Raw genomic sequence first — 576716 nt, 5'->3', positions numbered from 1 at the left:
TCTTTGAAACTAATATTTTCTTTTCCACGAGCAGAAGACTACTGACAGCCATCAGTTCAAAGTACTTTTCATGGCTGTCAGAGGTGAAATGCCCATGCTCCTCAAAGTAAATGTGAAGTACTGCCAAGGTATCCACATTTTCTGTCATTGGGGTCTGATGACCACAGGTGTCCCTCAAGGGTCATCTCTGTCACCAGTACTTTTCAATCTTTACTGCTTGTTGTAGGATCTTGGTGTTTATTGAATTATTTCTTTATTTATGTGGCCATTTTATATACCGTCATTCCAAATGAAGATCACAACAGTTTACATCATGACATAAATATTATAGGTAGCCAATTACATTCGCTTGATGTATTCATACGTCATACATTTTAGCGAGAGATACGTACATTAACTAAGGCAGTTGGGGGAGGGGAGATGGGCAGGGACGGGATAGCAGGGATGAGGAAGCAATTTTTAACAAAAGGTGCGGAGGGAGGTGAGAGAAGACGTTTCAGATACATTTATTTGTGCTGGGTGGGAAAGCAAGTGGTAATGGGATTAATAGGTAGGTTCATCATGAGATTGTCAGTGTAGGAGCACGTGATGGTTTCAGAGAGGTTAAGTAAAATGGTCAGCATATGGAAATAACCACGTTTTGAGGTCACGTCTGAATTTCTTTGTCTCACTAGTCAGGCGTAGAGTCTCAGATAGAGAGTTCCAAAGTGTAGGGCCTGCAATGGAGAACATACGGTCTCTTATTTTTGTTAGATGTGTATTCTGTAATGATGGTACAGCTAGTAATCCTTTATTATGAGTGATCTCTGTGCTTTGTATGGCTGTAGCACCACCCCTACCAGGCCAGTGTTTTCAGAATGGAGGGAGGAATGTATTACTGTTAAGACTTTATAATAGATTCGGGACTGTATATGTTCTTTTAATGAATTATGCTGATGACTTTCAACTGATGTTTCCAGTCGAGGGAGGGGGTGGATGCTACTTTTGTGAAGGCCCAGACTGTTTTAAAGAGTGAATGAGTGGAAATGATCAAACCATTACTGTTGAATGTTGCGAAGACAGAGATTCTTTAAATTTCCAGGAGTTCTAGAACATAAGAACATATGAACATAAGAACATAAGAAATTGCCATGCTGGGTCAGACCAAGGGTCCATCAAGCCCAGCATCCTGTTTCCAACAGAGGCCAAACCAGGCCACAAGAACCTGGCAATTATCCAAATACTAAGAAGATCCCATGCTACTGATGCAATTAATAGCAGTGGCTATTCCCTAAGTAAACTTGATTAATAACCGTTAATGGACTTCTCCTCCAAGAACTTATCCAAACCTTTTTTGAACCCAGCTACACTAACTGCACTAACCACATCCTCTGGCAACAAATTCCAGAGCTTGATTGTACGTTGAGTGAAAAAGAATTTTCTCTGATTAGTCTTAAATGTGCTACTTGTTAACTTCATGGAATACCCCCTTGTCCTTCTATTATTCGAAAGTGTAAATAACCGAGTCACATCTACTCATTCAAGACCTCTCATGATCTTAAAGACCTCTATCATATCCCCTCTCAGCCATCTCTTCTCCAAGCTGAACAGCCCTAACCTCTTCAGCCTTTCCTCATAGGGGAGCTGTTCCATCCCCTTTATCATTTTGGTTGCCCTTCTTTGTACCTTCTCCATCACAACTATATCTTTTTTGAGATGTGGCGACCAGAATTGTACACAGTGTTCAAGGTGTGGTCTCACCATGGAGCGATATAGAGGCATTATGACATTTTCTGTTTTATTAACCATTCCCTTCCTAATAATTCCTAACATTCTGTTTGCTTTTTTGACTGCTGCAGCACACTGAGCCGATGATTTTAAAGTATTATCCACTATGATGCCTAGAGCTTTTTTCTGGGAGGTAGCTCCTAATATGGAGCCTAACATCGTGTAACTACAGCAAGGGTTATTTTTCCCTATATGCAACACCTTGTACTTGTCCACATTAAATTTCATCTGCCATTTGGATGCCCAATCTTCCAGTCTTGCAAGGTCCTCCTGTAATGTGTCACAATCCGCTTGTGATTTAACTACTCTGAATAATTTTGTATCGTCTGCAAATTTGATAACCTCACTCATCGTATTCCTTTCCAGATCATTTATATATATATTGAAAAGCACCGGTCCAAGTACAGATCCCTGAGGCACTCCACTGTTTACCCTTTTCCGCTGAGAAAATTGACCATTTAATCCTACTCTCTGTTTCCTGTCTTTTAACCAGTTTGTGATCCACGAAAGGACATCGCCTGCTATCCCATGACTTTTTAGTTTTCGTAGAAACCTCTCATGAGGGACTTTGTCAAATGCCTTCTGAAAATCCAAATACACTACATCTACCGGTTCACCTTTATCCACATGTTTATTAATCCCTTCAAAAAACTGAAGCAGATTTGTTAGGCAAGACTTCCCTTGGGTAAATCCATGTTGACTGTGTTCCATTATATCATGTCTTTCTATATGCTCTACGATTTTCATCTTCATAATAGTTTCCACTATTTTTCCTGGCACTGAAGTCAGGCTCACTGGTCTATAGTTACCCGGATTGCCCCTGGAGCCTTTTTTAAATATTGGGGTTACATTGGCCACCCTCCAATCTTCAGGTACAATGGATGATTTTAATGATAGGTTACAAATTTTAACTAATAGATCAGAAATTTCATTTTTTAGTTCCTTCAGTACCCTAGGATGCATACCATCTGGTCCAGGTGATTTGCTACTCTTTAGTTTGGCCTACTACATCTTCCAGGTTGACAGTGATTTCGTTCAGTTCATCTGACTCATCACCCCTGAAAACCATCTCCAGAACTGGTATCTCCCCAACATCCTCATTAGTAAGCACAGAAGCAAAGAATTCATTTAGTCTTTCTGCAATGTCCTTATCTTCCCTAAGAGCCCCTTTAACCCCTCGGTCATCTAATGGTCAACCGACTCCCTCACAGGTTTCTTGCTTTTGATATATTTTAAAACATTTTTATTATGAGTTTTTGCCTCTATGGCCAACTTCATTTCAAATTCTTTCTTCGCCTGTCTTATCAATGTTTTACACTTAACTTAACAATGCTTATGTTTTATCCTATTTTCTTCAGATGGATCCTTCTTCCAATTTTTGAAGGACGTTTTTTTGGCTAAAATAGCCTCTTTCACTTCACCTTTTAACCATGACGGTAATCGTTTTGCCTTCCTTCCACCTTTCTTAATGTGTGAAATACATATGGAGTGCACCTCTAGGATTGTATTTTTAAACAATGTCCAAGCCTGTTGAACACTTTTAACCTTTGCAGCTGCACCTTTAAGTTTTTTTCTAAGTATTTTCCTCATTTTATCAAAGTTTATCAAAGTTTCCTTTTGAAAGTTTAGTGTTAGAGCTGCAGATTTACTTATTGTCCCCCTTCCAGTTATTAGTTTAAATTCAATCATGTTATGATCACTGTTACCAAGTGGCCCCACTACTGTTACCTCTCTCACCAAATCCTGCGTTCCACTAAGAATTAAATCTAAAATATATCCCTCTCTTGATGGTTCCTGAACCAATTGCTCCATGAAGCAGTCATTTATTACATCCAGGAACTTTATGTCTCTAGCCAGTCCTGATGTTACATTTACCCAGTCAATATTGGGGTAATTGAAATCTCCCATTATTATTGCACTGCCAAATTGGTTTGCTTCCCTGATTTCTCTTAGCATTTCATCATCTGTCTGACCATTTTGTCCAGGTGGACGGTAGTATACTCCTATCACTATACTCTTACCCAACACACATGGGATTTCTACCCATATAGATTCTACTGAGCATTTAGTCTCTTGTATGATCTTTATCCTGTTGGACTCTATACCCTCCCGGACATAAAGTGCCACACCCCTACCAAGTTGATCCTCCCTATCATTGAGATACCCTGATATAGCACTGTCCCATTGGTTGTCCTCCTTCCACCAAGTCTCTTTGATGCCAATTATGTCAATCTTATCGTTTGCTGCTGTACACTCTAACTCTTTCCAGCTCATTTGTATTTAGATGATCTGACTACCCCAGTTCTGTCTTCAGTTAAGAATCTTGGGGTATTAGTGGATTCAGATTATTCTTCCCAGGATCAATTATGGGCAGTTGTATGTGCTAGATTTTTTAAACTTCTTAAATTGTGACGCTTGAAATATATTTTGGACCAGGAAGATTTTAGGATGATGATTCAGATGTTTGTTTTTTTCTACCTTGGTCTATTGCAATGCCTACATATATATATATATATATAATTACCTAAATGCCATTTGAAGGCATTGCAATTAGTTTTGAATGTGTCTGCCCATTTGCTTACAGGAACCCCTTTGAGGGATCACATTACCCCGGTGCTGAAGTCCCTGCATCAAAAAATTAAATTCAAAGTATTATCCTCGGTGTATCATGTCATTCAAGGGGAGGGGCTGGAATATTTGAAGGCGCAAGTGTCATGGTATTCCCCTACCTGGATGTTGCATTCTGAGGGAGCTTGTTTGCTATCTGTTCCTGGAGTTACCAAAGCCAAATTGTGGGAGACTAGGAATAAAGCCTTTTTCTGGGTTGCCCCTTTCTTGTGAAATGGTCTCCTTGTGGAAAGTCAGCAATTACAGGATTATAGGACTTTCCAAAAGCAAGTAAAGGCCCATTTGTTTCATGAGGCTTTTGGGTGAGTTGTGGGTTATTATTGCTTGTTTTATCCTGCGTGTTTCTGTTTTATAATGTATATGTTATATATAGTAAACCACTCAGAACAGATGTCTGGTAAAATAAATAAATAATGACTGAACTGCTTGCTGGTTATGCTGATTGACTGATAGAGAGAGCCAATCCACATGTAGCTTAGTCTTGTAAACTGAGACATCACAGCTATTGAAACCAGCCCTGCAGGCAGATTTGGCCTTTCACCAGATAATTGATTTAATCAGCAGGGGAGCTTCAGGTTTGTTTATTGTGTGGATGGATTGTAGATTATGGGGGTAATATTCAGTCACTGACTAGATTACATAATTTTGTAAGCTGGCAAACTTTGGAGGGATATTCAGTGGTGCAGCCGCACTCTTGGCTACCTTAAAGCTAGTCAGATAACCTGGCATGACCAGAGAAAGCCTGATGTTAAATATCTGAGTTAGATGGATAACTTATCTGGCTAATTTAAATCCACCCAGGAACACACCCCAGAATGCTTCTATGTAATCCTTCTAAATTTTAGTAAGAATAAGTTATTCGGCTAAAGTTAAATGGATAAGTAGGGGAAATATTGAAAAGTCGGCATTTAGCTGGATAACTTGTGAGTGATTGGCTAAATGCTGCTGAATATTGAACTCTATGCAGGGGTGGATTCCGGGTAAAGATTGGCCCGGGGATCTTCCGCCCAGACCAGCCCAGCAGATACCCCGTGGTCTGCCGAGCCCAGGAGATACCCTGTGACGGCCGCGCTCGGCAGACCACGTGACCAGAGCAACCAGCCCACCAGGGGATGCCCGATCCCCCGATAGGCCAATCCGCCCCTGTCTCTATGTGTCAACAGTGAGAACAAGTTTTTAAGATCAGTGGAATAACAATGCTTTTAAATAAATAAACAGGCTAACTATGCAGTTTCTCCCAGGGCCATAGAATCATGGGAGTCTGGGTCACTTGGTATCACTTGTAGAAAGTCAAAGGTAATATTTCTTCTCTGCAGACCTCTAATGACACCCCACCTTCAGTAATGTGTACAGTTCTGAAGACCACATCTACAAAAGATCATTGATAAGGTAGAGGCAATTCAAAGGAGGAACTCCAAACTGATGCATTTCATGTACTGTAAATCATACAAAGCTGGACTGAAGGAGCTAAATAAGGAGTTTCTAGAAGAAAGAATAAAAAAGGAGATATGATACAAACATTCAAATATCAATCAGATTTCAGTAAGATACCAGAAGGAAGTATCTTCCATAGAATGAAATGTTCAAAGACAAGGGTTCGTAATGAGAAACTGAAGGAAGGAAAACTCAAAGGAAAGGTGAGAAAATACAAGTGACAAAATTCAAGCCTACATGGGATAGACAAGAAGGGCCTGATTTACTACGGCTGTTCACCTACTCTGGAAAAGACCTTGATAAATCAACCCAAGGGGGACATTAGTGGTGGGAGAAGAGCGGGAGAATACTGCAAATCGAGTAAGACCCATGGCACGCACAAGTGGGCAGATTGGGTGTACTATATCTGCAACATCTTTTTATGTTTTTATAGTTCTAGTCATAATCTCTTCAGTACTGTACGCCAGGCTGCTCTCAAGCAGAAACAATATTCAACTGTATCAGAACTAGGTAGTTTTGATGAATGATCTACGCTAGAAACTATTCAAAAAGCATAAAAGCCATTTCACATAAAACTCTCAGCTGAATCTGAAGTATAGTCACAACAAATCCCAATTCCACTTAGCTCTCTGAAGAAGCTGAATTATATTTTTCTAGGAAATTAAGTTCATGTCTGATGCCAGTTCATCATTCCTGGAAGGAGATCTGGAATTCAAATGGTAAAATGCATGGGCATGGGAACTCTAAGCAATCTGAAATGTGCTTCTTCTCTCTTCTGAAACTGTACAGCAATTTTTGCTTCAGGTGAAATTATAAATGAAGAATACTTATCTGACAAAAGGGGCTCAATACTGGCCAGAATTGCTCCTGAAATCAAACACAGAGCAGCCACTTCTCAAAAATTCCCCTGAAGCTGGCACTGCCGTGAAGGCACCACTGAAGCATCAGCAGATGTCAAGTCTTTTTTTTCGTTACCTACAAGAATCGGTGCTGTCGCATAGTTTTTGACAGTTTGCTTTTACATGCATTTGAAGAAAATTTCCAAAAAGTGATAAACTTTACAGGTAAATGATTGATTCTTGTGAACTAGAGTAAGCTTTTGAAGCTACTTTCCACTTTTGTCTGATGCTTCTTTGATTTATTTCTCAACACTCTGAGATCTGAGATTTGTGTTAGTTTTCCTATCTAAAGCATTTTGTCACCCTTGTTTTTATTTGGGAAAGTTTACACAGCTGACAGCTGGGACACATCCTGAGCCTGAACAGTGCAGAAGGGAACAACTGGGCGTAATGGGTAGGACAACTAGTTCTTACCTGCTGTCATCTACTATATTAGAAACAGAGAAACATGATGGCAGAAAAAGACTGTATGGCCCATCCAGTCTGCCCATCCATCCAAGTAATTTAGCATTATAATTCTCATCACTTCCTTAGAGATCCCCTGTAATTATCCCATGCTTTCTTGAATTCAGATACTGTTTTTGTTTCCATCACTTCCACTGGGAGGCTGTTGCAAATATCCACCACCCTCTCTATAAAGAAATATTTCCTTATTACTCAGTCGCCTCAGCAAGACTTTTATTAAGAACAAGGAAATTTGATCACAGCACACCCTCACTGATATCACTGCACTGGTTGCTAGTACAATCCAGAATCTATCATAAAGTTTAGGAATGTGCACTGGTTTTTGTTTCGTGTTGTTTTTGTTTCAGGTCATTAGCTGTTAGATTTTATTTTTAAAATGGTTCGGGGAGGAATTTATTTCATGGTTTCCTACTTTCGAGTTAGTGCGCACTAACAATAGTTAGTGCGCACTAACTGAAAATGTTACCAATCAGTTAAAAAGTGTCAATTTGGGAGGAATTCGTTAGCTAGAGGTATGGTTCTACATTCCATTGGCTGCTTCCTTAGTTACCGGTACTTGTTTGTGTTGCTATGATTGCAAGGTGGTATTTCTAGGGGTAACAAGTGTAAACAGAGGGTGTGGTTAGTGCAGTTAGTGTAGCTGGGTTCAAAAAAGGTTTGGATAAGTTCTTGGAGGAGAAGTCCATCGCGACCAGGAGGGGGATTTAAACTCAGATGCAAGCTCCAGGCGCCCTTTTCGAAGCATCCCGCCGACCGAGACGCCCATCCACCGCTGCCCAGACCGGAGAAGTAGGAGCTGGGAGCCAGGGCCACGCAGCCGGCGTCGGGACCTATCGAGGTAAGGCCCTCATAGCTTGCCCTACCAACGATAGCCCTTCACCGGCCACGAGGCCTGATCTTAATCTCCCCCGCAGCAACTTACCGACCGCGAGTCCGGCACAACACCGCTGACGTCACTCGCATCGCGACCAGGAGGGGGATTTAAACCCAGACGCAAGCTCCAGGCACCCTTTTCGAAGCATCCTGCCGACCGAGACGCCCATCCACCGCTGCCCAGACCGGAGAAGTAGGAGCTGGGAGCCAGGGCCGTGCAGCCGGCGCCTGGACCTATCGAGGTAAGGCCCTCATAGCTCGCCCTACCAACGATAGCCCTTCACCGGCCACAAGGCCTGATCTTAATCTCCCCCGCAGCCACTTACCGACCGCGAGTCCGGCGCAACACCGCTGATGTCACTCGCATAGCGACCAGGAGGGGGATTTAAACACAGACGCAAGCTCCTGGCGTCGCGTGCCGAAGGAGCCCGACAAAGGAGCCTGCCCCTTTGTGCGCCCCTTCATGCAGCCCCCTTAGGCAGCACAACTACTTTTAACCATCTTACTCCTCTTACCCAACCCCATTCTGCTCCTATACTCCACCCAACCCATGGTCACAGCACCCTCACAGCAAGCTACACATACACAACTAGGATCCCAAAACATTGCAGAAAAGCAACTTTAATCACTCGGTACAGCCTAGCCATGACCTCTCACCTAAGAAAATTCAACCATCTCATCAACATCCCGCTGAAGAAGAACTTAAAAAGCCTTATCTACTTCACCTTCTTCCAAATCAACGCCCAATCAATAACCAAAAAATTCTTCCTAATCAACGACATAATCCAAGAAAAAAATCCCGACTTCATAGCGGTAACTGAAACCTGGTTCAAAAACACTGATCAAGTTCTTACAAATCAAATAGCCGACAACAACTACGACCTTTTTTCTATCCCTCGAAAATCCCGAAAAGGAGGTGGTCTTCTTCTGATAATAAAAAAGAATCTCTGCATGAAACTGACCCCTACCAACCTACCAAAGAAATACGAAATTGCTCTTCTTGACTCCGAACATCTTCAAATATGCCTTGTCTACTGCCCTCCAAACCTCCTCGAAAATGATATATCACCTCTCCTGGAATTCCTGATAACCAACATCAGTACTAAAAAACCAACTATTATACTTGGCGATTTCAACCTCCACGCAGACATCAATCCCAAAACACAGAGCTACCAAACACTCTTAGACATGCTGTCCAGCTTTAACCTGGATCAACATGTAAACACCCCCACTCATAAAGCCGGTCACACCTTAGACCTGATTTTCACAAACCACCACTTCACTGATATATCCATCTCAGCCAACCCAGTCCCCTGGTCTGACCACTTCCTTTTACAATGCAAATCACATTTACAGCCAAGAAACAAGACGGACACTAGCGAATCAAAATCTTACAAATGCCGACCCCCCCTTTCAACAGGACCTTCTACAAAAAGAGCTAGGAAAACAACTGGCAAAGCTAGACCTTTCCAACACCAACAGTGCGATTCAATCATGGCACCATCTCACAGAACAGACTGCTAACAACTTAAACCCTGAAAAAACAAGACAAAGAAAATCAACCAACGGCAAAAACAACCCTTGGTTTAACTCGGATCTAAGATCAATGAAAACCAAACTCAGAAAACTGGAAAAAGAATGGAAAAAATCCAACTGCCCAAAAAACCTGCAAAGATACCGCTCTCAACTAGCCTCCTATAAAAACATGATTATGATCACAAAACGAAACTACTACAACATGAAGATAAAAAAACTCTTCCAATAAACCAAACACCCTGTTCAACATCGTCAAAAACCTAATAGATGAAAAAAGTAACAACGCCCCAGCTACCAATGCAATCAACCTATCCCAAGACCTCGCCTCATTCTTTAAAGACAAAATCAACAGAATAACTAACACATTCAACAACTCCACACCCACAGAGAATCATGACATACCACTGAATATATCACCATGGTCACAATTCAACCCGATCTCGACCACATTAGCTGAAAAAATGCTAAAAAGTATCAATCCTGCTCGTCATGACTTGGACACCATCCCTACTCGCAACCTGAAAGATATGGCTCATATAATTACCCCTACTATAGCCGCCATTGTCAACAAATCACTCGAAGAAGGTGAGCTACCAACCATGTTAAAAACAGCTACCATAACTCCAATTCTAAAAAAGAAGAATCTAGATCCCAAAGACCTGAATAACTACCGTCCGATCTCTAACCTGCCTCTACTTGCCAAGCTGACCGAGAAGGCTGCTCTGTCTCAACTAAACAAACAACTTGAAAACAACAAAATTCTACACGATGCACAACATGGATTCAGAAAAAAACGCAGTACAGAAACACTACTCGTCAACCTTTCTAATGAAATATTAAGAGGTCTCGACAACAAAATAAACCATCTTCTAATTCTACTCGACCTGTCTGCGGCTTTTGATACCATTGACCACAAAAGCCTTATATCAAGACTTGCCAACATCGGCCTCACAGGATGTACCCTCAACTGGTTCTCATCTTACCTTCAGAACAGATTCTTCAAGGTATCACTGAACAACAACTCGTCTAAACCCATTCCTCTAGAAACCGGCGTACCTCAAGGGTCCGCTCTATCTGCAACCCTTTTCAACATATACCTTCTACCGTTATGCCACCTCATCTCCAGCCTCGGAATCTCATTCTACATGTATGCCGATGACATCCAGTTAATCATCCCAATCTCCAATACACTAGAAGTAGCTCTCTCCACAGCAGCAAACCACCTAACCGCAATAAGAAGCATGCTCAACAAACTAAAGCTGTGCTTGAACATGAATAAAACCGAATGCATCCTCATAGGAAGAAATGTCCCAGATCAAACTATCACTACACACTCCCTTACTATCGACAACATCAGCATCCAGATAAAAAACAACTCTAAGAACCTCGGAATATGGATTGACAAAGACCTCAACTTAAAAAAGAGCATCGCTACCAAAACCAAAGAAGGATTCCCCAAACTGCAAGTCCTAAAACATCTAAAACCACTCCTCCACTATCAGGAATTCCGAACAGTACTTCAATCGCTTATCTTCTGCAGCCTTGACTACTGCAATTCGCTCCTGTTAGGTCTTCCCAAATCGTACCTAAAACCTCTCCAATCACTACAAAACGCCGCAGCCAGAGTCCTAACTGGCAAAAAAAAATCTGATCACATCACCCCTGTGCTAAGAAGTCTTCACTGGCTCCCAATCGACCAGAGAATCCAATTCAAAACCCTCACCCTAGTGCACAACGGTCTACACAAAACAGAAAACAACGCACTCTACAACATGATACATCAACACAAACCTTAGAGACACACCAGAACTTCCAGCAAACTACTCCTGGATATTCCAACACTTCCTTCTGCCAAACTCAGGTGCACGAGAAACAGAGCATTCTCAATTGCAGGGCCACACTTATGGAACTCCCTACCACAATACCTAAGCGCAATATCAGACAACAAATCCTTTAAAAAAGAACTTAAAACCTGGCTCTTCAGCAAAACATTCAGAGATGGTGTAGGCTAACTTCATAAAACATACAAAGGCTCCCCAGTAAATTGAGCACTCTAATCCCTATTACCTCACCCCCCGCCTGACCCCTCTTACCCCCTCCCTAACTTTTCTTCGCTGGAATTTCCCTCACCATATATTCTTGTGCATAGTTATTTATGTTTTACAAATGCCTCCGAGCTAGTAATGCTCTAACGTTTTATGACCTGACCTTGTTCATTCGTTTAATTCCAGTTATATGTTTTTTACCCAATCAGTTTGATGTATACTATACCGTTATATGTAACAATTTGTTCGATTGTAAACCGGGGTGAAGGCTAACTGCTAAACCTCGGTATAGAAAAGCCTTGAAATAAATAAATAAATAAATAAATAAATAAAAATAATCAAGTTTACTAAGGGGTAGATTTTCAAATAGCGCGATTTGGCGTACTTTTGTTGGCGCATCGGGCGCAAACAAAAGTACGCTGGATTTTAGTAGATACGCGCGTAGCCGCTAAAATCCGGGATCGGCGCGCGCAAGGCTATCGATTCCGTATAGCCGGCGCGCACCGAGCCGCACAGCCTACCTCCGTTCCCTCCGAGGCCGCTCCGAAATCAGAGCGGCCTCGGAGGAAACTTTCTTTTGCCCTCCCCTCACCTTCCCCTCCCTTCCCCTACCTAACTCACCCGCCCGGCCCTGTCTAAACCCCCCCCTTACCTTTGTCGGGGGATTTACGCCTCCCGGAGGGAGACGTAAATCCCCGCGTGCCAGCGGGCCGCTAGCGCACCGGGACGCGACCTGGAGGCGGGTCCGGAGGGCGCGGCCACGCCCCCGGACCGCCCCGGGCCGTAACCACGCCCCCGGGCCCGCCCCCGAAACGCTACGGCCCGCCCTGAAAACGCCACGCGGATCGGGCCCGCCCCCCTCGACACGCCCCCGACACGCCCCCGACACGCCCCCGACACGCCCCCCTCGGAAAACCCCGGGACTTACGCGAGTCCTGGGGTCTGCGCGCGCCGGTAGGCCTATTGAACATAGGTGCACCAGCGCGCAGGGCCCTGCTCGCCTAAATCCGCCCGGATTTAGGCGGATTTAGGCGAGCAGGGCTCTGAAAATCCGCCCCTAAGGGAATAGCCACTGCTATTAATTGCATCAATGGGATGGGATCTTCTTAGTGTTTGGGTAATTGCCAGGTTCTTGTGGCCTGGTTTGGCCTCTGTTGGAATCAGGATGCTGGGCTTGATGGACCCTTGGTCTGAACCAGCATGGCAATTTCTTATAAGAACATAAGAACATAAGAATATGCCATACTAGGTCAGACCAAGGGTCCATCAAGCCCAGCATCCTGTTTCCAACAGTGGCCAATCCAGGCCATAAGAACCTGGCAAGTGCCCAAAAACTAAGTCTATTCCATGTTACTGTTGCTAGTAATAGCAGTGGCTATTTTCTAAGTCAACTCAATTAAAAGCAGGTAATGGACTTCTCCTCCAAGAACTTATCCAATTCTTTTTTAAACACAGCTATACTAACTGCACTAACCACATCCTCTGGCAACAAATTCCAGAGTTTTATTGTGTGTTGAGTGAAAAAGAACTATCTCCAATTAGTTTTAAATGTGCCACACGTTAACTTCATGGAGTGCCCTCTAGTCTTTCTATTATCTGAAAGACTAAATAACCGATTCACATCTACCCGTTCTAGACCTCTCATGATTTTAAACACCTCTATCATATGTTCATATGTTCTTATGTTCTTAACAAACAAGTGATGTAATTTTATAGCATCAAATTCTAGTCAGCAAAAGTATGTTACGCAAATGCATATTTAGAATTCACCAATCCTTTTGTATTTTAGAAAAGAGGCCCTGGCATTTTGGATATGCATATTTTGAATTCCCCTGGTGTGAGTCTGGGTGTTTGAGTGGGGGGAAAGGTGACTGATGAGAGAAGTGACTTGGGTAAATGTATGGGGTAAAAGGTGGGAGAGAGTCTGATTGGGGTGGTGAATGGAGAGAGAGAGGCAGCCTGGTGTGTGTGTGTAGGGGATGACTGGGGTAACTAGATGGGGTGACAGGTTACCCCCCCCCCACACACACACACACACACACCAGGCTGCCTCTCTTTTCCACATGTCACCTCATACAGTCACCCCAGTCACTTCTCCTCTCACTAGTCCCACTCCATTCACAACAGGCTGTCTTTTTCTCACCAGTCACTACCCCAAGAAGTCTTTCTCTCACTTGTCACCCCCATACAGTCACCCCAGTTTCTCCCTCTCTTGCTAGTCTCTCCCCACATACCATACTGACTATCTCTCAACAGTCACTACAACCAGTCTCTCTCCCACACCTGACACAGCATACAGTCACCCCAGTCACTCTCCCTCTCACCAGTTATGCCCCACATACCAGGCTGCCTCTCTCTCACCAGTCACCACCCCAACCAAACTCTTTTCCACCCACCACCCCATACAATTATCCCAGTCACTTTCCCTCTCACCAGTCATCCCCACACACACCAGGCTGCCTCTCTTTCTCCAGTCACCACCCCAACCAATCTCCTATCTGTCACCCCATAGTCACCCCATTCACCTCCTCTCACCACTCATCACTCCAATCTCTCCTACCTGTCACCCCCTATTGCCACCCCAGTCACTCCCCCTCTCTTTAGTCACCCAACCCCCCCCCCCACACACACACACACACATACACACCAGGCTACCTCTCTCTCACCAGTCACCACCCCAACCAAACTCTCTTCCACCCACAACCCCATACAATTATCCCAGTCACTTTCCCTCTCACCAGTCATCCCCTCACACACCAGGCTGCCTCTCTTTCTCCAGTCACCACCCCAACCAATCTCCTATCTGTCACCCCATAGTCACTCCATTCACCTCCTCTCACCACTCATCACTCCAATCAGTCTCTCTCCTACCTGTCACCCCATATTGCCACCCCAGTCACTCCGCCTCTCTTCAGTCACCCACTCCCCCCCCCCCACACACACACCAGGCTACCTCTCTCTCACCAGTCACCACTTCAACCAGACTCTCTTCCACCCACCACCCCATACATTCACCCTAGTCACTTTCCCTTGTTGCGCCGGAGGTGGAACCTTGGGCTGAGGTGGGGTGGATGCATCCTGTAGGCAGGGACCTATGGGTCCCCCACTGTCGGCAGGCAGAGTGGGCTGATGCGCAAAGGCCAACTGGAGCTTCACCAATACCAACCCTCATTCCCCGTGGGTTGAGCCTTTGGGTGCCGGGGCTGGCTGGACTTAGGTGATCAGTCCAGAGACAGCAGAGGGAAGATGGTACAGTCTTACACTGGACAAGGTAGTGTCCTGGAAACTCGAGCGCCAAAGGAATGTAGGCAGACAGGGGGCACCCGAGCAAGAGCAGGCTGAAGCCTGAATAGGCCAAGTCCAGAAAGTAGACTGAAGAGGTGTCAAAGAACAGGCTTGAGTCAGGGCTGGCGGCAAACTGGACATAGTGGCAAGCAAGGCTGAGGTCTGAACATGGCGAGGGTCAAGCATAGTCAAATGATGCTGAGGTCTGGGTCTGGAGAGAGGCAATAGCATAGTCAAGCAATGCAGAGGTCTGAGTCTGGAGAGAAGCAACAGCGTAGTCAGGCAATGCAGAGGTCTGGGTCTGGAGAGAGTCAACAATGTAGTCAGGCAATGCAGAGGTCTGGGTCTGGAGAGAAGCAACAGCGTAGTCCGGCAATGCAGAGGTCTGGGTCTGGAGAGAGTCAACAATGTAGTCAGGCAATGCAGAGGTCTGGGTCTGGAGAGAGTCAACAGCGTAGTCAGGCAATATAGAGGTCCAGGTCTGGAGAGAGTCAACGGTGTAGTCAGGCGAAGCAATGGTCTGGGTCTGGAGAGCATCAACGGCATGGTCAGGCGAAGCAAAGGTACGGGTCAGGAGAGAGTCAACGGCGTGGTCAGGCAAAGCAAAGTCAAAGTCAATTTAGGCAATCCAAGGGAAGGTGTAGAGCAGGAACATAGAGGCAAGGAGTCAGGAACCAGGAACAGCAAGGAACAGGAACACGGGAGCGAGACGAATCTTTCAGGAGGCAATGAGTACTCGACCAGTGAGGAGACCTGTTGCAAAGGCAAAGCTAGGGAGCAGAGCCCGGGTTAAGTACTGGTGCTCCGCTGATGTCATCATTCGGGGCCGCGGCTAGGTTCCCGCCGCGGGCCCTACTTAAACATTGGAGATGCACGCACACAAGCCTAGGGAGGGGTGTGGTGCCATGTAGCAATGTCTCTCCGCGGGCCACACAGAGAGGCCTGACGTGAAGCAATGGAGGTGGTGGCTGGACCGGGAGCGCCAGGTACTGTAGCTGAGCCAGAGGCACTCAGGGAGGCCCGAGGATGGAGCTGGTGGCCCACCGCCACCAGAGACGAGGAACCGGGAGCTGGAGTTACTGCAGAGAGGTGAGAGGGCCATGCTATCTGTATACTCAAGACCCGTACTTGATCTGTGGGGGTAATGTGAATGCTACTCAGGTCGGAGGTTTAACTATTGAAGAACATCTGCTTAGCCAAATGATTTAAGTTTTTTTAGTGCTTAAGTTGAGGTAGTTCTTACTGTATTGCTTTCATGTACATTGAGAGTGTCGATGCTGTTTTTTCAAATGATTTGGCCATTGGGATGTAAAACTATGCCATCAGAGTATAAGAATAAGGTGATTCCTAAATCCACCAGTAAATTACACCCCTCTCACCAGTTACCACCACCCCCCCCCCCACCCAAACACACAGACAGACACCAGGGGAATTAAAAGTATGCATTACCAAAATGCCAGGACCCGTTTCCTAAAATACAAAGGGATTGGCATTTGCAATATATGCTTTTGCTGACTAGAAACTTGATAGTATTAAATATTTATTATATCAATTGTTTGCTTATGTTTGTTATGAGGGAGTGGCCATCCCCCCTCAAATACCACCTTGCAACCTTGGCAACACAACAAGTACATATGGGAATGCATAACCATAATTCTTGCTAACAAACTGCTCCTCCAATTAACACTTTTTAACTAATTGCTAACATTTTCAGTACGAAATACAAATTTTTACGAAATTTTGTCTTTTTTTTTTTTCATTTCGTGGAGCTTCCAAAAAGAGACGAAATAGACAATTTCGTTGCCATTATCTATTTTGTTTAAAACGAATGCACATTTCTATAAAGTATTAACACTAATATTTAATATCATCCACTCCAGTAACCCTGGCATGATTTGATAGGCTTGATACTACAACCATACACACCACGGTGAACATTAAGATCTCAAAATAAAGTACTATTGACTGTACCCACAATACAGAGTGCACATCTGACTCAAACAAGAGATTGTGTATTTCCCATAGTGGGCCCAAATCTGTGGAATTCTCCTCCCAAGTTGTTATGTTTGATACCAGAAAGAAAGAGATTTAAATGCAAGCTGAAAACTTGGCTATTCAAAAATGCATATAATCTAACTTAAAAATATCAGAATGCAGAGAACTACAATATCAAGGACAAAGATAATAATTGAAGAATGAGTAATAAGTAACGAGAGATTTTAAGTATCTTAAGACCTCACTGACTATTATGTGAAAACTGTTGAAACATCTGCTTTACTACAAACCTGCTATCCTAGACCTTTAGTTAATATATATTAGAAAATCACAGCAGATTTATATTAATCCCTGTTGTGTTAATCTATAGTTTGAATGTTACTCTTGTAAACTGTTGTGATCTTCTTTTAGAACAATGGTATATAAAATGTCTAAATAAATAAATTGCAAGGGAAGAGCTCAGTAACCCACAATCCAGTGGGAGCACTGAGAGGAGAGGATCACCTTGCTGGTAGCTAAAAAGAATAGATAAGTACTACTTGAGACATTTTTAAAACTTAAAAGTATTGGGGAGAAGTAAATTATTGGGGTAAATTATTTAGAGTGTTTGTGTGTTTGTATTGAAAAGCTAGTTAGAGGGCAAGCAGAAACCAGGAGTTTGTGTTTTGTATTAAATAGGTAATCAGAAAGGCAGGCAAAAATCAGAAGTTTGTATGTTTGTATTTCACAACACTCCCACCCCTCTTCCACCCACCCCTAGCTCATCCTTTAATTTATAGGCAAGTGACACTTTCACACAAAATAAATAAATAAATAAATAAATAGATCAGCCTTTTTACTTAAATTCAGATATTCCCCACCCCTTATCAAGAGTTTAATCATTCCCTTGTAGGTCACTACCAGATATATAGTGAATACACAAATACTTCTAAAGGACCCTAATTATACACATTCCTACTCCCATAGCAACCTAAAGTTTAACAAGGAGCTGAACAAATTTAAGATGAAGGCAGCAGTCCAGCAGCAAGAGGGGAGCCTCCCAGTCTTTTGCGTCAAGTGTCACATGTATGATTTTTTTACCCACCGCTGAGAAATTGCTCATATGCATCCGATGCAAAGAGCTCCTGTCTCTCAGAGAACAAGACCAATCTCATTGGCTAGATTGGGCTTCCAATTAACAGATGAAATATAACATGGACAAGTGCAAAGTGATGCTGTAGTTACACAATGTTAGGTTCTATCTTTGGAGTTACCACCCAGGAAATAGATCTAGGCATCATAGTGGATAATACATTAAAATTGTCAACTCAATGTGCTGTGGCAATCAAAAAAGCAAACAGAATGTTAGGAATTATTAAGAAGGGAATGGCAAATAAAACAATGGATGTCATAATGCCTCTGTATCACTCCATGGTAGGATCGCATCTTGAATTCCGTGTGAAATTCTGGTTGTGGTATCTCAAAAAGATACACTTGCACTAGAGTAAGTGCAGAGAAGGGCGACCAAAATGATAAAGGGCATGGATTGGCTGCCCTATGAGGTAAGGCTAAGGAAGTCAGGGCTGTTCAGTTTGGAGAAGAGATGACTGAAGGGGGATAGAATAGAGGTCTACAAAATCATGAAAGGACATGAAAAAGTTAATGTAAATCAGTTATTTACTCTCTCAGAAACTAAAAGGATTAGGGGCACTCCATGAAGTTAGCAAGTAGCTCATTTAAAACAAATCGAAGAAAATTCTTTTTCACTCAGCGCATAGTTAAGCTCTGGAATTCCTTGCCAGAGGATGTGGTTACAGCAGTTAGTGTAACTGTGTTTAAAAAAGGTTTAGATAAGTTCCTAGAGGAAAAATCCATAAACTGCTATTAATTCATAAGCAATAGTAGTAGATTGAGGTTTATTTAATGATTCAGTACTTGCCAGGTACTTGTGACTTGGTTTGATCACTGCTGGAAACAGGAGACGAGGCTTGATGGACCTTGGTCTTGTTGAAGCTTGCGTCGGCCTCAAGCTCTGAACGCTCAAGGCTTGGCAATCCTATTGCGCTGATGATGGGATGGAGCGCAACCTAGGGATCTCCAGGATGGGACAAGGAGGGTGTGTGCCCTTGTGGTGAAGATAGTCCAAGTCTCGAATCCTCCGCCGACCTGCATGCCCATGAGACCACCAACACAATGGTGGTCTCTGAATGGTCCTCCGACCATTCCAAGCCCTTTTGGACCTGCCACAGGGTGTAGCAGAAGCTGCAGGCCAGACAGAGGTCACGGTAGGAGAAAGTCGTAGACATTGGAGCTTGGAGTGAAGACTGGAACTTGGAATGAAGACTCTGATGTGGAGCTTGGGACAAAGACAGGAATCAAGAGGGATGAGCAAAATCCTCAGGCGCCCTATACAGTACATGGGGCTGGTCGCAGACCACTAGGGATGTGCAGACCAAAAGTTTAAGTTCATAAGTCCATAAGTCGAAAAGGGGGGTCATTTGCGGTCAATATGGACATATGAAGAATTCCATAAGTTGAGTCTATGTCCATATGTGCAAATAAAAATTTAAACCCCTCACCCGCCTTAATCCCCCCCCCCCCAAGACTTACCAAAACTCCCTGGTGGTCCAGCGGGGTCAGGACGCCATTTCTGAACTCCTTTGCAAGGAGCACGTGAGGTCGGCGTCACGTCGGAGTGACGCGGCGTCACGTGATTCCCCGCGGGTCCGGGAGCGAACCCGAGGGGAATCACGCCACGTCGGTGCCACGTCGGAGTGACGCGGCGTCACGTGATTCCCCTCGGGTTCGCTCCCGGACCCTCACGGAACTTTTGGCCAGCTTGGGGAGTTTTGGTAAGTCTTGGGGGGGGGGATTAAGGAGGGTGAGGGGTTTAAATTTTTATTTAGATCAACAATCGCGATTTCCAACGTATTCAACATAGCTATGTTGAATAAGTTGGAAATCCGATCGTTTACGCCTCATCACTTTTTTAAGTTAAAAAAAAAAAAAAAGTTGCGTTTTACATTTAAGTTCAAAACGAATGCACACCCCTACGGACCACACTGTCGCCTTCGCACCCTACACAGCCAGATGGCTGGTCACGGACCACGAGGAGATCGGGACTGGCTCAGGTAGTCTCATAGCGCAGATTAGTGGAAACCCCTCGGATCCTCCGGAGTCGGAACTAAGGAGTCAGATAAAACCTTGGAGTATGGAAACTCAGGATAAAAGCAGGGGAATCTCCAGAGGCACGGGTCCCACTGGACCTGGTGCATTAGGACTGGGAACTTGGGACATCAGGACATCAAGGAACATCAGGACATCAAGGAACAGCAGGAACTTGGAAACATCATGGAACATCAGGAACATTAAGGAGACCATGGAGATACAGATACACAGAAGTCCATGGATGAAATCAGGATGCCAGAAAGGAGCTGGAAACAAGAGGTCCTTGGGAGGACTAGCCCACGAGGACCAGCTCCTTGCCGAAGCCAGAACTGACTGAAGGAGAAGCCCTTTTATAGGGCAGGAAGCAGGCAACTCCCTGGGAGGAGTTCAGCTGGGCCGCACCTGACTGGCCCTTTAAATCCAGGCAGAAGCCGTGGGCCCATCCCTAAGGAGGAAGGGGCAGGACCCTGGACAGAGGCCATGCTGCCGCTGCAACACTGAGCCAGGGAGGAGATGGAGCAGGCCCGAGGAGGTAGCAGCGGCATCGCAGCCACATCAAGAGGCTGAAAAGCGGCTTCCTGCCGCAGGCAACATCGTGGCTGTGGCCTCCACACTGCGGAAGTAGATGGCAGCGTCGGCAGCTTTCAGGCTGCAAAGGAAGGCAGTCAAAAGGCCGCCAATGAAGAGTGGGTGACTCGCCAGAATGATGGCTATTGACACAATACCCTTATTAAATAAACATACACATGCTTACTGTGACTCCTACATCGCTCTAAGCTTCAACAGCAAGAGGTAATGGAAAAAAGGATTTGCACTCACAAAGAGGGGAGTAGCTGGCTTGTTACGGCGGTTACTACCCCAAACCAAATATGCCTGATACTTCACTTTCAATGCATATACAGCATAGCTCTCTGCTTCAATGACAGGGGAGAAGAATAACTGATACTTCACACATCCAGCAGAGCTCTCTGCTACAACGGCAAGGGAGAAGAAAAAGGGTTCGCACTCAAAACGCGGGGAGTAGCTGGCTTGTTACGGCGGTTACTACCCCAAACCAAATGTGCCTGATACTTCACTTTCCATGCATATCCAGCATGGTTCTCTGCTGCATCGGCATGGGAGAAAGACTGATACATCATGCATTTCCAGCATAGCTCTCTGCTTCAACGGCAGGGGAAAAAAAAATTAACAAACAAACAAACAACAAACAACGGCAGGGGGAAAAATAAAACAAAAACAAAAAACTGATGCTTCACGCATATCCTGCATAGCTTCAACAACAGGGGTGAAGAAAAAAAGGATTCGCAATCACAAAGCGAGGAGTAGCTGGCTTGTTACGGCGGTTACTACCCCAAACCAAATGTGCCTGATACTTCACTTTCAATGCATATCCAGCATGGCTCTCTGCTTCTACAGCAGGGGAGAAGTAAAAAAAAACCAACAAGAGCTGTACAACATAGTCTAGGTAAAACAAATAAGCATGGGTGTAGCTTGCTTATCGCGGCAGTTACTGCCCCTACTACCCCTAACTAATCAAGCTAGATATTTCACTTGCATGCAGCTCCATCACTGCTCTCTACATTAATGGTGGGGGTGGAAGGGGAATAGAACAAGGAGCTAAGAGTAACAGATAAGAATGAGAGAAAAAATGTGTGAGGCTTGCTGGGCAGACTGGATGGGCCATTCGGTCTTCTTCTGCCGTCATTTCTATGTTTCTATGTTTCTATAAGGCCCGGCACGGCTCCTGCCATGCCGGCAAGATAGCGGCCAGACCGCGGAGGTCCGCAGCGTCGGCGGCTCCAGGCTGGCTGCGGGAGTGGTGAGATAGCGGCCTCCAGGCCACGAGGAAGTTAGACTGCGGCCTAGTCGGGATGGTGGCAGAGGTAAGAGGAGGCTCATGGCTCCGGAATAGCCACATCGCAACAGGTCTAACCTAGTATGGCATATCTTATGTTCTAATATTCTTATGTTCCTTTTCCTATTCTATTGATAAAGACAACTGGAAAACCAGTTGAAATGTTATCACCATTCAAAGCCTCCAAAAATAGACTAGAAAGGATGTAACACCTTTTTTTTATATGTTTTTCCAATTTAAACATAAATTCCATGGATCTGCTTCAAGCACTTGAGCCTATCAGGAGAAGCCAGAGGATAATTTACAATATTGTTATATATATATATATATTTATTTATTTGTGTGTTTTTATATACCGAAGTTTGGTACACGCCTTCACTCCGGTTTACAAATATAACAACTTCTTACAATGAATGTCATAACAAATTTAACAACAAATATAAATTTAACAACTTCTTACACTTAGTTAAGATTTAACTTTACTAGAAGTAACATGGTGATATATTATTTTTAGACCACCATAAGAATACACAGCACATTACAAAAAAAATGAGATAAAGCAGAACAATGGTACAGAAAGTTATACAAGGAATGTAAAAGGTATGGAAGGTGTCTGACCTCTAACTTAAAGGGTATATCATCAATATGCAGCCAAGAAACTGACAGACAAGAATGGTCAATATCAACTCTATTAGATTTCCCTACCCAGGCACATTGATGTGCATTTAATACCCTCCAGTTAAAAAGATGATTTTTACCTTTTGGTTGTGGTCTTCAACCATGTTTCCACTTTGTGAGACTGTTTTCGTATGTGCACCACGGTTTCGTTTTATTGCACCCCTAGGAGCCAGGCCTCCAATTTCCTGCAACAGCTTGGGTGTTAGATTCTGCAGCAAGAGTTAAGAAAGCCTGCCGCACAGTTTGCAAGCTTTTGTGGAAATTCTGTCATATATTTGCATGCACTTGGATAACTGCATATTTTTGTGCATTCATTAAGGTGTACAAAGCTATTTTTTAGAAAATATTCTTTTTATTTGGCTATTTTGATCAATAAGAGCACATTGAGTCATTACATATCCTCACATGTACATGTGTAGTGTATTGATCTCTAATTCAGAGCATGCCTTTCCCTTTGTAAAAAAAAAAAAAAATACAATTAATTTTTAAGCAGATATACAATCCAGTTTTCTCCAGGGATATTACAACTAAGCAGTTTAGAGAAAGTAAAAAAATAAATAAATAAGGAATGTTGTATCTGTCTGAATCCACATTACAGCGGTAGAAACATACAGTAGGTACAGTCTATGATCTTACTCTCACTAAAAGCAACCAATAAGTAGAACATTTTAATATGAAGAGTAATTTTTACAGTGATGAATCAAAAAAAGTACTTATATTACATCTTATATTAGAGTTCATATTGCTACTTTTGGATTTCCTTGATTATTATATTATTGACTAAAACCAGCCAACAGCCAGCTTGATCATTCTGTACACAGAACTCTAACATTTAGAGGGATCATCGACTCTTATAGCCCGCAATAAAAAGTTTGGCATTGCTAAAATAGAAAGAAAATGAGAGAGACAAACAAAAAAAAAAAAAAGAGGACTTGATGGTATTACATCTTGATCAAGGAATGACTGATAATATTACGGCACGCCATCTTTCAGTCCCCTCATTTGATGACAAAGCATGGCCACCTTCCCACATCCATTATCCTGTTTCTCCCCCTGAGGCAAGAGCATCAATAATGCTCCCTCTTCCTGTTGATGCCGCACCCTCCTCATATGTAGCAGAAAGGACACTGCACATAGCTGGTGGGCATTTCCATACAGCCAGTGTACATCATTACAGCCTAGCAATCTTTCACATTCCTCACTGCGGATCCCGCTGTTACTTAGGAGCTTCTCGTTAACTATTTTGTGGTGTTAAAATTCCATTCTGGCAGACTTCGGAGAGCAATGTTTACCCCGACATTGCTGTCTTGATTTTTAAGCTCAGGAACCATCTTTTCACCTGAACAATTTGCTTTCAGTTGCAGCCCTCCGTCGGTAACATGATGTGTCATCACAGGTAGTTTTCTCAATTAATACGGAGGTCACTTTTTATTCAGCCTGCAACCCACCCTGGCAAAGGAAGGCTAACAGTTTGAATGTGAAATGTAAATGTGCTTCAAACATCTGTTTCCATATCTCGGTGGGTTAATAGGCTATTTTTCTCAAGCATCTGCTCCTCCAATATATCCGGCCAAGTCTAACCCTTTGTGTTCATGCCTACAGTTTGTTCCTGGTGATTGCAGTAAGATCTAAATCTGATTCATGTTAGATGTCACTTAAGGAAAGGGCCAAGGGCAAATGATTTTGTGGGATCATACTGTATATAAACTTTGCAAACTGAGAGATTTTGAAAACAGCCCTTGAAAACTTTTAGATAGCTTTATCTTAAAAAGGATTTCTAGCTGCAGCTCACTCTCTGGTTATCACTCCATTTTGTCTGTAAAGATTGTGTTGCAATCGGCGGACCACGGGTCCATCCTGCACACCATGTCGCTATTACCTCCAGCCCGGGCCGCCCATGATGATGTCCCAATATCGTGGTGGGCCCCCCCTGGCACAGGCACACTAGCTTGTCCCAGCACAGCTAGGCCGATGCCGCTGAAAACAACAGGAGTTACTTAGGTGTATGCGTGCCCAATCTGAGGAGATTTAAAGGGGCCTCGGCAGGAAATGCACCACGGGGCCCTTGGAAGACACCACCGTTCTTCCAGTATAAATAGTCTTTCTGAGCTCCCCTCCAGAGTCTCGGCAATAGGGTGTCTCTTTGAGAAGGGCTTTGCCTCTGTGGTCCTGGTTCCTATTGCTGTTTCCTGGTGCCTGTATCCCATTGTGTGTTCCTGCGTTCTTGTAAGAACATAAGAACATAAGAAATTGCCATGCTGGGTCAGACCAAGGGTCCATCAAGCCCAGCATCCTGTTTCCCACAGAGGCCAAACCAGGCCACAAGAACCTGGCAATTACCCAAACACTAAGAAGGTCCCATGCCACTGATGCAATTAATAGCAGTGGCTATTCCCTAAGTAAATTTGATTAATAGCTGTTAATGGACTTCTCCTCCAAGAACTTGTCCAAACCTTTCTTGAACCCAGCTACACTAACTGCACTAACCATATCCTCTGGCAACAAATTCCAGGGCTTTATTGTGCTTTGAGTGAAAAAGAATTTTCTCTGATTAGTCTTAAATGTGCTACTTGCTAACTTCATGGAATGCCCCCTAGTCCTTCTATTATTCGAAAGTGTAAATAATCGATTCACATCTACTCGTTCAAGACCTCTCATGATCTTAAAGACCTCTATCATATCCCCCCTCAGTTGTCTCTTCTCCAAGCTGAAAAGCCCTAACCTCTTCAGTCTTTCCTCATAGGGGAGCTGTTCCATCCCCTTTATCATTTTGGTTGCCCTTCTTTGTATCTTCTCCATCACAACTATATCTTTTTTGAGATGCGGCGACCAGAACTTAACACAGTATTCAAGATGCGATCTCACCAAGGAGCGATATAGAGGCATTATGACATTTTCCGTTCTATTAACCATTCCCTTCCTTATTCCTAACATTCTGTTTGAATTTTTGACTGCTGCAGCACACTGAGCCGACAATTTGAAAGTATTATCCACTATGATGCCTAGATCTTTTTCCTGGGTGGTAGCTCATAATATGGAACCTAACATCGTGTAACTACAATTTATATATATATTGAAAAGCACTGGTCCAAGTACAGATCCCTGAGGCACTCCACTGTTTACCCTTTTCCACTGAGAAAACTGATCATTTAATCCTACTCTCTGTTTCCTGTCTTTTAACCGGTTTGTAATTCACGAAAGGACATCGCCTCCTATCCCATGACTTTTCAGTTTTCATAGAAGCCTCTCATGAGGGACTTTGTCAAACACCTTCTGAAAATCCAAATACACTACATCTACTGGTTCACCTTTATCCACATGTTTATTAACCTCTTCAAAAAATGAAGCAGATTTGTTAGGCAAGACTTTCCTTGGGTAAATCCATGTTGACTGTGTTCCATTAAATCATGTCTTTCTATATGCTCTACGATTTTCATCTTGAGAATAGTTTCCACTATTTTTCCCGGCACTGAAGTCAGGCTCAGTGGTCTATAGTTACCCGGATCGCCCCTGGAACCTTTTTTAAATATTGGGGTTACATTGGCCACCCTCCAGTCTTCAGGTACAATGGCTGATTTTAATGATAGGTTACAAATTTTAACTAATAGATCAGAAATTTTGTGTCCCATTCCTGATTCATTTGGCAATCTGATTTGTCTTGAGTTATTGTCCTCGTAGTCAGTCTTCCCTAGTCTGCCTTCAACGTCTTCTCCTGCTCTGTGGTCCTTCATTCTCCTCGTCTTCCCTTGCCTTCTTGGATTGGACTTCTGGCCTTGACCTCAGATTGGACGTCTGGCTTTGATTTGGATTGGACTTTGGCACTGCTTGACCTCCACCCATCTCTGACCACTGCCTTCTCACCATTACTGATTGCCTGCCCAACTACTGCCTGAACCTCAACACTGTATAAACTCTGCCTGATTCTGACCACAGCCTGAACCTGACCCTACCTTGCCTGCTGCCTGCCCTTCCCACTGCTTGTCCTGCTATCCTCTCTATAATGGCCTGCAACACCTTCTATGTGATGGATTTTCAATTCCACAGAGGCCTACGCTTAAGTCCAGCCAGCCCCAGCACTTGAGGGCTCAACCTCAGGGGAGTGAGAGCTGGTATTGGTGAAGTTACTGTTGGGCTTCTGCTTCAGGCAGCTCTGCCTGTCAATGGTGGAGACCTGCAGGGCTCTTTCCTGCAAGTTGCACCAACTCCACCTCAGTCTATATGTCCACACTTGCAACAAATTGAATGAGCCTTAGCTTTACCCAGGCCCTGTTGCAGCATGAAGGCTGTAAGTGGGGAGGTATCCACTTATTATGAGGAGGGGTCCTTCATCTGACTGTCCCTTTTCCCTCAATGTGATCCTCTTTCCCTCTAGGAATGTCAAAAAGTGGCATTAGAGCTCATAGATAATTCCTAAACATTGATACTATGATTAAATTTAAAAAGTAGATAAAATTGGGAATTTTGTGGTGATGGATAAGGAGATGTACTGCAAGGAAGTTTATAGACATCTTTAGTCCAACAGAGAAATTAAAAAGAGATTTGGACCAATACTATAGTAGCATATAATTGTAAAAAGGAAGAATACCATAGAATGAGGGACTTCATTAAAAAAAACAACTAAAAGGCGCAGTTGTAAGAGTTAAAAGTTTGCTTGAATCATGGACCATTTTGGAAGACCACATAAAATATATTCCACGTATTAAAAAAGGTCAAAGGAAGACCAAACAACTGCCAGTATGGTTTAATCATGAGCTAAAGAAGGCAGTTAAAGCTAAAAAGGAATCGTTAAAAAATAGAAAGCAGACCCAAATCATGAAAACAGGCAAAAACTAGCTCAAGAGATACTTTGAGAAAAAGCTTGCCAGTAAGGCAAAAACTAATAATAAAACTTTTTCCAAAAACATTGAAAGCAAAAACATCTGTCAGAGAGTCAGTTGGGCTGCTAGATGACTGAAGGGCAAAAGGGATCCTCAGAAAAACTGAATGAATTTTATGCCTCAGTCTTTATTATGGAGGATGTTGGAAAGATACCTTTGCCTGAAATATTCCTTAATGGTAGAGATTCTGAGCAACTAAAACAAATATCTGTAACAATAGAGGATATAATAGATCTGATTAACAAACTAAAGAATAGCAAGTCACCAGGACTGGATGGCATCCACCCCAGTGTTCTAAAAGATATTAAATATGAAATTGTTAACCTAGTACTTGAAATCTATAACCTTTCATTTAAAACAGTCACAATTCCTGAAGACTGGAAGGTGGCCAATGTGATGCCAATTTTTATAAAGAGCTGTAGGGTTAATCTGGGAAACTGTAGACCAATGAGCCTGACATTGGTCCTGGGCAAAATGGTAGAAGCTATTCCTAAAAACAAAATCACTGGCCGTATAGATTAAGGATGTGCAGGGAAAAAAATGTGTTTTTGTTTTTTGATTCATTTTCTGGAAGCCTTTTTCCCATAAGTTTTGGTTTGTGAAAAGTTTAATTCATTTCATTTGTGTGAAAAAACAAATCAAATATTAAAAAAAAAACAAAACAAAACCACAAATGGCCAAAAAAACAAAAACAGGGACTCCCACTTACCTGGTCCAGTGGGAATCTGCCATCGAGGCATAGGTCCAAGCCGAAGCCTTGGCCTTGCATAGGTTGAGGCCATGGTAGAACACTGTGACCTTGGCCTCAGCCTATGCAAGGCCGATGCCTTGGCCTAGGCTATAGCACAGGCCAAAGTCCAACAGCGTGACCTTGCTTGAAGGCCAGGTCCTGATGCCTTGGCCTCAATCTAGGCCCAGTCCGAAGTTTTGGACCTATGTAGGCCAAGGCTATGGTAGGTCGCTGCGACCTTAGCCTCGGTCTACTCAAGGTCAATGCCTCGGACTTGGATGACTGGGGCCCAGACCCAATACCGCGGTCCAGCCCAGAGGCTGAGTCCAGACACCAGGGCATCAACCCGGACCCAGACCCAATGTCATGCCCAATCCAAAGGCCAGGTACCAAAGCCTGGGCCTCAGCCTGGGACAGGGTCCAGGTTCAGGCTTGACACTGCAGCCCAGCCTGGAGTCCGGGTCCAATTGCCAGGTCCTGGCTAAGAGGATGGGGCTCAATACTGGACTAACAAGGGGAGTCAGACCCTTGGGTACCTGTTCCCAGACAACAGAAGAAAAAAAGCCAGGCAGGATGGAAGGGTGTGCACACATTTTCTTTTCATGGTCCTGCCTGGATACTGGCCTTTTGGCTGAGAGAAGGTGACTCATCCATGCTGGGTAACAGCAAATAACTAGTCATGAGCCTAGTGGAGCTGTAAACTCAAGCCAGGGAAAACGCTCCTACCAAGGGAGGTGACCTTGGGTCCCCCTTGAGCAAGGGGGACCCCAAAAGCAGATCCAGAGGTGGAGTTGTCTCCTTTGATCAAGGAGACCCCAGTGGCAGATTGAATGGTCCCACAGGAGCAAGGGGACCCCAGCAGCAGATCTGGAGGTGGAGTGGTCCCACTTGAGCAAGGGGACCTCAGTGGGGAAATAGAGCTGTCCCTCAGGAGAAAGGGAACCCCAGCAGCAGATCTGGAGGTGAAGCGGTCCCCCCTTGAGTAAGGGAACCCCAGTGGTAGATCGAGCAGTCCCCTGGAGGGGACCCCAGTGGCAGGCCCAAATGTGCATTTGGGTCCCCCAGGAGATCAAGGAATCTAGCAGCATTCCAGGACGTAGAGTTGGGTCCCCCAAGAGGGCATGGACCCCCAACAACAGACCGGAAGTTGGAGTTGGGTCTCCCAGGAAGGCATGGACCCCAGAGGCAGGTCCAGAGGCACAGATGGGTTCCCCAGTGGACGTAGACCCCAGTATTGGCATGGCCCTTTCAGTGGAGCGAAAGCAGCACTGAAGAGATGGCATTGGTTTAGACACAACGGGCCCCCAGGCCAACCCTGCATCTTTTCCACATGGGTGAGACTTGGGATAAAAGGGGGAGGATAATAATACTTGATTAAGCAAGAACACAAGATGTCCCTTCTCTTCTATATGGTAGTATACTGTGGGAGTCAACAACCCCAAACTGCCAAATATTAAATGTTCTTGCTATCTTGTAGAAGTGTATATAATTGTGTGGCCTGAGACTACTAACCACGAGTAGATAAGGGTGCTATTTGACATCCTATTAGCAATGTACATAGTCATGTAGATATGTATATACTTATATAGTCTAATAAACCTGTATATATGTACAGTCTGCCAGCAATGTTCACAGTCCCATTTATTTTCCTGGGGTAAAGGGAGAGAAATCCCACCCATTAATATCTTCTTACCCAGGTAGAGGAACCAGGCACCAAGAATGTGAGGACCAACGGAGTCTTCCCTAGGGGGGGCTTCTGCTAGATCTGTCCTGGACCCAGGAATGCCCCGCGAGGGTACACAGAGCAAGACTGTCCTGAGAACCCACTCTTTCTTAGTATTTAAGAATGTACCAATGAATCCCATAGATTCTCTCCTTTCTTGTAAGCAAATAGAATTGGAATCTTAAACACAGGACGTGCTGTCAATACCGTCCAGCATTGTGCAATGATCCACAACTTATAGTTTGAGCTTGTATTGAAAAAGGTAACACACACACATACATACATACCTCTCCATAGCTTCTTTTGGAAATGTAGATAATATCCACTCTCTTTTACTATACAATGAGCATTTCTAAAGATATAAAATTCATAAGAGGTTGATTAAACCACTGGGGCTTCCAATAATCTCATCTATAAATTATTTGTTTGAATCTGGCTCCATTATGATAGAATAATACTATAAAGGTAACTAATTTCCCATATCAACACTTATTTCAACGCTTGAATAGTGACCATCATAATAGGCATCATTGTGTAGTGCTCTCCAGCATTTTGCACTCTGCCTTATGTATAATCATAGGTCAGTGTTACTGTCCAAAAGAATTTTAAAATTTTTTTATGTGCTTCTTCACCCGTGAAAATTAAAATGAATCAAGCTATATTATCGACCCAACTTGTTGTCATTAATAGTCCATATTCAAATATAACTCTACTTATCTTGTATCCAGAAAACCACTATTATGTGAAATGCTGTCTATCGACTGTAATCCTCATGTTCGAATGCCCAAATCGATTCTTCTGCGATGCAATACTGTTAGCAAATTGCGGTCTCCATGCCCGACACAGTACTGTGTTTCGGATGCGATAATGCCCTTTATCAAGGGCTCTGTTTATTCCAGCAACATGGCTTTTCTCAGCGTTTTATTTGTACAGCATTCCACATAATAGTGGTTTTCTGGATACAAGATAAGTAGAGTTGTAATTGAATACGGACTATTAATGACAACAAGTTGGGTCGTTAACATAGCTTGATTCATTTTAATTTTCACGGGTGAAGAAGCACAAAAAAAAGGTAAAACTTCTTTTGGACAGTAACACTGACCTATGATTATACAAAAGGCAGAGTGCAACATGCTGGAGAGCACTACACAATGATGCCTATTATGATGGTCACTATTCAATCGTCGAAATAAGTGTTGATATAGGAAATTAGTTACCTTTATAGTATTATATGATTGACCTACAATTTTCACCAGAAAGTTGTCATTCTGAGCATCATTAGTTGTAGATTCCATTATGATAGATTCATTTTTTTAGTCTATTTGTTCTATTGTCTCCATCCTTTATCTGTGATTCTGCATGTATCATGCAAGATCTACAGAGCTATTCAAATTTACCAGAACCTATGCTTTTGGTGACAACTAATATCACCATATTGTATCTTAATATTCTATGATTAGATGCAGTACAAAAGATTCATGAAATACTAGAGTTAATGTTGTGTTCCGCAGCCGTGGCGCCCCACGACCGCGGCCCCCTACCTTAGCTGTGGCGTTCCTTCACCGCGGGAGCCCTGGGGGAGGGCTCTGATTCGAGCCGTTGCTCCCGCGCGGCCTCCGGTTCTGCTCACTTGACGTTCCCGGTTCCTGACTTCGGATTGGCCTACGGTGATTCTCTGGTGTACGACTTCGGATTGGCAAGCGGTGATTCTCTGATACGTGACTTCGGACTGGCAAGTGGTGATCCTTCGGTGTGTGACCTCGGACTGGTGAGCGACGACCCTCTGGCACGCGACCTAGGACTCCTTCCGGACTACCGTCTCCAAGGGCCCGCCTAAGTCCCAGCGGCCTGGGTCCCTACGGGCTCCTCCCGGGGGGACCGCGGGCTTCCAGGGCGAAGCTCCAGTTGGCCCTTGCACTGTCACCCTGACCTCTCAAAGGTCCGCCTAAGTCCCAGCGGCCTGGGTCCCTACGGGCTCCTCCTGGGGGGACCACAAACTTCCGGGGGTGAAGACGCAACTCCTCTTCCCGTCTCTTCATCCGCCTCCGCAGTCGCATCAGTCTCTAGTGCCCAGGGCCACCGGTCCCATCTCCTGCTCTGCCTCGCCACCTGACGAGAGAACCTACGGATAGTCCGAAAGGTATACCATCCTCCCGTCAGCCAAGGGTTCACAAGCCTGAGTATAACAGATTGCCAAGTCCATGGACCCGGCAGAGGTCTCCGCCCGCCAGGCCATTCCGGGATTGGCCCAACGACTGGTGGACCAGCAGAAAACCCTGGACGCCCTGGTTTCCACAGTGCAGAGTTTAAACCAGCGCTTTGATGCATTGGACCCCATGAACCCTACCTTGCCTTCCCCGCCTATGGCTTCTGGGCGTCGGCCAGTCATCCGCCTGCCCACCCCGCCACGGTTCTCCGGGGAAACTCGGGCCTGCAGGGGTTTTATGAACCAGTTCAATATGCGCTTCCGCCTGCAGGCCGCTCTCTTTCCAGATGACGCCACCAAGACCACCTTTGTCCTGGCTCTTCTTGAAGAGAAGGCCCTAGAATGGGCTTCTCCCCTATGGGAGTGGGACGATCCTGTTCTAAGGAACCTAAGGGAGTTTTGGGAGTTGTTCCGAATAAACTTCGGGGATCCGGCTCAAGAAGTTTCAGCAGGTCCGAGACTACTGCAGCTACGTCAAGGCTCGAGGACATTGGCGGAATACACCATCGACTTTCGGGCCCTCTCCTCTGAGCTCGGCTGGGGCTCCTACTGATTCCACACCATTTTCTATCAGGGGCTGAGCCCCCGAATTAAGGATGAGCTCACTGGGCGAGAGATACCGAGGTCCTTAAACGCCTTGATCGACTTGGCAGGCCACATAGATCAGCGCCACCAGGAGCGCCGCCAAGAGACCCAGACGACATCTAAGGCCGCAACTCCGTCCAGATGCCCTCGACATTCGCCCTCACCCAAGGGTAGCTCGGGAACCCCCCGGTCGCTACCCGATAAACCCATGGATGTGGCACGTGGGAAGTTGTCCTCCCGCGAACGCCATCAGTGAATAGGGGTGTGCATTTGTTTTTGCCGTATTGGCGATCCGCAACGTATATTGCACTATTCGTAGTATTCATGGGGAAGCGAAACGTATCGCGATTCCCCACGAATACATGAATCTTCGCCGAATTATACGGCCACCTAAATAAAAATTTAAACAAACCCCCCACCCTCCTGAACCCCCGCAAGACTTACCAAAACTCCCTGGTGGTCCAGTGGGGGGGTCCGGGAGCCATCCCCTGCATTCACGCCCTCGGTGCCGGTTTCATCTTGGCGCCAATAGCCTTTGTCACAGGGGCTACCGGTGCCATTGATCAGCCCCTGTCACATGGCCATCGGCGCCATCTTGTGCTCCTACCATGTGACAGGGGCTGACCAATGGCACCGGTAGCCCCTGTGACATAGAATGGGCAAAGGCTATCGGCGCCATTTTGAGTACTAGCATCGAGTGCAGGAGGTCGCTCCGGGACCCCGGTTGGACCACCAGGGACTTTTGTCCAGCTTGGGGGGGCTCCTGACCCCCACAAGACTTGCCAAAAGTCCAGCGGGGGTCCGGGAGCGACCTCCTGCACGCCGGCCGTCCGATGCCAGTACTCAAAATGGCGCCGATCGCCTTTGCCCTCACTATGTCACAGGTACCGACAGTCGGCCCCTGTGACATAGTGAGGGCAAAGGCGATCTGCTGCCAGTATTCAAAATGGCGCCGATCGCCTTTGCCCTTACTATGTCACAGGGGCCGACTGTCGGTACCTGTGACATAGTGAGGGCAAAGGTGATCGGCGCCATTTTGAGTACTGGCATCGGACGGACGGCGTGCAGGAGGTCGCTCCTGGACCCCCGCTGGACTTTTGGAAAGTCTTGTGGGGGTCAGGAGGCCCCCCCCAAGCTGGCCAAAATTCCCTGGTGGTCCAACGGGGGTCCCGGAGCGACCTCCTGCACTCCGGCCGTCCGATGCCAGTACTCAAAATGGCGCCAATAGCCTTTGCCCATACTATGTCACAGGTGCTACCGGTGCCATTGGTCAGCCCCTGTCACATGGTAGGAGCACAAGATGGTGCCGATGACCATGTGACAGGGGCTGACCAATGGCACCGGTAGCCCCTGTGACAAAGGCTATCGGCGCCATGATGAAACCGGCACCGAGGGTGTGAGAGTGCAGGGGATGGCTCCTGGACCCCCCGCTGGACCACCAGGGAGTTTTGGTAAGTCTTGGGGGGGGGGGGGTCAGGAGGGTGGGGGTTGTAGTTAATTTTAATTTTAGCTGGGACACGAATATAAATCGCCGTATTAACGCATCGGGGCGCCATACGGCCGAATGCAACGTATCTGCTCCCCGACGAATCCGAATCACGAATGCAACATATGGCATCCCTCTGCACATCCCTATCAGCGAATAAAGAAGGACCTCTGTTTTTATTGCGGCGCAGTGGGTCACCGGATAGCCGCATGCCCTGCGTGATCTGAAAACTCCCGTGCCTAGGACCAGGGGGAAGTCTCTTCCTAGGCTCAACTTCATCTGCACCTCCACTAACTGTTCCAGTGGCGCTAACGTCATCCGTGGGTGAGTTCCATACCTTAGCCCTGGTCGACTCAGGCGCCGGCGGCAATTTCATAATGCAGAAATTGGTGGAGCACCTGGAGATTCCGCTGGTCTGCATCCCTGCTCCACTGGTCATCTCTTCCATCCAAGGGAAACCCCTCCCAGGTCGCGTGACCCATATGACAGAACACGGTCCCCAGTTTGAGTGGAAGACTTTACAGCTGACCCGTTGGGGCCCGAGCTGTCATGGTAAATGTCTCCAATCAGTAGTCCCAGTCTCCTACTCTGTGGCCTCCACCGGTCTTCCAGGTTTGCCAGCGCCCTATGCTTCATACACGGATGTGTTCTCGAAGCAAAAGGCCGAGATTCTTCCTCATCATCGATCCTTTGATTGCGCCATCAATCTACTTCCTGGCACTGAGCCTCCTCGTGGTCGAGCCTATGCCCTCTCGCCTGCAGAAACGCAGGCCATGAATGAATATGTCAAGGAAAATCTGGAGAGGGGCTTTATCCAGAAGTCAAACTCCTCCACAGGGGCTGGATTCTTCTTCATCGGGAAGAAGGATGGAACACTCTGCCCCTGCATAGACTACCGGGGCTTGAATGCGATAACGGTCATGGATCGCTATCCCTTGCCCTCATCTCTGAACTCTTTGACTGCTTGCAGGGGGTGAGGATCTTTTCCAAGTTGGACCTTCGAGAGGCTTACAACCTCATTCAAATTAAGGAGGGTGATGGGTGGAAGACGGCCTTCAATACCCGGGACGGCCACTATGAGTATTTGGTGATGCCGTTCGGGCTTTGCAATGCCCCCGCAGTATTCCAGAACACCATGAATGAAATATTCCGTGACCTCCTGTACCAATGTGTGGTAATATATTTGGACGACATCTTGATTTTCTCCGATTCTTTGACCGCCCACCGCCGGCACATCATCCAAGTCTTACAACATCTCAGGGAACATAAGCTGTATGCGAAGCTCGAAAAGTGCCTGTTTGAGCAGGAGTCTCTTCCCTTCCTGGGATACATAGTCTCCAGTCAGGGATTCCGCATGGATCCGCAATAGCTAAGTGCCATTCGGGAATGGCCACAGCCATCCGGGCTCAAGGCACTCCAAAGGTTTCTGGGTTTCTCAAACTATTACCGGTCTTTTATCTCTCACTATGCATCCATTGTGGCGCCAATGACAGCCCTAACATGAAAAGGAGCAGATGAGTTGCATCGTCTGTGGATATCTATGCAACGCGCCCTGATCAGGGCCGACCAGGCAGCTAAGAGGTATGCGGACCAGCACAGAGGCCGTACCCGCCTCTCAAGCTGGGCCAAAAGGTTTGGTTGAGCACGCAGTTCATCCGGTTGAAGCTGCCCTCATCGCGACTGGCCCCGCGATTCATCGGACCGTTTTCCATCATCCGGCAGGTGGGTGCTGTCTCATACCAACTTCATCTCCCCCTCATCTCTCAAGATTCACAACACATTCCACGTCTCCCTACTGAAGCCTCTGGTACTGTCATGGCCTTCCAGCACGCCTCTGACCCCGCAACCTGTGGCCTCTGAAGATGACCTTACCTATCAAGTCCGAGAGGTTCTAGATTTGAGGAAACACAGGAGGAAATGGGAGTACCTGATAGCGTGGGAATGCTTCAGCCCTGAAGAGAACTCCTGGGAACCACTGGCTAATATCCTGGACCAGAATTTGCTGGAGCAGTTCCACAAGGACCATCCGGCTAAACCCAGGCCTCCAGGGAGATGCCCTAAAGAGAGGGGTACTGTTGTGTTCCTTGGCCGTGGCGCCCTACAACCACGGCCCCTACCTTGGCCACGGCGTTCCTTCGCCGCGGGAGCCCAGGGGGAGGGCTCCGATTCGGGCCATCGCTCCCGCGCGGACTCTGGTGCTGCTCGCTGCAGGGGTAGCCATCCTGCTCCCCTCTCGTGGCATCCAGTGGCGTCTCTCCTCCACGGGGTGAAATCCAAGATGGCCACTGCCATCCTTAGGCGCGAGGCCGCGCCTCATCTACAAATTTAAAGGGACCTAATCCCTTTAAATGACTTCACCTGTTCTCTATCAGCTAGAGCAGGGGAAGTATAAAAGGCAGCTTCCTCTGCTCATCCAGTGACTTGGCAACGTTCCACGTAGTCTAGTCTGCTTGCTTCGGTGAGTTCCTTGAGCTTTGGATCTTGTTCCTGTTTCGTTTTGACATTCCCGGTTCCTGACTTCGGATTGGCCTACGGTGATTCTCTGGTGTCCGACTTTGGATTGGCAAGCGGTGATTCTCTGGTACGTGACTTCGGACTGTCAAGTGGTGATCCTTTGGTGTGTAATCTCGGACTGGTGAGCGATGACCCTCTGGCACTCGACCAAGGACTCCTTCCGGACTACCTTTTCCAAGGGCCCGCCTAAGTCCCAGCGGCCCAGGTCTCTATGGGCTCCTCCCTGGGGGACCGCAGGCTTCCAGGACGAAGCTCCAGTCGGCCCTTGCACTGTCACCCTGACCTCTTAAAGGACCGCCTAAGTCCCAGCAGCCTGGGTCCCTACGGGCTCCTCCTGGGGGGGACCACAGACTTCCAGGGGTGAAGACGCAGCTCCTCTTCCCATCTCTTCATCCGCCTCCGCAGTCGCATCAATCTCTAGTGCTCAGGGCCAGCAGGTCCCGTCTCCTACTCTGCCTCGCCATCCGACGAGAGAACCTACGAATCGTCCGAAAGGTATACCATCCTCCCATTGGCCAAGGGTTCACAAGCCTGAGCATAACAGTTAAGAACTGATCAACAAATACCAACTGATTTTTTGTAAGAATTTGCTAGGTTTGCTTTTACTATAAATTGCTTTTTGTTTCAAGATACATTTTGTTTGCAAGTTAAATGCACAGCAATGGGAGCTTCTGTAGCTCCTGGTATGGCTAATTTATATATGAATACATTTAAAGAACAATTTATGGTGGATTGTATGTTTAAGAATCATATTCTATTTTGGAGATGGTTAATAGATGATGTGTTGTTGCTATGAAAAGGTGATCATAATCTTTTAGAGAAGTTCTTTGGGTGGCTTAATCAGTGTGATTCTAATCTTCAGTTTATTTATGTCTATTATTATCAATCCATTGCTTTTTTGGATACTATGATTCAAAGAAAAAGAGATAGTTTTAAGTTTTCTATATATAGAATATATATACCTGCACTTCGCTAGCTGTCATTCACGTTATTTGAAGATGAATTTGCCAGTTAAACAGTTTTTCCTACTCATCTTCATTGGATGAGTTTAATTTACAAGCTATTCACATGATTTCTCAGTTTATTGAATGAGGATACCTGTTGGGCTACTTAAGAAAAGCTTATAAACATGCATTGTAAAGTTGGGATGTGCAAGGAAAAAAATGTGTTTATTTTTTCATTTATTTTCGGGAAGTTTTTTCACATGACTTTTGGTTCCTGGAATGTTTGATTCATTTCATTCATGTGAAAAAAAAAAAGAATTGAACATTTAAAAAAAAAAAAAAAAATGAAGAAAAAAATGAAAACAGGGCCTCCAGGCCTCACTACCCATCCCTGCCACCCAGAAAAATGCCAAGGACAAGATCTCCCTCGGCTCTCGCTTACCTGGTCTGATGGAGATCTGCTAGCGAGGCCTAGGCCTACATCGAGGCCTCGGTCTTGCATAGGCTGAGGCCAAGGTAGGTCGCTAAGACCTTGACATCAGCCTATACAAGGCTGAAGCTTAGGCCTAAGCCACAGCCCAGGCCCAGGCCTGACACCAGGTCCCTGCCTGAAGGCCAGATCCTGACACCGGGGCCTCTGCCCAACACTGAGGCCCAGCCCAGAGGCCGGGTACCAATGCTGAAGACCAGCTAGAGGCCAGATGCTAATGCTGATGTCCGGCCCAGAGACCAAGTGCTGCCACCTAGGACTCAGCCAAGGCCAGACCCAGGTCTGATGCCATGGCCCAGTCCGAAGACCGTGTCGGACATATGGGCCTTGGCCCGGACCCAGGCCGAATGTGTTTTGCACATTCATTTTAAACAAATTCATATCCCTATTGTATAGTAACAGATGTTTGATGTCGTCTCCTTCTCCAAAAGAAGTTATGGATAGGTTAGTGTGTGTATGTTACTTTTTTCAATGCAGGTTTAATCTATTCTGTGGATCATTGTAGTGTTGGCCAGTATTGACAGTAAAACCTTTATTTAAGTTTCCATATTTATTTTATTACAAATGAGGAGAGAATCTATGAGATTTATTGGTACATTCCTGTATACCAAGTGCAACTACAAACCAAGAAAGAGGATCAATAAAAATACTGAAAATATTGAAACATAAGGAAGTTGATATTCAAAAGCCATTTTTAGATGGATAATTGAAAACTGTTCAATCTAAATGGCTACTCTTGTATATTGAGTGCTTATCTGGCTAAATTCTAGCCTAGTAATTAGTTACCCGACTAGGATTTAGCCGGATAAGTTGGGGGGCATTCTGGGGGTGGGCAGAATGCATTCCAGGGAGGACCGGAATTAGTTGGTTAACTTATCTGGCTAACTCTGGTTGGGCCATAGGGCTGTCCTAAAGTTAGAAGTTAGATATAACCGGTTAACTTTAAGATTGCCAGGTACATTCAGTGACCCAACTGCATCGCTGAATATACCCTGCTAGATAGCCAGAAATTGTTAGCTAGATAGCCAAGCTGCTCAGCAGCTGAATATTGCCCTCAAGAATACTATGAAACATGCTTACGTTGTCTTAAACTGGAAGCTTATGCTTCACCTTGATTAAAATGAAGGAAAGTGGCATGTGAAAGTTGCACAAATAAAGAAAATGTTTCAAGGAACAGTATTTAAGGATAAAGATTTAAATGTGGCGATAAAATCAGTGGACGTGGTGAACAGACCATCTCTTTTGTCTATTACTACAAATAGACAAGGAGCAGATCAAGTGAAACATGGAAACAAAATATGACAGCAAGTAAAGACTATGAGGTCCTTCTAGTCTGACTAATTTACTTCCAGGCACAATGCCATAGACCCCAGTTGATCCTAGTCAGTTAGAATTTTTACATGGCTCAACAATTAACCAATAACCCTAAGGAGATTTTAGCATTCTAAACAAAACATTGGAAAGCACTGAAATGTAATGAAATATTGAGAACATCTGTTCCAATCAACACTGAAGATCATTTACAACAAGGGAAAGAAATATTTTAAGTGTGTTGTGTCCTAGTGAATTTGTTTGTAATAAAAAGAAAATAAAACTTGCCTTAAAAGGAAGAGTGATGTTTTATGTAGTAAACGTAATGAGGCCTATGTACTAAGCATTTTTTCCCATAGACACAATGGGGGATTTTCAGTAGCCTGCCTACAATGCAAGGTGGGTAGTTTTGTACTCACGGATCTTGCAATTTTCAAAGAACACTGCACAGTTTTTCTTTTGAAAATTTGGTTACATGGGTATCTAATGACAGAAGTGCCCATGGGCGTTGCACCTCCATTTTCTGTGGGCGGAGGAAAGGGGAAAAATATGTGGAAAGATTTGAAAATTACAATCTGCAATGCTAACTTTACTCCTACGACCTAAAAGTGCCCAAAGAAATTCCACTTTTAAATGCAGCTAAAAGGGAACCCCCTCGTGTACTTTTCAGCCATATTAAGGAGGGTCATTTTGGGACAGGCCAATTTATTCAGCTATTTATGTGGGTAAACGGCTTTGAGAATGACCCTTTGCAGTATCTGACAGCAATGTATGTCAATTCATGAAGCTGAATGGGAGACCTCCAGTTAAGTGGTGTTACAAATAATATTTATAATTCAAATTATTTTGATTAATTGTAAACGTATTCTGCAGGCAGACATTTTAATGTCCATCGGAGAAGGCTAGAAGATTTCAACCTCATGGGTTTGGAGAAAGTGAATGCCCCAGGGGGCAGTAACAGACACGGCAAGTTACTGCAAAGAGAAACGTATTACATTTGTAGATTTAAAACATTATTCCAATGGAATTAAATGAACAAATTGATTTTTGACCATTTTGATAAAAGTATTGATAAATAAAAGTAATGAAATGAGAAAGCCAAAATTAGAATTAGATGAAGATAAATCTTTATTGATGCAGGTGATCAATAAGTAATTGTGGGGAAGTAAAATGATGGTTAAAGGATGTAAGTTAGAAAATTAAAATATCTCAGAAAGGGGTTTCCCTTGATGTGATCTATTAATAAAGAAGAGTTGTACACTTGATTCATTAGATTTATAGCTAAAACTATCTTTTAAATTTTAACTATGACTATTTTAAACATCCTTGTCATATCTAATTCAACTATGAATGGTTGCTGGTCAGTTTAGTATTTAGGACTTAACTATGTAGTTTTTATTTATTATTCGATGTTTTATGAGAGATGTTTTCAAGAGTTTATAGGTGAGTGTAATCATATTGAAAGACTCATGTTTTCATTATGATTAATTGTGGCACGACATTAACCAGTTCCCAGTTTCCTACAGCACAATTTTTTAAAATTCTGTGGGAAAAGTTAGCAAATTCAGTGACAATTATGTTGCACATTTGCATAAATTTGAATTGATTTACAAATTAAATTATGTGAATAAGTATTTTACTTTATAAAAATAAAGTTGTTTTCTGATATTTCTTGTGTATGGTTCATTTATTTGGTTCTTTGGAAGAAACGAACTTAATGATCAGAGCTGGAGATAGAAGGGGGATAGAGAATGGGATAATAGGGTAAGACAGGTTAGAACAGGTGATCTGGGGGGGTGGGGAGGGAAAGCGGATCTCGAAAAGAGATGGAGTAGGGATTTCAGGAAAGAGGGGAACAGGGACAGGTGATGGAGGCATAGTGGGAGGGGAAGAGAGAAGGAATCAGGGAGCAGAGGGGAAAGGATCAAAAGGAAAGGGATGGGGAATGAGTGGAAGAGTCAGAAGGAGGGTCTATATCTTGGCCCAAGAAGAAGAAGAAGGTCCGAGCTCAAGAGAGGGAAGGAGGTAAGATCCATGTCTTTCTGACACCCAACCCTTGTTTCACTCACAAAGCCCCTCTGATCCCCTCACAGACCGTACCCCCCCCCCCTCTAATTCTCTGACTCTTACCCCACACCTCCTTCAATCTCTTCATGCCAATTGCACCCATTACAATTTCCTCACCTTCTCTCTACTCCCATTCCAGGCTCCTTATCTCTCCCCATTCTCTCAATGGGACTCCCATCTCCCCATCTCCCATAATCCCTCAGTCACTTTCTTCTCTTGCTCAGTCTTCCCCACCCCACCCCATTCAGTGATGGATTTAGGATTTTTCCACCCCTAAGGCTCTGCTGGCGCTGTTGCCTCCCCTCTCCTTCTCCCCAGACAAGAGACAACAAAGCAGAAGGCTCAGTCTTGTTTATTCTGCTCTATCTGCAGGAGGCTCACCTCCTCCCCTTATGTCCCTGAATAAAGGAGGAGAGGGGCTGGATTAGGAAGCAGGGTGACTTTTCTTTGCTCCCTGCTATGTGCTTTGGCCTCTCCTCCCTCCTCCAGTTTCCTGCACAGGGCAATAAGGGAAAGGGCCTGAAATAGGAAGTAAAACAGTTTTTCTTTGCTTTGACTCTTCCAGCCTCACCCTTCCCCTCCAATTCTCTGCACTTGGAGGGGATGAGGCTGGAGCAAGAAGCAAAAGGCCATTCTCTGCTGAGTGAGGTTCGGCAGAGCTGGGAGGCAGCAAATCTTCTGCTGACCCTACTGCCCACCCCCCAGATTTTTTTGCCAACCTAGGCAATGGCCTAGTGTTCCTATTGCCAAATCCAGGCCTACCTCCACTCCCATGATCCCCTCATATTCACTTCAGTCAATCCTCCACCCATTCCCAAGATGCTTTCCTTCATTTACTGTCTCTAAGCACTCTTTCCCATCCCCCACATCCCCCACATTCCCTCATTCTTTCTCTTTCCTCCGTGACCCCCCTCATTCACTCCCCCATGATCCCCTCACTCTCCCTCATTTAATTCCCTTCCCCCATGATTCCCTGCTTCTCAGTCATTCACTTCCCCCACTTCCCCATCTTCTTGCTCTCCCTCATTCAATCCTCTTCGCCCATACTCTCCTCACTTCCCTTCCTTCACTTCTCCCCTTATCGCCTCACATTCCTTCATTCACTTCCCTTTCTTCTCCCTGTCCCCTCACTCATCCTCCTCCTCGCGGATAGGAGAAGGACAATGGCAATGCACACCCCTCCTCTGCTCCTGGGGCCAGAGTGTTACAGTTTCAACGGCATGGTTCAAAGCACAACACTGGCCCCCAGCTGCAAAGAAGGAGAACACGGCCTGAAGCACTGCAGTGCTGCTGCCCTCCTATCCACGAAGAGGAAGGTGAATGAGGGAACTGGGGGGGAAAGAGGATGCCATTACTATCTCTGCCACTGCTGCTTTTCCTGCTTGCACCTGGCCCCTGGTATCCCACAATGATTTGACTGGAACCAGCCAATTCTGTGGCAAGGGCCAAAATTTTGCAGCGTTTTCTGGCAAACTTTGCTGGATAACTTTAGGACTGCCAGAGAGCAGTAAAATCCATGAGCCACACTTGGACTTATCCGGATAAGTAGCGACACTTATCCGGATAAGTTGATAAGTCTGAAAAGCACTATTTCTCCATCTAGGCAGTGCTTTTTTGGACTGATCCAGGTATGTAAAATAGCTGAATAAGAAAAACAAAATGCCTTAAAACGCTACTTATCTGGCTAATAGCTAGATTTATCAAATTGCTGTAAATATCACATGCAGTAGAAATAGGAGCGTATTTTATTTTAATTTCCTACTTATTGCATTAGCACTTTGCATAGGTATTACTGCAAAGTGCATTAACTTGTCGCACATTGCAATAATACATACATAATTGCATTTTCCTAGCTGAAAAGTGCTCATTTCACCACTGGGGGGGGGGGGGGGAGAGAGAGCCTATCTACAAGGCCCTTGTAGTAGTTATCTATTTATATCTCTATAGGTAGTAGTGTAGGGGTTAGGGGCCACTTTTACATGCAGAGTGAAACGTAAACACAGAACAGTGCACTCTTGTGAAGATTTAATGTCCTTTGGAGTGAGGAAACTCACATAAAGATGATATTTGTACAATGTTCTCTCACCCTGGCTTGATGTTACCCAGGTAGAGAGTCCAGGTGATCCCTGGGTGATCCACCAACTGGGAATCATAGGCCCAATGAAAAATCTTCTGATATGGATGCTGGGGAACCACAGTCTTTCCAAGAGGAACTGTGAATGCTGCAGCATCTACAATCTTAAAAGGGTCAATGATCTATTGTGGGAACTCCAGAGAGCCTTCAGTGTCAAAGGAGCATGAGAAGGCATCAGCCTGATGGTTCTCTGCAGAGTGGTACTACAACTCGAAATCAAATCGATTGAAAAACAACATCCAGCGGGCTTGTCAAGTGTTCAGTCTCTGTGATTGTGCCAGTTGTTCCAGGTTTTTATGATCTGTATAGATACTGAATGTCTGGCTCTTTTCAACAAGTGTCGTTATTCCTCTAAGGTTAGCTTGACTGCTAGTAATTCACAAGCTCTGATGGTATAGTTTTTCTCTCAGGAGAGAAGTAGGAGCAAGTTTCAAGGCTACCATTATGGTTGTGTTATAGGAGGACAGCGCCTACCCCGAGGTTATAGGAGGCTACCTCTAAGATGCATGGCTTGGAAGGGTCTGGGTGGTGTAGACTTGGATCATGGGTGAACTCCTCTTTGAGGTGCTGGAAGGCTTGAATAACCTTGGTTGTCCAGTTCTGGGAATCCAAATGTTTCTTAGTAAGGGCTTTAAGCAGGGTTGCCAAGGTATAATACTCATAAATAAATTGCCTGCATTAATTGGTTAATCCCAGAAAATGCTGCAGCGCCATGAGGCCCACAGGACAGCCTTCAAATTTTCTGGGTCCATTCGTAGACTCTAGCGAGAAATGATATACCCCAAGAAGGGGAATTCTTCCTGCTTGAAGGTACACTTCTTTAGCTTTGCAAAGAGATGGTGCTCACAAATTCTCTGAGGACCTTTTTCATGTGACATCAGTACTCCTTCAAGGACTTAAGAGAAGACTAGATTGCCATCTAGATAGACTACCATATGGCGGCCGGTAGGACTTAGGTCGGTCCTTAGGTCGGTCAGATAAGAGGGTATGCCGGGGTCAGGGCAGGCAGCAGACTTGAGGAGTTGAATTTAAAATTTGAAAGACCATGGAGGCATTGCATAACCCAAAGGGCTTCATAATGACTGTCTCAGGTATTAAAGGCGGTCTTCCATTCATCACCTTCTTTGATCCTGATCAGGTTATAGGGCCTTTGAAGATCTAAATTGGTAAATATTTGTGCACCCTGAAGGCAGTCAAAGAGATCGGAGATCAAGGGAAGAGGATACTGATTCTTCTTGGTAATATTGAGACCACAATAGTCAAAGCAGAGGCATCGTGACCTATCCTCCTTCCCTACAAAAAATAATCCAGCCATCTCCAGGGAAAACAGGGGTGATTGATAGGGATGTGAATCGTTTTTTGACGATTTAAAATATCGTCCGATATATTTTAAATCGTCAAAAATCGTTAGGGCCACGATACAATAACAATTCCCCCGATTTATCGTCAAAAAATCGTAAATCGGGGGAAGGGGGAGGGGAAGGGGGAGGGCGGGAAAACCGGCACACTAAAACACCCTAAAACCCACCCCCGACCCTTTAAATTAAATCCCCCACCCTCCCGAACCCCCCCAAAATGCCTTAAATTACCTGGGGGTCCAGCGTGGATCCGGAATGGCCTCCTGAAATTGAATCGTGTTGTCTTCAGCCGGCGCCATTTTGCGCCGCCATTTTGCAAAATGGCGGTGCAAAATGGCGCCGGCCATAGACGAACACGATTCGACTGCAGGAGGTCGTTCCGGACCCCCGCTGGACTTTTGGCAAGTCTTGTGGGGGTCAGGAGGCCCCCCAAGCTGGCCAAAAGTCCCTGGGGGTCCAGCGGGGGTCCAGGAGCGATCTCCTGCCGCGAATCATTTTTCCGTACAGAAAATGGCGCCGGCAAGAGATCGACTGCAGGAGGTCGTTCCGGACCCCCGCTGGACTTTTGGCAAGTCTTGTGGGGGTCAGGAGCCCCCTCCCCAAGCTGACCAAAAGTCCCTGGGGGTCCGGGAGCGATCTGCTGCCGCCAATCGATTTTTGCGATTCGCGGCAGCAGATCGCTCCCGGACCCCCAGGGACTTTTGGCCAGCTTGGGGGGGGGCTCCTGACCCCCACAAGACTTGCCAAAAGTCCAGCGGGGGTCCGGAACGACCTCCTGCAGTCGATCTCTTGCCGGCGCCATTTTCCATACGGAAAACGATTTGCGGCAGGAGATCGCTCCCGGACCCCCGCTGGATCCCCAGGGACTTTTGGCCAGCTTGGGGGGGCCTCCTGACCCCCACAAGACTTACCAAAAGTCCAGCGGGGGTCCGGAATGACCTCCTGCAGTCGAATCGTGTTGGTCTATGGCCGGCGCCATTTTGCGCCGCCATTTTGCAAAATGGCGGCGCAAAATGGTGCCAGCTGAAGACAACACGATTCGATTTCAGGAGGCCGTTCTGGACCCCCACTGGACCCCCAGGTAATTTAAGGCATTTTGGGGGTTTTCGGGAGGGTGGGGGATTTAATTTAAAGGGTCGGGGGTGGGTTTTAGGGTGTTTTAGTGTGCCGGCTCACGATTTTAACGATTTTCACAATACTTTAAACACCCAAACGGCAACAATACGATTCCCTCCCCCTCCCAGCCGAAATCGATCGTTAAGACGATCGAGGACACGATTCACATCTCTAGTGATTGATGCCTCTGTCCAAGTTTCCATAGCTTCTGTTTTTAGGGCAGAGAGCAGATATACCCTACCCCTGGGAGGTTGTTTCCCAAGGATCAAGTCAATGGCACAATCATAGGTGCAATGAGGTGGTAGGACCTCTGCTTGTTGCTTGCTAAACACATCTCCAAACTTGGTGTACTGGGTTGGTAGAATCAGAGGTTCAGAGATAACTGTCCAAGCCAGAGGTACCACAGACAAGACTTTGGAAGGCCGTATGACCAGGCTTGTCAAAGATCTGGCAAAATTCCTGTAGGAAGTGATTAAAATTCCCTAAAAGCAGATCATCTCTTTCCCAGAGGGGTGAGGTCCATGCCAGGGTGGAACCATCCAGCAAAGACAAGATATAGCTAATCTTGCAATCAGATGGGAAGAGAGGTATTTGTAGTTCGAATTGCATTCAACATAGGTTCAGGAAGCTTCTATATTTGGCAGTATTCCTGTCATATCTTGGAGGTATACATGAAGTATGGAGATAGTAGGCAATACTGGAGGTTTAGGGCCTGGTGCCGCAGGAGCTGGATGGGCAACTAGGCCCGGAAGATAACTGGTCATGTGATTCAGTTGGTCTTGCTACAATTTTAGCTGGTTAGATAGCCCGGAAACTGCGAAGCCTGGAACAAGTCTGCCGAGCTCATGGACTCTGTGATGGGTGGTATTGGCATGATCCTTGCTGCTGTGGCATAGTTGACACAGCCTCATAGGCGAACCTACAAGGCCTATGCCTACAGCTGGTGAATAAGTCCTGAAGCAGGATAGGCTGGAGCTTCACCTATACCAGCTGCCTCCCCTGCATGTTGAGTCCTTGGATTTTGGTGGCCAGTAGAGCTTAGGTTGGTCCTTAGGTCGGTCAGATAAGAAAGAATCTGAGGGTATGCCGGGGTCAGGGCAGGCAGCAGACTTGAGGAGTTGAAGGCAAGCCTAGGTTGGGGCAAGCTGCAGACAGATGTGGTCAATTACAAGCAAGAAGTCAGGTCCAGGTTGCAGGCAATCATGATCATGTCCAGGCAAGAGGTCAGGTTCAGGCAGAAGGCAGTCGTGGTCAGGTCCAAGCAAGAAGTCAGAATCCATAAGTCAGGCCAAAGGTGAATGAAGACACACAGAAGACACTGGATGAGATGGACAGGACAAGGCACAAGAACAAAGACAATCATGAAGGCAAGGCACAAGAACGAACACAATCAGGAAAACAGGAGCAACATGCACTACTAGCAGTAGGAGCCCCATTGCTGAGCAAAAGAACTGTGGTACCAGGAGAGCTTGTATAGGCCCGGGGCTGTGACATCATGCAAAGGTGCCACGTAGCTGATCCCGCCATGAGCCCCTTAAGCATTGCTGTGCTCCGTGTGTGTGCACCTAAAGAGAGGCCCGGGAGGAGCAGGAGCCTGACAAGTCCTGCTGACCGTACAGTGCGACTCTGGTGGTTGGAAGCAGCATCCCTGCCGCGGGTGACTGGGAATGGCGTCAGGGGTAAGTGAGGCGGCTCGCGGGACCTTTCAGTGAGCCATGCATCATGACAAGGGGAAGTTCATATTAAAGGGGATGGGTTTGGTATAGAATATAAAAGTGCCTTCCATAGAGCACTGGGGGAGAGCTCTGTGAATATTGATTAGATTCTTGTGAGACTAAGGCATCTGGTTTGGAGTTCAGGGAAGGCATCCCCAGTAGATTGCCTGTCCTTGGGACTTCGCTGCTCTGCTGGAGAGAACAGTGAAATCTAGTTGGCACATTGCACAGATCATAAGGAGGGATCTGTTCCTTAGCCCATGGGGCAACAATTCTTGTTCTGGAGAAGTCTGCTGCCGGTTGAGGGGGAAGAGGAAAAGGATACGTTCCCTGTCTGTCTGTGCGGCCTGAGTAAGGAAGGAGAAGGTTCTGAGATGGATCGTTGGAAAATTCTGCTTACTGATGGTTCAAGTTGCATGACAGAAGACTGAGTAAGCACCGTGAGCTTCTACGAATTGACTAAGAAGCTGCATCTATTGCTTTTGTGAATTGGACTACCTGATGTTTTTTCCTGTCTCCTATGAAATTTTATTTCTGGACTGTAAAACAAATTCTTTTCTCTGCTTTTGGAACCCGGTTCGGGTGTGTACAGCTGTGTCTGTGTGTGAGGCCCCAGAGCGTTCTGCTATTCCCAGGGGCTTTTACCACCTCTGCAATCATTGAGTTACCCCCACAAAAGGAAGGGGGGGGGGGGGGGTACATGCATAAAAACAGGGTTTGATGGATGCCTCCTGTGAATGCAGCTAAAAGACGAACACCGTCAAAAGTGGCCGGGGCCCAGACAGAGGAAGGGACAGGAATTTCATGTTTAAATCCTGTGCATACTTTCAGGTGGTTACTTACTCCAAGCACACTCCCAGCCCTGCAGAACTTGAACTGAGAAGGGAGGATCCGGCACACCGATCCCCCTGAAAGGGATTAGGAGAAAGACCCTGCCCAGGGGGGGGGGGGGGGGGGCTCCATAAAAATCATACTAATCACGTTTGATTTCACTTAAAATCAAGCAGGCACATTTTCTACCAAGATTTGTGCTGTCTGCCAGATTTTTCACACATCTATGCATGGTAGATGCATAATTTCCCAAACGGATCTGCATGTCATTAGGACAGGGATGACAAAAAAGCACAATCAAAGAAACTCAACAGAATTTAAAGTTTGTAGATCGCACTTGCCTTACTCTTTCCAGTATCGCAAGGATGGGGGACGAGGGGGGGGGGGGGGGGGGGTGAGAGGCAACCCAATGAACACCTGTAGCTTGTTCCCTGGCACTATACGAGAAGAAAAGAAGAGCGGTCTTACAAAAGCAGAAGGCCAAGTAAGGCAGTTAATTGAGAACTTGTCTGTAATTGCTTGATGTATAATGCATACACGTTCAGCCACCTGAGACCACCAGGATCCCATTCAGAGCTCCAGTCAGCTTCACGGCTTCGACCCCCACTGCAAGCCTTTCATGTTTCAGTCCGAGTTGGGGTTTTTTTTAATGGCATTGTACATCTTGTTTTCATTTATTACATGTGGAAGAAAATGAATGCCCTTTTCATTCCGTATAAGCAGGAGAATATTTTAAGGTTTTCTCCTAGATTCTTGCCTTCTTTATAAAAAGACTACTTTAAAAAAAAAAAAAAAAGGAAATAAAGAAAGAAAAAAGATAGACACGGCTCCTTTCTGTGTGCAGGGCCTGCTCTCTGTGACAAGAGACTTGTGCCTTTCTTCTGCTCCGTGGTAAGCTTTCCTTTTTATTTTCTTTTTTTTTTTCTTGCTGTCTCTACTCCAAAATGTTCATTGGGATATTGGACCAGATGCAGGAATGGCTGCAATAATATCTGGGTACACATGAGGACACTTGTACAACATGGTCAGAGATTTAGTTGCGTTTATTAGAGTTTGCACATCGCGTATGGGTCTAAGCAGGTGGTAAGAATTGTAATAGTTGAGTGGATGGGAAGACTAGATAGGCCATATGGTCTTATTCTGCCACAGAACCATAGCCATGGCCAACTGAAAAAGTGTGCCTTCACCCTATGCACAACACACAACACCATGAGCTAAAATACTTCGTTAAATGTTGGGTGGGGGTATTTAAAATATAACATTATTTCTATTATAATTTATAAGTGAAACAAATGTGGCCTGGATTCCAAAAGTATGGTACCAAGCCCTAAAACACCAATTCACTTCCTATTAGGAAAATAAAACAAACCAAGCTGCTATTGTTATAGCTAGTGGAGTTAGGGATACCCTCTTGGGAACTGGGCAGGACCACAAGGCAGGAGCTGGATCTGTCTTTAGCCTAGCCAGTCCCCCTCCCCCTCAGGTTGAGACCTTGGGTTCTGGGAGCCAGAAGGGTACGCCAGCTGAACATCATGGCTAAAGCTGAGTTGGTCTTCTGCCTATCCAGTCCCCTTCCCGCAGGTTGAGCCCTTGGGTTCTGGGGCCGATATGACTTAGCTGGACAGGCTTGGTAAGGTGGTCAGGGCCAAGCAGACACTGCCTGGCAGTAGTGCTTGGATGAGGCAAGGCTTACACAAGGCAGGACTGGAGACAGGGCTGGGACAAGGCAAGCCTGAAGGCAAGGCTTGGCAGGCTGGACAAGGTAGACAAGGCAGACAGGGTTTGACACTCAGAGATAAGGTAAGACTGGAAACTGGGACAGCCAGGGGACTGAGGACAGGATCCTAGGGACAGGACAGGGCAGAACCAGGCAAGGCCAGGCAAGAAGAGGACTAAAACAAGGCAGATTAGGGCAGGACAGACAAGGCAGACAAGGTAAGAACCAACATGGATCACAAGGACCATAGAACATAGGAGCCCAAGGGCTAAGAGGCCCGAAGGCAACTGAGCAAGGGGCTCTGGAGGGCAAGGCTGGCAGCAATAAGGACTTAAGGCCACAGGGCAAGGCTGAGAGCAAGCAGGCCCTAAGGCTACAAGGCAAGGCTGAGAGCAAGCAGGCCAACAGGGTAAGACAAGAGCAGAGCGAAGAACAGAGGCTAGGACAAGGAGCCAAGGGTAACTCAATGAACCAGCAAAGAGATTCTGGCAAGGCAAGTCTAACTAGGAGGAGCCTGGCAAGTTCTGAGAGCCAAGCCTGCTGAAGTCTCCTAGTGGAGAGAAGGCTGTACCACAGGCTGAGTCAGGTTGGCCACTGAAGAGCTGGCTTTGGTGGCTGACAGCAGAATTCATTAGAGTCTGGTCAGGAGGTGTCATAGCAGGAGGCATCAGGGTAGGATGAGGCAGCACAGCAGGCAAAATCCCAACAGCTATAGATCCATACAAAGACAATACATGCCAGCAGAATACATCACAACACAGACAGATCCTCACCAAATACAGAATAAAGAAATCATAAAGTAAAAATAAAAACTTGCAGACAAAAGCTGAACTGAAAACTGCAACAAACCAGACTCTATGCAGCGCAATAGTGGAAAAACAGAAACATTAAAAAAGAGAATTCACTGAAAAAATTGTTTCTAAATTGTAACCATTATATGAATGCCTAATGATACAAAATGTAACTGCAATACATTATATGGCATTTACAAATACAACAGGTAACAAAGGAGAGAGGAGAATGAGCTCACTCAGTACATCTTAACACACAGGCGTTTTGCATAAACTGTTTTACTCAAAGTGACTAACTAGACAAATGACAATATCATACGATGTTTATGCTCAAACAGTGTAATCTGCAGCCTCTCACCGCGCAATGGGTCACAGGCTGTAGTCAGCTCATAGAGCTTAATTTTTTGTAATCATTTACCGTCATTTGTCCACCCACTACCTTTATTTAAACCATTTCATTAACTATCTAAAGAATTTTTTATTAGTGATTTTTAATTAGAACAGAACGTTCTTCTAAATGTCAAATCCAAAAATAGAATACTTAGCCGTCAGTATTTTTCAGACCTGCCACTCCGGGCTTTGCTGTTTAAATTTTAACCAACCCAACATGAATCACGTTTCAACTGAAGTATCAGTCTTCTTCAGGGGAGATATAAATTGTCAATTCAGGCCAATATATTCTGTGTACCCCGGACCAAGTTTAAAAGTCTCTTTATTGGGATACAAAAAATGGCGCGTTAGCCAACATCTGAGACGCTAACGCGCCATTTTTTGTATCCCAATAAAGAGACTTTTAAACTTGGTCCGGGGTACACAGAATATATTGGCCTGAATTGACAATTTATATCTCCCCTGAAGAAGACTGATACTTCAGTTGAAACGTGATTCATGTTGGGTTGGTTAAAATTTAAACAGCAAAGCCCGGAGTGGCTGGTCTGAAAAATACTGACGGCTAAGTATTCTATTTTTGGATTTGACATTTAGAAGAACGTTCTGTTCTAATTAAAAATCACTAATAAAAAATTCTTTAGATAGTTAATGAAATGGTTTAAATAAAGGTAGTGGGTGGACAAATGACGGTAAATGATTACAAAAAATTAAGCTCTATGAGCTGACTACAGCCTGACCCATTGCGCGGTGAGAGGCTGCAGATTACACTGTTTGAGCATAAACATCGTATGATATTGTCATTTGTCTAGTTAGTCACTTTGAGTAAAACAGTTTATGCAAAACGCCTGTGTGTTAAGATGTACTGAGTGAGCTCATTCTCCTTTCTCCTTTGTTACGTGTCAGATTAAGGAGAGGTAGCTGCTTCATTAATTTGTGATTATTTACAAATACAAAACATCAATGTGCAATCATGTGTCCTTTTTTTTTAAACATTTTTTTTTAATTGCAAGTAAAATATTGTAAGGCCACGTATCTCGGCAAAGTCTCTTAAACTCAACAGCGGCAGACACTGGTAGTGATTCAAAATCTTCAAAGATCTGAATAGGGGTAACAGGACAGCTTCAGTTCAGCATTCTAGGGAAAGAATAGCTCCTGTCTCTCATACTTGCATAATCACAGAGACACACACACACGTGCTCTCTTTCATACACATGCTCTCACTCACACATGCTCAATTACACACACACACACATGCTCTCTTTCATACACTTGCTCTCACACACACACATGCTGTCTCATACACATGCTCTCACTCACCCATGCTCAATTACACACACACACATGTTCTCACTCACACATGCTCAATTACACACACACACATGCTCTCACTCACACATGCTCAATTACACACACACTCACACACACACACAAGCTCAATCATATACACACACATGCTCAATCACACACACATATACACACACACACATGCTCTCACTCACACATGCTCAATCTCACACATTCACAAACACGTGCTTTCTTTCATACACATGCTCTCACTCACACATGCTCAATTACACACACACACACACACAAACACATGCTTTCTTTCTTACATATGCTGTCACTCACACAAGCTCTTTCTCACACATGTTCAATCACACACACATATATACATTCTCTCTCACTCTCACATATTTCCCCACACAGCAGAAATAGAAGCAGCAGCCTTCCCCTTCGGCATCTGCGGCTGACGGATGACTTTTTCTTTGGGCCACATGGTCAATCCTGCTCTGCCTCCTGTTCCCTTCTTCCATCACCTCCTTCTTTTGGCCCCACATGGCGGATGCAGCTCCACCTCTTGAATGTTTATAAAACCAGTGCCTCTGGGGGGTGGGGTTCTGCGGTCCAACGGGGCTTTACAAAGAGAATCACCCCCCTCTCCTGCCCACCTGGTGCTGTAGGCTCTTCTTCTCTTTAGGACTGCAGAGCTGTTCAGCTCCAAGTGCTGAATCGGGAGGGAGGGACATGGCTCTTCTACAGCCGCATTGCGAGAGAACATGGTGCCCCCTACTATATGGGGCCTATGGCCAAGACCACATTGACCATAGGCTGGCTATAGCTATGGCTCTGTTCTGCTGTCCCATTTCTCAGTTTCAGCCAGAGAGAAACTTGTTTAATGTAGCAGAGCCTTTAGCATGCAGGCTGAATGGGACAGGGAAATATTTACATAAGGGCACAGTGGGACCAGAGCAAATTGAAGACTGGGGGAGAGGGGTAAGCATGAAGTCTGCCCCACTGACGGGCCCTGCCTCTTGAGGAAAGGACTTTAGGATCTGCACTGTACGGCAGTCCTTTGAAGAAGGGGAACTGATTTTAATTCATAAGGCTAATATGACATATAATGCGGTCAGAATCCCAGTGGTTACATTTGAAAGCGCTACTTACTAAATCCACTTTTAAGAACGCGTGTGGCAGCACTCGCACAGATTTCGAACAGTTGGCCTTATATCCCTCTCAAAGTAAATGGTATTTACTTCTTACAATTTGCATGTATATCCTGCTTTGTTCATAAAAAACAAATGCCTGGAGTGCGTTATATTCAAAACAAAAACTAACATAGCATTCATTTAATTGTAACCTCCCAGACAGGGTACATAAAATGTGAGAGGTATCTAATGCCCAGTTTGGAGCTGTAAACCAAGTTCTCTGTGGATTCACTTAAAGTTGGTCAGGCAGATATAGTGGACCAGGCCCAAAGGCAAAGGGCAACGACCACCAAGCTGGAAAATAAAGCCCAAAGCTTTCCAGTTTACTCTCTGTGACTCCCTCTGATTTCTCCTCACCTTCCTTCACTTCCAATACCCACGTCTGAACAACCCCCCCACCTTTTGATAAAGTAAGATATCACTCACCAAGGTACCTTCAGCAAAACAGAATTTGTATTTCTGGAACTTCCAGCAGTCAGAATATATGAAATAGTAAGACACTTGTGACAAACCTCCAGACTGGGCCCTATGTCACTGCGGTATGGTTTGGGAGAGAGTCTGGGTAGAGGAGGCTCTTGACTTGTTATTGGAGTATTGCAACATGATGGTGATGTTTCTGAATGGCTGATTGGGAAATGTTAAGCTCATATAAAGGATGGATGCTGACAAGTTCCTATAAATGCCATCAGATGGCAGGGAATATGATAAAGTTATGATGTATGTTTACCAATGGGATGTTTGGAATAGAAGTTCCATTGAGTTGTAATGGTGTGTCTCTTTTAGGAGGTCTGGGAAAAGGATTTTCTAGAAGGGGTGGGTAGATTTTCATGAAAGATTGGCAGGAAAAATTTGGAAGAATCCATCAAGAGTGTGGTGTGCCCGGGGCAACTCTCCTTAAGGAGGGGCCTCTGCAGGGGCTTTCTCTCTCAAGGGGAAAGGCCTAAGTCTGAAGAGGTGTCTCTTTCCACCAGGGAAAGAACCAGGGAGCTTGGTCTGGGTCCCAAAATTACAGGAGTGGCCGGGAGTCCCACCATCTGTGGAAGACTGGGGAGATGCGGAGGTCTCAGAGAAGCAATAGCTTGGGAATACTAAGGAAATCCATAGCTACTACCCAAAAGAGATGTCTGTAGTGGGTACAAGGAGAACACAGAATTACATGAAGTAATGAGAAGCTTGACTTTGAATCTAGTAATGAATGAATGAGTACTGATATAACTGAAGCTGATGAGGTTATTGGAAGGGGGTTTGGAGGTAACAGTCTACTGTAGGACAGAGTTAATGTAAATGAAGTGAATGACTAAGTTCTGTTGAGAACATCTTCCAGGATAATTGTAACCAACTATCAATAGGTGGTTTCTTCTGCAGCTTCCATTGTAAGGTTACATTTTACCTAACAGCCACAAGTAGGTGAACAGGAAGCCCTCAGGCTTAAGACACAATTCATTTCTGATAACTTTGTCTTAAGTTGAAACACTGTAACTCAAAACCAATTGTCCCATAAGAACAATGTTATAAATGGGGCATTGGGTTCATCCCCAAGGTCTGATACTCCTTTTTCACCAAAATAAACCGGTACTGTAAAAAGCATAGACCCATTTTAAAGCATTATATTTTTTTATGTCTGAAGAGGAAAGCGCCAACGTATACAGGATATTGTTCTGTTGGAGGACCAATAGCAGAAGGTCATCCTCTAAAGGTTAACATTTCTTGGCTGTGTCACCTGGGAGGGGAGGTAAAGTACTGTAAAGGTTAGGTATGTAGCTTGTGATATGTACTCCATTGTCAGCCTGCATTTCTTCCCTGCTAAGCATGATCCCTGGGACTCTTTTTGTATAGTAACATGTAACTGTATATATAACCTTTATTGTTTTCTATCCTAGTTTCCCTTATCTGCAACCTCTGAAGGCTTCTGTTACTGATACACAGTAAATTGTCCAGGTCTGGAATCATACAATAGGCTGGACCCAGCATGCAACGGTTCTGAGGAGAGGAAGTCCCTGGTGCTCTTCCTGCTGACATCACCTCACTGGCCCTCAGGGTCATCAGTGCACACATGCCAGGAATCACCTGCACGTTGTACAGTCAAAACAAACTTTGCAAAAGTTGAATAATGGGTAACTTTAGATCATTGTTAACTTGAAATGGCTTAAGTCAAGGACTTGCAGTACTCTTTAAAGGAATATTTTCCTTCCTTTAGGGAAAAATACCCAGAGCAGGCAAACTCAACAACATTTTTACTGGATCATAGACCAAAAGAATTCCCATTCAGTTACATATCCTTTCAATATGCAGTTTTCACTGGGCAAGTCCACCACACATGAGAGAAAGAGCCCATCCCTCTGAACCCCCTTCAGTATTCATCAGATGTTGTTAATAACCTTCTCTGTAGTATAACATTTTGCACATACTTTACTGTCTTTCATGGTTACACACAAAGAATTGTCATGGCAAACCCATTGTATTATTTGATTCTGATCATCCTCTGTTATATCCTGGCTATCATCATCTATGTGCATTTGTTTAAGCTTTGCAATAAAATCCACTAACTTTTCCATTATTATTTGATATATCTTTGATATATGACTCTTGTTTACTAGTGAGGCGTTAACTGCCTTATCAAATCTAATAAGCTTCCTACCATATTTAAACTAGCAGAGTACTTACTGAGTAGGCCCTTCAGTGGCATATATTATATTTGAATCAGAACATGCTGTCAGGCAAGTCCAATGACCTAGCTGCAGCACTGTACTGCTGCCATAGGGGACAGCAAGGTCTGATCCTCAGACCTGACCCCTGATTTCACGCTGGCTAGAGCTGAGGACACAGTATTCAACAGCAACGCATAACTAGTCAGGCTGAGGGAATACAAGTACCAGGAAGGTGTGATCTGTGATCTCTGGCCAAAGGACTATTACTACAATGATTGGGGGAACAACAATGTGAGAAGCCCCTGGATCAAAAGAATAGTAAAATAAAAACAAAATAAAACATGCTGTCACAGTAAATCTGGGAATTTAGATACAGCTTCTAATAGAAAAATAATACTTCTGTTTGGAGCCTATTGAAATAACCTTTTGAAAATAAGGTGCAAGGATCCAAATTTAAAAAAAAAATGATTTGGTTTGTTTATTTTCAGAGGGAGGAGTTTTAGAGGCAGGATGGAACACTTCCAAGAGCCCACAGTTTAAAATTGAAATGAGAGGGCTGGTGGTTCAACAGAAATATGCAAAAGACCTGGGTTTGATTTCTGGCTCTGCTCGCTGGATCCCCAGGCAAGATGGGGTTGAGGATGCTGCAGAGGCAACATTCACAGTCCCTGGCATGGAAGGAGCCTCAGTCATTACCTACTGGGAATGCTGACAGCAGAACTGTAATCTGCTGGCGGGTACTTTTGAGCTTGCTAGGAAGATGTGCTTAAATCTTGAGACCAAAAAAATTCTTGGAGGCTTAAACTATTGCTGGCTGCTTATATTGTTTGCTAGTTTTAAGGTTAGTATTTGTTTGCCAGAGTTAGAATTGTTTGAGTAGTGGGGAAAATAGACTTTGATTCTCTGAGCTATTTATTTATTTATTTATTTATTTTAACATTTTTCTATACCGAACTTCATGACAAGCTTCATATCAGACCGGTTTACATCAAACGTAGGGATTAACTGAACATAACCACATAACAGGAAGGCCGAAGCGCAGTTACAAATAACAGGGATAATGAACTAGATAATGAGCTAGTCAAAGATAGTAATTTTTGCCCATGCTAGAATTGTTTGTGTCACTGACTGAGGAAAGTCCTGTTCCTCATGATTGAGGTTTGCCAACATCTCCCCAAGACAACAGAAAAGGTGAGACCCACAGGTGGGCTTCTGCCAGTAGGCCTTCACCGAAAGACCCACACAAGGTTCATCCCTTTGAGGGTCCCTTAGTGGGCTATATTGCTATAATTTGCTATATTGACTAAATTTCAGGTTGTATGCCATCTTAAATATGGCTTTTTGATGTTTTTAGGAACAAGTGTATGTCTTATCATGGCATCTGGAAGGTCTGATGTATACTAAGGCTATTCCTGTTAGTTTGTAGAAATACTATATATAAAGTACAAGTTCATTGTATTGTTTAATTGTATAAATACTGTATAAAGGTGTAAATGTATATAATTTCACTGAGCTGAATACATTGCAGCTTTCCATCACATCTATAAATGCCCAATCCTTAAGGGAAAAAGGTTTAGAACATGCTATTTTGCAAGAAAAAGATTTAGATTTGATGTTTGTAACTGAGTCTTGGCAAACAGATGACAATTTAGATGCTTTAAACTTAATGACTCCCCCCCAGTTATATGTATGCTGGGCAATCTAGAGAAGACAAATGAGGAAGCATAGTTTTAGTCTTTTATAAATCTCATCTAGCAGGGCAAAGTTTCCCTTTGAGTATTAGTCAGAGCATTGATACAATTTTAATTAAGATTATGAATTTGCAATTTTGTCTATCATATGCCCCTCCTGCTCTTAGAGCAGATTTAAAGCATCAGTTTTCTGATGCTTTGATAAGCTTATTGCTGACTGACCCGTCTGTTATACTGATTGGTGATTTTAATTTTCAGGTGGATAACTTGAATTCTATGATAGCACAACAGATTTAATGAATGTTGCTGGGATGAGGCAAATGACTGATGTGCCAACACATCGCACAGGACATACATTGGTCTTAATCTTATATTCCGATGTGTTTATCCAGCAAATTATTTCAATTACCGAGATGTCCCCTTTATTGTGATCTGATCATTACTTAATATGTGGGAACATATAGATAGTTAATTTGAAAACAAATGGTGCAAAATTAATTAAATCAGTTAGAGCAAATATTGACCCCCAAAAGTTTTAAAGAGGTTTAGATTTGGACAGGTTTTAAAATTGATATTACAAATTTTAGTGTTGAAACTGGTTTTAATCAGTGGTTCGACAATTTAAAAATAGTTTACAATCAGACTGCTCCTGAGCATCAGGTATTAGTAAATGTACATACAAGAAAGTTTCTTTTAGTAGTCAATTGACTTAGGTTGTAAATGGAAAGAGGTACATAGATTAGAACATAAATGGAGCAAGAATAAATTAGATATGAATAAGATGGCTAACATTAATTGTTTGAAGTTATATAAGTAGGAGGTAAAAAGAAAAGTAGAGTGCATATTATATTACATGTATTACTGGCTTTATTAATCAGCCCAGAGAGCTATTTACGGTAATAAAGTCCCTAACTAGCAAATCTCCAATTGCAGAGGCAGAAATAATTGACTGTAAGGCACTGGCAGATGCTTTTGGAACACAAATTACAGTAGTTAAAATGAAGGGATCTTTGTTACAAACTAGTACACCTACATTTTGACAGTTCTCAGCAAATTGTGAACTGAATGATGATCAGAGTTTAAGCTCATGAAAGATGATGATGTATATAAAATAACTGCATAGTTACAGTCACCGAGTTTGCCAACTCATCCCATTCCTTTTTGGTTGCTTACCACAATGGCCACAGATATATGTATCCCATTATTGTGTATTTAGTAAATAAATCTCTAACTTCAGGTTGTGTGCCAGAGATGTTGAAAATGGCTATAATTTAGGCTATAAAGAAAAAAAATTACATTTTATGAGCTTCAGATTTGTCAAATTATCACCCAATTTCAAATTAGTTGACCATATCTAAGATTTTAGAAAAATGGGCACTACAGCAATTTAAGCAACATTTGGAGGATAATAAAATATTAGATTCAAATCAGATGGAGTTTAGATGAAACTGCAGCACAGAAGTATTAATAATCTCTTGTTGACTTCAGTTGGTTAGAGGTAACTCAATGTTCTTAGAGTAACTTGATATAGCAGGAGTTTTGACTCTGGGGATCATCAATTGCTATTGTCTCAGTTGCAAATGTTAGGTTTTATTTGATAATTAGAGTTAATATAAAGTATTAACTCTAATTTTCAATATCATCAACAACATAAACCCCGGCTTATTAGGAGTAACACTTCAACCATACACACCACAGAGAGCACTAAGATCACAAAACAAAGGACTAAACTGTACCTTCAACACAGAGTACACATCTAACACAAATAAGAAACCAAATGTTTTCCATAGCAGGCCCCAAGCTGTGGAACTCTCTACCAGAGACATTACGCATGATAACAAAGAGTTTCAAACGCGAACTGAAAACATGGCTCTTCAAAAATGCATATGATTTAACTTAAAATATCAATATGCCAGTAACTTCACTTTCCAAAATCAGAGATCATACTTGTAGAATGAACAATAAATAATGAGCGATGTAGACAGATGAATACGTGAATGAAATTACAACGGAACTAATAGATTACAAAATACTATCCTAACCCCCAAGTTAACATGAATTTGAAGATGTCTTGACCTAGAATAAGTATTAGTTGTTATGTTGACCTAGAATATGAACATTGAACTAGAATATGAATGTTCGTTTTGTAAACAGTGGTGATCTTCTTTTGGAACAATGGTATATAAACGCTTAAATAAATAAATAAATAAATAAATAAATAAATAAAATTTACCTGGTTTACATTATTGTTATTAGGACATAAACAATGAATTGTTATGGGCAATAAGTCTTCAACATGTTTATCAGGTGTCTCTCAGGGTTCTTCGTTGTCATCAGCACTATTCAATATATATTTGCAGCCTATAGGAAATCTTTTTCGGAAAGTGATGCACCATATCTGTCCTGTATCTGACCTGTATAGTACGGCAGATACTACCCTAAGCTTGCTAGGCAGCTGGATGGACTGTTGGTCCTTTTTTGTCATTTCTATGTTTCCATGTATATATGCTGACTTACAATTTTGTGTGCCATGTCCTTCAGCTGGTATACTTCCTTTTCAGAGGTTTGATGAATATATGACAGACTTGGTTGAATGGATGTAAATTAGTTTTGAATGTTAAAAAAAAACCCTGCAGTTTTGCAAATTACTCACACTCCTAGAAATATATTAGGAGATTAGATTTGAGGATGTAATTATCCTTATAACAACTGAAGTAAGAAATTTGGGAGTCCTATTTGATGCAAACTTAAAGCTGAAGTGACAGATGCACTTAGTTGCAAGGTTTGTAAATTTCAAATGGTACGGCCATTGAAATCTCTGTTAATCCTTTCTGATTTCTGCACATTTATTCAAGCACATTTTTTTTAATCAAAGATAGATTACTGCAATTCGTTGTTTTACAGGTATGCTTAAGACATTTCTTAGGATTTTGCAATTACATCAAAATGGTGCTGTGTGGGTCTTAACAGGTACAAAGTATCATGAACTTATCACACCAGTTTTAAAAACATTACATTGGCTTCCAGGGGTTGAACAAGTAAAATCTAAGATGCTGACTCTTGTATTTAAGACCTTGAGAGTTGAGGGACATCCTCTAGCTAGGTTAATTAAACCTTATAATTCAGTTTGTGCTCTCTGTTCAGGAAATCAATGCCTGTTAGTAGTGCCTGGAGTAAAGGAGTGTATAGACAACAAATTAGAAACAGAACATTTTCACAAATTGGTCCTCTACTTTGGAATGTGTTAGATGTTGACCTTAGATCGCAAGAAGATTTTAAAACATTTAAGAAGAAACCTAAATCATATCTATTTGCACAAGTTTTTCCTGTTTGATATTATGATATGAGAATGTTTTATTTTAGGTTTATTTGATTTTTTTAATGCTTTATATTTTTGGGATTATTGTTTATGTTGTACAATCTAACAGTGTGTATGTATCTTTAAACTGGAATAGACTTAGTTTTTGGGTACTTGCCAGGTTCTTATTGCCTGGATTGGCCACTGTTGGAAACAGGATGCTGGGCTTGATGGACCCTTGGTCTGACCCAGTATGGCATGTTCTTATGTTCTTACTGTTTTGTAATCCACACTGTTCTTTTTTGAAAGTTGCAGAAAATAAGTGCATTAATTAAATAAATAAATTGTCTGAGCTAGTAAATGTCATGATACTATTTGTTTGCCAATGTAGTTCTTGTCCTCTTGGCCACTTGGCACCTAAGCATCATTCAGAGGATATGAGGGGAAGAGCTGGAATAGGAAGCATATAATTAGAACAAAGCAGAGAAAAAAACATTTTGCTCCCTGCTCTTGACCTCACAGAACCGCTGGTTGCTGAAGAGATAAAAGCAAGGGGCTGGAGCAAGGATTGGAGTCTTTTCTCTGCTCAATTGTGTTCTACCTCTCCCCCCTGTCTCCAACAAGAGGGGAAGGAAAGGGTGAGACTGGAGCTGCTAGGACAGCAAAGAAGAGCCAGACAACTTTCTGTTCCAGCCCTCCCATTTCCTGTCCAATCCTCCTCCCCACCTGCTGCCTGAAGGCCTTTATCTGGTCTGTTGTCGGAAGAGGAGGGGCTGGAGGGTACCCTGACTGTACTCCCAAGACTTGGGATTCAGCTGACAGCGGAAAGGAGGAGGGAATCACCCCGAGCTCCAACCAGACCAGAATGATTTGTTGCAAGGGAAAGTGGGAGAATGCTGACGGGGGGGGGGGGGGGGTGAAGGGGATGAATGCATGGAGGGGGCATGAAGTGGATATTGGGGGAGGTGAGGGGAATGAATGCTTGAAGGAGAAGCAGTGCAAGAGATGGTGAATGCTTCTAGGGGCAGTAATGGGAAAAGAGGCGAATGTTGCAAGAGTTGGGGGGAAAGGGATGAAGAGGGGCTTATGCTGTGGGGGAAATGAGGAGAAGGGAATATTGTTTCCCTCCCCATCTCCCTGAAGTCAGCAATCAGACTGACCGGCTGGCACCTTATTCCTCACCTCCATCCACGCTGTCTGTGTTTTCCAACAGGTTTGAAGGGACCAGGGCTAGGCTGGGGGAAATAGAGGCAGGGAGAGAGGGCTGGGATAGGGAGTTGTATGAGAACCATGTTGGGGGGAGTGAAAGGAGCATGAGAGAGCCAGGGATTGGGGTAGAAAGGGTTCAAACGAATGAGAAAAGGCAGTAGAAGGGTATGAGAAAGCCAGGTGGAGTTTAAGTGTGGAAGAAAACCAGAGGTGGTGATTGGGGGGGGGGGGGGGGTGTGAAGACATAGGTGGTGATGAGGGAGTTGTGTTCGAGAGAGGCAGAGGGGCTGAGAGAAGAGGAAGGGTGAGGATGGATGAAAGATATTTATACGTAGTGAAGGTAAAAGGCAATGTGAGAGAAAGCCAGGACTGAAGATACGGAGGGTAACAAAGCCAGAAAGAGTCATGAGGTGGAAGCTAGCAGTATGATGGGGGTGGAGGGGTAAGAAAATCTGCAGTAGTGATTGAGAGGAGGAAGGGTTTGAGAGACCCAGGGGCACAGTGCAAGAGGAGATGAATGCTTCCTGGGCGAATGACTTGAAAAAGGTGAATGTTTAAGGAGAGGAAGTAGGTGTGTGAGAGCCAGAAAGGAGTTGCTGCTGACGGTGTATGTGAGAGAACCAGAGAAGTCTCTGAAGAATAAAGAGAAAATAAAAGGGGGTGGGCCTGCTAAAACAGATCAGTGGACACAGGATGGGAGGACTGAAAGCAACTTGGGGGACAGGGTGGAGGGATTGAGAGATTTGTGAGGAGACTGACAAAAAGACTAATGGAATTGAGAGAAACTGGTGGAGACAGGATAGATAGAGTGAGAAAGAGAGAGAGAGAGAGAGACAAAGACTGTTGGAAAGGGGACTCCCCCCAACTCCTGTCGTCTTTTGAAAATGTGAGGCCCTTTGGTACTCAACATTCTGATTCCTTGGCTCTTGGTGCGTGAAAGGTTGGCCACCTCTGAAGTTCATTGTAGGTAGGAATGCTGTTTTCACTATGAGCTCACTGCTACTAACCTCTGCCCCTTTCTCTCCCTGCTATCTAGGTGGAAATCTGCCTGGGAAGCTCTACCTGGGAACAGCCCTGCTGCCTACTACCATGGGATATCTCACTCGGCTCTTCCCTATCTTCCCTTGCAGCTGATAGAGGATATATACACTGAAAACCTAGCTCATGATCTCGCTGGCATTTCCACAGACTGCACACCAAGGCAGCCATTTAGAATCTTTGGCCTTCTCAAAACATGTATCTGCTGCCTGAACAGATCAGCTGGAAGTCTTAGCTACAATCCCACAAAAGTCTGTGAGATCTTTCTAGCCTGCTGGATGCTTTCTAACTCACTAAAACAAGAGGCCTGCCTCCTCCAAAGGGACTAGATGATCATCTTAAGAAGAAGGAGGAAGCATACAATCGAAGCACAGAGGAATTTCAGGAGATGCATCACCAAACTCATGAGCAGGCCCATCAAGGAAACAAACATTCTAATTCAAAGACATTTTCAATGGTGAAGGTGCATTTATTTACAATAAAAGATGATATTATGCCTAGAGAACTAAACTTAACTTTTCCAAGGGCATCCTCTCTTTTTGGGGGGGGTGGCTCCAGTGTCTTGGAATGAGCCAGTCTGATGCTCCTCCGCAGCAGAGTCCAGTCACAGTCTGATTTCTCAAATCCATATCTAAATAACAAACTCCAATAGAATGATTCCCATGAAAATGATAGTTATGAAACCAATTGTATGAAGAGACTTTACCATCTCCTGCACTTATTACCTGTGAACAATGCCTCAATTAGCATTCAAGATGTGGGTTTTTTTTCCCCTTTGTCTGGTCACTTATAATTGTGAATGTTTACACTGTAAACCATTGTGATCTAATGATTCTCACTTTGAACGATGGTATATAAAACCTCTAAATAAATACATTAATTAATTCATTCATTCATTTAATTAATAGCTGTAGAAGGCTGTGAAGAATAGAGTTGATCCTGAGAGCTAACATGACAAGGGCCTGAGGATGAAGGCCTGCCAGCAGTAGTATGCCTCTGCTCTTCAGCAGCAGCTCAAGAAGAATCCATCTCCATGTTAGTTGAGGGGGAGGTCCCCACCTGTGCACTCATAGAGGGGGAAAGCTTTCCTCTGTGTTGGTGATGTCACTGGAGGAGAAATTGGTGCAGGTAGTGTAGGTATTGGAGGATGAGGTTCCATCATAGGTGGTCGTGGATGCACTGGCTGTATAGGCATGGGCTGGCAAAACTCAACACCCTCCCTCCCTTCTGTCATCCACTATCCTCACTCCTTCCTTCCCATCCCTCATTCACCCCTTCCCTCTCAGTCACAACCCTGCCATATAACTCAGCTGTCACCCACCTAGTCCTCTTCCTGTTGTCCAGGTGCAGGAAGCCCGCCAGCAGGTAACTTGGACCATTGCATGGCATCTAGTGCCTAGCTCCCTCTCTCCCATATGCACATGCTCTCAAACATGCAAACTCCTCCTCTCTCATAGACACACCCATACACACATGCTCCCTCTCTCTCATATACACATTCTCACATAAACATTCACTCTCTCATATGCAGACTGTTACACACACTCACACTCCCTCTCTCATATACACATGCTCCCTCTCTCTTATGTACACATGCCCACACAAATGCCCCTCTTCCTCATATGCACAAGCTCTTATACACATGCAAGCTCCCTCTCCTCATACACACATGTTCTCATACATACACACAAGCTCCTTCTTTCTCATACACACAGGCTGCGCAATAATGCTCCCTCTCTCTCATACGCATAGGCTTACACACACACACAAATTTCCTCTCTCATACACATGCTCACACAAATGCCCCTCTCCCTCCTATGCACAGACTCTCACACACATGCAAACTCCATCTCTCTCACACATACAACCGCATGCACATGCTCCCTCTGTCTCATAAACACATGTTCTCTCACGCACTCAAGGTCCTTCTTTTTCATACAAACAGGTTCTCACATAAACATTCCCTCTCTTACACATAGGCTCTCACACATATGCACACTCCCTCTCTCTCATACACACAAACACATACACACACACATACACCCCCAGACAGGCTCCTATTCACACATTCACCCTAGGCAGGCTCCCATTCACATATACACACACACTCCAGTCAGGTTCCTATACACATATTAACACACTCACCCCAGTCAAGTTCCTATACATACACACACACACACACACCCCAGTCAGGTTCCTTTACATACTCAAAACACACACATACACACCAGTTAGATTCCCATATTCACACACAGCCTAGTCAAGTTCCCATGGATACACAGACACACACATCCACCCCAGTAGGTCTCCCATTCTACCTACACCCCAGCCAGGCTCCCATTCACATACACCACACACCACAGTCAGGCTCCCATTCACACACACCCCCCCCAGTCAGGCTCTCATTCACAGACACACTACTTACCTCAGTCAGACTCCCATTCACACACATACCACACACTCCATTCAAGTTCCTATACACACATACACATCCCAGACAGGTTCCTATACATACACACACACAAACACAACAGTTAGGTTCCCATACATACACCCCACACACAACACATACTAGTCAAGTTCCCATGGACACATCTACACACATCCACCCCAATCAGGCTCCCATTCACACCTCCATCCCAGCCAGGCTCCATTCACACACACCACACACCCCAGTCAGGCTCTCATTCATACCTCTAACCCAGTTGGCTCCCATTCACACAAATACCACACAGCACAGTCAGGCTCTCATACATTCACACATACCCCAGTCAGGCTTTCATTCATTCACACACACACACACATACCCCAGTCAGGCTTTCATTCATTCACACACACACACATACCCCAGTCAGGCTTTCATTCATTCACACACACACATACCCCAGTCAGGCTTTCATTCATTCACACACACACATACCCCAGTCAGGCTTTCATTCATTCACACACACACATACACACATACTGCTGGAAGCAGATGGGAGAGCCAATTCTGCTGCTTTTCTTTGTATGCCATCCTCTACGCTACTCAAATCTCACAAGACGAGCATTTCTTCTATGCTGATCTTGTGCATCACGAGATCAGCACAGAGCACGTGCTAGCTACACATAATTTGGGATAGCACATGCCGGCACAGTGTAAGAGCAGGAGAACGGGCTCCCTCTTCTCCACCCGCAGCCTCTTCTTCTCACCGTGGACCTCTACTTTTTCTTGGACGCTGGAGGGATGGGGGTCCACGGGCGGCTTTGCGGGCCTCCTCATCTTCCACCAGAACAAATGTAAAAAGCAGCATCACCAGTGATTATCCAAAACAGTGATCAGTTTATTATCATTGTGCCTCCCCCCCCCCCAAAAAAAAGTCATTTTTTTTTGGTGCAGCATTCTTGCCAGGCCTGAATATGGTCTTTGGCTGCTGCTGTAAGTCGCTCCTGTTTTCAGGATGAGCCAGAAGGTGGTTACAAAGAGTTCAGGAGTCCTGGGGGAGAAATCCCAAAGCTGAAGGCATTCTGGGCTTTCGAGTACTTAATGGAATTGCGTAAGTTATAGTTAGAAAATATTATATGTGCATATCTTATTGACAGAGCTTGCTAACTAACCTGCACCTATAGAGATAACAGAAGCTTAGAACCAGCAGGCGATAGCAGAGATTTCTGTGCTGGTGAGCCTTGGCAGGTAGGACTGGGAAATGTGTTTCCTCTTTGCCTCTTTCTGTAGCGACAATTGCAATTGCAGAGCTCCTGATTCACCTCTGCTGGTCTAGGACGAATAAGCAAGGCATCAAAGAACAGCATTTGAGGCCCTGCGCATCCTGTCTGATAGTTAGAAAAAAAGCAGTGCTAAGGGGTTGTTGTAATGACCTTAGGGTGTGAAAATGCTCAAATTGTCGTAGCCCCAAACCCTTCATTTTCTGTAAATGCAGTCTGCACACATTTCCAGAATCTCATCCAGGGCCACTGGAAACACTAGAAGGATGCGTAGATGGCCACAGTTTTGGGGGGGCGACATGGCAGTGGCAAGACCGCGGCAACTGCGCTTCCTTGTTCTTCCTGACCATGCAGGCCCAGAAGAGGAAGTCAAGCCACCCATGGGCCCCTGGAGTCAAAAAAGAAGGAGTTACAATCAACACGAACCAAAGGAGCAGGAGCAGGCTGCAGCATTGGCCTTGATGGCCCGGAAAAAAAAAAAAAAAAGCAGGAGGTGGAGCAACATCAGCCTGCACCGGAAAAAAGGAGCGAGAGCAGTAAGTGCAGCCTGAAGAGGAGGAGTCCCATGGACCGCACCCACTGAAGGAGGGGGCTGCTGCTGTTTGTCCATTCCGGAGAGGGTAGAAGAAGTGAGTGAACATGTGTATGAGAGTGAGAGTATGTATGTGGGAGGAATGAGAGAGAGTGTGTGTGTGTGTGTGTGTGTGTATATGTGTGTGCAAGAGTGTGTGTGTATGTGAGGGTGGGTGGGTAGAGCAAGATTGTGTAAGAGAACATGTATGTGAGAGAACATGTGTGAGTGAGCATGTAAGGGAGTGTATGTAATAGTGAGTAAGCATGTATTTGAAAGTAAGAATGTGTGTGTGTATGTATGTGTGTGTGGTGTGAGTGTGTGAGCATTCATGCGATATGTGTGGAAGACAGAGCATATGTATGTGAGTGTGATCATGTGTGCAAGTGAGAAAAAGTGAGGATGTGTGGCGAGAATGAATACGAGTGTGTGGGAGAGAGGAGAAGGTTTATGTGCCCCCCCCCCCCTCCCCTCTCACTCTCTACAACTAACCCATGGCAATTTCAGGGTGACTGGAAATCAAAAGTTCCAGCTGTGGAGAGCAGGAGATTGTTTCATCCTTATTAGTTTTAATTATTGGGTGTTATCTTTAATTAATGGCTGTTTCTTCCTTTTTTGGAATATTTCATTGGTGTTTGGAAAAGTTTTTAAAAATTTTATATGAGTTTTTACTTATTGGATATTATTCTATTTGTCGGCTATTTTTATTAGTATGGTTATGCTATTATGATTGATGTTTTATATTTCTTGATTTTATTATTTGATGTTGTATGAGGAATGGTTGCACTGAATGCAGGGTTTGGCTTATTATGGTTTCCAGTTCACTTTTGTCTGTGCATTTCTATTTATATGTTATGGTCTCTTTATTATGTTTTTGGTGAGGTTCTATCTGTGCTCTGCATGGGTGACCAAGGTAAGGTATTCTGCTAGTGTGTAGTTTATTTCTAGGGCCTTACAGCAGCCTGGCTGATTCTGTTTTCCTAATAGGAGGTATATTGTTGATTTTGAGCCTGGTGTAATATTTTCAGAAGTAGCGCTGTTAGTATTTGAGTGTTGGCAGTAAGTGCTGTTTTGATATGGGAGGTGTGCTATATTATAATTGTAATTCAGTCTACTCATGGCTTTCTGAGGGCCAAGCCCCCACCCAATACACTTTATAATAGGCCTAATACCATATGGATTCCAATTGGGGGTTTTTTTGTTGTTTTTTTTTTGCAGTGCTTTCTGGTTAACACCACAGCAGTACATGAACACATAATATACATGTTGTTGTAAGTGATCTTGTTACCTCAGAAGATTGTATTTTGAATGTCCTTTTTCATGTAAAATTTGTTACTATAAATGCATAATGGGGCGGATTTTAAAAGGCCCGCGCGCCGGCGCGCCTATTTTGCATAGGCCGCCGGTGCGCGTAAAGCCCCGGGACGCGTGTAAGTCCCGGGGCTTTCGAAAAGGGGAGGGAGGGGCGTGTCCGGGGCGTGGCACTGGCCCGGGGGCGTGGTCGAGGCCTCCGGACCAGCCCCCGGGACCGGAGAACAGAGCGGGGCTGCCGGCCGACGCACGCAAAGTTATGCGCTGGGCTCGGTGCGCACAGGTTGCACAAATGTGCACCCCCTTGCATGCGCCGACCCCGGATTTTATAAGATACGCGCGGCTACGCGCGTATCTTATAAAATCCAGCGTACTTTTGTTCGCGCCTGGTGCGCGAACAAAAGTACGCGATCGCGCAAGTATTTAAAATCTGCCCCAATATTTAGATGTGTGTGGAGATGGAGGGGTGGGGAGTGGCACAAGACAGTAAGATTTACCTAGAATATCTAATATCCTTGCACCAGCCCTGGACCCATCAAGCACAGTCTGTATTTCCTGAGAGAACCCATGACTGATATTTCAAGAGACGCACTTCACCTTGTGCTTAATATTCAAAGCCATTTAGACAAATAACTCACAAGCTATCCGGCTAAATACCAGCTTTTGAATATTTCCCATGCTTATCCAGCTAAATTATTATCCAAGATTTAGCCGAATAAGAAAGGGGCTTTTTGGTGGCGTGCAGGTACGGGATTGACTTATCCAGCTAACACCAATATTTGGAATTAACCGAATAAGTTATACGGCTCATGTGCCTGAGAACAGGTCTAAAGTTATCCGAGGGTGTGTTCCTGGATAATTTAGCCTTAACTGGCTATATTCAAAAGAATACAGCTGGTTAAGTACCGATCTGCGGGATTAAAAATAATATATATATATATATCATGGGCCTACTGGCCACATCAGAGCCCCCTTCCTCCCTCCCACCCAAGCTCCAAATTCTTGGCCCTGCCAGGATGAGCATGCAGTCTCTCTCCGCCCCCCCCCCCCCCCCCAACACACACACACACCAAACCCCCTCCATCTCAGAAATGCAAGAGTAAAAGAGAACATAAGAACATAAGAACATGCCATACTGGGTCAGACCAAGGGTCCATCATCTTGTTTCCAGCAGTGGCCAATCCAGGCCATAAGAACCTGGCAAGTACCCAAAAACTAAGTCTATTCCATGTTACCCCAGCCCCATCCCCCAAGTCCGCTCCTAGTTCCCAGGACCGCCTCACCCCCTCCCATCCCCTCGGTACCTTCAGTCGGTACATTTTTCAGCCTGGATTGCGGTAGCAGCCCTACCGTGACCCAGATGTGGAAGCGCAGGCTCTCAGCGCAGCTCCCTAGAAGTGGCGCATTGGAAGCCTAGCGCTGCCAGCACAGCTCCCTGGTGACGGCCGAAACGCTGGGCCTGGGCTGCGCTTGGGCTGCTACCGCGATCTGGGCCCAACAAAGTGCCGATGAAAGACAGCGGGAGGGTTAGGGTTGAGGTGGGAGCGTGGAGGGGGGCTCAGAAGGCCACTATTGGTTACAAATTTGATGGCACCTAGGAGAGGGAGAGGCGAACAGCACTAGGCCCTTTTGTTTTTAGATTTCTGATATGGAGAAAATGTGAGGGTGGGGTGGAAGGTTGAAGGCTCGGCCTGGCAGGGCCGGGCATTTGAAGCTCAGATAGGAGGAAGAAGGAGGGGGCTGTGACAGGACCAATGCTCAAGCCGTCTTTTTTTTTAATTTTAAACCCTGCACCTTGGCACTTAAGCTGGCTCGGGCTCAAATTGTTCAGCTAACCGTAGCCGGATAACTTTACATCTAACCGACAATATTTACAAAATATCCGGTCAGGCTTAAAGATATCCGGCTATGGTTAGTCGGGTAACCTTAAATGGGAATATTCAGGGGGACGTTGATCTCACTGAACATCCCAAACATCTTATCCAGCTAACTTCAGCCAGATTCGTTATCCGTTTTCCGGGTTTCTGACTATTGGTCTCTGAGGAGCTAGACACGTGGGAACGACAATCACTTTGCATTGTTAGATAGGGTTGAGGAAAAAATTGCCAAGAGACTGGACTAAATGCCTGAGATTATCTCTATGTATTGCTTCGTCTGAAAACCCCACCAAACTAAGCCACTAGGTTCCAGGGAGCAGAAACCGTACAGGAGGGAACCTTGATGCCAGCAACAGGCTGCAACTGCACGTGGACATAAAGATATTGTTTCCTTTTCTACGGAGACTGTAGACTTTTCCCCCTCCTTTTATTTTGTTGGGTAGTTTGCTTTCTAGGTCTGTATTACTGGACACCAGTGACCCTTAGTGGCTCAAGGGTGTATTTAATTCTCTGGAAAATGTAACTGTGACTCAGAGAGGGCAATAATTAAACTTCTACATACACCTACCCTATGCCTACACTTCCACCTGCACATATAACAACATCTCCTTGACTGTCAAACACGGACAGCCCATACACCCACACAGTCCCAAGCACACATACAGCCCCGTACACTTCCACATACCCCCACAAACACAGACACCCACGCTACACACTCTCACCAGTGTGTACTCCACATATATACCCCTATGTACACCCATGTCCCATTTACCATACCCCTAGGCATTCCCCCACATCCTACCAAATGCCCCCCACACAACCTATATATACACCCCAAACCACCATATACCCCCCCATGCCCTTCCCATACACCGACTACCCCACACTCACAACCCACCCACATTCACACCCCTCCATAGACAAAATAATTCAATATTGCTAAAATCATATTTGTTAAAATAATTAGAAACTCATCCCTGCCAAATCTTTTGAAGAGTTTAATAAACTTGTGGATAATGATGACCTGGTCAATTTTCAGAAGGTGTTTGACAAAGTCCCCCATGAGAAACTCCTTAGAAAATAAAAAAACACACAAGATAGGAGGCGATGAACTATTGTGTATTTCAAACCAGTTAAATGATGGGAAACGGAGAGTAGGACTAAAGGGTCATTTTTCTCAACAGAATGTCTCTGGGATCTGAACTGGAACTACTGCTTTTTAATATATATTTATAAACAATCATTAAAATCGTCCATTGTACCTGAAGACTGGAAGGTGGCTAATGTAACCCCAATATTTAAAAAGGGCTCCAGGGGCGATCCAGGAAACTTCAGACCAGTTAGCCTGCAGTACCAGAAAAAATAGTGGAAAGTGTTCTAAAGATCAAAATCACAGAACATATAGAAAGACATGGTTTAATGGAACAAAGTCATCTTGGCTTTACCCAGGGCAAGTCTTGCCTCACAAATCTGCTTCACTTTTTTGAAGGAGTTAATAAACATGTGGATAAAGGTGAACCGGTAGATGTAGTATACTTGGATTTTCAGAAGGCGTTTGATAAAGTTCCTCATGAGAGGCTTCTAGGAAAAGTAAAAAGTCATGGGCTAGCTGGTGATGTCCTTTTGTGGATTGCAAACAGGCTTAAAGACAGGAAACAGAGAGTAGGATTAAATGGACAATTTTCTCAGTGGAAGGGAGTGGGTAGTGGAGTGCCTCAGGGATTTGTTCTGGGACCCATGCTTTTCAATATCTGGAAAGGAATACGACGAGTGAGGTAATCAAATTTGCAGATGATACAAAATTATTCAGAGTAGTTAAATCACAAGTGGATTGTGATAAATTGCAAGAAGACCTTGTGAGACTGGAAAATTGGGCATCCAAACAGCAGATGAAATTTAATGTGGATAAGTGCAAGGTGATGCATATAGGGAAAAATAACCCATGCTGTAGTTACACGATGTTAGATTCCATATTAGGTGCTACCACCCAGGAAAAAGATCTAGGCGTCATAGTGAATAACACATTGAAATCATCGGTTCAGTGTGCTGCAGCAGTCAAAAAAGCAAACAGAATGCTGGGAATTATTAGAAAGGAATGGTGAATAAAATGGAAAATGTCATAATGTCTCTGTATCGCTCCATGGTGAGACCCCACCTTGAATACTGTGTACAATTCTGGTCGCTGCATCTCAAAAAGAGGTTAGGACTGTTCAGCTTGGAGAAGAGACGGCTGAGGGGGGATATGATAGAGGTGTTTAAAATCATGAGAGGTCTGGAACGGGTAAATGTGAATCGGTTATTTTCTCTTTCGGATAATAGAAGGACTAGGGGGCACTCCATAAAGTTAGCATGTGGCATATTTAAAACTAATTGGAGAAAGTTCTTTTTCACTCAATGCACAATTAAACTCTGGAATTTATTGCCAGGGATGTGGTTAGTGCAGTTAGTGTAGCTGGGTTTAAAAAAGGATTGGATAAGTTCTTGGAGGAGAAGTCCATTACCTGCTATTAATTAAGTTGATTTAGAAAATAGCCACTGCTATTACTAGCATCAGTAGCATAGGATAGACTTAGTTTTTGGGTACTTGTCAGGTTCTTATGGCCTGAATTGGCCACTGTTGGAAACAGGATGCTGGGCTTGATAGACCCTTGGTCTGACCCAGTATGGCATGTTCTTATGTTCTTAAGTTCTTAAGGGAGGTGGAAAAATTTTCAGACGATACAAAAATTATTCCGAGCTGTTAAATCACAAGCGGATTGTGAAAAATTGCAGGATGATGTTGTGAAACTGGAAGACTGGGCATTCAAATGGCAGATGAAATTTAATGTGGACAACTGCAAAATGATGCACATAGGAAAAAGTAACTCACACTGTAGTTACAAAAAGTGTTAGGTTCCATATTAGAAGTTACCTCGCAGGAAAAGGATCTGTGTGTCATAGTGGGCCATATTTTGAAATCCTAGGCTCAATGTGCAGCAGCGGTCAAAAAAACAAACAAAATATTAGAAATTATTAGGAAAGGAATGGAGAATAAAACGCAGAATGACTTAATACTTCTATATTGCTCTATAATGAGACCGCACCTACAGTACTGTGTGCAATTCTGGTTGCCACATCTCAAAAAAGATAAAGTTGCACTGGAAAATGTATAGAGAAGGGTGACCAAAATGATAAACGGGATGGAACATCTTATCAAGAAAGGCTAAAGAGGTTAGGGTTGTTCATCTTGGAGAAGAGACAGCTGAGGGGGGGACATGATAGAGGTCTATAAAATCATGAGTGAAATAGATCAGATAAATGTAAATCAGTTATTTACTCTTTCAAAAAATGTAAAGACTAGGGAACACTCTCTGAAGTTATTAGGTAGCACATTTAAAACAAATCATAGAAAATTATTTTTTGCTCAAAGTACAATTAAGCTCTGGAATTCATTGCCGGAGGATATGATAAAGGCAGTTAGCATAGCTGGGTTTAAAAAAAGTTTGGACAAGTTCCTGGAGAAGAAGTCCATACATTCTTACTAACCAAGTAGACTGGGAATAGCCACTACTTATCATTGCACATCAGTAGCATGAGATCTATTTACTGTTTGGGATCTTGCCAGGCACTTGTAACCTGGACTGGCCATTGTTGGAAACAGGATACTGGGCTTGATGGACCATCGGTCTGACCCTGTATGGCAGTTCTTGTAATTTTCTTATGTTATCCCTAATGTACAGGCATTGATAGTAATGAACAGTTAGTTACAGAAATTACATGATATAATTGATATAAAATTTCCCCTTTCAAAGTGTAATCTCTTGGAAACATTCCAGTGTTTCTTTTGAGGAAAGGCCCCTAGAATTAACTGAAAATTTTAATGAAAAACATGGGGAAAGCATGCAGAGTCTCAATGCTGGAAATGTTTTCCAGGTTAAGTCACAGTTCAGCTTAGTAGCAAATTCTGTGAGAGATGGAGAGGAACTGTAGGATGACTATTTCCCGCATTCAGCAGAAGCTGGGATTAAGGAATTTGGGAGGAATTGTATATATCTACATCACACCTTTAAAAACCTTCACTCACACACCATCCCCAAACATGCCCACACACACACAAACACACCTGCCCCATAAACCCACATACCTGCCACACATCCCTACATACATCAACCACACACACATAAGCCGATATCACCTCTTCCCCCACATACCCACACTTAAATACACCCCCACCTATACACACCTGTGAGTATTCATTGCCGACTTCACCTTTGGCCTTCTGGCAGTTTTATGAGATGCTTGGGATTAGCTATTCAGACCTCAGCTCTGTATCCTTTACTTTCATCCAGTGGCCATCTTGCTTCCTGCTTAGACATGTATTTATCCTCAGGTTTCCCCAGTCAGCCACCAGAGATTGGACCTAATTCCTGATCCTCATACTCTGGCTCCATCCTTGTTGCCTTTTTCTCCAGTTTCTGCCTTCAGTATTCCTGCTTGACCTCTTTCATTTTCTGGTTTTCTAGTATTGCTTCCGATTCTGCTCTGTTCCAGGCTTCTTGATCTTTATTTGTATCAGTGCTTACCCCCCGTTTCTCATGTCTCGTCGGTCACCAGCACCTGAGGGACGATGGTTACCCTTCCTCATTTGCAGAGCATATATGAACACACCGAGTTTTTTTTACCTAAACTTTGCATCAAAAAGTTTAAGTGTTGGAGATCACCTTTATGTATTTTTTGTATTTTCAAAGGTTTGGCGGTCTTTTTACCTTCAGTTAGTTTGTTGCAAGCTATGTATTTCTTGCAAAGCAACACAAGGGGGCCATCTTGAGGTCACCCCTGAAGGTGGCAGGAATAGGGTACTGTGAAGATCTATTGCCCACTTCACCACTGGCCTGAAGGTGGTACTGCTTAGACTATCTATTCAGTCCTCCCAGCTCTGAGTCATTCACTTCCCCCAGCCGCCATCCTGCTTAGACATGTATTTATCCTCAGGCTTTCCCCATTCAGTTGCCAGAGCATAGGCCTATTTCCTGGTCCTTGTATGTTTGTTCCATCCTTGTTGCCTTCAGCATTCTTGCTTGTCTTCTTTCGTGGTCCTGGTTTCCTGGAGTGTTCCAACTTCTGCTCTGTTACAGGCTTTTCACTGAGGGCCTGTCCCCCTTTCCTTATTCCTTGAAAGCCACCAACACCTAAGGGCTCAACCCGAGCAAAAGGTGATTGGCATAAGTGACAGATTCTGCCTCTCTGTTTGCACCATCATCCGCCTGGATATGCTTCTCCAGACACTAGGGCACTCTTTCCTGGGGTAACTCACAGACAACATCCATACAGCCACTTCTACACACACACACACACATACACACACACACACATATACACATTCATCCCACGCTCAAACTACATTTGCCCCCCACCCACATCTACATCACACCTACTCCTATCACAACCACACAGTCACACACCTCAACACCTATACTCACCCCCACATTCAGCCTACAAACACAGACACACCTATACCTATATTTCCAAATACATCCAGGGCATGCCACCACCACACCAACACATAGCCATACTGTTACGCTCGCTGGCCACGGGCTCTCGCAGCCGGCTTCACTCACCCGACGATGCACCCGAGCGGTCGGGCCAGCCCTGGGCCTCGTGGCAGCAGCAGGGAGTCACTGCTGCTACTGCTGCGCACCTTCTGGCTCAAAGTCGGCCGCCCAACACCTCTGACTCCACGGCCCCAGGCCGCCAGGCTGACGCCAACTCGGCCGAGTCCCTCCTGCTTCCAGTGTCATCCTAGGTGCGCCCCTCTCCCTCATTTAAAGGGCCCGCAGCAGTAAAATGCCTGCGGCCCTCCCAGATGACATCACCACTGGAGGACTACTTAAAGCTGGAGCCTGCATCTAACCTTTGCCTTGGCAACAGGTTTCCTCGCTCCTTGCATCCTGCGTATTGCTGCCATGAGTTCCTGAGTTCCCTGCCCCCTCTCTCCCTTGTTTCTTGGATCGCCTTGGCTTTGACTTTGGACTGAATACTGACCATGCGATATGCCGCCTGCCTCAACCCTTGCCTGGAACCCGACCACGAGATAGGCCGCCTGCCTCAACTCTTGCTTCTCCCCAAAAGTAGCGTCAACTGCCCCTCGGCCTGAGGGTCCACCAGCGCAACACACACATCCTACACCCACACTTCTCACACAGAGCCTTCCCCACAACTCCCACTGACCCCCTTACACACATCTCATAAACTCTGTGTTTCTGATGTTGTAATGGGTGGTGTGATTCAGAATTAAGGGCACAGGAGATGAAGGTTCATTCAAAGGCGAGGATCCTAGACTTCAGAAAAACTAACTTGCTAAAATGAGGCAGTGCCTCAAGGCGTTGTTGGCTAGCTGGGAAAATCTAGGGGAAGTAGAAGAGCAGTGGGCAAAATTAAAAGGAAATATGATAAGTGTGACTAACCTTTTTGTTAGGAAAGTAAATACAGAAAGGAGGAAAAAGAGGCTGCTAGGTTTTTCTAAGAAAAGTAGCTAAAAAGATAAGGAAAAAAGATTAGGGTTCATAAACTACAAGAAATCGCAGAAAGACAGATGACAATATTTGGAAAAGCTAAGAGAATCCGAGAAAGTAATTAGGAATGTGAAGATGCAAATAGAAGAAAAACAGCAACTATGGCGAAATGGGGGGGCAAAATGTTTTAGATAAATTAGTGATAGGAGGAACCTCAAAAGTGGTCTTGGGCAACTCAGAGGTCAAGGGAAGGACTATATAGGGGCTGATGAGAAAAAGAGGCATCATGGCTTTACCAGAGGTAGGTCTCGTCAGATGAATCTGATCGGTTTCTTGGAGAGAGGAGAGCACTACATGTAGTGCACCTGGATTTCAGTAAGGCCCTTGATACAGTTCTGCACAGGCGACTTATAAATTCATTGCATGAGCCCTAAAGTGACTGAGTGGGTTAGAAATTGGTTGCGTGGGAGGTAAAAAAGGGTAGTGATAAACGGAGCTCACGCCAAGGAGAGGGAGGTCACACAGGTAAATGCCCACTTCTGAATACCGCTGGTATGTATCCCTCTACATTTTAGCTGGATAAGTCATTATTCAGCTAAAATTTTAATGGATAATGTAAGGGCATTTCGGGGGTGTTTCAGAGCAGAGCTGGAATAGTCAAATAACTTATTCGGCTATGTCCAGATGTCAGCAGCAGAAGGCTTAGTTATCCAGGAATACATTTAACTTAACCGGTGATATTCAAAGGATATTGCTGATTAAGCAGTGGTTAACCAAAAAAAAATCTCTCACAAGGACCTTGCAGCCTGATCTGGTACCGCCCACCCCCCACACACACACACTTCGAAGACTCCCAAAATGATAACTAAAGCTGCGGGCCTATAGGCCCAATAAACCTTCCGCCCAAAGGTAAAAAAATAAATATTTGTGCCACAGTAGTTTGATCCCTCCCCACTCCTCTCCCACCCTGGCTAAATGTTGCCTTACCATCCCCCCCCCCCCCCCACCACCCCATCTAGGAGCTTTGATCTTGCATCCAACTCCCGACATGACCCGCATTGTTCTGATGTCCACACTGGTTGTACAAGCTACCAGCATTACTGTGGCCATTGTGACTGATACATAAGATATTTATTTATTTATTTATTTTTGGTTTTTATATACCGGAAGTTCCTGTATACAATACATATCACTCCGGTTCACATTTAACAGAGATAACTATCGCCGGGGAGGCGGTTTACATGGAACATATCGAAATAATGAACGGATAATATATAATAAAGTACAATCTATTGGGAAAACAACTAAGATCAACTTAGAACAACTAAGATATGCCATACTGAGTCAAACCAAGGTCCATCAAGCCTAGTATCCTGTTACCAACAGTTGCCAATCCAAATCACAAATACCTGGCAAATACCCAGACATTAAATAGATCTCATGCTACTAATACCAGTAGTCGCTATTCCCTTTTGATTAATAGCAGTTTATAGACTTCTCCAGGAATTTATCCAAACTATTTTTACACCCAGCTATACTAATTGCCTTAACCACATTCTCTGGCAATGAATTCCAGAGCTTAATTGTGTGTGAAGAAAAATAATTTTCTCCTTTGTTTTAAATGTGCTTCTTTCTAACTTCATGGAGTGCCCCCTAGTCCTTGCATTATCCGAAAGATTAAATAACTGATTCACATTTACTCATTCAATTTCTTTCATGACTTTGAAGACCTCTATCATATCCCCCCTCAGCTGTCTCTTCTGCAAACTGAACAGCCCTAACTTCTTTAGCCTTTCTTCATAGGGGAGCTCTTCCATGCCCTTTATTATTTTGGTCGATCTTCTCAGTACTTACTCCAGTGACACTATATCTTTTTTGAGATGTGGCGATCAGAATTGCACACAGTATTCAAGGTGCGGTCTTACCATGGACTGATACAGAAGCATTATGGCATTCTACGTTTTATTTGCCATTCCCTTCCTAATAATTCTTAATTTCTGTTTGCTTTTTGACTGCTAGTGCACACTGACCTTACGATTTCAATGTAATATCAACTATGATGCCCAGATCTTTTTCCTGGGTGGTAACTCCTAATATGGAACCTAACCTTGTATAACTACAGCAAGCGTTATTTTTCTCTATATGCATCACCTTGCACTTGTCCACATTAAATTTCATTTGCCATTTGAACACTCAATGTTCCAGACTTGCAAGGTCCTCCTGCATTTATTATAGTCTGCTTTTGATATAACTTCTCTGAATAATTTTGGTCATCTGCAAATTTGATCAACTCACTCATCATACTGCTTTCCAGATTATTTATAAATATATTAAAAAGTACCAGTCCAAGTACAGATCCCTGAGGCACTCCACTGTTAACCTTTTTCTACTGTGAAAACAGACCATTTAATCCTACTCTCTGTTTCCAATCTTTTAACGAGTTTGCAATTCATAAAAGGACCTCGCCTCATATCACATGACTTTTTAGTTTTTTTAGAAAGATCTCATGAGGAACTTTGTCAAAACACCAACTGAAGATCCAACTACACCACATGTACCGGTTCACCTTCATCCACATGTTTATTCATTCCTTCAAAAAAATGAAGCAGATTTGTGAGATAAGACTTCCTTTGGGTCAATCCATGCTGGCTGTGTCCCATAAAATCATGTTTATCTATATGTCCTGTGATTTTATATTTTATAATACTTTTCATGATTTTTCCAGGCACTGAAGTCAGGCTCACTGATCTGTAGTTTCCCGTATCACCTCTGGAGCCCTTTTTAAATATTGGGGTTACATTAGCCACCCTCCAGCCTTCAGGTATAATGGATGATTTTAATGATAGGTTATAAATTACTTGTAATAGATCTAAAATTTCATTTTTTATTTGTTTCAGAACCCTGGGGTGTATACTATCAGGTCCAAGTGATTTGCTAATTCTCAGTTTGTCAATCTGGTCTACTACTGCTTCCGGGTTCACTGTGATTTGGTTCAGTTCTTCTGAATTGTCACCCTTGAAAACTATCTCCAGAATGAGTATCTCCCCAACATCCTCATCAATAAACATTGAAAGAAAGAATTAATTTAGTCTTTCTGCGATGGCCTTCGCTTCCCTAAGTGCCATTTTAATCCCTCAGTCATCTAATGGTGCAAACTCCCTCGCAGGCTTCCTGCTTCGGAAATATTTTAGAAAGTTTTTATTATGAGTTTTTGCCTCTATGGCCAACTTCTTTTCAAATTCTCTCTTAACCTGTCTTATCAATGTCTTACATTTACTTTGTCAATGCTTATGCTTTTTCCTATTTTCTTCTTCCAATTTTTGAAGGAAGATCTTTTGGCTAAAATAGCTTCTTTCACCTCCCCTTTTAACCATGCCAGTAATCATTTTGCCTTCCTTCCACCTTGCTTAATGCATGGAATACATCTGGAATATGCTTCCAAGATGGTATTTTTTAACAATGTCCACACCTTTGTAGCTGCAGCTTTCAGTTTTTTCCTAACTATTTTCCTCATTTTATCCAAGTTTCCGTTTCCCTTTTGAAAATTTAGTGCCAGAGCCATGGATTTACTTATTGTCCCCCTTCCAGTCATTAATTCAAATTTGATCATGTTATGATCACTATTGCCAAGCAGTTCCACCACTGTTACTTCTCTCACCAAATCCTGCACTCCACTAAGAATTAGATCTAAAATAGCTCCCTCTCTAGTCTGTTCCTGAAGTAATTGCTCCATAAAGCTATCATTTATTCCATCCAGGAGCTTTATCTCTCTAGCATGTCCTGATGTTCCATTTACCCAGTCAATACTGGAATAATTGAAATCTCCCATTATTCTGCACTACCAATTTGGTTAGCTTCCCTAATTTCTCTTAGCATTTCATTATCTGTCTTATCATTTTGGCCAGGAGGACAGTAGTATATTCCTGTCGCTGTACTCTTCCTCGACTCACATGGGATTTCTACCCATAAAGATTCCATTGTGCTTTTAGTCTCTTGCAAAATATTTATCCTGTTGGACTCTATGCCATCCCGGATATAAAGCACTCCACCCCCCTCCCCCGACCAAGTTGTTCCTCACTATCATTGTAGTATAATTTGTACCCTGATATAGCACTGTCCCACTGGTTATCCTCCTTCCACCAGGTCTCTGAGATGCCAATTATGTCCATCTCATCATTCACTGCTATGCACTCTTACTCTCCCATCTTATTTCTTAGACTTCTGGCATTGGTATTCAAAGTGAGTTTTTTGTTTGTACTAACAACCTACTTATCAGTTGTCAAGGATAATTTGGAATCTTTTAGCTCAGGTGATTTTTTAATTATAGGCACAAGGACTACTTTTGCTTTCATTGGGAACTTCTCTGTTGGGATGCCCTAACTCTCCTGCTTCAATAGTTTTCTTCAAATATTGAACTGTTAGAACAACGCAGGATGTGCCGGGAGCCAGACACAAGATCCAAGTCCCCAGCTGGCATTAAAGGTTTGGGGTGGGGGGGGGGGGGGGGCGATGGTAAGACAGCATTCGTCAGGGATGGGAGAAATAGGGGAAGATCTTTTTGTTTACCACTGCTTAACCAGTGATATTCTTAGAATTCTGCTGGTTAAGTTGAAGTTTTCTGGGTAAACCTTCAGGCAATATTCAAATCTAGCCAGTCAGGTTCCACATGTTTGCATAGGGCCAGTAGTGAAGTAATATCTGAGAGTCATTGGGTGTTTTGGTAGGTTTTAGTAAACATCCAGGGTTTTAGTTCTTATTTGAAGGTTTTGCTGTGTTCTAAGTTCAGCTGGGAGGGTATTCCAGAGTTTGGGACTTCCTAGGGATATGGCTCTCTTCCGAGTTGAGGTAAGTTGTTTGGAACGAGTAGGTGGAATCTTTAATAGACCTTTGTTAACTGATCGGAGGTTTCTGTTTGGGAAGTGTAGTTTTATAAATGTACTTAGCCAGTTTGTTTGTTTTTCGTATATTTTGTGTAATATGGATTGTATTTTGTAATCTATCCTGAATTTTATTGGGAGCCAGTGTAGTGATATAAGTGTAGGAGTAATGTGATCATGTTTTTAGTTCCAGTGAGTATTCTGGCGGCTGTATTTTGGAGTATTTGGAGTGGTCAGATGGTGGTGAGAGGTAAGTTGAATAGCAGGGAATTGCAGTAGTCCAGATTGGAGAAGATGAGTAGTTGAAGGACTATTCTGAAGTCGTTGGGGGATAGGAAAGGTTTTAGGCGGCGTAGGGTTAGGAGTTTGTGATATCCGTCTTTGATTTTAGAAGTGATGTGTTTCTTGAAGGATAGTTCATTGTCAATTATGGAAGGGTGTACACATATTCTCTCTTCCCATGGTCCTGCCTGGGTCTTGACATTTTGGCTAAGAGGAGGTAACCCACCCAGGCTGGGTAACAGTGAATGACTTGCCATGAGCTTAGTGGAGCTAAAATCACTAAAAGCTAAGACTGTGGAGGGCCTGAATCACTGGATGCGAAACCAGTCATGTGCATAGTGGAGCTGTGAACCGAAGCCAGGAAAAGCCCCCCTACCAAGGAAGAGGAACTGAAGGACAGTGGCAGATCCAGAGGTGAAGTGGTCCCCCTGGAGCAAGGGGACCCTAGCAGCAGATCGAGTGGTCCCCCAAGAAGGCATGGACCCCAGCAGCAGATCGATTGATCCCATAGGGGGGCATGTACCCAAGCGGAAGATCAAGCAGTCCCCAAGAAGGCGTGGACTCCAACAGTAGATCAATCTGTCTCCAAGGTGTAGACCCAGTAGCATTCCAGGAGATGGAGTTGGGTCCCCCAGGAGGGCAGATCCTAAGGTGGAGTGGTCCCCCTTGAGCAAGAGGACCCTAGCAGCAGATTGAGCAGTCCCCCAAGGAGGCATGGACCCCAGAAGCAGATTCAGCAGTCCCCCCAGTTGGGCATGAACCCCAGCAGCAGATTGAGTTGTCCTCCAAGAAGGCATGGACCTCAGTGGAAGATCGAGCGGTCCCCCAGGAGGGCATAGACTCCAGTGACAGATAGAGTGGTCCCCCAAGGCGTGGATCCAGTAGCATTCCAGGAGGTGGCGTCGGGTCTCCCAGTAGGGCGTGGACCCCAGCGTTGGCAGGGACCCTTTTCAGTGGAGTGGAAATAGCACCAAGGAGATGGCAGCAGTTTAAATACAATGACTCCCCCAGGCCAACACTACCCATCAGCCCAGTTGCATCTTTTCACATGGGTGAGACTTAGGAAAAAGAAGGAGGATAATAATAACACTTGATTAAGCGGGAACTCAAGAGTCCCTTCTATTCATATATGCTGATGACATTCAATTAATTCTACCAGTTGAAGAATCAATTGAAAAAACACTAAACTTTGCAATGTTATACCTAGACATAATTAAACAACTATTAAACCAAATGGAACTAGTAATCAACATTGAAAAAACAGAATTTATACATCTTGAACGAAAAAACATCGAAAGAATTCAAAATCCCATTCGACTTAAAAATGACAAATCAGTAGAGTTAACTGATAAAGCTAGAAACCTAGGAGTAATTATAGACACTGAACTGAGCCTTAAGCAACACATATCAATAAACGTAAGAGAAGGCTAAGCCAAACTAATGGTCCTTAGAAGACTAAAACCCTAATTAAATCAGGAACACTTTCGTACAGTACTACAAGCATTAATATTTGCCAGCACGGACTACTGTAACACACTTTTCCTAGAATTACCATACACCACTATCAGACCACTGCAAATTCTACAGAACTCGGCTGCCAGAATACTTACTGGTAAAGGCAGAAGAGATCATATCACCCAAACACTTGCAGATCTACACTGGCTCCCAATAGAACAGAGAGTTCAATTTAAAACACTATGCACAGTTCATAAGCTAATTAATGACGAAAATTCTTACTGGCTAAACACCGCATTACGATTACATGTCCCTCAAAGAAATCTCAGATCTGCCAATAAATCTCTGCTAACCATACCCTCAGTCAAAACAGCAAAGTTGACCCAAGTTAGAGAGAGAGCACTATCTTTGGCAGGACCATTATTATGGAACACATTACCACTGGAATTAAGACTAATGAAGGAATTAAAACTCTTCAAAAAAGGATTAAAAACATGGCTTTTCAAAAAAGCATTTCAAAGTGAGGTAGCGGAATAACAACACATACACAAAGCAGGAAATCACCAAGAAAAAGCAGAATTGCTTATTTTTTATTATTTTCTCACAATTAAGTACTACATTAGAAAGACAGTTAATCGTAATACCACACCCATTCCGCATTTAGGGGCGGATTTTAAAAGGGCCGCGCGCGTAAATCCTTCAGGATTTACGCGCGCAGGGACCTCGTGCGCCGGCGCGCCTATTTTGCATAGGCCGCCGGCGCGCGTAAGTCCCGGGGCTTTTGAAAAGGGGCGGGAGGGGGCGTGTCAGGGGCATCCCCGAAACGACGCGGCGTTTCGGGGGCGTGCCCCGACGTTTGGGGAGCGGGCCCGGGGGCGTGGTCGAGGCCTCCGGACCACGCCCCTGGGACCGGAGGACGGAGCGGGGCTGCCGGCGACGCGCGCAAAGGTAAGGGGGGGTTTAGATAGGGCCGGGGGGGTGGGTTAGGTAGGGGAAGGGAGGGCAAAAGAAAGTTCCCTCCGAGGCCGCTCCGAAATCGGAGCGGCCTCGGAGGGAACAGGCAGCGCGTGCTGGGCTCGGCGCGCGCAGGTTGCACAAATGTGCACCCCCTTGCGCGCGCCGACCCCGGATTTTATAAGATACGCGCGGCTACGCGCATATCTTATAAAATCCAGCGTACTTTTGTTCGCGCCTGCTGCGTGAACAAACGTACGTGCTCACACAAGGTTTTAAAATCTGCCCCTTAGAGTATATTATTGAACTATGTAACGGTATAATAATGGCACCCTATGGATAATTGAGAATCCACATATTTGTGCCTAACTGTAAACCGTTGTGATGGTGCACTACTAAACGACGGTATAGAAAAGTTTTAAATAAATAAAATAAATAAAAATATTCTATACTGTGAGGGCCAGCAACTCCCAAATTGCCAAATATTAAATTTTTTTGCTATCTTGCAGAACTGTATATAGTTGCGGGGCCTGAAGCTACTAACCATGAGTAGATAAGTGTGCTTTTTGACATCCTATTAGCAATGTACATAGTCATGCAGAAATATATATACTTATATAGTCTATATTTGTACATACTGCCAGCCATGTTCACAGTCCCATTTGTTTTCCTGGGGTAAAGGGAGGGAAATCCCACCCACTAACTCCTTCTTCCCCAGGTGGAGGCACCAGGTGCCAAGAATGTGAGGACCGACAGCGCCTGTCCTAGAGGGGGCTCCCACCAGGTCGGTCCCAAATCCAGGAACGCCCCGCGAGGTAAGCGGTCAAGGGGGCGTTACATTTGCAATGCTTCAGACATTAATAAGGGACTCATTTTTATATGGAAAATATTTTCCATGTTGTAATCAAACGATTCATGGAGAATGCTTACACTGATATATGCTTCAGCCAATACAATTTCATTTGCATTTCACTGGAATGATAGACACAGACAAAGGAAGTTATGGCATGTGGCTTTGCATTCACTTTGTCATATCACACTTCATAGGGCATTGCTCTGAGGCCGTGGAATATATTTGACAGAAGTGAATAAAACTCTTTCAGTAGTTCTTCTGATGTACAAATATAACATCCAGATGGTAACGAGTGTGGTTTTCATTTTTTTTCTAGTTCCTTAGACCTTAACTATACCTTCAAACAATATCACTGCCATTTTTCCTAGTTGAACCTTTCACTTGCTTAGTTAAATGGCTACGCATTTGAATATATATATTCCAAGTGTTTTTCTCTAATCGGAGCAATTTTCCCATTCGTACAATGATGCCTCCTGCATATTCATAGTTGATATCCTGAAAAACAGACTTGATGGGCTGTCCCCAAGGGCTGGGTTAAGGAACACGGTTCTGGCCCATGCTTATGAATCAAAGGCTCTGTGTCCATCTGTGCTCTACACATCCTTTATGAAGGACTGACAACAAGAAACCTCAGGAGCTGCAGTTCCACACACACGCTTCATGGGACGCTTCGCTTCAAGACAGCCTGGGTGAGGTAAAAATGGGCAGCACGGTTGGGCACAATCAAAAGGTCTGAGTCAGCCTCATCCAGAACACTCATACCAGCCTGACACCATTTCCTAGCTCCTTTTTTCTGTTATTTAAAATGTGTAACTAGGCCATGAGAAAGGAATATCATTTTGTTTTAATAATTAGCAATTATGATAGCTGAATTATTAATTGCATATTTCTTTCACAGCCATCCCTCTAGGGGGGAAAGTGAATGGTGGTTAGAGACTGCTGAAGCCTGAAACTGGAGTTCCTTAGAACAAGAACAAAAAAAAAAAGAAGAGAGAGAGAGAGAGAATGAATTTCTTCGTATTCAAGTAAATTACTACAGGGATTCCAGTGAACCCTTTAATTAGTCGTGCTCTCCTGTAGCATTGATTGGACTGCCGGCTTTTTTTATTTTCTCTGGCTTTCTACAAGTGAAAGATGATGTTCTAACCCACCAGGGTGTTTCACGTTCCATGCAATAATACTGAGAACCTGAAGAGAGACCTACTGCGCTTTGCCTGAATGGCATGGGCCGGCTCTGAGGGACCCAGTCCTCTGGGATAACTCAGCTGACATTCACATCATTTAAACTGAATGTATTTCTGTCGAACAAAAAAAAAAAATACCCCTTTGCCATCCAACTCGTTGCTTTCTGAATCCCGCAACCAGATACACGATATCATCACAAGAGGAAAGGAGATCAAAATTATATTTGAGGGTTCAGAAAAAATGGAAAATGATCTTTCACAAATGAACACATTCCTCTAGGGAGATATTGTACATCTGATGACATCTGTGTATGTGTGGGTCTGTCTCTGTCCGTCGTGCTCCCTTCTCCACCTACTTGCATTTCTCCTTTCCTTCTATCCTATCTCTTTCTCTTCTCTCCTACCTTTCTTTCTTCCCCTGCCTTTCTCTTTCTAGTTTAGTCTTATTGTTCTTCCTTTGCTGTTGAAATCTCCCATGGATGGCTTCATTTTCAATGAGAAAAGCTCCTGTTTCCCACCCCGAAGGGTTCTGTGAATTCCCGCTTTCCAAGTCCAACATCACATGCTGGACCCGAGCTAACTCAGTGGCTCAGGTGTTGTCAGCAGACTAAGAGATGTCCAAATCACTGGAAAATGGGTTTGCACCCAATTCAATGGACTTTTTGAAAGGAATTTAAGGCTATTTTCCTTGAATCAGTAGATTTCAATAGATCTTCAGATTAGAATTAATAATGATCTGTTTTTATTGAAATAAAATAGGAACATTTAACTAAATTTGCCATTTAGTTTCTTTTGCTTTTAAAACACCATGAAAAATAAGAAGCATAATTGTGTTTATTTTTCTTTTATTTCAAGAGCCACCTGCCCTACTCCCCCCCAAAAAAAAAGAAAATATCGCCAGCACCATAAACAATGTAAAAATTAAAATCCCCCGCACACTTCCACAAGCCTTTCCCTCTCCCTCCCCTGGCTCCTCCCCTTGATCTGTTCATGGGTCTGTAGAAATCAAAATGGACAGGCGCACACCCTGAGCACTCCTGCCCCACCTGGTCCACTCTTAAAAATGGTGCTGGCCAATGCTGAGGCCAGCCTGATTTTCAAGAAGAGATCTACTGGGAAAGAAGCGCCTAGGGATTGCGCTTGCCCCAGTTGGATTTCTACAGATTCACAGATGGGACAAGAGGGCTCTGGTTGGGTGGGGGAGGGAGGAAGAAGGAAAGGCCCAGAGTTTTTGAATATTTGCAGCATCAGCAATTTATTTATATTTTTTGGCAGAGAGGGGGTTAATGATCCCTATGTTTTTTGTTTTATTTTTAATTTTTGCTTATTGTTTTCCATTTCATTTGGTTATTTTATTGTAAATAAAAAACAAATGAAACCACAAACAAAACGAAAACCAATGTAAAAACAAACAAAACAAAAAATGTAGGTTAAATGCACTCCTCCAGCAGTCAATACACAATTCTGCAGCAGGGATGATTCTGGATAGATTGCGTAAGGAGAGAGCCATCACCATGTTGCAAGTGCTCCATTGGCTATCAGTCCTAGCAAGGATAACATTTAAGATATTAACCTTAACATTCAGGCACTAAACGGTAGATGCCCTCCATATTTAAGAGATGCATTGTCCTAGTGTAACCTGGGAGCCCTCTCCTCTAGCTCACTGGTAGCCAAAGCGGGTTCTTTTATCCTGTTACAAGAATATTTATTAACGGAATTTTGGGGTGCATCTCTCCCTCATTGGACCTTGCTATCTCCTACACCTTGTAGTGTTTATATAAAATTCAGATAAAGATATGTGGGCCGATATCCAATAAAAGTCTCCTAAATTTAAGAAGCCTAACTTATGTGCATTTCCTAAGCCATGATAAGCAATTAACATGCAAAAAATACTGTTTATTGTGCAATATTCACTAAGGGCCAGATTTTCTAACCTATGCGCGGGCGTAGATTTGTGCGCACAAATCTACGCCTGATTTTATAACATGAGCGCGCAGCCGCATGCATGTTATAAAATCCGGGGTCAGCACGTGCAATGGGTGCACGCCAAGCCCTAGGAGAGCCCTGATGGCTTTCCCCGTTCCCTCCGAGGCCGCTCCGAAATCGGAGCAGCCTCGGCGGGAACTTTCCTTTCGCCCCCCCCCTGCACTTTCCCCTCCCTTTCCCTATGTAACCCGCCCCCAGCCCTACCTAAATCCCCCCTACCTTTATTATTTAAGTTGCGCCTGCCTCTGGGCAGGCGTAGGTTGTGCGACGCGCAATTCCCCGGCCTAACAGGCCTTCGGAGGCCTCTGGCCACGCCCACACCACGCCTCAGACCAACTATGACCCGCCCCTTTTTTCAAGTTCTGGGACATACTCGCGTCCTGGGGCTTGTGAGCGCCGCTGAGCCTATGCAAAATAGGCTCGGCGTGCACAGTAGCGGGTTTTGGGGATTACGCGTGTAATATACACATGTAACCCTTTGAAAATCCGCTCCTAAGCTAATGTGCATCCTGATGTCCCCAGGATGCTTCTTAAAGAGTCTGCAGCCATCCTAAATCAGACCTCTCCCAAAAATCCCTTGCAGGGGTCTAACTTGGAGCCCCACCCACCCCTCACCTTTCCACCACCTGTCGAGGCAGCACAGCCTTAAAGTTAAAAAATAGACTTGAAAGTCAAGCTGCGATTCCCCGCCCCCTTCCCAAACCTCCTCTTGATTTAAAATTGGACGCCCCTCCTTCTCCAGTATCAGCCCCCAGATCGCCACCGATTGAAATCAAAATTCCTGGTAGTCAGAGGCCCCCCTCCCACCAACCCTTTCACAGAAAAGGAGTCCCTGATGGTCTAGGGACCCCCTCCCCTCCCCCCTTCCCTGGGACCCGCCTTACCTGCTGGTCCAGCAGCACCTCGGAGCACTCCATATGCTTCAGACCAGTCAACACCATTATCCAAAATGGTACTGGCCTTTGCCCCTATTGCTTTGAAAGATGGTGTTGACTAGCCCAGAGCCTAGGGGGGGGGGGCATTTCAGGCAACCGCTGGATCACCAGGATATCTTTCCTTATGCAAGAGGGAATGCAGGGGGTGGGGTCCCCTACAGAACCAGGGATTCCTTTTCTGTGACGAGGGCTGCGGGGCCACCAGACTCCAAGGCATTTTGCTTTATGTTGGGAGGGGAGTCCAGGGCTGGAGGGGCTGATACTATGGGGTGGGGGGGGTCAATTTTAAACAAAGGTGAGGGTTTGAGGGGGCAGGACATCACCATGTGACTTTTAATTCCATTTTTTTTTTTTTTTACTTTATTTTAAAGCTGTGCTGCCTCAACAGGCGGCAGGGGTGTGGGCAGGGGTCCAACCAGAACCCTTGAGGGATATTTTTGCACATAGGAAGGGGAGTTTATTTGGGGGCTGCGAGGCCCTTTAACATTGTGGCAGCCCCAGGCGACGTGGACCACCATCACACATTTTTTCCTGGTTTCCTGCAATATTTTTTATCGTGGGGTTTTTTTTTCCCTGATAAAAAAATATCATGGGGAAGAAGTGATATTTTACCGGGTAAGGACTAAATATCATAGGACTATCCTCCACCCGTGACATTTCGCCCTTCCGATGATAAAATATAAGCGCATGGTAAATGACCTCCTAGGTTTAGCACCTATTTTCATCCAAACTTAGGAAATAGGTTTTCAATTGAAAATGCACATACATTTTGGACCCTAAACGTTAGGCCCCTAAATTTAGGACTGCTATTCATTTTCCTAGATTTAGGGTCCTAAACCAGGTTCCTTGTTATTCAAAGTCAGTGCTCAACTCCCAGGTTTGTTTCCCCGCTCTAACGCCTCACTCGTGGTCGCCCATTTTATAGGGTCCTAAGTTTAGGAGCTGAGTGAAACTAGTGCACTTACATTTAGGGACTCAGGCCAAGTGCATTTTCAAAAGGGCCAATTTAGGAGAACTAACTCAACAAATCAGGAGCCTAAACTCTTTCAAAACTGGCCCTGTGATCCTCTGGCAAGAGGTCCAAAGCTCTTTCCTTTATTCTTTTAATAGAGCATTCGGAACGTCAGAGACAGCTGGAGGGTGAATGGATCTTTATTCAGTCTTTATGAGCCTTCAGAATATTTCTGGACTGGTTCTTAATCCCACGGTACTTAGTCTCTTCTCATGGACATGCTGGCTACTTTTCCAAACTAGTTTCCAACATGGTAAAATCACTGTACTCACACGTTAGTCAAAATAATGCAGTCCTCCAAAAATGATTTTCCCCTTCCTTCCATGATTCTCCTGAGGAGCTGGTAAGGGTAGATAATCAGCAACATTTTGATGTCATTAAACAGAAGTATTTATTTCAATAACTGTTGAGGTCTGGCAATACCTATACAGCCAGATCCCAATTTCTGTTCAGCTGCTTCCAACTCCCTCTGCTGACAGCTCACACGCACCACCTAGTGCCACAACACAGGAAAAGTCTCTGATCATTCAAGCTCTATGAAATTAGAAACCGAGAGCAGGATGACCAGAACATGCTACCGTCCCTGGGAACTCTCCGGATTTGGCCCATCATAGACTCTGGAATTCTAAAGGAATTGCTGGGTCTCCGAGCCAACAACAAAAATCTCCAAGTAGGCTATAGAAGCAGCCTGTGCGGCCCCAGATAACGTTACCTGGACCGCATAAGCAGAAAGGAAATGAAGAGTCAGCAACGTGGCCGGAAGGAGGAAGGGTGTCCCGGCCATGCGACGGAAGAAGAGGATGGTCACCTTCTCACCCAATGGCCCAGTTGGCCAGGAAGGAAGTGGAGAGTCAGCTGAGGGCTGGAAGGAGGAGGCGCATCCAGCCATGCTACCAAAAATGAAAGTGGTTGCCCAGCGGCTTGCATGGCCATAAAACGAAGGTCTTTAGTCAGTCGCTTAGTCCAAAGAAGGAGGAGGTTGCCGCTGCCTTGCTCCCCCGCCCCAAAACCCAAAGAAGATGGAGGGGGAGGAAGCTGACTCTAATGGGTTTGAGATGGGGGAATGAATGAGTGAGCATGTGTGCAAGAAAGAGGGAGAGCAGTGAGTGTGCATGGACATGTGTGAGAGTGAGTAGTTATATGTGAGTGAATGGGTATTTGTGCGTGGGAGAGGGAGACTGTGAGCGAGCATGTGTGACTATGTGAGGTATGTGGGAGAATGAGAGGAGTGAGCATGTAAGTGACTAGGTATCTGAGAGTGAGCACGTGTGTGTGTGTGTGTGTGTGTGTGTGTGTGTAGAAAGATGAGCATTGTAAGCCTCTGCCTCTCTCTACCTTGGTTCACTTCACAGCTGAACTTCCCAAAGGCAGATTTGCACTGCAGTACCTTGGACACCTAAATGCCCGCCACAGATCTAGGTCATAAACCCTACGAGGACCCCACAAAACATCCACAAGCCCAGCTGCTCCCACATACAGGTCAAAGAAAAAGGTTATATGTCTCCAAAGTCTCAGACACCGCACCAGGTTGGAACCACAGTCCCCAGGGCCTTGCTCCCTTTTCCTCCAGCACAGCTGCTGCCATGCACAGTTCAACAGGAGTATTCCAAGCACAGTTCACAGGGCCTTGCTCTCCTTTTCCCCAGCACCGCCGTGTACTGGGGTGGACTGTCACCACCCGCTCGCAGGATAATTAGGCTGTAAGCTTCCTTCGAGTTTGCTTGCTCACTGCAGCCTGACTTCCTGCACCTCCCCCACAGTTTTATGTTCTCCCTTATTTCGGAGAGCAACGGCTCCACAGAAGCCTTTTAATTTGGAAGTGAAGCAGCCGTGCTCAGCTCGTCTCTCCTCCTTCCCCCTGAGATCAGGTTCTCGGGACTTTCCGCTCTGCTGCTTCTCTGGGCTCCCTGGACATTGTCATAGGCCCCTCCCCCAGCCCCTGGATATATTTTTGGAATCTTCCTCTGGTCTGGCTTAGAGAATGGGGCGTATTTCTCATTACCCAGCTCCCCCCTTCTTTCCCAGGTGTTTAGCTCCTCCCTGCCCTCCGTAGGTGTAATCTTTCGGGACAGAAAATCTGCATTGTGAGGGTTCACTTCCGCTCTGTGCTGAATCGTGAATTTAAATGGTCGCAGAGCCATACACCACCTAGTAAGGTTATGCATCGGTACTGTGCATTTCACTGAGCCACTTTAGGGGAGCATGGTCTGTAACCAAGGTAAACGATCTCCCCAACAGGAAACACTGCAGGGTTCTCCATGGCCCATTTGACCTCTAAGTATTTCTTCTCTATTCTTTCAACTTACAACTAAGAGATAGGAGGGGGTGCTCTTCCTCTCCTATCCTCTGAGACAGAACTGCTCCCAACCCTGTGTCCGAGGCTTCAGTCTGTAAAATGAGTGGGAGCTTGACGTCTACGCTGTGTAGAACGGGATGTTCACATAGCTTCCCTTTTATGTCCTCAAAGACCTTTTTTCTGTGGCCAGATCCCACTAGACCTGATTAGGTTGGTCCTTTTTCAACATGTTGGTTAAGGGGGGCAGCAAGATCAGCAAAATTCCGAATAAACCTTCTGTACTATCCAGCTAATCCTAAGAATGCCCTTACCTGGGTTTTTTTTTGTTTTAGGTCTTGGGAGATTTTTCCACTGCCTCTATTTCTTTTTGACTAAGGGTCTTATGGTCCTGTTCCCTACAATGTGCCCTAAATATTGCACCTCCATCTGCCCTTCAGATGCTCTTTTGAGACTTCCGGTCCTGTTAGAAATGGCAGCTCCAGCACACGGGCAAGTACTGTTTTCAATATTATTGTTGTGACATATGTTGAACATTTCGCTTTTATATTCACAGTCACCACGGATTATAAAATGAAGTCCAGCCCTGAGGAAGCTTCTCAGCGAAACAGCGGCCGGGTTGCTGGCTTTGCCGAGGATAACACTTCTGACTGGTCTGCATTTTATCTGCTTTCTGAAAAATTTAAAATCCCACCCCGCGAAGGTGGATGACTGATTAGTGCAGGCGGTCTTAGCACTTTTGTAAGTGACACGCCGTCAGGCTTGCTGACACCTTATTTTCATTTTGTTGTAAATCTGCTAATTTTTTTTAACCGGATTCTGTTAACAATTAATATTTTGAGACCCATCTGATTTGTTCATATTTTTGGGACTTGTGGACTCCCTTCTTTTCGCGGTTTCTGGCAAATAGGGCAGGAGGCACAATAGTCCTTGACAGCCCGGGCTACTCTGGGCCGGTAAAAGTGCTCAGTTAATCAAGCCAGGGTGGCGTTGCTTCCCAAATTTCCTGCCATAGGAGGGTCAGGGGCGAGGGACAGTACTGTCCCCTGAAAGACCTTTGGCATGAGCAACTGCTTTCCCCACCCTTTGACTAAAGAACATAAGAACATAAGAAAATGCCATACCGGGTCAGACCAAGGTCCATCAAGCCCAGCATCCTGTTTCCAACAGTGGCCAATCCAGGCCAAAAGAACCTGGCAAGTACCCAAAACCTAAGTCTATTCCATGTTACCGTTGCTAGTAATAGCAGTGGCTAGTGACTAGTCTCTAGAATGATCCAACACACCGATCCCCCAACAATCTCACAATATGGATATGTTTTTTCTTCCCCTTTATTAGAGCCTCTCTCTCTTATTCCATATTTCTCCTCACTTCCTGAATTACAGTATTCATGTCTTGTTCGTCGTATACTCTGCCGGCCCGCCTGTCCCCGTCTTCTGCCTCTGGTTGGGGGATCACTCCCTGCTTGAGGCCTTTAGGCTCCCTGACACTTTCCAAATCTGGAAAGGAAACATTTTCCCCAGCTTATCGGCCCCACTGCCTCTTCAGGCTTACCATTGCCACGGGACTGGGTTCTCGTAGCAACCCAAGTTTCTTGGGTCCAGGATTGGCCTTGCAAATCCTCCCAGTCCTTTACTAAAATCGACAGGACGGGGATCCTTTCCCACTACCGCCAGGCTTAGCTTTATTTCCTTCCCCGCCCATCGTAGTGTGACCTCTGTCAGAGGGACAACTGCAGATGTCCCCATGAATATACTGGACTCGCATTTTCCAAGCCCTACCCAGTTTTCCCCCATAGGGCTTCGAGAAGGCCCATTTCCCTGGCCACTGGACCTGCATTCAAGGATTGGTTGCTTTCTATGTCTAGGATTACAGTCATCTGGGTCCCACTGACGCTCAGCCTTTTATTATTCTTTCCTGCTTTCCCCAGCCAGGAAATGACCATTCCATATAGGAGTAATCCTTTTTAAAATTCTCCTCCTCCCCACAGGTAAAACACCAGAGTTGCTTCCCTTTCTCCGGGAGGAAAGCCTCTGACTTTCAAACCTACAGGACTTCTATCCACCTTTCTTCCCATCTCCAGGGCTGAGCTGGGCTTCTCTACCCTCTTTCTGCAAGGGAACCCCTCAATCGGTGCCACCTTGCTGCCTGAGGTCCCTTCCTCTGCGGCTCCCCGGAATCGAACCTCTGTACCAGGATTCCTCCCAGGATTGGGGCCCTCCTCTGAGTCTGAGAACCGTTTGCCACATCGGATGGCCTCTCCCAAGCCAGTGCTTATATGGCTGGATGCTCTGCTGCAGAGAGTTACACAGCCTATCTGATTTTGTGCGCCTTGCAATCGCTCTGTTTGTGGTTATTTTTGTCTTCATCCTGTAGTTTTATGTTTTTATTGTACACTGCTTAGTTGTGACATATAGGCAGAGAAATGCAGTTTATACATTTTTAAACTAAATTAGATATACTTTAATTTTTATAAAATTTATTGGCAAAAAAAAAAAAAAGGATTGGTTTCATTAGCAAATCTGGCAAAAAACCAAACTTTACAGCGGACTTGAACCAGGCAGAAATCTACTTCAGACAAGTAGAACTTCAAGCAATTCACATTTTCCTAGTTATAAAAAGAGAAAATGTGAGGAAAATAAGAGAAGGATGAAGCAGACAGAGTAAAACTAGCCAGCAAAATAAAATGAATGACAGGATTTTATCTGAGAAATATCTGTGGCATTCTAAAGTAATTATGATATGTGGAGAAAATGATTTTGTTGCTTTGAGGCATGAGAGAAAGGGCATATATGTGGATAGAGAAAAAAAGTTGATTTCTACATTTGAACCTGCTCCTTTACCACGTAAAACTGAATTTTTATGCGCACTTGGGCTGCTACATTCAGAGGAGCCACGTCACCCAATTTTTGGAGGCAGATTTTCATCCTTCCTGAAAAACTATTCTTTTAGTTAAAAAAAAAGTTATTCATAAAAGCAGTTCATTGCCCCTATCATGTGACAAGCACTATCCAATGGACCAGGTAGCCCCTGTCAGATGACAGAAGCAAAGGGCAGTCGGCACCATTTTCAAAAATGGCGGTTGCTGGTTCTGGTAGCGGAGGGGTTGCTCCAGGGCCCTCTAGAGCAGCAGGCACAATTTGATAAGTCCGGGGGAGGGGGTCGAGAGGGTGGACTAAGGAGAGTCAGGGGGAGGCCAGATATGGCGGGGGGGGGGGGTATTTTTTAACAAAGGGGAGAGGAAAGGTAGGGCGGGGCCTCTGATAATTTTGTATGATATTGTTTGCTTATTTTCAATGAAAAATTCATACATAAAAAATTACTTTTCCTCAGGAAATGGCTATCTCCAGGGGAGACAGGAGGGTGGGAAAGGGAGTCTCCAGAGACCCCCGGATTGTGCCGTTTGTCTTAGATCAGGGATGGCGAACTCCAGTCCTCGAGGACCGCAAACAGGCCAGGTTTTCAGGATATCCACAATGAGCACGCATGAGAAAGATCTGCATCCAGTGGAGGCAGTGCATGCAGATCTTTCTCATGCATGTGGTCTGTGGTAATATGCATGCTAGAGATTATCAACCAGGATGAGAGGAGTGATAGTGCTACTTTGGGAGCTGGTATTTTGTTGCTTGCATAATATTACATTTCGTGCAGCTCACATACCCAGGCATAGATAACAACTTTGCTGACTCACTCTCCCATTTTAAGTGGCCGGCCTTCCGGTCCCCAACTCCGGATGCTGACACTGTTGGGACGGTGCTGCCCCCAGAGGTTTGGCAACTGATGGACTCCCTAGCAGCCCGCACCAGAAAGACTTACATAAGAGCATCGTCTGACTTTGGGACCTTTCTAGGGGGTGAGCAGGTGTGGACAAATATGACCTATTAAAACTGAGCCGTCAGCTCAACTTATCACACCTGAAGTGAAGAAGTCTCTAGATCCGCAATGCTGGCATGGTTGTCTGGTATAGGTTCCCATGTAAAAGTGCTCTGTTACAAAAATCTGGTATCCAATTTCATAATAAAAGCAATGGCGCAGGATGGGAAAACGTACACGCTAAAAGCCCCAATACGAGGTGCCAAATAACATACGAGTGCCTGGAAATGTTGCTGTAGGCACTGTCAGGGATCTGTTACAGCGACTTTGAGATACACCTGTTTAGGTGTGCATTTTTGCTAGCATTTTTTGCCACACTGCAGGTCAGTGAACTCGTGTCCCACCCTTCAACAGACCCGCAAATTTTCTGGCCTGCGGATAGATGATATCCACATTGAGCACAAGTCCAAATCTGATCAGGGAGCTAGAAGATCAAGGATAACCTTAAATCGGCTGAAAGGAGACCACACCGTTCTGTGAGGAGTTTAAGAGTTCCCTGGCCCTGAGATCCGAAGGCCCTAAGGCCTTTGTCTGTTCAAAAGAATCATTTTCCACTGTCCTGCTTCCAGTTCAATGGGGTCCTTAAGTTGGATCTCAAAGCTATGGACAAGAATAGCAACACCTTTGCCACTCATTCATTCAACACTGGGACAGCCACCACAGTGGCAGCAATAGGACTGCTGAGGGAAGCAATAATGTCAATTGGTAGATGGGGCTCGGGATGGTATAATCCATATGCAAGTCATAGAGTTATTTTTTATAAGGGTCAAATGACTGAATATGTTTTGCTTGTTGCAAGTACATGTGACTCATTCACTTCGTCTGGATATACAGACATTCCTTCATCCATGGGCACACAAACAAGCAAGGGTAAGGCAAGCATTTGGGCATGCCCACCAGTGGAATCTCATTGATCTGGATGGGTCAGCATAGGATGTGGTGGGACCAGTTGATGCCCTTGATGTTACTCAAGAACAGATCACAAGCTCCCCCTTGGGTGATAAGTCATTCACCCAGGAAGCAATGATCTTGCAGCAACGCACTATGCGGAATATGCACAAAAATGCAATGAGATTGTATAGTAATAGCCATCATCTGGTCCTGCGTATTCCACAGGCGTGTTTGGTCAGGTGATAGATCACACCAAGCCGTTGAAAAAAACTAGAAAACATTTAAATAAGTTGATGTGCAGGTTCATGCCTTTAGCATAGCTCATGATGTAATTGCCCACAGCTACCCTAGTTTATTCCGCCTAGACAGGCTTCATTTGTCAGACGTGTGCTTGGACTTAAGAGCTCAGCTTTTATTGAATATAAATGCCGGCACCTAAGTTAGGTTCCTATTTTCAGTCAAACTTAAGAGCCCAAGTTTTCAGATACAAGTTCACATTTTAGGTCCCTAAAATTTAGGGTGTTATTCATGTGTCTAGATTTGGGCTCCTAGTTTAGGTGCCTAGTGTTGAAAATCAGTGCTAAGTACTTAACTTTGCTTCCCCACCCTAACTCCACCCTGGTAGTCACTCACATTTTAGGCTTCCTAACTTAGGAGCCTACATTTAGGTACTCAGCACTAATATATTTTCAAAAAGGCTAATTTAGGGGCCTAACTTATGAGATTTGTGTGGTTTACACTTTTAGGTGGACAAATGTAACCGTTTACCACTGAAAATCACACTAAGAGGCTAAACTTGAAAACCACACCAGGAACACACCCTGACATGACTCCTTTTTTTTGTCTGGTTAAATCTGTGCATTCAGCAATTTTGTGCGGACAGATTTTAACCAAACAGGAAGGTCACAGGGAAATTCTGAACCTGTTAAATCTATGCAGTTAAAAGCCAATTTTAACCACATAAAGCTTTGGAACATTGACTCCATTGCCTATTTTCGCGCCTCTCATCTAAATATATCCCTGTTAAATTCTACTAAAGTTAAAACGCCCTCTGTTTCTCCAGAAAGATGATGTTCCTAGCTCTCACTCTCAGTACTGGCATGCAACTCGAACTGGTGCCATTGAGGCTGGGTATGAGTGGTGCGAACTGCTGATATCCAGGGCTTCCCTGCTCAGCCTTGGCATTCAAAATTGTTTTCCTATAGGCCTACCCTCCTTCGACAGGGGAGAATGGAATAAAATGAAAGATGAGACGAGTTCTTCTCCCTCGTTCTCCATCCATTAGTGCACTAGCAGCAGACCGATGTCCTCTGCTTTTGTGTGCATCTTTGTTTCTAGATTGTCCACTTTCCTGCTTATTCTTCCGAATTCACTTTAAAACTAGCATTTAAAAACTGGTAAGTATGGCCATAATTTCTTAGCTGCAATGTTATGGTCACTGATTTGTAATGCAGTTATTCTACAATCTCAAGTATTTTTAAGAAGTCGCATGCTTGCTGACTGTTTATAGGCACACATTCACTAGACTAGCTCAGCGAAAGGGCAGTTTGGATTCCAGTGCTAAACCTTTGCAACATGCACATAAACATATTGGATGCCTTTCTTTTGGGGATAGGAGTGGATTTGATGGGCGAGGGGGGTTTCAGTTTTCTAGATAAAACCAGAATCCTACAGAACAGATAAAACAAAATCTCATCCATTATGCATTAACTGCAGTGCACTAACTACTGGAAATGTGCACTTTAATTATAATTGTATGTAGCCGTATGCAATTGCACAGTAGGTTTAGTGCTATTATGGTGATGAAATACGACTACACCCAGACCAGCTCCCAGGCTGTGAGGGGCAGGCTTGTCCAGTCTTCATTTGCTTTATGACTAATGACAGTGAAAGCCCGGACCTAAGTGTCATAAGCAAACTGTGAATGAGCTTTCATAATTAGAGCACTGCGTGCGGGCACCTCTGGGTTGGTCGTAATAGCACATGGTCTCTGAGAAGAGCGGAGAATAAGATGAATGTAATGTCAACGCCCTAATGAAAGTGAGGAAAAGAAGAAATAGGGAGATGGAGTCAGTATCAGAGGAGGGATTCAAATTTATGCCTCAGATTTATCTCCTGACTTGTAACTGCGGTCCTCTAAATGACATAAGCCCTATGAGATGAGGCTTAAAGAGCAAAACATATATACCCTGGAGGACCGGAGAAAACGGGGGGGGGGGGGGGGGGGGGGAATATAATTGAGCCATTCAAACACCTCAGAGGTGTCAAACATTTTTCACTGAAAAGGAAGTTCTAAAAATAGGTCATAGTATAAGGCAGAAAGGGTTTAAGGCTCAGGAGCAAACTTAAGGGTATGCCTCTTCATGGACAGGACGGTGACTGCATGGATCAGCCTCCCAAAAGAGGTGGTAGAGGGAAAAAAAATGGTCTCAGTATAATACCACTTCACCCCCCTCCCTCCCATCCCCCATCAGGTGCTTTAGCTGGTAGGTAAGGGGATCACCATTACAAAAACCACATACAGGCACCAGTTTCAGCCCAGTCCAGCACTTCCGTCCTGCTCTTCCCTCCTGCAGGTCTACAAACAGAACAAAATCACACCACCCAGTTCAGCTGTGTTTTAAACGCTAGGAACCACATTACAATCTGCAATTTGCGGGGGAGGGGGGCAGAAAAGGTAAACATAGAAATGAAATGAAACGATGCAGAAATAAAAAGAAACTAGCGGTAAACAGAGCAGAACTAAAGGAACGACGACGAATGAATAAAACACTGCCAGGTATTATGTGACTTTCAGTTTTGCAGCACAAAAGGTAAGAAAGGTTCCTGGGGACATCCTGCTGAACTGCGCACAATTCCCCAGCCTGCGCAGAATTTAAGGCGGAGATCACAGCGGCGGCTCTAGCATGCAGGTCAGAGGAAGGGGCAGGCAACAGATCGAACGGGCCAAAGGGAGGAAGCAGAAGCAGCAGCAGCAGCCCACGCACTCCAGCATGGAGGAGGCGGTAGCATCTGCCCCATGCCGGCCAGGATGGAGCAGTGGGGGTGGAGCCTGTATATTTTGTGTTTTTCACGCTGGGCTTTGCATTTTACTTGCCATGTAATGTAACTTTGGGTGGGAGTGATTTTCTTTAAGGTGTGTGATACGGCCTGCCACTTCCCTCATGAGCATATCAGGGATGTTGTATTCAGTATGATGTACGCTATATTATGCTGCACGGCTGTATTTTACTATTTATTTATTTATTTAACACTTTTCTATACCGACCTTCATGGTAGAAAGACCATATCAGATCGGTTTACATCGAACTGGGGGACTGTAACAAGAAACAATAGTTTGAACAGGCAGAACAAAGTTACATTCAACAAGGATAATAAACTTGGAAGCATAGACTGCTGGAATAATAGGCTAAGAAAGTAGAAAATAAATAGTATAAACAATTGCTGAGTCAGGGAGGCTCTTAATCCAAGCTTGAGGGTGGTACGGAGATCTATTGTTCATGAACGGATGTTGTGTTGTCTAGTGTGTATCCGGGGGATCTGAGAAGGCTTGGCGGAAGAGCCAGGTCTTAAGTTTTTTCTTAAATGTAAAGAGGCAAGGTTCCATTCTAAGGTCGGGTGGGATGTTGTTCCAGATCGCTGGGCCTGCTGTCGAGAAGGATCGATCTTTGGTCGAGGTAAGGCGTGTGGCTTTTGCAGGTGGGGCCTGTAGGGTTCCTTTATATACTTCTCTAGTCCTTTATATACTTCTCCTTTATATACTTCTCCAGTTCCTTTATATACTTCTCTAGTCTACTTCTACTAAGATGCAAGCCACTTTGAGTTCTCTCTTGGAGGGAAAAGACAGAATATACAAAGGAAATAGCAAACTGGGAGTTGAGGTGGGTAGGGGAGAGAGCTGGGGGTAAGACAATGTGTAATGGTAAATGGAACCTTCTCTGAAGAGAGAGCGGTTTTAAGTGGTGTACCGCAAGGATCGGTGTTGGGACCGGTCCTGTTCAATATCTTTGTGAGCGACATTGCGGACGGGATAGAAGGTAAGGTTTGTCTTTTTGCGGATGACACAAAGATCTGTAACAGAGTGGACACGCCAGAAGGAGTGAAGAGAATGAGACGAGATCTAAGGAAACTGGAAGATTGGTCGAAGATATGGCAGCTGAGATTCAATGCCAAGAAGTGCAAAGTCATGCATATGGGGAGTGGAAATCCGAATGAACTGTATTCGATGGGCGGGGAAAGGCTGATGTGCACGGAGCAGGAGAGGGACCTTGGGGTGATGGTGTCTAATGATCTGAAATCGGCGAAACAATGCGGCAAGGCAATAGCTAAAGCCAGAAGAATGCTGGGCTGCATAGAGAGAGGAATATCGAGTAAGAAAAGGGAAGTGATTATTCCCTTGTACAGGTCCTTGGTGAGGCCTCACCTGGAGTACTGTGTTCAGTTCTGGAGACCGTATCTTCAAAAAGACAAAGACAAGATGGAGGCGGTACAGAGAAGGGCGACCAGGAAGGTGGAGGATCTTCATCGGATGACGTACGAGGAGAGATTGAAGAATCTAAATATGTACACCCTGGAGGAAAGGAGGAGCAGAGGTGACATGATACAGACTTTCAGATACTTGAAAGGTGTTAATGATCAAAAGACAACGACAAACCTTTCCGTAGGAAAAAAATCACCAGAACCAGGGGTCACGATTTGAAGCTCCAGGGAGGAAGATTCAGAACCAATGTCAGGAAGTATTTCTTCACGGAGAGGGTGGTGGATGCCTGGAATGCCCTTCCTGAGGATGTGGTGAAGACCAGAACTGTGAAGGACTTCAAAGGGGCGTGGGATAAACACTGTGGATCCATAAAGTCAAGAGGCCGCCAATGAAGAGTGGGTGACTAGCCAGAATGAGGGCTACTGCCTGGAGTCAATACCCTTATTAAATAAACATACACATGCTTACTGTGACTCCAACATCGCTCTAAGCTTCAACAGCAAGAGGAAATGTGGAAAAAAGGATTCACACTCACAAAGAGGGGAGTAGCTGGCTTGTTACGGCGGTTACTACCCCAAATCAAATAAGTCTGATACTTCACTTTCAATGCACATCCAGCATGGCTCTCTGCTTCAACAGCATGGGAGAAGACTGATACTTCACACATCCAGCAGAGCTCTCTGCTTCAACGGCAGGGGAGAAAATGAGGGTTCACACTCACAAAACGGGGAGTAGCTGGCTTGTTACGGCGGTTACTACCCCAAACCAAATGTGCCTGATACTTCACTTTCGATGCACATCCAGCATGGCTCTCTGCTTCAACAGCATGGGAGAAGACTGATACTTCACGCGTATCCAGCATAGCTCCCTGCTTCAACGGCAGGGGAGAAGAAAAACAACCAATAAGGGCTGTATAACATAGGCTGGGTAAAACAAATAAGCATGGGTGTAGCTTGCTTATTGCGGCGGCTACTACCCCGAACTAATCAAGCTAGATATTTCACTTGGATGCAGCTCCATCACTGCTCTCTACATTAAAACTGGGGGTGGAAGGGAAATAGAACCAAGAGCTAAGAGAAACAGATAAGTATGAGAGAAAAAATGTGTGAAGCTTGCTGGGCAGACTGGATGGGCCATTTGGTCTTCTTCTGCCGTCATTTCTATGTTTCTATGTTTCTATGTAAGACAGAGAGACAAAGCTGGGGAGTCGAGGTGGGAGGAAGAGAGAGACATGGGGAGTGTGCTCATGGTCAAGCTAAAGAGAGAGCGAGAGAGCTGGAGATCTTGTTAGGGAGGTCCAACCATGGAAAAGATCAGAGAGAGAAAAAAAAAGATGGTGGGGAGATCAAGCTGGAGGGGATTTAGCCTGGGTGGGAGGGAGGGAGGGAGAGAGCTGTGAGGGTCAAAGGTCAGAGGTGGGGCAGGGAATGAGAAAGCTGGGTGCTCACGCCTGGGGGAAAGCTGGAGAAAGGGAAGAAAACCGGAGGGGTTAAGTGAGGTGTGAAGGAGAGAAAGTGAGTAGGGGGATCAATTCTGAGGAGAGAGATCAAATTGGGGAAGAGAGGAAGGGAATGGGAAGAGACCTGGGTCAGGGGAGGGCCAGGCCTTATTATGAGGAAATCTGCACTCAAAAAAATTAAAAATTCTACATTTTTGAGAAAAAACTTTTTTTCAGTTTTACATTTTACGTTATTACTCATGCAGTCATGGCACAGTGCTAATTGGACAAATAAAATATGCAGAATTTTGGAAAATGTTTAAATAATGTGAGCAGAATTTTATTTATTTTTGGTGCAGAATTCACCCAGGAGTAAATTATCTTTCAATGTAAACTCAAGTCCAAGCAAAAGAATGTGACAACAGTTGAAAGTATAAGCACAAGTAGAGTTCAGCTTATTATTTTGGATAAGCTGGACCAAGCCAACTGTTCGAGTTAAGGCACCCTTAACTAACCATCTAGTTATAGACGACTTCTTGTTTAGAAACAATTGCTCCGACACACGACTTGGTAGTTTCCTGGAACTTCCTTCTGTGTTATGTGTCAGAAAGATACATGCAGGCTTCTGCTTCTGGTCGCTGCATCTCAAAAAAGATATAGATGCATTGGGAAAGGTACAGAGAAAGAAGACTAAAATGACAAAGGGACGGAACGGTTCCCCTATGAGGAAAGGCTAAAGAGGTTAAGATTGTTCAGCCTGGAGAAGAGACAGCCGAAGACTATAAAAGGTTTATAAGTTCATTACTGGAACAGAACAGGCAAATGTAAATTGGTTATTTACTCTTTCAAAAAATATATCGACCGATATTCCAAGCCTTTTAGATGGATACCTGAAAAGTTATCTGTCTAAATTGTAAAGCAGCGATATTAAGTGCCACATAATTCGGGGGCAGTCCTAGGGCGGGCGGGAGGCGTTTTCAGAAGGAGCAAAGTTGGCGGTATAAGTTATGCGACTAACTGGTCGCGCCATAGGACTGGCCTAAAGATTGCCGGATATACTTTTCTGGCTAACTTTAAAATAGCCAGGTAAATTCATCAGTGCAGCTGCGCTGCTGAATATCCCCGTTAAATTAGCAGGATAGCTATATTCGGCTAACTTAACTAGCCATTCCACAGCTGAATATTGGCCCCATAAATACTAGGGTGCACTTCATGAAGTTGGTAAATAACACTTTTAAAACAAATCGGAGAAAATTCTTAGTATACAATTAAGTCCCGGAATTCATTGCTGGAGGATGAAATTAAGGCATTTAGCGTAACTGGGTTTTAAAAAGTTCCTGGAGGAGAAGTCCATGAACTGTTATTAACCAATAATGGCTATTAGACTAGAAGATGAATTTTCAAAGAGTTGCGCCTGCACAGATTAGCAGATGTGTGCATAAATAGCATTTACATGAATGTGTGCTATTTTAAAATCCTCCAACATAACGCGTGCAATTAATGGCGTGTGAATAAATTTGCTCGTATAAAAAAGGGGCGGGTCAGGGGCGTTCTGAGGCGCAGCCAGAATTTACGCACGTAAGTTGCCATTTTATTACCTGCCAATGTTACGTGCGCACAGCTGTGACCTGCGACTATTTACACCTGATAATTATCTGGCATAAGTAAGAATTCAATTCTTTATAGCCAAACATTGACCAGGTGAGGGGTCAGGGTAAACTGGGGGGGAGTTCAGGCTGAAGACCAGGAGGTCTTGATGGCCTAGACATACACTGGGCAAACTGGTGGACCAACTGGTAGAACTGGTAATTTCTTTCATGCACACATGTTACACAATGTGATGATTTACACGTGTAAAAGCCGACAAATGCTTAGGGAAATATATGAATGAAAGCTGCACGTGTAAATGCTTAAAATTAGGAGCACAAATACTCGTACATAGGAGATTTGTGCCACTTATCTGGATAAATTTTGACTTTTCCAGGTCAGTGGCACCTTTGCTGTACATGGCCAGATAAATCTCAAGAAAGCTATTTATCCTGGTAAGGTAGCCAGATAAATGTTGAAATGCTACTTATCCAGCTGTGCTGAAAATACGTGCCACGTATCTTTTAGATTCGTGAACATGTTGTTGGGTAGATTTAAGCATATTTTATGTAGTGTGCGAGCACGTGTCCACACAGCTGTGTATATGAGTCCGTGTGCTTGTTTTAAAGTTAGAGAATAGCCACTACTTTATCACTGTGAGATAGCAGCATGGGCTCTATCTACTGTTTGGGATCTGCTCCGGTACTTGTGACCTGGATTGGCCACTGTTGGAAACAGGATAGGGTGGATCCTTAGCCTCACCCAGTATGGCAATTCTTATGTTCTTATTATAGCAACATAAAAACTATCCAAAACTGCTGTTGTACAATAGCTAACAAGAGCAAGGATAGGCAACTCCAATCCTCAAGGGCCCCTAACCAGTTAGGTTTTTGGGATATCCCTACTGAATATGCATGAGATAGATTTGCATGCGCACTGCCTCAACTGTATGCAAATCTATCTCATGCATATTCGTTTGGGTTACACTGAAAACGAAACCCAAGGATCCCTTTTTCAGAAGTCCCCTTTGCAATAGGTTAGAAGAAAATATATCAGGATTAGCTCCAAGAATAATTTACCAACAGGCCGATGCAATGCAGTGCGCTCAGCCAAGCAGGCATTAATTTTTGAGCAGCCCAAAAAAGTGTACAGAAAAGCAGAAAATACAGTTTTTCTGTGCTTCCTTGATTTAATATCGTGGCGATATTTTTTAACATTTTTTTTTTTAAAAAGTGCCGGCGGTCAGGTTAGGAAAAGGGACGCTCGTAAAATTAACCAGCTGAGAGCCACCTCTCCTCTGCCCCGATGCCAAGGAGACGCTTGGGGCACACAATTTCCCCTAACGCCTCCTTTTTACCGCAGCAGCTGATTTAAATAAATCAAGTGTCCCAGAGAGGTCGATTTCACGGGTTGGGAGAGCGGGCACTCAATCATGAGTGCCCGTTTTCCCCGTGCCAATATTGCATCAGCCTACAAATGTACTGGAGAGCAAGTACTCCAGCTGGGCAATTGGTCAATGTTATGTTATGATCAATGATGGCCATTGTCACAGTGAGTTTAATGGCAACTAACAGAAGTTTCAACTCCAGCTTACATTCTGGTAATCTTGTGATGAAGATTTGTGGAAGAGGATGCACCCATTCCCATACCCAAGACTAGAGTAGGGGTAGGCAACTCTGGTCCTCGAATGCCGCTAACAGGTCTGGTTTTCCGCATATCCACAATGAATACGCATGAAATAGATTTGATTACAATGGAGTCAGTGCATGCAAATATATCTCATGCATATTTATTGTAGATATCCTGAAAACAGACCTGTTTGCAGCACTTGAGTCTCAGAGTTGTTTATCCCAGCCTAGAACTTAAATGTTGGAAATAATTAGGAGTATCAGATGGCTCTCTCTGATCGGCGACAAGCTGAGCCAAACTTGATTTTAGCAATCTTACTCTGTGGTAATTCTGATTTTCTTAGAAAAAAAATAGAACTTTGAATGTGTTGGAAAGCACCATGATTGATTCAGCTATTGTTTAGAAATAATGACTCGCAGTGTCAGCTAGTAACACAGTCACAAATGTAGTGTCAGTTTGTTAGATGCAAGCAAATGAAAATTTAATTTGGCATTTTCGGAGAAAGATCTTTTCATTATGTGCTCTGTTCAGGGTTTCTGCAGTTCTTCATCCAGGCCCCAAGTGACTCAACTGTCCCTTGCAACAGGAGCCACATCAAACACAGATATTTTAAGCTATTGCACTCTCTTCCAACAGAGAACGAGGATTATTCTTTGCATGCCTTCTAAAGCTACATGGAAGTGTATTCTAACAACTTTACAAAAAATGTGCGTTTCAGGGTGCACTAGATTTAACACACCAGCTTTCAAGGAAAACTTACAGCTGATGAAAATTTAATGTTATATGTAACAAAGCAAAATGAATATTTAATCAATGCTTTTATGAGAAACCACATAGCAAAACAGTCGGGAAAAAAAACAACTCAAACTGTTAGACAAATTCTGGTGGTGAATCAGTTAAGTTATTGGCAACAAGCAGCTCCTAATAAACACTCAGCTAATTCTGCAGGAAAAGCACTAATTAGAAAAACAATAATAATCGGTGTAATTGCTCTAAATTACCCAGCTAACAGCGAAGTGTGCTTCTACGCTGAAACGCAGCTGCTCCTGGTCTCAGGGCCTGCAGACCTATAGAGCATTGCTTTTCATTGCTGCCATCTAGAGGCCACTGGGAAGTACTTCAGTTCTGACTAAGAAAAATCCAATCTAGTAACACCCTCAGGTGCCTAAACAATTCTGTTTGAAAAAGATAAGAAGGTAGGGAAGGCATTCAGGAACTGGAAACTCAAATTTGTCAGCCATAGGGAAAAAAATGATATTGTGAAATTAAATAATAAGAAAAAGAAGACTAGAGATGAGCTAATCCAGTCCCCCCCCCCCCCTCAAATCAATACATTTTCAATGAATGTGATCTAAATATGATCAAGAAGAGGAAGACAGGTGAGCCATAAAGTACTAATATAAATCATTTCACAGTCCCTGAGTTACGAAATTCCTTGCCCCTGCCTGCGTACACCCAGGGAAGGGAGTAAAAGTGCAGTTCTAGTGAGGGATTCATAGATTAGGGTCCATGTACCCTGTTAATCCTGAGAGATAGGATTCTCTGGACCACACTCTTCTCCTGGAAAATGGTAGTGAATTCCCTTGACTTTGTGGGTGAGGAAGGACTCTCTAGGCCCTGCACATACACCCTCTTAGTGGCTAAGGGACGTATTTCCTGGTGCAAGTGTATTATACGTTCTAGGTGAATCATACATTCTTGCACCCCCCCCCCCCCCCCAGCTCAGCCCTCCCCACCCCACACACAATTAAATTTTAGGAGATTAATATTTAAAAACTATAAAATGGATGACTTAATGCTTGAATATAGCCAATTAGTTTTCAAAATTATCCAGATATGTATACCCTGATATCTGTACCTAAACCATCTATATTCAAAGACTAAAGCAGGTTAATTAGCGAGAGAAACTTTAAAAACAAAACTAAGTGGGCCTGCTGGCCCAATCCTCCACCCCAGTGAAACATATGTAAAGCATTCCTTTCAAGCTCCTCTTCCCCAAAAACACAAAACTGAAAATCCAGATTTTCAAAATGACTGGAGGTGTAAACTCCTAACAAATTACCCCTCAGTAGTCACAGTAAAGAAGGTTGCTCAATATAGTCAATGCTAAAGAACCCACTGCACCTGCAGAGCTGGCACCTATGCACCAAAAATTTGCAAAAAACATAGGAAGCCTATAGGCCCACAAATCCTCCCCGCCGCTCTCTCCGAATTAGCAAATAGAATGTTAAGGTAGGTCCCCTCTAGAAACCCACCCGCTCCTTCCCCCTACTTCCAGCCCATAAACACATCCCAAAACCTGCTGCCTAACCCGCAATCCCCCAAAACTCCATTACCAGGGGCTTGGCACAATTGTTGAGATCCTGATACACATTGTGCTGCTTTGAAAGAAATACTGGTAGCATAACCACCAGGGTTCCCATTCCACGCGCAGGATACCAGAGGCTGGCTGAGGTCCAGAGTCACAATGTTAAATTGTCAATAGGTTTTACCTGGTAGGCCTGATTGACAAACTGAAGAGTAGTAAATCACCTGGACCGGATGGTATACACCCCAGAGTTCTGAAGGAACTCAAAAATGAAATTTCAGACCTATTGGTAAAAATTTGTAACCTATCATTAAAATCATCCATTGTACCTGAAGACTGGAGGATAGCTAATGTAACCCCAATATTTAAAAAGGGCTCCAGGGGCGATCCGGGAAACTACAGACCGGTTAGCTTGACTTTGGTGCCAGGAAAAATAGTGGAAAGTGTTCTAAACATCAAAATCACAGAACATATAGAAAGACATGGTTTAATGGAACAAAGTCAGCATGGCTTTATCCAAGGCAAGTCTTGCCTCACAAATCTGCTTCACTTTTTTGAAGGAGTTAATAAACATGTGGATAAAGGTGAACCGGTAGATGTAGTGTACTTAGATTTTCAGAAGGCATTTGACAAAGTTCCTCATGAGAGGCTTCTAGGAAAAGTAAAAAGCCATGGGATAGGTGGTGATGTCCTTTCGTGGATTACAAACTGGCTAAAAGACAGGAAACAGACAGTAGGATTAAATGGACAATTTTCTCAGTGGAAGGGAGTGGGCAGTGGAGTGCCACAGGGATCTGAATTGGGACCCTTACTTTTCAATATATTTATAAATGATCTGGAAAGAAATACGAAGAGTGAGGTAATCAAATGTGCAGATGACACAAAATTGTTCAGAGTAGTTAAATCACAAGCAGATTGTAATAAATTGCAGGAAGATCTTGTGAGACTGGAAAATTGGGCATCGAAATGGCAGTTGAAATTTAATGTGGATAAGTGCAAGGTGATGCATATAGGGAAAAATAACCCATGCTATAGTTACACAATGTTAGGTTCCATATTAGGTGCTGCCACCCAAGAAAGAGATCGAGGCGTCATAGTGGATAACACATTTAAATCAGCCAAAAAAGCAAACAGAATGTTGGGAATTATTAGAAAGGGAATGGTGAATAAAACAGAAAATGTCATAATGCCTCTGTATCGCTCCATGGTGAGACCGCACCTTGAATACTGTGTACAATTCTGGTCGCCGCATCTCAAAAAAGATATAATTGCGATGGAGAAGGTACAGAGAAGGGCGACCAAAATGATAAAGGGAATGGAACAGCTCCCCTATGAGGAAACACTAAAGAGGTTAGGACTTTTCAGCGTGGAGAAGAAATAGCTGAGGGGGGATATGATAGAGGTGTTTAAAATCATGAGAGGTCTAGAACGGGTAGATGTGAATCGGTTATTTACTCTTTCAAATAATAGAAAGACTAGGGGGCATTCCATGAAGTTAGCATGTGGCACATTTAAAACTAATCGGAGAAAATTATTTTTCACTCAACGCACAATTAAGCTCTGGAATTTGTTGCCAGAGGATGTGGTTAGTGCAGTTATTGTAGCTCCGTTCAAAAAAGGTTTGGAGAAGTTCTTGGAGAAGTCCATTAACGGCTATTAATCAAATTTACTTAGGGAATAGCCACTGCTATTAATTGCATCAGTAGCATGGGATCTACTTGGTGTTTGGGTAATTGCCAGGTTCTTCTGGCCTGGTTTGGCCTCTGTTGGAAACAGGATGCTGGGCTTGATGCACCCTTGGTCTGACCCAGAGTGGCAATTTCTTATGTTCTTATGTTACATGTACATTTCCATTTGCCTTTGAAAGTTACTCTGTCTATGCATTCCATGCATTAAAAAATATGAAAGGAAGACCAAACAATACCCAGGTGAGAGGCAATTAAAGCCAAAAGGGCATCATTCAAAAAAATAGAAAGCAGCCGTATAGGAGGAAAATAGCCTAGTGGTTAGAGCAGTGTGCTAAGAACCAGGGAAACCAGCGTTCAGATCTCACTGCTACTCCTTGTAACCTTGCAACAAGTCACTTTACTCTCTGTTGTCCTATGTGCAAAATTAGATTATAAGTCTACTGTGATTCCAATTTATCCCTGACTACTGAAAAGCAGAATGTTAATACAAACAAAAAACACACTTTGACTGATTGTATGCTATAACCAATGGGATAGTGCTGTACCAGGGTACAAATTATATCGCAGTGACAGAGAGGAGCATCTTGGTGGCAGAGTGGTGCTTTATGACTGGGATGGCATAGAGTCCAACAGGATAAAGATCCTGCATGAGACTAAATGTACAATTGATTCTTTATGGGTAGAAATCCCTTGTGTGTTAGGGAAGAGAACAGTGATAGGCGTATACTACTGTCCACCTGGCCAAAATGGTGAGATGGACAGTGAAATGCTAAGAGAAATTAGAGAACCTAACCAAACTGGTAGTGTAGTAGCAGTAATAATGGGAGATCTCAATTAGCCCAATACTGACTCCGTAAGTGAAACATCAGGGCATACTAGAGAGACAAAGTTCCTGGATGGAATAAAGACAGTTTTATGGAGCAATTGATTCAGGAACCGACGAAAGCGGGAGCAATTTTAGGTATAATTCTCAATGGAGCACAGGATTTGGTGAGAGAGGTAACAGTGGTGGGGCTGCTTGACAATAGTGATCATAATATGATCAAATTTGAATTGACTAAGGATGTGCATCGTTTTTTTGATGAATGAAAATATCATATGATATTTTCAATCCATCATGTATCGTGTGGTTTTCTTATTGTTTTGGTGGGGGAGAAAGGGCACACAGAAAAAAAAACCCACCCCGACCCTTTAGATCTAATTATTTACAATCCCCCACCCTCCTGACCCACCCAAAACTTTCCTAAATTACCTGGTAGTCCAGCCATAGTCCCGGGAGTGATGACCCCTCTTGGGCCATCGGCTGCCACTAAACAAAATGGCGCCGATGGCCCTTTGCCCTTACCATGTGACAGGGGCTATCGGTGCCATTGGCCGGCCCCTGTCACATGGTAGGAGCAATGGATGGCCTGCGCCATTTTTTGGCGCAGGCCATCCATTGCTCCTACCATGTGATAGGGGCCGGCCAATGGCATCACCCACTCCCCTTTTTTTGTAACTTTCCTCCTTTCTCAAGTTTATTGTAAACCGGCGTGATGTGCTCGCACGAACACCGGTATATTAAAAGCTGTTAAATAAATTAAATAAATAAATAAATAAATGGCTCTAGCGCTAAACCTTCCAAAGGGAAACTTTGAGAAAATGAGAAAAAAACTTAGAAATTAACTGAAAGCTGCAGTTACAAAAGTAAAAAGTGTGCAACAGGTGTGGACATTGTTAAAAAATACAATCCTAGAGTCGGTTGGACCGTTAGATGATCAAGGGGTTAAAGGGGCATTTAGAGAAGATAAGGCCATTGCAGAAAGATTAAATGATTTATTTGCTTCAGTGTTTACTGAAGAGGATTTTGGAGAGATACCCGTTCTGGAGAAGGTTTTCATGGGTGATGATTCTGATTAACTGAACCAAATCACGGTGAATCTAGAAGATATGGTAGGCCTGAATGACAAACTGAAGAGTAGTAAATTGTTGCGCTGAAGGTGGACCCTTGACCTGGTGCAGGATTGGTATGGCCCTCTGATCAGACCCAGAGAGAGCCTGCCACCAGGAGGCGGAGCACACGAGGAGCAGAGGCTAACTGGAGCTTCGCCAATAACAGTTCGGGGTTTCTGCAGGTTGAGCTCTTGGGTACCCGGACCGCCTGGACTTAGGTGGGCCTCAGAAGGTCTCCCAGAGAGGTAGTGGAGGGGAGTGCCTACCACAAGCAAGGGTGCATGGCTGAGGCAGAGAGGATGGACTAGACCCGCACTGGAAGCTCTGGAGACCTCAGGGAGGTTACAGTTCAGGAAGGTTCTCCGGGTGAGACAGGCAGCGCCTGCGGGTCCAGTCGGGTGAAGGCCGCAGATGGGATCCAAGCAGGTTGGTCTGGTAGTCATGGAAGGCCAGAAGAGAGTGTCTGAGTGAAGCGCAAGGGTCAAAGCCAAAGTATCCATCCAGAAGTAGTCAGCCAACGCAGGGGTCAATACCAAGGTCAGTCCGAGAGTAGTCAAGGCAAGTGAGGGTCAGTTCCAGGCAGCAGATGAAGAGAGTAGTCAGAAAGGCAGTGGTCAGTTCCAGGCAGCAGACAAAGAGAGTAGTCAGACAGGCCGAGGTCAGTCCCAGAGATCAGTCCGAGAAGGTACTACCTGAGTAAGGACATAGGAACACACGGAGATGCTGGAACAAGGAGACGCTGGAACAAGGAAACGCTGGAACACAGAGTAGGCAAACTAGTACACCACAGTGTCGACCTGATTGCCAAGGCGAGGTCCTGGGGACAGAGCCTCGCTATTTATGCTAGGGCTACATGATGTCATCGGTGTGCATCTGAGTCAGGTTTCCTGCGCTTGGACCTTTAAAATGGAGGACGTCGGCCACGTGTGTGCCTAGGGGTGGGGCCGAGGTGGCCAAAGACACGGTGCCCCAACGGGAGCCCCCTGCGGTGAGCACTGGGGACATCGGGAGCTGGTGGCAGCTGCAAGACCAGAGCTAGTGGAGGGTAGCACAAGGTGAGCAGGCCCGGTAGCGGCACCCATGCAGCTGGGATGCACAACAGTAAATCACCAGGACTGGATGGTATATACCCCAGGGGTCTGAAAGAACTAAAAAATGAAATTTCAGAACTATTAGTAAAAACTTGTAACCTATCATTAAAATCATCCGATGTACCTGAAGACTGAAAGCGTCAATGTAACCCCTATATTTAAAAAGGGATCCAGGGGTGATCGAGGAAACTATAGACTGGTGAGCCTGACTTCAGTGCCAGGAAAAATCATGGAAACTGTTATAAAGAATAAAATAACAAAACATTTAGATAGACATGGTTTGATGAGACACAGCGAACATGGCTTTACCCAAGTGAAGTCTTGCCTCACAAATCTCCTACATTTTTTTGAAGGGTGAATAAACATGTGGACAAAAGTGAACTGGTAGATGTGGTATATTTGGATTTCCAGAAGGCATTCAACAAAGTCCTGCATGAGAGGCTTCTAAGAAAACTAAAAAGTCATGGAATAGGAGTCAATGTCATTTTGTGGGTTACAAGTTGGTTAAAAGACAGGAAACAGAGAATAGGATTAAATGGTCACTTTTCACAGTGGATAAAGGTAAACAGTGGAGTGCCTCAGGGATCTGTACTTGGACTGGTGCTTTTAAATATATTTATAAATGATCTGGAAAGGGGTACGACGAGTGAGGTGATCAATTTGCAGACAACACAAAATTATGCAGAGTAGTTGAATCTCAAGCGGATTGTGATGAATTGCAGAAGGACCTTGTCAGACTGGAAGATTGGGCTTCCAAATGGCAGATGAAGTTTAACATGTACAAGTGCAAAGTGATGCATATAGGGAAAAACAACCCTTGCTGTAGTTACACAATGTTAGGTTCTATCTTAGAGTTACCACCCAGGAAAGAGATCGAGGCGTCGTAGTGGATAGGATAATACATTGAAATCATCAGCCCAGTGTGCTGTGGCAATCAAAAAAGCAAACAGAATGTTAGGAATCATTAGGAAGGGAATGGAAAATAAAACTGAGGATGTCATAATGCCTCTGTATCGCTCCATGGTGAGACCGCACCTTGAATACTGTGTACAATTCTGGTCACCGCATCTCAAAAAGGATATAGCTGCACTGGAGAAAGTTGAGAGAAAGGCGACCAAAATGATATGGGGCATGTAAAGGCTGCCCTATGAGGAAAGGCTAAAGGGCTGTTCAGTTTGGAGAAGAGACGACTGAGGGGGGATATGATAGAGGTCTACAAAATCATGAAAGGTCTTGAACATGTTAATGTAAATCGGTTATTTACTCTCTCAGATAATAGAAGGACCAGGAGGCACTCCAATAAGTTAGTAAGTAGTTACTTTAAAACAAAGCGAAGAAAATTCTTTTTCACTCAGCGTATAGTTAAACTCTGGAATTCATTGCCAGGGGATGTGATTTCAGCAGTTAGTGTTACTGGGTTTAAAAAAGGTTTGGATGAGTTCCTAGAGGTTAAATCCATAAACTGCTATTACAGTAATTATTAAGCAATAATAGCTTGTGATTTTCCTAATGTTTGGGTTCTTGCCAGGTACTTGTGACTTGGATTGGCCACTGTTGGAAACAGGATACTGGGCTTGATGGACCCTTGGTTTGACCCAGTATGTATTTCTTATGTTATGTTCAGGCTAGGGCTCTTCTGTTTAGAAAAGAGACAGCTGAGATGAAACATGATAGAAGTTTATAAAATCATGAGTGGGGTGGAATGGGAAAATAAAGAGAGTTATTAATTCCTTCAAAATATACAAAACGAAGGGGAGACTCCATGAACCTAACAACCAGCAGTTTTTAAAACAAATTGTAATCTAGCTGTGGAATCTGTTGCCAGAGGACTTGATCAAGGCGACTAGCATGGCGGGAATTAAAAAATGTTTGGACAAGTTCCAATAGGAAAATTCCATAACACATTTTTAGCCAGGTAAACTGATATCACTGGTAGTGAGTAATAGGAAGTAGATCTACTTTATAGGAACTGCCATGTACTGGTGACCTGGACTAACCACTGCCTGAGACAGGATGCTGGGCTTGATGGTCTGACCCAGCATGGCATTCTTATGTTCTTATGTTTCTGTCAAAGTGATGTTCTGACAGCAACGCTTGACGTGCCAGGAGCTCAATGGTTGTACCAAGCTCCCAGCAGCAGTAGGGGTTTAGGGGGTTCTGGATAGGGCGGGAGCATTTGGGATGGATTTATGTGGGTGGATGTGGAGTTTGAAGAGAGCATACCTTAACAAAGAGCTACACTGGTTACCTATTTCATACAGAATTCAATACAAAGCCTTAACCATCATCCACAAAACACTTTACAATAATAAAACAGACTGGTTGAATGCCGCATTACATTTCCATATCCCACAAAGAAACCTATGCTCTACAAATACTGGGTTTCTCCCAATCCCCTCTCCAAAACTAGCTCACCTGAATACAGTCATGGAGCGTGCATTATTATTGGTGGGACCAGCCCTATGGAACAACCTTCCAGTAGAATTAAGGATGGAATCCACGAATCAAACATTCAAAAAAAATCTAAAAACATTGCTCTTTCAGAAAGCCTTTGCAACAACGCTATGATCACTGACAGCTCTTGAAATTCTAATACTGTCTACCTACCTGAATCCCACAGGAAAACATTTCAATGAGATTTGATTACAACCATAAAGTTGCTATTATATATGTTAAATTTAATTTAGACAGAAACGTCTATTATAATAAGTGATTTCATTTTTACTGTTAATCGTACTGTTTTCTGTTATTAAGTCTCATTATGGTTAGTACTATGAAACCAATGTAAGCAGCCTCATTTCTTTTTTGTAAACCGATGTGATATCTTGTTTTGAATGTCGGTATATACAAATAAATAAATAAATAAATAAAAATTGCGAAGTCAGGCAAAGCAGTGGTCGGTTCCAGGAGATCAGTCCGTAAGGAAAGCTAGGTAAGCACAAACAGAGGAACGAAGAAGACAAACCAGGAACAGGAACTTGAAGGGATCAGGACCAGGAACACGAAGGAATCACCAGGAGGCAACAAAATGCATGACCAGCGTGAAGACCTGTTGCAAAGGCGACTAACAGGAGCTGAGCCCGGCCTTATATACCGGAGCCTTAGCAACGTCATCATCCAGGGCTAAGGCCAAGTTCCCGCCGCGGGTCCTTTAAAGGAAGCAGAGATTGCACGCGCCTAGGGAGGGGCGTGGTGCTGGATGGCGGCGTCTCTCCGCAGACCACATGGAGAGGCCTGCCATGGAGCACAGGAGTCTGTCGTAGAACCAAGAGTGCCAGGGGACGGCCCGGGGACGGAGCCAGAGGCCTATAGCCGCGAGGATTAGGCAGCAGAGGGTAAGAGGACCTGCCATGGCCGGCATACGCAATAGTTTGCCATCTTAACTCTTCTCTTTAAAAATTGTTTATTGGTGAGTTGAAAGAGGCTTTTAAAGCTGAAACACTATTTTTAAAATATTGAAAACAGATCCAATTGAAGAAAATAGGCAAATACATAAATACTGGCATGTTAACTATAAAAAATGTAATGACAGGATAAGAAAATATGAGATGAAACTTGCCATAAATAAAAAAAAACTAATAATGACAACTTTTTCAAGTACATTTGAAGCAAAAACCTTCTGAGGGAGTCAGTTGGGCTGCTAGATTACCAAGGAGCAAAAGTGGTGCTCAGGGAGGAAAAGGAAATAGCAGAATTAATTCTTTGCCCTCAGGAAGATGTAGGAAATATACCCACACAAGAAACCTTCTTGATGGTGATGATTCTGAGTAACTAAAACAAATCTCTGTGATAATGGAGGATATGATTGATCAAAATGACAAATTAAAGAGAAACAAATCACCAGGACCAGATAGTATTCACCCCAGAGTCCTGAAAGAACTCAAACATAAAATTGCAACTTGAAGTCATTAATCTGTAACCTATCATTTAAAAAATCATAATACTTGAAGACTAGTGGCCAATGTAACACCGATTTTTAAAGAGGGCTCCATGTGTCATCCTGGAAACTAAAGCTTGGTGAGACTGACATCAGTGCTGGGGAAACAGTAGAAACTAGGGATGTGCAGAAGGACGCCATACGTTGCATTCGGGATTCGTATTCGTCGGGGGGCAGATACGTTGCATTCGGCAAGGGGGGCCCCGATAGGTACATGCGTTAAATCTTATTCGTTTCCCGGCTAAAATTGAATTAAGTACAACCACCCACCCTCCTGACCCCCCCAAGACTTACCAAAACTCCCTGGTGGTCCAGCGGGGGGTCCGGGAGCCATCTCCTGCACTCACACCCTCAGCTGCCGGTATTCAAAATGGCGCCGATAGCCTTTGACCTTCTATGTCACAGGGGCTACCGGTACCATTGGTCAGCCCCTGTCACATGGTAGGAGCAATGGTTGGCCGGCACCATCTTGTGCTCCTACCATATGACGGGCTGACCAATGGCACTGGTAGCCCCTGTGACATAGGCCAAAGGCTATCAGCGTCATTTTGATTACTGGCAGCCGAAGGCCCAAGTGCAGGAGATCGCTCCCGGACCCCCGCTGGACCACCAGGGACTTTTGGCAAGTCTTGTGGGGACTACCCCTACTGGCAGCCGAGGGTGTGAGTGCAGGAGATGGCTCCCGGACCCCCTGCTGGACCACCAGGGAGTTTTGGTAAGTCTTGGGGGGGGGGGGGTCAGAAGGATGGGGGGTTGGTTTAAATTCACCTCTTTAGACGGCCGAATAATTCTGCGAAGATTCATTGTATTCGTAAGGAATCACGATACGTTTCGCTTCTCCACGAATACAACGAATATGGCCCTATACGTTGCGGATTACAAATATGTAGGAAACGAATGCCCCTATATTTGTGGACTAATGGATGTGTGTTTATTGCCTAATTTGTTTACATTATTGTATGTTTGCCACATCATATTTCTTTTACAAAGTGAATGCTTTGTTATATTGTTAAAAATTCAATAAATAAAATAATAGAGGTAAACAATTTTTGCAGTTGTTTGGTCTTCCTTTAACCTTTTTTAATGCATGGCATACATTTTATCTGGCTTCTAAGATGGTATTATTACTCAGTGTGAAAAACAAAGGAAAAATTGTTATTTAGGGAAAAGCCCCCCGACATGACTGTGTCCACATAGTTGTTCCATTTGAAATGTGATCACCCGCCGGGCCCCCTGACGCAGCCATGGTGCAAAACACGCCCTTGTCGGGGGGGGGGGGGGTCACTAAATAATTGTATATTGTAAAAAAGTGGTTTTCCTGCTGGCCTAAAACAAACGAAGCTGAAGATATATGTATTGAACAGTTATACTTTACTGCCACACATTCCTTTGTTTTTGATACTTGTCTGCACATGTGTGCTGTTTACTCCGTATTTTCAGTGTGCATTATTAAACAGTGTTTATGCCTCATGCAAACTTTTACTATTTGCAACTGCTTCTTTTTCTTCATACTATCATAGTCATAGCTGGGAACTTCTTATTTCCATCCACGGATTAGCTTGGGAGGAGGAGGAGGGGCAGTGGCAGCAGCAGGTACAAAAAGTTTAATACACACACAATACACTCACATGTTTACACACATAAATACTCATTCTCACATTCATGATCACACTCCTTTCATTCTCTCCCACACACACTCTCATTCACTATTCTTCATCTTCCACACACACACACACACACACACACACACACATATATTTATTTATTTATTTATTTATTTAAAGTCTCTTCTATACCGATGTCCGTTCGCACATCGCATCGGTTCACAATAAACAAGAACTTTTAGGCGGAGCCCTTACATAAAACAGAAAATATACAGGTAACTATAGGGAGGAGCCCTTACATATAACCAGTGAAGAACAAAAACCGGGGGAAGGGTCAAGGGTAGGGGAAGGGTCATGGGTAGAGAAAGCAAAAACAATGAATTAAAAAAAAACTATAAATTATATACAATAACTAAAAAATAACTTCAATAATGTACAATGTACAAAATGAGGGACATAACGTATTCCATATTCCGTGTTCAAACCGCTTTCAATAGATGTAGATTGCAAAATTACAATACAAAGGGTATTTATGTAATGGGGGGTGTCATGGTGTAGGCTTGCTGAAAGAGCCAGGTTTTCAGTTTTTTCTTGAAAATGGGTGTGTATGTCTCCAGGCGAATATCATGCGGTAAGGAGTTCCAAATGGTGGGGCCGGCTAGAGAGAAAGCTCTGCTTATGGTGGAGGAAAGTTTGAATGATTTGATGGATTGGGCACGTAGAGTTCCTTGTAGAGCTGGGCGTGTGGGTCTGTTGGAAGTACGAGGAAGGAGTGGAGGGTTGATCCAATTGAGGTTGGAGTTTAGTAAACTTTTGTGGATGATGGAAAGTGCTTTATAAAGAATTCGTGATTGTATTGGGAGCCAGTGTAGTTCGATATGTATGGGAGTGATATGGTCCCTTTTTTTGGAATTTGACAGTATGCGAGTGGCGGCATTTTGTAATAGTTGTAACGGCTTGGTGTGTGAGGCGGGGATGCCAAAGAGGAGTGCGTTACAGTAGTCTATTTTGGATAGAATAATAGACTGGAGTACTGTGCGGAAATCCGTGAAATGCAGCAGAGGTTTAAGTTTTTTATTGTTTGAAGCTTAAAATAACATTCCTTTATGATGGAGTTAATATATGATTTAAAAGTGAGATGATTATCAATAAGTACACCTAAATTGCGAACGTGGGCGGGGAAAGTGGAGGATGAGTGTGTAAGTGGAATGTCTGGAAGCGATTGTTTGTTGGAAATTATTAAAAGTTCAGTTTTGTTAGGATTTACAGCTAGGTGCATGTCATTAAGGAGTTGGTTGATGGAGGAAAGGCAGGATTCCCAGTTTCCTAGAGCAGTTTGGAGGGAGTCGGAGAAGGGGAAAATGAGTTGCACATCGTCAGCATAAATGAAATGCTTGATGTGCAGGTTAGAGAGCAAGGTGGTAAGAGGAAGCATGTATATATTGAAAAGGGTAGAGGAGAGGGAAGAACCTTGGGGGACACCCTGGGGTAGACTGATGGGGTCCGATTCGTTAATATCAACTCGGACAGTAAAAAAGCGATTTTGGAGGTATGATTGTATCCAGGCGAGGGCATTGCCAGAGATCCCAATACTCCTGAGGATGTTGAGGAGGACATCGTGGTTGACTGTGTCAAACGCAGCAGATATGTCAAGCAAGGCAATCAGGTAAGAGGAACTTGAATCAGTACCTCTTATGAGTGTATCGTGAAGGGAGAGCAGTAAGGTTTCAGTACTGAGATGCTTCCTGAAACCATGTTGAGTCGATGGGAGGATATTGTTTTGTTCAAGGTGATCAGAGAGGCGAGAGTTGACTAGTTTTTCAAGGATTTTAGCTAGGAAGGGGAGGTTGGAGACAGGTCTGTAATTGGACAAGGCGGAGGGGTCAAGATTGGGTTTTTTGAGTAGTGGTTTTACTACTGCTTGTTTTAGGAAATTTGGGACTGTGCCATGCTCTAGAGAGCAGTTGAGAATATTCGATAGAGGTTTTGCAATCACCTTGGGTATAGAAAGCAGGAGTTTAGAAGGAATGGTTTCAGAGGGATGCGATGAGGGTTTCATTTTTTTTAGGATGTTCTCTACTTCTAGGGAGGAGGAGGAGTCAAACGAGGAGAGGGAGACTGTGGAACTGAGATTAGGAAGGCTAATATCGAAGTTATTGTGGGAGAATTGTGTCATGATGGCAGCAACCTTATTTTTAAAGAATTGTGCTAATTCATTGCATCGATTTTTTGATGCATTTGCAGGTTGCTGTATGTGGGAGGGAGAGGTTAGGTCAGCTACCATAGAGAAAAGGGCCTTGGGGTTATATTGCAAACCATGTATTTTTTTGGAGTAGTATTCACGTTTGGTGTGAAGGATGGAAGTTCTATATTCATGCATGCGTTGGTAGTATATTGTTTTATTAGAGGCGGATTGTTGTTTGCGCCAGGACCTTTCCGCAGCTCTGAGTTGTGTTTTAAGATTTCTGAGGAAAGGAGTGTACCAGGGTTTTCTATTGCTACGGTTCGGGTTGATAGAAGAGTGTGTATGTGGACATGCATGTCCACATACACACACTTCTTTCCCTCTCATAAGCAGCATACCCACACACACTCACATTCTCTCTCCTCACCTAGCAGCCACCAGCAACAGACCCTGCCACCTCCAGACCCCTGAGATAGTGGATCTCTTCCTTTCTTCTAGAAACATAGAAATGACGGCAGAAGAAGACCAATTGGCCCATCCAGTCTGCCCAGCAAGCTTCACACTTCTTTCCTTTCATACTTATCTGTTTCTCTTGGCTCTTAGCAACCCTTGGTTCTATTTCCCTTTCACCCCCACCATTAATGCAGAGAGCAGTGATGGAGCTGCATCCAAGTGAAATATCAAACTTGATTAGTTAGGGGTAGTAACCGCCGCAACAAGCAAGCTACACCCATACTTATTTGTTTACCCAGACTATGTTATTCAGCCCTTATTGGTTGTTTTTCTTCTCCCCTGCCGTTGAAGCAGAGAGCTATGCTGGATATACGTAAGTATCAGTTTTTCTTCTCCCCTGCCGTTGAAGCAGAGAGCTATGCTGGATATGCATTGAAAGTGAAGTATGCATTGAAAGCCACATTAACTATCAACAATATTGAATAAGCCTAATAATTGGTAATACCTATAGCCTATGAACTCTCCGTTAATTTTACATACTCTTACCCACCCATTTTTTTTTTGTTTGTTTGGTTTTTTTTTAATTTAGAGATGGCAGCCCTCCATCCTTCCGCTCCGTGAAGGTGGAACACCAACCACTGGCCACTGGCATCCCGCTCTGTGAATGCCTCTGTGGCTACTGCCGCTCCGTGCAGTGTTTTGCTGCCTCCTCTTTATACACGTCCTCTAGACCTGATGGATCCACAATGGATCCTTGGTGTGGACTCTAATTCAGTTTGGTAGCCTTGGTGTGGACTCTAATTCAGTTTGGTAGCCTTTATCTGGACTGAATCTATTCTGTCTACATACCTTTGGAGGTGTAGCCTAGAAAATTAGCCACAATACTCCGGATAAGGTTTCATCAACAACCCATATAAATGTTTTATCACATTTCTATTGGTTAGAACTCTCCGTATGCATCCTAGTATTCCTCTGTCTTGACCAATGCACTGTTTTGTAACATTGAGGTTATCAAATTTTATTATCCTGAGATTTCATTCCTGCCTTGTTTATATCAGTTTATATCCTCCATCCTATACTGCTCTTTGGGTTTCTGAAAATACCTCACCAGATCCCATGTACAATATAATCAGTCTAATACTCTCACTTACTCAACATGCCCCTCCCACCTCACTATCACATTCTCTCTCACATATAAACACTGGCTATATGTACATTATACTGATACATACATACTCTTGCATTCATAACCATCATGCTCACCAATAACTACAATATCACATACCTTTTCCTGAAAGGACAAACTAAGGCAAAGATTCATCAAACTATCACAAGTTAGGTATTACCACAGAGTGCAATAACTTTGTGATAAGTGCCACAATTTCTCCCTACAACCACTGGAGCGAGAGAGAGACTGACAGAGACTGACTAGCTATAAGGCCCTTGTAGTAGTTAGGTATTTATACCTCTATATGAGGCCCACCTAGTTACTCAAGGTGAGGTTTAGGTAGTAGGGCATGCGTTAAGGCATTTTCGCATGTGAAAAACAGCGTCGCAAACTGCGAAGCCATATCCCACAGTTTTAATGCCAGAAATAACTACACCTTTTTCATTTGCATTAAGCTGTGCGAAATGACTATATCGCACTTTGCGATCTTCAGAGAGAGGAAACTCACACAAAGATGAGATTTGTACAATGTTCTCTCAACCTAGCTTGATGTTACCCAGGTTGAGAGTCTGTCAAGCTAGGTTGAGAGAAATTTGTACAAATCTCATCTTTGTGTGAGTTTCCTCACTCTGAAGGACATCAAATCTTCACAAGAGTGTACTATTCTGTTCATATATCTCACTCTGAATGTCAAAGTGGCCCCTAACCCCTACCCTACTACCTAAACCTCACCTCGAGTAACTAGGTGGGCCTCATATAGAGGTATAAATACCTAACTACTACAAGGGCCTTATAGCTAGTCAGTCTCTGTCAGTCTCTCTCTCGCTCCAGTGGTTGTAGGGAGAAATTGTGGCACTTATCACAAAGTTATTGCACTCTGTGGTAATACCTAACTTGTGATAGTTTGATGAATCTTTGCCTTAGTTTGTCCTTTCAGGAAAAGGTATGTGATATTGTATGTGATATTGTAGCTTAATGCAAATGAAAAAGGTGTAGTTATTTCTGGCATTAAAACTGTGGGATATGGCTTCGCAGTTTGCGACGCTGTTTTTCACATGCGAAAAGGCCATACTTGGCTTGGAAAATAACCCCCTAAATGATCCTTTTTTTTTTTTTTTGTATTTAGTTGATTGTCTAGAGGTCTGGATCCCTCCTATGATCTTCTAGGCCTTTCTTTGGGTCTCTTGGCCGAGGACCTCACTCTCCTCTGGGAACACCAGTCACTCTTCCTGTTCATGATTTTAGTCCAGGCTGCAGAATAGCAATATGTCATGGTAGGGCCAAAAGAGAAAAAAGGCAAATCAGAAATGATTCTCTGCTGATAAAACAGTACCTTGAAGTGCAAAGTAAGACAGAATTCAGCACTTATATCTCTACAGCCAAAAGATCCATCTTGCATGCATCCACTGGTGAAAATCCTGGACTAGAGACTCAAGTCCTCTACAAAGGCAACTGCATGATATTTCTACATTGAAAAAATACCAACCAAAGGGGAAAAACAATATAAGTTAGAAAAAAAACGACATATATCATCATCAACTGAAATTGGAAAGCCACAATACATGTAAGAGAAAAGCAATGTAACAAAGGATAGAAAAGATTGTAGCCACTTCAGAAATGATATTCACTTTGTAGACAAACAGTATCTTTGCATGCAGCAGAAAACTGTAGCCAAAGCACAGAATGGAATCAACAAAAGAGCGCAAATGCACACTGGCACAAAGGACTGAGAAGAAAGCAGTGAGCATGCAGTGTATAAAATCAGGAATAATGTCACACACAAAACACCAGGAAAGAGCAAGAAATTTCCACACCAACATGCCATTCAAACAGATAACACATTAAAGCACACTTGAAGCCGCACCCAGGAAACTATGCTGGATAATAAAACATAGAAAAATGATGACAGAAAAAGACCATTCAGCCTATCTAGTCTGCCCATTCACATAACTGCTCAGCTCTACAACACCTACCAGTCCTCTAGAGATCCCCTGTGCTTGTCCCATGCTTTCTTGAATTCAAATATTGTCGTCATCATCATCACCACCTCCACTGGGAGGCTGTTCCATGCAACCACTATCTTTCTGTAAAGAAATACTTCCTTAAATTAGGCCTCAGTCTACCCCATTTCACCCTCATCCCATGAGAGACATGTTAAGTAAAATATTCAAAGGGGAGTTTTCTACAATCAGTCACAGTTGATCTTCTATCCTCTTCATTAGTCACTAGGACCAACTTCATTAGGGATGGGACCGACTTACTCCCCTCCTAGTAAGTAGGATTAAGGATTCCCTACTCTAAGCCCCAGACCACAGGGTGGCTTTGATCCACTCTGAGTTAATCTGAAAAATGCTAACATTAAAGCACCATTGTATTCATGGCCAAGACAAGGTTACAGAAACCTACAAAGCCACTTTGCAGTTCACTCTCACAGTTGCCATCTGAGCTTTCAAATCTGTGCCTTAATAGCCAGGACATTTGTCAGTCAGTGAAGAAGAAAACGGATTGAATAGATGGAAAAAAGATGTGTTGCGATGTTTGCACACATGCTAGCTTTCCATGATAACAGTTCATCTTCCTTTGCACCTTGCTAAGACACCTTGGCACTCTACAAACGTTTTCAGTGTTTGGCTTGATGGCCATTGTTTCCTATGAAGGCAGCCCACATTAAGTACTTTAAAGCATATTTAATTAAAACTGAGCTAACTGAAGTGTGGACAACCCTTTTGGTATCTTGCCCTTAAGCTGTATCAACATAACACTTTGAGCATTCTCCACTTCCTCCACCCTATTCTAGAGTGGCTTTGCATATAATATATCCAATAATGCAGTATGTGCAATACACAGGTAGGGGTAGGCCTAAAATCTCACTTAAAGGAGGTTCATTCAAACTCATCAACATGCACAGGGACTCTGGTTAGTTTTTCTTAAAATACAATTATTTCTGTTCGCCCATGGCTGTAACTACATTATTGCTGGAGTTTTCCTAAGTCTCGCATAGGGGTACATTGACATCCTAGCATTGATTTAGGTGTAGGAAAAGGCTGAGACAATCTAATTGGCTCTTCAGACTCTTCCATGAAGATCATACAATCAGGCCAAAAAAGTTTGAATCAGCCCCTCTAGGAATAAAGCATTTTGCTCTTTGCAGGAAATTGAAGGACATCTTTCTTTATCAGATCCTCGACTAGTAGCACATATCCAAAAGCTAAACTATTAAAACAAAAATGTGTTTTTCAAAATGTCCAAGCCTGTTTTTGTAACTTTTCAACAAGTTCTTCTTAAGTGTTCCATTCTACTGAATTTGCTTTAAATATAAGATCCATGGCAAAGCCAAATTATAGTAAAGGTATCAGGCATGGTCTAGGTTATAAACATCTGCAGTTAAGAAGCTGCAGGATTTTAAACTTTTCCATGGACTCTGTGCAGCTAGGTTGTTTATTCAACCATAAGGTTTCAGAATACAGTCTCTTTCAACTACAAAAAGACAATTCAGGATATTTTTGCTGCAAGCTGATAGATGTATCATTTGCAGCCATGCACTTCCTCTGACTAAGACAAATATAATAGCCACATTATGTATTTGGTGAATAGCAGTTACAAAAGATGCAAAAAAAACCCCTCTTGTTTTCCCCATAATTAGTCCTACTGAATATCTGGAAAGGGCAGACCATTTCTTTTTTTTTCTTGTTCATTTCCAAAGACCTCTTGTCTCTTCAGATCTCCCTTATTGTGCTTGGTCTGGTAGAGTGGAAAATTAATTTTAAACTAATTAGTTTTAAGTTGGTGAATATCCTCATGTTACCAAGCTTCACCTTTACTAAGGGAGAGAAGAACATAACTCTCCTGTATCCAACATTTGACACTGCTGGAATCAACAGAAGAGAAACAAAGAAGCCAGGATTGGTTATTGTCTTGATTCTAAGGTCAAAAATAGTTTATGAAATAGTCCTGGTTAATAGTTGATGATGTATAAATGACCAGCAGCTCCTTTGTTGGTCTTTATTGTTATCTAATAGTCTTCTTTGTGTAGCCACTGACCCAAAGAAACTTTTTTATGAATCCTACATGCTTCTACTCTCAACAGAAACAGAATAGAGAAACAACAGTGAGTAACTCTGAAGCCAACTGCTGCAAAGCAATGCGAACAAAAGTGGTAGAAATGAAATGAAACATGTAAACTGCACAGCTAACCATGAATCAACAGGGTGGAACCAGAACATTGTTCAGTCACTAGTAAAAGTGTCTTCTGGGAAAAGACACAATCAAACTGAAAACCATGACAAAAAACCAAGAGAAGGAGTTAGCTGCTTCTTTATGATGTATAGTCATTGGAAATATACGTTGGTAACTTCCATCGAAGGATAGCCTCTCCCCACAAAGCAGGAAAGAGCCCATGGAGTGAACTAGGGGCCATGATTTGAAATTCCAGGGAGGAAGACTCAGAACCAATGTCAAGAAATATTTCTTCACTGAGAGGGTGGTAAATGTCTGGAATTCCCTTCCGGAGGAAGTGGTGAAGACTAAAACTGTGAAAGATTTCAAAGGGGCATGGGATAAATACTGTGGATCCCTAAAGGCTAGAGGATGGGAATGAAGAAAAGAGGCATGGGGAGTAGCTTGCTGGAATGGTGGTTACTACCTTTATCCAATAAGCCTTAATGTGGTTAATGCAACTCCAACATTGCTCTCTGTTTCAACAGCAAGGGGAAATGTGGAAAAGAGGATTTACATTCAGACAACAACCAAAAAGGACACTGAACTGTACAGTCTGGGAAAACAAGCATGGGGGGTAACTTGTTTGATGCGGGGGTTACTACCCTAAATGTGGAAAAGAGGAATTAGATTCAGACAACATCCAACATGGCACTGAACTGTACAGTCTGGATAAACAAGCATGGGGGTAACTTGCTTGATGTGGCAGTTACTACCCTTAACCCTGATACTTCACTTTTGATGCAACTCCAACATTACTCTCTGCTTCAACGGTAGGGGGTGGCAGGAAATTGGATTCAAACAGTAACCAACAAGAGTCCTGACCTTGGCGGTTTGTGAAACTAAGTATGGGAAACTGATAAGTATGGGAGCTGTTCTGGGCAGACTAGATGGGCCGTTTTGTCTTTCTCTACCATTATTTCTATGTTTCTATGATTTCAAGATAATGAAACAGTGCAAAAGGGAGTGCCCAAAAGCAGAAGGATGCTACTAGAAAAAACGGAAAAATTGTTTATACAACTGTGCAAGTCCTTAGTAAAACCTCACCTAGAATATTAAGTCCACGTCTGAAGGCTATTCGTCCAGAAGGATATACAGTAGACAGACTTAAGGCAGTCCAGGAAGAGTTACTAAAATGGTGCAGGGTCTACACCAAAAGCTCCATTAGATGAGACTTAAGGATCTATATAATTATACCTTACAGGATAGGACAGACAGGAGAGATATGACAGAGTCATTCAAATATAAGAAAATTTATTTATTTAAAAAAGCCTTTCCGGACCCCAACTGAACCTTAACGCACCCTCAATTTACTCTCAGACATTACCATAACATTGTAAACAATAACATTGTAAATGCCATAACATTGTAAATAATTGTTCTTTCTGCTAAATTCCCATCGCCTTTTTATTTCTGCTCCCAGTTGTGTACATCCCTTTTTTATTGTAACTGCAACGTTTCTCTTCGCACCTGTTAAAGTTTTATTGTATCTTCATTTTACACACCCCCCCCCCCCCTTGTTAAATGTAAACCAGCATGATGTGATACCTATCACGAATGCCGGTATAGAAAAACACTAAATAAAATAAAATAAATACAATTGTTGTTGGGAAAGCTTGGCCTTTCTGCAAAAGGGAAGACCCTTTGGAAAGTGTGTGTAAGCACTAAGGAGCCCACGAGCCAACTTCAATATCAAGGGCTTAAGATATTCGGTGTTTCCCAGACACTTGCTAAAGCCCCTCTCTTTGAGTTTCAAGATTTCCTGTCGGGATGGTGGTGGGGGGGGGGGGGGGGCAGAAGATTTCTTTCCAAGTCCCTGAGCATTGGTAAGACAGTATTTGCATACGGCAGTAATAATCATGCTGGAAGCTGATCGTGACTTCCAACTTAACTTTATTGATGGTAGAATAATGAAAATGACTATTTGCAACTCCTCATACAATTCAATACATTTATATGTTTGACTCTTCAATACATCTATGATTTTGTAATTATTAATGCATCTTTTAATCCATTCCCGATTGTTGCCAATTGTAAAGGTAATTCAGTAGTTCCCTCCCAAATTTAAGGATGCAGGGAGGTGTAACTCAATTACTATGATACACCATAAAGTCCCATATTGTATACCTTTCTGCAGTTGAATAAAATGCACTTCTTATTTCCCAGTTCAATCTCTTCTCTTCACAATTCAAGTGACAATACAGTGGCCTATTCCTAAATGGTGTCACTGTTCTTCTTCTAACATCCACTACTCCTCCACAATATGAATGAGAAGTCATTCCTACACTTACCTCTAAAGGCTATTGAATCTCTTCAGACGATAAAATCCAACTCTTGCTCAAGATGACATTCTCTTGAGTTCCTGAATCCAAAAGGAACTCAGATAAAAAATACAAATAAAACCTATTTCAAAAGATAACCCAAAAATGAGGAAAAGAAGTGTGGATAAACTTCTTCCCCAACAGCATAAAGGATTAAAAGCTAGAATCATTAAGATGGGAGAAAGACACCTTATCTTCTAGTCCATACCCAAAGTCTCTTCCCAAGAAACCCAAAGATCCTTTTTGCCAAAACAAACAAAAGCTAGGAGCAAGCATGACAGCCTGCTGCCTCTGAAAAGGGCAACTCAAAATCCACACCTACAAAACGATAGCTTGGGTTTAAATAGATCAAATAATGAAACCAAGGAATCAAAACAAATGTGCTCTAACTTCTAATGTTCTGTACCAGTCTTGTGGGTGATAACCGTTAATTTGGTTAAACTGTACACCCGTACCATTTTTATTTTATTTAATATTACTTTGTGATAACTTATATTAGTGTATTTTTTATTTTCTCTTTATAATAAAAAGTATCTCATGACTTCTCTCTCTCTCTCGCTCTCTCAGAGAGAGAGAGAGGCTCGGCGGCATGCTCAAGCCCCGGGACATGCATAAGTCCTGGGGCTTTCCTGGGGGGCGTGTCGCGGCCGGCACATCATTGGGGGGCATTACGGGGCAGGGCCGCAGGCATGGTTCTGGCCCAGGGGTGTTTCGGGGGCAAGGATGCGGCCTCCGGACCAGCCCCCGGACCGGAACATGGTGCACCGGCAGGCGTAACTTTTGAAATAAAGGTAGGGGGGAATTAGTTAGGGCCAGGGGGGGGGGGCGGGTTAGTTAGGGGAAGGAAAGGGAAGGTGGGGGGCGCCGGAAAAAGTTCCCTCCGAGGCCGCTCCAATTTCGGAGCGGCCTCAGAGGGAATGGAGGCAGGCTGCGCGTCCCGGCGCATGCAGGCTGCTGATTTTGCGCAGCCTTGTGCGTGCCAACCACGGACTTTAAAAGATATGCGCGGCTACTTTTGTTTGTGACGGTTGCGCGCACGTACTTTTTAAAAATCTGCCCCTGAATGTCTTTATGCTAGGGGAGGTCAAGGAGAGTGTCGTTGGCATTCTTCCATGAGCCTCATCGTGAACATCTGGCCTGATGGAACACAGCGGTCTGCCATGTGGCTGCATAGGGGATCCTTGGTGGTATCGGGGGCTGATGTTGATGGCTTGGGGCTAGAATAAGTGCGGCAGTTTGCAGGGAGAACACGCAGACTGAAAAACACAACATTCTCATTTCCATCATTGCCTTCCCACTTCTCTTCCTTCTCTCTATTTCCATGAATTATTCCACTCACCGCTCCCTTCTCTAACTGTACTGTAAGCCATCCTCTCTCAACCCATTGTATCACTGTTTTCCAGTGTTTGACTCTCAGACCTTTCTCAACCCCTTTTAGTCTCCCCAGCTGTCCCATTCTCCTTTCATTCCCCCAACCACTCTATCTTCCCCTTTCAGCTCCCGAAACCCTCCAATTTCTCTCTCCCCCAGTCCCAGTTCCAATTACATTCTCTAAGCAATGCCCCATCCCAGACTTCTTAATCCAGACAGCAGAAGGGCAGGTCATACATATACTGTTTCCTTGATGCCTTCCTCCTTCTCTTTCCATGCAGTTCCATTTCAGTCAGGAAGTCCTTGTAGGTGCTGCAAGAAGAGGAAGAGAAGGAAATCATCAGAAATATTAAATATAGGGAACTCGGGCTCTTTCAGTTTTTCATTGCATGGGCTGCCTGCTCCCAGATTCCATGGTAGAGTCCCTGCTGCTACTGCTGCTCCAGGAGACCTGGCAAGTTACCTGGGAGGAAGAAGAGAGGTCAGAGAGCCTGGGAGTCTCCTGGCAGATCTGGGAGACTTTGGGTTGTCTGCAAAAGGAACCAAAGATGCCTAACACAATCCCTGTGGGCCAGAAAAAGTAAATGCTTCAATATGCTTGACCCTCTAAAGAAAGCCTGTTAGATGGCAGAGAATTGAAGAAAGGCTTTGCTTAGTAAGGAAATGTCAATTAGGGAGAATGCCATGCTCAAAATTCATGGGAGCTGATTACCAAGCTTGGTGAATGTAGCCTCTGACTAAACAGTACATTAAGGCTCCAGTGAACTGTGAACTAGCTTGCTTTAAAAGGTGGCATCTGCTGCCCATGAAAGCAACTAGTTTGTGCATGCATTCAGTGAGATGTGTGATATCATAAGTCTTTGATTCACCACATATATCAACAAAGATCACTATCTCATGATATTGCTCGCTGCTACAGGCATGTTTGCTTAATAAAATTTTCCCATTAAACAAAGAATAGTCAGACTCTAAGGGTAATGATATATCACGAACGAATGAGCTCAGAAGGGAGCTTTATTCAAGGTATTTATTCAAGAGCCTCTGAACAACCTGAAGTGCCTTCCTCTCCACAATATTTGCAAGCAATGGTTACTATAGTAATCACATAACTGGTATCATAGCCCCGGATCTCTATAGTACAATTAAGGGAATCAGCGTTATCCTGGAAAGATGACTGTATCACTGGGACAAAGCCCTTGAAAAAGAATGAATATGCACCTTTAGTCGGGAATCCATAACCAAGCAATTTCTAAAAATAATCGGTCTCTAAGGAGGTTTTCTTAAACTCTTCTGTACCTTAGAGATGTTATATAGACCTGGGTATTTCAAATGTTCTCGTAAGTTTTATTTCACAAGGGAAAGGCTAATCCAGTCCGGTTTTACTCCCATTGCATCCGTGGACTTTGCTGAATCCGTGGACTTTGCGGTTCTCTTTTCTTAAGAAAAAGTAGGCCTGCAAGTGCTTAGATGCACGATTGAGCATATGAGAGACAGCACATGAATGTGTGTGTGTGTGTGTGGTTGATCATGTGAGAGAGAGAGAGAAAGCATGGAGAAAGTTATGTGCAACCCCCCCCCCCCCCTTCCCATCCCACCTGCTCATTCATGATAATCTCAGGGCATCTGGAAATGAAAAATTCCCAGATATGGAAAGCAAGGGATTGATCTTATCCTTATAGTTTTAAATATTGATGTTATTTTATGTATCAGCTGTTTTACACAGAAACATAGAAATGACAGCAGAAAAGGACCAAATGGTCCATCTAGTCTGCACAGCAACCTTATCGTAGCCCCAGCAGGTCTCCCCCATAAAGGTATCATCAGGGGGTGGCACCTGCCTTGCAAGTTACCCCCTATACTTATTTTCCCAAACCGTTAAAGTCAGAGCCCTTGTTGGTTTCTGTCTGACTCCAATTCCCTTTTATCTCTTGCCGTTGAAGCAGAGAGCAATGTTGGAGTTGCATCACAAGTATAAGGCTTATTGGTTAAGGGTAGTAACAGCCGCATCAGCAAGTTACCTCTATGCTTATTTTCTTTCTCAGACCGTAAAATTCATGTCCTTGTCTGAAATTAATTCTCCTTTTCCTCTTTTCCCCCTGCCCCGTTAAAGCAGAGAGCAATGTTAGAGTTGTACAACAGATTGAAGGCTTGTTGGTTAAGGGTAGTAACTGCCACACAATCAAGTTACCACCATACACTCTTTTCCTCATTTCTATCCTCTAACCCAGTGGTTCTCAACCTTTTTCCCATCGTGACACACCTGACAGACCACACTCACATGTGTGACACATTGCTCATTGCAATTCATGGCGGAAGTAAAAAATAAAGGCCAAGTATTATTTTTATTGTTAAGAACGACACGAGGGAAAGATACATATTCTGTCTGAACAGAAATTGCATAAATAGTAAACATCCCACACCAAAACAGCACCAATTTCCAGTACTCAAACAGTAAACACCTTACCTAAGAAAAGGCAACACTGAAAATATTACACCAGGCCTTAAGACACCAATACACCTCCTATTAGGAAAACGGACCAAGTCAGGCTGCTATAGAGCCCTACTCAGAAACTACACCCCAGCAGAAAACCTCATCTAAATCACATGTGCTGACTCTCACCTAACAAAGAATAAAGATACCAAAATGCATAACTAGAAGCTTGCAGACAAAAACTGAACTGGAAACCGCAACAAGCCAGAGTCTCTGTGTGCAGTGTAATAAAGGAAAAAAAGAAACATCACCAGTCCTTATAAAACAAATCAAAAAATATAAAATCAATAGCAGCAAAACCATGCTAATAAAAAGAATAGATTATTTCAAAACAGCTGATGAATGGAATATCCAATAATTAAAAACTCATATCAAAAATTTCTAGATACCAATAAAATATTTCAAAATAGCAGACACAAAGGCCCAATTATGAAAAATAAGGATACAAAAAATGTTTTGCTCTGTATACCTGAGAACATTTGATATCCAGGTGCCCTGAGTTTGTTTTGAATTAGCAGGAGGAGGGATAGTTTGCTTGCAACTTTCTCCTCTCTCTCTCTCATGGCTCTCACTCACTCACAGATACACATGCTTGTTCTCTCTCACTTATATAGGCTCTTAATTTGACATTTACACACATGCTGTCTGTCTTTTCACGCTTACACATACAGGCTTTGAATCGCACACATACATGCTGTCTTTTTCTCTCATACACAGACTCTCATTCACATTCTTACACACATGCACTCTCTCTTTCTCTCATTTACACACAGGTTCTCAATCACATACTCCCTCAATCACACACAGACACACGTGCTCTCTCTCTTACTGATACACACAGGTTCTTAATCACATACTCACCTGCTCCCTCACCTAAACCAGTTCTCAATCACACAGGCACATATGGTCTCCCTTTTACTTATACACACTGGGGTAGATTTTCAGAGGGTTACATGCGTACGTTATGCAAGTAACCCCCGAAAACCCACCCCAACCCCCCCCTGTGCACGCCGAGCCTATCTTGCATAGGCTTCCGGCACACGCAAAGCCCCGGGACGTGCGTAAGTTCCTGGGGTTTCCTGGGGGAGGCGTGTCGGGGGCGTGTCGCGACTGGCACGTCATCGGGGGCGTGATGCGGCCGGTGCATCATCCGGGGGCGGGGCCGCGGGTGTGGTTCTGGCATTCCGGGGCGTGGCCGTGGCCTCTGGACCAGCCCCTGGACCGGAACATGGCGCGCGACAGCCGGCCCAGCGTGTGTAAAGTTACGCCTGCCTCGAGCAGGCGTAACTTGTTCAACAAAGGTAGGGGGGTTAGATAGGGCTGGGGGCATGAGTTAGGTAGGAGAAGGGAAGGGAAGGTGTGGGGGGGTAGAAGGAAAGTTCCCTCCGAGGCCGCTCCAATTTCGGAGCGGCCTCAGAGGGAACGGAGGCAGGCTGTGCAGCTCGGCGCACGCAGGCTGCCGATTTTGGGCAGCCTTGCGCACGCTGACCCCGGATTTTAATGGCTACGCGCGTATCTATTGAAATCCCGCGTACTCTTGTTCGCGCCTGGTGCGCGAACAATAGTACGCGTGTGCGCAAATTTATAAAATCTACCCCACAGTCTCTTAAACATACATACACATGATCTCTCACACACACAAAGGATCTCAATCACACACACATACTCTTTCACACAAACAGGTTTTCAATCACAAACTTACACATACAGGTTCTCAGTCATACACTTCCAATGTGTGTGGGGAAGGCATGACTGAGAAGAGGCTGACACCTGGTGGTTGGATTGGGGGGCCCCCCCAGACCAGGACTGATGGCAGTAAATAAGTTGGGAGAGGATGTAAAATAAAGGAAAGAAAAGATCCTCAGTATTTGTGAACGAAGGCTCATGGCGCCAGGATCTCTGTATTGGCAATACTGAGCTGGAAGCCCAAAGGAGCAGGAGGAAACTGCTGGGTCCAAATAAAAATCAAAGCCCCCTACAATTAGCAGAGATTTCCCACTTGTGGTGTTGCATATGGTATTCAGGGTGAGGGCGCACCGTTTTCCTTGGCCGTAGGTGCCAAATAGCCTGGCTTCGGCTCTGTACAGAAGAAAAACTAGAAGAAAAATGAGTGGGGAAAAAATGAGTCATTCTTTTTCCATGATTTTCTCTCCCATTTGTGTTTGTTATGGAAAAATACTAACAAATCCCCAGGAAAAATAAAATACAAAATGAAAATGAAGGTCCCTATTTATACTTTATTGTACTTATTGAGTGGAGTGGTCTTATTCTAAATTTGCATTTGGTTGTGAATATTCTAAACCTTAGCCTGTTATTGGTAGAACTCATTAGACAAGGTGAAACCTCTAGAGTAGAAAGTGCATATACTGACAAATAGAAATCCACTCTAATAACTGCTGAATAATACTTTTTAGTAGGACACTGACCATTCAACATGTCACAAGAAAATCGACATTCAAAGTGAGCGTCTGAGTATAATCATTGGTCTGCCATGAGCATACATTTTTTGAAATGCAAATAAACATTTTATCTTTTTGAAGTGCTGTGGAGCTTCTTTGATGATGGTAAATGTCACTTTGGTGAACTTTGGTGAACCAGCACTGAGAGGAACCAAAAGGCCTGACACTGTTTCGAACAACTGCTTCTTAACCAACACAGTGTCTGTATGCAATAAACACCACCTTTAACGCCACCTCTTCAAAATCTGTTCCTGCCTTTCTGAACATCCTAACAAAACCCTTATCCACTCTCTCTCTTCCACTCTCTCTTCCACTTAAAAACGATTGCAACCTGCTCATTATTTCAGTCACCTGTATCTAGCCCTTTCTCTTCCATCATCAAATCCCAAGTTTGCAGTTCCCATCTTGCTTCTCCATATGGCTGGAACAGCCTCCTGAGCTGGTGTGTCATGCTCCCCCTCTGGCCAGATTCAAATCTCATTTAAAAACCCATCTTTTAGAGGCTGCCTTCGAATCTTAAACCCTGGCTCTCTCTGATTGTATCCTTGTTGATTTTGACAATGTTTTCTATAATTTCTTGATGTCTCTTGCTTGTCTTGAGTTTGTGTCTTGATTAAATCGTAAGCTCCATGGTGTGTAGCTGTACTATATAACTCTGTAGAAATATTCCGCTCTTCTCTGACTCCTACTTTCCTTCAGTTGTCTTTGTATCTCCCATCCTCCTTAAACCCATCTCCATCTCCCTTCTCTGTTGTGCGCCTGCTTGCGGGCCTAGCCGCCTGCAGGCGCTTACCTTCACGGCTCAGAGCCTCCAACATTCCTCCTCCATTCCGCGGCCCAGAGGCCGCAACGGCTCTCCCACCTTCGTGGCAGGAGGCCGCCAACGATCTTCAATGCAGCTGGAGTCGCCGCCAACGTCAGCTCCGTTCACCGGCCAGAGGCTGCAGTCTCTGACCTTGCCTCCATGGCAGGAGCCGCCCTCTGCTCACCTCTCGAGCGGCAGGATGCTGCTACTCCACGTCGGGGCCTGGCCCTGCTCCTCCTCCTTCTCAGCATCTCATAGGGCCGCTCTCCATCGTCCTGCACTTCTCTCAGCTTCCTGTTCTTAGGTGCGGGGCCGCATCTCTCTTCCGGATTTAAAGGGCCAGGAGGGAGAGTTCCTCCTGGTCCCACCTGTGGACTCCTCCCTGGGCGTCTCCTAGTCCAGCCCTATAAAAGGGCTCCTCACTCATTCACTCCTCATCTTGGCAAGGAGCCTGTCTTCCTGGGAGCTTCTCTTCCATTGGAGTTCGCTGCATCCTGCTCTTGCCCGGCATCTTCATTCCTGTGATAGTCATGATGTCCGAGTCCTGATGTCTGAGTCCTTATGTTCCAGGTCCTGAGCAACCCATGCATCCGGAGGTTCCTTGATTTTGAAGCCCGAGTTCTGGATCCCAAGTTCCATGTTTTAATTAAGAGACTGTTCCTGTTCCGACTCCAGAGGATCCATGGGGTACACCTCATGCCTGGCCTGTGTTGTCCAGAGCTTGCCCTGCTCCTCTCGTGGTCCGCGACCAGCCGTCTGGCTATGTAGGGCGCATAGAGGACAGTGTGGCTCGTGACCAGCCCACGGGCTGTGTAGGATGCCTGAGGGACCTTGCTTGCCTCATTGTCTCCTGTGATCCAAGCTCCATTCCCAGACAAGGCTTCGTCTCACCGCAAGGGCGCACACCACTCGTCCCGCTATGGGGAGCCCCCCCTAGCGCTCCCTTCCATCGCAGTGCAACATTCCCTTTGAGATTAAGTTTTTTCCTATCTTCTCCTCACCCTTCAAGGGTCTGTTCCTTCTCTTTCTTCCCTGCAAGAATTTTCTTCATCTCCCCCTGCCCTTGACTTCCTTTCTAGTGTTAGCGTTATAAAAATGCTAATTGTTAAGTAATTATTTCTCACTTCTTTTCCACCTCTCCCATATCTCCCTAGGTTCCTCTCCGTCTCTGTCCTTCCTCCTGAGATTCTCAGTTTCTGGGGGCACAGTACTTTGCATAGAATAGTGGGCAGGTCAGCAGGGTGGGGGCATAGGAAATATGTTCTCCTTGTCCCTCCATAGCACGGACTTCCTGTGTAATTAGGAAACATAGGAGGGGGAGGAAAAGCCAACAGGAAGACCCTGGAGGTGCCATGTCCCCACACCGCCAGCTCGCTGTCATTGCCACTGCTCTAACCACTAGGGACAAGGGAAGGGAGAGGAAGGTCGGCATTTTAAATGTGGCAGTTTCGGGTGCAGCTTTTACCAAGGGGATCCAGTACTCACACTGCAGCATTAACCCTTGGATTATAAGGCATTACTTTGTACAGGAGATTATTTTCTAATTACATGTTTTCCATTACCTTTTCTTTAGCCATTGCAATTATTTTGTGGTTTTGCATTTCCCCTTTGTTCCCGTGAATGCAGAGAAATTCTGCTCCCTATCTGTTCTATGCTAACAAGGTTCTTTTTGTTCAGTGTTCATGTCGCCCTTGATTCCTATTGAGTATTACAACACAACAGAATTTCCTAGATATATATATATATATTATATATGTATATATAATAAAATGATGCCGTATTGGCCCCATGATGAAAAACTGTATAATTTAGAGGTTGTGATGTCTTTTATTAGAGCAATATCTATCTATCTATCTATCTATATATATATATAGAGAGAGAGAGAGCATATACAAATATGTACATTATCTCTCAAGACTGCACAGATCTTTTCTTCATATGTCACTGCAGCGATTACAGAGAAGGCAGATTTTATGTTCAAAAACCACTTTTTGTGCATAATCTACATTTTTCAGATGTAGCTGAATATGTTAATGAGAGTGCATGCAGGAAGCATACAAAGGGGAAAATAGGGAAGAAAAGAATGGCAAGCAGATAGATGAGAGAAGAAGAAATCTGCATAAGAAAGCAAGATATCTTTGATCTATGGGTTCAGTATGCACTGAGTTTATAGCAAACTTAGGTGTTGACAGAAAGTCTGCATGTGCTAGAAATAGAGCAGAATGTAAAATAAACTGGTTATAAAAGAAGTGATATGATTAGGGGCAAAGATGATGAACAACAGGATACACAAGGGTCTTTATTCCAACAACTTTTTTCCCATGCTGTGGCCATACAGAAAATCTTTATTGAATAAAGTAGATAAAGTTGAAGGGTTTTAAAAGCTGTAAAAACGTACAACTCAATCCAGTTAGGCCTAATATGAATAAAGTAGTCAGTGCCAGGATGGCACTGTAATATGCTAACCTTTTTCATGGCAAAACTGGAAGAAATATTTTTAAATGGATGTCAGGGAGAAGAGACTTTCAAACAATTTCACAACACTTTTAATACATTCCATCCTTCAATCAGATTCAAAATGGACTACTTCACAGAAAGAGTCAACTTTTTGGATATCATAGTCTTGGTCAACAATGGCTGTCTACAAACACCTGTATACAGAAGATTGACTGACAGATGCAGCTACCTTCCACACTTCAGGCAGAAAGAGGTCCATTACATTCAGCCAAGTCACGAGGTATCACTATTTTATGCTCTGACCCAAAAGTCAGGAACAAACACCTCAAAGTCCTTACTGAAACCTTCAAAAAGAAAGCTTGCAACCCTAAAATCATCTCTAGGAAGACTGCATCTTCACTTAAAACCACCCAGGAAAAACCTATTGTAATACAAGGAAAGGAAAACTACAGAGCAAATACCTTTTGTAGTAACGTGGAAAAAGCGAGAAAAATCATAAAAGATCCTAGAGCCACTACTCTTGCAGAATGGATCACTGAAAGAAATATTTCCTGCTCCGCAAGTACTAACTAGCCTTCCAGAAATCAACTAATCCGAAGCAAAAACTAATAGGAAGCAAACTTCTAACCCTGCAAACTGTGCCAGCAAATAGCACAGGACACAACAGTTATTCACTTAGGAAAGAAAAACATTCAGAATAGGAGGTTGCCATTCATCATCCTCCCCTAATGAAGTATATATTATTTGATACAGAAAACGTGACAGGGATGCTACATTGGTGAAGCAGGTCAGAAGATGAAGTCAAGAATAAACTTAAGGAAACAAAATTATGCATCATTCAGAAGATCAAGCAATACTTTGGTGGGGAAAACATTTTAATTGGTGCAGACCACTGCATCAATTATCTGATGATCAGGATTCCAAATGGTCCATTGAGAACAATCCAAGGACCCAAGACATTTAAAATGATCAAACACTTCAGAAGTAATTAAAAGGACTTACAGAGACTTGAGTATTGTTTAACTAACTGCCAGAAATAATCCTACAGCCTCTCTGTCACCTTCTTATCACTTAGCACATCAGTCCAGGTTTAACGGCCTCTTTCTTCGTCACACAGTCCTTGTAACGTAATCTGTGATCCACTTGTATTTTCTGACAATGTCATTTTTCACTCTGACCTCTGACCTGAGAAAGGTAGTATTAACTAGGCAAGAAAAAGTATCACCTTACAATTCTTGTTTCTTTGTTGACATGCCTAATGTGAAGAAACCAGCGGTGCTGTTTTGCAGAACTGTGTGTATACATCCAGTCCACCAATGAACACGTACTGGCAATCCATGCCAATCCCTGCATTATCCGGGTGAAGGATGGGGAGAGGGGCCTCCGCAGTCTGCCGGCGCTGCACAGGACTTCCTTGGACAAAAACCACAGATCGCCACCACAAACCCTAGCAAATCCACAGGATGCTACAGATAGAGGGCACTTAGCAGCAGCCTGCACTGAATCATACAGCATTAAAGCAGCAGCATTTCAGTTATCTTATAATTTTATGGCAGAAATGAGCAAGAAGGAAAGTAGCCATCTTAGATCACAATCCAAACTTCTCCTCCCTCACCCCCCTCACACAGCCTTGTCAGAACTGGCTATCTTCTGATTTTATTGTATCGTTTCTATTCAGTCTCAGGCCATCAGAAGACACCTGGATTGTGGGCAGACTCTTTCCTGTATTATAGGGACTAACATTCAACGCTCTGCAGGTGTAACGTCTTGGGACGGCAGAGCATCAGAGGTGCGCAGGGTGACAGGGCCCCTTCCTCGTGCACTGTGAAAGTATCGAGTCCAGCTGAAAGCCATTCAGTTTCTTTTCCTGTCCCTCTCTTTCTGCAGGGACTTGTCTGGGAGGGAATGGGGGAGGGTTGACAGAATGTCCTCACACGACCACATGATAGAGGGAGAATGCCAGTTGTAACCACACCATTAATTCTAAGACGTAAAAGACCTAAAATTAAAACTGGTTAACAGTGTATGGGGAGAGGGAGGCGAGTGCCCATCTTCTGGCTTTTCTTCCATGTTAGTAGACTGGAATTTATTCCAAAGCCTGAGAAATCATCCCGTGGTTACAAAGTGGGAAAAGCTACTTGTCGTTAAATAAATAGAAGAAATGGCAAATGCCAGCTGGCATGGGAGCCTCTGGTGCTCTTGAAGCCAGGTTTTTACTCTCTGTCATTCTCCCAGCCGTTTCCTCAGGATTGTAGCATGTCTCTCCAGCTTGGCTTTCCTCATTCCTTCTCCTGCTCACTCCTCTTTGGTTTGGAAGCCAAAGGTGTGTTCTCGTTCAGCTCTAAGAGCAAAGATGACCCTTACCGAGCAAGAACAGGAAACGATAACCCTGCTCAACTTTTTTCTGGAGCTCAGGGGTAAAAGGAAATACTGCCCCAGGGTCTCTGGCTCTGCAGCAGTGACAACCAGAAGCTGACTTTTACTGTGCATACCATGCAAGCGATATGTGCCCAATAGAGTCAACTGATTTAAACCAGTGAAGAGAGAGAAGTAAATTGAGACTATGGTCTGCTTTATTTCAGTGTCATCTCTGTTACTATTCTGCTTGTGGGACAAGCCCACAAGCAGCCTCTCATCTTCTGCCAGCCAGCTCCCCAACGCCACTGTCCTGCCTTCATGTGGCCTGAAGGCCGCCACTGCTCACTGCCTTGTTCAGTGGCAGGCCTGCCGCCCCCCGCCTCTTTCCATGAGGCCAGGAGGCCGCAGTTGCTACTTCTCCATGGCCCAGAGGCCGTCCTTGTTCATCTTGAGCACGGCAGGCTTTGCTGCTGTGCTTCCATGTGGCCAGGGGGCTGCCGGCGCTGAGCCCTGTGCGGTGGGGTGCCGTTCCTGCTCCTTTCCGCTTCGTGGCTGGGAGCCGCCGACGTCAGCGTTCCTCTGAGGCAAGAGACACCTCGGGCCTGATTCTCCTGCACAGTATGGCTGCTGTCCCTGGTCCTGCCTCCTTAGGCGCGGGACTGCGCCTCTCTTCAGGATTTAAAGGGCTAGTCCTCCTGGCTCCTCCTTATGTCATCATCCTGGGTGTTCCTCTTCAGCCCTACAAAAGGGCTCAGCCTTCAGTTCCTCGTCACCTTCGCAAGGAGTCAGTCATGGAGTCGGACTGCTCTTGGATCCTCCGTTCCAGCTCTTCGGTCCAGGAGTTCCTGATGTCCAGCTCCACTTCTTCAAGGCACTCTGTTCTTCATGGGGATTCCTTTGTCTTCCTTTGTGGTTCCTGATCCTTCGTCTCATCTTTGTTCCATGTTTGGTCTCTCACCGGATCCTAAGTTCTTGTCTTCAGATGTCTTCGTCGTCCGACCCTCCTGATGTCTTCACCTTCAGATCTTCCTAAAGTCCTCATCTTCTGATGTCCTCTCCTTCCTGAAGTCCGTCATCCTGTTACTCTGCCTCTCGGAGCCTCCTCGCTACTCTTGGTTGAGTGGCCTGGGGGTCCAAGGTCCAGATATCTCAGATGTCTCGCTCTACAATTCACTTGAAACCTCCTTGATGCTCTTGACCGAGTGTCCTGGGGGTTGAAGTCCAGATGTCCTGACATGCCACACTTCTTCGTGTCAAGATGTCTTCATCTTCAGAATCCTTTTGACGTCCTCGACTTCAATCCTTTTTGCTGTCAAGCGTTCGGAACCTTTGGGCTCCTTCGTCAAGGAAGCCTTCTGACTCTTTGGCACCCTCGTCAGGCTAGCCTTCCTCTCAGATATCCTGGTTCCGGATTTTACCTCCTAGTGAGCCGCCTTAGTTCAACTTCGGATGACCTTTGTATGCGTCTTCCATGCCAGGTCGGAAGTTTCGTCTTCCTTCAATTGACCTGTCAGGTGCGTCGATCACGCCTGGTCCCCGAACCTCAGTTCAGGATGGATGCTGCTACGAGTCATGGCCGGATACCTTCATACTGAGTTTTAACTCTTCTATCATCTTTTTACTCAGCAAGTGTCTTCATCAATATCCTTGATGTTCTTCTCTTCAGCCTTGTCTCATCCTTATCCAGTATCATCTGACCTTGTCTTCAAGTCCTCGTCTGATCCTCATCTTCAAGTCGCGTCTGATCGTCTTCAGTCTTCAAGTCTTGTCTTGTTCCAGTTCCATCATCTGCCCTCGACCTCTGTCCGTCCTGGCACATTTGCCGTTCCCATACGGCAGGTCCGAAAGTGCTATCGAGTGGCCGGAGGGCTACCCCAGAGACCAGCGTTGCGTTGTTGGGTCTCTACTGATGCATCTGGTATGGCAAAGGTCCGAGTCCCTGGTCTGCTGCCTGTCCGCCTATACTGGGATACGCCTCACCTGCCTCAGCACTTCTACGGAGCTCCTCTCTGTAGTCACGTCGTGGTCCAAGGGCACACCACTCTCCCTGGAAGCGGGATCACTTCCTAGCGCTCCCACAACAATCTCTCTCCGGAATGCCTCTGATGACCAGTCAGAATTGCTTTTGAACTAGAGCCTAATTAGCACTGAAAGCCATGAAGAAAAGACAGGGACATAGCACTCTGGCAGGCCATCTTCTCGGTTCTCATATTTTCTGTTTTCTCATAGTGGATTCTGGATTTAATTCACCTTTCCAAGCCCTTGCTCAAGGCAAGTTACAACTAGGTACAGTAGGTAGGTCCCTGCCCCAAAGAGGATTTATAATCTACATCAGTACCTGAAGGAATAGAAAGTGACTTGCCCAAGATCACAGGCATAGATTAGAGAAGCAGGATTTCAACCCTGGTTTCCCAGTCTGCGGCTCTAACCACTCTGGTATAGACTATGATGGCAGGCAAAGCCTACCTAGTCTCTCACTGCAAGTTCCAAGTTAAATTTTTATGTATGATAGCCTAATAATATAGGAGTGTTCAGCAAATAATTCTGTGGTACTGTGCTTTCTTTTTCTTTTACAGGGTTCTAGAAATATCTACCCAACAGCATCCTCTGCTGGCAAGTCCTCCAAACAGCATGAATGTTTATTCTGCAAGGTCCTGACTGTTCTCTTGCTGCTGGACTGAGAGTAAATGTCCAACATCATAACAGGATCTACCAGTTACTTTGAAATAAATTATGTTTAAAAACGTGTGTGCTAATTGAATTAGATATTCCAGAACAGTTTCTGCATATTTACAGGCAGAGTAAGAGAGTGCAAATGCCTTAATCCTGTACGTTAACTGCTGAAAAATACTATGCTGTATATATTATCAATAACGATATTGTCTTACTATAAATGACTATATTGAGTCAAAATTAAGTCTGAACTATTGCATGTTGATTGATAATGCTTTCTTAAAAGTAGCCATTTACCTATGACAGAATTGTTTGGACTTGTGTCTGACTGGTGAAGTGAAAGTGACCGGCAGTATGCAACAGCCAAGGGTCAGCGCTAGGTCCAGTCCTCTTCAAGGTCTTTATAACTGACATTCAGAAGGGTTAGAAGGGAACGTGTACCTCTCTATAGATGAATCTGCAACAAAGTAGATATTAGAGCAGAATAGATAAGATGAAAAATGACCATTCCTCCAATTTTGAAAACTTAACAGGTAGATTATAAAAGCGTTGCTCGCACAAAAACACCCACCTACACGCATCTGTGGGCCAGGTGCAAGCAACGCTGATTTTAAAAAGCCGCAAAGTACGTGCATATGTACACGTGCGCGTGTGAGGAATAAGTGGCTGGAAAAGAGGTGCAGCATGGGTGGGGCATGCACACTTCAGTGGCAGGACCAAGACTTGTGCGCGCACTTCTATATTTTAAAAATGAAAACTGCAGCTCATGTATGCTAGATATCGTTATAACTTTACTGCTGCTCCTGATGAGGAGCAAGTCTGTAGATCTTGAGTTTTAGGGCTTATAGAATAGGGTGAGAGGTCTGGGTCAACTGAGTGGTGTGGGATCTGGGTGGCGCAAACAGCCATCGAGAAGAAAGGCTTGCTTTAAGTCTTCAAAGGCCTGGAGGGCCTCGGGTGGCCATTCCTTGGCGTTGGCACCCTTCTTGGTTAGTGCAGTGAGAGGGGCTACCATTTTGGAATAGTGAGGAATTAAGTGGCGGTAAGAGTTTGCAAATCCAAGGAAGCGCTAGAGAGCTTTAATTCCAACTGGTCGTGGCCAGTCTCTGATGGTGGAGACCTTCTCAGAGAGGGCTGAGGGGGGATATGATAGAGGTCTTTAAGATCATGAAAGGTCTTGAACAAGTAGATGTGACTCGGTTATTTACACTTTCAAATAATAGAAGGACTAGGGGGCATTCCATGAAGTTAGCAAGTAGCACATTTAAGACTAATCGGAGAAAATTCTTTTTCACTCACCGCGCAATAAAGCTCTGGAATTTGTTGCCAGAGGATGTGGTTTATGCAGTTAGTGTAGCTGGGTTCAAAAAAGGTTTGGATAAGTTCTTGGAGGAGGTCCATTAACGGCTATTAATCAAGTTTACTTAGGGAATAGCCACTGCCATTAATTGCATCAGTAGCATGGGATCTTCTTAGTGTTTGGGTAATTGCCAGGTGGCCTGGTTTGGCCTCTGTTGGAAACAGGATGCTGGGCTTGATGGACCCTTGGTCTGACCCAGCATGGCAATTTCTTATGTTCTTATGTAGATGAAGAACCAGAGGGGTCTGAAAGAACTCAATATTAACTGGACAAACTGGTGAAATAATTGGAAAACTGGGAATGTGCCTCGTGAGAGCAAGTTTTAAAATCCGCTGACATGCGCACATATAAGTCGACAAAGTCCTTTGGAAGACACATGCGCACTAGCTGTGCTCGAGTAACTTTTTAAACTTAGGAGCATACTTACGTGTATTTAACAACATACACGCACAAATGCGCGCATGATTAAAAGTTCCAGAGTATTTTCACTCGTGCACCAGTACGTGCATGTATGGGCACACGCTCACTCGTTTTAAAAACCGTCTTAACATATGGTGAATGTACATTAATCCCCCCTCCCTCCCTAAGAAAAACACAAAATCACATATTTAAGGTACAATCATCAAACAAGAAAAAGATCGTAAGGCCATCATCCCTAATGATGCCAAAGCAGTTGGAAATGAGAGGTACCACTAATAAAAAAAGGAAAGCAACTCTGTACAGGTCTGGTGACCCTCCACTGTGTGTGGAGGGTCACCAGACCTGTGTGAGGGTCTGGTGACCCTCCACTGTGTGTGGAGCTCGCATCTTCAAATAAACATTGATAAAGCAAAAGGAATTCAAAGAAGGGCAACAAAAATGATGCATGCCCTGCCCTATAAACCATACATAGAGATCCAATACATGCAAATCTATCTCATGCATATTCATATTGGGTATCCTGAAAGGCTGACCAGAAAAGTGGGCCTCTAGGACAGGGCTAAGGACCACAGCTCTAGAAGAAAGGGAACGGAGGAATCAGATACAAACGTTCAAATATTGCCAGGATTCAATAATTATGCCATTAATCCATCTGCTTTAGATCTCCAGTTAAGGCCTCGCCATCTTAACTCAAAGCTTCTTATTTGGTTTATGTTGTGTGCCTTGTCCCTCTTGACGATACTGTAGATGCTATGTACACAGATGTACTCTGTACAAATGCTGATAATCATAATAATAACACACCAGAAGATAGCATTTTCCATACAATCAGTGTTAGTCCATCTGAATATGTAGAAATACGGGTCAAGCAACAAGTATCTTTTCTGGTGGATTAAATAAATATGGGACTAGATTTTGAGAGCTACGAAAGACCAGGACCAAGAGGTCATCATATGCACTTGAAGGAAGAGAAGCTCAAAAGGAACCTAAGAAAATACTCTTTTTCTCAGAGACTTCCAGCACAGGCGATAGGACTAGGAACAGTGGCAGAATTCAAGTCTGCTTGGGATGGCTACAGATTTTGAGCTCAATCTTCATGGCCTTTGTGAGGGTAACTTTTTGAATTACACATGCAAGAACTCAGTTTTGAATATTTTCTCCCACTGAACACATACATTTTATGTGCACCAGCTTTTTGTGCACGTAAAATCTGTCTGCACAAAATCTATCTGCTTATCCAAGCTGTTCTGGGGATAGGACAACTTTTTCCAGTGATTACACATATTCAGCTCTGTCCAGGTAAAGTTACATGCACAAGTCTGGTTAGAAAAACTGCAGTCTTACCTTCCATGGGAGGCTTGTGTGCATAAATCCTGCTGAATATCCAGCACAAGTTATGCAAATAACTTTCTCCTTTCCATGCACCATATCACTGGATATTGGCATCAAAGGGACATTAATGGCAGGTTAAGGGCGAGAGAAGACTGTAGAAGTGGCTAACAGGCACAATTTTATTTTTATTTATTATTTTTATTTAATATATCAACATTTGATCTGAGATATCACATCGGTTTACATTCAGGTACTGTAGGTATTTCCCTATCCCCAGAGGGCTTACAATCTAAGTTTTGTACCTGAGGCAATGGAGGGTAAAGTGACTTGCCCAAGGTCACAAGGAGCAACAGCAGGACTTGAACCCTGGTCTCCTGGTTCAAGGCCCACTGCTCTAACCACTAGGCTACTCCTCCTCCCAATGGGCTGAAAACCATGGGAGCCAGGGTACAAATCCTGCTTTTCCATCTTCTCCCATTGCCTCGAGTACAACTTTAGGGGCTCATTCACTAAGCTGTAGTATTTTTCCTCTGGGGATCAGAATTTGTTTTTTTTTAAGCTGAGAGATTGGGGGTGGAGCTTGCTCCGACTTTGAAACTTTGTTTTATTATTTTAACAACAACCACCTCCAAGGGAGGTGGGGGTGGGGGGTGGGGGTGAGACAGAGAATCTATGCAGACCCTCCCCCAGGATTTCGGTCTACTTTCAGCAAAGTGCGGCTTACTTGGAGCCATCAGGAAAAATACCGCAGGAGTCACAAAGCGGCAGTAAATGACCTTGCTTCTTTGTGACTCCTGAGGTATTTTTCCTGCTATAGAATATCATGGGGAAAAATACCACAGCAGTAAATGGCCCAATATCAACAAGCAATGGCAGCCCCAGGACTGTGGGGTCATCACTGCTTAAAAGGGCCGATGGCCCCAAGTAACCCTCCCAAAAAGTTGTCCAAAACCCCAGGGGTCTGCACAGAACCCCAGTCTCATTCCACCCCGCCATCCTTGGAGGTGGCTGTTGTTCAAATAATAAAGAAAATGTAAAAGTTGGTCCAAGCTCCACCCCTAAACACTCCCCTTAAAAATAATCTGGCCCCCGAAGGCTGGGATCTTCAAACCTGGCCTCCCCGATTACACATAAACATAGCCCTGGTGATCTAGTAGACCACTACAGCCCATCCCTTTGCCCCCTCCCCTCCCTTCTAGTGATCTAGTGAACACACCTCCCGCTGACACTCTTTACTCACCAAAGTTGTCCTGATGGTCAAGTGGAGTCCCGGAATACCCCATAGGCTTTGGGCCCAGTGGTGGCCATTTTTCAATATGGCATTGTTCAGCCTTTGCCCCACCACAAGATACTCTGGGCCCCCACTCGACCACCAGGGTGACTTTGGAGAGTAAGTGGAGCTTGGGGAGTAGGGGTCCACTAGACCACCAGGGGTCCTGGCCTCTGGAGGATGGATATTTTTGAAAGGGATGGGTAGGGGGTTGGAGGGTGGGGTTTGTGCCAACTTTGAAACCTTTTTTATTATTATTTGAACAACAGCCACCTCAAAGGGAGGTTTAGGGTGGAGGGTGGGACGAGGTCTACACAGATTCCCCCCCCCCCCCCCCCAGGGTTTTTGACTAATTTCAACAGGGCCTCGGGAACCTTGAGACATTAGTTAACATCCCAAGGCTCCCAAGGGAAGTTAGCTACAAATCATGATTTGTAGCTAACTTCACATCAAATAATGGGGTTTGCCATTTTTTGGCAAGCCACATTATTTGATTTGCATCAATTAGGGCAAGGCTTCTCAATCCAGTCCTCAGGACACACCCAGCCAGTCAGGTTTTCAGGATATCCACAATAAATATGCATGAGATAGATTTGCATACACTTCAAGGAACTGCACTCAATGAGATTTATTTGGATTTTAGTAAAGCTTTTAATACGGTCCCACATAGAAGACTCAGGAATAAAATGAGAAGCTTGGGAGTGAGCACCAAGGTGGTGGCCTGGATTATAAACTGGTTGACCAAAAGGAGACAGCATGCAATGGTAAATGGAACCTACTCTGAAGAGAGAGCCATGTTAAGCTGAGTGCCACAAGGATCGATGCTGGGACCGGTTCTGTTCAATATCTTTGTGAGAGACGCTGTGGAAGAGATAGAAGATAAAGTTTTTCTATTTGCGGACAATACTAAGATCTGCAACAGAGTGGACACAGCGGAGGGAGTAGAGAGAATGAGACGTGATTTAAGAAAGCTTGAACAGTGGTCAAAGATATGGCAGCTGGAATTCAATGCCAAGAAGTGAAGAGTCATGCATCTGAGGTGCGGTAATCCAAAGCTGTATGTGATTAGAGGGTGAAGGGCTGCTGTGCACGGAGCAAGAGAGAGACCTTGGGGTGATAGTGTCTAGTAATCTGAAGACGGCGAGGCAATGTGACAAGGTGAAAGCTAAAGCCAGAAGAATGCTGGGCTGCATAGAAAGAGCAATAACCAGTAAGAAAAAGGAGGTGATAATCCTGGAGTACTGTGTTCTGTTCTGGAGACCGTATCTCAAAAGGGACAGAGACAGGATGGAGGTGGTCCAGAGAAGGGTGATTAAAATGGTGGGGGGGGGGGGGGGGGGGGGGGTGGGGGGGGGTTGTCTCAGTCTCCATCAAATGACTTATGAGGACAGGTTGAAGGACCTAAATATGTATACCCTGGAAAAGAGGACGTGCAGGGGAGATATGATACAGACCTTCAGATACCTGAAAGGTTTTAATGATGAACAATCAACAACAAACCTTTTCCATTGGAAAGAAATCAGTAGAACTGGGGGTCACAAACTGAAACTCCAGGGAGGATGACTCAGAATCAATGTCAGGAAATATTTTTTTCATGGAGAGGGTGCTGGATGCCTGGAATGCCCTTCCAAAGGAGGTGGAGAAGACAAAAACAGTAAAAGATTTCAAAGGGCCATGGTATAAACACTGTGAATCCCTAAAGACTGGAGGATGGGAATGAAGAAAAGAGTGCAAGGGGGTATCTTGCTGGTTAAGCAAGGTTAAGCTGGTTAATAAGCCTTCATAGTGTTGATGCAACTCCATCATTGCTCTCTGCTTCAATGGCAGGGGAAAAGAGGAAAAATGGAAATTAGATTCAGACAGCAACCAACAATGACATTGAAATGTACAGTCTGGGAAAACAAATAAGCATGGGGGTAACTTGTTGATGCGGCGGTTACTACACTTAACCAATAAGCTTGATAGTGTTGATACAACTCCAACATTGCTCTCTGCTTCAATGGCAAGAGGTAATGGGGAATTGGACTGTGACTTGTATGGAGCAATAAATACTACCATAAGCTTGCTGGACAGACTGGATGGACCATTTGGTCCTTTTCTGCTGTCATTTCTATGTTTCTCCATTGTATGCAAACCTATTTTATGCATATTCATTGTGGATATCTTGAAAACTTGACTGGCTGCGTGTGTACAAGGACTGGGTTGAGAATCCTTGGCTTAGGGTATTAATGAGTTGGTTAGCATGCATTGGTATACTAATTAGCTCATTTAAATACATGTAATGCCACGGCTCTAATACACGAGGTATTTGAAATACCTCGTATTATCCCATATTAGGCCATTTCCACAATTTTTGTGTGATAAAAATGACTAACATGGCTTAGTGAATGATCCCCCTTAGATTGTAAGCCTTCTGGGGCAGGGAAATACGAAGTTTACCTAATTTGTAAATTGTCTTGAGCTTAGATTTGAAAATGCGAGAAATAAAATCCAGCTCGAATAAGATCTGTGGCAGGACAAGTGATCCTTAGCTGTGGACATCAGGGCTTAATTTGTGGGGGAATGGGATGGAACGCAGTTCCGGCACTTCATTTCAGGCTTAAGAGCAGAGCAGCAGGGGTGTTCCACTCCAGCCCCTCCCCTTCAGGCAGCCTGCAGGGAACAGAAGGGGAAGGGCCTTGCAGAGCAAAGAACAGACTCTGAATGGCACTGTTGCTCACAACTTTCAAACTTGGGCTAATTCACCCCCTTTTTCTGTCCATTACCAAAGGCTTAATTTCTGGCAAAACAAACCAGAATGGCAATCTGCATAGTTTTTTCTGGTTCCCAAGAAAACAGAGCAGAGCCAGTAGTTGCATGGATTATGTATGGCACTCTAGCCCTTGGAGGAAGCAGAGAAGAAGAACAGAGAGGTTTTTTTGGAGCTGCTTATCCTAACACAAGGGTAGCCATATGGTTTTGATTTGAGTACTTGTGTGAGTGTGTATGCATGTGTGTAAGAGAGTTCACACTTTGCCCTAGTCCCACCCCTTTGGACAGATCACACCTGACCCTAGCTCTGCCCATCTCCCCCCTCGCCCCCTCCACAGTTCCACTTCCTTTTTGTCTACAAATTAAGCCCCGGTGGACTTCTTCTGGGGACGATGCAATAAAGTGAGCCCAGCCTAGCGCACAGATTTACACGCGGTTAAACACGTGTTTTGGACACGCTAGACTAGCACCCGATGCAATAAGTTTAGCGTGTCCAAAACACGTGCCCAAACGAATGCATAGCCAACCATGCCTATCACATGTAAATTCCATGTAGATGAGGCTATTAACTATTCCTCCCGATGCAAAAATCACTGGGCACCCAATGCATACTTTTTAACGTGGCAAATTTAACTCCAATCCCGGAAGTGGCTTAAAGTCAACCCATGAGTCAAAGGCTCATGAGAAATTTAAAAAATACAGTCCTCTGTGGTTCCTCCTAATTAGTATCATTGTGACACTTAAATTTACTGCTTGTGGTGTTGACAAATACATGTATATTGGCTTGATTTTTAAAATAATTCTTCCGGAAGCATAATTTAGATGCCCGCAGCAATGTGCGGCTTAGCTATGTGCGTCTTCAGCAACCTCAGCAAAATCGGTCAGAAGAAGCAGTTGTGGGCGCCTGTTACATTTGAGCATTAGCGTGCCCTGTTTTACGCAGCCCTTCATTTAAATACTGCATCGGATGCCCAAGGGATGTGGTTGTGTGCGCATTAGGAAAACAGGCGCCAGTATGAGCACCCGTTTTCAACACGCGACTTATTGCATCGGCCCCTCTAAGTTTCTATGACTGTGAAGCAGATATCTCGGAATACACATATATTTATTTTGCTTTAGTTTATGTTTTATAATTGAATTTGGATTAGATGTTCATCGTTGGGAGGAGCTGTGCAGCAGAGCTGGCAGGATGAGGAGGAGAATAGAGGCCTGTCTGCTACTGAAAACGTATGTAGCTGAGGAATTGTCGGTGCCGAAAAGGCACTAAAACAGAGCAGAGGATCCTAGGCAGGCAATGGAAGGGGTGAGAGAGTACTAGGGGAGGCATTGTTTTTCTGGAACATTTCCAATAAATGCCTTTTATTTTATTTTATTTTTTTGCATCGGGGTATTTTATTAATGTTTATCGGTTAAAACAGAAGCCCTACTTATGTGCCATTTAAGGCACAAAGAAGACTGAATGTAATGAATTAGTTCTGTAAAGTATTTAGGCACACTACATCTCTACCAGCTATGGATTAATTGGAAGAATGAGCAGAGTTGTCCAGTAATTTTTGCCTGTCTTAGCCGCCATGAGCAGAGCTGTCATGAGACGCATGGATTGTTACTCTCGCCGGCCATGGCAACGCACAGCTGGCCTCGCTTACCCAGCGGGACCCCAGAGCCAAGCCATCTTCTCTTGCGGCGGTGGGGAGACGCCGCCGAGATTCTCCTGGCCCGTCGGCAATGCCTCCAGTCCTCCCAGGCTGGCTGAGACCTAGGCGCGCACGCGCGCCCCACGTCGGCTCTTAAAGGAACTGCAGAGGGAAATGTTCCCGCAGTTCCTCCCTGACGTCATCCAGCAAGGACTATTTAAACCTAGTTCCTGTTCTCCAGCCTTGCCTCTGAAACAGGTCTCCTGAATCTGCTGGCTGCGTTATTGCTCCTCGTCCTGGTTCCTGTTCCTCTCCGATACTGCACTGCTCCCTTCCTTCTGGATTGTTTCCTGACCTTGACCCCTTGGACTGTTACTGGATTCTGCTGTCTGCCACCTGCCTCAGATCTTGGATTGTCACTGGATTCTGTTGTCTGCTGCCTGCCTCAGACCTTGGATTGTTACCGGATTCTGCTGTCTGCTGCCTGCCTCAAACCTTGGACTGAGTACTGGACTCTGCAGTTTGCTGCCTGGCTCGACTCTTGGACTGTGTACTGGATTCCGCTGCTGACCATTGCCCAAACTGGTACTGAGATCTGCCTCCCTGATGACGAGAGCCTGAGAAGTCTCCTCTCAGGTAGGCCTTGCTCATCTCGGCTCAGGGTCCACTATTGCAACAGCTTGCAGAGGCCATGGACCTGGCAGATCTCTACGGTTTCCAGGCCATTCCGGGGCTTGCACAAAAGATCCAACAGCAACAGCAATTCTTGGAGGCTCTTGCCAGCTCAGTGGAATGACTCAACGCTCGCCTGGTCGCCACTACTGCCTTGGTCAGCAATGCAACTATCGCCCCTCCATTGACCTCCCCAACGGCCACCACGATCCATCTTCTAACACCTCCCAGATATGCAGGGGATCCAAAATTGTGCCAGGGATTCTTGAATCAGTGCTTTATGCCCTTTCCTTGCAGCCCTCACAATTCTCCAGCGATTCTGTTAAGACAACCTTCATACTCTCCCTACTTGATGGGAGGGCCCTAGCCTGGGCATCCCCACTCTGGGAGAGAGGCGACACCTTGCTTCAAAACCTACAGCAGTTCGTGAAAGCCTTTAAGCTAGTCTTTGACGAACCCAGTCTACGCGACACCATGGGGTCGAACTTACTACATCTATGTCAAGGCTCCAAAAACTTGGGTGAATATGCTATAGAGTTCCGGACTATGGCTTCTGAGTTAAATTGGTGGGAGGATAGTCTCTGAAGTATTTTCTTGGAAGGACTATCCTCACGAATCAAGGATGAGCTGGCCGCTTGAGAACTCCCCGAATCCCTCGAGGCTCTCATTGATCTGGCCAGGAGGATCGATAGACGACTCCAACAGAGAAATCGAGAGTTACGGGTCCCACGGTAGATACAACTGGCTCCCTCTTTCTCACACTCTCTCACTCCGTCACTTGTCACCTCGTCCGGATCGAAACCCAGGAAGAATCGATGCAGCTTGGACAGAGCCAACTTTTGTCAGAGGAGCGACTTCGATGATGCTCTCTGGGCCTCTGTTTCTATTTTGCTGGACAAGGGCACCTGCGAGCTCAATGCACATGAAGGCCAGGAAACTCCAGAGCCTAGGAGTTGGTAGGGGGTTGGCCATGGGCTGCGCTCTTCCCGCTCCCCAGCTTACATTACCTGTGACCCTCATGACCAACGCAGGTGAGTTTTCCACCCTCGTCCTATACTCTGGAGCCGGGGGGAATTTTATCATGAAGGCCCTGGTGGATCACCTTAAACTTCTCACCATCGTAGAAATACCCCGCTCTACATTTCATCCATCTATGGAGAGCTCCTACCAGAGCAGATCACCACCATGTCAAAACCCGTGACTCTCCGGAACGGCCTTCTCCATGAAGAGAAAATAGCCTTTCATGTCCTGGAAAGGACAGTTCATCCCATCATGTTGGGGCTTCTCTGGCTACAGATCCACTCTCCCAGTTTTGACTGGGAGACCCTTCAGCTATCCTGATGGGGTCCTCATTGCTTGTCGTCCTGCATACTCCCTGTGAGGCCTCCTTCACCGCTTTCATTAGCCACAGCTTCCTTGGGAATACCTCCCCAATATGCCACTTTCGCAGATGTATTTTCCAAACAGGCAGCCGACATCTTACCAGAACACCGCCCCTTTGATTGTGCCATCAATCTGATTCCAGGAACCACACCACCTCACGGAAGGGTCTATTCTCTCTCCCTGCCAGAGACCAAAGCCATGGCTCAATACGTCAAAGAAAACCTTGATAAGGGATTCATCTGGCCTTGCTTACCCAGTGGGACCCTGGAGCCAAGCCGTCCTCTCTTGCGGTGGCAGGGAGACGCTGCTGTGATTCTCCTGGCCTGTTGGCAATGCCTCCAGTCCTCCCAGGCTGGCTGCGACCTAGGCACGCGTGCGCGCCCCACTTCGGCTCTTAAAGGAACCGTGGCGGGAAAGGTTCCCGCGGTTCCTCCCTGATGTCATCCAGCAGGGTCTATTTAAACCTAGTCCTGCTCTCTAGCCTTGCCTCTGAAACAGGTCTCCTGAAGCTGCTGGCTGCATTATTGCTCCTCGTCCTGGTTCCTGTTCCTCTCCATTCCTGCTCTGCTCCCTTCCTTCTGGATTGTCTCCTGGCCTCAACCCCTTGGACTGTTACCGGATTCCACTGTCTGCCGCCTTCCTTAGAACATAAGAATATAAGAAATTGCCATGCTGGGTCAGACCAAGGATCCATCAAACCCAGCATCGTGTTTCCAACAGAGGCCAAACCAGGCCACAAGAACCTGGCAAGTACCCAAACACTAAGAAGATCCCATGCTACTGATGCAATTAATGGCAGTGGCTATTCCCTAAGTAAACTTGATTAATAGCCGTTAATGGACTTCTCCTCCAAGAACTTATCCAAACCTTTTTTGAACCCAGCTACACTAACTGCACTAACCACATCCTCTGGCAACAAATTCCAGAGCTTTATTGTGCGTTGAGTGAAAAAGAATTTTCTCCGATTAGTCTTAAATGTGCTACTTGCTAACTTCATGGAATGCCCCCTAGTCCTTTGATTATTCGAAAGTATAAATAACCAATTCACATCTACTTGTTCAAAACTTCTCATGATCTTAAAGACCTCTATCATATCCCCCCATAGCCATCTCTTCTCCAAGCTGAACAGCCCTAACCTCTTCAGACTTTCCTCATAGGGGAGCTGTTCCATCCCCTTTATCATTTTGCTTGCCCTTCTTTGTACCTTCTCCATCGCAACTATATCTTTTTTGAGATGTGGTGACCAGAATTGTATACAGTATTCAAGGTGTGGTCTCACCATGGAGCGAAATAGAGGCATTATGACATTTTCCGTTTTATTAACCATTCCCTTTCTAATAATTCCTTACATTCTGTTTGCCTTTTTGTCTGCTGCAGTACATTGAGCTGACAATTTTAAAGTATTATCCACTATGATGCCTAGATCTTTTTCCTGAGTGGTAGCTCCTAATATGGAACCTAACATCGTGTAACTACAGCAAGGGTTATTTTCCCCTATATGCAACACCTTGCACTTGTCCACATTAAATTTCATCTGCCATTTGGTTCTTGGATTGTTACTGAACTCTTTTGTCTACCGCCTGCCTCACACCTTGGATTGTCACCGGATTCTGCTGCTGCTGCCTGCCTCGAACCTTGGACTGAGTACTGGATTCCGCTGCTGATTGTTGCCCGAACGAGTACTGAGATCTGCCTCCCCAACGATGAAAGCCTGGGAAGTCTCCTCTCAGGTAGGTCTTACTCATCTCGGCTCATGGGTCCACTATTGCATCATGGATGGGCAGCAAGTCGCCACTCACTTGGCACTTTCGCGGGAAGGATTGCGTGGCGGGGCTGGTTGCATAGTATATGAATTTATTTGTGAAAAAGGGGTGATTGGGACAGAAGAAAAGGAGGAGTCTTATCATCTGCTCTTTCTTTAGGGAAAACTTATCATCTACCTTCTATCTACCCCAAACCAAAAATGTCTGATACTTCACTTTCAATGCATATCCAGCATAGCTCTCTGCTTCAACGGCAGGGGGAATGAAGAAAAGATGATTTATATTCAGACAACTACCAAAAAGGTTTGAATTACATAGTCTGGGTAAAACAAATAAGCATGGGTGGAGCTTGCTTGTTACTGCGGTTACTACCCCGAATCAAACCTGATACTTCACTTAGAATACATATCCAGTGCAGCTCACTGCTTCAATGGCAGGGGGAATGAAGAAAAGAGGATTTGTAGTCAAACAACCAACAAGGACTGAGTTGCACAGGCTGGGTAAACAAGCTTGGGAGTAGCTTGCTTATTACGGCAGTTACTACCCCAAATCAATTAGCTAGATACTTCACTTAGATGCAGCTCCAGCACTGCTATCTACGATGGCGGGGGTGGTGTTACGACTGTCGCTGCCCGACATCTCCACTCTGCCCTCCTTACCTCTCTGGCGACTCCTCCCACAGTTGACGGACATTTGCCCGCCGTGGCATCTGTCTGCCGTGGCATCTGCCTGCCGTCCTCTCCGGCGTCCCCGGTCCGGCTTGGGCGCTGCCTCCCGCTATGCTGTCCATCTGCCTTAGGGCGCTCGCGCCGCATGGCCCTGCTTCAAATAGCTTCTTTGGCGCGAACCTCAGGGGCGTTCCCCTGTGATGACGTCACGCATCCCGGATACAAAAAGCCAACGCTACTGCTAGCTAATCGAGTTAGCAATGACAAGGATTCATTCAGAACTCCTTACGGATGGGACTCGCTCTCCGTACCTAGCTACTCTGCCTCTCCATTATTGGACTTACTCTATTTGGGGTACCCGCTCCTCGGGAGCCTCTCTCTTCTCTTTCAAGTTGCTGTCTGGAACCGGTACTCGTTCCTCGAAGGCCCATGTTACTGGACTCGCTGCCTGAACTTCACTTCTGCCTGGAAGATACCACTGCCTACACCATCTGTGAGTTACCATCTACTTCTCTCAGAGCTGTTCCCTGGAACCAGTTACTCGCTCCTCAAGGGCCTGCCTTTACTTCAGCTCCTGTGTTCCCTACCGAGAGAAACCACTGTGTGAACCAATGAGGCTCTATTCCAGAATCCTGCATATACTTCTTGTACTCACTATCTCAGTTTCTCTTCACTACAGCACAGCCATTGTGGGATCGCTGTTCCAGAGCCCTGAGGTACTACAAGCCCAGCCGGGCTTCATCTCTGCTCACTACTGCCACCTCTGGTGGCTCCTCAATACTGTTAATAAAAGATCTATCTGTCAGGCCGATACAGTACAGTGCGCTCCGATGGAGCGCACTGTTAGCCTGCTCTGGGATGCACGTTTTCCCTTACCCCTTATTCAGTAAGGGGAGGAAAACGCGCGTCCAACCCGCGGCACCTAATAGGGCCCTCAACATGCAAATGCATGTTGATGGCCCTATTAGGTATGCGCGCGGGATACAGAAAGTAAAATGTGCAGCCAAGCCACACATTTTATTTCAGAAATTAGCGCCGACCCAAAGGTCGGCACTAATTTCTTCCGGCACCGGGAAAATGCACAGAAAAGCAGTAAAAACTGCTTTTCTGTGCACCCTCCGACTTAATATCATAGCAATATTAAGTCGGAGGTCCCGAAAAATAAAAAAAAGTAAAAAAAATAAAATAAAATTTTGAATTCGGCCCACAGCTGTCGGGCCGAAAACCGGATGCTCGATTTTGCCGGCGTCCAGTTTCCGAGCCCGTGGCTGTCAGCAGGCTCGAGAACTGACACCGGCAAAATTGAGCGTCGGCTGTCAAACCCGCTGACAGCCGCCGCTCCTGTCAAAAAGGAAGCGCTAGGGACACGCTAGTGTCCCTAGCGCCTTCTTTTACCTGGATCTACCGCGTCACCTAATTTAAATAGAGAATCGCGTGCACCGGCAAAGGGCCGGTGCGTGCGCCGGGAGAGCGGGCCTTCGTCCGCTCTCCCGCGGAGTTTACTGTATCGGCCCATGTGTTGTGTGCCCTAAAGCTGAGCCTGACCTGTGGACCCTCACGGGACTTCGCCCCCCCCCCCCCCCCCCCCCCGTATGCGTGGTCAGCAGCCACAGTGTCCAAGGGTTCACCCAAAACCTTACAAACAATAACAGGTGGAAGGGAAATAGAACCAAAAAACGTTATTTAAAGGGACAAGAGTAACAGAAAAGTACAAAAAAAAAGTGTGAAAGCTTGCTGGGCGGACTGGATGGACTGTTTGGTCTTCATCTGCCGTCATTTCTATGTTTCTATATATATGTTTCAAGCATCCATACTATGGATTCAGATTACCCAGCCAGTCTGCAATACAAGAGGAAATAATTCAGCCACCATTCAATTGGAAGGTATGTAGTGCATTACCTGCAGGAGTCTGGCTGAACATATTTGTCTCTCAGCTGCAACTTTGGCAGCATTTAGCTTTAGTAAACATAATGGGAAAAGTTACATTTCTATTCCCTTCTGAAATAGTGAGGCAGGGTTGTGCCCTACTTCAAGGCTCTGCCACATTGCTACTGTCTGACTTCTTTGCCCCTGCATATTTAACCACAGTGTTTGTTTAAAAAAAAAAAAAAAAGCAAAAGAAACATTTTTCTTTCGGCATTGGCTCCATTGACCCCTCGATATCCACTAGCTGGAGTTTAGCGCCATCTAATGGTATTGTTTAGAATTAATGTCGCATGGTGGTCATGAGAGTGGATGCGGGGGAAAACTGAGCTTTGCAGAAATTATGTTTCATTGCCCTCGAGAAATATGTTTCTAAAAATAGTCCAATGTGTTTCCTTCATGTTGATTTAGTTTTCATGTAACAACAGAAATTTTAGCCTCTGCAGAAAAAGCAGCAGACAGCAACCGAATTTATTCTTTTTTTTTAGGGGGGGGGGCTCATTTTCTGTATCAAAATTTGAAATTCAAGCAACATTCAACATCTCAGGCTGCTATAATGTAGCTGAACTTTAATTTATTGTAGGAAAAGTCCATTAATTAAAGCCAATAAACATATATATATATTGTTTTTAATTATGTACTGTATTATAATCTCAATAAAAGATAATTTTGAGATACCCACAAGACTGCAAACTACTTGGAATTTCCCTTTCAAAACTGGGTCTGGTGGGAGGAAAGCGGGGGATGTTTGCTTTTGTGAAGCCTACATATGATAAGTACAGGCAGGGATGTAAAATGCAATCCCCCACGTGTAATTTCCCTCCCCCTGAAGTCACTTCACCCTTTCTTGTCCACCAACAAAACCATGCACAATGTTTAGAGCGAACATAATTCCACCACACGGTGGGAGTGGGTATGGAGGTAGGGTTGCCAACTGCCTGGTTTTGGACCGGACAGCCAGTTTTTCAGGCATGCTGTGTAGCGGCTGGTGAGATCTACCGGCTGGACACTAAAAGTCCAGTTTTGCAAGGTGGATGCTCCTCTCTACCACAGCCTCTTAGTTAAAGAGAGAGAAAGGCAGGGTCCAAGGACAACTGTATTGTATCCCTGCCCCTTGCCTCTTCTAGCATGTTGTGAGTGGCCAGCATAGGGAGAGGAGGTGGGGCACAGCACAGACCTCAGTTCCCAGTGGCTGTAGCTATGGCCCTCTTGGTCCCATCATCTTCCTCATAGCATGCAGGCCCAGGAACTGAGAGAGGAGCTGCAGTGAGCCCACCCCGACAGATACAGGCACAAAGGAGAAGGTGGAGCAGACGGAGGTGGAGGGTGGGTAGAGGAGACAGACCCAGAAGGGACAGTGACAAAAGGGGAGGAGGAAAGGTAGATCAACACATGAGGAGCATGGGAGGGTTGAAAAAGAGGGGGTACATGGAGGGAGGGAATGGGTCACAGGCTCTCTCAGGCAACAGCTGCAGCTGTCCGGGAAGTTAATCTATAGGCCAGTGGTGGCGAACCCATGGCACGCGTGCCAGAGGGGTCACTCAGAGCCCTCTCTGTGAGCACGCGTGCTGTTGCTAGGTTTGCCAACCGTCTGTCCGGGGGAGGCGTGAACCGGCGGTAGCAGGAGAGGCTGCAGGGCTGCCAGCAGCCGAAGATCGGAGAGACGTTGCGCGCCGCCACCGTAGGCCAGGCCGGCAGAGGCTGAGAAGTGGAGGCCATGAGAAGAGGCTCCATGTGAGCGTGTGTGTATATAAGTGGCAGCTTTGTGTGCCTGTGGTAGAATGGATGCATGAGTAGCAGCTTTGTGTGTGCCTGTGGTAGAATGGGTGCCTGGGTGCGTAAGTGGCAGCTTTGTGTGTGTGTGTGTGTGTGTGTGTGTGTGTGTGTGGTACAAAGGGTGCCTGGGTGTGTGAGTGAGAGCTTGTGTGTGTATGTGTGTGTGTGTGTGTGTGTTTCAATGGGTGTGCGAGTGGCAGCTTTGTGTGTGCCTGTGGTAGAATGGGTGCCTGGGTGCGTGAGTGGCAGCTGTGAGTGTGTGTGTGTGTGTGTGTGTGTGGTTCAATGGGTGCCTGGGTGCGTGAGTGGCAGCTTTGTGTGTGTGTGTGTGTGTGTGTGTGTGTGGTAGAATGGGAGCAAGAGCATTTGTGTGTGATTGAGAGCTTGTATGTAAGTGAGAGCATGGTATGATTGAGAAAGAGACTGGTCAGAGGTGATTTGTTTCTGTGAGAGACAGACTGGTTAGGAAGATGACTTGTGTGAGTGTGTGTGTGTGAAAGGCAGAGACTGGTCAGAGAGATGACTAGTGTGTGCGACAGAGACAGATACTGGTCAGCGAGGTGACTGGTGTGAGTGTGTGAGAGACAGAGACTGGTCAGTGAGGTGACTGGTGTGTGTGTGAGCACTCCAGGAGAGAGGGGGTGCCAGCATGGCCATTTGGCTAGGGCCTACAATGTTCAAGAGGCCTACTTTTGTTGGGCAAAATTTTAAAAAAAGCTAAATATAATTATTTCTAACATGTATAAATACAAATTTCAATTGTAATAAGAATTTGCTAACAAAAAGCTCGTAAAGCCTTCTTAAATAAATAAAAATTATTTGGGAAATTTAGAAAACGATTTCTCTTATTAAGTATCACATCAGAACTTTACATAGGGGCCTACTTTTCTTAGCTGGCACGGGCCTAATTCCTGCTCTCTCCAGCCCTGTGTGTGAGAGAGACAGAGACTGGACAGGGAGGTGACTGGTGTGTGTGTGGGAAAGAGAGACTGGACAGGGAGGTGACTGGTGTGTGTGTGTGTGAGGAAGAGAGACTAGTTAGGGAGGTTACTGGTCTGTGTGAGAGAGACTGTGTGTGAGTGACTGGTTGTGGGCGCTAAGGAAGAGGACTGTGAGGACAGAGCTTGCTTCTGGTGAGTGATAGTGGCCTGGAAGGGAAAGGAGTAGGAGAGTTGCTGGAGAGGGTAAGTAAAGGTGGCTTTTTAAGTTTATTTTTCTTGATTGACTGCCATTTTAATTATTGGGTATTATGTGATGTGTCTACTGTTTTGAAATATTTTATTGATATTTGGACAATTTTTAATAATTTTTATGAGTTTTTAATTGTTGGATGTTGTTCTGTTCATCAGCTGTTTTGTAACATTTATAAGTATAGTTTTACAATTATTTCTGAGTGAGGATCTACAGCAGCTTGGCTTATTCTGTTTTCCTAATAGGAGGTGTATTAGTGTTTAGGGCCTGGTTAAATATTTGTAGTGTTGCCTTTTCATAGATAAGGTTATTACTGTTCCGTAATACAGGTTTAACTTTGTGCGGATTAGTTTGTGTGCATTATGTTAGGAGCTATATTTCTTCCATTTCTCCAGGTTCGCACTGTATGCAGAGTGGCTTTTTTGGTTTTCCATTCCAGTTTGTCTCCATATTTATAATTTGTGGTCTTTCTGTACTTGCTGAAGGTCAGTTCTGTGTGATCAAAGTGAGGTATTTTACTAGCCTGTAGGCATTTGTATCAATCTTATTTGTTGTGTTTTCTCAATAAGACATGCATTAGTGGTAAATTATTGTCTTTTCATAAGGAAGGCTCTTGTGCCTGCCAGTAAAGAGAGTTTGGTTTTCTTTTACTAAGATGTCATCAGAACCATAAAATCTTTTTTTGTATGGTGAGTTGTACGGGTAATGCCCTAGTTCTGCTCTGCACCCATTGTTGGGGGTTGAGGAGGTTCCTGAGGATGCAGAATGCATATTTACATTTTGCTCCGAGACAGTCACATATTCAGTGTGTCATGCATGTGAGAACCATCTGGCAGGTGTGTCCCGGCTGAAAAAAGGTTGAGAACCACTGGGCTAACTCACTACCTGTAAATATTTATATAGCTGCCCACAGCCACTTCTCCTCACCTCATGCACGGCCCAATAAATGTTGGTGAGGAGAAGTGGCTATGGCAGCTATACAAATATTTACAGGTAGTGAGCCAGGCCAGCCGATCGCAGTTCTTAGGCCCCTGCCCCTCCCCCCCCAGCAGCAGCATCGTCATTATTGGGAGCCCAGGAAATCCTCACGTGCGCATGCGCAGCAGAGAAGCTCGTTCTATCTGCTGCATGCACACTCGAGGAGAACAGAGCAGGAGCAAGAATAGGGGGTGCATGGGAAGGAGGACGGGGGGATCCACCCCGACCGAGCAGACCCAGCGTGAGGGAAGTCAAGTACAGGACAGAAGCAGTGCCCTGAGCCGTCAAGAGTCAGGAGGTCTGCAAATCCGAGTCATGGAGGATAATTGCAAGCAAGCCCTGCTGCAGTTAAGTACCTGTGTGCACCTGTATGTACATTCTCTGCCTGGAAAACAAACATCAGGGGGTTGCAGGGCAGAGAACAAGAAAGGCTGGGTCAGAGAGCAGAGGTGGGGAGGGAAAGAGAGCAGCCCTAAGAGGAGAACAGGGCCTCTGATAGCAGGACCTGGGGAAATGGGAAAAAGATAGCTGGAGAGGAGAGAGTGAAGAGGGACTGAGTGATTACGTGGGAGAGTGTAAATTTGCAGATTGAAGGGAGGGGGGACTGAGGGAGAGAGCAGAAGGGAGGGAGAGAATGGCCCCAGGTGGGAGAGAAGCCTGGGTATGAGAGAGCAGGTATTTGGATTGGGGGGTGGGGACAAGAGCGACAATTGGGAGTGGGAGAGCAGTAACGCAGGGAATTGAGAGAGGGGAAGAGAGAGGACTGGGTGATGAGGTGGGGTGAAGATGCCTGTGGAAGAAGAGCAAAGACTCTGGGATTGAGTTGGCGGGGGGGGGGGGGGGGGGGGGGGGTGCGCACATGGCTGACGTTTTGCCTGGGGCACCTAATACTCTTGCACCAGCCCTGGTGATGCAGCTCATCTTACTATGGCCGGAAGATATCAGGAGGCCCGCGAAGCCATAGTGGAGTTCAGCTCATCCCACCACGGCCCAAAGAAAACAGGAGTCCATGTGTGTATGTGTGTGAGTGACTGAGAGCATGTGTGTGTGTGTGTGTGGCTGTGTGAGAGCCTGAGTGTGTGTGGCTGTGTGAGAGCCTGTGTGTATGTTTGTGTGCCTGTGACAGCCCGTGTGCCACATATAGGCTCTCACAGGTACATACACACGCATAAACTTGAGAGGGTTTTTAACTTTCCTTTTGTTTTCAGAGAAAAGCAGACCAAAAAAAATGGAAAACATCTGTTCCCCACCCTGGGCCTTCCCCTATCCACCAAGCTTTCCAGAGTTCTTTTGCCCCATCCTTGTTACCTCTCAAGGTGCAATCGGGCAGGATTAGGCTCTAGGTGCGGCTGCCTTGCTTCAACATAGCACCAGCCGGTCCTGAGGCCAGTGCCATGTGTGGTACCAGCCTTAGCACCCGTCAGAGCCAGTCTGAAGACAGGACAGAAGCAACTGAGAATACATCTTGGGAGACAGCACAGCTGGCATAAGAGGACTCCGGGGACGGGAGGGGAGGGGGATAGGGGACGGCCCAGAGGGAAGCTCAAGGTTTTTTAATTCCATGACATGGGGGGTAGGCAGGACAAGGGCCTCTTTTTCCTTCTTTGGCTTTGCTTTTTCTATTTGTTTTCTTTTCACTTCGATATTTATTCCAAACCAAAATAAATAAATGAAAAGAAAAATGAATAAACAAAAATCAAAATGAAAAAAAATAATACAAAAGTTTTTTTTCCAGGTGCACTGATATGCATATTTCCTTCCATGCATATTCATTACAGACAGCCTGAAAACTAGACGAGTTTATTTCCAGTACCTCCTGGAAATAAAGACAGCAGTAGCATGGGATCTTCTTAGTGTTTGGGTAATTGCCAGGTTCTTGTGGCCTGGTTTGGCCTCTGTTGGAAACAGAATGCTGGGCTTGATGGACCCTTGGTCTGACCCAGCATGGCAATTTCTTATGTTCTTATGTTCTTATGTACAGCAGTTGCATCAGAAACTACTTCTGCTCCTTCTCGAGCGCCAGACCCTGTTCCTGATTCTAGCATGGCACCCTAACCCTATGTTGGTTCTGGACTGTCTTTCTAGGTTGGTTTAGGATCATGGATGTTTTTAGGGGTGTCGAGAGTCCACCCATCAGGCTGAGTCAACCAGGTTTGAACCCATAGCCCTGCAAGTTGTAGGCTGTGAATTTGCAACTGAGCTGCAGAGGCTACTGGCTTTCCCGGGAGTCCCAACATTTTTACCCTGTATTCTAGGGAGGGCTAGATGCCTCTGAAGCCAGCAGTCCAATTGGACCAGCACTGGGTGTTCCCCAAATTGACACCAATATACAAGGCACTCCCAGATGTGGTCCAACAACCTTCTCCTCATCTGCCCTGCAGAAGCTGTATTCGTTTGGCCACTGATCCTGACCCTGTTCCAGTGCTCCCGCCTTGTAATCCAGTTTCCTGTGCTCCTGCTCCACCCCTCTCTCCTGGCTCCCGTCCAGCCCCTGGGCTCCACCATTATTTCTTGGGTTTAGGTATGCACCTTCCATTTGAGATGTCCCCTGAGAGCCAAGCCCTGAAATGTCTGACACAAGCCTAGTTTAGTACGTGCAGGCTATTTTTGTAGAGGCCACATACTATTTAGTGCTCACGTGAACATAGCATGTAGATCCAATAATTTTTTGTGTTAGTGTACATTCTAATTGCATGCGTGCAATGAACTTAGCATTTTAGAAGATACACTAAAACCTGCCAAGTTGCTTGTCAAGTTGATGTTTTAGCATCCACACTAAAACATTTTGTTTTGCTTGAGTTTAGTGCATAGACCCCAGAATACCTTTGTGACACGAAATGAATGTGTGGCCCACCTGAAATACGGTAAATCTCTACATGCAGAAACATTCTCTGTATAATGTTATACATGGGAACTGTTCAGCATTGCTAAATGCAAGTATGATAAGGTTAGTTTCTTTTTTAAAAGACTACTTTTATCAGTGGATAAAGTTTTGTCTAGGGTTTTCATGACCTTGGCAAGCAAGCAATGATGCCAAAAAAAAAAAATTACACAGAAAATATGTAAAACCAGACTGGTTTGAAGGGTAGGAGTAAATGAAGGGGAAAGGTCTGATAGTAAACCTCTCTCTCTAAAACGTGAAGATATCCAAGCAGGCATTGCACAGATAACTGGAATCATTACTAAGCAACAATTCAGTTCATTTGTGGAAACGGCCTGCTTCCAATGAGGTGGAGGAAGGGAACTGCATTATTATAAGGCTACAGTCTTACAACAATTCATTCCCTGTTCAAACTCTCTTCAGTGGTTCTTATCCCTCCTGGAGGAGGTGGTGACAAACAGTAACAAAAGTCAAGAAAACCTGGAGTAAGCACAAAGGATGCCTGGTTAAGAAGAAGCAAGGGGAAGCCAAGGGTCAAATGAGGCAAAGATGGCTCTAGATGGACCTGGAGGGCCTTGTAAACACTTTCTTGCTCTGACTGGCTACCTTTAACCTCCTAAATGTAGTTATATATAGTGCATAAAGTTAGCCAGTCAAAAAGTGGGTCATGGTTAGGTCGGTGGAAAAAGGTTAACTGGATTGCATGAGTGTGTGTGTGTGGAAGAGGAGGAGAAATGAGTGTGTGTGTGAGTCTGGGGAGTAAATGAGAGGCATGAGAGTGAGCGTGAGTGTATTTGTGAGAATAAGCGTGCATATGTGAGAGAGTATGAGAGTGAATATGCAAGTGAATTTGTGAACATTTGTGTGAATTCTGCTCCAATATTCCCTCTAAGGATTGGGTTACTGTGAGCATAAAATTGATAGGCTTTTTGCATCAAAGAAAGTAGTGCTCACAGGGTAATAAAACCAAAAGGTTTTGCTCACGAGCAAAAAATTTTGCACATAGCAACCCAATCCTTAGAGGGAACATTGCTGCCTGCCCCTGCTGCAGCTACCAACTGCCTCACACTCAGCTAATTTCTGTGTTCACAAACTGACACACATCTAATAATCTAAAAAAAAAGAAGAAGAAAAGTCCGGCATCTCACGTCATGTGGTGCAGGCTCAGCATTTCCTGCTGCCTCCCTCGTGCTTTGGTGCCTGGGTCCCCTTTGCTGCTGCCTGCTTGGCCACTCGTCTCAGCAGCCCGTGGGAGGGAAAGCCACCCGGTGGGAACTCATACTGTGGGGAAAAAAAAAAAGCTGAGTCTGTCAAGGGTCTGGGATGTCAGTGAGGAGTCCACGAGGTAGAATGGGACAGCTGCAAAGACGATTTTAAGGCAGCAGCAGCCCAGCAGGTCGCACACACTATGGAGTTTGACTGGGACAGGGCAGGGTGGCTTCTGGGGTGAGGAGCAGTGCAGAAGACCTAGAAGGCATTGAGTAGGTAAACTCCAGGCCCCATTCCAGTAGCAGCACTGCCAGATACTCTTGCTGGAACATATTGAATATGCAGCGGCTCCTCCCCCTCCTGGAGAGAGAGCGAGAGACAGAGATATTGGTCTTCGAGTGGGTGGGGTAAGACAATAAATGAAAGAAATTGGTTGTGGGAGGAGTTCATAGTGACTGCTGAGAGAAAGGAGGGACTGGAGAGAGACAAGAGACTTCTCCGGAGATGACAGTGACTCATGAGAGAGAGAGAGATACTGGTCTGGGGGGGGGGGGGGGGGAGTGTGTGACAGTGACAAGAGAGATACCATTCTGGGAGAGGGTTGATAGTGATGAGAGAGACTATTCTGGTGGAGGGGAGACTGATGAAAGAGACTGGTCTGGGGGGAGTGATGACAGTTGTGAGACAAAGACTAGTCGGGGGAGAGAGGTGACAATGACTAGTGAGAGAAAATGGAGAGTGAGCAGTGATAGCCTTTGGGAAGAATGTGCTGGGTGGTAACCCTGGGCACCACCAGCATCACCTATCCTGTCGTGACCCAAAGAGAGGCCTGATGGGACCACAGCAGAACCCATCCCAATGTGGCCTGAAGAGACAGGGATGCCCTGAGAGTGTGAGTGTGTGCAAGAGAGTATGAGCTTGTGTGTGTGTGTGTGTGTGTGTGTGTGTGTGTGTATGCGTGCGAGAAAGTTAGCCTATGTGCATGTGTGTGCTGGAGAATGAGACCCTGTGTAAGTGTGAATGTGTGCAACAGTGAGCCTGTGTATGTGCATGAGTGTGTGTGTGCACAAGGCAGCCTGTGTGTATGTGTGAGAGAGAGAGCCCATATGCATGTGTTCATGGTGGTGTGCCTGAGAGCCTGTGTATGTGAGAGGAGGGAGAGTAAGCCTCTGTAAGTGAGAGGGGGGTGAATGTTTGTGTGGTCCCCCTCCCCCAATCCACAACAAATTTAGGGTGACTGGAAATCAAAAGATATCAGGTATGGAGAGTGGGGAATTTTTTTTCTTATTAGATTTAACTGATGAAAGCATTTTGATGTGTCTGTTTTGAAATATTTTGTTTGTTGAGAACATTTAAACATTTTTTTGATGTCCTGTTCATCAGCCATTTTGAAATATTTATTCTATTAGTATAGTTTTACTATTATGATTAATGTTATATTTCTTGATTTTATTATTGTTTTATGAGGAATGATAGTTTCTGTTTTTCCATTTTTGCATTGCATACAGATCTAGCTTCATGCAGCTTCCAGTCCAGTATTTATCTGCACATTTCTGTTTATATTTTATTCTATATTTGGTGTCGATCTACCTGGGTTCTACCTGTGTGATCGTAGTGATGTATTCTGTTGGCATGTAGTTTCTGTGTAGGGATCTAGCAACCCGGCTTATTCTTAATAGGAGGTGTATTGTAGGGATGTGAATCGTTTTCCATATCGTCTTAACGATAGAAATCGTGTGGCAGGGCAAGAAAATCGTCTTAGGCACGATTTTTTAGTTAAAAAATCGTTAAAAATCGTTTTTTCCGATTAGTGCGCACTAACTGGGAGTTAGTGCGCACTAACTGAAAATGATACAATTTGACACTTTTCAGGTCAGTTAAGGTCAGTTTAGGAATGAATATATATTCCTATTGGCTGCCCTCTTATTTATTCATGTTACCAAGTTTCCTACTGACAGTATATGGGGGATGGGAAATGGAAACAGTTGGTAGCTTGACAAAACAAGTAATGTGATCAGTCAATGTGACTAGAACTTGTGCCCTAACCCTGATACCAGGGGTATTGTGATCTTCCTGCACACAGTGCCCTATCCCTATTAATACCAGGAGTGTTGTGATCTTCCTGCACACAGTGCCCTATCCCTAATACCAGGGGTGTTGTGATCTTCCTGCACACAGTGCCCTATTCCTGATACTGGGGGTGTTGTGATCTTCCTGCACACAGTGCCCTATTCCTGATACCGGGGGTGTTGTGATCTTCTTGCACACATCCCGATATCAGGGATAGGGCACTGCATGCAGGAAGATCACAACACTCCTGGTATTAATAGGGATAGGGCACTGCATGCAGGAAGATCACAACACTCCTGGTATTAATAGGGATAGGGCACTGCATGCAGGAAGATCACAACACCCCTGGTATCAGGGATAGGGCACTGTGTGCAGGAAGATCACAATACCCCGGAGGAGTGAGGGTCAGGCAGCTCCCCCCTGTCTGTGAAGCCAGCCTCTCACTAGTAATGCAGGGAGGGAGCTGTCTCAGACTTCACCATCCTCCCCCCCCCCCCCCTTACCCACACACCATTCACTAGCTGGGACATGGGGGAAGTCAGGAGTGAGGGTCAGGCAGCTCCCCCCTGTCTGTGAAGCCAGCCTCTCACTAGTAATGCAGGGAGGGAGCTGTCTCAGACTTCACCATCCTCCCCCCCCCCCTCCCCCACACACCATTCACTAGCTGGGACATGGGGGAAGTCAGGAGTGAGGGTCAGGCAGCTCCCCCCTGTCTGTGAAGCCAGCCTCTCACTAGTAATGCAGGGAGGGAGCTGTCTCAGACTTCACCATCCTCCCCCCCCCCCCCCTCACCCACACACCATTCACTAGCTGGGACATGGGGGAAGTCAGGAGTGAGGGTCAGGCAGCTCCCCCCTGTCTGCGAAGCCAGCCTCTCACTAGTAATGCAGGGAGGGAGCTGTCTCAGACTTCACCATCCTCCCCCCCCCCTCACCCACACACCATTCACTAGCTGGGACATGGGGGAAGTCAGGAGTGAGGGTCAGGCAGCTCCCCCCTGTCTGTGAAGCCAGCCTCTCACTAGTCATGCAGGGAGGGAGCTGTCTCAGACTTCACCATCCACCCCCCCCCCCCTCACCCACACACCATTCACTAGCTGGGACATGGGGGAAGTCAGGAGTGAGGGACAGGCAGCTCCCCCCTGTCTGTGAAGCCAGCCTCTCACTAGTAATGCAGGGAGGGAGCTGTCTCAGACTTCACCATCCTCCCCCCCCCCCCCCTCACCCACACACCATTCACTAGCTGGGACATGGGGGAAGTCAGGAGTGAGGGTCAGGCAGCTCCCCCCTGTCTGTGAAGCCAGCCTCTCACTAGTAATGCAGGGAGGGAGCTGTCTCAGACTTCACCATCCCCCCCCCCCCCCTCACCCACACACCATTCACTAGCTGGGACATGGGGGAAGTCAGGAGTGAGGGTCAGGCAGCTCCCCCCTGTCTGTGAAGCCAGCCTCTCACTAGTAATGCAGGGAGGGAGCTGTCTCAGACTTCACCATCCTCCCCCCCCCCCCCCCTCACCCACACACCATTCACTAGCTGGGACATGGGGGAAGTCAGGAGTGAGGGTCAGGCAGCTCCCCCCTGTCTGTGAAGCCAGCCTCTCACTAGTAATGCAGGGAGGGAGCTGTCTCAGACTTCACCATCCTCCCCCCCCCCCCTCACCCACACACCATTCACTAGCTGGGACATGGGGGAAGTCAGGAGTGAGGGTCAGGCAGCTCCCCCCTGTCTGTGAAGCCAGCCTCTCACTAGTAATGCAGGGAGGGATCTGTCTCAGACTTCACCATCCTCCCCCCCCCCCCTCACCCACACACCATTCACTAGCTGGGACATGGGGGAAGTCAGGAGTGAGGGTCAGGCAGCTCCCCCCTGTCTGTGAAGCCAGCCTCTCACTAGTAATGCAGGGAGGGAGCTGTCTCAGACTTCACCATCCTCCCCCCCCCCCCCCCTCACCCACACACCATTCACTAGCTGGGACATGGGGGAAGTCAGGAGTGAGGGTCAGGCAGCTCCCCCCTGTCTGTGAAGCCAGCCTCTCACTAGTAATGCAGGGAGGGAGCTGTCTCAGACTTCACCATCCTCCCCCCCCCCCTCACCCACACACCATTCACTAGCTGGGACATGGGGGAAGTCAGGAGTGAGGGTCAGGCAGCTCCCCCCTGTCTGTGAAGCCAGCCTCTCACTAGTAATGCAGGGAGGGAGCTGTCTCAGACTTCACCATCCTCCCCCCCCCCCCTCCCCCACACACCATTCACTAGCTGGGACATGGGGGAAGTCAGGAGTGAGGGTCAGGCAGCTCCCCCCTGTCTGCGAAGCCAGCCTCTCACTAGTAATGCAGGGAGGGAGCTGTCTCAGACTTCACCATCCTCCCCCCCCCCCACCCACACACCATTCACTAGCTGGGACATGGGGGAAGTCAGGAGTGAGGGTCAGGCAGCTCCCCCCTGTCTGTGAAGCCAGCCTCTCACTAGTAATGCAGGGAGGGAGCTGTCTCAGACTTCACCATCCCCCCCCCCCCCTCACCCACACACCATTCACTAGCTGGGACATGGGGGAAGTCAGGAGTGAGGGTCAGGCAGCTCCCCCCTGTCTGTGAAGCCAGCCTCTCACTAGTAATGCAGGGAGGGAGCTGTCTCAGACTGGTATCAGGGTTAGGGCACTGTGTGCAGGAAGATCACAACACTCCTGGTATTAATAGGGATAGGGCACTGTAAGAGATGACTGTAGTAGATTGAATAAAGATCTGATGTTTCTGCTCTCCTCACACCAAACAAAAACAACACACAAGCAGAGAAGCCCTTCTTACAAAGCTGAGCTAGTGAGTTAAGTAGGAGGAAAAGTAAACATACTGGTGCCAGTGTGGCTACTTAAAAAATACACTTACCAACAATCAATTACATATATTTGAACTGTGTACAGTTCCAGCCAGGACCACCTTTCTAAAATGCACAGTGATTGGCAAATTCAACATGCACTAGCATTTCAGGTGCCTGCTAACAAAAATAATAAACAAACAAGTTCTAGTCACGTGAGTGCTGATCATTACATTACTTTTTTGTCAAGCTTCCAACTGTTTCCATTTCACATCCCCCCAACCATATTGGTAACATCAATAGATAAGAGCACAGCCAGCCAATAGGAATACATACATACATATTCATTCCTAAGTGACCTTTACTGACCTGGGAAGTGTGAACACTTTGTTTCATTTTCTGTTGGTGTTCGTTAGTTTCCAGTTCCATTTCCCATCCCCCCAACCATCACCTCAGTGGTAACCTTGGTAATATCAATAGATAAGAAGGCAGCCAGCCAATAGGAACACATATTCATTCCTAACTGACCTTCAGTGACCTGGAAAGTGTTTATTTGTATCATTTTCAGTTAGTGCGCACTAAATCGAGTTAGTGCGCACTAACGGGGAGTTAGTGCGCACTAACTCGAGTTAGTGCGCACTAACACGATTTAACGATTTTTAACGATAAATCGTTAGAATTTCTATTGTATCGTGTTCTATAACGATTTAAGACGATATAAACATTATCGGACGATAATTTTAATCGTTGAAAAACGATTCACATCCCTAGTGTATTGGTGTTTTAAAAGCTGGCGTAATATTTGTGGTGTTGTCTTTTCAAAGGTAAGGGTGTTGCTGCTTGAGTGCTGGCATTTAGTGCTGTTTTAGTATGGGAGGTTTATTTATTTAAAATATTTCTAGGCCGCTTATAGCAAATATATTGTACTAAGCAGATTACAATGTAAACATAAAATGCATCATAATAGGTTTACTATATTATCATTGTTATTCAGTTTACTCATGGCCTTCTGAGGGCTAAGCCCACATCAAATGTATTTTACAATAGGCCTAATACCAACTGTCTTTTTTTTCAGGATTTTCTGATTGGCACCAATGCACTGAATGTAAAAATAATATACCATGTTGCTGTGATATTTTTGCCTCTGAAGACTATGAATAACCTTTTTTATGTACTATCTGTTATTATAAATTCACAGTTTTTAAAAGTGTGAGGTGAGGGTTAGTGTGTAAAGTTCACCTAGTGCACTTGATATCCTTGCACCGACCTGGTGAGAGTGTGCCACACACTGCCCCCCCCCCCCCCCCCCACTATTCACCCATTTCCCACTTCTCCAGGGGGCGAATGCTGCGGAAATGTGAGAGGCAGATTGTAGGGTTCCTGGGAGTGGAGCAGGGCTGCCAGCTTCCAAAAGAAGTATCATCAGTGATGCACTGTCTGCCACTTCTTCTGTAGCATTTGGAATCACCGGAAGGGCCAGACTCCAAGGGGACCGTGACCTTCTCGATGATTTGACCTCTGCTGTGTCTTTGGGATGAGGGGGGTGGGGGGGAGGTGCCATCTTATCCCTCGCCTCAGGCAGTAGATTGTCTTGAGCTGCCTGGCAGCAAGATAGCCGGCAAAATCAGAATGGACAAAAAAGGGTGGGAATTTTAACTGATTTTAAATTTAACTCGCTATGTATAAATAACCTAATTCTACGTGAACTGAAAGTTGCCTGCATAAAATATGTCAGACACCTAGCTGATTATGCTGGTAACCCTGTTATTATCACAGGATTACTGGGAATCAGCTAATCTGATTGTCCTCAGAGTGATAGCGGTCTCACTAGACCCTGCCTTCAAGTGATGCAAGTGTAGTGTTGGTGTGATAAGGATAACCATTCCCCACTGGGAAGGGTTCTAGGAGGGAGTGGCTGGAAAAAGGATTCCAGGATCTGGGGTTCTGGTGTTTGGAGGCAACTCTTCATAGAGTGGTGCCTGTGGGCCTATCTCTTTATAGCGAAGGTTCAGGAGAGGAGAAGTGATCCTGCTCAGATGAGGTGGCTGGGACCTAAGGAGAGGTTGGCCAGGCCTCATCTGAGAGGACGGATTACAGGAAGAGAGAATTCCCGGGAGTCCAGAAGGCGGAAAGACAAAATATTCCTGAAAAACATCAGATCCCGAGGAGCCTGGAGAAGAAAGGGATCCCTTTGGGAGCTGAGGGATGAGTGTACAGGGAGGTGCTAGAGAAGAGGCATCCTGCTCAGGAAAGTCCACAGAGTCAGAAATTGATCAAAACCAAATCAGCCAGAGACTCCAGAGAGAAAAAGAGAAAGGAACAAAGAAGAGAAAAAAGATCTGCAATACCCCACATGTACTGGGAAAGCCCATAAGAACCTACCTTTCAGGAGGGAGTGTGAGAAGCAAGGTTGCCACTGGCTCCAGATTTTCAGGACAGGTTGATCCAGTCTTGGTTTTACTCCCCTACACGCAGGTACTTAAGAGTCCTGATTTTCTGAGGGAATGCAATAGGTAAATCTGAATACAATGGGGTAAAACCAGGACTGGGATCAACCTGTCCTGAAAATCTGGAGCCAGGTGGCAACCCCAGTGAGAAAAGACTGAGATTTCTTTTTGTAGTGTGGATTTGTGTTACAGTATTGGTGCATTGTCTTGTGGTATGCCATGGCTTTGGACTGTGACTTTTCCTGCCTCCAGTTTATTTAATGAAGACTTTATTTTTGAACAACAGCACAGGTGTGACGAGTGGTTATTTTTGAGTGCTTGGAGCTGGTGTGCAGAACAGCGCCAGAAAGGTAAAAACCCTAAGGGCCTTGAAAACACTGTACATTTCCCCCCTGTGCAGGAACCCCCGGGCAGCCAGGGGTCTTGTGTGGTCCACGGCCCTCTCCGTGTGCCCCCGCCTCCCCCCCGCCCAGGACCAGAACGAGATAGGGGCTATATTACAAAAGGGCATCGTATTAGAGCACCCTCTAGTGGTGGACACAACACTGCAGAAAATGGCACCGTGGAGTTACAAGACGGCATCCCTTATTCAGGATGGTCCTAACCCAGGAGAACCTCTGAAAAGAGCAGGAGGGACAAAGAGAAGAAAAAGACAGCAGCTGGGATCCACATCCTCTGGAAAACATCCCACATTTCACCAGTAAACATCAAACTCATTGCTGTGCTCACTGGGGAAGGCTGGTTGGCAGGTGTATGCAGACAGCAGTCCAGGGCTTCTCCAAACTGGGGGTCTTGACCACAAATGGTGCAATGAGGAAGATCATTTTCAAATGATTTTATTTATTTATCTGTAGGTTTTTCTAGACCAACCATCAGAGATATCATGCCGGTTTACAATTAATTAGGGATAACGAAGTAGGAAGATAACAGTTACAAAAAACAGGGTCATAAAAACTGGGGGGTGCGAAAGGAAGATGCGGAAACCAGTTAAAGTTATAGGAGAATATTGTCTTATTAAATCTGTGAACAGTATGACATCATAACAGTCAGACACAACACTCAACCTGAGTAGACCCAGACCACCCAGTAGAGAAGGGAACATAACCGTAGCAATCACAAATTAAATTAGCTCATAGTTAATGGTGAAAGCGCTTGAATAGCAGATTGGATGGTATCATAATAAACCTACCAAATGTCTCAGAAAAGCCTTTGTTTGCCAGGAGAGAAACGAACATTTAAGGAACCATATTCCAGGTGAAACATTTCAGTCTTGAGGATAGACCACTGTCGTCGTGTTGGTGGAGTGAGCTCTATCCATCGGAGCAGGATGCACTTTTTCGCAATAAGACAGGCCTTAGACATGAGAAGGACATTGTCTACTGAGATACTGGTATCTCCCACTTCATTGTTCAGTATCTCCCAGACATTGTTCAGAGCACGACCAAGAGATGTCAGTTCCCAATAAATATTTATGAATGTCTTCCCAGAATGCTTGAATGGCAGCACAGGACCAGAGACAGTGGATTAAGGATGCCTGTGGTTGACCACATTTGAGACAAGTGTCCACCATTAAGAGACCATGGTCTTAGCTCTTGCTGGAGAAATAATTGTTCTGTGGAATATCCACTGTTGTAATTCCCGAAGAGTTATATTAATAGTTATTTTGGAGATAGATGCATAATCATTTTGGAGCATTCGGACAGTTAACTCCTCCCACAATCCCACGTCCATTTAGGTAGTAGAGAAGAGAATATGGAATAAACCTGTACACAGCAATAGTAAGAGTGCATACATGACAAAGATGCTGTTTTGGCAACAAAACTGCTAATCAAGTCTGAAAATTGGATAGAGTCAGTGGAGCCAGTGAACCCTTTCAACAAGGCAGAGTAGGCTGCTCGAATATTACCATACAATAGAAAATGTCTTGGCTCCAGCCCTAAAAGCTCTTGGCACTGATCAAAAGAACGTAAGTGACTTGTGTGGGGGACCAGTAAATCCTTCAAGGGCCACCCGGCAGAGATGTTGAAGTTATGGTTTGCTGGCAAGGGTTGGGAATCTTTAAATAAACTCGACAGAGGATATTGTGTGGACACATGGGTAGGAAGATGTAATATTTGTCGAATATGCACCCAGATTTTACGAATGGTTCTAACCAAACCAAACTGAAGTTGCGGACCAGTTATCTCAGTGGGCTGCGAATGCAACACATACCATGGATCCAATGGCGCACACAAAGCCTGGATTAAGGGAGCATCAGTATGTTGTGAGGTACCCAAAAGCCAATCCCCCAAAAAGCGAAGGTTAGCCGCCTTGGAATAAATCATAAAGTCAGGGAGGCCAAAACCTCCTTGAACTCTGGGGGCAGTAAGCGTAGCATAAGCCAAGTGGGATTTTTTGACCCTCCACACAAAAGTTCGGATCGCCTTCTGCAGTATGCGATTATCCTTAGCCCTTAGAAGGCATGGAATCATAAAGAGTAAGTAAATTAGGCGGGGAGCAATTAGCATCTTTATGAGTGCAATTCTGCCCTGGAAAGACAGAGGTAATGATTCCCAACTTACCAGAGTGCGAGTAATTTTACCTATAACTGGTGGGATGTTTAAAACATACCATTTATTGGGGCTCAGGTGAATCTGAACCCCTAAATATTTAATGGTAGGGCCTGCCCATTTCACCGGAAAAGCCGGCCAAGAGAGAGCCATCATGCCTGTCAAATCCAAGGCTTCAGTTTTATCTAAATTTAGTTTAAATCCTGATAAGGATTGGTATTGAGGAAAAATTTTTAAAACTTCAGGGAGTGCTTGTCGAGCGTTAGATAAAAGGAGTATATCATCCGCAAAGAGCAGTGTTTTATAGATTTGAGTCCCAACCGGAATCCCAGTTACCGATTGTGTATCCCGTATTTCCCTTACTAACAGCTCTACCGTCAGGATAAATAACAAGGGGGAAAGAGGGCAACCTTGACGTGTTCCTCGTCCCAAGTAAAATTCCTCAGAAAGCAGACCATTTACCAATACTCTCGCTGTGGGGTTGGAGTAAAGAAGGGTAATATACATGGAACATGGAACACAATCACCGAAACTATAGCCAACAAGCTATGCCCTCTTATTACAAAAAAACCTCACCAGAATTCCTCCAAAAGACAGCCATGGTTCTCAGCAGAATTAAGAAAGCTCAAACTCCAACTAAGACAAAATGAGGCTAAATGGCGCAAAAACCCAGGAACCAACACCCTTTCAATCTACAAATCATCTCTGCACCAATACAAATCAAGCACCCTAAGATCCAAGAGGGACTACTACACCTCGAAGATACACGACCTTGTTTTCGATGCCAAAGCCCTCTTCAGCTATGTAGCCAACCTCACACAAGTAAACCAACCAGAGATTACACATGACCAAGCTCAATCAAAAGCAGAAGAATTAGCTCTATTCTTCAACAACAAAATCAATACTCTCCTATCGCAGCTCCCCACGAACCCCACTGTTCCACTAACCACTCCTCAACCCTCAATCAACTACACTCGGTTAGAAGAACTTGACACAACTTCATCCGCTGAGATCCAAGGAATTCTAAGGAAAATGAAACCATCTTCTCATCCTTCGGATCACATCCCAGCCAAACTACTACTAGCAATTCCAGAATCCATCTCCAAAACCCTGGCAGACATCATAAATTGCTCCCTCACACAAGGATTCTACCCGGACAACCTCAAACTTGCCTCACTCAAACCCCTCCTCAAAAAACTAAATCTCGACCCAAACGATCCTAACAATTTTAGACCGATAGCTAACCTCCCATTCATAGCCAAGATAATGGAAAAATTGGTAAACTCACGACTCTCAAACCACATTGAAGACAACAACCTTCTATTTCCATCACAATACGGATTCCGTAAAACCCTAAGCACGGAAGCCCTCCTCATCTCTATGACTGACCACATCATCCTAGGCTTAGACAAAGGACAAGCCTTCCTTCTGATACTACTCGACCTCTCGTCTGCATTTGATACGGTCAATCACTCCCTTCTCATCAACCAATTATCAGCCATAGGTATCTCAGGCACTGCCCTATCATGGTTCAGAACCTTCCTCAGCAACAGAGGTTATAAGGTTAAGATTCATAATAAAGAATCCTCTCTACACCCCGCATCAGTAGGAGTCCCTCAGGGCTCATCCCTGTCTCCTACCTTGTTTAACATTTATCTGTTACCCTTATGTAAACTTCTCACTGACCTCAATCTCAAACATTTTCTCTACGCTGACGATATTCAGGTCCTGATCCCCATCGAAGAGTCGCTCGCAAAAACACTGTTGCACTGGGAATCCTGCCTCCAAAATATCAAACAACTTCTTACAAGTCTCAACCTGATACTAAATTCATCAAAAACGAAACTTCTACTCATCACACCAGAAAACAGCTCCATCACATACACCCATCCTACCGTACCAAACACTACACAAGTGAGAGATCTAGGAGTTCAAATTGACAATCACCTGAACCTGAAAGCTAACATCAACAAAACCACCAGAGACTGCTTTTATAAGCTCCAAGTGCTGAAAAGAATACGACCTCTCTTCCACACACATGACTTCAGAACGATTCTACAATCAATCATTTTCGCAAAGCTGGACTATTGTAACACCATCATGCTTGGTCTCCCTTCATCACACACCAAACCATTACAAATGGTCCAAAACGCCTCTGCCCGTATACTCACTAACACTAGGAGAAGAGAACACATAACACCTATCTTGATGGACCTCCATTGGCTGCCCATCCACTTCAGAATAATCTACAAGGCCATTCTCACCATTTTCAAAAACATCCATCAATTAGCCCCAATCGATCTCCATATCCCCCTCTGATTACACCATTCCACAAGACTGACAAGAGATGCTTACAAAGGATCGCTTCAAGTACCTCCAGCCAAGACTACCAGACACATCACGCTTAGAGATCGTGCATTCTCCACAGCCGGTCCAACATTATGGAACTCCATTCCCCCGGATCTTAGAATGGAACCCAACATCTCAACATTCAAGAAAAGACTCAAAACGTGGCTGTTCATGCAGGCCTTTCCTAACTCCAACTCCATCTAACTCCCTTCATTCAACACGCTCCACTAGTATTAGCATTAATAGCCACCTCTTACAATGTTATTTAAACATATATATAACTATCTGATCCTCATTTCCCTTCTATTTCCAAGTTATTGTTTTCCTTGTTATATGTAACTGCTTTTCTGCACTATTGTTTAAATGGTAAAGTTTATTATAATTGCACCCCTGTTTCTTGTGAACCAGCATGATGGGACCACCGTCTTGAATGTTGGTATATAAAAAAAGTTAAATAAATAAATAAATAAATAAATAAATAAATAATCAAATATTCTGCCAATAAAACCCATTTTAAGGAGAACCTGTTTGAGAAAAGGCCACGCCACCCTATCAAATACCTTCTCTGCATCACACGTCACAAGCAAGGGGTCTATGAGAGAAGAGACACAATTTTCTAGGGCGGCCTGCACCTTATGGAGATTCACCGCTGACCTTCTCCCAGCCACAAACCCAACTTGGTCCGGAGATATGAGCAAGAGCATAATGGATTTTAGCCTAGTGGCTATTATTTTTGCATATAATTTGATGTCCAAATTAAGAAGTGAAATTGGCCAATAAGAAGAGGGTAACAATGGGTCTCGACCTGGTTTGGGGAGTACCACAATAGTGGCAGACCTTAAAGTAGTGGGCATCGAACCCTGAGTAGCCATATTTTCAAATAATGATTGTAGTGCAGGGGCAATTTCTTGTGCTAAAGATTTATTAAAAGTCACTGTCATCCCATCAGGCCCAGGGGCTTTATTATCCTTCAGTGTGCCTATAGCATCTAAGATTTCCTGCAACTCAATAGGGCGATTCAGGGAAGTTCGCTGTGTTTCAGTCAAGGAAGGTAAAGAAATATTAGGTAAAAACTCTTCTATGACTGCCTCAACAACCTGATCCCCAGAATACAAGGTATGGTAATAGTCAGAGAACAACTGCGCAATATCAGCAGAAGCCGACTTTATGTTGCCATGAGGGGAGCGCAAGTTCACTATAAATTTTGAGGGTTCCTGTGCCTTTAAAAGACTTGCAAGAAGGCAACCAGCCTTATTTCCAAATTGGAAAAAAGTAAATTGTTTATGTCTGAGAGCCTTTTGGGTGTGTGCATGCAAAAGGTTATTAAGAGCCGCTTGAGAGGCCTTATATTGAGGAATCAGGTCTTCAGCCCCCAAACAATTAATTTGCCATTTGAGAGCTCTCAATTGTTTTTCTAGAGAAAGAATAGCCTCATCTGCCTTTCGACGCTTATGACTAGCATAGCTAATAATATCTCCCCTAATGACTGTTTTCGCGGTTTCCCAGAGTAACACTGGATGGGTAGAATGTTGTGCATTGAAAGACATAAAGTCTTGTCACTTCCCCCGTAAAAACTTTGAAAATTCTGGATCCTGAGATAAGTGTGATGGTAATCTCCATTGGCTTGCTAAGTTAGAGTCACAGGTACCCAATTCACCCATTAGGGGCAATGATCAGAAATCACCATGGACCCAATAGAAGCTCTGGAAAATCGAGGGAATAATGTCTCAGAGACTAGGAGATAATCTATACGTGTTCAGGTAGAATGAGCACGTGCTAGATGTGTAAATTCACGTTCCCCAGGGTGTAACACCCTCCACAGATCCAACATTTGTAAATAATTACATAAAAAATTGGGACCTTTCTTCTCACTGATCTGATGTCCACCCCTGGAAGGTTGTCGGTCTAATTGAGGATCTATCACAAAATTTAAATCCCCTCCCAAAATAATGGGACAAACTCCAAGAGCAGAGAATTGAGCCAATAGAAAACTAAAAAATCCATGATCATAAGTATTTGGGGCATAAACTGAGGCGAGCAATACAGTAGTCCCCATTAAGTCCCCCTTGACAATGACATACCTCCCCTGGGGATCCATAATAGTCTGTTGGGTTTTGAAGGCGACGGATTTATCTATGAGAATCGCTACCCCTCTGCTCTTAGTATTACCAGTGGCATAAAAAACTTGCGAGACCCATTTCTTTTTTAGCTTAACCACTTCATTAGAGGATAGATGGGTCTCTTGTAAAAATGCCACACTTGCATGAAGTTTATGAAGATGAGCAAGCACTTTTTCTCTTTTAACCGGTGTGCCCAGCCCGGCCACGTTCCAAGTAATGATTTCCAGCCCCATGGATAGAAGCTTCTAAGGCTCCGTAGCTGTACAAATACCAATAATAAAAAGGAAGCAATCCCAACGAAAACAGTCATTACTATGGTAGTGAAGACAGAACACTTATTAGTACTGGTATGATTCAAAAACCTGAGATTCTCTGTATTCCCTAACCCATCCCCCATCCCTTCCCCTATCCCCGCAATTCCAACTCTTATATAAAACATATAAACCACATTTGCATGAAAAAAACAATGAGCAGGAAGCCAGGGTCAAGACCCTTGATCCCCATACTTATATGTGACCCAATGGGGCAGAGACACGATAGCACCTGTGTGCTCGGCCAGCACCCCAGTTGGTCCCCTCGACTGGCTGAAAAAAAAATAAAATTTTAAGCATATAGTAAAGCTCTAAATCCTCGTAGCTGGTAGAAAACAAAGAACAGGAAATTAAACGAAAATTCTGTCTATAAACAAAACAATGTCTGTGCATTGCTATTACATCGTATCCAATGCACTACCAGTACATACATTGGCGTAACAGAGATGTCTGAAAGGAGTAATCAGACATCTAAGAACTGCTCGAGATGGTCAGGGTGGGTTACTCATCAAAAAGAAAATCATTTCACCATCCTTCATGTAACTAGATCCAGCATCAAGATATATCTTCAGCAGCCGTAGCCTGCAGATTTTTGACGTAAGCCTTGGCTTCAACAGCAGATAGGAAAGATTTTGTGGCCCCTTGATAGGAGATGCGGAGCTGTGCCTGATACAAGAGAGAGAATCTAATTTTCTTAGCGATGAGATCTGTACAAACTCCATTGAATTCTTTGCGCTTAGCTGTAACAATTGGTGAGAAATCTTGAAATAACAATATCTTGTGATTCTCCTAAAGAAATTCCCTTTGCTTTCTGTAGTGTTGTAAAACTAGCGATTTATGGGCAAAATGCAAGAAGCGGGTAATGATCACCCTGGGACGATGATTTTGCTCCCCGTCTGGCCTTCTGCCAATACGGTGGGCACGTTCTAGCAGGCCTCCTGAGGGCGAGGCCAGCGACAGAACCAGGCCCAGCAACCACGCTTCAAGAAGATGGGGGAGGTCTGCTTCTGCAAGCGCCTCCGGAAACCCCATAAATCATAAGTTATTACGGCGAGAGCGATTCTCTAAGTCGTCGATCTTTTCAGCACTGAGTTGTGCCGCTTTCTCTAGGGCTGCCACTTTCCTCTCAAGAGCTCCTGTGTCGTCTTCCACCAGGGCGATCCGTCCTTCCACCCGTTCAATCGGAGAATCAAAGTCAGTAAGCGAAGCACGGACCTCTGTAATTTGTTCAGATAACTGATGCAAGCATATGTCTAGTGCAGCCACTACCGCCTGCGATATTTTCTCCTCCAAGGAGTCGGCGGATTGCTCATCATCTTCAGGGTGCGCGGCGGCCATTTTGGCGTCTGGTGGTCTTGTTTTTTCTTTTTGCACCGTTCGGGACGCCATGAGGCAGAAATAAATACTTGTACCGCACCCCTGGGGCAATACGGATGCCGGATCTAGCAAAAACACGTAGAGAAGTCTTGAAGAGGAAGGATGGTGGCGGATTTAGCCAGGGTGAAGGCCGGAGCTCAGTCTCCTAGCTGCCGCTGAGCTTACCACATCACGTGTCTCCTTTTTTTTTTTTATCATCATCCCCAATAACTGAAAGTTCTTAAAGCCCATTCAGCGGGAACTCTAACAGCACTGCCTTTAACTGTGCTGGTATCTTCACCACACCTGTATTAAAGCACAAAACAAACAGGACAAATAAAAGACAACACAAAAGAGAAATGTCCATCTTGCTACTTTCTTCTAAAAATTCAAAGTTCTTGCAGCAAACAAAAGTTCTAAACAGTTCATTGCTCAAGTCACTCAAAGGGAATACCAGGCTGGATCAGGGATCTGCACACTGTTGCCTCAAGACAGAATCTTTGTCTTGGAATATTTTCTTGGTCTCCCCACTAGTCTTACTTGACCCAGGGATACCGCAGGATTTTCCAGGGAACTGGATAAAACCTCCCTGGTACTCACCCTGGTGCGCTAGATCTGACCACTGCTGCTGCTGTGAGGTCCCATCAGCCATCTCAAAGCCTCCTGCACTTGACTGCTGCCCTCCAAGAACTTTGCTGCCTCTCTCTGTGGCATTGTTGGGATCCTGCCTGTGGCTGGACCCGCAGGCAGTCCCCTACCTTTTCAGCAGCAAGCTGCTGTTGATGCCGTCCTCTGCAGTCCGGAGGCCATGGCTGTCTCCTGTCCTTCACGGCAGGCTGAGCCACCCGAGGCCTCCTTCCTTCTTTGCGGTTGGAGCTGCTGCCGGGTCCTTGCTTGAGCGGCAGGGAAGCCGCCTCAGCCACTGCCTGTCCATCTTCTTCGTGGTGGGGAGCCACCTTCTGTCAGGCCTCCCACGTGGCAGGGACGCCACTGATGTCCTCTGGCTTTCAGCTTCCTCATAGGTGCAGGCGCGCGCCCTCTCTTTGTCATTTAAAGGGCCAGTGGTGGGAAAAGCCCTGCGGCCCTCGGCAATGATGTCATCAGTCTTCGCCAGACCAGCCCTATAAAAGGGCCTAGCCTCAGTTCCTCAGTGCCTTCGAATCCAGTCTTCACAGTGTCTGTGGTCTTCTTCCTGATCCAGGTCCTCCGTGGTCTTCCTGAGCCTTGATGGATCTTTGTTCCATGTTCTTCATGTTCCTGAACTTCATCACCTTGATGTTCTTGGTCTCGTCCCTCATCGGAGCTCTCTCGTTGCCTGTTTCATGTTCCTGATGTTCCAGATGTCCAGTTCTCCTGATGTCCTGATGTGCTGTGTCCTGAGGTACCATGTTCCACATTCCTGATGTCCAATGTTCCTGTCCTGACTCCATCCATCTCATCTTCAGCTCATCATCCAGTTCCCAGGTCCCATACCTGTTCACCCTTCCTGGCGTGCCACTGTCATGGTACAAGGCCTTCTTCTCATCTGCAGCACAAGCCTCCAGAAGGCTCCTGTTTTTAATGTCTTGCTTCTGAGAATCCTGAGTCTTGAATCCCGAGTCTTGAATCCTGTCCCAGTCTTCGGAGTTCCTTGTGCCTGCTTCTGTCCATGCCTAAGACTCTGACAGAACCTGCTCCGCTTCAGCATGGTCCACGACCAGTCACAGGCGGCTGTGTAGGGCGCGCTGTGTTCAGCACTCACCCAGTACTTTCTCCTGAATCCTCCCCTGAGACCTCCTAGTAACCTGAATCCTTGTCTGAGTCTTCCGAGCAACCTGAATCCTTGCCTGAGTCCTCCGAGTATCCTGCATCCTTGTCTGAGTCCTCAGAGTATCCAAGTCTACGTCTGAGTATTCTTGTTCCTGCCCTCAGCCTCCATCTGGCCTCACGCATTTGTCGTTCCCAAGCGGCGGGTCCGGAAGGGCTGTCGAGTGGCCGGAGGGCTACTCTCGAGACCAGCATTGCGTTGCTGGGTCTCATTGGTGCATGTAGGTCCAGTGGAGGGCTGAGCCTGTCTTGTTCCTGTTCCAGATATTCCTCGCCTTGGCTTCAGTCCAGCTTTGCTTCTGCTCCACCCATGCTCATACCTACTCACCTCTCGCGGCATGACTTGGGGCTCTTCCCTGAGCCGCGCCATAATCCAAGGACTCACATTCTCCCTTGAGATAGGACCGCGCCTCCACGCGCCTAACAGGCATTGTTCCAACTCCTCCTGGCAGCACTGCTCTCATCTTGGTTACCTCTCCCAACACTGTTGGAGGGGCCAAGGCGAATGATCTCAATCGGAGAAAATTCTTTTTCACTCAACGACAATTAAGCTCTAGAATTTGTTGCCAGAGGATATGGTTAGTGCAGTTAAGTGTAGCTAGGTTCAAAAAAGGTTTGGATACGTTCTTGGAGGAGAAGTCCATTAACTGCTATTAATCAAGTTGACTTAGGGAATGGCCTCTGCTATTACTGGCATCAGTAGCATGGGATCTTCTTGGTGTTTGGGTACTTGCCAGGTTCTTGTGGCCTTGTTTGGCCTCTTGGAAACAGGATGCTGGGCTTGATGGACCCTTGGTCTGACCCAGCATGGCAATTTCTTATGATTTGTTTTCAACTAATACAAATAGAAACATAGAAATGACGGCAGAAGAAGACCAAACGGCCCATCCAGTCTGCCCAACAAGTTTCGCACTTTTTTTTTCTCTGTGAACTGTTATATTAGTAATTAAAACTTTCCATTTTTTATTGCATATAAATTTAGATTAAATTAAAGTAAAAGTATGCTTACAAGTTGGACAAATCAGACCTATAGCTTGTGTCTTGAACTGAAGTTGTATAACCCCGTTGCTTATCAGATACCCATTACTTGTTTAAAATAAGGAGACATGTTGACATGAATCGTTAAAAGTATTAATTTTGAAAATTAATGATTCACATATCGTCTTTTATATAATCTAGATAGATATAGATAGATAGATATCATTATAGTGTGAGGCTTCTACTGCCTTTTTATTATTTCTTGTTTGAATCACTAGCAAGCTCTCCTGAAGTGGGCACTTTGCATAGTAGAATTGCTTTCCAAAGTATTTAGACTTTCAAATTAAATTGAAAATTGAAACCATGCAATTATACTTGTGAAATTCAATTTGTCGTAAAACATGTTTAAGAGTGATGGCTGCAATGTTTTGTATTTGTGGCAATAATAACATGGTCGCACCACATTGCTTTTAATCATCTCAGAGTTGTTATTGTTTATTCTGAGCATATTTGTTTTCCAAAATCTGACGACTTAAAGTTCCTCAGAAAGGAAGATTGCCAATCTATGCTTTAAATAGCAAAGCAAAAGACAGTTTTGTAAAATCTACTTTGCTTTTCTCTCAGACAACAGGGCCTATCCACCTTGTAGCTAACAGTTTGAGTTAAAGTTCTGCTTGTGTTTGTACTGTAAAAAGAAAAATCCAGTTTTGTATAAAACTAAACTGAACTGGAAGCTTCTGGAATATTTGCTTATGCATATTTAACTGATTCCAGTATTATGATTTTCAGAACAAAAGAAAGATTGGCAAGCAGTGTAAAAATTGGACAAACATTTCCATCTTTTATTTTACATTACAAAAATAAAGTCGTTATCCAGCCTTGCTTGTGTCTGTGTAATTTACTTTCTTTTTATCGAGTGAAGAACAGGAATCGCATGTATCAAGACAGGGAGGAGATCTCGGGGATGGGGTGAGGAGAAAGTGAGGGGACTGGGGAATGGAAGAGGAGAGGGAGAGATGGGGAGGATTAAGAATCTAGGAAGAGGGAAGAAGAGGGAGGTTATTGGATTGGGAAATGGGAGAAGGTTGAGGGTAGATTTCAGGACCTAGGGAGAGGTAAGAAGGAAGGGAGGTTCTAGGATCTGGGGGATACAATCTGAGATTACAGGAGAGAGAGGATCTGAACTGTGGTTGCAAGGAGGAGGCAGGTTTCCCTACTATGTTCTGGTCTATATCCCTTCTTCAACCTCCACCTGAATAGCAGGACTAACTTATCTGGGTAATTTAGCTGAATAAGGCTGAATATTGCCACTTGCCTGGCTAAATTAGCCAGTTAAGTAGTGTTCCCCCCCCCCATTATGACTCTGTCCTGCCCACCACAGCCAGAGAGTTAGATGCCGCCATATAGCTGGATGAATCCAAACATATCTGGCTAAATGGCCCTGAATATCAGCCTCTTAAGATTTTTAAATATATATTCAGTTCAACCTGTGACTTTGGAGCTGGAGCTTGGAGGTGTTAGAGGTATAAAAGACAGCCAAGACCGGAGTCATCATATTCAAACAGAAAAGCTGCTACTTCACAAATACAGCAAGGTAGCCCCAAGACTTTTGGGGAGGGTGCCAATATTTATACCGACCGCTGAAAGTCTACCACCACCACGCACATAGCCTCAGTTACCGTGATTACACGTTTGGTTTACAAGCATCAACATCCTGGTCATGGCTGCACATCAATATTCCATCAGCCTTTGTGTTGCACCATTAAGGGTATTTGCTTGGTCAACTCACTTTTGCTTTTCTGATTGTACATTGGCTCTGGGGTTACCTATAACCCCTTTTGGGGGCGCTTTTACTGCTATTGGCCAACCAAGTTGTTAATAGCCTATATTACCATAGAACAAGCATGAAAATTTGCCAGCAATGCCCTGAGTTCCCCAAGTCCAAGTGTTTAAAAGGGTGATATTTGGAGGTCTGGGACCAAAATATGGAATTAACCCCCCAAAAATGTTGCAACATTCTCAAGGACTGGCAGAGTTGTGCTGCTCATCATTATCTCATGTACAGTAGCTTCTTCCTTATTTATTTGTTTGATGTTATTAATGGATGTGCTTTGAAACCCCAATTCCTAACGACATCAAAGGATAAAATCTGCTATTTTTTGGCATTGCAATGCTTGCTAGGAGCATGGAAACCAATTTCAGTATTCCCTTTTTGTGGAAAAAAAAAAGGCATACACACACATACAGAGTGGCATAAAAATTCTATCCCCTCTTCCAAAATATTCAACTTTTGTTGCTTTATAGTCTGGAAGTAAAATGCATTAAAACAGTGGTTTGGTTCCATGGGTCCCCATATCTTATACCACCATGGCTAAAAAAAAAAAAGTTTTCCAGAATTCCTCAGAAAATAAAGTAGAAATAAAAACATGAAATAGCTTGGTTGAGTAAGTGTTCAAATCCCCCTGCCTAGCATTTCTATAGCAATCCTAAATACGTAAAGCTTTGGTGTGACCAGTCACCTTTAAAAGCACACCAAGTGAATTGGCCCTACCGCTGTTAAATTGTACTGATTCACATTATGACAGGATAAATGAAGTAGTTCCTGTTGGTTATCTCTGCTAGGCAATATATTTCAAAGCTAAGACCAAACCACGAGCGTCAAGTTGCTGTCAAAAAGCCTCTGGATCAAAGTTGTAGAAAGCCATAGATCTGGAAATGTATATAAAAGAATTGCAAAATTCTTGAATGTGGCTTAGAGCAAGGTCAAGACACTTATTAAGAAACGGAAGGTGTATGGCATCACCAAAATCTAGATAATGCATCCCTACAAACTGGATAACCAAACAAGGAGACTGATCAGGGAGGCAACAAAGAAGCCAATGGCAACTTGGAAGGAGCTTCCATGGCCAAGACTGGTCAAAGTGTGCATGTGATAACAATATGCCAAGCACTTCACAAATCTGGCCTGCATGGTAGAGTGGCAACAAGTAAGCTATTATTCAAGAAAGCCCACCTTGAATCCCATTTGAAACATGCAAAAGAACACAAAAGGGATATTGTAGCCATATGGCAAAAATGTTTTGTGGTCAGACAAAAGTAAATTAGAACTTTTTAGCCTGAATGCAATGTATCATATTTGGCACAAACCCAACACAGCACATCACCCAGAGAACACCATCCCCTCCTGTGAACCATGGTGGTGGAGGCATAATGCTATTGGGATACTTCTGATTAGCAGGGACTGGATCACTTATCAGGACAGAAGGGACAATGAATGGAGAAAAGTACAGAAACTCTCTTGAGGAAAATCTACTGCCCTCTGCAAGAAAGCTGAAACTGAGACAGAAGTTTCTTTTCAGCACGACAAAGACCTGAAGCACACAGTGAAAGATACAATGGAGTGGCTAAGTGACAAAAAAAGGTACATTTCCTCGAGTGGCCCAGTCAGAGCCCCAGTCTATATCCAATTGAAAATCTGTGGCATGTCTTTAAGACTGCTGTCTAGTAACAATTTCCAAGGAACTTGACAGAGCTTGAATAGTTTTGTAAAGGAAAATGGTCTAATAATGACAAATCTAGGTGTTCAAACTTGACGGAGACCTATCCCAACAGACTCACAGCTGTAATTGCAGCAAAAGGCAGTGGCATAGCGACGGGGGGGGGGGGGTGTCAAAGTCCCCAGGTGCCAGGCTGTAGGAGGCCTCTTTTTGTATTTTTTTTTCAGCCTCAAACAGGTAGAAGGTGAGAAGAGGGTGTTATTTGAAATGTCTGCTGTCTCTGTGACCATAAGCATTTCTCCAAGGAAGATGGTGGTGGTGATTAGAAGTGGGGACACAAGGGAGGCAACACAAATGTATTAGCCCCAGGCACTGGAGCCCCTTGCTATGTCACTGGCCAAAGGTGCTTCCATTAAGTATTGACTTGGGGGTGAGTGGGAGTATGAGTGTGTGTGTCTGTTTGTTTCCGTGTATGTGTATCAAATCTCCCAAGTGGGGAACTGATAGTTTGAATACTTGGACAATTAGGGTGCAAAGTAACAGGAAAAGACTAAAATAACAATATTTTACTTTTCAGGGTGGAGACAAGTTTCCAAAATTGGAAAATTAGTATATCGGGGGGTTTTAAAGGATGGTGATTTAGAATCTGAACAGATTTTATATGTTTTTGGTACTTGAAAAACAGAGTCAGCAATGTTAGCTACAAAATGTTAAAATTTAAAGCTAAGTTAATGATGTTTTTTGAAACTCCCATGCCCAACTACATTAAAGGATAAAAATTTGTTATAAGAATGGAGATAATACAAGGACATTTCCAACATTGCTTGCTGGAAGCATAGAGATCAATATTCAAACACCTAGGAGCCACTTAGCTGGAAAAAGTCAGTACTTAGCCGGATAAATATCACTTAACTGGCTACTGGGCATTTTCAGCAACCGCAACTTATCTGAATATCTTAGCTGAGTGGCGCCATTTAGCCGGATAAGAAAGAAGGCTTTTTGAGGGATTTCATAGGCGTGGCTAAAATATAGCCGGACAAATCAGCTATTCAGTTTTTTGTGGTGCTTAACTCCAACGTATATCAGGCTAAGGCTAGGACAGCTATTTATGAGTCTACAGCGGCAGGCCTTTCAATACACATGAAGAACTTTTTCCGGCTAGCACCCTAAGCATCTGTAGCAGAGTAGCTTTGGCTTGTAGACTTCAAGGGTGCAACATGCTTTCTATTTTGTGGTGGTGGCGCTGTAGGCAGCAAGGAAGGCGGGCTTGGTAACAGAGGCAGCAACCAAGAAGGGGATGGAACAGCTCCCCTATGAGGAAAGGCTAAAAAGATTAGGGCTGTTCAGCTTAAAGAAGAGATGGCTGAGAGGGGATATGATAGAGGTCTTTAAGATCATGAGAGGTCTTGAACGAGTAGATGTGAATCTGTTATTTACTCTTTTGGATAATAGAAGGACTAGGGGGCACTCCATGAAGTTAGTGAGTAGCACATTTAAAACTAATTGGAGAAATTATTTTCACTCAACCCACAATTAAGCTCTAGAATTTGTTGCCAGAGAATGTGGTTAGTGCAGTTAGGGGCAGATTTTAAAATGTACATGCACGGCCTACATTTGTGCGTGCTACCCATCGCACACAAATGTACGCCCGACTTTATAACATGCACGTGCAGCCGCGCGCATGTTATAAAATCAGGAGTCGGCATGCGCAAGGGGGTGCACACTAGTGCACCCCCTTGCGCGCGCTGAGCCCTCAGGGAGACCAGCTGGCTTTCCCCTTTCCCTCCGAGGCCGCTCCCTGCTAGCGTGCGATCCCCCAGCCCAGCGGCCTTGCAGAGGCCTCTGGCCCCACCCCCGGACCGCCCATTTTTCCAAGCCCCAGGACTTACACGCATCCTAGGACTTTATGCGCACTGCCAGGCATTTTGAAAATAGGCCCGGCACGCGTAACCCCCCCTACATGCGTAAATCCTCCTGGATTTACATGTGTATTTATTTATTTAAAAGTTTTTATATGCCGCACAGTGGGGTAGGGATCTATCCATCTAGGCGGTTTACAAGATAATACATATACAAAATTGTTACTTTCATCAATTAAAATACATTCATTATATTTGTCATAATCCGCTATGTTGATGGGAGGAGCAATCAGATAGGAGTAGCAATCTGATGTATTCCGTAGGCGGAGATAGTAGTGGGTGGATCCTTGGGCCGGTGGCAGATGACCACGCCCCCGGGGAAAGATCCCGAGAGGGACCACTGGCTAGGCTTAGAGTATGGAGACAGACACACACTAGTTCTTTTATTAAACAGGTCTTGAAACTACCAGAGGTGGCAGTAGTGAGCTGAAGTGCCCAGCAGGGCTGAAGTCCCTCAGATACTGGAACAACGATCCCTGGATGGCTGAGCTGTTGAGAAACTGTAGACAGTGAGTAGGCAGGGTATGCAGAGTTCATGAACAGAACTTAGATGACAACACTCATATATTGGTCTCAGGGAGCTCAGGAGCTGGAAAGGATAGGCCCTCGAGGAGTGAGTACCTGGTTCCAGGGAAAGCTCTGAAAGAGCAATGGTAACTCACAATGATGTAGATAAAGATGACTTCCAGGCAGAAGAGAATCAGCAGATAGTAAGGAACGAGGGCCCTCGAGCGAGTAGCAGTTCCTGTCTGTAACCTGAAAAGCAAAAGAGAGCGAGGCCCCCGAGGAGCGGGTACCTCTGGTAAGTCTGAGGAGGCAGAGTAGCTTAGACAGGGTAACGAGAGTAAACCTTGTCCTATTCTAACCTTTGCTAACTCAGTTTGTTAGCGATATCAGAGACCTTTAAATATTGGAAGCGGATGACGTCATCTCAGGGGGACGCCCCTGAGGTTCACGTCCTTGCTGGTACTTCACTCGGAGCGCGCGCGCTCTAGGCTTCAGGCAACATGGCGGATCTGCAGCATTGAGTCGGTCCGGGGACGCCAGAAAGAGACGGCAGGGAGACGCCACGGCAGCCAGCCATCCTTCAGACCTGGAGGAAGTCACCACAGAGGTAAAGAGGGTGGAGTGGAGATGTCGGGCAGCGACGGTCGCAACAACATTACAGTACTAAGTTGTGCTAGCAGAAATGGAGTTCATAGAACATAGTTCGTTAACATAGATTATATGTATGTGTGAAGAGGTGAGTTTTTAGTAAATTTTTTAATTCTCTACGGTTTGCTGTTAATCAAATATGATCTGGGAGAGAGTTCCATAATGTTGGACCGGCTACTGAGAAAGTGAGTTTTCGGGTTAGTGCTAGGCTGACAGATCTTACTGAAGGAATTTCCAAAGTACATTTGTCTAATGAACGGAGCTGTCTGGTGGGCCTATATATTCTCAGTAATGAGCATAACCAAATGGAGTTAGAATTATATAGTAGGTTATGTATTATGGACAAGATTTTATATATCATACGATGCGATATCAGGAGCCAATGTAAATATTGTAATGTAGGTGTGATATGGTCTCTACGTGATACATTACATAACATTCGGGCTGTTGCATTTTGTACAAGTTGTAGTGGTTGTATTGTTGATTGAAGTAGACCAAGATATAATGAATTACAGTAATCTAAGGTGGAAAGAATCAAAGCTTGAGTAACTAGACGGAAGTCATTTGATAGTAGTAGCGGCTTGAGTTTTTTCAACATATGTTTTGAAAAAAGATTTTTTTACTATTTCAGATATATTATCAGTCATTGATAGTCTGGAGTCGATGGTTACTCCTAAATTCTTTGCATGAAATTTAATTGGGATAAGTTGACTCTCAAAAGTAAAGGTTTGAGGTGGCTGATGAATTGAGTCTGGTACTGTTGAAAGATAGATTAACTCTGTTTTGTTTGTGTTTAATTTTAACCTGTTGTGGGATAACCATATTTTTATTGTTGATAGATATAGTTGTAATAGAGAGAAGGTTTTAGACCAGGAGTCAGTGACAGGAACTGTAAACTGTATATCGTCTGCATATATTTTAAAGTTTAAGCTTAAACCAGTTAGAAGGCGGCATAGTGGTAACAGGTATAGATTGAATAGGAGGACAGAAAGTGCGGAGCCTTGAGGTACACCTGTTTTAGTAGTGTACCAGTCTGAATGAAATTTACCCATTGTGTAGGGCTTTTAAAATCTGCCCCTTAGTGTAGCTGGGTTTAAAAAAGCTTTGAATAAGTTCATGAAGGAGAAGTCCATTAACTGCGATTAATCAAGTTGTCTTAGAGAATAGCCACTGCTATTACTGGCATCAGTAGCATGGGATCTACTTAGTGTTTGGGTACTTGCCAGGTACTTGTAGCCTGGATTGGCCACTGTTGGAAACAGGATGCTGGGCTTGATGTACCCTTGGTCTGACCTAGTATGGCAATTTCTTATGTTCTTAAGGAGATATCGCCCCAAAAGGTATAGAATAAACTATTTTGACCTTTCAGAAGCGTAAGTATTCATTAGATATTTGTTTTAACAAGCAAACTATTTTAGATATTTGTAGCTTGTTGAAAGAGGATCTAGAGAGTGCCACACAGAGAAACCATACCTTGGCCAGTACACATAAACGTCACCACTACTTTGGCCTTTTTAGTCATTGGCAGTTTCCAGACCACTGTAGGCAATACTACTGGCATTACTCAATCAGTCACTTCGCATTGTATAAACCAATTTATTAATGCTCTGTGCCAAAGAATGAATGACTGCATTTCCTTTCCAAATGCAAGACAGCAGAGAGAAGAAACTATGAGGGGTTTCTATGACACAGCAGATTTTCCATCAGTGACTGGACACATGACATTAAGGCCTCCAGTGCAGCAGGAAAGAGACTATAGGAACAGGAAATGTTTTCACTCAATGAATATGCAGGCTGTTTGTAATGCCAAGGGCATAATCATAGATATCTTGGCCAAGTATCTAGCTGAGCAGGGTGTTCCTAGGTGCATGTGTGAAAGAGGCAGTGTTAAAGGGCATGTGGCAAGAAATCTTCCGCATCACCCCTGGGTGACGGCCCAGGCCTCTCCCTGTATAAGGCTTGCTCTGCCCTGCCTCAGATGCCTCGGCATCTGGTCGAATTCCTTGGAGTTGCTGTTTGCCACAACGTTCTTGGTTCCTGATCCTGCTTCTGTTCCAGTGCCTTGCCTTCTTGTTTCTGGTCCCTTCCTGCTTCTTCGGAGTTCCTGTGTTCTTGTCTGTCTTCGGTGTCTTACTGTTGTTCTGCCTTGCCTTCCTTCCCTCAGATTGATTCCTCGGCTTGACCTTGGCTTGGACCTCCAGCTTCATCTTCGTTTGGATTCCTGACTTGACTTCGTACCTCTTCTCGACCATGTTGGATTTCCCTGCTTGCTTCTCGTCCATTCTTAGGAGGGACGATTGAGATCATTTGAAGACAACAGGCAATTGATCATTAAACCCGCCGATAAAGGTGGAGGGGTGGTATTACAGGATAAATCTGCATATGATGAAGCTATGTTACATCATTTAAATGATGGCAAATTTTATCACAAATTATTGGCAGATCCCACTCAAGCATTGTTACAGGTATTACAAGTTATTGTGAATGCAGCATCTGGGTTGACAAAGAAAGAGAAGAAATTCTTGATTATTGAACATCCGCAGATGCCAGTCATATATTCTCCGCCTAAAATTCACAAGGATCTAAACAAACCTCCAATTTGACCAATTGTGTCTTTGAACGACTCGGTACTTGAGGCAACTGCCATATTAATCGATAAAATTTTACAGCCATATGTGGTACAGGCATAGTCGTATGTTAAGGACACGATCCATTTTTTACAAAAACTTCAGATGACTACATTAGATACATCTCACAATTATTTGCTGGTAACGTTAGATATCGCTGCATTATACACCAACATTCCTCAGACTCAAGCATTTCAGATGATTGAACAATGTTTGATCCAGAGATTGGGACATCAAAGGAGTCCTACTAGGGTTATTTTACAGCTACTTGATACAGTATTGTATCATAATTATTTTATGTTTAATTCTGAGATCTATTTACAAGTTCATGGGATCCCGATGGGATCGCCGTTGGCTCCCACTACAGCTAACATCTATTTAATGCATTTTGAGGAAGATGTAGTCTACAAAGCTGAATGGTAGCAAGATATTGCCTTGTGGGTCCGTTACATAGACGACATTTTCCTTGTATGGAAAAGTGCACAGGAACGTTTGAGGTTGTTCCATGATTGGATAAATATGCAGAATTCACATCTCCAGTTTACGATGCAGCAATCAGATTCACAGATTGCATTTTTAAATGTTCTGATTAGTTTGGAAAGAGGTACATTCAGAACGACAGTGTATCGCAAACTTACTGACAAAAACAATTTGTTGAGATTTCATAGCCACCACCCCCACTCTTTTAAGTGTGGGTTGCCCGTAAGTCAATTTTTTCATGCAAAATGCATTTGTTCGACTATGATGGATTTTGAAACATAAGCTTCCATACTTCAGGAAAGATTTTTGGAACACGGGTATCTGAAATCTGCAATTAAACCGGCTTACACAAACCCAGTCACCCATGCACTCTCTTTCTTTCTCACAGACACAAAAACCCAGCCACCCATGCAATCTCTTTCTTTCTCACAGACACAAAAACCCAGCCACCCATGCACTCTCTATCTTTATCATAGACACACAAACCCAGCCACCCATGCACTCACTCTTTCTTAAAGACACACAAACCCAATAACCCATGCACTCTCTTTCTTTCTCACAGACACACAAATGCAGCCACCCATGCACTCTCTTTCTTAAAGACACACAAATGCAGCCACCCATGCATCTCTCTCTCACAGACACACAAACCCAGCCACCCATGCAATCTCTTTCTTTCTCACAGACACACAAACCCAGCCACCCATGCAATCTCTTTCTTTCTCATAGACACACAAACGCAGCCACCCCTGCACTCTCTTTCTTTCTCACAGACACACAAACCCAGCCACCCATGCAATCTCTTTCTTTCTCACAGACACACAAACCCAGCCACCCATGCAATCTCTTTCTTTCTCACAGACACACAAACCCAGCCACCCATGCAATCTCTTTCTTTCTCATAGACACACAAATGCAGCCACCCCTGCACTCTCTTTCTTTCTCACAGACACAAAAATCCAGCCACCCTTGCACTCTCTTTCTTTCTCACAGACCCACAAATCAGCCACCCATGCACTCTCTTTCCTTCTCACAGACCCACAAATCAGCCACCCATGCACTCTCTTTCCTTCTCACAGACCCACAAATCAGCCACCCTTGCACTCTCTTTCTCTCTCGCTCGTTCACCCATGCACTCTCTCTCGCATATACAAACTCATTCCACGTTCTCCTTTTCTTTGGGTCGCTGGCAGGATGAGATCCCTCATGCTCTGCAGGGACTTTCTATTTCTTCTAGCCGATAGTCCTGCTGGCACCGGGCCCCTTTTCTTCTTAGGTCTCCAGCAGGATAGGGAGTGCCGATGGGACTGTCCTTTGTTTCGGGCTGACATGCTTATAGGGCCTCCAGGCCTTTCCTTTTCTTCAGGTCATCTGTGGAATGGGAGTCCACTGATGGCTCTGCAGGTACTTTTTGTTGTTCCTGCTGACAGTGACAGCAGGGGCCTCTTTTCTTCTTCGGGCTGCCAGTGGGACGGGGTCCACCAATGGCCCTGTGTGGCTTCTTCTTTTCTTTAGACCATCGGCCTTGCTAGACTTTTTTTGTACTCTGTTCTGATGGCGCGGATGGGCTCCACCAGCCAGAGCATGCAGCAGCAAAAAAGCAGCTGCACGAGAGCGGACTACCCTCCTACCCACCCCCTGTCCCGTCCCGATGTGAAGCTCTGGACAGTTGGCAACCCTAGGCATGTTGCTTAAGGTGCTGAGCCTCTTTCTTAACAGCTGTGGAGTGAAAAGCCTTCAGGGGTTTTTTTTTTCGCACCAACCCAGTTGTAGCAACAGCAGCAGCAGCCCCGTGGTCAGTACTAGATGACCTTTCTAAATTCTGCCACCTCTATCACTTCCTTCAATAGCCAGGGCTTCAGCACTGCCGCATGCTCTGTGAAGCTGTGCAGCGCAAAGCAGAAGAGGTGAGCCTGCGCACTGCAGTGACGTGGGATGCTCATGCCGCTCTGGTAACATGAGGCGATGAGGCAGACACTATAGGGGCATTTTATGGGGGGACCCATTTTTTGCCGCCTCAAAATTCTGCCGTCTGAAGCAGCTGCCTCACACCCTGCCTCATTATAGAACCGCCCCTGCCCTTTGGCACATTTAGCTGTTTCTCTCCCCCCCCCCCCTCCCCCCCGGAGCCAGCACAAGTCTGAGCAGCGCTTACCGGCTGCTGCGGCTTCCTCCTCTATCGGTTTGCCTTTCCAATAGTAACAGCATGAGGCCAGCATGTCTTGCAAGAGAGAGATGCAGTTTTAGCAGATAGGCGCTGCTCTCCATCACCCTCTGCTGGCAGGAGGACATCCTGCAGGCCAGGAAGGGAGGAAAACAGAAGGCTGCCAGTGCCTCCTCTTTTCATACCTGGCTCTTCTCTGGGCACACTTGTAGGTCAGTCACGGCACACCGGTTGGGAAACACTGGCCTTACTTAATGCATTTCTTGATAAGCTTTTCAGAGTTATACTACTGCCTTATTTGGGTCAAAACAAAATGGCAAAGGATGATGTTTGAATACTATATACACATGAATCATAGATTGCATTACCTCTAGCTAACAGTTGAAAATTCAACGGAAGATATGTCAGATTGGAAATGCTGAGCACTCTTTTCCACTGCTTCCCATCTAGACCTCAGTACTCTTGTTTCCCCCCAAACTGATCCCAGCACACTCTGACCCCAGAACTCTTTTGCCCCCCAGTAAATGCCAGCACAATCCAACCCCACCTCCCGTGCCCAACAGCAGACTCCATTACTCAATCCATTCACCTCTGAACCCATATATTGACCACCCCCTCCAGCCAAAACCAGGTACTCACAGCCCTCACCCTCCACCCTTCCGCTTAATCCAATCTTGCTCTTTTCCCCTCCTACCCTTCTGTCTGCTTTCCTCCTATCCCACGACTCTCTTTTCCAGGCCACACTCATATGAAAGACAAACTAGAGGAAAAACTTACAAATATTGACTACAAAAACTGCAGCTCCGCAACGGAAGCATGGTTCGACTCAACCAAAAAGATAGCAGATGAAATAAACTCCAAACTAATGTGTAAAAAAGAAGCAAAACAAGATTAATCCCTGGCACAATGAAAAAGTAAAAGACGCAAAAAGAACTCTCAGGAAAATAGAGAAAAAATGGAGAAAGCTCAAAACAACCGAAACCCTAACCAAATTCAGAAAACATCTTGCCTTTTACAAACATTTAATCCTGACCGTTAAAAAAGAATACTACAGCAACAAAATTGAAAAGTTCACTAACAACCCAAGAACCTTATTCTCCATAGTAGCAAATCTCACCAATGACAAACAAGAATCACCCCAAAGTCTACCAGAATCAAAATGCAACGAAATAGCTAAATTCTTCAGTGACAAAATTACAAACTTAAGATCCAAACTTCCAAACAACACCAAACAAGAAATTAAATTGCAAAAAAGAGATGTTACTCAATGGTCTTCATTCACTTCACTCAAAAATGCCATCATCAAACCAATCATCAAAAAACCTCAACTCGACAAATCCGACCCAGCAAATTACAGACCAGTCTCTAACCTCCCATTCCTAGCAAAAATCATCGAAAAAACAGTCAACAATCAACTCATAGAACACCTTGAAACCTATAATGTTCTACAGCCTGCACAGCATGGTTTCAGAAAATTCTTCAGCACTGAAACCCTCCTCCTCTCTCTCACTGATACCATCCTCAGAGGCCGCGACAAAGGCAAATCGTTCCTCCTGATACTTCTTGATATATCTGCCGCCTTTGACACCATCAATCACAGAATTCTCCTCACCAGACTTAAAGAAATTGGTCTCCAAGACACCACAATCAAATGGTTCAACTCCTACCTCTCAAACAGATCTTACATCGTCAAGACGAACTCATCTGAATCCTCTCAAGTGCCCCTCACTCACGGAGTCCCACAAGGTTCCTCCCTATCCTCAACCCTCTTTAACATTTACCTCATCCCATTATGCAAATACCTTTCAGAGGCAAACCTCACCTACTTCATCTATGCAGACGACATACAAATATTACTCCCCATAAACAAGTCCATTCAACTCACCATGGAAAAAAGGAACAAACTCAGCTCAAATTTATCCCACCTGCTGTCTCAATTATCACTATGCCTCAACCAAACCAAAACAGAAATCATTCACATCCACGATGACCGTCCCTCTCATCCACTCAAGTGCACCCCCTCTGACCACCCAGGAAGCTCAACCAACCCGGGAGTGCCACAAATCTCACCCATGCCGTCCACAAGAAACCTAGGCATAACAATCGACAGCCAACTCAACTTTAAACGACACATCTCCAATACAATCAAGGATGGATTCTTCAAACTTCAGACACTAAAAAAACTCAAACCCCTTCTCCAAGAACACGATTTCCGAACAGTCCTTCAATCAATTATCTTATCAAAACTTGACTACTGCAACTCCCTCCTCCTCGGACTACCAGAAATCCACATCAAACCCCTCCAAGTTCTACAGAACGCTGCCGCCAGAATCATCTCTAACAACAAAAAATCCTCCCACATCACACCCACTCTCAAAGAACTCCACTGGCTACCCATTACACAAAGAATCCAGTATAAAACCCTCACCCTCATGCACAAAAAAATAAACAACAACAATATGAACTGGCTAAACAACGGAATACATCCTTACCCCACACAAAGAACTCTCAGATCCACCAACACTGGCCTCCTAGCCGTCCCCAATCTCAAATCTGCACACCTCAACGTCACCCGCAAACGAGCCATAACAATAGCAGGCCCCACCTTATGGAACTCCCTACCCACCTGTCTCAGAAATGAACCTTCATTGCAAGTCTTCAAAAAACACCTCAAAACATGGCTGTTCTTAAAAGCTTTCCCACCTGACACGTAACCTGCCCAAACGCAACACACCACGCCCCCTACACAAGCATCTCGCGTCACTATCTCCCCTCCCTTTGCACTACCTTCCTCCCACCTATCCCCCCTCCCCCCCCCTTTCAACCCTCCCTGCTATCCTTAACCATAAACTATCCTCATCAACAAGTCATATATGTACATATGTTATATACCATAATCAAATGTTCCATGTAATCCTGTTATTTCTGTTATAATTTGTTATATATATATTTATTACAATGTTATAATTTATTATATTTATTACAATGTTATAATGTAAAATAGGGCTGTTACTACCCTATTCTTTCAGTTATCTGGAAACCGATGTGATATCTCGATCGAATGTCGGTATATAAAATAAATAAATAAAATAAATAAATAAATTGAAATATCAGAGCTAGAAGTAGAATCCATACTAAAAAATCTAAACCCGGCTCCACACATAATCGATACAATACCAACATTTCACATAAAAAAGCAGCCAACACAGTCTCCCCAACCTTAGCTAAGATTATAAACCTATCCCTAAAGGAAGGAACAATTCCAGATATACTAAAAGGAGCAATTATAAAACCAATCATAAAGAAAAAAAACAGTGACCCCCCTGATCCTGAATAACTACCGCCCAGTCTCAAATCTTCCCTTATTAGCCAAATTAATAGAAATAACTGTACAGAAATAACTAGCAGAACACCTTGATAACAATAAAGTACTATATCCATCACAACATGGATTTCGCAAACACTACAGTACCGATACACTACTCCTCTCACTTATAGATGACATCCTAAGAGGTTTTGACAGTGGAAAACAATACATTCTAATAATGTTAGACCTATCAGCAGCCTTTGACACAGTAAACCATAAAATTCTACTAAAAAGAGTAGAAGAAATTGGACTACACAACGAAACAATAAACTGGTTCAGCTCATATCTAAATAATAGGTTCTTTCAAGTTCATATCAACAGCACACTGTCAGACAAATTCAATCTTGAAACAGGAGTACCTCAGGGATCAGCCTTGTCTGCAACCCTTTTTAACATATACATGCTACCATTATGCCAACTACTAGCAGGATTAGGAATCATACATTACGTCTATGCAGATGATATTCAATTAATTCTACCAATTGATGACACAATAGAACAAACATTAAACCTAGCTAACATGTACATAGACATCATAAAACAACTATTAAACCGAATGGAACTTGTGATTAACATTGAAAAAATTGAATTTCTACACTTAGAAAGAAAAAATATTGAAATCATTCAAACCCCAATAATACTCAAAAACAACCAGAAAATAGAACTAGTGAAAAATGTATGGAACCTTGGAATAATAATGGACCCCGAAATTAATCTAAAACAACACATATCGCTAAAAGTAAAAGAAGGCTACGCTAAACTCATGATCCTCAGAAAAATTAAACCGCTACTAACTCCTGCAGATTTCAGAACAGTGCTTCAGGCACTAGTTTTCGCCAGTACCGATTACTGTAATGCACTCTTACTAGGACTCCCAAATACAACAATAAGACCACTTCAAATTCTACAAAACATAGCAGCTAGAATACTAACTGGAAAAAGAAGAAGAGACCATATAACAAACTCTGGCCGAACTTCACTGGCTACCCATAGAACAAAGGATAAAATACAAAGCACTATGTCCCATACATAAACTAATACATGATGAAAAAGCAGACTGGCTAAACACTGCACTATGGGTACACGGCCCACACAGGAATCTTCGTTCAGCAAACAAAGCTCTCTTAACTATTCCCTCAGTCAAGACAGCACAACTAACCCAAGTAAGAGAAAGGGCATTATCTTTAGCAGGACCCACACTCTGGAACACACAATGCCTTTAGAGACCAGATTACAGAGAGACCCCAAAACATTCAAGAGAAGTCTAAAGACATGGCTTTTTAAACAAGCCTTTTATAAAGAGACCGGAGAAATATACTGGAATAAACAGAAGAGCACTGGCACACAGCACTATTCTCAAAAATGTGCATTACAATATTTTATCAAATTTAGCACACAACGAACGTAATAATAAAACACAGGAAATGAGATTTTTTTACTTTTAAAGTACCTTCCAGGTACACCTGGCCAGAACCTACATCACTAAACATTTATGCGTATTTTCATGATTTAATGTAACCGAAACTTAATGGCACCTGTTAGAATGTAGTATAGTACGCTTACTCCAACATTACTTATGTGCCTACATGTAAACCGTTGCGATGGTATGTATCTTAGCGATGGTATAGAAAAGAATTTAAATAAATAAAAGAAATAAATATATGGGCATGCACACAGCTGTTTTAAATTTATTCTCTTTGGGCCGGATTTTCAAAAGGGTCCGGCGACGCACATAAAGCCCCGGGACACGTGTAAGTCCTGGGGCAGGCTCCTGGCACAGCGGCCATATTTGCCTCTTGGCCGGCACGTGCAACTTACTTCAGCCCCAGTGCCGAAGTAAGTTTGGAGATAAAAAAAGAAAAAAGAAAAGGTAGGGGGGAAAGGGCAAGGGGGTAGAGAAGTTCCCTCCGAGGCCACTCCGATTTCAGAGCGACCTGGGAGGGAATGGGGGAAGGCTGCGTGGCTCGGCGCGCGCAAGGTGCACAATTGTGCACCTCCTTACGTGTGCCGACCCTGGATTTTATAACTTGTGCGCGCAAGTTATAAAATCGGGTGTACATGTGCACGCGCCGGGTAGCGCACATACATGTACGCCTGCGCACTACCTTTTAAAATCTACCCCACTACATAAGAACATAAAAAATACCATACCCTTGGTCAGACCAAGGGTCCATCAAGCCCAGTAGCCTGTTCCAACAGTGGCCAATCCAAGTCACAAGTACCTGGCAAGTACCCAACATTAGATAGATCACACGCTACTATTGCTTATTAAGGGTGGTAATATTTATTATACACTAAGCTGTATAATAAAACAGCTACCAAAACTAGTGAGCATGTTCCCTGAACATCTGGCTGTCTTGATCCCGTGACTTTCTGGACAGTACCAGGCTACCAACCTGCCAACATCAACCTGCTTGCATGGGAGTTGTACTAAGTTGGTTCCAACCCAGCTACCCCACTGCCTGCAGCATCACTAGATTGTGTTTTCTGTTTCTGCTCCTTGTCACCTTGCTTGACCATCACCAACATGTCAGCATTAAATGGTTTCTGGGGAGTTTTTAGTCTGCTGGTTCCAACCTGGCTACTCTGTGACTTGCATTGTTACTAAGTCATGCTTCTCTTAGCTGACTCTTGTTTTATATCACCTGTTCCCTTATGTCTGCTCTCTGGGGAATGTAAGATTTTTTTTTTCAATACTGTAACCTCCCAACCCTATTCTTCCAGCTGCCCTCTGTATCTGTCCCGAACATGCTTATCTGTTTTCATAATGCTTCTTTTCTGCATTCAGAATACCAGCTATTGTTTCTACTGGATTATTTGTCCTTTTGATCTGGCTGATGGATAAAGGAGCATCACAGTGGCTAATTATCTAACCAGTCTAAACTGAACACTGAATTGTACCCTATTATGGGAACTATAATAAAATTTAAAAATTTATTTTAGAAATGGAGAAAGGCATGCTGCATTTAGATCTATTTTATAGGGTAACAGAGTCAGAGCTGGAAAAGAACCAGAAAACTGTGATTTTGTTTTTAAACACAGAGCTAAACCCTATAAACATGTTATTGGAAGACATTGTAATTATCATCTTCTATATCATTAAATGAGCGAAATCTATCATTGTGGTGGAATATTACCACCCTTAATAAACACCTCTTGGTTGAAAATGTCCCAAAGGTCTGGAGGCTTTATAGCATAGTAACATAATAGATATTGTATCTGTACAAGCTTGCCTGCCTGCAGGGTATCATTCCTTCTCTCTAAGTAGGATATGTTGCCAAGTCAGCCTATAGACACTGCTAGGACACTTGCCACTGCTCCTGCCCCCTGCCCCAGATTATAACTAAGAAAGTATCTAAGCTTTGCTGCCATTTCATGTTGATTTACCTTGCCTCTACTTCTTGGGAATTTGACACAGCCATAATTGGTCTGTGCAAGTAGGCTTTTGGACATGAGATTGAGCATATAGGTTTCTCTAACTAGACTAATGCAATAACATTTTTTAAAGTAAATTCAAAGCAAAAAGGCCTGTGGGGGAATTAATTGAGGGGTAAAACAGGTGATCAGGGAGGACAAGGAAATAGCAGAAAAACTAAATTAATTATTTGCCTCTATCTTTACTCTCACCAGAAACATTTTTTAATGGTGATGACTGTGAGGTACACGATGGAATCACTGTGAAACTGGAGGATATAATAGCTCAGATCGACAGGCTAAAGAATAACAAATCACCGGGACTGGATGCTATTCACCCCAGAGTTCTGAAGGATCTCAAAAATGAAATTGCAGCCCTGTTTCTAGTCATTTGTAACCTATCATTTAAAACAGCCATGATACCAGAAGACTGGAGAGTGGCTAATGTGACACAAGATTTTAAAAAGGGCTCCAAGGATAATCCCAGAAACTATGGATTGGTGCACCCAATGTCAGTGCCAGGCAAAATGGTTGAAACTATTCTTAAAAATGAAATTACTGATTTATTTATTTATTTATTTATTTAACATTTTTTTATATACCGGGATTCATACAAGATATTGCATATCGTCTCGGTTTACATTGAAACTGAACACAAGCATGAGAGCATGCTAATTACATAGAACATAAAATGCTGATAGATTTAATATAAAATGCTGATAGATTTAATGGGGGAGAGTCAACATGGGTTTTGCAAAGGGAAATCTTTCATTACCAATTACTAAATCTTTTTAAGGGTATAAATAAAAATGTGGACAAAGGTGAGCTAGTTGATATTAGTGTATTTGGATTTTCAGAAGGCATTTTACAAGGCCTTTATGAGAGACTCCTCAGGAAATTGGGAGGTCATGGGATTAAAGGCAGTGTCCTATTGTGGATTGGTAACTGGATAAAAGACAGGAAACAGAGGGCAGGACAAAATGGTCAGTTTTTCTAATGGAGAAAGGTCATTAAGTGAGTGAGAGTCTCCGAGGTTCGCCGAAGGATCATTGCTGATTATTTCTCATGTAAGTTGTTACCTATGATACCAAGAACCCCTCTCCACTTTTGAATATATGGATCCTGTGTGGAATCAACAAACTGCTTATGAGTTTTTTTCTTATTATAGCAGCAAATTCTTTGAATTTCTTTAATGGAGTCTGTCCTATCCTATGGATTTCTGTATCTGATTCCTTCCTATATCCTTTTCACCCTCGCAGCGTGGGCACTCACATAAACTCCCACCAACTCCCATCGCTGGAGAGTGAAAATCTAAATCCTGTTTTGTTTTTATTTCAGGAGCTCTAATCAGAGGCTGACAGATGGACCAGGAGCTTAACATTTCTTTGATATATTTTCTTCAATTTTTTTCTAATTGTACCAACAAATTAATTGAATTTCGATAACGAACTCTGTCCTCTGGATTAATGTGATCCATATGTCCGTAAAATCCTTGCAAGTGTGGGCATCCCTCGCTCAAGCTCCTACCAACACCCATCACTGGCAAGTGTCCCCTTGTGCTATCACAAACGCCTATTGCTTGTGTGCGTCCCCTCACTTCTCACAAGCCCCCAGCATTGGCATCCCTCTCCTCACGGCCTCTCACCTTTCAGAATAACCTGTTGTGTGGCAAAATGCTTGATGAAACATGTTACCCAAGTGTTGGTACCAAATAATAGAATAAATAATTCAAATTATCAACTTTATCACCAAATAATCAACCAGAGATATAAACAATGCAATCTTAATTAATAAAATAATAAACAAGGCGCCCAAGTCCAATGCCTTGTAAGGACGTCCAAGATTTGGACATGTGTGAACAAAGGCCCTTAATGGTTGCCCAAGTCCTGGATGTCTGCAAATCCTTGTAATTGGGCATCCATAAACACCTTGCAGCAACATCTAGGCCTTGGGTGTCCTTTTTCAGCTCTTGTGATGGACACTTAAGCTCTGGGCATCTATTTAGGCCCATGATGCAGATAATGGACGTCCAAGTGGGTGAGGTCTTCTGTGCATGATCTAAGACATCCATCCTCTGTGGTTACACCCAGATGTCCATTTTGTGTGGGACCTTAATACTAGAAAATCATGCTGAGAGGGCACCTGCCTAATATTTCTGAGTTAGATGTCTATCTCCTAGCCGACTTGTTTGTGGCAGATGAACAGCATCTGTATTTTCGCCCTGGGTGCCAGCAGAACCAGGTGTGGGCAGATGAAGCCTGGCTGGTGCTCAGTGTGAGTTTTAATGCCTAGGCCTCCTTTCCAAGGGAGGTAGGTTTGGAAGGGGTAGGATAGGGTCCATTCCTCTTCAGTTTTTTCCTGATGATTGATGCATGAACTCTCTGATCAGCTACTGTGAAAGAGGCCTGCAAATTTTTAGATGATAGTCTGGGGTTCTTTGTGACTTTATGGATGATTTTCTGGATTGCTCTTGGGATGATCTTGACAGGATGACTGCTCCTAGGCAGAGTCATTGTTATATTCACATTTTTTAATTTGTAGACTGTCTCACAGTGATGGATGGTGCCTGAAGTGTCTAGAAATTGTTTTGTAACCCTGTCCAAGCAGATGAATATCAACAACTCTTTTTTGTAGGTGCGCAATTAAATGAGTGTATCATAGTAAGATGTAATAATTATTATATTTGGGGTTTAGAAAGTTTTCTCTGCACTGTATATATAACAAGTAAAAATTTAATTAATGGACCATACCTAATACATGCTACATGACTATGGCTGAAAAGGAAGAATAGGAAATATTTAAAAAGTAATTGTACAATAGTGCTTGTTGGTATTCTCCAACATAAAAACTTGAAATCCCATACTGGGTCAATGCAGCATCCTATCTCCATCAGTGGAGAATTCATTTCCCAATGTTTTTTTTCTGATTGTACCCACCAGGTGGAAGCATTGAAGAAGAGGGCCCAGAAGCTCAGGCGGGATGAGCACAAATGGCTGCAAGCCCTCTGCATCCAGTGTGAGCCTCAGGATGGTGAGTGTATTTAGATTCACAGCTGAGTATGAAACCCCAGACAAATAATGAAAACAGTGTTCTAAAAAAAAAAAAAAAAAAAAAAAAAGATGAACTACTGAAATAGTTAATACCAATGGATATGTCTAGAACAGTACTTTGTTCCCTAACATTAGGGCAGATTGATTATTGTAGGAAACTGTGTAGGTTGTCTGGATGTGTAGGTTTCTCTGAAAAACAAACACATATGCAGCAAGTAATACATGGCTGCCAGTAAGGTATAGGGTAAAATTGCGATTGAATATATACATTGTTGCATGCAAGGACTCCTTTGTTGTAAGAAATTAAAATGGTATTGTCCAGTAACAGTTAAATTGTTCTTTATGTATGCTTTTTAATTAAAGTGCACTGAACACCAAAATAAATTGTAGGAAGATTGTGGTCTATACGTTTTATAAGGTAAATAATAATAGTCACTCGCGGCAATTATAGGTTTTCTAGAAATTCGGTTTGTCTATCTGTAGTGTAAAATTGATAAATCTTGACCACTGATTCCTCCTGGACCTATCTTTAGTACCCCTTCCCCTCTGTTTAATGCTATTGATGCTTTGATATTTATCATTTCAGACACCACCAGCACATCAGAGGAGGAAGAGGAGGAGGAGGATAGACAAGCAGCACCATCACCACCTCCGCTGAATCAAGAGGCGGCACTGCCACCTCCATTCCATGAGGAGGCGCCACCCCCACTACCACCTCCACCCACACAAAGAAGGGATCTCCGCAGAAGTGGCATCTGCAGTTCACCAATTCCGGGAGGTAGATGCAGTATCTGAGAAAAGGCCACAGGAGGCAGGCATGCCTTTTCCCATCATGGCACGCTTGGATGCTATGCTGGCTCTGCAGGTCTAGTTGACCCAGAGTCTGGACTCCATGTAAGGCTCATGGTATAGATGGCGGCCAACTTGGAGGACCTGCGGCATGTCTAATAGCAAGTAATTGAGTTGCTCAGTTATTGCTGGAGCTCAATCACTCGTGTCTAAGACCCAGGTTCAACCAAGCCGGCCACCATCTCCCTAGCGGTGATGATCCTTCTCATTCCCCAGGGACCCCGTCACACTTACATCCCAACCCCTCCTTTTCAGTGTTTCTTTTTTCTTTTTATGTTAAATTTTAAATATATTTTATATTTTTCTATTATTTAAAATATTTCATTTATGTTTATTAAGAAAACACAAAATATAATTTCTTTAAAATGTTTGTGGTTGTCAGGCAATGATTATAGTAGGGTGAGTGACCACCTACTATCATGGACATTTCGGTGTACAAGGGAGATGAGGGAGAGGGGAGAGATATTGGGAGAGGGAAAGTGATGATGCTGATGCCAATTGGGGGGGGGGGGGGGATAGGAAGGGAAGAAGATGATGATATCAGGGGAGAGACATGATTATGATGTTGGGGGAAGAGGGAAGGGAGATGGTTATGATGCCACATGGCGAGGGGGAGAGAACAAAGAGAAGAGAAAGTATTGATGGGGAAGTTAGGGGTGTACATTCGTTTTCACCGTATCAACGATCTGCAACATATATGTCACTTTTCATTATATTCGTGGGGAGGCGAAACGCATCGCGACTCCTCATGAATATGACTTATCTGTTTAATACGTTGTGCGGCTCACGTGCTTTTCTTCGCCACTATTTGGAATCATTTCACAAAATGTCAGCGCTCATACCCTTTCCTGTGAGTCACAGTGACTCACAGGAAAGGGTCGGTCAGGTTGGCACGGATACCGGAATACAGCATATCAGCGCTAACATTTTGTGAAATGCACTGAATGCAGTCAATTGCGCTGTCATTCAGTGCTCTGTGAGGATTTTACTGATGACCCAGCACTATATATACATCAGCACGAGGCGTGCCACGCACTTTCTTTGCAGGGGTGGTGTGGGGAGGTGGGCTTTGTGGAAGGAGGCTGCACTGAGAGCAATTTTGGCTAGTTAGGAAAGAGAAAAAAAGATTTTTATTCTTAATTTGGCTGCTGTGTCTGTGCCAGCTAGCCCTGTGTTTGTTTGAAGCAGTTTATTATTTAGGTCTCTCTGAGACGGTCTCTCTATGACAGGGAGAGAAGCTGCTAGCAGTGCCATTTTTTTTTTTTTCATTCACCCTCTGAGCTAGGCTGCAAGCAAGCACCATTTGCATTAGAAAATATATTTCATCCATTTTCCTGGTGTGCCAAAAATTCCAGCTTTTTTAAACTGAGTTTGTTTAATTCAAGACACTCAGTCTCTCTGTGCACTGCGCTTCAGTGGGCAGTTGAACAGACTGAACTTTATTATTGGTACGGTCTATGCAGTCAAGTCCCCAGTCTGCCTCTTTTGTGCTTATAAGCAAGCTGTGTGTGTGCACACCACACACGTTACATTAGTGCATAGCAAGGCACCATGACAGTGAGCAGTGGGTAGTTGAACAGACTGAACTTTATTATTGGGACGGTTTCAAGCGTTTTCTGAAGGTCGAAGTTCCAAATTACAAAGTAACTTCCAGAACCACATTTAGCAGAAAGGTCATCCCCAGCCTGTACAAGCAGTGTCACAGTCACATGCAAGCACTGCTAGCTAAGGCAGAGAGGAGAGTACATTTCACCTGCGATATCTGGACCACCATGAATGCTGCACACTCTTACCTCTCCCTGACAGCACACTGCTGGGACCTGGCTGAGGCAGGAGCAACAAGCAGCTCTATTACTGAACAAGTATCAGGGTGGAGGTGGGCTTTACTGCACACCCACATGACGGACCAGGCCCATACCGCAACCAATATTCTAGCATGCATCAGACAGATGCTGGAGGGCTGGCAACTACTTATGTCCATACGTGGACGACCTCTGTCCTCAAATGCTGTGCGTGTCCGTCCAGGCCTTATGTCCCTATGTGGGATTGACCTCGATTGCTTTGCCTGTCAGTCCAAGCCTTATGTCCCTATGTGGGCTTGACCATTGTCCTTGATTGCTTTACATGTTCGTCCAGGCCTTATGTTCCTACAAGTGTTTGACCTCGATTGCTTTGCCTGTTGGTCCAGGCCTTATGTCCCTATGTGGGATTGACTCTGTCCTCGATTGCTTTGCCTGTTGGTCCAGGCCTTATGTCCCTATGTGGGATTGACTCTGTCCTCGATTGCTTTGCCTGTCAGTCCAGGCCTTATGTCCCTATGTGGGCTTGACCACTGTCCTTGACTGCTTTGTCCAGGCCTTATGTTCCTACAAGTGTTTGACCTTGATTGCTTTGCCTGTTGTTCCAGGCCTTATGTCCCGATGTGGGATTGACTCTGTCCTCAATTGCTTTGCCTGTTGGTCCAGGCCTTATGTCCCTACGGGGGATTGACTCTGACCTCGATTGCTTTGCCTGTTCGTCCAGGCCTTATGTCCCTAGGTGGGATACACCTCTGTCCTCAATTGCTGATTGACAAACTGACAAACTGAAGAGTAGCAAATCACCTGGACCAGATGGTATACACCCCAGAGTTCTGAAGGAACTAAAAATGAAATTTCAGACTATTAGTTAAAATTTGTAACCTATCCTTAAAATCATCCATTGTACCTGAAGACTGGAGGATAGCTAATGTAACCCCAATATTTAAAAAGGGCTCCAGGGGCGACCGGAAAACTACAGACCGGTTAGCCTGACTTCAATGCCAGGAAAAATAGTGGAAAGTGTTCTAAACATCAAAATCATAGAACATATAGAAAGACATGGTTTAATGGAACAAAGTCAGCATGGCTTTACCCAAGGCAAGTCTTGCCTCACTAATCTGCTTCACTTTTTTGAAGGAGTTAATAAACATGTGTATAAAGGTGAAGCAGATGTAGTATACTTGGATTTTCAGAAGGCATTTGACAAAGTTCCTCATGAGAGGCTTCTAGGAAAAGTAAAAAGTCATGGGATAGGTGGTGATGTCCTTTCGTGGATTGCAAACTGGCTAAAAGACAGGAAACAGAGAGTAGGATTAAATGGACAATTTTCTCAGTGGAAGGGAGTTGGCAGTGGAGTTCCTCAGGGATTTGTATTGGGACACTTACTTTTCAATATATTTATAAATGATCTGAAAAGAAATACGACGAGTGAGGTAATCAAATTTGCAGATGATACAAAATTGTTCAGAGTAGTTAAATCACAAGCAGATTGTGATAAATTGCAGGAAGACCTTGGAAGACTGGAAAATTGGGCATCAAAATGACAGATGAAATTTAACATGGATAAGTGCAAGGTGATGTATATAGGGAAAAATAACCCATGCTATAGTTACACAATGTTAGGTTCCATATTAGGTGCTACAACCCAAGAAAGAAATCTAGGCATCATAGTGGATAACACATTGAAATCGTCAGTTCAGTGTGCTGCGGTAGTCAAAAAAGCAAACAGAATGTTGGGAATTATTAGAAAGGGAATGGTGAATAAAACAGAAAATGTCATAATGCCTCTGTTTCGCTCCATGGTGAGACCGCACCTTGAATACTATGTACAATTCTGGTCGCTGCATCTTAAAAAAGATATAATTGTGATGGAGAAGGTACAGAGAAGGGCTACCAAAATGATAAGGAGAATGGAACAGCTCCCCCTATGAGGAAAGATTAAAGAGGACAGGACTTTTCAGCCTGGAGAAGAGACGGCTGAGGGGGGATATGATAGAGGTGTTTAAAATCATGAGAGGTCTAGAATGGATAGATGTCAATCAGTTATTTACTCTTTCGGATAATAGAAAGACTAGAAGCCACTCCATGAAGTTAGCATGTGGCACATTTAAAACTAATAGGAGAAAATTCTTTTTTACTCAACGTACATTTAAACTCTGGAATTTGTTGCCAGAGGATGTGGTTAGTGCAGTTAGTTTAGCTGTGTTTAAAAAAGAATTGGATAAGTTCTTGGAGGAGACGTCCATTACCTGCTATTAATTAAGTTGACTTAGAAAATAGCCACTGTTATTACTAGCAACGGTAACATGGAATAGAATTAGTTTTGGGGTATTTGCCAGGTTCTTATGGCCTGAATTGGAAACAGGATGCTGGGCTTGATGGAACAGTATGGCATGTTCTTATGCTGTGCCTGTCACTCCAGGCCTTATGTCTCTACGTGGGCTTGACCTCTGTCTTTGATTGCTGTGCCAGTCTGTCCAGGCCTTATGTTCCTATAAGTGTTTGATCTTGATTGCTTTGCCTGTTCATCCAGGCCTTATGTTCCTACAAGTGTTTGACCTTGATTGCTGTGCCTGTCAGTCCAGGCCTTATGTCCCTACGTGACTTGACCTCTGTCCTCAACTGCTGTGCCTGTTCATCCAGGCCTTATGTCCCTAGGTGGGCTTGACCTCTGTCCTCACCTGCTGCGCCTGTTCGTCCAGGCCTTATGTTCCTACAAGTGTTTGACCTTGATTGCTGTGCCTGTCAGTCCAGGCCTTATGTCCCTACGTGGGCTTCACCTCTGTCCTCAACTGCTGTGCCTGTTCATCCAGGCCTTATGTTCCTAAGTGGGCTTGACCTCTGTCCTCAACTGCTGTGCCTGCTCGTCCAGGCCTTATGTTCCTACGTGGGCTTGACCTCTGTCCTCAACTGCTGTGCCTGCTCCTCCAGGCCTTATGATCCTACAAGTGTTTGACCTCGATTGCTTTGCCTGTTCATCCAAGCCCTATGTTACTACAAGTGTATGACCTCGACCTCTTTGCCTGTTCGTCCAAGCCTTATGTTACTACAAGTGTTTGACCTCGATTGCTTTGCCTGTTCATCCAGGCCTTATATTCCTACAAGTGTTTGACCTCGATTGCTGTACCTATCAGTCCAGGCCTTACGTTCCTACAAGTGTTTGACCTCGATTGCTGTACCTGTCAGTCCAGGCCTTATGTCCCTACTTGGGCTTGACCTCTGTCCTTGACTGCTTTGCCTGTCAGTCCAGGCCTTTTGTCCCTCGGTGGGGTACACCTCTGTCCTCAAATGCTGTGCCTGTTCGTCCAGGCCTTATGTTCCTACGTGGGCTTGACCTCTGTCCTCAACTGCTGTGCCTGCTCGTCCAGGCCTTATGTTCCTACAAGTGTTTGACCTCAATTGCTTTGCCTGTTCGTCCAAGCCTAATGTTACTACAAGTGTTTGACGTTGATTGCTTTGCCTGTTCCTCCAAGCCCTATGTTACTAAAAGTGTATGACCTCAATTGTTTTGCCTGTTCGTCCAAGCCTTATGTTACTACAAGTGTTTGACCTCGACCTCTTTGCCTGTTCGTCCAAGCCTTATGTTACTACAAGTGTTTGACCTCGATTGCTTTGCCTGTTCATCCAGGCCTTATATTCCTACAAGTGTTTGACCTCTATTGCTGTACCTATCAGTCCAGGCCTTACGTTCCTACAAGTGTTTGACCTCGATTGCTGTACCTGTCAGTCCAGGCCTTTTGTCCCTCGGTGGGGTACACCTCTGTCCTCAAATGCTGTGCCTGTAAGTCCAGGCCTTACGTTCCTACAAGTGTTTGACCTTTATTGCTTTGCCTGTTCGTCCAGGCCTTATGTCCCTACATGGGCTTGACCTCTGTTCTCGACTGCTGTGCCTGTTCATCCAGGCCTTATGTCCCTACGTTTGACCTCGATTGCTGTGCCTGTCCTTTCAGGCCTTATGTCCCTACAAGGGTTTGACCTCGATTGCTGTGCCTATCCTTCCAGGCTTTATGTCCCTACAAGGGTTTGACCTCGATTGCTGTGTCTGTTCGTCCAGGCCTTATGTCCCTACAAGGGTTTGACCACGATTGCTGTGCCTGTCAGTCCAGGGCTTATGTCCCTACGTGGGCTTGACCTGTCATAAGAACATAAGAAAATGCCATACTGGGTCAGACCAAGGGTCCATCAAGCCCAGCATCCTGTTTCCAACATTATGTTCCTACAAGTGTTTGACCTTGATTGGTTTGCCTGTTCGTCCAGGCCTTATATTCCTACAAGTGTTTGACCTCGATTGCTGTACCTATCAGTCCAAGCCTTACATTCCTACAAGTGTTTGACCTCGATTGCTGTACCTGTCAGTCCAGGCCGTAAGTCCCTACTTGGGCTTGACCTCTGTCCTTGACTGCTTTGCCTGTCAGTCCAAGCCTTTTGTCCCTCGGTGGGGTACACCTCTGTCCTCAAATGCTGTGCCTGTCTGTCCAGGCCTTACATTCCTACAAGTGTTTGACCTTTATTGCTTTGCCTGTTCGTCCAGGCTTTATGTCCCTACTTGGGCTTGACCTCTGTCCTCGACTGCTGTGCCTGTTCATCCAGGCCTTATGTCCCTATGTTTGACCTCGATTGCTGCTGTGCCTGTCCTTCCAGGCCTTATGTCCCTACAAGGGTTTGACCTCGATTGCTGTGCCTGTCAGTCCAGGGCTTATGTCCCTATGTGGGCTTGACCTCTGTCCTTGAGTGCTTTGCCTGTTCGTCCAGGCCTTATGTTCCTACAAGTGTTTGACCTCGATTTCTTTGCCTGTTTGTCCAGGCCTTATGTCCCTAGTTGGGATACACCTCAGTCCTCGAATGCTGTGCATGTCAGTCCAGGCCTTATGTCCAGTCCTAACGGCTGAACCCTCATTGCAAAGGGAAACCTCATTCTCTGGCAATTCAAACTAGTAATCCTTCACAGCATGGATCCTTAAATAAAACAAACAGTTTTCTTTAGTTTCAGGGCAGAGAAGAGAACGTCCTCCGTCTTGCTTATGAAGTCATGATCTGTTTGCAAATGCTTAATTCCTAACAATTTGTACCATTATACACTCTAGGGGCCAACCCATTGCAGGGAGCCCTGTCCTGCTCAAAAGAACAGGAACTCTCCCCGTGTTGCAGCCTCTCTTTTACCACCTGTTGACCCATGTTCAGAACAAGAAAAGATCTCCAAGGTACTTAGACTGTGGCAAACACAACACAGTGAGACCATGCTCCAGGTCACCACGCTTTGAAGGTTTGGGCTCCACTCTAGGGTCCAACCCATTCCAGGGAGCCCTTCCCGGCTCAAAGGAAAGGGAACTCTCCCTGGGTGTAGCCAGCCTGTATCTACCCTCTGACCCATGTTGAACCGCTGTTTACATGGTAACCTCCTCTGCCTCAGCCTTGAAAAGTCTCTTTTGTATATCTGCTAACTCTACCAGATTTTAAAAGTCCAGCAAGAGCTCACTAGACACCAACGGAAACACCCCACTCTAGGGGCGAACCTATTCTAGGGAGCCCTTTCCTGCACAAAGGAAAGGAAACTCTTCCCGGGTGTAGCCAGCCTGTATCTACCCTCTGCCTCTGTACTTTGCTGCCATACACCAGATGACTCATTCAACTCCTTGTGGTGTTCTGGCCACTATCATGGTTGCTCAGTGTGTTGGTGCTAGTCTTTTTGCTTGCTATGTTCCTCCTTCATTGTGCTTTAGGATGTCGATGCCACTTGTCTTGCCGCTTTGCCTGTTGTGCTGCCTTCGAGGGTTCATGCATCTGTTATCTGAGCTCTCTTTTGAAGCTGTGGTGTGTTTTTGACACTCTCGCTGCTGCTTTGTGCCTCTATTAAAGCACTCTTCTTGCCACTCCTGGTACCCCTTTGCCCCTTTAAAGTACCTTAGGCTATTCATGCCACTTTGGTGCCACTTTGCCACAGTCTAAGTACCTTGGAGCTGTTTTGTTGTTCTGATGATTGCTCCCCAGAAGTTTCATCAGAATTGATAATAAAACCCCAATTCTGCAGCCAAAAATAGGCTGCAAATACTTCCCCCCATTGACTTTAATGGGAACTGGAAAACGAATGCACGCATCAATGTATCGGGGCGCCATTGTACGAATGCAACGAATATGCCTCCCGACGAATACGTATCCTTAATGCAACGAATATTTTCTGGCTGCACATCCCTAGGGGAAGTAGGTGCTGAGCCACAGCTGCCCTGTTGCAGGTGTGCCACAAAACCAAAAAGTTATGCAAACTAGTGCTGTAGAGTATTTATTTTTCCTTTGGGTCCTCCCAGTCCCCACTTACCCGCTCCAGTGAGTATCCACAGGTGAGGCTTTGATCCAGGCCTAGAGCCTGGTACTTCACCACAACCATGCCCTTGGCCAGTGCAAGTCAGATGCCTTCCCTTTGTCTAAACCTGAGCCCATAAATAAGAAACATAACTCATTGCTTACACACAACTAAAATCTTTTATTAGGCAAAGAGCAGGAAATCATGGGTGGCTCCCAACCTCAAGGAACTGGCTACATCTTTGATGGCTCTGATTAGTTCACCCATCAGGCGGGCCCCATAGTAGCCACTGCCACAGCATTGTCCTTATGAATTTCTAGGCAAACCAAGTGTACTGACTGCCAACTTTGGGCGACAGACTCGCTGCTTCTGACATGACATCAGGTCAGCCACAAAGTCTGCGCCCAGCCCATTGATGGCTATGATTATATCTTCCAGGTCATCTGGTGCCGCTGTTGTCAGCTCCCTGAATTTCTAGTACTACCTGCGACAGGGTTCAGTGTGAAAGGGTCTTCGGGCTGGATCTCCTCAACAAGCAGACTGTTGGTGGGGGGACACTTCAGCTGACATTGGAAATGTGAATTCCGCTGTTGAAGGAGACTGTGTCTCTCCTTCCTCGCCATCTGCTGCACTGTTGATTCCTTGATCTGTAGCGAAACATAGAGAAACACAAGTTGGTCCTTGGGTACTAGCCAGTGGACCATATCAAACGCTTTTTCAGCATCAATAGAAAGTAATAAAAGTGGAATGTTCTTTCTTAACCCACATAGTATGTCCATGACTTTGCAGATATTGACTGCTGCCATTTGTTGGGGTATAAAGCCCACTTGGTCCTTGGGTACTAGCCTCGATAAGACTGTGTTCAGTCGTCACGCTAATACTCTAGCCCAGCGCTTCTCATCCTGTGTGTCGCAACACACTAGTGTGTGTCACCAAACACCAGCAGGTGTGTCGCATCTCCCAGTGTCCCACTACCCTGTTCTACTTTCCTTTTGCCTTTTTCCAGCCCCTGAGGGCCAATTGGAAGCCTCCTTTCTTCCTACCCCTATTGCCCAATGGGAAGCCTCCATTCTGCCCCCACGCAGGCCAATTGGAAGCCTCCTCCCTACCAGTGGGAGTAGGAAGAAGGGAGGAAGCCTTTGATTGGCCAGTGAGGTAGGCAGCAGAATGCCCGGGGGTGGGAGGAATAGAAGTTTTAGAACTCCGACAAAGCAAGGCTGCACGGTGAAGAGGAAACCCGACCCCGACCAAGCAAGGCCTCCACAGCCCGTGGAGGCGAAGAGAAAACCCGACTGAGGCCACCACGGGAGCCCATTCCCGTGGTGGCGAAAAAAGAAGGCCCGCCGGAGTAAAGCCATGGTGGAACTGGAGCCCATCCCTGCAGTGAAGGAAGATGTTTTTGGTGAGAGCTGGTGCGTCTGTGTGTGAACGAGTGCCTGGCTGAGAGCTGGTGCTTCTGTGTGTGAATGAGTGCCTGGCTGAGAGCTGGTGTGTCTGTGTGTGAATGAGTGCCTGGGTAAGAGACCATGAGTGTGATTGAGAGACTGGTCAGGGTGGTGATGTGTTTCTGTGTGAGAGAGAGACTGGTCAGGGTGGTGATGTGTTTCTGTGTGAAAGAAAGACTGGTCAGGAAGATGACTGGTGAGAGAGAGAGACCGAGACTGGTCGTGGGGTCTAATTGGGGGGAGGGGGGTGACTGGTTGTGGGTGCTAAGGAAGAGGACTGTGAGGACAGAGCTTCAGCAGCCCTTGCTGCTTCTGGTGAGTGCTATTGGCCTGGAAGGGAAAGGAGTAGGAGAGTTGCTGGAGAGGGTAAGTAAAGGTGGCTTTTTAAGGTTATTTTTCTTGATTGACTGCCATTTGAATTATTGGGTATTATGCGATGGTGCTGTTTTGAAATATTTATTGATATTTGGACATGTTTTAATAATTTTTATGAGTTTTTAATTGTTGGATATTATTCTGTTCAGCAGCTGTTTTGTAACATTTTTAGTATAGCTTTACAATTATTTCTGTGTGGGGCTCTATAGCAGCTTGGCTTATTCTGTTTTCCCAATAGGAAATGTATTAGTGTTTAGGGCCTGGTTTAATAGTTGTATTTCTTAGATAGGGTTGTTACTGTTGAGTGTGTTCCATAATATAGGTGTAACTTTGTGCGGGTTAGTTTGTGTGCATTATTGCAAATCCTGAGTCTGTTAGGTGTTATATTTCTCTTTCCATTTCTCCAGGTTCGCACTGCATGCAGAGTGGCTTTTTTTTGTTTTCCATTCCAGTTTCTGTCGCCATATTTATAATCTGTACTTGATGAAGGGTGTGTGACCAAGGTGAAGTATTTATCTAGCATGAGGGCATTTGTATCAATCTTATTTGTTGTGTTTTCTCAATAGGATATGCATTAGTAGTAAATTACTGTCTTTTCATAAGGAAGGCTATTTTGCCTGGTAGTAAAAGGAGTTTGTTTTGTTTTTACTGGGATGTCATCAGAACCAGAATATCTTTTTTGTATGGCGAGTTGTACAGGGTAATGCCATAGATCTGCTCTGTACTCATTGCTGGGGGTTGAGGGGATTCCTGTGGATGCAGAGTGCATGTTTACATTTAGCCCCGTGATGGTCACATATTCAGTGTGTCACACATGTGAGAACCATCTGTCAGGTGTGTCCCGGCCAAAAAAAGGTTGAGAACCACTGCTCTAGCCAGTATTTTAAGGTCTACGTTAATTAGTGAGATTGGTCGATATGATCTGCACAATGTGGGGTTTCTTCCCGGTTTAGCAATGATCATGATTTCCACAATCTTGGAATGTCTAGGTAGAGAAGCACCATCCCTAATACTATTTACAAAAAATCTGTTAAGGGGCCTACCAACATAGGAGAGAACTTTTTATAATAACTTCCTGTAAAGCCATCCACCCCTGGAGATTTTCCAGCTTTGAGGGATTCGATTGCCTTTATAACTTCCGGTGAACTAATGGGCATATCCAAAAATTGGCTTTGATCATCTGACAAAGAGGGTCATGATACCGATTCTAGGTACTTTGTTATGTTAACATTATTAATGGATTCGTCCCTACTATGCAGGAAGGAATAAAAATTGGTAAAACATTCCCTTATGTCAGGGGCGGAGGTAATCATTTTACCAGTAGCATCTTTTATTTTAGCGATATTATTCTGTGTCAGAACCTTTAATTTTCATGCTAAAACCCTCCCTGCCTTATTACTTCCCTCGAAGAAGAGCTGTTTGGTATGTTCGAGCGTGAATGCTATTTGAGTGGACTGTGATTTTGTGTTATATTTTACATGCTTAGCATTAGAATCATTCACTAATATCACCTACTATGATAATTATGGTAATATATGCCATAAGCATGAAATAGTAATCCTTCAGAATTTAGCTTTGGAGGTATAATTGGCCTTTCTTAATATTTCTAATTTTATCATCACAAGTTTGATATATCCTAGAATGCCCTCATGCCATTAGCCATAATGGCTAACTGTATACATAGTAATACCAATCCCATACTCTTTGTTCTGTGCGCTAAGCTCTCTATTGCTGTCCTGCGTTTACAAGCCTTAGTAGAAACCCTCAAGAATGCTACCCAGGATAATCTCCATGCTCTAGCACATCAATTAACTGAAACTCATCATTATGTCTTGGACAATCATATGGCATTAGATTTAATCCTCTCAGAAAAAGGGGGTGTTTGCCATGTACTAAATGATGAACTCTGTGCCCAGTGTTGCACAGAGATTATTGATCATACCCCCAGGTATTAAACAGCACTAAATGGTTAATTGAACATTATAATCCTCCCCCAGGATGGGACAAATAACCTGACTAGGCTTTTAGCATGTATATATGGTGGGAACAGATTAAAGCATGGGGAAAGAAAATACACATTTATGTTTGCATTAGCCTTGCTATTATACTTGGAATTATTTTGATATGTATTGAGAAAGCTATTATGACTCATGTGCTTATCTGCCCTCTGCATAAGATGGAAGTACATATGAACAACTATTATTAGTGATTACTCTGCTTCAAGATCTGGTGGGTGGAATGTGGGAAAGTATTTTAAAGGGTAGCTAGCTTGCAGAAGAATATTGTAACGAGATAGAAATGAACGAATCAGAGAATACACTGATATTATAAATTCTGAGAATACATATGCCATTTTTCTTAGCCTGCTTGTAACACAAAACAAGTCCTGAAATCAGATATATTGAAAGAACAGTTACTCAGAAGGCTAACTGTGCAGATATCTGAGGAAAACAGGACAATAGCCTCTTGGCCACACCTAGCTGCTTGCTGCTGATGTGATGACAGAAAGTTGGGGGTCTCAAAGAACACATGGGAGTAGCCCAGAGAATAAGCTAGGAGAAAGGGCAGTAGAATCAACATAAAAAGACTTACTTCAAACTGTTTGAAAGCAGAGAACAGCAGCTCGAAGGGAAAGCTTTTAGAACATTACCAGTGGTTAATAGAGCGATCGATGAGCTGCAGCTGATTTTCCAACACATTGTGTTCCCAGATCTTCAAATATATATCACATTGGGAACTCTGAGGGGCATATTTGGTGTATATTTTCTTTAATGCAATCTCTAATCTTGCATGCTTTATTGCTTATTCTCAGACTTATAAGTAAAACTTCTATGCTTATAAATAAGTATGTTGTGTAATCTATAACAAAATAATCACCAATTTTCTTACAAACTACATCTCGCAGCAGGTTGAAGAAACAACAGGAGTAAAACCCTTCAGCTAAATTTTCAAAGGCCCACACGCATACATTTCGGGGTTTACACACATGGCTGGGCCTTGTGCATGCTGTACGCATTTTACAACAGGCCTGGCCACGTGCATAAACCTTGCTACGCACAAGTGCTGGACCTATCAGAAGGGGTAGACTGAGGGGGTGGGGACAGGCCAGGACAGCATCATTAACTGCTGTCTTGGGGAAGCATACGCTGGCACACGGACGTTGCTTCTGCTCTGACATAGCAGTAAGTAAAAAAACAAAAAAATGGGGATAGCTAGGGTTAGGTGCGGGATCAGGGAAGAGAGGGGAATAGATAGGTAGGGTAGGGTTAGAGACAGGAAAGTTCCCTCCCAGTCCACTCTTTAATTGGAGCAGACTAGGAAGGAACTATGGGAGGCCTGATTGCATGCATAGTTTACTAAAATTCACCCCCTACATGCATGGGTTTTAAAATCTGGCACGTATGTGCATGTGGCCATGAGATTTTATAGCATGCACAAAATTGATGTGGCCAGGTGCGTATGCCAGGAACCGTGCACACAGGAACGCGCTTTTAAAATTGACCCCCTTATGTATGTTGTGACACAGGTATGGGATCTATTGCCCGCTGCTGTAACAATGTTTGAACTTCCATATCTAGTAGCAGAAGATGGGATGGATCTGGCTGAAGTACAGAACAATGCAGAAGTAGTCGTCGAGCAAAACACAAACTACACCCACTGCGTTTTGGTTTTTTTTTTTTAAGGATCCAAGGGTCCTTGGTGATAAGGTGCCCTTGTCCACAAGAAGGTGGATTCTGTTTGTGACTGAATCAGAAGGGTGTGGAGTAAGTGACAGGATGAAAAACTGCTTCCTGATTTAGGATGGGCCAGTTAAGCTAGTTTCTGATCTTTGCATTCTCTTTGCCTGGACCTGGCAGAGAAAGGCTGCTGAAGATGCATTGGAAGAGGTTGTGGACAGTAATGTTGGTACGCCTGGAAAGGGATCCTGTGAAAATAAGGCATTGTATAATGGTAGAAAGGCCATGATGGTGCAGATGGCTACTTGAGTCCCATTGAGCGAGTATGTACTGCCATATTTTGGTCCCTTTTCTGCACCACGGTCTCTCTAAGCTTTTCACCAAACAGGTTTTCTCCGTGATAGGGGAAGTCTGCTAGTTTCTACTGCATATCCTCACGCCTGATGCTGGTCCTAAGCCATACCATATGACAAGCTCCAATTGATGCAGAGGTTCTAGAAACTGAGTCACTTTGGATACTCACTGTAACATGTGGTGAATACCTTCTTCCACATTCAAAAAACTGCTGAGGATAGCTAACAAACCTTTCCTCTAGCTGAAGGAACAGCTTCAACTTTTGTTGAATAGTAATTCGTACAGATAACATAAATGCTTGAAATACTTTTGCCAAACTGGTCCAAGAACCTGTGGTGTTTTTCTGGTGGTGAATTGGAATATATCCATTTTTGCTTTCTTCTTTGTAGACTGGACTACAACTGAATTATATGGCAATTATACAACATTAAAACCCAAAGAATGTTGAACCCAGATCCAATTTTCCATCAGTAGGGCAAAAAAAAGGTATTTCCCACATTCTTATCTGCAAGGTTCTAAAAATAGTATGGACAGGTAACACCACTGGCTCTAATGGGGTATTGAGGATTTGTAGGCACAGTCTTGGTCCTCCCAAACATGGACACATAAGGTACATGCCATCTTTTTGATGAATTTTGAGTGAAAGGTCTTCCAGGTGTGTAGTATGGTATGGTTGGCTCCAGCAGAGGATTGGAAGGTTTACCTGTAGAGTCCTTATCAAAGCCCAAAGGCATCAAATCACTCAACCAGGAGTACAACAAAGACTAGAGTGACCCAGAAGGCTCCTCTGGTAGGAGCACAGGTGGTTCTGAGTGGTCCATCCAGTCTGCTCTGGATGACTTTGTTGCAATGAAGTGAGAGGAAGAAGCCTTGAAGAACTGGCTTTCAGGATGTTTTCAGCCCTAAGGATGAAACAGGAACTTCTTTAGGTGAAATTGCCCACACCAAGTTCTGGAAAACTGGCTGAAGAGACTCACTAGACTATCCAAACAACGTGGAAAAGCATCTTTTCACTACAATTGTAATCTAATTCATTGATTGATAAGGCTCTGTGCCAATGTACATGGTGATATATCGTCTTCCAACACAATGATGGGTCCCTACACAGGTATGTGGTCAGTCTGAAGTGAGTGGGACAACAGAACATGTAGGATCTGGTGGCTCCAGGTGAAAACCCTGCATGGGGAACATTCTCTGGTGATTGGAGGAGGAAGGGGTAGTCATACACCCTCTCCCGCAGATCTTGGATGTGCTGTATGCAATTGTATTGGTAGAGCAGTTGCTAGGATCAGAAACTTGGATGGACTGGAATGCTTCAAGGATTTATAAAAGCTATTCTAATGTTTAGAGGAGCAGTATTCTGAGTCAAGGAATCTAGAGTAATGCATTAATGCTGTGTCAATGTAAGTGCCACTTGCATCATTGCTGCGCTGTGTTCCGTGTTACGGACCCGACAGCATTGAACCAGGAATGTCAAGATTTCAGGATGTGTTGGGAGTTTGGTACTTCATTGTAGAAGTGGCACGCATCAAGTATGCCAGGCGGATTGGGTCGATGTTGGCTGCATGAAGCAGTTAGTTGGTGTCAAATATCTCAATGTTTCATGTTCCAAGCACTTCAATGCCCCACACATTGAGCCTGTCGATGCATCATGCGCTGAGCAAGGTGATGAGACAGGCCTTGGTTTTTTGACACATTGTGCATCCATGGATGTTGCACTGAGTTCTTCGATGCAAATTACACTGTTGATGGACACATTGATGGTGCTGGTGCCGAGGCGTCCCACTTCTAATGTTTATGCTTCTTCAATGCAGGCTTGAGTGTCTCAAGCGATTAGTGGTGCTTTTTTTCGATGCATGTCAACCACTCAAACTCAACCCTGTGGTCTTGACCTGTGCAGACTGGGAGACTTAGAAGAGTTGCCACTCTATTCTTTTTCCTGAGGCTAAGAGTACACTATGGTTTGAGGACCAACTATGACTCCTCAAAGATTTATGCAGCTCCTCAATGCGGTGCATCCTGGAGCATTGAGAACACAGACATTCATCTGCATGTGTAGCAGTTTTGCTGATCCTACTCTGATTGCAGGCAGATAAAGTTTGTGGCCATCTGTGATGGACATAATCTTACCACAAATACAGTATATGAACCTGCTCACGATTGGCTCCTTTCTCTGTGACATCTTGCTGAAAGATGGGTAAAAGAATGATGGTCTCTCTTTACTTTCTTTATGTAAATAGCACTGAAAAGTACATTTGTGGGGCTGCTGAAGTAACAAAAAACTGAAGAAAATTGAGGGAAAAGGAATTCAGAGAAAAAAATGTTAAGGAGAGAGAATACACATCACTGAAGTGATTGGACCAAAAAAATTTGAGGCGGCTCATGAGGAAATTCCTGCACATGTTTAGTAAAGCTCAAAGCTCTACTAATTTGGAGTGAAGAGTCTGTTTGGTGTTGCTGGATGAGGTCAATGTGTAATTGCTAACAGCTTGCTTATTGACAAAATGTTTTTTAGGTTTAAAACAAATCATCTCTACAAACAGAATGAATGAACTGAACCAAAAATGTTTTTCCACACACATCCCTACTACGGATCAGCGGAGCAGCATCATATTTACTTTTTACTTAATGACAAGCCAGGCATGAGTAGCTTTCATAAGCTTTATATAATATCTCAGAAATGAAAGAAATAAGAAAAAAAAAGTCCCATACCAACTAAGAAACCAAGGAGTAATTGTGTCTGATAATCTCAAGGTAATGAAATAGTAAACCATAAGGATGCATAAGGAGAGGCATGACTAAGAGGGAAACACTCCCCCATCCCCCCCCCCCCCCAAAAAAAAGTTATTATGCCTCCATCTAAGTCTTTGATAAAACTTTGTGTAGAATAGTGTATCCAAAAGGATATTGACAGACCAGAGGTGGTCTAGAGCAGCATTTCCCTAACAATGTATATTAAAGCTGATCCAGTGTGGCATAGAAAAGTCAGCTAATGCCTGATGCTCAGATCTAGCCCAGCCCCTGGGCTCTGCTCATAGCAGCAAGTGTCACCTGCTGTGGTTCTTAAACATGCAAAAACTCCTTTCTGAGAACACATGTAATGATGCATGTCTATTCTAAGCTAAAGTATGAAACCAAAGCATAGTAAATGGGCAGCATGAAGGGCATGTACAACCAGGCCCTGCTCTGTGCAGCACACAGCACCCTCATTTTACCCTCCAGAGTTTGCTGAGTCCTTCCAGCCTCTCTTACTCCTAGCCTGAATTAAGAACATAAGAAAATGCCATACTGGGTCAGACCAAGGGTCCATCAAGCCCAGCATCCTGTTTCCAACAGTGGTCAATCCAGGCCACAAGAACCTGGCAAGTACCCAAAAAACTAAGTCTATTTCATGTTACCGTTGCTAGTAATAGCAGTGGCTATTTTCTAAGTCAACTTAATTAATAGCAGGTAATGGACTTCTCCTCCAAGAACTTATCCAATCTTTTTTTTTAAACAGAGCTATACTAACTGCACTAACCACGTCCTCTGGCAACAAATTCCAGAGAGTTTATGCATTGAGTGAAGAAAAACATTCTCCGATTAGTTTTAAATGTGCCACATGCTAACTTCATGGGGAGACCATGCATTGAGCATTAAATGTGACTCGGAGTATTGGAAGCAGCAGCAGTAGCAAAGGAGCTCTGGCAGCCAAGGTAACTGATGCGTATCTCCAGCCTGTTTCCCCTTTTGTTTTAAAATCTGGCAGAGTGTGGTGGAGTTTTCAGTTATTTCCTAGCCCTTCTTCTGATCATACGAGTCCTCTCCATGACTGCATTGCCGATCCCGTGGAGGCTAGTGTGCCAAACATTGTTAATGTAGGTGTTTCTTGGGCTTGAAAAGGTTGGGAAATTGGTCTAGAGAAAGGCTACACAAACAGTGTAGGGTTTGTATTAAATACCATATGAGTGAGGCTCAACCTAACACTACAGGAGATGGGAATACAAGAGATTCACATACCACAAAATGATAAATCAATTACAAGATGCACACTTTTTCTAGAAGAAAACACTCTAGAACAAGACATCACAGTAGGAGGCTTCAAAGAGGGTAGACTCAAGAGAAACATCAGAAAATATTTCTTTACAGAAAGGATGGTGGTGATAAAAAGTAACAACTCACAAAAGGATGGTATTAAGCACCAGATTCCCTAGTGGCAAGTGAGGGAGAGCTAGAAATCATCTAGAGTCTGTAGCATTGTACTAGGAGTGAAGCTGGACAGATGCTGCTATCAAATTCTATGACAGTAGTAGAAACAGGATTTGTCAGATACAGTATACTACCAACCATCCACCCATTACTCTTCAAGAGAGCAGACCTGGAGCTAGTCGACAAGGAGAAGTGGATAAAAGCACAAGCTAGTGCTGCTGCAGGCCATAGCATAGTTGGGTTGGTTCTAGTAGGTTGTAGCTCCCCAGAAACTGACCAGTCAGTGCTGGTTGGGAACTATCCAGTAGTGCCATAGGAAGCTATATCTTCAGGTAAAAGTTACTAGTTTTGGTAACTGTCAATTATTAAAGTGTGGTAAGACATGGGGGCAGCTGGGTTTTAGATTAAGCATGGGAATTTGGTATGTTCATCCATTCACAATGGTAGAGAACCAATGAGGAAGCAAAAACCAACTTTGATAAAAGGAGCAATATCCTACAAGCCAGGAGTGGCCAACTTTGGTCCTCAAGGGCCACAAAAGCCAGGTTTTCAGAACATTCACAATGAACACGTATAAGATATTGGCATACAGTGGAGGCAATACATGCAAATTTCTCATATTCATATTGGATATCCTGAAAACCAGGACTGTTTCTGGCTGTTGAGGACAGATTTCTACAGCTGGCATATATCCTTATAGTGTGAATGGGAATTACTAGATAGTGGAAAAAGATCATTTGGCACTTCAGTCTACCTATTAAGTTACAGTAGGAATCATTTTCATTCTTGTGTAACCTCAAATTTTATCTCCAATATACATTCCTTTTATAAAATTAATTTTTATTCCCTATTAAATGCCTTTGTACTTTACTATGCATGCCTTTTCATTTCTACCAAGAAATAGATAAAATTTATTGTTCAGAAAAATGTTGGTTCAAGACATCAAAACAAAAATGTTCTTCCTATTTGCATTAATTTCAGGAGTTTTTCTTAAAAGAATGGATATGAGATCAGTTGTAAAATTGTGTCCATATTTGAAAAAAACAAAACAGACTATCAAAGTAAAAAAAACAAAAACCAAACGTGTTCAGTAACCTGCTGGTTTGAAGTGATAACTCTAGAAATTTGAGAATAAATGCCACTGCAGCGTCCAGCAGTTCCGAAATGGTAAACCAGCAGAAGACAAAAGAAATGCTAATTGTCAGTCATTTTTCATGGGAAGAGCACAACCTTCATGGCACCTCCCCCACGTAAACTACCATTACTGGTATTTACACATTGTTATTTATTTAACCATTTATGTATGAACGACCTAAAAAATGAGGTTAACTGTCACTTGGGCCAAGGTAAAAACCCACACTAAAACAGGAGTTAAATTTTAGTGTGGATTTTACTTAACCTGCACAGTAAAAACACATGCCCCCAAGGAATGCAGTAAACTCATGGGATGCAACTCAGGCAGGAAAAAAAAAATAGGCTAAATGGAAAGAAGATACACGCTAAAATGTTAGTTACCCTAAAAATCTGCACTAATGCAGAAATTAGATTGTGAGTCCTCTAGGGAAAGAGAAATACCTACAGTACCAGAATAAATTTAAAAAGAGGAGCAAAGACCAAAATGGCCTTGCATATATGACCTGGTGCTGTGCATCCCAATTTGCATGCAATTTTCTTACATGCATGGCCATTTGGACAAGGCCCATCTAGTTAAACAGCTAGCTGTCTTGGGTGGGCATCTACAATTACACAGTGCACACTTTGGCTCTGTGCATCCTGTCTTGGGCACAAAGAATGCAAAGTGTTAGGTAGCAGGTAGCTTCAGCTAGCTGAAGCATGCATAAGCTCTCTTGGGTGGGCAGCAATAGCTGAACAGTAGCCCAAAGTCCGGATGTACAGAACTAGCATATTGCTCAGCTATAGGTGCCCACCCTAGAGAGAGTTTACTCATTTCACGTGGCATGCCTTGCCAAAATGGTCTTGCATGTGAGCTTGTTACTGTCAGTTTGCAGAGCACCAGTCTCACATGCAAAGCTATTGTGCCATAGTGCCAATGCATAGTGTCCAACCCAGTTCAGTCTTGGATTTTACTTGCTATAATGGGGCATGCCCTTACACTTGAACAGTATTGCAAGGCACTGTGGCACAATGGTCTTGCATGTGAGATTGGCACTGTGCATCCTGACTTGGGTACAATCTCACACACATGGCAACTTTGATGAAGGATTGAGAGGGTTGAGGGAGTATGAGTGGAATGGGAGGAAAGAGAAAGGGAAGGGGAAGAGGGAAAAGGGAGGCTAGCAGAGAGGGAGTAAGACGGTATGGAGGGGACATTTTAAAATAAAATAGTTTATTGCTGTGCCCATGTGGTAGTGTCTAACTGGTCGTATCACACTGGACACAGCAATTGAAGGATACTGGTCACCATATATATTTACTCCACCTCAGGTTCAAGGAAGGACAATTTATAGACTGTTTGTTATGAACTGCGTTTATTACATTTTATGTATTTACAAGCCGTTAACCCCGTTAAAACGGGCTACATTACATTTTGTTTTCAGTCCATTTTCTAACACAGCACCCTTCTACACTTTTTCTCCCTCTCTCCCCCTTCCCCTCGTTCACTCCTCCCCTTTCCTCCACTCAGTCTTACTCACCCTCTGTCTCCCACTGCCTTCTTCCCCTTACTCTCACCTCCCTCCCCTTCCCTCAGTCACTCCCACCTCTCTCCCCTTCCCTCAGTCACTCCCCACCCTCTCTCAATCCCATCCCCTCCCCCTCAGCCCTCCTCCACTCCCTTTTTCTCTGCTCCACTTCTTACCCTTCCACTTACTCACATCCCTGTCTCTCACCTCTCCCTCATTCTCCCTCTCCCCCTTCCACTTACATCCCTGACTCTCACCTCTCCCTCATTCTCCCTCTCCCCCTTCCACTTACATCCCTGACTCTCACCTCTCCCTCATTCTCCCTCTCCCCTCACTCTTCCCCACTCCCTCCCACACACTCACCCACTCTTCCCTCCCTCCCCCTCACTCAGTCCCTCCCCCTCAGTCCCTCCCTCCCTCCCACTCTCTCCATCCCTCCCTCCCACTCAGTCCATCCCTCCCTCTCCTCCCTCCCTCGCTACTGGCCGCTGCCACCCGCTGCCATGTTTTTTTTTCCTGACGCTGCCTAAGACCGACGTGCTCGCCCGCACATGCGCAGTAGAGCTGCTCTCTACTGCGCATTTGCGGCACGGTCAAGCGTCGTTTATCTAGTTAGATTATGCAGGTTTATTTTGTACACCACGTCGGGCGTTTTGTATTGAGGATGCAGGTTTAAGCATTCTTAAATAAAATTTCCAGCATAAGCTCTCTGGGATGGGTACCTGCAGTTGGACAAAGTTTAAGCACTTTGGGGAAGGCAAGTTCAGCTCAACACTAAGCATTTTGGCATTATGCATCCTGACTTTGGAGCACTGTTTAGCTGTAGGTGCCCACTCCAAAGAGCTTACGCTGGAAATTTAACTCCTTTCTGGGTCTAAGGGAGAGTACCATACTGGAAAGGCAATACATTACATTGTCTATTAGAAATGTGATTTTCCTCCTCCAGTTCAATTTTCAGAATAAGATCTCTGGGGAAGTCACCAGTTTCAGGTTTTCACACTTTTCCTGAATAGCTAAAGAGCACGTGCATAGTACCAAAGTGAATACTGTTCATCCAGAACGCCTTAAGCTTTGCTCAGCTAGCAGTAGGTGCCTGAGCTTGCACTATTATACTTGCCATGCCTTGAAAAAAAATGGCCTGGGATGCAAGAAATGTGCCCAAAAGATGGGATGCACAGCACCAATCTCATACGCAATGCCATTTTGGCAAGGTATGGCAAGTAAAATGTAAGTGTAAGCTCGAGGAGCAGGTAGCTACAGCTAGCTGAATCATGCATAAGTTCTCTTGGGTGGGCACCAATATCTGAACAGTAGGCCAAGGTCAGGATGTACAGAACTAGCATATTGTTCAACTATAGGTGCCCACCCAGAGTGCTTCCTGTGGAAATAAAACAGCTGGGTCTGAGGTGGAGTAAAACAAATTTCTGGTGGCCAAGGTTATTCTATAAAAACCTAAATAACCTATTGCTGCACCCAGTGTGGCAGAAGCAGCTAGACATTATCACTCTGGGTACAGCAATAGTACAACACGGCTACCAGAAATGTTAAGTTTTGCTCCTGTTCTGACCCAGCAGTTAAATTAGCAGTGTTAAGAAAAATGATAAGACAGCTTAAAGCACATTAATTCACCTCCCTGTATTGCTGGGGAAAGCAGAGTTGCTTACCTGTAACAGGTGCTCTCCAAGGACAGCAGGATGTTAATCCTCACACATGGGCGAGGACATCAGATGGAGGCTGGCACAGAAAACTTCTGTCAAAGTTTACAGACCTTTGAACTGGCATACTGAGCATGCCCAGCATGTCCTATACCATGCATTCACGTGGGGCCTTCAGTCAACCTATTCTTACCAAAAGAAATAAAAAGTTGGGTGGACTGTCTATGGGCTTCTGTCTGCTCCAGACAGAAGGCTAAGGCTTGCTGTCAGTCTAAACTGTACAGTGCTCATTCACCTTGGTGCAAATGGGGCCTGGAAAGATGTTTGGCAGTATGATAGACTGGTTAAGATGAAAGTTCATCACCACCTTAGGCAGGAAGACTACCCTGTCATGCTAAAACCTTAGTATAAGGTGGATACGTCACTAAGGCCTGGAGCTCGCTGACCCTGCCTGCTTAAGTAACTGCCACCATAAATATGACCTTCAAGGTCAGGTACTTCAGGTCAAAGGTGCGCAGCAGCTCAAAAGGAGTTTATCAGCTGAGCTAGTACCACGCTGAGGTCCAAAGACACAGTGGGAGGCTTCAACTGGAGGTCCCACATAAAATGTACAACTAAGGCTGAACAGAGATGGGCGTACCATCTACAGCATGGTGGTATTCGCCAACTGCACTCAGATGGACCCTAACAGACTTGGTTTTCAAGCCAGCTGCCAATAGGTGTAGAAGATAATCAATCAGTTTTTGTGTGGGGCAGGACAACGGATCTAGGGCCTTCTGCTCACATCACACAGAAAACCTCCTCTTCAGTCCATAGGACTTTCTAGTGGAAGGCTCTCTCAAAGCCACTAGAACCTGAGACGCATTCTCAGAGATCGAGTGGTTGCAGGATTAACCTCTCAACATCCCGGCTGTGAGTGACAGGGCCTGGAGGTTGGGATGCCACAACCTCCCCCAATCCTGCGTGATGAAATCTGGGGAAGTCCCCAGACCAATTAGTTTCCAGATGGATAACTCCCATAGTAGTGGAAACCAGACCTGTCTCTGCTATTAAGGGGCTACAAGGATCATAGGCCCTCTGTCCTTGCAAAGCTTCAAGTGTATCTTCGCCAGCAAAGGAATAGTAAGTCTTGCTTACCTGTAACAGGTGTTCTCACAGGACAGCAGGATGTTAGTCCTCACATATGGGTGACATCACAGGATGGAGCCCAATCACGGAAAACTTCTATCAAAGTTTCCAGAACTTTGACTGGCCCCTACTGGGCATGCCCAGCATGGCACTAACCCTGTAGCCAGCAGGGGTCCCCCTTCAGTATTATTTGATAGCTACAGGTAGTGCCGAAAAAATAAAACAACAAAACGTTACGAACCCAACACCGCGGGCGGCGGGTTTCGTGAGGACTAACATCCTGCTGTCCTGTGAGTACACCTGTTACAGGTAAGCAACACTTGCTTTCTCACAGGACAAGCAGGATGGTAGTCCTCACATATGGGTGAGTACCGAGCTAAGGATGTCCGAACATGCACCAAATGTACCCAACGGCATGCAACAGGCACAACAACTGAGGTGGAATTTGGTAGAGGGCATCCTGAACCCCACCGGGCAGGCAGAAGGTTGTTGGTACGTCACGTTGGAAATAGGTTACGCAGGACAGATTGGCCGAAGATGGAATCTTGTCTTCCGGCCGTGTCCAAGTAATAGTGGGCTGCGAAGGTATGGAGAGAGCTCCAGGTGGCAGCCCTGCAAATGTCAGGAAGCAGCACCGATCTTAGGTGTGCTACTGAAGTTGCCATGGCCCTCACGGAGTGTGCTTTAACACGGTCTTGAAAAGGAATGCCTGCTTGCTGGTAGCAAAAAGATATGCAGTCCGCCAACCAGGAGGAGAGAGTCTGCTTACCCATAGGTTGCCCTAATTTGTTGGGATGGAAAGAGACAAATAACTGAGTGCTCTTCCTGTGGGCAAATGTACGGTCTAGATAGAAAGCTAGAGCCCATTTACAGTCAAGGGTATGCAGAGCCTGTTCCCCTTAATTGGAATGGGGCCTGGGAAAAAAGGTAGGTAGTATGATGGATTGATTAATGTGAAACTCCGAAACTACCTTGGGTAAAAACTTAGGGTGAGTGCGGAGTACCGCCTGGTCCTGCAGGAGTTTAGTGTAAGGCGGATAGGTAACTAGGGCCTGTAACTCACTAACCCTGCGGAGCTGAAGTGATAGCTAAAAGGAAAATCATTTTTCATGTGAGAGATTTTAGGTCACAGGAGTGAAGAAACTCGAATGGTGGTTTCATAAGCCGACCAAGAACCAGGTTAAGGTCCCAAGAAGGGGGCCGGAGGACGTAAAGGTGGCTTGATATGGAGCAAGCCCTTTCAAAATCATGTTACGAGGGTTAGTGCTGATATAGGGATATCCCCGACACCTTTATGGAAGGCGGCTACCGCACTGACATGCATTCTGATGGAAGAGGTTTTTAGACCTGACTGACAAATGCCAGAGATAGTCCAAAAACCTTGAGATTGGACAGGAAAAGGGATCAAAGGACTGCGAAGTGCACCATGATGTGTACCTTTTCCATTTATAGGAATAAGATTTTCTTCTGGAAGGCTTTCGTGAAGCAATCAGGACATGAGAAACCGAATCTGAAAGGTTAAGTGGTTGAAGGATTAACCTTTCAACATCCATGCAGTCAGGGACAAGGCCTGAAGATTGGGATGGCGTAGGCATCCGTCGTTTTGAGTGATCAGATGTGGGAATGTGCCTGCGGATGGAGAGATCCTGGAGTATGGGAAACCACACTTGGCGTGGCCAGTGAGGTGCTATCAGGATCATGGTTCCTTTGTCCTGACGTAGCTTCACAAGAGTCTTTGAAAGAAGAGGAAGAGGAGGGAATGCATAGAGCAGACCAGTGAGGGAGCAGTAATTGTCCACTTTGTGGTTCTGAGGGGATGCAAAGAGGTCTGTCTGGGGGTATCCCCATTGGCAAAAGATTGAGGTCGCTACCAAGGGGTTGAGAGACCACTCGTGTGGCTGGAAGACGCGACTCAGTTTGTCTGCCAAGACATTGTCCACTTCCGGCAAGTAGGTGGCCCCGAGGTACATCGAGTGGGAGAGTGCTTCCACCCAAATCTGCGCAGCTTCCTGACACAGGAGGAAGGAGCCTGTGCCTCCCTGCTTGTTGATGTACCACATGGCCACCTGGTTGTACGTCTGAATCAGGATGACGTGATTTGATAGGTGTTCCTGAAAAGCCCTGAGAGCATATCGCATTGCTCGAAGTTCTAGGAAGTTTATTTGATGTTTGGCTTTCTGTGGAGACCAAGATCCTTGTGTCTGTAAGATTGTCCACGTGGGCTCCCCACCCGAGGTTGGAAGCGTCGGTGGTGAGAATGAGTTGAGGATCTGGCACTTGAAAAGGCAGTCCCTGGAGGAGAATGGTCTGATCTTTCCACCAGGCGAGAGACAGACGGCATGAGTTGGTGATGTGGACAATGGTCGTCAGAGGCTGAACAGCTTGAATCCATTGTGACCTCAGAGTCCAATGCATGAGTCTCATGGCCAGGCGGGCCATTGGAGTAACATGGAAGGAGGATTCCATGTGTTCTAGGACGAGGAATTGGCGAGCTGTTGCTGTATGTTGAGACTGCAATTGGTGAGCGAGGGCCACGAGTGTTAGCGCTCGTTGTCGAGGTAGAAAGGCTTTTGCCTGTAAAGTGTCCAAGTCTGCCCCAATGAACGACAAGTTTTGAGATGGGGTTAAATAGGATTTCCCGTAATTGACAAGAAATCCTAGAGAAATTAAAGTGTGTAGAGTGAAATCGAGGGACGACCGAGCGGCTTGCTGGGTTGGAGCCCTGATTAACCAGTCGTCCAAATAGGGGTAGACGTGCACACCACCTTTCCTGAGGAAAGCTGCTACAACTACGAGGCATTTGGTGAAGACTCGTGGTGCAGATGCTAGGCCAAAAGGAAGCACTTGATATTGATAGTGCTTTGGGCCTACTAAAAACCTGAGGTACTTGCGATGAGTTGGAGTGATTGCAATGTGTGTGTATGCGTCCTTGTAGAAGAGGTAGAAGCGAGCCCAAGGTTACCATCTTGAACTTTTCCCGCTGGAGGTACTTGTTGAGAGCACGTAGGTCCAGAATTGGACTAAGCCCCCCGGACTTTTTGGGGATCAAAAAGTACCAGGAATAGAACCCTAGGCCTTGCTGCGAGAGTCAGATGGGTTCTATTGCTCTTAACTGGAGAAGAAGGGAAAACTCCTGCTCCAGAAGGGCAGAGTGGTCGGATACTCTCCACGCCTGCAGAGGTGGTGAGTCCGGTAGAAGAGTAAGAAAGTTTAGGTGGTAACCCTGAACAATGACTGCTAGCACCCATTGGTCGGTTGTGATTGATTGTGCCACTTTCACAACATGTGGCAATCGACCTCCCACTGGTATGCTTGGCAGAGGAATCAGACTGCTGCTCTCCAAGTGACAGTCAAAAACCGGAAGCAGGCCCCGGCTGGAGAGCTGCTTGTGGCTTTTGCTTTCGGGCCTGGCGAGTCTGAGGCTTTTGATAAGGTCTCGTAGTTCGGGACCTTGCTGGTGGAGGATAGTACTTCCTTGGACGGAAGCATGACTTCTAGAGTCCTTCCTGAAGGGTTGTCTTAAAGGGAAGTCAGAAGGTATCGATGAGAGCTGTTTAAGGGTCTCATGATGGTCCTTTAATTCAGCCACTATTTGCTGGATCTGCTCACTGAACAGATTGTCTCCTACACATGGTAGGTCAGAAAGTCTGTCTTGTACTTCTGGGCGAAGGTCAGAAGATTTGAGCCAGGCCCATCGTCTTGCTGAAATAGCAGCTGCAGACACACAAGTAGAGGTGTCGAAGATATCATAAGCTGTTCTTCTCTCATGCTTTCCTGCTTCAAACCCCTTGTTCACAAGGATTTGAAGCTGGTCTTGGAATTGTTCAGGCAGGGTTTCAGAGAAGTCCTGTATCTGTTTGAAGATGACCCTATTGTATTGGGTCATATGCAGCTGGTAAGCAGCAATTCTAGAGATGAGCATGGCCCCTTGGAACACTCGTCGACCAATATTGTCTAGGAACTTGTGTTCCTTAACAGGAAGGGTAGATGAGTGAGGCTTCGTCCTTTTTACTTTCTTTTGAGCCAATTCTACCACAACTGAGAGGTGGTCGAGCTGAGATTTGTGAAAGCCGGGGGCTGACTGCACTAAACAGGTAGTGTCAGCTTTTCTATGGACTGGGGCAATGGATCCAGGGTTTTCCCAGTTCTTTTTGAGGTCAAGAAGAACTTGATGAATGGGAATGGAAGTGATCACTTTAGGGGCATCCAGGAACTGGAGCAACTCCATCATCTGGTGCCTATCATCCTGCTCCGTCTGAAGCTGAAAAGGGACCAACTCAGACTTTTCCTTCACAAAATTAATGAAAGAAAGGTCCTCTGGAGGAGAACGCTTTCTACTTTCAGTAGGAGGGGGAGGTGAAGGTAAGTCATCGGTGTCTGAAGAAGTATCATCACCCCAGGTGTCATAAGGATCAGCAGACTGACCTGTAGGACGAGAAGGGGCCCCGGCTGAGGGTCCAAGAAATTTGAAGGAAGCGCTGGGAGCACCGTGGACGGCCTGGAGGGCATCGGTGCCGGTATCGAAGGCATTGATGGCGCCGACATACGTATCGCCCCCAATGAATGAATCTGTGGCGAGGGACGAATTGGCATCGATGGCTGAGGCAAAACTCCCGAAGGAGGGATGCGGAACGGTGTTTCTCCTCCCGATGCGGTTATCAATGGGGAGCGCACTGGAGCCATCGGATACCCAGGAATCACCAGTGGAAGGGCAGTTATGAGCGCCTCCATCCGAGATAGCAGCGGAGCCAGCGCTGCTGGAATCGGGTCGATGACCGGTTCCACAATCGGTGCCGGTGCCGAAGGGACCTGGAGTCGTTGCATCGCCTTGTCAATGGCCTCCTGGACCAGCCGGTCCAGTTCTTCTCGGAGACCTGGAGCAAGCAGCTCTGGAACAGAAGAGGGAGGCAGAGGCATAGCCGGAGGGACCACCTTTACAGGCGGAATCGTGGCTCCCAAACCCAGATCAGGTGAGGGTGGCCTCGATGATCAGGTCGCAGGAATGGGTGGCTTCTTCGGTGGCTCGGTCGATGATTCCGCTCCCTCGACTGTCAGAGTCTTACGATGCCGATGGCGATGTTTCTCCCTACTATCCCCTCGATCCTGAGGGGGAATAACGGGTGCCGATGGCCGTGAAGACGATGGCGGGCGGTCACCGGACAGTGGTCGATGCTGGTGCGACGGTGCCGGTTCCGAGGACGTCTATGCAATAGACGGCGTCGGGGTGTGAACATGGAAGAGGAGTCCCATCTTCTCCATCCTTGCCTTGCGATCTTTGGGTGTCATGAGGGCACATTTGGTGCAAGTCAGGACATCATGCTCCCGGCCTAAACACATTACAGAGACCATGAGGGTCTGTGAAAGACATGGTGCGAGGCACCGGCTGAACCCCGACGCCAATGCCATAGAAAAAAAATCGAGCCGCGGGATTGACGATGGCCAGCAGGCCGCAAGGGCCAAACTCGACGGTAATCGATGAAAAACTGTCAAAAAACTTACCGGAGTACCGCGGCTAGAGAGAAGTTAGAGGAGGGACCCCTGTGGGGCAATTTAACATTAGTTAATTCCGTGAGGAAAATTCCTGTCAGGAATCTCCACAGAGCTCCTAAACCGCGAGGCTACTGCAGCACGGAAAAAAGAAGACTGAAGGGGGACCCCTGCTGCCTGCAGGGCTAGTGCCATGCTGGGCATGCCCAGTAGGGGCCAGTCAAAGTTCTGGAAACTTTGATTGAAGTTTTCCATGATTGGGCTCCATCCTGTGATGTCACCCATATGTGAGGACTACCATCCTGCTTGTCCTGTGAGATCAGAGGATACGTGTACAGAAGACCCCTGCCCCAATGATGGGCAAGGGCAACAGAGGCTGGTTTGCCATCTGTCCTGTACAGGGAGCAGAACAGAGTTACCTTCCTGTTCCAGGGGTACATGAACAGATCTGAGATCTGTCTGGACTACCCCAGAGGCAGAAGATCAGATTCGCCACCTCATGGTTCAGGGACCATGTGGAGTCTTGAAGGCAAGTATCAGACTGTCCGCCACCACGTTATCCATACCTACCAGATACATTGCCCTGAGCACCATTCCGTGGGACAGAGCCCATGACCAAATACAGACTGCTTCTTGACACAGGAGATATGTCGTACCTCCCTGCTTGCTGACATACCACATCGCTACCTGGTTGTGTTTGGATCAGGACAACTTTGTTGGACAGCCAATCTCTGAAAGCCCATAGTGTGTACCCAATCGCCCAGAGCTCCAGGAAGTTGATCTGCAACAGCTTTCCTGAGCGGATCATAGGCCGTTGGTATGGAGTCCCTCTACATGAGCTCCCTAGCCCAGGGTGGATGCATCCATGGTTAGGACAATTTGTGTAGGACGACTCTGGAAAGAGATCCCCCATTCCAGAATGGAGAGTACCTGCCAGCAGGACAAAGAGTCCTGGAGAGACGGGGTGACTCAGACGCAAGCCTGGAGGCTCTGCATGGCCTGGCACCACTGCAACCTCAGGGTCCACTGGGCTCCGTACTTTTGTAAATGTGCCAAGGAAGTGACATGGACGGTTGTGGCCATGTGGTCCAAAAACCTAACATGTACCGCACCAACACTGGTTGGCTGGCTTCCCTGCATCTCTGCCACAATGATCGCAATTGTGGCGGCCCTTGAACAAGGCAGGAAGGCTTTTGCCTGAGCCATGATTAGAGGGCTCCTATAAAGTCCAATTGAGGTAACTGACTGAGATGGGACTTTGGGTAGTTGATGACGAACCCTAGTGACTCCAACACCTTGATGGTCAAGTTCCTGGACCAAATGGCCCCTGCCTGAGATGTGCTCCTGACCACCCAATCGTCCAGATGGGGAAAAGATGCACTTCCAGCCTGCAGAGGTGTGCCGTCACCACGGCCAGGCATTTTGTGAAGACACGTGGAGCTGACACTTGTCCAAATGATAACACTATACTGGAAGTGTTTTTTTCCTACCACGAATCGGAGATACTTCCTGTGACTTGGGAAGATCTCGAAATAGATGTATGCGTTTTTTTAGGTCAAGGGAGCATAGCCAGTCCCCGCTTTGCAGAAAGGGGGGGGGGGGTTCAAGGTGCCCAGGGAAACCATCCTGAACTTTTCAAGGCCCTTAGGTCTAGGAGTCCTTCTGTTCTCTTTGGAATCAGGAAATACCTGGAGTAGAATCCCTGCCCTCTCTACTTTTGTGGAATAGGCTCAACCGCCCTGGCCGTTTAAGAGGGGAGGTAGAGGTACTCCCTGATGTGCTACCTGCCCCCAAAACGGGCAGAGAGGGCAATTTGGCGGGACACCCAATAGGCTTAATCAGTACTCTTGATGGATGATTGCTAGAACCGACAGGTCTGAGGTTATACTGGGTCACCGGTCGCAAAGAACTGCAGCCTGTCCCTGACCGCGGGACCCATCATCTCTGATACAGGCAGCTGTCTTATGCTCCCTCCAATCCATTAGCTACCCTATCCCAGGAGTTGACCAAGATGCCGGATGGGGCTCGGGAGCTCTCTGCTGCCTGGGGCGGCCGCGGGAGCTCACATGCTGCTGACGGGAGCAAGGGGATAGAGGAAAGTACCTTCTCTGGTGATAGAAAGACTTCCTCTCCCCTGCCTCGCCGACCTCCTGGATGAGAACAGGTCTGGAGTGCCAGCGGAGAGTTGAAGGGTCTTATGGTGGTCCTGCAACTGAACCACTGCGTCCCACACTATCTCCAAAGAGATTCTTCCCAGTACATGGCATATCATAAGAACATAAGAAAATGCCATACTGGGTCAGACCAAGGGTCCATCAAGCCCAGCATCCTGTTTCCAACAGTGGCCAATCCAGGCCATAAGAACCTGGCAAGAACCCAAAAACTAAGTCTATTCCATGTTTCCATTGCTAATGGCAGTGGCTATTCTCTAAGTGAACTTAATAGCAGGTAATGGATTTCTCCTCCAAGAACTTATCCAATCCTTTTTTAAACACAGCTATACTAACTGCACTAACCACATCCTCTGGCAACAAATTCCAGAGTTTAATTGTGCGTTGAGTAAAAAAGAACTTTCTCCGATTAGTTTTAAATGTGCCCCATGCTAACTTCATGGAGTGCCCCCTAGTCTTTCTACTACCTGAAAGAGTAAATAACCGATTCACATCTACCTGTTCTAGACCTCTCATGATTTTAAACACCTCTATCATATCCCCCCTCAGCCGTCTCTTCTCTAAGCTGAACAGCCCTAACCTCTTTAGTCTTTCCTCATAGGGGAGCTGTTCCATTCCCTTTATCATTTTTGGTAGCCCTTTCTCTGTACCTTCTCCATCGCAATTATATCTTTTTTGAGATGCGGCGACCAGAATTGTACACAGTATTCAAGGTGCAGTCTCACCATGGAGCGATACAGAAGCATTATGACATTTTCCGTTTTATTCACCATTCCCTTTCTAATCATTCCCAACATTCTGTTTGCTTTTTTGACTGCCACGGCATACTGAACCGACAATTTCAATGTGTTATCCACTATGACGCCTAGATCTCTTTCTTGGGTTGTAGCACCTAATATGGAACCCAACATTGTGTAATTATAGCATGGGTTATTTTTCCCTATATGCATCACCTTGCACTTATCCACATTAAATTTCATCTGCCATTTGGATGCCCAATTTTCCAGTCTCACAAGGTCTTCCTGCAATTTATTACAATCTGCTTGTGATTAACTACTCTGAACAATTTTGTATCATCTGCAAATTTGATTATCTCACTCATTTCTTTCCAGATCATTTACAAATATATTGAAAAGTAAGGGTCCCAATACAGATCCCTGAGGCACTCCACTGTCCACTCCCTTCCACTGAGAAAATTGTCCATTTAATCCTACTCTCTGTTTCCTGTCTTTTAGCCAGTTTGCAATCCACGAAAGAACATCACCACCTATCCCATGACTTTTTACTTTTCCTAGAAGCTTCTCATGAGTAACTTTGTCAAACGCCTTCTGAAAATCCAAGTATACTACATCTACCGGTTCACCTTTATCCACATGTTTATTAACTCCTTCAAAAAAGTGAAGCAGATCTGTGAGGCAAGACTTGCCCTGGGTAAAGCCATGCTGACTTTTCTGAGATCCAAGGCCTGTAGCCATGCCATTTTGCGGGCGCCGATTCCCACTGCAGAGGCATTACCGCCTTTTCAAAAACATTGTAGGTTGCCCGGATCTAGTATTTTATGCACTCTGGGCTCTTTTCCACCAGCAACAGGAGGGAGTCCTGCTGCTGAGGCAGCTGCTTGGCTATCTCCTGAACCTGCTTCCAGTGGTCCTGTGAGTATTGGCTCATGTAGAGCTGGTAGGAGGTGATGTGGGCAATAAATATGGCCGACTGGAACACTTTCCTCCCTAGAGCATCCAACGCCCTGTGGTCCCTTCTCCGGTGGCGCAGAGGAATGGATTCATGAGCATTTGGCCCTCAAGGGCAGATTCGACAACCACCGATTGATGGGGGAGCTGACTTATCGAACCTGGTAACCTATTGCAAGAGGTATACCCCCATCTGCCTTTCTGATAATGGGAGGCACTGCAAAGGGTTGTTCCCATATTCTCAACAGCAGCTCCTTATGGATTTTGTGCACTGGGACTGCCATGACTTCCGTAAGAGGCTCCACCAACTGGATCTCAGCATCTTGTGCCTGGCATCTTCCTCCATTAACAAACAGAATGGCTTCTGCCATTACCCGTACAAAACGTGGGAAAGTTAAGTCCTCCGATGGGGACCTCCTTCGCTCTTCTGGTGGAGACAGTTCTGAGGAGAGACTGCCTGAGCCCTTGGAGGAAGCACCACCACCACTGGGGAAGTGAAACAAAATAAAGCTTACCCGAAAACGCTGAGAAACCTAAGGCTATGGAAGGGACCAAGAGGGACCCAGCATCAATGGAATGTGAGGAAAAACCCCAAGAAGATTGGGGGAAAAAAAGTTTTCCAGAAGTTTTAACGAAGAAATTAAGAGCTCACTTGTACCGTTGATGCGAAAGCTCAGTGGAAAAAAACCAGACTAAAGAGGGACCCTGCATTGATGCGTGGGGTAAAGGGCATTCTGGGCATGCTCAGTGTGCCAAGTCAAAGCTCTGGACACTGACTCAAGTTTTCTGTACCAGGCTCCATCTGATGTCACCCATGTGTGAGGACTACCATCCTGCTTGTCCTTTGAGAACAGCTAATACAATCTTTGACATGGGATTTGCATGCACCTATGCTAATTTTATTGCAGGCTTTTACTCCTGTTTTAGAGCACATTTTTTAGGAGGTAAAACCCCTGCTAAATACCAGGTTTAACTTACTGTGGAAAAACATGTGCTAAAAAAAGGAATAAAAACTTCTGTCAGTGTGCATTGCATTGCCCCACTACTAGGTTCACATGCTGCATGTAATGACATCTATCCTGCATCAGATTTTGGTGCCATACATTTGTAACAGACTCCTTAAAGAATTTTGCTGTTTAGTTATTAAATTATGAGTTCCTTCAACACCTTTAGATACATACCGTGTATTTTTTTTTTTTTAAATATCTGATCGCCTACTCCATAAGTCTAAATTTTAAAAATTGGCAGTCAATTTCATGGTGTTATTTCTTTTTAGGTCTTAGTCCAAAGTTTTTTGTTTTTCTAATTTTTAAAACAGGTATAGCAAATGTTGCTTACCTGATGTAACAGGTGTTCTCACAGGACAGCAGGATGTTAGTCCTCACAAATGGGTGACATCGAGGATGGAGCCCTGTACGGAAAACTTTTCTGTCAAAGTTTCAACAAGCTTTGACTGACACTGGCACACTGGGTGCACTGAGCATGCCCAGCCTGCAATTATCCCTGTGAGCCACAGGTGTCTCCCTCAGTCTCGTCTTATAGCTAAAAAGCGCAAGCGAAACTAAAATAAAAGTATACAGACCCAACTCCGCGGGGTGGCGGGCGGGTTCGTGAGGACTAACATCCTGCTGTCCTGTGAGAACACCTGTTACATCAGGTAAGCAACATTTGCTTTCTCACAGGACAAGCAGGATGGTAGTCCTCACAAATGGGTGAGTACCGAGCTGAGGATGCCCGGGAATGCACCAGATACACCGCAGATGCGCAAAGGCGTAACGACTGAGGTGGAAATGGGAACGGAGGGCATCCGCAACACCATAATGGGTTCGTGGAAGGATGCTGAGTAGTGAATTGAAAAAAGTAAGAGTAGGCGGACTGGCCAAACATGGATCATGCCGGCTAGTCAAATGTAAGCAATAATAGGCTGCGAAGGTATGGAGAGGACTCCAGGCTGCAACCTGATAAAAAAGTACAAGCAGCAGTAACCAAAGGGAAGCTGTTAAGGCTAAGACGGACACAACAGTATGTGGATACCCACAGTGTTGTAGTGAAATGTCTGCTTGTTGGTAGGAAAGGAAATATAGACCACTTAATCAGAAGGATTAGGTCTGTGTGGCCACTGGAAGTAGCAGCTTGACCCTTGCATGAAGGAAAGAGTCAAGTGGAATTCACATGGAATGCAGTGCAATGTAGATAGAATGTAAGCGCAGCATTACTGTCCAGGAATGTGGAAAACCCAGTCTCTCCCTAGGGCGAGAGAGAGAGGTTAGGAAAAATTAATAGAGTATTTCCTGAGGAAAGGAGATACAACATCTACCTGAAAAGGATAGAAAGTTGAATGCGTAGAACTACTCAGTGGCAGAGGAACGGAGTCAGGTGAGTATGGAAAGAGTGCATAACTCACGGACCCTGCTGGCAGGAATGACATTAAGAGGGAAAGAAGTTCCCTTGCCAAACTGTGGAAGAGAGGAATGGAAAGGCTCAAACGTAGAATGTATGAGACTTATAAGGAGAATATATATGTTCATTCCGTGATTAGAGAAATAGAGGCGGCTTGATCAGTGGATAATCCATGGTAAGCCGACTCAGAGAGGATTACCGAAAACGGGAACCCAACTCCCAAAACGATACACCTCCTAAGAGAAAGGTGTATCTATGTGGAGGATGTCTGGAGAACAGAATCCGAGGGAGTAAGAAAAAATGGTGGAAAAGTAAAAGGGGTAATACCTCTTTTTTTTTTTTTTTTTTTTTTAGCGTCAGGAGGTAAAGCCTGCCATATTAAACGGCAAGATTTATGTTTAGAAGGTTTTGTGACGCTACCAGAACCTAAGAACATCAGTAAGTCTATGATTTGGGACTGACTGGTGAGGGAATAAAAGGTTACTGATATGATGGGTTGAGAAGTATGGGAAGCATACTGATCTCAGTCAGGGAGTGGGGAAAAGAATACTGAACCCCATCCCAGTTCAACATTAGAAGAATGCTGGCTACGAGAGGCAGCAGAAGAGATATATTGAAGAGGCCTTTGATGGAAGAAAAGGCATCTAAGGGAACGCATAGGAAACATGTGCAGGGAGCAGAACCTGTGCATCGTATGGAATGATGCAGACGCAGAGGAAAGTTTAGTTAAACTCAGCGTTAAAAGATTTGCCCTGTACACATGTAATTGAGACCATTCGAGAGGATAGAACCTATGTGGAGAAGGTCAGATAGAGCGTTCATTAAATCTCTTAGATATGTGGCCCAAGGACGCATGAAGTTAACAAGGGCCAAGGGTAGAGCTGCACAGCTGTCTAGCAGAGCAGCTAAGAGGTAATGCGTGCTTATGAGTTGGAAAGCACATTGTCCCTATGCTGTCTGTCTGTATGCACAAAGAATTGTTGCAAAAGCAGTATTGGAAGGCATAAGGGCATAACTCATGGGTGCAACGTCCAGGAAGTTTATGAGAAACTATGCTGGAGTGCAATAGATGCATAATGGGTTGACAGCTTTCAGGAGAAACTTTATAACCCTAAGGAATTGCGAGCATGAGTCGAAGGAGACTAGGTCCTAGTTCGAACTGGGATAAGAATCAGGGACGAAAGCAATGAAACCACTTAGGTCCATTGAGTATAGAATGTCACTGAATATAACCCATAGCAGTTTTGAATTATGAGAAAAATGCATAGTGGGAAGAAACCCCATAGCCCAACCATGAAAAGTTGAAAGGCTGAGGTTATGGAAAATATGCGCAGGGACATATAACAATGTATCAGAATGTCTGTGCGCATGCTAGACAAGAGGGTCTTAAGACTGTGGTGTCCAGAAGTGTTACAGAAGGGATTTATGGCAGTGACAGTAATCCCAGTTAGTAAATGTATAGTGAGTCCTGAAAAAAGTGAGAGCTCCTTGCATGTACTGAAAGTGGTTAGCAGTAGTCTATGCAAGGAAAGTGAATGATGTTACACTCCGCAGAGAAAACAGCATTCACCAACAGTGATGCAAGAGACAGTTCACTTACCGAAGCTGGTGCCAGCGGCAGAGCTTGGGGTTGTAATGTTGACTCACCATAAAGCACATAGAAACATTAAAATAATGTACTTACTGCAGTATGGAGTGATGGTAACCAAAGATACCATTGTACCTGTGACGTCTAAAGAAAGTTGGATTTTCTTAGGTCCAGGATGTGCGGAGAGTAACTATTTTCTGTTAAAAGAAAGAATAGTGCAATTAAAACTCCCCAACCCCCCTCCCTTCTCCCCTCTGCACTTCGTAGCGCCTGGGGGAGTGTACCGGGACTTTGGTACAAGGTGGGGTGGCCGCTCTGATATCTGACCAGATGGGAGACCAGGAGGTGTCCCAATGGAGGATATCATGTAGGCTCCTGCAGGTGTGTGAGCGGTAAGTGGTACCCGCATTTCTGTATGCTGTACAAGGAGACACTGAGACCTGTGGCCAGGCCTCAAGGTGGACTCGTACATGGGGCAATGGTTGCTGAATCTCATGTTTAGCAGATCAGCCAATGCAGCTGGACCTTGGTTGGGAGGGAACCAAGAGTCAGAGCATTGGTCGGCACAGGGACTTGTTACTGACAAGAGAAGAAGCCCTGCTGCAATCCCAAGAAGATAGAGGGGTTCTCCTGATATTGTGGCTAACATAGCTAACATAGCGATATGTGACACTAATACAGTTCTAAAAGGCACATGACCTAGAACTTTTCGAACCACGGTCCGAATGGGAGAACACAACTCTATGGGAATGCCGCCGAAGCGGGTACTTACCATCCGACGTGGATCGCCGCAAGACGAGCCGGTGAAGATTGTTGACTCCGACGGTCTCCGGAGTCCTCGAGGGTAAGGCCGGGGACGTAAACGTCCATCTCGCTCTGAAACCCGGTATGGTGGCACAGGTACAGAGGAGACAGGCCAGGCGTGAGTGGCGTTTAGACTGCTAAGTGTAACAGATGGCCATAGTCCCACACCACTTGACGGTGGGGCACGCCAGGAACAGAGGAGCCCTAACGGAACTCATGTTCCCTTCCCTCGTCACAGCGGCTCGATGTGTCGTGACGCCAATGCAGAAGCTGTCGGACCTGGATCCGGAAGTTCTGGATCACCAAGGACTGCCAAAACTGTAGGAACAGTGCTGATGGCAGTGGTGATGTTGCTCTGCCCGAGCGTTGTCCAGCCTGGAGAAGGATGGCACCGATGTGCTGGATGGCGTCAGCGGCGGACGATCACGATGTCGGCGATGATGGGTGCCACGGTGCTCGGCCCGGTCTTTCCCCAGCGCCGAGATGGAAGCCCTCGTCGTCCTGGAAGGCGATCGATGACGAACTGTCAGCACGCCTGCTCTGCTCCTGACACAATGGAGTGTCTTAAGCTAATACGGGGCTTAAAAAAGAACCCAAAGCGTGGAGCAATGTGAGGAGGCGAGGGTATTATGTGGCGGTGCTATGTCGGTATTGACGATATTGAAGGCAACCTAAGGGGCTTCGAGGATATCATCAAAATGGGTATGAAAAATCGTCGATGACTGGCCAGGAGAATGATGACAGTGACGGGCACTGACAGCAGTGGCATAGGTATCTTTGAAACGATGTGGAATCGAATAATCGAAAAACATTGCCGTTATTGAAAAAGATACCGGCATCGACTGAGTCGAAGTTGAATCAATAGGGCGTCAAGGACACCGAAGGAAAACGGAGGTGTCGAGGGCATCGATGCATGGAGGCGGGCATTTATGCCGTTTGTGGCATGGCCACGGGCATCAACTATAGGGCCACAGACGTTGACGGTATCGATTTGGACAGACTCAGATTTCCAAGTGTACATGGCATCGGTGCCCCAGACACGTGTGTCGGTGGCATCGATATGGACACGTATGGAATCGATGGCATGGATCTCCCAGTCGATGAATTCCATCCCGGCATCAACGCCAGTCCTGGAATCGGCATGGGCATCAATGCCAGCCATAAGGCTGGCATTGGCATCAACGCCCATCCACGGAATCAAGCCGGCATGGATACCCACCAATGGGACCCACCTGGGCATCGAATTTCACCGATGGGAGCAGCCTGGCATCGACTGCCCTCGATGGATGCATTCTAACATAGATGCCCATGGATGAAACACCTGGGCATCGGTGTCCATCGATGCAAAAGGACCTGGCACCGATGCCATCGACGGACAAGCCATCCGGCACCGATGTCCATCGATGGGGACCATCCGGCACCGATGTCCACCGATGGGGACCATCCGGCATCGATGCCCACCAACGAATCGATGTGGCACCGATGCCCACCGATGGAAAAGGGCTGGACATCGGTGGGGAGGATGGGGCATCGATGGCATCCCCAAAAGGGGGGGTGGCATCGATGAAGTGACCCTGGGATCGTTAAAAAGTGTCTCGGGCAGCGGTGGCGGCGACCCGAGTATGCATGGCAGTGACTAACAGCGTGTGCGTCAATGGCATGCATCCGGGTAGGGACGGCACCGAGGAAGCCCAAGGAAAAAAACAGTGCGTAGGAGGAAAAAGCCTGGTAGCACTGAAAAGCAAAAAACATGGATAAAGGCATCAGGGCACCGTGGGGGGAGGGGCGCTGATGACATATAAAAGCCCAGGGCGGTTTAGGAGGGTCCCGGTGTAGCGATAGGGTATCGACTGCGTGAGGGTACCAGGGAACGAAGGACTTGAAGCTACAGAGGTCCTAAAGTTAAGGAAAAAATCCCTACCCCACTAGCATAAGCAAGCAGAGTGTCACAGAGATACTCGCAAGCTGTTTAAAGCTAACTGAAAAATGGGGGAAGGGAAGGCTTCAGTCAGTTAACAGCCTTAAGATAGTGACAGGAACCGACCGAAAAATAAGAATTAGTACTCACCGAGCGTCGTAAAAACGTACGCGGAGGGAGACCTGTGCAGGGAAAAGTGTTTTTTGAAGTGAAAAGTTAAGTGTTTCCATGAGGTAATTAGTTAAAAAATCCTCACAGAGCTCCAACCGCTATGCTGACTGCAGAGCGGAAAAAAGAAGACTGAGGGAGACACCTGTGGCTCACAGGGATAATTGCAGGCTGGGCATGCTCAGTGCACCCAGTGTGCCAGTGTCAGTCAAAGCTTGTTGAAACTTTGACAGAAAAGTTTTCCGTACAGGGCTCCATCCTCGATGTCACCCATTTGTGAGGACTACCATCCTGCTTGTCCTGTGAGAAGCCAAGAAACAAAAATCCTACTTCTACCCAAGGACACTCTTAGCTATTCTGACTTGCATTATTTATTACCCCTGTGTGGGGTTCTTAAGGATCAGCAAAGTAGCTCCTTGATTTATTATAGTTTCATAATAGTGGGCATTTCCAAATGTTTGAAACACCAACACCTCCTCAGGAATAAAAAAAAGAAACTAAGCTCTTCATTTGCTACTTAAATATACAAAATCTTTAATATCCCTTATTTTTTTTAGATTTTAGTAGTACTGTTGCTTTCATACTTCCCTTACTGAATGCGCTATTGTTATTCTCAATTAATGAACAGATACAAAAATATTTAAAAATGTGGCCTTCAATTATGTTATACTGTTGCCTACAACAGCAATTCTGGTCCTCAAGAGCTATATACAGGTCTGATCTTCAGGTCACCCATGCAAAATAATTATTCAGATATACAAATATACATTTGGTCTGGTAACTCAGCTATTTACATATTTTGGTTATTCTGAAAAAAAAAAAAAACCAGCAAAAAGCTTATGGCTCGAAAGGTAGCCCTAAATGGCTGAGAAATGGTGTACAAATTCCCTGCTAAAGACAACTTCATGTGCCCGATGCTGGCCACATTTCAACAAGGATGTCTGCTTCAGGGGCCTGAGAGAATGTATTGAAGTAGTCTTGGCACTTCTAATCCGCCACTGTTATGGCAGGGAATTTGTACACCATTTCTCAGCTGTTTAGGGCTACCTTTCAAGCCACAAGCTGTCAGATGTTTCCCTAGCCGTCAGCAATACAGATTCGAAAAAAGGATTTAAAAAACTTTTGGATTTAGTTTGGGCTTTCATCACATTACAGACTGGATTAAGGCTTAAAAACATCTTTGCCTTTTTTTAATTGCATTTAATAAACTCTATAAAGAGTAAAAACTGTATACAGTTTGAGTTCAGATATAGTCTAATAGGTGGCATGTGTCTTTTCAGTCAGATACTGGACAAACTTTATAACAAGATAGATATTTGCACCCCTTTTGTGTTTATAATTTTATTAGGGTGCTTTCACAGTAGAGGCATTTGGTATTTTTCGTATATTCTGAAAACTAAGCCTGTTTGCTGCTCGAGGACTAAAGTTACTTTCCTCTGGCCTTTCAAATAAAACTGCTGCAATTGTTTTTTGGCCTGGCCGTAGCCTCCTGGAGTTAGGATTGTTGTGGTCTTAGGTAAGAGTCACTTAGGGCCTCTTAGAGCAGGTGATTCCCAAGTCTGACCTGGGACCCCCCCCCCCCCCCCAGCCAGATATGAATATAAGATGGGCATGCACTGCCTCCACTGCACACATTTATCTCACACATTCATTCCTAAAAACCTGACTGTATGGGGTTCCCTCTGCACAGATTTGAGAACCATTCATTCTGATGACCTGATCTGAGAACTGAACCCAGATCTCCGCTATGGCAGTGTTTAGCCACTGGGCTGGCTTTTATTACTGTTTTCCTATTTCAAAACCCAGTTGAATACTCAAATAGACTAGCATAGTAGCATTTAGCAATAAAAACAAGAATTAAAAAAAAAAATAATATAAATTAGAATTCTTGCTCAGAAAGGACACGTTATGCAAAACACTGGATGATCTGCCAAGAGAAATTCATTTCAAGTAATCCAAAAAATTAGTTTCAGATAACTAATGTTTTTTGGCTACATTCATACAAAAGACACACCATAAACAAAATCAGATCAATCATGAGAAAAAAAACCTTTTTATTAGTGTATTCACATATTAGGCAAATGCAACACGCATTAAGCTTATATCTTAGGTTTACAAGTTCTACCAATACATTTAACGCTACTGGTAAAACTAGCTCACAAACTGTTAAATGCTTTGCCAATATTTTTTATACTCTAGCCGATTTTTATTCAAAAAGATTTTATTTTTGGTATTGCTTCTATGCCCAAATCTTTATGGCATAAAAATCATTACTGCCTTCAATTCAGCCAACTGGTGAAAAGCTTTAACACTGGCCATATTTTTGTTCTGAAAGTATACCGCTCTCACTAGCCTGTACTTACAAAGTACAGTACTAGTGTATAAATGAAAAAATGGGAATAAAAAGATTGAGAAGACCATGAAGGCAATTTAGCTACTGCCACAACAAAAGAATGACAGGTAGTTGGATAAAAAAGTTAGTAAAATGTACAATTTTGACTTTGAGAATCATATTTGTATATGGATCTTTCTCCAAACCTTTCCCAAACCCAGACATTTGTAGGATACAATTTCCAATTTTTATTTTGGTGCAAAATAATGAGGTGTCCAAGGGTTCACAATAACATGCATGTAAAAAATACAGAAATAAAGATAAGTCCTCCTCTAATAGTCGGACTTCATCAACCATTATCGCAGAGGTTTGGCAGAAGCAACTACTCTTACAAAACGGCCCTTATTTTATAATATATGCAATCTGGCATTTAACTAAGCCATATAAAGCCACTCAAATGGAAAGTGTTCAAGATTTATTACAGGAACATAGTGAAAAACTGAAATCAATGGAGACAGCTTTTTAAAGTCATATGTTCAAGACTGTAGTTACGAAATGGAATCATCCTAAAAATTTATGGAAGGAAAAAGTAATCATTCAACAATATATCAAAATATAATTTAAGGTGCAAACCAATAACTGTTTGCAAACCAATACATAATTTTAGAATTCTGAACCCATATGGTACATCTATCTTCCTTAAGTAGGATGTGCCATCAATATGTGTATGCTTAAAAAAAAGTGAAAAATACTAGAATTTCATTTTAAAAAAATGAGAATTCATATTTTAGGTGCTACAGAACAAAAAGGTACTAGCTTTTGAAAGTTAAACCTTTCATGATTAAATTTGTACCCACTGTTCATAAAATAAACTCAGGCAGCAACAAATGACCTACGTTACAGTGAATACATATGTTACCATGACAATTTTAAGGAAGAGGAATATTTAATGAAAAAAATGGAAGATTGTTCATATTTGCAATTTTATGAAAGGGCTCACCTAAATCAAGCAGCAGTGCACACATCTATCTGTGGGAACTAAGACTGTAAAACAGCACAATATAGAGATTCTGGAGAACACGATACATTTTGTACATGGAGTTAAGAACTATTCATGTTATTGATAAACCTTAAGGACACTCTTAATTATATGCCCAGTAAAACACCAGTGAAAGTCTTTAAAATTGTCCTTTCCTCTTTAGGAGGCACGCCTTTTGCACTAAAATTTAATCTAAAGTTGTCAGAGTATACGAAACAATTCAAAAAGGTGCTTTAGTTCAGAGGACCTCAAGTGCTGCTTTTGTCTTCTGGTTTTGGATAGTAAACAGTTCATGGGGACCACGCACAAACACTTATGACAGATGAGTTATTAAACCAAGTCTGACAGGACTATTTAGTCCATTGGTAACATCTGAAAGAGGAACTTTTAGGACATGCTTGAACAGCGGACTGTAGGGGAGCCCATTTGAGTTAATACTTTGTCCAACCACTGCAGGGGTCCATTCAGATGAAGTTCAATCCAGCATGGAGTGCTCGTCACAGTTTGTCGTCTAGATAAGAAAAGTAAAATTAAAAAAGTAAAGCTCAGTTTTATATATTTTACCTAACAAATAGCAGCACTAAAAAACTATATGCTATGACAGGAGAGAGTATAGATGAGTAGCCACTTAGTCCACAAAATGAAAAATATTATATCGCATATATTAACATTAGAGATGTGCAATCGTTTATCACGAATTAGGCAATTGCAACGAAATTGCCTAATTCACCATGGTTCGGGGGCCCCGAAACCCGAAAAGGATTTTCCCCGAACTTCGGGGAAACTTCGTTTTTCGGGTTTCTGTCGGGAGAGGGGCACATTTTTTTTTTTAAAATTAAAAACCACCCCAAACATTAAGATTAAGTATACAGCCACCCTCCCCCATCCCGATCCCTCCCCAAGACTTACTAACATCCCTGGGGGTCCAGCGGGGTCCCGGGTTCCATTTGTCCCTCCGTGCCCGGTGTGCTACTGCAAGCCGTGCTCAAAATGGTGCCGAATAGCCTCTGAACTACTGTGTCACAGGGGCTACCGGCACCATTGGTCAGCCCCTGTCACATGGCCATCGGCGCCATCTTGTGCTCATACCATGTGACAGGGGCCGACCAATGGCGCCGGTAGCCCCTGTGACATAATATGGGCAAAGGCTATCGGCGCCATTTTGATTCCTGGCATCCGACAGCACGAGTGAAGGAGATTGCTCCCGGACCCCCGCTGGACCCCCAGGGACTTTTGGCCAGCTTGGGGGGCCTCCTGACCCCCCCCCAAGGCTTGCCAATAATCCCTGGGGGTCCGGGAGCGATTTCGTTGTCGGCCGCCAGGAATCAAAATGGCGCCAATAGCCTTTGCCCATACTATGTCACAGGGGCTACCGGCGCCATTGGTCAGCCCCTGTCACATGGTATGAGCACAAGATGGCGCCGATGGCCATGTGACAGGGGCTGACCAATGGCGCCGGTAGCCCCTGTGACATGCACCATTTTGAGGAGCACGGCTTGCAGTAGCACCCCGGGCACGGAGGACAAATGGAACCCGGGGCCCCGCTGGACCCCCAGGGATGTTAGTAAGTCTTGGGGAGGGATCGGGATGGTGGGGGGGGGGGGGGGGGGGGGTTGTATGCAATGTATTAAAATTAATTTAAATGCTTGGGGTGGGTTTTTTTTTAGCTTCGTTTCCCGGCCCGGTTTTGGGTTTCCTCGTTTCGTTTTTCAAAAAAACTAAACAAGAAAACTCGAATTTTACCACGAAGTATCAGAGTCAAAAAACGACCCGGTAGAAAAAAATGAAGCACATCTCTAATTAACATTGCTCTCTGCAGTTAAAAGCCCTGATAAGCAAACTAGCATACCAACCCAAGAAAGGCAGTTTTGGAATGGGGTTAGACTGCTAACATACTACGCTGCATATTTATTACTTAGCAATAAAAGCATAACCATTTCTTTAGTATATAGCTAAAGATCACATTTCTAAAAAAGGACCACGCTTAAACTGATTATAAACATTATTCCTGATTTTCAATCCATCTACAGCTTCAGCCCAATGCTTTTTCTGAGTCAGGACTAACATCCAACCATTTGCAACATACGTGAACTCCTCAAATATTCACAGCACTTCGCCAAGTTTAGTTTCACATTTTAGGATTCCATACAGATAAAGCAAAAGGCAGGAGGAAAGCAGAGTTGATTACCCTGTAACAGGTGTTCTCCAAGGACAGCAGGACGTTAGTCTTCACACACATAGGTGACATCATTGGATGGAGCCCGGCACGGAAAACTTCTCAAAGCTGCTACAAACTTTGACAGGCACACTGAGCATGCCCAGCATGCTGCTAACCACGCGTCCACAGGGGGTCCCTCTTCAGTCTTATAACAGAGTTCGCAAAAAAATAAAATAATCCGAGAGAAACCCAACTCTGCGGGGTGGTGGGCAAGTTTCATGAGGACCAACATCCTGCTGTCCTTGGAGAACCCTGTTACAGGTAAGCAACTCTGCTTTCTTCAAGGACAAGCAGGATGGTAGTCCTCACACATGGGTGATTAAGTAACCACAGGCCTCTCCTAACATGGACAGCAAAGAACAGGTGATAACGTGCACAACTGTAGCGGCAGCAAAACAGGAGAAGGCCTGCACTCAAGGATCGGGCCCCCAGAGGAGAGAGTTGGGTTTTCATGGCTGGAAGAGGTTGCGGAGAACGGACTGTTCAAAACTACTGTCTGGATAAAGACTGCCAGCAGGACAGTCATGTATTTGTATTTATTAAAACGTATTATCGCTTAACACAAACTAGGCCTAAGTGATTTACAGTAAAACAAGGATAAAATAAAAAAATTGGTGACAACACACACACAATAAAAAGACATAAAAATAAGGACCAACCAACAGCAGCACAGAATAAACATAGGTGTAGTACAATGGAGGGTTCTTCAGAAGGAGTCTGTGATTTTTTAGAATTGTCATATAGAAAAACCTTCACCTCATGTAAGGCACAAGTGTGGAGGGAAATCCAAGTCGCCGCCCTGCAGCTCTCGTGGATGGGAACGGCACACAAGTGAGTCACAGAGACCAACATGGCCCGGACAGAGTGAGCTCTGATGTGACCATCAAGCTGTAAACCCACCTGCGCGTAGCAGAAGGCCATGCAATCTGAGACTGCTTGGAGACCACGATCCCTAATCTGTTCTTATCAAAAGAACCACAGTGGGGTGCTGTCTGTTCCCAGTAGAATGTAAGCGCCTTCTTGCAATCCAAGGTGTAGAGAGAGCCCATTCATCGCGGTGAGCGTGAGGCCATTGGAAAACGTCGGCATCACGATGGACTGGTTGAGATGGAACTCCGAAACCACCTTGGGTAGGAACTTGGGTATGTCCATAGGACACCCTGTCGTGAGAAAACTTTGTATAAGGCGGATAAGACACCAGTGCTTGCAGCTCACCACCCCAGCAAGCCAATGTGACCCGCAACCAAGATGATCATTTTCCATGAAAGGTATCTGAGATCGCAAAAGCACAACGGCTCAAAACAGAGGCTCCATGAGTTGCAAAAATACCACGCTGTGCTCCCAGGAGACCACCAGGGTTGTGAGTGAGAGGCTTCAATTGAAGCAAATCCCTCATGAATTGGCCAACGAGAGGATGGCAAGAAATTGGGGAACCATCCAAACCTTGATGGTATGCCTCTATGGTGTTGAGGTGAACCCTTAATTGAAGTGGTCTGCAGACCGGACTCAGGACAATAGGTAGTCCAGAAGTGGAGGGGAGCAAGAGAAAAGGGAGCCAAACTGCAACCCTCCCACCAGAAAAAGAATCTTTTCCACTTCAGATTATAAGACTTTCTGGTGGACGGTTTCCAGGACTCCAGGCCGAGGGCCTCCAGAGTCACCTGATCAACATCCAAGCTGTGAGGGCAAGGGTTCGCACGTTGGGATGACAAAGTCTGCCCTGGTCCTGGGTGATGAGTTCCAGCGCCATTCCCAGCCGAACTGGGGACTGCACAGTTAGGTCCTGAAGGGTCGGGAACCAGACCTGCTGGGGCCAACGGGGAGCAATAAGGATCATGGAGTCTCGATCCTGCTGCAATTTCTGGAGTGTCTTGGATATAAGCGGAAGGGGCGGGTAGGCATACAGCAAGCCCATCCCCCAGTGGATTGAGAAGGCATCCGCTAATGTTCCTCTGCCCCTCCTGCTGAGGGGACAAAAAACAGCGCACTTTCCTGTTTTCCATGGAGGCAAACAGGTTTATGTCCGGGATCCCATAGCAGTGGAAATGCTATTCGCTACCTCCTGATTGAGGGACCATTTATGGGGCCTGAATGCCCGATTCAAGGTATCAGCCAGGATGTTGTTCACTCTTGGAAAGTACACCACCCGGAGAATGATACAGTCATTGATGACCCATGTCCAGACCTGGACTGCCTCCAGGAAGAGGAGAAATGACCCTGTTCCTCTCTGCTTGTTCAGGTACTACTTGGCCACCTGATTGTTTGAACCAGCACTCCCTGGTTCACAAGAAGCTCTCGGAACACCCGCAGGGCATAGCGGACAGCTCAATTCCAAGAGGTTGATCTGGAGCTGAGCCTCCTGAACCAATCACAACCCCTGGGTGTGGTAACCCAGGACATGTGCTCCCCACCCCATCTTAGAAGCATCAATGTTGCGCATGGCTTGGGGCTGAGCATTCCAAAAGGGACAGCCCCGCTCCAGGTTTGCGGGGATTGTCCACCACAGGAGGGATTGCTGCAAGCTTTCGGTGACCATGATGCAGGCATGCATATCCTGCAATGCCCGACACCACTGAGAGCGCAGCCTCCATTGTGCACAGTGCATGTGAGCAAACGAGGTGACATGCACCGATGTCATATGGCCCAGCAGCTGGAGGAACTGGTGGGCAGAGATATGTGGGCAGCTGGAGACAGGTTGTGCAAGAGCTGCTAAAGTCTCTGCCCTGTACTGAGGTAGGTAGGCCTTCTCCTGGACAGTGTCCAGGGGCACCCCAATGAAGTCCAGCTGCATAGCCGACTGAAGATGGGATAATTGACCAAGAATCCCAGGGTCTTCAGAGTTTCAATTGTGAGGCGCATGGCACTCTGGGTCCCTTGACAGTTGTCTTTGATGAGCCAAACGTTGAGGTCGGGAAACACACAAATTCCCTGCCTTTGAAGATGGGCACAGACAACTGCCAGACATTTTGTGAAAACTCGGGGCACAGACGCCAGGCCAAGGGGCAAACCTCGATACTGATAGTGGTGCCCGACCAGAAATCTTAGATACTGTCGATCCGCTGGAAAAATTGGGATATGGACGTAAGTATCTTGTACATCGAGGGAGCATAGCCAGTCTCCCGCCCTGAGCAGGGGGGGATCAGGGTACCCAGCAAGACAATCTTGGAACATTTCCTTCACCAGGAAGCGGTTTAATGCTCTCAGGTCCAGTATGGGCCTGAGGCCACCCATTTTCTTGGGAATTAGGAAATACTTGGAGCAGATTCCTCTTCCCTTTTGGTCGGTTGGAAAAGGTTCACTTGGGAGATGGGGGGGAGGGGGGTGGAGGTCACTGGAAATGCAGCCAGTAACCCTGGCGAACGATGGATAGGACCCAGGAGTCCGATATGATCGAGATCCACCAATCTGCGAAAAGTTGGAGGCAACCCCCCCCCCCATCGGCGATAGAAAGACCATCTCAAGTACTGTTGTGAGGGCTTCCTGGTAGGCTGTGTCGGAAGTGCTACCCAACAATTGCTGAAGGGTTTCTTGGTAATCCTTCAGTTGAGCTATAGCCTCTTTAATCCTGTTATAAAATAGGCTCTCACCAGTACACGGCAAGTCAGCCCTGTACGTCAGGGCGTAGGTCAGAGGCTCATAGCCAAGATATCTGACGGGCCCCAATGCCCGCTGCAGATCTCATGGCTGTCTCAAAGACATCATAAGCTGAGTGGACATCGTGCTTATCACACTCCAGGACAATGGCCTGAAAATCCTCCTGGAATTGTTGAGGCAGATGCTCACTGAACTCTAGAGCTTGTTTCCACAGATTCCGTGAGTATTGTCCCATTTAAAGCTGGTAGCAAGCTATACGGGCAATGAATATGGCCCCCTGGAACACTCGGCAGCCCCACACATCTAGGGCTTTATGTTCTCGCCCTGACGGAGCAGAGGCATGGGTACGAACCCTCTTACCTTTCAGAGCTGACTGGGGGGAGTTTACGGCAGTCAAAGCCGGTCATTAGCTGGACCACGTATACTGCATCTTTTTTCCTATTAACTGGTGGAATCAAGACGGGATGTTCTCACTGGCAGGGCAACAATTCCTTGAAAATGTCATGGACTGGAACCTCCTTCAAGGCATCTATGAACTGCAGGAACTGAAGCATTCTGTGCCTGGCGTCCTGTCAATAACCGGAAGGGCACAGATTCAGCCATGGCTTTGACGAACCCCTCAAAGGTGAGGTCCTCGGGGGGAGATCGCCATTGTTCCTCCAGGGGAGAAAACTCAGAAAGCAGATCCTCTGCTTCTTCTGAGGAGGATACCAGTCTCACTCTCCCACGGGGTGGTAGGGGGGCCTCACCCCTGCTACAATCCTCCGGGGATGTGGGGGACTGAGGGCCCATCGGTGCACAGTCTGATCCTTGAAGGCACCAGAGTGCCTCATGTCCTCAAAGGATCCAATGGAGGTGGTGAAATCGGGGGCACAGAGGGAAACTGTGGAATCAACCCAGAGGGCCTTGGGAGAGCTAGACTGTGAGGTGGCACTGTGTCTCCGGCCCACCATTGCGCCAGGTCTTTCCTTCTCAGAGGAGTTGCTCACCGGTATGGGGGCCGGTGGCGATGGCAGCGGTGCACCCAGAGGCCGTGGAGGGTCTTGGGGCACTAGCGCTGGCTGCGTGGATAGTATACCGAGCGTGTTGAGCTGCTCCAGCTACGGTGCAAGCACAGATGGAACAGGCTCTTGTGGTGGAGGAAGTACCTGGGGAACTGGAGGCTCGAGGCCCTGCAGGCCTGGCCAACTGCCAGCCACACATACACACTTTTCCAGCTCCTCCTCAAAAGCCTGCAAGGAGAAAGCAGGCTGAGGAGGTGCAGATGGAATTGGTGCATCCTCTGGCTGAAGGGAAACCAAGCCCTCCACCGGTGCTGGTGGAGACCATCTAGAGGCCTCGGTGGGGTTGAGTGAATGGCCTCCTCCGCCCTCAATCTCTTCGTGGGAGGCACCAGAGGTCAATGCCCTCTCACGGTTTGGTAGAAGATGACCGATGCCAGTGCTTCCTGGACCTTTTCCAGCAGTCACCGCAGTCCTTGCCCGATGCAGAGGAACCCGACCAGGAACAGAACAGGGACAGCGGACGGTCCCCCACACCGAGCTCGGGACCTGGTAGGGACAGGGCAGGATAACCCGGAGCCAGGGCTGGGGGCTCCTTACTGAGAGGGGTGGAGGTTCCCGATGCTGAAAACGGCTCGGACACTAAGAGTTTCTCCATTTTGTTGAGACTGGCCTGATGACCCTTAGGGGTCATCTGGCCACAGAGGTCGCAGCCATGGACATCATGGGAAGCCCTCAGGCAGAGAACAGACCTCGTGGGGGTCCGTGATGGACATAGTCTGAAGGCACTGGTTGCATCGGTGGAAACCAGTAGATGCCATAGGTAAAAGAGCGCAGCACGCGGTCGATGGTTGGCAGGTACCGGGGGGAAATACCGTTGGCAATCAACCGCAAATCAAGAAAGAAGCGCGAGCTCCAAAACCACGAGACGACAGCTCCGCGGAAAAGAAGAGACCGAAGAGTGACCCTGCATGGATGCGTGGATAGCGGCATGTTGGGCATGCTCAGTGTGACTGTCAAAGTTTCTAGAAACTGACAAAAGTTTTCCCTGCAGGGCTCCATCCCATGTCACCCATGTGTATGAGGACTACCATCCTGCTTGTCCTTGGAGAAAAATAGATTTCAAGAGAGCATAAAATGTGAAAAGTTAATTGCCTATGTATGTCAAAATAGTTTAATATGTGAAAGCTACACGTATAAAAAAAAGTAGAGGTTGACTGAACCTACTTTCAGGATTCTAACTCATTCAGTTCTCCACTTTGTGATCTAGAATTGTGCTTCACACTGGGGAAGTAGACTTCTTGGCGATGTGAAATGGTTAGCCTAATGTCACCAGGCAAAGTTGTTATGATTATTACAGTCCCAGGTGGCTGGGCACTTAGATGTGTCATCATTGTACTCAAACAGATAAGCTAGGGCCTGAGTCCCTGCATTTTTCTCCAAAGTGCCACAGACGTGAATATTCTACCAACTTGGAGAAGCTTAAACAGGGTTTAAAGACAACTGCTGCACAAGGGGAAGTGAGAGTAAAACAGACTGACAGGGATTTCTTTTACTGATGTATGTATTTAATATAATGGATTTTTAGCCCGCACAATCCTATGTTTGACTAGTTACAATAATTATTCACTGTTAATGAAAACATAGAAATCATACACAATTAAAAGGTAATAAGAATGAAATAGAAAAGTACGTACATACTTTGCATATGAAACTATAAGAAGTGGTAAAAACAGCTAAATTAAAAATAAAAATACAGTATCATGATATCATAAGCCTACAATTTTGCTTACTCAAGAACAGATATCACCAAAAGCCTGCCTAACGTAAACAGCCTTCAAGTGCTTTCTAAAAGTGGAACAGTATTGAGAAATTAATTTCATCAGGCAAGCCATTCCATGATGTTGGGCCAGTAACATGAAAGTGAGCCTGAAACTAATAGCACCTCTACCAAGTTACAACCTGTAGACTATACGGAGCGCTACAATTTGTATATTTTTAACAGCGCAATAACACAGAGGTGCATGTCTACTTAGCGGAAGATGGATTAGTGTCACTATTTGAAATCAAATCTGCCACTGTAGAGAGCCAATGTAGTGAACCCAATATAGAGGTAATATGGTCAAATAACTTTGCACCCATAGCTAGCCTGGCAGCCACATTTTCATCTAGAGACATCCCAACATACACAGAAAGCCCCACACACAGCAAATTACAATAGTTTGATACATAGATGACTAGTGATTATAAAACGGTTTGAAAATCTATATCAGATAAGGTTTCAGTGGGCACAGTAGATGCAATTTATTGAAAGCACTCGTTGCAACTGATTTTATTTGCTCTTTCAAGGACAAAGACTTCAGATCATCCATTCACAAACAGATTTCAAGCAGATACCAACATACCAACCTGGAGAATAGATTCTATAAAGTTAAAATCAATAACGAAGAATCGCCTCCTATCAAATCAACACGAGGAGTACCACAAGGATCATCCCTCTCCCCTACGCTATTTAATATTTACCTGCTGCCACTCTGCCACCTTCTCTCCAACCTCAAGCTAAAACATATTTTCGCTGATGACATTCAGATACTCCTTCCCATCACAGAATCACTGCAAAAAACTTGGGCACATTGGATTAATTGCCTACAATCTATCAACACTCTGCTATCCAGCCTGAACCTTATACTCAATTCAAACAAAACAGAAATCCTCATCATCTCGCCAGACGAAACCCATACTCTCAACAACTCCCATAGCGCAACACAATTCACAAAATTATCTATTAACCACTCCCCTTCCGTCAGAGACCTAGGGGTGCGTCGCGACAATAAATTCAACCTTAAATCCTTCATTATCAACACAACTAAAGAATGTTATTTCAAACTTCAAGTGCTAAAAAATCTGAAACCACTCCTCCACTTTAGTGACTTCAGTCTAGTAATCCAGTCTATAATTCTGTCTAAGTTAGACTACTGCAACTCTTTACTGCTAGGTCTTCCGCTCTTATCTACAAAACCCTTACAGATGGTGCAGAACGCTGCGGCGAGGTTGCTCACCAACACAAATAAGAGAGCTCACATCACTCCAATTCTTCACAGCCTTCACTGGCTTCCTATAAAAGCCAGAATTACCTTCAAGACACTATCAATGATCCACAAGGATATTATGGGCATCACCCACCTAAATCTAAACTCGCAACTCCACCCTCACACATCACAAAGACCTATCAGATACAACTACAAAGGTTCCTTATATGCTCCCCCGATGAAAACTTCACTAACAAAACGAGCACTCTCCACAGCCGGGCCCACCCTCTGGAACTCATTACCGCCGGATCTACGCCAAGAGTCTTGTCATCTAACCTTTAAGAAAAACCTAAAAACATGGCTCTTCCGGCAAGCCTATCCAGAATCGCAGGAACATTCTGACACCGGTCAAAGAGCAAAATAGTCCACTATAAGCTCCTCGACCGTCCATACCCCCTCTAGGCCCAATCACGCCTGATCTGGACAGCCCACTTGTTTTGAAAATACTCTTTTGTTGATGCATTAGTTCTTTGAACTCATGCATTACTCATGTTTTTGCCCATCAACACAGTTTTCTGTTAACTGTATATCCCAAGTTACACTACCCCTTTTTTAGCCATTCCCTATATTTATTCACATTATTTTGACGAGTTATTGTTGTCTATGTAATATTTATTTATGTTCTTATGTTCAGAAACTCTGTTTATTGTAACGCCTTAACCGCGACAGTTTTGTTCTATGGAAACCGACCTGATTTGATACTTGTATTGAGAAGGTCGGTATATAAAAATCCTAAATAAATAAATAAATAACATATTCAATTGCATTAGCGATTGAGGATGTGACCAGCACAAAAAACTGAATGTTTGTGTATATTCCTAGATTAGTAAATAGGCTACAGAATGGATACAGATAAATGCTGAACAAAAGTGAAGAAAGTGCAAAGCCCTGATGCCCACCAGTGGTAATGGGATGTCACTGGGAAATCTACTTCCCGACTCTTACTGAAAAACAGCAATCAGTAAGAAAAGATTTGAACCATTGTAATATCTGGCCGGCAATGCAGATCTCTCTCAATCATGATAATAGTAGCTGATTTATTATATCAAACACAGCTGAGATGTTCATCACTACTAAGATAAGTCAGTGGACATCTCAAAGCTGCATCTGAACAAGTTGAGCAGCTAATAAAAGGGTCTCAGTGCATTGATGTGGTAAAAGCCCAAACTGTAAAGTATCCAAACTGTCATGATCATTTAGAAAGTATAACCTGTTCTGGCCATTCACAATAGAGTGGATAAAATAGCAAAAAAGGAAAGCAATGCCTTCCATGCATATTCAACATATGGGAGACCTGCATTATGGACTTAATATTTAGTCCTGGGGAATTTTGCACTACTGTGGATCGCAGAATTTGCACAGAATTGCCAAATTGTGCGCAGAAAATGGCAGAGGAGATCCTGGCATGCTGCAACAGAGCACGTGCCATTTGTGGCAAAGATGAAGGCCCCGGCGTGCTGCGTGGCGCAATCCGCTCACAGCAAAGATGAAGGCCCAGGTGAGAGTGAGTGAGTGAGAGAGAGAGGGAGAGAGAGCGAGAGCGCAGAGGGGGTGAGAGAGCAGAGTGGGTACTTGAGTGTGGGTGCCAAAGAAGGAACCTATGAGATTGTGAAGGAGTGTGTATATGCGAGAGAGATTGGGAGCTGGTGTGTATGAAAAAGGGATCGTGCATATGTGAGAGTGCTAGCCAGTGTGAAGGGATTGTGTATGTGTGACAGAGAACCTGTGTGAAGGGGTGCATGAGAAGAGACATAGGTAGCCTGTGTGAGGGTGTATGGGTGTGTATGCAAGAGAGGGACCCTGTATGAGCGTATGTATGTGCACGAGAGATTGAGGGAGCCTGTATGAGGGTGTGTGTATGTGCACTAGAGAGGGAGCACTTTGAGAAAGAGGGGGACAGAGGGAACCTGTAGGATGGGGTAGTAATGAGAATGAGGTCAAACTCTGGGAGTAGCAATAGAGTGGAATGGGAGAGATACTGGCAGGTGGAGGAGTTGGGGCCTGAGAGGGTGAAGTGGCCAGGGAAGTAAGGAGAGTGAGTAGAAGGGAGTGAATTTCTAGGGAAATTCTGCTCAAAATATTTTAAAATCTGCATCTTTAAGTAATAACTGTTTTCTATATTAAATTTAAAATGTAATTACTTAAAGACTGTCATGTAAATTGTGTTATTTTGACCAATATAAAGTTTGCAGAATTTTACGTTTTTGTGCTTAGAATTTTAAATTTTTTTGCAAAGAGTTCCCCCCAGGAGTAAATATTGTGCAAAATTGATATTCATTTTTTATGGAAACCTCTTTAAGTCCCCATTTCTGGGGAATAATGTAGTATACAAGTATAAAAACAGAAATAGAAAAAATAGCAAGTTTGCTTACCTGTAAACAGGGCTTTCCATAGATAGCAAAATGAATTAGCCATAACACTGTTGACATACACCTAGCTCTCAAAGATCAGTAAAAACTTTACCAAGCATGCACACTGCTTTTTAAACTTTAGTAAGGTAGTGGACTCTCCAGGGAGGCAGGCAGGTATTAAGAATGGCTAAATCATTCTGCTAAGGAGAACTCCATTTACAAGTAAGCAAATGTACTTTCTCCAGTTATAAACAGGCATAAATTTGTCATTACATGTAGGAGTCCCAAGCTAAGTTGAACAGCGGAAGCACTTATTTAAGACATCCTGGGGGGGGCCCCCCCCAAGTGGAAAGTGAACGCCTGGGAGAAGCGGTTGCACAGAACTGCTTGTTCAAACTTACAGTCTTCTCAGGACATGATGACTAGACAGCAGTTTGATGTGAAGGTGTTAAAAGATGACCAAACAGCAGTTTTGCAAAGGACATCAATAGAAGTGGCCCTGAGATTAATCACTGAAGTCACCATAAGTTTCACCTGATGAACCTTGACAGCCTATTCTGTAAACCAGCCAGTAATTAACTGTGCACCATGCAATTCGTTAGTCAATTGGACAGAATTTGTTTGGCAACTGCCTTTCCCAATCTCTTAGAATATGAATAATTGAGAAGATTCATAGTGAGATTGAGTACTCTAAGTAATAAGTCAAGGCCTTCATAAAGTCCAAGGGAAGAGCCAATTCTCCTTTGTGCATGTGGTTTTGGAAAATACTCTAGGTAGCACACTAGTTTAATTGATGTGGAACACAGACACCACTTTCAGAAGGAACTGAGTGAGCTCCTAAAACCTCACTTATGAAAAAAATGAAGGAATGGTGAATATGAAATCAAAGCCTGTAGTTCATTTGCTCTCTGTGACAGCCACAAAGAACACTTTCCAGGTGAGAAACTTCAAGTCTGACTTCAGTGGTTCAAAAGGTTTCATGAGTTGAGCTAGGATTACACTGAAGTCTCAAAGAATCAGAGGCTTACTGACTAGAGGTTTTGAACACCACAGAACTTACATGAATTTTGTTACCAAAGGATGGAGAAGTTATTGGAGCCCCTTCCACTTGCTGGTGATATGTCACAATGGCACTGAGAAACTCAGACTGGAGGTGCTACGACTGGAGGATGAGAGGTAGAACAGGTATTGAAGCAAGTCCCTAGAGCCACAGAAGAAGGGATCCAGATAACTGGTCCTACACCAAGTCAAGAACTTCTTCCATTTTAAACCATAGGATCTTCAGGTTGAAGGTTTCCTTAAGGAAATTAGAACATCTTCCATTTCTGGGGAAAAGTAAGACTACTGTGTATTCTTCTATGCTATGAAGGCCAATGATGATAGGTTCAGATGGCAGAGCCTGCCTTTCTGCTGCGCAAGAACTGGAGATCAAATCAACAGATGAGATCTAGATACCACACACTTGCTGTGACCAGGCTGGTGCTATGAGGATTATCCTCACTTTGTTCGAAGAACCTTCTGAATGGCCCTGGTGATTAGAGGAATTAGTGGGCAAGCATAGAGTAGATATCCATCTACTTGGATTTCAGCAAAGCTTTTGATACGGTCCCGCACAGGAGGCTGGTGAGTAAAATGAGAAGCTTAGGAGTGACTGCCGAGGTGGTGGCCTGGATTGCAAACTGGTTGACGGACAGAAGACAATGTGTGATGGTAAATGGAACTTACTCTGAAGAGAGAGTTGTGTTAAGCAGAGTGCCGCAAGGATTGGTGTTGGGACCGGTCCTGTTCAACATCTATGTGAGCAACATAGCAGAAGAGATAGAAGGTAAGGTTTGTTTTTTTGCGGATGATCTGCAACAGAGTGGTCACGCCAGAAGGAATGGAGAGAATGAGACGGGATTTAAAGAAGTTGGAAGAGTGGTTAACTATATGGCAGCTCAGATTCAATGCCAAGAAGCGCAGAGTCATGCATATGGGGTGCAGAAATCCAAAAGAACTGTATTCGATGGGGGATGAAGGGCTGATGTGCACGGAGCTGGAAAGAGACCTTGAGGTGATAGTGTCAAACGATCTGAAGTCGGGGAAATAATGTGACAAGGCGATAGCTAAAGCCAGAAGAATGCTGGGCTGCATAGAGAGAGGAAAGCAAATGTTGCTTACCTGTAACAGGTGTTCTCACAGGACAGCAGGATGTTAGTCTTCACATATGGGTGACATAGGATGGAGCCCAATCATGGAACACTTTTGTCAAAGTTCCTGAACTTTGACTGGCACCTACTGGGCATGCCCAGCATGGCACTAAACCTGCAGCCAGCAGGGGTCCCCCTTCAGTCTTGTTTAAAGCTACAGAAAGTGCCGAAAAATAAAATAAGAAAACGTAACGAACTCAACACTGCGGGGTGGTGGGCAGGTTTCCTGAGGACTAACATCCTGCTGTCCTGTGAGAACACCTGTTACAGGTAAGCAACATTTGCTTTCTCACAGGACAAGCAGGATGGTAGTCCTCACATATGGGTGAGTACCGAGCTGAGGATGTCCAAGAAATACACCAAATATACCCAAGATGTACAATAGGCACAAGGACTGGGGTGGAATTTGGTAGAGGGCATCCTAAACCCTAACGGGCAGGTGGAAGGGTGTTGGTACGTCAAGTTGTAAAAAGGCTGCGCAAGACAGATTGGCCGAAGATGGAATCTAGTCTTCCTGCCTTGACTAAACAATAATGGGCTGTAAAGGGATGGAGAGAACTCCAGGTAGCAGCCCTGCAGATGTCAGGAAGAGCCACAGAGCGTAGGTGTGCTACTGAAGTCACCATGGCCCCGACAGAGTGTGCTTTAACATGGTCTTGAAGCGGAATGCCTGCTTGCTGATAGCAAAAATATATGCAGTCCGTTAACCAGGAGGAGAGAGTCTGCTTACCCATAGGCTGCCCCAATTTGATGGAATGGAAAGAGACAATTGAGTGCTTTTCCTGTGGGTGGCTGTACGATCTAGATAGAAGGCTAGAGCCTGTTTGCAGTCAAGGGTATGCAGAGCCTGTTCTCCTGGATTGGGTAGGTAGTATAATGGATTGATTAATGTGAAACTCCGATACTACCTTAGGCAAGAACTTAGGGTGAGTGCGGAGTACTGCCCGGTCCTGCAGAAGTTTAGTGTAAGGCGGATAGGTAACTAGGGCCTGTAACTCACTAACTCTGCGAGCAGATGTTATCGCCAGAAGAAAAATCACTTTCCATGTGAGAAAGTGAAGATCACAGGATTGGAGAGGCTTGAATGGTGGTTTCATGAGCCGACCTAAAACCAGGTTGAGGTCCCAGGAAGGGGCCGGAGGATGCAGTGGAGGCTTGAGGTGAAGCAAGCCTTTCAGAAAACGTGTCACGAGGGGTTGTACTGAAATAGGAATGTCCCCGACACCTTTATGTAAGGCGGCCACCGCACTGACATGCATTCTGATGGAGAAAGTTTTTAGACCTGACTGACAAGTGCCAGAGATAGTCTAGAAACTTCATGGTGGAACAGGTAAAGCGATCAAGGGATTGAGAAAAACACCATGGCTTAAACCTGTTCCATTTGTATAGGTAAGACTTTCTCGTGGAAGGCTTCCATGAAGCAATCAGGACACGGGAAACTGGCTCCGAATGGTTAAGTGGCTGAAGAATTAACCATTCAACATCCAGGCCGTCAGGGACAAAGCTTGAAGATTGGGGTGGCGTAGGCACCTGCTGTCCTGAGTGATCAGACATGGATCCTTTCCCAAGGGAATGTGCCTCCGAATGGAGAGATCCTGAAGTATTGGATACCACACTTGGCGAGGCCAGAGAGGTGCTATCAGGATCATGCATCCTTTGTCCTGACGTAACTTCACAAGAGTCTTCGAAAGTAGTGGAAGTGGAGGGAATGCATATAGGAGACTGGTTGCCCATGAGAGGGAGAACACATCTCTTGGCTGTGAGTGTTGGCTGCGAGTGAGAGAGCAAAAGTTCTCTACCCTGTGGTTTTGAGGTGACGCAAAGAGGTCTATACGAGGATGACCCCAACGTTGGAATATTGAGTCCGCTACTGTGGGGTTGAGGGACCACTCGTGCGGATGGAAAGCGCGACTTAGGTTGTCCCCCAACACATTGTCCACTCCCGGAAAATAGGTGGCCCTGAGGTACATCGAGTGGGAGAGGGCCTCCGCCTGTATCTGCGCAGCTTCCTGACACAATAGGTAGGAGCCCGTCCCTCCCTGTTTGTTGATGTACCACATGGCCACCTGATTGTCCGTCTGAATCAGGATGACCTGATTGGAAAGGCGATCCTGAAAGACCCTGAGAGCATATCTGATTGCTCGCAGCTCCACAAAATTGATTTGGTGTTTGGCTTCCTCTGGAGACCAAGTTTCTTGTGTTTGCAAATCGGCCACATGGGCTCCTCAGCCGAGGTTGGAAGCATCGGTGGTGAGAATTATTTGAGGGTCTGGAGCCTGGAAGGGCAGGCCTTGGAGGAGATTGATCTGATTTTTCCACCAGGCTAGAGACTGACGGAGTGAGTCAGTGATGTGGACAGTGGTCGATAAAGGTTGAACGGACTGAGTCCATTGTGACCTTAAGAGTCCACTGCATGACTCATGGCCAAGCAGATCATTGGGGTAACCTGTACTGAGGACGCCATGTGTCCCAGTAGGATGAGGAAGTGGCGTGCAGTCGTGCGAGGGAGATGAGAGAGGATTTGCATTCACAAAAAATGCGGGGAGTAGCTTGCTTGTTTCTGCAGTTACTACCCCAAACCAAACAAGCCTGATGCTTCACTTTCAATGCATATCCAGTGTTGCTCTCTGCTTCAATGGCAGGGGAATGAAGAAAAGATGATTTTAATATTCCGACAAACAACAAGGACTGAATTCCACAGTCTGGGTAAACAAATAAGCATGGGTGTAGCTTGCTTGCTACGGCGGTTACTACCCAAATCAATTAAGCCTGATACTTCAATTTCAATAATATCCAGAGAAGCTCTGCTTCAATGTCAGAGGGAAATGAATAAAAGTGGCTTTGTATTCATATAGCAACCAACAAGGACTGAATTGCACAGGCTAGGTAAACAAATAAGTGTGGGAGTAGCTTGCTTATTGCGGCTGTTACTACCTCTAACCAATTAAGCTAGATACTTCACTTAGAAGCAGTCAAGCACTGCTCTCTACAGTAATGGCGGGGGTGGAAGGGAAATAGAACCAAAAGGTTACTAAAGGCCAAGAGTAACAGATAAGTATGAGAGAGAAAAAAAAAGCATGGAAGCTTGCTGGGCAGACTGGATGGGCCACTTGGTCTTCTTCTGCTGTCATTTCTATAGATGGTCCAGTCTAGCACAAAAGCATCGGCAGTTGATTTATAAAGTTCCTCGGATGCTTGAAGCAGAACTCTGACAGACTCCTGAGGCAACTGCCTCACAACAATCCAAAAATGGCTACACCATAATAAATTAGGACTCAGCACATTAAAAAAAAATCATCATTCTATCACGCCATCCAGTCCTCAATACTCCCAACCATATCACTATTGATACCCATCCCATCCCCACTGCCCAAAGTATACGGAACTTAGGAGTCACTATTGACTCCTCCCTCTCCACATGTAACCATATAAGAAATATCACCAACTCCTTTACAAACTGCCCACTAGTCTGTTTCCAAGAGTGCCGTATGCCCAAAGTAAGCAGAGTTGTAGGGGCCATATTTGGGCACAGATGCCACGAGCAGTGGGGTTGCCATTGAGTAGCTCTTAAAGGCATACCATTCATCCAGACTTGCTCCATCTGAACCCATTGCTTCTCTGTGGTACTATTATGCCATTCTATAGCAGAGCGTAACTGAGCCGCCATGTAGTAGCAGAGATTAGGTATCCCCAGTCCGCCCTCCACTTTAGTTTGAAAAAGGACAGACCTAGCCACCCTCAGGGGTCTCAGTTTCCAAATAAAATGCAGGAATTTCTTTTGCTAAGTTTTCAGGATGGATTTAGACAAGAGAACTGGCAAGGCTTGAAACGGAGAAACCTGGGTAGAAGATTCATTTTTACTGTTGCAATCCTGCCAAGCCACGAGAGATTGACTGTCCCATTTGCCCAGATCTTGTTCAATTGTTTTGAGTAACTGTGCATAGTTCAATTGAAAAAGATCCTTCGGAAATCTACCTATATGGATCCCTAAATACTTGAGTTTGTGTGGGGCCCATTTAAAAGGGTGATGCTTTTTTAAATAAGACTCCAGATGCATGTCACAGGATGTGTTTAAGAGCTCTGACATATCCCAGTGGATTGTGAATCCTGAAACTGCACTAAATGAGGTTAAAGCAGAATCAATGGCTAATAGGGATTCATGCGAATTGCTAATAGTAAAAAGGATATCTGCAAAGAGGGATAATTTGTAAGTCTCAAGAGCTATGCAAAATCCACCTATGAGGGGGTTGTTCTGTATTGTAATGGCCAAAGGTTCTAAAAATATAGCAAAGAGTGGGGGGGAAAGGGGGCATCCCTGCCTAGTTCCCCGCTGGACATCAAAAATATTTGAGTATCCACCATTCATTTTTAAACACACTTTGGGATTGTGTTATAATGTCTTCAAGCCAATTCAAAAAAGGGAGACCAAAGCCCATGGTCTCTAGTGTGGAAAATAGAAATGGCCAGTGAACCATAATCAAATGCCTTCTCAGCGTTTATGACTAGAAGGATGGTAGTTATTTGTTCTTTATTTGCCCCCAGATTATATTAAGAATCTTTTGAACATTGTCACTAGCCATTCTGCCTAGAATGAAACCTGCTTGATCCAGGTGTATCAGTTGAGATATAAATTTATTAAGACGGCTTGCTAGGACTTTAGCTAATAATTTCATGTCCAGATTGATTAAGGATATGGGTCTATAAGAGCCACAACTGGCCAGGTCTCGCCAATAAGGGTGATACCCACCAAGTTAGAACTAGGGAGTAACAGTATGGAATATGAAGATGATTAAATAATTTTTGCAAGTGTGCCACGATATATGGGGCAAACTGCTTATAGAATTTTGCAGTAAGCCTGTCAGGGTCAGGTGATTTGCCCACCTTTAGGTCTTTAATAACCATTAATAATTCAGACGTAGTAATTTCTGCATTTAAAAATTCACTAATTTCCGATATTAAATGAGGTAGGGGATAAATTGTAAGTAAGTATTAATGGCCTCCTGTGAGATAGAAGAGTTCAAGGAGTATAGACTTTGGTAGAAATTAAGAAACTGCTGCCTAATGGTATCAGAGGTAGAAAGTATTTGACCAGCCGGATTTCTAATTTTTAGTATATGGTTTTGGTAAATTTTTTTCTTTTTTTTTTAACTTGTTGGCAAGTAGTTTCCCCGCCTCCCCCTTCAAAACATTCTTGCTGCATTATCTCCAGAAAATGAGCTATCCTAGCTGATTCTAGCCTATGGAGATCCTCCCTCGCCTTAAGAAGTTGAGCGAGTGATGAGGGAGACCTAGAGAGAGTGCTTTTCTATAAGGAGTGATATAGTCTGCTTAAGTTGCATACCTAATGCCTCCTGCCTTTTTAGAAAGGAAGAGCGGGATATAAACAAACCACGCACATATACTTTAAAGCAGTCCCATACCGTGGCTGGGGAGGGGACGAGTTTTCATTAGTATTACAGAAATCTTGGATGGCCTGTGCAGTATCATTAATGAAAGATACATATTGGAAAATTGAATCATTAAGATGCCAAAAGCGTTTGCCCCTATCTGCACCCAAAACGCATATATCAAGGATTACAGGGGCATGGTCCGACCAGGAGATTATTCCCACCTCTGCATTAACAACATTGTGAAATACTGACTTCTCAACCAGTAGATAATCTATCCTAGAATGGGCTTTAGAATAAAAGGTATAAGATCGGGAGTGATGATAGCTTAGTTTCCAAACATCGACTTACTGTAAATCATCCATAAGTGCTCTGAAGGCATCTGTATGTATTTTAGCTAGATATGAATGGCCTTTAGATGTATCAAGGGTGCAGGATAAAGCTACATTGAAGGTCCCCCCCCCCCCCTTCCTATATTTAGGATTCCTGCCATGTGCTGAAGTATAACTTGATGAAGCTTTCGGAAGAATGTAGCTTGCTCATTATTTGGACCGTAAATATTAACCAGAGTGGCTGAACACAGCACTGTGTGTCCATGTCCCATATCGAAATCTTAGATCAGCTAACAAAGCCCTCCTAACCATTCCTTCTGTAAGGACAGAAAGACTAACCCAGGTCAGAGAGAGAGCATTGTCCTTGGCGGGACCTGTACTATGGAACACCATGCCCCTAGATATTAGACTACAGAAAAATTTCAAGCTTTTTAAAAAGAGCTTAAAAACCTGGCTGTTTAAACAAGCATTTTACAAAGAGAATGGAGAATAGAAGAGTATATAAAGCTGGCAGTAGAACATCAGCACACAGCACTTAGCTCAATAAGTGCATACTTTTTATCCCACCACTAACATTAGAGAAATCATACAATTCTAAAGAGATATACATGTATATCTCTTTAGAATATACCATCACAACATGGATTCATTCTTTCATTCTTTAGAATATACTCATTCTTTATATATTGTATATAAATAAAGAATATATATTCTTTATTTATATACAATTTTGTATATAAATATAAATATTAATATTGTATATATATAAAGAATATATATTCATTCTTTAGAATATACCATCACAACATGGGTTCAGAAAAAATTGCAGCACAGAAACCCTACTACTCAATATATCAAACAAAATAATAAGAGGCTTCGACAATAAACTAAGCTACCTACTAATACTACTCGACCTCTCTGCGGCCTTCGACACCGTAGACCACAAAAGCCTGATATCAAGACTTGCTAACATAGGTCTTACTGGCAAAACCCTTGCTTGGTTCACTTCTTTCCTAAAAGACAGGTTCTTCAAAGTCACTTTTAACAACTCCTCTGATCCCCTCCCCCTCGAAACAGGGGTACCACAAGGGTCAGCCCTCTCAGCCACCCTCTTTAATATATACTTACTCCCACTCTGCCAACTCATCGCAAGCCTAGGCGTATCATTTTATATGTACGCCGACGATATTCAGCTCCTCATCCCTATTACCTCTACGATCGAAGATGCTTTGAGACTAACAGCCAACCACCTTACCGCAATCAGAAACATGCTGAACCAACTAAAACTATGCCTCAACATGGACAAAACAGAATGCATACTCTTCGATAGAAACACAGGCCAAATGACCCCATTACCCTCCTTTCAAATTGGCAACTCTAACATTCAACTGAAGAATAACACAAAGGACTTCGGAATTTGGATTGACTCCGAACTTAAAAAAAAAAACATCGCAATGAAAACAAAAGATGGCTTCCATAAACTCCACATACTTAAACACCTCAAGCCTCTACTACACCAGCAAGATTTCAGAACTGTCCTGCAATCTCTCATCTTTACCAGCCTCGATTACTGTAACTCACTACTAATTGGACTTTCCAAATCTACCATAAAACCACTCCAATTGCTACAGAACGCTGCTGCCAGAGTCTTAACCGGCAAAAAAAAGTCAGAACACATAACCCCTGTTCTGAAGAGCCTTCACTGGCTACCGGTCGAACAAAGAATAAAGTTCAAAACCTTAACAATCCTACACAACGCGATTTACAGACCAGATAACACCATCCTCGATAACATGCTCCAAACACACAAACCGCAACGCACGACAAGAACCTCAAGCAAACTGCTCCTAGCCATACCCTCTCTTCCATCAGCTAAACACTCCAACACTAGGAACAGAGCCTTCTCCATTGCGGGACCAAAAGCATGGAATTCCCTACCTGACTACCTAAGTTCACTCAGAGACATAAAATCCTTCAAAAAGGAACTAAAAAAATGGATTTTCAGACAGACCTTCACAGATGATGTTGGCTAAGCATACATCAAACACACACAAAAGACTCACTGACGTTACCCTGTTTTTCATAGAATTTATGCATCAGCACTCGTTTATACCCCGATTAGGCAATATTTATACATAGGTTAGACATGTTTAGCCTAAATTTTCTTCGATGTTTCCGTTACGTCTAGTTATCTTGATACCCATTTATATTGTTCGTTGTCTGTATCAAGTTGTTATACTGTAAACCGGAGTGAAGGCAGATTGCTATACTTCGGTATATAAAAGACTTTAAATAAATAAATGTAAATAAATCAGGTTCATGTATAAAAGGACAAGACTTATTACATTAATCAAATAGCCTTTATTATGAAATTATGTAACCGAACCTAAATGGCACTTTTATAGAACGTATTACCATATACATTTTCATCATTACTTTTGTGCCTTTTTGTAAACCGTTGTGATGGTATATTACTTGTCAACAGTATAGAAAAGATCTTAAATAAATAAATAAATGTCGGTCCATTGACCTCAATGCGTAGCAAAAGGCATCTACCAAGTGGATCTGAAATACAATGAGTACATTCGCATATAAAATCTTTAGCAAACAGCATGCAAACTCCAGTACATTTTGCAGATTTACTTCTAGGAGTGAAATATTGCTGGGAAAATTTAGGGGACCGCAATAAATGTTCATATCTTTGAGATAAATGGGTCTCCTGGATAAATATCTCGGCTTTGTTCTGATCAAGCTCTCGGAATAAAAGGCTCCTTTTATAATGCAAATGGAATCCCTTGACATTCATAGAAGTGATATAAAGAGTAGGCATCATGTTAGGAACAAAAACAAACAAAAAAATATTAAGATATATTGTCAAAGCTCTTCATCCTCCTGAGACATACCTTAAAATATAATTTATAAGGAACCAAGATAGCATGGGGATCAGAAACAATTCAAAAATACAACTGGCTGCATACATATACTAACAATGAATGCAATGGTATCACCTATAAATTACAATGCATTGTGCATCGAGATTACATATTGATAAAGACAAGCAGCAAATACACACCCTGGGGCATCTTTGCCCCCCCCCCCCCAAAAAAAAAAAAAACCATCATCAGGCCTGCTCGAACCTCCATGCAAGCCACAGACTCGCCCACCACAGGAGGAATTACTGTCAAGGGCGAGGTCCCCTGAGTGTGCGAGGATTCTCCAGATTGTTGGCGCAATCTGCTATTGCACTTCCCAATTCTCTGTCAAGTTGGTAGTGCTGATTTTAAGATGGAGGACTTAGCTGACTTGGAAGGAGGAGCTGCACCGATAAAGCACTGTGGTGATAAAATTGGTAGAGCTTCAGCTGGGGAACATATTTATGCGTTGTTCCCTCCATAGTGAATGAGAGACCAAAGGGATGGATCCTGCGATATTTAATATTTTCCTAACGTAGGAATGTTGTGACTTCCCTCAGCTCTTGCCGACTTAGTAAGGTGGCTTGTGACAAGTCTGCAAACACTGAGGCTCCTTGATCCTCCCAATGCCAGCTATTTTGTGCTTTTGCCGCTTGTGATCCTCTCCTTCATTGTATAATGATGAAAGCAGACTATATCTCTGCTTCGGTTTATCGAGAGAGCACACAATGCATGGTGTGCTTTATCGAGCTGTATACTGGAGATAGGGTCGTTGGGCTCAGAGTTAGCAGATGATAGTATAAACTGGCAGAAGCTAATGATGATTTCTGTGCAATTTTCAGTTCCAGAGGACTCCTTGATGCCACGAAAACGCAGGTTGCTTCTGCGCACGCTGTTTTCCAGGTCTGCCAGTTTCAATTTTAACATCTGATTATCCTCCTGTAATTCTTCACAAGTGGACTTTATATTTTTGGTTAATTCAACCTGGCAGTCAAGTCTAATCTCCAACTCGTCCACTCGATGGCCCATTGTGGCCATCTCCTCTCTCATCTTGTTCATATGCTCCAACATTTCTTGGCGATATTGTTTAATATCCTTACGAAGACTAGCAAACCATTCTCAAAATTCTGAACATGTGGGCTGTTCAGAATCAGTGTAGTTCGCAGGGTCTAAAGCCATGGAATCCTCCTCCACATCGGGCTTCTCGGCGCCATCTTGAAGGTCGCTCATCCCTTCATCTCGGTCCTCAGCAGCACTCTCGCTGTCTTTACAATAAGAGAAGTGGCGAAAATCGATATTTTCTTCTAGGAGATCATGGTGTGTTTTAAACTTGATATTAAGTTCCAAATTTAGGGTTTGTGCTCAAGAACAGCTTCAATTATCTTAGATTGTTTGGACAGCGCCGGGAGCTCAGTCAAGCTGCCATCCCTGCTGATGATGTCACCTCCTCCTACCAACTCCCTTCTGATGAAGCTTGCTGCCATGAATGCTAGACATTTTGAGAACACCCTTGGGATTGCATCTTGTCTTCACTGCAAGCCTCAGGAACTTTCGATGGGAAAGATGAATAGGGATATGTGAAAAAGCATATGTCAACGATTTTATTGGAGTTTTCCATATTATTAATACAAAAGGAAGAAAGATGAGGTTCTGACCTTCCTTCAGTTTACAACCAAACTTTAGGATTCATATACATTGTAACCAACTGCCTTCTACCCCCTCCTCAAACCCCCCCCCCCACTTCAGCATTCATCCCTCCCTCCACCCACCCCCCACCCAAGAAGGGGAATGAAGTCAAAGCAGAAGGTAGTTTTTCGCAGCATATCACTCAGCTATCCGGAATAATCAAGTCAGTCATTTAGGACGAGACTACGAGCGCGATGAGGAAGGTGTTGCAAGTAAGTGTTCCATATTGAAAGAAACAATCGCTGTTGTCAAGGAGATTCGAGACGCCAAACTTTCCATGGTCATTAATGCATGAAAGTGGTTCCTCCAGGCCCAGAAGGATGGTGCTGCAGGTGACCTCCATACTGACAAAATCACTTGTTTTGCAACTAAACATGCTTTTTGCAAGAGTGAGCGTGAGCCAGGATCTCAAATCCTGACAGGGGAGATACAGCCAAATAAGAGCCACAGTGGAGACACTGGGAAACTTGTATCTAAAATGTCAGCCATATATTCCGCTACCCAGCGCTAAAAATGGCGCACTAAAGAGCAGGTCCAAAAAACATGTGATAAGGTACCTAATGTAGTGTTACGAGTGCAGAGTGCCGACTGGGTTATAGTCAATTGATGTGCTACCTGAGGGGACACACATGCTCGGCACATAAATTTGAACTGCAACTCTCTGTAATACATGTTGGTAGAGATCCTGGCTACGCATCGAAAACATTTACGCAAAATATGTTGTGTAACAGTGAAGTCTCCATCTCGATTCCAGCGGGTTTCCAACAGGGAACAAACATCAAATTGTAGTTTACAGCGCAGATATTTATAGTACAAAGATAAAGAAGGTACACAGGTACGTTCAAAGTGAAACACTTGGTCTAGTCCCTGAAATACCGAAGGTTGCTTGGAGACTTCAGGCAAAGTATTAATGTAGTGGCGTATCTTCAAATATGGGAACATATGAGGGATTCCCAGGTCATAAAGCGTACCAAACTTTGTAAAATCCAAAATCTTCCCCTCCTGAGAAAGCAAATGTTCCAGACATGTGATTCCTTTTGACTCCCACACTCGAAAGGAGCCCGACAGATCCAGGGGAAAACTCATCATTCCCCCGAAGAGGAAGGAAATGTGCAGAGTCGGGATATCTGTAAAATTTTGGATAGTCTGACCCATGTAAGCCTAATGGGTTTGAACAATGCGATCTGTGACAGAAATGTGGGAAGATGTGAGGATTTGGCCTGCAAAACATGTGAGACAGCTCGGGGATAGGACACTGCCTTTTCCGCCACCAGCGGGACATAATAGGATTTATCCACTAGCCAATCCCGGATAACTCTCAGGTTACAGGCCAAATTATAGAGGGCCAGATCCGGGATCCCAGATCCGGGATCCCCCCATCGCAACATCAACCAAGTAAAAGGCAATCGAGATTTCCCACCTCTCCATACAAAGCGGCGAAAAGCATATCAAGTTTTACCAAGTCTCGCCGTTTCAACCAGAGTGGTATGTTTTGCAAAAGGTAAAGCCATTTTGGTAGAATGGTCATTTTAAAGAGAATGATTCAGCCACCCATGGAAAGAGGTAAGTTACCCCAACTAGTCAACAGTTCCAGAGTTTTGCTAAGCAATCTTGGGACATTGGCTTTGTAAATATGCTCCGGGTCTAAAGGGAGGAGTACTCCAAGGTAGCAAATACTGTCTCCAGCCCATTGCAAGGGAAAATTTCCAGACCATTGCTCTTTCAGGGTCTCCAGGAATGCCAAAGCATCTTTTAGATCTAGAGCACACAACTTCCTTGGTTGAATAGACCGAGGGGGCCTCAAAGTGCATGCACCTATACAGTGCCTGTCATCTAAGCAGAAAAGTCATCTAAGCTTTTCTTGCAAAAACTAGACATGTTTCATATCCCAGGTGATCCCGATAAGTTAATCCCACATGTGGGCAATTTATCAAATCGCATTAAGGCCTTATTGCAGGCATTAGGGTCCTAACGCCCGCCATAACGCATGGCATTATAACAGCTAGCATGACTGAATGCTGGAAATAACTACACTTTTTTTCCTTTTATCGCAAATCCTGTTTCGGGCGGGAGAAGGGGAGAGGGGGAAAGAGGTACACAAAGATGAGATTTGTACAATGTACTCTCAACCTAGCTTGATAGCAGCTAGATAGAGAGTGCTAACTAGGTTGAGAGTACATTGAACAAATTTCATTTTTGTGTACCTGTCAACACTCCAAATCACATCAAATCTTCAGTGATATGTAGTGTGCTATTCGTACTTCTGACTGTGCATATAAAACCATCCCCCAAAACCTCACTCAGAGTTACTAGTTGCCCCTCTTACAGTGGTATAAATAGTTTACCTATATGAGACCTTATAAAGAGTCTCTCTCTAGCCAACAGCCCCAAAATGCAGTGTAATACTGTCTGGACACTTCGCAAAGTGAAAATATTGTGGGTGATATAACTAATGCTCATTGTGCTAAAATACAGACCGCAAAGAACGAGGTAAAAGCTTACCAACGCTAGCAGCGGTCGACTGTCGATGGGGGGACCCCGGGATGGGGAAAAAGTTTTGAAAAGTTCCGTGAGGAAAAAGTTGTGAGGATTTCTCACAGAGCTCCTGAGAACCGCGAGGCAACTGCTGCGTGGAAAAAAAGACTGAATGGGGACCCCTGCTGGATGCAGGGTTAGTGGCATGCTGGGCATGTTCAGTGTGCCAATCAAAGTTTTAGAAACTTTGACAAAAGTGTTCAGTGATAGGGCTCCATCCTGATATCACCCATGTATGAGGACTACCATCTTGCTTGTCCTGGGAGAAAGCATGTGTTGTGGTTTCTGGAAAATTACCCTAAACAGCCCCTTTGTTTTTTTTGCAGGTGCTATTTCAGCAAAGTTTATAGCAAAATGAGGAATCTAGATCTAAAACTGGTGTCCATGAAGTGTCAAGTATCTGTTGCCAAGCAGATTCTGTTCAATATTTTTGTAAACAATATTGCTGAAGGAATAGAAGAAAATTTGCTTTTTTGCAGGTAATTTGCAATAGAGTGGATACCCTTGGGAAAGCGAACAGAAAGAGAAGCGATCTAAGGAATCTTGTCACATGCTTGAATGGATGGCAGTTAAGATTCAATGCAAAAAAATGCAATCTCATGCATCTAGGGTGCTGAAACCAAAGGAAACAATGCATGTTTAATGAGAAGTCCCTAAAAGGATTCAATCAAAATATAAGCTGCTGTGCTGCTATTGAGAAATTTAGTAGGATATGAATATGAAGTTTCCCTGTATGCTTCACCATTTTTACAGATAATAGAACCAGCAAAGAGGATAAACTGTTCCTGCAGGATGGGGTTTAGAGCTGCAGGTACACCAAGACAGATGCTCTCTCAACCATTCCATCAAAAAGATGCTAATTAGCAGTTGTACAGACTACTGTACTACATAAACAATTAATGGCTGAAATTTTTTTTGCAATTGTTTTTCAAGCTAGTTAAATTGGCTTTGATGATATAAGCAAAACTCTACAGTGGATAATGAGCTTAATTTTTTCCACTCATAAAACTGCTATTAGTAGTTTTAATGGCACAGGATTGTAACTCATGTTTATCTAGTAATTTTTTCCACCATTGTTGCAACATACTATCTACTCCCCTATACATGTGTTCTCCAGCTGTTTCAGGAGACTGGACTGGATGTTTTTAGTAATTTTGCATTAAATCATATTACAAACATTTGAGGTATAAATATCAAGGTTTTGACCTCACTACAGAAATGTCAGATATCACTGAAGTAACAAGAAACTAAAGAAAATGAAATCTTGAATCCCAGGTGGTTAAAAAAAAACAACCAGACTTCTAAGGTTCAGAAATGAATTAGGTTTACAAGAGACAGATCATTCACATGCTAACAAGTAACAAGAATACCAACCCATGTCCAATACATCCTTAATTCATGTCTGCTAGAAACTGGAAGGGTAATGGCAGATTGAGAATTTATACATATTCCCTATTTCTTACATACTTTCTGTAAACGTGCTGTTTGCTACTGCAGAGAAAGAAAGACTACATGAACCTTTGCTTTAATCCAGTTAGGTAATTCTTATATTTGAATAAGAATTACCTAACTGTATTAAACTGAATTAACTCTTTATCCACAATACCTACTTTCTTTTATCACAATTAAATTAACCTTTTCAGGCCTCACCTTTGAGCAGGATTTAACTCCTCTCCAGTTTCCTTGTGCCCTACTGCTATATCAACCTTGCAACTACTTTTATGTCTCAGGTATGTCTTTCTTTCCCCTTAGTGTAGAGGTCACTAAACTATGGACTATGACACAATTTCATGTGGCCCGGTGGTGGCAGAAGCAGGTACCACTGCTGTCTACCTCAGACAGGACTATACCATCACCACAAGCAAGGTCAAAACTCATAAGCCAACACAGCAGGTTATGAACCAGGAAACTAGGGTTCAAATCCCACTGCAGCTCCTTGTGATGGGCAAATCACGTTACTCTCCAGTGCCTCAGGTACAAACTTAGATTATTTATTTATATTTATTTTTAATTTTTATAGACCGAAGTTCTTGTAGGAACTACAAATCAATCCGGTTTACATACAACTTTTAAATGCCCAAAAAGAGTAGGGGGCTTTACATAGAACAATTAAACAATAAAACAGGTAACAATAGAACCATAACAATAATGATGGAACAAACAGAATAGATAACCAATTAAACATAGTAATATAGTAATAATTATTATATAGAAAATAAATATAAAAGATTATAGGGAAACGCCTAAAGTACCTCAATATAACCCGCTTTGAAGTGGTGGAAATTGGAAAATAAATAAATCTTGTGACCCACACAATCAGGATGTACTGACCCACAAATTTCAAGTATGCTTGCAGTGCCAGTACAGTACATGCCAGAATAGGTAGCCTGGCAGGAAAAAGCTTTAATAAAAAGGGAGTGGAGGGCATGGCAGAGTAACCAACTTCTGAGAAATATAAAAATATGATTACTGACGCTAGCCATTAAAACTCTGGGAATCCTAACTCCCCCACCACCAGCAGTTCAAATTGCTGTGAGGGTCAGACAGTCGTGCACCTCCAAGAAACTCAAAGGTGCACGACTTCTAGCCTCCTCGATTTGAAATGTAGCCCTCTGAAATGTTTGAGAACCCCTGCTTTCGTGTGAAAGACATCCTTTTCTGTTGTATCTGTATAGGTGAAAAATCATAACTGTATTCAAAAGTGGGCCTTCTGAAGTACTTGATGTATTATCAGCACTATTTAAATAACAGTAATTAAATACTGTTTATAACCTGCCATTAAAGATGAAAGTATGGAAAAAAATGCATACTCCTAGGATGTGGGATGAGGAATCAAACTGTAACTAGTACTTAATTTCTAGTTTAAAGAAAATAGCATACTATACCTGTATTCAGCACCCCAGCCTTTAACAAAACTCATTCTTATGGTGCACATTCTAGTTAACTGGTACACTGCTTCAAAGCCCTGATTCACAGACTGAGCCAGAAGAGCAGCAAATTCCTGGTTATTAAAGATCTTCAGGTTGCAGCCTGTAATAACACATATGAACAAGACAAAGTCATACAAATAATTATTATGGGGTAGATCAACACTAATCAGAAGCTTCTAGAGCTATAGTAGTTCATTTTCAATGTGCCATATATTCCAAGAGGGGGTGCCTAGCAGCTCTTGATTAATTATTTCAGCTCCTTTTCAAGCAGCTGCCAAAAGATACACCCCCAGAGAATAAAATGCCAAAAAAAAAAATGCCAAAAAAAAAAGTATAGCCAGTATGATGCCACTTAATTACTAGAGACCTATTTCAAATTACTTTTTCTACAGAAATAGGTATTTAAATGGAGTCACACAAATTGAAATTTTAAAAAAATCTAAGGAATATCTGGAAATAAAAATATCAAATCAAGATGGTTTATTGTAGAAAAAAGTATGATGAACATTCTATATTAACTGAGACCCAATACATTTCTATGCAAAATCCCTGATTTTGTGCCCCTACCATACCCCTTCACACAATGCTCCAAGTTTGAAAGATAGATCTTTGCCCACACCAAGGGGCCAATGTAATAAGCTTTGCATTAAAACCGTGGGCTAAATTCAGCACAGTGTTAACACATGCGCTAAAACATAACTTCCCAATGCAGTAAGCTAATAGTATGCTAATGTACTGGGGACATGCTAATCCAAAAATGCATGTAGAAGACATGAACAAAGTACATAAAATGATTTAAGCCCATAAAATGTTATCTGCACAGAAAGTTTGACTGCATAGTGTTTTCTGCACGTTAAACATGATTTATGCACAATGTTTTACATGCATAAATCAGTTAATGTATACAAAACATAATTTAGGAGCATTAATCATAATTTGTGAACATAAAAGCTGTGCCCCTGAAAGTTCTGCACACAGGTCAGTTTATGTGCCTAACGCATCTCTCATACTTTCTGTGCACAACTCTGATGCATATAGTTACGATGCACAAATCATGCTCACCAACCTAATTTTGAGTGTAGAAAAAATGATTCCTGCACAACTGTTTTCTACATATAAATGCAGAGTACAGGATCCCGCACTACAAACTACAGGCTCAACCCCAAGGATTAATTCTAGCCCTGGAAATTTTACTCCACCTGTGAAGAGAAATTAAATTCTCAGCATTAAGAAAACATGGAATTAAGCCTACCCATCTCTCTGTACTGGGCAGTAAATAGCTAGTGCTTTGAACATCATGGGATTTGAAGGGAGGAGTGCTAATGTGTGTGTACAGTTTTGAGCACTAAAAACTCTCTTGCATCAGGAGTGAAGCTGTACAAACAACAAAATGTGTGCACAACCTGAGTAAAATACTGCTCACAGCCCAAAACACTGTATTACATACTGGGCCAGCTAACTGTAAAAACCTAACTGGCTGTATCTGAATATAACTGGTTAGGCTTTTTTTTAAGTTATCCCCCATGACTGCTTCTATTTCCTGTGCTGCAAACAATGCAGGTAGTTTATGCCTCTGCTCTGCTTCTAAGAGAAGCAGTGATGGAATACAGGGAGCAGGTGAGTTAGATCTCGCTTTCAGCAGGGGGACTGTTTTGGTTTTGAGGCATGGGATTTGGGGGGGGTATGGCTTGGCCAATTTGGATTGCAAGTGGGTAGGAGGTGAGAAGCTACATTCAAAATTATTTTAAAAGGGTGAAGGGATGAGAGGGGGGCCCAGCCTTAGGACTGTAGTAATTTTCATTAAATTTATGAAAAGTTTGGGGGGATGCATGGTCTCACAGAGCCATATATGAAATGTAGAGGGTGTGGAAAGAAATGGACTACAGAGCCCTATATTTTTTGACAGTTCATACTTAATCGGATATCTTTAAAGATATCTGGTTAAGTAGGAATATCCAGCCATAGTTTATAGTTAAAATTGGCTGTTAGCCAGATAACTTAATTGCTCCCCAAAAGGTCCCTCTAAAGCCTCTTTTTATCTAGATAAAATCTAGCCGAATAAGGAGTTGAATATACCAAACATTGCCATTTAGATGGAGAGAGATATTTGTTTAAATGGCTTTTCTATATTGATCACTTCATATTTGAGTTTTTAGAACTCTAGCATGGATACCATCTAGTCCTGGTGATTTGTTATTCTCTAGTTTGCCAATGTGATTTATTACATCCTCAATTAAAACAGACTGTTTTAGTTGCTCAATCGTCACCGTTAAAGAATGTTTCAGGTGTGGGTACATTCCCAACATCCTCCTTAGTATAAAAGGCAAAGAATTCCATTTTTCTACTATTTCCTGAGCACCCCTTTTGCCCCTTGGTGATCTAGCAACACAATTGACTCACAGGTTTCGCTTTGAATGTACTTGAAACAATTTTTTTTTTTTAATTAGTTTTTGCCTCACTGGTAAAGCTCCTGACATCTCCACAAGGCATATACATTTGTTTTAAATGAATGGCACATCTCAACTTGGACCTCCTCAGCATCTACTTTACCCTGGTGAAGAATGAGAGCAGGAGCCATGTCAGTTTGCTCCTGCCCCTTTCTTCATGAGTAATCCTTATTGAAGGGTTAAGTGGGGGTTAGGGTGTTCCTCAGCCCTGGCAAATTTTTCTGGGGGAAGAAACTGAGTCCCCCGCTCAATCCAGCCAGATAGGTCTTTTTCATGTAGCATTTTTGGTGGGTGGGATGAAGGTTGGAGGGTCTCAGGGAGGTTCCATTTTTTTTTTTTGAGGTTTTTACTTTTAATGTTTCCCAAACCAAAAGAAACAGCGATACTGGACCTGGTGCTTACAATGGGGACAGTGCTTTTGATGTCACAATGGAAAATCTGGGATCCAGTGGTCACTGAATAGTATGGTTCACTTTAAAGTGCAGGCAGAGATGGTTCATTCTAAGGAAAGGATCCTAGATTAGTGCTTCTCAACTCAGTCCTCAGGGCACATCCTAGCTAGTTATTACTTTTATCCTGAAAACCTGACTGGTGAGGTGTGCCTATAGGAGAGGATTGGGAAACACTGTTATAAAGTAACAGCTGAAAAAGTAAGAGAAAATGGTTATAATTCCATAAAGTACAACAGATCACAGAAAGAGTAAGACCAACAATATTGGAAAAGCTAAGAAGCTGGGAAAGTAGTCAGGAGAGCAAAGATGCAAATGAAGAAAAAAGCAGAAATGTAGTAACAGCTCAGATTTGTTTTTTTCCAAACATGTGTTAGTGAAAGGAGGAAGCACAAAAATGACATTGTGAGAGGTGAAAGGGAGGAATTGTAGAGGCTGACGAGGAAAAAGCAGAATTGTTTAACAAATTTCTGTCCAGTATTCTTGGAGGAAGACCATAGAAGATGAACACAAATAAGATTGGAAGTTATGTAAACCTCAAATGATTTTCAACAAGCTTATGAGCTAGCTTAAAATGTAGATAAAGCAATGAAGCTGGATGGGATAGAGGGTTTTAAGGGAAAGCAGAGTTGTTTACCTACAACACATGCTCTGAAGACAACAGGGCATCAGTCCTCACATATGTGTGACATCTGATGCAGCCCAGCAGAGAACTTTTGTATCTGTTTCTATAACTTATTTTGCCTTACTGGGCATGTGGGCCCCTACAGTCTTTAGTATTTTAAGCCGCCAATTCCAAGGAGAGGTGAATGGGGTTTGTCAGGACTGACGTCTTGCTGCCCTCTGCGAACATCTGTTACAGTAAAGTACCTTTGCTTTCGCCAAGGACAAAGCAGATGGCAGTCCTCACATATGGGGAATACCTAGCTATAGACTGCCCCAAACAAAAAAGGGGGAAGTGCCAACAGTAACAACAAATGTTTTGGTGGCAGCAAGCCTTATGAAGGGCAGCCTTGACCCAATATAAGGAGCCCTAGGAGGGAGTGGAATTGGTTCTACACCTCAGATTCTGCAGGATAAGACTGGCCAAACCTACCGTTGTGTTAGGAATTCCTGTTCAAACAGTAGTGCGATATGACCGTGTGGAGAGAAATCCTTCATACAGGCTGATCTTAGATGAGCCATCGATGCTGCCATAGCTCTAACAGTCAGCCTTGACATGACCCACCAGATTCAGTGCGCTTGCGCATAACAGATAGCAGATTTGCATTTCCTTCTAACTGGATAAACGCCTTTTGACAATGGTAATCCCCAGTTTGTTGGCTTCAAAAGAAACAAAAAGCTGGGTGGGCTTTCTATGGGCTTCAGTCTGCTCAAGGTAAAAGGCAAAAGCTCTTTTGCAGTCCAAACTGTGCAGTGCCTTTTCACCTTGGTGAACATGTGGCCTGGGAAAAAGTTGGAAGGCGAATTGACTGGTGCATCAATCGGACAAGAGGAATGGAAAGAACTTAGAAAACAGCTGAAAAGTCTACCTAAGACACTAGAAGGGGAAAAAGATGACCAAGGGGCCCATATACAAACAAAACCTGCCAACCTTTGCTGAAGAAACAGCTGAAGCAGGAGAGTGAAGAACAGTCTACCAAACTGATCACCTCTTTCGTCGTTCCCTTTTCCAGATAATTTATAAACAAATTATAAAAGGCACCAGTATCAGTACAGATTTGGGGTACTCCACTGTTTACCCTCCTCCATTCTTTTAACCAGTTCGCAATCCACAACAGAATATTGCCTCTTGTCTCATAACTAATTTTCTCAGGACTCTCATGAGGAACTTTTTTCAGAAGGTATTCGAAATCCAAATACACTATATCTACCAGCTCACCATTACCCATATGTTTAGTAACCCTTTCATAAAAATGTAGCAGATTGATGAGTCAAGACCTCCCATGGGTAAATCCATGTCTGTGTCCCAATAAGTCATGTCTTTCTGTATGTTATGTGATTTTGTTCTTTAGAATTGTTTCTACAATTTTTCCAGGCACTGAAGTCAGGCTCACTGATCTATAGTTTCCCAGATCTCCCCTGGAGCCCTTTTAAAAAATCATTGTTACATTGTCTCCCCTCCAATCTTCAGGAACAGAAGACAATTTTAATGATAGGTTACAAATTACTAGTAAAAGACCAGCAATTTCATTTTTGAGTTTTCAGAAATCTGGGAGTGTATACCATACGGTCCAGAACATTTACTACTCTTTAGTTTGTCAAGCTGCCCTATTACATCTTCCAGGTTCACTGATTTGTTTCAGATCCTCTGAATCTCCATTAAAACACCAATTCTGGCATGGTTATCTTCCCAAATACCCAAGCAAAGAATTAATTTAATCTTTCTCTTATGGTTTTGTTCTCTCTAAGCATCCCTTTAACAGTGCAAGCAGTTCCCTCATAGGTTTCCAGCTTCTAATGCATCTGAAATTTTTAAGAGTTTTTGCCTCTATAACAAGATTCTTTTCAAAGCCTCTTTGCTTGCCTTAGCAATGTTTTCCATCTAAGCTGCCAGTGCTTAATTTTTCCTATTGTCTTCAGCTTGATCTTCTTTCCAGTTTTGAAAAGTTCTTTTGGCAAAAATAGTCTCTCACTTCATCTTTTAATCATTACATCAGTCATTTAGCCTTCTTTCACCTTTTATAATCCATTGAATATATCTGGTCTGAGCTTCCAAGATGATATTTTTAAACAATGTTCATGCCTGATATAAACTCAACCTTTGCAGCTGCACCTTTTAGTTTTTTTCTATTTTCATCATTTTACCAAAGTCTCTTTTGAAAGTTAAATGCAAGAGCAGTAGTTTTCCTTTATGTCCTCCCTCCTGTTAAGTCAAATTTGTTCAAGTGATGAACACTGCTGCTCATTACTATTCTCTCTCGCACCAAACCCTGCATTCCACTAACAATTAGGTCGAAAATAGCTCCTCCTATTGTAGATTGCTGGATCAGCTGCTTCAGGAAACAGTAGTTTATTTCATTTTATCTACATGCCTCACCTCCCTAATACGCCCTGATGTGACATTTACCCAGTCAATATTGGGGAAATTGAGATTTCCCATAACCATTGTACTGCTAAGTTTGTTTGCTTTCCTAATTTGTTAGCATTTCATGGTCCATCTCTTCATTCTGGCAAGGTAAGACGATCTTATACTCCATCGCTATACCCTTTCCCATGACATATGGAATTTCTATCCATAAGGATTCTACAATGCATTTAGTTTCCTGCAGGATCTTTATCCTGTTTGATTCTATGCCATCCCTAACATACTGTGCCACTCCCACAAGTTCATCCAGCTTATCACTGTGTTACAATTTGTATCCTAGTAGAGAACTATCCCACTGTTTATCCTCCTTCCACCAGGTCTCTGAGATGCAAATTATGTCTACCTCTTCATTCAGTGCTATACATTCTAACTCTCCCATTAGACTTCTGGAATTTGCATACAAGGTATATTATTTGCATATACAACTTTCTTAGCAATTGTATATACACCTTTTTCTGTTCTTTAAAGCCACCTGGGCTAACAGGATACTCCAAACATTTTATTAGTACCTTTCAAAGATACCGCTATCTGAACAGTTTAAAAGCTGTTCTGTCTCCTTTTTAAACAGTGCCAGCAGCCTGGTTTCACTCTGGTTAAGGTAGAATCTATATTTTTCTGAATAGGCTCCCCCTTCCTCAGTTCCTGACAAAACTATAGCTCTCTTCCCTGCATCATTTCATCCAGACTTTACAGCTCTGCCTATTCTGGGGTCCTGTGCATGGAATGCGGAGCATTTCAGAGAATGCTACCCTGGAGGTCCTGGATTTCAATTTTCTACCTAAAAACCTAAATTTGGCTTCCAGAACCTCCCGCCGACACCTTCTATGTTGTTGGTACAAACATATACCATGACAGCCAGCTCCTTCCCTCGCTCCCTATAACAAGCAAGAGCTGCCACTTGAACCTTTAAGGTGTTAAGGGCCAAGCCTTTATGCAATCCTTTCTGTAAAAATTCCAAAATTAAAGAATTTCCGTTTTGAGAGGCTGAGAACCTTGCTCCTCACACCAAGCCTCAAAAACCTTCCAAACTCTAACATAAGCTATCCTACACCATCGCCCCAATCACATCAATCATTAACAAATATCTCGAAGAAGGCGATCTTCCAGACACCCTTAAAATGGCAACAATCAAACCCATTAAAAAAAAAATGGAACCCACTGAGCTCAATAACTACCGCCCCATCTCAAACTTATCATTCCTGGCCAAACTAACAGAAAAGTGGTCCTGAAACAATTGAATGAACACTTAGATATAAGCAAAATTCTATACCCCACACAACATGGATTCCGGAAATAACAGCACAGAAACACTTCTCAAACTATCCAACACAATACTAAAAGGTTTCAAAGGACAACAATACATCCTCATACTACTGGACCTTTCTGCAGCCTTCGATACGGTCGACCATCAAACACTTCTCCACAGACTAAGGTTTTTCCAGTTAGCCCAATTTCAGATAAACGGGTTCAACTCCTTCCTTCTAAACAGATCATTTCAGGTAAGCATTAACAACTCCATTTCAGAACAAATTCCTCTTGAAACCGGAGTGCCACAGGGCTGTGCCCTATCTGCCACTCTATTGAACATCTACATACTCCCCTTATGCCAACTTCTTTCAAGCCTCAGCATCACTTACTATCTATACGCAGATGACATTCAAATACTCATCCCTGTAACTAATACAGTTGAAAATGCTCTCAAACTAGTCGCTACCTATCTCACCACAATAAAAAAATACTCTAAATCAAATGAATTTATGCCTTAACATGGACAAGACCGAATGTATACTGCTTGAAAGAAAAAAATCAACTTAACCAACCCAAGAACTCAATACAAATAAACACCACGATCAATCTAAGTGAAAATGTAAAAGACCTGGGGATTTGGCTCGACCCTGAACTGAGCTTCAAAAAACACAGCCATGAAAACCAAAGAAGGATTCTACAAGCTCTCAATACTTGAGACTAAAACCACTCCTAAACTAACCTGAATTCAGAACCATTCTTCAAGCCATAATATTCACAACCTTTGACTACTGTAACTCACTACTAATAAGACTACCCAAATCAACCACATGCCCTCTTCAGCTACTACAGAACGCCACAGCGAGAATATTAGTCAGTCACAAAAGAACGGAACATCACCCCAGTACTAAAGGAATTACATTGGCTGCCCCTAGAGAAACGCATAGAATACAAATTACTTTCCATAATACACAAAAACATACAGTGAAAAAGAATGTCTAAATACTATATTCCAAAAACATATCCCACAACGCAACACCAGATCAGCTAATAAGGCCCTGCTCGCCATCCCATCAGTAACTACTAGCCTCACTAGTATTAGAGAAAGAGCAGCTTCAATAGCCGGATCTCACCTATGGAACTCTTTACCTGAAAACGTAAGTTTACAAAATGACACGAAATTATTCAAAAAACTTAAAACATGGCTATTTCAACAAACTTCCAAAGAAGGCATCGGTTAACAAAAGCCTCAACAGCCTTACACATCAAGATAAACCTCTGCACCAAAAATTCGGACAAATAAATATTACCATTGTTTAACAGTAACCAATAGTTACCCTGCCAGTTAGTAAAGTTAAATATGACCATCCCACCATTAGTAAAGCGAAATATCACCATGTTACTGTTAGCAAAGTTAAATGTTAACTGAATGCATATGTTTTAATTGTTATACCATTCATTGTAAGAAGTTGTTATATTTGTAAACCGGAGTGAAGGCTTGTTACATACTTCGGTACATAAAAACACACAAATAATAAGCAAGCCAGAGATGTAGAAAAATTTTTGGTCCAAAGCAAAGTGTAAATCACTGAAGCAGAATAACCATGCTTCAACAACCTAGTCCTCTCAAGGGCCAAACTGTAAGACAAAATTTATTTATTTATTTAAAGATTTTATATACCGACATTCTTCAATGATATCACATCGGTTCACAGCGTAACAAACTAGTGCCTAGGCGCTTTACATAGAACAAGTTTATAAAGAACAAGTTTAACATAATACAAATACAACATGTTAACAAGAGGGGAAATTGAAAGAAGGGGGAGATATAAAGTTAAACATGGAATAAAATAACATTAACAAGCGATAAAATGAAAAGGAGGGGGAGGTAAGAAATGAGAAATAAGTTAAATTATTGTTATTATAGTAATAAGAAGTGTAAGAATATACAATATGTACAATAAATGGAATAACATAAGATATAGCAATTGTGCCGAAAACGGGTGACGGGGAGGAGAGGGGAGGGGGGAAATGGAATAGGCAGAGGGGTAGGTAACACGTTAGAGAGGGGAGGTTAGGAGCATGCTTTAGAAAATTGACCCGGCCCGTCATGAAGAATGGATCCCTGCCACAATAACTCCTTCCGGAGCGGTAGTCTGAGGACTGCCCACCAGCAGCCTCTGCAGATCAGCGTACCATGGCCTCCAAGACCAATCTGGAGCCATCAAAAGTATGGTTTGAGTCTGACTTGCAATCTTTCGAATGATCCTGCCTATCTGTGGCCAGGGTGGGTAGGCATATAACATCCCACCCGGATGAGAGCATCGATACCCACTGCTTTCAGATCCCTTCTGCGACTGAAGAACAATGGAACCTTTGCATTGCTGGAAGTCACCCTCAGATCTAGAAATGAGTGACCCCAGCACTCCACTATGAGTTGAAAGGCTTCGTCTGCTAGCTCCCACTCTTCTGGGTCCAAGCTCTGGTTGCTGAGAAAGCTGGCCCTTACATTGACCATTTTGGCAATGTGGGAGGTGGATGTGTCTAGATGTTGCTCTGCTCATACTATAAGCGCATCTATCTCCTGACACCTGTTGGCTTCTGGTTCCGTCATGATGACTAATGTAGGCCACAGTGTTCGCATTGTCTGACATTATCCTGACCGCCCAAGCCTCTAGATGCTCGGCGAATCTCAAGCATGCCAGCCAAACTGCCCGTGTTTCCAACCAATTGATGCTCCAGTGCCGTTCCTTGGCATTCCAGCAACTTTGTACCAGCAACTCCCGACAGTGCACCCCCTAACTCAGAAGGCTTGCACCTGTTGTGAGCACTAACCAATCTGGTGTCTCCAAGGAAACTCAGTTCCTGAGACTGCAATTGGACGCTCAAATTCATTAAGTGAAGCCTCACCATGTAGTTCTGCAACTGTGGTCTCCATTGGAAAAGCAACATACACTGAAGAGGCAACATGTGTACCCCTCGCTCAGGGGACAATTTCCAATATGGCTGCCATCAAACCCAGGACCTGTAGATAAGACCACACTGTCGAGCGACTAAGCCTTCTCAGGGTATGAACTTCAGCAAACAACTTCTGAATGCAACACTGACAGAAACACTCTGCCCTGCTTCGTATCGAAACAAATGCTGAAATACTCCAGCGTCTGATACGGCTGTAAGCTGCTCTTGGCCAAGTTTACCACCCAGCTTAGATTCTGCAGTAAGGAGACCACTTTGCAAGAAGTCAGGTGACTTTCACACTCTTGGCCCAAATCAAGTCATCCAGTTATGGGTGAACCAAGATGCCGTCCTTGCACAAGGATGCCACTACCACCACCACCATGACTTTGGAGAAGGTCTTGGGAACAGCAGCCAGCCTGAAGGGCAGGGTCTGAAACTGATAATGGCAAACCACAAGAAACAATGTTCCCGGAGAATGGGAATATACACATATGCTTCCATCAGATCCAGAGACAATAGAGATTCCCCTGGATTGTACCTTCCATTATTATGAAGCACAAATGAGTTGCCCGCAAATGCCGACTGACTTCTTTGAGAGCCAGGATGGGTCAAGAGTCTCTCCTTTCTTGGATACAAAATAAATGGAATAGCGGCCTGTATTTTCTTGCTATTCAGGAACAGGAATTACAGCCTTCAAGTCCAACAGCCTCCTTAAAGTAGTCTCCACTGCCATCCTCTTCTGTAGGGAGTTTCATGAAGAGATCATAAAGGCATCTGGAGGAATATGAAGGAATTCTAGAGCATAGACTTCCCTTATCGCTTCCAGAACCCATTGGTCAGATGTGATCTGGACCCACCTCTGATAAAAGCGAGATAGATGCCTGCCTATCTCCAGCAGGGGAGTTCACATCGGTTCAGAAACTTGCTGTATTCATGCGGAATCACTGCCACTGTCCTGTTCCCAAGCTCCCTGTCCCCTACCCCCCTCCCTAAGTCATCTTGCGCTTAAGTGCTCCTTTCTATTACCATTGCCACTTAGCTGCATTTCATTCCCCCTCCCTACCTCGCCAAGCTCCTCTACCCTGAAAGCTCCTCTATCCTGAAAGCCCTAATCCCCCTTAAGATTTGAGTTAAGTTCTGAGTTAATTCTAAGTTATATTTATACTAAGTTATCATAAATTCATCTCCCTTGTTATATGTAACTTTCTCATGTTTTGATGTAAACCGGTGTGATAAGACTTTTGTCCTGAATATCTGCATAGTAAAAAAGAAGTAAATAAATAAATACCTTCATTGTGAAGGTTGAGAGGCTCCAGTCCCGGAGCCCGCATCCTTCTGAGGCTGTGTCGTGCAAAAGGATTGAGAACTACTGAAGAGACTAGGTCTATGAGTAGTTGCTCCCCTATACCGGTGTTTTCGTCCTTAGTCTCTAGAGCAGCCACTTGCCTGAAAAGGATGCGAAGCTGGCTTCTTATCCTCCAACAAATGAGACCTGGGATTCTCCCCATCTATTTGCTATCTTCTCCAACTAACTGCCAAATAAAAGAAAACCCGTAAAGGGTAACCCTTGTGAGACTGATTTGGAAATTGTGTTCACCAACCAATTTTGCAGCCATAGCTGACATCTAACTGCTAGCACAGAAGCAACCTCTCTGGGGTCAGTGTGAACAAGGTCACAGCCCGCATCAGCTAAGGCAGAGGCTCCCAGTTCCATTACTGCTCTGCTATTCAATCCCCGCTTCCTCAGATTCCTTAGAGAAACTCAGATTAGCACGAGCATCCAGGGAACACCACGAAGCAATTTGCAAATTCAACTCCATGGACTTAAAGACTTGCTTAAGGATAACATCAATTCTATTTATTTTTATATACTGACATTCGATTTGACATATCACATCGGTTTACATTCAGGTACTGTAGGTATCCTAAGCATCCTTTAAAGTTGCCCCCTCCTTCCACTGGAATGGAGGTCTACTTGGTAACAGAACACACCTGCGCATCCACCTTCAGGAAATGCAACTGCTTTCATCTTCGGATCCAAGGGGTACAAAACAGCCAAAGTGTACTCCCACCCCCCTTTAAAGCTTGCCTCTGGCGCACTCCCTTTAACTTCAATCAATTCTTGAATTGCATCCAGTTGGATCTCCATGTTTAGGCACACACCAGAAGAAAGCAGGAAAGGGCACACCTCCTGATCAAAACCACCAATTTTCCACAAAACAAAATGAAGGACTGATACTTTGGAAGTTAAGCAGCCAGCAAGTGTGCTCAGTAACAAGTGCTAAGAGCAAGAGGAGACTAAACACTCCTTCAGGAGTGCCAAGAATGATATCCTTTCCCCAGTAGACCAACAATAAACCGGTGCTGGGGAGGATGTGATGTCAGAAGTGGAGAAAGGCAGGAAGTATTTCAAAAACTAAGTTGCTGGTCTTCTCAGCAAATGATGCTATACCTATCTGCAAAGCTTGGGTTAGAAGTAGCAGAAACTTATCACTACAAATTAAAAATAGGGACTGTAAAACCATTTGGTTACCTCTGCATGTGCACGCACACATACTATTCCTCCATATATACAAGATGACTAGCCAACAATTATATACACTCAGATGTTCTTGTTTCTCCTTTCACTCACATGCTCATCCTAAATTTCCTTAGGGAGAAAAAAAAAAAATCTTGTACTCTAGTGCCAGTACCCTAACATTAAGCAATGCTTCTAGAAATATTTTCACATCTGCTGACAGAAAAATGGTACTAATACCATGAACTGCCTGTTCAGAGGAAAACACTACTCCGTCCGTACTACCATTGAACTGCTCCATCATGGATGAAGAATGTTGGCCAACTTGTAAACCGGATGATGCTCCCTAGAGCATAGGAAAATTGGTTCTTACCTGCTAATTTTCGTTCCTATAGTACCACAGATCAGTCCAGACTCCCGAGTTTGCCTCCCTGCCAGCAGATGGAGACAAAGTTTCAACGACACTGTACATAACCCAGTGTGCTATCTACAGTCCCTCAGTACTGACCTGTACCCAAGCCAAGATGACAGCAACAGCCATAAATTTCTAAGCAAGCTTCTAAGCAAACTTGCTCCACTCCAACGAGCCAGAATAAGGTGAAGCTGCCCAAAAAGATTATGGAAAACTAGTTTCCCAAATTTATCGTATGTGATCAGCATTGAAAGTCTCCAACAACTCCGCACTATATACAAAGTAACAGCACGAGTGGCAGACTCTCCCCTCCCCGGTAAATGGGCAGGTCTCTGGACTGATCTATGGTACTATAGGAATGAAAATTAGCAGGTAAAGATCAATTTTCTTTTCCATGTACGTACCCAGATCAGTCCAGACTCCAGGATACCCTAAGCACCCCTTAAATTGGGTGGGACGTGGAGAGTTCCACTCTAGAACACTCAACTAAAGCACATGGAAGCCGAAGCCCCGACATCCAATTGATAATGTCTAGCAAAAGTGGGCAACTTCTCAGTAGCAGTCCTGCAAATTTCATGAGGAGACACCTACTACGACTCAGCCCAGGAAGTTGACTGAGAATGCATCAAGTGCGCCCCTAAACCCCTGGCAGCTGGCACCCTTTAGAAATGTAAGCCAACTCGATTGCTGCCTTCAGCCACTGCACAATCTTAGCCTTAGATGACTTATTTCCCTTCTATGGACAACTTCACAGTTCAAAGGAGGTGATACAATCTACAAAGGAAGTGATACAATCTATGGAAGTCATGTGACCTTTAGATACCTCAATAATGAATGCCTCCAATTAAGAGCCAAAGCTCCCCTGCATGAGGCGCAGGGCAGTCCAAATACATATAAACTGGAAGCTCTACCGTTTAAGATGGAACGCCAAGATTACCTCAGGCAGAAAAAAAGAAGGCCCCATGCATAAAGATACCCCTGAATCAGACATCTGTAGGAAAGGATCTTGACATGACAGCACCTGGAGCTCTGAAATTCTCCTGGCTGAACAAATAGCCAAGAGTCAAGTCCTTAATTGCAGCTCTCTTTAGTGATTCAAACCAAACTCTTTATTGGTTCATCAAGCCAAGCCTCACACAATCCTCTAAGGACTAAATTCAGATTCCAAGATGGAAAAATGTTCCGTACCAGAGGACGCAAGTTCTTAGCTCCCTGAAGTAACCATAGAACATACGAATGTGCGGACAGAGGATGACCTTGCACCTTAAGCTGGAGACAATCCAATGTTGCTACCTGGACACTCAGAGTTAAAGGCCAGTCCCTGGACCAGAACCTTTCTATATAAAAGCCAAAATATGCAACGCTGTAGCCTAAACAGACTGAGGCTGCACTCTGAAGAGCAGATCAGGACTCTAAGATCCTACAAATTTGCACACACATCAAGGATGTAGAAAGTGGAAATAACCGCTTCAGAATATCCTCCATCTCAGTTTTTTCCTCTCAGAAGTGAAACCATAAGACAGAAGTGAGCCACTTGACCCCAAAATATTGGGCCCTGGTGGAAAACAGTCGACCGATGTCTGAACTTCAGGGGCCTGTCTATAGCCACATTGATCAAATCTGGGAAGCACGGTCGATGTGGCCACTTTGGAGCTACCAGGATCACTTTGCCTAGATGCTTCTCTATCCGCCATAATCCCTTGTCCACCAGAGGCCATGGGAGGGAAGACAAAAAAGAATCCCTTGGTATTCTTTCATCGGGATAGCCCCATCTTCCGTGAATGAGACATTGCTGCCTATGACAGCTCCTATTCCCTGGGGTCTAACTTTCTCCAACTGATAAAATCCACCTGAATGCTGTTCACTCTGGCGATGTGAGACGCTTCCAGCCACTCTAAGTGCTGTTCTGCCCAGAGAATCAACTTCCGGGCCTCTTAAGCCGGTGACTGATTCTTGGTTCTGCTTTGATGGCTGATGTAGTCCACCGTCGTCTCATTGTCTGATAGGATCCATACTGGATGACCACGTAACCTTGACAGTCAGGCAAGAAACGTGAAATGCACTGCTCATCTCTAACCAACTGATAGGCCATAATACCTCCTGTTTTGACCACTGGCCCTGAGCCAACTGTTCTTGCCATACTGCCCTCCATCCAGAGAGGCTTGCTTCGGTGGTGACTATTATCCAATTCGGAATCTCCAACCACATGAGACTGATAAAATCAACACTACAAAAGACTGTCCTTTGCTTCCCCCTCTAACAGAAGAGGAAGATAAAATTCTTCAAATAAAGATTGCAGTGGGAGAAGATCCCCCTGCAGAGGCTGCATAGGTGCAAACACCCAATGCATTAATTCCAATGTTGATGCCATAGAACCCAGACCTGTAAACAGTCCCAGACCCTGGGCACCAAAGCTCTAGCAGAAGCCTAATCTGACTCTGCAATTTCAGCAATCTCTCATGAGAAACAGTCTGTCAGTGTTGAACGGAGCTCCCAGATATTCCAAAGTTTGTAAGAGACCTAAATGGTTTGTTGCTAGGCTCACCACCCATCCTAGAGACTTCAAGCACATCGGTATCTTTTGTACTGATTGTCGGCAGAGATAATTTGGATTTTGCATGAATAAGCCAGTTATCCAGATACAGAAACACCAACACACCCTCCTTTTGCAATGTGGCTGCCCCACCACCATCACCTTGGTGAAGGTACATGGAACCGTTGCCAACCAGAGGGAAGGGCTCGAATAAAAAAATGTTCCCTTAGGACTATGAACCTCAGGTGCTCCGGCCTGATGGCCATGTGCAGATATGCCTCTATCAAGGCAAGAGATGCCAAGAACTCTCCCTTGCGTACCACCACGATGACGGACCTCAAGAGTTTCCATGTGGAACATTGACAGCTGCATTTATCTTCATTAAATCCAATATCTCTTGAATTGGATATTGGGGGTGGGGAAGAGACAGGATGCTTAACTTAAAATTGACCTCCAGCCTCACTAAGCATGTTCAGGGTCTGATCCAACAAACTCAGCAAGACATATCTGTGTAAAAAAGAAAAAAATATGAGCTGAGTCTTAAGTGGCTTTCAATCATACACAATTTCACCCTCTTCTGGAAGCAAGAAAGCCATCAGAATCCTCAGATATATCATGATCCTCACCCCCTTGAACATTACCAGGGACAGCTTCCCTGCAGCATTTGCCCGCCATGACTGACAAATGGGAGGCCCAGGTACAGGATCCCTACATAGTAGGTTGCTTTGCCTTTGTTGGGCACCCCTGCAGAAAGGTCTGCAGGCCCTGGAAACATACCACCCAGGAGGAGGATGGATCTATACTGGAGTCCATAGGCTTAACAGTGCACTCTCCAACCTCTTTCGGGGAAGCTTCTGCCTTCGAGAACAAGGGAGGAGAACTGACCATTGCTTCGTCTCCCACTCCACTCTTCCTCCAGAGACACCATAGGCTGAGGGGACGTCCCAAAATGGGCAAAAGCTGTAGTAGTCAAGTCACTTTGAACATCTAAACAGCGCTGACACAAATCGAGAGAGTGAGGACTGAACTGCTATCAGACAGTAAGCCTCACAGACAGCAAAGCGCTTGGACCTGTTTATCCCCGGCGCCTAGCTCTTCTGAACTTCGGCTCAAGGCCTGTGTGCATACCAATGCCATCTAGGTGTACATGCACAAGTAGCTGTGCAAAAGCGCACTCAAGTTTAGGTTGCAGAGGTACACGCTCAAATCTAGGCCGCGGCCTTACACGCCCAGGTCCCAGCACATGCACACGGTGAGAATGCGTGCACACACCTACATACACGAGAAAGAAACTGCTGCAGAGGCCTACCACATGGCTAAGTAAAGCCTGCCTGCATTTAAGGTCTGGATCAGTTTAACATCCGGCACCGAAAATCATTGGCCTGAAGAGCTTCTCAACAGCTCAGGCCTCTTGATAGGCTGAGAATCCATGGAGACTGGAGCCAAGAGCCAGTATCTTGCTAAACATGCCTTATGCCTAAGCAAATTAAAACCAGAAGACCTCTACCAGAACAAGAGTCTCCTCCTTAGTGCAAGTGCCTCTGCACGACAGGGAACCGCCGGCAATAGCAGAGGAGGGGATTCCCCTTCCTCTTCCGCCGAAGCTGCTAGGGAATTGAAAATGGCCGCTGTTTCTACGCTGACTGGTAAAGCCTCAATGCTAGACCCCGTCACCTGTGAAGCTTGTTCTACCAGTGCGATCATGCTTGACGCAGACCCCAGAACACTTTTGCTGCATGCACACACCATTCCTCCCCGCATCCACAGCACCACCAGCACCTTAATGGCAAGCAGAGGGAACAGTCCTTCAGCGCTATGCAGCTGACACCTGGTCTCCTTCGCAGGCAGAGAAGCTGCTGAAAAAAACCATCGCTAGTTCCCTGAGCTGCTGAGGTAGCTTCCCTCCCTGGAACCTCGCTGCTGCACAGATTCCTTCACCTGGTTCTTTGTTTTTTTATTTCATTTTATTTATTTATTTTTTAACTCTGAGAACAAATAAAAGATACACAGAAACCAATACTTTCTTTTGGTGCAGAGGTTCAGGTTCCAGGAGCACAGGCCGCATGGTAGATCAGAAAAGAGCCAGACCACTGGCTATTCAGTCTTTTTGCCAAACTTCAGCGACCCAGTTCAGAACAAACCATATAAAAGGGCTACTTCCCTGCTCCACTGGGATTTAGTGCAGAACTGCCAGCAGGTCCCACTGCTTTCTCGTAGGGGATGAAGGATCTGGACCACCAGATGTCCACCTCACGGACCTCTGGACAGAGTTATTAGAAGGGTCACCAATCCCCTGCTTTTCTGCCTCAAACCAGGGGGATGGCTCCACCAGGACCTCACAACCCCCTGAGAGGATCAGGAAATTGTGTCAATCTGGTTTTTTTTCGCTTTCTCCAGACATCTACCATCTGCTAGAGAAGAGGGACTACAAGTGGCACACTGGGTTATGTACAGTATCAGTGAAACTTTCTCTGTCTCCATCTGCTGGCAGGGAGGCAAAACCCAGGGCAGACTGGATAGACCATTTGGTCCTTTTCTGTCTATATTTCTATGACTGTTTCAGGTAACCAGGTCAGTCATTGGAGCTATTTTAATGACTCAATCAGTAAAAAATGGAGGCGTCAGACATCTACAAATTTCAAACTCTGGAAAATATCCTCACCTGGACAGGTGCTACCCAAGTTATTTAAATGACCATATCTTATGAAAAATGAATTAATACAAATATAATATTCACTATCCTGTTTGTAGTGAGATACAAACATTCATAATAAAACAGACATATATTAAAAACACAACTGATCATCCAATGCTCTTAAATCAAAAATGCGCCTGGACTTTACTGACCAACTATGTCAAAAGCCTGTTGAAATAAGTTTTCAGAATTTTCTTGAACTTATGGCATTCTATCACATGATGAGCTGGCAATGCGTTCTATGTTGGACATATGACTGAAAACGTTCCCATCCCTCATTAAGGCAGACTAATCCATAATATAATCAGGCTTGGTAGTGTGTCCGTCAATGCTCATGCATGTTCCCCAGCCCGCCGATAGATGGCGTAGGCGGCTCCCTGGCCGCCTTGGAGGCTCAAACACGCTGTACAGCGGCCATGTCACCACACCAGCTACAAGAGGTACTCCTGGGGGAATTCAGCGCTACTGCGGAATGCAGATTTTGCACAGAATTCCTCCCTCGCCGACGATTTCCTCCCTCGCCGACGATTTCCTCCCTCGCCGGAAGACTATTCAAAACCGGAAGGACAGCGGCCATCGCGGGACAGGCAGAAAATAGCAGAGGAGACCCCGGCATGCTGCGAACGGAGCGTGTCCCGTGGCACACGCTCCATTCACGGCGAAGATGAAGGCCCGGTGTGCTATTCGCGGCGAAAATGGAAGGCCCCACGTGTGCCGCGAACGGCGTGCCTTCATCTTCGCCGCGAACGGAGCGTGTGCCTCAGCATGCCGGGGAGGGGAGGGTGAGAGAGCAGGAGGGTGTGAGAAAGAGCATGGGGGGGGGGGAATGCCTGGTGAGAGAGAATGTGTGTGAGAGAAGGGGGTGACAGAGCATGGTTGGTAAGAGGGGGGCGGGGAGGGTGAGAGAGAGCATGGGAGGTAAGAGAGGGTAGGTTGGGGGATGCTGGTGAGAGAGAATGTGTGTGAGAGAGGAGAGGGGGTGTGGGGGAGTGCGAGAGAGAGAGCTTGGTAAATAAACTTTGCCAGCCCTGGCTTTAGCAAATGTGCCTCCACGTCCCTTGCCCTGGGTGAAAATTTCGTTTTTCCTTTTCAGCTTCCATACAAGAGTATATGTGCCAATAAAAAGGCTTGCCGCCCGGGTGTAGAACTGGTACAGTTGCTAGTTTAAAATAAGGGACCTCTAGTATCCCTAACTACAAGAATGAAGATTGCACACAAGCTGATATATCCTTAAGAAAGAACCAATACAAAGAGGGGCTTCATTATTTAATACTTTATGAACAATCATGGCTACCTTGTATTTTGCGTGTGATGCAACAGGTAACCAATGTAAGGATTTCAAAACAGAAGTTATGATTATGAGAACAAACACCAGTAAAAACTCACAATCAAATTGTGAACCATCTGTTAAGCCCTTATCAATTTGACATTTAAACCAATGTAAACAGAATTACAAAAATCCAATTTAGCGTACACAAGCAGTTGTAGAACAAGTCTAATTCTGCAATGGACAGAAATGGTTTAAACCTTTACAAAAAAATACATCTGTTTCATAAATCACTCCCATGTTTTAGGTGAAGCCCTTTCACAGAACACTTGTCAAAGTTTCTAGAACTTTGACTGGCACACTGAACATGCCACCAACCCCATGGCCACACACAGGGTGCCCCTTCAGTCTTGTTTTATAATAGAAAAGTATGAGCGAAAAATAAACACAACAAAATGTAGGCAAATCCAACTACGTGGGGTGGCGGGCGGGTTTCGCGAGGACTAACATCCTGCTGTTCTGGTAGAACATCTGTTACAGATAAGCAACTCTGCTTTCTCCCAGGACAAGCAGGATGGTAGCCCTCACAGAAGGGTGAATAGCAAGCTGCAGGCTGCTATCAGAATACCCTACCAACAGTCACCCAATAATGTGCAACAAGCACAACTGGGGTGCTGTTGGCAACAACAAGGTAGCCTGAATATCACACTGGGCCCTAGGAAGGAAGAGTTGGGTTCTTACACTAGAAGCAAATTACAAAAGGACAGACTGGCCAAAGATGCTGTCCTGTCGACCATCCTTGTCCAGGCAGTAATGGGCAGCGAAGGTGTGGAGGGAGCTCCACGTTGCGGTCCTGCAGATTTTGGCAATAGGAACTTCCCAGAAGTGCGCCACAGACGCTGCCATTGTCCTCACTGAGTGCGCTTTCACTCATCCCTCGAGCGCAAGGCCTGCTTGCTGGTAGCAGAAAGCAATATAGTTTGCTAACCAGTTAGACTGTCTGCTTGCCCACCGCAACTCAGAGTCTATTTTTGTCAAAGGAACAAAGTTGGGTGGACTGCCTGAGGGCTGCAGTGCAGTCTAAATAAAAGGCGAGAGCACGCTTGAAGCGCAAGGTATGCAGAGCCCGCTCACCTGGATGAGTGTGTGGCCTTGGAAAAAAGGTGGGCAACATGATGGACTGATTTAGGTTGAAGTCAGTCACTATCTTCGGCAGGAACTTAGGGTGAGTGCGCAACACCAACCTGTCGTGGAAGATCCTCGTGTAAGGCGTATAGGTCACCAAGGCCTGCAGCTCACTGACTCTACGAGCAGAAGTAACTGCCACTAGGAAGATAACCTTCCAGGTGAGGTGTTTGAACTCGCAGGAGCCAAGGCAGCATTATATGTTGAGGTCCCAGGCCAAAACAGGGGGACGTAGTGGAGGCTTCAGTTGTAGTAAGCCTCTCATGAAGTGCCGCACTAAGGGTTGCACCGATACTGGAGTGTCGTCCACTCCATGGTGGTAGGCGCTGATGGCACTCAGATGTACCCGGATTGAGGTAGTCTGTAGACCAGACTTCGAGAGGCACCAAAGGTAGTCCAAAAGCTTAAGAGTGGGGCAAGAGAAAGGGTCAAGACCCTCATGCGTACACCAGGACGAGAACCTCCTCTACTTTGCACTGTATGACTTTCGCGTGGAAGGCTTCCGCGAAGCTACGAGGATTTGCAAGATATAATCAGAAAGGTTGAAGGATCGTAGAATTAGCCTTTTAACATCCACGCTGTTAAGGACAGTGACCGGAGGTTTGGGTGGCGCAGTCTGCCTTGATCCTGCGTGATGATGTCAGGCGAGGTGCCCAGGCGAATGGGCTCCTGGACAGAGGTTGCAGAGAATGGGAAACCAGACCTGACGCGGCCAATGCAGGGCTATGAGGATCATGGAGCCATGGTCCTGCTGTAGCTTCACGAGAGTCTTGCCTATTAGCGGAATCGGAAGGTATGCATATAGGAGGCTCCCGCTTCAGGAGCAGGTGAAGGTATCCACGGCTGGTCTCGTTCGGTTCCTGTGCAGGGAGCAGAATCTGCCTACCTTGTGGTTCTGCGAGGACGCTAAAAGATCTACGTCCGGCTGACCCCACTGGCGGAAGATCCTGTCCGCTACACAGGGGTTCAGGGACCACTCGTGGGGCTGGAACGTCTGGCTGAGTCTGTCTGCTACTACATTCTCGGTGCCCGCCAGGTAGATGGCCCGCAGGAGCATGGAACGCGACAGGGCCCAGGCCCAAATCTGCACTGCCTCTTGGCAGAGGAGATAAAAGCCTGTGCCCCCGTTTGTTCATGTATCACATGGCTACCTAGTTGTCCATCTGGATCAAGATGGCCTTGTTGGACAGGTAATCCTGGAATGCGTAGAAGGCATACTGAATTGCCCGGAGTTCCAAGAAGTTTATCTAGCAGGCCACCTCGGCTCTCAACCATAGCCCTTGTTTTGTTGGCCGTTGACATGGGCTCCCCAGTCTAGGTTGGAGGCGTCTGTGGTCAAGGTTACCTGAGCAGCCGTGGCTGAAAGGGAAGTCCCTTGCTCAAGTTGGATTCCTGCTCCCACCAGGCGAGGGAAAGCTGGAGTGGGTTGGTTATCTGGATCATTGCAGAGAGTTTGAGTGGCTTGATGCCACTGAGACCGCAGGGTCCATTGTGTGACCCTCATGGCTAGGCGGGCCATTAGGGTGACATGCACAGACGATGCCATGTAGCCCACCAACTTCAGGAGCAGGTAGGTAGAGGCCATCCATCGGCAATGGATGAATGTGGCCAGCCCGGTCAGGGTGGCTATGTGTTCATTGGGAAGGAACACCTTGGCCACCGTGGTGTCCAGTCTGCTCCGATGAAGGTCGGTCGCTGGGACGGTGTCAGCTTGGATTTCGGGTAGTTCACGAGGAAACCCAGTGACTGGAGGAGGCTTAACGTCATGTTGAGGGACTGAAGAGCGCCGCTTGACGAACTCTTGATGAACCAATTGTCCAGATATGGGAACACATGTACCCCGTTCCGGCGTAACTGTGCTCTCACCACTGCCAGGCACTTTGTGGAGACACGGGGCGTGGAGGTTAGCCCAAAGGGGAGAACCCTGTACTGGAAGTGTCGGCAGCCTACGACGAAGCGTAGATATTTGCGATGAGGTGGAAAAAATCGCAATGTGCGCGTAAGCATCCTGTAGATCCAGATAGCAGAGCCATTCTCCTTGATTCAGAAGCAGAAGTAGAGTGCCCAGGGATACCATTCTGAACTGTTTTATGCGAAGGAACCTGTTTAAGGCTCGAAGATAGAGGATGGGACAGAGGCCACCTGTTCTCTTTGGGATAAGAAAATACTGGGAATAGAACCCTAGTCTCCGCTGAGCCCTGGGAACAGATTCCACGGCTCTGAACTGGAGCACGGCCGAGAGTTCTAACTAGAGGGTCATTGCGTGTTCTACAAGGCTCCACACGCTGGGGAGGGCAGTGAGTCTGGAGGAACAGTGAGGAGACTCAGGCGATAATCGTATGCCATGATGGACAATACTCATTGGTAAGTGGTAATTGGGAACCAATTGTTGAAGTGGCAGAGACGACCTCCCACAGGTGGTTTGGACGGTGCGGCCAAAGGGGACTGGTTTCTGCTTTCTGGATGCCAGTTGGCAAGGCACAGAGCAGCACGTCCAGCCTTTTCAGGAGAGGTAACGATTCGGGGGCCGGCCCTGAAGGGCATTATGCACTGCCTGTTAGACCACACGGAACAAGGGTGCGGAGAAAACCGACCCTGGAGTAGAAGGCACGATGGGCGTCACCGGAGCGTCCACGGAGAGGGGGGGCGGATGTGGAGGCTCAATGCCTGGCATCCTCCTCTAGACCTGTGAGGAACGCCCTGGGCTCACAGGTCTAGAGGATGGGACCTCCTCTCCTCGGGGACTCTTTGGATGGAGTTCGGCCAAGACAGATGCCCCTAAAATGTCTGTGCCGGCACCGGACGGTGACTACCTTCTGTGCTGGTGTCTATGCTTCCCACCATGCTCGGCCCGGTCCTTCTCTGGCGCAGAGGATGACTATGCCGAAGCCTTCGATTGACTAGATGCCAGTGAGGGGTGGTCTCCCACACTTGGGCTGCTCGGTGGGGCTTCGATGGGGAAGGTCCCGAGTCAGTTTGATCCCCATGACTTGATGCACCCAGCACAGGAGTCAATGGAGCAGAATGCTTAGAATCAAAGTGCTCCATCTTGTGCAGGCAGGTGCACCGGCCTTTGGGGGTCATCTGAGCACAGCTGGGACACCGACAGATATCATGGGAAGGCCTGAGACAGGACACAGATGTGTGGGTCGTTATGGACAGTCCACGGACACTCCAGGCACTTCCCAAAACCGGTGGCATACGGTTGGTGGCCATTCGCCAGCCAGAAACAGACTGCAAAAGCGCGAGATGAATTTATCGGAAGCCGAAGGAATTTGTGCACGACGGGGGACCCTGGAGTGGGTAAAAACTTGAAGAAAACTTCAAATTATTCTGTGAGGAATAGTGGGAGGAAAGAAAATTCTCACAGAGCTCCACTAACCGCAAGGCAACCACTGCACGGAAAAAAAGAGACTAAGGGGGACCCCATGTGGCCACGGGGTTGGTGGCATGCTGGGCATGCTCAGTGTGCCAGTCAAAGTTCTAGAAACTTTGACAAAAGTTGTTCCGAGATAGGGCTCTGATGTCACCCATCTGTGAGGACTACTATCCTGCTTGTCCTGGGAGAATGGGGAATACTACCAAATGTGAGCTCTGAAATTTACAGGATGAAGACAGGATACATCCAAGGTATCCATGAAGACACCTATTCAGCCAAGCAAGAGAAATCCCTGCTCTGTACATGGCTACATTCCAGGCCATGCTTTTACCACCAGTATTAGGAGGTATGGTTCAAAAGATTGGTTTCAGGATGGTACATTAATGGAAAAGATCTATACAGAGGCCTCAGCCAAAATGTTTCAATACATCCACACAGATACTATAGTGCCAAGAAATCCTTCAAATTCCACACCCCCTTTCCCCAGTTTCTTACAACAGAACTAAGTACTACTGGCTCAATCATTTCAAGCTGCTTTAAAAGCTGAGAGCTTCAAAAACAGAACCAGATCATACTGTTAAGAGCTTCCTCTAGAATAACTTTTTCAGTTTCAAACCAGCTTGAAACTTATCCTGGTAGGTGTGCCCCTAAGAATGTCTTCTGGTAGATCTTGTATCCAGCACCACCACAATGGGACCCTAAGCAAACAAAATCTATACATGTGGAACATCTTGAAAAGATACTAGGATGCAGCTGTTGAAGATACAGGCAAGTTTTAAGGCCAACAGATAAAAAGCAGGAAAGAATTTAGATACACGGAGAGCAGTCAAGGCAGGTCAATATCAAACAATGGAAACAGACCAAAAGATCCAAACAAACAAATACTGAACAGAATCTAAAAGAGGGGAGTAAACAAGAAACTGCTACAGGGCTCCCAGTGATACAGAGGTAAAAATAGAGCCAATTAACATGCATCCAAGTACACAGGGATATATTTGTTGAACTTACCAGGTGGAATTTTACATACAGTAGCAGGATGCCAACCATATCTCTGGTTACAGTTGGGGCTCTGGACAAAAATGGCGCTGTCGCTTAAGCATTCAGCAAAAACTTCTCCACCAATATAGTACAGACGCACTCCTCTACCTAAAACACAAGGGATTCATGAAACTATCACATTTATTTTTTATTTTTTTATAACGAAATTCAAGTAACAGGGTTACTTATCATTCCGGTTTACATTACAAGTAGCACATACTGAAAAATATGTTTTACAATAAACAAGGATGTGAACAACTTGGAGAACATAACTGGGAAGAGAACAATGTGAACATGACTGGGAAGAGCAACAATGTAGGGAAGAGCAACAATGTAACATGTAAGCCATACAATGAATTGGATAAAAGGGTAAGGCTACAATGGGAGGGAATTAAGTAATGGATGGTGGGGAGAGGCTACTGTGGTTGAGAGAATATATGCTAAAGTCAAGGGTAGTTAAAGTCTGTGGCAGTCTGTGGCAGCTATAATCTGTGACGGTGGAGGCTGCGGATGACTCAAGAACATTATGGGAAAGCTTGAACGAATAGCCATGTCTTGAGTCTCTTCTTGAATGTGGTAGGGCAATGAATCAGCCTGCGTTCAGGAGGAAGCAAGTTCCACTGTTTGGGGCCTGCGGCGGATTTATAAACCATCTTTGCTTGTTCAACGATGATTACTGTTCCAATGTGCAGTTGTATGCAAAGGTTTAAGCACCCATGGTCAATCTGTTTCAATGAATATCTAAGTGAACAGAAGCAGATATAACCTCTACTTGATACAAAGATAAACATGATATATTTCTGCAATTAATGCAAAATTACTATTTGCTAAGTATTTGAAAATAAATATAACTCATGCTTACCAAGCAAGGAAATGTTATTAAAAAAAAATCTCTAAATGCTTCCTGCTAGCAATTTCAACTGTCAAACATTGTTATGAAATGCTGAAGTCAAGGCAAGACCTGGAAGACCAAGAAAAATGTTTCAACTCCCTGAAAAAAGATCACATCTGCAAAACTGAATTCATGGATCACTGCAAATGACAGTGAAAAGTTTAGCCGACACTGCAGGATATGCCCATAGTACAGAGTAGCTTACACAACATTCAGAGAGTCAGAAGGAAATCTCTTCTATTACCTCATCACAAAAGTCATCATCTAAAGTACGCAAAACAAAACTTTGAAAACCTTTTGGAACTAAGGGCTTTAGACTGATGAAACAAAAATTGACCCGTGACTACAACTACACAAGATACTATAATTTCCATTTCTTAATTTTTCACAGTAACTTACTAATTGGAAGCATTTAGAGATATTTTATAGCCTCTCTGCTTTCTAAGAGTGAATTATAGTATCTTCATTTTCAAATGCTCAGACAGCTGCTTAGACGAGCGAATGGATGTTAGAGTAGAGAGAATAACAACCACCTGAGAGGTTAGAAGGGTCAGAGTATTTTTGCAACTGTGGAATTGTCTTCATTGGACTAACTGAAGGCTTAAATGAGAAATGTTTTGGGCCTTTTCACATTTTGAAAATACATAGTAATGACTCAACTGAAAGGTGTCCAAATTTTTCCTCATGCCATATTCAGTTTAAATTTTAACATTAAAAATGTAGTAATTTTGTATTCAAAATTTTAGAAAGATGTCATGTTGAAGTTGTGCCTTATTCCATGTATTTCAAGATTCACTGAAACATACAATTTGACCAGGGATGCCTAAAATGTTGCATAATAGTATAGAATAGGTATTTAAGACAGCAAATCTAATATGGCAATAATTACTTAAATAACCCTCTAACCACCAAGTCATAAAGAACAAACTTCTCTTGTATACATGAAGATCATTTGAGATGAATGGCATGGCTGTTGTATTATACACAAAGCAAGAAAATCAAGAAACAATCTATGGGTGATACAGTTTTAGTAGAATAAATCTGACTAGCATTTGAGAATTGTACACCCTTCATTAGGTCAGTGTAATATGAGAGAAGGATAAAGCATAAACTGTAGTCTGGATTACAACCTCTTGGTTTTCAAAGACTGCAGACAAAATTGTCACTGCACTGCAGTATACCAATGTAAATTTCTCAAAAAAAAAAATATGAGTGCTTCAAATTCGGTTTCTTTGGACAATAACAGGAAAAAGAATTGATGGTATAGGAACAATGCCTGCCAATATTCATAGAAGACACTTCCACCAGCTCTTAAGAAATGGGACAAATTTCCCAGGCAGATGGGGCATTCAGAAATAGGGGAAGGCATAAATAAAACAATTTCTACCAAAAGTGAAAAAATGTAAGGCACTATGAAATGCTATATGAAAACCTACCAATTCAAGAACCTCTTTGCCATTACATGGTATCTCCAAATTAAATGTCATATGAAAGCAAGTATGACAAAATAGGCCAAGAAACTAGCTTCCATTACAAATTTATGTAAAAAAAAAACAAAACAAAAACTTTCATTATAAACTGAAGCCAGTAAATCAATAAGTAGCATAGGGACGGCATAGCTTATAACCTTACTAGCCGTTAAGCCCATAACAACGGGCTACATTAAAAAAAAATTTTCGGTCCATTTCCTTCCCCTTCACCCTCTATTCTCCCTCCCCCTCCCCTCAGTCACTTCCTCCCCTCCCCTCAGTCTCTCCCCCTCTCTCAGCTCATTCACAACCCCTTCGGATGGCACAAACGGAAGATCTCCGGGGGAGGTCCCTCCTCCCTCGCGCGCCGCCGCTACCGCCCCTCGCCGCCATGTTTTCAAAGAGCTGATGCTCTGCTTTGACCGACGTGCTCATCCGCACATGCGCAGTAGAGCTGCTCTCTACTGCACATTTGTGGCACGTCGGTCAAGCCTCATTTATCTAATAGATAGCAGAACACTTATAACGTTATTGGCAAATAAATCCACTTTTCACATAATGTATCCACATATGTTACAATGGAGAAAGTAAAGTTACTAATTTCCAAATGTGCCCCCTGTAATAACAGCTCAGAGGAATCACAGATCAATGTAGTTTATTAATTTCACACTTTTCCCATTAGAAGAGCTCAAAGCAAGTTACAGCTGATAAAAATGTAAAGTAAGTAAAGGTAGAGGATCATCATGTAACAGGGACATAAATGAAATAAAATGAAAAATAGATATAAAATGAAATCAATTAGATAAAAAAGGTACAGATAAAGGGTGGACAGGGTAGACGCTTTCATATGCAGTTTCTATTAGGGATGTGCATTAGTTTTCAACGAATGTGGCATCTGCAACAAATATGTCCCTATTAGTTTGATTTGTGGGTCCGCGAAACGAATGGCAATCCCCCACGAATGAAACATCACTGCTTTGTGATGCTGTTCCTGCTGTATTTTCTACCTTGAGCTAGTATACCACACTGTACTTTCTTCTTGGATTCTATCTGAGAAGGTTGTTTGCTGTTTGAGCTCTCTCATAGTGTCTCAAATCTTTATTCAATTGCTATTGCTACAAATTGCTATTGCTGAAGAAGATATTTGTTCTTTTTTGCTGCTGTACCTGCCAGGCAACCAGGCTTTTACTGAAGTTTTTTTTGTTTTTTTTAAATTGAACTCAGACTGTCTGTCTCACCCAGTGAGACAAGCTGCCAGCAGTGGCATTTTGCTGCTGATCTTACCCCCCTGGGGTAGGTTGCAGGCAGGGTTTGGGTGGTGTGGGTGGGAGATAGTGAGACTGGTAGTGGGCATTCATTGTACAACTTTAAGCAACATCACAGTGAGTTCTGTAGGAATTTGCTGGCTTGCAGACTCACAGCAGGAATAGTCAGGCTGAGGCTTCCAGTGTTTTATCTAGAGTTTCAGTTTTTGTGCACACAGAGCAGTCTCAGTTGTATACAGCAAGGCACTGCACTGTGTGTAGTTTTCCACACTCACATATATTGGTACAGAGGTGTTCGGTCACCAATAAAGAAATAATCCTTTTAATTGAAATCTCTAGTAGGTAGTGACATTAAATCCATGATAAAGTAATAATAAAACACCGTTATAGAATCGCTGAAAGTAATATTTTTGTGTAACTTGTGGATACCTCATAAACCCAACCCGATACATGTTTCATCAGGGGTGGAGGAATAGTGCGGTGTTTTGAGTCACTGTCTCTCTGCATATACTGCTGCACGGCTTCAGCTTAACTCTGGCAGTTATTATAAACTGTCCAGACTAGCTCAGATAAGTGTCCAGCTTTATCTGCATAACTATAAAAAGAATGAAAATTTAAAGAGCAAAAAATGTAAACTATGTGGTTACCGATGATTATAAAAGTGGGTGCATAGTCAAAAGACATTGTAATTGACATGCATAGCAGCACGTTAATATGCTGCAGAACCCGAGCGTGAGGCTTCTTAATATTAGCCCATGTGAAGTTTATGAGGTATCCACAAGTTACACAAAAATATTACTTTCAGCGATTCTATTACGGTGTTTTAGTATTGCTTTATTTGGAACATACACCATTACACACTGATTAAATCCATGATGTCAGGGAAAGGTAGACGTGGTTGAGTGATTGGCACTGGCAGAGGAGGCACTTCAAAAGGCAGTCCCCCATTAAAGTTAAAAAGGGACCTGTTCCAATCTAAAAACTCTGGAGGGGCAGGCCGTTCCATCCAGAAAACAACTTAAATTTAAACATGATGCAATGCCACCACCTGTTTCTGACCCTGTTTTGGAGGTGAGGGAAGGGGAGGCTGAGCCATCCAAGACAAAAGGAGCTAGACCCAAAAGCAGCAGTGCGACAGCAGACTCTAGTTAGCACTGACTATGTAGTGCAGTCAGTGTTTGCTTCTGATTCAGATGAAGAATTATCTTGTATGGGAATTCCCTTCATCAGAATGGAAGAATTAATAGCTGAAGAAGGTTTAGGAAGATTAGTTAGTTCTGTCTTAGCCTCCACTTCAGTGCTGGAGGAGAAAGAGGAAACTGATGATGAGGAGGAAGAGCAGTCAGCGCAGGCACAGAGTGTGACTGATGCCTCTGGCATTGCTTCTCTAATATAAGCAAAAAAAGAGAGGGAAATAGAACATAATCCTATTACCACAAATTGATTCAAGACAAGAGACAATATCATCAGCACATGCTCAAAGAATTATAAACTGCTGTCTCTCGCCCGCAATGGGCCGCAGGCAGTTTTCAGCCTTCTGGGCAATTCTCATATAATCATTTATTGTCTCTTGCTCCAACCATTCAAAAAAATATTTTTTTTCTTTTTTTTTTTTAAAGGGCTAGAATTTACTCAGAGTCTCCATGTTGAGATCTTTTGAGAGACATTCAGTATTGTCGGGATCTGAGAATATTTTGCCATTATTATGAAAAAGGATTTCCCCTGAAGAAGACTGTTTTAGTCTAAACATTGCCCATGTTGGGTGAGAGTTTGAAAGTTTTCAATTTGGATTTTTGAGTGATCATCAGTTTGGCTAAGTATTCGATTTTAATAATAGTTATTAGGTTTTCATACATTTTGTATTAGTAGATGCTTTAAATTCTAGCACTTTTAAAAAAAGAAAAAAATTTTGGAATGGCTGGAGCAAGAGACAATAAATGATTATATGAGAATTGCCCAGAAGGCTGAAAACTGCCTGTGGCCCATTGCGGGCGAGAGACAGCAGATTACAATTCTTTGAGCATGTGCTGATGATATTGTCTCTTGTCTTGAATCAATTTGTGGTAATAGGATTATATTCTATTTCCCTCTCTTTTTTTGTTTGCATTTGAGTGATTTTACAAGAGGAGGTTGCTTCTGTGTTTGTGATTGCTTCTCCAATGCCAGCATCCACCCTGAAGGCTATAGAGAAGGGATCACAAAATAAATCTGTGATCTGGAGCCACTTTAAAGTGAGGGAGGACCCACGTTTTGCTCAGTGTAGTTACTGTGCCAAGGATATTAGCAGAGGCAAGCAAGTGGGACATCTAATTCTGGAATGATGCATCATATGCAGAAGCAACACTCAACAGTATTGACATCTGGGGATGGTGGCAAGACCAGTCAGGGGACCCTTTTTTCCAGGCAGCGTAAAGTGATTGAAAATGAGCAGTAATCCCATGCCATCAGCCCCTTCCTAGCAGTCAGGTGGCAGGCCAGCAGCCCCCTGCCATGCGTCAGAAGCGACAACCCATCATGGAGGAAATGGGGTAGTGTTCGGTAGTGCTATCCTGGGGAAGGAGGCAGGCAGCCTCAAAAGTTGTAACCAGGAGCATTGGGGAAATGATTGCCCTTAATGATCAGCCCCTGTAGGGAGTGGAAAATGTGGGTTTCAAGCGTTTGCTGCAGGCCTTAGCTCCAAATTACAAAGTCCCCTCCAGAACCACAATTAGCAGAAAAGTCATCCCCAGCCTGTACAACCAGCATCGTAGTCGCATCCAAGCGCTGCTAGCTAAGGCAGAGGGGAGTGTGCATTTCACCTGCGATATCTGGACTGCCATGAATGCTTCACACTCTTACCTCTCCCTGACAGCACACAGGTGGGACCTGGCTGAGGCAGGGGCAGGCAGCAGCTCTATTAGTGAACAAGTATCAGGGCACAGGTGGGCTTTACTGCACACCCACCTGACGGACAAGGCCCATAACTCAGCCAATAATCTAGCATGCAGACAGATTCTGGTGGGCTGGCAGCTAGACCCGAGAGATAGGAATCTTCAGGCAGGGTTCTTTGTCACAGACAATGGTGCAAACATGGTAAAGGCAATATCCAATGGGGGCTTTCAGAACATACAATGTTTTGCACACACTCTGCACCTGGTAGTGGTCAGCTCTGGGGTTGGAGACCAAGCACCAAGAGAATGAATACCTGCATACGTTAATATTCAAGTGCAGGAACATAGCAGGGTTCTTCCACATATGTGTGAAGGCAGGGCAGGTTCTCTGACAAAAGCAGACTGATTTGGGAATGCCTCACAAGTGTCTCATTCAAGACATTGGCACCGGTGGAATTCCACCTATATGAGGCTGCAGAGGTTAGTGGAGCAGCAGACACCTCTTCATGAACTTTCTGTGGAAATGGACATAGGTGTGCAGAGTCCCCTAGGGCATCATGATTGGTTAGTCATGAGTCAGCTGGTAAAAATCCTGCAGCCCTTCAAGGATGCCACGGGGGAGCTGAGTTCCAGAAGTGCCACCTTGGCTGACGTCATCCCTATAGTTAATATTCTGGAGGAAAATTGAGAGCTTTAAACAGGAAGAGGGAATGACAGCAGAGGTGCTGTGTTGTCTGGACATTTTGCAGAAGCAGGTGCAAGAGAGATTAGGACCTTTAACAAAACACCACACATACATGCTCGCCACAGTCTGTGATCCCCGTGTGAAAGGGAAACTCTCTCTACAGTCTGATTGTCTCACATTTGTGAAGAACCTGCTGTTAGGAAAAGGTCTGTGAAGAGGAGCGCCATAGGCAGAGATAGATTAGGCATAAAGCAGAGGAGGAAACAGCGGGCACTTCAGAGAGTAGTGCAAGCCCAAGCAAGAGCAGCACTGTCAGCAACAGTTAGTACTTCCTCCTCCACTTCAGTACACCAAAGCCATGTTGTCCCTAAAAAATCTCTTCTGGCACAGGCTAGAGCGAAAGCAGCTAGCAAGGACTCTTAGCCCACCCAAGCAAATGAGACACCCGCACAAATGTCAGTGACAGTATCTCACAGAGCCCACAGGACATGGAGACAGATCCTCTGGCATATTGGGCACCAAGTCCACTGTCTGGCCACACCTAGACAAAGTGGCTCAGCGATATCTGTCATTTCCACCAACCAATGTGCCCAATGAACGTGTATTTTCAATTTCGGGGGTTATCATGAGCCCTCACCGCTCAAGGCTGGCACAAGAGTTGATGGAAATGCTAGTGTTTTTGAAAATAAACATGCCTTTGCTTGGGTTTCCAGATTTTCCCTGTGAATGGCAAGATGAATAAAAGCAATTTAAAGCCTTGCAGCAGCTCCAACTGCCTCAAATGCTCCAGCACATATACCTGACCTCAACCACTGTGCCTGTCCGTCCAGCCCTTACATCACTACAAGGCCGAGTGATCCACCACTAAGAGTTTCAGGTCCAGCCGTTTCTCGCCCCGCGCAGTATGGCAGCAGTAATCAACTGAATGACGAAGAGCTGGAACAAGTTCATCTTCCTCATGGTGCTCTTCTGTCAATTCAGCAGGTTGCCACGTCTGATCTGAGGTCGTAGTCAATGAGGAAAAGGAGGTGGCGCCGGCTCCCCTTCCGCGTTCTGTCCGGGGTTCACCTATCTTAGGACCGCTGACCCATGTTGAACTGCTGTTCACATGGAGCCCCTCTCCACTTTGACCTTCAAAGTTCTCATTTGTATATCTGTTATTTTCCCCCAGATTTTCAAAGACCAGCGAGAGCTCACTAGACTCCAACGGAGCCGCCACTCTGCCAGCCTGTCTTGCCCCTATCAACTTTCTGCCACTCTGCCTTGCTGCCATACACCAGACGACTACTCCTTGTGGTGTTCTTGATCTATCATGGTTCCTCAGTGTGTTGATGCTAGTCTTTCTGCTGCTTTGTCCCTTTATTGGTGCCTTGTGGTTTTTTCTGACACCCTTTCTGCTTGCTATGTTCCCCCTTCATTGTGCTGTAGGATGTTGATGCCACTTTGCCTCTCGTGCTGCCTTTGAGGGTTCATGCAACTGTTATCGGTACTCTCTTTTGAAGCTGTGGGGTGTTTTTGACACTCTCGCTGCTGCTTTGCACCTCTCTTAAAGCACTCTTGCTACTCCTGGTACTCCTTTGCCCCTTTATGGTGCCTTAGGCTATTCATGCCACTTTGGTGCCACTTTGCCACAGTCTAAGTACCTTGGAGCTCTTTTCCCATTCTGATGATTGCTCCCCAGAAGTTTCATCCGAATTGATAAGAAAACCCCAATTCTGCAGCCAAAAATAGGCTGCAAATACTTCCCCCATTGACTTTAATGGCAAGCGAAAAACAAATGAAACTAATAAATGAATTGGGTTGTTTTTTTTTGCTATGAAACTAATGAAACAAATTGGGATCCCAACGAAAAAAAATTGAACTGAAACGAAATTTTTTCTTCTGCACATTCCTAGTTTCTATGGTACATTGCCAATGTTTCAAGTTTAGGAGACCAGTAACAGGGTAGGCATCACGCACCTTATGTTGAGAAGGCAGTTTTGAAAAGCCATGAATTCAGTAGTCTTCTAAAGACTAGCAGACTAATTGCTATTCTGATGTTCAGTGGCAGAGAGCAGAATTGCTTTCCTGTAACAGGTGTTCTCACAGAGGACAGCAGGATGTCAGTCCTTACACCTGGGTGACATTACCCAATAGAGCTCACCATGGAAATTTAGTCAAAATTTCTAGAACTTTGACTGTCTCTGAACATGGTCTTGCAGCTAACATGTGTCCATAAGGTGTCTCCTCCAGTCTTTTACCTTAGCAACTACAACTGAAGCCAAGGGAAGGCAGGCAGGTTTCGTGAGGACAGATGTCTTACTGACCTCAGAGAAAGCAGTTGCTTACCTGTAACAGGTGCTCTCCAAAGACAGCAGGATGTTATTTATTTTATTTATTTAATTTTATATACCGGCAACCGTTTGCACATCGTGCCGGTTTACAGATAACTTACAACAATGGATATATAGGCAAAGCCTTTACAAGGAACAGTGTTTAACAAAAGCTCAGAAACAGAGCAAGAACTAGCTAACTTGTGGAAAGAGGGGTAGGGGTGGTCGAGACAGGGGAGGGGGCGGGGGGAGGGTGAAAACAGGTACAAGAGGAGTAATATGTACAGGGGTCGAGAGATTATTGACGTATACATAGGTTATATTATTGACATCTATATACATTGGTAAATTTACATAGGTTATATTATTGACATATACATAGGTTATATACAAGACTGTATAAGCATGTAGTAAATAAGTATTGGGGTGAGAAAATGGGAACGGTAGAGCTATGTGTCATATTATGTGCTAGAGGTTAGGTGTAGGGTTTGTAAGTCTTTAGCGGGTGTGGGAGTAGGTCCAGTGGAGGGGGTGTTGGTACGGGAAGGTGGTAGGGTTATGGTGTTAGTAGGTAACATTTCTTTTGATAAGAATAGGTTGGGCGTTGCCATTGCCATGTTAGTTCTCACATGGGTGACAGATGCGGAAAACGTGTCAAAGTTTCTACAATAGACTAGGCACAATGAGCATGCCCTATACCACCCATCCACGCGGGGTCCCTCTTCAGTCTCGTAACATAGCATTACGATGAAAATTGTATTTATTCATTTATGCTTTTTATATATCGCCGTTCCAACAGAAGATCACAACGATTCACATAAATTGTTCATAAAAATTAGGAGAAACCCAACTCCATTGGGGGGGGGGGGGGGGGGGGCGGCGGCAGGTTTCATGAGGATTAACATACTGTCCTCTGAGAACACCTATTTCAGGTAAGTAACTGTTTTCTCCAAGGACAAGCAGGATGGTAGTCCTCACACATGGGTGAATTCCTAGCTACAGACTGTTCCCCAACAGAAAAGGGAACCAACAGACACCTAAACAGGTGCCAATGGGCACACCACCACCAGTGCTGTTGGTAACAGAGGGAGAGACAGCCTGAACCCAAACAACGGGCCTTAGGTTGGGAGAGTTGGATTCTACACCTCAAACAGGTTCCAAAGGTCAGACTGACCAAACCTACTGTTGAGTTGGCCATTCTTAACCAGACAGTAATGTGATGTGAATGTGTGGAGAGAACTCCACATTGCAGCCTTGCAGATCTCCTCCACAGGAACTGCTCTGACAGAATTAGCCTTGACATGACCCTCAAGATGCAGTCCTGCCTGGGCATAACAGAAGGAGATGCAATCTGCTAGTCAACTGGATATTGTCTGTTTGGCAATGGCAACGCCCAACCTATTCTTATCAAAAGAAATAAAAAGTTGGGTGGACTGTCTATGGGCTTCTGTTTGCTTCAGATAATCAGCAAAGGCTTGCTTGCAGTCCAAATTATGCAGTGCTCATTCACCTTTGTGCAAAGGGGGCCTAGGAAAGAATATTGGCAGGACGATTGACTGGTTAAGATGGAAATCAGTCACCACCTTAAGCAGGAACTTCGGGCACAAGACCACAATGTCATAAAATTTAGTATAAGGTGGACAAGTCACTAAGGCCTGGAGCTCGCTGATCCTGCATGCTGAAGAAGCCACCATCAAAAATATGACCTGCCAGGTCAGGTAATTCAGGTCACGGGACACAGCGGCCCAAAAGCAGCTTTCAACTGCTGAGTTAACACCACACTGAGGTCCTAAGACACAGCAGGAGGCTTCAACTGAAGCAGGCACTGCATGAAACGTACAACTATAGGCTGTACAGAGATGGGCGTACCATCTACACCATGGTATGTGCCAATTGCACTCAGATGGATCCTAATGGAGTTTGTTTTCAAGCCAGCCTCCAAAAGGTGTAGGAGGTAATCAAGCAGTTTTTTTGTGGGGCAGGAGAACGTATCAAAGGCCTTCTGCTCACACTACACAGAAAACTTACTCCACTTTAGTCCATAGGACTTACTAGTGGAAGGCTCTCTCGAAGTCACTAGGACAAGAGACTAATCCTCAGAGATTGAGTAGTTGCAACATTAACCTCTCAACATTCAAACTGAGCGACAGGGCCTGGAGGTTGGGATGCCACAACCTCCACCAATCCTGCGTAAAGCGATCTGTGGAAGTCCACCAGACTGATTGGTTTCCGGATGGATAACTCCCTTAGGAGTGGAAATGAGACCTGTCTGTTAATGAGGGGCTATGAGGATCATAATTCCTCTGTCCTCAAAGATTTAAGAGTCTTCGCCACTATGGGAATAGGAGGATATGCATGCAGAAGACCCTTGCCCCAATGTCGGGCAAGGGCATCCGACGTTGGTTTACAGTCTGATCTGTACAGGGAGCAGAAATCGAGACACCTTACTGTTGCAGGAGGATGTGAACAGATTTACGTCTGGGCTCCCCCTGAAGTGGAATATCCAATTCATTATCCCCTGGTCCAGACACCACTCATGGGGTCTAAAGGCTCAACTCAGCCTGTCCGCCAGCCAGGTATGTGGCCCTCAGCATCATCCCGTTGACAGGGCCCACGACCAGATCTGGACTGCTTCCTGACAGGAGGTACGATCCCGTACCTCCCTGCTTGCTGACATACCACATTGCTACCTGGTTGTCAGTCTGGATCAGGACAGCTTTGATGGCCAGCCAATCTCTGAAAGCCCATAGTACATACATGAGCTCCCAATGCTCTAGGAAGTTGATTTGATAAGAACGTTCCTGAGCGGACCAAAGACCAGGGTAGGTGCATCCTTGCTTGGGACAATTTGAGTGGGGAGACTCCTAAACAAGATCCCCTGTTCCAGATTGGAAACTAGATGCCACCAGGACAAAGAATCTCACAGAGACGGGATGACTTGGCTGCAATCCTGGAGGCTTTGAGTGGCCTGGCGCCACTGTGACTTCAGGGTCTACTGGGCTCTGTGCATGTGTAAATGTGCCAAGGGATTAACATGGACAGTTGCAGCCATATGGTTCAACAGCATCAATGTGTGCCAGGCCAACTTCTGGCTCTGCTGAATCTGCACCACAATGGTTGCCATGGCGACAGCCCTCTGGCAGGGCAGAAAGGCCTTGGCCTGAGCCGTGACTGGCTGAGATGGGATGTTGAGTAGTTGAGAACGAACCCTAGTGACTCCAACATCCGAATAGTCAAGTGCAAGGAACAGACCGCCCCTACCTGAGACATGTTCTTGACCAGCCAATTGTCCAGATATGGGAAGACATGCAGTGCCAGTCTGTATATGTGCGCTGCCACCATGGCGAGGCATTTTATGAAGACTCGTGGGGTGGACACGAGCCTGAACAGCAACACGTAGTACTGGAAGTGCTGTGTTCCCACCACAAATTGAAGATACTTCCTGTAACCTGGAAAGATCTTGATGAGTGAAGGCAGCCTTTAGATTGAGGGTGCATAGCAAGTCCACTTTTTGCAAAATGGGGATCAAGGTGCCTAGGGAAACCATCTTGAACTTCTCTTTTTAGAAACTTGTTTAAGGCCCTTAGGTCTAGGATAGGATGGAGTCCTCCTGTTCTCTCTGGAATCAGGATGTATCTGGAGTAGAAATACCCACCCTCTTTGCCTTGGTGGTACAACACTCTGGCTGATAAGAGGGAGGATAGCTCCACTTGTACTACCTCCTGAAGCACTACCAGCCCCCAAGTATGGGTTCAGAAGGCAATTTGATGGGACACCAAATAAATTCAATTGGCACCCTTGGTGGACGATGGCCAGAACCCACTGGTCAGAGGTTACACTTGACCACTAGTTTGCAAACAACTGCAGCCTGCCCCCAACCTTAGCGTCCATCGTCCCAGGTACAGGCAACTGGCGTATACTCCCTACGGCCTAGTCAAAACATCGTCCCCAGAGTTGACAGAGGCTGCTGCCTGGGATGGCTGTGGGAGCCCTGCTGTTGACAGGAGCAAGGAGGCAGAGGATAGTACTTCCTCTGGCGAAAGAAAGACTTCCTTGGACCTGGTCTCAATAGCCTCCTAGATGAGGATGACTGGTCCGGAGAACTGGTGGAGAGTTGTTGGGAGGGACTCTGTGGTCCTGATGTTGGCCACAGCATTCCTCACCCCATCTCCAAAGAGATTCTCTCCAGTCATGGCACATCAGCAAGTTATTCCTGTACCTCCAATCAGGGATCAGAGGCCTGCAGCCATGCCATTCTGCAGGTGCTGATTTCCGCTGCAGAGACTCTCGATGCCATTTCAAAAACATTGTAGGTTGCACGGACTTCGTGTTTTCCACACTCTTTTGCACCAGTAACTTGGGGATGTCTTGCTTCTGTTGAGGCAGTTGCTCAGTCACCTCCTGCACCTACTCCTAAGATGTCCCGTGAGTCCTGGCTCATGTAGAGCTGGTAGGCAGCCATGAGGGCAATAAGCATGGTGCCTTGGATTACCATTCCCCCAAAAGTATCCACTCTATGGTCCTTCTCTGGGGGCAGAGGGGATGGGTCTGAGGGTGCTTGGCCCTCTTGAGAGCGAATTTGATCACTGCAGACTCGTGAGGCAGTTGACAATTATCAAATCCAGCAGTCTTCTGGATGAGGTAGCCCCTGTCCACTTTAACAGCATACCCTCAACAGCAACTCAAGTATCTCATATATCCGGACTAGCGTGACCTCCTTAAGAGGCTCCATGAACTGGATGATCTCAAGCATTTTGTGCCTGACATCCTCTGTCAAAAGTTGAAATGGGATGGCCTCTGCCATCATGCTCACAAACCCTATGAAGATCAAGTCCTCAGGCGGGGACTTCATTCATCTGGAGAAGAAGGGTCTGACAGGAGACCATCGGAGTCCTTGGAGGACTTAGTCTGATCATCCCTAGGGGTCATCAGGATCCTCATCTTCACTGTATACTACAAGGGATGGGGCACAAGGTGCTTGGAGTTCGTACAGAGGTGCAGGCACTGGCAGAACTGGATGGAGCGGCTACAGGCCTCTGCCGCCCTTCGTGGCGCTTCCTCCTTGGAGGAACCAGCAATGACCACTGTATCTGTAAGAGGAAGTCTCAGTGCTCTACCGGGCACCAATGATGTCTCAAGAACCGGTGCCAGATGGGTTGGCAATGCACCAATGAGAACACTGAACGTCTCCTGAAGTATATGAGGATAGGCAGCACCGGGTCAGATGCCGTCTATGCCACAGGACAGAGGCCCTGCAGTGCCTGTTCCACTGCCAGATGGACTCTATGCTCCAGTTCCTCCTCAAACAGCTGATGCCAACACCAACTGGGAGAAAGTAAGGGTGGCCAGATCTTGGGACCCGTGAGGAAGGGGGGGGGGGGGAGAAATCGGCAACTGGCACCAGAACTGGTGGAGACCACCACAGACTCCCAGCACTGACAAAGGATGGTCTCTTCTCGCAAGCTTTAGGCTTTCCTTGATGCTTGACCCGGTGTTTCCCCGGTGCAGAAGTCGAAGAGGACGAACCCTGCATCCTCGGCCCGGAGGAAATAGACAACGGTTGGGTCTCCAGCAACCCTATCCACTGGCAGCAGACTGAATGACAGTACTGCAGACAATGGCGTGGAGTCCATTGGTGTGGTTCCAAGATCCTTAGATGCCAATAATCGATGGATCAGACTTCTTTGACCCGAAGAGATGATCCATCTTGTCAAGTCGAAGCAGATGTCCTTTTGAGGTCATCTGGTCACACAAGTGGCAAATCTGGACATCATGCAATGCCCCCAGGCAGAGGAGGCAGACCATGCGGATTGGTGATAGACATGTTCCATGGGCACTGTGGGCATTGGTGAAAACTGGACAAGGCCATGACTAAGCAAAACAAAAGGGCCGAAGGACAAAACGAAAGTGGCGGACATCAACCAGTAGGCAGAGGCACCGCCTCCACGGGGGATAGCAACCACAAAAGTAAGCTTACACAAAGACGTCGAAAACCCTGACTGGGGACACTATGGGAAGGCACCGAGAGGGACCTGGCGATGGAAAAGAGAAAAAAAAAAAAAAAGTCACGAAAAAAGTTTTCCCACTAGGCCAAAAAGCTAAAATTTTTAAGAGTTCAATCAACCTCGAGGCTCACAGCTACATGGAAGAGAGACTGAAATGGACCCCATGTGGATGCGTCGTATAAGGCATGCTAGAAACTTTGGCAACTGATATTACCCATGTGTGAGGACTACCAACCTACTTGTCCTTGGAGAATGAGTCTTCTGCCGCTTGGTTCTCTTGAGTGGATTTGACCATCACAGGTTGGTATGGTAGCTGTCTGGCTTCGAATCCTGGAACTTTTCGAACGAGGTAAACCGTGTCCACCTTCTTATTGATGAAAGTCACAGTTCTCCCATATCCTGAAGGATTTTGGGGACTGGGAATGGCATGAACTTTTTATGTGGCTCCATAAATTGGAAGATGCTCATTTTAGCTCTAGTTTCATTTGACATGACCTCTCCAGTGACCCATAGTATGTAAACTTTCGACGTGATTGACTTCTTTGTTTAATGTTTTATATTACGTATGCATGCTTTCTTGTTCTCCACTGTGAACATTTTTGGATGTGCATGGACGAAGTCCTTTTAAAATAAATAAATAAATAAATAAATAAATCTTTCACCTGCAAAGTAACGGGAATGGCCTCTGCCATTCTCCAGATAAAACCTGTGAAGGAGGGGTCCTCATGAGGTGACTTCCTTCTCTGAGGAGGAAGAGGTGGGTTGGAAAGCAGACCCAATGACTAATTTTTTTCAGAGACACTGTTTGATCCTTACTCCCAACTGTACTCTGCCTCTCTCATCTACCAGGGATGAGGACTCTGCGGCCAATCCTGGGATGAGGTCTCAGAGAGGATGCTTTAGCTAGGATCCCAATGGAAGGATGCCCTTGTGAAGCTTCCTTCCCCAGTGCACTGGAGATCAGTGTGGCGGGCACTGCCCCTGACCTCACTCAGAGAATCAGTATTGGTACCGGTATTAGTGCCAGGGCCTGGCCGCCAGGCAACTGAAGGACTCTGGAGCAGTTCTAGGATCATCTGTGCTGGTCCTGGTGCCCTTCAAAGCCTACTTGATATTCCTGTCTAGCTTCTCCTCGAAAACAGCAGATACCAACACAGACTAGGAAGCATGGAGGGGTGGCCAGATGCTCCATGGAACCAAGAAGAGTATCTGTAGCTGACACCAGAACTGTGGAAGCTATCATGAATCAGCTCTTACAACAGGACTGTTTAAGAAAGGGCTGGGGGGGGGGGGGGGGGGGGTGTTCTCAGTAGCTGCCAGACTATCCCCACTCCCAGTATTGCACATTGATGGAGACTGATGCTTTGACGAATTCTCTCAATAACCACCATCAGAATTCCATGAGTGCTGTGTTTAAAAGGCAGAACCCAACACTGTTATCGATCAGGAAGAGTCAGATGATGATAGCCAGTCTCAGGGTTCCCTACTGGCCCTCTGCACCAAGGGAACAGACAGCTTCTCTGATGCAAATCAGAGATCCTTCAATGTTGATACCTGTGAATTGGACTTCCGGTGCCTGAAGTGTTTCTCCATCAATTCTATTCTGGTTATTGTTCTGCCCTCATGACACACAAGTCACAACTATCATGAGGATCAGTGATAGACATGACTCCAGCACCTGGAGGCATCACTGGAACCTGTTAGACATGTTCAACGGAAAAGAAAGGGTCGCAAAATAAAACTCAGTAGTAATAGATGCCCACTAGGCATGGACAGCATGCTGACCCGGCACAAACAAAAGCTTTAAAATGGTTGAAAAACCTACCTAGGTGAAAATAGTGGGTTAGAGAAAAAAGTATAATACCTCGAGACTCCACAATGAATGATCCTGCTTCCAGAAACCGCAAACAAAGACCTAAGCAGGAGATCTGAGGCAAACTGCAATGAGAGGCTTCAAGAAAAAAGCAAGACTGAAGGGACCCACGTGAAACACGTGGCATGCTTAATGAGGCAGTCAAATTTCTAGAAACTTTGACAAGTTTTCCATGCTGGGCTCCATCTGGTGATCTCATCCATGTATGAGAACTAACATCCTGCTGTCCTAGGAGAACACCTGTTACAGGTAAGCAACTCTGCTTAATAGTCTCCAGCCGAGTTTTCCCAGGCATCGTTATGCTTTTTCTTGCATACCCTCCCAAGCCTAGAAACTTTGACTGGCACACTGAGCATGCCCAGCATGCCAGTATCTACGTGGGGGTCCCCCTTCAGTCTTGTAACAGAATTACAAAAAAATAAAATTTAGGAGAAACCCAACTTTGCGGGGTGGCGGGCGGGTTTCCTGAGGACTCACATCCTGCTATCCTGGGAGAACACCTGCTACAGGTAAGCATAATTGCTTTCTCCTAGGACAAGCAGGATGATAGTCCTCACACATGGGTGAATATGTAGCTCCAGGCTGCTCCCAAACTTTATTAAACCCACAGGCACCTTACCTTGTGCCAACGGGAACTGTGGTGCCATGGAGAACAGAAGGAGACAGCCTGAACCTGAGAAAAGGGCACTAGGCAGGAAAAGTTGTGTTTTGCAGCTGAAAGATTACAAAGATTACGACTGAAACTGTCTGCCATCTCTGTCCAAACAGCAATGGGCAGCGAACGTATGGAGAGAATATGCCGCAGCCTTGCAGATATCGGCCACAGGGACCGCTCGCAAGTGGGCCACTGAAGCAGCCATGGCTCTGACAGTGAGCCTCGACATGGCCTCCTATCTTAAGGTCCGCCTGCGCATAGCAGAAGGAAATATAAACAGCCAGCCACCTTGACAGTGTTTGCTTGGTAACCGCAACTCCCAATCTAGTCTTGTCAAAGGAGATGTGGCCTGGTGTCTGCTCGAGGTAGAAAGCTAAGGCCCTCTTGTAATCCAAGCTGCGAGAACCCGTTAACCCTGGTGCAAATGAGGCCTGGGAAAAAAGGTGGGCAGAATAATTGACTGGTTAAGATGAAAAGCAGTCACTACCTTAGGCAGGAACTTAGGGTGTGCACAGAGGACCACCCTATCATGAAAGAACTTTGTGTAGGGCAGATACATCACCAATGACTGAAGGTCGCTTACCCTGCGTGCCAAAGTGACCGCAACCAAGATGACGACCTTCCAGGTCAGGTACTTCAGATCACAGGAGTGCAGTAGCTCGAAAGGTTCTCGCATGAGTCGAGCCAACACCACATTGAGGTCCCAGAACACAACAGGCCGCCGCAGGGGAGACTTCAGCTGAAACAAACCCTGCAAAACCGCCCCACTATGGGCTGTACAGAGACTGGCGAACCATCAACATTCTGGTGGTAAGCACTGATGGCACTCAGGTGTACTCTGTCCGAGCTGGTCTTCAGACCAGCCCCCGAAAGGTACAAGTAGTCAAGCAACCTTGGAGTGGCACAAGAGAATGGATCCATGCCATGACTCTCACAGATGGAAAACCTCTTCCACTTCAAGTTATAAGACTTCCTGGTGGAAGGTTTCCTGGAATCTACAAGGATCCAAGACACGCTGTCAGAGGTCAAGGGGCTGAAAAACCTAGCCTTTCAACATCCATGCCGTCAGACACAGACACAATGTTCTGAGGTTGGGATGTCGCAGTCTGCCCTGAACTTGCAAGATCAGGCCGGGGGGAGGTCCACAGACTGATCGTTTCTCTGACAGACATCCCCGCAGGAGCAGGAACCAGGCCTGTCTCCGCCAGCGAGGGGCAATGAGAATCAAGGACCCCCATCTTGCTGGAGCTTCAGGAGGGTCTTCAGAGGAAGTGGATGATACTCATACAGAAACTCCTTGCCCCAATGGTGGGCAAAAGCATCCAAGGCTATCTTTCCGTCCCCCCTGTACAGGGAGCAGAAGTGGTTCACCTTGTTGCAGGAGGAGGCAAAGAGGTCCATGTCCGGGACCTCCCAGAGGCAGAAGATGTGATCTGCTCAAGCACAGTCACAGCACACAAACAGGCATCCAGTACATGCTCAGCGCGCTCTCAAGGCAGCAAGAACTCAGGTAGGCGCTTAGTATGCATCCAAGTCTGCGCTTAGCATGTATTCCGTACGCACTCAGATAGGCATTCAGCGCATGTTCAGACAGATACTCAATATTCGCTCAGGTAGGTGCACCAAAATATAGATTGTGCATATATGCCGCGACCTTGTGCACAACAGTAGGCACGCATGTGCGTATCTATAATCACACCACCACGCAGCAATTATGCGCACAAACAAGCGCATGCAAAGTATGCTGTCGCAGCCTACCACACAACTCGAAACTCAAGCCTGGGAGCGGGGCCTAGCCAGAGGCTTCTCAATCTACCATGCCTGCACTACTACCATATCTCACTAAACTCCCCAGAGAAGTGAGAGGGAAGAAAGAAGACTGCAACCACTCATGCCAAGGGAAGAGGACCCAATAAGAAAGGAATAGGGGAATAAAAACCTCCCTACTCTCTACCTTCTGCTCATATTCATATACTTTTACTTTTTTTTACCTGAGCTCACTTGGATCTAGCTGAGAGTACAACCAGGTCTCTGGCTATTGGGGATGGGCGCCAAAGACTTCACCGTCAAGTCTCCCTTTAAGTCCACACCTGAAAAAGGCTAAAAGCCCTCAACTGAGGGAGGAACTCATTGGTGTCACCTCAGGTGTACAAGCAGTGCAATAACTTTTTTTTTTTTTTTTACCACTACAGGCAATCTCCGATAGGGAAATGCAAATCCACCATGTACTGAAGATGGAGAATTCAGGTGATCTGATGCTGGGACAGAGCTATATATCCTGACATCAGCTTTTACTCCGTTTCTGGAAATAACTCTGTTCTTTCATGCTGAAAGTGTAATTATAGAAATATTCCAAAAATAATTAAGAATTTAAAAAAAAAAAAGTATTACTTGCACAAGTCTCATACCCCTTGACTCAGTACATGATGGAAGCCCCTTCTGCAGCAACAGCAGCCATGAGTTGTTTAGGATAAGTGGTGTACCAACATTGCACAGCAATACAGTGTAGTTTTTGCCCATTCTTCTTAGCAGAGAGCTCAAGTTCTTTCAAGTTGGCTGGGTATTGTCTAACTGCAGTCTTCACAAATTGCCACAGATTTTCTATTGGATCTTGGTCTGGGCTCACATTGGTTCACTGAGGTCGTTCACTTTCTTGATGAGTTACTCCATTGTTATTTTTCTTTTGTGCTTAGGTTCATTCCCTGCTGAAAAGTTTAAACTGCCTACTCCGGAGTCTATAGAAGATTGGAACAGGTTTTCCTCCAGTATTTGCCTGCACTTTGAGAAAAAGATGGTACAATCTTCATAAGCCTTGCTTTCCCAACTACTGCAAAATATCCCCACAACATGCTACCACCACCACATTTTACAGCAGGTATGGTGTAAGGGTAATATGCTGTGTTAGTTTTACATCAAACATTGCTTAGCATGGACAACAAAAAGTTTCACTTTGATCTCATAATACAAAATTTTCTCCCATATGCATGCAGTGTCCTTAAGTGTATCTTTGCAAATGCTATGCAGCACATCATATGGCTTTTCTTTAGCAGTAGCTTCCTTCTTGCCACCCTCCTATACAGGTCATGTTTATAAAGCAATCTTGAAATTATTTAACACATTCCCAAATCTCAGTCAGACATCGGTAGTTCTTTTAAAGTAAACTTAGGCCTCACAGTTACCGTCCACAGCAGTTTCCTTAACCCCTGGCTACTGAGTTTGGAGGAATGGCATGAATGTGGTAGTGTCCTAGTGGTACCAAACTGTTCAAACTGATTGCACTTTACAATGCAATCAAGACTGTGGATTTTTACTTTTAAATTACCTTTGGAATATTTCTATAATTGTTCTTACAATTAAAATGTAGAGTATGTTGCAGTTGATCAGTGAAATCTATTTTAATGTGCTGAGGGGGGATATGATAGAGGTCTTTAAGATCATGAGAGGTCTTAAACGAGTAGATGTGAATCGGTTATTTACACTTTCGAATAATAGAAGGACTAGGGGGCATTCCATGAAGTTAGCAAGTAGCACATTTAAGATTAATCGGAGAAAATTCTTTCACTCAACGCACAATAAAGCTCTGGAATTTTGTTGTCAGAGGATGTGGTTAGTGCAGTTAGTGTAGCTGGGTTCAAAAAAAGGCTTGGATAAGTTCTTGGAGGAGAAGTCCATTAACAGCTATTAATCAAATTTACTTAGGGAATAGCCACTGCTATTAATTGCATCAGTGGCATGGGACCTTCTTAGTGTTTGGGTAATTGCCAGGTTCTTGTGGCCTGGTTTGGCCTCTGTTGGAAACAGGATGCTGGGCTTGGGACTCTTGCTCTGACCCAGCATGGCAATTTCTTATGTTCTTATGTGCAAGAGTGTAAAGACTTTTATAAAGCATTGTATAAGAGTTTAGCTATTAGCTTGAGTAGAGTATTGCAAATTCATTTAGGGTTTGAAAGCTAGAACTAGGGTTTTAAACTTGGTGTTCTGAACTATAGGTAACCAGTATCTGGATTTTAGGTAACCAGTATCTGGATTTTAAGATAGGTGTGATCTTTTTAAACTTGTGTGTTCAGCAGCATTCATGTCATAGTGTTCTGAGTTGCAGGCACCAGTTGAGGTTTTTTTAAATTTTTATTTTGAATACTAATGTAGAGGAGTTACAAATCATCACACCTTGACTACTGTATCACTGTGGCAAAGGCAGGTGTTGCAAAATTGGCACAGTTGAAAAGACAGCCTTAGCTACAGCCTAAACCTGAGCTTCAAAGGTAGGCTTAGTGTTTAGGATGAATCCCAGGCTAAAGACTTGAGAGTCACCTAAAACTAAGACACTGGTGACTCTTACCTACCCATATTACATGCATCTTTTGCAGATGAACTTTAGGTTTATCAAGTTGTAGACTGTCTGGAAACTTGAATGATTGCCCTGGAAAGATCTATCATTTTGTCCAGGACACCAATGTCTTAGTTTTAGGTGACTTTCAAAGGGGCAGATCTTCCTGTCTACTCTCAAGTCGTAGCCTGGGATTCATCCTAAACACCAAGCCTACCTTTGAAGCTCAGGTGTAGGCTGTAGCTAAGGCTGTCTTTTCAGCTGTGCCAATTTTACCACAATGATACAAATCTTCTCATGTCACATCCTGACTACTGTAACTGTTGTACATTACAGACACACTTTCTCTTTTTTTTTTTTTTTTAAATTAACATCTAAAGTGCTAGAAATGCTGGCAAGAGGCAGCCCGAGACTTAAATTGATCAAGGATGTAGCTTGTGGGGAGACCAGGCCCTGCCAGCAGGGGAAATGTCAGAACCTGCCCTGATTAAACTGTGTCACTAGTGGGGAAGCCAAACCAGGACCCGCCCCAATGAACAATGCCACTGGCAGGCAGGCTAAGCCCTGCTAATGGAAGATGATGCCCTGGGACCCTGCCTGATGGATGCTGCCACAGGTGGGGAGGCCAGGCTCACCAGTGTAAGGACAGTGGGCAAGTGAATGAGGGGAGGAGGGTGAGAAGAGAAAAGGGAGAGTGAAGGAGAGTAGGTGAGGGAAGGGAGAAGGATGAAGAGACAGATGAGTCTGGCCCTTTGGATGATTTAAAAATACAAAGATAGGAAGGGACCAGGTTTCTCAAAGGTGTAGCAAATATACCAGTAATATTTCCAGATTTCTTGAAAGTTGGCAAACCTGCAGGGGGGCCCTCTTCCCAAAAGCCCTGCTCCCTGGCTTTTCCCTTACCTCCAGTGTGGGGAGGCGGGTAGTGTACTCCCCTATCCTGTGGGGGAGTGGTGCACTCCCTCCTTTCATTCCACTTATCTTACCCTTTCAAATCCCTCCCCCACTCTGATTCTCTCCTGTCCTTCCCTTTTCCTCCCCTCACACTATTAGGGCCTTCCCCACCAGTGGTGTTCATCAGGGCAAGTTCTGGGGCCTCTTCCCCTCACCAACCTTTCTACCAAGACTGGTGGGGGAATCCTTCTGTGGACCTAATCAAGCCATGTGAAGAAAAAACATGGCGGCTGACCTAATGGGCTGGGTCTGGCCTACGGCTTGTAGTTTGTGGACCTCTACGTTAGGCAATCTTATAATTGAGGCATTCACAATGGGTGGAGGCATTCCAATAGGCCAGATTTGCCCCAACTGACTGCTCAAGAGGGACAGGGGTCCTTTTTGCATGCTGTAATTTTAAGAGTAAAGAGAAGAGTTGATATCCTTTACCCGAGAGCAAAATGATAAATTCGTGAGAGAGAGCATCCTGAATTATTTCCTGTGGGCCTTCTGTGGCAACATTGGAATTTAGTTCATTCTGGATGTGGGCAATCTTATTTGATAAGTTTGCTAGGTTATTGTAGTGTAGATCATATTCAAGGTGTGTGACCACATCACAAGCTGCATTTGTCATGTCAGTGATGCTGCTTGTTGTGTGAAAATGCGCTACTGCATTAACAGTTTCATGTTCAAATCACATCATGAAATTTCAGCTATTGCTATTTTCAGCTACTACTTCTGTAATACATTATGCACAGCTTGGTAATCAACCAGGTACAATTTATAAAATACTGCTGATGATACCACTCTAACCATGTCCTCCTTTACTTACACGCCCCATATACAAACTAATAAAAAGGTGTCCTACAATACACCATACCTATGTGTCGTCTGGTCATCTCCACTGTGGCATTTCTGTTAACATTGGAGAGCAACCCTAAACAAAATCGTTCTGAATTTGATGGATCAGTAAAACCATCCACGGTCAGTGAAGGTTGTGATGCATGGAAAGTTTCTCCCACTCTCTGATTCAATTCGTAATATGCTATTGAGCACCAAAATGCAGGTTCAGAATAAGTAACAGGTTGCAGATCTAAAATGAAGAAGAAAGATGTATATTACTATAGGATGAATTTTCATATCTAATGCTTAAACCAGGGAAAGCAGAATGCATACTATCAATTTGCATATATGCACCCTAGCCACATAATCCATAAAATGTAAAACCGTTTTCCCATCCCAGTGGCTAGAAATGTCTTCCTGAAAGGTGCCTAACTAACCACTCCTGGCAACAAATTAGAGATCCACCAAAATGTTTTTCTCCACTTTCAAAAGAACTTCAAAAAAGCATCCACTCAAGACTTTGCCCATTTCCACACCTCTCAATATTTTATCATGATCCTCAAACACAGATCAACTTACCCAGACTATGATTAACTGGAGAAAGAGTACTGGGAGACAACTCTGCTGGAGATCCTGCACAAATATAAATTTTGCAACGGGAAAGGGGGGGGGGGGGGAGAGAGGGAGGGAAGAAAATAATTCAGATATTCAGATTACTCTTACTACTAATCAAAACACAGATGCAAAAACACATCAGTTTAATGAATATCAAATACTCTGTTTAAACACTTCAGGAAATCCTTTTCCTGGAAGTATAACAGATATCAACTTTTTATCAATAAATCTTCACTTGCATTTATACTTTGAACTGTAATAGCTTTACTTATTTGATAACACTTTAGTCACATCAGAATGGACCAGAAGGGTACCACACTCTCTGCTAGGGCAAGATCAGCAAATTTCAAGCTCTTTTTAGCTTCTCCTACTTGCCTCCTTTCCCAATAATGCAGGGCCAATGGAAGCACTAGGCAGCTGCCTAGATGACCACTGTACTGGGGGAGGCAGTAGTAGAATGGGGCCAACATCAAATTTGGGCTGGCTGCCCTCTCTCACCCACCCTGCAGCCAGATATTAGAAATCATGATGGACTGGAGTTGTCAACAGGGCCAGGCACTTATCTCCGCCTCTCTTCCAACATCACATCTATGCACCTATTGGTCCCTTGAGTGTACAAATCCACAAAAAAGCTCATGCTGCATATGCACTTGGAGATGGCAGGACCAAGAGACAGCAAGAGTAATGCCCCTCCCCTCCTCAGAATGAACTCCATTTACAACCACCCATTGTCGCCTCACACTCAACCAGTTTCTAAGTCATTTTAGAACCCATACCAAGGGTGCTCAATTTATTTACAAATCCCCTATGCAAAATTGTATCAAAGGTCTTAATGAAATCCAAGTTCCTTACATCTAGCGCTTTCCCTTGATCCAACTTTCATCAACTAATCAAAGAAAATGATCAGATTCATCTGACAAGACCTACTTCTAGTAAACACAATGCTGCTTGGATCATGTAATCCACCAGATTCCACAAACTGCACAATCAGATTTTCCATTAATTTTCTCACCACAGATTAACAGGCTTGTAGATATTAGCCTCTGCCTTACTTCCATTTTTGTGACTAGGAACCACCTCCAACCACTTTCAGTCCTTCAGAACTGCTCCTAACTCTAAAGCAGCATTGAAAGCTGCCAGAACCTCACTAAATTAATATCCTCAGATGTATCCCAACTGGCCCATCACTTTACCTATTTTGTTTAGTTAGCTCCTTATACACACTTTTCTGAAATTCGACTGAGGTTTACTTTGCTTCTAATCGTGTGTGTGTGTTCATTTTGTGGTCCTACTCCTAGCCCTTCCATATGAACACCAGATATTTAAGCAAATTTTGGTTTTTTTTCTGGTCAGCCTCTACATATTCCTCCTTGTCATCTCAGAGTCTCAATACTACGTTTGCACATCCTCCTATCACTAACATATCAGAAAACGTCTTGTTTTGCTCCCCCCATTTTACTGCATTTGCTATTTTTCTTCCATTTAAATCTCTGCATTGCTGACTACTTTCCCAGCTTCTCTTAGCTTTTCCAGATATTGTTGTCCCATTGTCATCTGATCTCTTGTAGTTTAGGAATGCTACCTTTTCTCTTTTCAGCTACTTTAGGAAACCATGGCAACCTCTTTTTCCTCATTCCTTTATTTTCTATTCTAACAAAATGGTTAGTTGCTCTTAATATCTCCTTTTAGTTTTGTCCACTGCTCTAATTCACCTAGACTTTCCCATCTAGCTGGCTCCTTGAGTTAATCCCCATTTTAACAAAATTAGTTTTCCTAAAGTCTAGGACTCTTGCCTTTGAATTAAACCATCTTCCTCCAAGCCTTCCCTTGACTTTCAAAACCATCCATTTTCTACCAGACGGGACTCCGCTTACCTGACTAGGAGCCCCGCCTAGTTTAGATTTGATATTTTGCCTCTGTTTTTGTTTCGTTATTTAGTTTATTCAGTTTTGCTGTCCTTTGTCTCCAGCTAACTTAGCCCCCCAAGTTACTACCTCCTTGTTATATGTAACTTTCGCCTCTTGTTAAATGGTTGATTAAGTTCTACCCCTTGTTACATGTAAACCGATTTGATTTGAATTTATTCATGAAGGTCAGTATAGAAAAATGTTAAATAATACTGAACCACATCCATCTGGTGATCAGTGAATCCCAGATGATCATCCACATCATCATCATGCATTTACAACACAAAAATTCATTAACCACGTATCAATTAGAAGGACAAGAAGAGGAAACTATCAAACAAGAGATTTGGAAGTAATTATTTCAGAATACCTCAATGTAGAAAAGTAATATAATTAAGTAACAAGAAAAGACAGCAGTATGCTTGAATACATTAATAGAGGTATGATCAACAGGTAATATTGCCACTGTACAGGTCATTTTTAAAGCCCCACTTTGTGCACTGTGTTTTATGAAGGTAAGGCCTGCAGAACTAGAGGATGGGGCCTGCAACACAAACCTTACTATGACAGCTTCGAGATGGGCTAGTCCGAAGGGCTCGGTGGCAGTATTGTATGCTGCCATGTGGAGGGTTCTCAGTTCAGGTTGTAAAGCAAATGTTGCTTACCTGTAACAACTGTTCTCACAGGACAGCAGGATGTTGGTCCTCACATATGGGTGATATCACAAGATGGAGACCAATCACGGAACACTTGTCAAAGTTTCTAGAACTTTGAATGGCACCTACAGGGTATGGGCCAGCATGGCACCAAACCTGCAGCCAGCAGGGGTCCCCCTTTAGTCTTGTTTAAAGCTACAGAAGTGCCGAAAAATAAAATAAGAAAACGAACCCAACGCCGCGGGGTGGTGGGCGGGTTTCCTGAGGACTAACATCCTGCTGTCCTGTGAGAACTCATGTTACAGGTAAGCAACATTTTCTTTCTCACGGGATAAACAGGATAAGCAGGATGGTAGTCCTCACATATGGGTGAGTACCGAGCTGAGGATGTCCGAAAAATGCACCAAATGTACCCAAGATGTGCAATAGGCACAAGGACTGGGGTGGAATTTGGTAGAGGGCATCCTGAACCCTAACAGGCAGGCGGAAGGGTTGTTGGTACGTCAAGTTGTAAAAAGGTTGTGCAAGACAGATTGGCCGAAGATGGAATCTTGTCTTCCGGGCTTGTCTAAACAATAATGGGCTGTAAAGGTATGGAGAGAACTCCAGGTAGCAGCCCTGCAGATGTCAGGAAGAGCCACAGAGCGTAGGTGTGCTACTGAAGTCACCATGGCCCTGAGAGTGTGCTTTAAAGACTGTTAAGGAAGGCATTCTGATGTTCGAATAATGCCTGCTTGCTGATAGCAAAAGGATATGCAGTCCGCTAATCAGGAGGAGAGAGTCTGCTTACCCACAGGCTGCCCCAATTTGATGGAATGGAAAGAGAAACAATTGCGTGCTTTTCCTGTGGGCAGCTGTACGGTCTAGATAGAATGCTAGAGCCCATTTACAATCAGGGGTATGCAGAGCCTGTTCTCCTGGATTGGAGTGGGGCCTGGGAAAGAAGGTAGGTAGTATAATGGATTGATTAATGTGAAACCCTGATACTACCTTAGGTAAGAACTTAGGGTGAGTGCGGAGTACTGCCCGGTCCTGCAGAAGTTTAGTGTAAGGCAGATAGGTAACTAGGGCCTGTAACTCACTAACTCTGCGAGCTGAAGTGATTGCCAAAAGGAAAATCACTTTCCATGTGAGATATCGAAGTTCACAGGATTGGAGAGGCTCAAATGGTGGTTTCATGAGCAGACCCAAAACCAGATTGAGGTCCCAAGAAGGGGCTGGAGGACGCAGTGGAGGTTTGAGGTGAAGCAAGCCTTTCAGAAAATGTGTTACGAGGGGTTGTACCGAAATAGGAACATCAGACACCTTTATGGAAGGCGGCCACCGCACTGACATGCATTCTGATGGAGGAAGTTTTTAGACCTGATTCTGACAAGTGCCAGAGATAGTCTAGAAACTTCGTGGTGGAACAGGTAAAGGGATCAAGGGATTGAGAAGAACACCATGACTTAAACCTGTTCCATTTGTATAGGTAAGACTTTGCTTCACGGAAGCCTTCCATGAGAATCAGGACAGGGGAAACTGGCTCCAAAAGGTTAAGTGGCTGAAGAATCAACCTTTCAACATCCATGCCATCAGGGACAAAGCTTGAAGATTGGGGTGGCGCAGGCACCCGTCGTTCTGAGAAATCAGAAGCGGGTCCGTTCCCAAGGGAATGTGCCTGCGAATGGAGAGATCCTGAAGTATCAGAAACCACACTTGGCGAGGCCAATGTGGTGCTATCAGGATCATGCATCCCTTGTCCTGACGTAACTTCACAAGAGTCTTTGAGAAAAGTGGAAGTAGAGGGAATGCGTATAGGAGACCTGTTGCCCATGAGAGGGAGAACACATCTCTTGGCTGAGAGTGTTGACTGCGAGTGAGAGAGCAAAAGTTCTCTACTTTGCGGTTTTGAGGTGACTGAAAAAGGTCTATGTGAGGATAACCCCAATGCTGGAATAGTGAGTCTGCTGCTGTAGGGTTGAGGGCCCACTCGTGCAGATGGAAATCACGACTTAGGTTGTCCAACACATTGTCCATTCATGGCAAGTAGGTGGCCCTTAGGTACATCGAATGGGAAAGGGCCTCCACCCATATCTGCACAGCTTCCTGACACAGTAGGTAGGAGCCCGTCCCTCCCTGTTTGTTGATGTACCACATGGCCACCTGGTTGTCCGTCTGAATCAGGATGACCTGATTGGAAAGGCGATCCTGAAAGACCCTAACAGCATATCTGATTGCTCGCAGCTCCAGGAAATTAATTTGGTGTTTGGCTTCCTCTGGAGACCAAGCTCCTTGTGTCTGCAAATCGGCGACATGGGCTCCCCAATCGAGGTTGGAAGCATTGGTGGTGAGAATTATTTGAGGGTCTGGAGCCTGGAAGGGTAGGCCTTGGAGGAGATTGATTTGATTTTTCCACTAGGCTAGAGACTGACGAAGTGAGTCGGTGATGTGGACAGTGGTCGATAGAGGTTGGACGGACTGAGTCCATTGTGACCTCAGAGTCCACTGCATGACTCATGGCCAAGCGGGCCATTGGGGTGACCTACACCGAGGATGCCATGTGTCCCAGCAGGATGAGGAAGTGGCTTGCAGTTGTGCGGTGCTGAGACTGTAGCTAGTGTGCGAGACAGAGCTCGCTGTCAAGACAGAAATGCCTTTGCCTGCAAGGTGTGCAAGTCTGCCCCTATGAATGATGAAGTTTGAGATGGGACTAAGCAGGATTTCGCATAGTTGACTAGAAATCCTAGCGAAATCAGAGTGTGTAAAGTAAGACGTAGGGACGACAGAGCAGCTTGCTAAGTAGAAGCCCTGATCAACCAATCGTCTAGACATGGGTAGACGTGAACACCTTGGGTCCTGAGGAAGGCTGCTACTACTACGAGGCACTTGGTGAAGACTCGTGGTGCAGATCAGCATAATCACAAAATGCCAGACTACGTGTTTTGAAAATAATTGCCGGTGACAGAACCTTTACAGTATCAAGGGGAAAGAGAAGGCATTTGAGTTGGGGTGGGGAACAGAAGGGAAGAAAGTGACACTGCTCTACTCATACCTCACCCCACAATTGTAATAGTAATGTTTCTGCTTCTTTGGAATTTGGTTAAAAAAAAAAAAAGGCTACTAACCCCTGCTTTAGGTCTTTACCAACAGCCTTCGTTTCTGAGGTGGATTTCTCTTTACTCAAGACAAAAGGCCTTGGACCGAACACTCATGGTAGGGCTGTCGAGGAAAAATTGCTTGTTTTCAGACAGCTGAAGGAACAAATCTAACATAACAGCTTCCAATGAAATAGATTGTGCCAGTGTTCTCAGAGCTGTATCATAGATAAACTGATTAGTAGCTGCCATCAGACCTAGCAAGTGAAGGAATTTTTCTGCTATGGCATCCTCTTATACCATTAATAGCTTGACCTTTTCTATGAGGCCAGTAATTTTGTTCTCTAGGCCAGTGGTTCTCAACAGGTGTGTCGGGACACACTAGTGTGTCGCGAAGTCCGGGGAGGGTGTGTCCGTAGAGCCAGCCAGAAAGACTGGTGTTTCCTCATCAGTTTGGACAGGAGTTGGCTTACTTCTCTTTATTGGGTATGACAGGAAGCTGCTTTTGCTTCCTTCTCCTCTTGCTGGTCAGTAGGAGGTTGTTCGCTCCTCCTTCACCCAGATCAGAGCACGATAATCACCAGCTTCTGTTCATATGGGCCTGGCAGGACACCAACTTTATCTTCTTCTGCCTGGCAGTGAGGCTACTGATGCTCTCTTCACCCCATGGGGTCTGGATGTGAAAGCAGGAGCATATGGGAGAAAGATGCATGCTCTGTAGATCCGCTGCTGCTGCCTCTTCTTCTCAATGCTTCTTGCCCTCATCTGCTGCTGATAAAAAGGGAGGGAGACTCTGGATTGGGCTGAAGTCTTTTCTGCTGGCTGAGAGCCAGGAGGAAGGGGAAATGTACTGGATAGGAAGGCCTGGGAAGAAAGGAGTTCAACAGTCTGCTGGGCAGGAAGGCATGGGGAAATAGGGAGTCTGCTGGATAGGAAGGGGTGGAGGAAAGGATGTTGGGATTGCTGGGTATGGAGAGGTGGAGGAGGGAGGGGTTGGGGTTGCTGGGCAGGGAAGAAAGATGGAAGCAGAGAGATGGAGGTGTGGGGCTGCTGGGTTGGGGGAGCAGGGAGTGGTGGTTGCTGAGCAGGAAGGGGTAGGAAAGAGGTGGACAGAGATATTCTTGGGAAAGGCAGAAGGAGTTCAGCAGGGGAGAGAGGTGGCACAGGGAAGAGGATGCAGAGGTGGGGGTATCAGGAATATTAGTCAGGGATATGAGCATGTGAAGGGATGGGTGAGTAGCTGGGAGAAGTGGGGGGTGATGGGGGCATGGAGGAGAGTGACTGGGTACAAGGGCCATACTATGTCAGTTTTGAGAATATGCATTTCTTCTCTTTGGACTTTGCTTAGTGTAGGTGGAAATATTTCTGTTTCCAGTCTCTAGTTTTGCACTGCATGCAGGGGGTCTTGGGGTTTCCATTTCAGGTTTTGTTTGCACATTTGTAATTTGTGGTCTTTTATTCTATATTTGGTGAAGGCAGATCTGTGTTCTGTGTGCATGTGACTGAGATGAGGGACTTTACTAGAGGTTTGTACCAGCCTTATTTCTTGTATTTTCTCCATATTATATTGCACTGGTGGTGAACTGCTGCCTTTTCATTGGCAGGGCTATTGCGGTCTCATTTCTTGGAGTTAGTGCTGCTGAGGTATGGCAGGTTTGATAGGCAGGTACAGAGTGGGGTTTGTTTGCATTATTTTACAATGCACCTGGCAACAGAGGGAGTTTGTGGTGCTGTTACTATGACAACACCAGAATCAGAATATCTTTGTTGTGTGGTGAATTGTATGGGGAAATGTCTTAGTTCTGCTCTGCACCCATTGTTAGGAAGTGGGGGGACTCCTGGGGATGCAGAGCATGTGCTTATATTAAGTCCCATGATAGTCATGTGTTCAGTGTGTCACGCATGTGAGCATCACCTCTCAGGTGTGTCCTGATAGAAAAAAGGTTGAGAACCACTGCTCTAGGCTATGAAATCTTTGTCTCAGGTGCAGACCGATACACAGATACAGAAAAAGTATCTTTCCTCACACTTAGCAAAGTCACTAGGACCTGGTAATGACCCACAATGCAAATAGTATATCAAAGGGCACTGCTGTGCAATGAAAGTGTACTCCACAACAAACTGGGAGGAAATTTTGATGGATCTCTGCCTTTGCAGTATGGAAATAAGTATCCTGAAATCCAGAAATGGAAAATTTGCCAACCTAATCTAAATTTCTTTTCATTTCAAACTCAGACCACCCTACTTATTAAAGCAACCAAAGCAGTTTACAAAAATACACTCAACATAAAATATAGGAGTCAAACACACAGGCCAATGACTCTGCTCCTCTCACCAAAGATGGTGCACATCCATATAAAAACTAATATACCACCCCCACAGTCTACTACTCCTGGAGGAATACTATGCACAATATTTTAAAATTCTGCACAATATATTTATCAAAATGATACAATATAATCACTGACCAAGAAGTAATTTAAACTTCAAAACAGAAAAAAGTTCTAACTCAAAGATGTAAAGGTTTTGGTACAGAATTCCCTCTGGAGGAAGTAAGTGCACCATAACTAGGATTTTTGGTTCTGAGGGACTTTACTTTAACAGTACAGAATCCAAGCACCACTCTGAACTGCAGGTAGTGCTATTTGCAGCTGCCAATATCTGAAGAAACACAACAGCTTCCATAGTTACTATTACAAATGTCAGCAGTTGAAGGAAATCTGTCCTGCCAGCAGCTCCTCTCAGGGTCCACTGATTATTAAATTTAAAATTCCTGAAAATCAAAATCTAAACTATAAGGCAGCAGACCATGTTTTCCTCCACTCTCTCCTTCACTTTGTACTTAATGTTTCCTACCTTCACCCTGAGCTCATTTTCCAACATTTGTTTCCCTTTACCATGCAGTCCCCTCCCTCTCTCTCCCCTAAGCAGATTCCTTCCCAGCTTCTCTCCCCACCTACATGTTCCTCTTCCTCACACCTTCTTTCCCTATCTCCAAACATTAATCCAAGTCTCTGAACCCCATATTGCCACCAGCAACCCCTCACTGATTGCATTGTAGGTACTGCCCTGGAACAGCTGCTCAGCTTTCTGTCCATGTGGTTCTCTGAGCAGGACTGGAAGGAACTGGCAAAAGTCTATTTGCATAAGTATGACAATGTAAAGAGTCGACTGTTAGCCAGCAAGAAGAGGAAGAGCTGGTGTAGCTGCCTGAAGAATGAACATCTGCAAGCCTATGGGAAGAGGAGCCATCTTCCTATACTGCAGCTCTCACAGTTAATAGCTGCAAGATGCTCAAATTCCTGCACTGTTCTTGTAAGTGACAATGTGGGGGTTTGGGCACAACACCACTCACGCTTTAAGAGCTGCAGTGCAGGAAGATGACAGCAGCAGCACTTCCTCTCACAAGCCTGCGGCAGCTCACTCTTCAGACAGCTACACCAGCTATTCCTCCTCTAGTCTGCTAGTGGAGCCGGCATTTTACGCTGTCAAACTCGCACAAGACAACTAGCAAATTCTGTGGAAAAGGTAAATCCTGTGTTAGGTGTGGAGGCTTGGTGGAATTCTGTGCAAATTCTGCATTGCAAAGAATTCTCCTAGAAGTAACATACATTTTAATCTTCAAACTATCTTAACCTATCTAAATTTCCTAAACAGTTAACTTGGGCCTTGGTCTTCAGGTCTCAAAAGGGGCAGACAGATAGAAACATAGAAACATAGAAATGACGGCAGAAGACGACCAAATGGCCCATCCAGTCTGCCCAGCAAGCTTCACACACTTTTTTCTCTCATACTTATCTGTTTCTCTTAGCTCTTGGTTCTATTTCCCTTCCACCCCCACCATTAATGTAGAAAGCAGTGATGGAGCTGCATCCAAGTGAATATCTAGCTGATAAGTTAGGGGTAGTAGGGGTAGTAACCGCCGCAATAAGCAAGCTACACCCATGCTTATTTGTTTTACCCAGACTATGTTATACAGCCCTTATTGGTTGTTTTTCTTCTCCCCTGCCGTTGAAGCAGGGAGCTATGCTGGATATGCTTGAAGTATCAGTTTATTCTTCTCCCATGCTGTTGAAGCAGAGAGCCATGCTGGATATGCATCGAAAGTGAAGTATCAGGCACATTTGGTTTGGGTAGTAACCGCCGTAACAAGCCAGCTACTCCCCGCTTTGTGAGTGCGAACCCTTTTTTCTTCTCCCCTGCCGTTGAAGCAGAGAACTATGCTGTATTTGCATAGAAATTGAAGTAACAGGCTTATTTGGTTTGGGGTAGTAACCGCCGTAACAAGCCAGCTACTCCCCCCTTTGTGAGTGCAGATCCTTTATTCCACATTTCCTCTTGCTGTTGAAAGCTAGAATGATGTTGGAGTCACAGTAAGCATGTGTACGTTTATTGAATAAGGGTATTGTCTCCAGGCATTAGCCATCATTCTGGCGAGTCACCCACTCTTCATTGGCGGCCTCTTGACTTTATGGATCCACAGTGTTTATCCCACGCCCCTTTGAAGTCCTTCACAGTTCTGGTCTTCACCACATCCTCCGGAAGGGCATTCCAGGCATCCACCACCCTTTCCGTGAAGAAATACTTCCTAACATTGGTTCTGAATCTTCCTCCCTGGAGCTTCAAATCGTGACCCCTGGTTCTGCTGATTTTTTTCCTATGGAAAAGGTTTGTCGTTGTCTTTGGATCATTAAAACCTTTCAAGTATCTGAAAGTCTGTATCATATCGCCTCTGCTCCTCCTTTCCTCCAGGGTGTACATATTTAGATTCTTCAATCTCTCCTCGTACGTCATCCGATGAAGATCCTCCACCTTCCTGGTTGCCCTTCTCTGTACCGCTTCCATCTTGTCTTTGTCTTTTTGTAGATACGGTCTCCAGAACTGAACACAGTACTCCAGGTGAGGCCTCACCAAGGACCTGTACAAGGGAATAATCACTTCCCTTTTCTTACTCGATATTCCTCTCTCTATGCAGCCCAGCATTCTTCTGGCTTTTGCTATAGCCTTGTCGCATTGTTTCACAGACTTCATATCATTTGACACTATCACCCCAAGGTCCCTCTCCTGCTCCGTGCACATCAGCCTTTCCCCCCCCATCGAATACAGTTCATTCGGGTTCCACTCCCCATATGCATGACTTTGCACTTCTTGGCATTGAATCTCAGCTGTCATATCTTCGACCACTCCTCCAGTTTCCTTAGATCCCGTCTCATTCTCTCCACTCCTTCCGGCGTGTCCACTCTGTTGCAGATCTTAGTGTCATCCGCGAAAAGACAAACCTTGCCTTCTATCCCGTCCGCAATGTCGCTCACAAAGATATTGAACAGGACCGGTCCCAACACCGATCCTTGTGGTACACCACTTAAAACCGCTCTCTCTTCAGAGAAGGTTCCATTTACCATCACACATTGTCTTCTGTCCGTCAACCAATTTGCAATCCAGGTCACCACCTCGGCACTCACTCTCAAGCTTCTCGTTTTATTCACCAGTCTCCTGTGCGGAACCGTGTCAAAAGCTTTGCTGAAATCCAAGTATATGATATCGAGTGCTCTTCCTCGATCCAATTCCTTTGTTACCCAGTCAAAAAAGTCAGATTTGTCTGACAGGATCTTCCCCTGGTGAATCCATGTTGCCTCTGGTCCATCAATTCTCCGGACTGTAGATAGTTCACTATTCTCTCTTTCAGCAGTGACTCCATTACTTTTCCCACCACCGAAGGCGGTGGGAAAAGGCTGACTGGTCTGTAGTTGCCAGCCTCCTCCCTGTTCCCACTCTTGTGAATCGGGACCACCACCGCTCTTCTCCAATCACTCGGCACCACTCCCGTTTCTAGGGATCTATTGAACAGGTCACACAGCGGAGCCGCCAGAACATCTCTGAGCTCCCTCAATATCCTTGGATGAATCCCATCAGGCCCCATGGCTTTGTCCACTTTCAGGTTCTTTAGCTCTTCCCACACATTTTCTACTGTAAAAGGATTTTCATCTATTCCACTTCCCACCAGTTTTTTGTTGTGTAGAGATGGTCCTTCTCCAGGGTCTTCTTTAGTGAACACAGAGCTGAAGTATTCGTTTAATATTTCTGCCATTTCTTCGTCTCCCTCCACACATTGATCATTACCACCTTTCAATTTCACTATACCACTTTGGATCTTTCTCTTTTCGCTGATGTATCTGAAAAATGACTTTGTAGTGACTATGCCACTCTCCATTGGCCAATGGAAATACTGACCCCTTACTGATGTCACAGAGTGTAGGTCAAAAATGCTAGATACTCACACTAAAGAAAGGGCAGCAGACAGGAAGGAGGCAGCAGCATTCTGACCACAAATGAAGACATCTAGATCCTCATAGCAGCTGATTAATTCTGCCCTCTGCAAGCTGATACATACTGGCCCTGCCGATGATGAAAACTAGAGACAGTCCATATCAAAAGACCTGACATAGAAACCTGCTGAATTCCTTTAAGTCCAGAATGGGCCACAATACACCCTAACCTTGTAAGCTACAAAGCAAGTTGAGTACACTCCCTTGTACCTCTGTGTATGGGTCCCTTCTGATTATACATGCGTACTGGGTCTGACAGTAACCATCACCACAGCTTTTTGTGCTGTCTCATGGCTACATGACCTGAAAACAGCCTAGAAAGCATTTAAATTCTATGCTGTAACTCCTGACACAGGATTCCTGAATATAAAAAGCTACTGCGAAGAATTGGGAGAGCATTCCCCCTCCCCAGCTAAAGTTGGGTACTCACCTAACTAAAGCAGCTCAGTAAGAATTACCTAAGAAATTACCATGCTGGGTCAGACCAAGGGTCCATCAAGCCCAGTATTCTGTTTCCAACAGAGGCCAAACCCGGACACAAGAACCTGGCAATTACCCAAACTCTAAGAAGATCCCATGCTACTGATGCAATTAATAGCAGTGGCTATTCCCTAAGTAAACTTGATTAATAGCCGTTAATCGACTTCTCCTCCAAGAACTTATCCAAAGCCTTTTTTGAACCCAGCTACACTAACTTCTCTAACCACATCCTCTGGCAACAAATTCCAGAGCTTTATTGTGCATTGAGTGAAACGATTAGTCTTAAATGTGCTACTTGCTAATTTCATGGAATGCCCCCTAGTCCTATTATTCGAAAGTGTAAATAACCGAATCACATCTACTCGTTCAAAACCTCTCATGATCTTAACGATCTCTATCATATCTCCCCTCAGCAGTTTCTTCTCCAAGCTGAAGAGCCCTAACCTCTTCAGCCTTTCCTCATAGGGGAGCTTTTCCATACCCCCTCCCCCCTTTATCATTATAGCTGCCCTTCTCTGTACCTTGTCCATCGCAACTATATCTTTTTTGAGATGCGGTGACCAGAATTGTACACAGTATTCAAGGTGCGGTCTCACCATGGAGAGATATAGAGGCTTTCCAACTGCTTCAAAGGATCATGGTGTCTCTACTCCAATACTTGTCCAGGACTTAAAAGGGATACTGTCCCTATCTTGTTTTCTGGTAGACTAACATCTCAGAGCTGGAGGCTTGCCATAGGACAAAAGTGTCTTCTTGGCCTGAGCATGCTGCCTCCAAGAATTTTTCCAGCATCTTTCTAAATAGCAACAATCCCTCATCAAGAAATGTGCCTTGGAAGAAAAATTAGTTGACCAGTGTCTTAGCTATCTTCTCTTGGCTGCGACTCCACACACCATGGACTGGGCACCAGAATCAATAATTGTCTGAAAATACTTTGTCAGAGATCAAAATTAATGGGAACTGAGCTCTTGAAACAGGAATCAGACTCCACCAGTTGGGCCCACTGTACAATGTTTCTACACATGCAATCTAGGCACAGTAGCACCTGCAGGAGGCAACCATCCATCCTTTTCTCAATTCTCTTTAAGATGCACAGAGTCCTAAACTGGAAAAATATGTTTAAAGATCTGACAATGAGATTTCCACCTCAGGGGCTTTTGTTCCGACCTTGCATGAGGGAGTCCAAGGACTAGGGGGCATTCCATGAAGTTAGCAAGTAACACATTTAAGACTAATCGGAGAAAATTCTTTTTCACTCAAAGCACAATTAAGCTCTGGAATTTGTTGCCAGAGGATGTGGTTAGTGCAGTTAGTGTAGCTGGGTTCAAAAAAAGTTTGGATAAGTTCTTGGAGAAGTCCATTAATGGCTATTAATCAGTTTTACTTAGGGAATAGCCACTGCCATTAATTGCATCAGTAGCATGGGTTCTTCTTAATGTTTGGGTAACTGCCAGGTTCTTGTGGCCTGGTTTTGGCCTCTGTTGGAAACAGGATGCTGGGCTTGAGGGACCCTTGGTCTGACCCTGCATGGCAATTTCTAATGTTCTTATCTTAGAGGATCTTAGGACAGAATCTTTTCTAAGTCAACTATGCCATGCCCTTGATCAGAATCTCCTCTACTGTGGGGGTGAATGTGAAGCTGCCCCGTCTATCCCCGAAGATTCCAGGAATGAGTCTCTTCCTCAATTCTTTTATGTTCTTTAGGCTCCAATTTGAGTACTAGCAGCACCTGCTTAGTGAATACACCCATCTCTGCTTCACTGAAAATGTGAGTCTTCCAGAATCTAAATTCAGAACGTTGCATAAAAGGAGAGGGATCAGAAAGTTCCTGAGGAAAAACTTGGGGCCTTGATTGCTTAAATCTTCTAGGAAACTTCACAGATAATGCAATTCTCTAAATTGAATCAGGTTTAAGCTGAGCCAGGGAATGAAGAAGGGGTCTAAGATTTCAACCCCCTTTCAAGGGAACCAAATATACTCAGGGAAGCCTTCATACTAGTTTATCATAGAAACCTCCTTTACTTAAGCCAAATCAGCCAAAATGTTAATAGAATAATTTTTTGTTCAGTTCTTTAACTGCTACCTGTCCACTTGACACCTGAGACTCCCACTGGGATATGTTTATCATCCTGTGGAATTACAGTGACTGGTGAAACCTGCCCTCCAAACTAGGGAGCTACCCAAGGAAAAAGAATGGGCAAATGCTACCCTGCAACATTTCATGATGCTTCTGCAACTACAGCTTTCATAGTCTTTTCCCGATTCAACTTGAGACAGACCTAGTCTAGGAGGGTCTCCGACCAGATTAAAAAATACTCTGAAGGTAAAAACACTTGGATGTCATAAGGAAGAGAACTCACTGCATGGGAAGACATGTTAACAGATTGGTCTGGGGATTGCTTAACCCAAACAGCACACCCCAAAGGGCCTGTGAAGAAGATCCAGGGCTCAAGGAGGAAGAACCTTCAGTAAGGAAAAATTTATGATGGCTTGAACAAGTTGTGAAGCTGGCATCTGGATCTACATGCACATTTTGGCTTTGCAGAGGAGCACCCCTAGTTTTTTGGTCCAAGGAGCTTCCCCCTTGGGCTGAACCAGTTGCTTTCCCACAGAGCAGAAGAAACAACCATTTTAATAGCTGAAGCACTGGCAAGTCATCAACAAAAAGGCACATGACTCAGCATAAGCAAAGGGAAGAGATGTCCTCTCAGCAGAAGGAAAGGCAGGTGCAGCTAAGGAGAGCTTAAAGTTTCTTGCTTTCAACCCAGCTGGTAGCATAGTACTTATCTGCTACAGTATGGTGTAAGATGCAGTAGAGCTAGTATTTTTCTACTTCGTAAAATCACTTACCCAACTTCATTAACTATTCCACTTGCCTACTGCAGAAGAAACCAATGCTCTATCTTAATATACAGAATGCTTAAAAGTTGCAGTTCAGTACACAAGCTACCGTACTTGTTCACACCAGGTGTAGCTAATGCAATTATGGGCCACTACTTAAGTCAATCAGCAAATTTTTTAATTCATGCAGTTTTTCATAGCTTTATTTACTTCAACCTGTAATTACTGCCCATACCCATTAATCATTTCATTCAACAAGAATGACGACAAAATACATAAAATTGTTCATAACATGTTACATTTTAAAATGTATACTGCATGAAACGGAGACCTTACTAGTCACAAGAGCTTGCATCTTAAAAAGATCTGCCAGATAAATAAAAGTCATTGAATACAACTGCTTTTGTTTAAAAAAATCCTAATCTTCAGACTCAGTTGCCATGTTAGTCCACTTGGATACGTGGAATTATGGATCAAACAAATAAGAGTTTGTTACCCTCTTCAGCAGGACAGTGGAGACATAACTGCCATTACAGCTCAGTATAGAGAAGGGGGATGAGATGAAAAAGGGATGAGACAGAAAAGCAGAGCTGCTTACGTGTAACAGATGTTCTCTATGGAAACAGGATGTCAGTCCTCACACATGGGTAACATCAGATGTAGCCTGATATATTTGATTTCAAAGTTTCTAGAAATTGAGCATTCCCAAATGAGCATGTACAATATGTCACACTGCCACATGGGAGCCCTTCAGTCTATAATTCAGTTGAACTTGAAAAACCAAATGCCAAGGGGAAGCAGATTGCTTTTGTGAGGCCCGACAACCTACTGTCAAACAACTGTTACAGGTAAGCAACTCTGCCTTCTCAGAGAAAACAAAAACAAAAAACAGGATGGAAGTCCTCACACGAGGCATCCCGGGCTACAGACTGCACCAACCAAAAAAGGGGAAAATCTGGAACTGAGCCAATAGGCAACAACTGTTTTTGACAGCGCCTAGCCAATTGTATTTTTTTTCCATCTTTTACAGGGACAACCCAGAAACAAAATAAGCCCTAGGGGGATGACTTGAGTTCTACACTTCAAAAAAAATAGACTCCTCAGGATAGAATGGCCTTGCATCAGGAGTTCCTGCCCAAGCAAACAATCATTCAGTGTAAACGTTTGGCGAGAACTTCATGTCACAGCCTTGCTGATTTCCAGGGAGGCTGATACCACCATGGCAATAACGCTATAAGCCTGGACATGAACCATCAGATGCAAATCCGACTGGGTCAGATAGTGAGGTGATGCAATCTGTTAGATAATTAGAAATGGTGTATTTGGCAACAGCAATTCCAGGTTTGGTGGAACAAACAAAAGCAGGGTAAACTAAGGGTTTCAGTCCACTCCAGATGGAAGGCCAATGCTCTTTTGCTGTCCATACTGTGTAGCACTTGTTCACTTTTGTGAACATGAGGTCTGGGAAAGAATGATGAAAGGACAACTGACTGGTTAAGGTAGAAGAAGTCAGACAATAGCTTAGGTAGGAACTTAGAATGTGTACACAGAATCACTGTATTGTGAAAAAAACTTGGTAAAAATCACTAGGTCCTGGAGCTCATGACTCTGCAGGCAGAGGTGAATGCTACCAAAAATACAACCTCCCAGGTCAGGTACTTCAGCTTACAAGGGTCTATAGAATCAAAGCGAGCTGTCACTGGCTGTGTCAATACCATATTGAGTTCCCATGACACAGCAGGAGGATCCAAATGATTCAAGCCTGCATGAAATGGACAATTAACGGCTGTGAGAAATGAGAATTTTTTCTACATAGTTATGCCAATTGTACTAAAGTGAATCTAGAGTTGGTCTTAAAACCAGACTGAGAAACACAGATTTATTTATTTATTTAGCATTTTTATATACCGACTTTCCAATAACAGAATTACTGATCAATTCGGTTTACATTTTAACAGAACAATAACATTGACAAGAAAATGTCTTACAAAGAACAGGTCGATATAACTTGGATAAGTAAATATGGGGTTAACCAGTAAAGATACATTGCCTAATATAGGTATAAGTAAAAGATACAGTGCCTAATGTAGGTTAAATAAACAGTTGCTAATTATAAGACTAGGTTATGTCTTCGACTGCCATAGATTAAGTGAGTTCTATAGATGATCTAAATAGCTCTCAGGTGGGTAATCATTGGCCGAGATGTTCCACAGGAAGCTGTTATGGGAAAGCTTGGTTGAACAACCAAGTCTTGAGTCTTTTTTTAAATGTAGATGAGCATTGCACTGCTCTGAGTTCTGGTGGGAGAGAGTTCCAGATTTTGGGGCCCGCTGTAGAGAAGGCTCTTTTGCTTAATGCTGACTTCATCGGTAGTGTATGTAGGTTGTTTTTATAGGCTTGTCTTACTGGTCTGGAGGAGGTGTGGAATCGGAGAGGGATTTTGAGCTCGAGTGGTGCCAAGTTGTGTAGAGCCTTGTGGGTTATTGAGAGCACTTTGAATAGTATTCTGAATTTCACGGGTAGCCAGTGTAAGGTTTTCAAAATAGATGATATGTGGTCTCTTTTATTGGACTTGGTTAAGATCCTTGCTGCTGCGTTTTGCAGCATCTGTGGGGGTTTTATGGCGTTAGCGGGGAGGCCTAGTAGAAGCGAGTTGCAATAATCTATTTTCGTGAGAATGATAGCTTGTAGCACTAAACGGAAATCTTGGAAATGGAGGAGAGGTCTCAACCTTTTCAAAACTTGTAATTTGAAGAATCCATCCTTTACGATATTATTTATGAGAGATCTGTAATTCATTTGATTATCAAGGATAACCCCTAGATTTCTGACTTGTGTGGACATTGTTAATTGAGAAGACAAGATGGTACTGGGATGTGTGTGGGTTCCGTCTTGGGAGATGAGTAGGTATTCTGTTTTGCTTTGATTTAGAATCAGATTGAGGCTCGTGAGCAAGTTGTTGATGGCTAGTTGGCAAGAGTTCCAGAAGTCCAGGGTTTTTTGGAGAGATTCAGTGATAGGAATCATTATCTGCACATCGTCTGCGTATAAGTAGTGTATGAGATTTAGATTAATGAGGAGCTGGCAGAGTGGTAGAAGGTATATATTGAATAAGGGTGGAGAAAGTGACGAGCCTTGTGGGACTCCTAAGGTGCAGGTGACTGGTTGCGAAACTTCCTTGTTGACCTTGACCTTGTACTGTCTGTTCTGTAAGAATGATTTGCACCATTTGAGGGCCTCATCTCTGATGCCAATGTCTGACAGACGATCTATTAATGTGTTATGATTGACCGTGTCAAATGCCGCCGAGAGATCAAGTAGGATGAGAAGACAAGGGTGTCTGTTTTCCAGGTTTAGTAATATGGAGTCCGTTAGTGAGATAAGTAGAGTTTCCGTGCTTCGTGATTGGCGGAAACCGAACAGAGCTGGAGACAAAATGTTGTTATCGTTTAGGTATTCAGTTAGTTGTTTGTTTACAACACGTTCCATGATTTTTGCGATGAAAGGTAGATTTGCAATTGGGCGAAAATTGGATGGGTTTTCTGGAGAGACTAGATTTTTTTAGTAGTGGTTTTACGATTGCCATTTTTAGTGGGTCAGGTACTAGCCCTTGGGAGAAGGAGCAGTTGATGATTTGTGCAATGGGTTTGGAGATTGTTTTAGCGCAGGCGATGAGTAGATTGGTGGGTATGGAGTCCTGAGGGTGTGAAGAAGGTTTGAGCTTTTTTAAGATATTTTCGATCTCTAAGGATGAGGTCGGTTCGAATTCCCTAAGGCTAACCTTTTGTGATGGGACAGCAGCTCGAGGTATAACTGGTGAAGTGTTGATATTATTCTTGGACTGAGTTAGGAGTTTTGGGATCTTATTTTTAAAGTAGGTAGCCAGTTCTTCTGCTTTGCTTGCTGCTTTATCATCTGGTATGGATGTCAAAGCGGGTTTAGTGAGTGATGATACCAAAGAAAAAAGCGCCCTGGGGTCGAAGATGAAGTGGTGAATCTTTTGCGAGTAAAAGTTTCTTTTTGCTTGGAGAATGGATATTCTGTAAAGGTGCATCGTGGACTTGAATGCTGTGATGTTGGTAGATGTAGGGTTTTTCCGCCAGTGTTGTTCTTTTTTTCTGAGCTCTTGTTTTAAGGATTTTAGATTTGGTGTTTACCAAGCTTTTCTATTGTCCTTGTTTGCTTGATGAGCTTTGGTGATAGTTGGGCATGTGGTATCGGCCACTTTTTTGGTAATGTTGTTCCAGGACGTGATGGCTGATTCCATGTTTGTAAGGTCTAGTTGGTTGAATTCACCTGATAGGCAATTGTTGAGTGTTTCTTGGCTGCACATTTTCTTGAATTGGATTGAGTTATTCTGCCTTCCTGGGGTTGTAGGTAGGTTTATCTTTAGTACGGTGTTGATCGGCATATGGTCTGACCAAGGAACTGGAATGCATGTAGGGTTAGAGGAATGGGTAATTTCCTGGTTAATGAAAATGAGGTCCAGCGTGTGACCTGCTTTGTGGGTGGGTTCTTTAATTATTTGTTTGAAACCCATGAAGTATAGTGTGTTTAGGAAGGTTTCACAACTAGAAGAGAGGGGGGATACATCTACATGGAGATTGAAATCCCCCAGAATGTCGGAGTTGATGTGTTTTACTATATTTTCAATCAAAGGTGAAGGGTCTGTTTCGAGGAATCCTGGGGTGGCGTAAATTAGCCCGATTTGAAGGTGAGAAGATCTGAAAACTGCGAATTCTAGAGAGTGTGAGGATATTGAGGTTTGCAGCGACATTCCCAGTGTTTTTTTTGCTGCAAGAAGACGACCACCTCCTCTTTTTTTGAGTCTAGGGATAGAGAATATATTGTAAGTTTGGGTGGGGAGTTGGTTGATTGTAGCGATGTCTTCTGGTTTTAACCAGGTTTCTGTAATTGCAAATAAGTCTGTGTTTGTTTCCTGAAGGTAGTCATGTAGAAGGTGAGTTTTCTTAGTCAAAGACTGTGCATTTAGCAGCGATAGGGTAAAAAGTGAGAGGCCTAGTAGTTGGTTTAAAGGCGAGATGATGATAGGAATGAGTCTTTTTTGTAAGGGGTAAGGTAAGGCTTGATTTTTTGCAGATGATCTCTTGACATTGTGGATGATTGGGATTGGTGAACCTGCCATGTTTGGTTTGTGAGGGGGTTGAGGCATGGATTGCTTTGGTGGTGTGAGCTGTTGGATTTAGAGGTGGTTAGTTTTTGAGCCTGGGGTGTGCATTCAGATGAGAAGACTCTTTGAGTTAGTGAGATATATCTTTGATTGAGAGAGGAGGATTTGTAGGTGTGGTAGTTTGTATTTTGGCGTTGCTCAGTACTTACTGCGGTTGTTCGGCTGATATGCGCAGATGGTCCGACCTTAGTTGGTAATCAAGCAGTTGTGTGTCTAGCAGGAAAGGATCTAAGGCCTTTACCTCACACCAAAAAGCAAACCACCTCCACGTCAACCTACAGGGCATCCTAGGGGATTTCCTTCCTGGAAGCCAGAAAACCCTGAGATACAGTCACCAGAAGATCCAGGGGTTGCAGATCTACCCTCTCAACATCCAGGCTATACAAGCCAGGGAAGCCTGAAGTCGAGATGGCATGACAGCCCCCAATCTTGAGCGATCAGGGTTGGAAAATCCTTCCCGATTGGTCAGAATCCTGGAGGAGGAATGGAAACCAGGATTTGTCTCAGCTAAAAAGGGGCTATGAGAATCAGTCCCTCCATCTCTTCTGAGTTTCAACAAGGTCTGTCACCAGAGGGACTGAAGGATGTGCATACAGAAGACCATAACAGCATTCCAAGGCAAAGATGCCATAGGCTAGTCTGCATTGAGTCCTTCTAAAGCAGAAGAGTAGATCATCTGTTGAAAGAGATCACAAAGATCTACCACAAGTGAGCTCCACTCACAGAATAGCTGGTTTGCTACCTCCCTGTGGTCGAAAATGTGTCTCAATTTGTTTGCTAGGACGTTCTCCTCACCTATTAGGTATTGATAAATGGTCCAGTCCCAGATCTAGACAGTTTACTGATAAAGGGAGGTATGACCATATACCTCTCTGCTTGTTGATGCAGAATGTAGACTATTGTTAGGCTTGAAAAATATGTCTGTTGGCCAACCAATCTCTGAAAGCCCTCAAAGGGAACCAAACCATCCTTAACTCTAAAAAGTTTCTGATAAAGCTTTTCTTGAGTTGATCAAAGGCCCTGGGTAGAGGACACTTCTACATGGTTTCTCCAACCCACGTTGGTCAAATCTGTAATCAGGTTAATTTATACAGGAGGAATTTGGAAGGGTAGACCCTTGGCCAAATTGTAATGTATTAGCCACAAGGACAGGCAGTCATTTTAGAGGCTGGGCAATATGGATGTTCTCAAAGATCTTGAATGGCCCGAGTCACTGTGATCTGAGTGTCCACAGGGCTCTTCTCATAAGATGTGCCAAGGGAGTAACAGACCATTGATGCCATGAGGCCCAACAATCTTAAATCCCATGCTGATGTCTGACTCATTCTTTCCACCACTGTGGATATCAACCTAATAATCCTCTGTGGCAGGAAAGAATTCCAACTGAGCTGACAGGATGAAGTGGGATTTGGAGTAGACAACAAATCCTCGCAATGTCAGTTCCAGGATGGTTTTACTTATTGATGCTGCAGCACCTCCTCGAGATGTGCTCTTAATCAGCCAATTGTCCAGGTAGAGAAACATTCACCCCCAAACTGCATAAGATTGCTGGCATCAATCCCAGACATTTTGTGAATACATGTGGTACAGACGCCAGACTGAAGCGCAGAATGCTATAGTGGAAGTGGTGTTCCCCTACTACAAATTGAGAATTTCTGGGACCTGGAGGTCTATGTGGGTGTAAGCATCCTTTAGATCTAGGGAGTCTAGCCAATGTCCTTTTTCAAGGAAGAGAATCAAGCTGCTAAAGGAAACCATTTCAAACATTTTCTTTTTTAAGATCTTGTTCAATTGCTCTGAGGTCTAGGATGGGATAGAATCCCCTTGATTTCTTTAGAATCAAGAAGAACTTGGAAAAGAATCCCTACCCCACATTAATTTGCTTTTAGAGGCTACAAAAAACAATGGACTAGTGAGAAAAATGCTCATATTTGATCCTTGGCCAATTAACTAAGAACTTGAAAGGTTTAGACTAGGAAAAATGCCAGTGATCTTTGCTAAAGGTATAGTTAGGCTTTGAAAAGAAAGGAACTAGGAAAAAAGTGAAAATCACACCTGTTACCACATGGATGTTTCATTTGTAAATCTACTGAAAAATATTTACTTCTGCCAAATATATTCTATGGCCTCAGAGCAATTCCCTCTAAAGTACAATATGAAAAAAAACAACAAATGCAGTCATGTGCCATAACATTTTGCAGAAATGAATTATTTTGTGTGTCTAACAGTACAGTGAAATATTATTGAAATTGCATCGGTTGAAAAATGTATCAAAGTAAGCATTCTCCATGAATTGTTTAAAGCTCTACACGCTCAATATACAAACCTTAAACAAGTTATTCATGTATGATAGGAGAAATTACTGTTAATTTCCTTTATTCTAAAGAGGGCAGACCAAACCCCATGAATGGATTATGTACCTCTACAAGCAGATGGAGACTGAGTAAAAGCTGAGGTCACAGATATTATAGTCCTGCCCCATCAGCTCACCAGCATTCTCCAAAAAATCCAAACTGTGGACAAACTGATTATACTTGAACATTTATTTTGTTTATTTATTGGTTTTGTTTTTTTTTAATATACCGACCTTCATGTATACATATCAAATCGGTTTACAATAAAAACAAATGTCAATTAAAACATTTGCAATTCAAAAATTTTAAAAGAAAAAAAAGATAAATACATATCAAAATATTAAAATTAGCTAACAATAATTAAGATAACATTAAAACAGATAATAAAAGTAGTAGGCTAAAAGAGTAGAGATAGGCATAAATTAATGAAATGCTTGATGGAACAACCAGGTTTTTACTCCTTTCTTGAAAACTTTGATGTTAGGTTCCATCCTAAGGTCTTATATGGAGTTCCATAAACATGGCCTGGCTATTGAAAGTGCTCTGTCACGGACTGTATTCAGATGTGCGGCTTTTACTGACAATTGGAAGCAGTCCAGTATTTGTTGATCGTGTTCTAGAAGGGGTGTGGAAATGTAATGATGCTGTGAACCATTCGATTTTTTCGTTATAGAGTGATTTATGAATTAACGAGAGAACCTTGCATTGATTTCTATAGTCAATGGGTAACCAAGTGCAGTTCCTTCATGAGGGGGTCCTCATGAAGGAACTGCACTTGGTTATCCATTGACTGTAGAAATCAATGGTCAGTTTTTTTTGTATTTGTCAAGTCTAGCGGCAGAGTTCTGCAGTAGTTGGAGAGGTCTGGTAACATAGGCAGGTAGGCCCAGAAAAAGGGCATTGCAGTAATCCAGCTTGGAAAATACCAGGGCTTATAAAACAGTTCTAAAATCATTCTGATATAAAAGAGGTTTTAATCTAAAACGTTCAATTTAAAATATCCGTCTTTAATTATACTGTTCACCCAGTTTTTAAAATTCACTTCGCAGTCCAGGATGATCCCTAGATCTCTGACATTTAATGAAATAGGATAGTTTTTTGCAAATTCCACAATCTCAGCTTCCTTTTGTGGGCTTAGTTTAGGACATATATAAAGAATCTTGTTTTTTTTGGTGTTGAGTGAAAGACTCATCTGTTTTAAGACTTTGTTGATGGCAGATAAATAAATGTCCCACAGTTTAAGAGTGGAATCTATTGAAGATTCAATTGGTATTAAAATCTGAACATCATCAGCATATATAAAATACGTGAGATTGAGACCAGATAAACCTTTACATAAAGGAAGCATAGCAATGGATGGAATGGAGAAGATGAAACTGCTCTTCTGTGCTCAAACCCCGACGCAGTCTATTGCATTGACGTAGTCAGAACCAGCACCATCAACTTCGCGCCAGTATCGACCACCGATGGGTGGTGTGGGAGAGAGTGAGGATATCCCTGTGGTACACCATGATGCAAATACATTTGTTCTGATTCTACAATATTCAATTTGACTTTGTATGATCTGTTATCTAAATAGGATCTAAACTATTGTAAAGTGATATCTTTTAAGCCTATTTCTTTTAGTCTATTCAAAAGCATCACGTGGTTTACTGTGATTGTTAATCAGCCACTCATGCTTCCAACTAATAAGGAACACTGAGCTCAGCCAAAAAAATGAATAGTTAATCTGAGGGCTGGTTAAGCCACATACCAGTCTTCAAATGAAGATCAGGAATAACACTCTTCAATGTCCGCACCTGAAAGAACAAAAATTGGCAGCCGAGGGTGGGTCAAGGACTGGTCTGCTCTCCTTAGAGGAAAGGAAATTCAGGTAAGTAGTAATTTCTCCTTCCTCTGCATTAGGGCAGACCAATCCCCATGAGTGGGATATAATAAAGCTACAAGCTACACCTGCCTGAGCCCTCGTGGAATGCGGCCAGGAATCTATTATCTTTGCCTGGAGGGATAGATGAATGGGTCCTTCTTCTGGACCGCTTCTGTGCAGATTCTACGACCACAGAGTGGTGGGGAAGTTGAGTTTTTTGATACCCTGGTGCAGACTGCACAAGATAAGTAGAATCTACTCTTTTGTTCACTGCAGGAACAGTGCAGGGATGTTCCCAGATATGTTGTTGGAGCTGCAAGAGCACCTCATGGATGGGAATTGCGAGATTGTGTTGGGGGGGGGGGGGGGGGGATCTACAAACTGGAGTATTTCCAGAGTTTGCTGCCTGTCATCCTTTTCCGCCTGCAATTTGAACGGGATGGAATCCGCCATTTCCAGGACAAAAATCAGGAAAAGAAAAATCCTCTGGAGGTGATTGTTTTCTGGCCTGAGGTGCGGAGGGATCAGACAAAGTCCTCTGATGTAGTGTCCGACCAAGTGTCATATCCGGAAGGTTGCTGAGTAGGAGTAGTCCTAGGAAGCGGAGGCAGGCCAGAGGGTTTAGGTAGAGGGTCATCAGATAAAACGTCCTCTACGTCCTCCTCCACAGGATTAACTGGCAAGGAAGCAAGTAGTTCCTGGTATCTTTTAGTCAGGATACCGTGCAATGCTGCTTCTGCACTTGGAGCTTCAGAAGATGCAGGTGAGTGTTTTGGCATAGAGTGTTTTAATTTTGTCGATGACTTTTGTCTCGATGTCGATGCCTTGTGAGGAGGAGGTAAGGTAGGTGCCATCGTGTAAACCGACTTTGGCTGTGAAGTAGATGGGATGGTCAATGTATGAAGAAAAGAAAACATTGAGATTGGATCCATAACCGAAGGTATCTGTGGAATCGAAGGTTTTAGCAGTGATGGAACTTGTGACATCGAGAGAGGAATCGACATCGATGGTTCCGATGACATCGTCGTCTGAGGAGGCTCCGCCATCGAGGTGGTGAGTGGTATCGGTGGAACCGCCGGCATCGGCGATGACGCTGGAACTTGCGCCTGGAAGGCTTCCATCACCATTTGTCTTATTAGGGCGGTTAAGTCTGGCGTTGACTGTGGCAACTGGGATGTCGATGCAGACGTCGATATCGACGGTGCAGGCGAGGGAACCAAGGACACGGAGGTTAGCGGAGCATCACTTGATTTGTGCCGCTTTACAGCCGATTCTTCCAGGGGGGGGGGGGGTGTAGCGATGGAGACACAGAGGATCGATGATGTCGGTGCTTGTGTTTAGGCCTCGATTCTGACACTGACCTGGTTGATGATGTCAACGGTACTGGTGATGGAGCATCACCGGATCTCTCGATTCGCCGTTTAAGAAGGAGTTTCTTTGTGACCCCTGTTGGCAATGATTTCGAAGTAGACAGTGAAGGCACTAATTGGAGGTGGAAACATTGTGACATTTTCTCCTGCCTAAGTTTTATGCCTTTCGGGGTCATTTCTTGGCATTGTGTGCATGAAGAAATTTCATGCTTTTCTCCTAAACAGATCACAATTTCAAGATGTGGATCTGTTATAGACATGGTCCGTTTACAGACCGGGCATTTTTTGAAGCCCGAGGCCATGTCTCTATTGACAGCCGAAGATGAAAAATCCTGAGAAGAGAAGAGAAATCGAACCAATTGTTTTTGTCACAGTCTGGTGACAAATGAGATTTAGTGAGACCCCAAATGGGGAAAATAGAAAAAAGTGACTTTTTCAGTCAAAATTAGTGAGAAAACTCACAGGGCTCCTGTCACCACGATGCTGAGGGCACCGCGGAAAAACGAAGACTGACGTGAGACCCCTGTGGCAGAGAATGTCATGGCACGCTGGGCATGCTCAGTAGTCTCAGGCTGCCAGTCAAAGTTTCTAGAAACTTTGACAGAAGATTTTCCTGCGATAGGGCTCCAGTGACGTCACCCACATGTGAGGACTAGCATCCTGCTTGTCCTGGGATAAAGTATTTTCTCCATGGACTTAATGTTTTTGAAATTGGAAATGGAGAAAAGATACACATGGGTGTAACTGAGAAAGCCATATAGAAGATCTGGGAACAGTAGTGGATTGGATTATATTCCCCTGAAGAAACTGGCTAAGGCAAAACATGTTGGGAGTGTTGAAAATACAGTAATAAAGGGAGTGCTAATTTCCAGCAAAACAGCGAAAAAGAAGTTTCACTACAAAGTGGGAATTTTTTTTAGAAATGTGTGTGAATGAGTGTATGAATGAAATTTCAGTGATGTGCTGTCCTTGAATATTGGTTTCTTGTGTGTATCCGCAGAAAGAAGATGAATAAATGGTTTTTTTAAATAAAATTTTGTACAAATAAAGGTTGTTAAAACAGATTTATATGTCACTATATTGTATTGACCACTGCCATTCCCTGGCATTCCTGAGACTGTGCACCATCAACTCCTGACAGCGAGTCCCCCAACCCAGAAGGCTTGCATCCATTGTGAGCACTAACCAAACTGGTGTAATCCAAGGAAACACCCTTCCGGAGATGATCCTATAGGGAGATATCCCAAGTTTTACTACGGAGAGCACCAAATATGAATCATAATAGCCAAAGAAATATGCAGACCAAAGAACTGACAGGCTAAAACTGTCTCAGTGGAAAAAAAGACGACCTTGCCCAGATGAGAACTTTACATTGAAGGATACTTTATCCAGATCTGCCTGTTTGTATGCTCCTGTGTAAATAACCAAGGCAGAGGGACAATACAGCAACTAAGCTCTTAAGCAGGAATCATTGACTGGCCAAAGGAGTCCAGAGATCAGAAGGACCCCCACACCTTTAAAGAAGGGGGGCAGTGAGACTGAGAAAAACACTGACTGGTACACAGCTTCCCAAAGAAATGGGAAGGGAGAATAAAGACCTGCAATGTGGCAAGACCCCCTGAAGGAGGGAAGAAACGACCTGCAGTGCAGCAAACATCCTCCATCCAGCACATGAATATGCTTGAGCTTATGCATATTTATCAGCTGGAAAATATAAGACAGGGGAAATAAAGGGGGGGGGGGGGGTGGTGTGAAACCAGAAAAGCAACCCCTGAAAAAAAAAAAGGAACCAGAAGAGCGAAAAGGGAGTCTGAAGCAGACCAGCTTCCCCTGCTATTTATTTAACCATTTTTTATACCGACCTTCATAGTAAATAACCATATCGGATCGGTTTACATTTAACAGGGGGTATAACTGAAGGAAACAATTCAGGTAAACAATAGATAACAATAGATATGAATAAGTCAAAGTTACAATCAACTGGAATCGAGAACTTGGAAGCTTATAATAAGCTGGAAGGAAGATGAAGGTAAGTAATATTGAGGAGGGAGAAGACTATGTGTGGCCAGGAGACTGGGGCAGGAGACCTGAGAAAGAAGACGTCCTGCTCAAGTTCAGAGTGACACGGAGCCTGACGCAGTGAGGGGCGAGAGCAAGCCCCAGACAGCCCGGCAAGTACCAGAGCCAGAAGCAAGTCTCCTATCCAGACCGCCGCCAGCTCTGCCAGTACCAATCCCAGGAAGCAAGTCTCCTTCCCTGCACACATTCTCCAGACTTCCAGCCAGAGTCTGGCTTCAGAGGTAAACAGAGGTTGGGACCAGGGGTAAGTTAGCCATAGGCGAAGTTTTATGGAATGTTTGTAACCACCCATGGTACAGAACTTTCTTCACGGTAAACTGGTGCTTAGTGGCCAGGATGTTAGAGACAGGAATTGTTATCTTCTAAATGCTAAGTCCTGTCAAATCTGATAAATAAGAGTCTATTTCTATGGAGAACACTGTCTTTTTCCTGACTTAACGATCTTAAGTAAGGTGGGAGGGCAACTGGAAGGGTCCTGAAGCAGACAGATCCCTGCACTCCTACAATCCGCCTGCAATCAGCATTGCAATTGTATGCTCACTTCTAATGGAAAGAGATGCCTCACTGCTTAGTTCTGTAATGGATAACTCCAGCAGGAGAGCACCGTACATTGAAGAGGACACATATGCGCCTCTGCCCAGGGAACAACCTCCAACGAAGCTGCCATCAAACCCAGGACCTGAAGATAAGATCACACTATCTGGCAAATGTCCTTAGGGTTTGAACTTGAGAGATCAACTTCTCTGGCATAAACACTCTTCCCTGCTTCATATCAAAATGAACACAGATACTCCCGTGTCTGAGATGGCTGTAAGTTGTTCTTGGACAAGTTCATCACCCAGCCTAGATCCAGCAGTAAGGAGACCACTTTGCAAGATGACTGGTGACTTTCTTCCATGTTTTAGCTTGAACCAACCAGTCCAGATATGGGTGGACTAGGATGCTACTAATACCACCAGGTCCTTGGAAAAGGTCCTGGGCACAGTGGCCAGACTGAAAACAAGACCTGAAAATAATGACAATGTTCAACAGTGGCAAACTTTAGGAACAGCTGATGTTTCTGAAGAATGGGAATATGCAGATATGCCTCCATCAGAGCTGGAGACTGAGGTATACCCAAATGCACTGCCATTGACGACGGAGCGCAGTCTTCATTCGGAAAAAAGTGTGCCACACAAGTGACAACTGAATCCTCCTTAGGGTTGACAAAAAAAAAGATGGAATAGCGGCCTGAAATTTGTTGTAATCTGGGAACAAGAATTATAGCCTTCAGATCTAACAGTCTTCTCAATGTAGATTCCACTGCTACCCTCTTCTGAGGGGAGTTGAACGGTGAGATCAAAAGCATCCAGGGGAACGTGAAGGAACTCTAGAGCATAGCCATCCCGAATCACTTCTTGGACCCACTTCTCAGAAAAGGGAGAAAGGCGGCTGCCTCTCTTGCACCAGCAGGAGAATCCACAAACCTTCATTGGTAAGACTGAGGGGCTCCGCCCCCAGAGCTCACATCCTTCCAAAGCTTTCTGGGATGAAAGAACTGAGACCTATCAAAGGAACAGGGTCTCAGAGGAAGCTCCCCAATAAGGCCAAAATCGCTTGAAATCTTGAGAGCAGCCAGTGGCTCAAAAAGGCCATGAAGTCAGCTTCTGATCCTCCAAACAAGGGACCTGAGCTTCCCCCCATTTATTTGCCATCTTATCCAACTCACTGCCAAACAAAAGAGAACCCTTAAAGATCAGTTTGGTGAAATAGGACCGAGAAACAGTATCTGCCAATCAATTACACAGCCACAACTGAGGTCTAGTCACTATAACAGAAGCAACTCCTCTGGCGACAGTGTGAACAAGGTCACAGCCAGCATCAGCCAAAAAGGTTGCCCCAGGTTCTATTACTGTTTAGCCATCCAAAACCGTTCTCCCCCAGACTCCTGATAGAGACGCAAAGTAATACGAGCCAACAGGGAACAAGCAGCAGCGGTTTGTAAATTTACTGCCATGGCCTCAAAGGCTTGCTTAAGGATAGCTTCAATACTATCCTAAGCCTCTTGTAGAGATGTACCTTGCTTAGTGACAGAACACACCAAGGCATCCATCTTTGGGAAACGCAACTGCTCTCTGGCCTGCAGATCCAAGGGATATAAACCCAACAAGGAGTATCGTCCTTTAAAACACGCCCCTGGTGCACTCCATTCAAGGTCAATCAACTCTTTAAATACATCCTGGAACAGAACATGAAGCCTTGTGGACTAAACAATATGGGATCCTTCTTCTGCACAACCAAAGAAACACTCCCAGCCTCCCAAGTGTCTTCAGGGTCTGAAAAACTAGACCCGGCAACTCAGCTCCATGAAAGAAACTGAAAAGATTCTATGTGGCTTTAAATCTGGGAGATTTTCCCCATCCTCAAGAAAGGAGCAACTCAAATCATAATCTGTTTCGTCCTGATCCACTTCCACGCTAACATAGTCAGTGATTGTAGCACAATGGCATTTGCATGTGGTGGCGGACACAGTAGGGCCTCAATTATGAGACTATGATTTAGGAGGTATCGTCGTCTCTTCATGATACTTCTGTAGAAGGTTGTAGTCCCTGGAAGAGATTCCAGCCAGGAAAAGGAGGATGGTTCCATACAGACCCTATAGGTCCAAACTTGACATCCTGGGAGAGAGAATCTGTGGAGGACATCTGTCTCATTACCCTTAAAAACCATCTCCGGAACCAGTATCTCCTGAACATCCTCAGTCAACACAGAAGAAAAGAATTAATTTAGTCTTTCTGTAATGGCCTCATCTTCCCTCAAACATCCAGGCAGCGCCAACATAGACTCACAAAAGGTCCCAGCTGTATCACCCTTATATAGCATGCAGCACAGATAGCAAAGCACTTAGTCTTTTTTGGCACCGACCCCAAAGTATTTTGTGAACTGAAAGATGCACACTGAACAAACACGCAGTGAACAATTACATGGCCAGGTACGCGGATAACTTTATGCACAGCTACGTTCTTAACTAGGTGCACTATACGCGCTCAGCCCCGCACACACACATGTACTCAGCTACGTGCTTAACACCGCGCAAATATACACACACACACATACATACATACACACAGTGCGCACACATGCCCTGTGCACTGCAAAGCGCGTGCACCGATAGGCCACTAAAGTACATGAACAGGAGACGAGGAGCTAAGCGCACAAGGCGGCATGCAGGCGCATGCAGACGTCACACACAAAAAAAGCACGTGAAGGACCTTTGTAGCCTACCATGCGGTCAGCGAAAGGAAGCCTGGAAATGGAGGCCAGCCAAAAGGCTGCTCAACCTGCCAAGCCTGCGCTGCCACCACACCTCACTAAACTCTTCAGAGACCTGAGCAGGAGATGCTGAACACCAGCGCCGAGAAGGAGATTCGGTAGAAATTTTCTGTAACAGTTGACTTTTTTTTTTATTTCCTTAATTTGATGAGGACTTTGCCATCATACATACTACAGCTTTCAACTTTACAACTATTAGGGGGCCGATGGAATACTGTGAGCAGCAGCGAGGCTGGGGCTGGTGTAAAGGTATGCCACACTCAAGGGTGCATTGAAAAAAAAAAAGAAAAATCCTCTGATTCCTCCTAATAGTATTGTAGCGATACTAAGTAGGAGGAACCAAATAAAGCAGATTTACTTTAAAAAAAAAAAAAAAGTTATTGAAAAAAATTTCTGGACGCTCAAGAGACAAGATACAAGATACACGGCCTGGACTGTGTAAGTGTCTATGTGGGTAGCGGGAGAAAATGGACACTCAGACAGAGCATCCGTTTTCCCAATCTGCTTGACAGCCACCACCTCCTGTGCACTCGATGCCGTGGAGGCACTAGGGATGCATACATTTTCCCTAGCACCTCTTTTTGCCCAACCCTTAATTTAAATATTGCATCGTACACCCAGGAGAGGAGGCTGGATGTGCATTAGGAAAACGAGCGCTCAACACTGAACACCTGTTTTCTACGCACAAATATTGCATCGGCCCCATAATTAATTGGCTGTCTTTATATACAGGATTCTGTCTTAGGAGATAATAGTCCTTGGAATGTTAAGATTTTATGCACTAAAATATTTGCTACTTTCTTTGTAGCTCATGTAATATATTTGGTGGAAATGAATACAATGTATAAATGTTTGTTGATACTTAATTCTACACATCTTTGACAAAGCTACACTGAATTTTCATTCTATTACTTAAACATGCATTTACACCTTTATGTGAACATTTTTATTCATGAAATTTCTACCAGCAAGTTATTTAAAAATATACTGCAAATCAAAATTACTAAGCATTTACAATAAAACATTCATAACATTTAAAACAAAATACTTATCACTATTCATAGTCATTTTTGGTCCATAATCTATACTGGCCTTCTATTCTTATACATCAGTACACATCAAATCTGCTACCTACTTGAGTTCACATAGGCATGAGCCTGAGAGAAGAGAAAGGTCTAAAGTTTCCTAAATTTTAATAGAGAGGACTCTTCCTATAGACTGAGGGAGAGAATTCCACATTACAAGGCCCTGCACATAGAATAGTCTCTCCAGAGATTAGTCAAGGCGAACAATCCTAGAAGGAACTTTTAAAAGCATTTGGCTAGAGGATCTTGTTTCGTGACGGACAGTTTCAGCATCTTCAAAACCTAATGCTAACATTAAAATAAATACTTGAGAACCACATTTCATTAGTACATGGCATCTTAAATTTTACAGTAAACAGTTCTTGGGATCTTGAACTTGCACCAGAATTTTAATAAACTAAAGCTTTTGCCTAATATATAACAAATCTAAAAATCCAAAGTTACAAAGTACCTGTATCCATACTCTGGTTCAACTGCTGATCACTGGTTTCTCCATCTTCACTGATGTAACCAGGTGGTGGTGTTTCTAAAAAGATCAAAGCAGCATATTAATATGGCTTAAAGTTGAAAACTTAGAAATAAATATCAAACAAGCCATAAGTAATACCTTTATTGAACTAGCTTAATATACGGTATTTGACTATCTTAAAAATTATGCTCCTTTCCTCATATCCTGGCACAGTGCAAAGTTGCCTACCTGTAACAAGCAAGAACAGGACATTCATTCTATACAATGTGGCTAACGTCACTGACAAGAGCCCAGGATCAAATTCTCTTAGCTTTCTTCGTGCTCTAAGCAGGTGCAGGTTGTGTCTGCGTAATCAAGTTGGAGCCCCTTTCAGTTTTACATATTGTCATTAAAAAAAAAATCAATCTATGGGAAAGCAGGAGGGTTTGTATACAGGGCTAATTTGTGAGGAAATGGCAGTTCAGCTGCTACTTTTCATTTTTAAGAGGTAGAGCAGCAGGGGGTTTTCTGCTACTGTCCCTCCCCTTTGTGCAAACTGCAGAGATCAGGAGAAGAGGATGATCCTAGAGCAAAGAACAGTCACTCTACTCCTAATCCAGACCCTTCCCCTCTTGTTCCCTTCTCCCCGCCGATATTACAGGAAATAGGAGATGGCATGATGCTGAAGCAGATCCTGCAGAGCAATAGGTAGACACAAAGGGGTTGAATTAGCAAAAATGTGAAACTTATGTGCAATAGTGCCAGTCAGTAAGACTTCAACGCTAAGCACTACAGCTCACAATTTTCAAACTTGTGCTAATGCAACCCCTTTTTGTGTCTATTATCTAAGGCTTAATTTCTGGAACAACCCAGAATGGCAGTCTTGTGACCTTATTTCCAGAACACAAATAGATAGTAGAGCGGGTGGTGTAAATCAGTTCTGGCTTTCCCATGGACTAGAGCTGTTTGTGACAGAATAATTAATTTCTGGTTCCCTAGGCCCCAGAGAAAGCAGATCAGACAGCATTAGAGCCACTTACCCCAAGATTAGGTAGCCAAATGGCATTGTTTTTTTGCAATGTTTCCTGGCATAACCAAGCCACGAGAGAGAATTGAAAAGGGTGAAGACAAAGGAGGCGAATGCCTGTCAGCCCCACTGCTTCTCCTGCTCTGGGTGTTTTCACGTGTAGGTAACAGTTCACACCTAGTCCCAGCCCCTCTGCCTCTTCTTCCCTTCATCAGATCCACAGTTCCACTGTGGATCTGATGAAGTAACTTTTGTCTACAAATGGATCTGATGAAGTAACTTTTGTCTACAAATTAAGCCCTGCTTGTTTAGAATGAATATCCTGATGTCCTCAAAACAGCTATTACAGGTAAGCAACTTTGCTTTCTCAAAGGACAAGCAAAGATAATCCCTATCTACTGGTTGCCTTCAAATTAAAAAAAAAAAAAAGAAACTAACATGGAATGAAATACAAACTAGTAAACATTTTCCATATACTTATATACAATGGCTTGCAAACGTATACAACCCCCCTAGAAAGTCTACAGATGTATGGATTACAAATGTCCAGACAGTATGTTTATTGCAAAACAGCATGCTCTTAAAGTACATTTTCAAAGTCACCATTTCATAGCATTTTTTATAAAATAAAATTAACTGAAAAACATTGCTTGCATAAGTATTCAACCCTTTCAGACTAGTACTTGGTAGAACCACTTTTTGCTGCAATAACAGCTTTAAATTTATTGGGGTAAGTTTCTACCAGCTTTGAACACTGTTTAGGAGTGATTTTTTCCCATTCTGCCTGTCAGATTTGCTCCAGGTTGCTCAGGTTGGTTGGATGACGCTTTATGGACTGCAATTTTCAAAGTGTGCCACAGATTCTCGATTGGCTTGAGATCTGGACTTTGACTTGGTCACTGTAGAATATTAACCTTTTTGTTGTTCATCCACTCCTGTGTTGCTTTGGTCTTGTGCTTGGGATTGTTCTGCTGAAAGGTGAACTTTCTCCCAAATTTTAGTTTTTTTTTAAGTAGACTGAAGCAGATTGTCTTGCAGTTATCTCCCTGTATGCTGCACCATCCATCTGTCCTTCAATTTTAACAAGATGCCTAGTCCCATTTAGGAAAGGCATCACAACATGCTGCTGCCACCCCTATACTTTACTGTTGGGATGGTGTTTGCTGAGGAATGGGCGGTGTTGAAGCAGAGAGCAATGAGATGCATTAACAGTATCAAAGCTTAACTGTTAAGAGTAGCAACAAACACACAAGCAAGTTACCTCCAGTTACCCCATGCATTCTTTGCTTTATTTCCAACCTCTAGCCTGTAGGGATCCACAGTGTTTCTCCAATGCCCCTTTGAATTCCTTGACTGTTTTCATCTTCATCCTCTTTCAGAAAGGCTTCTGAGGCATTCACCACCCTCTGAAGAAATATTTCCTGACATTGGTTCTGAGTTATCCTCCTTAGAGATTTTTCATGACCCCTAGTTCCATTGATTTCTTTCCAACGGAAAAGTTTTGACGATTGTGCTCATTAAAACCTTTCAGATTTCTGAAGGTCTGTATCATATCTCCTCCTACACCTCCTTTCTTCCAGGGCATACATATTCAGATCCTTCAGCCTCTCATAGAAACATAGAAACAAAGAAATGACGGCAGAAGAAGACCAAACGGCCCATCCAGTCTGCCCAGCAAGCTTCACATTTTTTTTCTCATACTTATCTGTTTCTCTTAGCTCTTTGGTTCTATTTCCCTTCCACCCCCACCATTAATGTAGAGAGCAGTGATGGAGCTGCAACCAAGTGAAATATCAAGCTTGATTAGTTATGGGTGGTAGGGGAAGTAACCGCCGCAATAAGCAAGCTACACCCATGCTTATTTGTTTTACCCAGACTGTGTTATTCAGCCCTTATTGGTTGTTTTTCTTCTCCCCTGCCGTTGAAGCAGGGAGCTATGCTGGATATGCGTGTATTATCAGTTTTTCTTCTCCCCTGCCGTTGAAGCAGAGAGCTATGCTGGATATGCGTGAAGTATCAGTTTTTCTTCTCCCCTGCCGTTGAAGCAGGATATGCATTGAAAGTGAAGTATCAGGCTTATTTGGTTTGGGGTAGTAACCGCCGTAACAAGCCAGCTACTCCCCGCTTTGTGAGTGCGAATCCTTTTTTCTTCTCCCCTGCTGTTGAAGCAGAGAGCTATGCTGGATATGCGTGAAGTATCAGTTTTTCTTCTCCCCTGCCGATGAAGCAGAGAGCTATGCTGGATATGCATTGAAAGTGAAGTATCAAGCTTATTTGGTTTGGGGTAGTAACCGCCGTAACAAGCCAGCTACTCCCCACTTTGTGAGTGCGAATCCTTTTTTCCACATTTCCTCTTGCTGTTGTAGCTTAGAGCGATGTTGGAGTCACAGTAACCATGTGTATGTTTATTGAATAAGGGTATTATCTCCAGGCAGTAGCCGTCATTCTGGCGAGCCACCCACTCTTTGACGGCCTCTTGATTTTATGGATCCACAGTGTTTATCCCACGCCCCTTTGAAGTCCTTCACAGTTCTGGTCTTCACCACTTCCTCCGGAAGGGCATTCCAGGCATCCACCACCCTCTCCGTGAAGAAATACTTCCTGACATTGGTTCTGAATCTTCCTCCCTGGAGCTTCAAATCGTGACCCCTGGTTCTGCTGATTTTTTTCCTACGGAAAAGGTTTGTCGTTGTCTTTGGATCATTAAAACCTTTCAAGTATCTGAAAGTCTGTATCATATCACCTCTGCTCCTCCTTTCCTCCAGGGTGTACATATTTAGATTCTTCAATCTCTCCTCATAAGTCATTTGATGAAGACCTTCCACCTTTTTGGTCACCCTTCTCTGGACCGCCTCCATCTTGTCTCTGTCTCTTCGGAGATACGGTCTCCAGAACTGAACACAATACTCCAGGTGAGGTCTCACCAAGGACCTGTACAAGGGGATAATCACTTCCCTTTTCTTACTCGATATTCCTCTCTCTATGCAGCCCAGCATTCTTCTGGCTTTAGCTATCGCCTTGTCACATTGTTTCGCCGACTTCAGATCATTAGACACCATCACCCCAAGGTCTCTCTCCTGCTCCGTGCACATCAGCCTTTCTCCCCCCATCGAATACAGTTCATTCGGATTTCCACTCCCCATATATGCATGACTTTGCACTTCTTGGCATTGAATGTCAGCTGCCATGTCTTCGACCACTCTTCCATCTTCCTTAAATCCCGTCTCATTCTCTCCACTCCTTCCGGCGTGTCCACTCTGTTGCAGATCTTAGTGTCATCCGCAAAAAGACATACCTTAGCTTCTATCCCTTCCGCAATGTCGCTCACAAAGATATTGAAAAGGACCGGTCCCAACACCGATCCCTGCGGTACACCGCTTAAAACCGCTCTCTCTTCAGAGAGAGTTCCATTTACCATCACACATTGTCTTCTGTCCGTCAACCAGTTTGCAATCCAGGCCACCACCTCGGCACTCACTCCTAAGCTTCTCATTTTATTCACCAGTCTCCTGTGCGGGACAGTGTCAAAAGCTTTGCTGAAATCCAAGTAGATGACATTGAGTGCTTTTCCTCGATCCAATTCCTTGGTTACCCAGTCAAAAAAGTCAATCAGATTTGTCTGACAGGATCTTCCAATGGTAAATCCATGCTGCCTCTGGTCCAGCAATTTTCCCGACTGTATATAGTTCACTATTCTCTCTTTCAACAGTGACTCCATTACTTTTCCCACCACCGAAGTGAGGCTAACCGGTCTGTAGTTACCAGCCTCTTCTCTGTTCCCACTCTTGTGAAGCGGGACCACCACCGCTCTCCTCCAATCATTCGGCACCACTCCTGTTTCTAGGGATCTATTGAATAGGTCACACAGCGGACCTGCCAGCACATCTCTGAGCTCCCTCAGTATTCTGGGATGAACTTCATCAGGCCCCATGGCTTTGTCCACTTTCAGTTTCACCAGCTCTTCCCATACATTTTCTACTGTAAATGGAGTTACATCTACTCCATTCCCCTCCAGTTTCTTGTTAACTAGTGTCGGTCCTTCTCCAGGGTCCTCTTTAGTGAACACAGAACTGAAGTATTCATTTAATATTTCTGCCATTTCTTCATCTCTCTCCACACATTGATCTCGTTTTCCCAGCCTTTTAGTTCTTCCTCCAGGTACTTCCCCATTTCATCAAAGTCTGTGTTTTTGAACATCAAAACTTGGGTTTTTGTGCTTCTTTTCCGTGTCCTTTTTGTGATATTAAACCATACCGTTTGATGATCACTGGTGCTGAGGTGGGCACCCACCTGGACGTCTGAGACATTATCTCCATTAGTGAGCACTAAGTCGAGTATAGCTCCTTCTCTCGTGGGTTCCATTACCATTTGTTTGAACAAAGCTACTTGCAGGGCATCTACTATTTCTCTACTATTATTAGATTCTGCAGATGGGATTCTCCAGTCTACATCTGGCATATTAAAGTCTCCAACAATCACCACTTCTCCTTTCTTTGCTGTCCTGTGGATGTCTTCAATCAGATCTCTGTCCAGCTCTTCCTTTTGGTTTGGAGGCCTGTAAACCACTCCAATAAAAATGGATGCCCCATCTTTTTTTAAGTCGGCCCATAGTGCTTCTTCTTTGCCCCATCTTCCTTGCAGCTCAGATGCTTGGATATTGTTTCTGACATATAGAGCCACTCCTCCCCCTTTCCTATCCTCTCTGTCCTTCCTTAACAAGTTATAGCCTGGTATTGCCATATCCCAGTCATGATATTCCGTAAACCATGTTTCCGTGACAGCAACAACGTCCAAGTCCGCCTCCACCATTAGGGCTTGCAGCTCTGGGATTTTATTACCCAAACTACGAGCATTTGTGCTCATAGCTTTCCAGCTTTCTTTGCTCAGGTTACTGCTGTTCCTGGACTCCTTTTGTGACCTATTTAGTTGAGTTTTGTTATCCACTTTTCTCTTTGCATTTGTGCAAGGGAAGAGATTAATGCCTCTGATGACAGAGTCATCCATCACTGTGAGCTTTTTCCTTTGGTTTCTGATTTGGAATTTCTGTATGCATTGGGTTTTTTCTCTCTTTTCCGATAACATTTCAATCTTTTTCTCAAGGACTTCTTCAGAATTTAATACAGAGAAGGCATTTTGTACTTGTTGCACTTGATACAGTGTGTGTCTACGGAACACAGGTCTTATTCTACCAGAGCCCACCGAAATACTTTTAAAGTTCCTTAATGGCCTGTGTGAGTGGTGGGATAGAGTTGTGGGTTGCACAGCTTTCAATAATGGGTGTCTGTGGGTTACAGGTCTTATCCTACCTGAGCCCACAGTAAATCTCTTTTTTCTTGAGTTTTTCAGTGGTAAGTGGAAATTATTTCCTGAATAATGTACCGTGGCTGAGACTCTCTTTATTGAAGCTAATTCAGCTTTAAAGTCATCCAGCTCCTTTTCCAAGGTAGAGAGTTTTGAACAAAAGGGGCAAGCCTTAAGTTTCCATATGATTACCCTCAATATAAAGGCTCCACAGCAGTTGCATTGAATAGTACTCATTTAGGTAAGTTATTTGATTGGTGCACCTAAGGAATAATCAATTTACTAATTTATCTGGTTGCCTATTATGAAGTTAGGATGACTACATTAGAAATACAAACCTAGGGGTGGGTGGGCAGAGGGGTAGGGTGGGAGGGAGTTAAACAGTTTATACCTAGGTCAAGCTGGGTAGGGCAAGACACTTTCTGAAAGTTTACTTGTCCTTTAGCTAGTAAAAGATCCCACAGCACTTATATCCCAATTTCGAACAGATTATATGACAGCTATACAATTAGAGGGATACTGGGAATTTTTTTCTTTTTTTTGTGGCTTTTTGGAATCTTACAACAATCTAATATCAAGAAACCAAACAGATTAGTATACAATATAATCAAGAAACCAAACTGATTAGTATACAACACTGGAATAGAAAGGGATTTGAAATCACAGAGCAGTTTTCTACACAGAATCAAACCAATATCAAGGAACCACAGATTATAATACTAGAATAAAAAGGGATTATGAAACACAGAGCAGTATTTCCAAAAACTAGTATCTTATCTGCACTGGAACAGTTGGCTCCTCTCCTGGGCTGTGCACAGTCTGTATTGTTTCTGCTGGCTCACAAGTTAGCTACCTCTAGCCACTGAGTGAGCCACACCCAAACTGGCTATACCTGGACTCTTCTGGATCTGGTCCTCTAGCTAGTAAATGTAAAAGATCCCACAGCACTTATAATCCCAAAATGAAACTGTTTATACCTAGGTCAAGCTGGGTAGGGCAAGACACTTTCTGAAAGTTTACTTGTCCTTAGCTAGTAAAAGATCCCACAGCACTTATATCCCAATTTGGAACAGATTATATGACAGCTATACAATTAGAGGGATACTGGGAATTTTTTTCTTTTTTTTTTGTGGCTTTTTTGAATCTTACAACAATCTCCCTTCATAGTTCTTTCAATGCTGACCCCTCACCATTTTGGTCACTCTTGGGATCGCCTCTATCCTGACTTTATCCTTTTTGAGATATGGGCACCAGTATTGAATGCAGTACTCCAGGTGAGGACTAACCAAGGACCTGTACAAGGGTATTATCACCTTTTTCTTACTGGTTATTCCTCTCTATACAGCCCAACATTCTTCTGGCGTTAGCTATCGTCTTGTTACATTGCTTTGCCATTTTTAGATCAGACACTATCACACCAAGGTCTCTCTCCCAGTCCATGCGCATTAGTCTTTGACCGCCCATCACATGATGCCGCACCCCAGATGAATGACTCTGCGCCTCTTGGTATTGAATCCCAGCTGCCAAATCTTTGACCACTCTTCTAGTTCTTAAATCATTTTTCATTCTCTCTACTCATTCAGATCTTAGTATCATCTGCAAATAAAAACTTTTACCATCTATCCCTTCCGCCAGATTGCTCAAAGATATTGAACAGAATCAGTCCAAAAACAGATCCCTGTAGCACTCCACTTAACACCATTCTTTCTTCGGAGTAGGTTCCATTTACCATTACACGGTGTCTCCTGTCAGACCACCAGTTTGCAATCCATGCTACTACCTTGGCACCCACTCCTAAGCTTCTCATTTTGTTCACGAGTCTTCTATGTGATACCATATCAAAAGCTTAACTAAAATCCAAGTAAATCACATCACGTGCTCTTCCCTGATCCAATTCTTTAGTCACCCAATCAAAAAAAATCAACCAGATTTGTCCGATAAGACCTTCCCCTGGTGAATGCATGCTGCCTCTGGAGCAACCCACCGGATTGTAGCTAGTTCACTATCCTTTCCTTCAGTAGATTCTCCATTAATTTTTCCACCACCGAGGTGAGAGAGTAACCAGCTTGTAGATTTCAGCCATCTCTCTGCACACACTCTGGAGAGGAGAGGTGGTGGTCCCGCTTCACAAATCTTGCGGCACCACTCCCGTTTCCAGGGATCTATTGAACAGGTCCTTCAGCAGACCCGTAGCACATCTCTGAGCTCCCTCAGTATCCTGGGATGTACATCAGGCCCCACGGTCTTGTCCACTGTTTTCCTAGCTCTTCCCATACATTCTCTTCTGTAAAATGAGTTTTTTCGAATCCACTCTCATCCACAGTCTTGATAACTAGAGACTGTCCTTCTCCAGGGTCTTCTTTAGTGAACACCGAACTGAAGTATTTGTTTATTTCAGCCATTTCTTTATCTCTCCACACATTGATCTTTGGCACCTTTCAATTTTGCTATACCACTTTGGACCTCTCTCCTTTTTCTGATTTTACCTGAAAAATGTTGTGTCACCTCATTTTCTCTCTTTGGCAATCCTTTTGTCTGCCTGACTTTTTGCTTTCTTGATTTCTCTCAGTCTCCCTCAGTTTCACTAGATATTCTTCCCTGTGTTCCTCTTTTTGGGATCCTTTCTATTTCTTGAATGTTGTTCTTTTTGCTTTTATCAGACACCACCTTGGAGAACCAGATCTGTTTCTTTATTTCCTCTTACTTTTGTTTACTTTTCTAACATATAGATTTGTTGCCTTTGTAAATATTCCTTTTAGTTTTGCCCACTGTTCCACCTCTCATTTTCTCCCAGTCTTCTAGTTCTACATTCAGGTACACCCCTATTTTGACAAAGTTCGTATTTTTGAAATTCAAAACCCAGGTCTGTGTGTGACTTCTCTGTATCCTACGTGCAATATCAAACCACATCGTTTGATGATCCCTGTTGCTGAGATGGTCACTCATGTGGACATTAGAAGCATTATCCCTGTTAGTGAGCACTAGGTCAAGTATAACTCCCTCCCTTGTGGGTTTCATTGCCATTTGTTGAACAGAGCCCTTTGCAGGGTATCTATCGCTCTGCTTCTGGTAGATTCTGCAGAAGGGATTCACCAGTCTACATCCAGCAGATTAAAATCAACACTTCTCCCTTCTTTCTCACCTTTTAGATGTCTTCGGCCAGATTTCTGTCTAGTTCTTCCATTTGAGTCGGAGGCCATAAACCACTAGTAAAAATGAATGCACTGTTTTTTGTTTTTTTTTTTTTTAAAGGACAGCCCATAATTGCTGCTTCTCTGCACCACATCCCTTGCAGTTCAGTTGTTTTTAACATAAAGAGCTACTCCTCCCCCTTTTCTTTCCTCTCTGTCCTTCCTTAAGTTATGGCCTGGTATGATCATATCCCAATCATGAGAATCCATGAATCATGTCTCTGTAGCAATGATGTCCAAGTCCGCCTGCAGGTCTGGGATTTCTTTGCTCAAACTATAGGCATTTGTAGTCATAGCTTTCCAATTTTTCCCCCCTTGATTTGTTGCTCTTCCTAGATACCTTTTCTGCTTTTTTGAGCAGATTGATTTTATTTTCTCCTCTCACTTCCTGTATTGCTTGGGGGTGACATGTCAATTTCATTGGCCTTTAGTTTAAATGTCTGATAATATGTGATCTGAATTTCTCACTTAGCATCCTCCTTCCTGCTACAGACAAATGTAGAAATACAAAATATAAAAAAAACCCAGAAGTGTAAGAATATGAAAATATTAAGATCTCACTTCATAACCAATATAGATGTGTGATAACAGATCTCAGTTAGAAAATTATAGAATGATCATCAATTTTAGCACAGGGACCAACACTTAAAGCAGTGTTCTAAGCACCCTTATGGAAACAGTGGATCTGTTGATTATAACCAACAGCACATAGGGGAATTATTCGTCAGTCACTCTTAGTGCTCATTCATCGCTTTCTTGTATGATCAATGGATGAATATCAATTTTCATACCACCATGTGCACTTATCTGCTTGTGCTACAAGTGAAATTTGCACCAGACATTTTCACCAGGCATTATGGCTTCAAAGAACTTTCCAAAGATGTCAGGAGATAACCATCACTTTTCAACCCAATATTGCAATGTTTCAGAATGATGAATGTCTTCCTTCCTGAGGGGTAATATGAACGTTCATTGAAGAATATAACCCTTATTTTTTTTTATTATGAAGAAAAGAGATTCAAGGGAGAACTGTGGCAATGAAGGAGGCGCTGAAAGGCTAAAACAATGTTTTTCCTTAGTCTGTGTTAGGAATTGAGCGGGACCTTGCCTATTTTCGGTGATCTCGCTGTGCGGCAAAGGCTGCCATTGGCGGTGACTTCCTCCGAGGAGCGTGATGGAAGTGCACTCTATCATGGCGCCCTTACGTCTTTAGTTCCTGACAGTGAGCTCCCCTACCTTTGTTGTGAGTACCAACCAGTCGGCAACATCAGGGAGAGTCCCTTTCTCAGATGATTCGCTTGCAACCACTACTGGAGGTAAAAGCAGACTTCCATTGGCACGTGGAGCCAAATTGAATAGTCCACAGACTGTGGGTTTTATCAAGACAGCAGGGAACGCTGAAGTGGACGCATAGACACCCTCACCCATGGTACTACTTCCAGGATTTCCGTCATCAATCCGAGCCCCTGTACATAGGACCATGCTGTCTGGCGTATAGTCCAAGAGACACACCTGCACCATCAACTTTTGAATACGAGCTTCTGGAAGAAAAAACAAAACAAAAAACTTTGCCCTGCTTTGTGGCAAAACATATACCCAGATACTCCAATGACATATGGCTGAAGACTGCTTTTGGCTAGGTTCACCACTCAACCAAGCTCCTGCAATAAGGAAGTCACCTTACGGGTCACCAGACCGCTATCTTTCCGATACCTGGCCCGAATCAACCAGTCATCCAAATACGGGTGTACAAGGATACCATCCTCTCTCTGTTCTGCCACCACTACCACCATAACCTTTGGAGATGTTCTGGGAGCGGTGGCTAGACCAAAAGGCAGCGCCCAAAACTGATAATGGCACCCCAGTACTGAAAAACGCAGAAGATGTTGGTGCTCCAATCGGATAGGAATATGGAAGTACACTTCGGACAGATCCAAGGAGGTCAAATTCCCCCGACAAGACTACCATTATAACTGAGCGCAATGTTCCCATGCGAAAGTAAGTCATCTGCAAATGACGATTGAACCTTTTGAAATCCAGGATGGAACGAAAGGAGTCCTCCTTGGGCACAACGAAATAAATGGAATATCTATCTGTATTTTCTTGAAATGTGGGCACTGCAACCACAGCCCTCAGACTGAAGAGCCTTGACACCGTACTCTCGCTTGCTCACTTCTGCAGAGAGTGGCAGGGAGACACCATGAACATATCCTGAGGAATAATGCAAAACTCCAGCAAATATCCTTCTCGTATTACCTCCAGGACCCACTGATTTGAGGTAATCTCTACCCACCTCTGATAAGAGACAGGCGTGCCCACCATCTCCTGTTCTCAGGGGTGGGTCGGCAAAGCAGGCTCGGGAGGTTCCATTACCTGGACCCACTCCCCACTTGGACTGTCTGGGACGAAAGGATAAGACCTGCCAAAAGGCTGAGACTTCTGAAAGGTCACCCCTCCATAGGGACGAAAATGCCTGGAACCACTGAGAAAACACACCCCTTTGCTATGAAGGGCTAACTGCTTCTTATCCTCCAGTAATCTAGGAACTGGGGATTTACCCTATTTACTGGCCAGATTCTTCCACTCACTCCCAAACAAGAGTGATCCTTTAAAAAGCAATTTTATATGATTAGCTTTGGAAGTCGCATCAGCTGCCCAATTCCTCAGTCATAACGGACGCCTGGCCACTATTACTGAAGCCATTCCTCTAGCCAAGGTGTGAACCAAATCACAGCCTGCAACTGCTAAAAAGGTAGGGGCAGGTTCCATAACTACCTTGGAATTCATTCCAGTCATCATCCTCCTGAGAGAGAAGCAAACAAGAGCAAGCCATCAGGGAACAAAAGGAAGCTATCTGCAGTGTCACTGCTTCAAATGTTGGCTTAAGGCTGGTCTCAGTCAATCAGTTCTTGAATGACCTCCATAACCAGGGGAAGACAAGAGGCTTTATGCCAAGAAACCAAAATGGAATTTCTCTTTGGCTCAGGCATGAACTCTGCCCCAGGAACACCCAGCATTTTCAATGTCTGTGAAATCAGAGCTGGCAATTCATCTCTACAAAAGAACCTTCTATAAGGTTCCAGCCCCGGGGGGGGGGGGGGGGGGAAGGAGAGATATTTCTCAACCTCCAAAGTCAGTATCCGCCTCATCAGTGCCATCTGGATGCCTGTCAGGTACACCTGCAGCTCGAGTTACACATCAGCGCTTAAACTTACCGGAAGAAGGGAGAGGCCACCACCTGAAGATCTGAACTGACAGGCTTTGACAACACTGAGGACTGTGCCTGAAGGAAGGACTGCAATCCTCGAAAAAAAAAAAAAACTTTACCCAAGAAAAGACAGAAGGATTCAGGCACTTGTGTAGCATCCACTGAGCTGCCGTCCCCTGCTGAGGGACCAGTCAAGGGAGTTCCAAGGTCAGGCATCCCTCCTGACATATCCTTAACCAGGCCATCAGGCTGGGAAAATCCAGGCTTAGTAAAATCAGAGGAAGATAATTTTCCCTGAGCTTCTAAGCAGCGCTGGCATAAGTTAGATGCCGTAATATGACAAGGAGCACAAAGGTTTTTAGCTACTGGCGCCATTAATCTGTCAGTACGCTTACCAGGTGACTGAGGATATGCGTCCAGCCGAATCCCTGCTGAAACAAAATTTATGCACACAGATTTTATGTGCACAGATTCCACTCCAAACCTTGGCGCACAGATTTGTGAAAAAAGTGTGCGCATAGGTGCACGCACAAATAAGACGTACGAATGCTCCGATGATCCTGTAGAGGGTATCTGACTGCGCAGAAAAAAAAAAAAAAAAGCACACTAAAACCATGTGGCGCACAAAAAAGCAGCCTAATAGAGGGACCTAACCCAATGGGGCTGCACAATCCGTCAGGCTACCCAGTTCCCCTAACCCAAACGGGAGCGGGAATGCATGTCAGGACAGCTAGCAGAGTACGAAGACCAGAGGAATTCCTAAACTAACCTCTCCACTCTCTTCTTTTTTATACTTATGTGAGTTCAGCCTTTCCCGGATGAGTACATAGACTTTTTCCGGCTGTGGGGGGAGAGGGCATATGTCGTCAACGTCGCACTCAACCTCCTGGCACCAGCTATCTTTAAGCTGTACAATCAGCCAAGTCCACGCTGGCTGAAAAAGCAGCTACTGGACCAAGGCATACATCTGAAGGAACACAGAAATCACCTCAGGGATTCTCAACTGGGGAAGGGACCCTTTGGTATCACCGCAGGAGAATAGGGCAATTAATTTTCCTTTTCAAATTCTCCTACTAAAAGCTGAAGCAATCCCCTGCAGGGAGATGCACTTCCAACCTCTACTGGAGACTGATGTCACAGTATATTTACTCCTGCAGTGACATAAGTTTGCTTCATCTCCCTGTAGAGGTGCATAACCTACTGGTTCTGGATTCATCTGTCTGGATGCTAAGAAATTATTTGTTTGGAAAATTGCCACAGGCTCCGCAGAAAGTTTAACTGAAGGGGGCCCCACATGACAGCCATGCAGCAGGACAACCTGCACATGCTCTGTAAAACATGATGAAAGCTCTACAAACTATTCAACCACACCCACCTGGGATCAGTCAGATCATGTCGTTCCAATGGCACAATATGTTAGTGCTCAGTACTTATAGTAATACTTGCACAGGTCAAATCCTGCTTGTGCTTGCAGAATGCAAGGTAGATAGATTTATTCAAAGATATAGCATTCATTGTTATCTAATTCAGTATATTTCTGAACTGAACGATTGTATACAGAGTAATGCAATACAAAATCAATACTTCCATAAATACATGGGATTTAACATGAAATCCAAGAAAAAAAATTGTGAGAGATCACTTTCCTGAATTACAAAATTTTCAAAGGGTAGTCAAGAATCAAAAACTGAAGACTAAATTCACTTAGCAGGTATTAAATACAGCACACAAACAGCTCGAGAGTCATCTGTTTATTAGAATGAAAGTTCATTATAGATGACTCCAATATTCAGACAAATGTTTGCAAAAGCAGAATGTTAATGTATTAACTTTTCCCACAGAAATATGGTGAAACCTTGTGAAAGGATTTTGGATGAAGGTGGCTTAGGGGGTCTCTATCCCCATTTGCCTGTAATCCTTCAGGTGGGTCTTTGGACCCTTGCTAACCTGAGGATACCTCTACAAAGGTGTACCCTCAATGGTGCTAGCTGGTGCGCAAAAGCCACCATAATAATGGAAGTAATCTTCCTTCTCTCCCTGGGACAAAGTGCATCATCTCCATGGCACAATCAAGCCTGACTGACTTCCAATAACCAGTTATAAGAGCCATGGAACCAGCCCGTGAAGAGGTTCTTTCAACTGAAATCTATGTTGTCAAAAGCCTAAAGCATAACAAATCTGTTACAAATTTTAAAACACTTATACCAGTCAGGCTGTGTGGTATAGGATAACGAAACTTAGAAATGTTAGGATTTCCTTGCTTACACAAACAATTACTTTAGACACAAGCTCATAAGATATTTGAGTAAAAACTTGCATGATATAAAATTACCTGGTATGTAATTGCTTTGTGGTTCAATTCCTGCTGGAAAGTTAGTGTTTTCAGGAATGGAATGGGTATAATCATCGAGAGGAGGCAGTTCTGTTAAGATTTCGGTATGCCGAGGCACCAATACTGGAGGCAAAACTATAAAAAATAAAAAATAAAAAGTTTAGACTATACATAAGTTTATGGATATGCAATACTTGTCTGATAAAAAATGAACTGTACTGTTTTCAATAAAAAAAAGATTTTATGATAGCATATAGTATGAATAAATATGAAAGTCAAGCTAGTCAAATTCCAAAGTAAACTAGACCGCTCAAATATTGGGTTTCCACAACATTCTTATCCATTTCAAACTAATGCAGATACAGTTTTATAAAATGTAATCAGTAACGCTGGGCTTGGTCAGTGGCAGTGCTATTCATTGCTCTGTGGAGATCTTGGATTTCCAGGTCTTTTGTTCCCTAGATCAGCTGGAGCTGGGAAGGGAGTCTCAATCATTACTCAACGGTTCCAGCTGCTGGGCACATGTACTAAGCTCTGACCGGACCATGGTCTGTTGCCCTGGCCAATGACAGTCATGGCAATGGCTGAGGCTGGGGGGGGGTGGGTTTTTAAAAAAAAAAAAAAAAAAAAAAAGGGAAAACTCCAGTTTGTTGTGAATGAAAGCCATGATAGCTCAGTAGCATTAAGAGTTTGCAACAATTAAACTAAGTTACTTAACTAAGTGTTGAAGACAAAAGTCCAGTCATACAGCTGGTGGTGTCATCTGATGGCACCGCCTTGAAACCCCCTTTTGCTACAGCTTTCCAGCACTTTTAGAACCCTCGGGGCATGGGCAGTAGTTCCCACAGCATCTCTCAGTTCTATAATTCAGTTAATTATCTCATCTCAGAGGGAGAGAAGGAAGGATATGTAGGACTGCTAAACAGCTGTTTTCAGATAACTGTAGTTACAGGGAACAACCTTGTTTTTCACTTTGCTTTCTTTCAGTCACACACTTGCTAAAGGTTGTCTTAAACATGAAAAGGCTGAAAGACTCTCCCCCCCACCGCCCAGAGTGAACAGGTTTTGATAAATTAAAACTATTACTTTTTGTTTTTAAAGGAAAACACATGAGTGCTGCTTGGGGGGGGGGGGGGGGGGGAGACACGGGACAGCAGGGAGAATATAGAATAGATTTTGAATCTTCAAAGACCCTAGAAAACTAACTATATAAACCTGCAGTCATGTTGGGAGCTTGCATCTTAACATGCAAATATGGGAACTGAAATCCACATGGCAACCCTCAGTTTCCACTCAGATGGGCCAACACCACAGCCATGCCTCTGACATTGTCCTTGACATGCCCCTCGAAGGTCAAACTAGATAGATATTCCTTTAGTTATGCTCTATCCAAATAAAGATCTCAAAAACCGATTCCAGATTTATTGTCGCAAACAGAACTGGATAAAAGATATCAAATAGAAAACAATGACTCTTACAATTCATGGTGTTAAGGATTTGTTTACTTTTGTTGCCATGCAGCATTGAAAAAAAAAAGTTAACTGGATGAATTACTGATTAAGGTGAAAGTCCAACACAACTAAGCAGAAACTTGGGCTGCATGACAAGCACCACTCTGCTATGATGGAACTTAATATAACAAGAATTAGGTTACTAAACCTGAAGCTCTCCCACTCTGCAAGTAGAAGTGGCCTCCACCAATAAAGCATACTTCTAGGTCGTCAGTTTTTTCAATCACCTTACCATAACATCACACCCAAAGTAGTTTATAACAAGATACATTTTTGAAAACCACACATCAATTGTCCCCCCCTTTAACACAAAACACACTCAATATATATTTCTCATCTAAACACAACAAAATCCAAAATAAAAATTTCCACCATTCACATCTGTGTCCCCTATAATCAGCATTATAACCTTCATAAAAAGATCAAACTGGGGGGGGGGGGGGGGATTGTTGTGTGATAGAGCAATAATATGCAGCAGACGAAAAACTACTTCTACACACTTTATTCTAATTTGCAGAAAATACTTACATACCCCATGAATAGAACCATAAGAACATGCCATACTGGGTCAGACCATCAAGCCCAGTATGCTGTTTCCAACAGTGGCCAATCCAGGCCATAAGAACCTGACAATTACCCAAACACTAAGAAGATCCCATGCTACAGATGCTAGTAAAAGCAGTGGCTATTTTCTAAGTCAACTTAATTAACAGCAGGTAATGGACTTCTCCAAGAACTTAGTTTTTGGGTACTTGCCAGGTTATTATGGCCTGGATTGGCCACTGTTGGAAACAGGATGCTGGGCTTGATGGACCCTTGGTTTGACCCAGTATGGCATTTTCTTATGTTCTTATCCAATCTTTTTTTTTTTTAAATCCAGCTACACTAACTGCATTAACCACATCCCCTGGCAACAAATCCCAGAGTTTAATTGTGCATTGAGTGAAAAAGAACTTTCGCTGATTAGTTTTAAAATGTACCCCATGCTAACTTCATGGATTATCCCCAAGTCCTCCTATTATCCGAAAGAGTAAATAACCGATTCACATTTACCCATTCTAGACCTGTCATGATTTTAAAGACCTCTATCATATCCCCCCTCAGCCGTCTCTTCTCCAAGCTGAACAGTCCTAACCTCTTTAGTCTTTCCTCATAGAGAAGCTGTTCCATCCCCTTGATCAGTTTGGTCGCCCTTCTCTGTACGTTCTCCATCGCAACTATATCTTTTTTGAGATGCGGCAACCAGAACTGTACACAGTATTCAAGGTGCGGTCTCACCATGGAGCGATATAGAGGCATTATGACATTTTCCGTTTTATTCACCATTCCCTTTCTAATAATTACCAACATTGTTTGCTTTTTTTTTTTTTTTTTGACTGCAACAGCACACTGAACAGATGATTTTAATTTGTTATCCACTATGACTCCTAGATCTTTTTTGGGTGGTAGCTCCTAATATGGAACCTAACATTGTGTAACTATAGCATGGGTTATTTTTCCCTATATGCATCACCTTGCACTTATCCACATTAAATTTCATCTGCCATTTGGATGCCCAATTTTCCAGTCTTACAAGGTCTTCCTGAAATTTATCATAATCTGCTTGTGATTTAACTACTCTGAATAATTTTGTATCATCTGCAAATTTGATTCTCTCACTCGTCGTATTTCTTTCCGGATCATTTATAAATATATTGAAAAGTAAGTCCCAATACAGATCCTTGAGGCACTCCACTGCCCACTCCCTTCCACTGAGAAAATTGTCCATTTAATCCTACTCTCTGTTTCCTGTCTTTTAGCCAGTTTGCAATCCACGAAAGGACATCGCCACCTATCCCATGACTTTTTACTTTTCCTAGAAGCCTCTCATGAGGAACTTTGTCAAATGCCTTCTGAAAATCCAAGTATACTACATCTACCGGTTCACCTTTATCCACATGTTTATTAACTCCTTCAAAAAAGTGAAGCAGATTTGTGAGGCAAGACTTGCCTTGGGTAAAGCCATGCTGACTTTGTTCCATTAAACCCTGTCTTTCTATATGTTCTGTGATTTTGATGTTTAGAACACTTTCCACTATTTTTCCTGGCACTGAAGTCAGGCTAACCCCATGAACGGTGGTAGGATTTCGTGTACTTTTGATCATGTTTCTAAAACAGAAGTTAGTGAGTTGCTAACCCAGTTGAAAACCTCCAATTGTCCATTAGATCCCTGTCCCATCTGGGTCATACGATCTTTATATGGATGATTTTTTAGATACTTTAACCAAGAGCTTATAAAACCTTTCCCTCATGGAAGGAGTGGTCCCAGATAATTTGAAAAAAAGCTTTGGTCATCCAATCAGAAAGCAAGTAATTTGCCTCCGTATGACTAAGAGTTATAGGCCCATTTCTGTTATGGTTTCACTGGGAAAGCTGCTGGAAAAAGTGGTTTTTGTTCAATTGAAAAATTTTTATTGGACAATAAAATATTACGTCAACCAATACTGGTTTCTGTCAACAACTTTAAGAAATTCTGGAAAGGTGGTGATTGCTATTTATTTAGATGTTTGCATAAGCAACAGTTCAGAATTGGGTCCCAAGAGTCTGACTGGACTGACTACGGCTGGCATGCCTCAAGGGTCAGTTTTGTCCCCGACCTTTTTTAATCTTTACCTTTAAGTTATTTGTTGAATTCGTTTGATATCTTTTTTAAATTATTACTGATATCTTCCAGTGTTATTTTGTGGTGTCTGGGGATGACCAGACAACTTTGTTGCAGGACTCTTACTGTCTTTCAGCAGTAAGTGTATGGCTAGCTCATAATGCTTTGGTGCTTAATTTTTCTAAAACAGAGCTTCTTTGGTATTCAAGGAAGCCATGACCTGAGGGAGTTAATATTGAATTTCAGGCTCAAGTTTATAATTTGGGTTTTTATTTTGATTCAAACTTGAATTGTAAGCAGCAGAGTAAGTCAATTCTTTTCACTGGCTATTTCAAATTGAAACAGTTGCGGCATCTTAACTCAAAGTTCTAACTGATTTTAGGACCATTGTGCAGACCTTTGTTTTAACTTCATTGGATTATAGAAATGTGGTCTAATTTAGGGATTCCAAAATTTAGGCTCTGAACACTTCAGCTTCTTCAAAACTTGGCAGCCAGACTGGTGTTAAAGTCAGCACATTGTGATCATGTGACTCCTCTGCTCTGCCAGTTTCATTGGCTTCCGGTGGAGCAGAGAATTAAATTTAAGTTTTTAACTTTTGTATTTAAAGGTGTCCATAGAATTGCTCCTTCCTTTTTATCTGATTTGATTCAATTTTATGTCCCTAAAAGATAACTTCGGTCTTGCGTTATAAAAAAAAACCTTTTGGAACTGCCATCATTAAAAGCAGTTTGTCTTCAGGATACTAGAAAAAGGTTCCTTTCTATTGGGGAAGCTTTACTTTGGAATAATTTGCCAGATGAGATTTGGGACGTGTCTGATTTTAAGTTATTTAGGAAAGCTGTAAACATTTTTATTTAAGACATTAACTTGATTTATTATTTTAACTATAATGCATATTGTATGTTATTGTATTTTTGTATCCTAGAGATTGAATGTATTTTGATGTTTGTAATCTGCTTAGTATGATAGTTATCAATATAGGCAGAATATAAGATTTTAAATAAATAAGCTACTGCATCCCTTACTAGCTTCAAAGAGATTCTACTCAATACATGGCACGTCAGCAAGTCTTTCATGCACCTTCTGATCAGATATCTGATGCCCACAGTTCAGGCAAGTCTAGGCACAAATTCTCGACGCAGTCTTGAAAACGAAGGTCGAATGGATCATGGGACTGATATAAGCAAGTTACTTAACATAAACAGTGTTTCCGAAGATAGCAGGATAATTAGCCTTGCTGTCATGGAACTGTCAATCAGGCCCGGGAGGCGGAGCTTCAAAGTAGGTTTCAGACGTTTGTCTTCCCGTGCAGGAAGACAATCTCCTCAGTCTGTAAAAAAGCAAACGTAAGAAGGATACAGAGTAACGTCGACTGCTCAGGGATGGTGGGTGGGTCAGCATGGCTAATTCATCCTATCTACGGAAACACAGTTTACAGTAAGCAAACTTGCTTTTTTTCCCCCCATTGATAGCAAGGGCTGAATTAGCCATGCTGTCATCGGAGTCCTAAGCTCCCGATCACACTGTATTGTGGAGTTGGAATTGGTCTTGGAAGCGTGATCTTGTCCATGTGGCAGTAGGACTATGTTCCTTAGCGAATATAGAACTGCACATCCCAACTTAGCGTCTTCAGCTGTGTGCTGGTCTAGGCAGTAGTAGGGACATAAATGTGTGAAGGATGACCATGTATAGCGTTTGCATATGTCTATTGGTGGACACGTCTGAGTGTTCGCTATAGAGGCAGCCACTCTGCTCTCACTTGATGTGCCTTAAGGAGGAACAGAGGTGAGAATTTTGTTTCTGGTGGCATACAGGATACATTAAGCAATCCTGCTGGAAATAGTCCGTTTGGCCATTGGTAATCCAGGGGCAATTGGACTGAAGGAACGAATATCGTGATCACCCTTGATGGTGAAGTGGTCCGTTTGCTTGTAATAGGCCAGTGCTCTTTTACAGTCAAGTGTGTGTAAAAGTCTCTCTCTGTTACTTCTGATGTGGTTTCGGACAGAACATAGGAAGTTCTATTGTCTGATTCAGATGAAAATTGAGAAACACTTTTGGCAAGAATGATGGATGAGTCCCTGAGGATTACCTTGTGATGGTTACAAACTGAAGTAAGGGCTATAATGAACTAGAGCCTGCAACTCACTGACTCTGCGAGCTGACGTGATTACTACCAGGAAGACAACCTTCCAGGGTAAGGTATTTAAGGTGAGCGGAGTCCATGGGTGTTCGAATGGAAAAAGCATGAGCTGTTCCAAGCCAATGTTGAGATTCCCACACCACTGGAGGTTTGGAGATCTTAAATGTGTTAGACCCCTGACGAAACGAGATACTGTCAGGTGTACAGATATTGGCTGACATTGATGCTGGTCTGTGGGAAAGCCGCAATCGCACTGAGGTGGACTCTGACGCCGTGGCGAGGCCCAGTCATGTACAACTTGTGAAGGTTAGTCCAATAAGAGTTCCGGGGGAACAGAGTAGTGGATCTATGTTTGACGCACACCAATCAGTGTATCTTTTCCACTTGGAGTAACTTCCTTGTCGAAGGTTTCCGTGATGCTATAATTACGTCCTGTACCCTGGACGACAGTCCTTGTTCGTTAGGAGGATCCGTTCAATCTCCAGGCTGTTAGATGGAAGGAGGAATGCATCGGGTGGAGGAGGGGTCCCTCCTCTTGAGAGGAGATCTTCTCAGTTGGGCAATCGAAGTGGGTTGGTTTATAGAGAGTTGCAGAAGATGTGTGTGTACCATGGTTGCCTTGGCCATGCGGGCGCAATGAGAATAAGTTGTGCTCCTTCCCGCATGCATTTCTGGATTGTTCTGGTGATCAGTGGAATTGGGGGAAAAGCGTATAGCAGACCCTCGTCCAAGGAATGAGGAAAGCATCTTTTGCTGTCCTTTGATTGCTCGGCCATATGGAACAGAAGCGTTGGACCCTTTCTGTTGATTCCGTGTCGAAGAGGTCTAGGGTTGGAACTCCCTGTTTCGCAAAAATCTTTTGCTTCACTTGTGGTGTGAAGCGACCCATTCTTGCGGATGAAATATTCGACAGTTTGTTTGCCCGAGTGTTGGCTACCCCGGGTAGGTAGTTGCCTGTAATTGAATGGTGTAACGGGCTGCCCATTCTAGAATGATGATCGCTTCCCTGCAAAGGTTCCATGAAACCTGACCCTCCTTGTTTGTTTATGTAAAGCATGACTACTTGGTTGTCCGTTGTAGACCATGATTCGTCGACCTCCGCAGGTGGGAGACAAAGGTCTGTAAACATGTACCTTATCACTCTTAGTTCCAGGAGATTGATTTGGAAATGTTGCTCGCCCAGGGACCAGAGGCCTTGTGTCTCTAAGTGGTCGAGATGCGCCTCCCCATCCTTGCAGGGAGGCGTCTGTGGTGAGTACCGTGTTGTGCAGAAAATAGGGTCAACGGGGCACCTTTTGTGAGAGTGTGGTCCTGTTCAGCCACCATTGTATGTCCTTCAACATTTCTGGGGTTAAGGATAACTTCCATGTTAACGGTTGAGAATGTTGACTCCATTGCCACTGGAGACAGCGAATGTGCAGTCTGGTATTTGGTACTGTGTGAATGGCTGCCGAACAATGACCTTCCTCTCCTCCAGCTGAAAAACTGTTTCTGGTCGTGTCCAATCGAGCTCATATGAATTGTAATATTTGTGTTGGCTGGAGGCTGGATTTTTCGTAATTGACAATCAACCCCAATCTGTTCACACAGTGGATTGTGCTCTTGCAGATGAACTTGGAGTGTCTCTGGACTGGAGGCCACTATGAGCCAATCATCCAGATATGGAATATCTTGATACCTTTCTGTCAAAGGAACACCACCACCACCGCCATGCACTTCGTAAAAACTCTGGGTGCCCGCCGAGAGAACAAATGGCAGAACTTGTATTGGTAGTGTTGTGCTTTGAACTGGAAGGATAGGTAAGGCCAGGAAGCCCAGTGCATAGGAATGTGCATATGTACATCCTTCAGATCTATTGAACACATCCAATCGTTGTGTTGCAGCAAAGGAAGAATGGATTTGAGGGAAATCATTTGAATTTTTCCTTGAATAAATACTTGTTGAGCTCTCGGAGATCTAGGATGGGGGCGAGGAGTTCCCGATTTTTTGGGAATTAGGAAATATGGGGAGTAGAACCCCGTAGTTTGGGAAAAGGGGGGAGACGAGATGTATCGCCTGCTGTCATAAGAGGGATGCTATTTCTATTCCCAATTGATGTTGATTCAGTGTTATCCCCTTGGTGAAAATCGATGGAAGTGGTGGGTACATTATAAATTGAAGGTTGTAACTGGGCCATACTATTTCCAGTATCCATCGATTGGTAGTTATCTTTTCCCACTCTTGGATATGTGCTGTGATTCTTCGAAATGTGGCGATGATGGAGGTGGTTGAGTGACTCCTAAAAAGAGGAAGGAGTTTTGGAGGCAGGAGCAGGTTTGCTGGCCCTGAATTCTTAGAGCACGAGGTCGACCTCTTCAGTTGTGCAACTGCTGTTGTGGTGCTGCTCATAGTGGTGGCTGATATGGCTGTGGCCTGTAAGACACATACGGACGACATGGTCTTCGATGGAACGACTGTCTACGAGATGGTGCATAATAGCGTCTGGATGATGCAGAATAGGATTGTGGCTGCATCAGACACTGTACTGCCACAGACTGTTTTTAGTTGGGCCACAGTCTCGTGAAAAACGGGTACCGAAAGAGGTTTGTCCCCCTTTGCAGGGCAAATTCGCAAATTTAATCGTCCACGTCATCACATATGGTGCTGGATCTTAGCCATGCGACGTGCTGCAACTGCTAGAGGCCGACACTCGCGATGACGTTTCAAACGCCTCGTAAACAGTGCGTAATAAATGGCGAATTCCTAAATAAGTCATGAGGTATTTTGGGGGCGGGGGAGGAGGAGGAAGATACACAGCAAGGTCTAGTCCCTCAGAGGACTGCAGGACAGCCCATTCAGAATGCTGCTCAGAATGATCTTGGGAGATGGGTGAGTGTCCAAGATCATCCTGAGTAACTGCCAGTTCACTTATCTCTTCCTGCCAACTACATGATGTGCAATTGTGGACTAATGCTCTCTCTCGTCCACTTTTGTTTTCTGTTTTAATGAATTTTACTCAAAGCAGATAGACCAGAAGGTGAGATTTCAGGGGAAAAACCCAGAGACACCACCAAGGAGAACCACCCCCCCTTTTGAGTAAAAACACTGAACACAAGCTTCACCCATGCTCTGTAGGGATCATGAGAGATGGACTAGCAGGGTTTGCTTCAACCCAGGCCACACAACCTGGGAACAAGATTCACAGTGTACTCGACTAGGGAAATAGCTGGCAATTGTTGCCCTAGGATCCCCTCTTCAAGCTGGGAAATAATCAGGACTGTTGCCTTAGGAAAAGAGCTAAAAACACTACCAATAGCTGAAACCTGGGAGCTGGGATCCTATTACATCAGTCCAGAACTGCTACCTTTTGCTAGAGACAGAATACTGTCAATTGCCTGGGCTGCACCATCCTATTTACTGGTAATTTCACTAAAATTTGTAGTTCTGTCTCCAACAGCTGGTAGGGAAGATTGTTTAAGCTTGTTGAGCAGGATAAGGAATTTATTCTTTCCACTGCAGTTTCTTCTACTTTTCAAAGCACACCAATTCTTTGTCCCCTTTGTCTTCTCATTGTAGCTTGTCTTTCATGTTCCTACATCTTCTCTACCTGTCGCTCTCTCTATTCTTTACTCCCTTTTGAGACATGTCCCTCTGTCCTATGTGAGCCCTCTTGCAGTTTTCCCTCCTACTTCTCTTATTCATCTCCTTGCCTTTCCTTTCATACCTCGCTGAGTCTCATCACCGAGTCTCTCATGTCTTTCACCTTCCAATCCCCTCACAAACCCTATTACCCATCAGCAATCCTCTACTCCCTCCCCCACAAACCATCCATAAAGCGAAGATGCTTACCTGTAACAGGTGTTCTCCTAGGACAGCAGAATGATAGTCCTCGCATATGGGCGACATCAAATGGAGCCCAGCACGGAAAATGTGCCCGTCAAAGTTTCTAGAAACTTTGACTGGCACACTGAGCATGCATCTATGCAGGGTTTCTCTTCAGTCTCATAAGTAGATTATAAAAAAAATAAACACAAAACAAGGAGAACCCAACTCCACAAGTGGCAGACTGGTTTCCTACTGTTTCTAGGAGAACACTTGTTACAAGTAAGCAACTTTGCTTTCTCCTAGGATAAGAAGGATGGTAGCTCTCACATATGGGTGAATCCCTTAGCTACAGACTGGACCCAAAAACCAATGAGACCAACAGACACCAAACTAAGTGCCAATGGGCAAAACGGAGGTGTTTGGTGATCACAGTAGGACAGTCTGAACTCAAAAATAGGCCTTAGGCAGGAAGAGTTGGGTTTACAGCTGGAAGATTCCCAAGGACAAACTGGCCGAACTTGCTATCTTAGCAGCTGTCCCTGTCCAGACAATAATGAGCTGCGAAGGTCTGGAGAGAAACTCCATGTCACAGGCCTTGCCAATCTCCCCCACTGGAGCTGCACACGTGAGCCACAAAAGTTGCCATTGCTCTAACCGAATGAGCCATGACATGTCCCCCCCAGCTGCAGTCCTGCCTGGTCACAGCAAAGGAGATGCAGTCTGCTAACCAGGTGGAAAGAGTCTGCTTAGTCACCGCTACCCCCAGCCTGTTGCAGTCAAGAGAGACAAAGAGCTGGGAAGACTGCCTATGGCCTGCCGTCCGGTCCAAGTAGAAGTCCAACACCCTCTTATTGTTGAGTTGTGTGCAGCACCCTTTCCCCTTGGTTGGAATGAGGCTAGGGAAGAAAGTAGGCAGGACGATGGATTGGTTAAGATGGAAATCTGTCACCACCCTTTAGCAGGAACCAGGGTGGGTATGCAGAACCACCCTATCATGGAAAAATCTTGTGTAGGGCAGATAAGTCACCAAAGCATGCAGCTTACTGGACCTTGTGCACCAACATGATTGCCACCAAGAATATGACTTTCCAGGTCAAATACTTGAGCGTTGAGGAGTGTAATGGCTCAAACAGTGGTTTCATCAGCCGAGCCAACAATAAGTTAAGGTCCCAGGAAACCAGCTGCGGCCCCCCCTATGGACCCCCGTGTGAAGTAACCCACATATGAACCGCCTACAATCGGCTGCACAGAGATGGACGAACCATCCATCTGCTGGTGGTAAGCCCCTAAGGCACTGAGATGTACCCAGTCAGTGTTGGTTTTTAAGCCCAGCCTCCAAGAGGTGCATCAGATAAGCCAGGAGGTCCCGGTTCGGGGTCTAGATTCTTCTGCTCGTACCAGATGGCAAACATCCTCCAATTTAATGCATAAGACTTCCTTGTGGAAGGCTTTCTTGAAGCCACGAGGACTTGAGACATCTCTTCTGAGATTGTCAAGAGGCTGCAAGATCAACTGCTAGCATCCAGGCCATGAGGGGACAGGGCCCAGAGGTTGGGGTGGCGCAGCCTGCCCCTGATCCTGCGTGAGGAGGTCCGGGGCAGTCCAAGATGATTGGGTTCCGCCGGGAGAGCTCTCGCAGGAGTGGAAACTAAATATATCTTGATCAGTGGGGGGCTATGAGGATCATGGTCCCCCAGTCATGGCGAAGCTTCAAGAAAGTAGTCTTCGCTACTAACGAGTAGAGGATACGCATATAGGAAGCCCATTCCCCAGTGGAGGGCAAAGGCTCCATAGCTCTGGAATTTGTTGCCAAAGGATGAGGTTTAGTGCAGTTAGTGTAGCTGGTTTAAAAATGTTTGGATAAGCTCTGGAGTTGAAGTCTAACAACTGCTATTAATCAAGTTGACTTAGGGAAAGGCCTCTGCTACTACTGGCATCAGTAGCATGGGATCTTCTTGGTGTTTGGGTACTTGCCAGGTTCTTGTTGCTTGGTTTGGCCACTGTTGGAAACAGGATGCTGGGCTTGATAGACCCTTGGTCTGACCCAGTATGGCAATTTCTTATATTCTTATGCCCTGGACAGGGTGCAGTTACTGAGGAACATTCCTGTTGCAGGGGGGGGGGTGGCAAATAGATCTACTGCCAGGGTTTCCAACAGAGACAGAAAATTAAATCCGCCACCTGTTTCAGCAACTACTTATGGGGTTGGAAGGTGAGACTCAGCCTGTCTGCAGGGTTTTCTTTGTCTGGCCAGGTTCATGACCCAGAGAAACATCTCGAGCCCAGGACCAGATCTACACTGCCTCCTGACAGAGGAAGGATCTGTGCCCCCTTGCTTGTTGATTATATCACATGGCAACCTGGTTGTCTGTCCAAATGAGGACCAGTGGTTGGCCAGGCGATCCCGGAGGCCCATGGTGCGTACCAGATTACAAGGCAGCTCCAAGAAGTTTATCTGACACTGGGCTTCTTGGGTGGGTCCAGAGGACCCTGGGTGTAGAGGCCATTGACGTGGGCCTCCCCAACCTAGGTGAGACGCATCCATGGTAAGAATAATCTGGGTTGGGAGAAACCTGAAATGGCGTACCCTGCTCCAGACTGGATGGGGATCTCCACCAAACCAGGAATCCGTGAGAGCAGGGGAAAACCTGGGTGTGGACTCAGATCTTGCATGGCCTGCTGACATAGAGCACAGGGACCACTGGGCTTGGCGCATATGCAGCTGAGTGAATGGGGGTGACATGGATGGTTGCGGCCATGTGCCCCAGAAGCTGCAACATGGTCGTGCCGGGACACTAATTGGCTCTCCTGGATCACCCCCGCCAGGGACTGCAACACATAGACCCTGTTGTGGAGCAAAGAGGCTTGCGTCACATCCAACACAGCTCTTATGAAATCCAGCCGTAACAAAGGACGGAGTTAGGATTTCAGTTGGAGAAATTACTAACCTGATAATTTCATTTTCCTTAGTGTAGACAGATGGACTCAGGACCAATGGGTATAGTGTACTCTGATAGCAGTTGGAGACTGATCAGATTTCAATCTGACGTCAGCCCCAGTACATATACTCCTGCAGGAAGTGCAGCTTTTCAGTATTCTCCTCGAAAAGCAATTGTGGATATATGTATGACTGACTAATTTGACTAACTTGATTAACTTTTATAACTTGGTTAACTTCATTGTCCGTGTCCCCGAAGGTGGGGCTTCTGTGCGGTGGGATCACTTCCCTGGGCATAGAGAGTCCCGGGATGTTGTGGTCCCCTGGTGGAGCTTGTGGCAGTATTATAGGAGGCCCCGGTTGCAAGTGGAAGAAGGTATGCAGACCTTTGAAGAATTCCACCCAGGAGATACAAACATAACGTAAACTTTCCGCCTAAATGGTACCTTCATCTCCTTTCCTTCTGCCAGCCCCCCTCCCCCCCCCCACGCTCCCTCCCACCTCTAATTGCCTTCTCTACCCCCATCTCTTTCCCCCCTTGAACCTTGCACTCTGAACTCCCTCGACCTACAAACTTCATCGAAAAGTTAATGATGTATAGAATGTACAAAGTTCCTTCATGCCCTGCTGCCCTTCTCGCTTAGATCGCAATTACTTGATTTTAATGCCTCTTTACATGTACATAGTTCCCTTTCTTCTGCCTTTCCTGCCTTGTTTTTGCATTGACTACGATATGTTTTTGTTTATTGTAATTCCTCCTTTCAGTTCAATGTAAGCCGGCATGATGTGCCTTATGAATGTCGGCAAAGAAAAGCCTATAAATAAATAGGAGAGAGATGCTGGGTCTAGACTAAGATGGCGCCATGTCCCTAGGGAGTCCCATTTGAGGGGGGGGGGGGGGGGGGGGGGGGGGGCGGCGATGTGCAATGCTAGGTACGCGTACTGTTCGAGAGGCTGGGGAGGGCCATGAGTTGGATCCCCTAGGGCCTCTTCGCACTGTATACACAGGGCTGTGGCCTCCTCCATGCTGTGCAGCTCTAATGTGGCATGCTGGGCAAAGGCCCTGATCCTTGAGTTTTTCAGGTGGGTGCCATGGTTGTGCGCGTAAAAACAGTTGTGTGCTCCGGTTTGTGTCGAAGTGTGTGCATAGGTTGGTGCACAGATCGAGTTGTGCGCGTGCACAAGGTATTTGTGCGAATGGCTCGCCTCTGTGCGCATGGATCGGGGGGCAGCAAACAGGGCGGCGAACAGATCAAAATGGGTGACGGCGACCACGCGGACAATATGGCGACCACCTCAGAGGGTCTCCACGTGGAAGGACCCTCTGATCTAACTGGGGGTCTAGCCCTGCTAGGGCAGATCAACCCGGTGGCACTGGTCCCGGCTGGTGATCTGTGCGACTCCGAGCTTCGGGGACCGGAGACTTAATTATATTTCTACCTTACCTTATGTCTCAGCGCTTCCCGGTCTCGTTCCGGGCGGTCTCCGGCTGCGGGGGGTGGGGGGAGAGGGAAAATACCTTCACCGCTGCGCTCGAGGTTGCACTCGCTGGCTCTCACCCTCACCCGATGTCAGGGGCTAGGTCCCCGCTGAGGGTCAGCCACTGGACAGAGGCTTACCTCCAAAGGATCGTGGAAATCATCTCGGGAATTCTCAACTGGGGGAGGGACCCAATGGGTGTCACCGCAGGAGAGCGGGGCTCATCTGTAGAGGGAAGATTTCTTCTTATTCTTTTAGTTTTCTTTGGTGAAATTACTCTAACGCTGTGCGAGCATGCATAGAGTCCCTAACTGCTATGGAGACGGAAAATACTGATGAGCTGCACTTCCTGCAGGGGTATATGTACTGGGGCTGACGTCAGATTGAAATATGATCTGTCTCCAACTGCTATCAGGAGTACACTATACCCATTGGTCCTGAGTCCATCTGCTACACACTAGGAAATTATTGATTAAAAACCCTAGATGCTCCAATATGTGAATGGTCCAGTGTAACGACTGCAATGCTCCCGCTTGAGTGTCACTCTTGACCAACCAGTCGTCCAGTTATGGAAAGACCTGGATCTCCAGCAGACGTAAATAGGCACCCACCAAGGACAAGCACTTTGTGAAGACCCATGGTGCAGAGGCCAGGCCAAATGGGAGTACACAGTATTGAAAATGCCGGTGGCTACCACAAAGCGGAGATATTTCCAGTGACTGGGCGAGATCTCGATGTGGGTATAAGTGTCTTTCAGGTCGAGGGATCAAAGCCAGTCCCCTAGCTACAAGAGGGGATTAGGGTGCCCAAGGATACCATCTTGAACTTTTCCCTTTTGAGAAACCTGTTCAAGGCTCACAGATCGAGAATGGGACAGAGGCCTCCTGTATTCTTTGGAATTAAAATAAATGGGAGTAAAACTCCTGCCCCCTGTTGCTCCCGAGGAGCAGGTTCTACTGCCCTGGCCATTAGAAGGGCAGAGAGCTCTGCTACAAGCAAGTCTAGATGTGAGATGGAGCCCCAAAGTGGGCACAAGGGAGAATCTGCTGGGACAGCCATGAGATTCAGCCTGAAGCCATGCCAGATGGATGGACAGGACCCACTGATCCGAAGTCACGGATGGCCACCGGTCCGCAAAGCAGCGGACCCGTCCCCCGACCAGCAGGTCTTCCGGCACTGGTTGATGCTCCCTCACGCAGCCAGTCAAAAACCCTATAGCAGGACTAGCCTGGGGCGCTGGCTGGGGCCTGGGACCCTATGGCTAACTAGATCTGCCTCTAGTGCTTGTCTGCTGTGGTTGAGAGCGAAGGGCAGGAGGGTAGTACTTTGTTGCCTGTAGAAGGGCCTCCTCGGCTCAGGCTGGGAAGACCTCTTGGAAGCAGACAGTAGCAGACAACTGCTGAAGGGTCTCACAGTGATCCTTCAGCTCTGTGACCACATCCTTCACATTGTCACCAAAAAGGTTATCCCTGGTGCAAGGCAGGTCAGCCAGCCGGTCCTGAACCTCAGGACGAAGGTCCAAGGCAGGGAGCCAAGCAAGATGCCTCACTGCGATGCCAGCAGCAACTACGTGGCCTGCCGACTCGAAGACATCGTAGGACGCAGCACTTCATGCTTCCCACACTCAAGGCTCTGGTGGACAATAGTCATAAATGCTTCTGGAGACTGCTGGGAAAGGTCATTCGCAACCTCCTGGACTTACTTCCAGAGATTATGGGTGTACTGGGTCATAACAGGTAGGAAGCGATACAGGCCACCAATATGGAGCCCTGGAACACTCTCCTACCCACCATGGCATCCCATGCCCTATTCTCTTTGAAAGGCGGAGAAGAGGCATGAGTCTTCGCTCTCTTTGCTTTCTTTAGTGCAGACTTTACCACCACAGATTGGTGGGGAAGCTGCCGCTTATCAAAGCCCACAGCCTGCTGCACAAGATACACCCCCATCAGCCTTCTGGTTCACCAGGGCCATGGAAAGGGGGTGCTCCCAAATTTGAAGGATCAGTTCACGGAGAATATCGTGGATGGGGACCGCTACCACTTTCTTCGGGGGCATCCACAAACTGCAGAATTTCCAGCATTTTGTGGCGGGCATCCTCCTCCATCATAAGTTGGAAAGGTATGGCTTCAGAAATAGCCCAGACAAATCCTGCATCAGCGTGGCACTGGTAAGGACACCAGAGTCTGGGAAAACACCAGCATCGGTGGCAGGAGCACACAGTCTCCCTGTCGCTCCAGCTCTGCCTCGAAAGCCTCTGCTGAAAGAGCAGGCTGAGAGGGGAGAGGAGAAGCCAGCACCTCCTCGGGACATTGAGTGGGGTCAATGCCCAACACAGGGATCGGCCTGTGGCTCAAGGCCTGTGGACGGCCTTGAGCCACTTGAATCAAGGGAGGATAGGACCTCCTCTCGCCGAGGCTGCTTCGGAGGAAAGGCGGCAAGTGCAGAGGCCGGTCTGAGTCAGACACCCAGTGACAACGGAGACCAGTGACGACGGAGAGGATGATGATCCAGAAGTCCGCAACTTTGAGGAGACAACACGGGCCGATCCCTGGAGCGACTCTCCCCCGAAGGTCTCGAGGAAGGAGCCGAAGGGTTGATAACAAAGATCCCCCCGGTCCTTGGGTGTTGATGGCATTTATGCCAGGGTGGAGGGGGGGGGTCGGACAGCAAAATTGCTTACCTTGTAATAGGTGTTATCCCAGGACAGCAGGATGTAGTCTTCACATATGGGTGACATCACTGACGGAGCCCTATTGCGGGAAAACTTTGTCAAAGTTTCTAGAAACGTTTGACTGGCACTCTGAGCCCACTGAGCATGCCCAGCATGCCATGTTATTCTCTGCCACAGGGATCTCTCTTCAATCTCGTATGTAGCAATAAGCTTTAGCAAAAACAAAATAAAAAGTATAAGACCCAACTCTGTGGGGTGGCGGGTGGGTTTCGTGAGGACTCCATCCTGCTGTCCTGGGATAACACCTATTACAAGGTAAGCAATTTTGCTTTATCCCAGGACAAGCAGGATGCTAGTCCTCACATATGGGTGATTAGCAAGCTAGAGGCTGAGTCATTTTGTAGTGAAGCAACATTGAATTATTGTTGCTGAAAATGAGACAGCCGAAAATCACAGCAGGTTGGATGTAGAAGGAGTTGGGATTAAACTGGGATAAGTTCTTTAGGACAGATTGTCCATAGGCTGAATCTTGTCGTCCTTTGTCCAAACAGTAATGAGCTGCAAAGGTGTGAAGAGAACTCCATGTTGCTGCTTTACATATGTCAAGAATTGGCACTGAATGATAGTGTGCTACTGAGGTTGACATTGCTCTTACTAAATGCGCCTTTACTCGCCCTTGGAGAGGAAGGCCTGCTTTTTCATAGCAAAATTGTATGCAATCTGCTAACCAGTTAGATATAGTATGTTTACCCACTGGTTTACCTGGTTTGTTTGGATCATAAGATACAAAGAGCTGAGTGGATTTTCTATGGATTGCAGTGCGGTCTAAGTAAAATGCTAACACACGTTTACAGTCCAAGGTATGTAAGGCCCGTTCTCCTTGGTGAGAATGAGGCCTTGGAAAGAATGTGGGTAAGTATGGATTGATTCGTGGAATTCCGTAACTACCTTGGGGAGGAATTTTGGATGTGTACGGAGAACCACTCTGTCATGTAGGAATTTTGTATAGGGCGAGTACGTGACAAGTGCTTGTAACTCACTAACCCTTCTAGCTGATGTAATGGCTATAAGGAAGATAGTCTTCCATGTAAGAAATTTAATGTCACAGGAATTCATGGGTTTAAAGGGAGAACGCATGAGCCTTTTTAAGACCAGATTCAGGTCCCATTCTGTGACTGGCGGCTGAATTGGTGGGTTTTTTTTTAGTTAAACCTCTCATAAATCTGCTGACAAGAGGTTGTATGGATATTGGTGCATCTCCCATCTTGTTATGGTAAGCTGAGATTGCACTTAAATGTACTCTGACAGATGAAGTCTGGAGACCAGAGTCTGAAAGATGGTATAAGTAATCTAGTAGAGAAGTTGTGGGGCAGGAGAAAGGGTCAATGTTCTTTTGCGTGCACCACAAGGTAAACTTTTTCCATTTTGAAGAATAGTTCTTTCGTGTTGAAAGTTTACGTGAAGCTATAAGCACTTGAGATACATTGGTTGAAAGACTGAGTGGTTGTAAGATCAAACTTTCAACATCCATGCTGTCAGGGATAGGGATTGAAGGTTGGGATGGTGCAACCGACCCTGATCCTGAGTGTGGGAGCTACACCTAGACGAATAGGATCCCTGATCGAGAGGTCTAGAAGTGTGGGAAACCATACTTGTCGAGGCCAATGTGGGGCTATGAGTATCATGGTTCCCTTGTCTTGTTGTAGCTTCATTAGAGTTTTGGTTATGAGCGGTATTGGAGGATAAGCAGTGCTCCTTGTTGAGATAGACAACTGGCTCATCAGAAGTCAAAGTAGGGAAAGACATGGACACTTTCTTTGTGTAAGCGTGCTGCCATTACTGCCAGACATTTGGTGAATACTCTGGGAGCAGAGGAAAGACCGAAGGGCAGTACTCTGTATTGGAAATGTCGATGACCCACCATGAAGCGAAGATATTTGCAATGAGGAGGGAATATTGGAATGTGAGCGTAAGCGTCTTGAAGATCCAGAGAACAAAGCCAATCTCCTGCTTGAAGAAGTGGAAGCATGGTGCCTAGTGATACCATCCTGAATTTTCTCTTTAGAAATTTGTTGAGATTTCTGAGGTCCAGGATGGGACGTAGGCTTCCAGTTTTCTTTGGAATGAGGAAATACTGGGAATAGAATCCTCTGCCCTGCTGAGTCCGGGGCACTGGCTCTACAGCCCTGGCTTTCAGATAGGTGGATAATTCTACTTGTAATTTGAGTATGTGATTTTCGCTGAGAGAAATAGTTCTTGGTGGAGATTCTATTGGAATTGAGAGGAAATTGAGTTGATAACCTTGAGATACAATTGCAAGTACCCATTGGTCTGATGTTATTTGAATCCAATTGTTGTAAAAAGAGGATAGTTGACTCCCTACCAGGAGTTGTGGTTGAGGATTTGAAAAATGGTTTTGTTCCCTGGAGGTGTTTTCAAAAGCCAGCAGCAGGTCCTGTCTGTGGCGCAGGTTGAGGCCTAGCTGCCCTGGGTTGCCTGGGCTGAGGCCTTTGTTGTGTTCTAGAAGGCCTGGTCCTATATGTAGGAGGGTAGTACACCTCCTTTGTCTATAAAAAGGTCTTCTAATTTCTTTCCGTTGAGGCCTAAGCCTAGAGTGCGTAGGGGGATCCTGTGGAATTGAAGAAAGCTGTCTCAGGGTTTCAGTATGTTCTTTTAGTTGGGCAACTGCATCCTAGACTTTGGATCCAAAAAGGTTATCTCCTAAGCATGGTAGATCTACTAATTTATCCTGGACCTCAGGCCTGAGGTCAGATGCTTTAAGCCATGCCCATCTTCTGGCACTGATCCCTGATGCAGCTACCCTGGAAGCTGTCTCAAACCAGTCATAAGCTGCGTGTACCTCATGTTTACCTGCCTCCAATCCTTTATGGATGATGGCTTGGGTTGCCTCTTGATATTGTGATGGAAGATGTGGAATTAATTCTTGTATTTGCTTCCACAAATCTCTTTGATATTGGGTCATGTAGAGTTGGTATGAAGAGATTCTCAAATTCAACATGGCCCCCTGGTAGATCTTCCGGCCCAGGGAATCCAAAAACCTGTGGTCTTTACCTGGGGGATTTGAGGAATGAGGTCTAATTCGTTTGGATTTTTTTCTGTGCAGACTCCACCACTACCGATTGGTGAGGTAGCTGCGACTTTTGATAGCCAGGAGCAGACTGCACTAGATATGTACCGTCCATTCGTTTATTGACAGCTGGCACTGAGCAGGGTTGTTCCCAAATGCGGTGTTGCAATTCTAGGAGATCATGCACTGGTATGGCTACCACTTGCTTTGGAGGGTCTACAAATTTAAGTATCTCCAGGGTTTGCTGTCTGGTATCCTGCTCTGTGACTAATTTGAAGGGAATGGTGTCAGCCATTTCTTGGACAAAAGTTGTGAAGGAAAAATCTTCTGGAGGAAATTTCTTCCGTGGATCTGGTGGAGATGGATCCGACAAAGTCCTCAGATGAGGTATCTGATTCTGTGTCACTCCAAGTATCATATTCATGAATTTGTGGAGAAATTGTTGAAGTTTGGGAGGTGGAGGAATTCTTGAAGGTCCTGGTAATGGATCTTCAATAGGGGAGTCCTCCATATGCTCTTCCTGTGGATTAGAGGCAAGATAATTGAGGAGTTCCTGATATTTTTTCATTGGGATCCGATATGCCGACTCTGGTTGTCCTGGATCCCCAGGAGGGAGTGGCACCGATGGTGGCGGCTTCGGGATCGAAGATAGAGCTGTTGTCTTCGGTGATCACTTCGAAGTCACCATAGTTATGGATTCAGTCCCTGGCATCGGTGTCGGCATCGACAGGGTCATCGGTATGGGATCGAGAACAAACATAGGTGATGACACCGGCATCGATGATGTCACCAGCAGAATCGCTGGCATCAGCACGGTCGCCGGAATAGGTGCCTGTTCCTTCAAGGCCTGTATCACTGCTTGTCTGATAAAAATCGACAATTCCTGCGATACACCTGGGGTAGATGGAGTAGCTGTATGCGGTGGCAGTGTGGGTGACAATACCTCCATCGATGTCTGAGGAGGTTCGATCGAAGATGTAGGCCTTGACTGTAGTAGCGGAGTTTCCTGGTCCTTTTGCCATTTCGCGGTCAGTTCTCCCGGGGAGGGAGTTAACGCCGACGTAGGTGTATGTCGATGTCGGTGCCTATGTTTGGGCCTATGCTCAACGTCGAAGCAGATGGTGATACTTGATCTCCGGATCCCTCCAGATGATGTTTTTTCAGCAAATCTTTTTTGTAAACTCCTGCTGGGGATGATTTCGAAGGAGAAGGAAGAAGCTGGAGGTGAAATAGGTGTTCCATTTTCTCCTGTCTAAGTTTCCTTCCTTTGGGAGTCATCTCTGCACATTGAGGGCAGGATGAGACATTGTGCTTGTCCCCCAAACAGAGAACACACTCAAGGTGTGGGTCTGTTATGGACATAGTCCGATTGCAGATTGGACATTTTTTAAACCCCGAAGCCATCTTTTCACCAACAGCCGTCAATGAAAAGAGGGAGAAAAAATTGAGAAAAAAAGTTTTTTACTTACAGTAAAAACGAGACTAATTTCTCACCATCCGGTGGAAATGAGAGAGAAATCCCTTGTGGGAGAAAATTTATTTTGAAATCAGTGACTTTTCAGTCAGAAAATCTGTGAGGGAACTCACAGGACTATCTCCACGATGCTTACAGCAGCGCGGAAAAACAAAAACTGAAGAGAGACCCCTGTGACAGAGAATATCATGGCATGCTGGGCATGCTCAGTGGGCTCAGAGTGCCAGTCAAAAGTTTCTAGAAACTTTGACAGAAAGTTTTCCTGCAATAGGGCTCCGTCAATGAAGTCACCCATATGTGAGGACTAGCATCCTGCTTGTCCTGGGATAATTACCAAACCAAAAACCTTCTCCATCTTATCCAGCCTGGCCAGACGGCCCTTTGGAGTCATCTGTATGCACAGATCGCAGCCCTGAACATTGTGTGAAGCCCCCAGACACAGGATGCACACTTCATGAGATCCATTAAGGACATAGTCCCGGGACACCGATGGAAGCCAGACATTGCCATGAGGCACACAGAAAACTGCAAGGGCACGTTGACCGGCAACCAAAGGAGAGGAATAACTCACAGACTAAAGAGTAAAAAAAACCAGACATGGAACCAGAGAGATCCAGCGCAGGACAAAACACATACTTTATGGAACTTTTCCACAAAAAAGAGCAAGAGCTCCACTGCGAGGCAGTAGCTCCGCGGAAAAGAAGAGACTGACCCCACGTGGACACATGGATAGTGGCATGCTCAGTGTGCCAATCAAAGTTTCTAGAAACTTTTACAGAAGTTTTCCATGCCGGGTTCCTTCTGATGGTGTCACCCATATGTGAGGACTACGATCCTGCTTGTCCTAGGAGAATTCTCTCCCCCTTCTCCATCCACTTATTCCCTCTCACTACTGAGACCTCTCCTCACTTCTCCCCCCATCCCCAAAAGGTTATTGGTTCTCTCTCTCAACTCCCCTGCCACCAACCTGTTCCTCTCAAACAGCCCCTCCCCCCCTCCCAAAAAACTAATTTCTGTTCATCTCATCCATTCGCTGTCTAGGCATGGGAAGACAAATGTACTTAATTATTGCATTAGCCTCTTCTGCCAACAGGGGCCACCACTTACAATTTAAACTGCACAAGACTTTATAGATCGCTATAAAAATCCCATACCATTCAAACTACTGATCTGACACTAGCTGGCAGATGACATAGAAAGCACTACTCTTCTCTCATACCCAGCTGAGGGGGAAAGGATCCAATAGGAAGGAGGTAGGAAACTGTCAGATTTTAAAAGGCCTATGCACGTAAAATCCAGGGTTTATGCACGTGGTTGGGCCTTTTTCAAAGGGGCGGGGTCTGGGCGAAGAGGGGCAGGACAGCACCACTGAATGCTGTTTTGAAGACTCGAGCTGGTCGGCACGCGCAACTTACTTTAGCTCGGGATTTGAAGTTCTAAAACAAAAAACAAACAAAAAAAAAAGATAGGGTTTAGGGGTGGGGAGGAGAGGAGAGGAAAAGAGGGAAAGCGTTTAGGTAGGGGAGTCCACTTCTTAATTGGAGTGACTGGGAGGGAACTGAGGAAGACCCAAATTTGCATAAATTCTCCTCCCCTTGCGCGCGCATGTTATAAAACCGGTACATCCACTGGTACGCGCCAGGAAGCGCGCACACACACAAAATCTATCCCTATGTGCACAGGCACACACCACCCTCTTTCTCTTGTGATTGGCTTTGGCATGGTTTGCTCCTTTCCTATACTCCTGAGAGGAGCAGTAAAATTAAAGCATGTGCCAAATTTTGCAGTAGTTGCCATGTCAACATAGGAAACTAGAGTCTATGATTGTGTACTGTAATATTTACATAAAGCAAAAATGCTCAGTTAAAAAAAAAAAATAAAAAAAATCAGGTTTTTCCCTTCTATTAACACTTCTTTATAAAAAGTTGGCTTAGCTTCCAGCCAGGTTACATTACATGAACCAGGATCTTAATGTAACCCCCAACCAGTGTACAAATTTCAGTTTAAGCTTTGCAGAATGCCATCAGTATTGCCTTCCTAGACAGCTGCTAAAACAAAAAGGGAGATTTTTGAACAAGGATTTTTGTTGTGACCCCTGATGAAGGACTTTCGCCTGAAACTTGGCCATGTCGGGAAGATCAAGCCAACGGGTTTGTTGTGTAATATAGGATTAAACATTGTTTGTGAAGGTCAAGGTCAAGCAATGGGACTATTAAGCAGCTTCAGATTTAAGTATTAGTTCTTGATTTAAAAAGAATAATTAAGGAAGGTGTCCATATGAATTAATGGTTTGCAAGAACAGTGGTATGTTCTATGAAGAAAAATGTAGAGATTACTTACCTGATAATCTCGTTTTCCTTAGTGTATGCAGATGGACTCAAAACAAGTGGGTATAGTGTGCTCGTGCTAGCAGTTGGAGACTGATCTGACGTCAGCACGGGTACATATATCCCTGCAGGAAGTGCAGCAATTCAGTAATCTTCCTTGCAAAAGCTGTATGGATATATATGTAGCTGACCGATCGATGAAATGAACAGGATTACCCTGACCGATTGATAGTAGCTGGAGACCGCCAGTGTTCTCAACTGGAAGGCGTCGACACCCGACAGGATGGATGGCCTATTATAAGAAACATGGCTTACCATGAGTCGGTGAATCCCCATGTATGCCGGCAGCCGGGCGGGATGCTGAGTCCATCTGCATACACTAAGGAAAATGAGATTATCAGGTAAGTAATCTCTACATTTCCTAGCGTGTAGCAGATGGACTCAAAACAAGTGGGATGTACAAAAGCTATTCCCGGACTGGGTGGGAGGCTGCCCGAGGTCTGTTCAGGATTGCCCTCGCAAATGCTGTGTCCTCCCTGGCCTGGACGTCCAGACGGTAGAATCTGGAGAAGGTATGGAGGGAGGACCACGTTGCCGCTTTACATATATCTCTGCAGGCGACAGCATCCTAGTTTCTGCCCAAGAGGCCGCTTGCGCTCTAGTAGAGTGAGCCTTGACCTGTAGAGGTGGTGGTTTTCCCGCCTCTACGTAGGCTGCCTTGATAATTTCTTTGATCCAGCGGGCGATGGTTGCCCGTGAGGCCGCTTCCCCTTGCTTCTTCCCACTGTGAAGGACGAACAGGTGGTCCGTCTTTCGTACTGCTTCTGACATTTCCAGGTATCTGGACAGTAGCCTGCCGATGTCGAGATGGCACAGTATTCGACCTCATTCCGGCAAGGATATGGTTTGGTTGAGGTGGAAGTGTGAGACTACTTTGGGTAAGAAGGAAGGAACCGTGCGAAGATGGATAGCCTCTGGAGTGATTCGGAGAAACGGATCACGGCAGGACAGCGCCTGTAGCTCTGAGATACGGCGTGCTGAGCATACGGCCAGCAGGAACACCATCTTCAAGGTCAACAAACGGAGGGACAGGCCTCGAAGGGGTCTGAAGGCAGGTCCCGCTAGGAATTCCAAAACTAGGTTGAGGTTCCACAAGGGCACTGGCCACTTCAGTGGCGGGCGAATGTGTTTGACTCCTTTCAGGAAACGTGAAACGTCTGGGTGTGTGGCAATGCTATTGCCGTCACTCCGGGGACCGTAGCAGGATAGCACTGCCACCTGAACCTTGATGGAATTGAGGGACAGACCCTTCTGAAGTCCATCTTGCAGGAAATCCAAAATGATAGGGAGTTTAGCGGCATGTGGGTTGGTGCTGTGAGATTCGCACCAGGCTTCAAATACTCTCCAGATCCGTATATATGTTAGTGAAGTGGAGAACTTGCGTGCTCGGAGGAGTGTATATTACCGGCCCCAAGTATCCTCTTTTCTTCAGTCTAGCCCTCTCAATGGCCAGACCGTAAGAGAGAATTGAGCTGGATCCTCGTGGAGGATGGGACCTTGCCGCAGCAGGTCCCTATGTGGAGGCAGTGGCAGTGGATTCCCTGCCAGTAGTCTTCGCATGTCTGCGTACCAGGGTCTTCTTGGCCAGTCTGGGGCCACTAGAAGAACTAGTCCTCTGTGCTGCTGAATCTTGTGTATAATGGCGCCCAGCAGGGGCCATGGAGGAAAAGCATATAGCAGGAACCCCTGAGGCCATGGTTGTACCAGGGCATCGATCCCCTGGGATAGAGGATCCCGCCTGCGGCTGAAATACTTGGGTACTTGAGCGTTGGACCTGTCCGCTAGTAGGTCCATGCCCGGCGTCCCCCACTGATCCATAATCATCTGGAAAGCTGTGGGCGACAGCTGCCATTCCCCCGGATTTAGTCTCTCTCTGCTGAGGAAGTCTGCCGTGGTGTTGTCTTTCCCGGCGACGTGGACGGTGGAGATTTCCTGGAGATTTGCTTCCGCCCAAGTCATCAGGGGGGCTATTTCTAGGGATACCTGTCGGCTTCTGGTTCCGCCCTGTCGGTTGATGTATGCCACCGTGGTGGCGTTGTCCAACATCACTCTGACCACTCTGTTTCGAAGTCTGTGGGCAAATCGCAGGCATGCTAGCCTGACCTCCCGTGCCTCTAGTCGGTTTATGTTCCATCCCGACTCTTCTCTGTTCCACCGCCCTTCGGCAGCGAGTTCTTCGCAGTGTGCTCCCCATCCGTTCAGGCTGGCATCTGTCGTGAGCAGGGTCCAGGTTGGGGAGGACATTCTTGACCCCCGGCTCATGTGGCTGGGCTGCAACCACCAGCACAGCTGATTCCACACTCTGGCTGGTAGAGGTAGGTGTACGGTGTAGTTCTGTGATCGTGGGCACCACTGAGATAGGAGGGCGCGTTGTAATGGTCTCATCATATGAGCCCGCGCCCATGGTATCACCTCCAAAGTAGATGCCATAAAGCCGAGGACCTGTAGGTAATCCCAAGCTGTGGGCCGGGTGGCGCTCAGCAGGGCCAGCAGACGATTCCAGAGCTTTGATCTCCTCTTGGAGGTCAGACTGACCTTGTCTTCCTGGGTGTCGAATCGGACTCCTAGGTATTCCAGCGACTGAGAAGGCTTTAGGGGAACTCTTGTTCAAGTTTACTACCCATTCTAGACTTTCCAGAAGATCTATAAGTCTGTTGGTTGCCTGGTGGCTTTCCTCCGGTGACTTTGCCCTGATCAGCCAATCGTCCAGGTAGGGATGGACGAGGATTCCTTCCTTCCTGACACCGCCACTACTACTATGACCTTGGAAAAGGTCCGCGGCGCGGTGGCTAACCCGAAGGGTAAAGCTCGGAACTGGAAGTGTTGGTTCAGGACTTTGAAGCGTAGATAGCGCTGGGGATCCCAATGGATTGGGATATGCAAGTAGGCTTCCGACAGATTTAGGAATGTGAGAAACTCCCCTGGCTGTCCTGAATTTTTGACAGACCGCAGAGTTTCCATGCGAAAGCTGGGGACCCGTAGGTGCCGGTTGACTGACTTGAGGTCTAGGACGGGCCTGAAAGTGCCCTCCTTCTTGGGCACTATGAAATAAATGGAATAATGCCCAGAATTTATCTCCCCTGCAGGCACTGGGATTATGGCTTTTAGGGACAGGAGCCTCCACAAGGTAACTTCTAGTGCCGTCCTCTTGAGGGGTGAACAAGGAGATTCCACAAACTTGTCCGGCGGGAGCTGAAGAAAGTCCAGGTAATACCATTTTATTTATTTATTTATTTAAGATTTTTATATACCGACGTTCATCAGGGATATCACATCGGTTTACAGTGTAACTGAAATTGGCGCCTGGGAAGGCGTTTTACATCGAACAGATATAACGAAGTAACATGAAAACAAATGAGGATGCGATTTACATCAAACAGATATAACGAGTTAACATGAGAACAAAAGAGGGGGGGAAATAAGGGCGAGAGATAATCAGAAAAAACGTTATGAACAAAATTTACAGAAATTTACAAATATATATAGAGTATCAATATATACAGAATATTCATAAAAATAGCAATGTCCTAGAAGGACAAGTGTGTAGAGTTGGAAGAGGGAGGGGAGGGGATGGAGGTGGATAAGAGGGAAGGAGGGGTGGAGGGGGGTTAAAGGAGTAAGCGAGCTAAGAGATAGGGGCATGTTAGACGGCTGAACAGAAGGGGGGCAAGGAAGTACCTAAAGGTGGGGGTGAGGAAAGGGGAGGAGGGTAGGTGGGGATGAGAGAGGAAAGAGAGGAAATTAGGTGTATGCCTTGGTGAAGAGCCAGGTCTTCAGCTTCCGTTTGAATGTTTTTGTGCATTCTTCTTGTCGTAATTCGACAGGCATAGTGTTCCAAAGGGTAGGCCCGGCGATAGAGAGCGCTCGGGCTCTCGTGGAGGTAAGTTTGTAATGTTTGGGAGAAGGTGTAGGCATGGAGGCGAGATGTTGGTGTCTGATGGGCCTGTTGGATTGGTGGAGGCGGAAGGATTCGTTGAACCAGTTCATTTCAGGGTTGTATAAAGCCTTGTGGACAAGGGAGAGAGCCTTGTATTGGATGCGTGATGCAATTGGGAGCCAGTGTAAGTCTTTTAATACCGGTGTGATATGGTCGTTTCTGCGTGAGTTGGTCAAAATCCGGGCTGTTGTGTTTTGTAATATTTGAATGGGTTGGATGGCGTTGTTCGGTAGACCAAGGAGGAGGGCATTACAATAGTCTGTTTTGGCAAAGATGGTGGTTTGTATAACTGTGCGGAAGTCGGGAGGATGTAGTAGGGATTTTAGTTTTTTTAGGGAGTGTAGTTTAAAAAATCCATCTTTTAGTATATTACTGATGAATTTCTTAAGCGAGAGATGGTCGTCAAGGATGACTCCCAGATCACGGACTTGTTGGGCAAGTGGTGTGTGGATAGTGGGGGGGTTAGGATGATTTTGGGGTGAGATGAACATGATTTCGGTTTTAGTAGTGTTAAGAGCTAAATGGATGGAAGCTAAGAGATTGTTTATGGCTTGGAGTGCATCCTTCCAAATGTCCATAGCTTTTGGTAGGGATTCGGTGATGGGTATGAGCAACTGGACATCATCAGCGTAGACAAAGTGAGGCAGCTTGAGACTAGAAAGGAGGTCACAGAGGGGTAGCATGTAAATGTTGAAGAGGGTTGAGGACAGGGATGAGCCTTGTGGGACACCCTGATTGAGGGGGATGATTTTGGATTCGTGGTTTCCTAATTGAATTTTGAAGTTTCTGTTACTGAGGTAGGAATTGAACCAGTTATGGGCAATACCTGTGACGCCAATTTCAGATAAGCGTTGTAGGAGAATGGAATGGCTGATGGTATCAAAAGCGGAGGAGATGTCGAGAAAGGCGAGAATAAATGATTGCCCTTTGTCAAATCCTTTAAGAATATGGTCTGACAGGGAAAGTAGAAGTGTCTCAGTGCTGTGGGATTTCCGGAAACCGTATTGAGCAGGCGCTAGGATACGGTTATCTTCGAGGTATTCTGAGAGTTGTTTGTTAACAGTTTTTTCGAGGAGTTTAGAGATAAAGGGGAGATTAGAGATGGGGCGGTAATTAGCGAGGTCAGAGGGGTCAAGTTTAGGTTTTTTTAAGATAGGTTTGACGATTGCCTGTTTGAGGGGAACAGGTACTTGGCCAGAGTTGATAGACAGATTAATGATGTTTGTTAGAGGTTTAGCGATGAGGTTAGGAATGGAAAGTAGATGTTTGGTGGGGATTGTGTCCGAGGGGTGGGAGGAGGGCTTGGCTTTCTTGATGAATGATTCTATTTCAAGTACTGAGGTGCAGTCTAGAGAGGAGAGAAGTTTGGTGTTGTCATTAGTGATAGTGTGGTTGAAGTTATGTTTGGGGAGGCTGAGGGGGGAGGTAGAAGTAGTATTGAAGTTGGCCAGCAATTTGTTTATTTTGGTTTGGAAGAACGTAGCAAGTTCTTCACATTTGGGTTTAGCTATTTCATCTGGAATGTCGGGAGCTGCTGACTTAGTGAGTGAGGCTACGTAATCAAAAAGTACTCTAGGGTTAAATTGGAATTGATGTATTTTGGTAGCGAAAAAGTCGCGTTTTGTCTTATTGAGTTTTTCACTGTATAAGTGTAAGGAGGATTTGAATTGGGCAAGGTGTGTAGGAGAGGGATCGTTGCGCCAGATCTTTTCAGATTTGCGAAGGCATTGTTTTAGGTTCTTTAGTTCTTGGGAATACCAAGGTTTCCTTTTTTCATTGTGTAGAGGAGAGATGAGTTTTGATTGCGCCATCGGATGATGGCGAGGACCCACTGGTCCGAGGTAATCTCGACCCACCTGCGGTAGAAGAGGGTTAGCCTGCCCCCTATAGCTGCTACCCCCAGATGGGTCAGCTGATTGTCATTGTGGGGTACGGCTGGGACCCGAACCCGAGCCGGTTCCCCTCTTGTTGCGCTTAGTCCGAAAGGACTGGTTCCTGGCCTGCGAACGAGGTGCTTGGTAGTGAGTCCTGTAAGGGTTGAAGCGCCGAGAGCTTCTACCTCTGGATGGTCTAGGAAAAGGGCGCTGGCTCCTCCTTGACCTGTCTTCTGGTAGACGGGGTAATGGAGATGCGCCCCATTTATTGGCCAGTTTCTCGAAGTTGCTGCCGAACAGGAGGGATCCCTTAAAGGGCATTCTCGTGAGACGTGTCTTGGAGAAGGAGTCGGCCGACCAATTACGTAGCCAAAGCTGCCTCCTGGCTGCCACTGAGGATGACACTCCCTTGGCTGCCGTACGGACTAGGTCGGAGGCTGCGTCAGTGAGGAACGAGAGCGCCGATTCCATCTCTTCTCCCGGGGTGTTGTTCCTAGCCTGTGATAAACAGGAACGCGTCACCACAGTGCAGCAGGTCGCAATTCGTAGGGACATAGCTGACACCTCAAAGGCGTGTTTCAGAATGGCGTCAATGCTCCGTCATGGGTATCCTTGAGGGCCATCCCCCCTTCCACCGGAATGGTGGTGAGCTTCACAATTGCGCTAACTATGGCGTCTACCTGGGGGCACGCCAGCATCTCCTTGGTTGCCGGGTCTAAGGGGTACATGCCAGCCAAGGCCCGACCCCCTTTGAATGAGGCCTCCGGCGCATTCCATTCCAGATCGATTAGCTGCTGTGCTGCTCGTAGGAGGGGAAAATGGTGAGTCGTTTGGCGCAGGCCCTCTAACAGGGGGTTCATTCTAGGTTCCCCTGGGGTGTCATGGCCCGGGAGAGCCAGTTCCGACAGGATTTGTGAAATCAGGCCTGGGAGATCCTCTTTCAGAAAGAAACGCCACATGGTCCGATATGGTTCAATCCCCGAGTGAAGTTCTCCCTCCTCGGGGGGGGCTCTTCATCTTCCTCAGAGCAATCTGAATCCCCATAAGTGGGGCTTCCGGGTGGCGAGTGGCCGTGCCTAGGCCTTGAGGGTCCAGGGGCTGGGTCATTCGGTACGTATGGACCCGTTCGGGGAGCAGACTGCATTGTGACAAAGGCATGAATCCCCTTGAATAATTCCACCCAGGAGAGCGAAGCCGGATCTGACCTTAGGGGCACCAGGTCTCTCAGGTTCCCTGGCTGCTCACTGCTGCCTGCTAGGTCCGGGGTGTTCCCTGACGAACTGGCAAGTACGCTGGGCTGCGACTGGTCCTGGTCTGGAACTCCCAGGGCCTCTTCACATTGGGCACATAGGGAGTCTGTTTCCTCGCTCTGAGTGGCTCTGAGGTTGCATGCAGAGCAGAGGCTTATGCCTGATTCTGGAGGTGCCGGCTCCGCTGACGCATGGGCTCTCTTATGCTCCATCTCGTCTGTGAACCCAGCTGGAGTCTGCGCTTTGTAATATGCGCGAAAGATGTGCGCCTACCAATCTGAGCTTATCCACGTGCGCCCAGGAACGGGCGCCTATTGCACGGCTGACGAACCAGGGCAGAAGGCGAGTAGGCAGGCAAAATGGCGACCCCCTTGGCGGGTTGCCACGTAGGCAGACTCTGCTAATCCTCACTTCCTCGGAGACCAATAAGTAAAGATGTACGCCTTACCTTGTCTTCGGCGCTTCCCGGCTGCGACCCGGGCAGTCTCCAGCTGCAGGGGGAGAGGGTAAGTACAGTCACCGCCACTCTCGAGGAAGTGCACCCGCTGCCTCTAGGCCGCGCCCGAACTCGTCTCGCTCGGGGGCCAAGTCCACACCGGGACCGAGGCTGCCTCTAGGCCGCGCCCGAGCCCTTCTCACTCGGGGGCTAAGTCCCTGCCGCAAGTCGGCCACCGGACTGAGGCCCTTACCTCCGAGGGGACCAAGGAAATCGCCTTGGGAAACTCAACTGGGGGAGGGATTGAATGGTATCACCGCAGGAGTGCGGGGCTCGTCTTCAAGTAGGTTTCTGCTATGAATTTAGTCGTTAGAATTTGGAAAAACACTCAGCGAGCGCGAGGTAGCTCCAAACTGATTTGGAGATGGAAATTACTGAATTGCTGCACTTCCTGTGGGGGTATATGTACCCGTGCTGACGTCAGATCCAGTCTCCAACTGCTAGCACGAGCACACTATACCCACTTGTTTTGAGTCCATCTGCTACACGCTAGGAAAAACCAATTTTTTTATGGCACTTTTTCACATAAATTCATGGAGGTAGGTGGTAAGTTGATAAAAAAAATACTGGGGTAACCGGTATGGTACCTTTTAAACAGTATAATATATATATGAAACTACCACTATCTTCATATTATTTAAGCAAATAAGTTAAATTGGGTGCTGTCAATTTGAAAATATTTGGTAGGTTTTTTTGCGGGTTTGAGTGTTATAAAAATAACCACCTGGTAAGTTAAATCATAATTATTTTGTGGCATAACACAAAAAAGGTGGCAGTAAATTAAAGTATGCTCAAAACCTAGGTTCCAATAATACTTCAAACAAACATTTCTAAAACAGATATGCTTGTCATCATGCAAGCTTACAAAATATAGCTTTTTATAAATAATTTAACCTTCTTAGAAGGCTGAACAACAATTGACAGTTTCATACTGTATCACCATTATGAAAGTTTCTTCCTACCTGGGGTTTCTACTCTCTGGTAATGGTAAGGGTTTACACATACTTCATCCTTTTTAAGATTGAAAGCATATTCACAGTTTTCAATTGCTTTAAGTTCATGATGACTGTGAAGATCAGGCCAGCGCCACAGGCGACAGTAAATAACATGTGGTAATCCTTTGCGGTGAGATACTTGAAGACGGCCATCGAGCGACCTACACATCAGAAGTAAAAAAAAAAAAAAAATTTATACTGCTTAAATTATCATAAATCAATTTTGATAAGGCAAAAAAGAGGTTTAAGGAGATAGAGAAATTATTACTAAATTTAAGCATCTGCAGATAAACAAAGGGAAGGAAAGGAGAGGAGAGGAAATTTTTCTGTATGTCTGACAAATTGGATAAAAAAAAAAAAAAAAAAAAAATTGTTAACCCTGTGTTCTCAGGACTTTCATTCTTAAAATGTGGTTCCACTGACAGTACCAGTATGTGCTCCAAACTGATGCCAAGGATCCAATGCATTACAATAAGTTAACTTAAGGAAAAAAAGCTAAAAGAAAAAAAAAAAAAGATAGCTAGTTCCATTTCAAATCTTTTGAATAAAAAGCTTTTGTTGCCGTCATGCATAAAGCAATGAAAACACATATTAGAATATAACAAAGTGAGCCTTGAATGAACCAAAACAGATGTAATAAGAAGAAAGTTAGACAAAACATATGGCAATGACATTTTACTCTTGCTCTACATCTCTTTAGTTCCCCAATATGTTCCCTCATCAATTCAGCTATACAGATGCTTTTCATCACTTTAACCTCAGTAGGGATACAACTCCCATGGCTTCCAAACCAGCCAATTAGCACTCATTTGCCTAGATTGCAGAATTCTAAAGAAAGTAATTGAGCCCAAAAAGCACTGAAAAAGAAATGTTTTAAAAAGATGAATTCTTGAATATTTAGGTTTGGTCAGACGACTTATATTCACATGACACTGCTGTTTTAAATTTTTTGGCCTCTTGAAAGACTGCATATGTAAATACACAAATGCAGATGAATATGATTAAAATACGATGAGAAAAATATGGAGTTGGGGAAAAATTGTGTCAAAAGCTTAAATATATAAAAATGTCAGTAACAGCTATAGCAATTTAAAAATTGATACTTTAGTGTGATCTTCTCAGAGCACATGAACTTTGCATTATTCTAAACAAAGCCTTAAAAAAACCCCACAAAACCCCACTATGGAATTTTTATAGATTTTAAAAAAAAATCTATCTGCTGTCCCAAGGGGCATCTTTACAAAAACATCAAAATGGATCTCATCACAATTTATTGTGCAGTTGGTATGTTGCATATGAATACTACCAAAATCAGCCTCTGGCGTACAATTAAAGGGACTGTGAGAAACGGATGGCAGTCAAAGACACAATGGCCAGCTTCAACCAAGTGCCATGTATTAGCATTCAATTTCCCTTCAGATCTGTCCTATTGATGCTATTTGAACAAGGAATCTGACTTGATACTTTTAAAGAGCCAAGCCAGAAGTCACACTAGTGGCAGAAAACCAGCCAGGTCCCATGGGGTGCTCCAGCTGTCGAGCACTAGACTAAGAGTCTAAATCACTAAGCTTCTCCCCCTCCCCCAATAGAAAGAATGAGAAAGTGCCTTAGTGAATCTGGCCTTAAGTCCAAGATTTCTCGCCAAATATGACATGACTATTATATAGCACCTGGCTTTCTAAATGGAGTTAAAAACCACAAGTGCCTCTTAGGTTTACTCCTGGTATAGAAAAGAGTTTAACTTTGAAAAATACCAGTACATACACTTTCGGCTTATCAAATATCAATTCATGGAATGTAGTAGTAGGAAAAGGTGGTTCCTTAGAAGCCAAAATGTCATTGGTCAAATCAATTGAAATAATTTAAGGCAGGCACACAGTGGGTCTTAAAAGGCTGCACCATAAGATTTATGTTTAGGAAGCATCCTACTAATTACTAAAGCATCATACTATAGATCCTCTAAAAATCACCCCTCATCCCATAAGACCTCTATGATGTGACAGAGTGCAGAATATTCACCTGGTTTGTTCAGAGAAGCTGTAAAGGCCTGTTGTATCCCACTGATCTATCGTATTTGGTGTACTCAGTCCCCAAATTTCAGAGCAAGTGCTGTGCATAAATTGAAAAACAAAAATTGATGTGAACATGGAAGCATGGTTATTCAAAATACCATGATGTAAAACATGGAAAATGTACAGACTACTTCCTTCACATAGAAGCTATAAGGCATTTTTGTTATTTTGACATTTTGTAGGTATTTTTTTGCAAGAACCTGTTCTATGTGAAGGTGGTCAATAAAATGGAACATGTGAGTCAAGGTAAAGTATGATCATGTACAGAAAAAAACCAAGGAACTTGTTTTACAAAAGGAAACATTGTTGTTGTGTCATTTAAGAGAAACAAATGACAACCACAACTTTCAATGGTTAACAATATATTTTAAGTTTGAAAACAGGCCAAATACATGAATGACTTTTACAAGGAATGTCATGAAAAGAGAGAATGTTAGATTAACAGGAGCTACAAATTTCATGTCACTTGTATGAAGTCCTCAACTTGATCTGAATTTATATTGGGATGCTAAAAATGAAAGATTAACTTACTACAGGTTCCATAAATACTTAAAACAATGAAATGTTTACAAAAATTGGCATGCATTTTCTTCTAAAAATTACATAGTTTTCTTAAACTTTTTGGGCTCAATTTTGAGGACTTGCAAAGTTTACCCTGCCAAAAAAAAAAAAGATTTAAAGGAATATTGTACAATATTTAGTAGACCATTCAGTGTGTAATACTGAGCTATACCACGCTACTATTTGGGAGCAGATGAGCCTGTGTCTCTCTGTCTACATCTATAATCACACATTCTCTAGTTACATAGCAAATTCTATAGCACTTCCACTTTGTTGTGGGCCTATGCTGTATTCCTGCTGATAGAAGTAAGCTACTAAACACAAAATAAAAATAACCTTTTCTTCAAAATGCTTTAAAAGAAACAAGGACCTTTAGAATAAGCCATACATTATAAAAGAATACTTTCACAAATATTCCATTCTGAACATTGCTGGATTGAATTCTCTTCTAGAATTTTAAAATTTACAAAATCTTTAGGCAGGACTAAAAAACATTTTAAGCAAATTTCTCTGTTGTGAAATGCCTCATTTGTTTGCTGCTCTTTAGGCTCTCAATCTAAGCAAGAATAAATCAAATTTGATAAATGTTAACAAGTTACATGCTAGCTACAGTTAAGTCTAAGTGATAGAAAACGTGTAATCTGTTTTCAATTTTGAGTTTAACCGTAATGGGCAATCCTTGTGATAGTATAACCAAAAAAAACCAAACAAAAATAAATAAAGCTATACAGAATGGGATTCAAATACATAAAACTGGGTACCTTGGAATGCAGACAAAGGTTTAAGTATCCTTTAACATTAATTTTTTTTTATACCATTTCAAAAGGGTAAAGCTTCTGTAATTTTTTGGACAAATTTACTTGAAACTGGTTCTGCTTTTCAGGATGACCTAGTCTACTGGACTCAATTTTGATTATTTCTACTAGTCCTATAACTTATCAACAAATGGATTCTTTATACTTTGACACATTCTAAGATAGAATCATTTTGAGGGTGCCTGAAGTGAGATATCAAAATGAATCTATTGTATATATAAAAAATAGAACTATTTTCTTAGTAAAAGTAGTGAATTTGAGCAGTTTTATAATTATAAACTGCAAGAGACTGGCATAACTTTTCTTGTCTTAAGAACCTTGCTGTCATATCCTGCTGAAAAAAATAAAAATTCTCCATGAAAATAAAAGGGAAAACTGGCTTTTGTACTTAAGTTCCTTTTACATCTGAGATTTGCTTGCACAATACAATAAGGCAACAGCATATTGTATTGTTACAATATTCATTTTATCACAAAGTAAGTTGATTCACTGCCTTTAAAAGTTTAAAGGATTTTTGACTAGGTAATATTGCCCAAGGTATCATGTTTATTATGAGGGAACTGCCTAATTCAAAACTTAGATGTTCCAAGGGAATGGTGAGGACATTAATGAAAAGTTAACAGTTGCTTTCCAATTTAAAAACAAACAAACCAAAAAAAAACAAAAACCATTGCCATTTCCAGCTGTTTTAAACAAACCCTAAAATAGCAGGAAAAAGGGAGTAGTGTAAAGCAGTGGTTCTCAACCAGTGTGTCACCAAGAACACGCGGGGGTGTGTCGCCACACTTCCCGGTCCCCCGCTGACCCAGCTGCTCCCCAGTCCTCCTCCGCCCAGGCTTAAAATGCTGTCAGCCCGGGCGGAACGTGACAGAACAGCTGGAGTCAGCGGCACCGGCATGGTCTCTTCTTCCCGCCGACCCCCCCCCCCCCCCCCCCGCAGCCCGGAAGAGAAAGTGGCGAGCAGCGGGTGCGTGCGCGGGAAGAGACCATGCTAGTGCAGGCAGCGTCGGCCCGAAGAAAAGAAGAGAGAGACGCGGCCGGAGGAATGAGCAGCGCGGCTGAGAGAAAAATGAATAACGTCAACCCCCGCGGCCGATGGGACTCCATTCTCCATGAGAGGGCTGAAAATGAAGGAGGTTAGGGTTGGGAGGCAGCTGCTGCTAGTACCGGGGAGGGAGGGAGAGAGAGTGAATGAGCAAGCAAGCATGTATGTTTGCGATCCTGTGTGTGTATGTATGTGAATGATTGAGAGCCTGTATATGTGAAAGAGTATGTCTGTGATTGAGAGCCTGCCTGTGAGAGAGAGCATGAATGTAAGTTTACGATTGGGAACCTGTATGTGTAAGATTGTGATTGAAAACCTGTTTGTGTGAAAGAGTATTGTGTGTATGATTGAGTTCCTTTGTGTGTGAGAGATCATGTGTATGTATGATTAAGAGCCTGTGTGTATAAGTAAGAGAGAGAGCATGTGTGAGTCTGTGTGTGATTGAGAGCTGGTTTAGGTGAGGGAGCATGTGATTGAGAGCCTGTGTGTGAATGAGAAAGAATGTTTGTAAGCATGTGAATGAGAGTGTGTGTGAGAGAAAAAAAGACAGCATGTATGTGTGTGATTGAAAGCCTGTATGTGTAAGTGTGAAAAGATACAGCATGTGTGTAAATGTGTAATTAAGAGCCTATATAAGTGAGAGAAAAAGCATGTGTATATAGGTGTGTAATTGAGAGCCAGTGTGAGAGAGCGTGCTGGTATGTGACAGAGAGAGGAGAAAGTTCCAAGCAAACCACCCCTCCTCCTGCTAATTCAAAACAATCTCAGGACACCTGGATATCAAATGTTCCCAGGTATGCAAAGAAAAAAAAAACAACTTTTGTATCCTTATTTTTCATTACTGGGGCTTTTGTATCTGCTATTTTGAAATATTTTATTGGTATCTAGAAATTTTTTATTTGAGTTTTTAATTATTGGATATTCCACTCATCAGCTGTTTCAAAATAATCTGTTCTTTTTGTTAGTATGGTTTTACTGCTACTGATTTTATATTTCTTGATTTGTTTTACAAGGATGGGTGATTTTTTTTTCCTTTATTACACTGAATACAGAGACTGGCTTGTTGCAGTTTCCAATTCAGTTTTTTCTGCATGCTTCTAGTTATGCGTTTTGGTGTCTTTATTATTTGTTAGGTGAGGGTCAGCACATGTGATTCAGGTGAGGTTTTCTGCTGGCGTGTAGTTTCTGTGTAGGGCTCTATAGCAGCCTGACTTGGTCCATTTTCCTAATAGGAGATGTATTGGTGTCTTAAGGCCTGGTGTAATATTTTCAGTGTTGCCTTTTCTTAGGTAAGGTGGCTACTGTTTAAGTGCTGGAAATTGGTGCTGTTTTGGTGTAAGATGTTTACTATTTATTTAAACATTTTTATATACAGACATCCGTTTGCACATCGTATCGGTTTACATGAAACAACGTCGCCGCAACAGGCGAAGCTTTTACAGAGAACAAAAACTGTAGCATAGGGTTGAAAACAGATTAACTAGGTACAAATTTATGAGGTACAGATTAACTAGATAATATATTATTGGAAGGATATCTCAAAGAAGACGTAAAGAGTATTTAAAGAGATAAGCTCGGTTATAAAGTTGAGACAAAGTTAGAGAGCAAGGCCAGGGGAAACTGGGTATACCGGAAAATATTTACAATAAAATTCAAGTGTATCTGGTATCCAATGAGTGTAGAGCAACACACTGCATTCGTTCGCAGTGTAGGGTGGTTCAGTAATGAGGGGTATTTGAGGAAAGGCCTGTAGAAACAGCCAAGTTTTTAGTTTGTTTTTTTTTAATTTAGGGGTGGAGGTTTCAGTACGTAAGTCAGGAGGCATGGAGTTCCATAGGGTAGGGCCAGCCAGTGAGAAGGCTCTTTTTGTTGTGGAGGTGAGTTTGGTGGATTTGATCGAAGGGAGGTGGAGCGTTCCTTGGAGGGTGGAATTAGTAGGTCTTGTGGATGTACGTGGTATGAGTGGAGGGTTGATCCAGTGAGTGTTCTCATTTATGATGCATTTATGAATGAGGGATAGGGTTTTGTATAGGATTCTCGATTTAATTGGAAGCCAATGTAGCTCTATGAGTGTGGGTGTAATATGGTCTCTCTTTTTTGAATTTGTGAGGATGCGTGCTGAGGCATTCTGTAAGAGTTGTAGTGGTTTGGTATAAGAGGTAGGGAGGCCAAGGAGTAGGGCATTACAGTAATCTATTTTAGAAAAAATAATAGACTGTAAAACAGTGCGAAAATCGGTGAAATATAGCAATGTCTGAGTTTTTTGATCATTTGTAGCTTGAAGTAGCAGTCACTGAGAATAGATTTTATAAAGGGTTTAAGGGTGAGCTGGTTGTCAATCATAATACCCAGGCTTCGAGTGTGAGTGGGAAAGGTGGTGGATGAGTAGGATGGAGGGATGGGGGTAAGGGATGTTTGGAGGAGATAAGGAGTTCAGTTTTCTGGGGATTGAGAGCCAGGTGCATGTCAGTGAGTAGTTGGTTAATAGAGGTGAGGCAGGATTCCCAGTTTTGGAGAGCGGTTTGAAGGGAGTCTGTAAAGGGGAGGAGAATTTGAACATCACCTGCGTAGATGAAGTGTTTGATATCTAGACTGGTGAGGAGATTGGCAAAGGGGAGCATGTATAGGTTAAATAGTGTTGAGGAAAGAGAGGAACCTTGGGGAACGCCTCTGTCAAGGCTAATCAGGTCGGATTCATTGTTATCAATGGTAACTGAGTAGTGTCGGTTTTGGATGTAGGACTTTATCCAGGAGAGTGCAGTTGCAGATATACCAATACTCATGAGGATGTTAACGAGGATACTGTGATTAACAGTATCAAATGCTGCGGAAATGTCCAGCATGGCCAGGAGATAGGAGTTACCTTATGCAATTTCTGTTCAGACAGAATACGTATCTTTTCCTTGTGTCATTTTAAACAATAAAAATAATTACCAGACCTTTACTTTTTATTTCTGCCGTGAATTGTAATGAGCAGTGTGTCACACATGTGAGCATGGCCTGTCAGGTGTGTCACGATGGGAAAAAGGTTGAGAACCACTGGTGTAAAGTATAAAGTAAGATCTATATTTAAAACAGTTACCTACTTTATCTACATGAATTTTGACCAAGGATGTTAAGTTTTTTTCTTACTATCATTTACTAACTGGTCCATCAAGTCTGCTCAGTTATCCTTTGCACACTAAGGATACACTGATTGCAAGCCACAGAGTACAAGACATCTCTTATCTAGACAGCATTTTTTTTGTCTTCCTCCTTTGTATTCCACCATCTTGGATAGAATAGCATAAAAGATCCCCACCCTAATATCCATTCCTTTCATTTTGTTAAGTTTGTGAATTGGTGAGAGAGTTTCATGAATATTCCTGTTTTAAAAATGTGGTCTTTTGTATTAACTGAATTCTACCATTGTGCATATGATCCTTGTCCATTTTGGATAATTTGTAGTTGAAAATGGTACCTCCTCAGAAGTACTGGACAGTATCATTGTTTTCCAATTGATAAGCAGGCTGAAATAGCCATGCTGTATGGACAATGTCCTCCAGCAACACTTGCGGAGCTTCTCTCAAACACAGCTTTGATCTGTGTGGCTGCACGAGTGTTCCCATGCAATTGGTCTCAGATTTGTTTTTCTGTACAGCTCACAGGACACGCGGAAGCCCTCATCTTTAGAGAAAGAACTCAAATTCACCATGTGTGAATCCACAAAAGCACTTTCAGCATCAAAATGCCTAAAACTGCCAGTGTGGCAAGATTATGTCAGTCACCTATGGACATAATTGTTACATCAGCCTGGAACCAGATCGTAATCAAGCAGATTGCTGTTGACTGAGGTAGGATGTCACTGAGGGCCCAGGAGGCAACGGGCAGCAAAAATGGCCTCTTCATCAAGGCCCTATGCCCCAGTCTCAGACAATTCAGCATCAGGGACTAAAGACTCATCACCTGGTTCAAGGTAAGAGGGCATCAGTGGGCTTGATACCATTTAAGAGTATTCAGGGCAGTCAGCTAGATGGGAAGACCTCCAAGAGTGCTCAATACGCCTCATATGAACCCCAAAAGTCAAAAAGGCAGTTTCTGAATTGAAGAACGCATTATCAACTAATGTCTAGAGTCAGGAAGTGCCTTGACATGCAACGCACCAGACACGCGACGACACAAACTTGACACACACCAACCTATAACACATAAAGACAGCGACACAACACGACAACAATGTACTAAAGCTTGTCGCAAGCGTCTAAGGACAAACATCACTAAACCTCTACGATGCAAACACAAATGGGGACAAGTCAACGATGCATCCTAAACATTGTAGAAAGACAAATTTGAGACAACTGGAGCTTCTAAACAGCTACTCAAATACATCCTTTGAAACCTCTGAAGGAACGACAGGGTGATCCACAGATTGTGTTCCTGCCAGAAGAGCAGTTAGCTTCTGACCCCTCTTACATTGAGGAACTCATGGCTTCCCCAGTCAAATCGATTTCGGACAGATCCTCTGTTTCTTTGAAGAGGGTCTACTCAGACACCTCCTCTATTTCTAAACAAAAAAGAGGCAGCTACCTTGGCTACAAGAGCCTCTCACAAAAAGTAGTAAGATGTCCAGTAAACATTAGGGCCCATCTGAACCTCAGAGGTCCAGCTTCCTCTATCTTGTTAGTGGCACTGAACCCATCAAAAAAGGCAGACAAAAGACCTCTATCACATGTACTCCTCTCATGGAACAATTCTTCACTACCACCACCACAGAAGAAGCCTTCCCGGCCCAGCAAGGGACCTGCTTTGCAAGCCATGTAACAAATTAGATATTCTGAAAATCTTCTCATAACTGGAGGATAAACATCACCCAAACCTGTTGGAAGAACTCTCTGCACAGTCAGTTCCCCCTTCCCCACACCAAGAGGATGCCAGTCCAACGGACTGGGATACTCATTTTTTCACCAGATCCTGATGAGGACTCTCATAATTCTCCTCCAACATCCCCAGGTACCTTGACGGGAATTCCATCTAATCCCCCAGAGGATCCACCAGAAGCATCATCGCCTCCAGAGGACTTAACGTATTCAAAGTTCATGGAAAAGATTGGCTCCATCTTGAAAACTGAAACGAGAAAGGTACCAGATCCAAGATCAGAAGAAATGGTTATCCTTAAAATCTTCGAAGTTCCCTCAGAACCTACCACGTTACCATCCCACATGGTTCTGGATGAAGTCATGGAGAAGTCTTGGAGTCTCTCTTAGGTTCATTCCATCTCCAGGAAAACTGATTTAAAGTTCTGCATGAGAAAGTCACAGCATTATGGCATTGTCCTATTGCCTCACGCTTCTGTGGTTGTTGAGTCAGACATGAAAAAAATCAATGTAGTCATGTCTACATTCAAACACACCTCCAGGTAAAGATAAGAATCTGGATGAAACTTGGACAAAGTTTTTCAAGCGGTGATGCTCAATGCGAAAATCCAGCAGTATTAGTTTTGCATTATCCAGTATCTAAGTGTCTACAATCCATAAAGCCACACATTTCACCAGTGGCAGGGAATCAAGCTCCTTACCAGGCCTTAATAGACATCAAGGAGGGATTACAACATCTACTATGTACTATTTGAGGCTTTCGAGATGTCTGTGCAAACAGTCAACAGAATAGCTTGGCTCCGAGCAAGCACCATCTGCAAGGACATTTATGAGAAGCTAGAAGTCTTAACCTGTAAAGGGGATAAGCTATGAGAAACTGTCTCCCAATTAAGAGTAAAACGTACCTGTCTTCACTAGCCCTCCTCTAAGATATATTACAACAGTTACTGATTTCACTGCACTGGCTGCCAGTACAATCCCAAATCTATCATCTATTATCAAATCATTCACTCCAGTAACATGAATTACATTACAACCATACACACTTCAGCAAACACTAAGATCTCAAAATAAATATGAATTACACATCTGACACAAGTAAGACTATTTTCCCTAGCAGGACCAAAGCTTTAGAACTCTACTTGAGAAGTTATGTTTGATACCAGAGAGAAAGATTTAATCGTGAGCAAAAAACCTGGCTATTCAAAAATGCTTATAACCTAAGAAACATCAGAATGCAGAGAACTATATTAACAAGAAGGACAAGGGGGCAAACCTGTGGTGAAGGAGGTCGGGTGTTTGAAGCCGGCCGAGGACCTTTTTCCTGCCGCTTGAGGTCCACCGAGATCGGACTAAGATTATCCGGTGAGGAGGAGGGGCGTGACGTCACTTCCGCCCCCACCGTGTTTCTGCCCATAAAACTCGGCGCATAGCGGACAGAGACGGGGCAAACCTGTGGTGAAGGAGGTCGGGTGTTTGAAGCCGGCCGAGGACCTTTTTCCTGCCGCTTGAGGTCCACCGAGATCGGACTAAGATTATCCGGTGAGGAGGAGGGGCGTGACGTCACTTCCGCCCCCACCGTGTTTCTGCCCATAAAACCCGGCGCATAGCGGCGCGCAGTCGACGCCGGTGTGCTGCCTAAGCCGCGCGCGCCCCTTTGGCGCGCGCGGCTTGGAAGTGAAATTGATACAACGCTGGGTTTCTTTGTATTTGTTATTTCTTCGACAAAGATAAGAGCCTCCTCGGAAGCAGTTGCCCTCATTGAGAGCCCATTGGAGTAATTAGAAAGTTTGTCGGTAAGCGGATCCTTATTTCTCTGTTTGAGGATTTTTCCTCCCTAATATTTATGCCGCATACGAAGAGAAAGGGGAAGGTGAGGGAGGGAACCTCGACTCCATCTTTACCTTCTCCGATACAAACAAAGATTAAGGCATTTTTTGCCGCGGTAGGGGATTCCCCTGGACAGTCGGCTGGGACTTTGGTTTTGGAGCAAAGCCTTAATCCCCTCGATGAAATATCTTTGAGTCCAGGGGCTCCTGAGACTCCCTCTCCACCCTCTCAATAGCAAGCAGCTTCAAATGCCCTGTTGGGATCAGTAGTTTTTCACTATGCCACTAGGTCTCACTTGCAATGACTGTCAGCTTTCTCAATAGTCAGATATGTGTGCATTACAACAACCCTAGGCTGGGGACTCCCATGCAGCATGGCTAATTCAGCCTGCTTATTGACAGGTTGGGGGGGGGGGGGGGAGGGAGAACAAGTTTGCTTACTGTAAACTAGCAGAATGAATTAGCCATGCAATCTTGCCCTCCTCCCTGGACAGCTCTTGGTTATCTACTGCATTACGCACTATATCAACTAAGGAGACCAGTCAATTGCACGGGACACCCACACAGAGCAAAGCTCTCTGAGAGAAACTCTGCCCCTATGCTGCTGGATGATGTCACCCATACAGCATAAGTAATTCATCCTGCTACTAAGAAAAATATAGTTTATGGTAAGCAAACTTGCTTCTTCAGTGATACCTTGAAAACAGTAATCATCCGGCCTGTTCTAAAATAATTCTACCTTCTGCCACCATTACAGGCCTATCTCAAACATTCCCTCATTGGGGAATTTGATTGACAAATTTTTCCTAGTCCAGCTTCAAGATTTTTTGGCAGTTGAACATTAACTTCAGTGTGGTTTCTGCCAGGGTCACAGAGACCCTGTGCTATCTTTAATCCAGTGTTCTCCAATATTTTCAAGCCCAAGGCACACCTACATTAACAAAAGTGTGGAACACCAATCACCACGGAGCACCAGTGCAGACACTGAGAAGATTCATATAGCTAAACGTAGCTAGGGAAGCACTGAAAACCCCATTGCTTTCCAAATTTTAAAGTGCACATAGATACACAAACCCATCACGATGGACCGCAATCTATACAAGTGCAGGAGTAGGGAGAAGTCTTGTGTGGCGTAAGCAGCCGGCTCAGTTAGATTGGCTGCTGCACATGGAAGTCAGTTTCTTCATTTCTCTTGCTCCCAACTCAGCAAGAGTCACATCCAGTGCATGCTCTCCCATCTCACTAAGCCTGGGGATAAGACAAGGTGGAAAGACTCAGAGAAGGTTCAGGACAGGGAAGATGAGGAAGTTCAGTATACAATGTGTGTTCTGCACAAAGTGGGGCCCAACTATCTTTGCCCTGAATGCTGCTCATTAATTGCCATGCTCTGGCACTAATGCTGTAGCTAGCTAGGAAGACGATGCATGCACAATTACATATGTTCTCAGAAAAGAGCACCTACATATTTTAACCTTTTATTGTAATGATTGTTTAAATGTTAAATTTGCTTAAACATGAAATGCACTAAGCGACGTAATCAACACATTTTAATAAAAATATGATAAAAATATTTAAGAACCCTTGCTAGTGTCTCTTGTTGCTGTGAGGTATTAACAACAGAGCCCAGGTGCTAGCTTGAATATGTAACATCAGATACTGGTGACACTTCTGTGACATACCTACTCTGGACCAAAGGCTCACTAGCATGCCATGGCACACAATTTGAATTTCAGAAGTAAATTTATTAAAACATTGCCACACTTTCACAAAGTGTATTTCAAGGCAGAGTCTAAAGAAAACACACAAAAGCATACATTTACAATTACCATATTTTCCAGTGTCCAAGTATTTTTTTCAGCGATTTCAGTGCCTGCAACTTATACATCGGTGCAACTTATATACTGTCATTCTCTCATTGATATTGCAACTTTCCTCCAATTTTCCAACATTTTCAACCCCGACCCCTCCATCCCCTCAGTATAATCTGAAAGGATAACTATAATGAAAACTTTCTTCAGCTTACATATTTTTTCCCCAATACAAAAAAGTAGCATAAACAGACTCTGTACAAACAGATGCATCTTATACAAAGGTGCAACTTATCTACCAACATTTTCATAAAAATGGCTATTTATTAGAGATGTGAATTGGAACCAGAATCGGTTCGGATTTCAGTTCCGATTCACATCTCTACTATTTATATAGGGGTGCAACTTATACACTGGTGAGACACTGAAAATATGGTAAATTAAAGAAAAAAAAAATGTAAACTTGATTTCAACAAGGCTTGCTGTCCCTGGGCCCATTATTACAAACACAGGTGCCATACCTCATTATGCTGTCTCTTCCAGGTTGTATGCTTTTCTAAACAAGTGTTTAAAGCTATTAATATTATCAATTGCCCTAATGAAGTCTGGTAAATAGTTTCAGAAGCATGGCCCTCCAATTGAAAAGTCTCCAACTATTGTCTGGTCCAGTCAAGCTAGTTTTACTGTAAGAACCTCAAGCAAGTACTTCCCTGCTGATCTTAAGACCCGAGGAAGTCTATAAATTCACAACACTTTGCTGAGCCAACACCTTGTATCGTTATGGAACATCTTAAATATAATGCTGGCAATATTGTAAAGAACCCTCCCATCTAACAGGCAGCCAATGTAAACTGATCAAAGCTGGAGAAAATGTTCTCGCAGCAGGGCTCCAGACAGGATACGAGCAGCAACATTCTGAAGCAATTGTAATGGCTGAAGTTGAGTCTGTGGTAACAAAAATCTAGGCCACACCACCAGGGCCTATAAGACTATGCAAAAAGTATCAATTACAAGATATGGACAAAAACATCTGAGCAGGCGAAGTTTGCAAAAAGCAGACTTGACAGTTTTAAATGCAGTGGTAATGATAATTCTGAATTCATTGCAACATCCAGATTACAAACATAATGGCTAACTGGAATAACAATGTTTTTAAACTGTAAAATTTGAGAGGACATTTTGAAAAGGAAATTTACTCAAGAAAAATAATTTCAGTTTTAGAGATTTAGCATAAATGTTTGTTATGAAATAACCATTGGGCACACTGAAGCCAGAGTGAGACCAACTTTATTCAACATATCTGACCACAATGAGTATTAGACCAAAAATTAGATGTCATTGGCATAAATTCTACAATTTAAGCCTAGACCAGCAAAAATTCCACAAACAGAAGTCAAGTAAATATTATGGTGGTCAAAGAGGAGCCCTGGGGTACACCAGTAGTCATCATTACAGTTAGAACAAAATTCACCCACACAAATCTGATGAGACCTATTTGTCAAAAAGAGGTAAACCAACTGAAAACTGTACCAGAGATAGAGGGAAGTTAAATCAAAAGTATACGATGGTCTAAAGCAGGGATGGCAAACTTCAGTCCTCAAGGGCCACAGGCCAGGTTTTCAGTCTACAATGAATATGCAGATTTGCATGTACTGCCTCCACAGTATGAAAATCTCTCATATGCATATTTGTCATGAATATCCTGAAAACCTGGACTATTTGTGGCATTCAAGAAAGGAGTTTGCCATCTCTGGTCTAAAACGTCAAATGCTATGGAGATATTTAATATAAACATGTTCTGTGTGTTCTCCCAATGTTCGAACACTCACAGAATTCAGCACAAACAAAATAAAACATTACTTAAAACAGTTACATCAAAAGAATTAAACTAAAATTAACACTGCACTCCCACCACTGCCTGCTCCAAATACTTCCCAGAATAACAGATATCCAACAGCACCAGAGTATATTCTACACAACTGTCAAAACCCCTGAATATAATGTCAAAGCAAGAAAGTAGTAGTGTCTCCGAGCTATGTCCTTCTCCTGAATTCAAACTGAAATTGGTCAATTATTGCATTCTTTCACAATCTGCAAGCTGAGATAAAACTATTTTGGGAAACACTGCTTTGATTCCCTTTTGTGAGAGTTAGATAAGAGATGTTCCATTTCGGTATTTTACTAGATCTCAACTGTGTTGACACTCAGTAATGTGATTATGTGACAAAACTATTGGTATAGGAGGTATTGTTTCAAGTCTGTTTAGGTCTTTTCTCCAGAACTGAAGACAGCAGGTTATGGTAGCAGATAGTTGTTCCTCTTGGAGGTCTAGCATTCCCTCACGGTTCCTCTGTTTTGTTCAATATTAATCATTTGGTATAGAATGTATGCTTACTAGATTCAACTTGGCCCAAGTATGTCTGCAACAGTGTCATCACTCATTGACTCTATATGGCAGTAAGTAGTTGAATGTTTCAGAACCAACTTGTTTTAAACCTTAAGGCCAAGGTACTTTGAGTCCGTCACTAATCATTCCGATACACACGTCTTTTATAGATAGATCTCGTCTTTCCATTTGTGATTGAAGTGAGGGATCTAGGTATCTTGCTCAATGCTGGGCTCACTTTGAAGAGCCAGGTCACATCTATGTTAAAATCCTCAACTGGAAAGATTCCTAAAAACATGTCCTGAATGCAAGTGACCATTGTTCTGTTCTATAGACTTTTGTTTTAAGACTGCTGTAATTCAGTTTACCTCAGCCTTCCCAAGGTTATCGGGTATGGATCCTATAGCTTTTCCAAAATTCTGTACCTAGTTCTTAAACAGGTGCCATTAGCAATCTAATTACATGCGACTAAAGCACATGTACTGGCTCACTGCTGCCTTGCGAGCCAAAATGTTTAATATGGTTTAGAAAGCTCAGAGGAGAAGGCCCTGAATATTTGGTGGGCCTTTTGGTGCATTACCTTCCCTGCCCTCTCACCCCCATACTCCATTTCAATTAGTTGGAAAAAAAATTGATTCCCCGTCAAATCAGTTCATCTGCAAAAATTAGTAATCATTTCTCAGTAGCTGGTCTCACATTGTGGAGCTCCATCCCTCAGATTACCACGTTTTTAGAAAAAAGGTAAAAGCACTACTTTATGTGCAGACTTAATACAGATGTATTAAATCCCTCATCTGGGCTACAAGTTGGTACCCTGGTTTTTGCATATTAAAAACACACCTATACAGTGAGATCTAAATATAGTTCTGGTTCAATTCATGAAGTTGCCATATGAACATTTGATAAAAGCAGAACTGAAGTTCCTTTCTTTGAAAGTTATTTTTAATAGCAGTTACGTCTGGCTAAAGAGTAAGTGAGCTACAAGCACTGATGTCATACACAAATTTTCCATTGCAGAATAGTTTTAAAAAATATAATCCTAAATTTCTACCAAGAGATGTCTTTTGTTTAAAATCAGTCCATTGTTGTACCAATGTTTTTTTCCCAAAACCACAAGCTAATAAGGACAGTCTTTTCATGCATTTACACCTCAGAATTATTCACCAAAAAATTAAAAGTTCTGCTGAAAAGCTCAAAATTTAAAAAAGATTTATACTTTTTTTCATGGTTAGATTTAATAGAAAAAGTACTCTGAACATTCTTTCCTAAAATAAGTATTCATAATGATTTTTTATAATTTAGAAGACTTGAAATGTATTTTATTTAAGACTTTTATATACCGACTTTGATACAAATCAAATCAACTCTGTTTACATCGAACTAAGCAGCTAACCATAACCAATTAACAAAAGACAAAATTAGAAGAAGCGTAAAGTTACATTATAACAAGGGAGCAAAAACTGGGGAATGGAAAATAAAGGGGGGAGAACAGAGATAGTTTACTATATACAGGTGGGGTTGTGGGAGGGAGGCAAGGAGTCAATTTCGTTATGTATTAGCGAGTCTTAGTGCTAGTATTAAATACGATGGAGATGGGAACAGATCTGAGTCATGCTATTGGACTAGGAACAGGGAAAGGCTCGACCGAAAAGCCAAGTCTTGAGTTTCTTTTTAAAAGTTAGGAGACAAGTTTCCTGCCTGAGGTCCGGGGGCATGGAGTTCCAAATGGAGGGGCCTGTTGTTGAAAATGCCCAGTCTCTGATGTTTGAGTGGTGCACCACTTTGATAGGGGGAACGTGTAAGGATCCTTTGTAGGCTTCCCTTGAGGGTCTGGCTGTTGAATGTTTTATATTATTGATGGTTATGTTATTTGTTGTATACCACTTAGAACATATTTTTGTAATCTGCAGTTTATAAATTTTTATAAATAAGAGCATTTAAGTCAAATAAGTTCATTATATCTAAAGATATTTAAGTTAGAAGCTATTAATACAGTTACACTAAGGAGGAGGGTGGCCGATATTTGAGTTCTGATGGAGTTTCTGTACTTTTACACTAACCCCCAAAATTTATAACTGAAAACTTGCATCGTTTGTATCTGGTACCATGAATTTCACCTCACACATTGTGCTGTTTTGAGCAGCATCTCATTTTTATTCCACCCTTTCATAATTTTAAAATAAGAAAAGCCAATCTAGTGCTCTCTCATGTTTAAAATCATGAGAGGTCTAGAAAGGGTAGATGTGAATCAGTTATTTACTCTTTCGGATAATAGAAAGACTAGGGGGCACTCCATGAAGTTAGCATGTGGCACATTTAAAACTAATCGGAGAAAGTTCTTTTTTACTCAAAGCACAATTATACTCTGGAATTTCTTGCCAGAGGATGTGGTTAGTGCAGTTAGTATAGCTGTGTTTAAAAAAGGATTGGATAAGTTCTTGGAGGAGAAGTCCATTACCTGCTATTAATTAAATTGACTTAGAAAATAGCCACTGCTATTACTAGCAACGGTAACATGGAATAGACTTAGTTTTTGGGTATTTGCCAGGTTCTTATGGCCTGGATTGGCCACTGTTGAAAACAGGATGCTGGGCTTGATGCACCCTTGGTCTGACCCAGTATGGCATGTTCTTAAGTTGCCAAATAATATCATCAATCAGAAAACTGATTACTTAAGGTTTAGAAAATTTAGTGTACACATGCAATTAGAATAATTGCTAGTTTCTCTAGAAACTGTTACTGATTAATGTATGTGCATGTGATGTTTACGTGCAAAATTTTTAAGACTGTGAATGATCTGATGTGATCCACATAAGATATATGAATAAATAAAGTGTTCTCCTTTGATAAGGAATTTTCTCAATACATTAAACAGAACAGTTATGGGATCACTATGGTTCAATGCTTTCCCTGTCATCCATTCCCAACTAAGGATGCTTACGGTCATAATCACCCTGGATTTGGAGTACGTTTTAATATGTTAGCTTAGCTCTCAGTAATGGAGGTATAGTTTTTTTGTTTTTAATAGATTTAGAGATGTTTGAACAAGATGTTTTACTTACCTGATAATTTGTTTTCTTAGTGTAGACAGATGGTCTCAGGACCAATGGGTTATGTGCTCCCCTGCTAGCAGATGGAAACTGAGTCAGGTTTCAAAGCTGATGTCACCCTAGATATACCCCTGCAGTGACCTCAGCCCTTCAATATTCTCTTCAAAAGCCATTGTGGACATATTAAATTGTATTTAAGATTTCAATAGTAACTCGATTAAGAACTTGATTAAAACTGGTGATCGTAATTACACTCAACCAAACACATGCGCTGAATCCCAGCAATATTATAGATGCCCAAATCTAGGGATAGGGTGATTGCTTACCCTTAACTTCTATGGGATCGAGATTCATGGGCAGCCTTGGGCGGGATGCTGAGTCCATCTGTCTACACTAAGGAAAACGAAATTACCAGGTAAGTAATTTCTCCATTTCCTAGCGTGTAGCCAGATAGAGTCAGGACAAATAGGATGCACAAAAGCTACTCCCAAACGGGGCAGGAGGCTGCCCATGGTTTGGTTAGCATTGCCCTCGCAAAGGCTGCATCTTCTCGGGCTTGGATATCCGAGCAATAGAACCTGGAGAAGGTATGCAAGGAAGACCACGTCGCTGCTCGGCAAATGATGACGGGAGACAGTAGAGCTTAGCTTCCACCCATGATACTGCCTAGGCCCTATTGGAATGAGCTTTAACCTGAAGGGATAAAGGCCCTGCCTCTACATAAGCTCCAGTGATCATTTCCTTGATACAGCTAGCTATGGGTAGCTCGTGAAGCTGCTTCGTCTGGTTTCCTTCCACCATGAACAAGCGGTCCGTTTTGCGCACCAGTTCTGTACATTCTAGATATCATACTAACAACCTACTGATAAAGTGGTGAAGGAGGTGGTAGTCTTCAAAGTTCTTGCATTTATCTAGGGATGGTAAGGAAATGGACTGGTTCAGGTATGTTATCACTTGTCATTTGTGGTAAGCTTGCATAAGTTGTTTGTGCATATGCAGAACATTAGCTATTGTAATCTGTGGCTGATTCCCCCCAGTTACCTAGCCAATGTGCTCTTTCAATTTTTAAATTCCCCCACTAGCTCTGGTAGATTTAAGGCTTCTGGCTACCATTTTCCCAGGAAGCTCAATAAGTTATGTTCCTTTAAATTCTCCCCCAATCCCACCAACCTAATATGGCTTCTTCTGGACCTACTTTTTTTTTTTTGGTTTTTTTTTTTTAAAGTCCTCTTTCTTCTTATTCTCCTGTGTTCACAATTTCTTTTGTAAAGGTTGCCGTATTGACCTCCAAGAGATAAAATTCAGACTCCAACTGATGAACTTCCTGCTGCAGCAGGCCTATGGTTAATTTGTGCTGATGGTGGTTTGACCTTTTATTTTACGTTTTTTCTGCTTTGTTAATTTTCTGCTTGTTTTATTGTGAATCGCTTAGGCCTACTTTGTGTTAAGTGATCAATAAATTTTAATAAATACAAATACTCTCCTTTCTATGGTGTCTAATCGCAGGCCCAACTCAGAGATAGTAGTTTTCAAATCTGTAATTTGTTCTGAGATACAGCAAATTGAGTTCTAACGCAACTACACCTGCTGCAGTCAGTTCAGCAATAGTATCACTACCTAAAACAGGCCTGCTTAATTTCTCTTACTCAGCAGCCATTTTGTCCTACAGCACTCGCAGTTTCTCTTGATCAAAAAACTTCCCTCCTTTCAAGGGCATAATAGGTAACGATTTCTACATGTATTTCTCTACAGACATAAGCAGCTTTCACCAATATCAAAAATAGTTGTCAGAATCACAGGATGGGACATTTCTTAGCTGATAGCAAGGGAGATGGAACCCAGAACCTGAAAGCATACATCCTTCCAGGCTCACCACACATCATGTGACATCTACAAAAAAGTGCTTTTAAGTGTACATACATACACCCCCCCCCCTTTTCCATATATCTGCTCTCAGCAATGACACCTCTTCAAGCTACAGAAAATAAAAGATGCAGCTTCTCAATTCACCCCCACCGACCCTTAGCCCCAAACCCTATAACCGTACATCTTCTACACCCAGCCATATCCCCCCCCCACCCCCATCCTTACATCCCCATATAGCCACCACACTATCCACCCCATCTTCCCCCCTCAGGACATCCCCCCCTCAGACACCCCCCCCCCCCACCACATCCCAACACCTCACATATACATATCTATGCTCATACCCTATAACATCTGAACACTTATTTGATTCATTGTAAAATCGCTTAACATAGTCAGAGCAATTTGCAATATCAAAAGCTACATAAAACATTCAAAATTGACACTACAAATATTAAACAAAGATTAAAAAAAACACACAAAACAAAACCCTATACCACAGGACCTGCACTCTTCCTAGTAAGAGACCTGGAAGGATCATCTGCATTCTTGTCCCAGCACATGACTCCAGAGAACACTGCAGGCCACCTATGCTTCAGAGACCAGAGTCCCAGCTTCCAAAGGCCCCACACCATTCCCAGCAGGGAAGGACTGGAAGGTGAGCACTTCAATACCCCTTACTATAAATTTACAACAGATTTGATACACTAGCAAGGGATTATTTCAAAACAAGTCTCAAGGTGTGTAATCAAGTACATATAAGTAGATTAATTTTAGTATTTTGAGGGTCACAGATAGATAAGCCAGTCTAAAAGTACTTTAGATTAGTTTTAACATCCTTACTTCTTTAGAAATTTTAAATCACTAACTCAAAATCAAGATGCATATAGTTTAGCAGTAAGAATCTCATAGGATTATCTTCCAGTTGTAAGAGGCTTTATGTGTAGACTGTGGGAAGGGGGATAAAATAGCATTAGGAATGTACTACCATCCACCTGGCCAGAATGAAGAGAGAGACTATGAAATGCTAACAGAAATTAGGGAAGCTTACAAAATTAGCAGCACAGTAATAATGGGCGATTTCATTTACCCCTGTATCGACTAGATAAATGTCAAAGATTATGCTAAAGAGGTTAAGTTCCTAGATTAAATAAATGACTGCTTCATGGAGCGGCTGGTACAAGAACCAAACAAGAGGGGGAACATTTTAGACCTAGTCCTTAGTGGAGCACAGAATTTTGTGCAAGAGGTAACTGTTTCGGGGCTACTTGCAATAGTGATTATAACATGATCAAATTTGAATTAATAAGGAGGAAAGACACTGAAGAAATATACTGCAATAGTATTTAAGTTTGAAAAGACTGATATACTGAGGAAAATCTGAAGGGTGCAGCTGAGGGTAGGAGTATACAGCAAACATGGACCTTGTTTAAAAATACCATCTGAGCTTAGAAGCTCAGACCAGATATATTCCATATATTACAAAAAGTTGAAAGGAAGGTTAAAAGAATACTAGCATGGTTAAAAGGTGAGAAGAGGCTTTATTATGTTTTATTTCTTGTTTAATTTAATTTATTTTAATGGGTGATTTTATATTATCCAACTGTTTTTGTTTATTTTATATTTTTAGTAGATGTGTTTTATATGGAATTTAACTGTACTTTTATTTGCATTTTATGTTTGGAAACCATTGTGATGGCCTGTCTGAACGACGGTATATAAGAATTTTATAAATAAATATAGCTAAACACATCTTTCAAATACTGAAAAGGGATCTGAATGAAGAAAACAGGAAACAGCATAAACACTGGCAAGTCAGATACAAAGTATTGATAAGGAAGCAAAGAAAATTTGAAAAGAAGGTTGCCATTGAAGAAAAAAACAACCAAAACTTCAGGTACATTCAAAAGCAGAGTTGAATACCTGTAACAGGTGTTTCTCCCCCCCCCTTCTCCCCCCCCCGGACGGCAGGATGCCAATAGTTGCACATGGTGTTACACCATCTGATAGAGCCTGGCATGGAAAACTTATGTCAGTTTCTACAACTTTGACTGAGCCTCTCTGAGCATGCATTATACCATACATCCATGAAGGGTCCATTTCTGCAGCACCTCGTGTTTCAGTAGAGTTTTGCAGTGGAAGCAGCCTTTTTTCTTCAACTTACTTTTGCGAATTTCATCTTTTTCTATTGCGTATTCATCAATGGCCCCTTCAGTAGCCAACCCTTTATAGTCTTAAGACAGGTTTTTTCAACTTTTAGGTAAGTTTCTTTCGAAGAAAATCTTTAGGCATTGCCACTGCCAAGAAATTTCCCATCAATATAAAATCTCCTTGAAAAGGTGGCTTTTTGGAGGTTAGAATCTGCATATAAGTCTTCCACAGTCCTCATACTTCTGTCAATGCGAACAAAAGGGTGTGTTCACCCTCTCTCAGGGAGAGAGTCATGTGATCTTACCAAGACTTGTCCTCACATTTTGCTCTCCCCCTAAATTTTCTTTGCATATCTCCAACTATGTCACTACATCTGTTCTCTGCAGAAATCTCACCTTTGGGATGTTTTTATAGATCAATTGGAGGAATTTTTCCAGTCAGAAATTCTGAGGTGGATGAGAATCTCTTGGATCCGTAAATCCTTGCGGAGATAGCAAATGTTGCTTACCTGATGTAACAGGTGTTCTCACAGGACAGCAGGATGTTAGTCCTCACAAATGGGTGACATCGAGGATGGAGCCACCACGGAAAACTTCTGTCAAAGTTTAACAGAACTTTGACTGGCCCCTACTGGGCATGCCCAGCAAGGCACTGACCCTGCAGCCAGCAGGGGTCTCCCTTCAGTCTGATTTTCAAAGCTACAGGCAGTGCCTAAAAAAGTAAAAACTAAAACGAACCCAACACCGCGGGGTGGCGGGCGGGTTTCGTGAGGACTAACATCCTGCTGTCCTGTGAGAACACCTGTTACATCAGGTAAGCAACATTTGCTTTCTCACAGGACAAGCAGGATGGTAGTCCTCACAAATGGGTGAGTACCGAGCTGAGGATGTCCTGACCTGCACCAAATGTACCCAACGATGTGCAACAGGCACAACAACTGGGGTGGAATTTGGTAAAGGGCATCCGCACCCTACCGGGAAGGTGGAAGGGTGTTGGTACATCATGTTGGAAAAAGGTTACGCAAGACAGATTGGCCGAAGATGGAGTCCTGTCTTCCAGCTTTGTCCAAACAATAGTGGGCTGCGAAAGTATGGAGGGTACTCCAGGTGGCAGCCCTGCAAATATCAGGAAGCGGCACCGATCGAAGGTGTGCCACTGACGTCGCCATGGCCCTCACAGAGTGTGCTTTTACACGGTCTTGAAAAGGAATGCCAGCTTGCTGATAGCAAAAAGAAATGCAGTCCGCCAACCAGGAGGAAAGAGCCTGCTTACCCACAGATTGTCCTAACTTGTTAGGATGGAAGGAGACAAACAATTGAGTGCCCTTCCTGTGAGCAACTGTACGGTCTAGATAAAAAGCTAGAGCCCGTTGCAGTCTAGGGTATGCAGAGTCTGTTCCCCGGAGTTGGAGTGGGGCCTGGGAAAAAGATAGGTAGTATTATGGATTGATTGATATGAAACTCAGAAACTACCTTAGGTAAAAATTTAGGGTGAGTGCGGAAGTACCGCCCTGTCTTGCAGGAGTTTAGTGTAAGGCGGATAGGTGACTAAGGCCTGTAACCTCACTAACCCTGCGAGCTGAAGTAATGGCCACAGGAATAATACTTTCCATGTGAGATACTTCAATTCACAGGAGTGCAGAGGTTCGAAGGGTGGTTTCATTAGACGACCAAGAACCAGATTAAGGTCCCAAGATGGGGCCGGAGGACGTAAGGGTGGCTTCAGATGGAGCAAGCCTTTAAGAAAGCGTGTCACCAGGGGTTGTACTGAAATAGGGACACCCTCTATACCTTTATGGAAGGCGGCTACCGCACTGACAATGCATCCTAATGGAAGAGGTCTTTAGACCGGATTCTGAAAGGTGCCATAAATAGTCCAAGAACTTAGAGATTGGACAGGAAGGGGATCAAGGGACTGAGAAGTGCACCATGATGTATACCTTTTCCATTTATATGAATATGATCTTCTGGTGGAGGGCTTTCGTGAAGCTATCAGGACACGAGAAACCGAATCTGAAAGGTTGAAAGGCTGAAGGACTAACCTTTCAACATCCATGCCGTCAGGGACAAGGCCTGGAGGTTGGGATGGAGGAGGCATCCGTCGTTTTGAGTGAGCAGATGCGGATCTGTTCCCAGAGGGATGTGCTTGCGGATGGAGAGATCCTGGAGTATGGGAAACCACACTTGGCGTGGCCAGTGGGGTGTTATCAGGATCATGGTTCCTCCTTCCTGGCGAAGCTTCACGAGAGTCCTTGACAGAAGAGGAAGTGGAGGGAATGCATAAAGCAGACCTGTCGTCCACTTGAGGGAGAAGGCATCCCTGGGCCGAGAGTGCTGGCTGCGAATGAGAGAACAGTAATCGTCCACTTTGTGGTTCTGAGGGGACGCAAAGAGGTCTATGCGGGGAAAACCCCCACTTGTGAAACAGAGAGGTCACTACTAGAGGATCGAGTGACCACTCGTGTGGTTTGAAGACACGGCTCAGCTGGTCTGCCCAATACATTGTCTACTCCCGGCAAGTAAGTGGCCCTGAGTACATGGAATGGGAGAGGGCTTCTGCCCAAATCTGCGCAGCTTCCTGACACAGAAGGAAGGAGCCTGTGCCTCCCTGCTTGTTTATGTACCACATGGCCACCTGGTTGTCTGTCTGAATTAAGATAATCTGACTCGATAGATGATCTTTGAAAGTTCTGAGCGCGTAGCGGATTGCTCGAAGTTCCAAGAAATTTATCTGGTGATCGGCTTCCCTCTGGTGACCATAAACCCTTGGGTTTGTAAGTCGTCCTCATGGGCCCCCCAGCCGATGTGGGAAGCATCGGTGGTGAGGATTTACCTGTGGATCTGGTAGGAGAAAGGGTAAGCCATGAAGGAGGTTGACTTGAGTCGTCCACCAGGTTAAAGAGAGGCGTAGCGCTTGTGGTAACTGTGACGATGGAGGACAGAGGCTGAAGAGCCTGAATCCATTGGTGTCGCAGAGTCCATTGTGTACTCTCATGCTAGTCAGGTCAAGGGAGTGACTTGAACCGAGGATGCCATGTGTCCTAGGAGGATGAGGAATTGGCGAGCTGTGGCAGTGTGTTGAGACTGGAGCTGGTGAGCTAGGGACATGAGAGTTTGGACTCGTTGAAGTGGAAGGTAGGCTTTTGCCTGTAAGGTGTCCAAGTCTGCTCCAATGAAGGATAAGGTCTGAGATGGGACCAAGCAAGATTTCTCGTAATTGACAAGAAACCCTAAGGAGAGGAGTGTATGAATTGTCAACTTTAGGGAGGATTGTGCAATCTGAGGGGGTGGAGGCCCTGATTAGCCAATCGTCCAGAAAGGGGTAGACGTGGACACCCTTCCTTCCTGAGAAATGCTGCTGCCACCACGAGACATTTGGTAAATACTCGTGGAGCAGACGCCAGCCCGAAAGGCAGTACCTGGTATTGATAATGGTCGTGGCCTATCAGAAAACGCAGATACTTGCGATGAGATTGTGTTATCGCAATGTGGGTATAAGCGTCCTTGAGGTCGAGAGAGCACAGCCAATCCCCCCTTTTGCAACAGAGGGAGCAAGGCGCCCAGGGTTACCATCTTGAACTTTTCTTTTTGCAGATACTTGTTGAGGGGCCCGAAGGTCCAGAATTGGACGTAGCCCCCCTGATTTCTTTGGTATTAGGAAGTATCTGGAATAGAATCCTTTCCCTTGTTGACAAGGAGGGACGGGTTCTATAGCATTTGATGTAGTAGAAGGGATACTTCTTGTTGTAATTGAGTCAAATGGCTGGTTAGACTCCATGCCTGAAGGGGCGGGGAGTCTGGCGGAAGTGTTATGAAGTTGAGGTGGTAACCCTGTGCGATAATTGCTAGCACCCACTGATCTGAGGTGATCTGTTTCCAACGATGTAAGAAATGGTACAGCCGACCTCCCACAGGGATGTGGGAAGAGGGAGTTGGCATGTGCTCAATACAGGGAAGTCAAAGGCCCGCCGCAGGCCCAGGAGGTGGGGCTACAGTAGGTCTTTGCTTTCTCGGCTGACGAGGCTGAGGCCTGTTAGAGGACCGTGCAGGACGAGGCCTAGTTGACGGAGGGTAGTAGCGGCGTGGTCGGAAGAACGACTTCTTAGAGTCCTTCTTTTGCGGTTTGCTTGGAGGTCACCTCAGGTGGGACAGATGGAGAGTTGTTTCAACGTCTCATGGTGGTCTTTTAACTCCGCCACAATCTGTTGAATTTGCTCTCCAAACAAATTGTCGCCTAAGCAGGGCAAATCAGCAAGACGATCTTGGACCTCTGGGCGAAGGTTGGATAACTTTAACCAAGCCCAACGTCTGGCTGAGATGGCTGTGGCTGAAACCTTCGTGGAAGCATCGAATATGTCGTAGGCAGTCCTAATCTCGTGCTTCCATGCCTCAAATCCCGTGTGAAGAAGGGCTTGAAACTGCGGTTGGTATTGGTCCGGCAACGTGTCAGCATAGTCTTGCATCTGCTTAAGGATGGCTCTGTTGTATTGAGTCATGTAAAGTTGATATGAAGCTATGCGTGAAATCAACATAGCTCCATGATACACTTTCCGTCCCACACTATCCAGGAATTTTGTTGTCCCTGGGTAGGTGGGGTAGAAGAGTTGCGGCTTAAGACGCTTCGCCTTCTTCTGCGCGGACTCAACCACAACAGAGCGATTGATCCAGTTGAGGTTTTTGGAAACCTGGTGCTGACTGGACAAGGTATGTGGAGTCAGCTTTCTTGTTAACTGGTGACACCGATGAAGGAGATTCCCAGTTTTTCTTGAGCAGATCCAAAAACACCTGGTGTATAGGGATGGAAGCGATGATTTTTGGAGCATCCAGAAATTGAAAGTAGTTCATCATCTGGTGTCTGTCATCAGCTTCAGATTGTAGTTGAAAGGTACAACTTCTGACATCTCTTTCACAAAAATTAATGAAAGATAGATCCTCAGGAGGAGATCTTTTTCTACTCTCTGTAGGAGATGGTGGCGAAGGCAAATCTGTGTCAGAAGAGGTATCATCATCATCACCCCAGGTATCGTAGGGATCATGTGGGGCTTGTAGCCCTGATGGACCTTGGCTGAGGCTCTGAAGGCATCGATGGAAACTGAGGTGGAATCGGTGCGGTAGGTGGAACCAGAAATGGCATCGAATGGCTTCGGTGCTGCCGATGGGAATCGGTGCCTGGCGCGGAATCGATGGAGCCGAAGGATAAATCGTGGAGATATACCAAGAAGGTACCGATGGAACTACCCCGGAAGGGGGAATTCGAAACGGTGTTTCTCCTGCCGATGAGAAACCAGTCGGAGACGGTGGTGTTGTCGATGGCACTGGAATCACCGATGGAAGGGCCGTCATGAGTGCCTCCATGCGGCTCAGTAGCCGTGCTAGCGCTGTATCAACGGCTCGGTGGTCGGTTCCCTCCTCGGTGGCGAAGCCGGTGCCGGCGTCTGTGCCGGGGCGGCACTGGAACCGGTGCCGGAGACGGTGCCGATGGAGGTTGTAATTTCTTCATCGCTTTCTCGATGGCCTCCTGGACCAGCCGGTCCAGTTCTGCCCGGAGACCAGGGGTAACCATACCCGGCTCGACGGGAGAGGGAGGCTGAGGCAGGGCCGGAGGGACCACCGTAACCGGTGGGATCACGGCCCCCCACACCCCGAGAGGGTGAGGGTTTCCTCGATGCCAGCGAACGAGACGTGGAGGGCATCCGGTCTGTTCGCGGCTTCTTTGTCGGTGGCTCGGCTTGAGCAGAGGTCGATGGTTGTGGATCCTCGACAGGCCGAGACTTGTGCCATCGATGGCGGTGCTTTTCCTTCCGATCCCCTCGCCCATCCGGGGAAGGATGGAGTCGACGGCCGAGAAGCGATCGATGGCGGACGGTTCACCGGAGGGTTGACGATGATGGTACAACTTCGACGGTGCCGGTTCCGATGACGTCGATGCTATCGATGGCGTTGGGGTGGGTGCATGGAAGAGGAGCCCCATCTTCTCCATCCTGGCTTTGCGACCCTTGGGTGTCATTAAGGCACATTTGGTGCAAGTCAGGACAATCATGCTCACTACCCAAACACATTACACAAACCCTGTGGGGTCTGTGATGGACATAGTCCGGGTACAATCCGGACAACGACGGAACCCCGTTGCCATGGCTGGAAGCCAAAATTTAGGCTGGGGATCGGTAAGTGCCAACAGGCCTCGGAGGGCCAAATTCGACGGCAGTCGATGGAAGAAGGCAAAAAACTTACCGGGTTCCGTAAGATGACTAAAAAATTTGTCGAAGGGAGACCCCTGAGGGGCAAATTTTCTTAGGAAATTAATTTCCAAATTCCTGTCAGGAACGTGGTTAGAGAGCTCCTTTCACCGCGTGGCAACTGCTGCGCGGAAAAAAGAAGACTGAAGGGAGACCCCCTTGCTGGCTGCAGGGTCAGTGCCTTGCTGGGCATGCCCAGTAGGGCCAGTCAAAGTTCTGTTAAACTTGACAGAAGTTTTCCGTGGTGGGCTCCATCCTCGATGTCACCCATTTGTGAGGACTACCATTCCTGCTTGTCCTGTGAGAACCTATGTGACAAACTACAAATTAAGTGGGAGGCAGACATAACATCCTTGGTCGTTTTTTCTATCCTATCTGCTATTAAAAGAATTGCTGAGCTGACAAAAGGATTCTGGTCTAGGGGAAATGCAGTACAAGTTTTTGCGGAGGGCATACCTGTCTCCAGCCTAGCTGTATAGGCTGGCTTATTAAACTCAGATCAATGTAATAAGTGTCAGACAGACAAGGTTCCTGGGCCACTGTTTTTGGGGCTGCGTATGCATCCAAGCCTTTTGGGGGTAAGATTCACAGATATTATCTATTTTAGTAGGTCAACCAGTAGTTCTTACGCCTGAGGGGGCCCTTTTTGATGTAGTCTCGATCTTTCAAGTTTTGAGGACGGGACACATGCCTTTTACTTCGGAAGGCTTGCCTGATGCAAAAAGGCCATACTGTTGCATTGGCTGGTCTCTGATTCCCCCAGCTTTTGGCTTTGGCAAAACAAGCTACATGTCCTTATGCAAATGGAGAATCAAACCACCACATGTTCAATTAAATGCAAAAAGGCCTTTATAATATTTGGTGTGCTTATTTGCAACAACTATCCCCCAGGGCCAGAAGTACTCTTATCAATTATCCCTGATTTGTATAGATAAGACCAATAAGAGTCTTGACTTGTACCTCTGCTACTCTCGTTTATATATCTGCTTTCAGAGGGTGGGTTGGGTGGAACAAAATATAAAATGGAAAATGCTAGCATGGCTGTATTTCTTTTCTGTAGTTCGACATGTTTCAGAGTAATGTATGTTAAACATTTGTTTTACTTTTGCAATAAAGTCTTACATTATATGGTCTTCCAAAAACCAAAGTTTCACACAAATTGTGTTAATGTACTTTATGAATATTACAATTAATACATAAAGGTAAACTTGTTTTTGTCATTCTATCAGATGCACAGAATCTGATAGAATAACTTCTGTGCAAATCTCAAACAGCATTTCTTGCAGCTTAGAATTAAACTGCCATAAAAATTCTGAAACCACTGCTAGGATAGACTGTAATAAGTGCCAAATTCAAGTCACCTACATCTTATAGATAAGTAGTTATTACTACTTTTTCAGATCAAAATTTATACCAACCCAGATACCTTATTAATCCAATACCCTAGAACAGGAAGGACCTGCAGAAGAGCAAACAACTTGAATATAAATGGGAGTAGCACATCCAAATGTATGTAATGTCTCGCCTGTAAATACACATAAAAGTGCATTGGGGGTGCTTAAAATCCCACCTCACTTGAACACATGAAAACAGCATCTGAGCTACAGAATACAGGTCAGAGATAAGTACTGGAATACCACCTAAGACTACAGAATCTAAACCGATGGAAAATCTTATTGCCCACTAAGGACAGAAAACCATAAATAGTTCAATCTGAGCCCTTACCATTTTGCATAGTAACTTCCAAACTTGCCTAGCTGCAACAAACAATGAATATGATTTTAACATTGGACTAACCTCATGGTCTTGCTAAATGAAGAGCATCCTATGGTGAAAGCGGATACAGAATGGCTTCAACCAGATCAGGGGTATGAAACTTCCCCAATGCCCATGTAAAACACAAACTGGCAAAGTTATCAAATCTAAATCAGGCAAGCTAGACAACCTAAAGCATCATCTTTATTAAAGCCAGATAACTAATGTCATGCCTCACACCTCTAACAAAAGTTCCACTATTTATTTCTATTTAAAGCTTTTTTTATACCGGCATTCATGATACAAATCACATCATGCTGGTTTACAGGAAAACAGGGGAGTGATAACATTGAACGAAAACTGGTGTTTATAGGTAGATATAAAAAGTTACAATAAAACAAGGGAAATTGAACTTGGGTGAGAAGAAGAGTAGCTGGAATAATTTAGCAATAGAATGAACAGAATAAATTAACTTATTTACAAAGTGTTACAATTAATTACATGGTGTTGATGGGAAATTTACAAGTGGTTGTGGTATGTCTGGAGAGAGTATAAGAGTCCGTTGTGATCGTCAGATGTGATCAGGAAAGGCCTGCCTAACAACCATGTCTTTAGTCTTTTGCTGAATGTTGGTAAGCAGGTTCCTGTCTGAGGTCAGGGGGTATGGTATTCCATAATTGATGGTCCAGCGGTGGAAAAGGCCCGTTCTCTGAATGTTTGATGGTGTGTAACTTTTGTTTGTGGACCGTGTAGGGATCCTTTGGATGCTTCTCTGATTGGTCTTGACGAGGAGTGTAGTCTGAGCGGGATTGAAGATTGAGTGTGGCTTGTGAGTAGATAATTTTGGTGATGATGGTGAGGTCTTGTGGAAGATTCTAAAGTGAATTGGGAGCCAGTGTAATTTTTGAGAATGGGGAGGAGATGTTGATCTCTTCTTTTGGCGTTTGTTAAAATCCTGGCAGTAGCGTTTTGCAGCATCTGGAGTGGTTTTAAGGAAGAGGAAGGGAGACCAAGCAAGATAGAGTTACAGTAGTCTATCTTGGAGAAAATTATGGCTTGTAGGACTGTTCTGAAATCTTGAAAGTGAAGAAGTGGTTTTATCTTTTCAATACTTGTAGTTTGTAGAAAGCCGTCCTTGGTGGTACGGTTGATGAATGTTTTAAATTTAAATGGTTATCAATTAAGCTCCTAGGTCCCTAACTTGGGAGACAAAGATGTTTGGTGGTGTGTTTAGTGTGGTGATGCTATTTTCCGGGGAAATGATGAGGAGTTCGGTTTTTGCAGAGTTTAAAATCAGGTTTTAAACTGGAGAGGAGGAGGTTGATTTCTTGTCGACAGGATTCCCAGTATTTGAGGGTTTTTTGTAATGATTCTTTAATGGGGATCAATATTTGCACGTCGTCTGCATAAGAAAGTGATTTAGTTGAAGGTTAGTTAGCAGTTGGCAAAGAGGAAGTAAGTAAATGTTGAAAAGGGTAGGGGAGAGGGAGGAGCCTTGAGGAACTCCTAGTGAAGAATTGCATCGAGTGGATTCTTTATTATTTATTTTGACTTTGTATCCTCTATTTGAAAGGAAGGTTTTGAACAGGAGAGAGCTATTCCTGTTATTCCGATGTCCGCCAGTCGGTTTAAGGAGGATAGAGTGATTGACGGTGTCAAACGCCGCAGACAAGTCTAGGAGGATTAGTAAAAAGGATTGTCCTTTATCCAGGCCCATGATGATATGGTCTGATAATGAAATGAGGAGAGATTCAGTACTTAATGCCTTGCGGAAACCGTATTGTGTAGGGGGCAGTATTTTATGATCTTCCAGGTAATCTGAGAGTTGTGAATTGACTAATTTTCTATTATCTTGGCAATAAAAGGAAGATTGGAAATAGGGCGGAAGTTGTGTCGTTAGGGTCCAAATTTGGTTTCTTTAGAAGGGGTTTGATAGATGCAAGTTTTAGGGCTTCTGGGTAAATTCCTTGAACTAGCGAACAGTTATAATATCGGCCAGGGTATTGGATATGGTGTCTGGTACTAGCAGGAGAAGTTTTGAAGGGATTTGGTCAGATGGATGGGAGGAAGGTTTCAATTTCTTTAAGAGAGAGTGGATCTCTGAAGCAGTAGTGGGTTCAAATGCTTCAAGAAATATGTTTTTGTTTGTTTGACAAGAAAGGTTGATCGAAGGAGGTGGGCCTGGAGGCAGCTGAGTTAAGAGGTTGGATATTTTATTTGGAAGAAAAGCGCCAGATCATCTGCTTTGGATTGTGCTTGATCGCTGGGGATTGTTGGGGCGTTGGTTTGTGTTAGTTCGGATACGTATGAAAATAAAGCTTTAGGGTCGAATATAATGTTGTGTATCCTGTGGGCGTAGAAATCCCTTTTTGCTCTTAAGGTGGAGTTCCTGTAGTGGTGGAGCGCAAATTTGTATATGGATAGAGTGCTTGGACAAGGTGTTTTGCGCCATTCACTTTCTTTCTTTCTGAGGGATTGTTTAAGTTTTCGGAGGTCTTTGGTGAACCACGGTTGTCTTTTTAGGGCGTTGGGATTAAGTGTTTTTGATGAGATAGGACATAATTTATTTGCCACTGATTCTGTAATGTTGCTCCATGACAGTAAGGCAGTGTTGGGGTCTGTCAGGTTGATGTGTGGGAGTTCTTTAGACAATTGGCTGCTGAGGTCTTCCGAAGAGCATGGACTGCAAGCAAACTACATCCTTCTGAAAACCAGCATGGTAATATCTACAGCCAATATAATTTAGGGAGGAGAACCATTTTAAATAATGCAGCCCAATGTAGACAGTGTCAAAGGAAACTCCATCCAAGCTTGTAGTTGCTTTTGAAACTCAGCTAATAAAGGTGTAATATTCAATTTCTAGATAGTTAACAATAGGCAAAAATTGCACCCCACCCCTTGAAAGGGAAAATCACATGGCCAGTCCAATCATACAAAATCTAAGGGAAGGGCCAACGTTTGTATTATCACAGGTAAAGACTCCAGAGGATTAGAGACAAAGAACAAAATATTGGCAAATAAACCTTTTGCTTTGTAGGGCCTAAATAAAAGGTCTCAAATACAAGGCAGCCTCAATTTAACAGCTGTCTTGACTAAGCACACAGAACAAATGAGAGAGGGGACACCCCTGGCACATTACATCCATCAGGGCAAAAGGACTAGAACTAAGTCCACTGACAGCCTAGCTTGAGAATTAGAATATAAACCATCGAAAAAGAATTGGTAAATCCATTTCTGTAAAATCCAATGCATCTTTCCACTGTACTCTGTCAAAGGCCTTTTTGGCATCCAGATTCACAATCAAAAAACTTTTCTATTATGAAGATTATATTCCCAAAGCACATGAACCAATTGACTAATATAAACTCCATGCCTCCCTTTCATAAACCCTACCTGATCGGCTGATACTAAATAACTTAGTTTCACTGCCAAGATTAAAGCCAGGATCTTTAGTGTAATGGAAGAAACTCTTTGGCTTACATAAGAACATAAGATAAGCCGTACTGGGTCAAAACAAAGGTCCATCAAGCCCAGCATCTTGTCTTCAATCCAAGTAACAAGTATCTGGGAAGTACCCAAACATTAAACAGATACCATGCTCCCAATGCCAGCAGCAAGCAGTGGTGATTCCTTATTACTAGTTTATGGACTTCTCTTCCAGGAATTTAACCAACCCTTTCAACCCAGCTACACTAACTGCATTACTCCTGGGGGAATTTTGCACTACTGCAGAGCCCAGAATTTGCGCAGAATTCGCCCCCTGCGCAGAAAATAGCAGAGGAGACCCTGGCATGTCGCGAACGGAGCGCGTCCCACCACACGGAGCCTTCCCTTTTCGCTGCGAACGGCGCACAGGCCTTCATCTTCACCGTGAACTGAGAGCATCCTGCGGCATGCCGGTGAGAGAATGTGTGTGAGAGAGGGGAGGGGGGGTGAGACAGCTTGGTTGGTAAGAGGGGGGGGGTGCAGGGGGGATGCTTGAGTGGGTTTCAGAGAGAGGGAGCCTATATGAGGAGATTGTGAAGGAGTATGTATGTGTGAGAGAGATTGGGAGCACGTGTGCATGAAAAAGGGATTGTGTGTATGTGAGGGTGCTAGCCTGTGTAAAGGGATTATGTATGTGTGAGACAGAGCCTGTATGAAGGGCTACGTGAGAGAATGTATGTGTGAAAGAGAAAGGAAGCTTGTGTGGGTGGGTATGCAAGAGAGAGCCCTGTATGAGGGGATGAATGTGTGCGCGAGAGAGTGAGGGAGCCTGTATGAGGGTGTGTGTATGTGGAAGGGACAGTGAATTTCTAGGGAAATTCTGCTCAAAATATTTAAAATTCTGCAACTTTAAGTAATAACTTTTTCCTGTAATAATTTAAAATGTAATTACTTAAAGACTCATGTAAATTGTGTTATTTTGACCAATATAAAGTTTGCGGAATTTTCAGTTTTTGTGCGCAGAATTTTAAATTTTTTTGCGCAGAAATCCCCCCAGAAGTACTGCATTAACCACATCCTCTGGCAACCAATTCCAGAGCTTGTGTGTTGAGTGAAAAAAAATTCTGATTTGTCTTAAATGTGCTATCTTCCAACTTCATGGAGAGCCCCCTAGTCCTTGTATTATCTGGACAAGTAAACAGATTCACATTTACCCATTCAAGTCCTCTCATGATTTTGTAGACCTCCATATCTCCCTCAGCCATCGCTTCTCCAAGCTGAACAGCCCTAACCTCTTTAGCCTTTCCTCATAGGGAAGCTGTTCCATGCCGGTCACCCTTCTCTGCACTTTTTCCAGTGCCACTATTTTTTTTTTTTTTTAGATGTAGCACCAGAATTATACAGTATTCAAGGTGCGGTCTCACCATGGAACATGTCATAATGCCTCTGATTTTGCAATTCCCTTCCTAGAATTCCTAACATTGTTTGCCATAGCACTCAACTGATGCTTTCAATGTAATATCAACAATGTGCCCAGATTTCCTAGTGGTAACTCCTAAAACAGAACCTAACATTGTGTAACTACAGTAAGGATTATTTTTCTCTATATGCATCACCTTGCATTTGTACATATTATATTATACATACAATAAGAGCCAAATTGGTCTCAGGGAATAAAGAAGCATAGTAAAGAGAAAAATGTTTTGCAGCAAGGGATCTAAAAATTTGTCTCAATAACCTATAATAATCTGAGCTAAATCCATCTGCCCTAGGAGCCTTCCCCTAGCTTCAATCTTTTAAAAGCAAAAACTAGCTCCAATTCAGGTATAGGCATATTCAAAACTGGTTACTTTGGATTCAGTAAGAAGCAGCAGATTCAAATCCACCACACACTGCTTTCTGATAATATCCTAAAATTGGTGCTCGGAATACAACGGCATATAATAATCCAAAAAGATATTAATATCTTCAGTATCCAAAAGAATATCCTGAGAATTATGCATTTCAGCAACAGAGTATTTTGATTATATGTTTTTGCAGTCTCATTAGAACTTTGTTAGCATATCTAAAGAATCTAAGACCTTGCATATATCTATGTACTCTTTGAAAAGAGAACTTAACCATTTGCTTTTTCAAACAATCAGTCTCATTTTTATCACACTCCAAACCAGTCTTGAGTATGTAGCTTTTTGGCAACTTATTGCAGCTTATTTAAGCTTTACATCTCAGCATCTTGCAACTTTTTGCAATCTCTCCACATTATTACAGCTTTCCCAGCTACCTAAAATAGGTGTGGAGAGATTTCAGGAGCATCATTTTTACGAAGCTTTGTCCTCTAAGAAGATATGAAATAATGAAATGAACATTTGTACAGGAAAGTAAGAACCCCCCCCCAATCTATAAAAACTGAGCAATGAATTTGCCACATATGGATCTCTACAGATATGTAGGTTTTCAGGCATATGCTATGCTAGCTACCTGAATTCTAGAAATAAAGAAAAATAAAAATAAATCAGTACGGGAATATAATGAATGGGGCATAGAATAAATGTATAGTCCAGCTCATCTAGATGAGGGACAAGCCAGATATCTAAAAGTTGGAATTCTTTCAGCAAAAAGGGAAAGTCCCACGTTTTTTATTAGTCTGCTGGAATCAAGGGGCTTAGCAGCAACTAATGGATCCATCACCATGCTGAAATCCCCAACAATGAAAACATGATCAGAGAAAGGAATTATGGTTATCAACTGAGATTAGAATGTATGATATATATGCATATATTTATATTTTCAGGAGCATAACGTATTACCTTAAAAAGGTACTTATGTCAAAGCATATCTACTTGTTAGGGTCTGCTATCTATCACAAATGAAGTATTTTTATGAACATTTATGACCCCACTTTCACTGCAAAAGAATGCATACATTGACCAACCCAATTCTATTTGAATTTTTATGCTCTTCTGAAGATAAATACATTTCCTGTAGAAATACTATATGAGCTTTGGCTTTAAAGAACTTGAGAATCTTCTCTTAATTGGGAGAATGCACACCATCCACATTAAGAGAACCAACCTTAAGAACCTTCCATAATTATGGAACAACAAAAAAAAGATGAGAAAACTAGTAATCCCATAAGTGCAAGATAATCCCAGCAGCATTTCCAGAAGGTGCTCCTAGCTTAAGCACTGCCCCCCCCAACACCCAATACTAATAACCAGAAAGAGAACCCCCCCCCACCACACAATATATACCAGTGGGAAACAGATATAAAAGGCACGACCCACATAAGGAAAATAAATTGTTACCCTCAGTTAAATCTAACATTCATTCAACACGCACCAAGATTAATTTGGTCGCTGCCACTTTCAATAAACATGCAACACTCCAGACAACATTAAAAAGGTCCGCTTGCTCCAAGGAACCACATCTCCAGCTCTTTTGTCTTCTTAGTCTGAAGATGCATCCTAGAGAGCCCAGTACTGTTCAAAAACTCCACTTAAGACAATAGTAAAAATAATTTTAAAAACTGCGCTATACACAGTTGAGGATGATATAACACCATACCCTATAGATAAACATTAACATCCCCAAGTAATTATTAAGCTAACAAACCAGGAGATTAACAGCATACTAAAGAAAAAGCACCATTTCAACTATTATCAGTTTACAAGAAGTTCCATCAAATCACAGGTACATTAAAAAAAAAAACAAAAAAAAAACCTGTCCCAATCCAACACATGGGATAATATATCAAATATAAAGAAAAGATGACTCTTGCAACCATGGTATACTACAATACAGCAACTGTAAAAATCTTCCAGGATATTTCATAAAATGGCAGCATGCGCCCCCCCCCCCCCCCAAAGAAAATAAAAATTTAGTATTGTGCTCAATTCTAATCCCAATGAGTATAAAACAAAGCTATTCAATATATACATATACACCTAAAACAAAAAAAACCCCCGAACACTGAAATCCTCCCTTAAATATTTGGAGATTTCCCTTAATGCGATACAGAATATGGATGTTCACCAATAGATTATCATTGAACATCCCAAAAACAAAAATAATATATTTAGGCATTCCAACATTGTTCTATCTACTTTTGACTTTAATGGGACACAGATCCCAATTATTGTAACTTGTGTGGTCTTTGATTCTAGGCCAACTAGTAGAAAGCACATTAGTAATCTTATAAATCTAGATATTATAAGCTTCTGGATTGTAAGATGTTTAAGACCCCTTTTAGAGCCAGTTGACTTTGATAGTCCTCTAGGCATGTTTTCTGGTGTTGACTATTGCAACTACTTAATGCTTGATCTCCCTAATACTACACAGAGATCCACACCAAAACTTACAGAATTCTGGTGCCTGAATTTTGTCAAGCTATTCAAGATATGACCATATTACACCCAATGCTTCAAGAGTTGCACTGGCTACTTATAAAATTTAGAATTCAGTATAAAGTTTTAATGACCATCCATAAAATACTGGTAACTACAAATTCTATATGGTTAGGACTGGCCCCTACACATGTATATCATAACATGAGATCTGTCAAAGGTTTTCTGGCAAGTCCTACAATTAATCAAGCTCATTTAGGCAAAGTCGAGAACTAACGATTCCATAGCTAGGCCAATTCTATGGGATTCTATGCCTGAAAACCTGAATATGACTGAAAAAAAAAATTCTAAGCAAGCATTGAAAACCTGTTTTTTTAAACAGGCTTTTTGAATGGCATCTGTCTACAGAATAGAAGATTGACCTCTATGGTGTTTATGATCTGCTATTGATAAGAAAGGCGTTTTCTTATAGTTTGTTTTATATAATTATTTTTATGCTATTTTTATACTGTAAATCTCTACAAACCTTGGAGTGGGTTATTAAATAATTTTAACCAACCAATCAATCCCTTAGTTGAATTAAAAGGGAAAATAGTTTAGAGGGAGCTCATCTTGAACTTTTTCCTGAACCAGTTTCAGTCTTTGTAAGTCCAGTATGTGTTTCAAAACACCCTCCCCGCCTTGAGGAACAGGAAATACCAGGAGCAGAATCCCCTGACTGCACTCCTGGGAAATTGCAGGTTTCAACTGCCTTCTGAAGGAGAAACATCCACCTCTAGCTGCAGCTAGTTAGACCAGTGGTTCTCAACGAGTGTGTTGGGACACACTGGTATGTCACCAAGTAGTGGAAGGGCTCACATCAAAAATTTGACATAGGAAGCCTAGACTTTCTATAACAGCCACATGTGCTTGCTGCTTGAGGAGAGTGCAAAGTACGGAGCTCGTACTTAAAATTCCTCATCACCGCTTCCTGTTGCTGCTTTTTCCCTCAAACCCAGCAATCACTGCCACCACCAGTCCAAGCCAGGAATGTTGTAGGCATGCTTGTATCATGCCCCACCATTCCACTGCACCTCCCCCCCCTTTCCCTCTCCCAAGTTCTTGGAGTTTCAGTTTCTCTCTGTATGCTTGTTTACAATTTATGGTCTTTTATTCTATATTAGGTAAGTCAGTCTGCATTATGCATGTTTGACAGAGGTGGGGGATTCTGCTAACTAGCATGTAGAATCTGTAGGAATCTAGAGTAGTCTGGCTTTCTTTGTTTTTCTAATAGTAAGTGTACTGTATTCTATATTTACAGTCTTGCTTTTTCCTAGGTAAGGTTGTTGCTGTGCAAATCCTGGGTGTTAGTACTCTTATGGTATGGCTGGTATGCTATATAATTTCTAAATGACTTTTTAGCAGGTTTTCATGTTATTTCACAAAGTGGCTGACAGGGAAGGGGATAGAGTTTAAATATATATTTTGTATGGTGAATTGAAAGGGGAAATTTCCTAACTGCTCTGTATAAACTCCAGAAGAAGTCAGAACTGAGGTTACAGTGAAATGCATGAGTTTGTCTGTATCAAAAAAAACACAAAACAAAAAACTGTGTGCTGCATATGCATATCAGTCCTAGATTTCTCACTGATGCAGTAAGATTAAAATCTTTGCGAAAAAATAAAATGTAATATTTTACAAGCTGTTACTAAAATTAAAGAATATTTTATCTTTCTCCTGCATAATTTTCAACAATCAAGAAGAATTGATTGGTAAAAACAGGATTTGTTTATTAAGTTCTATAGTAAAGGTGATAGCCTAATAAACAAAAAGCAAGTTTGCTTCCCTTAAACTGTGTTTTCCGTAGATAGCAGGGAATTTAGTCATGCAGCATGGGTGACATCATCCGTGATGTCATGAGGTGGAGCTTATTCTCTCGAAGAGCTTTGAAGTGAGGATGCACTGGCATTCCCATGCTCCTCAAGCCGTCTCTCCTCAGTTGGTTTTCCAAGCTAAAAGAGAGTGCAGTTATTGAAATGAAATGGCTGTCCAGGGAGGCGGAGAGGATTTGCATTGCTAAATTCCCTGCTCTCTCCGGAAAACACCGTTTACAGTAAGCAAACTTGCTTTTTTCCTGTCGATAAGCAGGGCATTTAGCTATGTAGTGTGGGAGCCCCACGCTCATAGGTTGCATAAGAGGGATCTTGAAGAAAATCTGTGTGTTTTGGTTTTTTTTTAAGCAACCTATGGTCTGTGGACAGCCATTACAAGTTTTTAACAGTATGAAGAATTGCCGATCCTAAGGATGAATCCGCTGCAGATTGCTAATCAAGGCAATAGCGTGAAGTAAAAGGTGTGAATGGAAGATCAGGTCACCGCTTTGCAGGTGTCTTGGATAGGCATGCCCTGGATATGTACTATTGAAGTGGCAGTGGCTCTGATTTGATGAGCCCTAACTGGAGTCGTTAGAGGAACCGACTTTTGGAAGTAACAAAATTGGATGCAAGCCATAAGCCAGTTTGATAGGAGTTCTTTTAGAGACTGGTTGTCCCGGTTGAAAGGCACAATTGAGAGGAACACCTTATTAGTCGAGTCCTGTTTTTGTAATAGGCTAAAGCTCTCACAGTCCAGTGTATGGAGAGCTTTTTGACGGTTATCAGAGTGTGGTTTAGGGTAAAAGGACTGGTAAGGACATTGTTTTGTTCAAGTGAAAGGCTGAGAAACCTTTGGTAGCAAGGTAGGGTGAGTCCGTAGTAAGACTTTATCATGGTGAAATTGTAGATAAAGGGAAGTTGACTACCAGTGCTTGTAGCTCACTTATTCTTCTCACTGAAGTGATGACTACCAAGAAAAGAACTTTCCAGGTTAGGTACTTAAACAATGAGGAGGACATTGGTTCAAACAGAGGATTCATTAGTGCTTCTAGAACTAGATTGACATCCCATGGAACTATAGGTTTTTGAATAGGCGGGTGCAAGTGATGCAATCCTTTCATGAATTTTGAAATCAGAGGATAAGAAGAAATGGAGCAGCAGTTATCCGTGGTGTGGTAAGCTGCTATAGCACAGAGGTGAACCCGGATGGATGTTACTGCTAGACCTGAGAGGGATAAGCCATGCAGATACGATAATAGTGTTTTTGGAGGACAAGAAAAAAGGGTCAATCCTTCGGTGGTTGCACCAATTAGAATATCTTTTCCATTTGAAAGCGTAACTCTTCCTGGTGGAAGGTTTCCTGGATGCAATCAGAAAGTCTTTGATACTAGGAGGGAGATCTAGTGTGTTCAATATCTGCCGTTCAACCTCCAAGCTGTCAAGTGAAGCGACGACTACATGGGGTGAATCAGATTCCCTCTGTCCTGAGAAAGGAGAAAGGGGTCGTTGGTTAGAGGCATGGGTAGACTGATTGATAGATGAAGATAAGCATACCATGGTTGTGGCAAGTGCATCTAAAAAGGTTTAGGTGGTGGATGAGAAGATTGTGGTTTCTGATGTCTTTGGGATCTTTGCCGGGGCCTTTGACCTTGTACTTGAGATTGAGGTCTTTGCTGCTAGAAAGGTTGTCTAAACTTTTGTAGATACAGTTGGTAATACCGGTATGGTCTTCTCTAGTAGTATCCTCTGTTGTATTGGCAGTAGTAGTGCCTGGACGTTGAAAGCGTGTCAGAGGGCGACCTTAATGACTGAACTGCAATGTTTTGTTCTTTTATTTGGGAAACTGTTTCCCTGAGTTTTTCCCCAAAAAAGATTGTCTGGTCCACATGGCAAATTCACCAACCTGTCATGAACATCTTCTCTTATGCTACTTGCACGGAGCCATGCTAGACGTCAAGCTGATATTGAAGTTGCCTAAGACCTGGCAGCTGTGTCAAACACCTCGTATGCTGCTCTTAATAAGTGGCGTAGGCCTTCTTATAAGTCCTGAAAAGGTTGCAGAAGTGGGGCATCCCCCCTTGCGAAGTGGCCAGTAAAAGTTGAAGTTGTTGAGTACAGTTGAATAAGTACTGAATGATATAGAACTGGTGTTGATGTATATGAGAACCCAGCATTGAGTTTTGATAAATCTTCTGAACAAGGTCCGAGAAGTTTGTTGTCTTTCCCTGGTGGCGTATTGGAATATAGCCTGTTCTTTTTAGCTCTTCTCATTGCTGATTCTACCACCACTGAATTGTGAGGAATCTGGACATTAGAACAGTAAGACGTTTTTTGCATCCTATACTTCAGGTCTAGTTTCCTAGACATAGGAGCAACAAGATGCGGAGTACCTCAAGTCTTGTCCATAAGGGTTTCCAAAACTTGGTGAGAAGGAAGAGCAGTTGGTTCAGCTGGAACTTCCAATATTTGAAGGATTCCCATTATTTCAGATCTGTGATCTGGTATTTTTTGGGATTCTACATTAAGAGGTAATCCCAATTTTTTAAGGAATTTAGCATACGTGAGATTTTCCGGTGGTGAAGAAGGTTGGGAGTGTTCTTGTGGAGGGTCTAACAGAATTCTGTAGAACTGCCTGGACATGACAGTGGGGAGAGATCTGGGGAAATAGCACAGGTGGAAGATGTAGGAGAATTTGAATCTTGTGGGGATGGTACTCCTTGAGGTAAAGGAGAAACATGTGGTGATGTAGTTTTTTGTGGATCTGGAAGTGGTGGAGTGGGATTTGTTGGCAATCCCTGGAAAAAATGTTGTAAAAGAGTAGAGATTTGAGACATTGTTTCCTGGGCCGATGAATGCTGAGGTGGAGTAGGTCCCGTGGTAGCTGTGTGTGACCGCTTGATGGGCGTCTTGGGAAGTAGAGAATGTGGAGATCCTGGTCTCTTCCGAGAATGGTGAAGAAGGGATTCAATTTCTGGTAATGAGTCCCAATTACCCATTGGTTTGTCTATGATTATATCCGAGAATACTGAAGAGGGGGAGTGGTGGCTCCCCTGTGGAAATGCAGGATGCTGAGTGGTGGACCTTGAAGAGGGTGCTCCAGATGAAGGCGTGTCTCGTCTTTGAAGACGACTCACATGGTGCATCGTCCTGTTTTCTTTTTGAAATCTGCTTTTCTGGATAAGAGGTTTCTTGGTTTTATGAGTCAGGTGCGTCGTTTTTTCCTTTGGTGCGAAGTGCATCGTAGGGATCGATGCTTTTAAAGGTATCGAGCAAGCGTTGATTGCGTCAGAGGCAATATGGAAAGGAAAGACGCAGGGTCTGACTATACATGTGTCGTGCTCGACACGAGGCATGGATGCCAATGCAGCCTTCGGCGCACAGCTCTCCGAAGCCAAATGTGAGCATCATGGAGACTCTGACCGGGGTTTTTTCTTACCCTGAGAGGACTTGATGGCTCTTTTGTCAGCAGGAGAGGGGGCATACGATGAGGAGTGCCTGAACCTTTCCATTTTTTCCACCTGTTGGTGTCTAGCCCACAGGGACATCCTGCCGCAGTCTTTACATGCGGCCTAGTCATGGTCTGGACTGAGACAAACAATAATTATGTCCGTCAGTCACCAACATGATTTTTCCACAGGAAAAATACTTGAATCCTGGGATCTTCGGCATGTTGATCTTTTTTCTTTTCAGTTTTCTGAGGAGTTGGAGAGAGTAGGAAATATCCGTCCGTGAAGAACTGCAGAAAACTAAACACTGAGGAGATGGCTCGTGGAGCGCAGGAACACCGGTGCATATGCACTTCAAAGCTCTTCGAGCTAAGAGAGTAAGCTCTGCCTTGTCACACAAGTTATCATTATTTAATATGATAAAGTGCCTCAAAACTGCTACAGAATTGTTAACTCTTGCTGCAGAATTTATCCTTGAACTGCTATTAATTCACCTGCCCCCCCCAGCTGCTATGTAAACAAGAGTCTGTTAAGCGTAAACCTTTTGGCTATTACAGATGGACCAGAAGTGTCATGCTCTGACACATCCCTCTGCTCAGAAAAAACAAATCTGAGTTTACAGTGTTAGGTTAACATATCCTTATATAGGTTTGTTTCTATTATCAGGAGAGGAAGTGAGCCTAATCCTTATATGTTTGATGACTAAACAGCAATAAAATTGCAATGTTATAGTTCTATTATGCAACCAGTTACTTCAGCATAAAGAGAAAAATCAAAACCATATATCCACTCCCAGGAGTTACTAAAAGATTCTTTCCAGGTTGCAAAACCTTTTCAGGGCTTAAAACTGTCCCTGAGAGCCCTCAGCCAATCAGATTTTCAGGATATCCACAATGAAAATGCATGAGAAATCTGCATATACCAAGTCTCCATGGTATGCAAATTTCTCATGAATATTCACTGTGGATATTCTGAAAACTCAACTGGCTGTTGGGTCCCCATGACAGGTTTGGGAAGCACTGCTTTTGATACAATCTAAACTACAGCCAAAAGATGGATCATGGATTTTTTTTTATATGACAGGTACATTCTTCAAATGTAGCAGCAAGGATAAAGGAAGAGATGTGATCTTTATTTTATTTAAATATATAAATCACTTTCCAGTTTTAAAATTAAAAAGCCTCTCAAAGCAATGAACAAAATCATAAAATTCATTTTTCATAGTTTTAAATTGTAACAAAGAGCATCACCTTCTTTCGCTTTTCACTTTACAAATTTCTGTCTTAGTTTTAGCCCTCCGACCCCCCTCACACTTTAGAGTTAAACAAACCATAATTACTGGATAATTAATTTGATAGTCTATTAAAACGTTTGACAATCTTCTGAAAGTTAAATTTTCTCCAGGACTAGTTTGGTTACTAGGAATTCTGCCAATAAAAAGGGAGATCTTCAGAATATGTTCAATGTGGGGCAGATTTTGAAAGGTATGTGTGCGGTGTACACAAAAACACATCAAAATCTATAAAACTAGATATTACAACACTAGCAAGCAAACATACAGAGAAATTACTACTTACCTACATTTCCTTTCCTTTATGCACTTCTGCCAGCAGATGGAGACTGAGCAAAAGCTGACAATACGGCCATATACTCCCACCTCTACATCAGCCCATCAGTATCCTCTGGAAAAGCTAAAACTGTGGACAAAACTGATTATACTTGAACATTATTAGCAACAGGCAACCATTCATGTTTCTCAACTAATAGGATCACTGAGATCATCCAAAAGAAGGACCTACCTAGCAAGCTAAGGGCTAGAAAAGCCACTTACCAGTAAAGAACAAAGAGCAAGAATCATACTCTACACATAGCTTGCCCTAAGAGAGGCTAACCACAAACCCAAACAGCAGTAGCCGAAGGTAACTCTAGGATTGACCTACCAATCACTAAATGAAAGGAAATTATCAGGTAAGTAGTAATTTCTCCTTCCTTAGTGTTCGGGTAGGTCAAGCCCAAAGAGTGGGATGTACCAAAGCTAATCTAAAAAAAACAAACAAAAAAAAAAAAAAAAAAAAAAAACCACACAAAGGTGTTAATACTGCCCGCACAAACTGGACATCCTTCCTAGCCCTAACATCCAAGCAGTAATGCTTGGAGAAGGTGTGCAAAGATGACCATGTCACTGCTTGGCAAATATTAGCAGGCAACAAACTTAAGTTCTGTCCATGATACCACCTGAGTCCTTATGGAATGCGGTCTGATCTGTTTCAGTAAGGCAACTCAGTGGCCACATAGATTGCCATAATGGATTCCTTAACCCAGCAGGCAACCATTGCCAGCGTTGCTGGTGCTAACTAACCTCCACCATGGAGCACGAACAGGTGATCAGACTTCTAAACAGATTTAGTCATGTCCAAGTACCACAGCAGATGATGCTAGACACCCAAAGAACACAAACGGCAGTACTCAGCTTTATCCCTGTTCCTTTCAATAAAATCCCTGACCTGCAAGCCCTAATGGCGGAAGTGGACTTGGACATTGATGCTGTTACAGAGTCATGGTTCATGGATTCTCATGATTGGGATACGGCTATACTGGGCTATAACTTAAGGACAGAGAGGACAGAAAAAGGGGAGTAGCAGCTCTATGCCAAAAACAATATTCAAGCTACTAATATGAACATAAGAAATTGCCATGCTGGGTCAGACCAAGGGTCCATCAAGCCCAGCATCCTGTTTCCAACAGAGGCCAAAACCAGGCCACAAGAACCTGGCAATTACCCAAACACTAAGAAGATCCTTTGCTACTGATGCAATTAATAGCAGTGGCTATTCCCTAAGTAAAACTGATTAATAGCCATTAATGGACTTCTCCAAGAACTTATCCAAACGTTTTTTGAACCCAGCTACACTAACTGCACTAACCACATCCTCTGGCAACAAATTCCAGAGCTTTATTGTGCGTTGAGTGAAAAAGAATTTTCTCCGATTAGTCTTAAATGTTCTACTTGCTAACTTCATGGAATGCCCCCTAGTCCTTCTATTATTCGAAAGTGAAAATAACAGAGTCACATCTACTCATTCAAGACCTCTCATGATCTTAAAGACCTCTATCATATCCCCCCTCAGCCATCTCTTCTCCAAGCTGAACAGCCCTAACCTCGTCAGCCTTTCTTCATAGGGAAGCTGTTCCATCCCCTTTATCATTTTGGTTGCCCTTCTCTGTACCTTCTCCATCGCAACTATATTTTTTTTTGAGATGCGGAGACCAGAATTGTACACAGTATTCAAGGTGTGGTCTCACCATGGAGCGATATAGAGGCATTATGACATTTTCTGTTCTATTAACCATTCCCTTCCTAATAATTCCTAACATTCTATTTGCTTTTTTGACTGCTGCAGCACACTGAGCTGACAATTTTAAAGTATTATCCACTATGATGCCTAGATCTTTTTCCTGGGTGGTAGCTCCTAATATGGAACCTAACATCGTGTAACTACAGCAAGGGTTATTTTTCCCTATATGCAACACCTTGCACTTGTCTACATTAAATTTCATCTGCCATTTGGATGCCCAATCTTCAAGTCTTGCAAGGTCCTCCTGCAATGTATCACAGTCTGCTTGTGATTTAACTACTCTGAATAATTTTGTATCATCTGCAAATTTGATAACCTACTCGTCGTATTCCTTTCCAGATCATTTATATATATATTGAAAAGCACCAGTCCAAGTACAGATCCCTGAGGCACTCCACTGTTTACCCTTTTCCACTGAGAAAATTGACCATTTAATCCTACTCTGTTTCCTGTCTTTTAACCAGCTTGTAATCCACGAAAGGACATCGCCACCTATCCCATGACTTCTTAGTTTTCATAGAAGCCTCTCATGAGGGACTTTGTCAAACGCCTTCTGAAAATCCAAATACACTACATCTACCGGCTCACCTTTATCCACATGTTTATTAACCCCTTCAAAAAAATGAAGCAGATTTGTTAGGCAAGACTTCCCTTGAGTAAATCCATGTTGACTATGTTCCATTAAATCATGTCTTTCTATATGCTTTACAATTTTGTTCTTGAGAATAGTTTCCACTATTTTTCCCTGGCACTGAAGTCGGGCTCACTTGTCTATAGTTACCCGGATCGCCACTGGAGCCTTTTTTAAATATTGGGGTTGGGGCGGTTTGGAATCCCTTTCTCAATTGGAGTTTCATCAGACAGTCTGCGTGGGACATTTCTTGCTGCAGTGTGAGTTATTGCCTGCTTAAAGATTTCTTCTTTGAATTCGGACGCCAGTGGGAGGAGCTAGAGGCACGCATAAGATCCACGCCCTTGCGGCACCCCGCTGCCGCCGGTGTTCCGCCAAAGCCGGCTTAGTCCGGATTATACGGATTTTAGGGCCCCTAATTTTTCCCTTTAAAGGATAATTTTTATTCTTCTGTTTTTGATTAGGAAAACTCCAAACCTCTCCATAAGAGGTTTTCCGTGTACTAATTGTTAGTATAAGAGCTGATTCAGGATTTTGGGTTAAATGTTAGAATTTTCTTTTAAGTTATACCTCATAAGAGAAAAGCCAAGGTACGGGTTTTTCCAGCTGAACCCTCTCCTTTGTTACAACAACGCCTAATTCCTGAATATGCATTATCAGCTACATCACAGGGGAGTGCTAGTCCCATTGGTGTAGCGGGGGTAGGGACACCGCTATCACCGGGCGAAACATCTTTAAGCCCCCCAGAACCTCGCCAGCTGCTTACAGCTTCCCCCCTAATACCCTCTATGGTTTTTGTTGGAAATGGAGATATATCTACCACAGTACAACAAACAACTGGAGACCATGGAGAGGATTTAGTGATAGCTAGGTCCTCTACACCAGAAGGTAAATCTGGGGTAGTAGAGGATGAAGGGATTAAAGAACTATCAGCTGTGTCCATAGAGTCCTTGGCGGACATGATCAGAAAGCTGTCTGTTAGCATTCAAGAACAGTCTTTAATTTTAAGAAATGTTTCCTAGAAGTTAGATTTTGTATCACAAGATCATCAGAAAATTCTTACAGACCAGTGTGTGCAGATACAATCTCTAGGAGAGGAAGTAAAGGGATTAAAAGATTTGTCATCAGTTATCTCCCGAGACAAGTTAGCAACATCTAGAAAAATGGAGTTTTTTAGAAAATTCCATTAAATTCTTGAATATCCGGGTTTTAAATTTCCCAAAAATCAAAGAAGAATTATAGCTTATTACCTTTAAGAAATATCTGATGAAAAATTCCATCAGATAATATACCAGATATAAAGAAAATCGTTCAATTATCTAATAAGCAAACTTCCAATGATAATATAGAAAGAAATCCCATGTCATGTTTGTGGACCCTTGACCCAGAGTAAAAAAGTCACCCACCTGAGGAATCGAGGTGCCTTTCGTCTCTGGAAGGTGGAAGTCCCAGTATCGAAACCCCTCAGTACCCTAAGCTGGGCTTCAGCGAGAACAGGGTACAGGCCAAGTACAACCAGACAGCTTCCTGGTTCTAGGCAGGGGTCAATGTCCAAACCGAGGTCCGGGCAGGCAGCAGGCAAAGCAGGGTCAAGTCCAATCCGAGGTCCAGGCAGGCAGCAGGCAAAGCAGGGTCAAGGCAAGCAGAAGTCAAACAGGAAACCGCAGCACCAGGAACAAAACAACCACTAGACCTGTTGTGAAGGCAATCAGTCCTTCACTGCAGGGGATTTAAATATCCCTCCTTTGCTGACGTCTTCTTCCGGGGCCGGCCCCTACGTCAAGTCCTGGCCCCTTTAAGAGGCGGGGCTAACCACGGGCCTGACGATGCTGCTCCTCGGAGGGAGGCAATCTTGCTGCCACGGCCCGTGTGCTTCAGACCACCGGAAGGGGGACCCGAGCTGACCTGGCTGGAGGAGGTAGGGGAGCCTGATCGCGTGCAAACGCAATCGGGGTTCACAACATCCCATAGATTTTCAGAATTTAACAAGATTCCTAGAAGAATCTCAGGTAGAGATACTCACACACATTACATTTTTGATTACCTTCCAATCTGAACAGGAAAAGAATTTAGTGATGAAAGCATATTTTAAAAATATGGATATTAATTTTCTAGGTAACAGGGTCAGGTTGTTTCCTGACCTAGCAAGGTGTACCCAGGTACGTCGAAAGGCTTTTTTATTGTTAAAACCTGAAGTTGAGGCATTAGGTGCTATAATGAAAATAAAATACCCATGTAAGTGTATGTTAAAACTTCGAGGAATAACATTTTCTTCGAAATAAATCAGTTAAAAGAGTTTTTGAAAGCAAAACAGGTTCTGAATGAAGGAAATGGTAATGAGGTCAATAAAGAATAATGGCTGTATCTTATACAATTGTTATTGTTAGAATATTTTTGGAAATCCCTATCTAATATTGCACAGAAGCCTCTTGCAAGTATTACCTCTGATGTTTTAGCAATGACAAGCACAAAGATGAGATAATATTTCTTGTAATTTATGTCTGTAATTTTATTGAATAACATCAATGTGTTATGTCTGCTATTGTATTTCACTACAAAGTGTTAAATTATCTTTGTAATTTGTAAAAAATTTAATAAAGAGAAATTGAAAAAAAAAAATATTGGGGTTACATTGGCCACCCTCCAGTCTTCAGGTACAATGGATGATTTTAATGATAGGTTAAAATTTTAACTAATAGATCAGAAATTTCATTTTTGAGTTCTTTCAGAACCCTAGGATGCATACCATCCGGTCCAGGTGATTTGCTACTCTTTAGTTTGTCAATCTGGCCTACTACATCTTCCAGGTTCACAGTGATTTCATTCAGTTCGTCTGACTCATCACCCCTGAAAACCATCTCCGGAACTGGTATCTCCCCAACATCCTCATTAGTAAACACGGAGGGAAAGAATTCATTTAGTTTTTCTGCAATGGCCTTATCTTCCTTAAGAGCCCCTTTAACCCCTCTGTCATCTAATGGTCCAACTGACTCCCTCACAGGTTTCTTGCTTCAGATATATTTTAAAAAGTTTTTATTATGAGTTTTTGCCTCTATGGCCAATTTCATTTCAAATTCTCTCTTCGCCTGTCTTATCAATGTTTTACACTTAGCTTGACAATGCTTATGTTTTATCCTATTTTCTTCAGATGGATCCTTCTTCCAATTTTTGAAGGATTTTTTTTTTGGCTAAAATAGCCTCTTTCACCTCACCTTTTAACCATGACTGTAATCGTTTTGCCTTCCTTCCACCTTTCTTAATGCGTGGAATACACATGGACTGCGTCTCTAGGATTGTATTTTTAAACAATGTCCATGCCTGTTGAACACTTTTAACCTTTGCAGCTGCACCTTTCAGTTTTTTTCTAACTATTTTCCTCATTTTATCAAAGTTTCCCTTTTTAAATTTAGTGTTAGAGCTGCAGATTTACTTATTGTTCCCCTTCTAGTTATTAGTTTAAATTTGATCATGTTATGATCACTGTTGCCAAGTGGCCCCACCACCGTTACTTCTCTCACCAAATCTTGCGTTCCACTAAGAATTAAATCTAAAATAGCTCCCTCTCTTGTTGGTTCCTGAACCAATTGCTCAATGAAGCTATCATTTATTACATCCAGGAACATTATGTCTCTAGCAAGTCCTGATGTTACAATTACCCAGTCAATATTGGGGTAATTGAAATCTCCAATTATTATTGCACTGCCAAATTGGTTTGCTTCCCTTATTTCTCTTAGCATTTCATCATCTGTCTGACCATTTTGTCCAGGTGGACTGTAGTATACTCCTATCACTATACTCTTGGGGTAGTATACTCCTATTACTATACTCTTGGGGTAGAGAAGAAGCATTATGGGCAGTCCTTAAAAAAATTAAAAATAAAATATAAGACAGTGCATCTATTTTTACTGGTGTGGTTTACAGGCCTCTGACTCAAAACAGAAGAAATGGACAGATATCGGTCAAAGACATCCAAAAAGAGGGAAAGAAGGGAGAAGTGTTGATTGTTGGAGACTTTTTTTTTTTTTAAATTCTTTATTTATGAATTTTTCAAAATATATACAAGGAACATACCTTGCCAGAAATTACAGAAAAGAAATTAGCAGGAAAATTAAATACAATTCCCCCCCCCAAAAAAAAAATTATATATATATATATAGTGGCTTGCATCACATAATCAGCTGTTTTTTCATTGGAAATTAGAGGGGAGGAGAACAAAGAAAACAGAAAAGTTCTCAATGAAATATGTTGGGTTTTTTTTTTTTACAGAAAAGGCTTGAAACTCTCTTTCATTCATTATTACCCTCAGTTAAATCAACTTATGACCTCCCATCCAGAAACTGTCTCAGTTGATCTGGCATAAAGAAAACATATACTTTACCAGTTGATTTCACAATACATCTACAAGGAAATCGGAGGAGAAAGCTAGCACCCTTAGCCAAAACCTCAGAGCGCATAGCTATAAACAATTTCCTACGCTGTTGAGTAGACGCGAGAGGTCTGGATAGACCCTCACTACCCCTCCCATAAACACATTATTGATATTTTGAAAGAATGCTTTCATCAGCTGTCCTTTTTCTACTTCCGTGAAGAATTGGACAAAGAGGGTTGCCCCTTCTGTGATTTCCATTTCAGAATTTTCCAAATATTGTGTTAAATTATTTAAATCATCCCTCTCTCCTCCAGAGGTAATCTGTAAACTATTTCTTCTTGATGTAAGAAAGAAAAGTTTTTTCACAGCCGGCACCGTTTCAGCTTCCATCTTTAGGGATTCAATTGCAAAACGTTTGAAAGTCACCAGAACTGGTTCACCCATTACTTTAGGAAAATTAACCAGTCTAACATTCAAACAACGAAGATAATTTTCAACTGACTCCAGCCTTCTCTGAGATGTAAAACAATCCTTCATTAAAGAAGAATTAAGTGACTGCGTCTGGTTTACTTTTATAGTCAAATCCTGTATACTGTTAGTATGGTCTTGCATTTTCTGTGAGTACTCTTTATCCACAGAGTCCAATTTACTTTCAAATTTACCCAGCTGCTGAGATTGTATCTTCAGGGTACGGGCCATAGTAGCCATAAGGTCCCATATGGCTTCCAAAGTTATTACCGCTGGTTTTTCAAACTCCAGGGGTCCTAAGATGTTTTCTCCTACCTCCCCTTGTGGCTTCTCTCGATGTTCCCAGAGATTAATTTCCCGCATTCTCTAAACTCCTTGCGGGTAATTCTTGAGCCTCCAACCGGGGGGGGGGGGGGGGGGTAGACCCTGCTCCCGTCTGAGCAACGGGTCCTCCACGCTGTTCTCCCCCAACTTACTTTGCGTCAGTGAGTCCAGCTCCATTGCTGAGACGGAGGGGAGAGCTGCTCAGCGGGCCTCGAGGTTCAGGTGGGCTCAAGGTGATTTCACCTGGCGAGATAGCCGCTTCTCTCGGCTCTCCCGCAGTGGCGTCGGAGTTCCCACGATAGGAGACTGACGCGAAGTCTGTGATGTACCGCTGCCCCGCCGGGCTAGGTAGGTCTGGAGGACAGACCCTTACCTTACCCTTTCGCTTGTGAGGCATTTTAATTTTAAAAACATTTTAATTTGTAAATAAGAAGAGAGGAAAAAACAACAAGCGACTGACGGAGCAGGTCGATTCAGAGTCTTCAAGCCGCGGCCATTTTGACTCCTCGCTCCGCTGCAAAACAAATCTCCTGTTGGAGACTTTAACCTGCCCGACGTAGACTGGAAGATCCCTTCTGCAGAATCTACCAGAAGTAGAGAGATAGTGGATGCCCTGCAAGGGGCTCTCTTCAAACAAATAGTAATGGAAACCACAAGGGAGAGAGTTATACTCAACCTAGTGCTTACTAACGGAGACACTAGGGCCCACCTTAGAACCAGTGATCATCAAATGGTATGCAATGGTATCAAATGGACATTGCAAACAGGATACAGAGAAAAATCACTGAAAGACCAAAGTTTTGATTTTCAAAAATACAGACTGTCGAAAAAGGGTCATATTTGGAGGTAGAACTAGAAAACTGGGAGAAAGTGGGATAGGTAGAACAGTGGACCAAACTAAAGGGAGCAATTACAAAAGCAACAAATCTGCTAGAAAAGTAAACAAAAAGTAAGAAAAACCCCCCCCAAAAAAACTTCTGGTTCTCCAAGGAGGTGGCTGATAAAATAAGAGGGAAAAAAAAAAAAAAAAAAAAAAGCAGCATTCAAGAAATATAAAGGATCCCAAAAAGAGCAACATGGGGAAGAATATCTGGTGAAACAGAGATGAAGAATCAAAAAGGCAGGTGGAAGAAAGGATTGCCAAAGAGGTAAAGAGAGGTGACAAAACATTTTTCAGATAACAGAGAAAGGAAAAAGGTCCAAAGAGGTAAAGTGAAATTGAAAGGTGACAATGATCAATGTGTGAAGGGAGACAAAGAAATGGCAGAAATAGTAAACAGTTCAGTGTTCACTAAAGAAGACCCTGGAGAAGAACAGTCGCTAGTTAAACAAGACTGTGGATGGGGGTGGAGTAGATGAATCTCCGTTTATAGAAGAGATAGGATTTTATTTAGATTTATATTCCACTTTTCAAACTCTTTCAACACTTCAAAGTGGATTACATTCAGGTACTGTAGGATAAAAGATAAGCATTGTCAAGTTAAAGTGTAAAACATTGATAACTCAGGCAAAGAGAGAATTTGAAATGAAGTTGGCCATAGAGGCAAAAACTCATAATAAAAACTTTTAAAAATATATCTGAAGCGAGAAACCTGTGAGGGAGTTGGTTGGACCATTAGATGACAGAGGGGGTTAAAGAGGCTCTTAGGGAAAACAAAGCCATTGCAGAAAGACTAAATGAATTCTTTGCTTCAGTGTTTACCAATGAGGATGTTGGGGAGATACCAGTTCCGGAGATGGTTTTCAAAGGTGATGAGTCAGACGAACTGAACGAAATCACTGTGAACCTGGAAAATGTAGTAGGCCAGATTGACAAAGTAAAGTGTGGCAAAGTCACCTGGACCGGACGGTATGCATCCTAGGGTACTGAAGGAACTCAAAAATAAACATTTCTGATCTATTAGCTAAAATTTGTAACCTATCATTAAAATCATCTATTGTACCTGAAGACTGGAGGGTGACCAGTGTAACCCCAATATTTAAAAAAGGCTCCAGGGGCGATCCGGGTAACTACAGACCAATGAGCCTGACTTCATTGCCAGGAAAAATAGTGGAAACTATTGAAGATCAAAATCGTTGAGCATATAGAAAGACATGGTTTAATGGAATACAGTCAACATTGATTTACCCAAGGGAAGTCTTGCCTAACAAATCTGCTTTTTTTTTTTTTTTTGAAAGGATTAATAAACATGTGGATAAAGGTGAACCGATAGATGTGTATTTGGATTTTCAGAAGGCGTTTGACAAAGTCCCTCATTAGAGGCTTCTAAGAAAACTAAAAAGTCATGGGATAGGAAACTGTGTCCTTTCGTTAATTACAAACTGGTTTTAAAAAAAAAAAAAAAAAAAGACAGGAAACAATAAGATTAAATGCTCAATTTTCTCAGTGGAAAAGGGTAAACAGTGCAGTGCCTCAGGGATCTGTACTTGGACCGGTGCTTTTATTTATCACAATCCGCTTGTGAGTTAACTACTCTGAATAATTTTGTATCGTCCGCAAATTTATATATATATATATATATATATATATATATATATATATATATGATCTGGAAAGGAATACGATGCGTGAGGTTATCAAATTTGCGGACGATACAAAATTATTCAGAGTAGTTAACTCACAAGCGGATTGTGATACATTAAAGGACCTTGCAAGACTGGAAGATTGGGCATTCAAATGGCTGTTGAAATTTAATGTGGACAAGTGCAAGGTGTTGCACATAGGGAAAAAAAACCCTTGCAGTAGTTACACGATGTTAGCTCCCATTATGGAACCTACCACCCAGGAAAAAGATCTAGGCATCATAGATAATACTTTAAAATAATCTGCTCAGTGTGCTGCAGCAGTCAAAAAAGCTAACAGAATGCTAGGAATTATTAGGAAGGGAATGGTTAATAAGACGGAAAATGTCATAATGCCTCTATATCGCTCCGTGGTGAGATCGTATCTTGAATTCTGGTCACTGCATCTCAAAAAAAGATATAGTTGCGATGGAGAAGGTACAGAGAAGGGCAACCAAAATGATAAAGGGGATGGAACAGCTCCTCTCTGAGGAAAGGCTGAAGAGGTTAGGGCTGTTCAGCTTGGGGAAGAGATGGCTTAGGGGGATATGATAGAGGTCTTTAAGATCATGAGAGGTCTTGAACAAGTAGATGTGAATCGGTTATTTACACTTTCGAATAATAGAAGAATTAGGGGGCATTCCATGAAGTTAGCAAGTAGCACATTTAAGACTAATCTGAGAAAATTATTTCACTCACGCACAATAAAGCTCTGGAATTTGTTGCCAGAGGATGTGGTTAGTGCAGTTAGTGTAGCTGGGTTTAAAAAAGGTTTGGATAAGTTCTTGGAGGAGAAGTCCATTAACTGCTATTAATCAAGTTTACTTAGGGAATAGCCACTGCTATTAATTGCCATCAACTGCATGGGATGATCTTGGTGTTTGGGTAATTGCCAGGTTCTTGTGGCGTGGCTTGGTTTGGCCTCTGTTGGAAACAGGATGCTGGGCTTGATGGACCCTTGGTCTGACCCAGCATGGCAATTTCTTATGTTCTTAATGTGACAAAGTAATATCAAATGCAGAAGAACACTGGGCTGCATTGAGCGAGGAATATCCAGTAAGAAAAAGGAGGTGATTATCCCCTTGTTCAGGTCCTTGGTGAGGCCTCACCTGTAGTACTGGGTTCAGTTCTGGAGACAGTATCTCAAAAGGAACATAGAAAGGATGGAGATGGTCCAGAGAAAGGTGATCAAAATGGTGTGTGTGTGTGGGGGGGGGGGGGGGGGGTCTCTCCAAATGACTTATGAAACAAGGTTGAAGGACCTAAATATGTATGCCCTGGAGGAGAGGAGATGCAGGGGAGATATAATACAGGCCTTCAGATACATGAAAGGTTTTAAATGATGCACAATCAGTTGTTATGCTCAGGCTTGTGGACCCTTGGCCGACGGGAGGATGGTATACCTTTCGGAGGGTCCGTAGGTTCTCTCGTCGGGTGGCGAGGCAGAGCAGGAGACAGGACCAGCTGACCCTTGGCACTGGAGACTGAGGCGAGCGCAAAGGCGATGAAGAGACGGGATGAGACGCTGCGTTTTCACCACTGGAAGTCTGTGGTCCCCCCAGGAGGAGCCCGTAGGGACCCGGGCCGCTGGGACTTAGGTGGGCCCTTTGAGGAGTCCTAGGTCGGGTGTCAGAGGGTCGTCGCTCACCAGTCCAAAGTCGTACACCAGAGAATCACCACTTGCCAGTCCGAAGTCAGGAACCAGAGAATCACCGAAGGCCAATCCGAAGTCAGGAACCAGGAACGTCAAGACGGATCAAGAACAAGATCCAAGGCTTAAAGACTCACCGAAGCAAGCAGACTAGACAGCGCTAGTGGACGTTGTCAAGTCGCTGGATGAGCAGAGGAAGCTGCCTTTTATACTTCCTCTGCTCTGCCTGATAGGGAACAGGTGAAGGCATTTAAAGGGATTAGGTCCCTTTAAATCAGTGGAGGAGGCGCGGCCTTGTGCCTAAGGATGGCAGCGGCCATCTTGAATCTCCCCCACGGAGGGGATCCGCCGCTAGACACTGCGAGGGGGGAACAAGGACGGCTTCCCCTGCAGCGAGCAGGATCAGAGGCTGCGAGGGCGCGGCGGCCCGAATCGGAGCCCTCCCTCGGCGAGAGAGCGCCGCAAATCAGGTAGGGGGCCACTGTCGTTGAGCACCACGGCCGCGGGACAACATCATCAATGACAAACCTTTTCCGTTGTAAAGAAATCAGAACTAGGGGTCATGAAATGAAACTCCAGGGAGGTCAACTCTAATCAATGTCAGGAAATATTTCTTCAAGGAGAGGGTGGTGGATGCCTGGATTGCCCTTCTGGAGGAGGAGATGAAGACAAAAACAGTAAAATATTTCAAACAGTGTGGATCCCTTAAGGCTAGAGGATAGGAATGAAGAAGAGTACGTGAGAGTAACTTGCTGGTGTGGCGGTTACTACCCTTAAGCAATAAGCCTTTATGCTGATGATGCAACTCCATCATTGCTCTCTGCTTTAAACGGCAAGGGGAAAATAAAAAGAGGGGAATTAGATTCAGACAGCAACCAACAAGGACATTGAATTGAACAGTCTGGGAAAACAAATAAGCATGGGGGTAACTTGCTGATGCGGTTGGTACTACCCTTAACCAATAAGCCTGATATTTTTGATGCAACTTCAACATTGCTCTCTGCTTCAATGGCAAGAGGTAACGGGGAATTGGTTTCAAACAGAAAGCAACAAGGGCCCTAACTTAGGCTGTCTGGGCAACTGAATTATAATGATGACTTGTATGGCACAGTATTTGGCACTGATGTGATATGCCAAATCGAATGTTGGTATAAAAGCAAATAAATATTTACTACCAGAAGCTTGCTGGGCAGACTAGATGGATAGTTTAGCTTTTCTGCCATCATTTCTGTTTCTATGTGAGAAGTCTCTGGAGATATGCACACTATGGCCTTTGAGCCCAATCCAGAGCTGCTCAAAAAGACTTGCAATCTTTTGAACCAACCTGCGTATAGGAGGCCAGGGCAGAAGCACAGAGAATGGCACCACGTGGCCACTCCTGAACAAGAGTGTCAATGCCCATCACTTTCGGATCCCATCTTGATTGAAGAAGCATGGAACCTTTGCTTTAAGGCCACCAACAGGTCTAGGTCTGGTAGGTCCCAGCAGTCCACCAGAAACCAAAAGGCCTGGTCTGCCAGCTCCCATTCTCCTGGGTCCTACTGAGGAAATCTGCTCTGATATTGTCCTTTCCAAAATGTGAGAAGCAGACATGATTAGGAGATGCTGTTCTGCCCACACCATGAACACATCTCTCTTCTGACACCCGATGACTCTTGGTTCCACCTTGATTGATGTAAGCCACAGTTATCGCATTGACTGACAGTATCTGGACTGCCCGAGTCTCTAGCCACTCAGTGAACTGCAATCATGCCAACTGAACCGCTCTTGCCTCCAGCCTTTTGATGTTCCACTGCTGCATTCCAGCACCCTTGTTTCACCAACTCCTGACAGTGAGCCCCCCCAGCGGCTCACATCTGTTGCGAGTACCAACTAATCCTGCGTCATCAGGGAAAGAAGAGTTGCTTACCTGTAATAGGTGTTCTCCCAGGACAGCAGGATGTAGTCCTCACACGTGGGTGATGTCACTGGACGGAGCCTTATCACGGAAAATTTTGTCAAAGTTTCTAGAACTTCTGACTGGCATACTGAGCATGCCCAGCATGCCATGATCCCTCAAGCCACAGGGGTCTCCCTTCAGTCTTGTTTGTAGCAAAAGGTGTGGGTGAAAAAATAAAATAAAATGTTTCGGACCCAACTCCGCACGGTGGCGGGTGGGTTTCGTGAGGACTACATCCTGCTGTCCTGTGAGAACACTTGTTACAGGTAAGCAACTCTTTCTCCCAGCACAAGCATGATGGTAGTCCTCTCATGTGGGTGATTAGCAAGCTACAGGCTGACATTTGTTTTGGACCAACAGCATACAACTTGTGCAATAGGCATAAACAACTAGTGTACTGCTGGGAAAGAGAGGCAGCCTGAAAATCACAGCAGGTTGGTTGTAGAAGGAGTTGGGATTATAATAGAAATAAGTTCTTCAAGACGGATTGGCCAAAGGCAGAGTCTTGACATCCTTCCTTGTCCAGGCACTAATGTGCTGTAAATGTGTAAGGAGAACTCCATGTTGCAGCTTTGCAGTTACTGAACGAAAGTGTGCTACTGAGCTTGCCATGGCTCTTACTGAGTGCACCTTCACTCGTCCCTGGAGAGGAAGGCCTGCTTTTTCACAGCAGAATTCGATATAATCTGCTAGCCAGTTGGAGAGAGTTTGTTTGCAACTCCTAGTCTGTTTTTGTCAAAAGAAACAGAGTTGGGTGGATTTCCTATGGACTGGAGTGCGGTCTAGGTAAAATGCGAGTGCACGTTTACATCCAAGGTGTGTAAAACTCTCGCCCTGGTGAGAGTGAGGCCTTGGGAAAAATGTGGGCAAGCCTATATAGACTGATTCAAGTGGAAGTCAGTAACCACCTTGGGAAGGAATTTAGGGTGCGTACACAGGACCACTCAATCATGTAGGAACCTTGTATAGGGTGAGTATGTGACAAGTGCTTGTAACTCACTAACCCTTCGAGCAGATGTAATGGCTACTAGGAAGAGAACTTTCCATGTAAGAAATTTAACATCGCAGGAATGCAAAGGCTCAAACAGGTAGCGCATGAGTCTTGTAAGTACTACATTTAGGTCCCACTCAGTGACTGGTGGGCGCAGAGGGGGCTTAAGTTGTAATAGGTCCTCACAAGGGGTTGCGCCGTTACCAGGGCATCCCCAACTGCTTTGTGGTACGCTGAGATGGCACTCAGGTGTACCCTCACTGAGGAAGTCTGGAGGCCAGAGTCCGAAAGGTGCCAGAGATAGTCTAATAGAGATGTAGTGGGGCAGAAAAAGGGTCAATACCTTTGACTGCACCATATGGTAAATCTATTCCACTTAGAACGATAGGATTTTCGTGAGGAAGGCCTTCGTGAAGCTACAAGCACTTGAGAGACATCAGTTGAAAGGTTGAGCAGTTGTAGGATTAAGCTTTCAACATCCAGGCTGTGAGGGATAGGGTCTGAAGGTTCGGAAGGCGCAACATGCCTTGGTTCTGAGTTATGAGATTGGGCGCTGTGCCCAGGAGAATGGGTTCTCTGATCGAGAGGTCGAGAAGAGTGGGAAACCACACTTGTCGAGGCCAGTATGGGGCTATGAATATCACTGAACCTTTGTCCTGTTGTAGCTTCACGACAGTTTTGCCTATCAGTGGTATCGGGGGGTTACGTGTACAGGAGGCCTGTGTTTCAGGGGTGAGCGAAGGCATCCATGGCTAAACTTGTTTTGTGGCCTGTGCAGGGAGCAGAATCTGATCACTTTGTGATTCAGTTCGGATACAAAGAGGTCTATTGTTGGTTGACCCCAGCGTTGGTAGTGTCTGGTCGTTACCATGGGATCCAGAGACCACTCGTGAGGATGGAACTGTCGGCTGAGCCGATCTGCTACAATGTTCTGCATGCCTGCCAGATAAGTGGCCCATAGATACATGGAGTGTGCAAGGGCCCAGGCCCAGATCTGCACGGCTTCTTGGCAGAGGAGATAAGAGCCTGTGCCGCCCTGCTTGTTCAAGTACCACATTGTCACTGTGTTGTCTGTTTGTATGAGAACAGTCTTGTGTGAAAGGCAGTCCTTGAACGCACATAGAGCATAACGTATACATTGAAGCTCTAGGAAGTTGCTCTGAAACGTTGCTTCGAGCTGTGTCCAAGTACTTGAGTTTGAAGGTTGTCCACATGAGCTAAGATGGATGAGTCTATAGTCAAAGTTATTTGTGGAACTGGTTGCTAAAAGGGTAGACCTGTTAGCAAGTTGTTCTTGTTCATCCACCAGGGAAGTGATAAACGTAACTGGTGGGTTACTTGAATCTGGAATGAAAGCGGTTGACTGGCTTAGAGCCACTGAGATTTCAAGGTCCATTGAGTTATTCTCACGGCCAGCCTGGCCATAGGAGTGACGTGGACTGTGGAAGCCATATGGCCAAGCAATGTTAGGAATTAATGGGCTGACGCTGTGTGTTTTGAGCACAGACGTTGCTAGCTCGGAGAGAGTGTCTGCGCAGTCATTGGGAGGAAGGCCTTTGCTACTGTGGTGTCCAAGTCTGCTCCGATGAAAGTTAGGAGGTGAGATTGAGTTAGGTGGGATTTTTGATAGTTTATGAGAAATCCCAACAAGTGTAGCAGATGGGTAGTGAGCTTGAGAGCTCCTTGCTTTGATTGACTCTTGATTAGCCAGTCATCAAGGTAGGGAAAGGCATGTATGTTTTTCTTGCATAGATAGGCTGCAGCAACTGCTAGGCATTTTGTAAATACCCGGGGTGCCAAGGCCAGTCCAAAAGGCAGAACCCAGTACTGAAAATGTTGACATCCCACTAGGAACCATAGATACTTGCAGTGAGGTGGGAAATCTGGAATGTGAGCATAAGCATCTTGAAGATCCAGAGAACACAGCCAATCTCCTTTTTGCAGAATGGGAAGCATGGTGCCCAAGGACACCATCCTGAATTTTTCTTTTCATAGAAATTTGTTGATATTGCGGAGGTCTAAGATGGGGCAGAGGCCGCCTGATTTCTTTGGAATGAGAAAATAGCAGGAGTAGAACCTTCTGCCCTGCTGTGCCCGGGACATAGGTTCCACTGCCCTGGTGCTCAGAAGAGTAGACAATTCTGATTCTAGAAGAGTTGTGAGATCTTTGTGGATCCACAGTGGATTGGGTAGTGAATCCTGGGGTACTGCAAGAAAGTTTAGACTGTATCCCTGGGTTGTGATATTGAGCCAACTGGTTATGAAATGATGAATTCGACCTCCTACTGGTAAATCTGGTTCTGGATTAGCAGAGGGGCTGCTGATCTATGGAAACGTTTCAAAATCCATACGCTTGGCCTGTTTGTCGAGGATGTCCTCTTTGAGACGGTCTAGCTGTCCTCACACGAGATGTAGGTGGGTAGTATCTGCATGGATGATAAAAATGTTTTTTTAGGGTCCCTTCTGGTTGATTTTCTCTCACAGAGGAAGGGGCTTTGGTAGTCAGTACTGATAATTGGCGCAGGGTTTCATTGTGGAATTTCAATTGAGCCACTGAGTCTTGTATTTTGTCACTGAAGAGGTTTTCACCGGTGCATGGTAAATCAAGTCTGTCCTGGATTTCAGGTCAAAGGCTTTTAGCCAGGCCCATCTCCTGGCACTGATGCCTGTCGCTGACATTCGAGAAGCTGTCTCAAAGGAATCATAAGCAGCACGAACTTCATGTTTACCAGTTTCAAGGCCTTTAAGTAAGATGGCATTGAGGATATCTTGCTGTTGCTGAGGATAATCGGCTAGTTCTTCAACCTGTTTCCACGGGTTTCTCTGATACTGTGTCATGTACAGTTGGGTTCGCAGATATTCGTGACACCAGCATAGACCCTTGAAACATTTTGCGACCTAATATGTCCATTAATTTTTTACCTTTGCCAGGAGGAGTGAATAGAAGAGAGTGTTGTCGCAGTCTTCTAGATTTCTTTTGTGCCGATTCCACTACCAGTGACTGTGGTTTTTGGAATCCAGGGATGTGTTGGACAAGGTAAGTTGCATCTATCCTTCTATTCACTGGCTGAACAGCACAAGGATGCTCCCAGAGACAATGCTATAGGCCTACTAGTATCTCGTGTTCTGGAATTGCTACAACCTTTTGGAGTATCAACAAATTGTAGAACTTCCAATGTCTTGTGCCTTGTGTCCTCCTCCGTAATGAGATGAAAGGAAATTGTCTCTGACATTTCCCTAACAAAACTGGCAAAGGAGAGGTCTTCCGGGGGAGATTTTCTCCTTTCTTCCGGAGGAGATGGTTCCAACAAAATATCCTCCATGGAAGTGTGGGTGTCCACATCTTCCCATGTATCAGAAAAGGTCTCTATTCGAGATCCTGAAGGAGGGAAGAAGGGAAGAAGGATGGTGCTGAAAGACAGTGGCACTGATGGATGGTGAGATAGCATCGATGGAAAATGCAGGCCTCTCGGTCCTGAGAGCCCTGATGGACCAGGCATCGGTGAAATGGGGCTGGAATCCATGCCCTCATCATCTGAAGACCCGGGAATGGGAATCAGGGCTTTCAGAGGTTGTGCAGGTTGCTTTGGCATCGGTGGTGCAGGTTGCGTTGGAAGGGCACCAATGAGTGTATCCAGCCTGGTTATTAATGGTGCAAATATTCATGGCTCCAGTGTCAGTATGGGGGCTGGCACTGGTGGCTGTAGTTCTTAGAGAGCATCGAGCACTGCCTGGTGGATAAAACAGTCCAGTTCCTCCCTGAAAGTTGGTGTAGATATTGCAGCCTAAGCGCTACTGGCAACTCCACAGGGATCTGAGGGGGCTCAGTTCTAAGCACAGATATCGGTGGGGATCACCTTGGTAGTTCGGGTGGAGAGGGTGTTAGTAATTCCTCCACCCGTGTTCTTTGCAAGCAGCTAGATAGCCATCGAAGCAGATGCGCTATCTGTGCCAGCACCGGGAGTAGACTCGCGGCAGTGCCAGTGTCTGCGCTTCCCTCTGTGCTTGGCCCGGTCTTTCCCCAGCGCCAAGGTAGATGAAGTCGATGTCTTAGAAGGATTCTGTGACGGACAGTCACCGCTGCCCTGGTGCTCCCAGCGAGGTTTAAGGATCAACTTTTTTGATGCTCCTGCCGGTGACAATTGGGTGGATGTCAATGGAATCAGTTTAATTTTAAACAGGGTTTCCATCTTGTCGAGGCGAGCCTGCCTACACTTCGGAGTCATCTGGGAACAACTTGGGCAGGTAACCACGTCGTGTGATGAGCCGAGGCACAGCACACAGACATAAGGGTCAGTAATGGACATAGTTCGGGGGCATTCCGGACATTTTCGGAAACCTGTTGCCATAAATTGCAGAGGCTGAGGCCCAAAGACCATTAATGGCTTACGGGCACTGAAAAGGGTGACAGTGGGAACAGACCTGGGATCGTAATTTTACTCACTGAACGATGAAAAAAAAAAAAAGTTTTCCCCAATGAGGGAATGTTTTTCTGAGGTAAAATAAGATTTTTCCATGAGGAAATGTGTGAGAATTCACACAGCTCCTAACAGCAAGGCAAACTGCAGTGCAGGAAAAAAAAAAAAAAAAGACTGACGGGAAACCCCTGTGGCTCGAGGGATCATGGCATGCTCAGTGTGCCAGTCAAAAGTTCTAGAAATTCCATCCAGTGACGTCACCCACATGTGAGGACTACCATCCTGCTTGTCATGGGAGAAATTCCCTTCCTGAAATGGTCTGCATGTAACCACCTGTCCAACTGAAATCTCTAACAGGAGGAGAAGCCTTACCGCATAATTCTATGACTGACTTCATCAGGAGAGCAAGGCGCACTGAAGGTGGTGCTTATATGCCCTTGCCCAGGAAACTACTTCTAATGTGGCAGCCATCAAACTCCAGAACCTGTAGATAAGGCCACGTGATCTGACAAACAGATCATGAGATCGAACTCACATTAATCCGAGACTCTGGCAGAAACACGCTGCCCTGCTTTGTATCAAATTGCATCCCAAGATATTCCAGGGTCTGAGACGGCTGCAAATTGCTCTTGGCCAGATTCAGCCAGTCAGCCTAGTTCCTGTAGCAAGGAAACCATCCTGTGGGAAGCAAGAACACTCTCCAAAGTCTTGGCTCAAATCAACCAACCAGTCATCCAGAAAAGGATGATCTAGATCCAGAGGGAGCACTGAGAGGAGAGGATCACATTGCTGGTGGCTGAAAGGAATCAGTAAGTTTTTGCTTGGGACATTGTCTTTTTCAAAAGTATTGGGGCAAATTTAACTATTTGGGAATATTATTTAGTGTGTTTGTCAGTAAGGCAGTGAACAAACAAGTTAGACTGTTTCTATTTTTAAATGGTCAGTAAGGCAGTTAGTAAGCAGTAGTTAGTGTTTATTTTTAAGTCTATAAGGCAACTAGTAAGCAGAACTGAGTGTTTGTATTAAAAAAAAAAAAAAAAAAGTAGCCAGAAGCTAGAAATAAGCTAGGAGCAGTGTATACCTAAGTAAAAAGGTTGAAAAGCTCAGTTCAGTTACTCACCTTGGAAAGGTGTTGAGGTAGTGTGATTTGGTACCAACATTTGATAATCAAGAGAGCAGAGAGTCAATCTGGCTGACTAACTTAAGTTAGTCTGTTTGTATTTCCCATCCCTCCCACCCCTTGCCCATCCTTTAATTTATAAGCAGGTGACACTTTCACACACACACACACACACACACCAAAAAAAAAAAAAAAAAAAGCAAAACTTTGAGAGTTTTATCAGTCCCTTGTAGGCCACTACCAGACATATAGTGAATTCACTAATACATTTAAAGGACGTTAGACACATTCCTACTCCCATAGCAACCTAAAACTTAACTAGGAACTGAACACCACAGATGAAGGTAGCAGCCCAGCAGCAAGAGGGGGGGCTTCCCAGATTTTTGCATCGAGTGTCACATGTATGATTTTTTTACCCCCCGGTGAGAAGTTGTACATGTGCATGCGATGCAAAGAGCTCCTGGCTCTCAGAGAACAAGTCTGATCTCTGGAGGCTAGAGTGGCAGACCTGGAGGAGCTGAGGCAGACAGAGAGGTATATAGATGAGACCTTCAAGGACATAGTAGCCAAGTCCCAACTTCAGACTGGCAGCCCTGGTGCTGCCTTGGAGGAAGGTGGTCTCATGATTGGAGGGCATCAACCGGGTGCAGCAGGAAAGGATCCTGTAGCAAGGACCTGCTCTCCAGTTGATGCATTGTCCTTTCATACCAAGGATGTCTCCCCCAGGACTATTGCCCAGGATGGAAAGGTTAGATAGACTGTCATAGCTGGTGATTCGATTATTAGGAATGTAGATAGCTGGGTGGCTTGTGGGCATGAGGATCGCCTGGTACAATGCCTACCTGGTGCAAAGGTGGCGGATCTCATGCATCACCTAGATAGGATTTTAGACAGTGCTGGGGAGGAGCTGGCTGTTGTGCTACATGTGGGCACCAACGACATAGGAAAATGTGGGAGGGAGGTTCTGGAAGCCAAATGTAGATTCTTAGGTAGAAAGCTTAAATCCAGAACCTCCAGGGTAGCATTCTCTAAAATGCTCCCTGCTCCACGTGCAGGTCACCAGAGGCAGGCAGAGTTCTGGAGTCTCAATGTGTGGATGAGACGACAGTGCAAAGAAGAGGGATTCAGTTTTGTTAGGAACTGGGGAACGGGGAGTTTCTTGGAACCAGACTGCTGGCGCTAACCTTTAAAAAGGAGAAAGAGCAGCTTTTTAAACTAGAACAAAGGGGAAAGCCGTCAGTCGCTCAGCAGCGCATGGTTCGGAGAGAGGTATCTTCAAAGGATACTAATGATGCATTAGAATTAGGGCATCCCGACAATGAGGTTCCAATAATAAGAAAAGTAGCCCAAGTGCCTGTAACTAAAAACTCACCTGAGCTAAAATATTCTCCCTATCAGTTAAAAAGCAGAATGAAAATACAAACAAAAAACAAACTTTGAAATGTTTGTATGCTAATGCCAGAAGTCTAAGAAGTAAGATGGGAGAATTAGAATGTATAGCAGTGAATGATGACAGACTTAATTGGCATCTCAGAGACAGTGGAAGAAGGACAACCAATGAGACAGTGCTATACCAGGGTACAAATTATATCGCAGTGACAGAGAGGAGCACCTGGGAGGAGGTGTGGTGCTTTATGTCCGGGATGGCATAGAGTCCAACAGGATAAACATCCTGCATGAGACCAAATGCAAAATTGAATCTTTATGGTTAGAAATCCCTTGTGTGTCGGGGAAGACTATAGTGATAGGAGTATACTACCGTCCACCTGGTCAAGATAGTGAGATGGACAGTGAAATGCTAAGAGAAATTAGGGAAGCTAACCAAATTGGTAGTGCGGTAATAATGAGAGACTTCAATTACCCCAATATTGACTGGGTAAATGTATCATCGGGACACGTTAGAGAGATAATGTTCATAGATGGAATAAAAGGATAGCTTTATGGAGCAATTGGTTCAGGAACAGACGAGAGAGGGAGCAATTTTAGATCTAATTCTCAGTGGAGCACAGGATTTAGTGAGAGGTAACGGTGGTGGGGCCGCTTGGCAATAGTGATCATAATATGATCAAATTTGAATTAATGACTGGAAGAGGAACAGTATTTATTTTATTTAAAAACTTTACTATACCGTTGTTTAGTGATATACCATCACAACGGTTTACAGATAGGCACATAAATAAGTTTGGATTGGTTTCTAAGTTATCTAGTAGGTGCCAATAAATTTTCGGTTACATGATTCAAATAATATTGCTATACGGAATGTGGATGGGAAATTCCAAACATGAGATATACTGTACTTTTCTTAAACTAATATTTAAGTATGCAAAAAAATAATAGAGCAAGCATATATGTTATTTTTGGTGACTTAACTGTGTTTGGGAGTTCTTTTTCTCCCCACTAATTTTGAAAAGCTTTTTTGAAGAGCCATGTTTTTAAACTTTTTTTGAAGAGTTTTAGATCTCTCATTAATCTTATTTCAAGTGGCATTGTGTTCCATAATGGTGGCCCACCTAAGGATAGTACTCTCTCACACTTGGGTCAGTTTAGCTGTCTTTACAGAGGGTATGGTTAGTAGAGCTTTATTGGCTGATCTGAGATTTCTCTGGGGGACATGTAGTTGTAGTGCAGTGTTTAGCCAATCTGTATTTTCTTCATTTATTAGTTTGTGAATTGTGCATAGTGTTTTAAATTGCACTCTTTGTTCAATTGGCAGCCAGTGTAATTCAGCGAGAGTTTGAGTGATGTGGTCCCTTCTACTTTTTCCAGTCAGTATACTGGCTGCAGAGTTCTGTAAGATTTGTAGTGGTCTTAATGTTGTATATGGTAATCCCAGGAAAAGTGTATTACAATTGTCTGTGCTAGCGAATATAAATGCTTGGAGAACGGTTCGAAAGTGAGCTTGGGTTAATAGGGGTTTTAGCCTTCTAAGGACCATATGTTTGGCGTAGCCTTCTCTAACTTTCAATTATGTGTGTTGCTTTAGGTTGAATTCCTTGTCAATTATTACTCCTAGGTTTCAAGCTTTTTCACTTAGTTTTCAGTTAGTTTCAGTATGCAAATCCACAGCTCTTGTGCTAAACTTCCAAAAGGGAAACATTGATAAAATGAGAAAAATTGTTAGAAAAAAACTGAAAGGAGCAGCTACAAAAGTAAAAAAAGTGTGCAAGAGGTGTGGTCATTGTTAAAAAAAATATCATTCTAGAAGCACAGTCCAGATGTATTCCACTCATTAAGAAAGGTGGAAAGGCGGCAAAAGGATTACCAGCATGGTTAAAGGGGAGGTGAGAGAAGCTATTTTAACCAAAAGATCTTCATTCAAAATTGGAAGAAGGATCCAACAGAAGAAAATAGGATAATGCATAAATGTTGGCAAGTTAAATGTAAGACACTGATAAGGGAGGCTAAGAGAGAATTTGAAAAGACGTTGGCTGTAGAGGCAAAAACTAACAGTAAAAACTTTTTTTTTTTTTAAATATAACCGAAGCAGAAAGACTGTGAGGGAGTCAGTTGGACCGTTAGATGATAGAAGGGTTAAAGGGGCACAGAGAAGATAAGGCCATCGCGGAAAGATTAAATGATTACTCTTCTTCGGTGTTTACTGAAGAGGATGTTGGGGAGGTACCCGTACTGGAGAAGGTCTTCTTGGGTAATAATTCAGATGGACTGAATCAAATCACGGTGAACCTAGAAGATGTGGTAGACCTGATTGACAAACTGAAGAGTAGTAAATCACCAGGATCGGATGGTATACACTCCAGAGTTCTGAAGGAACTCAAAAATGAAATTTCAGACCTATTAGTAAAAATTTGTAACCTATCATTAAAATCATCCATTGTACCTGAAGACTGGAGGATAGCTAATGTAACCCCAATATTTAAAAGGGCTCCAGGGGCGATCCGGGAAACTACAGACCGGTTAGCCTGACTTCAGTGCCAGGAAAAATAGTGGAAAGTGTTCTAAACATCAAAATCACAGAACATATAGAGACATGGTTTAATGGAACAAAGTCAACATGGCTTTACCCAAGGAAAGTCTTGCCTCACAAATCTGCTTCACTTTTTTGAAGGAGTTAATAAACATGTGGATAAAGGTGAACCGGTAGATGTGGTGTACTTGGATTTTCAAAAGGCATTTGACAAAGTTCCTCATGAGAGGCTTCTAGGAAAGTAAAAAAGTCATGGGATAGGTGGCGATGTCCTTTCGTGGATCGCAAACTGGCTAAAAGACAGGAAACAGGATTAAATGGACAATTTTCTCAGTGGAAGGGAGTGGGCAGTGGAGTGCCTCAGTGATCTGTATTGGGACCCTTACTTTTCAATATATTTATAAATGATCTGGAAAGAAATATGACTAGTGAGATAATCAAATTTGTAGATATAAAAATGTTCAGAGTAGTTAAATCACAAGCAGATTGTGATAAATTTCAGAAAGACCTTGTGAGACTGGAAAATTGGGCATCCAAATGGCAGATGAAATTTAATGTGGATAAGTGCAAGGTGATGCATATAGGGAAAAATAACCCATTCTATAGTTACTCAATGTTGGGTTCCATATTAGGTGCTACAACCCAAGAAAGATCTAGGCGTCATAGTGGATAACACATTGAAATAGTCTGTTCAGTGTGCTGCAGCAGTCAAAAAAGCAAACAGAATGTTGGGAATTATTAGAAAGGGAATGGTGAACAAAACAAAAATGTCATAATGCCTCTGTATCGCTCCATGGTGAGACCACACCTTGAATACTGTGTACAGTTCTGGTTGCTGCATCTCAAAAAAGATAATTGTGATGGAGAAGGTACAGAGAAGGGCTACCAAAATGATAAGGGGAATGGAACAGCTCCCCTATGAGGAAAGACTAAAGAGGACAGGACTTTTCAGCTTGGAGACGGCTGAGGGGGGGGGGGGGGGGATATGATAGGGGTGTTTAAAATCATGAGAGGTCTAGAACAGGTAGATTTGAATCGGTTATTTACTCTTTCGGATAATAGAAAGACTAGGGGGCACTCCATGAAGTTAGCATGTGGCACATTTAAAACTAATCGGAGAAAGTTTTTTACTCAACGCACAATTAAACTCTGGAATTTGTTGCCAGAAGATGTGGTTAGTGCAGTTAGTATAGCTGTGTTTAAAAAAGGATTGGATAAGTTCTTGGAGGAGAAGTCCATTACCTGCTATTAAGTTGACTTAGAAAATAGCCACTATTACTAGCAACGGTAACATGAAATAGACTTAATTTTTGGGTACTTGCCAGGTTCTTATGGCCTAGATTGGCCACTGTTGGAAACAGGATGCTGGGCTTGATGGACCCTTGGGTCTGACCCAGTATGGCATGTTCTTAATGCCCTCCTTAAAGAGGGCCACTGCTACTACCACCACGATCTTGGAAAAAGGTTCTTGGTGCCGTGGCTAGCCCAAATGTCAGGGCCTGAATCAGGTAGTAATGATCCAGAACAGCAAACCAGAGGAATTGCTGATATTCTTGAGCAATGGGAATAAGCAGATATGCCTCTGTCAGATCCAGGGATGTGTGATACTCACTCCCCTGTTTGGACAGCCATTAAGACAGAGCACACCATTTCCATCCTGAAATGCGTGACTCGTAGATGACAGTTGACACCCTTGAGATCCAGTATGGGCCAAAATGACTTATCCTGCTTGGGCATGATAAATAAATGTAATATCAGCCCATATTTCGCTGTGATTCACAACAAGAATCACCACTTTCAGATTCAACAGCCATTGTAATGTTTCTTCCAGTTCTACCCTCTGAGGGAGAGTTTCATGGAGAGATCATGAAGGCATCCAGAGGAATGAGAAGAAGTTTTAGAGCATACCTGTTCCAAATCACTTCAAGAACCCATTGATCTGAAGTAATCTGGACCCACCTGTGAAAACCAGAAGAGGCCACCCCCTATCTCCTGAACCACCAGGTGAGCTTGTCATTAGGAAGATCAATGAGCTTCCACCTCTGGAGCCTGCATCTTTCAAGGACCTCAGAAGTGAAAGGACAGACCCATGGAAGGGACAACATCTCTGGGAAGAATTTCCCCTTTAAAAAGGTCAAACACGTTGGTGGTCTCAGGAGTAGCCAGTCACCTGAAGAGACCGGGCCATAGGTTTCTTGTCTGCTGGCAAAATGAGACATGGGTCCTGGGTCTTCCCCCCCTCCCCATTTACTCATTAGCTTTTCTAATTCAATTCCAAAACAAAAGCCAACATTTGAAGGGCAACTTGGTAAGACTGGCCTTTGAGATAGTATCTGCTGACCAGCTGCACAGCCACAGATGCCACATAACCGAAGCAGCTCCCCGGTACTATCAGAGGTCCAAGACTGGACATGACAGTGGCAGAATCTTGACAAAGCCCGGGATACCAAAGACAAAATTAATTTGTAAGTGCGTCATTGCTGCCTCAAATGCTTGATTCAGGATGGCCTTAATCCTTCTAAACCGAGTATCCTCCAATACAGCACCTCCCTCTACCAGGATGCTGGTACATTTAGTGATTGAAAACATCAATGTATCCACCTTGGGGAAATGCACCTGCTATCTGGCTTGCAGAGCCAAAGGATATAAACCCACCAAAAAAGTTAACTTTTATAAGCAGCCTCTGGCACACTCCATTCCAGATCAATCAACTCCTGGATTGCCTCCAGGAGGGGAAACAAAAAACCTTGCACAGAGTGACAAAAATGGGATCCTTTTTCTGCATTCCCAAGGAGTCAGGTGCAGCCACCCTGAAGGTCCCCAAAGTCTGAGAGATCAAGCTCGGAAACTCATCTCTATGAAAAACCAAGAAGAGTTTTATAAGGCTCCAAACCTGGGGGAATCTCCCTTCTTCAGCAGGAGGCGCACCACGATTATTGGTCTCATGCTCCAGCTGCATTCGAACCTCGCCAGACCACACTGAGCCAGGGCACTTGACCGTGGAACAGGAGGAGCCACACTCTGCACATAAACAGACCGAGGCAGGTGGTGCTGACTCAGGTCATCCCTGAAAAAAATTCTACCCAAGAAACTGAGAATGTGCCCATTCCCGGCCCTATAGGACCAAAGCTGACATTTCTCCCAACTACTTGGTCTGCCAACTTAGGGGATAAGAACATAAGAACTTGCCATGCTGGGTGAGCCCAAGGGTCCATCAAGCCCAGCAACCTGTTTCCAACAGAGGGCAAACCAGGCCACAAGAACTTGGCAAGTACCCAAACACCAAGAAGAGCCCATGCTACTGATGCAATTAATAGCAGTGGTTATTACCGAAGTAAACTTGATTAATAGCAGTTAATGGACTTCTCCTCCAAGAACTTATCAGTGATCTGTACAAGAAGCACTGACATCCAAGCATCCAAGAAGCACTGACAGGCTTAAGGAGAACTCCGGCTGAATGGCTCCGATATGGAATGCAGCACATATGGGTAAGCGCTTAGGCTTCTTTGCCAGACACTATGATTATAAGTGCCTAAAATTATGGTCAATCTCCATCTGCTGGCAGAGGTGCATAACCCACTCGTTGGGATTGGCCTACCCAAATGCTAAAGAACGGCAATTTTACTGACATAATTCAGCCCACAGGCAAGTCTTGAAATCCAATATTAATGCGTTCATTTTCAAAAATCTAGTAGTGTTTACATTATTGCACTAGTATATTAATGTTAGCACAATAGAAAAATGAAATCAAGGGAAATAATGATATCCGTCCATTAGATAGGATAACATTACAAGAAAACCCATTTGTGAAGACAGTTTACCAGTTATATGATTGGCTTGTATAAGTGCACAGCACTAAAGAGATTCTTCCAGTTTTATAGAAAAACCCTAAAAGTCCTTTTGCTACCCATATGCAGCAGATAAGAGTGCTGCTGTGGCCCTGAACTTTCCTCTATTCCATATAATAACCGACTGTGGAAGAACTCCTCTGGGGCCGGGGGAGAGATTTTATGACCGGTAAAATATCTTTAGAGAATACCAGTTACAAGCAAGCAACTTTGTTTACTAAGCCAAGCATTATTCAAGATAGAAGCAAAAATGGGACAAATGAGACCCACCAAAAGGCAAGACTAGTGTTTAAAATTTCTTTTATTCATTTTCAACAGTATATAACCAACATTAAACAAGATACAAAACAGATCAGGCTCTGTGGTTTGCTCTGCCCATAGGCCTGTACATTTGTCCAAACAAAAATTCTGAACCCCTCTGATTCCCTCCCTCCCTTCCCCATCCCTAACCTGGGTAGCACAGGTCACATATGTCATGCCTATGTCACTCAATCTCCATCTTTGTATAGGCTTCCTCATATTAATAGTCACTGAGAATCAAACTCCTTGCTTTATGAGCAAGAGATTGTATATATAAGTTCCAAGTTGGTAGTAAAATGTTTTTACTTAAGGTCTGCCTTTTCCATATATTTCTCAAAAATACACATATGACAGATTAGATTCTTCCATTGAGTAAGAGTCAGACTTTCTCCTAACCAATTCTGCTTTTTTTTTTTGGGACATCAGCACTATACTTATCCAAAAATCTTGTAAGTTTCTGTTCCATAGAAATGCCACTCATATCAAAATGAAGCACTTTTGATTGACTTGGCAACATTACATTTGTGATCTGAATAAGTGACCAACAATCCCCAGAACTGATAAGGTCCCAGATGTACCTTACACATACTGCTAAATATGAAGTCATTCTCATTATACAGGAAAAATAGTGGAAAGTGTTCTAAACATCAAAATCACAGAACATATACAAAGACAGGGTTTAATGGAACAAAGTCAGCATGGCTTTACCCAGGGCAAGTCTTGCCTCACAAATCTGCTTCACTTTTTGAAGGAGTTAATAAACTCGTGGATAAAAGGTGAACCGGTAGATGTAGTATACTTGGATTTTCAGAAGGTGTTTGACAAAGTTCCTCATGAGAGACTTCTAGGAAAAGTAAAAAAAAGTCATGGGATAGGTGGCGATGTCCTTTCGTGGATGGAAAACTGGCTAAAAAGACAGGAAACAGAGTAGGATTAAATGGACAATTTTCTCAGTGGAAGGGAGTGGACAGTGGAGTGCCTCAGGGATCTGTATTGGGACCCTTACTTTTGAATATATTTATAAATGATCTGGAAAGAAATACGAGTGAGATAATCAAATTTGCAGATGACACAAAACTAGTCAGAGTAGTTAAATCACAAGCAGATTGTGATAAATTGCAGGAAGACCTTGTGAGACTGGAAAATTGGGCATCAAAATGGCAGATGAATTTAAATGTGGATAAGTGCAAGGTGATGCATATACGGAAAAATAACCCATGCTTTAATTACACAATGTTGGATTCCATATTACCCTGTTTCCCCGAAAATAAGACAGTGTCTTATATTAATTTTTGCTACCAAGATGCACTAGGCCTTATTTTTCCATGAAGAAGAATTCACATACCGGTATATTGTTGAACAAAAAAATGAACTCGCTCCTCGAGGGCCTGTTCTCCCTGCCTCGGTGCCTGTATTCAACTACTTCTGCCTGCTGGGATCATTTTTAACTTGCTTCTTTTTCTCCATTGAGAAAACTGAAAGGTGGAGGCTGCTGCTGACTCAAACCTAGAAAATGACCATTGATGTTACTGAATCCTGAGACAACGGGACGTTGAGCACATTGTCCATTTCCATCCATTCTTCTCCATTCATTTGTTGATCTTTGGAGAGAATGCAGAAGAAAGGAAACTCAGACTAATCTGATTAATTTGATTCCTTCCGTCTTATAGCAATTTGTATAGATTTTATTAATCTAGATGTCCAATTATATCACCAATATATAGGCAGTTTGCTGAACAAAAAAAAAAACAAAGCTTGCATTCTCTTCCCTTTTGGGCTTGCATGCTCACAAGAATCACAGATTGACTGAAAAAGAAGAGTGACGCTCTTTATACAGTAATTTTAAAAAATGCAAGCTGTGTCTACGGTAAGAAGCGTCTGTGAAGCGATAGGCCCGCGCAACCCATTTTACTGTATAGAGCGCTATACAGTATGCTGGCCTAACGCTTCATGGACACGCTGGTACCGGTATCTGTCATTTCAAATGACAGGTACCAGGAAGTTGACGGTTTCTCCTACGCTTGGGATTGCCAGTCCTCTTTCCTCTCCTCCCGAAGCAAGCAAAGAAAGCGGAAAAAAAAAAAAATGCAAGAGAGGGGAGAGAGGACGGACAATCCTACGCTCGTGACTGCCAGTCCTCTCCCCTCCTCCCGAAGCAAGGCGCGAAAAGCAGCCTTGCTCCGGGAGGAGGGGAGAGGACTGGCAGTGTACGGTAAAGCAACGAAGTGACTTACTTTTTCACAGCCCTCCTCCGGAGATCGACTGATCGCGGCTCCCCTGCCTCCCGGAGGCGAAGATGGATGCCTGCACGGGCAAAAGCGGCCCCTGTGTGTGCGATTGGGCCGCTCAATGCGTGACGTCACGACGTTTGGCGTCACGGCATGTGACGTCACGCATTGAGCGGCCCAATCGCATGCACAGGGGCCGCTTTCGCCCGTGCAGGCATCCATCTTCGCCTCCGGAGGAGGGCTGTGAAAAAGTAAGTCACTTCGTTGCTTTACCGTACACTGCGCCATTTCTCAACGCAGCCGTGGCCAGAGAGCTGGAGATCACGTCGGGAACCCCCCCACTGGACCCCAGGTAATTTAAAACATTTGGGGGGGGGTTCTGGAGGGTTTTAGGGTTTTTTTTGGTGTGCCGGTTTTCCCGCCCTCCCCCGATTTAAAAAAAAAAAAAAAAAAAATAAGATTTCCCTCCCCCCCCAGCCAAAATCGATCGTTAAGACGATCGATCACACGATTCAACACCCCTACTAACCACATTCCAGAAGTAATTGTGCATTGAAAGTTTTTTTTAAGAAATAGTAATTATCTACTTCAGCAGGTTTTCTTATCCTCCTAGAAACCAGTTTATAAAAATCTTTAGTACATTCAAAACATTCTTTAAAGTAAATTACTTCTTAAATCTTTCTGTGCTTTGGCCTCAATTTGCTGTTAGGCAGACCAGATCACCCCACTGCTTTGAATAGGACACTGAAGTTGTCTGGCATTGTATATGGGTTGACAAGTGTTCTTTTTCCTCAGAGATGTATAGATCTTGTTTGACCACTTCTTAGGTTGCCCTTAAATTGAACTGGAAAATGAAACCAATAAAATACCTCCACTTGCACAGTCAAAAAATCACACCAAGCTTTCAGGTTGGCTTCTAAATAAATGGGACAATTGTTCTGTCCTTTCATAACCATACAAGCAGTTGAGCCCGTTTTAAAAAGGGCGAGATGATGTTTGCCCAAGAACCATCCCTTTTGCACCTGCTTCATGCATAGTCTCTGCGCTTGCAGTATCATTTTCTCCTTTGAGTCCTCCCCCCAGCATGGCTGCCATGATCTTTTGTAATTGGTTTGATTCAGCTGAGCTTTCCGGCACATCAGACACATTCATCAATCTATATATTTGAGCGCTCTCGTCTGCGCATGAGTGGCAGGTCGGTCAGAGCTCATTTACCTGATAGCCATATTAGATATTTTAATCACTTTTACAGATAATTATATTTTTAATTTACATAATAAACATTTCTTCCCCAGAACAAGGATCAAAACCATGGTGATATGATCTTACCTGGCAACTACCATCACCAAACCTCAGTTTAACATGTTTTAATCATTTTTTATCCAAACACCCAATGAGATGCAAAGAAATTGAAGAGGTCCAGACTTAAATAGGTTTGTAAAAATATTTTCCCGGTTCCATTTTTGTGTTTTTTTTTTTAACCACAGGGACTCCCTGGGGGAAACAGGTGTGACATCTAGTTTAAAATGTAATTCTGTTCAAACTCTGGATGTGGTCAGGTTACAGGCACCCCTAAGCATACCAAAAACTGTCAAAATATTGAGTTTAATAAACTTAGAATGTAATAAAAATGATTGGTGCTGGGTTCACAAGGGTGCTTCCCTTGGCTGACACTAAGTTGGGAGCCTCTTTCTATGCTTCCCTGCAAAATCGCCACCTTATTAAATCTTTAAAACCATTTATTTAGTTTTTATTTTAAACCTTTATTTCACCCTCAGGCACTGTTTGGGGGCAGTCTTTCACTGACATCCCCGACATCAGCAAGGATCCCTTGGCCCTCTCTGCAATCATGCCAGGGCTTTGCTTACAGCCCTGATTCTTTCCCTTTTAGACTTGCAAAGGCAGCATTCCTAGTGGTGCCGCTGTCTTCTGACACAAGCCACATTAGCAGCTCTGATTTATTTAAATTATCGCCACGGCACCTTGGGTTCTCTGGCTGCTGGGAGCTTGTAAAAAGACACTTCTAGCTTTCGAGCCATTCTTAGAGTTCCCCAAATTCAGACAACATAGTGGCAATGGACTATATAAACAGTGTGTAATGGGACCTCAAATACTTTGTCAAGAAACCCTAAGAATTTGAAAGTGGGCAACAGAAGAAAAAAATACATCTCTTAGCCACCCACATATCAGGGCAGGTAAATTATCTGATGGATTCATTAAGCTGACATTTGTAACCTCATGAATGGTCTCTCGAAAGGCACACTTTAAAAATATTTCAGATATGGGGAGTTTGAGTGAATCCTTCAACTATACACTTCAGTTTTATTGCTTGAAAAGAACAGATCCAAAAGCCCTGGCATCCAGTGCACTAGCAATCCTTGGTAAGTAGGCCTAATGTAGATTTTCCCTGATATCTTTGCCAAAACAATTCTGAAGCTCAGATAATGCAAGATTGTAATAGCTTCATTCTGGCCATGCCAGTCTTGATTTTCTTGATTTCTGAAGTTATACAGCACATTCAGCTAACCGATCTCTTTTGCTTCTGTTACAATACAACAGAACCGTTCTTAGCACTAACAGCTCAAATATTTTTAGTACAGAATCTTAGCAACCATACCATTCTCACAAAATATTAAAGCACTTGTGCTATATATTTTGATTTATATTCTGCTTTACAGCACTCAGGTGCTAGCAGTGAGGAAGCAGTCTACCAAGTAATCCTATGGTTTCAAAATGAAAAGTATTTGAACCTGGTGCAATACACAAAAACAAGACTTTTGTGGCACCTCTGAACTGCTATAGTATCTTTATTAATAGCATCTTTATTATAGCAGGTAATGGACTTTTCCTCCAAGAACTTACCAAAACCTTTTTTTAAACCCAGCTGCACTAACCACTAGGGATGTGAATCGTTTTTGAACGATTAAAATTATCGTCAGATAATTTTAAAATAGTCCAAAATCGTTCGAGTGCACGATCAAATACAAATGCCCCCGATTTATCGTCAGGGGCATTTGTATTGTATCGTTAAATAGGGCGTGGGAAACCGGCACACCAAAAAAACCCTCTAACCCACCCCGAACCTTTAAAACAAATCCCCCACCCTCCCGAACCCCCCCCCCAAATGTTTTAAATTACCTGGGGTCCAGTGGGGGGGTCCCGACGCGATCTCCAGCTCTCTGGCCACGGCTGCATTGAGAAATGGCACCGGTGGCCCTTTGCCCTTATCATGTGACAGGGCAAAGGTAGCGCCGGCGCCATTTTGGTTCCTGGCTCCCGACGTCACGCGTGCAGGGATCACCCCGCTGGACCCCCCAGGGGACTTTTGGGCCAGCTTGGGGGGGGGCCTCCTGACCCCCACAAGACTTGCCAAAAGTCCAGCGGGGGTCCAGGAGCGACCTCCTGCACGCGGGCCGTATTGCCAATCTTCAAATGGCGCCGGCGCTACCTTTGCCCTCACTATGTCATTCGGAGCAACCACTAAATAAAAGCTACTTAAGTATATAGTATGGTATTACTAATTAGCTCCCCCTTAAAGTGTTTTTATATCCACAAATGACTAAGTTTATCTAAATTATTTTGTGTTACTCTGCTTAGTGTCAAGTTATTCTGTTAAAATTAGGTTAGACAGGGAAGGGTGGCAGGGAGGAAGCCTCTACAATTCTAATCTTCCTATACTTAAGTAGTAAATACCCAAGAAAAGACCATGCAAAATATCATTTTTAGAAAACAAAAAAAATAATGCAATTAAGTAAAAGATATTCTCAAAATAAGGTCTGAGCAGTTGAACTTAAGCCGGTGGGGGGGGGAGAATTACCCATTTGTAGCTCAGGGTCCTCGAAGAATGTAAGAATTTTTCTTAGCTTAGCTGACCTATGTCTAAAGCTAACCTTTTAATGGTAACAAGCTCCTTTCAACTACCAAGGCTTCAAAGAGAAAAAAAAAAAAAAAAGTCCCTTTGAACTACTAAATCCAAAAGGCAGAGGGGAAGGAGGAGTCAGAAGAAAAGCTAGAGCAAGGCAACCCTTCCTTTCTATATCCTTGAGCTTAAGCAGTAAACTCAAAAACCAAAAACATACTTCACTATTCTTTTCCTTTAGTAGCAATTTGAGGCTAGTTTTCCTTGAAAGCATACATTCAGCTGCCTCATAGAACCAGATGAGTGAGAGGAAAACCAGACAGACACCAGGTGCCATGTATAAGGTCAAAGAGATGAAAGTCTGGCTGCAAGTCTACCTTCTAACTGCCTCCTGGAGCAGAAAACTGGTACTTCTTGTCAAAAGGTCTACCTTGGGTGTAACTACACTCAGGAAGACTGATCCCCACTTCGGAGATACAGGTATTGACTGAGGCCAGTCTGCCTAATGTGTGGGAGTCTAATGATAGTCCCATATGAAAGGGCCCAGGTCCATACCTTGCTAGTTTCCCCAACAATGGAGCCTGTTTCCCCCTGCTAGTTCGGGTAGATCACCACATCAGTTTGGAATAGAACAATTTTGTTGTCCAATTATGATGGTGTGGTGCGGTGCCACTAGTCTTGCTGAAGGAATATCAAGGTAGTATCCCACATAAGTCCAGAGAAAAAGGAAGAGATGAGACAAGCCCTAGAGTAAAAAAGTTGAATGTATAAAAAGCATGAAGGAAACTGGGGCTAGTAGCCTAGAAACTGGGAAAGAATTGGAATTCTACAAAAGAAGCAGTAGATACAAACTATTAAAAAAAAAAATGCTCAGCTCAGAATGTTAACATGGTATCTTATATAGTGCTGTGTAACCATTAAACTGAGATCATGACAGCTTTGCTGCTACTAGCACAGTATTATAATCATATACCAGAAATAAATGAACAATTTTTTGAAATTGTAACATGAAAATAAAAAAAGTGACAGACTAGGGCTCAAGCTAAATTATTAGTTCTGTGAAACTTGAGTCCAATTAAAATGTGTACATGTAGTATTTTTGAAAGACAGTCTGTTATGTATATATTTTTTAAAAACAGCTAAGTGCAATATTTTCTTATTTTTAATGGAAACTTGTAGAGGGCTCTGAAGCAGGATTTGATCCTGCCAAAACACCTGTGGTGTTGGGCTTCCTCTTGGAGCCAGACTCTCATAATGTCAGAAGACAAATGGTACACCTTCCAATGCAGTGTGGCATCTCTTCACAATGTATGCAAGCTCTGTGGAATCAGTCTTTGCATTTGAACTACCTGAGCCCGTATCTCCTACAGCCTTATCATAGGAAACTAAAGTACATTTTGTTTCACCTATTTAGCAAGAGCTAAAAAGTCCCAGAGATAATTGCATGCAAAGATTTAAGTTTGAGATCTGACTGTAGTCTATAATTATAATTAGTGTGCTAGTACAAGAAAACAATGGCCACATAGTACCGATACTAATGGAATTATTCTGCATGGAGAGACTTTAGTTTGTATCCCCCCCACTTCTTTGCAGCATTAAATTGGCAAAGTGGATTTTATCATCTTGATATAGAAGAATGAGAAAGCGTTTTAAAAATAATCCAGTACATTCAGTACTAAAGAACTGAAACATTCAAAATAAGATTCCTTTACTAAAATCCCTACTTTAAGACTAAAAATATGGTAATGCTTCAGCTGCTGTTTTATATTTACAAACAAAAAAACATAGCTTCAATGACTGAGAAGCTATGTTTTTTTTTTCTTCTAGTAGTGGAAGGCCACAGAATAAATGAGTACAAAATGAAGCAAAGAAGGATTCAATGAAGCAAAAGATAAGCCTAGCTCTTTAAGTATTTAAATGACAAGTATAGCACTTATGCAAATAAAATTCATCAGACAGCACATTCAAACAAACAGCAACTAATAACATAGTGAAAAAAAGGTTGTGTACACTTAGTGTAGCAAAGTGAAATGAAAAGAATAAGGAAAACTTATCTGCCTTTAAGGATGTGACTCCAGATAATGGTGAATGATCTGGTATTAACAAGAGTAACAAGTGAGATAGCATTTATCACAGAATAAGGTGGTCTATAAAAGAAGGCATACATTTCGATAATCTAGCAAAAGATCCATCTTTACATGGTGGCTGATCTTACTACTTCATGGAGATCTTCAGAAATGCACAACACAAAATTACTTGATTAGAACACAGTTTATGCAACATAATTATGTATTCAGAGTTCAACCGCACTTACCTTGGTATTGTAACACATTTTGTATTGCAATTTTGTGTGGTTATTGCTTTCTCCAGCTCATCCAATTGTCCTGTTTTTTTTCAGCTTCTTTACTAAACTTTTTACCGCTTTCTCACACCATTTTTCTTCTTGTCCATTCTGCTCCCCACCACCAGCTCCTCCAGAACCACCAGCTGATTTCTTCCAGCCCAAAAGCCGCTTCACAACAGGTGGAGTGAATGGCAAAATGGACGACATGTCCTCTTATAGATGTACCACCCCGTTGTAAAGAAACCTACTCCAGATCTATAAAAAAAAAAAAAAAAAAAAAAAGAAGATTTGAATCATGTAACTTGTACAACTCTCCAAAAAACATTAGATATGTGCATTATCTAGAACCCTATTTTCTTCTAAAAAAGTGTTCCATTATATTCATTCAGCTTCCTCTTCATGTTCCACCCTCTGAGTCACAAACTAGTAACAACTAGCTTTTAAACAGTCAGTAAAAAATAACTCGGACAAAAAAAATATTTAGCTAGTGCTGAGTGAAAGAAATCACAAGTACCTAAACATTCAAAATGTACCATTTTTTTTTCACCATCAGGCAAAATTTGGGGGGGGGGAGGGGGGGGGGAAGTGTTAAGAACAAGAAATCAACTCTCCAACACACATTAGCATTGGGTAGCCAGCCAGAGTCATTTAAGAAACTCAACAAGCTTTGTTTCTACCTTCCCCCATAAGAATGCAAGAGCATGTGTGCTTATTTCCAAACTGGATTATAAGGAAATTCAGGACTTCACAGTTAAATATTGTGGTTTACTTAACTTCTCATGAAGTCTGTACTTACTTGGAATCATTTAAACATTTCATCTGCCAAAATTAGTCATCCATTTTTTTTTTTTTAATTCTAGTGGTTTCCACTAATACTATAAAATCCTTTTCTTTCCCAATTCCACTCTCAAATTTGTTCTAAAGATAGTTTGAACACAGTTTTATCAGCATTCAGATTTTTCTGACCATAGTAAGTTCCACAAAATCTCGTTAATACAAGGATTTTCCTCAAATTTTCTTTCATTAAAAAATGTACCATAAATTACTGCAACAGTGATGGTCGTTCCGGGAATGCCACTAGCAATCAAAAATACAAGTTTCTTGGTTTTGAGCACTGGGATAGAATGCCACGATTTACTCAAAATTCCATTAAACTGATTATCTACCTTCAGATAAGTCAGCAAGATTTGGAACTTTGAGGCATCAATCAAGGTCACACTTTTAGCCTTTGGAAGAACAGATTCTTACCCAACCTGGGGAGGGTGGAATAAGAGCTAAAAAGTGCAGAATGTTGAGATTACTTACCTGATAATCTCCTTTTCCTTAGTATAGACAGATGGACTCAGAACAAGTGGGTATAGTGTGCTCATGCTAGCAGTTGGAGACGGATCTGACGTCAGCACAGGTACATATACCCCCACAGGAAGTGAAGCAACTCAGTAATCTTCCTTCCAAAAGCTGTTATGGATATATGTGTACTGACCATCAATGAATTAGTGAAACAGGATTCCCCTGACCGATTGATAGTAGCTGGAGACCGCCAGCGCTTCCAACCAGAAGGCGTCAACACCTGGTAGAGTGGACGCTCTTATGTAAGAAAAATGACATGGCTTACCCTGAAATCTGTGAAACCCATGTATACCGGCAACCGGGCAGGATGCCGAGTCCATCTGTCTACACTAAGGAAAAGGAGATTATCAGGTAAGTAATCTCAACATTTCCTGGCGTGTAGCCAGATGGACTCAGAACAAGTGGGATGTACAAAAGCTACTCCCGGACTGGGCGGGAGGCTGCCTGAGGACCGCGTAGGACTGCCCTCACAAATGCTGTGTCCTCCCTGGCCTGGACATCCAGACGGTAAAATCTGGAAAAGGTATGGAGGGAGGACCATGTCGCCGCCCTACATATCTCCGCGGGCGACAGCATCCTAGATTCTGCCCAAGAGGCCGCCTGCGCTCTGGTGGAATGAGCCTTGACCTGCAGAGGTGGTGACTTTCCGGCCTCTATGAAGGCCGCTCTGATAGCTTCTTTGATCCAGCGGGCTATGGTGGGCCGAGAGGCCGCTTCCCCTTGCTTCTTCCCGCTGTGAAGGACGAACAGATGGTCCGTCTTTCGTACGGCTTCTGTCTTTTCCAGGTATCTGGGCAGCAATCTGCCGATGTCGAGATGGCGTAGCAAACGCCCTTCTTCTGATTTCTTCAAACCCGCCGTGGTTGGCAAAGATATGGTTTGATTGAGGTGAAATTGTGAGACTACTTAGGTAAGAAAGAGGGAACCGTGCGAAGATGGATAGCCTCTGGAGTGATTCTCAGAAAGGGATCACGGCAGGACAGCGCTTGTAGCTCTGAGATTGCGGCGTGCGGAACACACTGCCAGCAAGAACACCCATCTTCAAAGTTAGCGAACGGAGAGACAGGCCCTGAAGGGGGTCTGAAGGTGGATCCTGCGAGGAAATCCAAAACTATGTTGAGGTTCCACAGGGGCACTGGCCACTTCAGTGGCGGACGAATGTGCTTGACTCCTTTCAGGAAGCAGGGAAACATCTGGGTGCGTGGCGATGGTCTTGCCATCCCTCCTGGGACCGTAGCAAGACAGCGCAGCCACCTGAACCTTAATGGAGCTTAGGGAGGAGACCCTTCTGAAGCCCATCCTGCAGGAAATCCAGAACAATAGGGATTGTGGTCGCAGGTGGATTGGTGCCATGAGTGTCGCACCAGCTTCAAATACTCTCCAGATCCTTATGTAGGTGAGGGATGTGGAAAACTTGCGAGCTCGGAGGAGTGTATCTATCACTGGCTCCAAGTAACCTCTTTTCTTCAGTCTAGCTACATTCGTCTCCATACCCCAAGTAGAAACCTGAGGTCAGCAAATAAAGGACTCCTAAAAACACCTCCAACACACTCAAATCAACTCACCTCTACTCAAAATAGAGCGTATCCCTTGATAGCCCAAAACTTTGGAACTCCCTCCCAACTAAACTCAGAATTCAAGAAACCTAAAACATTCAAAAAAAGAATTAAAAACTTGGTTGTTCAAAGCATATCAAACCACTCAAAGAATCAACTAATCACCACCACCCTCCATTACAACTTCATGATTAAATGAATATCAGCACAACAATACTTTTCTAAAATAAGAATGAACTCGTTTTGATCTTAAGCATGAATTTGTTTACTACTAAGCCTAATAATGTTATGTTTTTACAACCCCTTGTTAACCCCTTTATCCCTATAACCTTATTTTGTAAACAGTTATGATGGTGTTATTTTGACGTTTCCGAATGACGGTATATAAAACTCGTTAAATAATAAATAGGCGCTCCCGTCTTCCAGAAAGGTTCAGAAGCCTCTAGATAATGCACAAGTTACTTCATCCAAGGGGCACAGGAGGCTATACACATCCCTGACCTTATCCAGGGACGGCAAGGAAAGAGACTGATGCAAATGAAATTCGAGACCACTTTCGGCAAGAAGGATGCAACAGTACACAGCTGTAATGCCTCTGGAGTCACCTGAAGGAAAAGCTCCCGGCAAGGCAAGGCCTGCAGCTCAGAAATCTGACATGTAGAACATATAGCCACCAGGAACACAGACTTCAAGATCAATAATCGCAAGGAAAGACTACGCAACAGTCGGAATATAGGGCCTGCCAAAAAATCCAACACTAAGTTAAGACTCTACAATGGAACCAGTAATCTCAAGGGAGGTCTAAGATGCTTCACTCCCTTCAAAAAACAAACCACATCAGGGGTGAGACAAGGAATCACCATTCACTGGGCCTCTGAAATAGGCAAGAACTGCAATCTGCACCTTCAAGGAATTAAGGGCCAATCCTTTATGCAACCTATCCTGCAAAAATTCCAGAATGTGTAGGATCTTAACTGAACGAGGAAGAATACCACACTCCTCACACCAGGCCTCAAATACTCTCCAAACCCACACATAGGCTAAGGAAATTGAGAACTTTCGAGCACAGTAAAGTGGCAATCACTGCAGAAGAATACCCATGCTTCAACAGACGAGCCCTCCAAGGGCAGAACCTTAAGACAGTATAGAGTCAGATCCATGTGCAACGGAAAGACAGATCTGCATACTATGGACTCCTGGACCAGTCCAGTGCTACCAGGAGTACTAGTCCCCCGTGCCTTGAAGGAAAGGCATAAAGCAACCCTTCTTCCAGCAAAACCTGTACAAGAGTATCTATGTCATTGCCTCAAAGGCTTGCTTAAGGATAGCCTCAATCCTCCTATCATATACATCCTTCAATGCAGCTTCTCCCTCCCACAGAGATAGTCATCCGCTAAGAGACTGTACATACCAGTGCATCCACTTTGGAAAACAAACATTCCCCCACAGCTGGATCCAAGGGGTACAGGTCTTCCAATGTCTGACCATCCTTGAAATTTGCCTCCAGGTTGTCCCATTCAAAATCAATCAATTGCTGAATGGTGTCCCATCAGAGAAAAATCAAGAGGCTTTCTACAAAAAAACAAAATGGGATTCTTCTTCAGCTCAGACATGACATCTGTACCAGGAACACCCAGCCATTTCAAAGTCTGGGAAATCAGGGCCCGCAATTCATCTCTATGAAAGAACTGCCAATATGCTTCGATATGGTTCCAGTCAGAGGAATTTCCCCATCTTCCAGGGTATCAGGATCTGCCTCAGTGCCTTCTGAGTTCCTGTCGGGAACAAATCACAGGAAGCAGAGGCAAGCCCCGGTGCTTTTGCAAAAGGACTGAAAGAGGGAGGCGCAACCGGTTGAGGGTCCAACCTGCCAGGATTGGGTGAAATGAAGTGGAGGACCTGAAGGAAAGCTTGTAAGCCTTGAAAACATTTCCAACCAAGAAAAAAAAAAACCAAACAGCCAGATCCAGACCAAAGCCAAGAAATGAACTGGAGCGGGGCCCACAGAACTGCCCTCTCCTGTGGAGGAGCCAGTCAAGTTCTGGGCATCCCTCTAGCCAAAGCCATAAACCAATCCATCAGCAGAATGGGAGAAGCCAGGCTTAGCAAAATCAGAGGAAGACACTGCTGCCTGAGCATCTGAATAGCACTGACATGTTGGAAGACAGGTCAGACTGAGAAGCCCTAATATAACAGGCAACACAAAGAGAAAAGCGTTTAGGCTTCTTGTTTACCGCACCATATGTGCATCTGAACGGCTCATGCTCAAATTTATGCATACAAAAATTAAGCACCAGAGAAGCAAGCATGGCAAGGCACACGCAGAGATTGAGCGCCAAGCCAAAGCATTTCAGCACTTCAAAATTTGTGCACACAATCAGCGTGCCCAAAACAGCGCACAACGCATGTAGTCAACATACCACGCACACCAACAGCCTATAGAGGGCAGCAAAGCACACAACCAACCAGGCTGCCCTGTTCCCCAACCCCAGATGAGAGTGGGAATGAATGTCAGTACAGCACACTGAGCATGGAGACTGGAGGAAGTCTTAACACCCCTAGTCTGTTTCCCTCTTTTTTTTTGAAACTTTACCTGAGCTCAGTGCTTACTGGCAGAGTACAGAGACTGTCTCTGGCCCAGGGGGAAGAGAGCATCTTGCAGTCACCACTGTCTGCCTCCTGTTCTTGCCAGCCTTTCAGCTGAATGAGTAGCTAAGTCTAAGCTGGGAAACCCAGCTACAGAACCAAGGCACACCTCTGATGGACCACGGAATTCACCTCAGAATTCTTAACTGGGGGAGGGACGTTTTGGTATCACTGCAGGAGAGTGGGGGCACTGTTCCTTAATTCAAATTTCTCCTTCCAAAAAAACTCGAAGCCAATCCCAAGTGTGAGATGCACAGGTCCACCACTGCTGGAGACCGAGAATTCTGGCAGGCTGGAGTATATGTAGTGTGATGTCAGCTTGCTCCATCTGCTGGCAGGGAAGCATACCCACTGGTCCTGAATCCATCTGTCTACATGCTAGGAAATGTTTGAATTTCTTCCTAAATTGCAAAGGGACTGTTTAGTTCCTAGCTAGGTCAAATAAGCTATGTTATAATAAAAAGGACCAGTAGCAGAAACCTATGGACAGCCAAACATATAGAAGGCTCAAAGGCTGATCTCAAAGCACAAGGTTTATAAGAGTTTCAGAAATGCAGCAAGACAGACATGAAAGTCAGCAAAATTGCTTACCTTGCAATGGGTGTTATCCCAGGACAGCAGGATGTAGTCCTCACATATGGGTGAGGCCACTGAGCATGCCCAGAATGCTACGATATTCTCTGCCACAGGGGTCTCTCTTCAGTCTCGTATGTAGCAATAAGCTTTAGCTTGTCCAAACAGTAATGAACTGCAAAGGTGTGAGAGAACTCCATGTTGCTGCTTTACATATGTCAAGAATTGGCACTGAACGATAGTGTGCTACTAAGATGACATTGCTCTCACCTAATGCGCCTTTACTCGCCCTTGCAGAGGAAGGCCTGCTTCTTATATAGCAAACTGTATACAATATGCTAGCCAGTTGGATAGAGTATGTTACCCATTCCTTTTCCCATTTTGTTTTGGATCATAAGATACAAAGAGTTGAGTAGATTTCCTGTGGACTGCAGTGCGGTCTAAGTAAAAGGCTAACGCACGCTTACAGTCCAAGGTATGTAAGGCCAGTTCTCCTTGATGAGAATGAGGCCTTGGAAAAAAGTGGGCAAAACTATGGATTGGTTCAAGTGGAATTCCTTAGCTACTTTGGGAAGGAATTTTGGATGTGTACGGAGAACCACTCTGTCATGTAGGAATTTTGTATAGGGTGAGTACGTGACAAGTGCTTGTAACTCACTAACCCTTCTAGCCGATGTAATGGCTATAAGGAAGATTGTCTTCCATGGGAGAAATTTAAGATCACAGGAATTCATGGGTTCAAAAGGAGAACGCATGAGTCTTGTTAAGACCAAATTCAGGTCCCATTCTGTGACTGGTGGCTGAATTGGTGGTTTAAAGTGAATTAAACCTCTCATAAATCTACTGACGTAAGGATATTGGTGCATCTCCCATCTTGTTATAGTAAGCTGAGATTGCACTTAAAGGTACTCTGACAGATGATGTCTGGAGACCAGAATCTGAAAGATGATATAAGTAGTCTAGTAGAGAAGTTGTGGGGCAGGAGAAAGGGTCAATGTTCTTTTGCGTGCAACCACAAGGTAACTTTTTCCATTTTGAAGAATAATTCTTTCGTGTTGAAGGTTTACGTGAAGCTATAAGCACTTGATATACATTGGTTGAAAGATTGAGTGGTTGTAAAATAAAGCTTTCAACATCCATGCTGTCAGGGATAGAGATTGAAGGTTGGGATGGTGCAACCGACCCTGATGCTGAGTTATAAGAGTGGGGAGCTACACCCAGGCGAATTGGTTCTCTGATCGAGAGATCTAGAAGTGTGGGAAACCATACTTGTCAAGGCCCAAAACGGGGCTATGAGAATCATGGACCCCTTATCCCTGTTGTAGCTTCACTAGAGTTTTGGTTATGAGCGGTATCGGAGGATACGTGTATAGAAGGCCTGAGTTCCAAGGGCGAGCAAAGGAGTCCTTGGCTAGTTGGTGATTCTGCCTGTGCAGAGCGCAGAATTTGTCCACTTTGTGATTCAGGGGTGACGCAAAGAGATCTATCGTTGGTTGTCCCCAACGTTGAAATATCCTGGTCGCTACTAAAGGATCCGGGGACCATTCGGGTGGGTGGAACTGACAACTGAGTCGATCTGCCACTACAATGTGAATGCCTGCCAGATAAATGGCCCGCAGAAACATTGAGTGTGTCAGGGCCCAGTCCCAAATCTGTGCAGCTTCTTGACAAGAGGAGATACGAACCCGTACCTCCCTGTTTGTTGATGTACCACATGGCTACTGTGTTTGTCCATTTGGATCAGAACAGTCTTGTGTGAAAGGTAGTCCTTGAACGCATGCAGCGCATAACGTATAGCTTGAAGTTCCAGGAAATTGATTTGAAATGTTGCTTCGAGTTTTGTCCAAGTACCCTGAGTTTGGAGATTGTCTACGTGAGCTCCGCAACCGAAGGTGGATGCAATCTGTAGTTAAAGTTACCTGTGGGACTGGTTGTTGGAAAGTTAGGCCCTTGCGCAAGTTGTCCTTGTTTGCCCACAAAGTAGAGATGATCTTAAACTGGTGGGTCACTTGAATTGGAGAGGATAGTGGCTAAATGGCTTGGATCCATTGTGATCTTATGGTCCATTGGGTTACCCTCATGGCTAGTCTTGCCATAGGAGTGACATGAACTGTGGAGGCCATGTGGCCTAGTAAGGTGAGAAAGTGATGAGCTGTTGCTTGTTTCTTTGAGTGAAGCGAGTTGCCAGTAAGGAAAGTGTGTCTGCCCGATCCTCAGGTAGAAAAGCTTTTGAAAGTATGGTGTTCAATTCTGCTCCTATGAATTGAAGTAGTTGAGACGGAATGAGATGGGACTTTTGATAATTGATGAGAAAACCCATGGAGTGAAGTAGAGTAATTGTTCGACAGAGAAGCCAGAGCTCCTTGTTGAGATTGACTTCTGATGAGCCAGTCGTCTAAATAGGGAAAGACATGGACACTTTCTTTGTGCAAGTGTGCTGCTATTACTGCCAGACATTTGGTGAATACTCTGGGAGCAGAGGCTAGTCCAAATGTAGTACTCTGTACTGGAATGTTGATGACCCACCATGAAGCGGCAGATACTTGCGATGAGGGAATATTGGAATGTGAGCGTAAGCATCTTGAATATCCAGGAACAGCCAATCTCCTGTTTGAAGAAGTGGAAGCATGATGCCTAGAGATACCATCCTGAACTTCTTTCTTCAGAAATTTGTTGAGATTTCTGAGGTCTAGGATGGGAACGTAGGCCTCCGGTTTTCTTTGGAATGAGGAAATAGCGGGAATACAATCCTCTGCCCTGCTGAGTCTGGGCACCGGTTCTACAGCTCTGGCTCTCAGAAGGGTGGATAATTCTACTTGTAATTAATTATGTGAGTGTCGCTGAGAGGAAGATGGTCTTGGGAGGAGAATCTCCTGGAGTTGAGGAAATTAAGTTGGTAACCCTCGAGATATATTGCGAGTACGCCATGGGTCTGTTTATTGTATCCAATGGTTGTAGAAGGAGGATACTCTGCCTCCTACCGGTAGATCTGGTTGAGGGTTGAAAGAGATGGCTTTGGTCTCTGGGAATGGCCTCAAAAAACCTGCAGCCGGTCCCATCTGAGGTGGAGGTTGAGGCCTAGCCGCCCTAGGTTGTCTGGGTTAAGTTCTTCGCTGCAGCCTAGAAGATCTGCCCCTTGATGCTGGAGGGTAATTATGCTTCTGTCGATAGAAGAGTCGTCTAGATTCTTTTCTTGAAGGCTGACGAGATGATTGGGTAGCAGGATCCTGCGGAATTAAACGAAAGTTGGCACAGGGTTCTGTGTGTTCTTTTAATTGTGCTACCGCATCTTGCACTTTGGAACCAAAAAGGATGTCACCAAGACATGGTAGTCAACTAATGTTTCCTGGACTTCAGGCCTGAGGCCTGAGGCCTTAAGCCATGCCCAACGTCTTGCACTTACACCAGAGGCCGCTTCAAACCAATCATAAGCGGCTCTGACTTCGTGCTTGCCAGCTTCAAGTCCTTTATGAATGAATGCTTGGGCTGCTTTTTGATATTGCTGTGGTAATGATGTTGAAAATTCTTGCATCTGTTTCCACAGATTCTTTGATATTGAGTCATGTATAATTGATAAGATGAAATTTCTGGAATTTAACATGGCTCCTTGATAGATTCTTAGATTCCCTGGGAAGAAAAATTTATGATCCTTTCCTGGGAGAGTGGAGGAGTACGGCCTTATCCTTTGACTTCTTTTGTGCGGATTCCACAACCACTGATTGGTGTGGAAGCTGTGCCTTTTGGTATGCCAGGAATAGACTGTACCAAATAAGTAGTGCCCATTCTTTTATTGACAGCAGTTACTGAGCATGGGTGGCTCCCAGAGTCTATGCTGTAAGTCTAGAAGGACTTCATGGACAGGTATGGCTAATACTAGTTTTGGAGCATCTCCAATGTTTGCTGTCTAGCATCTTCCTCAGTTACCAAGGTGAAGGGTATGGTGTCTGCCATATCCTGAACAAAATTTGTGAAGGATAAATTCTCCGGTGGAGATTTCTTCCTTTGGTCTGGAGGGGAAGGATCTGACAAATTCTTCAGAGGAAGTGTCTGTATGCTCATCTTCCCAAGTATCGTATGGATCATCCCGACGTGGCGATATCGGAGAAGATCTTGGTGGACGAGGAAGTCCTGAAGGACCTGGTTGCGGATCATCAAGGGGTATCCATCTAGGAATCTCTTCTCGTGGCTTGGGTGGAAGAGCACCAACTACTTCATCAAATTTCTTCATGAGAAGTTGGTACAGCGCAAATTCAGGATGTCCTGGAGCCCCAGGTGACATCGGCATCGATGGCATCTGGTCTGGTATGGACGAGGAATCGGCATTGGTATCGATGGTCGCCTCAGCATCAACTTAGGCTGTGGTGCCGGCAGCGGTGCGGGAACTGGCATCGGTGTAGGCACCGGAATCGACATCTGTTCCTTTAAGGCCTGGAGCACCGCTTGACTGATAAAATCCGAAAATTCCTGCGTAACAGCTGGTGCAGGCGTCTTATGTTCCTTCCACAGAGCCCTGTGGAGGTTCGACAACTGGTGCGTCTCCATGGGATGAAGGCCCCGGCGGAGGTACCGGTGTTTCCTGGATTCTTGGCAGTTTCGCAGTCGATTCCTCTGGGGAGAGAAGCGCCTCTGGTATCAATGGGTGTCCGTGCCAATGACTGTGCTTCGAGCAGTGTTCGATCGCCGACTTCGTCAATTCTTTCGATGACGTTGGCGATGGATGGTCCCCCGACCCTTCAGGATGACTTTTTTCAAAATTATGCGTTTGGAGACTCCGGCCGGAGACGATTTAGTCGATGTAGAGGGAGATGGCAGAAGTTGTAGATGGAATAAATGCTCCATCTTTTCTTGGCGGGCCTTTCTTCCCTTCGCAGTCATTTCTGCACATTTAGGGCAGGTTGTTACGTCGTGTTTTCCCCTAAACAAAGCACACACTCAAGGTGTGGATCTGTAATGGACATTGTCTGATTACAGATGGGACATTTTTTAAATCCCGTAGGCATTTTAATGTCGACAGCTGTCGATGAAATGAGGGGAAAACGAGAGGAAAAAAATTTTACTCAGAGAGTAAAATGAGACGATTACTCACCAGCCGGTGGAAACTTGAGAGATCCTGTGTGGGAGAAAATGAATGAGAAATGTGACTTTTAGTCAGACAAACACTGTGAGAAAACTCAAAGGCTCCTGCTCCGCGATGCCTACAGCAGCGCCGAAAAACGAAGAATGAAGAGAGACCCCTGTGGCAGAGAACATCATAGCATTCTGGGCATGCTCAGTGGCCTCACATGGCCAGTCAAAATTTTCTAGAAACTGACAGAAAGTTTTCCACAATAGGGCTCCATCAATGTCACCTATATGTGAGGACTAGCATCCTGCTTGTCCTGGGATAAATTACTAAGTGCTTTATGAATTAGTTGCACGCTCAAGACTTTATCCATAACTGCCCCAGCAACCAAGTATGATCCCTTAGCTTTTTCAAACACAAATAGCTTCACCATAGATTTGAACAATCTGAACTATTTTGCAAGTATGGAAGATCCTTTGGTCAGGAGGATCATCAGTGATTGAGTTCTAATGCGAGAATTAGATTGTGAATTAATGTACTCCTAGGTAATGTTGGGGGGGGGGGGGGGGGGGGGGGGGGGAAGAGGTAATCTAGGCTAAAATTAAAAAAGGTCAATAAATCTGAAAAAAATGCTCTTGGTTAGCAAGCACATCATGTGTGGTTGGTTCAGGAAAAATAAAGGAGCATTATATTATAAGCTCTGACAAAAACTGCAAAAATCACAGACTCATAATAGAGGCAAAAGGATACAATGTTCTGCTTATCAAATTCACAAAGAGAAACCAAACTAAATACAGAAATTGAACAAACTGCAGTAACATTCTACTACAATTCTGCCATCCAAGGATTTGCAACCGACTTCATGATTTATGATCTATCCATGTCCTTTTGATTAGTTTACATGGGCAAAACACGAAAATTATGTATGCAGAAGACCATGTTACAGCATTAGAACACCCCCCCCCCCCCCCAAATCCATGGGCCACTTTTGGGAGTACTATCATCCTACAGATTTCAAAGTATTGAATCAAGAGTAGCCAATAGCAATCCTGTCAGGTTTTAGGTTTATGGCTATTCACAAACTACAAAAATCAGGCATGTGTATGCAACTCATATGCAATCATTAGGGATAGCTTGAAAAATCTGTCCTCAGTAGTCTACCCCCAATTTAAATATCATGCTTCACCACTCCCTACAGCAAGAGAGAGGATCCTGTTGCAGAGCTTTTTCAGATTTCTCTCCTAGACACTATGATCCCACAAATGAAAGAAAATGACTTCTTGCTACTTGTCTAACTAAAAGCTCACTGCTTAAATCAGTAAAAGGAGTTGGGTGGCTCATACAATTATTCTTCATTTTTCTCAGTTTTGAAAGTAAGCCACCTGTGCTGCTGGAGACATGTAGATGTGGCTTTTCCACACACACAAACCAGACAATTAGAATTTGGGGCTCCAGGATCTGAGGAAACATTGAAAGCTTGCACCACTCTGCAAGTGAAAGTTCTCCCTTTAATGTAGCATACAAAAAAAAAAGTGTAAGAGGAGAGACACACACACACTAGTTTGATTGGCTCTGTATTGTCACTCACTGCTTCTGGCTATCCCTAAGGGAACATGTGGAAGCTTCCTATTCAGTCTGTAAGTCATCACCTTTGAGATCACCAGTTATTTGATGGGAAATAAAAGCACCAAGGACCTGGTCAAATTCACAAAGATTTAGCCTCTCATTGGCAGGGAAGGAAAACAATCCTACCACAGCACTTGCCAACTTACCTGCCCTCTACCACCTGGCTGCAGAGGACAGGCTGGAGGGAGAAAAGATATAGGAAAGAGGAAAAAAAAAAAAAAAGAATGGAAAGCAAAATCATCAAATGCCAAAAAATTCAAAACGGAATATTAAGCAAGGCAGTGCCCATCCTTCTTGAAGTTGCTAGGTATAATACACATTTTATTAGGCTCTTCAATTTTGGGACAGATCATATTTTGACTGGAGTATATGTACCTTCCAGGTGGACTATCAATATGTTACTGCCAAGAAAATACATTTTTAGCCTCATGTATTCAATTCATAAGATTTAACACTTAAGTTGGTAATTTTAACACAAGTGTGTGTGTACCCATACATGTGCATATCAGCACATGAAGATACGCTGGAATTTGATGGTGCACACTTGCACAGGAATGTTTAAAAAAAAAAAAAATACATCAATTGCATTTGAGCATGACCCAAATTTTAAAAGGTCACTCAAGCACAGCAAGAGTGCATGTGTCTTCCAAAGGACTATCAGCTTTTATGCATGTAGATTTTTAAGATTTATTTAGGGTTTTTATATACCGACATTCATCAGGGATATCACATCGGTTTACAGGAAACGTTAAACTACACATAATATGCGCTTAACAAACCAGAGAACAGGTACATATGAAGCAATTAACAGAGTACATGCCTAAATGATATATGTATGAGACAGTGCAGTTGAATATAAAGGTAACATGTACAGAGTAGAAGGGTTATTTACAAAAGTAGGATTATTTACAATCAATTACAGGCTATTCAATATGGGGACATCTTAAGAGAGTCCCCATGTGTGTGTGCTTGAGCGAACCACTTTCCCCAATTAGTCCACCAATTTGTCCAGTTAATATCGAGGTCTTTCAGAACCTTCTGGTTCTGAAATTCTGCATGCCACTTGACACTGATCCCTCACCCTGTCCTGTAAGATCTAAAACAAGATCAGACTTGCTCCTCATTAGGAACAGCAGTAATGTTACACAGATCTCTCACATTTGCACACTGCAGTTTTCATTTTTAAAATAAATACATTACATGTGCAAGGGTTGGTTCCACCCCCTTATTCCTCACACGCACAGGTACGTTTGAGCATACGTTTGCAGCTTTTTAAAGTCCACAATACTTGCACATGGGGGCATTTTTGCTCAAGCAACACTTAAAATCGACCTGTTATTTGCAAAAGTTACTTCTTCCACCTCTATTTTTATTTTAGCTTTCCTTTCAGGAGAAAGATGCATTCCAGAGAACATCGAGCTTCCACATTAATTTGTCACTCTCTAGCTGCGAGTCTATTTTTTCTATTCTACAGAAAAACTGGCTACAGTAAGAAAAAATAGTTGCTTCTGTTGGACTTTTGCTGGTTTATCACAACAGATTTATGAAATTCTAATCTGTCACAGAACATATAGAAAGACATGGTTTAATAGAAACCAGTCAGCATGGATTTACTCAAGGGAAATCTTGCCTCACAAATCAGCTTCATTTTTTTTTTTTTTGAAGAGGTGAACAAACGTGGGTAAATGCGAACCAGCAGATGTAGTGTATTTGGATTTTCAAAAGGCGTTTGACAAAGTCCCTCATGAGAGGCTTCTAAGACAACTAAAGTGTCATGGGATAAGAGGATGTCCTTTTGTGAATTACAAATTGGTAAAAAAAAAATAATAGGATTAAATGGTCAATTTTCTCAGTGGAAAGGGGGTAACACAGTCGAGTGCCTCATGGATCTGTACTTGGACCAGTGCTTTTCAATATATTTATACAGGATCTGGAAAGGAATATGATGAGTTAGAATCAAATTTGCAGAGGATACAAAATTATTCAGAGTAGTTAAATCACAAGCAGATTGAGATAAATTGCAGGAAGACCTTGAGAGACTGGAAGATTGGGCATTCAAATAGCAGATGAAGTTTAAAGTGGACAAGTGCAAGGTGATGCATATAGGGAAAAAATAACCCATGCTGTAGTTACATGATATTAGGAGCTACCACCCAGGAAAGATCCAGGCATCATAGTGGATAATGCATTGAAATTGTCAGCTCAAGTGTGCTGTGGCAGTCAAAAAAAAGCAAAAGGATATAATGTCTCTATATTGCTCCATAGTGAGACCAAGCTTGAGTACTATGTACAATTCTGGTCACCACATTAAAAAAAAAAAAAAAAGTTGCAATGGAGAAGGTACAGAGAAGGGCAGCCAAGATGATTAAGTAGACGAAACAGCTTCCCTATGAGGAAAGGCTGAAGAGGTCAGGGCTGTTTAGTTTGGAGAAGAGATGGCTATGGGGAGATATGAGAGAGGTCTTAGATGTGAATCTTATTTACACATTCAGATAATAGAAGGTCTAGGGAGCATTCCATGAAGTCAGCAAGTAGCACATTTAAGACTAATCGGAGAAAAATTCTTTCATTCAACCCACAATTAAGTTCTGGAATTTGTTGCCAGAGGATGTGGTTAGTGCAGTTAGTGTAGCTGAGATTAAAACAAGGTTTGGATAAGTTCTTGGAGGAGAAATCCATTAACTGCTATTAATCAAGTTGACTTAGGGAATTGCCTCTGCTATTACTGGCTCAGTAGCATGGGATCTTCTTAGTGTTTGGTAGAGTTGTGAATCGGGTGCCGGAATCAGTTCCGGTATCGTGGACCCACGGGAAATTCTGTTTCCTGCGGTTCGGACGGTTTTGTTTTTCAGCTGTCCCAAGCCAAGAAAAAAACATTAAAAAAAAAACCCTACAACCCACCCCAACCCTTTAAATCTAACTTACAATCCCCCACCCTCCCGACCCCCCAAAACTTTCCTAAAGTATCTGGGGGTCCAGCAGGGGTCCCGGGCCCATTGCTCCTACCATGTGACAGGGGCCAGCCAATGGCACTGTTGCCCCTGTCACATGGTAAGGGCAAAGGGCCACCGGCGCCGTTTTGTTTACTGGCAGCAGACAGCCCAAGAGCGGGAAACTGCTCCCAGACCCCCGCTGGACCACCAGGTACTTTAGGAAAGTTGGGGGGTGGGGGGGGGGAGAGAATTGTAAATAATTAGATCTAAAGGGTCAGGGTGGGTTTGGGGGTTTTTTTTTTCCTCTGTGCCCTCTTCTCTCCCCCAAAACAATAAGAAAACCACATGAAAATTTTGTGGGGTTTTCCTATCATTTCTGGGGATCCCCCCCCCCCCCCGATACATGACGGATTAGAAATATCATACTTGCCAGGTTCTTGTGGCCTGGTTTGGCCTCTGAGGGAAACAGGATGCTGGGCTTGATGGACCCTTGGTCTGACCCAGCATGGCAATCTCTTATGTTCTTATTCTTTTGGATAATAAAAGAATTAGGGGGACCTCTGAAGTTAGCAAGTAGTACATTTAAAACTAATTGGAGAAAATTGTGCATTCATTTAAAGAATTAAGCTCTGGAATGTGTTGCCAGAGGATGTGATTAGTGCAGTTAATGTAGCTTGGTTTAAAAAGGTTTGGAGAAGTTCATTAACTGCTATTAATCAAGCTGATTTAGGGAATAGCCACTGCTATTAGTGGCATCAGTAGCATGGCATCTAGTTAGTGTTTGGGTAATCGCCAGGTTCTTGTGGCCTAGTTTTGCCTCTTGGAACAGGATGCTGGGCTTGAGGGACCTTTGGTGTGACCCAGTATGGCAATTTCTTAGTCTTAAAAGTCACTGCATATCGTGTTTTCTGGTGTGTGCCCCTTAATTTAATCATGAGTATTAACGTGCAATCTTTTACTTATTTCCATAAAGATCTATAATCAATGGGTTATGAGAAGGAAAGTTACCTGCACTAAAACTATTTGGGTATTTTTACAACCAGATTTACCCACACCTATCTCTGGTAAAATGTTGTACAGGTAATTAGTTACCTACACAAACATTTGCCATATTGGGGGGAATATTTAAAATTGCAGGTTTTGTCCAGCTACGGCAGAGTTACCTATTTATTTATTTAAATTATTTTTAATATACCGATGCTCAAGACCATGTCTTATCGAACCGGTTTACATAAAACCAGGGGACAACCATAAATAAAAGTGAAAGTTACAATGAACGGGGAGAGTAATTCAGGATAATTGAAAGTAGAAGGAATTAGATTTAGATAACGCTTTTTAAAAGTGCAACAGGCAACTATATACAATATAGATTTGCAAGTCATTGTTAGTTGGGGAGAATCTCATACTGGAAAGGCTTGAGAGAACAGCCAAGTTTTCAGTTTCTTTCTGAAGGAAAGAAGACATTGTTCCAGGCGTAGATCTGGGGGTAGTGTGTTCCATAGCTGTGGTCCGGCGGATGACAGTATTCGTTTTTGAAGTGAATTGTGGCTAAAGGACTTGTGTGGAGGTGCCTGGAGAGTTCCTTTGTATGCTGATCTTATCGGTCTATTGGAGTTATAGAATTCGAGTGGGATGGTGAGTTGTAGTTGTAGACAAACATCTTGAAGATCAAGCTCATCTTCTATTAAGGTCTCTCCAGCAGTGACCATGTTGAGTTGCTGCAAGGTCCTGAGAAATGATGCAGTGAGTGGTTTGTTTTGGGATTTTTTTTTAGAAACCTGATTCAGGGTGTTTTGGTCTGCCCATTTTCCCTTCTATCAATACTGTTAACTATATTGTGTTGCTTATCCATGCTTTCTTGAATTCATAAACACATTCTTGCCTCCACCAACTGTACTGGCATTCACACCATTCTTTAGTAAAGAAATGGTCATGCCACAAACACTGCCATTCTTGAGCTTCTTTTCCTCTAAGCTGGACTCTTGTGCAGTCATGCATAAGCGAGATGACTGTCCCTATAATACCTTTCGCCTCCTCTCAGTAAGTGTGTTTTTAATCTGCACCCCCTTTTTCTTCTCTGTACTCCAAACATTTGTAAACTGATGGGCTTTAACTTATTGTACTACAATTCAAATGTTTACCCCCCCGCCCCAGACAATCTATCCTGCACTCCCCCAGTTTAAGAACCACCACGCTAAAAAGGTAAATAAGCTCTTAAGTCTCCCCTCATAAGCAGAGCAATTTAATAAGGTGCACTACTTTTACCCATAACTTATGCTTAAAAATGTGCTCAAATTTTATTCCCAATGCAAGTTGTGCACAGAAGAATGCCTCCCATGTGAATCCTATGCTATGTAAACCCAATGCTAATGAAGGCATTTGTTATTCCTTTCAAATATGTAGGCTTAACTCCTGTTTTCGTAACTGGAATTTTTACTTCTAGTGGTGAGAACTTGTACTCCAGATTTACACTCATAAAGGTAGGCTGTGGGTATATACAATCTTGCCTTTATTAAGATATTTTTAGAGCACACCCACCACTGATTTATCCTGCCTCTGTTAACTTGTGAGCAATGGCAGTGAAATGTAGCCAGGAGCTCTACCTGGGAAAGGCTGAACTAGTACAGTCAAGCAAGGGTTAAATACCCACAGGAGATTCCTGCAGCATAGGCGGAACTTTTGCAGGCACTTTAGGTTGACTCTGGCTCCTCCTGTAGCCAGATGGCTCAGGCAGTAGGGGTGGAGGAAGTAGTAAGACGAAAAGGAAAGGGGTCATAAGTGCCATGGGGTGGGAGATCAAAAGTCTGCCCTCCCTCCCATTAAAATATGCAAGCACCCCATTCAAAAGACCGAGTACACACTAACTCTGGTTTGTACAAATTTCTGTGTTAGTGCACATTTTTAACTCCTGATACATTAGCATAACATTAGCTTATGGCACAGAAAGTTTTTTTTTGCACCCGATTAAAAATTCAGCACATAATTAAACACATGCTTTAATACACTGGCCTCAGGGTTTACAAAACAGATACGGAACTATTTTGATTGCTCTCCAACTGCTCTATGGCACTGCATAAAGAATGAAATTGGGCAGACTAGTTAAGACCCATTAAGCCTATGTTTCTCCACTAGGAAGCCTCTACTCAGAATGTATCGTGGGTGTCCAATGTCAATCCATGACGGCCACAAACCAAATCTGGTTTTCAAGATCTCTCTAATGAATAAACATGAGATAGTCACACATTTGAGACTATGTACATGCAAATTTCTCAGAGATATGAAGAACTGAATGGTCTGCAGTTCCAGAGGACTGGGGCTAGACAGCCTTGATCTATATAAGTGGTTCCCAAACCCAGTCAGGTTTTCAGGCTCTCCCCAATAAATACTGGCCTTTTCTTCTTTCCAGCTTGTTGCAAGCTTCCAAGTTCCCGCCCCCTGTTGATTGTAACTGACTTATTCCTGCTTTGGTTATCTTTCGTTTACGTGAATTTGTTACTCTAGTTTTTTCCCTTTGTTAAACTGTAAACCGATCCGATATGGTAATCTACTATGAAGGTCAGTATATAAAATTGTTAAATAAATAAATATGTATGAGAAACTTGCATGTACTACCTCTACAGCATGCAAATTCTCTCTCATGCATATACATTGGGGATATCCTGAAAATCTGAGAAGCTGGGGATCTTCAAGACATGGTTGGGAACCTCTGGTCTATATCCTTCCAGATATATGGCCTCCAGTGGAGGTCTCATTGGATATGTACAAAAGGTTACGATTTCCTCACTTTTGATGGATTATCCTTCTCCCTAAGCAACTTAACTGTTTTCTAGTACTCCTCCACTGCCTTACTAGCAACTGGAAGAGACAGTTACATATATTTGTTAGAACATACATTAAAGATTTGCATAGTTTACACAAATCTCATACATATTCTTTGTGGCAATCCTGAAAACCAAACTGGAAAGGTGTGCCTCCAAGAGAGGGCTGGGAAACCCTGGTATAAATGCTATAGAGGTAGCCCCTGAAAGTAACTTAAAGGGTGCTAATTTCAAGTAAGGAGTACAAACTAGATACCAGCAGAGACCACTGAAGTAAGTTTGGTATAAAAAAAAAAACAAACAAATAAACAAAACAAGTGTCTATATGGACCTGCCTTTAGATTTTGAAATGGAATTTACAACTCTATGCCCAGTTTTATATTCTTATGTCTTCTCCCCCAAGCCCCAGGCAAACATACTGCATTTCACATCTTACTCTGTAATCCACCTTCTGTTTTTACGAGGAAAAGGCAGAATCTCAAATAGCAATTTTGCAGACCTGGGCAAAAATTGAAATTTTATTTCTAAGGCTGGCACCAGTGATAACATAATTATGTCTGCTGGGAACAAAATAGTTAGGTTATCGGATGGGGATGGGAACCCATGAACACAGTGTTCTGGGGCACCAGCAATGTCAACATGCCTGCAACCCATAATGTACTAGTCTCATGGGTTTGTGAGAAAGTTTGTTACACTCCCCCCACCCCCCCAATTAAATAAATAGTTTCAAACTCATGGCTATTCCCAAGTTTTATTAAGTCACTTTCTTTGATCACCATTTTTATTCTCCAGAAGGTTTTGGTTTCATGAGAAAGTCCGTACACATATTTGACTACTAAATTACAAATATGGCTTTTCAGATTTTCACTTTGAAATGTGAAATAAGAGGTACACTCATTCAGTTGGGGGGGGGGGGGGAGAAGCACTCACTTGCCTTTACTGTCAGGAAAACTCATTTTTTGTACAATACACACAACTTATGGCAACACTTGTTTGAGAAGCACAAATTAGCCAATTCTAGCTTTTAACTTTAATCCATGATAAGTAGTTTGAATCAAGCCAGTATATGTGCAGATTATATACATATCCATAATCAAATTCTGAAGGAGAAATTTGATTATGGTAGTTACAATAGTAGACAACCCTGACTTTTTTTTATATATACTTTTTTTTTTTTTTTTTTTTTTTTTTTTTTTTTTTAGAAGTACCACCTAAAAGCATCGTAGAAAGAAGATGTCCAAGACACTATTCTTTACATGTTTAATGAAGTACACAAGACAAAAACTCCCCCCCCCCCCCCAAATTGCAGAACTTATCTCTAAACAGCATTACATGAATCACTTTAGGCCAGATACAATAGATAGTTTTCCCCCATAGACAAGAAAAACCTTCAGTACTTAATATAGTACTGAAAAGAAGTAAAAAGACAAAAAAAAAAGCCCACACACCCACAAAAGGGCAGACTGTGCATCCAGTTTCCCAGCAAGTTGTTTATGGTAGCAACTGCTGCTCTATGCAAGTTAACCCAGGCCCTCAGTTAAGGGTAGCTACTGTTGCTCTGTATAGTTTACCCCCATACCAACACAATACACCTAAAGCTAAAAAGAGACTACCCATTTCCAGGGAAGGATTTAGGATTTTGTTACCCCTAGGTAGCATGGTGCATTCACTTCCCATAAGGGTCTGTTACAGGTCAGCGGGCTGTTCACTGCTGAATAATATTCAGGAGAGCCTACAGACATAAAGTCTCAACCAGTCTGTTGCCCCTAAAGCTTACAGCCCTAGACAGGCATAATGGGGGCCTATTGACAAGGCAAGGGCTGCCCAAGTCTTCATTTCTATCCTTTAGCCTGTAGGGATCTGCAATGTTGATCCCATGCCCTTTTGAATTCCAATATAGCTCTTGTTCTCACCACTTCTTCGGGGAGAGCATTCCAGGCATCCACTACCCTCTGTGAAGAAATATTCTCTCGATGGTGGCTCAGAATTGAAACCTCTACAGCTTCATTTTGTGACAACTAGTTCTACAGTTTCCATACCAAAGGACATTTCTGCATCATTACTACCTTTCAGATACCTGAAGGTTTGTATCCTCCTCCCCCAGGGTATACATATTTAATTCTTTCAGTCTTCTCATAAAACATCCAATTATGGACCCGACACCATTTTAATCACCCTTTTCTAGGCTGCTTCCATTCTCACTGTCCTTTTTGAGATATGGGCTACAGAACTGAACACACTACTCCAGGTGAGGTCTCAAAGAGTTTCCTGCTGGTTATTCTTCTCTATGCAGTCAAGCATCTCGGTCCCTTTGGTGGTTATTTCAAAGGATCTCAAAACATTAGTAAGTTTAACGATGTGCTATTCTCTAGGTTAGAAGATATATTTTCGAATAAAAAAAAAAAGTTTTCTCCACAATAAAGTTCTTCAGCAACGTTTTCCCACAAGAGCTACAAAACCATCCAATAATCTCCAAATACACCATGGTCATCCTTATCTTCTATCGTTTACCTGTGTGGATTTTAATAACCTTTCCTTTCTCTTCCTTCTCAGCCAAGTTCTTATCACCCTGTTATATGTAACTGCCTTTTCAACACCATTGTTATAGTTATGTTTACTATGCACCCCTGTTTTATGTGAACCAGCACGATGTGACTGCTGTCTCGAATGCCGGTATATAAAAATCTGAAATAAATAAATAAATAAATAAAATCCACTATCCTCCCACATCTTAAAATAAGTTTAATAGTAACAGTAAATGACAGCAGAAAGACCAAAACAGCCCATTCCGCTTGCCCAGCAAGGTGTTCAGGGTTGAAAGCCAAGCTTAAAAAAAACAAACAAACAAAAAACCCCCAATTAGACTCACAGTTCCAGAATTTTCAGCGATTATTTTGTTATAACTTAGAAATACAGCTGCAATATTTCTGCACCTCTCCATATGATTTTAAGTAGTTTCAAAGCACAAAATATTCCAGCTTAGCATTGTATGTGGAGGAATCAGCTCAAAAAGTTATACATATTTATATATACTTAGCATAAAATACATGTATATAAAAAGCGGCGTTTCTAAGGAATCGCCTATTGGAGAAAAGAAAAAAAAAAGATACATGAATACATTTTGGAACGCAAAAAGGGCTGAAACCCATACACGGGAAAAAGGATTTGTTTTGTTACCTGGAAAAACGGATCCCCAAGCCCAGCGATGGCGGATAGGGAAGGTTAGCGCGTCACCTCGGAGCAGCAGCCCCCCTGCTCTCTCTCAGCGCCTCCCTCCCTGCACAAGGGGCTCAAACCACCCGCCACCGACCATAAATGAAGGCCGCTCGGCGGTCGGCTCGCGAGAATAGAAGAAGCAATAGTCGGCCGCCAGTGGAGGGAAGACAGAAGCAGCCAATAAACACCAGAGAGACTGAGACAAGCAGCCTGACAAAGGATTCTGAAGCCGCCAACGCAGTTGCTACTACTTCTGGCCGAGGGGGCCTCAGCGCCGGACCAACGGATTAAAAAAAAAAAGAAAAGCCACAGGGAAAGAGGAGAAAAAAAAAAAAAAGCGAATCCGACAAAGAAAACCACAGAGGGCCCCGAGTACTCGAGCCTCCACTGCGCGCTTACGCCACCAACTTCCTCCCCCTCCCCCAAAGCACAACCAGAAATAAATAAATAAAGCAAACAAAGAAAAATCCCTTTCCACCGATTAAAGCAGCGCAACACCGAAAACCGAAACACTCAGACGGACAGACGGGCGGACAGAATGCTTCTGTACCCCCTCCCCCGTTTACCCGCGCTTCAGCCAATCCCTGACTCCCAACGACCCTGACGCCCGCCCTCCTCTACACCGTATTGGCCGCCTTAACGCTCTCGCCCCCGCCTTTCTTCACCCCCTCCCTTCCTTATAGTCCCCCATCCTATGCCTCAGTTTCACCAATCAGCACGGAAAGGCGGAGAATAGCTCCACCAGCACGTCAGACCGGAGGGCACAGATTACGTAAAAAAAAAAAATAAAAAAAAATCTTTGAGGCTGACCAAAACGACGTCGCTGTTTGTCAAACCTTCCGCTCCCCTTTTAAACTGTCCACCCCCCCCCTACGCCTCGCAACTAGAGAGGGTGGGGTTTTTGTTGAACGTGTAGGAGTTAATAGTCATTCGTTTTGTAGCTTGCTGCGGTGTTCCCGCCAGAAAAAAAAAATGCAGTACCTGGCAATTACTGGTCATAAACGCGCTTCTCTTTCTTGCACGCTAAAAACATACCAACCGACTTTTGTTCATTTTACTGTGTTACATGACGGTTTTCTTGGGGGAAAAAATGAAACGATTACTGTAGTGCCGCTTTTTCTCGCTGTTCATAACTTACGTAGAGAAAGCTGCTTCTAGCCCTTTGGAAGCCTGTTGATGTAGATTTTTTGGGTAATCATTGCGAGGAGAAGGGCTTCGGCTTCCTGCTTGTTAAGTAACATACAAGGGATGAGCTAGTTCAGAAAAGCAAAATATTGTTTCCTCTATTTTCCCCTTGATAAACAGGCTGAATTAGCCATGCTGTTTTGCTTATAGTTATCCGACCGGATATTATGCAGTCTTTCTCTGACCTTTTGCTGTTCCACTCATGCGCTGCAGTTCCTGCGTGATTGTATGTTGTAAGGTCCCCTCCCCCACAAAAGAACCTACCGTACGTATGGAGGAGGTTCTCCATATATTTTGCTTCTCTGTATACTTACTTGCTTACATGAACCCCTAACAACACTTTTCAGAGCTAATGATGTCTAAGAAGGCTCCAGTCTTTAAATACTGCCAGTGCAGGTGCTTTATGTCTGCCACTGATGGAGATAACTATTGCTCTATTTACCTAGGCCTGTGGTTGGATGTCGCCACAGGCTCAGTGCCGGAGGACCCAGAAGATTGCTTGGCTCAGAGAAGGGGAAGGGGGCTCATCAGTATCCGATAGTTATGCCCTGTCACCACAGCAGTCAACTCAATGCTCCTCAGGTCAAAAGATGCACCATCAAGACACGCAGAGATTCGCTGTATCGATTAGACTGGCAGAAAGGCCTACTGGGCTTTTGAAACATAATCAAAACACCCAAGGGAGCATGATGCTGCCACTCTGCCTTTAAAGATTAAGGCTTCCACTGCCAAAAAACCAGTGGCGCAAAGAGAGTCTTCAGTGCCATTTGCTGCCTTAAAGAGCGGTGACCAAAAGCATCCTATGCAGCATGCGTCGCTTGATAGCACTTCACAGAAGGGAGGCGCTTCACTGGGCTCTGTGCACGACACAAAGTGACTCAACACAACCAAACAAGCGTCACAGGGCGCACAAGTATGTGTCCTCACAAAGCATGCATCGACGCAAGAACAATCTCTTCCTACACACGACGCACCGAAGCATGAGGTTGACTCATAGAAACAACATACACTGAAGCTGAAACATACGGTGCAGGACCCCAAACAGAAGGTGACTGCATGAACACCCACCTCGCAAACATTTGGCGCATGACACAAAGGACTTGTGTTATCCACGGGCTAAAAATGTCCACTAACTCTAGGCTTGGCGCCAGAACAAAGCACAACAAAGAAGAAGAAAGCGCAAGACAGAACTTCTCTGGCAGCTGATGTTTTGGTTGAGATTGAGCCAGTGCTTGATACTTTCTCCAGCTAGGTCTGTTGTCATCATCAAGGCCACCTACAGTTCCTCGCAGAAGAGAGCTTATTCCAGTCTCTCCTTAGAATCACTCTGCAAACACGAATCATCACATTTGCAAGAAGAATTATACCACAGAGACTAGACTCCTTGGCAAGAACCCTTAGAATTTACTCCACATCAGCCTCCAATCTCTGATATTGAATTGGCAGCCATCCTGCCACCTGTGAGCTGCCGACGTTCAGCTGCTACACCTCTTCTCTAGGTTATTATAGAAATATAGAAATGACGGCAGAAAGGGACCAAACGGTCCACCCAGTGTGCCCAGCAAACTTATGGTAGCATCAGTCACGCCATACAGGTCTCTCCCATAATGGTAGTATCTGCCACGCCATACAAGTCACCTCCATACTTAGTTTCCCAAACTCTCAAAGTCAGGGCCTTTGTTGGTTGCTGTGTCTGAGTCAAATTCTCTATTACTTCTTGCTGTTCAAGCAGAGAGCAATGTTTTGAGTTGCATCAACAGTATAAAGACTTATTGGTTAAGGATAGTACCCGCCACACTAGCAAGTTACCCCCATGCACTCTTTTCCTTATTTCCATCCTGTAGCCTTTACGGATCCACAGTGTTTTTCCCATGCCCCTTTGGAATCTTTCACCGTTTTTGTCTTCATCACCTCCTCTGGAAGGGCATTCCAGGCATCCACTACCCTCTCAGTGAGGAAATATTTCCTGACAGTTCTACGTCCTTCCTGGAGTTTCATTTCATGACCCCCTGGTTCTACTGATTTCTTTCTACTGGAGAAGGTTTGTTGATTGTGCATCATTAAAACCTTTCAGATGTCTGAAGGTCTGTATCATATCTCCTCTGCACCTCCTCTCCTCCAAGGTATACATATTTAGGTCCTTCAGCCTCTCCTCATAAGTCATTAGATGGAGACCCCCCCACCATCACCATTTTTGTCGCCCTTCACTGGACCGCCTCCATTCTATCTTTATCCCTTTTGAGATATGATCTCCAGAACTGAACGCAATATTTCAGGTGAGGCCTCATCAAGGACCTGTTCAAGGGGATTATCACCTCCCTTTTTTTTTTTTTTACTGGTTATTCTTCTCTCTATGCAGCCCAGCAGTCTTCTGGCCTTAGCTATCACCTTGTCACATTGCTTTACCGTTTTTAGATCACTAGTCACTATCACCCCAAGGTCCCTTTTTTGTTCCGTGCACAACAGCCCTTCACCCCCCATCACACACACCAGATGCATGATTCTACACTTTTTGGCATTGAATCCCAGCTGCCATATCTTCGACCATCGATCAAGCTTCCTTAAATGGCGTATTGTTCTCTCTGCTTTTTCTGGTGTGTCCACTCTTTTGAAGATCTTAGTATCATCTGCAAAAAGACAAACTTTACCTTCTATCCCTTCCGCAATGTTGCTCACAAAGATGTTGAACAGGAACGGTCCCAACACAGATCCCTATGGCACTATCTTCAGAGTATGTTCCATTTACCAGCACACGCTGTCTTCTATCTGTCAAGCAGTTTGTAATCCACGCCACCACCTTGGTGCTCACTCCCAAGCTTCTCAAGTAGCCAAGTCCCAACTTCAGACTGGCAGCCCTGGTGCTGCCTTGGAGGAAGAAGGTCTCATGATTGGAGAGCATCAACCTGGTGCAGCAGGAAAGGATCCTGTAGCAAGGACCTGCTCTCCAGGTGGTGCATTGTCCTTTCGCACCAAGGATATCTCCCCAAGGCCTACTGCCCAGGAGGGAAGGGTTAGGTCGTCCGTCATAGTTGGTGATTCGATTATTAGGAATGTAGATAGCTGGGTGGCTGGTGGGCGTGAGGGTCACCTGGTGACATGCCTACCTGCTGCAAAGGTGGTGGACTTCATGCGTCACCTAGATAGGATTTTAGACAGTGCTGGGGAAGAGCTGGCTGTTGTGGTACATGTGGGCACCAACGACATAGGACAATGTGGGAAGGAGGTTCTGGAAGGCAAATTTAGGCTCTTAGGTAGAAAGCTTAAATCCAGAACCTCCAGGGTAGCATTCTCTGAAATGCTCCCTGTTCCACGTGCAGGTCCCCAGAAGCAGGCAGAGCTCCGGAGTCTCAATGCATGGATGAGACGAGGAAGAGGGATTCAGTTTTGTAAGGAACGGGAACCTTTTGGGGAAGGGGGAGTCTCTTCCGAAGGGATGGGCTCCACCTTAATCAGGGTGGAACCAGACTGCTGGCGCTACCTGCTGCGAAGGTGGTGGACTCACGTGTCACCTAGATAGGATTTTAGACAGTGCTGGGGAAGAACCAGCTGTCGTGGTACATGCGGGCACCAACGACATAGGAAAATGTGGAAGATAGAGAAGCTTTTAAACTAGAACAAAGGGGAAAGTCAAAAGTCGCTCAGCAGCGCATGCATCAGAGAGAGGTATCTTCAAAGGATACTAGTGATGCATTAGAATTAGGGCATCCCGACAGTGAGGTTCCAATAATAAGAAAAGTAGTCCAAGAGCCTGTAACTAAAAAGTCACCTGAGCTAAAAAATTCTAACTTATCCCTATCAATTAAAAAGCAGAATGAAAATACAAACAAAAAACACACTTTGAAATGTTTGTATGCTAATGCCAGAAGTCTAAGAAGTAAGATGGGAGAATTAGAATGTATAGCAGTGAATGATGACATAGACTTAGGGGTAGATTTTCAAAGGGGTACCCAAACCCACCCTGCGCGTGCCGAGCCTATTTTGCATAGGCTCGGCGGCGAGCACAAGCCCTGGGACACGCGTAAGTCCCGGGGCTTGCATGGAGGGGCGTGTCGCGAGTGACGCGCCGTTTCGGGGGCGTGTCGCGAGTGACGCAGCATTTTGGGGGCGGCGCCGCGGGGCATGGTTTGGCTCCGAGGGCGTGGCCGCAGCCTCCGGACCAGCCCCCAGACCGGAACATGGAGCGCGGCAGCCGGCCCGGCGCGCGCAAAGGTAGGGGGGTGTTTAGATAGGGCCGGGCGGGGTGGGTTAGGTAGGGGAAGGGAAAGTGCGGGGGGGTGGAGGGAATGGAGGCAGGCTACGCGGTTCGGTGCACGCAGGCTGCCGATTTTGGGTAGCCTTGCGCGCACCGACCCCGGATTTTAATGGATACGCGCGGCAACGCGCGTATCTATTAAAATCCCGCGTACTCTTGTTCGCGCTTGGTGCGCGAACAAAAGTACACATATACGCAGATTTATAAAATTTGCCCCAGCATTGGTATCTCAGAGACATGGTGGAAGGAGGACAAGCAATGGGACAGTGCTATACCGGGGTACAAATTACATCGCAATGGCAGAGAAGAGCACCCAGGAGGCGGTGTGGCGCTTTATGTCTGGGATGGCATAGAGTCCAACAGGATAAACATCCTGCATGAGACTAAATGCACAATTTAATCTTTATGGGTAAAAATCCCTTGTGTGTCAAGGAAGACTATAGTGATAGGAGTATACTACCGTCCACCTGGTCAAGTTGGTAAGAGGGACAGTGAAATGCTAAGAAAAATTAGGGAAGCTAATCAAATTGGTAGTGCGGTAATAATGGGAGATTTCAATTACCGCAGAAACCACAAGTGCAGGCACACAGTTCAATCCTGACAGAGTACTCCAAATCGGTGTATATATTAAATGCTTTTAATTCTTCAATATGGCAACTCCTCTGGCTCATACAAACATCAGACTTAATGGCGTCCCCCGGGCGTATCGAACAACGTTGGATTTTTATGTTGGATTCAGTATCTCCTAAGGGGTTAAATCGAGACATTGAATGGTTTCTGTTCACATAGAGCTCTCCCTTAGCGCTGGTCATTCACAAGCACTGTTTGGTTTACAACCCTGCTGAGGCGCGTCACAGGAACGGCAGCCAATGAATGGGACGTTGAAGTCCCACGTGGTCTGTCTTCCTGTTTTGGCGCCTTAATCAGCTTTAAATACCTGTCAGTGGGAAAGGGTAGTGCGCTCCCTGTCACTTTGAAGTTCTCATGCTGTCAGTTATGTTATGATGTTGCATATTGTTGCACTTTATATTCGGTTATAAGTCCTGTTGTGTTGTCCTGATGTATATTTATCTTCTACAGCTTTCTTATGAATCCCTATTGGCGAGCCCTCCCGATGCAGCCCGCGGCGAAACACGGGTACCGTGTCGGGGGACGCCATTAAGTCTGATGTTTGTATGAGCCAGAGGAGTTGCCATATTGAAGAATTAAAAGCATTTAATATATACACCGATTTGGAGTACTCTGTCAGGATTGAACTGTGTGCCTGCACTTGTGGTTTCTGCGATATTGCTTGGAGTGCAGGATTTTGCTCCTATGTACTGTTGGTCTTAGATTTCAATTACCCCAATATTGACAGGGTAAATGTATCATCGGTACATGCTAGAGATATAAAGTTCCTGGATGGAATAAATGACATTTTTATGGAGCAATTGGTTCAGCAACCGACAAGAGAGGGAGCAATTTTAGATCTAATTCTCAGTGGAGCACAGGATTTGGTGAGAGAGGTAAAAGTGGTGGGGCCACTTGGCAATAGTGATCATAATATGATCAAATTTGAATTAATGACTGGAAGGGGGACAGTAAGCAAATCCACGGCTCTCGTGCTAAAACTTTCAAAAGGGAAACTTTGATAAAATGAAAAAAAAAATAGAAAAATTGAAAGGAGCAGCTACAAAGGTAAAAAGTGTGCAAGAGGCATGGACGTTGTTTAAAAAAAAAATACCACCCTACAACCACAGGCCAGATGTATTCCACACATTAAGAAAGGTGGAAGGAAGGCAAAACTATTACCGGCATGGTTAAAAGGTGAGATGAAAGAGACTATTTAAGCCAAAAGATCTTCATTCCAAAATTGGAAGAAGGATCCAACAGAAGAAAATAGGATAATGCATAAGCGTTGGCAAGTTAAATGTAAGACATTGATAAGATAGGCTAAGAGACAATTTGAAAAGAAGTTGGCCATAGAGGCAAAAACTCACAGTAAAAACTTTTTAAAATATATCCAAATCAGAAAGCCTGCTAGGGAGTCAGTTGGACTGTTAGATGATCGAGGGGTTAAAGGGGCACTTAGAGAAGATAAGGCCATTGTGGAAAGATTAAATGATTTTTTTGCTTCGGTGTTTACTGAAGAGGATGTTGGGGAGGTACCCATACCGGAGAAGGTTTTCATGGGTAATGATTCAGATGGACTGAACCAAATCACGGTGAACCTAGAAGATGTGGTAGGCCTGATTAACAAGCTGAAGAGTAGTAAATCACTTGGACCGGATGGTATACATGCCAGAGTTCTGAAGGAACTAAAAAATGAAATTTCAGACCTATTAGTAAAAATTTGTAACCTATCACTAAAATCATCCATTGTACCTGAAGACTGGAAGATAGCTAATATAACCCCAATATTTAAAAAGGGCTCCAGGGGTGATCCGGGAAACTACAAACCGGTTAGCCTGACTTCAGTGCCAGGAAGAATAGTGGAAAGTGTTCTAAATATCAAAATCACAGAGCATATAGAAAGACATGGTTTAATAGAGCAAAGTCAGCATGGCTTTACCCAGGGCAAGTCTTGCCTCACAAATCTGCTTCACTTTTTTGAAGGAGTTAATAAACATGTGGATAAAGGTGAACCGGTAGATGTAGTGTACTTGGATTTTCAGAAGGCGTTTGACAAAGTTTCTCATGAGAGGCTTCTAGGAAAAGTAAAAAGTCATGGGATAGGTGGCGATGTCCTTTCATGGATTACAAACTGGCTAAAAGTCAGGAAACAGAGAGTAGGATTAATTGGGCAATTTTCTCAGTGGAAGGGGGTGGCCAGTGGAGTGCCTCAGGGATTTGTATTGGGACCCTTACTTTTCAATCAATCTAGATAAATGAGGCTTGACCGACGTGCCGCAAATGCGCAGTAGAGAGCAGCTCTATCAATCTAGATAAATGAGGCTTGACCGACGTGCCGCAAATACGCAGTAGAGAGCAGCTCTACCGTGCATGTGCGGCACAAAGAGCTCTGAGTGACGTCCTGCGCATTCGCGGCCCAGAGAGCTCTGGCTGACGTGCCCTGCCGCTTCGTGCATTTTCTTTCTCCCTTTTTCTGGCTCTGGTTGACATGCCCTGCCACTTGGCGCGTTCTGTTTCTCCTTTCTGTGGCCCAAAATGACACCGCCGGCGTGCGCCTCCCTTCCATTCGACCCAGGCTACACTAAAGAGGAAAGCCAGAAATAAAATGACACCCGCTGCGAGGACCGGGAGCCGTGCGAGGAAGTAAGTGTCTGCGCTGCTTCAGTTCTCCCCGCGCGCTTGCCCCCGGGTGGTAGAGTTACTCCTGCAAGCGCGCCATATTCAAACTGCTGTTGCCAGTCTGGGGCCGCATTCTGGAGAACAGAATACGAGGGAGTTGAGGAGGGCTGAGGAAGAGGGAAGGTTGTGAATTAAGTCAGAGGGAAAAGAAAGGGAAGATTAGAGTGGATGGAAGGACAAGCAAAGAAGATATGAGTAAGTAAGTGGGAAGGGTCAGAAGTTTTGGAGAAGAGAGCGGCTCTGAACGACATGCCAGTCTAACCGATGGAATTACGCCCGTTTGAATGGGAGAGCTGTCAAGATGTGCGCAGACCAGACCATAGTGCAGCAAATGCGCCACCACAGCAGCTCTGATCACAGCAGCTGTGACAGCTCTGAGCAAAGTGCCACAAAAAGTGACGTGAATGACAGATCACAGCTCCTCTGACAGCTCTGAACAAAGTACCGCAAAAAGGTTTTATCTCTGAACACAGCCTCCAAGCGACAAAGCCACCACACGTATTAAATATAACTGTCTACTTTAATTCAAGTCAGCCACTGCCTAATTAAATTCAACTTAGTGTTCCTACACTTAATTTAGCCCACTGACGAACTGAACAAATATGCCACATAGAAAAAGAGAAATAACAGAAAATGAGCGTGCAGCTCATGAGTTTCAGTTTAAAAGGCAGAAAGCTGAAAGGCAAAGAATTTGACGTCAAAATATATCAGAAGCAGAAAGAAATGCAGCCCTGGAAAGACTTCGCAATTTAAGATTGAAGAGGAATGAACAACAAAGAGATGCAGAAATAGAGAGACGTCGAACCTCCAGAATTACAAATTGCTTATCCTTCAAATGTCAAGAAAGAAAGCTTTAAGAAAATTAGACGACTTTGACGAAACCAATATATCCATGAGCAACCTTAGCACTGAGCAAAATTTGTGAGCATTGTAATGCAAAACACTTTAAAAATGAGCACCCAAGTGACAAAAAGTTTAATGTCTGTTGCAATAAAGTATCTGTCGTTTTGCCAGATATAAGTACAAATGATTACATTAGGAAGCTGATGACTGGACAACATACAGATTAAAAAATATTTATGGAAAATATACGATCGTACAATAGCGCATTAGCCTTTGTATCGGTTGGAGCAAATATTAATGTGCCTAGAAGTTTTGGTCCATATAGTTTTAAAATCCACGAGCAAATGTATCACCTTTTAGGAACCCTTCATCCACCTGAAGATAATGATTCAAAATATGCTCAGTTATATATTTTAGACAAGTCAATTGCAAATGATGAAAGGATGAATAATCCCACAAACAAAGCTTGCAAACGACATATCATGGAAAAGTTAGCTGCTACTATTGGCTCAAATCCCTTAGCCCGAGCATACAAAATGATGCATGAGGTTGAAAAAGAACAGATACAACTACATGGTGTTGTGTCCGTCGGTTCCCGACGCCCTTTCTCTGCCCTCCTTACCTCTTTGGCGCCTCCCTCTTCGCACGTGGGAAGATTGGCTGCCGTGGCATCCTTCTGCTGAAGTCCTCCAGCGTCCCTGGACCGGCTAGACGCTACAACCCGCCATTTTCCTGGAGGCCTAGGGGTGCGCACACGGCGCGGGCCCGACTGAAGGACCGGCGATGGCGCGAACCTCAGGGATGTCCCCCCGAGATGACGTCACCCACGACGGATATATAAGGTCTTAGAATTTGTTAACAGATTGAGTTAGCAACGGGTTACTCTACCTAAGCTACTCTGCCTCCTCGGACTTACCAGGGGTACCAGCTCCTCGGGGGCCTCGCTCTCTCCTTTGTTTTTCAGGTGACACTCTGGAACCGGTACTCGCTCCTCGAGGGGCCCCCGTTCCAAGACTTGCTCCGTATTCTCTTCTGCCTGGAAGTCATCACTGCCAACTACATCAGTGAGTTACCATCGCTCTCTCAGAGCTTTCCCTGGAACCAGGTACTCGCTCCTCGAGGGCCTATACATTCCAGCTCCTGGGCTTCTATGAGACATTATGTGAGTGTTACCATCAGGTTCGGTACATGATCTCTGCATATCCTGCCTACTCACTATATTTCAGTTTCTCTACAGCTCAACCTCCAAGATCGCTGTTCCGGTATCTGAGGGACTACAGCCCAGCCGGGCATTCCAGCTCACTACTGCCACCTCTGGTGGTTCAGTATACTGTCTAATAAAAGAACTAGTGTGTGTCTGTCTCCTACCTCTGAGCCTGACCAGTGGTCCCTCTCGGGATCTTTCCCCGGGGGCGTGGTCATCTGCCACTGGTCCAAGGATCCACCCACAACTCTCCTAAATAACACATTGTAATAATGTAAACAATTCCACTATACATATGAGAATTTTACAAAACATGAATTCAGATCCTAGACGATACAATCCACAATGTTGCAATGAGGCCGCTATGGTGTTTGTGAGCCCTGACGGGGAACCACCAATTGACAGATTTATTGGTTCATCTGAGACCTTGCGGAAGTGTATGTGCAACAAGACGAGTTGACTATAGAGACAGAAATTTGGATGCTGTTTGTGATCCATTTTATTTCCAAACGGCAAAAAAAGTTGGGGTATTGGCTTAGCTTTGCACAATGTAAGAGGAGCAAACTCAAGGCAAATATCCCTTAAACAATATTATTCCTACGATTTGCAAATTAGGGATACTTTTAATCCTTTTTTAAGAGCAGGATGGTTGACACAACAAAACGTTTTCGATGCTTATGTTAAAGCGGAAAGTAATGATCTAAACTTCGTAAGAAGCAAGCAAAAAGAACTAAGAGCAGAAAAAGATATAATTGCGATGGAGAACGTACAGAGAAGGGTGACCAAAATGATAAAGGGAATGAAACAGCTCCCCTATGAGGAAAGACTAAAGTGGTTAGGACTTTTCAGCTTGGAGAAGAGATGGCTGAGGGGGAATATGATAAAGGTGTTTAAAATCATGAGAGGTCTAGAAAGGGTAGATGTGAATCGGTTATTTACTCTTTCAGATAATAGAAAGACTAGGGGGCACTCCATCAAGTTAGCATGTGGCACATTTAAAACTAATCGGAGAAAGTTATTTTTCACTCAACACACAATTAAACTCTGGAATTTGTTGCCAGAGGATGTGGTTAGTGTAGCTGGAAACATGGAATAGACTTAGTTTTTGGGTACTTGCCATGTTCTTATGGCCTGGATTGGCCACTGTTGGAAACAGGATGCAGGGCTTGATGGATCTTTGGTCTGACCCAGCATGGCATGTTCTTATGTTCTTAAAACTTAATGAGCTAACCCACGTTCAAGATGATGGCGATGCCCAAAATGCTGGAAAAAGGGTTATTTTACCATCAAGTTTTAATGGAAGCCCCAGAAATATGCAACAATGTTACCAAGATGCAATGGCGCTCACAATGAGACATGGTAAACCTGACCTTTTTATTACAATGACATATAATCCAAACTGGAAAGACATTTCTGAAAATCTGGCAAGTGGTGAAGCACCTGAAAATCGACCAGACTTGGTTGATAGGTTTTTCAAACTTAAACTTAACTTATGGAAGAAATTGTGAATGATGAAATATATGGAAAAGTTAATGTGTATGTTCAGGTAATCGAGTTTCAAAAAAAGAGGACTTCCACTTGCCCATATGATCTTTACTTTGGCGTTAAATGACAAACCAAAAGATGTAGTCACAATTGATAGAATAGTTTCCGCAGAAATTCCAGATGCAAATTTACAACCTCATTTGCACCAAATTGTGAAAAAGAGCATGATACATGGACCATGTGATGAAAGAAATCCAAAATCCCCATGCTTAGTTGATAGAAAGTATTCTAAAGGATTTCCGAAGAAGTTTCAAAATGAAACAGCTATACATTAGGATGGATATTCTACTCATCGTAGACAAAAATTAGAACCAGTAACAGTTGGTAAACATAGCATTGATAATAGTTGGGTTGTTCCTTACAATCCTTACTTATCACTTCGTTACAATTATAACATTAATGTTGAAATGTGTGCTTCTTTTAAAAGCGTTAAATACTTATTCAAGTATGCATTTAAAGGCACTGATTGTGCAAATGTAAATTTCCAAGCCAATGAAGAACAAACATATTGATTCTCGCTATGTAAGCCCTCCTGAGGCCATGTGGAGAATATTTCGCTTTGACGTGCATCAGTTAAGCCACTCAATAATGAGACTAGCCGTTCATACTAAAGGACAACAAACTCTTCTATATCAACCTCATTTAGAAAGTGTTTCCAGAGCTATTCAGCAACATAAGGACACCACTTTAACTGCATGGTTTAAAATGAATCAAGAAAATGACACTGCACGTCTCTTCATATACAGTGAGATTCCAGAACACTTTGTATTCGTGCAAAAAGACCGCAAATGGCAACCTAGGAAAGCAGGATTTGGAAAAACAATTGGAAGGATGTATCCTGTAAGCATCACTGATACTGAACGATATTTCCTAAGATTGCTACTGCTGCATATCCCTGGAGCAACATCTTTTGAATATCTCAAAACCGTTAATGGAGTTCAATATGACACATACTTTGAGGCTGCTAAAGCGAAAGGTTTGACAACCGATCTAAATATTTGGAACGATACACAGGTTGATGCTGCAGCTATGCTGAGAAGTTTAAGGGATTTATTTGCCTACATTTGTATTTTTAGGGGCTCACTGACATGTCCAGTTTATGGAATAATCATAAAGTTTAATTGTAGACTTCTTTAGAAAACATGGACATTTAGTTAACAATGAGGGCAATCTCTGTGAATCATATGCGTTAACAGATATACAAGATGTTCTGATAGCATATGGAAAAAAGTGCATTGACGTTTCTCTACAAACACCTTTGGAAAACCTGCCTTTGTGGTTTAATGAAGCAATATATGTCCAACTTGACAGAGAAATATCTGAAGAATTGGAACTAACTTTAAACCTTGAACAAAGACAAGCTTTTGATGCTATAAAAACTGCTATGAATTCTACCAGACGAGAAACTAAATGCTTCTTTTTAGATGGCCCTAGTGGGACAGGAAAAACCCATTTATATAGTACATTACTAACTTACATTAGAGGTCATGGACAAGTTGTAGTGGTCGTTGCATCTGCAGGAATTGCAGCTAATCTTTTGAAATCTGGAAGAACCTACTACTCTCAATTTAAACTTCCTTTAAAACTTAATGAAACATCTGTGTCAGGTATCAAAATGACATCAAAACATGCAAAAACTATTACTGATTCGGCATTGATCATTTGGGATGAAGCAACCATGACACCTGGGTTAGCACTTCATTGTGTTGACCGTTTGTTGAAGGAATTAACACATGACAAAAGTCTTCCTTTTGGTGGAAAAGTACTATTAATGGGTGGTGACTTTCAACAATGTTTACTGTAATACCTGGAGCCCATTCATCAGAAGTAGTTCAGTCTTCCCTGAAGTTTAATAGAAATTGGAATGAATTGGAATGAATTTAAGCAGTTGAAACTGCAAATCAATATGAGGTGTACAGATGTGAATTATAGTGAGTGGCTTATTAAACTTGGTAACGGTGAATTAACAAATACTGTTGGCCTAAGTGAAGACAAAATTGAAATTCCATCTTCCATGGTAACTGACGATATTATTTCCGATATATTTGGTACAAGATTGGTATACAAAGACGTTGAAGCATATTCAAAAGTAGCTATTTTATCAACCAAAAATGAAGATGTTAATGAAATTAATCTTCAAGTGTTAAACAACCTTGAAGGGGAAGAGAAAACGTATCTATTTTCTGAATCTCATGAGTGAAGATGGTGATGATGTCAGTGATTATCCAGTTGAATTTCTTAATACCTTATGTCCATCCGGTACTGCCCCTCATAGTTTGAAAATTAAGAAGGGAGCAATCGTTATGCTGCTTAGGAACACTAAAAGAGGTTTTTGTAATGGGACACTATTAATTGTTATTGATTTAAAACCAATCCTCATAATGGCAAAAGTTTTAACTGGCAACACAGAATGCGACACAGTATTCATTCCAAGAATAGATCATATTACAGATTCAGGTTTGCCATTTCAACTTTGAAGGCGACAATACCCTGTAAACTTAGCATTTGCCATGACCATTAATAGATCCCAAGGTCAAACTTTAGACAAGGTTGGAATCTACCTACCAAACCCTGTTTTTAGCCATGGACAGCTCTATATGGCATTTTCTAGAGTTAGAAGGCCTTCAGATATAAAAGTATTAGTTAAAGAGACATTAGAACAAGGTAAACTAATTCAAGGATCTAATTCTGTATACACAAAGAACGTTGTATATAAAAGTGTACTATAGACATCAACTCTAAATTTCTTCTTAGGCTATTCTCATTTTTCAAAATAAAATATTGCCTATTTTAACGGGCTAAATGGCTTGTATATTTATTTATTTATTTTGGTATTTTTATATACCGATATCCGTTTGCACATCGTATCGGTTTACATATAACAAAAAACAGTGTCGTCATAACGACAGGCAGAGCCTTTACAGGGAACAAAACTGTAAACAAGAGGTTAAATATGGGAGATCATTTATTTATAAATGATCTGGAAAGAAATACGACGAGTGAGGTAATCAAATTTGCAGATGATACAAAATTGTTCAGAGTAGTTAAATCACAAGCAGATTGTAATAAATTGCAGGAAGACTTTGTGAGACTGGAAAATTGGGCATCGAAATGGCAGATGAAATTTAATGTGGATAAGTGCAAGGTGATGCATATAGGGAAAAAATAACCCATGCTATAGTTACACAATGTTAGGTTCCATATTAGGTGCTATCACCCAAGAAAGAGATCTAGGCGTCATAGTGGATAACACATTGAAATCATCGGTTCAGTGTGCTGTGGCAGTCAAAAAAGCAAACAGAATGTTGGGAATTATTAGAAAGGGAATGGTGAATAAAACAGAAAATGTCATAATGCCTCTGTATCGCTCCATGGTGAGACCGCACCTTGAATACTGTGTACAATTCTGGTCGCCACATCTCAGAAAAGATATTGTTGCGATGCAGAAGGTACAGAGAAGGGCGACCAAAATGATAAGGTGAATGGAACTGCTCCCTTATGAGGAAAGACTAAAATGGCTAGGACTTTTCAGCTTGGAGAAGAGATGGCTGAGGGAGGATATGATAGAGGTGTTTAAAATCATGAGAGGTCTAGAACAGGTAGATGTGAATCTGTTATTTACTCTTTCAGATAATAGAAAGACTAGGGGGTGCTCCATGAAGTTAGCATGTGGCACATTTAAAACTAATCTGAGAAAGTTCTTTTTCACTCAACTCACAATTAAACTCTGGAATTTGTTGCCAAAGGATGTGGTTAGTGCAGTTAATGTAGCTGTGTTTAAAAAAGGATTGGATAAGTTCTTGGAGGAGAAGTCCATTACCTGCTATTAAGTTCACTTAGAGAATAGCCACTGACATTAGCAATGGTAACATGGAATAGACTTAGTTTTTGGGTACTTGCCAAGTTCTTATGGCCTGGTTGGAAACAGGATGCTGGGCTTGATGGACCCTTGGTCTGACCCAGTAAGGCATGTTCTTATATTCATTTTTTTCACAAGCCTCCTATGTGGGACCATATCAAAAGCTTTACTGAAATCCAAGTAGATGATATTGAGTGTTCTTCCTCGATTCAATTCTTTAGTCACCCAATCAAAAAAATCAATCAGATTAGTCTGACAGGATCTTTCCTTGGTGAATCCATGCTGCCTCAGGACCAGCAAACCTCTTGACTGTAGATCACTACTTTTTTCCCACCACTGAGGTGAGGCTAATTGGCCAGTAATTTACAGCCTCCTCTCTGCTCCCACTCTCTTGTGAAGTGGGACCACCACCACTTGGCACTACTCCTGTTTCCAGGGATTTATTTATTTATTTTTTTAATATACTGACATTTGATCTCAATTGAGATATCACACCAGTTTACATTCAGGTACTGTAGGTATTTCTCTATCCCCAGAGGGCTTACAATCTAAGTTTTTGTACCTGAGGCAATGGAGGGTAAAGTGACTTGCCCAAGGTCACAAGGAGCGAAAGCAGGACTTGAACCCTGGTCTCCTGGTTCATAGTCCACTGCTCTAACCACTAGCTATTCGTCCTCCCTTAATTTGTCCTCCCTTAACCTCTATTGAAGAGGTTGTGCAGCTGACCCGCCAGCACATCTTTGAATTCCCTCAGTATCCTGGGATGAACCTCATCAGGCCCCATGGTTTTGTCTACTTTCAATTTTCCTAGCTCTTCCCATACATTCTCTTCTGTAAATTGAGTTTCGTCTACTCCACCCCCATCCACAGTCTTGTTAACTAGTGACTGTCCTTCTCCAGGGTCTTTTTTAGTGAACTTCAAACTGAAGTATTTGTTTAATATTTCCTCCATTTCTTCGTCTCTCTCCACACATTGATCCTTTTCAGTTTCAGTATACTACTTCAGACCTTTCTCTGATGGATATGAAAAATGTTTTGTCACCTCGCTTTATCTCTTTGGCAATCCTTTCTTCCACCTGACATTTTGCTATTTTTTTTGTTTTATTTTATTTTTATTATTTCAACATTATATAAGCAAGATAATTCTTACTTAAGAAAACAGAAATGATATATCAAAGGGAAAACAAGAAAAGCCGCCAGCTTATACAAATAAGAAAACTAGGTACAATAATAAATCATTTTCAAATAAGGAAATTTTTGGTTGAGGAGGAAGGCAAAAATCAAAGGAGAGTAGAAGAAAACATTTAAAAAGAAACAAGACTTAACATGTAGTCAGCCACTAATACATATTGGATCTTAAGATCTAATTATTGCCAGGAGAAATAGAGATGGCTAACATACTCCTGGAGTTGATAAATGATTTAAGTTGTTCAGTGTTATGCTCAGGCTTGTGAAACCTTGGGCCGACGGGAGGACCTTAGGAGGAAGATCCGTAGGTTCTCCCATCGGGTGGCGAGGCAGAACAGAAGATGCAACCAGCTGACCCTCGGCACTGGAGACTGAGGCAACTGTGGAAGCAGATGAAGAGTCGTGATGTCCAGGAGAAGAGCGGAGTCTTCGCCACTGGAAGTCCGCGGTCCCCCCAGGAGGAGCCCGTAGGACCCGGACCACTGAGACTTAGGTGGGCCCTTGAAGACAATGGTCCAGAAGAAGTCCGAGGTCACGTGCCAGAAGATTGTCGCTTACCAGTCTGAGGTCGTATACCAAGGGATCGCCACTTTCCAGTCCAAAGTCAAACACCAGGAATCACCGCTAGCCGATCCAAAGTCAGGAACCAGGAACACCAAGACAAGACAGGAACAAGGATCCGAAGTACAAGAACTCACCGAAGCAAGCAGACCTGACTATGTGGGCCGTTGCCAAGTCGAGGAATGAGCAGAGGAAGTCTCCTTAAATACTTCCTCTGCTCTAGCTCATTGGAATCAGCTGCAGGTAATTAAAGGGACAAGGTCCCTTTAAATCTCAGAAGGGGCGCGGCCTCGCGCCTAAGATGGTGGCGGAGGAGAGCTGACTGATGCCGTGCGGGAGGAGCAGGGATCTCTCCTGACCCGGCAGCCAACTCGGAGGCCTGTGCCGGTGCGCGGAGTCAATGGGGACAGACAGCAGGCATCTCCCCTGATGCTGCCGCGGCAGGTTGCCGTCGCGGTGAGGTAGGGGGACGCGGACACGGGCACCTGCGTCTGCAGAACACAAAAGTACCCCCCTCTTTTGGGCGCCTCCCCGGAGGCCTGGGTTTAGACGGATGGTCTCTGTGGAACTGCTCAAGTAAGCCCCGGTCTAAGATGTTGGCCAATGGCTCCCAGGTGTTCTCTTCGGGGCCGAACCCCTCCCAGGCTAACAGGTACCTCCATTTCTTTCTATGTTTTCTCACGTCCAACACCTCTTGGACTTGATAGGTGAGGTCAATAGGAGGCAATAGGTTGGGGAGTTGGAAGCGTACTAGAAGGCCAGGATAGTACCAGAGGCTTCAAGAGAAAGGCATGGAATGTGTTGTGTATCTTGAGTGAAGATGGCAATCGCAACTGGTACGATACTATCTGGAATGGTGATGACCCGGTAGCCGTGGAAAGATGTGAGTTAAGGGCAAATTCCGCCCAAGGCAGCAGACTTGCCCAGTCGTCCTGCTTCTCATTTACATAAATCCAGAGAAACTGCTTTAGGGTTTGGTTCGTTCTCTCAGCTAGACCGTTGGTCTGAGGGTGATAGGCAGAAGTATAGTCCAGGGTGACGTCGAACTTCTGGCAGAGGGCCCTCCAGAATCTGGCAGTGAATTGAGGGCCTCGGTCTGAGAGAATACTCCTTGGTAGGCCATGCAGCCTAAAGATATGCTGGACGATCAGCTGAGCTAGCTGTGGTGCGGATGGCAACCCTGGGAGAGGCACAAAGTGTGCCATTTTGCTAAACCGGTCAATGACCACCCATATGACCGTGTTCCCGCTGGATGACGGCAGGTCGACCATGAAGTCCGTCGCAAGGTGGGTCCACGGTTCCGAGGGGGCTGGTAAAGGCTGAAGCAAGCCCGGGGTCACATCTGGAATCCTCTTGTGATGAGCACATGACTGGCAGGACCCCACATAGGACCGGACATCCTTGTTGACCTTAGGCCACCAGTAGAATCGGCGAAGGGTCTGTAATGTCCGGTATTGTCCCGGATGACCGGAGCAACGGGAGTCATGAGCCCACGCCAGGACTTGTTTCCGCAGGTGCAGGGGAACCAGGGTTTTCCCAGGAGGGATGATCATGGTGGCGGACAGTAGGACCCGTGATGGTTCAATGACGAACTGAGGGTCATCAGGGTTCTCGGTAGTCTCAAAGACTCGTGACAAGGCGTCGGCTTTGAGATTCTTCCTGGCAGGTCGATAGCACAGGACAAAGTTGAAACAGGTGAAAAATAATGCCCAAAGTGCCTGCCGGGGGTTGAGTCGCTATGCTCAATGCAGGTACTCAAGGTTTTTATGGTCCGTGTAGACCGTGAACTGGTGCTGTGCCCCCTCTAGCCAAGGGCGCCATTCTTCTAGAACCACTTTAATGGCTAGGAGCTCCTTGTCACCAATGGCATAGTTCCATTCTGCTGGAGAGAACTGACAAGAGAGGAAGGCACACGGGCGTAGCTTGTGGTTCTTTGAAGTCTGGCTCAGAACGGCGCCTACGCCTTCTGAGGATGCATCCACTTCGATGACGAACAGCCGTTGCGAGCCCGGGTGGTGTAGGCACAGCTGCTGTAGAAACGCCTCTTTGAGTCAGAGAAAGGCTGCCTCCGCTCTCAAAGGCCAGTGCTTGGGGTCCGCGCCCTTCTGGGTCAGGGCTGTCATTGGGGCAACGATGGACGCGTAGTGAGGAATAAAGGTCTGGTAATAATTGGTGAAACCCAAAAACCGTTGGAGTGCCTTTAATCCGGACGGCTGCGGCCATTCCCGAATGGCTTTTAGCTTCTGGGGGTCCATGCGAAATCCCTCACTGGAGACGATATACCCCAGGAAGGGACTCCCGCTCGAATTGGCACTTTTCGAGTTTCGCATCTAGTCTATTCTCTCGCTGGCTTTGCAATACTTGGACGATGTGCTGGCGGTGAGTGGTCAAAGAGTCCGAGAATATCAGGATGTCGTCCAGGTACACGATCACACACCGATACAGGAGATCGCAGAGAATCTCGTTCATGGTGTTCTGGAACACCGCTGGAGCATTACAGAGCCCGAACGGCATCACTAAATACTCATAATGGCCGTCTCGGGTGTTGAAGGCCGACTTGCATTCGTCACCCTCTCTGATGCAAATCAGGTTATAGGCCCCTCGGAGGTCCAGCTTGGTGAAGATCCTCCTCCTTGCAGCCGATTGAAGAGTTCGGAGATGAGGGGCAAGGGGTAACGGTCCTTGACCGTTATAGCATTCAAGCCCCGATAGTCAATGCACGGGCGAAGGCTTCCGTCCTTCTTTCCGACGAAGAAGAATCCAGCCCCTGCTGGGGAATTTGACTTCCGAATGAAGCCCCTCTCCAGGTTCTCTTTGAAGTACTCTGTCATGGCCTGCGTCTCTGCAGGCGAGAGGGCATAGGTGCGCCCCCGAGGAGGCTCAGTACCACGGAGGAGGTTGATGGCACAATCGAATGATCAATGAGGTGGAAGTATCTCGGCCTTTTGTTTTGAGAAAACATCTGCATAGGAGGCCGGCAGGCCTTGAAGACTGGTGGAGGCGATTGAGCATGAAACTGGAGTCACTGATTGGAGGCAATTGCCGTGACAATTCGGCCCCCAGCGAGATAGCTGCAAAGTCCTCCAGTTGAATTGAGGAGCGTGTTCCTGTAGCCAGGGAAGGCCTAGGACGACCGAATGTATGGAATACTCCAAAACATAGAATGGCATCTGCTCCCGATGCAGGATTCCCACTCTCAACTGGATGGGAACCGGGTGTGTGTCACACGTTCTGGAAGAGGTTTCCCTTGGATCGAGTTGATGACCAAAGGAGCTGGAAGACGAACTTGTGGGATCTTTAAGTGTTCCACCAGGCTCTTCATAATGAAATTGCCGCCGGCGCCGGAGTCCACCAGGGCTAAGGTGTGGAACTCCCCGTCCGCAGAAGTTAACGCCATTGGTAGCATTAGTGGAGGTGCAGGTGAAGTACGGCCCAGGAAGAAACCTCCTTCAGGTCCTAGGCCCGGGGAGTTTTCTGGACGTGTTGGGCATGCGGCTATTTGATGGCCCGCTGTGCCACAATAAAAACAAAGCCCCTCCTTAATTCGCCACCGGCATTCTTGTGGAGACACTCTCATACGACCCAATTCCATTGGCTCTTCAGTCGGCGTTCGAGGTGTTCTCACTTCAGCCTTGGGAGCAGGCGAGGGTCTCCTTCCTGACTTCCCTTCTGGAAGACGAAAACGTATACGACGATCCATGCGATTGGCTAAATCTGTTAGGCCATCGAGATCGTCCGAGAGTTCCCTTGCTGTTAGTCCATCTTGAAGGCGCGGAGCTAGCCCCTCCAGGAAGATTCCGTGGAGGCAATCCTCCCTCCAGTCTAACTCTGCAACCAATGTATGGATTTCTCTTGCGTACTCGGCCACTGTCCGAGTACCCTGCCGCAACTGGAGTAGTTCTGAGAAAGCAGTGGATTTGCGGACAGGCTCGTCAAATGTTTGCCGAAAGGCGGACAAAAAGTGATCCAGACTTTCAAACACCGGGTCTCTTCTCTCCCATGGGTGAGAGGCCCAGATCAAGGGTTTCCCGTCGAGCAAGGTCATAATTTAAGTAGTTTGACCAAGTCGTTTGGGAACTGCGCAGGCAATAAAGAAAAGCGGACCTGGCACTGGCTGAGGAATCCCCGACACAACTTCGCGTCTCCGGCGAATCGAGAGGGTGCCGGGAGTTGCGTGGGAATGCCCTGACCAAGATCGCCCACGGTGGCCTGCACGGGGCCTTGCTGAGTAGAGCGGCCCCCGTGAGCCACGGGCGGGGACGGTAGCATGGGGTTCATGGGCCCTAATGTCTCGAGGTGTTGGTTCAGGCCCCCCACAGCAGAGACAAGGGCATCTAGGGTCTTTTGCTGATCCTTCAAACGCTGGGCCATTCCAGGAATGGCCTGGCAGGTAGATACCTCCGCCGGGTCCATGGACTTGGCAATCTGTTATGCTCAGGCTTGTGAACCCTTGGGCCGATGGGAGGATGGTGTACCTTAGGAGGAAGATCCGTATGTTCTCCCGTCGGGTGGCGAGGCAGAACAGAAGATGCGACCAGCTGACCCTCGGCACTGGAGACTGAGGTGACTGTGGAATCAGACGAAGAGTTGTGACGTCCACGAGAAGAGCGGAGTCTTCACCACTGGAAGTCCGCGGTCCCCCCAGGAGGAGCCCGTAGGGACCTGGACCACTGGGACTTAGGTGGACCTTTGAGAGTTCAAGGAGTCGAGAGTTCGGTGCAAATGTAGCTGGAGCTTCACCCCTGGAAGCCCACGGTCCCCCCGGGAGGAGCCCGTAGGGTCCCGAGCCACTGGGACTTAGGTGGGCCCTTGAAGACGATGGTCCAGAAGAAGTCCGAGGTCACGTGCCAGAGGATCGTCGCTTACCAGTCCGAGGTCGTATAGCAAAGGATCGCCACTTGCCAGTCCGAAGTCACACACCAGGAATCACCGCTTGCCAGTCCGAAGTCACACACCACTAATCACCGCTAGCCAATCCAAAGTCAGGAACCAGGAACACCAAGACAAGACAGGAACAAGGATCCGAAGTACAAGAACTCACCGAAGCAAGCAGACCTGACTACGTGGGACGTTGCCAAGTCGAGGAATGAGCAGAGGAAGTCTCCTTAAATACTTCCTCTGCTCTAGCTCATTGGAATCAGCTGCAGGTAATTAAAGGGACGCAACCGGCACGAACAAAAGTATGCCGGATTTTAAAAGATATACACCTAGCCGCACGTATCTTTTAAAATCCGGGGTCGGCGCACGCAATGCTGCGCAAAATCGGCAGCCTGCTCGTACCGAGCCGCGCAGCCTGCCTCCATTCCCTCCGAGGCCGCTCCAAAATTGGAGCGGCCTCGGAGGGAACTTTTTTTTGTCCCTCCCTCCCTTTCCCTCCCTTTCCCTCCCTTCCCCTATCTAACCCACCCCCCCAGCCCTAACTAAATCCCCCCCCTACCTTGTTCGATGGAGTTACGCCTGCTGGCTGGCCAGGCCCCAACACAGGCCGCTGTGTTGGGGCACTCGGCCACGCCCCAGACCGCAGACACGCCCCCCAGACTGCCCATTTTAGCAAGCCCCTGGACTTACGCGCATCCCGGGGCTTTGCGTGCGCTGGTGGCCTATGCAAAATAGGCACACCGGCGCACAAGGCTTTTAAAATCTACCCCTAAATCTTTAATCTTATAATGCATAGCATAACTTATCTTTTGGGGGTAGCTTGCTTATTGCGCTGGTTACTACCCTAAACCAATTAGGCCTGATACTTCACTTTGAATGCATATACAGCGTTGCTCTCTGCTTCAACAGCAGGGGGAAATGTGGAAAATAGGATTGCATTCAAACAACAACCAACAAGGACTGAACTATACAGTCTGGGTAAACAAATAAGCGTGGGGGTTGCATGCTTATTGCGGCGGTTAGTACCCTAAACCCATTAAGCCTGATACTTCACTTTGAATGCATATACAGCATTGCTTTCTGCTTCAATGGTAGGGAGAAATGTGGAAAAGAGGATTTACATTCAGACAACATCCAACAAGGCATTGATCTGTGCAGTCTGGGTAAACAAGCATCGGGGTAACTTGCTTGATGCGGTGGTTACTACTCTTAACCATTTTATGCTCACCTTTGATGCAACTCCAACATTACTCTCTGCATCAATGGCAGAGGGTGGCAGGAAATTTGAATCAAACAGTTACCAACAAGGGCCCAGAACCTGGTGGTCGGTGAAACAGATAAGTATGGGAAAATAAGTGTGGGAGCTTGCTGGTAAGACTGGATGGGCTGATTGGTCTTTTTCTACCGTCATTTCTATGTTTCTATGAGAGAGAGAGACTAGTAGAGTGCCACACAAGACACCAATAGAAAACTCTCAAATGATTTTACTGATAATACGGCATTATGTAGGACTTTCATTTGTACATTTCCAACTCTTAAGCTAGGCTACACAGTTGTCAAAATGTCTAAGATTGGCGTTTTACTATAAGAAATCTAAATGTCTGTATGTAAATTCATTCTTGCTCTACATGTAACTTTATCCTCACTTTATATGCAAATGCTATGTATGAGCTTGAAATGCCAGCATGATCTTGGTGTTTCTAAACATATCTTCTGTAACTCTGTGGCTCAGTACTTTTCTGCTAATACAGAATTTCTATCTAGCATTTCCCCTTCTGCGGCTTCTGCCTGTCTAGCAAAAGGAAAGCACAAAACTGAAGCATAAATTCTGTAGCATACTTGTTAGTAATTGTAAAGCTACTTATGATCAGAAATAAAGAAACATAGGAGAGCAAGAATAATGATTTATTGTGTGACATGTCAAAAAGTGTTTCACTGTCTCTTCACCACTCTTTATCATAGGTCATTCCTGCATATGGCTCTGGGCATCCCCATCAACAGACTCATGGCTTTTCTTCCAAGAAGCACATAGCATTTGAACATGTTCACTCAACCATAAAGCCTACTTTCAAGTGACATACCTTCCAGGAATATTCAGCATGTGGGCAAATTACCTCAGCTGGATCTTCTGGCCTCTTGGTCACTGGATAAGAGTGTCACCGATGACCTGTTCTTCCTAGGGGGTCAAGTACAAATAAACCTTTTTACTTCTGAAAGCAATCAGTGTTATGATTTCTGCACGTAAACCATCCACTAGGAAATTATATGCTTTTAAGTGGAAAATATTTTTTATGTGGTTTCGATCAGCATGCCTTGATCCATCCAATTGCCACTCTTAAGGATTTTCTTAGAGATCTGTTTTTCCTATCTTAGGTCATTGCCTGTCTAGGATGGTGCATACCACCTCTATGTGGCGGGAAAACTGATCTCCATTCATCTGCTGGTTTCCAAATTGCATGACGAGATTGTGGAATAGAAAACCCCCAATCTTGAAGCCTGCTGTGCCCTAGGATCTCAGCATTGTCCTTACACAGTTGATGAAACCTCCATTTAAACTATTGGACTCTTTTTCACTGAAATTCCTCACATGGATAGTGGGTATTTTTAATGGGAATCATTACAGTAAAAAGAGTAAATTACAAGCCTTAGTCTCTTATTTACAAAAGGGTGGTGCTGCATAATGTGTACAAACTTGAAATTGCTACTATAAGTTGTCTCTGCATTTCACATTAATCAGGCCATTGTTTTGCCTACATTTTTGTCAAGGAGTGTGTGACCCTGAACTGTGGCAGAGTTGATACTATCCAGCTCGTTAAGCATGGTTGGGTCTACACTGGCAGCAGGCAGATATGCTACTGGATGGGGTTGAGAAGTAGCTTCACTTATATCAGCCTCTTCCCCTGCACATTGAGCCTTTGGGTTCTGAGACTGGCAGGGCTTAGGATAATGTGCACAGCTAGATGAGCGATCCAAGGGTCAGGACTGGCAGCAGTTAGATATAGATGGTATCCAGTTGAAGGAGCAAGGTAGATGGGGTCAAGCAGTGTTGGTAGCCAGGCAAAAAGTCAAGGTAGGAGGCAGTCAAGCAGTGTCAATATCAAGGCAGAGAAACCAAGTTGGCAACAGAGAGTATACAGAGGAACATGAGGAAGAAGGGCAGACAGGATGGAAAGAGGGCAGAAACGAGGGAAGACAAGGCAGGGCAGAGGAGCATGGCAGGAACTGGAACGGCAAGGGGCAAGGCAGGAGACTGGATCAAGACTAGAAGCAAAGCAAGATACTGGCAGGCTCGAAGGCAAAGCAGGAACTAGTAACGAACACCAGCTAAAAGCAGGATGACGTATTGCAGAAGCATTGCACTGCTGAACTTCCATGGTGCCTGTTATCGGCAGGCACCATGGAAGTTTCCCAACATGGGGCCTTTAACAAGCCAGTGTGCATGTACGCGCATGCCTAAGAGACCTGAGCAGTAGCGGTACTGAATGTCATGGTGGCAGGGAGGTAAACAGATGCCGAATGTGGCATGGTTACCATGGTTGGCCAAGCATTACAATTTTTTTTCCCCAAAATGATATGCACACAAGAGCAAGAAAGCCTTCATTTACTATATGTTAAGAGGGCCATAGCTTACTACTTGCAAAGAACACAACTACATTCACAGGTGTCATAATTGTCTCCTTTCATCCTAACAGAATGGTTATGGCAGTTACCAAATGTACAGTCTCTAACTGGGTAGAACACTGTAGCACTATCTGGTCTTCAGCTAATAGACTCTGTTAAGGCTCATCAAGTTAGAGCCATAGCTATTTCTATTTCTTATCTAAGACCTGTTTCTATTGAACACATCTGCAAATCTGCAACTTGGTCATCTGCATACACTTTCATGTCATTTTACTGTCTAGACAATCGTTTGAGAAATATCAGTAACTTTGGACATGCAGTTTTGTGCAACCTGTTCTCCCAGTAGTCCACTCTCTACGGGGGCCCAGGTTGCTATTCAGTAAGTGCTCCGCAGTTCAGCCCTCTGCTTGGGACTCCACAAGTGTTTTGGCTAATTCTGCCCTGCTTGTTGACAGAGGAAACAAATTTACTTATTGTAAAGAGGGTTCTTTATAGACAGCAGGATTAATACCTGCTTAATACCTGCTTGCCCCCCTCAAGAGTCGACTGTCTCTCCAGAGTTAAGTTCTTGAATGGACTGAGAGGCCCATAAGGCAGCATTTCCGCAGCAACTCCCGTACATGCTCAGTAGAGCAAAGCTCTGCTGAGCTCACAGAGTGTTGCAGATTGTTTGGCACCATTTGATAACATCACCCATGTGTTATGGTTAATTAATCCTGCTGTGTGTAGAGAATCCCATTTGTGGTAAGCAAACTTGCTTTATGTTCACTAATTTTTTTTCTCCTGAGATCTCTTTTCAAGTTACAAACTTCCTTGCTAGCCAAGGCCAGGCTACATCCCTTTTTCAGACCTTAGGGCTTTTTCTGCTTCAAAAAAAAACCAAACTGTCCTGTTTTTTACCAGAGGCTTCAAAGAGATAACTGTTATTGATTAATTAATCAAATTAGTATTCAGTCCTCCACCTATGATTTACTAATAGAGATTAAAAGGTAATGTAATGTTTAATGAAGTGATGTAACCCTTTTGTCACTAGTCCTTTGTACTGAGGCAAAAGTGAACCATTTGCTGATTTAAACTTCAGCACTGATTTTAATAGACACCCAGGGCCAAAAGGGAAGAAGGAATGTCTTGTCCTTCAGTTTCTCTTTTGAAGCCCACATTTGCCAATGTTTCTATGGTAACAGCCATAAGCAGGGGAAATTACCTGAAGTCTTGTGTCTTTCAAAAGAACATTGTAACAACCTGTAAATTTCTGTAACCTCAAATGAGAGCTGTAACAGCCAAAATCCAGATAAATATAGGTACCTACATATTTCTGCTCGACTGCTCAGAATTAACTTGGCAGCACAAAGCTATTAAAACACAACTTCAGTTTTTTTATTCTTTTTTTCAAAAGTACACATCTGTGATCCTCAACAAATACAAGCAGAGGTATTTACAAGGTAACATCTTCATGAGAAACAAATGTTTATCATATCAAAAGTGTCTTTGATCTCCTCAATCTTTACTACATCAGAACTCAGTAACTCTGTGCTAATGTTGCCCTGGCATAAGCCATAAGAACAAAATACCTTAAAATCTGTATGGAGAGAAATGTACTAGGTCTCTCTGAAAGAGCATCCAGTTTGAATCAGTTAACTAAATAAATGCTTCTAAGTCTCTTGACTTAAATTAGATATATGATTCTTCCTAAGGCTACATAATTGTTCCCACATAAACATAATATAAAAAAAAAAAAAAGCCTTCGGTATATATAGCCTAAAGTAATAATCAGCATTCAGAGGGTGAGCTATTGCGAAAGGATTTGTCCAATTTAGTGTCTATATGGAAAGAATGCTTATCATACCTGTCCTGAAATAAACACAGAGTGGAAGTTGGGTCATAAATGAGAACAAGACAAGGAACTCCTTCTCAGAAGTGAATAAGTCACATTATTTTAATAACAAGCTAAATTAATGAAGGCTCTGTGTTGGAACCATATACATCAGTTGGGTTTATTGTAATTTTTCACCTTTGAAGATGTCTGCTGGCCTTTTTCTCATTCTGAAATAAGCAAGAACACATGGACTGACTGCTGTTGTCAAAATCCTGTTTTTGACAAACATGACAGGAAACAGAAATAAGGTGGAGGAACATAGAGGGGCGGATTTTAAAAAGCATTTACATGCGTAAATCTGGGTTTTAAGCATGTAAATGCACTTTACTCGAGTAAGTGGGCTTTTGAAAATTGCTACAATATATGCCATTGAATCGTCCATAGGATTTATTCGCATAAGTGCACTTTACATGAGTAAATGGCTTTTGAAAATTGCTACAATAGTAGTTACATTTATGCGCGTAACTCCTTTGAAAATTACCCCCAGAATGTAAAATAAAATGTAAAATCACAATAGAAGTAAGTGAGAAAGAAGGGTGGAATGCGTATTGCATACAGATTCAGATATTTTTAACTTTCACATGCTGAAAAATCAGAGAACTTTTAAAAAGGATAGATTCAGGAAAGTGTCTAATCACCTATTGTCATCCAATGAAGAAAGTAGATGTATGTAAGGTTTCATTGTTTTGGGGTTTGTTTTTGTTAAACAAAAATAGAGTATTTTCCTCTTAAACAGAGAAAGTTGATAACTGACTTTGACCCAAAGGATCACCTCAAATATACACTGTAACATTAAAAAGTCATATAAGCCTCAATTATGCAAAAATTCCTGAGTTTACTGAATGGTTACATCTGGAAATGTTTAGCCTACAGCAAATTTCATACTACAAAATAAAGATGTTTGGGCCAACAAGGAGAATATTCAGCTCTGTCCCACAGAGATTTATTCCTGTATGTAATTTTTTGCACCCCTCCAGATTTTTTCCTAAATAGGGGCCAGAGTATTTAAAAAGAAAACAAAAAATTCATCATCATTTCATTCCTATTGTCATGTGTTCAGAGCTTGTACAGTCGATATATATATATATATATATATATATATATATATATAAACTGCCTTTCCTGAGGCTCAAGGCAGAAATTGCAGCATCATAAAATAAAACATAATGGGGCAAATCTTTAAAGGTACGTGCGGGTGCAGATTTGTTCGCACGCATGTTATAAAATCCAGGGTTGGCGCACGCAGGGGGGTGCACAATTGTGCAACCTGCGCACGCCGAGCCAAGCAACCTGCCTCCATTCCCTTTGAGGCCGCTCCGAAATCAGAGCAGCCTCAGAGGGAACTTTCCTTCTGCCTCCCCCCACCTTCCCCTCCCTTCCCCTATCTACCCCACCCCCCAGCCCTACCTAAATCCCCCTCCCAACTTTTATCGAAGAAGTTACGCCTGCCTCTCCATCCCCCGGCACGGCGGCAGTGCCAGAGGCCTTGGTCTCGCCCCTGGGCTGGCGCTCCACCCACCGCCCCATCCCTGGAACGCCCCCTTTTGCAAGCCCCGGGACTTACGTGCATCCCGGGGCTTGCGTGCGCCGCCGAGCCTATGCAAGATAGGCTCGGCACGCGCAGGGGAAGGCAGGGGTAGGTTTTCTTGTATCTTACGCGCGCAACCCTTTGAAAATTTACCCCAATGTGGATGACATAGAGAACATCCCATAAAAAAAGCTTTTTTCCGTAATAGGAAATCACTTTTTCTGGGCCAATCCGTATGGGGTTTTCCAGATATTACACGTTCTACTCAAGAACAAAGGAAAAGGTTTCTAGTATTGTGAGACGTAGTAGTCGGTATGGGAGCTAAGTTTAGTCTTAGGTTCCCATGCCAATGTGTAGTGAATAAGCAGGGTGTTAAAAATGTATACTTCGAACCTGATCATTTGCGTAACTTCTTAGATTCAAGAACCTTGGTAAACCCAAGTTAAGAGTTATCTTGATTACGGTATAAGTAAGTGATAAGTAACACTAATTCCTCAAGTTCTATTGTTTTCTATTATTGTTATGTTTTCTAAATTCTTTAGATCGCTCAAGTTAGGAGTTGTCTTTCATTTCATTAATATTACATGCGGAGGATGTTGCAGTTTAGTCTAGCTTAATTTGCAACAGAATATGTTTCTTGTGCCATTTAACTATGGTATAATGTGAAATGTAGAAAACTGCAAAATCCACTTGTTTTTTTCCTTAAATGTACCTGCATTGATGGTTAAAATCTTATAAATACATCAATAAATAAATGAAAATTGGATAATTATTCAACAATTTCTGAACAAACCATTTTGGTATCGATGGATTTAATATCCCTTTACACTAATGTTTCTCAATCAGTAGCTCTTGAAATTGTGGCTGAAGTTCTTTCTACCCAAGATCATCGAATTCCAATGTCCTTTTTGATGTCTATTGCCCATTTGGTTTTGCATCACAATTATTTTTTGTTTGAACAAGAATTTTATTTACAGGTTCACGGTATTGCTATTGGGTCTTCAGTTGCCCCATCTGTAGCCAATCTTGTCATGAACAAATTGGAATCCACATATATTTATAAATCATCATTTTTTGACAATATATCCTTTTGGGCTAGATATATTGATGACTTGCTGTTTTTTTGGGATTCTGATGAAGATCAATTAAAAAATTTCTTTTTATGTATAAACTCAGTGGACAATGATTTGAAATTCACATTTGAATATGATTTTTGCCAGATTTCTTTTTTGGACATTTCTATCATCAAGGAAGGGAGAACAATTAAAACCACTCTGCATCGGAAAGTGACAGATAGAAATACTCTTCATAGATATCATAGTTTTCATCCAAAGGCCTTCAAGAATGGCTTACCTGTTAGTCAGTATTTTCGTTTGAGACGTATCTGCTCCTCTGCAGGACTTTAAACATCAGTCATATATTATGGCTAAAAGATTTTTGGAGCAGGGGCATCCATTGTTTGCAATCCGAGCAGCATATAAAAGAGCACTGTATTCTCCAAGACAGTCATTACTGGAATATCAATCTAGAAAATCTACATCTCGTAATGTATTTCTTTTGCAACATTCTGATCAATCCGCAGCTATTATCAGAAGTGTACACCAACATTGGCATTAGGGATGTGAATCAGGCTTCGGACGATTGAAAATATCGTATGATATTTCAAAATTGTCAGAAATCAGGGGCTCCCCCAAAACAATAGGAAAATCCCACAAAATTGTTTGTGGGGGTTCTCTTATCATTTTGGGGGAGGGCGGGAAAAACGGCACACAAAAATAACCCCTAAACCCACCCTGACCCTTTAAAACTAATCCCTTAGCTTCCCCCACCCTCCCGACCCCCCCAAAAAACTTTTTACAGTTACCTGGTGGTCCAGTGGGGGTCCCGGGAGCGATCTCCCCCTCCCGTGCTGTCGGCTGCCACTAATCAAAATGGCGCCGATGGCCCTTTGCCCTTACCATGTGACAGGGTATCCGTGCCATTGGCCGGCCCCTGTCACATGGAGGGAGCACTGGATGGCCGGCGCCATCTTTAAAAATGGCGTGGGCCAGATTGTCATCACGACTATCTGGAAAAAAAGCGTGTGGCCAATGTGACATGTGCAGTATCACAATGGAAGGTGATTCGTGGCAACATCCAGTAACAGGAGTAAAGTTTTTAAAAAAATTCACCTCGGATTGTAATACGGATAACGTTGTATAAGTTAATCAATGTGATTGTCCTTTACTATATGTCGGATGTACATCCCGACCCATCAGAATTCGGCTTAGAGAACATTATAGCTATTTAAACACCAAAAACACAGAAGCTCCAATAGTAAAGCACTGCCTAGCTGCACGCCATGAATTTTCAAATTTGTGTTGGACAATATTAGATCATATTTCACTGTCTTATCATGGAGGAGATAAATGTTCAGAGTTAAATTATAAAGAACAATGATGGATTTTAAAATTGGCATCAGAGTATCCTGCGGGAATGAATGACATTATAAAATGGATGTCTTTGATTTAAAGGGCTTTTTCAAAGGCTCCTATTGGTTGCTTTTTGTCCATCCTGTAGCTCCCATTGGTTGGTTCATGAGTCGACAACTAGTTTAAATACTTCCTTTTTTAACATGGCGGCTCCATTGTGAAACGCCGAGCTTCAACAGTATACTGAGAGGAGTTGTACCAACAAAGAGACACGTATGTTATTTAAAAATGGACTTTATACAAGGTTTAATTATGGATGTTTTAATCATGATTTTTCATGCTTCAGAGATATTGACTCCTGAGTCACTGACGAAGTTTTTCAATGAAACACGTGCTGTGTCGAGTGTTCCAGGCAGGGCATTTAAATTCTGTGCCGCTGCATACATCTGGGCATTCCAGGCAGGGCATTTAAACTTGGTGCCGCTGCACACATCCAAATGATAAGTGTCTTTTTTCATGGCTTTATGGCGTTTAATTGCTTTCTAACAGCAATTTGTAAATGTTAATAATATTTAAAAGTTGGAAGAAAAGTTAAAAGAAAAAATAAGAAAGTTAAAAAGAAAAAAAAACAAGAGAAAAAATAAGGTTGAATCTCCTTCAAAAAAAACTTTTTTGACAAACCCAATGATTACAAAAATTTGTTTGAGTAGTCCATTTCACACTTGGATATTGAAAATATGTCCTTATAAGTGAACAACCTCAAACATATTGCAGTGTTTGGACATTCGCTCACCAATGAGGGTTTTGTCGAAAGCTCATTAATATTAGCATTACATATCACGTGGTTTACTGGTTCTAAAAATTGTTATATTGATACCACGACCTATATCCAGTTTTGTGTCTTAAATTGAGTCCATCATACACCAAAGAACTCTGATACCTTATAATATTCCCTCTTGTCAGTTACCCTATGCTTCTACTTCTTGTTCATGGGTGGATAACCATGCATCAGCCCCAACAATGGATTTACAATCTTTGAATAATCTTTCACAAACTGTATGTAATAACCACTAAATCCAAGAAAGGAACGTAACTCTCTGAGGCTGACTGGATGGGGTCAGGTGGTAAGGGCAGCTATCTTATCTGGGTTTGTGGCCACTCCCTTCTTAGAAACAATATGCCCAACATACTTAACCTCAGCTTGACAAAATTAGCATTTGTCCTATGATAATTTTAGGCCACACTGTGCCAACCGATCAAGTACCTTGAGTAGCCTTTCTTCATGGTCCTCTAGGGTTTACCTGAAGACTATCAGGTCATCCAAGTATACTAGCAATGCTAATAGATTCATGTCCCCACAGATACCTTTGAAATATATCTGTAGCACCTGAGACCCCTGGGGGAGTTGGTTAAATTGGTAAAACCATAGTGGATATATAAATGTGGTTTTCTCCTTGTCATCCTCACGGGTATTTGGTAATACCCACTGCGTAGGTCCAGGACAGAAAACCATTGACTTCCAGTCAGAGAGTCAAGGGTATCCTCAACTCATGGTGCAGTATACTTGTCAGGTGTGGTCCTCGAATTTAAGGTACAGTAATCAACATACAGTCATACCTACCCATCCTTTTTCCTAACAACTACAATGGGGAAGGCATAAGGACTATATGATTCAGCGATAATCCCTGCCTGCCTAAATTCCTCCAGATTTCTTCTCAGATTAGCTAAATTACCTGGGGCTATTTTCCTTGATCTTTCTCAGAATGGGATTTCACCTGTAAGATGTATGTGGTATTCCAGACCCTTTGCACACCTCACATCCGACTCAGACCATTTGAACACGCTAGTATGTTGTGTTAATTTTTGCTGTAGTCTGGTCTTCCAAGATGGGGGAATCAGTGAATCCCCAAACTGGAAAACATTTGGGTCAGTAGTGTAGGTACACCTCCCTTTAGGTTCTGCACAGCCTTCACTCGGCTCACGGAATCCACTCTGATCCCTGAGGGTAATTGGACAAGGTGATTAGACTCATTTTTCAGCCTAACAAACACTTTCTGTGTCTGTCCCCCATCTAGAGTAAGTACACTGTTCTGCACCAGTAACCCTGCAGACAATCGATCCTCTTCTGGGGCTACAATTATCACTGTCTTAAGTTCTACTGGCTCCGGCACCCAAGGGCTCAACCTGCGGGGAACGAGGGTTGGCACAGGTGAAGGTCCAGCTTGCCTCTGTTCCCGGCCAGCCTCGCCTCCCGATGGTGGGGACCTGTGGGGCCCAATCCTTCAGGTAGCAACAACCCCCACCTCGAGCCAAGGGTCCACAATTCCTAACAGAGAATACCCATTGGTGGGCATGACAGGAAATGCAGGCTACATTGGCAAAGTCTGGATAGATAACCTCCTTCTATGCCCAATATGCCAATTAATCTGTGGCCTCATCTTCTTTGAGCTCTACTTGATAGCAATTGTCTGATATTTGTGCTGTCATCTCATTTGGTGGGGGAGGATAGTCTCCTGTACTGCCAACTGCTATAACTATGGCCTGTTTCAGGAGAAAATGTTTTGCCATGGATGTGCCAAGGATGTGGGGGATGAAATGTTAGTTGACATGGTGCTTCTTTTGTTGACAGCAATGGGTTGGGTGCCTACTCTTTCCTCTAGCATCCTCTTTCTCCTGCATCCTAGCCAAAGTGTACTTCCACTGAATTGGAGCATTAAACAAGAGGGTGATACTCCCTTTAACCTGTGGGTCACACAATATGGATAATGTATAACTATCCTTTTGGGTGAGAGGTTTCAGCCTATCCTGCACCTGCTGCTGCAAGGAATCCATAAACATTAACACCTCTCCTGTCAGTTCCTATTCTAACTGGAAACTCTCTTAACTTATTCTACAGGATATTGATTATAGGAATCACCTAACACAAGGTGACTCTTGAAGAATTGAGAAACTTCATAACATCTTTGAAGAGCTTCAGGACTCTTATACATGTAACCAATCATGATGCGCCAGGGACAATCCACACCTATCTTGCCTTCCAGAGCCAAATGATGGACTAACTGTTTGTCACAGATCTGCTCTGGTAAGGCCAGGAGGACATACCATGCCTAGACAAAAGGTATGCCGCGGAGAGGCCAGATGTTACTGAAGCTATAGCAAGCATTATTTGGCCTGTAGCAGGCCCTTTTCTCCATCAGTTGAACCCTTGGGGTCAGGCCAGAGCTTAACAGTAGGAGGAAGGAATCAAATGCAGAGCAGGGATTAGGTAGGATGAACAGCAGTTTCCCAGAGCGAACTCCACAAAGACTGTTGGACCAGCAGCTGCATAGGTCAGACTAGGGTGCTTTATATCCAACCCTCAATTTGAGACACACCCAATACTGGCCCAATAGGGAGCTTTTCGATACTTGTCTTCCTTACTGTGAATCACTTAAGAGCTCCCTTCACAATTCTTTATACACAAGAGTCCTTGAGACTCATTGCCATATTTCCTGGCCTTGAACACTCACCACCCCTGACACCATTACTCTATTGAGTGGAATTCCACCTGGTGCCTATATTCTGAATCAGCCAGTGTACAGGTGCTTCCACTGCTTTCTGCTTCTTATGCAGCTGCTGCCCACCCTTCACACTCTGGTAAAAATACCCTGCTGTTTTCCTGTACCTCATGATCAGTTCTTTCAGACTAAGCTATAATGTTCCTTGGCCAACAGGGTGTTCTTTACGCCTGGTGCAACAAGTAGGTAAAGCAGTGGATCCCCTCATAGCCCTCATCTTCCATAGAAACATAGAAATATAGAATGAAGGCAGAAAAAGACCAAATGGACCATATAGTTTGTCCAGCAAGCTTATAGTAGTGTCTGCAGTGCTGTGCATGTTACCCTAGTGCTTCTCAGTTTTCCAGACCATAAAAATCAGGGCCTTTGTTAGTTGCTGTTTGAATCCAATTCCCCTTTACCCCTTGCTGTGGAAGCAGAGAACAATGTGGGAGTTGCATCAAAAGTATCAGGCTTATTGGCTAAGGGTAGTAACAGTTGCATCAGCAAGATACCCCCTTGCTTATTTGTTCTCCAGACTGTAAAAGTCAGGGCCCTCGTTGGTTGCAGTCTGAATCCAATTCCCCTTTTCCCTCTGCCATCGAAGCAGAGAGCGATGTTGCAGTTGCATCAATAGTATCAAGGCTTATTGGTTAAGGGTAGTAACCACCATAGCAGCAAGTTACCCCCATGCACTCTTTTCCTCATTTCCGTCCTCTAGCCTTTATGGATCCACAGTATTTATCCCATACCCCTTTGAATTCTTTCACTGTTTTTGTTTTCACCACCTCTTCCAAAAGGCAATTCCAGGCATTCACCACCTTCTCCATGAAGAAATATATGCTGACTTTGGTTCTGAATCGTCCTCCCTGGATTTTCATTTTGTAACTACTATGTCTACTGATTTCTTTCCAATGGAAAAAGTTTGACGATTGTGTATCATTAAATTTTTTTAGGTGTCTGAAGGTCTGTATCATATCTCCCCTGCACCTCCTCTCTTCCAGGGTATACATGTTCAGAGCCTTCAGCCTCTCTTCATAAGTCTTCCAATGCTGACCCCACACAATTTTGGTCACTCTTCTTTGGATTGTTCTCCATCCTATCTGTATCCTTTTTGAGATACAGGCATCAGTGTCCAAGGGTCCACCCAAACCTCACTAATTATAACAACTACATCATCCAGGTTCACAGTGATTTCGTTCAGTTCTGACTCATCACCCCTGAAACCCATCTCAGGAACTGGTATCTCCCCAACATCCTCATTAGTAAACATGGAAGCAAAGAATTCATTTAGTCTTTCTGCAATGGTCTTGTCTTCCCTAAGAGCCCCTTTAACCCCTCGGTCATCTAATGGTCCAACCAACTCCATCACAGGTTTCTTGCTTCGGATATATTTTAAAAAGTTTTATTATGAGTTTTTGCCTCTATGGCCAACTTCATTTCTTATTCTCTCTTCGCCTGTCTTATTAATGTTTTACACTTAACTTGGCAATGCTTATGTTTTATCCTATTTTCTTCAGAAGGATCCTTCTTCCAATTTTTGAAGGATGCTTTTTTGGCTAAAATAGCCTCTTTCACCTCATCTTTTAACCATGACGGTAATCATTTCGCCTTCCTTCCACCTTTCTTAATGTGTGGAATACATATGGATTGTGCCTCTAGGATTGTATTTTTAAACAATGTCCATGCCTGTTGAATAGGGATGTGAATCGTTTATCTGATGATTGAAAATATCATCCGATATTTTCAATATCATCAGATATCGGGGGATCCCCGATAGCGATAGGAAACCCCACGATTAATTTAGTGGGTTTTCTTATCGTTATGGGGGGGGGGGGGGGCGGGAAGAAAGGACACAACCTAAAAACACAACCTGACCCTTTAGTCTTTCCTCATAGGGGAGTTGTTCCATTCCCCTTATCATTTTGGTAGCCCTTCTCTGTACCTTCTCCATCGCAATTATATCTTTTTGAGATGCGGCGACCAGAATTGTACACAGTATTCAAGGTGCGGTCTCACCATGGAGCGATACAGAGGCATTTTGACATTTTCCGTTTTATTCACCATTCCTTTTCTAATAATTCCCAACATTCTGTTTGCTTTTTTGACTGCCGCAGCACACTGCACCGACGATTTCAATGTGTTATCCACTATGACACCTAGATCTCTTTCTTGGGTTGTAGCACCTAATATCGAACCCAACATTGTGTAATTATAGCATGGGTTATTTTTCCCTATATGCATCACATTGCACTTATCCACATTAAATTTCATCTGCCATTTGGATGCCCAATTTTCCAGTCTCACAAGGTCTTCCTGCAATTTATCACAATCTGCTTGTGATTTAACTACTCTGAACAATTTTGTGTCATCTGCAAATTTGATTATCTCACTCGTCGTATTTCTTTCCAGATCATTTATAAATATATTGAACACTAAGGGTCCCAATACAGATCCCTGAAGCACTCCACTGTCCACTCCCTTCCACTGAGAAAATTGCCCATTTAATCCTACTCTCTGTTTTCTGTCTTTTAGCCAGTTTGCAATCCACGAAAGGACATCGCCACCTATCCCATGACTTTTTACTTTTCCTAGAAGCCTCTCATGAGGAACTTTGTCAAACGCCTTCTGAAAATCCAAGTATACTATATCTACTGGTTCACCTTTAGCCACATGTTTATTAACTCCTTCAAAAAAGTGAAGCAGATTTGTGAGGCAAGACTTGCCCTGGGTAAAGCCATGCTGACTTTGTTCCATTAAATCATGTCTTTCTATATGTTCTGTGATTTTGATGTTTAGAACGCTTTCCACTATTTTTCCTGGCACTGAAGTCAAGCTAACCGGTCTGTAGTTTCCTGGATCGCGCCTGGAGCCCTTTTTAAATATTGGGGTTACATTTGCTATCCTCCAGTCTTCAGGTACAATGGATGATTTTAATGATAAGTTACAAATTTTTACTAATAGGTCTGAAATTTCATTTTTTAGTTCCTTCAGAACTCTGGGGTGTATACCATCCGGTCCAGGTGATTTACTACTCTTCAGTTTGTCAATCAGGCCTACCACATCTTCTAGGTTCACCGTGATTTCATTCAGTCCATCTGAATCATTACCCATGAAAACCTTCTCCATTACGGGTACCTCCCCAACATCCTCTTCAGTAAACACCGAAGCAAAGAAATCATTTAATCTTTCCGCGATGGCCTTATCTTCTCTAAGTGCCCCTTTAACCCCTCGATCATCTAACGGTCCAACTGACTCCCTCACAGGCTTTCTGCTTCGGATATATTTTAAAAAGGTTTTACTGTGAGTTTTTGCCTCTACAGCCAACTTCTTTTCAAATTCTCTCTTAGCCTGTCTTATCAATGTCTTACATTTAACTTGCCAATGTTTATGCTTTATCCTATTTTCTTCTGTTGGATCCTTCTTCCAATTTTTGAATGAAGATCTTTTGGCTAAAATAGCTTCTTTCACCTCCCCTTGTAACCATGCCAGTAATCGTTTTGCCTTCTTTCCACCTTTCTTAATGTGTAGTATACATCTGGACTGTGCTTCTAGAATGGTATTTTTTAACAATGACCACGCCTCTTTGACATTTTTTACTTTTGTAGCTGCTCCTTTCAGTTTTTTTCTAACAATTTTTTTCATTTTATCAAAGTTTTCCTTTTGAAAGTTTAGCACGAGAGCCTTGGATTTGCACACTGTTCCTTTTCCAGTCATTAAATCAAATTTGATCATATTATGATCACTATTGCCAAGCGGCCCCACCACTGTTACCTCTCTCACCAAGTCCTGTGCTCCACTGAGAATTAGATCTAAAATTGTTCCCTCTCTCGTCGGTTCCTGAACCAATTGCTCCATAAAGCTATCATTTATTCCATCCAGGAACGTTATCTCTCTAGCGTGACCCGATGATACATTTACCCAGTCTATATTGGGGTAATTGAAGTCTCCCATTATTACTGCACTACCAATTTGGTTAGCTTCCCTAATTTCTCTTAGCATTTCACTGTCCATCTCACCATCTTGACCAGGTGGACGGTAGTATACCCCTATCACTGTAGTCTTCCCTGACACACAAGGGATTTCTACCCATAAAGATTCAATTTTGTATTTAGTCTCATGCAGGATGTTTATCCTGTTGGACTCTATGCCATCCTGGACATAAAGCGCCACACCTCCTCCCGAGTGCTCCTCTCTGTCATTGCGATATAATTTGTACCCCGGTATAGCACTGTCCCATTGGTTATCCTCTTTCCACCATGTCTCTGAGATGCCAGTTAAGTCTATGTCATCATGTACTGCTATACATTCTAATTCTCCCATCTTACTTCTTAGACTTCTGGCATTAGCATACAAACATTTCAAAGTTTGTTTTTTGTTTGTATTTTCATTCTGCTTTTTAATTGATAGGGATAAGTTAGAATTTTTTAGCTCAGGTGAGTTTTTAGTTACAGGCACTTGGACTACTTTTCTAATTATTGGAACCTCACTGTCGGGATGCCCTAATTCTAATGCATCATTAGTATCCTTTAAAGATACCTCTCTCCGAACCATGCGCTGCTGAGCGACTGTCGGCTTTCCCCTTTGTTCTAGTTTAAAAGCTGCTCTATCTCCTTTTTAAAGGTTAGCGCCAGCTTCCTGACATGTTCCCTGTATCTTCCTCCCCAACTCCAGTCAGTCTAGGGTCAGAGTGGCATCACTGGATGCTAGTTTGCCTTGAGCAGGAAAAAAAATGCAATATTGCTTGTCCCATAGATTTTTATGGACAATGAAAACAAATACAAGCAATTTTTTTTTGCACCAGCACTGGCCATTTGTATTTGTTTTGAATGAACTGAAATGAATCTACCTGATTTGGTTCAGATTATTTATTTGTTTGATAGACAGAAAAATCTAGGAATAACTAGTATACAATTAATATGGAACAAATGACTAGTTATAGTTAGAATCTTTGCTGCAAAAAATCACTGTAATTGAGATTACTTAATTGTAAATTTTAACTATTAAAATTATTTTAAAAAAAATTTTGTAATAGAGAGAAGACCTCAGTATTGGCAAGAGATCCGAATTCTAAGAAACTTCTTGTAAGCTAATTGTTGCAGTCACTGGTCTTTTACTCTCTTAATTTCATTTTTTTGTTTTTAATATAAATACTTGAAGTCATTTTCTATTGGTTACTGCTTATGGTACTGCTGTGTTTCCAATTAAAGTTCTTATAATATCTTTTCTGATCTTTTCTTTCTGTTGCGTCCGTCATTGCTCGACGCCCTCACTCCGCCCTCACTCCGCCCTCTCTACCTTTGTGGCGACTCCCTCTGGGTCTGATGGACGTTTGCTGCCGCGGTGTTTCCATGCTGTCTCCTTCCAGCGTCCTTGGACCAGCATGACGCTGCGGATCCGCCATGTTCCTGATGACGTAGGGCGCGCGTGCGCTCTCCCATTGATGTACCAGCAAGGGCGCGAACCTCAGCACGCGTCCTACGTTATCAGGAACATGGTGGATCCACAGCGTTGTGCCGCTCCGGGGATGTCGGATGGGCGGAGACATCAGATAGGAGTTAGCAATCTGTTAAGGATCTGCTAGGGAGTTAGCAATCTCTTATGCTTCGACTCCTGAGAGGGGAGGAGTTAGCAATCTTGATATGTGCGAGCTCCTCTGGAGGGAGGAGCTAGCAATCTGTTATGGTTAAACTCCTATGAAGGAAAGGAGTTAGCAATCTTGTTAGGAAAGCTCTGTGTTAGAGCTAGTTGTAGCAATCTCTTGTGTACTAGCTCCTGAAGAAAGTGGAGTTAGCGAGCTGTTATGAATCTGTTGCTGAAGAATCCTGTTGGAAAGGAGTAGCCATCTGTTACCAGTGGAGTGCTTGGAGAGGACACTCAGCTGTAGAGGAAAATAGACAGGTGAATCCTTGGGCCGATGGCAGATGACTGCACCCCCAGGAGGATATCCTGAGAGGGACCACTGGCTAGGCTTGAGTATGGAGACAGACACAGAATTCTTTTATTAGACAGGTAGTAGAACCACCAGAGGTGGCAGTAGTGAGCTGCTATGCCCGGCAGAGCTGAAGTCCCTCAGGTACTGGAACCACAATCCCAGGGTTGCTGAACTGTAGAGAAACTATAGATAGTGAGTAGACAGGTATATTGTGTTCATAGCCAGAACTGGATGACAGATCTCACATAAGGTCTTTAGAAAGCTCAGTAGCTGGAAAGGGTTAGGCCTTCGAGGAGCGAGTTCCTGGTTCCAGGGAAAGCTCTGAGAGAGCGATGGAAACTCACAATTGTCTGTATCTGTGATAGCTTCCAGGCAATAGAGAATCTTCAGAGTGTTCAGGAACATGGGCCCTCGAGGAGCGAGTACCAGTTCCTATCAGCAATCTGAAATAGAGAAAAGAGAGCGAGGCCCCCGAGGAGTGGGTACCCCTGGTAAGTCCGAGGAGGCAGAGTAGTTTAGGTAGCAAAACCCTTTGCTAACTCGATCCATTAGCAATTTCTGAGACCTTTTATATTGGAAGCGATTGACGTCAGTTCAGGGAGACGCCCCCGAGGTTCGCGCCCTTGCTGGTACATCATTCAGATTACGCTTGCGCGTGCGTCCTACGTCATCAGGAACATGGCGAATCCACAGCGTCGTGCCGCTCCGGGGACACCAGAGGAAGACGGCAAGATGACACCGCGGCAGCAAACCGTCCATCAGGCCCAGAGGGAGTCGCCACAGTGGTAAGGAGGGCGGAGTGAGGGTGTCGAGCAGCGACGGACACAACACTTGGTTCCCTCCCTTTGCACAGGTCACACCTCACCCTGGCCCTGCCCATCTTGCCCACTGTTCCACTTCCTTTTTGTCTACTATTTAAGTCCTGCCTTGAGCTAGGACAGTTTCCCAATATTATATCATGGCGCTGTGATACCAGGGCCATCACAGTTCTTTGATATAACCCAAAATGCTTCAAGTTTCATAGGAAAACGTCCGAAGGCACTACAATGTTATGTCATCATTTGAGGAGCTGATGTTTCAGCAGTGCAGGTGCTATTGCCAATCCCTTCTATATAAGGCCCCATATTTCTAAACTTTGCTTCTGATTTACAACCTACTGAAATGTGCAGCAAATAATATTTAATACAATTTTATTATAAAGGCTACTAGATGTGCAGTAGACCAGCTTTCTGATTTGAAAATTCTTTCAGTAGGTCAAGACAGGGCAATATTCACAACAAGCTACTACTCTGAAATGCTCCTATTACCATTTTACTGAAATGGATTCTTTAACAGTCAAGGGATAACAACAAAAGCAAATATGTTTTTAAGGTTCACTAGTATTTTGAAAAGTTTACTCTTTTGGCTTGAACAGTAGCCAACTCCAGCCATACGAGTATGTTTCGTTCCACTGTAATCAATTATAAAACAGCTTGCAACTCTGACAGCCAGTCTGATAACACCCCCCACCTTCCATTTCAGAATCTCAAAATGTAACCCAACCAGGGCGTTATCCTTGCTTAGGACACAAGATATAATTATAAAAATACATTTTGAACAAAGGTTCTTCATAGAAAGAGACAAGTAGATGCATCCTTCTTTATAAATAATTTTATGAAAATCCATCCCAGCTGTGCTATTATGAGGGTAACTTTCAAACTACCTGCAGAAATACAAAGTCAGTGGGTGCTTTCTACCTGCACGCTTTGCAGCAATTTTCAAATAGAAAACTTCCCCTATCAGCAAGAATTTGACCTGCCACAGCCCTTCTTTTCAAGGAGAACATTCTATACAGGTGTCTTTTTCCCTTTGGGATATGGTTTTCGGCTAAGGGTGTTTCTCATCGTGTCAAAACCGTTGTCGAGGCGAACGCGGTCTTCCAGGAGATTGGTCTCCCGGCCATACCCATTTCAACAGGGAGCCAACCATTGACTTCAATCAAGAAAGACTCCCATCGGTGGCAACTCATAGGGCAGGGAGGGAGAAGATTCCGGCAAAACTCCGAGGGCAGTACGACATCAAAAGATGCTACGTGAGGACTGTGAGCTGGTCCCAGGCTTTAAATTCGTATAGTGGACAATTCACTACTGGTATTTGCTGGGGTCAAGGGATTTCTTTAATTTCTGAGACTAAGTATGTATAAACACTTATAGTTGTTACAGCTCATTAGGTTGTTTGCCTGTTTTCAATTATTACTTGTTTGTCGGGAGGGGGGGGGGGAGAGAACTTGATAGATTGAATGATATTTCCTCCTGTAAATATTATGGGTCTGCAAGTTTTTCTAGATGTCTATCTGGGGCTGGAGGCTGGGAACGGGGGGGGGGGGGGGGGGGAGGAGGGGGATGGGGACTGGGGTGTCAGTTGTAAAATTGATGTTTATTCTGGGAAACATGCCATGGGGGGCTGAGGATAGAGTATTTATCATTGTTGCCCTTCCCACTATCCTTTTACTTTCTGATGAGCTTTTTCTGTGTTATCAATTTGAGTATTGCACTTTGGCTTTTGGGCTTTTTTTTCTTTAAGTACCCATGGCAATTTTTAAAATGTGTTCCTTAAATGTAAAGGGATTTAACTCCGGTCGGAAATGGCGCCTCATTTATGATGACATGCGCTGCCTCCATGCCACAATCGTTCTGGTGCAAGAAACACATTTGAAGGCCCGATATGACCATTTAATGCACTCAAGTGAGTTTCCTGCACAATTTTGGACAGTGTGTTCTAAGACAGCCAAATATATGGGAGTGGGCTGATTAAAATGGACAAAGAGATTTATACTTTGGTTTCAGTATATACTCCTAACTCACAACAGAGTCCCTATTTTCAATCTTTATGTGATGTGATTCTGGAAAAAGCTGTTGGATCCTTAATTATTGGGGGAGATTTTAATGTCACTTTAAACCCAATTTTGGATAACTCTTCAGGCACCTCTTCAGACTCACAGGGTGGTAGGGAAAACCTGAAGTGTTTTATTGCCCAGGCTAATTTGGTGGATGTCTGGCATTCTCGTTTTCCCAAATCTCGTAACTACACCTTTTATTCTTGTCCCCACAAATCTTATTTTAGGATTGTCCTAATATTAGCAGACAAAAGTTTAGGTGATAGAGCTGCCTTAACGGATATTGAATCAATAACATGGTCAGATCATGCTCCTATATGGCTCACAATGCATTTTCATAATTATGATAAATGCCAATTATACTGGAAATTAAATGATAGCCTGCTCACAGATGAGGATTTTCTGGGGCAAATCCAGGATCATATTCAGTCTTACCTAGCCATTAATGAAACTTCTCATGTGTCCCTGGTAACAGTGTGGGATTGTTTAAAAGTAGTTTTGCAAGGTCATTTTATAGCCCGAGCGACTTATCTAAAAAACGAATAAAGCCAGAATGGGAAGAGCTGGTTCATAATGCTGGAACAATCCCACAAGAGTTTGCTATTATCTCAAGTTTACCAAGGGATACAAGCTTGCAGGTTAAGGCAATAGCTCACAATATGGAATTAGTAAAGCAGAAGCACTTTGAAGGAGACAACTAAGTGGGTAAGATATTGGCTAGTAAATTGAGATGGCGACGAAGTCAGAATAGTGTGAAAATTAAAGATGAAAATGGGAATATTTTAACCATGAATCAAGATATCAGACAGTGATTTTTGCGCTTCTATTCAGGACTTTACAATACTAACCTTTCTATAACATCAAAGGCCATTGATGCCTATTTGTCTGAGGTTTCCCTGCCCGGATTGACTGATAAACAACGAGTAAGTTTGGATCAGGAGATATCTTAGCTGGAGGTTCTACAAGTCATCAAGAAGCTTAAGCCTGGTAAATCCCCAAGTCTTGATGGCTATATGGCATGATTTTACCATATATTTGCAGACCAACTTGTTTCACCATTAACGAAATGTTTAATGCCCTTAGAGGAGCTTGTACTCTCTCTTGTTACTCTAATTTAGCTTGCATCACAATGTTAGTCAAACCAGGATGGGACCCCGCGCTTTGACGGTCTTATAGACCAATATCTCTATTAAACTTAGATCTAAAAATACTCGCAAAGATTCTAGCAGACAGATTCAACACCATTTTGCCTACCATCATCCATCCTGATCAATCGGGCTTTGTTTTGGGCCATATGGCTTCCAATAATGTTCGTAAAATCACGGACATTATTTGGTGGGAGTGTAAACAGAAAGATCCATTTCTTCTACTTACCATAGATGCAAAAAAGCTTTTGATCTAGTTCACTGGCTTTTCCGCTTTAAAATATTAGAGAAAATGCAGTTTAGATCCCTTTTCTTGCAATAGATCTCCAAGCTTTATGACCACTCCAAAGCATGCATTAAAATAAACAGGGGTTACTCTGAATTGTTTGCAGTGTCCAGAGGAACAAGCCAGGGTTGCTCCTTATCCCCATTACTTTTTGCGATCTTTCTGGAACCTTTTACTACTAGGATTAGAGCTAATCCTAAGATTTATGGGGTCTCTTTGGGTTCTTTTTCGTCGAAGATGTCCTTATTTGTGGATGATGTTTTATTTACATTGTCTAATCCTAAGGAATCTTTAGGGGCTACAGCCAAGGAGATGGCCAAATATAGTGCTGTGTCAGGATTCACTATCAACTGGGAGAAATTGGAGATTTTAAATTTCACCATTCCAGCTATCCAAGTAAAGCGGCTACAATCTCAAATCTACTTTAAATGGTCAGATAGTAAAATAAAATATTTGGGAATACATATTGGAAATGCACAAAAGCTTTTTCAACTAAATTATCCCCCTTTGTTGACTCGAATATTGGAAGAATGGGATAGATACCACATTTGCTGATTAGGGAGAATAGCTATACTAAAGATTAATGTATTACCAAGAATTAGTTATCTTTTCCAAACTGTTCCCATTGCTGTTCCAAATTCAATATTGAAATGTTGGTAGAGGAAATTTTTTCATTTCATCTGGAAAGGGAAACCACCTAGGGTCTCTAAACATTCTCTGTTTCTCTCTAAGAAACAGTGTGGCTTGGGAGTGCCTAATCTAATATGGTATCATACATACACACAAAGGCTCTGTCTCACATGCTCAATCATACACACATATACATACTCTATCTCTCATGCTCAATCATACATATGTGCACACACTCTCTCTTATGCTCAATCACACACACACACACACACGCTCTGTCTCTCATGATCAATCATATATGCACACTCATAAGCTGTTTCTCATGTTCAGTCATATACACACATTTAAGCTCTCTCTCATGTTCAATTATACAGTGGCATAAAACTCAACCAGTTAAACCTTGGGTTTCATTGGAACAGGCAATTATAGGGAGGATGCCATAGCAAGCAATGGTCTGGCAACCAAAGAAGAGTTGAAGACCTTGAAACCAGTTTCCCCACTCAGTATCGCAGATACTTCAGGTCTGGCAGGCCTGGGGGACTTTCTTGACTGGGCAACAGGATTATTATTTCAGTACCTTTTTGTTTGATAATGTTGCTTTTGCCCCAGGCCTCACATCTTTGGGGGGGGGGGGGGGGGGCAAACGGTCCTATGAGTTTCCTGGAACTTCAGCGGCTTTACAAACTGCCAGATAATGAAGCATTTGCATATTTACAGATTAGGCATCACTTATTGGAAATCTCAAATAAGCAAAGTCTGGGCCAGGGAGTTTCCATGTTTGAATCATGGTGTAGAAATGTGGACAGTATGAGGAAAGTAATGTCCAAATGTTATATTCTTTTGAATAAGGATCTTCCTTTTAAACTGAGCTATATTATGGCATGGGAACTGGACCTGGGGATCTCTTTATCAGGAAGAGGATTGGAGAAATGTCTTCATAGCTATAGGGAGGAGGCTTATTTCTACCAACTTAATAGAAAACGGATATAAGATGCTTTTCCATTGTATTGTACCCCTGTCCGATTACATCATTTCTCTCTGATTGCTTCTGATAGATGTTGGAAGGGGTGTGGGAGCTTGGGGGTCCTTTTTTCATTTGAGGTGGGAATGCTCTTATACTCAAACCTTTTGGCAAGCGGTCTATACTTGTCTACAGGGAATCATGGGTCTAACATTCACATTGCTTCCTTTACAAGCATTGTTGAATATCCCCATTTCAGCTGGGGATAGATTTCAGCAAACATTGGTGCAACAAGTCTTAATAGGGGCATGTTGTGCGATAGCTAGATGCTGGAGATCTCTCAAGTTCTGCTCCTCCAGGGCTTTATATTGCATGAAGGGCTAACTCTCTAATAAGATATCAGATGTTATTTTAAGGTGATTCTCGGCCTGGTGTAAATGACGCTCTGAATTTGTGGTTCTTTGTTGGGCGGGGCGGGGTTAGTTACTACTCTAAATATTAAAGACGGCTTTGGGGGTCAGGCAGCTGCTGGTCCATTTACATTGTACCAAAATGTTTCTTTGCATTATTTCTTTTTTATATGGTATTGGTTCGATGTACGGTTGTTTTTGCAATTTGTCTTTAATAAAAATTGTCAAATTAAAAAAAAAAAAAGAAATCTTCCCTTTTGCACTTGCTATTTGTGCTGATATTTTCTCCGGGTAAAGTTTTATGCCTTCCTTTGAAAGTGCAAAAGTATATGCATATTTGCAAGCCCCTCTCCTACCCTATCCCTAGGAATGCCTCCTTTCAACATAGGTTATATTATACGCCTAGTGGCACTACACTCCTAATTGTACCTGCACGTAGGGTGGGCAGGCTTCATAGACTCCATTCACACAGAGGAAAGCAGTGTTTTACCTGCAGAAATGATTTTGAAAATTGCCATTTAGGAGAATTGCACTGCCATTTTGGCAATCTAGGGGCTAGATCAATGTGTCTGTGAGTAATGCCAGTCAATGCCTCTGATGGGTAATCTTGCTGAAGCAATATTCACTGAACCTTTGAAGGGGCTGAACCAAATAGTCTTCATAAAGCTACATCTAGTGGGCGGCAAAGGAGCAGCGTTGGAAGTAGCTTTCAAGAGAACTGGTCCCAGGCAATCACTGCAATATTTGGAAACAACCAGGGATAAAGCATGGAAAATACTGGAGATCAACGAATAATGACTGGGTGGGGAGGGCAGAGTAAAGAGAGAAGCCTTGTGAGAACAGAATAAAAACAAAAAAAAGGAAAATAATATGCATTCATCTGAAAGCTGCAGTAACATTTTATTCATTGATTGGGATAAGAGCTAGCTACTAACACTAGAATCCTGGTCTCCAGCAATTATGGCAAGTGCTGTACTACAAAACGATAGTAAGAAAGCAGCTCTGCATAGCCTGACAGAGGTGCCACCACACTTCAACCCTGATTTCCTGCAACAAACATCAATCACGGTAAAAGCAACTTCTCCAGAGGGGAAAAAAATAAAAGTTCATTGGCATGCACTTGTGCAGTGTGAAACCTTAAGAATAAGACTCCTATAAAGTTATGGTAACACAGACTAAAGAAGAGATACATAAAAAAAAAGTGACTTATTTTCTTTGGAGTAAGAATGATAGAGATACAAGATGTGAGAACTTTTGTTTAACAAAAAGTACAGAATCTATAAAACCCATCACTGGGAAATAGCTTTGTGTGTGTGTGTGTTTCTTTTGAATGGAGGCCGAAATTCTTAGTTGCTTGCCTCTGAAATTGAGGCAGCGTGGTTCAGTCCCATGTTCCAAGGGTCAGCAGCAGGAAAGTACTGCCGGGATGAGATGTTCTCACTGTGGGCCAGGGCAAAGGCAAAAATGCCCCCATTCCTTTCGGCCTCCATATGCGTCCTCCCTACCAGCTTCATCTGGGATTCGCCAAATTGGTGCTCTAGGTCTTGCAGGCCAAACACATTTTTCGCTTCCTCCATAAAGTGCTTGTGACTGGGGCCTGGAAGGCACACGGCTCCGCCACCGAGTTGGCTACCTCTGCCTTCAAAAGCCGGAGGCATCATCATGAAACCTTTCTCGTCGGGCTGGTTGCTCTGTGCAAATAACAGGCTGGCTGCCCTCCAGGCCGCCGGCTTGCGCCCCCTTCTGGGCCTGGAGATTCGACAGCTCTGCCGCTTGATGTGTCTGTGGAGGTGGTCCGATCGTGTGAAACTCTTGTAGCAGAACTCGCACTGATACGGCCGAACCCCAGTGTGAATGCGCATGTGGTTCTTCAGGTCATAGTTATGAACAAATTTGGCATTGCAGTGTATGCAAAGATATGGACGCTCCCCGGTATGCTTCCTCATGTGGATCTTCAGCTTGTCCTGCCTGGAAAAAGAGACAATGAAAGTGATTTTTAAAAAAATTTCGCAGTCTTTGGTTTCTGTTTATGCAAATATACCTGTGCCGCGTGAACACCAGAGCACTTATCTGAGAACAATATTGGTTTTACATTTTCCGACTTTCTTTTGCTAAATGAACTAGCTGTACCCAAATGAGTTGACCCCCCAAATTTTCAAATAAAGCAATAGCTGGTTGAAAAATAAATCAAACTCCCTGTTGGGTTACAATATCCCAAGCATTATTTTTATCTATGTTGATAAGGTGGAGGAAATTCAAAAGAGGGCCTCTATAATGGTGCATAGCCTGCACTACAAACCATACACAGAGAGACTGAAAGAGTTAAAGATGTATTCAGGCAGGTCTTTCCCTAAATTCTGTCTTTAAATTGTGATAAAATTGTTACAAGGTCAGTAAAGAATAACTCCCTTATCTCTTCTCAGAGCATGATCATGAGACTGTATCATCATTCAGCAGTGGACTTTCTTACCTATTGATTCTCCCATTTCACTAGGGTTCTGCTCTCCCAATACCACTATACTGTTGTATTTTTTATTTAACCTGACTCCCTAATCTATCTAATGGACTCATACTGCCACCATTTCTTCTATTCAATGACCAATTTAATCCCCCTTGCCCCTTTCTTTAATGTCCCTTCGTGTTCCCTATGTCATTTGTAAACTCTGCACTAGTGTAATAGGAACTTAACTTTAACCAGATTGTAATCCATTTTGAGACTAGCTTGGAAAAGGTGGAATATCAAATATTTACAGACAACTAAGTACAAATAAATAAAATGTATTGTGTAGAAGGAGGGAAGTGGAGATATATATGATAAAAACATTTACATTTATAGCAGGCTGCAGTAAGGTACAAGAGGATAGCATTTTCTATAAAATCAAAAGCTCAAGAACAAGGGGCATCACATGAAACTGAATGGAGATTCACAGGGAAAGTGAGAAAATACTTTTTTTAGTTGCGAGGATGCCTGGCATGTGGTTTAGACTTCAGCAGAGGTGGAGGTGTCAGTATTGTGGCATATCCACAATGTATAATCCAGCAGGCCTGCCTGAGCCTGACATGAGCCAATATAGTACCAGAATGCAAGCATTCATGGGCCAGACACAAAGGGACTTTAATGGCGGGTCAAGGGAGAAAACCAGAGACCAAGTAGGATCTATGGCAGCACAGTGCGCAGGTACAAGTGGGCAGACTGAGTTGACCAAACCGTTCTTATCTGCTATGATTTCAGTTTCTGTATCCAGACCAGTAGTTCATGAAAACTAATAACCAGCTCCACACATTATTTCTCCTACACCTAAAAATCAGTATCAGTTATGTTTTCTATCACTCGCTCACACCAATGGCCAGCATGAGATTCCTCAGACATCTTTTTTTATTTGTCCCCAAGATTACCTCCTGTTTCTTTGGGTTTTCAACTCATTTGGAATTGGAATAGGCCTCTGTTGAGCTATAGTAGCATGAGCTTTCATTTGCAATTACTCTAAGACATTTTTTTAACCCTTATTTTACATCTCAATTCCTAACCGACTTAGCCCAGCCAGTGCACCTAGTGAAGGGTCACACACCAGAGCTCCTTCCAGAACCCTGCAATCATGGGACTACAATGTTGCGTGCATCATCTAGTGATACAGAAGTGAAACAGCAGTGACCCTTATTCTTGGCATTATGTGTTGCTGTTATGCAGTGGCCAGAATTTGCTCCGCCTCCCCACCAAGGGTTGTGAACACTGCCACCAGGGCTAGTGCTCTTTTTTGCTGCCCTGTGCCATTACTGTGCTGTCCTCCCCCCTCCCCTCTCCATCAGTCATTTTTTGTCTGTCCTGGGCCCACCACAAAAAAAAAGCACAGCTCCCTCCAGTGATACAAACTTTAAAAATTGACGCCCTCACACACCAGAACCCATGGCTGGTGCAACGGTATTAGATGCCCTAGACAAATCTTAAAGCCTTGCACAATGCCCCTCTCTCTGGCCTGATCCACACACAAGAGTTATGCATCTATAATAACATTTTACATGACAAATATCAAAATACATTATTCTGAGGTAAAAATATTACATTTACAAACACTGCTGTGATGCCAACCAGAAATTCCTGAAAAAAACACACTTGGAATCTATATGGTATTAGGCCTGTGTTGTGTTGGGCTTAACTCTCCGAAAATCCTAAAACACTAATACACTTCACCTCAGTCAGTCATGCATGCAGAATATAAAAGACCAAATACAGAATACAACAACCATGAAGCAGAAATACAAACATGCAGACAAAACCTGAACTGGAAACCACAAGAAGCCAGAGACTCTATGCAGTACAACAATGAAAAAACAGAACCATCATCATTCTTCAAACATCAAACAATAAAATCAAGAAATATAACATATAAGCATAATAGTAAAAACAAAACATAATATTATTTCAAAAACAGCTGATGATTAAAAGATAATCAAAAACTCATATACAAATTTTTTAAATTATCCCAAGGATCAATAAAATATTTCAAAACAGCAGACATCAAATAAAACAAAAAAGGATTTTAAAAATTCACGCTCTCCATACCTGGGAACTTTTGATTTCCAGTCACCCTGAGACTATCGTTGATTATTGGGAATGCGATGCACAAATTTTCTCCTCTCTTTCTTATGCAATATATTCACACATGCACAAACTTACACACACACATATGCTCCCCAGGTGTCTCCAAGGCTTCTTTGATTGGGATCTGCCAGCAGCCCTGGATTCTCCTTTTCATTTCAGCTGCTGGCAGGTAGAGTTTCACCTGCAGCCCCATTCTCTCTCTCTCTCTCTCTCTCACACACACACACATATACACAACCCAGGTAGCTCCCATTCTCTCTGTCTCTCTCTCTCTCTCTCACACCCACACAGCCCAGGCAGGCTCCCATTCACACCCACACACCCCAGGCAGGCTCCCATTCACATCCACTCAAATCCCAGACAGGATCCCATTCTTACACACACACACACACACCCTGCCCATCCCAGGAAGGCTCCCATGCATGCATGTGCACACACACACATACAAATGCACACACCCATCTCAGGATGTCTCTCATTTGCACTAACCCACTCATCCATTCCAGGCAGGCTCCAATTCACACACCCACTCATCCCAAGCAGGCTCTCATTCACACAAACACTTATCCCAGGCAGGCTCCCATTCATATACATTCACAATCACATATCCACTTATCCCTGGTAGCCTCTCATTCATACACACTCACCCATCACAGGCAGCCTCCCACTCACTCACATACACATGCAACCCAGGAAGTCAGGGTCCATGGGTCATTCCTCTTCCGTTGCCGCTGTTGCTTCTGCCAGCCTATTTTTTGGTCAAAGCAGCCATTTTGCAGTTCCTCCTGCATGCTGGTGCCATGGTAATTCAACACTCGCAGTGCTAGCTCTTCCTGTATTTTCATCTTGTGCATCGAGAGATGAGAATACAGGAAGCGCTAGCACCGCAACTGTTGAATACTGCGGGACCAGCACTTGAGGAGGAGCTGAAGGATGGGCTTCATTTTCTGTGCTGGGTGGCATTCTGCTTCTTCTGCTGTGGGATGGGGTCCACTGGCAGCCACATGGACTTCCTGTTTACGATGCCAGTGGGATGGAGTCTACCAGTGGCCACCGATGGGATGTGGTCCACCAGCGGTAGCACGGACCTCTCCCTGCTCCTGAGGCCGCCCCCCCAGGGTGTGCCACCCTGTGCAATTGCACGGTTTGCACACCCGGTAGCACTGGGCCATCACAACATCCCTAGCCACTGCCAGCCCCGGAGGAAGAAGAATGGGAGTCGTACCTTGTTCCTTTGCATCACAATGTGCAGCATTGCTCCTGAGCCACCTGGCTAGCTCTTCATTCATCCTCTCATCCACACCCTCAGCCAGTGTGAAATACTCCCACCATCATTTTACTCATATCATATTTTTTTTCCAAAAAATATTATTGGAACCAAATTATTACTTTGATAATGGATGAGACAATTGATACGTTTCAAATCTTTATTTTCTTCTGTTAAAATGCACCAAGCCAAAAATCTGTACCTTGTCTGGTCCCCTTCCAGTGACTTGTCCGGTACACTTGAGTCATAATTTTTTTTTCTGTTAAACATTTGGGTAAATGTGCTTTGGCAAAATGGAGGACTTCCGAATCCAGTATCATCAATCAGGCATTATTCACAAGCACTAACTTCAGAAGAAAAGTTTAAATGAATTAAAAAATAAATTGGGTAATAGTAATGTAACTAGAATGGAAACCTGTAGGTCTTCCATAACCTGTAACATATCTTGCTAGTCCAGCCTTGAACCCTCAGACATTTCTGTTAGTTACTCATATCTTTCATACTCACACAGCCTTGACAATGTTGCTCAGTCAAGACCTGCATTAGACCAGAGGTGTCAGAAGGTATTTAAAAGATTCAGGACTCAGGTCCATAGGCCTCACCACCAGAAGATTTTTCATAATTAAAATCAATAATCACAATCACTCATTCTATCCACCTGGAGAACGATCTTCTAAAAACACATAATTGAATGCCACCTCTAGCTCTTTTTTAACCATCTCACTTCTGGCTTTCTTTCACACACCCTCTCCCTCCACACATCCTCAACTCTCTAGCACCCTCTCAGCCTGGTTCTCTTTCATTCTATCGAGCTTCCTCCACTGGCACTCTTGCATTCCTTCTAGACCCTCTTCCAGCTCTTAATCATCATCACTCTACCTCTCTCACACCCCACATTTGTTCTCCCAGCTCTCTTGTTTTCCTCTTATCCCTTCCCCCGGTTCACTTGCACCCCTCCTACTTGCACCCCAGCTCTCTTGCACATCTCTAGTCCTTTTATGCTGGCTCTCTCACATCCCTCTTACTGTCCCCGCCCTTCACTCTCTTGTGCCTCCTTCTCCTAGTTCCCTTGCACCTCTCTCCCGTACAGGCTCTCATATCTCCTCTCTATTTCCCCAAGGTTCTCATGCGCTCTCTATTGCTCCAATCACTGGCTTTGGTTCGCTCACCAGTAGAATATATGGTAGTGCAGAGCTTGAGGAAGATGAGAGGTGCCAGAGTGCCCCTCTGCATTGCTGAATTCGGAAATTGGCATGCATCCCCTTCTCATCCATCTCTTTTCCTCCAACATTCACTCCCTCTAATATTCATCTCTTCCTTGCCTTGCCTCCTTTTCCTCCCCCCCCCCCCAACACCCCATCCCCATCATGGCAAATTTCCTGCCTGCTTGATCCTGGATGGCGATTCCCTCCTCCTCTATTTTGACAACAGCAAGGAATCCAAAGTCCCTGAAGCAGAAAAGTGTAGCAGCTGTGTCTGCTTCTGCCTCTCCCGCTCCTGGCCCTACTGTAACAGGTAGCAGTGCAGGGGGCAGGAGCGGATGGAAGAGCTGCAGAGAGCACCTCAGCTATTCTGAACTCTGCGGCGTGGGCTCTTTTTAATTTTCATTGGCTGTGCATGTTCTTTAGCTCAGCTTAGGCTGTAGGGCAATGGTTCTCAACCCTGTCCTGGGGACTCCCCCAGCCAGTCGGGTTTTCAGGATATCTACAATGAATATGCATGAGAGAAAATTTGCATGTTATGGAGGCAGTGTATGCAAATTTTCTCTCATGCATATTCATTGTGGATATCCTGAAAACCCGACTGGCTGGCGGGGGGGGGGGGGGGGTGTCCCCAGGACAGGGTTGAGAACCACTGCTGTAGGGGAAGGGGAGAAGGCAACAGAAGTGCTTGCTGCTGCCTCTGAGCCGCTGCAGTCCTCTTGCCTGCCATCTAGCAACACTTTTTTTTTTTTCCAAGAGTATCAAATTCAGGCGATGTAAGGGCCCTGGTCCAAACACATATGCATGAAAATCAGTTCTGAATATTTATTTTTGCTTGCCAAAGTATTTGTGTATACCAGTGTTTCCCAGCCAGTGTGCCTTCAGAAAAACCGGTGTACCACGGAAAAACCACCACACTTGGGCACTACTCTCAGCACCAAGAGGCACTCTTGAATATGTCAGAACTCCTTTCTGAGAACATGGATGAAACCCCACCCTAGTGTGCCTGTCTTGCATGGGTGGGTCCATAAGATAATTTATAAGTTCTTTGGGGCAGGGACCCTGGCTATCTCTTCTTTCCTCAGGATGTAAGTCCCTTTGGTGGGGGGGGGGGGGGGGGGGAAGGTTTACTTTCAGAGCCCAGTGCAGGGGTGACTAACTTTCATCCTGATATATCCCTGGGAGAGGAGGTAATTGCTGTGGGTGCTGTGTGCCAATAAATCACACAGGACGCACTGGGTTAGTGTCCAAACCAAAACTTTACTGAATAGTCAGATGGAACTGGCTCAAATAAATAAGTCCCCGGTGTTTCAGTCTTCTTTTGGTCATATCCGCACTACTGGCTTTGTGGAGGTTGATGTGCCACACAACACTTTTGGTAATGTAGGCGTGCCTTGGGCTTGAAAAGGTTGGGAAACACTGGTTTGTACGCACCGTCAACAAAAGTACATGTACTCAAAATAAACACCAATCAGCTGTCAAAGCTTAGATATCGGGTCCGAGAGTTGGTATGATGCTAGAAAGTTCAGCTTCTGTATTCTGCTGTGCAACAGGATGGAGTAATAAAGGGATGTCTATGAGCAAGCTGGCTGAATAGGTAAGGTTCTCCTAAGGAAACTGCTCCCTCAGCTCAGTGGTAGTGTTCTGATGATTGCAGGTTTAAATCCACAAGGACCCCAGTTAAAAATTGGCTGTGGCACTTCAGAATGTACAGCGAACTACATGATGTCACTTTTTCAGTTCTCTGTGTTTGGAGACATCACATCTTACTTAAAAACGTGAAAGTCATATCCTACAACCAAAAATCAGTTAGCAGACACAAATTCAGTATGTCGTTGATAACAATTTCTTGATCATTTAGGGGTGCATATTCAATGGCAGTTAGCTGAATAGCTTGTGAGCTATCTGGTTAACTTTTGAATATTTCTGCCACTTATTTGGCTAAATTTTAGCTGGTTGACTCGTTGTCCAGCGAGAATTTAACTGGATAATGTAGCGACATTCAGAAGCAGTGTGAAGTTAGCCAAATAACTTATCTTGCTAACTCTGGTCATGCCAAAGAGTAATCCTAAAGTTAACCAGCTAAAGCTATTTGGCAATCTTTAAGAGAGTTGATTATATTCTGTGGTGCTGCTGCACCGATGGATATCCCGACAAAGTTAGCCAGATACATTTATCTGGTTAACTTTGCAAGCTAGTCAATGGCTGAGTATTTCCCCCCGTACAAATATATATTTTAACAGAATACATATGTTGTAATCACTTTCTCAATATTATACCCTTATAAAGACAGATTGCCATACTCTCTAGCTGTACCTGACTGGTACCAATGTATCTAATTTCCAGATCCTGTACCTAATTTTAATCAAATGACCCGTTGAGTCTGATGTACTAAACCATTTCCCATAGGAAAATGAGGAGAAAATCCCCTGTGGGAATGCTATGCAAATTATCAGTAGATAGAAGGCAATCAAGGCATTTTGGAACTGAGTCAAGGAATTTAATTTAGCCAGCCAAGTTTTGCAATATTTTTAAAACGTGGCAAGGCTACTAATTCAATTTCCAATAAAAATAAAATTATTTTTTAACTTTTGTCTCTGGTTCTGAATTCATTCTTGGCTGTGCAAACATTTTCTTTTTTTATTTATTTTCATGTGCTTCCATTTTAATTATGGCTCTCTACTCAAGCAGTAATTTATTTTCACTTTAATCTCTATCCAAACTCATCTTTGCCTATTTGTGTTCAGGCTTTAAACATTCCTTCATTTTTTTTTCTGCTCACTCCCTTCTGTCCCTCTTTTTGTCTTGCCTCTCTCTATATCCAACTTTGTAGCACCCCTCTCCATCCCCCACCTTCTGCCTCAGGTCCATCCCCACCTTGTCTCACTTCCCACCATATTTCACCCTTTTGTCTCAGTCCTCTCTTATTTAAATTTCTGTCTAACATCCCTCCCTTCCCTATCTTGTGTGTCTTTCATCTTCCTCCCTACCTTCTGTATCACTCTTCTTTCATCCACTTCTGTTTTTCTGTTGGGCTTCATGGTCTTCCATAAGTACCTTCTTTGGCTCCTTGAAGCCACCTTGGAACAAGCTATGACCTCAAGAACTGGCATACGGGCCGATACAGTAAAGTCCGCGGGAGAGCGGGCGAATGCCCGGCTCTCCCGGCGCGCGCACAGGCCACTCTCCTGTGCACGCGATTCAGTATGCAAATTAGGCCCGGCGGTAAAAACAGGTAAAAGGAGGCGC

The 576716-nt window shown here is 44.1% G+C and overlaps 2 protein-coding genes across 3 annotated transcripts in view; both read right to left on the bottom strand.

Moving 5' to 3' along the window:
• Positions 1-251500: 251500 nt before the first annotated feature.
• Positions 251501-518976, bottom strand: SMAD2 (SMAD family member 2). Its single transcript, XM_029580444.1, is given in 12 exon segments — positions 251501-253357; positions 283026-283170; positions 308255-308392; positions 332451-332663; positions 332993-333046; positions 366025-366099; positions 381081-381215; positions 413739-413932; positions 415791-415880; positions 495569-495648; positions 495650-495853; positions 518340-518976. Coding segments are annotated over 11 exon segments (1404 nt in total). The 5' UTR covers positions 495806-495853; positions 518340-518976; the 3' UTR covers positions 251501-253233.
• A 48303-nt stretch (positions 518977-567279) lies between these two features.
• The window catches only part of ZBTB7C (zinc finger and BTB domain containing 7C), a 272974-nt gene continuing 263537 nt past the window's right edge, over positions 567280-576716 (bottom strand). For both annotated transcript variants that reach the window (XM_029580431.1, XM_029580422.1), the window contains exon 3: positions 567280-568366. In XM_029580431.1, coding sequence (XP_029436291.1) covers positions 567745-568366 — 622 coding nt within the window. In that variant the 3' untranslated portion in view covers positions 567280-567744. The remainder of the gene's footprint in view (positions 568367-576716) is intronic.

This window comes from Rhinatrema bivittatum, chromosome 1 (assembly GCF_901001135.1).
Source record: "Rhinatrema bivittatum chromosome 1, aRhiBiv1.1, whole genome shotgun sequence".
In the NCBI taxonomy this organism is placed as follows: domain Eukaryota; kingdom Metazoa; phylum Chordata; class Amphibia; order Gymnophiona; family Rhinatrematidae; genus Rhinatrema; species Rhinatrema bivittatum.
Note: the sequence above shows the minus strand (reverse complement) of the source record. Positions and strands in the feature narration are given on the sequence as shown.